Genomic DNA, 576,716 nt, shown 5'->3' with positions numbered 1-576,716 from the left:
GGATTCAGACAGTTTGCACCATTTTGGGAAAACCTGTTGTTAACCTTCTGAGCAGTTTGGTGAACTGGTTGTTGGAAGAAATAATTAGGGCAGAGAACCAGTTGTTAAATTATTTGAATCCTACCACTGAGGAAAACATATATTACTATTCAACTACAATCAGCTAGGTTACTGCTGTGCCTTAATGGTATTATAGCAGATACCCAGGCTATTTGCTATCAGTTGAGTGGCAGGTATTCATTCTTATACCAATATTGATTTTTCAACACGTACAATAATCTGTTGCATTGACTCCACAGAGATAGCATATGGGTTATGAAGCTGATAATGTAAGCTGATATTTGTTATGATGAATCAAAGCAAATTCCAGCCAGAAATCCACAAATAGGGTATGGTAACATGTCCTTTAGTATATATCAATGCATTTTTATCTTTTATTCCCCCTAGCAATTTAAAATATATTAATATTTACATTCAGTGATACTGTTTAACTCTACAGTTGTCATTTGAACTATTTTTCTCATAAACTCTGTATGTATATTATTACTGTGAATATATTATATCCATGTTCATATTGCAACATGAAACCGATAAGAACTGCATTAGTACTGCAAAAGTTTAATTACATTAAATTGCTAAGACTTCGACAGCTAATCCTAACTCCAAAAACATATGTACTTTGGCTTCAAAGTTTTACAATAGCACTTTTGTGAGTCAGAAATCTGTTTTGTAAACATTTTAGTGCAGATATTATACCTAATAAATAGAAACAGGAGCCATACCAATCTCTAACATGTACATATAATCTCCTTTACAGTAACTTCTCTGGCCAATATCCTGAAGGAAGACAAGAACCACTCTTTATTTCCTGTATCTGGCTTAAGAGACCTACATATTGTACTTTAGTTGTGATCCCTGCAGTGTTGCCACAACTTTTATAAAAAAGATTTTTTTATGTGCTTGTTCAAGAATGAATTTGAGTTTTTTGTGGCCTTTCATGAAACAGTTATTCACAGGACTTCATTATACTGTGTGTATACCTGATTTTGACTTATTTACCCAAGTCCATTATGTGCCATAATGAAGCATCTTCTTTCACTCCTCCCATAGACCCTTCTTTTGATAATAGGATTAGAAGACGGCTGCTTCCTGTTTAAAGACTGGAAGATAGCATGCTCTATTATGGCAAAGTCAAAAAGTAAACATCATGATAAGGAATAGGCAAATAAAAGAATTATTTTAAAGATTGCTGACAACTTTCAGACTTGATGAATTTAACCCTAAGAATCTGCTGCACGTTTTCTTCCATTTTGTGTCAGAGCGAGAATTGGTTAATTGGGGGGGGGGGGGGGAGACAAAACAACATTTGGAACAAACATGCAGAGGCGGATATATATTTTAGAATAGGCGTTACTATCAGACTTCAAGCCAATAGCAATTTGGAAAGCAAAGATTGATTTTGGGGGAGTGGGGAGATGCGTTATTTCTAAATTTCCTTTCTCTATTTCAGGGATTGCACTGATTGACAGAATTTCTCCTTTCTTTAAGAGAAATTTTGTTCCTCTCTTTTGTCTCCTCCCTCCCTCTTATCCTTCCCTCCCCACTAGGTCCTCATCTTTACTACTTTATGCCTAATCGCTCCCATTCAGAGCTTCTTTTCTTTCCACCAATGGTTCTTTGCCCCCTCCCCCTTCAGGCTGTGCACAACTTCCTTCAAATAAAACTTTCTAATATTGGAATCCTTCAAGCATACCTTGCACAGCAATAGGAATAACGAAAAACACTTCTCTTGTTTTCCTGAAAAAAACTGAGGACTTTTTCTAGTTTGAAATCCTCTGTATTGGTTTGACTAGCAGACTTCTGAGATATAAACATTAATGAATGGTATGTTCTAGATTTCCCCTAAAAGAAAGAAAGAAAAGCTTGTGAAAGCTTTTCAGGCACTTTCACCTGTATGAAACCTCACAATGTTAGTTGCATTTTTATTTTTATTACACAAAGCATTAGAACAAATACAGCAATTGGTTCAATCCAGAGTATGATATATTTGCATGTCTGGGCTTTTAATGTTATACAGTACATTTTCTTCCCCCCCCTTCTCTCTCTCTCTCTCTCTCTCTCTCTCTCTCTCTCTCTCTCTCTCTCTCTCTCCTCTCTCTCTCTCTCTCTCACACACACACACACACACACACACACACACACTATTCAAGGACCAATTTGATGATTTATAATACCTCCAGGCACTATGATCTCTTTTACTCAGAAGTAGCTTATATTCATGAACAGTTTCTTTTTTTAAAAAGGAGATATTATGTTGACCATTGAAGAGCGTCCAGAGGTAGAAAAAATATTTTAGTACATAGTTCAATACAAATTAACAGATCAATAAAAAATACACATAATTATTGAAGCTAATGTGGGGTAGATGGTAAGGGTGATACCGAAATATAATTTTATGTCATTAAGTCATCTGTGAAAAAATATTGGGGGGAAAAAAAAGATTGGCTAGAGGAGATTGCTACACACCAAATTGCACTAAAACATGAATTATTTTTGTTAGGTATTATAAAAGGAAATTATGAAAAAAATATTAGATACCTCATTCTACACATAATTATGGCAGCGAGAATTACAGTTGCACAAAACTAGAAAAATAATTATACACCAAAAGAAGAAAATGTAATAAAAAAATATTGGAATGTGCAGAGATGGATAGGCTCACGAAAGACCTAAAAGAGAAAGAAGAATCTGAATATTACTCTGTATGGGATTTATTGTATAATTGGCTAGAGGAAGGTGGGGGGAAGAGAAAGCAAAAAAGAAAGGTCAACAAATCACTAGACAACTACAATACCGGAAAATGATTAAAAGATAGAAATATGAAATAGACTGTAGCAAATAAATATTATGCAAAACAACTTAAATGTAGTAAAGACTGTTATACATAGAATATATAGAATATTATATATAGAATGAAAAAATGTATGAAATAATATAAATGCACATATATATATATAAAGTTATAGTTATAAAATATTTATTTGTATAGATAAAAGAATTACAACAGATATGTAAAAAATGTAATGTGTTGCAAAGATGTGAAGTTTGTACAAACAAAATAAAAAAAACACATAATTATTGAAGCAAATGTGGGGTAGATTGTAAGGATGATATTGAAATATAATTTTATGTCATTTTATTCTATTTTACATATTTATGTATTAAATTATATTGTAACTTATCCTATAATTATTGTATTTTACCCTACTCTTGTTTTATATTGTTTGTATTATTGGTGATACATGTTTGAAGCTTGTGCTTTGATATGGCCTATAGGCTAATCAATAAAGCTATAAACTAATCTATTGAAGCAAATAAAATCTGAAGGTACCCCTTCACAACCATCCTGGATGCTTCCATAGAACACAAAGCCCACATTGTATGAGCATTAGGAGATCTCGGCTATTTCTCTGGAAAGAGTATATAGTACATGGAGAAATCTCACGAAGAGTTAAAAGAGATTATTTTGAGAACACTTCCTCAAATCTCTCCTACTTTGGGACCTAGGAGTAAATTCAGTCAAAGAGAATCATTTTGCTAAGTCACCTAAGGCTCATCATCAACTCAACTACAAACAAAAGCTGGCAGCAGGTCTCCAAGATGACAACTGCTTTTAGAAGATGTCTTGTTGCCAAATGCTGGGTTGGAAATTCCTGCTTGACAGAGCAGCAGATATGTGTGTTCAATGAGGAACACACTCTAAAGGAGATGAAACATTACATAAGGAGCAAACTTATCTAGAGGACAAACATCTCATAGAAATGCACATCTCCAGAACAATGGATCTGTTCATTGACCCAAGTAATTATGGGTGCAACCTTTTGCACACTTTTCTAGAATTCAACCATTTATAACTTACTTTTTGAGGCACATGCATTGTGTTTCATTAAAAATCTTGTACAATAGTGCATGTCAATTTGTGGAGGATATTGTAAGATGACTATGGAAATCATCAGGAAAAATATTCTCAAAACAACATGAAGTGACCTTTAAAAAAAACAAGTACAAAAGAACATGTACTTTGTAATCTCAAAGGTGCTTTTTCAAGAGGCAGCTGGACTTTCTGGTTTTTCTTCTTTGAAAATGTTTCACTTCTCATCAAGGGTGGGTTCCTGCCGGTTCTAACCTCTTCTATAGAAGAGGTTCCACAAATCTACAGTTCCGTTTAGAACCGATTCCAGCTCCCTCCCTCTGCCCGTCCCCACATCATCAAGATGAAGAGCGAGAGGAGGAATTCTTGGAGTTGAAGTCCACAAGTCTTAAAACTGTTTGAACACCCCTGGGGGTTTTTTTTCTAAAGGGTTAGAGGTGCAAGAGTCTTGTAACTTTACCGTTTTAAGACTTGCATGCTTCAAATGCCAGAGTTTTTGAGCCAACATTTTGGTTGCTAAGCAAGAGCGTTGTTAAGTGAGTTTCACCACATTTTACAAGTTGGCCGTGCCCACCCAGTCACATGGCTAGCAAGCCACTCCCACCCAGTCACATGGCTGGCAAGCCACTCCCACAAAGCAGGCCACACCTACAAAAGAGGTTCTAAAAAATTTTGAAACCCACCACTGCTTCTCATCCAAGAAGCTTCTTCAGCTCTGACTGGATGGTGGGGAATGGAAGGAAGGTTTTGGGACAACCATGGGAAAAGCACCTTTTTTGTGCGGGAAAGCATCTTTGGGACAATCATGACCTGAACGACTGAGAATCTCTAGAGAAATGTAATATTATTTAAAAATAGTATCATTAAAAATTACTTGTATTCTTATCACGTAAAAAAGATGTGGGATTATACTAGAAGGCTCTGTAAAGATTGTAAGTATTAAACACTATGCATCTCTATGCTATCAACTTATTCTAGTTGTAGTTCAATTGTTTGTTTGTTTTTTTTCCATATTAAAAAGAACAATTGGGTTGGTCTAAATAATTTTTAAAATAATGGGCTGCTACACAGCAAGGCATGCTTAGAATGAATCCAATGAAATCAATAGGAATAAATTGTCATAACTAATTGTTCCATTAGTTTCAGTTTAACTCTGTTAATCACAAATGAATTTGGAGCCAATCTATAAAAATGTAAAGCTTAGAGAAGTAAAATTGCCTATGATTAGAATTTTGAAGATTATTTTTTCATTAGAAAAAAGGAAGTGTGTGTTTTATGTACTTTCTATGTATAAGGGGAAATTTTCATGGAATATGCCTCAGTACTAACTGAACTGAATTAGAAGGAACATCTAATTATTATGGTGAAGAAAATTTAGCCATTTCTGGGTAAAGAAAGTATTCTTAATGGAGGAAAAGGTTGAAGAAAATAATTTAAAAATAGGCATGCATTCAGTCCAGACTACACCAGAGTGGTATAGCTAATTCATTTCAATCAATCAATCAATAAAATAAAATGTTTCCCAAATATACTTCTGTCTCCCTATGAAGTTATGGCATAAAACTGCAAAAGAGAGAGCGGGGAGTGAGGGAAAGAGAGAGAATTCTATTGCAAAAAACTTACTAGGATAATTAACATGAAATATTAGGAACTCATAATTTATCAATTTCTCTTAGAAGCATATGTTGAAATATATCTGTAAACATTATTGTAGATAGTCATTCAGATAAATAAACAACTGAAGAAATGTACAAATTTACTATTATTAGTATTAATATTAAAGGAAGTTTGATAAATATGAAAGCTGATCTTTCTAGGTTGTGGTTTTCTTTATTACTGAAATATTCTACTGTATTTTGTAAAAAAAAAATTTCAAAGTTTGTCAACTGTTCTAATCATTTTAAACTCACTTTAAACAAAATGAGGAGAACTGAGGGGAAATTTCCTGACAGTTAGAACAATTAATCAGTGGAACAGCTTGTCTACAGAAGTTGTGAATGCCCCAACACTAATCAGTTGATCAAAATGAAGAATTTCAGTGAATTTCAGATGAGGAGATATTCTTCTCACAGCATTAAAAGATGTTGGATAGCCATTTGTCTGAAACAGTATTGGGTTTCCTGCCTAGGCAGGGGGTTGGACTAGAAGACCTCCAAGGTCCCGTCCAACTCTGCTATTGTAGTATTGTATTATTTATTAAAATAAAGCATAAAAGCTAATTGGCTAGTTGACATATCTATCTATCTATCTATCTATCTATCTATCTATCTATCTATCTATCTATCTATCTATCTATCTATCTATCTATCTAGAGCCGAGGTGGTGCAGTGATTAGAGTGCAGTACTGCAGGCCACTTCAGCTGACTGCTATCTGCAGTTCAGCGGTTCAAAACTCACCGGCTCAAGGTTGACTCAGCCTTCCATCCTTCCAAGGTGGGTGAAAGAGGACCCAGACTGTGGGGGCAATATGCTGACTCTGTAAACCGCTTAGAGAGGGCTGAAAGCCCTATGAAGCGGTATATAAGTCTAACTGCTATTGCTATTTCTATCTATCTATCTATCTATCTATCTATCTATCTATCTATCTATCTATCTATCATCTATCTTTCTAGGATATAGCCACCCAAAGTAGCCCCACAGTGAGATCGGCATCAAATACATTTAATAATAAGTAAATTTAATAATAAAATACAGATATCAATGTTTATCTGGGCTACAGTTTAAATTACAGAATTTAATCCTATAGAAAATTTAAAGTAGACAAAAGGGTTTATGGTTTTGAACAGAATATGATCTTCAGAAAAGCATATGATAGAGTAGAATGGAATTTTATATGCTACCGTACCTGGGCAAGAGTAAATGAAGAAAAAAGGGCTTTGTTAATTACATTTTAAAGTAGATTATGGTACTAAGTCTAATGCATCATATTTACCTGAATCTATAAAAAGAAAAGCAAAAATGGATGAAAAATATGAAGACATCCTATTTGTTTCTTGAGAAAACAAATACATAAACAAAAGACAGCTTCAGATATTCATTTGAATTTTGTTTATTTATATCTCTCCTTTATTATTTTTACAAATAATTCAAGGCTGTGATCATATCCAACACATCTTACCCCTCCTATTCTCACTACCACAACAACCCTGTGAAGTAAGTTGGCCAAAAGAGAGTGATTGGCTGAAGGTCACCTAGCGGGCTTTCATGGCTAAGACAGGACTAGAACTCATGGTCTTCCACTTTATAATCTGATGTCTTAATCACTAGAACAAACTGTATTCCCTAGAATGTTTCCAAAATGAATACAATATTGGAGGTATTAATATCCAGAATTTTTTTAAAAAAATAATTAAAATAATATTTCTTGTTATCTCATGGTCGTTTGAATTTTTGTAGGCCAATATGGTAACCTTCAATGTGTACTCTTCAGACACAATAAAATAGGAAAGAAGTTGAACGCAGGTGGAATGATACTGAAATATCATTTTCCAAAATATGACGCAACTCCTTATTAATAAACAAAGCACTCTCCCACTATACATTCCTCTAAAATGTACCAATTTGAGAGATTGATACCAGTAGATCAAAACAGATCAGCAGAATTAAGGCCTTCTGGAAGCCAACATTGAAGCTTTAGTACAAATGTCAGAAATAGCACAGTAGTAAGGGATACCCTTGTCTCAAAGCTTTACCGGTCCAGTATGCCACTTATGATATAAGGAATAATATGATCAAATTTATAATCCCACAGGACTTAGCAATAGCAATAGCAGTTAGACTTATATACCGCTTCATAGGGCTTTCAGCCCTCTCTAAGCGGTTTACAGAGTCAGCATATTGCCCCCAACAACAATCCGGGTCCTCATTTTACCCACCTCGGAAGGATGGAAGGCTGAGTCAACCCTGAGCCGGTGAGATTTGAACAGCCAAACTGCAGAACTGCAGTCAGCTGAAGTAGCCTGCAGTGCTGCATTTAACCACTGTGCCACCTCGGCTCATGTCCCAAATTTGCTTTATATGGCCAGCGCCAATCTTATGTGCTACAATTCTAGGTAGTTTACAGCAATAATACTGAATCCCTCCCCAAAACCCACCAGTAAAACTAGAATCTGATACCTCAATGAACAGTCCAGTTATAATCTCCAGGCTCCATCTTTACTCAATATGGCAGCCAGCTTTTTACCACTTTCCAGAAGGCTAGAAGGATGGAACTTGCTGAATCTAAAAAGAGAGGCATCGCAGATATATACAGAAGGCAGTTCTGTGTCGATTCTTATCCCAACTGGATGATCATTGAGTTATTTGATCTGATGTAAAAAGTAGCCAAACTGGGTTGTAAAATGGAAGACCTGAATCATAGCTAGAAGCTCAGGACAAGACTGTAGAAAACATGGGTAAATTTTGAATGGGGCCAGGGGACAAGAGGAATACTATGGGCCTTAATTAAAGTTTCCATTTCATTTTAACCTTAAGACTCCTAAAGTCCCTTCCCAAAACCTATTATGACCTTGCCTCCTTCTGAAATGCAGCCTTTGGCATGCATCCAAAGCCCAGCCTGTAGACAGAGAAGTTGTACATCCTTACTCTAAGACACTATTTATGGCATGGATTCATTTGGGAGACAGGCAGAAAGTAGAGCTTGATGTGGCTGGAAATCATGGAGAAAGCTTGGGGGAATGTTAATTTAATTAATAAACTGGATTTATATTCTGATTTTTGTTCAAGAGCTCAAGGCAACAAACATAGTGCTTTTTCCTTGTACCTTTGCCCCCAGAAGAACAATCTGGAAGGGCTTTATAGATCACCTTCTTCCCAGAGGTCCAACTGTCTCCTATGAAGGCAGTTAGGCTTGGATGCCTTATTTTTTTAATAGACCTGCCTTGGTTTCTCTATATACTACTAACAAATCTTGTGTCTATAACCCCTAACAGGGTGAAATGGTGCGTCATAGGGCACAAATTTTTAAACCAAGGTCCCTTAAATGAGTAATTTAAAGAATGTGTCAAAAATCCAGGACCCGCAAGGCAAGGTGCGAGGCAAGGCAAGGGAGAGCTGGTCCTTAGTTTCCAACAATGGAAGAAAGACAATTTAACTGAAAATAATAGTGACTAATCCTTAATCTTAGAGACTAATCCAAATCTTTTAAAAATTGTTCTTAATTCCCAGCACACAAACTTAATTCCTATATGGCATTTTATAGTGCCTTATCTTGGACTTTTAAAAAGTTGTGTGACTTTACTCATAATCACTAACTACTTAAAATTAAGTAAATGTTATCAGTCAAGAAGTATGATTCTGATCCTGTTTGTACAAATAATTTATGAAAAACTAATATAATTTTGTTATTTAAAAGGTTTGTGTGTGTGTGTGTGTGTGTGTGTGTGTGTGTGTGTGTAGGATCAAAGTATGCTCAGCTCCCGAAATGAATAGGTACAGTGTGTGAAGTATCAGCTGCACTGAATTATTTGCTTCTTTTCCTTTTGCTCTTTTTTACTTCTACAAATATCATTTCTTCTACTGTTTAACACTATAAAGTATCTTTTGGTTCACTTAAAGCAGTTTTACAAAAACCTTTAGTAAATACATATTTGAAATGATTGCCCTATTAACAAAAAATAATTGTAAGGTAGAATTATATTTGAAGACACCGTCCATCAACCACCACAAAGAATGCCTAATTATTTCTTAGAACATATTCAGTATTTCTGAGGCAGACAAAAAAATTAAGCATAATTAGGAATTTTAAAAAGGAATAGAAAAGATCTGACATTATGAATGTTTTTAAAAATAAATAGCCATATTGCTACATTTATTCCCATGCACACACAGAGAGAGAAATTGGGTTTAAAAGTGTTTTATTGCCCTGATTTTATCATATAGATTCAATTAGCGAACACTTGACTTGATACAAGTGTTTTAACCTTCGAACTAATCTTAATGTTGTTTCCCAATGATGATGTGGCTGAAGACTACAAATTCTCAAGGGTGAAGAATTTAAAGTTCTTCTTTGACATCCTCCCCATATCTCTTTATTCTTTTAATGTTTTGCTTTACCAAAATATCCATTAGATTTGGAACCAGAAGACTTTCTCCTCCTTGGCTTAAATTATGTATTGGTCATATATATATGACCAATACATAATTTATTCTAGCACCAAGCAACACACCCAAAGAAAAACCACCACCCAAGAGAAGAAAGTTTATTTTTAACAGGTGGCTGCAATTATGTACACTTGATGAAGATTTTCCCTTCCCAACCCCCATCTTTTTTTCCTCTTTTTTTGGTCCCTGCCCTGTGCACCCTTCAATCTTGTCAGCTGTAAAATGGGTCTCTTTTTAACCCATAATGGATCTGCAAGATTAAAGGTGAAGTCATGAATTAGTCAAAGTGACAGCCCAGCACGATGGTCTGGCAGCAGGGGGTGTCTTTTGTATTCGTCCACTCTGACCTCTAATGCCACTCCATGTCTGTGGGAACTGGACAAGAAGAATGTTGGGGCGGAGTTAAAAAGCATTTAAGTGGCAGCTCCTGTTACTGGCCAGAGAGCAGTTGACATTCTTTGGCTGGAAATAGTCTGACATCATCCCACTCATACCTCCTCAACAGTCCATTCGCTGGCTCTTTTATGCTTGACAAGGGAAAAACAATAGATCTTAGGGCATGGCAGAGATGTAAAAGGAGAACAGGGAAATCTTTCACCCAACTTGCTATTTTCAGCAGAACTTACACATTTTCAGCTCTGCGGTTTTGTTTTTGCTAGTAAGGGATTGCTTGTTTTGTCAACTCATCTGTTTTTCAAACAGCCTAATATTAACTAATTTGTTTACTTTGAATATATTTTATTTGACACACATTTGGCTTGAATAATTAACTTTTCTTTGGGGGGAAAAAATCTAAACAAGGCAGAAATACAATCCACATAAAAAAGTCCTGGTTAAAAAACACCATATTTTGCAAGGGTGAAATTCAGCAGGTTCTGACAGGTTCTGGAGAACCGGTAGCGGAAATTTTGAGTAGTTAAGAGAACCGGCAAATAGCATCTCTGGCTGGCCCCAGAGTGGGGTGGGAATGGAGATTTTGCAATATCCTTCCCCCAGGAGTGGGGTGGGAATCGAGATTTTGCAGTATCCTTCCCCAGCCACGCCCACCAAGCCACGCCCATAGAACTGGTAGTAAAAAAATTGAATTTCACCACTGATATTTTAGTGTGTCTGATAAAAGACTGATATGTTCTGCCATAAATGAAAAGTACAATACCTAATAAGACTGCCATATCATCAATTGTGAAAGATAATGAAAGGCAAGGTTCCACAAACCTCGAGGACCAAACATTCTACATACACCTGGAAGAGTACACCACCCAGAGTCACTGGTACTCTGATGGCATATAAATAATGATACAGCTATGTACAGATCACCTACCCTCTGTCCTAAGGAGTCCTATGTGCAATAATGACCACAAATATGCTGATAAACTGTTGAATCTGCTGAGATAAAATGCCTGTTACGTACACCCTCACGATCTAATAATATTCCTTCTCTGACATCAAACATCAACAGAAGAAAAAGAGATGCCATATAAGTAGCTCCTTTACTCTGAAACTGTCTCTCTCCAAAGGTTGATCAAGATACTATATGAACATTTTTTAGACAATACCAACTCTTTTATACTGAGTTCTATGCAGCAATTAAGACTTAGTTTAGGATCCTATTTCAATGGCAATCAAAAGCTGAACAGAAATGACCAAACTGTGGACTATTCTAAAAGGTGATTAAAGAAGGCAAATCGTTGGCCCAAAACAAGTAAAACACATGATGGCATAGCAGAATTTGTGATGTTTGTGTATTTAAACACTGGTTTAGTCCCTTTTCAAGGTCTAGACAGAAGCATTTGCAGGAAAAGCCAGGGAAGGGAGAGGAAAAAATTATGAAAACAACCTTGCACCTTGCAGTGTAAGCTTCACTTCATTGTAAATGATGTGTACATGATGTATATACACACACACACGCATGCATGCATACATACATACATACATACATACATACATACATACATACAATATTGGTGGAACTTGTATTGAAAAGATCACTTCGACCATTAAACACAACATTTGAAATTGCTCAGATGTGTTTGTATCTTGGCTCCATACTGGCTTGACCTAGAGTATCCACTGGGGTGTCATTTGCAATTCTGGGATTCATTTCAGCCTATGACATCTTAGGAAGGATGTCCTCTATCATTTTGGATAGAGGATCTTTGCCTCTCCCAACTCTTTTGGGTAGCCCGAGGTGGGAGTAATTTTCTGAATATGGGGAGATTGTTAATGTTTCAGTGCAAGAAAAGCTCAAACAGACCATGGTGCATCTATTTTTAAAGTGGAACCACATGGATCCAGAATTGTTGGTTAACAGTCTAGAAAGAGAAGATTATTGTGATAGTGGTAATTATCTACTAAGCACCCCAGAGGAAACAGATTATTCAAACCCTTGCCAGTCAGGATTCACAGTTGGGCACTGAAGGGAGACACTGATCGCAAAGGGAGGAAAGAGCCTGTTATGATTCATTTAGACTTTACAGTGGGTTTCAGTATCATCAACCATGGTATCATTTTGGATCATCTTCATGGGTTGAGTATTTCAGGCAATGGTTAAACTCCTTTCCCATTAGATGGTTCCAACTGGGGGGAGACAAAAGAAAAAGTCAACTCAATGGATGCTTCCCTGTGGGGTATCACAGGAGCCACAGTTTTCGCCTCCCTAATGCTTAATATCGACTTGGAATTAGTGGGAGAACTTATCTAACAATTTGAGGTTTGGTACCATCAGAATTCCGATGTTACACAGCTTTACATTGAATCCTAGAAAGACAGAGTTATCTTTGTCCATCAAGGTTTTCTGTATGCTCCTATGATGTCTCTTGATGAAAAAAAACTCCCTTTAAGGAGCAGTTCCACAACTTGGAGTCCTCCTGGACTTATCACATTAGCTAGTCTATCAGTTGTGATCCTATCTGGGTGAGAGGACTTTGCTACTGTGATCAATGTCTCTCTTTGATGACTAGTTGTCCATCCTGACTGGCAAAGATTTCAAAAGTCTGTTTCCTCTAGGAAGCTTAATAGTTGATCCCTTACCATTATCTCAACAGCTTTCTCTTTCTAGGTAACTAACTTGGTCACCACCCACTTGTAAATATTACAGTTTTAAAATCTGACTAGCCATGATCAATTAAGAGACTGAACCTTTAAATGTAGGTTGTGCTGCCCAATTCTTTGAGCCAATCATTCTAAAATGCTCAGGTTTTTCCATTACTCTCTATATAGAAGAATAACAAATGTTTGCTCCATAAAGAACAATACGAGTTTAAATTGTGTTTAGTTATACATGAAGGAGTTACCTTCTGAGTATATAGTGCTTTTCCCCCAGCAACAATTGTTACAGTGTGAGATGAAACCATGTAAGATGACAGCTTCTTAAAAGTAAAAATAGCATTTTGCTATTTCATAGCAAATACTATCCATATTTTAAGCTATTCTCACCACCTGCTTATAAAAAGATCAAGACTAAAACCAGCATTGTCATGATTACAAACCATGTAAATCAGGAGACTCCAACATGACAATACATAGTACAGATTCTCGTCCTCGTTCTCCACCCCAATTTAACCTTGACATAAAAGGTTTTTTGACCAGTGCCTGCAATTTATATGCTGCAGGACTTATACACATTTCCCATTATTTCCCTCCAGCCAGGTCTGACACCTTTAAAGCTTCAAATGATAATGCCACATTGTGAAGACAAAAGGAAAGTACATTGAAGATGTACCTGAATAGCAGGAGGAAAAAGAATCACATTGCCAAGTGTCGCTTAGCAACATGATATATGAAGAATATCTATAAGAAGAACCTACCACAAGACTGGACACTTCTGAATTTCCATTTTAATATTTCACTGTAATTCTTCCCTGCCCAGTTACACTTTAACAGGTTTATACAGTGGCCTACTATCATTGTTTATTTAGGATCCTTGGACCAGATTTGCATAGTTTACACATATAAAATTTATTGTTATTTCCTATCATATCACCTTAGACCCAGAAACTGTACATATTTTAAGGTACCACTATGTAATTCTGTATCTGAAATCTAATCTCTGCATTAGATTATAACTAACTTCCAAGGCAAATGATACTAGGCAGACAGAAGCTATGACATAAAGTTTAAACATTACTACAACCTAGAAATGCTTATGATTCTGATGATTTATGTTGTCCAAAAACAGTAGGGGATGAAAAAAAAGTGACATTAAAAATAAAAAAAAAACAGGAAGGAAGAAGAATGAAAGAGAAGGTCAGAAATACAGAGCAACCAGTTATCAAGTGTAACTTTATTTCAAAGATGTTTCCTAGTCAGATACTACTTGTAGTAAGCTTGTATATTTGTTCCTTAACGCCCTTTTATAGCATGTTTCTAGTAAACTAGAAAAATGGGCATGTGAAGTGATTGGCAAACTGGTTACAATGGTTACAATGGTTTTCATGAAGGAACTCATTAACTTTCTCCACCAAATAATTCAAGCATTGAGGTCATCTTGTGTTTAATTAGCAATTCAGCTCCACCAAGCAATTCCAGCAGGACCAAGTATTGAAAGCGTAGAATAGAATTGTAAATATACATTTATAACCACAGTACATTTGAAACTAAGCACAAAACCCTTAAACCGATGATCGGTAGACATTTAACGAACAATGTGGAATAAAGGAAAAATATGATCTTAGCCAAGGGCAGATGGTAGCCATTGGGAAATTCCAGGATTGCAAGCTTGAGTTGAAAAGAAAGAAGTCTTCAGAAGAAAGCAACCCATTCTCTATTTGGGTCACTTTTATCTCAAGCCAAGAAAGATCAAGAATCAAAGAAAAAATAACTGTTTCAGTTTTTATTATTGAACTATTACCTATAAAGTAAGTTCCTGAGTAGTTAGGCAATCTCTAAAATTAATTAATTTTTTAAAAAATCAATATCAACATTTTTTTAAAAAAATCATATGTTTTGGGGAAGAGGTTTTCAGCCATTCCCCTCAGACCACCATTTCAGATTAAATTAATTGCTACATGTAATGTGTTTTTAATCTCACTTACCAAGAGCAAAAACACAGCCATTAGCAAAGGGGTTACTGCGTACCATGTAATGAAGTCTATAGCTTTCAAACATAAATTAAGATAAAAATATTTTTGAATGATAGTTTATTTCAAGATTTCAGGATTCTCAAGCAAGAACTCCGAGACATGACACAAGAACACTAAAATCTGTCAAGCGGTTATCCAAAACCTTAGTCTTCTAAGAACTGAATGTTTAATTGTTGAAATCTTAACATTATTTAACTTTTTTGTAATGTGTTTTGGCCCTTCCATTAGATCAAATAAATATGCTCACGGTCTGAAAAACTGCCTTATAGCGTCTGTGTGACAACATCGAAGAATGATGTTTTCACATTTTTTACTCCTTTAGTATGTATTAGTTAAATGTCATGTTTCTCTCCATTCTTAATACTACTTACTTAGGGTAGGTACTCTATAACTTTAACCAATTACTCTTTAACTGACCTTAACAGTTTATCTACCTTGGCTGCACTGTAGGCTTCTTCTAGGCAGACAAATGTTAAAGGGTTATATACCAGTTATATTGTGCACATTTTGAAGTATAGTAAGGCCATTAATGACCTGAGGCCCTACATTTACCAATAAGAGTATTGTTAGTCAGCTTGCTTACAGTTCATTCCATTTTCTTTTTTAATAGTTTTTATTGAACATTTTAATCTTTAAAAACAGAAAGAAAAACACAAGAAAAAACAAAACATAAAACATACATAATAATGAAAAACAATTATACAGCCTTTTGTATTGGCTTTCATATTTAGCCTTTCTAGTTCTCCATTTTGCATTGCTTTCCTATTGCTTTTACTTTGTCCTATAATAACAATAGTAGTAGTAACACTTATAATAATATTAATTATTTATATCACCATTATATTTACATTCTCTATTTTCTGTTTTGGCTTCTGTTTTCTAGCCACTTATAAATTCTATTCCAAGTTTTATAGAAATCCAATTCTTGTCTTTCTTTTAGTTATATTGTCATTTTGTCCATCTCTGCACATTCAAGTACTTTTCTGATTATTGTTTCATCTGCGATTGTATTGATTTTTTCCAGTTTTGTGTGAAAGCATCCTAGCTGCAGTGAGTATATATATTATTATGTATTGAAGTTGTTTAGCCATTTTTTGATTTAATAGTCCTAATAAGAATGTTTCTGGTTTTAGTTCTATTTTTTGCTCCGTAATTTCTTCCAAACATTTCTGAATTTTACACCAGTATTTCCTTGTGATAGGGCACATCCACCACATAAGGTAGAAGGTTCCAGACTTGCTCATTCTATCTTCATTGCTTATCTTAGTTTAAAGCAAAGCTTCTTTCTATTGTGCTTGAGAAGTTATATACTGTTCATAGTAATGTACAATTTTAAGGAAGGTTGCAAACAGATAAACCAAGACAGGTCTGGTTATGCCATCAGCAACTTGGTTTTCCATAGCTTCCATGTTTGGCATGAGACAATTGTCTGATAATCACCTATTTGGTAATAATTATGGTAATGGTGACCACCTATATCTGTAATAGCACATATACAGATACAAAGAAGACATATTTTGTTGAGGTTTCAAAATGAGGGTCTTCAATTCCAGGAGCCTACAAATAAATATTCTTCCCATCAGTTGCAAGGCCTGGCAAAGAAATATCCAAGATAAGATGAGGGTGAGGGCGAGAATCACAATGTGAAGCTGTGAGTTCTGCTGCTGATCCAGCACTGCAGGTTTCCTTCAGGAAATTGCTTGGACTTCTCCTACAAGTGGTCTCCAGAAGTGTAGAAATTCTACGTTGTGGAAGGCAAACTGGCATGGTAATTAAAGACCACACAATGTGATAACTTCTTTCTGTGGAACTCTCAAAGCAATTCAGGTTCCAGAGAACTTACCATTTGGCAGGACCCTATGACCAGGTTTTGGTTGTAAACAGTAATATTGTAAGTGTTTCAAGAGAACATAAAGTATATTAAAATATCTATTCTCTTCCCATTTTAGTCTCATACACAGAAAGAAACCATCCTGTGTATGAGCATTAACACTAATTGTTTAAAATAGATATAACTACAGTAGGAGTGTTAGCTAGCCAACTTGGTCAATTTTTTCCTGTTCTTAGTTCCCAAAACTCCCAAGAGGGCCATCACACTAGATACTGACATTAAGCCTAGGCAGATCAAGTGTTGCAACCCTCCACCTCTTCTAATTCTTGCAAGACACTTTGTGATAGGAGGCCAGCATATTATGCAGTTTGTAGTAACTGATTTTTTTTTTAGTTGCCAAAGAGATTTCAGTCCTCCATTGGCTAAATATGAAATGGACAGGTGGGAGAGGAATAAGAATTCTAACCAGCCTTCGGTGATTGAAGCTGGAGAGAAGAGAGAGAGAGAGAATGACTTTGTTTAATGTGTTTAATGTACCTAAATTTATGTACGATTTAGGTAATTCTACTGCAAATAAGAGGGGAAGGGAAGCTAATAGTTGAAACTTGATATTGTCCAATTAATATAACATCTAAAGTGTATCTCGGTACATTTTGTAAAGCTAGCATCAGACATCTATCTGCACCAGCTATTCCCTAAGCTGGCTAAGAAATTCTGTGAATTGAAGCCCACACCTCTTATAGTAGTCAAAGTTGAGAAGCATTGCTTATGTAAAACCCATAACAGGGATCCAACGTCTGGATTTTCCTCCCTTCCTGATGGTAGCAATGACAAGGACAGGCTGGTGGTAGAAATGTGTTTCCCAACATAGAAAAACAACTAGCTTGACAGAGTTGAATCATGGCTTTATTGCAGTCTCTATGATCTCATATCTGTTTATTCATTTCAGGGTGATTTTATCATGAAAGTGATTTAAATTCTAGTAGATCTTTTAAGAAGGTTGAGATCTGGGTTCTTAATGCGGAATACGGTTAAGATATGTATTTGCCAAACAACAAATACTTTAAGTAATCAGAAGAAAGGGAAAATATTCATTTAATTAGATTGAGCTTTGTTCATTGACAAAGACTATTCATGCATAAAAACCAAGTAGAGAAAAACTGAGAAATAATACTAGGTGTACATGCAGGTAAATGGTGATTATAGAGAAAATTTTCTCCCAAGGCTGAAGCCAACTGTAAATAGAGCACAAAGGAGGTTTAAAAGACAAACTTTCAGTGTCATCTCTAATCACTGTTCATGCCAAGGACTACTTTTTCAAGGCTGCTTCTCAAGTCTTGAAATTTACAGCAGCGCACTTCTTATTACAGGATACATTATGCAGAAACTCTCTGCTATATGATGGGACATGGCAACCCTGCTGTGAGAATGCCGATCAGCACTTCTTTTAAGGCCTTTTCTCAATTGTCAGCGAAGTATTTTTTTAAGGTTAAAAGGTGTAAAATTATTCTGAAATGCTTTTCTGACCTGTCGTCTTTCACACTTTAAAAAGCCAGAGTTCGTTTTTCTTCTACCTAATTTTTTTTTGTTATATAAGAATATAAGTCTTGGAAGCAGCAACAAATGACATTAGAAAAATAAATTCACCCCCTGTTTCATTACATATCCACAAATGTCTGCATAAAATGTCTATCTGATGGACTGGAGACTAATTTTAAGTGCAGGCATATTTAAACTTTTTTGCCATTTTTCTGGTTTTATTCTGTTTTGAAATGCAATTTTTGCAATTAATGGCAAAAATCTACTTTATAAACACTGATCTATACTTCATTATATGATCTAATGACACACTACGCAAAGTAGTAGTCAATTTTTAAAAACTACCATCATAGAGGCACAATTTTCACATAATCTACTATTCTAAAAACATTGCCTGCAGTTTGATCCGAGTGTACTGACTCAGTGGTTAAGGCCTTAAGCTTGTCAACCAGAAAGCTGACAGCTTGGGTTTGAGACCCCAGTACTGTGCGATGGTATGAGCTCTCATTACTTGCCCCAGCTCCTGCCAACCTAGCAGTTTGAAAACATGCAAATGCCAATAGATAAATACCATAGGTACCACTTTGGTGGGAAGTAATGGTGTTTTGGGCACTTTCGCATAGAATTATGCTGGCCACATGACCACAGAAATGTCTTCAGACACAGCTGAGCCCCTGGGCTAATAAAGAGATAAGCATCACCTCCTAGAGTTGGACATGAATATACAAGAGAAACCTTGAGATCTTTAGATATCCAAAGGATAAAAGCAGATATTTTTCATATATATTTTTCAAGTTGCTTAACTGTAATTATCCAGGCTGCATAATCATTGGAAGTGAATAATTCTAAAATGTTACTTCTAAATCCAAGAAGTAAAATTGTCTGTGGTTTAAGATTTTTATTTGTGATTAATTATACTCCAGTACCAGGCCAAATCCTTTCATGTTATGTTTCATGGGATATTTTGTATGGCTGGGAAGAACTGTTTGATTCGAAAAAGATGCTTCAGAGCCATGAAAGTTGTTTTGTCCTCCTCAAAAGTTACATCAGATTGCAAGATGTAAAGCAGCCACACTTTCCCCCAACAGAATAGTCCCAGGAAAAGATGCAGCTGCCTTAAAGAGTTGCAGACAATTGCTATATACTTGTTCTTGTATGGCCTGAACCTGGATAAAAATGAATTTGAAGTACTCCATGGTGCCAGTATTTTAGGGAGTTGCATAATCAGACTTAAATAAATCAAATCAATATTGTACAATGGCAGATAACAACTTATTATAAAGATATCTAAATATCTGTCAGGGATTAGAGTCCCATTACTACATTAAGTACCTAGGCTGTGCAAGAAAGGAAAATTGGGGGGGGGGGAGAGAAATAATATTGAAATAAAAAGTCATATAAATAGCCAAACTTGATAGACAGTTTCCTTATGTTTTGAAAAATCAAAAGGGAAATTTAAAAAAAAAAATCAAATCAGCTGTTTGACTGATGTGCATAGTTTCAGAAAAGATGGTCTGCGAGAGAAAACAAAGCCACGTTACTGCACATTTAACAGAGAGTAGAAAAAGGAAGATGCTAATTAGTCAGTACTATAATCCAGTCTGAAATTGCAAGACACATTGTGCACATTTGACGCTTCCAGGCATAAGAGGAGTAGATTTGCTCTCCTCCCCAGTTCCAACAGCTTCTTGCATATCTCTAAAATCTAAAATTATGAGGTTCTGTGGGGTAGATTTTGATAGTCCCAGTTTTTCTGACAGAAACAGTTTTATGATCAGCAATGTTTCTGAATGTCATTCTATGAAAGCAGGAGCTCTCTACTTAGCTGGCCTACTGTTTTATATAATTTTAAATTATTTAATTTACATAATTTTAATAGGTCAATTACTTTTCAATTTATCTTTTTATAATCTGTAAATCATCCAGAGTCACTTTATAGGGGAGATGGGTGGCATAAACATTTATTAAAAAATTAAATAAAATACTATAAGTACCTGTAGAGGAGAAAGGTCTGTAGATACCAACCAGGGCTATTTAATACTATAAACTGTTTTCAATGCTACTTTCTACAAATCTTTGTATACGATTTCTGAAAGATACCCTTTATAGAAATAATGTGATATATTTTCAAATTGCCCTGAAAAATCTGTTCTTCTCTTCTTATTGTTTTTTTAGCAATCTTTCTTAGGAAAAAACTTGCAGTTTCTTCTGTGTTTCCCTTGTTCCCAATTTTTAATAACATCTACTGCTTCTGACTAAGTCTTCTACCTGTATTTTTGTATAATGCTTAAACTGTGGCATACAAAATTTGACAAAACACTAACAATGAAGGATCTACTGTATTTGAGTTTTACAATACAGTCATATGTATTGTTGTGATGATGATGATAATGATGATGATGATGATGATGTTGATGATAATGTTAATCTTTGGTGAGATTCACAGCCTTTGGGTTGGTAGCTCAATAGCTCGAGCCCTAACCAAGGACTTAGGAACTGTTAAGGTAACATCGGAGGATATAAGCTGTTCCAGGTAGGGTGGTTTTTTTGTAGAATCAGAATGTTCAAGTCTGATAAGTTTAAAATTTCCAATAGCAAGGTAGCCCTTTAGGTATTGCTCCAAGGGCTCCAATTACAATCAGGACAACATACGATTTCTTTTTCCACAGTCGCTCAACTTCAATTTGCAAGTCCCGGTACTTTGTGATTTTTTCTTGTTGTTTATCTTCAATTCGTGCATCTCCAGGTATTGCAATGTCAATGAACCATACTTTTTTCTTTTCAACTATTGTTATGTCAGGTGTGTTGTGGGCCAAGTGCCTGTCAGTCTGAATTCTGAAATCTCACAAGATCTTGACTTTCTCATTCTCTAAAACCTTCTGAACCTGATGTTCCCAGTGGTTTTGCTGTAATCAAATCCAAACTTTTGGCACAATTTCAGTGAATGATCTTAGCAATGATCTTAGCAATGATCTTAGCAATGGCGTTATAGGTAGTCAGTTTGTGAAATTTTGCTGCACCCACTGATCAAGTGGTCGACTGACTCGTCTTTCTCATTATAGAGGTGACATTTGCTATTGGTGGTAGTATGTTGAATTTTTGCCTTCATGCACTTTGTGGCTAAGGCTTGTTCTTGAGCTGCCAAAATAAAGCATTATGTTTCTTTTTTCAGTGGTCCTGATCTTAACCAGTTCCAAGTTAGCTTTTGGTCAGCTTTGCCTTCAATACTTTTCAAGTATTGGCTATGTATAGCTTTGTTTTTCCAATTTTCAGCTCGCTTCTCAATTACCTCTTTCTTATATTTACCTTTTGATTTAGTTGTCTTCAAAAGGCCTCCTTTATTTACTTCCTTAATTATTGGTTCTTCACTTTTCTGGATGTAATCATTCAAGCTGTGTTTTTCTTCTTCCACAGTCTGTTTTACTTGTAGGAGTCCTCGACCACTCTTTGCTCTTGGTAGATATAATCAGTCAACATCACTTTTAGGGTGCAAAGCATGATTCATTGTCATAAGCTTCCTTGTTTTTCTGTCCAAATTGTCCAACTCCATCAGGGTCCAGTCAATTATTCCTGCAGAGTATCGAACCACAGGTATAGCCCAGGTATTTATGGCTTTTATGATGTTTCCTCCACTCAATTTGGGCTTTAATATCTTATGAATTCATTGAATGTACTTGGCTGAAGTTAATTCCTTGACTTTTTTATGCATTAAGTCAGAGACCTCTAAAATCCCCAAGTACTTGTAGCCTTCTTCTGGTTTTACTGCCTTTATCATTTCTTCATTCTCAAGTTCTATTCCATCATCTTGCTTTGGTTGCCATTGTTGCACATTTGTCAATTCCAAACAGCATACCAATGTCTTGGCTAAATTCTTTTGTGCTTTCAATTAATAAATTCAGTTCAGCTTTTGTTTTACCAAACAGCTTCAAATCATCCATGTACACCAAGGGCGAAATTTTCAGTCCTTTCTTTGCAAGTTCGTATCCATAGTTCATCTTCTTCAAAATGATTGTCAGTGGTAGCATTGAAAGTGTAGAAAGTAGGGGTGAAAGGGAATCGCCCTGGAAAATGCCTCATTTAATTTCAACTTCACCCAGTACTTCTTCATTAGCTATAAGCTTCATTTATTATTGTTATTATTGTTATTGTTATTGTTATTACATTTCAATGTCTCTCATTGCTTAGAAAATATTCTGAGTTCAATATATTTTTTTTCATCAATAGATGTCAGCTAAATGGTGGAATTGCTGAAGGAAAAGATACACTCCAGTCTAAAAACAAAAGAACAGTTGTCACAATCTTAGGCAGACGTACTTAGAATCAAGTATCAGTGAATTCAGTGGGATCTTTTTCTCAATAAATTTGAATTGTGTTGGGTTCTAGTGATTCAAGTTAAACACCAGAGCATAAAAGCTAATAAAGAAAAAAATGATGGTGGATTTCCAAATAATTTAACATACCACATACAGAAAATTAAATGAGGTAACAGCACCCCCTTCTGAGAACAAATACTGAATTCTTGAACAAGCATAGTAGAGACTTTTTTGTTTTGATCACTTCGCTTTCTTAACTGAGCTCATTATTTTAGTCCACTTTTCTTCATTGTAGGATATGACGAAAATATGACTATAAGAGAGCTGAAACCAATATATATGTATTATATATTTAATGCATGCTCGTTAATTATGAATATAACATCCAAGTCATAGTTTGAAGTAAACTTACTTCAATGCTGTTCAGTTCAGTCCTGTTAAGTTCAAAAGGCGAAATTATTTAGATGAGCAGATAAAAAAATAGTAATTCATCTTTTGATTAAAATTATTTTTTTCTTGCCAATATCTGTTAAAATAATATTTTACCAGGAACTTTTATTTACTGCCTTATTTCTTCTAGACTTTTACTTCCAAAGTGATTTTCAAGATTTTCAAGATTTTTAAAAAAACAGTAAATAAAACTTGATTTGTCTCTCTTTCTGCCCTAAGTGTAAGGAGATGTACATAGCATTCCTACCTTCAACTTTTCTTCACAACTACCACCCTGGCTGGCTGAGAGGTGATAATTGGCCCTGGAGCTTTGACAACTAAGATGAAACTTGACCTTGAGTTTCCCAAATCTCAGCTGAATACTGTAAACATTCCACTACATTGGTTCATGAATTTATTGGCTTCCTCGGGCTTGGATCCATAGATACCTTGAGCCAAAAAGCTTCAAAAAACCCTTGTGTATCCACTTGACCTTTCCACATCCAAATCCCCCTGGATTATAGTGTAAAGCTGCAGAGTCTTCTGAAAGAATGGTGGGTTGCTTCAACTGCCATCAATCAACTTTGGAAATTCCTCTCTCTTCTTACATCTCCTATTTTACTTTATTCAGGATGTACTGAGACATCCTCCAGCTGTTGGGATTTTTTTTCAGGAGAATATAGATAGCTGCAGAAGAGAAAAGGATCCTTTTATACCTTTCTGTTCTTAAGAATCCATGTCTAAATTTCAATGTTGCCTACACTGCATAAAATGAATTCAGAATGTTATATAAAAAACACAATCAACATGAATAATAGGAAAAATAGTAGACAAAAATTCAACCACTAGACTAGCCCTAAAGAAGAGCATGTCATTGAGTTTATTTATTGGCTAATGTTAACATCTTTACCTGAATGTTCTGATTCAGACATAAATCAAAACCAATGAAATAATTTTGAATAATAATCTTATAAATAGGTTCACGCTATACTGAATGTTTGGCTATCCCTTAATCTAAGATTATAGTATTCATTTTAAAGACAATCTCTTAAAACTGCAAAATTTCCAAGATTAAGCAGAAATTCTTGCAAATTCTTTAAAACTTTGAGTTAAATTGATTATAGTAGTAAATTATTGCACCATAGTCTGATTTAAATTTAAATTTATATTAGTATTGAGCTAAAACTTCAAAATTGATATAAAACATGTAATATACAAATGTTATTAATCTCACTTGAAAGCTTCTGTGTTAAGTTAATAATACTTGCACATTTCTTTGTCACTCTCTCCTTTTATATGTTTTATTCATTCTTTGTTTTTCTTTAATTGAATTTGTATAATTAATAAATTAATAGGTTTGCTTAGGCAAAATGAAGAAAACCACAACAAAGTCATTGCATGTGGTCCATCTTGATAGACAAAGGAGCCATTCCATCAGCAACACAAGGTTAGTGTAACAATAATACCAGCAGGGCAGGATCCCAGTGCACAAACTGCAAGTAGTCCTCGACTTAAGACCAAAATTGAGCCCAAACTTTATGTTGTTCAGTGAGACATTTGTTAGTGAGCTTTGTCCTATTTTATTACCTTTCTTGCCACAGTTGTTAAGTGAATGACTGCAGTTGATAAGTCAGTAACTTGGCTGTTAAGTGAATATGGTTTCCCACTTGACTTTGCCCATCAGAACATCATAAAAGATGATCACACAACCCTGGGACACAGCAACGGCCATAAATATGAACCAGTTGTCAAACATCTGAATTTTGATCACATGATCATGGGGATGTGACAAAGGTCATAACTGAAAAATGGTCATAAGTCACATTTTTCAATGCCGTTACAACTTTGAACGGTCACTAAAGAAGCTGTTGTAAGTCCAGGACTACCTCTATACAAAAGTTATTTTGTTCTAACTTCATCAGTGATTTCTGAAGGGGTTCCCAGTTTCCTGGTGTTTTTATTGCTAACATTTCATTCCTTTTTGCAAAGGTAATTCAAAATACATTGCTAAAAATTAAATTGCAAGGTTGTTTATAAGTGTTTCCAACCATCTTATTAAGGGGCCCTAGAATGATTTTGTACAACTTATTTTTTTAAGCCCCCCCCCCCGATCTAGAAAATAAATGCAAACATGAAGCGCTTTAGTGTTTCAAGTGGCAACAGTTGTAAGCAATTCACATTAAAGTTGGGTATCAAGAAGATGACAGAAGAACATATTCAGCTAGCCTCCTTTTGTTGATGAGTGATTTTTTTCCCCACTGGTGTGTTATAAGGTTTCTCCCAAAAAAGAAGCATGTAAGGAATCAGCCTAACAAATCTGTTAAATATAATGGGACAAAAAGACTGGAAGACACATAAATCTCAGAGAAAATTGCACAGATGAAATCTATGTTGAACATTGGAACTATCTGGCACATTTGAATCCTGGCCCCCTGAAGATAAGACTTGAAAAGAGGATATATTGCCTATCGATAGCTCCACACAGCATGTCCTTTTGAGCTTCAGAAATGTATTCTCTTTGCCCCTCTGCACGCGCGCACACACACTCACACATACACACAGAGAGAGACAAAAGGTGCATATACATATAGATATCACTCATTTCTAAGCATGTTACCATTTTCCCATTCATTATTTAAGGAATATTTTGCCAAATAGGTTTTTTGATAAAGAAGAACACTAATACTAACAACCTTTGCTGCCTTTGTTGAATTATTCAGGCAAGATTGTTAACAAAAGACATTGTTTGTTAAGGCAGTGTTTTTCAACCACTGTGCCGCGGCACACTAGTGTGCCGTGACATAGTGTAAGGTGTGCCGTGGGAAAAACAACCTGCCTATAGTCAATATAGGCACAGAGTTAAAAATTTTTAACATTTTCTAATGGTGGTGTGCCTCGTGATTTTTTTCATGAAAAAAGTGTGACTTTGCACAAAAAAGGTTGAAAAACACTGTGTTAAGGTATTGATCAACTGTCTCATGCTATATTTCCTGCTATAAATATCAAGCCTAATTCTTTGACTCATGAATGCAGCGACATACCTGGAGGATACTAGCATAGGCTCTCTTCCTCCATTTCCCAGCTTGCTTTCTGCTGGTGAGTTGTGGCTTCCACAATTCCTTTCAATGGGAGATATAAAGCCGTTTTCTTACCACATAAATGTGTCTAGATTCAAGCTCTATTTAAAGGAGATGTCATCATTTTTTCAAATTATAAAGATTATATTATATCAAATAAAAATAGACCCGCTCAATTGGGCCAGGTCACCTGTGAACAAATTAAAATGTGTAAACTATACAAATCCTTGAAGGATTCCACTTCTTATTCCCTTCATTGCAAACACTGTCCATTTCTGCTTATTCTTTACTTTCTGCATTTAACTGGATAGCACTCCATTAAGTAATGGATTCAATAATGGGTCCTTTTATCCTATGACTGTTAAATTTACTCAAAAGGCTTCAGCGAGGAATGCTGTCAACTGTTGAAAATCCAAGTTTCAATGCTGACAATCAGCATCTGCCACAATAGCCAATAACCTCTTCAAGTTCTAGAAGACCGATGAGGTAGAATTTACTTTTGTAGAATCCATACTGATTTTTCAAGTTACTGTTTGTTCTTTTGTGAGCTTACTTTTTATTTAATGATGTTTTTCTATCACTTTGCCTGTAACAGAGATTAAACTGGCTTGCTTATAATTTCCTGGATCGTCCCTTGAAACCTTTTTTTAAAGGTAACATCAGCTATCTTCTACTACTCTGGCACAGGGACTGATTTATAGGAAGACAAAAGGATTTCAGAATGAACACAGGAAGGAAGACTAATTTTTCCAGTACAATGAGAGAAGGAGGGCTGACACCACATAACTTGAAGAACCAGCAAATAATCTCCACATTGAAGCTGCACAATCAGTTTCCATTCTTTACCTAGGGGATGGGGTTGACTTACAAACTTACTGAAATAATGCATCCAATGCAAGAAGCATACTGAGAAACTGGAAAGAGCACAAGGAAAATGAGAAAGATATTAAGAGCATGGAAATTAAATTCTATGAAAAATTGGTAAAGAAAACTGGGTTCATTTAGCCTAAAGAAGAGAAAGGTAAGGGGATACATGATAGCAATCTTCCAATACTAGAAGTGAGGAAGATTGAAACTTGAAATAAAGAGTAATTTCCTGACTACAGTGCTATAAAGCAATGGAAGAGTCTGCCTTTGGGAGTTATGGGTGCTCCATAATTGGAGGTTTTAAGACACAGTTTAGGTAGAGATTTATCTTAGATGGAATCAAGATTCCTGCTGTGGGCAGACTTTGAATAGACCTGCAAGCAGCAAGAAGCAACCATAAGATTCTATATACTCTTGCCTGTCATCATTATAATGTCCCAGAATATTTTGTTTTGATACCGCAGTTTGGCTTAATGGTACAATTCCCTCCCTGAGAAAACCAATACAGACTCAAGTGTCTATCCTATACCTTGGGTTGGGGGATTGATGTCCAACCAGATTCTGAGATTCAAAGACAATGGCTCAAACCATAGTGAACGTCAAAAAAGTTTAATTAAGAAATTAAATAAGAAACTAAGAGAATTTACAGAGGAAAAGTGATTATTGTTTTAATTGTTAGGTTTTAATCTTTATGTAAAGGGATGCGGTGGCTCAGTGCCTAAGACGCTGAGCTTGTCGATCAGAAAGGTTTAGCGGTTTGGCAGTGCCACATAACAGAATGAGCTCCCATTACTTGTCCCAGCTTCTGCCAACCTAGCAGTTCAAAAGCATATAAAAATGCAAGTAGAAAAATAGGAACCACATTTGATGGGAAGGTAACAACGTTCCATGTGCCTTTGGCGTTTAGTCATGACGGCCACAGGACCACGGAGACATCTTTGGACAGTGCTGGCTCTTCGGCTTTGAAATGGATATGAGCACCACCCTCTAGAATCGGGAACGACTAGCACATATGTGTGAGGGGAACCTTTACCTTTACCTAATCTTTTTTTTCCTATTTATTTATTTATTTATTTATTTATTTATTCATTCTATTTTACAGAATACTTTTTATTTCTTTTAAAAAACACAAATATTTCATCATTCATCAATCATTAAACATTGAAGTACATTTTTTTGTATGCCCCTCCCTCCCTCCACCCCCAACCCCCCTCCTCCTTCCCCCCCTCGACTTCCCAGAACCCGTACACGGTATGGATTTTTAACTAACACAGTCTAAAATCTATTGAGAAAAAAGAAATAAAGAAATTAATGACATTCTACATTGACCTTAGCTTCTTCTTACTGAACTAACTTTAAACAGTTTAAATCATTTCTGATCTTAAGCATAGGCTAACTGGAATTTCTTGGTCCCGTATTTATTTTGTATATAGTCAATCCATTTTTTCCAGTCTCGTTTATATCTCTCATTTGAGTGATCTTTAAGATATGCCGATATTTTAGCCATCTCGGCTAAGTTTGTGACTTTCAATGTCCATTCTTGGATTGTAGGCAAGTCTTCCTTCTTCCAGTATTGCGCCACCACCAGTCTTGCTGCAGTTATTAGGTGCAGAATCAAGTTAGTCTCTACCACTGTAAAGTCAGTACATATACCTAGTAAAAATAACTGAGGAATAAACTTTATCCTTCTTTTAAAAATATTTTGCATAACCCACCATATTTTTATCCAGAATGCCTTAACCTTTTGGCAGGTCCACCATATATGATAATATGTAGCATCGAGAGAACCACACCTCCAACATTTAGGCTGTACATTCGGATACATAGAAGCCAACTTTTTAGGATCTAAATGCCATCTATAGAACATCTTGTAAAAATTTTCTCTCAAATTTTGAGCTTGTGTAGATTTCACATTTCTTACCCAGATTCTTTCCCATGTATTAACTAATCTTTATGTACCGTCCAGAATCACTGTTCTGAGACAGCTGGCCATGTAAATTATTTATATAAGTAAATAAATGTACCAGACTGCATCCCTTCAGTTTGTCAAAAACCCATGAAATGACAGCATATGGAGTCCCTGTATCTGCCTGGCTGCTGAATAGCACCTTCTCTGGTCCTCAGCCCTACGTCAAGGTTCAAAATGCTTTGCTTTTTATTGCCACTGTTTAATATGGTTTCAAAAGAGAGGGATTATAAACATACAAAACTCCCATGGACAGCTTGGTGGCACTTGCTATAAGTTTCTTGGCCATAACTTGGAGAGTTGAACTACTGCCAAAACTATTTTAAGAGAGAGAGACAGTTTCTAAAAACTCTCTTCTGCAGATCTTGGATGTGGAATTCATGTCCTTGTTACAAGTGGCAATTGAGATATAAAGCTCAAATGAAAGAATGATTACATACAAGTTGGAAAGCTTGCTAAGTAATTTTTACCAGTTAGATAATATACAGTAGATAAAGAGCTCAAAATCAAGGGTAATTAAATACTCTTTCAATGTGTTGTGAAGCCAGTTGAGTAACCCCTTCTAAGAAAGGTGTACGGTATGCATCTTAATGTGTGCAGAGAAAAAGTGGACCTCTCCAGTACACTTCCTTGAAAAAAAGATAAAGGTAAAATCTTCTTTGAATAGAGCTTGAATCTAGGTACATAGTCAAGTTAGAGGCAAACAGGTAGCAAAAGTAATGGCTTGATAGGTGTGGAATCCTTATCTTCTGTAAAATCAAAAAGGGAACAATAAAAAATCAAATCAGCTCTTTGGCTGATTTCTACTTCTGCAGAAAAGATGCTCTATGAAGGTGTACCTAAAAGAAAAACAATGCCATTCTCCTGAATATTTCCCACTGTGATGCTACATTTCTGTAGTAAATTTAGATGTGAAGACTTTTCTCTGCAATTTCAAAATTCTCCTTGAACAGCAACATGAATGTTTTCTGCCAATGTTTATGCACTTCTTTCTCTTTCAGCTTTCTGAATGTGGCCATGCCATTATTTTCTGGATTAAATATGACCTTCTTTTAATTGTCGAATATACTCCTTCTTATTGGAATCATTTTAATTTAAATATTTCCAGACATGATGGGGAAGTGTAAGCTCTTTTTTCTTAGTCCTTTCTTTTTAACGAACATTTAAACAAACAATTGATTTTTCTCCTTTTGTGCTCCAAATGATTTGTTGGATCCTGCTAGTCATCTATGTATATTCATTGCATTTGCATTAATCTATAATAAGGATCTCTGCCTTGGGGAGGAGGTTGGACTAGAAAACCTCTAAGGTCCCATCCAACTCTGTTATTCTGTTAATCTGTTAATCTGGCAGCTCTGGAGCATTTGTAAGTAAGAAGCTGAGAATACAGCATTAGCCCTGGAGGAAACAGATTATCTGGACCCCTTTCAGTCAGATTTCAGACCCAGATATGGGACAAAATCTGCATTGGTTGAACTCATGGACGATCTCTGGTAGGAACAGGATGGAGGTGGTGTATCTATCGTTGTTCTTCTTGATCTCTCAGTGGCTTTCAATACAGTCAACAATGATATCTTTTTGGGGCGATTCAGGGAGTTGGGGGTGGGCAGCACAGTTTTGTGCTCATTCCTTCCTTCTCCAAGACTGGTCCAAATTGGTGTGAAGAGAGAGCAAGAGGTCCAGCTCATGGCCCCTACTTTGAGGGGTGCCACGGGGCTGAGGGTTCTTCCTGCTCCCTTATAAAATTTACATCAGATATGTCAAACTCAAGGCCCAGGGGCTGGATCAGGCCCGCAGGATGCTTAAATCTGGCCCACAGGGCTGCCCTGGAAACAGCAAAGGACCAGCCTCTGCCTCGGCCAACAAAAACAACGCTCAGGAGGGCTGCCCTCTTGAGCTCCATTTTCACTGACAGAAGGTTGCAGGAAGCCGTTGCAGTTGAATATGGAGCTCAGGAGCCCATTTTCACTGGCAGAGCAGGCCACCACAAGCGCCCCTGAAATGACTGACATCGAGCTGGCCATGCCACCCAAGCCATGCCCCCCCATCTCCCCGAGGTCAAATATAACCTTGATGTAACCTCAATTAAATTGAATTTGACACCCCTGATTTACATGAAACCACTGGGCAAGATCATTCATCATCACAGGACTGGTATCCCCAATATTCTGATTATACCCAGCTATATATCTGCATACTGAGTAAAGTGAGGGATGGAGTAGATGTGGAGGCTGTGAGGGTCTGGATGGAGAAAAACAGGCTTTAACTGAATCCCCGTAAGATAGAATGGTTCTATATCCAGGAGTTTATCATCTTTGATTCTGGATGCAGTTGCACTATCCCAGACAGATCTGGGCCATAACTTGAAGATCCTTGTGGACTCACAACTCCTGTTTGAAGGGCAGGTGGAAGCTGTAGCCAGAAAGGCCTTTTCTTAACTCCACAGTGTGCACCTGTTACACTCCTTCCTGGACAGGAAGGCCTTCTGTTCATGCATGCATGCCCTGGTCATCTCCCAATTGGACTACTGCAATGTGCCCTACACAGGGCTACCCTTGAAAAGTATCCAGATGCTTCAACTGGTATTGAAGGACATATATAACATCTTTACTCCATGAACTTCACTGGGTGCCAGTTTGCTTTTGGGTTCTATTTAAGGTATTGGCCATCGCTATAAAGCCCTACATAGCATAGGGCAAGGCTACCTATGGAACAGGCTTTGCCCCATCACATCAGCTACAGACCTGCTCAGTCAAAGAATTTTGACTGGCGGGGTCTAGGAAGCTTGCCTTCTCTGCTGGTGCCCTTGCACTGCGGAATATCTTGCTCTTAGAAGTGAGGAAAACTCCCAATTTCTTGGCCTTCTGAAAAAAGAATAAACTTGGTTGTAGCCTGGCATGAGGGACACAGGGGCCCAGACAACGGTGGGCTTTGCTGGCTCCATGAGAAAATACCTCCACCCATAGTAATAACTGTTATCCATTCCCCATCTTCGAATTCTTTACCTTTTGAACTTTTGTGTTATTTTTATAATTTTAAATTGTTTAAATCTTAAATTAATTCTGATTTTCATGTTAATTTTATACATTGCCTATATATTGACTATATTGTACACCACCCAAAGCCTCACTCTGAGGGAGATCGGTAATTAAGAAATAGGAAAAATACATACATATAGTATGTACATACATACATAATTATTTTATTAAATATATGCCCAACAGCAGTGGTGGGTTTCAAAAATTTTTAGAACCTCTTCTGTAGGTGTGGCCTGTTTTGTGGGAGTGGCTTTCTGGTCATGTGACTGAGTGGGAGTGGCTTGGCAGTCATGTGACTGGGTGGGCATGATCAACTTGTAAAATGTGGTGAAACTCAATTAACAACACTCTTGCTTAGCAACCAAAATTTTGGGTCAGAAACTCTGACATTTGAAGCATGCAAGTCTTAAAGCTGTCAAGTTACAAGAACCTTGCCCCCCGCCAACCCTTTAGAAAAAATCTCCAGGGGTGTTCAGACTTGACAGCTTTAAGACTTTAAGGTTTAGATAGGACTCTTAGAGGTGGACGGGGCGATTGGTGAGGCAACCAATCAGTGAGCGGCGGACAAGGCAAGCATGGTGCAGATGGGTAGGGGGAGGGAGCTGGAACTGGTTCTAAATGGCACAGTAGATTTGTGGAACCTCTTCTATAGAAGAGGTTAGAACTGTAGGAACCCACCCCTGCCCAACAGCCATACTGTTGAGCTAGGAACATGCCTAAAGGGAAGGGGAAGGAAGCGGAGAGGTTCAGTGATGCTAAAGATACTATTTGTTTGTTATATGTGATACAGATAATGGAAGGTTCCCAATACTATAAACATTTTTAAATACATTAAAAAGTGATAGTCTTATTGTATAATGTTGATTTTTATATTATACTCCATTTCTAGGGTTCAGAGTTCTCTGCATATTACGAGCATTGCTTAGCAGAGAGATGCAAATCTGAGCACTACAGATAGGCCTCATTTTAGTGAACACAGTCAGGACTACCAACACAATTGCTAAGTGGAAAATTATGGACAAACTTACTTCTCTTTAGTCATTAAGCAAAACAATGTAATTGCAAAGTTCTTTACTATGTCTCTCTGTAACAACATGATGGTACAGAAGATTGTACTCTGCGCTGCACTGCTTATAACAGTCTTCCCCAGCCTAATCTACCCCCCCCGAATTGAATTAGAATCCCAATACATTCAGAGGACCTGTGCTTGGACAAGACTGGTTTATCGATTCAGTGCATCAGTTAGAAAGGATGGGAGCAAAACACAGAACTACTTTTATATCCTTTATAGGAGGCATGATTTGACTACAATTAGAGCTAAAATAATTTATTAATATTAATAGATTTTATTAATATTTGTAGGCCGCCCTTTTCCCTGAGGGGACTCAGGGCGGCTCACATAAAATCAGGGAGGGGGAATACAAAACAATGACGAAGACACATATAATAAAAGTAATAAGCAACATACATTCATCATTCGGGAGGGGCGGCTATCCTTGTCCCCAGGCCTGACGGGCTAGCCAGTTCTTAAGGGCTGTGCGGAAGGCCTGGACGGTGGCGAGGGTACGAATCTCCACGGGGAGTTCGTTCCAAAGGGTCGGGGCTACTACTGAGAAGGCCCTCCTCCTTGTGGTTGCCAGCCGGCACTGGCTGGCCGATGGAATACGGAGGAGGCCCAACCTGTGAGATCTAATTGGTCGCAGGGAGGTAATTGGCAGAAGGCGGTCTCTCAAGTATCCAGATCCACTACCATGCAGGGCTTTATGGGTGACTAATAGCACCTTGAAGCGCATCCGGAGATCGACAGGTAGCCAACGCAGCTCGCGGAGGATAGGTGTTATGTGGGTGAACCGAGGTGCACCCACAATCACTCGCGCGGCCGCGTTCTGTACTAGCTGAAGTCACCGGATGCTCCTCAAGGGCAGCCCCATGTAGAGCACATTGCAGTATTCCAGCCTAGAGGTCACAAGGGCCCGAGTGACTGTTGTGAGTGCCTCCCGATTCAGGTAGGGTCGCAACTGGCGCACCAGGCGAACCTGGGCGAATGCCCCCCTGGTCACAGCCGTCAGGTGGTGGTCAAACGATAGCTGTGGATCCAGGAGGACTCCCAAGTTGCGAACCCTCTCTGAGGGGTGTAAAATTTGACCCCCCAGCCTGAGTGATGGAATATTTGTCGAATCTTTGGGAGGAAAACACAACAGCCACTCGGTCTTTTCTGGGTTGAGCACAAGCTTGTTAACCCTCATCCAGTCCATAACGGCTTCAAGGCCTCGGTTCATCACGTCTGCCGCTTCATTGAGTTGGCACGGGGCGGACAGATACAACTGGGTATCGTCCGCATATTGATGGTATCTGATCCCGTGCCTACGGATGATCTCTCCCAGCGGTTTCATGTAGATGTTGAATAGTAGGGGGGATAAGACCGAGCCCTGAGGCACCCCATATGTTAGGGGCCTAGGGGACGATCTCTGCCCCCCCACCAACACCGACTGCGACCTGTCCGAGAGGTAGGAGGAGAACCACCGCAACACGGTGCCTCCCACTCCCACCTCCCGCAGTCGTCGCAGAAGGATACCATGGTCGATGGTATCGAAAGCCGCTGAGAGGTCAAGGAGGACCAGGATGGAGGAATGTCCTCCATCTCTGGCTCTCCAGAGATCATCGGTCAATGCGACCAAAGCGGTTTCTGTGCTGTAACCGGGTCTGAAGCCTGACTGGAAGGGGTTGAGATAGTTTGCTTCCTCCAAGGACCGTTGGAGCTGGAAGGCCACCACCTTCTCAACAACCTTCCCAAGGAAGGGAAGGTTGGAGACTGGGCGATAGTTATTAAGAACAGCTGGATCCAGAGATGGCTTCTTTAGGAGGGGTCTCACCACCGCCGCTTTCAGTGCGGCGGGGAAGTTCCCCTCCCGAAGAGAGGCGGTAACAACCGCCTGGATCCAGCCTCGTGTCACCTCACTGCTGTTAGCAACCAGCCATGAGGGACACGGGTCCAGTACGCAGGTGGAGGCACTTACAGCCCTCATGGCCTTGTCCACATCCCCGGGGGTAACATCCTGAAACTCAACCCAGAGATGTTCTACTTGATCCTCTTGTGCCTCGGCTGGAACTGCGGGGATGGAGTCCAAGTCCGACCGAAACCGAGCAATTTTGTCTGCTAAGAATTGGGCATAATCCTCAGCTCTGCCCTGCAAGGGTTCCCCCGCTTCCCTTTTATTTAATAGGGAGCGGGTTATCCTAAACAGGGCGGCTGGGCGGGACTCAGCGGACGCAACCAAGGTGGCTATGTGAGATCTTTTCGCTGCCCTAAGAGCCCTGGTGTATTCCTTGGTGCAGGTGGTACCATTGCTCGGTTCGATTCGGACTTATCAGACCTCCATCGGTGCTCTAGGCATCTCCTCCGGCGCTTCATCTCCCGGAGTTCCTCGGTGAACCAAGGAGGTCTCCGGGATCCGCCGCCTCGGAGGGGCCGTAGTGGCGCAATCCGGTCGAGGGCCTCCGATGCTGCCGAGTGCCAAGCAGCAACCAGAGTCTCTACCGGACTGTGGGCGAAAGTATCAGGAATAACCCCAAGCTCCATCTGGAACCTTAACGGTTCCATAAGTCGCCTGGGGCGGAACCACCTGGTCGGTTCCTCCTCCCTACAGTGGGGGTTTGGCCTCCGGAAGTCGAGCCTCAGTAGGCAGTGGTCTGACCACGACAGGGGTATGATGTCGTTACCCCTCAGACCAAGGTCACAAATCCACTGCTCCGAGAGGAATACGAGGTCGAGCATGTGACCCGCCGAATGGGTTGGGCCCCGAATTACTTGGGTCAAGCCCATGGCTGTAATGGAAGCCATGAACTCCTGCGCCCCATCAGAGTTTTCACCGAGCGACGGCAAATTAAAGTCCCCCAGGATCATCAACCTAGGGAACTCAATTGCCAGCTCGGCTACCAACTCGAGGAGCGAGGGGAGGGCTGCTGCAACGCTGTTGGGAGGCAGGTACGTTAACAGCAAACCCACTTGACCCTTGAGGTCCAACTTTATCAGCAGAGACTCACACCCGACAAGCTCCGGAGCAGGGACCCTACGAGGAACTAACGACTCCCGGATAACGACGGCCACACCCCCACCCCTTCCCTGGGCTCTCGGCTGGTGCAGCACCTGAAATCCTTCTGGGCACAGCTCTACAAGGGGGACTCCTCCCTCTGGGCCCAGCCAGGTTTCAGTAATACATGCCAGGTCTGCCCTCTCGTCTAAAATTAAGTCCCGGACGAGAGGAGCTTTATGTACCACAGACCTGGCATTTAGCGACAACAGCCTGAGTCCAGGGTCCTGATCACTTGCGCCATCTGGTCTCGGAGTGGGACTCATAGGGCCGGAAGGAGGGATCTCTGTAATGTAGCGAAACCTCCTTCCCCGATAATGGCCTGCCCTAAAGTCCCCGCCGTATCTGCCCCTCCCTGTTACGACCGTAATACCCCGACCCTCTCCCGTGTCTCTAGTCCCCTCAACCACCCCCATGGCCCCCGCATCTCCCGGCAGGTCCTCCGAATCACACATACTCATACACTCCCCCAAACAGTCCCCACGTAAGAGTTAAAAAACACAAAAATTTACAACAATATAATAATAAAAAGTGGGACATTCATTCATCTCATACGTATCTCATACATATCCCATACAAAGAGAGAAGAGAAAGGTGAAAGAAAAGAAAGAAAGTAAAATGCTGCTGAAGCCGCCGCAAAACGCCCTCAATCGCCTCCGCTTCCACCGCTACCATAAGGCCGCTGCACCCGCCGCCAAGGACGGCCAGCCACGTCGGAGAATCCGAAGCCCCAGATCGGCAGAAGGCATCGGCCTCCCTCAACTCCTGGCCCGCACACGTCCACTGAATCTCTGTCATCCCGGAGGACCCCGGCAAAGGCGGTAAGAAGCTGGTTCCACGGGCTCCCAGCGCTTTTTTTCGTCAGGTCGTCTACGACGAAGGAGCCCTGGCCGCCATTCCGATTCCCGCACATGCGCAATAAGGAGTCCCAAAGGTGCTTTTTCAGGAGGCAACTGGACTTTCTTGTTTTTTCTTTTGAAGACGATGAAAATAAGGACCTCCTCATATTCTATTCTAATTTTAATTTTATTCTAATAATTGAAACTCAATTTTTTTTCCTGAATTCCATCTTGCATGGACTTTCAAAATGCAGGTGAGTAAAAAGAATGATGGGAGAAATAGCTAGAAATGGACTTCCGAACTTGAAGAAACCAGTACCAACCCCCCACTTATGTATCAGTGTGAGGGCATATCACAATACATCCCCCAAACACTTATGGAACATTTATCTCTCCTGAGTCTAATTATCCAACAAATCAATCTAGTAAACATTCCTCACAGCATGGGTCACTCTTTATGTAAAATTATAGGGCTTAGAATATTTACTAATTGAGCAAGCTGATTGGCTGCATATCTGTAAGTGTCTTCTAATATATTTAATTGCAATGTTTTTGAATCTGTATAGTCTGAGACCCTCTCAGAATCAGCACTTAGTCCCTTTCACAATTATAAATGTCAGCAGCAATAAAGAGGCTTTCCCTGTCTCCAAAGTGAAACACAAAATTAATCTTATGTGCCTGGCATAAGGGACTCGTAGCTTTTTTAAACTTCCATTATTGAAAATTATGGGATTAGAAGAAAAAAAAAATCATCAATGTACATCACGTCTAGTCAAAAACCAAAGGGCCTGTTGAGTTAAAATCTTATTTATTTACAGCACTTAGTATATTTTATGGATGTGCAAAGCTTCAAAGGACACACACTTCAATGATGCTTTGAGTGAAGCAGTCCATTAGAAATCAGACCTTACTTTCTTCTCTGTTTTTTCTGTGGGTTCTTTTAGCTCTTAAACTTGCTGGAAGAAGTTTCCTGGCAGAAGAATCTGGCTGCCACCTGGCACTTCTGTCCGGCACTGATGAACAAACCAATGTAGAGAGTAAAGAGGATGACCTTGATGAAGCGAGGAGAGTGATCTATTACCAAAGCAATGAGAAAGGAAACATTGCTAACTTCAGATAATGAAGGCCGTGACCAGGAAAGCCTTAGCTCAGCTTTGATTATGTACCAATTGCAGCCTTACCTGGAATGTGAGGACCTTATAACAGTGACTCATGCTCTAATCGCAATACTGTACAATACAATACAATAGCAGAATTGGAAGGGACCTTGGAGGTCTTCTAGTCCAACCCCCTGCCTAGGCAGGAAACCCTATACCATTTCAGACAAATGGCTATCCAACATCTTCTTAAAGACTTCCAGTGTTGGGGCATTCACAACTTCTGGAGGCAAGTTGTTCCACTGAATAATTGTTCTAACTGTCAGGAAATTTCTCCTCAGTTCTAAGTTGCTTCTCTCCTTGATTAGTTTCTACTCATTCTTCTTGTTCTACCTTCAGGTGCCTTGGAGAATATTTTGACTTCCTCATCTTTGTGGCAACCCCAAAGATATTGGAACACTGCTATTATGTCTCCCCTAGTCCTTATTATCATTAAACTAGACATACTCAGTTCCTGCAACCATTCTTCATATGTTTTAGTCTCTAGTCCCCTAATCATCTTTGCTGCTCTTCTCCACACTCATTCTAGAGTCTCCACATCTTTTTTATATTGTGGTGACAAAAACTGAATGCAGTATTCCACGTGTGGCCTTACCAAGGCATTATAAAGTGGTATTAACACTTCACATGATCTTGATTCTATCCTTCTGTTTATATAGCCTAGAACTGTGTTGACTTTTTTGGCAGCTGCTGCACACTGCTGGCTCATATTTAAATGGTTGTCCACTAGGATTCCAAGATCCCTCTCACAGTTACTACTATTAAGCAAGGTACCACCTATACTGTACCTGTGCATTTAGTTTTTGTTGCCTAAATGTAGAACCTTACTCTTTTCACCATTGTATTTCATTTTATTAGATAGTGCCCAATGTTCAAGTTTGTCATTCTGTATCTTAAGCCTGTCTTCTGGAGTGTTGGCTATTCCTGCCAGCTTGGTGTCATCTGCAAATTTGATGAGTTCCCCCATTTATTCCCTCATCCAAATCATTGATGAAGATGTTGAAGAGTACTGGGCCTAAAACAGAGCCTTGGGGTACTCCACTGCATACTTCCCTCCATGTAGATGCAGTTCCATTGAGGACTACATGTTGAGTGCGGTTGGTCAGCCAGTTACGAATCCATCTGGTGGTGATGCTGTCTAACCCACATTTTCTACTTTATCTAGTAGTAGGTTATGGTCTACTTTATGAAATGCCTTTCTGAAGTCCAAGTAAATTATATTGATGGCATTCCTCTGGTCATCATTCACCTGGATTACTGTAATGCTTTCTACATGGAGTTGCCCTTGAAAACTACCAGAATGCTGCACTCCAAGCGTTGTTTTATATGTATATGTGTATATGCATATATATGTGTGTATGTATGTATGTGTGTGTATATATATATATATATATATATATATATATATATATATATATATATATATATATATATATATATATATAAGCACATTACATCTATGTTCTGGATCCTGTACTGTGGTTCTATTAGCTTTTGTATACAATTCAAAGTCCTGATTTTATCTTTTGAAGCTACACTTCTTGGATCTGAGGTATCTCCAGATCAATCTTCTCTAGATAGCCCTGACTACCCAATACCAATGTATTTTTGGAGAACCTTTACATGATTCTCCACTTTTGCAAGGTCAAGGGAATGAAGGGAATAGCCAGTGGCCTGTGGAGGTGGCAGCAGATTTGGATAGTGAGGAGGTTGGGGAGGAACATGGGCCAGTCCCAAGGAGAGTTTGCTTCGGGTTTGCTGGGAAGCCTCAGTCAGGTGCTCCTTAGCAAAGGCAAATGTAGAAAGAACAGAAAACTAAAATGCTCACTACCTATAAAGAACCTTTCCCTCAAAGCTGTGTACTTGTCATTCTCTCCTATTAGCCCACTTTATTAAAATATGATTAATATGTTCAAAACCAAATTAGTTAGAATCATATTTGAATTGTGATTATACTATTTACTAGTATTTACTGGAGATTTTAAATGATTTTTGTAGGTGTTTTTCACATATTTTGTGGTATGTTATTTTTTTCAAGTTTCACCTTTATTTTAATAATACTACACAATGGATATTTTAAGGTAATGACAATCCGGTATATTGGAAGCCATCAGGAGTCAAGTAACATATGAAAACACATAAAACAAATGGAAAACTAAGAATTTAGGAGACAGTTTGGTGTAGTATTTAAAGCAACAAAATAGGAACTGACAGATTGTGAGTTCTAGTCCTACCTTAGGCACAAACCCAGCTGGGTGACTTTGGCCAATTCTCTCAGCTCTAGAAAAAAGGGAAGTCAAACCACTTCCATAAAATCCAAAGAACATTGCAGGGATTGATCTGAACAATCACCAAGAGTCAACATTGAGTTGAAATCCCCCCCATCCCCCACAAAAAGGAAGACTAGGATGCTATTCCGACTGTAATCTTCCTGTATTGCTGTTTTATTATTAGTACTTTAAACTATTTTTAAAATGCCTTGAATTCATTAAAGTGCGTCTTAACACAACAAATTAAAACTGTTTTCCCATTTGCATGGAGTTTGAAGCAACCTTTTTTCCCCTGCCCTTCTCCCCCTTCCTGCAATACCCCATTCCCAAATTAACTTGTCAGGAACATCCTCTGGGGCTGTATTAGTCCATTCTTCTCTCACTGCCACTTTTTTTTCTTTTTTTTTCCTTTTGGTAAGATGCCAAAGCCTGTCAATTAACAGTAAGCCTATCCCTTATGAACAGAAGCAGGGGCTGTGATCATGTTCAGCTAAGATCAAGGATTAGTAAATCAGTATGGCTCCAGATTGCAGACACTATTTAAACCCCACAGGCCTCACAAGCCAACACAGCATATTATGTTCTGGCTGGACATAGAGAACTGAATCTCTTGGTTACAGGAGAGTTCCTTTCACCCCCGCCCCTACCTTTCCAGGCCAGTCAATTACACAACTTAAAACAAGCACTGATTTTATCATCAACCTGGTACGATCAAATGTCAGCTTGCTAGCCCTAGTTTTATCTAGGTGCTTCCATCAAATTAAAGATATTCCATTACCCTGGTGATAAATTATAGAAAAATGGTTGTGCAAAACAAACAAACAAAGACATTCAAGTCTTACAAAAAAGGTAACAGTAGCCATTCATACAGGGCTGGTGGAGAGTGGGGTTTTTATGTTTATTCCTACAGAAAACCCTCCCACCATTCACATTTTCACTGAATGAGAGTTCTCATATAGAGGCATATATTATGGTTCCTTGCACAGTCAGCTGGATGTTTAGACTGGATTTGGCATTTTTGTCTATCTATCAAGTCCTTCCCAAGGACCTGGGGATAGGCAAATGTGATGGTGTTAAAGATATAATTACAGGATGTAATCTGTTCTGAGTAAAGTTGCCTTTTGCAATTGACTGATGGTGATTTTGTCAATACTGATGCTGTTCAAGTGATGCTTCCGTTGTTTTGGGATTAGACCCAAAGTGCCTATTACCATTGGTACTACCTTTGCTTTCTTTTGCCACAGTCATCATATTTCTATTGGCAGGTTTTTGTATTTTGTTATCTTCTCCAGTTCTTTCTCTTCTATTCTGCTGTCTCCAGGTACTGCCATGTCCACTATAAGAAATACCTTTTTTAATCTTTCTTATTGATAATTGTGAAGGTCCCACCAGTTCCTATTTGCAGGCAAAAGGTATTTCTTGCAGATCCTCTTGCTACTTGTCATGCCATTGTTTGTAGTCAGTCTGTGTGATTTTTTGTGATCCACTGTTTCTTGAGTTTCCTTGCAGAGTTGGCACTTGTCTTCTCAATTGTGGTTTTGTGTGCATTTGTTCTTAAGGCTTAAGTCTTGTGCAGCCAGGATTAGCCTCTCTGCCTCATTCTTCAATTTTCCTGCTCTTAGCCATTGCCAGTTCTTGTCATTATCTGTTTCCTCTGCTTGTAATATTTTGTATTCCCATGCCTCTTTTCTGTTCTTCATTTTGTCTTTCTTGTAGGCTAGTTTGGTATCTAAAGTACTCAGTAGGCCTTTCTTTATACAAGCTTCCGTGCATCTTCTTCATTGTCCTTCAGATATTCTTCCAATGCCCTTTTTCTTTTTCAACTATCTGATGTACTTGCAACATTCCATGCCCACTCATTTTCTTTGGTAAGTAGGATCTGTCAATGAGGATGAAGGGTCATTATTTTCCAGTCCTTCTACTCAGGGCTTTTAGTTCTGTTTGAGTTGAGTCCACTATTCCAGCTTTGTATCTAATAATTGGAATTGCCCAAATGTTGATTGTCTTGATGGTATTTCCTCCACTGACTTTGAACTTTAAGATCTTCTTCACTCTCAAGATGACTTCACTTGTAACCTTTTTCTTGACTTCAGGATGTTTAATGTTGTCAGCTTGAAGGATGCCCAGGTAGTTGTAGTGATCATCTTCATCCAGACTCCTGATGTTATCTCTATAGGGCACCTTGATTCCTTCAGTTTTCACTATTTTTGCTCATTTGATGGTAAGCACATATGTCCAGTTCAAATTTGATTGCAATATCTTGGCTGTATATATAACAGAATTGAGCAGCAATTCTATTTCAGATCATGTTTTTCCACACAGCTCCATGCAAAGAAGATGGCATAGCCTGGCAGATGTTTTTATTATTCATGGCCTGAGTTGCTCAGTATTGTTGACAAAGAAATCAGTGCAATGAAAAATAATGAATAACTTCTGGTGTTTCTTCTGACTCCTATTATTTTTAGGCACTTGATTATCCAATCATGTGGCAGGGTGTCAAACGACTTCTTTAATCAACCCATGACACATTCAAGTTAGTCTTCCTTCTCTTTGTGCTGCCCTGATCCCCATACACACACACGCACATGTATGGCAAGAGTTCTACAGATGTTTATTCAAACCTCTGAAACAGGTCCTTGGAAAGCACCTCTGTTTTGCAGGTCCAGATTTCTAGCTCAGTGCCGCCAGAGTCACTGGGTAACAGAGTCCAATGGGAACAAATTAAGTCCAGGGAAGCTGTCCAGGAGTCAAACAAGCCAAGATACACGGCATGAGCACACAAGGCCCAGAACTCGGCACTAAGATGTTTTTGTTTGGTAATATTTTCAGTCAGCCATATATTTAGAGTGAATAAGTCAGATGTTTATTATCATTATTAATAGCAGCAGCAACAGTAATAGTAGTAATAGTAGTAGTACAGAGGTGGGTTCCGACTGGTACACACTGGTACGGAGCAGCGGCTACCATACTGGAACAGTGTTTTGCTGGGCCCATCCGCCCACCCGCGTTCCTTACCTGCTTTTAATCCAACCAGGCTATTTGTGCATGCACGCACAGCGTACGGCACCTGTGCGACCTCCACAGAGCAGCTGGAGCGTCACAGAGGAGGTTGCACCTGTGTGTGCCTGTGTGCGCCTGCATACGCAGCACATGTGCCTGAGGTGGTCGCCCGGCCCTGTCACAGCATACCGGTTGTGACAGAATCCGGAACCACTGTAGTAGTAATAATAATAGTAGTATGTATCATCATTATTTTGTACAACTCAAGGCAAAATAACTAACATTTCTGCCTATTATCCTGATGACAATCCTGTGAGGTAGGTTAGTCTAAAAAATCACCAACTGGCTTTGATTCCTAAGAGAAGACTAGAATACACAGTCTCCCTTTTTTTGGCCCAGCACCTTAAGTGCTACACTAAACTGGCTCTCTGTGACCATCCACTCAGAGATTTGGAGACAAGCCACATGTGCAGATAGATACCTTTTACACTGGGAAGGACACAATTATTATATAAAACTTATTTATATTTCATTTTTCCACTGAATCGCTTAAGGAAGACAACATTAATAATATATACATAAAAACAGGACAAAAATTAAAACATCAAAACAAAAATAATGAAAACCTATTGATTGATTTATTGCTTCAACCTTAGCAGATTGTAGGCAGAGGGTAGATATTAATTAGTTAAATACAAGCAATAACAATAATAATTAAACACAAAGAACCCACCATACAACATGCTCAGTGTTGGGCCTCTCCCAACTCATATGAATTGGAGACAAATATATGCCAACAACCAAATCAGCTCCCATGGTGGTATTGCCATATGGTAATAGCACAACTAAGCTAACAGACCTCCTCATTTTGTAGCAGCAGAAATGTGCTGCAGAAATAGCCTTCAAAGTCATTGGATATTTCAAGGATACCCCATGAAAGGTAAATTACCTGTGCAGCACTTCAACCAAGAAATGACAACAATAGGAGTGACTGTTCATAACCTAGAAATTAATAGTATGAAGCCAATTAAAAGATACTTCAATAAACAAATATATTTAATCCCCCAAGTCTGTCTAAATACACACAATTTATAGTTTGGCAAAATATCAACTGACAGGGAATTAGCTTGGCCCCTGTAGAACAGAATTCCAGGGCTTGAAGGAGCAACATCAACAATGTTCTCTATTGCATCTTCCAAGGAGACCAAGGGCCAGGTGCTCCCAAAGAGAACAAACTTTATGCAAACAAACCTGGGAGAATGTGGTATTCAAAAAAGCTTGATCTCACATTGCATAGAGTTTGTAGGTCATAACAGGGATCTGGAAACAGACTGGCCAATCTTCTGGCTACAATATTCTGCACCAAACAAAATCTACAAGCACTTTTCAAAACCAGTCCTTGTAGAATACAGTAGGGCACCATATTGCACATGGTCTATAAAATAAGTTATTGTCACTTTAAAAATAGGAACAAACATCCTTTTAATCCTTGAAATTTCAACCCCTACATGCCTCCAACGTGTATGGGATGAGAATTGTAGAAACTAAGACATCCAGGTGCAACACTCAAGCTGTGATCCTGAGTCTTCAAGTAGATGTAATTTCATCCAACAATAGGTTTTGTTTGTTTATTTTCAAGTGTTTTTAAGCTGCTTCAGTTGTACAACTCAAATTCTTATTCCCAATGTCATTTAAGTGCTCAGGAATGTAATTCTGTTTTGCTTAAATTAACAGATTGTTTACTTTGAATATCCAGAATGCTTCAACTGTTTTTATCCTTTTCAGGTATTTGCAAGAACATTGTTATTCCTATCAGAGAACATCTTCATTACTCCACACACTCATGAAATGATTATGGTTGCTTGGCCAATCTATAATAGTTTTGATTTAGAAGTTCTGGATTGGATCTAATATTTTAATTCAAAGTCAAAAGGTAGATACAGATCCATTTAATTCATATGCTGGATACACAAAGACAGGGGAGAAAAGAAAAGAAACCCCTTATGCCCTTTTTTGTATTACTTAGGAAAGTGCAGATCTCTTTTCATGCCTGATCAAGTGACAACAGAGGGAGCCAAGATATTTATTGCCAAGTAGAAGAATACAAAGTCAAGAAGATCCACAGGGATTTCTCTACTGCCTGAATGCTAGACAAAAACAAATGATATTATCAGGAAATGATCACAGAAAGCAAGGCTCTTTGCTCTGATAGAAGCAGTCTTTATTAACCTTTCTTTAAAACAACATGGGAGTAAAGTCAAACAACAATGCACAAGGTTGACCCTGTTTTACTCTGCCCTCTCCTTCTCATTTAATCAGGGGCCAAGCATTTAAGTTCTGCCACTGAGAAGAAAATGTTGTAACAGAAATCCTCTTAAATATAAAGGACATGCTTCAGCAACAGTTAAACACAGGTAAATACTACTGAATTAACCCCCTGTGTAACTATTTCTGCTTAAAGATATACAGTCTGTTTAATGAGACATGACTTTTGAAAATGAAAAGGTTCCATTTGTTTTCAAAATGATTACTTTGTCCCACTGGTTTTAGCGATTCATCTCAGGCACAGCAGTTCTGGACCCAGCCCAACAGAACTGAAAAACACTTGGCTTGAGCTAGATAGTGCCCAAGTATTTCCATGCATCATACATTCTGAAGCATGTGTGAGAACTGAAGAATGTGATCTTTATTTCTTGTTTTTAAACAACCTATACCTAAGCCTTCTAATATAGCACCACGAATAATGTTATTGTTATTCTGCCTTCTAGAGAACCTTGACTTTTTAATTTTAAAGCATATTTCTAACCATCGTGTCCTTCAGCAAGGCTTCTAGATAATTTTTTTAATCTTATAATGTATCTAGTTTCCTGCCTTTCACTATGACTAACTATTTCAATAGCAGGGAATAACTCAATCTGTATTTCAATGATCCTAAACTAACGCACTCTTTTTTCCGCCTAATATTCACAGTTCTTTCTCTCCTGTTTTGAGTTACAATGAATAGAATGGGGCAGACAGGAAGAATTCTGCAACTGGGCCCTAGAATACTTATTGGAGCACAAGATATATATTCAAAACTGTATACAAGAAGGAAAATATTCTTGAGCTATCGCAACAGTCCCAAAAGAAAAGAATATCTGTAGTTCAGAGTTGAGTTGACAGTTTTTAGTGGGATCAATGTGATCACATTGATGATGTTTCCTAGTTGGATAATGAAACATTGGCATGCAAACAACCAAGCTCAGAGACCACCAACAGCTCCAAAATTTTTCATTCATTGCTCCAAACATCTGTAGCTATTCACAGGACCACTGCTAACCTGCAATACTCTTTTGTACAACATGTTTTTTTTTTGCAACCAGAACATCAAATTACATCACATGGCAATTGCAGCTTTATTCTCCTTTTTCTTCTACAAGACATGCACAGACGAGTGGCAACTGGAAGGGCTATTTTGCTTACTGTTCCCATTGTGTCATAGCACCTTTGTGCAGTGCACAACTTTCACACCTGCTTACAGCAGCCCTAGTTTCTTCCATAATCAGTGATATCATATATCAGAAAGAGAAGGGTGAACTGAGAAGGCCTTTGCAACAGGGGAGTCATGTAGGGCAAAGTGTGGTCTACCTCTCTGCTAAGTCAAAATGGGGGAGGGGGGAAAGGAACCCTCCTCACACATTGGGCAAGCCATCCAGGTTGTAGTTGTTATACTATTAAATGAAACACTAATCTGTAGGATCCCTGAAAAATAAATTCCTTTTCGCTGAACAGGTATTTGAAAAGAAGTCTTGGAAGTAACACTTCTTTGGGCTTGTATTGTCACAGGTTAAGCTTTCTGAATAGTTTTCAGAACTAATTTAAGAAATAATTAATTATACAGTTAGGGTGCCTATTTAAAAAGAAAAGTCAGAAGAATAATTATAGTACAGTGTATCATCTTGAAAATTCGGTGACCTAAATATTTGTTTTTGTATCAGGTAAATATAATCCAAATATAAAAACCACAACTCCCATATATATGAATAAGCATCTGTTTCATTTGCAGCTCTGTTTCCAATATTTGTGGTGCAATCATTGTGTGTGTGTGTGTATGTGTGTAACAGTAACTATGCAGTTTAGCATACAGAATAATGTAATTACTCATTCTTGAATAGCAGGATAATTACTGTCACTGAAACCCACATAACATACAGATCTTTTTGTTCTCTTTAAAAATTATAAATACTACATTTTCCCTTTTGGCACAGGGCACATCTTTTTTTTCTTTCTTTCTGAATTTCCTTCGTCTTCTACTGCTCTTGAATTGCATACAATTTGGAATGAATTATGAGATGTATCACTAAGTCAATAAGCAAGAAGAGCGACAAGATTATTTGGGAATTTGCAAAAATAGAAAAGTCAGCATATGTCTTGAAGGATATTATGGGGGGGGGGGTCACCATAATTTAAAACCAACAATTATGACAGGCCATTTGGGGGCCTCTGGGATAACTTTCAAGGGTTACACAAACCTGCCACCACAAGAAAGACATAGCTGTCATTGAAGAGGGCTAGAATGAATAAACAGTTGACCTCATTATGGCACTGCTCAAACATGAAGAGATCTGACTTCCCTATCAATTGGCCCAAGCAGCAAGATCATCCCTGGAGCACTTCCCTGAGAGTCTGCCTTATCGGAGATAAAATTATGATTGAGAAGAGCCTTCTCACATTTTGAGCACCACTTACATGAGGTTTAACTGATGCTGACAGAGATGGTTCTTTTTACTGTCAGGAAAAGACATCTTTATTTCCCCATCTTTTTTTTTTAACTAGAGGTATACTTTTATTATTAACATGTAATTTTCTTATTCCTTTAACTGCAAACCACCTGAAAATTCTTACAGAAGAATGCCATTTAAATGCATTAAATACATACATAATTAATCATGCGCTAGTGGTGTACAAACTGGATTATTATTATGTGCTCTAGATAGGAGTGGTTTCTCCCCTTAGATTTTTTTCCCCACTCAATTTCCATTCTTAATTTCTCTTCACAACAAAAAGAGGACCAACCCTTCCCTCATAAATCAGTGCCATCCATTCTGATGAAATTATATATCATCAAATGTGTAAGGAAGAAACTTTGAAAAAACCTGATACTTTCACTAGCCTTGTCCAAATTTGCACAGTCAAGATGCAGCATAAACATTTCACTTTGAAAACCATCATGGGGCACATATTTTGTCAAAGTTGTATATGGAATGAATTAAATTAGATGATTGGAAAGATAATCAAAACTAGCAACTATACAGGGACAATGTCAGGCATTTAAATCTTCTGTTTTCAGAGACATGACTAGAAGGAGCAAAAAATACTAGAAAAGTATTGTTTGTATGTTCACAGAGATGTTCAAAAAAGAGATAACCTACCAACAGACCAGAACATTTTGAGTTAATACTACTACAAAAAGATGATATTTCCAACCACCATAATCAAGCATGTATTCCTCATATTCAACTGAAAGTTTTTGATTGCTAGAAGATTCAAATGCCTGTATATTATAAAGGCTGACCTGTCTATGGACCGTTCCCCATTTGCTTCTATGGCATAAATATACCTTGGTAAGATCATTTTTCCATTGTGATGTTACCTTTCTCTCATCTTAAATACACAAATGATAGTTTTAAATTATCCATAATTGTACTGGGGTTAACACTGCATTCCTCACATTCTCTGTAAGGTGTATGGCATGAAGGACAGGAGGAACTGAGAGAAAACTCAAAATATTGAGAACTCCATTGTTCAAAATCTTCAATCACTCATGATGAAATACAATAGAGAACTAGATCAGATTAAAGAAGTGATGTCATGCCTCTTTTTCAAGAGGCAACTGGACTTTTTTTGTTTTTCTTTGAAGACATTTCGTTTCTCACCCAAGAAGTTTCTTCAGTTCTGCTTGTTGAGTGAGAAACAAAACGTCTTCAAAGAAAAACAAGAAAGTCCAGTTGCCTCTTTTAAAAAGCACCTTTGAGACAACCATGGTCTGGATGACTGAGAAACTCCATAGACCTTTACAAGTAACAGTATTTGTTCTATAGTTCCCCCTTCTTGAAAAATCTGCTTCCAGAATCTGAAGGAAAACCTAGGCTGTTACTTACAGTATAGCCACATATCTTGATCTTATAAGTATTATCAATCCACTACTTAAACCTCCACTTGAAGACACAAACACATGATCACACACTAAAAATCCTGGTGCCTCTCAGAAATAATTTTTATCCAGGAGTGCATTTCTGCCAGGGCAGAACTACAAGAGCCTTCAAGGCTCATAGATTGAACAACTGCCCACTTACTAAAAGCCAGTTAATTAACCAGAAAAGCCATTACAAAAACATAATTAAAGTGAAAAAACATGCTTTTGCCCAGGCAAATTGAAAGCAAGTTTTCCAAGCTATAAGTAATAAGAGCACTTTTCTGTTTTGGAGGTTATTACCTGTTTGATCTAGAACAGGAGCCAACAATTGGAGGCTAAGATACCAGCTGCTGGATGAGAGAAGAGTTCTACAGTGCACATTATAGGTCTCCTCTCTCCATTTTCAGGCCCCAGAAGGAGACAACACAGAGCATACCTGTATGGCCCCCACTCAGGTATTTGAAAAGAAATAAATCAATTGGAAAAACTAGAAAGACTCTGGCACCGACCAAAAACCACATGAGTTGCAGAAGGGAAATGCTGTCTGGTGGGCTCCTGCCCTGGGATCCTTTTTCACACACAATAACAATACCGCATGCCATAGAGTCCATATGGACCATATGAACTGGCCTATAACTATTCCTATCCCTACAGCAGGTAAATGTCGAGATTCTCAAACTGAATTTGCCACCAACTTAGTCTATAGAGGGCATCTGCAAGCTATTTACCCACTTTTCATACTAGAAACTGCTGGATTGCCTGGAGCAGGTGAGATTCTTGGCTGGCAAACAAGTGGGATTCAGAGACAGCAAATCTATAATAGATCAGTGTGCCATCTAGCAATTCTTAATAAAATGGGTATCCTTAAAAATACCCATGGAAACAGCAATTCCCTTTATACATTGCTTTTCTCCATCTGAAATCAGCCTTCAGTTCCATCCCAAGAATGAAAGCTTGTTTAACAGATGGCTATTTTCATGAAACAGGATACTGCATGCAAACACAGTCACCCAAATTAGGCATAACAAATCTGGATATCCTAATGCAGATATTCCAATCAGACAAGGAGTGAAACAAAGATGCAACCCCAGTGTTTAATGTTTATACAAACTCAGTGGTTCGTTGCTATTACCAAAGAGGAATTTCATGCCCCCCAGGAGCAGATATTTGGCAATGCTGCTATTTCCTGATGACATAGCAATTCTCTCCCTTACACAGCTGGGCTTTAGAAAGAATTCTGCAAGGACAGGGGTGTCAAACTAACGTTGTCATGGCAGCATCAAGTAACGTATTGGATTTTTTTCCCACCCTTTGTTAAATCCGGTGTGGGCGTGGCCAGTGCGTGAATCATATGACCCGTGGGCCGGGAGTTCGACAGCCCTGTGCAAGGAGGAAGGACTTACTATTAATTGCACCAAAATCATAATTCTGGTTTTCTCAGGAAAACATAGCTGCCATAAAAATCAATGGCAAGCAGAAACTAACCAAATGCAGAATATGTTCCAGCTTTTACAGATTGTGGAGTAATTTTTGAGGCCTCTGGAAGCTGGTAGGAACAATTTGATTTTATGTTGGCCCACTGACTCTGTTAATTCTTCTTGATGACTTTACATCACGTTGGAAGATTTAAAAAATAACAGCTAACCCAAGTCACTGCAGCTTTTCTATCCCCTCTTTCCTATCTCTTGGCCTAGAGAAAGTTAAAATTTACCAGGCTTTTCAATATTACACATCAGAGACTTAAATACTATAGGCAACCTACAAGGATGGATTCCTTCTTTCTTGGAAATGTTTAAACTAAGCTTTATTTTTTGTCTGCTTTAACATTCTATCTTTGGCAGTATTAAATGGGAGGTTTCATGAAATTCTACATAATGAGAGAAATTTTTCCTGTTGCCCAAATTAATCTGACTTTAGTGCACACATTTCTTCATGGTTCCTTCTGTAAGAATTTATATGCTGATAAATTATATCATTTTCTAGTATAGTTCAACCTTTCAACTAGAAAGTGGTTTCAACCAGAAGTGGTTTGTGTTTTACTTTCAGGACAGAGCCCTGCTATTATGAACAAAAGTGCCAAATTCTTAGCAACTATTGCATTAAGTTGATCTCAGGTATCTTAATCTTGGAATTATGTCAAGAAGAAATGTTAGGAAGAAATCTTTTTATTCTTCCATCTAATATTTACTTTACTTTATTTTCTTTTGCTCTGTTTTATTCTTTTATGGTTTTTACAGTTGCAATGTATGCTGTGAAGGTTGGACCATAAGAAAGGCTGAGAACCAAAGAATTGAGGCCTTTGAACTATGATGCTGGAGAAGATTCCTGCGAGTCCCTTGGACTACAAGGTGGTCAAACAGGTCAGTCCTAGATGAAATCAACCCTGACTGCTCTTTAGGAGGCCAGATCCTGAAGATGAGATTCAAATACTTTGGTCACCTAATGAGAAGGAATGATTCACTGGAGAAGAGCCTAATGCTGGGAACGATTGAGGGCAAAAGAAGAAGGGGACGACAGAGAATGAGGTGGTTGTATGGAATAAATGAAGCAGTAGGCATGAGCTTAAATGGACTCCAGAGGATGGTAGAGGACAGGAAGGCCTTCACAACTAATAACAACAATTCTTTTTCATTTTTTATATGTGTATATTTTAATTGGTAGGTCTGTATGATAGTTAGCTGCTCTTACTATATAATATTTCAGTCCACTTTTATATGTTGTTTTAGGGGTGCAGCCAATTTGTTGGTCATTGACCATAAATAAATACATTTTAAAGATTAAACTTATATTATAGCTCTATGAACAGCATCACAACATCATCAGCACCAAAATTAGGCTGTGGTGTTTCTTTTAGAGAAAAGAGATGATTTCATTTATTCCAGATAACCCCTGAAAAACATAGACTTATCGATTTATTTTATTTTTATATCACAGGATTCCAGAAGTGACTTGTAGTACTGGTAGTTTACATCAAACAAGGATAAAAGGTTTTTTAAAAAAATGAGCACAAAAGGCTCAAATACAAAAGCACTAAAATGCTGATGTAATAAATTCTATGATGCTATTCTATCCCCAAATCAGTAACTCCTGGAAGATGAGGCGGTGCCCTAATTCTAGAGGAAAGTTATTCCATCAAATAAGGGCATGGTTGAGTAGTTTTGTCTGTGAGCCCCCCTCCATTTTATCTCCCAGGCCTGGGGAGATATACATATATGTATACATGTACGTATATGTATATTATGTATATGTATAGTGTGTGTGTGTATGTGTGAGTGTGTGTGTGGCTTAGTGGCTAAGACACTGAGCTTGTCGATCAGACAGTTGGCAGTTCAGCGATTTGAATTCCTAGTGCCACGCAACAGAGTGAGCTCCTGTTACTTGTCCCAGCTTCTGCCAACCTAGAAGTTCAAAAGCATGTAAAGATGCAAGTAGAAAAATAGGAACCACCTTTGGTGGGAAGGTAACAGCACTCCACGTGCCTTCAGCGTTTAGTCATGCCGGCCCCATGACCATGGAGACGTCTTTGGACAGCGCTGGTTCTTCAAGTTTGAAACGGAGATGAGCACTGCCCTCTAGAGTTGGGAACAACTAGCACATATGTGCGAGGGGAACCTTTACCTTTACCTATCATATATCAATTTAAGTCTTTCTAACAGTAAGACAAACTCATTGAAGTTGAATTTGACTAGGTGATTGCAAAAAATGTATCCATATAGCTTTCTTGGTAACAATACAGAAGTTTCCCACTATGATCTTTGATTTCTCAGTCTAGCCTGCAGCCCCACAAACTCTCTGGCAATATTCCTTACCAAGTATTAACTAAGCCTGACACTGCTTAGATACTGAGCCCAGCGAAAGACAGCCAGGTGCAATAATGTACTGAGACTATGATTAACTGTAGGAATAGATTGTATGTTGTTATTATAATTAGTGTAATTATACTAGATTGAACATTGTTGTTAAAGGTTGATCAAAGGTTGATCAATCTCATTACCTGGAGTTGTAATTGCTATTTTTGTTATTACTTTATTGAAAGGTGCTTTTATTTTTATACGTTCCTAAATAGAACATTGTTTTGCGTGGTGTTTTGCATTTTCCAAATTAAATAAATAAATGGCATTAAGTTTTGCTAGAATTTAATTGTTATTTTTCTTTTAGAAAAAATAATATTTTACCAATTAGAAGCTTACTTTATTCTAACTGGAGAGATTCCTTTCTCCAAGAGTAGCTGTTCAAACTAGGTTGCATCCTTAATTCAAAATAGATGACTCTGAATACCTCTGGACCTTGCCCTTCAGGAAGACATTTCTAAGGAAATGAGATCAAGGAAATAAGCAGGGAGGTAAAATTAACTCTGCCCAGAATTCACACATAGGTGAGCTTCTCCTTGTTAAAAGACATTTAAAATTATACTGTATATCATATATTCTATGCAGAAGTGGGCTGCTGGGAGTTCGCACGGGTTCAGGTGATCCTCTAGCTAGGATTCTGCCCAGTTTGGCAAACTCCTAAATGCCACCCCTGGCTGCTCCCACCCCTCCTACCCCACCTCTTCCAGGAGTCTCCATGTGGCCCGCTCATCATATCAGGTAGGTGCAGGGCCCACGCGAAGGCTCAGGGAGAGGAAGAGATGGGCCTGTTTCTTTTGGAGTCCAGAAATGAGCCTGTTTCTGGCCTCCATAGGGGCTTCGGAGCCCAGGGGGAGCAGTTTTCGCCCTCCCAGAGACTCAAGGAAAGCCTCTGGAGCCTGGGGAGGATGATAAATGCCCCCCCCCCCGGTTGTGGTGCAGGAGGCTGACTAGGCCGTGCCCACAATGGCCATGCCCATCCATCAACAGGGCAGCGAACCCATTGCTGCAATTTTTGAAGCCCACCCATGATCACTTGAGAAAATGAAGAAATGCTCTTATTAAGTGAAACTAACCTTTGACTCATTTTACAATGTTGGGTATTCTGAAATGGGATATTGACTTGCAGAGCAATCCTACAATGGGAAGAGACTATGATTAGGCAGAAGAAAATGAAGAAGAATAATCAAAGAATCAGAAGAAGAATAATCAAAGAAGAATGAAGAATCAAACATATACTTAACTAAATTAACCAAAGTTACCAAATCTTAAACCATTTTAAACATACATATTTTGAATGTTCATATTCTGGAGGATGAGATACCCATTAGAAAATATGTCATTTATCAAAGCTTGAATAAACATCTCTTTTCATCCTCAAAGAAAAATGGCCAATTTTAATATCAGCATTTGTTTAATTTACAAAAAGGAGATATTTTATGAGCATAAACACAACTTGTTCTCTTTTAATGCACATTTCCATGCATACATCAGAAAGGAGAACATTAATATAACATTTTTCACATATACTTTTTAGATGGTCAATAGCGTTTAAACACCTCTACTGAATTAACACCTTTTGCAAAAAGTTCACCACAGCAGAACAAATGGAAGCGCCTTGTTTGTGAGTTTTTATTTTGAAATTATTGCACAGTTTTGTTTTTCATCAAGCTGAAAAATATGAAGTCCAAAATATTTATGGTTCTGATTGTCAATCTTGCTTTTGCAGAGATGTATGTGTGAAGACAAAATAGACAACTCATTTTGTTGACTCAATAGAAGCGTATTATCACAGCAAGATTTTAATTCAGATGTACAATACCTGCTTTTTCCAGAACACAACAATGAAGCTGCCATGTACTGTGTGTCACAGCAGGTAACTAATATCAACAAAGTATACAGAAAAAACCTATGTGCAAATAACATAGCATGGGTCTAACCTTGAGCAACAAAAGCAAAGAATTTAAAAAGTGAGGTCTAAGTTTGTATCCTTAACCCACTCTGTTGGGTTTATTTTCTATATTATAAATGATACAAATTCTTTATCAAGGCTGTGCATACAGAGACGTGCTCTAATGTAACCAACATGACAAATGTGTTTTGCTGTTTTTCATTCAAAGTACTTTCCCATGTCTATCAGATTTATTCAGATACTTATCTAATTACTATCCAACTACCAGAAAACAAAATCATAATCCTACATTTGAAACTGTACCATTAACCTCACACTTTGTTTTATTTCAGCTTTCGATCGAGAAGAAAAAGATTTATTAATAGGTCTTTTTTCCCACTTATTAAAAGCCTGTGCTGGAGAAACACTACTTATGCAGGTGCAAAATCCAGCTCTTAATCTCTAATTATAAATTTTAGTTGGGTAGGTTTCTGCCTTAAAACTGAAGCTAAATATAAAATATTTGAGTTTACCTCTGACTAAAATCCCACATTAAAATTTTTAAGGAAGTTTGTTGCAATAAAAAAAATGTCTTGCCACACATGCTTTTAATACATTCCTGAAATTTTTTGCTGAGTGATCCAGATTTCAACTAGCCTTCAGATCAATGGCTGATTTCTCCAGAACAATTTCAGTAAAATTGGCTTATGAGTCCAATCAAGCCATAAATGAGTAACCCGTATAAGCTTCAATGCGCCTTCCTTTCCAGACTTAGGATCTCTCTTTACATTTGCTCCACTATGATTCTCTTATCTGCCCTGCTCAAAATTCTAGTCTCCTCCAGGGGTGGGCTGCTGGGGGTTTGGGCGATCCTCTAGCTAGGATTCTGCCCAGTTCAGTGAACCCCCAAATGCCACACTTGGCTAGCCACGTCCACCATGGCCCGCCCCTCCCAACCCACCCCATCCTAGGAGTCTCCACACTGTCTGTTCATCATGCCAGGTAAATGCAGGGCCCACACAGAGGGGGAGAAATGGCCTACCAGAGGTTCCGGCACTCCAGAGCTTGGGGGAAGCAGTTTTTGCCCTCCAGGAGGCTCAAGGAAAGCCTCCAGAGCCTATGGAGGGCGAAAAACACCCCTACCCTGGTGCAGGAGGCTGACTAGGCCACATCCACCATGACCACGCCCACTCAGCAATGGGGCAATGAACCCGTTGCTGCAATTTTTGAAGCCCATCCCTTATCTTCTCTATTGTTTTTTCCCCTAATAATATAATCAGCCTCTAATTTCATCTCTGGCTTAATCCTACCAAGACCACCCAGATCTGGAGACATTCCGTTTTTGATCTTGAATGGGGTAGCGTTTCCCCATTCAAGGTTGGTATGTGACTGCAGGTATTTCTACAGTAGCAGTTTGAAGAACAAGTGACAGCAGTGGCCAGGAAGGCTTTTGTCTAAGTCTGTTTCATGAACCAATTGTGCCCTTTCCAATAATGGATATGCCTTGGTATCCCCATGTAACACTTCTGCTTCATAAACTGCATTAGTTGCCCATTTGTTTCTAATTGAAGATGCTATCTATAAAGTTCTAATTGGAATAAATCCTGATTATTTGAGGAACTGCCTGTCTCCCTTAACAATTGCCTGGCTGATTTGATACTGCCTTCTAGATTTCTTTGATTAAACAATGTCATCTGTTCAGAATCTTTCTTGCAACATGTACCTTCTAGAATGAGATTCCTGCTCAGATCTCAATGGCCCCACCCAGTTCTTTGGTTAAGGAAGATGAGGCCCTTCTTTGATTGGACTTGCTATCTTTTATGTTTTATTCATTAAAAAAAATATTTGTTTGTTGTGAGCTGGCCAGAGCTGTTGAACATCGGGTAGCATATATTGCTATTGTGGTTGGTTGCACAGTCTGCCAGATGTTTAGAACTCTGGAACTTGCTGCTGTTTGTACTACTATAACCAGACTCTTCCACTGGTCAACATTTTCCATAATTCTTTTCATTTTTCTAGCAACATTTTCCTCACAGCCTGCTGCTGGCTCCTCTGCTTTAGCCACTACTTATGTACTGTTCAGGTTTTACATCCAAGTCCTGTATTATCTCATGAAATCATATGTTCTGCATACATACACATGAACGAGAGAGAGAGAGAGAGAGAGAGAGAGAGAGAGAGGGAGGGAGGGAGGGAGGGAGGGAGGGAGGGAGGGATGGATCTGAAGCATGTTAAGTTTAAACCAAATGCATTGGGTGATATAACTTAGGGCAATATATGACCCTCTCATATTATTTCTAGCACATGATTGTAATCACCAGGTACTGAGAATGTAGACTTGAACCATAACCTTGGTAAAATAGACAGTATTATAATCAACAAAAATAAAATATATTCCATTTTTTTTAACAGAGCAGTGATTTTTGTTTAAAAAAGCATTAGAGCTAGCTATTTTACTACCATCCAAATTACTGTAGGTTAGCTACCTTATTTTATGTCACAGACTCCTTGAAAAGTACACTACAAATTGCAAAAGTTGGATGCGCTTCTTATATTTTAAATATTTGAGATAATATTTAAAATAAAATGTGATGATTTATTTCTTTAAGTAATATAGCTATATTCCCTGTTAAGGGAGATCCCAGTCTTTGTGTTTACTGTTTTATTCTGAACTCCTTTACTAAGGACTTAAGGAAAAAGATTAGATTACAATTTATAATTGCAGTGATGGAAAAGATTTCTAAATTATTCCCTCTCTTATGTAACAACAGCACACATACAGTAAATATTTACAGCAAGATTTAAAAAATGCTTCAGAGAATTTTCTCAAATATTGTTTTGCTTAAAAAAAATGAAAAGCATAGCCCCTTTTAGCTGATCTTCTTACCAACATAGCTTCGTAATTTATTTTTCGTACTTTGTATCTTTGTTTAAAACATGTATGCAATTGCAATTAATTTTATTTCTTCAAAAATCAAGTCCACGTAAGAAGTGCCTACTTGCAACCTGCCCAATTACAACAAGAAAAAAAATCTTCTAGATCAGAAACCTTAGCATCTGGTAATTAAAATTGCTAATCACCAGCAATTATCTGGCAGCGCTATATAGCCAAGTGAAACAGTTTGACCCTTTGCCCATCGAAAAGAAGAATGTTTGCTGTCTATTGATAAGCGGTAAGGCAAAGCTGTGTTTGGTTCCCATCCATTCACTGGCTACTAATAGGACATCAACAAAAGGGCTGACATCTGTGGCAGAATACTTACAACCAGGCCAGGTCTAAGAACCCAGGTGGGAAAGGTTCCTGACAAAGGTCTATAGGAAACCCGGGGAGGGTTAGACTTTCAGAAATTAATTGCAAATCAAATTCCCAAGTTGGTGTCCTGGCTAATGTACTGCAATTGTTTGGGAGTGAACACTTGTTTGGATAAAAAGAAGGATTTAAAATAAATTATTTTTAAAAGGGAACGTGTTTAAGAGAAACAAAAAAAAAAAGATTATATGAAACTGTCAGACATTTTTTTCCACATTCCCTTCAGATATTTCCAGGTCTCTGCCATTATTATGCAAGGAAAAAAATAATAATTTCTGACATATTGCCTGGATGTTATCATACAAAGAAATCCTAAAGCAGCCAAGAAGTAGAATAGAAAACTCTTCTACTGGGACATTATTACATTTGTGGCCTATATTTCTTAAGGAAATTGCTTGTCAAACTCTAAAAGCTACTGAAGAAATTTGTCATATGGTAGCAAACAAATCACTTAAACTTCCCAAGCTGTATGGCTCCTCTTCTGGGACTGGGTTTTTTTTTTTGTTAATAAAGTAAGCCTTCAAAGATTCTATGAGAAAATATAGCTAAAACTCTTATGATGAAACAGCCCTCTCCAACATAACGCTCTTCAGAAATACTGGAAAAAATATCTATAATTTTGAGGCAATGAAACACTACTTGAGAATCACAAGGGCTATAATCTAGTTTGTCTAGAATTTGCCAAGTTAGGAAAGACTGTCTCTTACCATAATCATTATTACTGTCCCCATGATATTGTACAGTTGCTGTACATTTACAAAGAAATACAGTATAGTGCAGGGGTGGGTTTCAAAATTGTTTACTACCGGTTCTGTGGGCTTGGCTTGTTTGGTGGGCGTGGCTTTTTGGTGATGTGAGGTGGGCATAGCTAGTTGGTCATGTGACTGGTGGGTGTGGCTTTGTGGTCATGTCACTGATTGTGTCTGGGTAGGCATAGCTAGTTGGTCATGTGACTGGGTGGACATGTCCAAGTTGTCATGTGACTGGGTGGGTGTGGCCAGTTTAGTGGTCCAGATAGTTCCTGTGAGTACGTGCTTTCTATTTTTTGGAACTGATGCCTTTAGGGACAAGGCAGGCATTTTCTATCCGCTAGATTGTCCTGAGTTTTCTTAACAGCTCACTCAAGACTTTGCTATACTTTTACCTTGTGAAATGCTTTTGCCTGAACATCCAGACAGCTCATTAAGAGTCCCCCCCCACCTCCTGCAGCCACCTGGGGAAAGGGAAAAAATGGCAAAAGGCATTGGTTTATTTATTCTGTTGTGTTTGTTTGCTTTTCTGGTGTTATGCGAATAAAAATATAGTAAAAATATAATAAAAATATGGGAGCTTCACCAGGTGGAGGGGCACCAAGGTTAAGGTGACCAGATGTCCCAATTTTGGCGGGGCAGTCACAATTTCTAACAATTTGTCCTGTGTCCCGCAGCATTTTTAAAAAGTCTCGATTTTGGCTTCATCTTGAAAACGCAGTGGATTTGCTTAAGAAATCCTAACCGGGGCAAGACAAAAGACACTCTGTCTAAACCCTCTCTATGTCTCAGTATTTTCATTGAAGATATTAAAATGTTAAAGCAAGAAAACAGAACCCCCCCCTTTTACTTCCTTTTATAAGAAAAGAGCTCCAGGAAATACTTTGGCTAGAGAAGTAGTGACTGCTCCTTCCTGGATTTCTCGGAGGGGAGGGGCATGGAGGTTGGAGGTCGGCTCGTGTGGGAAAAATGGTGGCAAGGTTTCTTTGAAAAATATTTCCCTAGGACTAATTTCACCATTTTAATTTGCTCAGTTCTTTGTATTAACATCTACATCATTCTGGATTGACTTGGAGTGGCTGCCTGCTGGTAAGTGAGCTGGGGTTTTTTCTTTTATTTTTTAAAAGTATTTTAAAATAATATTTTATTTATTGTGCATAGGATTTTTTAAAAATAGTTTTATTCTGTGTGGATTTTTTTTTAATTGTCTTAGAGTATTTAAAAAAAGATTCTATCCAAAATAAATTGAAATAAACCATTTTTAAAAATTCTATGCACAATACTTTGAAATAGCCTTAGCTTTCAAACAGTTCATCTAGTGACCAAAGTTACAATGACATTGAAAAAAGTGACTGATGACCATTTTTCACACTTAGCAACCATTTTTCACACTTAGCGACTGTTGCAGCATCCTCATGGTCACGTGATCAAAATTTTGATGTTTGGCAACAGATTCATATTTACGATGGTTTCAGTGTCCTGGGGTCATGTAATCGCCTTTTGTGATCTTTTGACAAAGTCGAATGGGGAAACCAGATTCACTTATGTTACTAACTTATCAGGTGCAGTTATTCACTTAAGAACTGTGGCAAGAAAGGTGGTATAATGGGTTTAGTGACCAAAGTTACAATGGCATTGAAAAAAGTGACTGATGACCATTTTTCACACTTAGCGACAATTTTCACACTTAGCGACCGTTGCAGCATCCTCATGGTCACGTGATCAAAATTTTGATGTTTGGCAACAGTTACAATTTATATTTGTAAATTGTAGTTATGTTGAAATAAAAAAAATATTACAATACTATTTTTGCGTTGTATGAAAATTTTTATTGCTCCGTATAAAATTTTTAATCAAGCCCCCCTCCCCTCCCCGGTCAAAGGTGTCCCTCTCTACCAATCTGAAAATCTGGTCACCTTAACCAAGATAAATCTTCTGACAGCTGACCCAGAAACAAACTGCTGAATGTCATTCTGCTTCTGCAGTTAAAAACCTCCTTCCCAGCAGCTTCTGAAGGCTTTTCAATTTAAAGCAGGGGTCTCCAAAGTTGCAACATTAAGACTTGTGGACTTCAACTCCCAAAATTCCACAGCCAGCCATGCTAGGTTTGGAGATTCCTAATTTAAAGTGACGGCATTTGTTTTCCTTCTTTGCCAAGTGATCTCCCGGCTGAAAAGTGAGTCCTGATTTTTTCCTTCTTTTTCTTTCTCTTTCTTTCTCCCTTCCCTCCCCCCTCTCTCTTTCTTTTTTTCAGGCAAACTAGCAGGGTGAAAAGGCTTTAAAAAGTTTTTTTTTAAAGCTTCTGAGGATTGCATGCCTCACAACAGAGCTGCCCGATTGTCAGAAGCGTTTTAAAAAACATTTCAAAGCCTCTTTTTTTTCAGACAAACCAGCAGGGGGAAAAGGCTTTAAAAAGTAAAAAAAAGAAAGAAATAGAACCGGTTCGGGGGCCTGCACTACTACCTACCTAACCGGTCCAAACTGGTAAGAACTCACCTCTGGTATAGTGTTATTGTGGGGATGCGGTGGCTCCGTGGTTAAGACGTTGAGCTTGTCAATCAAAAAGGTTGGCAGTTCAGTGCTTCGAATCCCTTGCGCCACGTAACAGAGTGAGCTCCCATTACTTGTCCCAGCTTCTGCCAATCTAGCACACAATTAGGTCCAAAATCCTATTTTTATTTCAAAGGCTGTGAATTATATTCATTCACAGCCCATAATGAGCCCCAAATAGTTGTAGAGTTCTACAGTAAGCTGCCGAAATTCTACCAGGATAAGGCTGATAAGGCACCTTCATCTTCTTGGAAAACACTGCCAAACCTTAATTGACAATTTGCTTGGCAAAGCCACATGGAGCAAAGAATCCAAAGGAAATTTCAGAAAGTAAACTGACCAGCATGAAACAAATTGCTTCCTGCAAAGGCTCATGTGCCTTTGCTCCTCCTTTATGTCCTATGGGAGGGGCCAATCACCTCCAAGCCTTACTCCCAAGTTGTCCCTTCTGTCTTCACTGTTCTGCGCATGCACGGACTGGGAATAGGGGGAGCCTGTTCCTCTGCCTCGCTGCTGTCCAACTCTGGAGGCTCCGGATGCAGCACGTAACTCCCAGATAGGCCTGGGCTCCTCTCTGCCTCTGATACAGAGCCTTCATCCGAGCCTTCCCCAGACTCCAGAACTGACCCATGTTCCTCCCCAAACTCTTTGCTGTCGGACTCTGCTGCCAGCTCCGCAAGCCGCCGCCGGATCACAACACCACCTTGGTGGCAAGGTAACAGCATTCTGTACGCCTTCAGCATTTAGTCATCCTGGCCACATAACCATGGAAACATCTTCGGACAGCGCTGGCTCTCCAGCTTTGAAACGAAGATGAGCACGACCCCCTAGAGTCAGGAATGACTAGCATATATGTGCGATGAGAACTTTTACCTTTATAGTGTTACTGTGCTAGAGTTTCAGTTCCATGAAGTGAGGGGTTAGAATTTAATTTAATTTAATTAATGGCTCAGTTCCCAGTGCTTCAGTATGATCAATGGTGAATGCAACAAACTAGAAAAGATATACTTTAAATAACATGATAAATGATATTTAAAGGTAAGAGTTTATTATGATTGCTATTGTTAGTCAGGTGGAACCTCTTTAGAGTGGATCAAAGTTTCCCTATAAATAGATGGATGGACCATTCCAAAGCCCAGAAATAACAAATTCAAGTAATCTTGTGCCAACCTTGAAATACAAAAGATACACCCACAATCATAAAGTTTTCCTATGTGAAAAGACTTTGTTCCATTTAAACCAATGAAACCAAATCTTTACATGTAAAAAGAAGCTAAGTGGAAAAAGAATGATCTTAGGGAAAGGAGCATAATAATCATGCTCATACAATTCCAAGTAAAATCAAAATAGTCAACTTGATTAAACTAATTCCTTGTTTTCATAAATCTTTAGGTTTCTGAGTCTGTTCAGGTTCGTTGCAGAGAGGGTAGTTAAGCCTCTTGTTTTTAATATCATTCATCTTTTAGAAAATCATAGAGTTGAACAGAACTATTTAGACCATGAATCCAACCTTCTGCTCAGTGCATGTTCAGTGACTCTAACAAAATGTTAGAGCCTCTGTTAGAACACACCCATCATCTCTCTGGGCAAATGACTTACCAATAATCCTGATTTATCTATATGTTTATCCATTATCTTTGTCTTATTTTTATTTTCTTGGCATTGGTTTTCCATTGCCACCTTCTAGTGTTGTATTTTAAATTTTCTACCTCACCAACACTGAAAGAATTCCACAATTCTTGGTGGAATTGTCCCCTAGCAACCACTAAAGAGGACTGACCCTACTTACTTTCTGATATAGCCAAATTTGGCTAGTCCAGTCTTAGCCATGAAAGCCAGCTGGGTGACTTTGGGCCAGTCACAGTCTCTTAGCCCAATTCTCCTCATCAGGTTGTCACAGGGGTGGGCTTCAAAAATTTCAGCAACGGGTTCTCTGCCCAGTTGATGGGTGGGCATGGCCATGGTGGGCCTGGCCTAGTCAGCCTCCTGCACCACAGGGGCGGGGGCATATTCGCCTTCCCCAGGCTCCAGAGGTTGTCCTTGAGCCTCTGGGAGGGTGAAAACTGTCTCCGCCGGGCTCCAGAGGCCCTCCACAGGCCAGAAATGGGCCCGTTTACACCCTTTCAGAACTTTCAGGAGACCCATTTTTCCCCCTCCCCAAGCCTCCGCACGGGCCCTGCACTTACCTCACATCTAAAACAGGCCATGTGGAAATAGGGAGGGGAGGGATGGGCAGGGTGGGTTGGGCAAGGCGGGGCCAGCCAGGGGGAGGTTCTCTGAACTGGCCATAGCATTAGCTATGGGTTCTCCTGAACCTAGCCGAACCTGTAGCAGCCCACTCCTGGGTTGTCATTGTGGGGAAAATATGAAGAGGAAACAATATATGTATGTTTGCTGCCTTTAATGTATGTGTGTATATATGTATATGTATATGTATATGTATGTATATGTGTGTGTGTGTGTGTGTGTCTGTATTGTGTCACAATACATTGCACAATACAATGCAACACAAATGCAACACACGCACACGCCCGTACACACACACACACACACACACACACACATGTTGTATTTGTGCTGATAAATAATATTTGGGCATACCAGGGGTTGTAACACTAATTACATATATATATATATATCAGCACAAATATAACATACATACATACATACATACATACATACATACATACATACATAATCAGCTGTTGGAGAAAACTAGGGGGAACCGAAGGCAGTATTGTATTCCCATTTTGTTTGTGAATTCTGCGGACAATAGTTTTAAACAGAAGCCTGGCTCTTCTTTTGCCCATGTGAAACCATTCTTCTTTTTTGGGTAGCATAAACAACCAGTTGCCATTCTATACCCTGCTATCTTTGTGAAACTTGGGAGAAAACATACAGTGCACATTGCAACAAAGAATATAAGATTTGAAGAGAAGGAGGGGTTGAAAACAGTCTAAATAAGTGAAAAAGGAAAGGTTCTTGAGAAAGAAACTGTTGCCAAGGAAAAAGAGGGAGAAATGTTAATACCATCCATTGGAAGAGAGCCCAGAATGTAGGAACTTGCAAATATAGGCAACTGATAAACATACACATAATAGAGGTGAGAATCTCAAAGGCTAGGGGAAGTTCATCTTTTCTGAAATGTATAGAACTGAACCAATAAAGTTACAGGCAATTTTCCAAAATATCAGCAATTAAATCACAAATTGGTAAACAGTCTATTATGACTTATCAAGGAAGGAAAAAGAACCCAATATCACTTGCAAAGAAGAGAGGACAGAGATGATGTTGTGAAGATGTGTAGTCCCACTACACAGAATCAGAGGCTCCATATTTTGTTTCCAAGGATATTTCTTTTTGGTTCAAGATCAGAATGTCTCATTGCCTTAAAGTCAACTTGCTGCACCTTCTGTCTTTATAAATCCTGTCATTTCCCAAAAGATAAGAGCCTTCTGTTTTGTGTGCCTATTTGTTTGTTTGTTTGTTTGTTTAAATGTATATGCCACTCATCTCACTCTGCAAAGCAATTCTGGGTGACTAGATGACTGAAATGATCATTTTCATATTGAAGTAAAGTATTTTGTCTGGCTGTTAAAAGGACATTGCTTCTTGTTGAAATAGGCTTGATATAACAAGAGCATCCATAAGTATTGCAAGACTCTCCCAACTAAAACTCATATAGCTTCTTACCCTATCAGTCAAAAACACTGAATGATGACATTAGAAAACTAGCCTGGGCTGGAGCAGTTGAGAACTGTTTACATTAAGCAAATAATCGTAAGTATTGCCCAAGACGCAATGGCTCAGTGGCTAAGACACTGAGCTTGTCAATCAGAAAGGTCAGCAGTTTGGTGGTTCGAATCCCTAACGCCATGTAATGGAGTGAGCTCCTGTTACTTGTCCCAGCTTCTGCCATCCTAGCAGTTCAAAAGCATGTAAAAATGCAAGTAGAAAAATAGGAACCACTTTGGTGGGAAGGTAACAGCCTTCCGTGCGCCTTCAGTGTTTAGTCATGCCGGCCACATGACCACGGAGATGTCTTCAGACAGCGCTGGCTCTTCAGCTTTGAAATGGAGATGAGCACTGCCCCCTAGAGTCGGGAACGACTAGCACATATGTGCAAGAGGAACTTTTACCTTTAACTATTGCCCAAGAAGTAAATTGTTTGATTTTACTTATGAAGAACCTATATGATCAATTCTAGATTTTTATCATCCAGGGTGAAAGTACACATTAGCAGATTTAATGTAACTTTGCCCATCTTGAAGTGACCTCTTTGAAACTGGGCAATCTATGTTTCCAGTCAGCATAAGAATCAAGAGGACAAGGGAGGTAACATATTCTAAGGTCCTACAAATTCAGCCCTAGAACAAAACTTTTGGTTTCAGCCTTTCTTCCTAATATTGCTAAGACAGGATTGACTGATGTCTTAAGGAAAGGTGATGAACCTTTGTTTATCCCACTCCGGAATATCCTCCATGAACTCCACCCCGCTTCTACACTGGCTACTACACTGCTTTGAAAACTTAACTTTCTAACAGCCAGGTGATTTATGGCCTGGCACAATAGGAAAGAATGAATTCCTCTAGATATAGGAAGAATTTAGGCTTAACACTAGTAATATAGTAATACAGAAAATAAGTCTTATTTAAGTGAAAGTAGGTACAGACTTACTGGAGAAGAGCCTAATGCTGGGAAAGATTGAGGACAAAAGAAGGGGATGACAGAGATTGAGGTAGCTGGATGGAGTCACTGAAGCAGTAGGCATGAACTTAAATTGACTCCAGAGGATGGTAGAGGACAGGAAGGCCTGGAGGAAGATTGTCCATGGGGTCGCGATAGGTCAGACATGACTTCAGAACTAACAACAACAACAACAACAACAACAAGGTACATGATTATCCTATCCTAATAGACATAGTGAAAGGTGTGTGTGTGTGTGTGTGTGTGTGTGTGTGTGTGTGTGTGTTTTATCATGGTCCTTGCTAGATTACATGCATTTATATTGTATTACATTTGTCTCCAGTTTGACAGGAGTCTGTAAGGGAAGCTTATAATTCTTAAATCTCTTTTCAATATTGTTATTGTTTTATTTGAAAATATACGTTAGGCACGAAAGCCGGCTTTGGGCCAGTGACTCTCAGTTGAACACATCTGACAGGGTTGTTGAACGGAAAATATGAGGAAAAGGGAGTATTAGGTATGTTAGCTCCCTCGAGCTACTTATCAACATTAAAAAGGGGAGAAATGAGAAATAAAATGTGTGTGTGTGTGTGTGTGTGTTTATATACCGTTTCCCTGAAAATAAGACCTCCCTGGATAATAAGCCCAATCGGGCTTTTGAGCACATGCACTAAAATAAGCCCTCCCAAAAAAATAAGCCCTCTCCAAAAATATTACAACGCAGCAGCAGCCATGAGGTGACCATGATTGCCACCTTCTGTACCTCAAAAATGATAAGGCATCCCTGAATATAAAGCCAAGCACTTATTTTGAGGGTCAAAAGAAAATAAGACCCTGTCTTGTTTTCAGGGAAACACAGTAGTATTTGTATTTTATACTGTTGTTCTAAGTTTAAATTATCCATATTGCTAATTTTAATTTCTTCTTATTGCATATGTGTAACAACACTTGCATATGTGTAACAACAACACTAAAAGTGAGCAACACTTTTAACATTTGATTTAGTTTTGTCTTTCAGCCAAAATGTTTTGTGTGAATGTACTTTTCTCAATTTGCCATTGCCTATTTCGTTTTGGATATTTTGAATATTTGATATTTGCACAGTTCTGTGCAAAGAAATGAATAATCTTCCAAGTGAAGATTCCCTTCTTGGGAATGTCAAGATAATGAAAGATTGGATGGACTCTATCTTGGTCAAGATGCTTAACTATATCAATTACACAGCCATGTCCCAGAGGACTGGAATCTAGGCATTATTATTCCAATTTTTAAGAAAGATGGTCAAAATTATAATTATAGGCCAATCAATCTCATTAACAACATAGCTAAGCTCTGTGTAAAACATTTTCTACAAAAAACTGGAAGATGGAGTTGTTAACAATAATGTTCTTTTTGAGGAACAGGCTGGTTTTGATACAGCAGTTATACTAACAAAAATTATTGCTTTGTTTTGACCCATTTGTATGTCAACATTGTGAAGAAAAAATTGTATGTGGCATTTGTGAACTCCATTGACTGAAACAAGTTAGGGGTCGGACTGAAAGCTTTGAATATCTATGGCAGATTGCTGGCTTTAATAATGAGATTATCCATGAATGCCCAAAGACAAGTTAGCTTTTTTTCCTGTCAGTCTTCTGACAGAAACCATCACTACAAACAAGTCTATGTCTTTGCCCCACATTTATTCAATCTTTTTTGATAAATGATCTTGTGTTGACCTTGAAGAGAGATAACTTTTCTCCAGTTAAAATTGGTGACAGAAAGATGACTGCGCTTGTCTATCCTGATGACCTCCCAGCTATTGCTTTCATTAAATAGTAAGAACCAAAGATGCAGCAAAGAAAGAAGTATTTATTCGTAAATTCCCTTCATAAAAGGAATTCGTAAACTACTACTCCTTGTGCACTCTATACCAGTGGTGGGTTGCAGGCATGGGCGTACCGGTGCCTGCTGGGAGCACCAGGTACCGTTCCAGTACGGTGCTCCGGAGGGCCACCCTCTGCCCTCCTTACCTGTATTTGAGCTCTTCGACGCTTCCGCGCATGCACACAGAGCGTACGGCACCTGTGCAGCGCTCCACCGAGCAGCTGGAACATTGCCGAGGCATTGCAGAGCGTCGCAGGAGGTAAGGACACATGTGCGTGCTGCGTGTGTATGCGTGTGTGCTGCGGGTGTTCATGTGGTGGACGCCGGGCCTCATTGCACCGTACCGGTTGCGCTGGGATCCGGAACCCATCACTGCTCTATACGCACACCCCACACATATATTCCACCTATATCAATTATTCCCTGTTTTTGGTACATGCTGAGTGTATTCATTAGATACTTGATAGTTCTTTATAATACAACTGTGATAAAAACCAAGATTTTTCTTCCCTCTTCATTGTTTTTACTCCACTTTTCTGGCTTCTCCTCAATGCATTTGAAGTTAAGAAGTGTTCATAGAACTCTATTCGTGTTTCATTACCTGCTCTATTTTTGATTGGTCAAACAAATTTTCAGAATACATTCTTCATTTGCACAAATAAACACATTTCTATAAAATGGTATACAATTCATTGCAAATTGAGTTCTACCATTCAATTCTGTAAGAAATCTTTGTTTTCATCTTGTTGAAAGAATTTTGCATGGATCTGACAACCAGATATGTTGATCTAGGATTTACAGATAGACGTGAAAAGGTCACTTGATCTTTCTCATAATTATGAATTATTCATAGTAATCTCACCAGAACTGTATGCACTAAAGAACCTATACAAATCAGAGTAATGTATAACGCGAGCAAAAGAAGAAATTATGGCTTGAGTCCATGGACAACCACTTCTTTAGCTGTTATTTCTAGCTCAACCAGTCTTGGTGTTATGTAATCCTGTAGCTCATATGCTTGTTTATATACTTAATTATTGATCTGCATGCCATTCTTGTTCTCCTGCATAAAGAAATTAACCTCTCTAGCTATCCTATCTCACTGGTAAGTCAAACTGTAAGTGTAAAGTGACCCTTATTGTTACAGCCCATACATTCTTTTGCATTCATTATTCATGCTTCCTGCACATTTGCATGTGAGTCAAAACCCAACAGATAATTTAAATTTTTATGGTTTTATTCTATGAAATAATCCAATATAATATGAATCCAAATACAATATCTGTGTGCACATGCACACACATGCATGCCGGTGTGAAATCATGCATATACCATGCACTCAATGTGCATTTAAAACCTTTACACTGTTAGGGCGTGTAAAATAATAAACAGATCTATGAAAACTTTAAAATGCTTGAGCTGAAAGACCTGAAAAGAGCTCAGTGACCTTGCTTAATTAGCCATGTAATGAAACAGAATTGAGAGAGCTATTCCCACAAACCCCTGCGCAGCATCACATCACCCCCTGCTTGTCAAAAACGACATGAATGGGAAGTCAGCCAGCATGATTTAGAAACCAACTCTTACATTCCTATAGGCATATGGATATACATCAATGCTAATTTCATGACTAGGCCAGCAAATAAATGTTTAAAGGACCACGATGACTGGTGTTGTATCAAGGAAATCTTATGAGTCCAAAGATGCAATCCTGTTCTCCTCAAATCATTATTTCTTAATTGCTGGAATATGGAAGCTGCACTCTACTCCATAATGCAGGAGTTACAACATACGTAGATGCACAAGCATTGCAGGCAAATAGAAGGTTGCTTAAATACCCCAAGTGTCAGATAGCTTCTATATAGTTGCGTATGTTGACTGCAACAGCAGGGAATTGCCAGGGAAAGAGAGACTTGACAAGAGATGCAAGGATGAAGATGGCAATGCCATTTCTCGGCAAATGATTCCCAAGATAGCATGGACTGTCACTCTGACACTTCACTAATAGTCTTTAACAGAGGGGACAGCTACTTGAGTAGCAACAAGGAGTCGGTTGTTCCTGCAGAGCTAGTGTGGATCATTCTATACGCTTGGTAGTCCAACTGTTTACATTCTATGTTTATTCTAGTGTCATCTTCCAGACACACATATCTCATTTTTACTGGTTTTATTAGAATTGTTTGCACGATTCCATTGCATCTCCTTGCAAAATATACTTCAAATATGGAATATTTTGACTTATTGTCAGGTATAGTTATGTTGCAAGAATGTGCTAATGAACAGAGCATGGCTATAATAAGGAAATAGCCTCTCCCTTCTGAATCATGGAAGATGTTGTTGATAGAGAACAAAAAGTAAATATAGAACAAAAAAAAACTCAACATGATTGTGGCCTGCAAAGGGTTAACTGATTAGCTCTTTCAGGAGGAAGGGATTAGTGAGTAGGGAATGCTTGGTTTTTGTTCAGCTTTTTTAAAAAAGCATTTCAAATACAAGGTTCAAATGTGCACAAGCACAAAGTGATTATTTATTCTTTAAAGTGAGTTACTATGCAAAACCAGAGACAACTATTGCACTTTTTAAAAAAAAAACCAGCAACAGCAATTATAGCCTGCAATTGCTGTGCTACAGCTTATCAAAGACATGTGACCTTTCTAACACCTCTTCATACAGTTAGAGCATCTTATTTTGGTATGTGTCTCATATTCACCTACTAAACATAGTGGTTACTCTGTTTTTAGGTGCTCAGCAAGCAACAACTAAGTTTTCAAGTATCATTCCATGCTGGTTAATGGATTCTTGCCCAAAATACAAGGTTTGTGGGGGGAGGGGAATGGGTGGGTGGGTGGGAATGGAAGCTCTAAGGAGTAGGATAAAGAAGGGGGAATTGCCAACATTTCAGGCAATTGTCATAGAAACTTGGTAACCAGACAAGATGTGAATTAGGAGATAAATCTAAACCTATACCTATATCTAATTATAGTGCATTTCTATCTGTCTGTCTGTCTGTGTATCTATCTATCTATCTATCTATCTATCTATCTATCTATCTATCTATCTATCTATCTATCTATATGTCTATCTATCTTTATTTATTTCTATATGAGAGAGAAGGAAAGAGAGGGGGAGGATGAGCGAGGGAAGGTAGGAGAACTTGCAGAAAATATTTAAGAAGTAAAAAAATCACTGTCAGCATGTCTAAGCATTAACAGGTTATTTTATTTATTGTTGAGACATTTATAGAGAAACAACTGCAAGATCAGTAGAACTCTGGATAACCAGAACCTAAATGAATGCCCATTATAGAAATCAACGTGAGAAAATGAGAATGTGTCACATTCAAAAACTCATAATGGGATTTTCTCCTGGAAAACCAGAGAATTATTCTGTAATCATCTGTTTTCTTCCTTATATAAAAGTACCAAAATAATAGGGTGGGATTGGGGTAGGGGGCAGGTCAGGAAGAAGCATTCGTCATAGCTACCAAAACAGAGAAATTTGGAAATGTCAGACTGATCTTTTTCTCATCTTTTCTCCAGTTAATGCCTGATTTTTTCCTCGCTAAGGATGGAGGATGACGCCCTCCTCTGGCTAAGAAGCCCCTTTTCATCAATCATCAGATCTGGTATACAACCTTCCTTTGAACACTGAGGCAAGGAACTAGAGGCAATTACTTTGTGATTGATAATACTAAGTATGAAACTTCACGTATCTCAGAGGCATATGGTTAGTGGGGGAAGATGAATGGAACTTGAGATAACCTTGGCAAATTAAGCATATGTTAGCATTAAGCTTTGTCAGTAAACAGACTAAAAAATTACAGGCATTGTAACTCCATAAACTCTTCTAATGAAGTGAATGACAGTGATAACTTAATGAAGAATGTTAACAGTCCTTTTTGGAATTTAGTCCCATTTCTGTTGTTTGCAACAAGCCAAATTATAGCACAATCGTCTGAAGACGGAAGTTCTGGACCTGGCTGGACATTCTAACCATAAATTTGTACCACCTTCTTTACCATTTCATGCCTGTTTTTACAAACAAGCAACTAATTCAGAATTTCTTTTCAGGTGACTTAATTAGAAAGAATGGAAAAGTGAAAAAAAGTTGTTGTGCATTCGCCCATTATTTTCTCTCCTTGTATGATTAAACTAAATATACTGAAGTAATAAAACATAACCTGCCATGCCTTTTTGTACTATTACTGAGCCCCGTGGGAGGCGTTATGAAGCTAGAGGCTGTCTCACTTTAATCACCTGGGAAGTGCAGTAATCCCTTCAAATGCACGGCCTGCGGTGTCTTATTGCTATTATGAAATGGAATTTATAAATAAAAATAAAAGGGGAAGCGCAGTCCTCTGTACTTATTGCTTGGTACTGACAGAATTATGACTGGTGACAGCTAAGCCAGATTTCACAAGCCATTTTCCAATTTATTCTCTATTTCAATCAGACTTCCATTTGGAAAACAACCAACAAAGGTCTGTTCAGGCGAGGGGTAAGGTAAAACCTAAATTGGCAAATTAAATATAATGTATTATTATTGAAGACATACTAATATGATAAAAACATTGGAGGAGTTATTTATATTGGAGTAAGGTTCTCAGCAGCAACAATAAATTGTCCTGGGGCAGCGGAGGGGCGATTACAAATATAGGGTTGGCTTTAGAGTTTGAAATCTGGGTTTGCTTTAAGCAAGTTGTTTATATAGAATAGTAGAAAACTGATCATTAAAATTGATCATTAAAACACATTTCACCACTTAATACCTATTTACATTGTGCAGTGAGATGTAACTTACTGAACATTTACACTTAGAGTATAAATTATAATTTATTGGAGCATAAGTTTCAAGGGATCAAAAGTCACAGGTGGATTGAAGCATGGCATATTGTGTTATTGTGCATGCAGGAATCACACCACCAAGGCTGAAAGAAGATAGCAGAGTAAAAATTTAACCTGGATGTGCCTTGAGGTGAGAGTGGAAGCAACTTCCAAATGAATTTATGCTGAAATAGATACTTCTGCAGTGCTGTACATGGGTATTCTCTACTCTACTTTTCTTAGAGAAAGGGTGGACCTCACCACTACCACTACTATTAATGTTCAAATGTGGTACTTTCAAATACTATATTAATTGAATGGTCACATGGTCATGTTCCAATGACAAAAATCAAAATCAAATATATACTATAAAATAATTGTCTGGCCTATTATTTTCAGCTATGAATGTTATACAAGATGGAGATGAGAATTTTCTCCAAAGGAAAAAAAAGAATTTGCATGTCTCCTGATTGTGGCAAAAACACAATTAAATAAAAAAAAACACTGGCTGTAACAAATAAGCACTGGACTCAGTTAAGCTGGAGCTATATTAATTGTGACCATAACCTCATTTTAGCATGGGTCTGCTGTAAATCAAGAGTCACACACACTGGAGACAAACATACATACATAAAGGGATATAGTATTATATGAACTGTGAGATCTTTTGTCGTACAGAATATGTAAGATCCACATTTTTCAATAGGTCTGGCTTGTAGTAAGTATTCTTTGTATTTTTAGTTTGGGGGCAACCATTGGAATTATATTACATCACTGGGTACATTTTATGTATTGTGCCCTATCATTTTTAAGATTGTGAAGGGATGGGTTTTTTTTATAATTAGGACAAGGACAGAAATATCATGCAGTATATTTTAGTAAGTAAAGGGCTTTTATGTATTTGTCGTCCTTACCCCCTACCAGCTTCTGAAAGTTTTTTCTAGTAGAACTTCATTATTTGAGCTTACACAATTAATTTCTAAATTACATGTATGCTGACAAAGCTTTACATAAAAATATGACCTTTGAATAATATTAGTTCCTGTTTTGAAAAAGATTGTTATGACCTCTTCCTTTCTATCCATTTTGTTAATGGTTTCTTCATGACAAAAGCAAAACTGAAAGAAAATTGCATGCCTTTGTAAGATTTGGAATTATATTTTCCTGATGAAAATCAATAAGAAATCAAATCTAAAAGCCTAAGTCTGTTTTTTCCTGTCTATCTGTCTTTTGCAATAATCCACCATCAAATCAATTTTTATGTTTAACCTTTGGAATATTTGAACGTATTATATCTAGGTAGATTGATAAGCGTATCCTGTCTTATACATTTTAATGCTTTAATCAGCATTTGACCAATGGAAAGGAACAATGTATATTAAGATTACAAATTATTTATATATTAGAGTTATCTGCATAGATAACTTATAAGCATCAGTTGCAATAAAGTGAAATAATGGCAATAACATTGTATAACAAAGCACATACATTACTGTCAAGGTTTTCTAGAATATTATCTTTATTTTTGGTTTATCACTACTTAGCCTAAGAAAAGTCTAGTGTAAATCCTAATTAATTTCTCACATCATGAGAGCTAGAGTTTTAAAATGCAGTATAAGGAGAATTGAACATGTTTTCTATTCACTAGTTTTCTCTACAGAAGTAGCACTAATATCTGAAGATTACTGAATGTCTAAATTACATATCATACTCAACCTCAATAGATCTTCCTTGGTGTTCGGTTAGCAATGGAATGCAAACTCAGTTCCCCAGGTTTTAAGCAATCGTTTGTGGAATATAAAACTAAACATTGAGTTTACTCATTAAGCTAATTCTTACAATAAACCATGGCTTAACACAGCATGCAATTTCAGCCCCTCACTTCAGGAGAATGCAAGATAGCCTCAAATTTAAGTAAAGGATGGACAACTCATGACTCTTGAGCTGCATCTAGCCCCCGTTTTACATTACAGAGGCATTCAAGAGCATACAGAGTCAAACCTGTGTGTGTTTTATGGGTTTTATGGCTGAAATTGTAGTTAAATCGCAGAAGCTTATGATAGTGTTACACTCCATTCATAAAATCTCAGGCAATTTCCCCCCCAATTTTGGAGGTTGTAAAGTAACAAAATAGGTATTGATGTCTATACCTATGTTATGCCTTAAAGTTACTATCAAATTAAATCTTTTTTTAAAAAAATGTCATGTCAAACACATCACCATACTGCTGTGACCTACAGGCTCAGCAGAAAATTATAACTCAATCCCAGACAGATGTCTCACTCTTCCTGTACATAGTGACAATCTACTTATTTTTGAATGTATAGTAGAATGTTACACCTGCAGTTGTGAATATCTATGTTGTATGTTGTACCTCACTGCATACATTTCCTTGGGAACGTAAGAATCTTTCTTATACCAGATCAGATCACTGCTCCATTTAGCTTAGTACTATCAACACTGATTGTTAGAAGTTATCTGGGGGTTTAAACCAGAATCTTTCCTAAAGCCAGCAATGTGCTCTGGCATACAAAGCATGTGCTATATCACAGTGCTACAAAAATAATGCTCTATGTACCTAGCTTCTTAGCAAAATAATAATTCTATCATGAAAATTTTGCAACCACTATCTCTTACCTTCTAGAAGAATATGTTTTAATTTTTTTAAGTGGGACTTCAGAACTATTGAAAACTGAAAAGTATATTGCTTCGATTTTTAAAACCACATGGAAAAAAATAGCCTGTCGTTAGTAAAACAAGGCTTCGTTAACTAAACAAGGAATTACAGCTTTTGAAACAGCTTGTAAGGAATTAAGAGTTTTGAACACATTAAATATTATCACATTAAATATCATTTTGAACACATTAAATATAGTAATAGGTAATTTTTGAGTCATGAGAGGTCTAAGAAACAAGGATAATAAGAGGTAAATACAGAATGTACTGTATGCAGTTTCTTCCTGTTTTCCCTTTCAACATTAACAGTTACAAAGAGAGAGCACAGCTAAAGAATTGACTGTAAGAAAAGCAGTTTGAGTGTATACTGAACTATTTTATCTGTAACCAAAATAGTTTCCATGCCTTGATTTTCTGTATGTTATAATCAAAAAATTATAGGTGCCATAAATAATACATTTTTGTCATGTGATTTTCTTTCTGCATTTAATATTGGCCTATTTCATCTTCAAATTTTTAAAAAATTACATACAATTGATATTACTATTATTGATATATCTAAATAAATACAACATCCTTAGATGAAATGGTTACATGCATTATAATTGTTTCCTATACTGTAAAAATTAGACAGTGTCTTCATTATAAAAATAAAAAAAAATTCTTAATAAGTGGGAGGAGGAAATGAGCATTGTTCAATATTGTTCCAATTAGCTTCTATCAACTATTTCTTCTAAACTTTTTTTAAAAATGTCATCTCAACTAGTAGCTATGGCATATCTTGAGCTATGAAATATCATACCTAAATTAGGTGTGATATCTTGATATTTAAAAACTACTTTTACTTAAAATGCTTTTGAAGCAGTTATCCTATTTAATTCATGGATGTCACATTAGCCTTTTCATTTGTAGCCCTCTGAGTTTTCCTTTATCACATTTTTTTCCTGAAAGAAAATTCACTGAAGTGTGAAAGACAAAATAGCTGCATTAAGCTTCTTGATTTGTAGTGATAGCTGTCATCCATCTGGAAACTCCTTAAGTTGGTTGCATGTAATTCTCAGTCAAATCAATGTGAGTAACATTCTATATTGATTTAAAAAAAAAATCTAAGTGCAACAAACTTACAGCAGCTGTAACAATTGTAGATAGATCTACAAAAATAGATATAGATAAATTGGCTTCTATTGTGGCCCTATATTCATTCAAGCCCATGATCGTTAATGCATAGGAGGAGGAGAAAAATATTGCTGAAGGGCAATGCTAGAACCCTATCAGTTTATAAAAAATAGGACAGAAATCAGTCGGAATAGAGCTGGAAGAATCCTTGGAGGTCTTCTAGTCCAACCTCCTATGGTACTATTCCTCAATTTTGTTTATATAGAAAAATAAACATCAATTGATCAGAATAGAGCTGGAAGATACCTTGGAGGTGTTCTAATCCAACCCCCTGCTCAAGCAGGAGACCCTATATCATTTTAGATAGGTGGCTGTCCAGTCATTTCTTAAAATCCTCCAGTGATGAATCCCCTACAACCTCTGAGAGCAAGCTGTTCCACTAGTTAATTGTCTTCACTGTTAGAAGGTTTCTCCTTAATTCCAGGTTGCTTCTCTCCTTGATTAATTTCCATTCATTGTTTCCTGTCTTGCCTCTGGTGCTTTGGAAAATAAGTTGACCCCCTCTTCTTTGTAGCAGCCCCTCAAATACTGCTATCATGTCACCCCTATTCCTTCTTTTCTCTAGTCTGGCCATATCCAATTCTTGCAACTGTTCTCCATATGTTTTTGTCTCAAGGATTTCTTGAGACATAGTTGGTTCTTTGGCTTTGAAATGGAGATGAGCACCGCCCCCTTAGAATCGGGAAAAACTAACACATATGTGCAAGGGGAACCTTTACCTTTAGTGCACACTTAAGAATATACTAGTAGAAAGGCAAGCATTATCACTCAGAGTTGATGGCAGCATATGTTGTGCCATGTTGGAACTGTAAAGTCTCCCATAAACAGCAGTCCTAGAAAATTGTCCTTCAATCCATATTTAAGACGATAGTTTCATGTTACATGTTAGTATGCAAAACACTGGAAAATAACTTCGTCCACTTCAAGAATGAAAGAATTTCTAAATAAAGAAGCCACAAGGGAAATAAGCAGGTGGTTTTTTTATTTTGTTAGCAAAATGGGGGGAAAAAACCTTGAATTATTTTACAAAATTTAAAATGAAAACCTCCTTATGGGTTTACTATGGAAATCCCATGACACAAAAGAATAAACAGGATGAAAAAGATAGAAAAAGGATCAAGTCATGCGCCAAATTCTCTTCCATATAATTTGTATTGTGGTTATTTGAATAATATTAGGAAGAGAAGTAGTCCAAATGAGCTAAGCAGATTCATGCTTTTGCTTCTCCTTTGTTGCACCTTGATAGGACAATTGCTATAGATTAAGCCTACCATATCTAAATTGCAATAGCCCAGACACTAATATATATATATATACACAGACGCAGACACACATATACATACACTTTATATATATAGTAGTGTCTCGGTTATTGCAATTCAGATATGGTAGGCTTAATCTATAACAATTGTCCTATCAAGATGATTTCTCAACCTTGGCAATTTTGCAACTAAGGTTTAAAGATATCTTTAACTTGAAAGCTAATTTAGGTTTTAAGAACAGATTTTAGCAATTTTATTTGACTTTGGGCAGGAACTGTTTAGAACCAATGTTCTTATTTTTACATTATATAAATACTTTGTGACAATTGTTCTATAGATTATACTGCAGGGGTGGGTTTCAACCGGTTCGTGGCGGTCCCTGCGAACCAGTTGGTCGGCGAACCCGGAAGTAAGTAACTTCCGGGAATGGCGAAGGGCCCACCCGCCCGCTCTCCTTACCCGGTTTTGACGAGTTCTGCGCTTCCATGCATGCGCAGGACGCATACAGCGCCTGCGCGATCCTCCAGGAGCAGCTGGAGCATCGCACAGACGCTAGTACGCATGCGTGCACCGCGCACGTGCACAAGGACGCCGCCGGCCCCGTTCCAACTAAACCGGTTGGAACGGGGCGAGAAACCCACCCCTGCTATACTGTGTAGTATTTAAATACCACATAGAGGTAGCATTTAGAAGATACTTCTCCATAAATTTAGCTTACCAGATTTAGGCTGCAAGAATCTGAATGACACCTAGTTGGCACCCAAGAGTTCCCTTTGAAACCACAACTTCTCTAGTGACTCTTATGATTTTTGCAGTCCATCTAATAGCCCTCTGGTATGTAATCATTTTCTATGCAATTTTATTCTTCAGAAAGTGTGTACAGGTAGTCCTTCAGTTACGACCACAATTGAGGCCAAAATTTATGTTGCTAAGGAAACTTTTGTTAAGTGAATTTGCCCCATTTTACGACTTTTCTTGCCACCATTATTAAGTGAATCATTGCATTTGTTAAGTTCCGGTAGTAACATGTTAAGTGAATCTGGCTTCCCTATTGACTTTGCCTGTCAGAAGGTTGCAAAAGCTGATCATGTGACCCCAGGACACTGCCACCATCATAAATATGAACCCATTGTCAAGCTTCTGAATTTTGATCGCGTGACCATGGGGATACTGCAACAGTCATAAATGATCCTAAGTCACTTTTTTCCAGTGTCATTGTAACTTTGAATGGTCACTAAATGAACAGTTGTAAGTTGAGGACTATCTGCTTGTGACACCTAATCAGGCAGTAAACAAACATTTAAATGTCTAAAGAAATTCCTATGCAGTTGATTGAAACTTGGTATTTATCTTGCTCCAACAAATATAATTTTGGCGCATTTTCCTGATGATCTCCTGAAGATGATTCAATGAGAGGTAGCGTGCTAGATAACATATCTCTGTAGCAAATCATTAAGAGAACCACCCATAAAAGTTAAAATGTTAAAATGGAGAATAGGCTACCATGTTGCCTGAATGGTACAGTGGGTATATAGCATGTACACACAGAAGGATAGTGTTAGATCATGACAAAGAAAAGAAAATTGGTGTTACACCCTATAGTTAATGTGACAAGATGTAGTTAATGTGCACTTAATGACTCAGAGTCTTTTGGCTCATTTTTCTCACCCATTTGAAGATGTCACTTGTTTTATACATAGCAGTGTAGCCTAAGATTAACTTCATTCCAAAATGGATGTAGACTACAAATCATAGGTCTCAGGGAGAGCAAAGAGTGAGATAGCAGACATATAGATTAAAGATATGTACATGGTACATGTACATTTTGCACTATATAATTAGACTCTCACGAGTCTGGATGTTTGACGGGAATGTTTGGGAGCTAATTTTTCAGGCTGTGCTTGCCAGAGCTGGAGCACTTACCATTCCGGCTGAGCTGAAACTATTCAGATCTTACCTGCTCAGACAGAGGCTGCTCATACTCTTTGTAGAACCACTTGCTTTAATTAACAACCATAAATACCTTACCTGAGATTTGTTGCCAAATTGTTTAATGGCACATTTGTTTTCAGAATTTCTAATGATCTGATTGCATCAAGTCAAATTCCTCAAGTCCTTTATGTCCACCGAAGTTGAGATATTTTGGGGTTTTTTTTCTCCCCAGGGATAATGCATGAAGGAAAATTTGAAATTAGTATCAAGCACAAAGAAATGGAATGCAATACAGAGTGTAAAAGAGGGGTAACAAGAACATTGGGAAATATGAAATATAATTAGCCTTACTCCCTTCAATTTAAAGTTCAGCATGGCTGCCCCTTCAAACATCACAAGGTATGAATCCTTTGAACTATCCAGCTCAAAGTACCTGTACAATTCACAGGCAGATTACGGCATTTTTTCTTTTAAAATTTATGCTTCTCTCCACAAAAGGAATAAAGGTAAGGTAAAGGTTCCCCTCACACATATGTGTTAGTCGTTCCCGACTCTAGGGGGGCGATGCTCATCTCCATTTCAAAGCTGAAGAGCCAGCACTGTCCAAAGACATCTCCATGGTCATGACTAAACGCTGAAGGCGCATGGAATGCTGTTACCTTCCCACCAAATGTGGTTCCTATTTTTCTTGCATTTTTACATGCTTTCTAACTGCTAGGTTGGCAGAAGCTGGGACAAGTAACGGGAGCTCACTCCGTTACGCAGCACTAGGGATTTGAACCGCCAAACTGCCAACCTTTCTGACTGACAAGCTCAGCGTCTTAGCCACTGACCCACTGCCTCCCTCGAAGTATGCACTAACATACTTTAAAAAATAAATAAACTGTAATTTAAACAATATTTTACATATCTTTTATCTTGGTTTATTTTTTACAAGCTTATTTGAAAGGGGAGGGATAGCTAAAGAGAAATTTAAATGAAGAGTACAGAGAACTAAAAAACTCCCCAAAATGCCACAAACAGCTCACTAAATAATAGTGCAGTTTTCAATGCTAATAGAATGTTTTAACACCTGAATACATCCGCATGCCTGATTAAACATTAACAACATAAACCCATAAAAGAAGATTATAAGTTCCAATATCTCCTTTCAAGGAACAGCATATTAACCACTGTTGTGTACGTTTTCAATTACATTTCTTTAATTTATTTCTGTTGCAGAAAACATAATATTATACATTACTTCTGTTTCAAAAACAAAAGATTATATTACATTTAGTCAATTGGAAACTACAAGTCGGCAAGTATATGTTCAAAGATTATCTCAGCTCAGCTAAAGTAGTAGTGTTTTCATTAGTCTGCCCTTATTGTGAAATTATCTTTGCAAATATAGATTTCATAATTGTTTCTGCACTCACTACTCCTACCTGATTTCTCTGTCTTTTTTCTTTTTTTTTTCTTAGCATATTTATCCTGTCTGATTAGATAAAGACAAAAGCCTCCTTTGACACCAGATAAGTTTGATCTTAATTGCTGAAAATTAGCTAAAAGGTTCCTTATTCCTACAGATTTATTTAGTGTTTTAAACTATTTATGAATTATAGCTGTCGCTGTCCTCTTTCTGTACTGGTGCTTCATATTAAGGAGCATCTTAATGTTATAGCTACCACAATTTTCTGCCATGAAAACCTTATAGACAAAACCAGGTGAAGTCTAGATTCCTAGAAAGGAGGGGCTGAACAGCAGAACCGAAAGCAGACAAATTTAGATAGTTTGGTTAGGAAAAAGAGGGTAGTCGCTCCCTAAGACTTGCCAATGTATATCTTTAAGGATGCAGTTTAATGTTATATAGTAGTAGATCTTTCATTTTGCTTTAGTTCAGTGATGGCTAACCTTTTTCTTCTCATGTGCCCACTCCTATAATGCAATGCACCTGCTGCACCTCCCAGCGCACCCTGCCCCCCCTGCACATGCTTCCCCCCATGCACGTGACACCCCCCCGTGCCCCTTTTGGGCATACAGCCCTTCCTGAAGCCTCCTGGGACCAAAAATGAGGGTTGGGGAGGGGTGCACCCCCAGCCCATTTTGGATTTAACAGGCCTCCCTGAAGCCTCCTGAAAAATGCACCCCCCTCCCCATGAGCCCCGCCTCCCATGCATGCATGGCAGAGACCCAAAGATTAGCTGGCTAGAGGGAGGTGCATGCGCATGCTTAGTGAAGCTGAGCTAGGTGACGGCTCGTGTGCCTGCATAGAGGGCTCCACATGCCTTCTATGGCACGCGTGCTATAGGTTTGGCATTATGACTTTGTCAAGATTTCTGACTATAGGAGAGGAACAATAATGGAAACCTCTTAGAAATAAACTTGTGTCTTTCTTGTTTTGAGGAGGCTGAGACCAGAACAAGGTTAATATGGTACCGGAAAACTAGAATGGCTCTTGTCCCGTTGGATATAATCCAAAGAACAGAAAGCAAATACAAGTGTCACTGGACTTTACAATTGGACTAAAGCCAAAAGAACATCCAGCTGGTCAGGTACACAAAAGCAAAACAAAAACTCAGTAAATAAATACATTAAAAAAAGATATATACCACTGTTACATGGAATATCAGAACCATAAATCAAGGCAAACTTGATGGCATCAGAACAAAACTGTCAAAATTGAACATTTCTGGGAATTAGCAAACTAAAATGGTTACATCATATGAGAGAAGCATTAATTCTTCTACTCCACACACACACACACACACACACACACACACACAGTAAATGAAGTAACCATCGTTATTAACAGAAAGGTGATAAAGTCAGTGTATGAGTATAACCGAAGAAATGGAAGAATGATTCCCATTTGAGGCCAAGGCAAACCAATCAATATTATGGTAATTCAGTCTATGCTCCAGTCAGAGATACAAAGAAAACAAAAGCTGAACATTTCTATCGAGTCTTTCAACCCCTTATTGAGCCAACAACATTGTATTAATTATAGGAGACTGGAATGCTTAAGTTGGAAGTTAGATAGCATCTGAAGTACTGCAGAAAATGTGAAACAGAAGTCAGACTAATGGAGTGATGCCAAGAAAACTCACTATATGTAGAAATACCTTCTTCCAACAATCTAAGACAGGAGTGTCAAACTCAAGGCCCATGGGCCGGATGAAGCCCATGGGGTGCATAGATCTGGCCCGCAGGCAGACCTAGAAACAGTGAAGGACCGTACTGCAGTGCCTTGACAGTGAAAATGGAGCTCAGAATGTTCCCCGCCCCCTCCCTGAGTTCTGTATTCGCTGACAGAGAGTTACAGGAAGCTGTTGTGCCCAAAATCTGGAGCTTGGAAATCCATTTTTGCTGGCAGAATTCTCGGGCTACCTCAAGCGTCCCTGACATAAGTGACGTCAAGCTGGCCACACCCACCCTGGCCAAGTCCACCCCATCCCCTGAGGTCATGGATCTCAATGAAATCGAGTTTGACAGCCCTGACCTAAGAGATGGTCCTTCTGGTGGACAACACAGAATGGACAACACTGAAATCAACCTATGCAAGCAAAGATGGAGGTACAAAAAGAAGACCAGGTGCTGTCTGTGGCTGGGATCATGAACTCTTTGCAAAGTTGCAATGTAAAAAGAAAGAAAGAAAGCCATCAAGCCCCCGCCTGAATATAATTTTAGCATACGGTGATGGTAAAAATTTCATCAACATATTCTTGTCACTTTAAATGTGTCGCTTTAAAAATTCAAGATGATTAAATATTTCAAAAATATTTGAAAGTGCAAAAAACACCAAAAAAAGGAGTGAGGTAGCCCTCGACTTATGACCACAGCTGAGTTCAAAATTTCTGTTAATAAGTGAGACATTTGTTAAGTGAGTTATGGCCTATTTTACAAGCTTTCTTGCTGCATTTGTTAAGTGAATCACGGCAATTGTTAAGTTAGTAACATGGTTTTTAAGTCAATCTGGCTTCCCCATTGACTTCACTGGTCAGAAGGTCACAAAAACATGACCTTGGGACACTGCAACCATTATAATTGTGAGTCAGTTGCCAAACATCTGAATTTTGATCCCGTGACCCATGGGGATGCTGCAATGATTGTAAGTGTGGAAAACAAACCTGACACTTGTTTCAGTGCCATTATAACTTCAAATGGTCGCTAAATGAACTGTTGTAAGCCGAGGACTACCTGTATTAAGTTGTCCACTGATATACAGAGAAAAGCTGGTGGGGGGAAAGTGGAGAACAAAAGGCAAAGGATGTAAAGGAAATTTGTTAACTTTCTGAGTGCCAACAAAGAGCATTTGTTTGTTCGAACTTATTGGCCATCCATCCCCAATGGACGCTATGCTGTGTACAAAACTAGAAAAAACGATGAGCGTTATCTAAGTGGGCCTCATGCCAGCTGCCTCTTCTGCCTTCATTATATTTACCTCACTGCCTCAACAAGTGAGCTAAACTTGTCATTTTCAGCTTGCTTAGGATCTGGATTGGGAAGTAGGGGGTAGAGCAGGGGTGGGTTCCTCCAGTTCTAACCTCTTCTATAAAAGAGGTTCCACTAATCTACAGTGCCGTTTAGAACCGGTTCCAGCTCCCTCCCCCCGCCCGTCTGCATATCATCAAGATGAAGAGCAAGAGGATGAATTCTGGGAGTTAAAGTCCACAAGCCTTAAAGCTGCCAAGTGTAAACACCCCTGAGTTTTTTTTCTAAAGGGTTAGGGGTGCAAGAGTCTTGTAACTTGACAGCTTTAAGACTTGCATGCTTCAAATGTCAGAGTTTCTGAGCCAGCAAGAGCATTGTTAAATGAGTTTCACCACATTTTACAAGTTGGCCATGCCCACCCAGTCACATGGCCAGCAAGCCACTCCCACAAAGCAGGCCACACCTACAGAAGAGGTTCTAAAATTTTTTGAAACCCACCACTGGGGTAGAGATAGTAAGCAACTTGGAAATACTCTAAAGAAGATGATGCCAGAGATGAATCCCAGCCTGTATCTGCTGCTTCAAATAATTGCAACCGTATCTAGACCTTTCCAATCCCACAGCAGTAGTGGGTTCTGGCCGGTATGGGCCAGTATGGCTGTACCGGTAGTAACCAGGAGCAGTGGCCACCATACCGGTATGGTGGCTCATTTGGCCCACCCGCCCACCTGTGTTCCATAGCTGTTTATAACGCGACTGACCAATTGTGCATGCCTGCACAGCGTGTGGTTCCTGCGCAACCTCCACCGAGCAGCTGGGTGTTGCAAGGGTGATGGTGTGCGTGCTGCGCACGCATGCACAACTAGGACACCCGGCCCCATGCACAGCGTACCAGTAGCGACGGGAACTGGAACCCACCACTGTCCCACAGTCAAGAGCTGTGTAATGTTTTCCTCTTTTGGGGATTCAGTTTTATCCAGCAAACTACAGCATCAAGACACTGGTCAAGCATTTCCACCACCAAAGCTGTGTTTGATGACAGAAAGAATTAGACTCTGTGTCATTAGTATTGTGACAGCATCCAACCCCTGATCCTCAAATGATCTTACTCAGCAGCTTCATTTAATTGTTCAACAATAAGAATAATAAAATGGGACTATTTCAGGACCCCGTAGCTTAGTAAATGTGGAACTAAGCAGAAGCCCCCTAAGGCTATCCTCTGGAGCTGACACCAGAGGTTAGAGTAGAAGCAATGAAAAACAAAGCATCCGGCTTCAACGGCAGATAGATGGCTAAGCAAAAAATTACAGCTGAGCAAAAAAGGACAGGAAACAGGAGTTTGCCAGTAGAGTTCAATAGGAGAAAGAGAAAAGAGAAGGAAATAATTAGAGAGAATATGAATTTCAAGGATTATGTGCTCAGTAGTGAGAGATGAATTTTTAAAAGAATATTTAATGTTTATATGATCACCCATCTTGCAATTATAACTTTTTGCAGTAAATATTAAAACCAATACAAAAACCCATCAAATAGAGACAGCCTGACGTAATTGAGGTCAGTCCACAATAATTCCACATGGACCGTTTCAGAAAAAGACACCCCTTCAAGCCCCTATAAAAAGCCAGCAGGGTCAACACCATCCAGGGTACTGCCAAATGGCATTGTTTATAGAGGATACCCAGAGTTTGCCTACCTTCTTGGTGGGATAGGCAGATTCAATAGGAAATGAATGTTCCTACAAGTAGCCTACACCTGTACCATAAAGCAGGGGTCTCCCACCTTGGCAATTTTAAGACTTGTGGACTTCAACTCCCGGAGTTGAAGAATTCTGGGAGTTGAAGTCCACAAGTCTTAAAATTGCCAAGGTTGGAGACCCCTGCCATAAAGGGCTTTCTGGTTGATAAAAAAATTGCCAATGGAGTTTGATGAGAAAAATTAAGTAGGAGTCTTTATAGATTGCCTTTTTAAGAACAGGTAATATAAGAGCGTGAAAAGAAACAAAAAAAAATTAGAAGTCTTTTGTTGGCAAAATTTTTGTTGGTAGTCTTTTGTTGGTAAAAGAAAAGGAATCAGTAATCAAGTCATAATGTTTGCAATCAGACTGTGTTCCTGCCTGAGATTAAACTATCATACAGTATACTTTAATTAAGTGCAGGTTTGTGGTAATCTAAGCCAGTGTTGGTGAACCTTTTCAGCACAAAGTGCTGAAATGAAGCAGGCACACGCAAGAGACTGCTAGAAACAGGAAGAGCAGCTCCCTAGCATGTATGCCATGCCAGGAAGCTGAGCTTTTGATTTCTAGCAGGCGGATCAGAGGTGGGTTGCTGCCGAATTGGCACAGTTTGACCGAACCGCTAGTGGCTCGGAGAAGCTGAGAGTGAACCAGTACAGTGGCTCTTTTGACCTACCCGCCCACCTGTTCTTTATGCCTGTTTTTATAGCAAAGGGGAAATTGCACACGAATGCACAGCGTGAGATGCCTGCACGAGCCCTGACAATCAGCTAGTGGTTGCAGAGACAGTGGATTGTGCATATGCGCACAGAGCGAGTCAGGCACATGCACCAACGGAACATGTGCATGCATGCACTTAGCGAACCGGTAGTGATGGTAAGTGCAACCCACCACTGCTGCGCATGTGTGCCAGCCATCTGGTCTTCTGGTTCCTGAGCTCCAGCATGCATGAAGACCAATTGGCCATCGTACATGTGCGCACCGTAACCCAGAAGAGCAGTGGGTGATGGCAGGCGTGCCTGGAGAGATACCTCTATGTGCCACTTCTAGCACGCGTGCCATATATCACAGATCTAAGCAGTAAGTGATCACACTTCAACTAACGAAGGTGGTGGCTTCTCAGTTTAGACAAAAGAGATACTACAAAGGAATCTGATAAAGAAAAAAGAACACACCATAATAATGCAATCCAAGAAGAATGTCTAATGCATAATACAAACAGTTAGGATGTGACTGGAACAAAAAGACAGCTTTCATGCCCTCTTTAAAAAAAAAAGCTTAGTCTCTAAACTTTAGAAGAGAAAATACACTCTGAAACATGAGGCACTGTAGTAGATTCCTGAAAGGGAATGCAAATGGCCAAGAAAAGAATTATGTTAGATATGTTAGTTTTTTTAGTCACTACTAGAGGAACTGGAACAAATGTGGGCCCATTAAATCCATTGGCTCATGAAGTGTGCTGTTGGCTGGGAGCAAAGATTAGGAATATCACAGAACAGCTTCCAACACCCATTGATAATTATCCCTTTTAGCTAATCCTTGTGAAGACAACTGACAGTTACATTCATATCACTATACCGCATGTGTATGATGGATTATTTAACAGGTTTTGATGGTGAAAAGTGGTTTGTGGAAGATGCACTGTTTGCACAGGATAGGCTACATATCACAAGATTTAATATGTGTTAGCTTCACTTGATAGATCAGACCAGGAAATCGACTCCATCAGGTGTGGGATTGAAAATTTTTAGCAACCGGTTCTCTGCTCGGTTGCTGGGTGGGCGTGGCCTAGTCAGATTCCTGCTCACAATGGCAGGGGGGGGGGTTCCACCCTGCCCAGACTCCTTGAACCTCCAGGAGGATGAAAACGTCCTTCCCCTGAGCTCTGGAGGCCCTCTGGAGGCTGGAAACAAACACGTTTCTGGACTTCCGGAAGACCAATTTTTCATCCTCCCTAGGCTCCGGAAGCTTTCCTCAAGTCTCCAGAGGGTGGGGAACAGTCTCCCCTGGGCTCTAGAGGCCCTCCAGAGGCCAGAAATGGGCCCATTTCCATATGTCTGATAGGCCCGTAATTCACCCTTCCAGAACCTCCCCACTAATCCTGCACTTACTTTGTATGATGAACGGGCCGCATGGAGACTCCTGGGAGGGCCGGGGTGGGGTGGACAGGGTCAGCCGGTCCTTGTAACTACCGGTTCTGTAAACCAGATTAAAATTAGCATCCGGATCACCTGAACCAGTCCGAACCGGCTGAATCAGACCCCTGAACTCCATAGGTAGGCTACAAAACTTTATTAACTGCAATAACAGCACTTTGCAAGTCTGATTATGCTATAATACCTCCTCCTTGTAGTTCAATGAATGAGGGAGGCATCTTCCTGAGTGCAATATTATCTTGCTATGGGTTTAAAAACTCTTTTAGTCCCTTTTGCCTAGGCAGCATATTCTGCTGTGTATCTCTATGAAGGTCATCTTCCTTACTCCCTATGATTTGTTTGCAGCACAGTGAGTTTGGGCTTTCCAATAAATCCTAGGGGGAGTGAAAATGAAAACTGTACAGAAAGGACCTCATTAGTACTACAGAAAGAGAATTCTTAATGGGATCTACTGTAGTGGAAAAACTAACCGAACCAACAAAATGGAGACTGCACTCCTTCCTTTTTCCTGTCTTTTAGGTATTTCCAAGGTCAAACCAATTTCTCTCTTTTCCCAATCCCATCAGATCCAAATTAACCCTCTCTGCTCCATTCAAAGTTCTCTGCACTCCCATCTAAACCAAAAAATAGTAACCTCCACATTTCAGCCCAAGGTCAGTCCTTACATGGAAACTGCAACCTAGAAAAACCCAAGGTTAATCTTTCATCCTCTATCAGTTGATGACCTCAGCATTCCATCTCTTCATAATGGACTTCCCTGGCTTTGCTGTCCTCCTGATAGAGACCATTTTGCCTAACAATGTACAATTGTACTCACCCCAAGTACACAGATCAGGATCTGTCAAGCTTTTCCAAATTGGTTGGCGAATGAGAACTCTAGGATTCCTGCCTTGTGGCCATCAATTTTCTGTAAAAATATCTGCTTTCACACTGTTCAAAACCCCTCTTCCTTGTAAAGCAGGCACCCATTGATCATTGCAATAAACATGGTTCTTTTCCTCAGAGTTGTCGTCTTTATTTTGGCAAAATGCACAGACACTTCTATTGTCCATTTATTGCTACTTTTCTTTTGCTTCTTTAGAGGATCCAAATGACAACCAAACGTACTCAAGAGACTTTGATGAAGAACTTTGTCAGAGGCCTTTTGAACACTCAAGTATATGAAGTCAGCAGGTTCTCTCATGACAATTTCTACCGATTTTCCATACTAGACATTTAGCTGACTGTTGCAAAATTATCTAGCTCTCCCAGGGTCTATTTTTTAAAAATGCTATGTTGGTTACTTCTAATATTGAGCCCAATTCAAGAGAAAAATAAAATACATATTTGTTTATGTGATCCAAAGTTTGCCATTAATTCAAAGTTTTGGATGTGTACAATAAGGACCTTGTGTAATTTCTCAAGATGCCATGGAATATATTCTCTTTCACATCAGTTTGCTTTATTTCAATGTCTTTCCTGTTTTACATCACAATTCCAAAAAAAACCATTGAATCTCTGTCATAGCCATATTTTCTCTGAACATCCTAACTCCATTGCTGTCCATAAGGACACTTTTCTTTAAATGGTTTTTCTGCTTAGATTTTTTAAAACAAAATTGTATTTTTCTGTATGCTTCTCAAATTTTCATTCAGGTATCAGAATGCAAAAATATCAAATGGGGAATATATTACCAAGCAATGTTGAGAAGGACCTAGGACTGACTGTTGTGGCCCTTAATTATAGTCTGAGAAGGAAACTCTCAAGAATATTTTGACTACACATTTCTAAATAAAAGTCATTTTTTCAAATATCTTATACTAATTTTAAAGATGGAACATATTGTTAAATTAATAATAAAACTGAAAGACCTATTGTAATCATTTGCATTTTAAGAGGTATTTATTATGATTAGTTTCCTGTGTGTGTGCATGTGTGCATTCTTTTGCTTCTATCTAATTTCAAATCAGCAAGTGGTTCATCCCTTTAAAAAATATGTTTATCTCTAAGGCAGAGCAATATTAAAGTTGCATTAATATACACTGTACATTGATTTCTTCTTCAAATGACCCTGTGTAGTTATAAAGCAGATCCATTATGTTCCTGACAATCAAAATCTTCTAAAACAGCATATAGATAACAATATATTCAACAGTATTTTTTTTGCAGCCATTGGTTAATAAATCCCAGCTTAAATATGTTTAAATTCTCTCAATTTTAATGTAATATATTTAAACCCTGTGATCCACTGGAATAATGACATTTGGAAGAGCTTATTTTGAGATGAACTGAGCTTCAAATTGAGTATTTCAGGGATGTATTATCTGAAACTATTAAAGATAAAACATATAAATATGGAATCCTTGATGCTCTTTGAGCTTAGTTGTTTGCTTCCAGACACTTCATTACCCAAATGGGTAATATTATCAGTGCTGTGAGTGTTAAGTTTGCTTCCTGTTTATATATAGAGGCTTACCCTGTTTAATGGAGGTGAGTAGTATGGAGTACATACCAAAATCTGGCTTATAAGCCCCGCCCCCTTGTTATTGTTTATGTTTTTGGCCACGCCCCTTTGTGTGACGTATTTTGTTATGATTCCACCCCTTTTGTGACGTGTTTTTGTTTACAGTGTAACCCCTCCCCATTTATGACACCAATACCTAACCCTAACCCTAACCCTAACCCTAACCCTAACCCTCAGTCCCAACCACCCCTCCCACCCCTACCCAAAATGCCGGAACTCCTTTTTAAATGAAGTACTTTAAGGTCATGGTGAGGCAAACCCCAGTGAACCCGAAAGCCTCATCCCCGGTAGCACGGTTTCAAAACACGCACCCGCCGGTTGTGACACCCGTGGCCTTTCACACGGGGACGTAGTAACGACAAACACAACAGACCCACAATCCCTTTCGGTATGAATAATTATGACGTCATAATTACTTGTCAGAGGAACTTCACATGGTGCGTTTTACACAGCCTGTTTAAAAGCAGTATACAAGCAAAGAGAGCCCCCGACATGAGGGATTTTTTTACAGAGATGTTAAAATAAAATAAAAACTATATTTGCGAAGAAAATTAACTTTCTTGTACATGAGTTAACTATCTTACAAAGACAGAAGCTAAAGGAATGAGGAAGCAACTTCTGTGGCTCGTACACGTTTGCTTTCACAAGATTAAAAGTAAAAATAATTAACAGGAATGGGAGTCTGTCAACATAACAATAGTGGATTCCAAATAATGACATTTCTTTACACACAGCAGGGGTTGTATAAACAATATAGAGACATGGCCGGGCACATCATGGTTGGGAGATATGTCCAGACATATTCTGGATATTGGTACACATGCGCACAGAGACAGCCAAATCACGTGCCAGGGCCTTGACTAAGGAATTTTGAGGTTTTTCTAGTCACTTAAGGCGTAGGTTTCTGAGACCCCAACATGCAGACTGACAATGGAAATAATAAGAGGTTTGCAGATCCTTCTACACCGTGGGGCGAGGGAAGGCCTGTTCTGAAAGATTGCCATAAAATATGTTGCACTAAGTTCGGTGGTGAACGAGAGTTCTTCAGACCTATTTTGTATGGATGCCGGCTGTCCTGCTGTAACGTGAAAGACTATGAAGATGGCGGAGGCTGTGATGTATGTTGTCGCCAGGACCTGGTAACGGCCAAGAGAAGCGGCTTATCACAAGACATTGCTGCTGCAAGTTGTAAGTAAAGATATTTTATATATTCGAAGGGAGGTTTGGAGATAATCCAGCTATCGCTGTGATAAGTAATGAATTAATATATTTTTCCAGGTGTTATTCCAGGGTGTGACTATAACAAGAAGGACTCCTTAACACCAAACTTACCAACCGGTGAAGAAACTGCAGAGGGGAGCATAGGTAAATGAAACTAAATAGACTTTTTACTAAGTGTATTGATGATAATTGTATATGATAAATGGAGGGGATGTGGGGGAATGCGGTTAGTTTTAGTAATGGGGTATTCTTTATATTTAAACAGAAGCGGTTCCTGGATATAACTATGACATGATTTTTAGAAGCACCTCCAGTGAGGAAGACGCTACAGACGACTTCCCGTATTATCGAAGACCTACGAAGTATATCACTAGAAACATCTCCAGTGAGGAAGAAGCCACAGATGACTTCCCCTATTATCGAAACCCTACGAAGTATACCACCAGTACGTTTACTGAGGATATTAATGATGATGTTAAACCCGTGATTCTGAAGAGTCGTGATTACCCCATTTGGCTACCAAGGGTTGGTAAAAGGGACTTTTCAAACGATGACAACGAAGCTGTAGGATGTGCATGTGGGGGTGTTGATTGCATCTGTACGGCAACTACAGAGGTTGATGAGGACGATGATGACGTGGTTGTCTATTATGCTAGCTCTGATGACGGATATTATTCTGCTAACCAAGTTCGTGAGAGCATGTTGTAAATTACAAATAAAAGGTTTATGTTAAAGAGCAACATGTGTTATATTGTACGGGTTAACGGTGCAGGATGAAGTATAAGAAGGTACTGAAGGAATTGTATTATAGACCAGAAAGTACGGGCAGCTATGGGGGTGCAACATCGCTATTTAACGCGGGGCGGAAGAGCATTAAAAACTTAACGCTGAAACAGGTCAAAGAATGGCTGTCTGGGCAAGATGCCTACGTCCTTCATAAACCCACAAGAATTAATTTTCCTAGGAATGCAACAATAGTATCTTGCATAGACTGCCAGTGGCAAGCAGACCTTGTGGATTTAACAGGATTTGCCTTTGAAAACAATGGCATGAAATTTATCTTAACAGTGATCGATGTGCTATCCAAATATGCCTGGGCTGTCTGTTTATTTGATAAGACTGGACGGGGGGTTGCCGAGGCGTTTCAGAGCATCTTCCAAACAGGAAGGGCTCCTAGAAAGTTACAGACAGATGCTGGAAAAGAATTCTTAAACAGGCCTCTGAAGATGCTTTTGGAACGTTATGGCATACATCACTTTGTGACACATAGTGAAACTAAAGCAGCAGTTATAGAGAGATTTAATCGCACTCTGAAAAATAAAATATGGAGGTATTTTACAGCTAAAAATACTCACAGGTATGTGGATGTGTTACCAGCTCTCATGCAGGGCTACAATAGCTCTTACCATCGTACTATCCAGATGGCCCCCAAGACGGTAAGCTGCTCTAATGAAAAAGACATTTGGCTACGTCTATATGGAAAAAGGTTAAAAGCAGTCAGAAAGTTTAAAGACTTTAAGGTGGGGGATCATGTTAGGATATCCAGACTAAAGGATAAGTTTGAAAAGGGTTATCACCAAACCTTTACAGAGGAAATATTTATTATCAAGGAAAAGCTACCAAGGGGGGAAAGAACTGTATATAAATTAATGGATTATGCAGAGGATGTCGTCCAGGGAACCTTTTACCCAGAAGAGATGCAAAAGATACCTAATGACCAAGAGCGTGTCTATAGAATTGAAAAAATAGTCCGAAAAAGAGGGAAGGGTAAACAAAGAGAATTTCTAGTTAAATGGAATGGTTGGCCAGAGAAGTTCAACAGTTGGGTTAAGGCTACTGAAGTACAACATCTTTGACATGTCGGGTTTCTATATTACACTACCCAGCAATGCATCAGCGGCTGCGTTTCCCAACAACAAAAATTCTAATTTTACTATTCAATTAGCGAGATCGTTGGATCTTTCAGGGCCGTGGGAAGTAGGTCTAGCAGAGATACAATATCCGCATAGCTGGCATACATTAACATCTCCTGGATATTTTGAAATTGCTAATGAGAGAAAGAAATGGCATTTTTCTTTGAGAAGCGGGTACTATAACAGCATCCGACAACTGTTAGAAAATATGAATAAACTTATATCAAATGCCAAGGATGGACCTAAGACAACCCTATATTATGATTCAGTGGGTCGGAAAATTAATCTTAAAGGAGATGAACCTCATACCATTCTGGTTAGCGGTGAACTTGGACAGCTGTTAGGTATGTTTCCTGGATTCAACACCTTATATGTTTACACAGACATTGTAGAGCTCCAGATAGTAGGTGACTTCTATGTGCCGTTACTACGCTGTGTACCTGTGCAGGGGCAAGACAATGATTTCATAACTGTGACCTATGACCGTCCACATTATGTGCCAGTCAGCAAACATCACATCGATACCGTTACTATAGAAATCAAAACCGACCAGGACAAAAACGTGCATTTTTATCACGGTAAGGTGATTGTCAAGCTTCATTTCAGGCCTCAGAAAAGTGAAGGATGGTCGTGATAAAGAAGTGCGGGAGCCCTCAAGCCTATGTAGACTACTACCGGGCACAGGCGGGAAATGGCCTACCGGGTTTTCGAGGAGCCCCTGTTATGTATGGTACCGGTATAGGGGGCCTGTTCCGGGGACTTTTTCGAAAAGCGATGCCTTTACTGAGGAGAGGCCTAGAAATCATTAAACCTCACATGAAAGCGGCTGCTAATAACATTGTCAGAGATGTGTCAGGACGGCTTGTATCACGTGTTGTAGGGGCGGGGCAGGAGGGGTCTGGTATGGCTGTAATCAGGAAGAAACGTTCTGTTGGACCACCTATGCCTCCTCCTAAAAAGAGGAAGGTTGCGAAAAAGCCACGCCATACAAAGAGGAAACGTTCACAAGGAAGGAAGCGCAGTGACAAACAGAACATCTTCTAATATAAAATGGCGTTTATCCACGAGGCTTCAGAGGAATGCGTCAAATCAGAGCTAGATCTTTTTCAACTGGCACCTACGCAAACAAGCATTGAAAACTGCACGTACATCGAGATCCCCCCTTTATCAGCGCTGACACCGAATGCACCCTTGGAATTTTTTATAACCGGACACGGCGAGCATTACACGGATTTAAACAATACTCTGCTGTATGTGAGCTGCAAAATTGTAAAGGCTGATGGCACGGATATCGACGATGGTGCAAGAGTCAGCCTTGTCAATTACCCCATAGCATCATTGTTCAATCAGGTGGATGTCACATTAGGGGATCGCGTGATTACACAGAGTCACCATTGCTACGCCTACAGAGCAATTATTGAACTTATTCTGAATTATGGTGGAGATGCCCTGAGCACCCAATTTTCAGCGGGTGGTTTTTACAAGGATGATGCAACACTCATGGAGAACACACTGTTGACCGCTGCTGGTAACTCCGGTTTCAGAGCGAGAGCTAGACATACAGCCGGAAGTCGTAAATGGGATCTGCTAGGACCATTGCATAGTGATCTATTTTTTCAAGACAGGCTATTGATTAACGGTGTGGATGTGAGCATTAAACTCTCAAGAAGTAAAAACGAGTTCTGCCTGATGAGAGATGGTAATGAAAATTACAAAGTACAGATCCTGGGCGCATCTCTCTTTGTAAAACGTGTAAAAGTATCCCCTGGTGTACGGTTGGGCCATGCGGAGGCGCTGCTTACCTCTAACGCCAAATACCCTATTGATCGTGTAGGCATGAAGGTTTACAGCATTCCTGCAGGCAGTCTTGTGTGTAATCAGGAAAACCTATTTCTAGGACAGTTACCTAAACAGTTAGTGATCGGCTTCGTGGACAACGCTGCATTTAGTGGTAATTATGAAAGAAACCCTTTCAATTTTCAGCACTATAATGTCAACTTTTGCGCCCTGTATTGTGACGGTGAACAAATTCCTGCAAAACCCCTTCAACCCGATTATGAACATAACCTTTTTGTGAGAGAATATATGCAATTGTTACAGACTTCCGGTAAATCCATGAAAGACCGTTCTGTGCTGATTAACCGTGAGGAGTTTAACAATGGTTATACATTATATTGTTTTGATTTGAATCCTGATCAAGGTTGCTCAGAGCACTATTCCCTGATCAAGAATGGCAACCTGAGGGCGGAAATTAGATTTGCTGTGCCCCTCCCCAATACCGTCAACATGATACTCTATGCAATCTTTGAAAATCTTATTGAAATAAGCCACACACGCAACGTCCTATATGATTACATGTAAGAAATGGACACTATACAGATACTACGGGTGTTGTCTGGAAATGCTCTCTTTCTAGGCGTATACCCCAGCGATTTGTTACCCAAGAGAAAAATCTCAAAGAGGCCTTTCGGGCTAATTGTGAACACGCATCCAAGAACTTTACCGGGGCAGCACTGGCTCGCATTCTACTTTCCGACTCACAGTTATGGCGAATTTTTTGACTCCTACGGAAGATCACCAGACAGCTCTGACTTCCCCGTTGACATCGTGAGGTTTTTAGAACTGCAAGCTAAGACATACACATACCATACTCTTCAACTGCAGAACCCCCTGGCAATAACCTGTGGACAGCATTGTTTGTTTTATCTAATTAAGCGCATGAGAGGATTACCTTATGAAGATATTTTGAAGCTATACTCTGAAAAAGATGACAAAAACGATCAAATGGTGAAGCAGTTTGTAGTAAATATGAAGACTGGAAGAACCAGCACGTGTAACCAATACCGTTGTCTGCAGACATGTATGGCACATTATAAAATAAACACAAAACATTAAACGTATTGCATGTTTTACAGTGTTTTATTTATTCACAAATGGAGCCAGTCACCAAAATTTAGAACATTTTTAGGAGCTGACACAGAGCCTACAGTAGGATCAGCCATAGCAGAGGGTGATTTTGTAGAACTTACAAGCTTAATGGGCCCTGTCTCTTTCAGCTTTTCAAGCTGCTCTTTAACAACATTAGAACCTAGCAAGCCCGTTGGAACATTCATCTCTGCCATAGCCGACAGAAACTCGTTCCAGCCCTTAGGGTAATATTTTGCAGTACGCGAGCGTTGTTGAGAAACCCCTTTGACCAGGTCTGCTATGTTAGTGCCAGGAACCTTAGTACCCCTATATAAAATGGTTCCATAATCATCCCATCCCAAAATGTCTTGATGCTGTTTCATTTTGTTCAACAAAAGAGAGGCATTTTTCTTGTAACGCGTGCTCACTCCCTCTAATATCTCCTGCGTTGTTGGATCCGTGGTGGAGAGTGGTGGTGCAGGGGCCGGCACAGCAGTGTCTTGTTTAAATGTTTCTGGAGCTTGAATAAATTTCAGAATGTCTTTCTCAGAGTCATTTTGTCTGGTCAGCCTTAGAAATCTCTGCAACACGTTGTTGTACAGTTTTATCTTGTCGTCTTCACTTATATCTGTTTTCTGAAGAATGGTCCTCATATCATCATCCAATCGGCTAACGGTAGTAGTGCCTATTGTAGGTGCCCGTCCATGTAACTGCTCCATCTGATGCTTTGGCACCAAATACATTTTTTCTGCATATTCCATGTTTACTGGCCTAATAGACTAGTCAGCAATGGTATAGCAGCACCCAATAACAGAGCTATAAAACCACCTGACTGAAGAATAACCTGTTTCTTCTTTTTCAGCGAGATCTTTTTATCACTCAGCTTTTTAATACAGTCTTTCTTTCTCTTTAAATTTTGATATTGTGAAGGCTTCAGAGGCAGGTTACCTTTTAAAGTGTTCAGAGCTATTTCAGCAATGGCCCCCACCAGGTCATTATTAGCATTGCATAAGATGGCCTTTCTCTGCTTTGGGCCTGCCTTTACTAAGATTTTTAGAACCCCCCAATTTCTGCGCACCCTCTCAGACATCCTGGATGAATTGGGGGCTCTCCAATTACAGCAGTTACTTTTTACCCTTCTTTTTGATAGTATAAACTACCGGCCAATCAGGCGGGTAGATCCCAGTTCTCAGCCTAAAGTTTTCTGGAGTGGTGGCAGATAGATCAACTAAAAGATACCCATGGGGTTTGCTAGTTGCATCTTGGAACACTTCTAAAAAGAACCTCGTGCTGGAGGGATACATTTGACGTGCCAATGTGACCACTTGCATCTGGTCACGGGGGCATCGGAATAGCACCAAATATTTTGCATTTAGAGTTATTGTTCTCATTTTCTTACCCTGAAAAAACAGGTTTTGAAGTATGAGAATAATGCTAAGATTTTTGTGATGAACGTACTGTGTGAAGGCCTTCTCTATTTGCTCACTTTCACCAGCAGAAGCCATGAGATCATCTACCACTGCTAAATTGGTTTGATTTGGTGGAAACAACTCAGCATCTTCAAAAGAGTCAGGAAGCCCCTCCACAAATTTAATATTGGGAAATTTATTAAGCAATTCTTTGTACAGAGGTTGCCAACAGTTATAAAACCATATAATATTTTGAGGCATTTCAGATAATACATGTTCACCATGTTCTAACATTTGTTTTATAAAATACGATTTTCCAGAATTGGAAGGTCCACTTATAATACATGAGAAAGGATGTACAAATTGTGCACTGTTTTTCATCATACTTAATAACCGTAAGGCAGCGTACAATAATCCTCTCTATTGAGCACCCTTTTATTATAGTTAACTTTTAGAGTTTTCCTGAGCACCCGTGTTTCCAATGCCCACTGTTTCTTAATCCTAACAATTCCAGGCTGCTGTACCCGAATCTCTTTCTTTTCCTCACCCCCTGTTAGGCAATAATCATCAATCAGCTCTTTCAGAGTTTCAAAATTAATTTTTACACAGTTGGCACTATTTAATGTCAACCCCTTCACCTTTAACACAGTTGCACCGTTTGACAAAGCATACCCGTAGGTCTTTGGCCCAACTGCTGCAAACTCCGTGATTGAAGTGTTTGGGGGAATCTCACTTGTCAACTGTCCTAAATAATCCCCTAGCGAAGGTGACCACGCCCCCTCTCTGCTAATAAAAATGACAGAATCGGTGTCGTGATAGAGACATCTGTCCCCCAAGCGATCCAATAACGTGTATAATTCTAGCCGTGCATAAGCAGTTGTAAAACTGGCAATGAACACATTTGTACACGTTGACTTAGTAGGTTGGTTTTTGGCGGTTTTCCACGTTACAACGGCTGCTTCATCATCCAAAAATTCGCAGGAGGACACTTCGTAATAGGGAACAAAAAGATATTGAAATAATTCTTCAGGTTCTGTCACCACAGATGTTGTCATATGATTGGTACTCTGGCCAAATTTACCCCACAATGAGTTTAAAAACAGTTTAGCAATCTGTCTTTTAGCAGGATTGACTTCAATATGTTCCCTGCGTAAAAGGACACCTTCCTTCTTTTCATAATCCCGAACATACCGCTCTTTATCTTCCTCTGTTCTGCACCAATCGGGATACCCGCTAGCCTCCTGTTTTTGACGGAGATGCATGTTAATATAACCTGAAAACAAGTTTTTTGACTTCCTTTCAAAATGCCAAACTTCGTAGATCTCTGCAATTCTGTAGCCTTTCTCTAGAGCCACATTCAATTCTACAGTACACCATGTGCCGGTTAGGGCTCTTTCCTCATCGTTATGGAGGCATTCTGTGACTTGTTGATTTTCCGTACAAGTTGCACACAGACTAAACATTAATTTTCCGCCTGCCTTATGCGGCAGTACCGGAAAGTATAGGCCTCTCGGAGTGTACACTTTAACTTTTGCAAGTCCAAAATACTGTTTTATATCCCCAAAGTTTTGGTAGATTATTTCAGGGTGACCTATCGGATACATCTTGTTCTTGTTCACAAAGGGGTACAAGCTTGTAAAATCATAATACAAGATTTGTTCTCCCTGTTTTGGTTTATAGTACAGGCATGTGGCGTTTGTTCTACCCCCAAAAAAGGCATCTCTGGGATTCAAGGGTGTTGGGATTTTACTATCTGTTAGAAATTGTTTCAATCCCGCATCTCTCTTCATCAGGCCGTTCCATTCATGTTCCCAGATGTTTCGTACTACAAAACCTAAACTATGTAGGTAATCTTCTTTAGCCATAGTGCGAGCATGCAACATGCCATAGGTTGAATCAAGCAGACTATTGAAGTCCTGGGGCTTGTAGCATATAGGGCATCCATGAAAAAAACAACCATAAAATTCAAACGCTGTGGGTATCCCGTTTATGACGGCAAAACCATCCAAAAAATAGATACCTACTTGCTTTTCACCACCTTGCAGTGCATGTTGGATGTTGATCCCTTCTGTATGCTCTATATACATCAACCACTGTATAGAGCAAGCAGAAAAGCTTTTCTTGCTTTTCTGGTAATTGTCCAAAGGCGCCAGTGCGATTGTGTTCTTCTTTAAAAACATGAATCGGTACTGTGCCATACAAATTGAAGCTAATGTCACATACTGGAAAGGATCAATGCAGTGAATCTCTCTCTCTTCAAGAATATCTCCCCCCCTCCCTGTGAAACATTCTCTACTTGTCATTTCCATAACTTGTTCTCTAAACTTATTGCAGGCCCTCCGTAATATTTTTACATCCTCTTTGCAATAGTATGCAAGCTCTTTTTTGAGGTTAAATGCTGTATCTTTATTAGCCGCATACCATTTCTCAAAGTCCTCTCTCTCACCAGGCATCATGGTATCAGGACTATAATACCTGGCTTCTGGCAAAGTTCCAACATACTCTTGATTCTCTGTAGTGTTGAACAAATGAGGGAAATAACCCTTGGAGCCTTGAAAACCCATAGCTTTTGGCATTTTACTAAGCTTCATTGGTAAAAAAGAAAGGCTGTCAATAAAACGTATGTGAAACATAGGTAGGGTTATGCATAACAGTTTGCCTCCTTGAGTTAAGAGTTTTACCTTCACCTTTTCACGAATCAACTGCCTGAGGATTAGGTAACCATCATAACTCTTGGAGTTGTGGGCTATGAATGTGGAACCCTTAAACTTAGGCTGCACAAACGTTTTCACAAATTCCTCCAGACATTTAACTCCGGACCATTCCCACTTTCTAACCTCTTGACCATCCAGCATGTCCATAGCATACACATAATTTGGTATGTGTGTTCCTGTTTCTTGACAACATTCAAAATCATACACAATGTAACTGGCACCGATATTTGGTTTGTAAAGCCTTTTCAGAAAACATAAGTGACCTACCAAGTTATCTACTACAGCATCACACTGCCCGCACGTTACCTTCTTACATTCGGTGTGTGGGGCCGGCACATAGATACCACACCTAGAACAAAACACATTAGCTTCACAACTAATTTTTCCTTCCGAAGCCAGCCTTTCATGCATTTCAAGACATGACTTAGATCTGCAAAGCGTTTTGCACGTTTGGCACTTCACACTCCTTCCTGGCAATTTGCGGCATTCTGAGCCTGTGCAGGCTCGACAAAAATATTGACAATCATGCTTAAATTTATGGTGATATGCTGTGTGGCACATCTTGCAGAAGTAACGAGCACCCATGAAGCCTTTTATGTTTTTTACACCGTAGTAATGACTGTCGTGTAACAGCATAAACTCTACTCTTACTTCCAGGGACCCTCCTGTTACAAAAAATCTCCAACCCCCTTCATGGTAAAACACGATCTTTATAGTTATACCGAAGTAGTCCTCAAATAAGTGTATCTGTGAAAAGTCAATTCTGTGATCTGTAGGAATACCCAGGGTTTTATGTAGGGCCACAGCTCTGGTAATAATTTCTTGTTTAGTAGACGTCCCGTTATCTAACAATGTCAGCAGGCTGCCTGCAAAACACAGAAACATCCCCTCCACATTGAAATCAATCAGGTGCTGTTTTTTCTTCTCCAATACCTTACTGAATAGAACTGTTCCTAATTTCCTAAGACCTCCACCCTCCCGGTTCTTCACAATAGTGACTGTAAATTCCAAAGAATTCCTCCACAAGAGTTCAACGTTGCTCTGTAATAAATTCTCTACATAACTAAGGAACTGATCAGCATTTAAATCCTCCAGATGCCTCCTAACACTAAATAAGGGCCTCCCTAATTCCTCAGCATCCATCCGCAATTGTATAAAATCATTGGGCCTTATCTCCCTGGAAATACGGTTCAAAAGGCCCTGTATCTCATTATGAATAATATCTATAGCTTGCGTGAATGATTGAACATATTCCATATTTACAAATCTATAACGCTCATAGTATTCTGTCGCCGTGAAATTCTCAAAGTTTCTATGCCATGCTTGCATTCTTTCGAGGAACACCTCTGGGATTTCTGTTGCACTTAGCGTGGCTGAGTCTTCCAATGCCTCCCCCTCATCTGCTGATTGGGTTCCTGACATAACATCCTCTTCACTGGTATTGTCACTGTCTGTTACCGTCCTCTGAGGGATGTCAGCCCACATTCTTGACTTTTTACAAACAGGCTCTACATAAATAAATAAAAAAAGACATTTTGAGAATCTTTTACTGTTTAATAACTTCAAATATCCCTATTTACTAATACTTTTTGCATTTAAATTAACCTTGTATTCCACGAGATGTTGATGGTTGGGGTTCATTTTCCATCCCTTGTAAATCCTGTGCAGGGCTTGACGGGTGCTGCTGTGGTGCAATACTCTGTCGATCGCTTTGTGGCCTTGGAAAATCAGCAGAGAACTGTTCGCTGTCACTATCTGTAGATTCGTAATTAGCAGTTAGGTTAGGTTTCTTACTTATTATAGTGCAAAGAATATATTAAAACAGCCTGGAAATATATATAAGTACTGCTTTTTCTAATGCATGTATCTACATAACAGATCCTACCTTGCATATCCATTTCTTGTGAGCCTTGTGTTATGTCCTGCCCCTGTGTTGTTCTTGCTTGTGGACCACCTCCCGATTGTACAGGGGTGGCACTGATGTTTGGAAACCATGTCTGCAACTGTCTATTCCACCATTCTAAAAAAGGAACGTAGAACCGTGAGTGTGCCTCTTTTTCACATATTTATTACAATAAATACTACTAAATACAGCATTACACATAACCACACCACCCATATTGCTGTTAGGTTTATCTCTTTATTACACTCTATAACAACATACATCTTTTTAAAGCAATACTTATCTTGTAAAATAAATAACAAACCTTCTAATTCGCTTTCTTGTGACCCTTGTAATGTAGCAACTCCATGGGCTCCACTATAGGAAAACTCTTGAGAGTCCTCAGGTAGAGTTAACAAGGCAAACAATTCATCATTAATGTCACTCCAATCTAAAAGAAAAATCAATTCATATAATTGTACTTCTTGCTACAGAAAACTATAACCTTAATATATTAAATGTCTAGTTTGAAACCTGCCCCTCCAGCACCATCCCCCTTACACACTCATTTTTTGATAACCTTTCATCATAAGTCCTGACAAACTTTACCATTTAAACAGTAGTTATGTCTGTATATTAATTAACATACCTTCTATTTCCCCTTGTAACTGATTTGCATTCATGTATAAATTATATTGTGAATCTGTAGGCATGGTGAGATTTGCGTATAACTCATCTTCCTCACACTCTGAAACAATAGTTGAAATGTAATAGAAGCTCTGCAGATAGACAAAACGACCACCCTGCCCCCCCCCCACTCCCCAATCTATAGATTTACCCAGAAAAGAAAAAATAATACCTTCACATGCTTTCACACATTGCGAATCTGTCACCTCCTCCTAATAAACACATAATGGTTGATATTACATATATATATATATATATATATATATATATATATATATATATATATATATATATATATATATATATATATATATATATATATATTGAAGATCTATATTTTAAATAGTTATAGAAGTACTCACATTAGCTTCTGCCATTCTGAAGCAGTCTTCTTCTATGGTCAGCCGTGCACAGTGTCTGAGGTTAATTGACCACCAACGTCTTATCAGCTTTTAAACAGCTATATCACACCTTTCCAATAGTGTTGACGTAGAACGTATTCCTACAAACCTATTGGTGTTCCTGAAACCATGCCCCTAAAATTTGCTTTCTGTATAACCAATATCCCCCACCCCTCCTGAGAATTCTAAATGTCCTTTTACCAATAGGAAATAACAACAGACTTCAAAAATTCTTCATTTTGTAGCTTTTATTAGAAACACAAAATTTTACATTAACATGCACTTATAATCAAGTTTTGTAACAGTTTGACATATCAGTCTTTTTAAAGATATAGGTGTCTCATCGCATATCTTTTTCATTAATAAGAGTGGTTCCTTTGATTTTTCAATGCTTTCTATAAACGCCTTGACTTCATTTAAGGTGTCTCTTGTGAAATATAATTTACTCATTTTGTCTGAAATATTAATAATTAGCCATACAATTTGAGGTCTAGATATTTGAAGACACATGCTTTTAATAAGGCTTGCTTCATCGGTTCCGTCCGTTTGGTCTTCATTTTGCAGGCATCCCATTAAACAATGCTGGAGAATTTTGATAATACAGTTCTTGACAATTTGCAACAACCCTGTATTCAGTTGTGGTGCCAGTTCTGAAAAAAAGACATATCTTACAACATATATTCTATTTTTTTTCAAATCGTGAAACTTTTTTTGTTTTTTTGTTTACATATAATGCATACCTTCATTGTTTGGTGGCTGACAGAATCGACAATAACATATCTTAACCGGTAAGTCATGTATACTCTCAATGTAAATTTTTTTACAAAGTTTCCTAATTCGCCGGGGTCTCTTTGCTGGCTCTGGTGTCATTTTCACATCGAATAAATCATCAATTGGTTCTTCATTATGAACACTTTTATTATTTCCATTGTCAGCTTGCATGTTGGGGTCTCAGAAGCCTAAGCCTTAAGTGACTAGAAAAACCTCAAAATTCCTTAGTCAAGGCCCTGGCACGTGATTTGGCTGTCTCTGTGCGCATGTGTACCAATATCCAGAATATGTCTGGACATATCTCCCAACCATGATGTGCCCGGCCACGTCTCTATATTGTTTATACAACCCCTGCTGTGTGTAAAGAAATGTCATTATTTGGAATCCACTATTGTTATGTTGACAGACTCCCATTCCTGTTAATTATTTTTACTTTTAATCTTGTGAAAGCAAACGTGTACGAGCCACAGAAGTTGCTTCCTCATTCCTTTAGCTTCTGTCTTTGTAAGATAGTTAACTCATGTACAAGAAAGTTAATTTTATTCGCAAATATAGTTTTTATTTTATTTTAACATCTCTGTAAAAAAATCCCTCATGTCGGGGGCTCTCTTTGCTTGTATACTGCTTTTAAACAGGCTGTGTAAAACGCACCATGTGAAGTTCCTCTGACAAGTAATTATGACGTCATAATTATTCATACCGAAAGGGATTGTGGGTCTGTTGTGTTTGTCGTTACTACGTCCCCGTGTGAAAGGCCACGGGTGTCACAACCGGCGGGTGCGTGTTTTGAAACCGTGCTACCGGGGATGAGGCTTTCGGGTTCACTGGGGTTTGCCTCACCATGACCTTAAAGTACTTCATTTAAAAAGGAGTTCCGGCATTTTGGGTAGGGGTGGGAGGGGTGGTTGGGACTGAGGGTTAGGGTTAGGGTTAGGGTTAGGGTTAGGGTTAGGGTTAGGGTTAGGGTTAGGGTTAGGGTTAGGTATTGGTGTCATAAATGGGGAGGGGTTACACTGTAAACAAAAACACGTCACAAAAGGGGTGGAATCATAACAAAATACGTCACACAAAGGGGCGTGGCCAAAAACATAAACAATAACAAGGGGGCGGGGCTTATAAGCCAGATTTTGGTATGTACTCCATACTACTGAGGTGTTCATAGGTCTTCATAGTTCCTTGATTAGAGAATTGTTTTCTGCTTGGTTATTTGTCTGGAGTTAATCCCTGCTTATTTCGGTATTGGTTGCTGGGAAGGATGTGTTCTAATCTTTTTGTTTCCTTCTTAGCTTTTTTATTGTCTCTTTAAAATGGAGTGAATGTGCTTTATCTCCATATGTCTATTGATGGCTGATTTTTTTTAATGCCAAGGTGCAAGTTACTGTATCTAAAATGTATATAAATAGGGGGGCAAACCCCATAGTCCATAGCACTGGTGATGTTACCCAGTCAGCTAGTGAAACATCTGCAAGGAAACAACCAAGCTCAGAGAGCACAAATTCTCCACAATTTAATCCTGAGATACATCTATTGTCTTCTTTTAGAATTTATACATTTTTTTAACAAACTCTGACTTTCTCAGTATTTTGTTTGCATAATAAACACAAAATCTAAAACTAAACTAAACCTAAACCTAAACTATCTGTTTGTTATAAAATTTTCAAAAAAAATCCTTTTTAGAAATATTTAACAGGTAGAATTTACAGATCTTTCATAATTAATGAATAATGCTATGGCAAAGTTCTTTTTCTTCTTATTTCTTATTTAATACTGACATGGTGCATAAATGAATGTGCATTGTTTGCATTTTTCTTGCATGTTCTTATGCATAGATTTATGTCTAAATTTATAATCATATCCTGTGATATTGAGATTGGGACGCGGTGGTTCAGGGGCTATGATGTGAGCTGGTCAACAGAAAGGTCGGCAGTTTGGCGGTTTGAATCCCTAGTGCCATGTAATAGAGTGAGCTCCCATTACTTGTCCCTGCTTCTGCCAACCTAGCAGTTCGAAAGCATGTAAAATGTAAGTAGAAAAATAGGAACCACCATTGGTGGGAAGGTAACAGCGTTCCCTGTGCCTTTGGTGTTCAGTCATGCCGGCCACATGACCACGGAGATGTTTTTGGACAGCACTGACTCTTTGGCTTTGAAACGGAGATGAGCCCCTAAAGTCAGGAACAACTAGCACATATGTGTGAGGGGAACCTTTACCTTATGATATTTAGAAAGCTAGACAGAGGGCATAGAACCCTACCTTTGGAATCTTACAGAATCAATGTACGATATTAATAGCTTCCCACAAGAGCCATTTTGAACTTTGATTATACTGAGACTACTCAGGATATTCTCTTTGTTATTTAGCATTTGGAAAGAGCTTTTGGTACCAATAAAGGAGAATATTTGTAGCTCAGAGGGTTGAAATAAAGGATCCTTGGTGCTCTCTGAGCTTGGTAAAAGAGCTTTCAGTAAAAATCAAGTTAGTATAAAAACAAGTTGAAATAAAACATTCTCCACATTCTGCTTCTTAGTCAGTATCAGAATGTTTTCTTTGTACACATCATTTACACAGTGATATTTGAAGGAAGAATGCAGGCCTTCTCTTTTTCTAGTAGTTTTTCAATTATTAGAACCATTGATCAAGCAAGATAACTTTCAGTCATCTTCTGAATACAAGTATCTATTATGCCAATTTGTTGCAAGGAAGTTATTGTGCCCATCTCCTTCCTGTGGGCTTCCACTAGGCATTTTTTAATCCAGGTTCCATTAAATCTTAAAGTCAAGGTATTTCAAACCAACACTTTGGGCCTTTCCCCCCTTGCATCCAACTATAGCACAAGCAACTTCTTTTTACTGCTGTTTTCCCTGCCACACTATCCTTACTTTTACCAGTGTTAAATTATCCTTCCCTCTATTAAGCCCAAAACATCCAAGACATGCATGAAAAAGCTTAAAATTTATTAGCCTTTACAAGTTTTAAAAGTTGATAAATAAATACGAGTACGGGCAAGAGAGGATAGCAATTGGGGACATTTTACAAATTATAGTACTTTTCTACCAATTTAAGGAGGGTAGATAGATTTGAACTCAGTAGGTGAGAAACATGCTCTGGTATTGCTAGGGTGAACTCACTATCTTTAACATGGGCACTTGGGAAAAAAGGAAACCCACCACTTTCCACACAGTCTGCCCTATACCCTTTTTCCTCTCCCTCCCCTCTCATGTCTCTATTTCTGCTGCCTGTGAGGGATGCAATATGCATGCCACCCACAAATTGGCACAGGGCCCCGTCCCTCAACAAGGTGGTGGTACTTGGCATCCACCTCTCATTCTCCAGATCGCTGATGCTCAGTTTTCTAGCTCTCCCTCCCCAAACATCATTGCCCATGCTAGCTCTGGGCTCCTCTTGGAATTCAGTTTGACCTTGGCAATGTCTTCTGGAAGGATATTGGGGTTACAACGTTGTGGAGAAAAATCTATGTATGTGCTTGCTAGGAGTGGAAAAACTAAAAAAGCCAACACAGTTCTAGGCTATATAAACAGAGGGATGGATTCAAGATCACGTGAAGTGTTAATACCACTTTATAATGCCTTGGTAAGGCCACACTTGGAATACTGCATTTAGTTTTGGTCACCATGATATAGAAAAGATGTGGAAACTCTAGAAAAAGTGCAGAGAAGAGCAACAAAGATGATTAGGGGACTGGAGACTAAAACATATGAGGAACGGTTGCAGGAACTGGGTATGTCTAGTTTAATGAAAAGAAGGACTAGGGGAGACATGATAGCAGTGTTCCAATATCTCAGGGGTTGCCACAAAGAAGAGGGAGTCAAACTATTCTCCAAGACACCTAAAGGTAGGATAAGAAGCAATGGGTAGAAACTAATCAAGGAGAGAAGCAACTTAGAACTGAGGAGGAATTTCCTGACAGTTGGCACAATTAATCAGTGGAACAGCTTGCCTCCAGAAGTTGTGAATGCCCCAACACTGGAAGTCTTTAAGAAGGTGTTGGATACCCATTTGTCTGAAACAGTATAGGGTTTCCTGCCTATACCTAGGCAGGGGGTTGGACTAGAAGACCTCTAAGGCCCCTTCCAACTCTGCTATTGTATTGTATTTGATGGCACATAACCAACCAATCAATATCTGGCAGGGTATAGTTGCAAAGCATACCATCCCGGGTGTAGAAGAAAGCATTTCAAAGCTAACTATTTTAGTCTGAGCAGCTTGGTCTGTAGCTCTGAGGCAGAAACTTGAGTGAAGCTACTCTCTTTCTTGCGTTTTCCAGGAGCTTTCAGAAGTATTTCAAGAGTATTTTCCAATCCCTTCCAAAAAAAAAAGTTTCGTTCAATTTTATGGCAAGCAAAGATGATTCAACCGCAGCAATTCTGGGTCTTGCGGAAGTCGGAGATAATTAATAACTGCTGGAGAAGCATTTTTACTCCAGGTGTGTTTTAGAAGCTCTTCCTACTATCCCGACAAACGCGTTTCTCTAAGAAAAGAAAACCGCCGCCTTCCCTTCTTCCAGGATCACCTTCGGGCTGAGCAGACGAAGAAAGGAACAAAAACCTCGCCTTTTCTTAGCTCCCACTCGGGCCGCTTGGCTCCCGCCAGGCTTCTAGAAAGCCTCCTGGCGGGGGGCGCCCTCTGCGGTTTGCTTGCGTGGCGCTTCGACCCGGGCAGGAGAGAGCGCGACCGAACGGGCTACGAACACGTGGGAATGAGGTCACAGAGCAGCGAGGGTTCTGCCGCCGTCGCCAGCGCCTTAGCGACCGAACCCCGAAGAAAAGGAGAAGGGACATTCCAGGCTCCTCCATCAGGTAGTCGCTGGAGACCATGGCGCGCTTTGGCACGGGTGCAGCACCCGCCTATCTTCTTCTTCTCATCCTCGCTTTTCTGCCCAGCCGAGAAAGTCAGCCGGGGCTCCGGCTGGGGGAACCTGACCCAGGTAGCGTGGGTCGGGCTCAGGTAGGGGTGGGGGGGGGGGGGACTGCGGATGTAGTGAGCCCATTTTGGAGCTCGACGGCTCTGACCGATTGCCGTTTCGGTAACTCCACAGTGCTTCGTGTCACCTTCTCGGTGCTCTTCGCAATAGAATGGTTGGGTTTCCTTCTCCGATTTGACAAGTTGATAATAAATTATTTTCCTCAGGCTTGTATAGTAAAACCAAGCACGGAAGAGAACTTGAATGTGCAGATGTGCAGACCATATTTGGTCTTCCTGACTATTTAAACTAGTGTTTCCCATCCTTGGCAACTTGAAGATGTCTGGACTTCAACTCCCAGAATTCCCCAGCCAGCTGGCTGGGGAATTCTGGGAGTTGAAGTCCAGACATCTTCAAGTTGCCAAGGTTGGGATACACTAGTTTAAACTCATCCACAAACTTTAAACCATGTACTGTCACTTGATGGTACATTAGATATAATTGGGGTCAAAGACCAGAAAAATCCTACTTGTGTTTTTTGGCATCCTGTGAGCCAGGTTCTCTGGAGCAAGAGACTCAAGATTATTTTCTTAGTTCACAGTTTGTGTCTTATCAAGCTGAATTGCGCATACACTAGTCACATAGCTTTATACATGAGAACCAGAAACATTTGCTGATGTTCCATTTTTTGCCACAGACAATAGGTTGAAAAAGAATCTACAAGTTACACTATAATGCCAAAAGTATTCGCTCACCCATCCAAATAGTCAGAATCAGTGTTCCAATCACTTCCATGGCCACAGGTGTATAAAATCAAGTACCTAGGCATGCAGACTGTTGTTACAAACAGTTGTGAAAGAATGGGTTCCCTCTTAGGAGCTCAGTGAATTCCAGTGTGGAACTGTGATAGGATGCCACCTGTGCAACAAATCCAGAAATTTCCTCGCTCCTAAATATTCCACAGTCAACTGTCAGCTGTATTACAAGAACGTGGAAGTGTTTGGGAATGACAGCAACTCAGCCACGAAGTGGTAGGCCACGTAAACTTGTCCAACATGCGCTTCTGGAAGAATGGTCAAAAATTCCCATAAACACACTCTTAAACCTTGTGGACAGCCTTCCCAGAAGAGTTGAAGCTGTTATAGCTGCAAAGGGTGGACCAACGTCATATTGAACCCTATGGATTAGGAATGGGATGTCACTTACAGTAAGTTCATATGCAAGTAAAGGCAGGTGAGTGAATACTTTGGGCAATATAGTGTATGTCTGTAGACTGATTTTTCACCATCACCACTACCACCACCACTATCATTTGATGGCTAGACAGTCAAGGGGTTAGGAATTGCCCAGCTTCTGTTGCCCACTTTAGACTGCTGCCAGTATGTCTGCTTTCTTTTACTTAATGAAACTAAACCCCAACCCCTTCATTACCATTTCAACTTGGCCATGAACATGGCTGCAAGATACCCGGCTTCTTCGGAGACATTTACTGGCATAATGCCTGATTGGTACTTTCTACAGCACTTGTGAGGATTTAAGCAGATTCCTTATAAGTGTAGGTTTAGTGCTGTTTAGTGGTGTTTTGAAAGAGCATTAAACCTATGTTTAAAAAGGTGGAAAAAGGGACAAGTGCTATGCAGCAGAGAAGATTAATTTAAATTGAGAAAGGAATCTGTTGGTAATTCTGTTATCTGATGACCTTACAAATTTTCTGCTGCCTCTCTGAACAAAGGGTTTCATTTTCTTTTATCATTACTTTGATGGGAGGATTGTGCCATTTTGCTTACTTCATTCTTGCTTTGGTGGCAGTAGATGCTGCTAGCCATATGGTCGGAAGTTTTTATATTTCTATTTTTCCATAACCACTTTTACATCATTAATCTTACAGTGTCATCTGGGTACAGTCTTTATGTCATCAACAGTTACATCATTTTAAATCTATTTTTTATCTTCCATTTACCTTTCTATTTCCATTTCAATTGTCTTTTAATTCAACTCCTCCCCTATAATTCTGCGTTCTTTTCCAAATTATTCAATTTTCTGTTTCTTTTTGTCTATATTCATTTTCTATCCAGTGATAAAAACATCCTCATATCTTATAATACTCTGATTCTTCCTTCTCTTTAATTGCCATTGTTAATCTGTTCATTTCTGCATGGTCTAATATTTTTTTAATTACCTCTCCTTATGAGGGAATTTTTTCCATTTTCCAATTTTGTGCAAATACAATTCTAGCTGCAGTTATTACATGAATAATGAAATATACATTTTTTTTTACTATATTTCTCTGGTAAAATACCCAACAAAAACAGTTCCAGCTTTAAATCAATATGCTGCTGTGTCATCCTTTCCAACCACATACAAACTTTTGTCCAATATTTTTTTTGCCTCTGAATATGTCCACCACATATGATAGTATGATCCCGGTGTCTAGTGACACTTCCAACGCTTGGTTGATTTATCGTTAAACATTTTTGCCAATCTTTCCGGTGACATATGCCATCTATAAAACATTTTATACAAATTTTCTTTATATGCTGTTGCCATTGTTAATTTATAATTCCTTTCCCATAATTGCTGCCACTTCTCAGGTTCTATTGTATATCCAAATTTTTTTGTCCATGCTATCATTGTTTCTTTTACTTCTTCTTCTAATTTAATACGAAGTAAATAATTATATAATTTTTTATTCTTTCGCTCTTTTGTTCCTGTATTTCATCCAATTCTGTCAACTCCAAATAAAAACCATAAAGCTTTTCATCTTTTTCATATCTTGATTGTATTTGCAATTTTGTATACCACACCATACTGATCCCTTGTTCTTCTAACTCTTGTTTCCTTTTTAATTTTCCCTTTTCTGATAAAATGTCTTTATATCTAATTATATTTTCCATCTTAATAAAGTTTGGGTATATTAATCCTTCCATTGTCGAAATCCATGTTGGTATTTTTAAATAGTGTTTTTCTTTAACTTTCTCCAAGCTAATAATAAAACGTTTCTTACATAATGCCTTTGAAAATAACTATGCACCTTATTTTTCCCGTATCACAAGAATGCATGCCAACCTAGTTGTAGATCATGTCCCTCCAGTGTCAATAACCTTGTTTTTCTCAATGTAATCCAGTCTTTCATCCATGACAGTGCCGCTGCTTGATAATATATTTCCCAATTTGGAAGTCCGAACCCTCCTCTAATTTGTTATTCTGCCCATTTGCTGCCAACATGGCATAGCTTTGGAGTACTAGTCGAAGGTGGAGTTTCCTCATTATCATTACTTCTTGTTTTACACTGCACACTTTCTCCATGCCTACTGCATGTTCCCCGGGCTATTTATGACCACAGGTTTAGTGTTCTTTCAGAAAAACTCTAGATCTGAGTCCAGAAAAAGCTCTACTGACAGATTATAGCTGTGTGTTAAGAAGTGGTTAATCCTGCTGTTCTAAGCACCCCACTACTTGTGCCCAATACTGCACCATTAAGCAGAATAATTGTTGATGTTTTCCTGCCAGGAAATGGAAAGGAAAACATAGCTGGGGAATATAGCAATCCCTTTACTTAATTTGGCTTGCAGTAGGAATGTAAGACAGTGTCCTTCACCAGCCCCTTATGTTTGAAGATCAGAGATCAGCAATGCAGACAAAACAACTCATGCCAGTATACTTATGTGCCAACACAATAATTTGTTGATAACATTTAGTGTAGCTTTCTCAAAAAGCCTTCTCTTTGATTTAATGGAGATTTAGGGACCAAGAAAGCAGAGAACAAAAGGGAGACCTGGAAAATTAGAAGGTGGAACACTTTCACACATAATGAAAGATACTGTTCAAAACCTCAGCTATTTCTGTGCCAGCACAGTGCATAAATGAGTGTTTCTCATGCTTGGCAACTTGAAAATAAAGTTGATTTTTGACTCCCAGAATTTCTCAGTCAGTGTGCTGCCTGGGGAATTCTGAGAGTTGAAGTCCACCTGTCTTCAAGTTACCAAGTTGATCACAGGTCTCGCAGGGCTGAGAGGAGGGAGGTGCAGTGGAGGTTGGTGAGGAGCCAGCTTCGCTCCTCCTAATGAGTTGTATCAGTCAGTGTCTATTTAACCCAACACGCACAGCAAAGAAACACTGGGAATAGCTCATTCGTTTCATGCTGTGTGTTTGCTCAGCCATCATGATTCTTGTCGTGCCATCGTGATTATTGCTGTGGGTTGAAACCTTGACTCTGCTACTGGACTTGGACTTTGCTCTTTGGATTTTTGAATTTTGCCTCTTGAATCTTGGACTCGGATGCTTTATCTTGGACTTTTGGTGCTTTATGTTCAGACCGTGGACTTATCCTTCGATTTCAAAACTGGTGGAAAACCTATGGATTTCCTCTGTGTTCCTGGACTTGGGAATTGGACTCATTTCTTTTTATGCTGGTTCCTGCTCCAGACGAATCCTGGGGAATAATGTTCAGGGCTGGCAAAGCCTCAATAAAGACTTAAAACCATGTGATGCGCATTTGTGAGTGGGACAGGAGACGGACTTATGCTGTAGTAATGCATGAAACACCATACTCCCATTCATTGGTGGTATCTGAAGAGAACTGCTACAGTTGCTGTAGTCTTAATCTTAATTGAATTTAAGTAATTGGAGTCAATAATGGCCAACAGTTCCTAGGGTTCATATCCCATTTTGAGAAACAAGATTTTAGCATCATCTTTTCCCTTGCCATTACCAGCAAAAGGGTCAAAATATACTGTGATATTTACTACTTTCAATTACAACCATCTAGCTTTTACATTCCAATTTTAGAAACGGGGATGTATTTATTTCATTATTATATGATTTCTGACAAATAGGCAAAGAGTCTACTTCAATTATTTTATTTGCATTTATTTGGTGGATACTTTATAAATTTGTCTTATGCCTCAATCACTAGAAATTAAATTAAAATGTGCCCATAGTACTTTAGTAACTTTATAATTTAGTACAGTATAATATCATCGAGTAAATAATAGAAATTGGAAGAGTAATGACCAAGCTGACATTTGATAGTGTTGTTAAAAACCATATAGTTGTTTTAAAAAACAACAGTATTTACCGCGTAGGCTTACTTGCTTCCTCCCATATTGTTTTCAATCATAATTATGAGACTGACACTGAATACAAAAAGAATATTTTTAACCAAGTGTTCAGATGATGCAGCTGTACTCATTCTTAATCACCCATTAATGTTTCCTCAAAAAAGTACTGTACGTTTTGTTTGTTTCATTTACCAAAGGTCAGCATACTTGGAAGCAATTGTCATGCACCATTACAGACCTTTTTACATATTTTTCTTGTATTGTTCTAAGCTATCATGTGCGCAAATGAGTCAATTGGTATGCAGATTGTCTGTCATTAAGACCATTTGAAAATCAGCTTTGTCATTGCTTTAGAGTTGGAACTTTGGATTCATGCATATACTTTTTGAATATGTTGTGGCTTTCAGAATCGCTCTGATGATGTATGGTCATGGCATAGTTCTGTAGACCATAGCCAGTCTCACTGACTAGTGATTTATTGTTCTTCTATCTCCAAGTAGAAGTAAGTTGGGAACAAATATTAGTTCTTAAAAGAATCAAATGTGGTATTACAGAAGCATTGTTGTATTTTAGTAAATTCTCTTACTTCACCTTTTTTTTTTTTAAATAGCAGTTTGTGCAACTCATTGCACCAAGAAGCTAAGGCTGGGAGCCATACTAATTTTTCAAGTGCCATAGATACCACATTTCCCATAAAATACAACCTACCCCAAAATAAGCCCCAGCCTGTTTTTTACACATGTGTCTAATATAAGCCCTTCTCCCAAAATAAGGTCTAGTGAAGGGGCGTGGGTGTGGGCAGCATAGAAGGTGGTGAGCACGGAGTACCTGTGCAAGCAGCTGGTGGAAGCAGAGGTGGGGGGAGGCAGTCAATCAGAACAAACCATGTGGGCCATGAGAAAACGGAATGGTAGTGGACTGGAGCAGTAGTGGCCGGCCGTAGGAGGCTTATCTTCGTGTCTCTTGGCTTGCCTGCAGCCCCCGCAGTATGTCAGGATCACCTGCCTTCCACTCCCTGTCTTCTGCATTCCGCACTCCCAGAGTGCACCGACCAAGGGACCATCGCCCTGCAGCTGCTGCCAGATACCATTGGTCCCTGCATGTTCACCGGCTCTTGCGTATGCACCAGGGTGGGATGCCCAGCTGGGCTGATCAACCTGAATTTCCCCTAAAATAAGCCCTAGTGCTTATTTTGGAGCCCCAAAGAAAATAAGTCCGGGTCTTATTTTTGGGGAAACACGGGTAGTAGCATGGTTGGACATCATGGCATTATCAGCATGGGTGTGTGCTTATTTTAATCTTTAAAATATTTTAATTCATATTATTGAACTTTTGTTGTTTATTTGTAGTGTTCCCATTGCTTTATTTGTTTACATTTTTAATATTTGTTTTCCATTTTCTATTGTAAGCCATCCAGGCCTGGTGATAAAGCCATGTCTTTAAGACCTTCTTTGTGGGATGGGACTCAAAAAGCAAAATGCGTCCGTTGATTTGGCTCAATTTTAAGGTACCCATCAGGCATCTTATATCCCTGGTTGGCCTGTTTTTTGTTTTGATTTTAGGGAACAATTAAGAGATGAAATGAGTCTCTTAGCCATCTACAAGATTTGTTTTCAAAGTGATTTTTTTTTTGTATGTTACTTTAGTAGTCATTTTCTACATTCTAAAATATAAACAAAAACTGAAATCGGGGATCTATTGGAGTTTTAGGTGAACCAGGTATCCAAATCATGCGTGCTTTTAATATTTCAGTATTGATCAAAGTAGAGATGAAGCAACGTCTTATTTTTAGTAGTTCTTTTTCTTCTTTTCTTGAGCTATTTCCCAACTCTTCTAGTAATGGCTCCATTTCAGAAAAGCTCTTAACACTGAAAATTCTCCATTTTTTTCCATTAGGGGCTAATGGAACCTCTTTGTGGAATAACACACAAATTCATGCTCACTTTCTAGTTGTCCAATTTGAGTTCTTGAGATTTTCCTCACCTTGTCTTTGCATGTTGCCAAGCTTAATTTACTGTTCATTGGCCTAATCAAAATAATACCCATTTACTTCAAAACAGTTTACAAAGAAAATATTTCCCAACTCAATCTGTTTTTTTGGGCATCCACTTTCAGTATGTTATTCCTTCCCTGTCTTACTCCAAGTGTGAACTTTGATTTCTACCATTTCCGAAGGCTAGAATGCTTCATTGAATCAGAATTTGTAAATCGAATAAAATATCATGAATCTAATCACTGTTAGACTCTTTGCAATGTCACGGTTAAAAATAGCTTGTATTACAGGTTGAATAAACTATGAAAAAGAGGACCTTAGAAAGAACATGGCACACATTTTCTTAATGTATCATGTATCTCTCTAATCAGAACTAATTTTTGCCAGGTTCATTGGGTACATATAACATCCTGGGTTTTCAGACTGTTTTGGTATAATTGATTAAACTGATGTAAAATAATTAAATATGAAATTATTTATTTATTGCAGATGCTCATGTTTCAGCAGATTCAAAAAATAATCTTCAAGAAATTATTAAATTCCTTGGTAAGTAGCCATTTTCTGAAAGCATAATAACATGACATATTACAATACAAAGATATGTGGAATATTTAGTTTTGTATTTTTATTTAAAATATAACCCATAACCTGAGCTCTCTTTCCTTCAAAATAATTAAAAATAGATAATTGTGTATTAATATTTTAGTCATGTATATTTATTTATTATGGATTTGGGAAGAGGACTACTGATTTTTGTCAATGAGTTCTTAACTGTTGTAATCTTATTGCTGCCTTAGTGGTTCCCCCCACCCCCTATTTCTCTCTCTCCCTTTATTAAACAGAAGATTTCTGGAGATTCTGCCTGCCTTTTTAGGTTTTTTCCCTATTTATTTTTTTATTTTATTCAAATAAAAGTTAAAATATAAAACTCCAAAATGTTTTTAAAAAACAAAAAACACACAAAACAATTAAAACATTAAAAAGTTAATTAAACTCCCCAATATATACAGATATTATCTCCCTAATTAAATACTTATTAGTACATTAGTACAACATTGGTTCCCACATCTTGTAAAACAGCCTTCCCACTCAAATTTTTGAACTAGTAAATCCATTTGCAAATTAGTGACCTGTCAGCTATATACTATAATAATGACAATATAGTTAACAAGAACAATAATGCTAATAATACTAATACTATGAAGAAGAAGGAGAACTTAAAATTTTAGAATCCTCTGTTAACCAATTGTTAGTGTAAACATGTCATAGAAAATTTGCCACAGATCTATCCCAAACCACCCCAAAATTTAAGAATAATTCATCCTGGATCAAATATCCATGACCCGTCAAAACCACGGTCGACAAAAGCGCGTACCTGACATCATCAGCACGCATAAAATTAAAGCAAGCCGATTCACATAAAGGTAAGGGTTAGGGTTAGGGTTAGGTTAAGGGTTAGGGTTAGGTTTAGGGTTATGTTAAGCGTTAGGGTTACGTTTAGCGTTAGGTTAAGGGTTAGCGTTAGGTTTAGCGTTAGGTTAAGGGTTAGGTTTAGGGTTAGGTTAAGGGTTAGGTTTAGGTTTAGGGTTAGGTTTAGGGTTAGGTTTGGGGGGGTTAGGGTAAGGTTTTCGCTTTAATTTTACATTTACCGCTCACAGCGCGATGTTTTCGTTGCGCTGTGATGACGTCACGTACGCACTTTCGTTGAGCGCGCTTTTGTCTACCGCGGTTTTGTGGTGGAACCCAAATATCCACGTTTGTTTCTTAATGGCATCTCATCAATTGTTGTCTAATTACAGTAAATATAATAAATTCAATCTCTATAGTAGATCTATCTTCCCAACGAAGTCCAAATAGAAGTAGTTTTGAATTAAGGGTAATAAATCCATTCTCCAATCTCTCGCAGTCATCCTTGGAAAATATAATTTGTCATTTCTCTCTTCGATCAAGCTTCTGATTTACTTCTAAGTTACTTCTCCGCCTGTGAAGTCCATATCTCTCTGGTCTATAACTTCCATATTAGAGTCCTTTTGTGAATTTAATTTATTCAAAGCTACGTGCTTCTGCATATTTCCCATTACCATCTCATCAAACTTTTTTTAAAAAAAATTTTTTTCAACTAAAAGTTACACTTTACCAGCTAATCTTTTCAGCCACCTTGCTTGTCTATATTGTGATACATTGTTGCTTTGTGTAGTTTGACTTGGGAACAGAACACTGAAGCAGAAGGAAACAGAAAGATATTTTCTGGATACTTCAAGACTGAAAGAAAAATTTAAAAGATATGAACTGCAAATATTTTGCAAATACAAAAAATGCAGTAACCTTATGGTTGAGAGTTCAATATTAGTGTAAATCAAATGAAAGAACTTCCCCATCCCAAAACATATCATGCTTCCTTATGAGGAAAGCAAAGGTTATTCAAAAGAGCAACATAAATAAAAAGAAAAAAGAAAAAGCAGCTAGAGTCCAACAAAAGGTTAAAATAAATCAACATTCAACCAGTTGGTCAACTTTTAAAAGCCAAAACCAAAGTAAAATAATACATTAAAAAAGAAAAATTAATACCCAAGCTCGTTTAGAAAATAAGTTGCTGAAAGGAAGATGGATTTGCCTAATGACTTTCTGACTGCTCCCATAGGGAACTGGAATCTTCAAAAATCCCCTTCCCAGGTGAATCCATGGATGTTCAAAAGTCATCTTAGGTCATTCCTAAGTGCTCCCATTCAAATCCAGAGTGTAGCTCTGCCAGAGAACCAGCTAAATCAACAGACTATCAGCAAGAGAGAAAAAAGGCTCTTACTGTGCAGCGACCATTTTGGGAGGAGTCCTGCTGGCTCTGTAGTTTTTGACCAAAAGAGATACAATATCCAGTTTGGTCATGATCTGTTCTGTTAGTACAGAACATTGCCCGAAGCATACCATTACGGAGGTAGTTTACACTTCATACCCCACAGGCCTTGCCAGAACTAAAGGAAAGCTCTTTGGGGAATGGCAGAGAGCTTACAATGCATTTATGGTGCATCAAAACAAACAATAGCAATTTTAGTCCAAGAATGTCTCCTCAGGAAATGTCAAGGTGATTGGGATGATCAAATCACAGCCATGCCAGAAGCAGTTAGATCAGTGGTGGGCTGCAGGCAGTACACCCCAGTACAGATGTACCGGAGCCTGCCCGGAGCACCAGATACCGTTCCAGGTACAGTGCTCTGGAAGGCCCACCCACCCGCACTCCTTACCTGTCTTTAAAGCCTTCAGCGCATACAGCGCCTGCGCAACACTCCACCAAACAGCTGGAGCATCACGGAGGCTTGCGGAGGTGTCGCTGGAAGGTAAGACACATGCATGGGCTGCACGCATGTGTGCGCATACACCGCACCTATTCATGTGGAGGATGCCAGGCCCCGTTGCAACTATTGGTTGCAATGGGATTTGGAACCCACCAGTGAGTTAGATGGTTAGCTTCCTTAGATATCAAATTATAACATCTATCCTATTGCAACTATGGGAGCATATTATAGCAATTTTATCAGGGTTTTACCCTAATTTAATAATTTATCTCATCTAGTATTGTTCACATACTTTATATACATGTAATTGCTGATGCTTTATTTAAACTTATATTTGTGTTTGTGCTTATAATGTGTTTTATCAGTGTTGTATATAAATGATTGCATGGCCTCTGTAGATGCCATATGCCCATGGCCAACCTATGGCACACATGCCACAGGTGGCACCCAGAGACATATCTACCAGCATGCAAGCAGTCAGCTCTAGCGTGAATGTGCGCTCTGGCCAGCTGATTTTCAGCCTTCCCAGGGGGTGGGGGAGGCCATTTTTCGCCCTGCCCAGGCTTCAAGAAAGCCTCTGGAGTCTGGCGGGTGAAAAACAGGCCCAACAGCCCTACTGGAAGTTCAGAAATGATCAATTTCCAGCTTCTGAGGGTGAAAAACAGACCCAATGGACCTAGTTCATTTCCGAACTTCCGGTAGGCCCATTGGGACCGTTTTTCGCCCTCCCCAAGCTCCAGAGGCTTTCCTGGAGCCTGGGGAAGGCAAAAACGGCCTTCCCCAGTCCCCCCATAGGAAATACCAAGCTCAGCTTGGAGGTGAGCAGGAGCGTGGAGGAGGGGTCGTGCAGGCATGCACATGTGGGGGCATGCTTTGCATTATGGATGCTGGCACAAGCGTGGGCTGTCACGCACTCGCGCTTGCATTTTTGGCACCCAACAACAAAAAGGTTAGTCATCACTGCCATATGCTAAATAAATTAATAACCACTGGTTTGGTGGCTTCCGAAGGGAATGAATTACATTCATGGTGAATGGATCCATAGTTATAATGACCATGTGTATCTTTCAGGCAGGATCTTCTACACCAAAGTTCTTTTCAGTTCTGAGACACCACTATTTTTTTGTTTTTGTGCAAATTAACTCTTAGATTGCTTCTCCCCTAACTACACAGCTTGTTTAATATTATTATTTCTAAATATATTAAATTGTTTGAAAATTTTCATGCCAGCTACAAAAATGCAAGCCTCTGTCAACAATTACTGTTGAGTGTTTGGAGGTTTAATTATATACCTTAATCACTACAGCTAGGAATAGAAACCTATCATTTTGCATTGATGTGGTATTACATGAAATAACTGCCACTTATGGATGCAATCTTGAACAAGTGGTATGGTTTTAATAATTCAGTAGGACTTTATAGTACCAATAAATATGTTTATGAGTTCAGCTATAATTATAAATTCTCCAGGCAGGAGCATGCCCTATATATTGCAAAAACATTTTATAAGAATACTTCTTTGAGTTTTATAATTTGCAGTTTGTTATTTTGCTTTACTTCTTACAAACCAGAAGTTGGTAGCTCTTATTTTTAGTATTCTTATAGCATCCTGGCAGACTTCACATGTATTATATTCAATATTTCATGTGTAGCTTATTGAGTATGTCCTTATTAGAAAACTGATTAAAAGAGTATTCAAGATGATAACTTACTTAAAGACATATTTAGCCACAGATTTAAAATAATCATTTTCTAGTCAATGCAAATAGTTTTGACTAGACTAGTTATTAAATCATAACACTTTTAATTCATGTTATGCTTTAATTTGTATGTCTTTGCTTATATGTATTCTTACTGATTATTTCATTTGCAGATCGTCAAATCCAAGTTCTGCACCAAAAGAATTTGATGCATGAACATGAAATCACAGAAAAACAAAGCAAAACATTCACTGAAACCATGAATTTGGTAAAAGGCAGGTAGTCATTGTGGTGGGCATTGGTGATCTTTTTGTGGAAAAGGCCATGTATTCTCTCTCAGTAACACTACAATTGTGTTTTCACTCTGGGACACCTTAATCTAAAACCCAATTATCTGGAAACCTATCCCTCTCATATGTTTTCCATGCAAAATACCCATGAATCACAATATCAATAATGTCACATGAATTATAATTGTAAACTGCATGATTAATGCAGAGTATTCTGCTGGAATTTTTAACATATACAACTATATTTTTTCAGGATCCTCTGTAAAAGAGAACGCAAGTCCTAGTAGCCTAACAGCAAAAGAAAGACTGTTCCCCAATAGCAATTCAGTGCTGATGGGTAACAAGGCTTACAAGATTTCCCCAAATACTCCAGTGAGACATAATAAAGTGAAGGGTGGAGGATCTGAAGAGGATGGCAAGGAAGGGGCTTTGCTTCCTGACTTGAAACAGGACAAAACTGCTGATAATAATGGTGGCAGATCATTAAGAACAACTAACATTACTGTAAGATTTCATTCTCCCGACAATTCAAGTGAAACTCAGATTGACATTTACAATTTAAAAGATTCAAGAGAGGTCCCTGAAGTTCATATTGTAGCCAACAACATTATTAACCAAGGCCTTAAAATGGATTCAGTAGTATTAAAAGACAATGATATGCAAGTGATAGTAAATAGTTCAGTGAATAAGAAAATGAAGCATATTAAAGGGAGAAGAAAAACTCCAATAAAACTTGATGGTGGAATTACAGGAGAGAGCACACCCAGGAGCAGTAAGACAAATCATCCTGCAACAGGTAAAGACTTTTTTTTAAAAAAAATAGGATTTCACCTTAAAGTGATTATAGAGTTGCACTATTATAATTGTTGCTATGGTATTTGGGGAATGAAATTGAGCTGAATGCAATTATACATTTTGTTATATAGCTTCTAATACGAGTTCTTATTATGATGTTGCTTATGTCATTCCTTTCTACAACAATTTTATGAAAAGTTCTATTATGATGACTCTTATTACTGTGGCATTGAATCTGAAAGGGAATTGTTGAAAGTTTTGCGATCACCATCTGCTCACTAGGATCCTCAAAACACAACTTAAAAACATAAATGCAACAATATAGTAAAATCAATACATTTCAAAAGCAAAGTGGAAAGAGAAATTGACTCTTTATTGAAACTAGCCAAAGAAGAACATTTAAATCTCTGCAAAGCAACCATTTTCTACTGTTTCCCTAAAATTTAGTAAAAGCAACTTGTTAGAAAAGAGTCTGGCTTGTGTGGTCAAAAACCTCTTTATAATGAGATGCAAGAAGGATGAAGCATATATTGGTCAAAGCTAGTATTTAAGTTTAACTGGAAATGATTTGTACCTTAGAGTAGTTGAGTCAAAATAGTTTTACATATTTTAAAGCGCACAGAGCTGGCCAGCATGTTTTAGTTGTGCCTTCTGAACATTCTTCAATAGAAGCCATTTAGCATGATCAATGATATATCAAAGATCACATTCAGATTATGGCGATCTTTCAGAATTTACTTGTAGAACCATCTGTCCCCTATGGTTTCAGCCTGCCCTAGATTTGACAATGTGGATATGCTCCACATCCCCCAGAGAAGCAGTATTGTCTAGTGAGCCCTTGGAAACGCCTTTTCTGTCATAGTGCATGCCTTATAGAATGGCCTCCCCTCAGAATATGAAGATGGCCCTGGCTCTGTTGGCTTACAGGAAAGTGGTGAAGACCAGACTTTTGCCTCAGGCACTGGGGCTGGGATGTTGATAGAAGGTGTTTACGGGGTGGTAAGTAAACAATGCATTTTTATTAAGGCCTCAGTGTGGGCTTTTTGTTTTAAATTATTGTTTCATTGAACTGTGTTTAAGTGGCACAGTGGCCTAGAGGTGAAGGCACTTGCCTCTCACTCAGAAGATTGAGAGTTCAATGCTAGGCAGCGACAGATGTTTCTCTTATCAAGTCGCAAAGAAAAAATATCTGCTTTGAACCCCATGTAGGAGTCAGAAAGGGCATCCAGCCAAGAAACACTCAGCTCCATTCAATTGTCCCATTCCCAGCCCAAAACAAAGGATTATAGGGTTGTAAAAAGAAAAAAAAATATTGTGTGTTTATTTTATTTGCTGCCCAAAGTCTGATAGATGATTGGCTATATACATGGATGGATGGATGGATGGATGGATGGATGGATGGATGGATGGATGGATGGATGGATATGTATGTATGTATGTATGTATGTATGTATGTATGTATATGTATGTATATGTATGTATATATATATGTATATATATATATATGTATATATATATGATAGATAGATAGATGATAGATAGATAGATAGATAGATAGATAGATAGATAGATAGATAGATAGATAGATAGATAGATAGATAGATAGATAGATAGATACCTTCCTATAGACGAGTTACAAGTTAAAATTAAAGCAGCTTTCTCTTTCACTTGGAAATTTCCAATAAAATATTATTTTATTAATTTATTTTTATTTATACTTCAAATTTTAACTACTCTGGGCAGTGTACAATATTATCAATATTGTCACTTATCAATAAAGTTAAATGTTAAAATCAGGATAATTTAGAATTAAAAGTTTTAAAATTATAAAAACAACACTATAAAAATTTCAGAAGGTGAAGAATTCCAAGATGGAGAGTTAACAATTGTTAATACAGGTGGTAGTGGGTGTTTTTCATGAAGTCAGCCAGCCCCATTCTTCTTTGGGCCTCTGTGTCCCACATGCAAGGTTACATAGCCAGGTTTTGACTGGCCAGAAGATTGTGGGCTTTCCTCAGTTCTGAGGGCACGGTGTTCTATAAATCAGGGGCAATAGCAGAGAAGGCTCTCTTCTTAAACCAGTTGAAATACTTTGACTGATGGAGTCTGTAGCCCATCTTTCCCACCTATTAGGTAGAAATCCAGGAATCTCTACTTTAAATTATTTTTAGATGTGAGTTTACCAAATAGCCTGATTAGGTATTCTGAATAGAAGAACAGAATTGGAAGGGACTTTGAAGGGCTTCTAGTCCAACTTCCTGCTCAAGCACGAGGCCTGGACAAATGGCTATCTAATAACAACTTTTGAATGCAAGCCGCTTCATTTATTAATTGTTCTCATTATCAGGAAAGTTCTCCTTTTCTTTCTCCTTATCTCTAGGTTCTCTCCTTGATTATTTTCCATCAATTGCTTCTTGTTGTGCCTTCAGGTGTTTTGGAGAATAGGTTGATCCCCTTCTTTGTGGCAGCCTCTTAGATATTGGGAAACTGCTATCATGTTCCCCAAGTCTTTCTTTTCATTAAATTAGACATACCAATTCCTGCAACATTCTTATGTTTTAGCTTCCAGTCCCCTGATCTTGTTGCTTTTCTCTGCACTCTTTCTAGAGTTTCAACTTTTTTTTTTATATTGTAGTGACCAAAACTAGATGCAATATTCCACATGTGGCCTTACCAAAGCATTATAAAGTGGTTCCAACACTTCATGTGATCTTGATTTTATCCCTCTGTTAATGCAGCCTAGGACTGTGTACTTTTTGACAGCTGCAGCACACTGCTGGCTCATATTTAAGTGATTGTCCCCTAGGACTCCAAGATCCGTCATACAATTACTGCAGTGGTGGGTTGCCAATTTTTTTTACTACCATTTCAGGCGTGCGATGTTTCTGCGCATGTGCAGAAGTGTCCAGGAGGGTAGGCAGAGCCACCTGCCGCCACTACTACCAGTTCGGCTGATCCAGGCTGAATCACTGCCATTAAATGCACAGTTACTACCTAACCTATACCTGTGCAGTTAATTATTATATGGCAGATATAACTTGTAAATTTTGTGTCCAAGATATCATTACTTACTGTATGTTCATTTGTTTGGATAAATTTGCTTTGTATGAATAGATGCCAAGTGTATGAAATAAGGAAGAAATCATTTTTTCTGAAGTAAATGTAATGCAGTTCATTAATTATTATTAACTTTTTTCTGTTACTCTCTACATTTTTCATGAAAGTACAGTGCCTTGAACTACATTAACAAGATGTTTAATGCAAAGAGTTTATAAGTAGTATATGTTTGTAGAATGAAGGTTATAGTAAATCTACTTGTCCTACATGTACATATATTTGATAACATCATAAGACTCCCTGTGGTTCAGAAGAATCCAAAAATCCTTTTCATTTTGAACCTAGAAACAGAATATAATACTCTAAATAATGGTTATTTCCATTTATGAATGTATCCTGTGAAAGATCCTTTTTTCCTATTTATAAAAGACATGCAGTCAAATATTTGGTTTTTATTTTCTGCTAAGCTCCTGTGTAGAGAAAAAAGTAGAATTACAGACTACAGTTTATCTTGTTACATCAGTACAGTAGTTATTCATACATTTTAAGAAATGATTTACTTTGTGTATCTACAACTCTGAAATAATTAAAAAATAGTAATATAGAAAAAATATTCAAGTCTATTTGCTGAAGATAGCAGTCACAAAGATTAGAAAAATATTTGAATGCATATGAGTGTTATACTCATTTTTCTTTAATCACTCATAATTATTTAAAAAAGATGAGCATTTGCCATCTGATGGCTGATTTTGACTTTGATATTTCTGTGGCAGCTTGGCAAATTTTCAAGTATTAGGCTATGTGTGTCATGGATATAAATAATAAAAAAGTAATCAAAATCTAGTAAGACATGGCAAATTTGAAAGGTTTAATCCATTAAAGTGTACATTGTCCTTAATTGAAGGAAATTACAGACATCACCTATGGTTCTTGCCCATACCATTTGTTGCTGCTTTTATGCTCTTTCTCTATCACATATATCATACAGTACATCAGATTTTATTACTTGTTTTAATGGGAAAAAAATATTTCCTATTAGGCCAGAGAAATGCTTCTCAAAATTAGCAACTTACTGTCTTGGGAATTTTCGGAGTTGAAGTCCACATTTTTTTAAGTTGTCATGATTAAAATAGTCATAGGTAAAGATAAAAGTTCCCCTCGCACATATGTGCTAGTTGTTCCCGATTCTAGGGGGTGGTGCTAATCTCTGTTTCAAAGCCGAAGAGCCAGTGCTGTCTGAAGACATCTCTGTGGTCATGTGGATGGCATGATTAAACGCTGATACCTTCCCACCAAGGTGGCCCCTATTTTTGTACTTGCATTTTTACATGCTTTCAAATTGCTAAGTTGGCAAAAGCTGGAACAAGTAATGGGAGCTCACTCTGTTACGCAGCACTAGGGATTCAAACCACCAAACTGCCAACCTTTCTGATCGACAAGCTCAGTGTCTTAGCCACTGAGCCACCATATCCTTAAAATAAAAATACACATACCCTTATTTTCTTATGAGATATTATTTTTTTCGTAAAAGCCACATGCAATTAACTGATTAACTTGTGTTTTATTATGTAATGTGCATTTCAATGAGCAGTTAGTCACTTGCCTAGCTGAATTTACACTAGCTTTATCAGATCAAATTATCCTGTTACCTATAGTGCTAGTAAGGAAGCAAATACAATTAATCTGGGTGCTTATAAATCTTTTCTATTTGTGTACTATACTATTTATATTTTCCTTACAGAATTATTTCCTTTTACAGGACTCTCAAAATGTCTTTCTTCATTACTATTCACTGTAGCTTTTATACAGGTTTATTATAGTATTTTTATAATTTGTAAAAGTATTCTTTTTAAAAGATCCTTATGAGATTGAGTCTTAATATATATTTATGTTTTATTTCAGATGTCCCTGAACCTTTTACTTATCAGATGTGGGTATTAAATCAAATTCTACAATCACTGAGGGGTAAATATGGATTCTATTGAATAAATTGTTGGATAATTTGTGTAATCAGAATTAGTCAGTCTTTATTTTTGCAATTTACAGCTCAAAGTGCACATGGAGGCAATTCGCAAAGCACAATCAATGAACAGACAAAAATCTCTGTAAAAGAACTGGAATACATATTAAATGAGCAAAACAAAGAGACTGGTACATCTTTTGCTTTCGTTTGTATAATAAATGTATTCTTATATCTGAGTTTATTCTATAAATCAAATGGCTTCCCAAAGATTTTTAAACTAGGATTTCATATATAACAACCATAAGTTATATTTTGACAAGCAGTTCAGATGAAAGGGCTTGAAGGTTCATGTTAGGCAGTAGATTGAATTTCAGGACTAAATACAATGTTTCTGATTTTATTTTGACAAGTTAGTTAGATTGGTGCCATTGAGTTTGGTTCAACTCTTACTAGCCTCTGTGGACAAATGATCAACATTTCATCTGTCTTTAGCAGTAACAAGTTTCTGTTTGAAAGGATGTCCAGTAATCTCTTTAATTCTGACCCTAAGACTAACTTTTTCTATTGTCTTCTCTTTCTTGTATTTCCCTTCACTTTGCCAAAAAAAAATATTCTAGCCTATCATCTGGTCATATCATATGCCCAAAGTATGAGTTTCTGTTTGCCATTCATCACCTCAAGGGAGCAGTCAGCCTTTATTTAGTCAAAGATTGATTGGGTGGATGTCCTTGCAATCCATGATACTCTTAGTAATTGTCTCCAAATCCATAAGTCAAAGGCATCCATCTTTCTCTTGTTATTTCTCAGTCACCAACCTTAAAGGCCATATATTACCACTGAAAAAATCATTGCTTTAACTATTCTGATTGCATTATCATTGAAATATCCTTATCTCCATGATCTTAAATGAATTTGTCATGACATCCTTCTGCAGGACTAATGACCTCATTATTTCTCCAGCATACTGCCCATTCTTGGGCTAAGAAAATGAAACAATATGCCATCTTTATTTCTTATTCTCAAATGTAAGTTCAGGAAGTATACTTTGGTATTATTATTTGACATTATCTTCAATAGTTATTTTTGTCTTAATATGGATTTTACATTTTTTAAATTTTATTTTCATGGTGAGTTTTTTCATGGTGAGGTTATGTCATCCACATACTGTATAGTATAGGAAATTTTTTCCAATCTACAATTTTTATTTCAGGTGATAGCTCTTCCAATTATGCTATTCTTGTGATATATTTCTTATATAAATTAACCTGAAATGCATACTTTACTCACTCCCTTTTCTATCCTGAATTCCCGTCAGAGCTAACCTCACAACTAGAATTAAGACAGATTGATTTAGAACAAAAACCACCTCTATTTTGCTAAAATATAGTTGAAGACCATTAACATGTTGATGTTACCTCAAAATCAATAGACAACCTCATGTAGCTGTTGAAAAACATGGACTATCTGTAGGATCTCACAGTGGAGCCAAAAACAAACCCAGAAATTTCATCATCCCTAAATAAAGGAATTTAGAGCTGACATTGAGGAAGATAGGGAAGACTACTAAGGGGGAAGGAAGAAAGGAGTCATTAAGGAGGTACCTGAAAAAGAGATTACATAATCTGGAGACTGAAGCAAATGGGATAAAAAATGAAAATAACTTTGCCGTGATTTTTTTTAAGGAAAGAAGAGAAACTTGAACAAACTTTAAATATTCCCTTAACTATATTCTACATCAGAGGAGTCAAACTCGTGGCCCGTGGGTTGGATGTGTCATGGGCGGGCCTCAGCTCCACTTGGTTTGGCAAAGGGGGGAAAAGTCCTGATATATCACGTGATGGTGCAGTGATGACATGAGTTTGATACCATTGTTCTACATCAATAAAGTAGCAACTCCTGGAATCTTTGGGGTACTTTTTTTTACCTGACCTACAGTATTTTGAAGGACTGAGACCTGACTGAAACTGCCTCTCAGAAACTAGTGGAACCTCGAGGGCAGAATTTCAATAAACCTCAATCCTTCCAGGTGCTTCAGTAGGCTGCCATAGTCAGTGCTAATGCTGCCAAGAGATCTTATACTCTCTCCTTTCAGATCTGAGCAAAATGGCTGAACTGAGAGATTGCCTTTACAAAATCATTCAGACCATATTTCTCTCAGAGCAAGTGGTATTACTTCCATCATCAAGAAGGAAAGTATTCTTCTGATGTTCCTCCGCTGTTTTTGAAGCCTATCTCATTTCATTCTTTAGTTAATGGCCATGTTCTTTGCAAGATCTAAAACAAAGCTTTGCCTCAATGTGGAATAAATAAACTGGCAATGTGCTTATTCTATTGTCCTCTTTTTTATAGGTATATCCATCAATTTTGCAAATGCCTAAGCTATATTCCATTTAATTCTTCAATTCTCTAACAGCTTTTAAAGAGTTCTGTGGACCTAATATTTTCATATTTAATGCTAGTCAACTTCTTGTTTTTTCCTAATTTTTGAGCAATCAGTTCCTGAATATATTCTCTGCTTACAAATGTTTGTCAGTTTATAATCCCATTTGTAAAGGGTTTTAATGTAGTCTTTCCATCTTTCTTTAATCTTCTTCGCCTCAGCTTTCCTTCATTATTTATTTTGAGTGTTTCTAACTTTGCTATAAATTTTCATCTGGTTTTTCAGTTCTTAATAAGAACTTTCATATTCCTTTTTTCTATTTTTCTATTTGCTGATGTTGAGTGAAATGTATTTGTTTGTCCTTTCTTGCTTGACATTGAAAGACTGTGTTTTTAATTATTGTATGCCATTTTCATTGCCCAGGGCTTTCATCTTCTGCCTTTCCCTGGCTATCATGATAGCTTTTTTTCTGAAAGCCACTTGAATCTGTTCCTTTTTAAAATTCTAAGAATATATTTTTCTGCTTTGGTATTCAGGATATTGATATCTTTTTCTTTTTTTCTTTCATCTCCTTTCATAGCTTTCTTCACAAAGTAAGCTTACTAAATCTATTCCTTGCTTTGTCCTTACATTCCAATGTCTTATCCAGGTAGTATCTTGCTGACACATTTATGTGTAAAATAATTCTTATTTTACAATCTGAACTTCGAATTGTCCTGGTAATTACACTGTGTTTTCTGTTTTGTGTTCCCTATTTTGTAGGCTTCGTAATTTAGATGCAGCACATCCTGTTATGTCCAACTATAAAATTTGTACTAGTTTCTACTGTGTATACTTTTTGAGTAAACCTGCTTAGGGTTGTACTGCTAAATTCTTATATATTAAGATACACTTTAAAATTAAAATATTTGTCTAGGATATTTTTAGAATGTTTGAGTAATATCTGGTGTACTTCTGTGTAGAAAGTAATATTTTAACATTATTTATTCTTATAGGACAATTGATGGCAGTTGATTTTTATTTAACTAATATTGTCATTCTTATTGTGCTTAATCAAAGTAAAAATGAATGTTAATTTAACCTTTGATATCTTGAAAATCCAAGGACAGAAGCCTTTATTTAGTGACGAAATGCAAACATTAGTAATGAAAAATATTCTTCAGAAATTAAAGAAATATACAGGTAAATCTTACTGCGTAGCCTAATATTATGATGACATGTTCTTTCTCACTACATGTAACATATTAGATACCAAGAGTTGTCCAAATGATGAAGGGAAAAGTCTACAAAGCAATATTTGTTTTGATGGTGGAGATATGCTAAGGTTATTATTACCTGTGCATTTCTAAATGGAAATATGTAAAGTCAATTAATATTTAATAGTAGTGTCTTAGCTTGTCATTTTATTTTAAGCAAAGTAAATAAACACTTGGATACTGAGCTAATGTAATTGCAGTGTTTCTCTCCTGTTCACTGTGCCATGGTTTGTAGTTGTTACTTGAAGCCTAGCTTATCTAGTTAGAGCTATTGTCTGCTTAATACAGCTGTTCTCTGCTTCCATCAGTTCAACTTGGAATTATTTTTTTCATTTGAGGTAGGGCATTGCGTCTATAACTCGCTCTGTTCATTTCAGAATTCTTTTCAAAATCTGCCTCTGATATGCAGTTTAGGAGCTCTGCCAAGCTGCAAGGCTCAAGGCATCACCACAGCAACTGCAGTGCTTGTTTGTGTAAAATGCCTTGATGAGGTGTGGAAGAAAGGGGGGGTATAGAAATCAGTGAACAAATCAGAGTTACCTTTGCAATCAGACCACACATATCACCCCATTTGTAGCTTTTCGGATAGGTGGTGAGATTGAAGAGAAAGAGACAAACTACTTACTCTTGCTTGTATTTTCCCTCCTCCCCATTATTATCCAGACTGATTTTGTGTAGTGACACTGACAACAGTGTCTTTTGTGTGCAAAAGGTGATAGATTTTTTTCATCATTTTCAATTTCATAATAACTTCATTCCCCTATACTTAGTTTGCTTATCCAACTTCCCTTTTTCATTTTCCATTCTTTCTCATTTCCATAACACTAAATACTTTCTAAGCTTTCAATTATATTCAGTTATTTGCATTTAGACCCCCTTTCTAATTAATGTTTCTGTCCTACAGTTATAATTGTTCAGTAAATTGTTTAATAGCGGTATATTATTTTGTTCTTTCTTCTTGTCTTTTGCCCTTACAAGCAGTATTTTCCACCATCCTACTTAGTTGTCAACTATTAGTTGTCAACTAATAGGTAACTTATATGGTATATAAATTAAATTTAAATTAAACAGTGTTATCTGAGATTCAGGGTAGCTTGGGAGCAGATGTCAATCACATTACGTATATATATATATATATATATATGTATATAGCAATAGGGATTAAAATATTTCACAATGATACACACACACACACACACACACACACACACACACACACACACACACATATAATTGTGAAATATTTTAATCCTAAACTGTCACTATTGCAAAATCAATAGTCATATAAATTGATGAAAATAAATGAGTAATGTTCATTAAAATTTATTGAGCACATTGGGAAATGGAAAAGTGTTCAAAGTACAAAGTTGATTAGAGCAAAATAAAGTGTACTGGAAACAGCCAGCACTGATTTCTAATAAATGTACTTCATGCACTTATAAATTTTCCATATATTTTATCCCATTCCAACAAAGAGCAAAGCAGTGCAGGCACTTTAAAACCCATTTTAAGGAAAAATGATTCAAGATCTACTTCACCAATTTCTATAAAATGTGAACAATTCATGCCCTTGTGATTGACTAGCAATTCAAAACACTTTATATCATTCTGATGAAAAGCAAAATAAACATTATTAGGCATCTGTGTTTTTCCATGTTGGATAATGAGGAGGAGAACTTGGAATCACATTCCAGAATGGAGCAGCTACTCTCCTGAGCCTGACCTTAAGGCAGGGTTGTCCAAACTTGGGAACTTTAAGGCTTGTGGACTTCAACTCCCAGAATCCCCAGCCAGCGGCTGGCTAGGGAATTCTGGGAGTTGAAGTCTACAAGCCTTAAAGTTCCCAAATTTGGACACCCCTGCCTTAAGACAAGTGGGATGGCCTATACAGACTAGAATAAAGTTACTGTTCCAAGGCTCTGAGGTCAATTCTCCCTTCCAAGCGATCGTAACTGTAAATCACAGAGTTCCTGGTTTCACTGAGCTTGGTCATTTGGTTACCCTTACAAAGTATTTTTTTAATAATATCTCAAAAGTAATTAAGCTAAGCACTATCCACTATTTGCTGATGAGGTGATTATTAAAACATTATTTATTTATTTCAATGGCTATGCTAGAACAAAATGAGTGTTTGGTGTAGTAATTAAAGCATCAGGCTAGAAACCAGGAAACCATGACTTCTAGTTCCACCTTCAGCATCAAGCCAGCTGGGTTACCTTGGGCCAATCACTGTCCCTCAGCTCTAGGAAAAAGAAGGCAATTGTAAATTGCCTTCTGAAAAACCTTGCTAAGAAAACTGTAGGGACTTGTCCAAGCGGTCAGTCACCAGGAGTCAGTCAACACTGACTTGAACACATCTAAATCAACCAATCCATTGGTCAATCAATCAATCAATCTTAGTAGCTTTCCAGTGTGGATGCTTAAATGAATCACAATTTCATCTCTTGTTAATGCTAAAGGTCAGAATACTACACCAGCTGTTAAAAGCAAGACACAGATGTTTATGGAAGACTTTCTGTCAAAAGAATCTCAAGTTCTAGGTAAACTCATTTTACAGTGTTGCTGAATAGATTTCTAATAATGCTCAGTAGTAAAATGTTGTCAAGTAATTCCAATAAAATGATGAGGGTTGGGGCTGGGGTGGTTAATCAATCCAAAGAAGCGTAAGGGGTGTTAAAAAAAAGAAGGAAAGATGTCCATGATCACATAACTGAACATCATTTGTTATACACTGAACACACTTAAAAAGGGGCAGGGCTTTGATTATACAATGGCAGTTGCCATCTTTCTGGATCCACCACAATGACTTTGCCTCTTTGTGCAACCATCATTTCAATGGGAGTTGTGGGAAGTTTTGAAATATGCTGTACACAGCTGAATATATTGCATACGCTGCACTCATATGAACTTAGTTCATAGTAAATTTACATTTTTATCTCAAGATCCCTCTTTTCCATAAATATTGCTTGCATGACCCAAAGAGACAGAGTTTGCAATGCAATGCCACAACACTACCCATTTAATAAAAGTAGTGAGAACCTGAGGCCATCGTTGCCAAGGTTTATCTTTATGAGCACATGCAGGAAACTTGGGAAATCCTTCAAAGTAGCATGGCCATGCTGTGAAATGTCTATCCCAAATGTCTACATCAGTGGTGGGATTCAGCCAATTCGCACCTATTCAGGAGAACCGGTTGGTAACTTTTCAAGCAGTTCAGAGAACTGGTTGTTGGAAGAAATCTCCTTTTGTTTTTTTCCACTTTACAGGGCTAATCCTGTAAGGAAGGCAGGAAGGAAACATTCTAGTGTTGTTTCTAGCCTAATCTTTATTGACCTGCTTACAGAAACTGCCTCTCCGGTTAACCCTAATTACATTGTAACAGCTAAGGCGAAGCACCCATCGACCTGAGTGACCTTGAGTTGGCCATGCCCACCCAGTCACATGACCACAGAGCCCCACCTACCCAGATGGTCATTAGGGCAGAGAACTGGTTGTTAAATTATTTGAATCCCACCACTGGTCTACACTGATATGTTTGTAGTGCCAGGCGAAGACATTGCTTTTGTCCCATGTTTCAAATCATTTCACTCTAGGAACTCCACAACCAAATAATTGGTAGAAGCACTATAAAGAACCAAATATGAGAACTGAAGAACACACCCTCTAAATATTTTGACATGGAGGAATATCTGGATGTTATACACACAAAAATGAAAAGCAAAATTTCTGTACTTAACTTGCCTAGAAAAATCAATTTCGTTGGCAAAAGCTACACAAATTTGCAGATTCGGGTTTTTCTTGTTCTGTTGAGTCCAATGAAAAAGAATCTCTTTGGGTTTTTCCTTGATATATGTAGATTAGATTTTACAAATTAGCAAATTAGCATTATTTTGTAAATATATCATTATTTAGAGACAATTCCACATTTCATACTAATAACTATTGTATTATTTAGAATTCTCTTTTTTTGGACAATGCTTATAGAATGTTCTATTGTCAATGTTTTGTCCCCCTGAATTAAAGAGAGACAATCGAGTGAAAAGGAAAACACACTGATGAAATCTTCCTCAGAAGAAAGTCTTATTTTACCTGCTTCCAGTGAAACATCATTGATCTTCTCGCTTAAATCAACTCTTCCTCAAAGTAAAATCATTATCTAATGTTCTATTCCATTCTGTCTGATAACATCTGCCCAAATTGATCTTTTTAACTTCATCTGTTCTTATTAAGAATGATTGAATCAAATTAGTAATAAGAGCAAGGTTTTTCTACCCAAATCCACAACTGAAATTAATGATAAAGATTCCAAAAATTAAGTACCTGAAATGGAAGAGCTTATTTAGATTATAAATAAGAGGTTATGTATTAGTATATGCTATTGTCCTAGAAGTTTTAGAAGATGGATTCAGGTAGATCATTTGCCAGAAACAGCCTACTTTAAATCTTCCTTTTCCCCATTTTGCACACACAAAGATTGGTGTGGTCTAAAATCTCAATGGCAACTGTACACATACTTGCCTCAGTTAAACTGAAATTTGGTTTGCATTAAACAAAATGTGGTATCAATTTACATTTTACACTAAATTTAATATCATGTTATTTCAACTGGCATTAATTGCGACCTAGCAGTACATCATTCTACCTTGCTTCCCAGTTGCTGCTTTTTTATATTTCTGATTTGTCCAATCTCTTCAGAGGAAAACACTACCAGCTCAAAAAAGAAGAGGCTCGTTATTACATTAGAGCAAAAATTTGATGTAATTTGAGCAACATGAATGTGGTCATAGCAACGTTAAAATAAAATGAGATGTTGGAGTGCCTCAATGTAGAGCATCCAATATTATAAAGCACACATGGAAAATAAAAGGAAAAGATAAGTTCGCACCAAATTTTTCTCATGCCAAACAGTTGTGCTTAAATTTGTGAACTCTCTTGAATTTTCAAAATTTCTGCAAAAATGACCTAAAATGTGCTCTGTTTTGTACAGAGTCATAAAACTAGATGAGAACACAATTAAACAAATGAGTAAAATATTATACTTCTTCACTGATTTACTGAGGACAATTATCCAAAGCTATACTGTATATTTGTGAGTGGCAAAAGTGCGACCTTTGCTTTCAACAACTGACGTGCCCCTCTTGGTAGCAATAACTATTGCTACCAAATATTATTAGCAATAATAATTAAATGTTTCCAATAAATGTTGAGCAGTCCTGCACAATGGACTTGGAGGAATTTCAGCCCATTCATCCTAATAGAAAAACTAGGAATTTTTTTTTTGGGGGGGGGCTTCCTCATATGCACTGCCTGCTTCAGGTCCTTTCATTAAGGTCAGGACTTTGACTTGGATTAAGGTCAGGACTTTGACTTGTCCATTCCAAAACATTAACTTTCTCCTGCTTTAACAATTCTTTGGTGATACAACTCATGTGGTTAGGATCATTGTTTTCCTACATGATGTACTGCCTTGAGCTTTTTGTTCATGGAGAGATACTCTGATATTTTCCTGTAGTATTTCCTAGTATAATTCATAATCAATGGCTTGTCATTGCAGTACAAATGCAACAAAGCAAGCCCAAACCATGATACTGCCACCATTGCCATGTTTCACAGGTGGTAAGTTTGTTGCTGGAATGACAATTCTTTAAAAAGCGAAATGATAGCTGTTAAGAAACAGCTGTTAAGAAACAACATGTATGTGTGTTATATAGGGTTTCTTAGCAGCTATCATTTATATGATTATATACATATACATACATACATACATACATACATACATACACACACACACACACACACACACACACACACACACACACATATATATATATATATATATATATATATATATATATATATATATATATATAACAGATACACACACACATATACATACATACATACATACATACATACAGTGTGTCTGTGTGTGTATATAAAACCAACAGCACAAAATACTATTAAATCTATGTGGTTTTTTTAGGTATAAGAACTGAAGTGACAAATGAAGATGTGAATAATGCCAGAAGATTTGAATTTTTTGAGAAGTATGAAGGTAAATAAAATAAGCTTTTAGGTAAGGTAAGCTTACACCAAGTTAAAATGAATGATGTTCCCTGTGCATCTTCTGTATTCTGCCGTTTGGTGGGGGGGGGGGGAGTATTACCTAATACACCAGGGCTATAATTTCAGCTCTGTTGTCCTATGTTCATTGACATAGCAAACTGCAGCTATCTCCATTCTATTTTTAAACACTTGATTTATGCTTTTCTGTTGGGTTTGTTCTGCTAAAACCTATTTTGTGTGTGTTCAGCTGAAAAGAAACAAACATTTTTTCTATGGCGGTGGCAATTTGTTTGTCTAGACCTCAATTACAAAATTAACAAGGCAGGGTTTGTTGCTGTTGTTTTTGTTGGGTTCCTTAAGCCAAAGTTTAAACCTCTAATAAAGCATGACAATATGCAGATAACAACATAAAGGTACTCTCTTTACTTTTTAATTTTGTAAACCCATGGTGGGGTCTAGTTTCAAAATTTATTATATAAGACAAAAAGATATGGAGATTTTTATTTTTCAAATCATTATCCATTAGCAGCACTTGATGTAATAAATAAAACAGCGGATAAGTAGAGAAATGAATTGCTCTATGAGACACTATAATAAGAAATTTTGTTCACATCCCAGTGAAGCCTAAAATAAACGGCAAAAATGGCTTAGTCCTAACAGAAATATTTCATCGATATAGTCAGACTAGTGAAAACAGATTTTTAATAGCATTAGTATTTTTGTCATGAGATAAAAGCTACAACCACCAGTGTAAATGCTGGTTTTTGGATGCCAGAGCAATGTGGCTGTACCATTCAAAGGCTTAAGGGCTGGCAAGCTTTGGGGCATTGCTCCTGCATGCCAGATTTAGTGAATATATGCCCAGCTTTTGTGTGTGCTGGTTTCTCTGGGCTTCTGCTGCTTGGATCTGAAGCCAAATACTCATGGAGTACTGTATCCAAATTCTAGATGAAGCTTGCATCCCTTGGCATTTCAGCCGCCAAGTTTGGAATACGGGGAATCAAGCATACAGCTTTAAGAATAGCAGAGTATCTTCTAACTACCTTTTGCTAAATACTTAATACAACTGATTTCTGGGTGAGAATTGCATTTTTAACCTCTATTTAGAGGAGAAAAATGAATAGTTAAAATTGATTTTTGGGGTTGGAGGAAAAGCTTTTTTTCTGTATTGTGACTGCAACTTTACTTCAGGAGGAAGAAGAGGAATGTAGATCAAGAAATGGAGAAAATCTGTTTGGGGATAAAGGGGAGAGATATTGATGAAAGAGCAAAGTGATGAGATATTGTAAACCATCTAAGCCAGCAGTTTTGCATCACCCAAGGTTATTGCTAAAGTAAAAATCACAAATTAATTGTAAAGCTGTTTAAAATGTTTTTCCTCCATCTTGAGCTGGAGCAAACTTTTACTATGAAGAATTTTTTTTTGTTTGGATGGATGGTGAAAAGCAAATAACTCATGCACCTGTAATGTTGCTAAGGAAAGGGCTCTTAACATCAGTCATATAATGTGGTATATTACTATTCCAACTCATTTTAGAAAGCTGAAAACAACAGATTTAGATTCACAAATGAGCACTGCTAGCTTTCAGGCAAGAAATGTGATATTTTATGTTAACTGAATACAAAAATCATGCAAGCTGTTTATATTATGTATAACTTCTGAACTCAAACCTTCTCCATTTGCTAATTGTATCTGAAGCACATAGTACAATCCTGAGAAGTGACAGTTAAGGAATTTAATTTTTTTTAAATACTTGCAATATTAAATGAGAAAAGCAGAACTATAACCAATGGAAAGATATTTAAAGCCCCCCCCCCCATTTCAATAGAAATCAAGTGTAAATTTAAGCATGCAGGTGTCAGCTTAAAATGTAGAATTTTTAAGGATCCAAAATTCAATAATCTCTTTGTTATTAATATCCAAATATTTAATTGTGTATTGCCAAATGAAACATAGGAGTTAACTTCTTATAATAAATTATGCATGGTAAATGTGTTAAGTGGTAAATTGTGCATAGTAAATTTATTATAATAAATTGTACATGGTAAAATGGACAGTTGTTTATAGGAGGCCCTTCTGAACTCTTTCTCAGAGTGCCACAATTGTTCAACCTTATTGGCACTGCAGTGATTACATTACAATTCATTATGCATGCTGGCTTAAGCTTTGGCTCAAACTTTGGAATAAGCTTCTGAGCTTCCTAATGCTCACATGACAACTGAGATGAGCATCAGAATTCTGATTCTCTTCCCTTCCCCTACTCTTTTCAAACTGTAAAAGACTTTGCAGCTAAAGAATTAATCTTAGAAGAGTTCAGTCCTATAGAAGGCAGCATTAAGTATTTCCAAATGTCATGTTTTTTTGAAGCCTCTCTTTACAGCATTTCTCAGGTAAGGCTACAGAAGTAATTATGGTATTTTGCTGAGGAACTGTTGATTTAATTTAGTAATGAAGGTGTTATTGCTGTGGAGATAACTGGTAAAGTTTACTTTTGAATTATATGCTACTTTAATGCAACTACTCAGGATCCAAGCTTTTAAAATATTCTTGGAAGCAGAAACATCTGAATTATTACTGCAGTGACTGATTTAGGGAAAAGAAACAGCTGGGGGGGGGATCTTAAAATAAGCTTCATTCCTCAATCAGTGACTACAATTGGGACCGGTAGCTTTAACGTGTGCTAAGCAATTTGTGAAACACTACTTGACCATGTACCCAACTTATGACATCATTTCTAGTTGCAGTTGTGAAGTAAATCACTCATAATTGTTAAGCTTAATGTCACATGATTATGATTTGTCTTATGACTTCCAACTTCTGCACTGACTTTGCTTGTAGGAAGGTAGCTATAGAGATCACAAATGTAAGGCTCACGAACTGATTATAAATCTTTTTCAGCAATGTTGTAACTCAGAACAATTGCTGAATGAGCAATCAGTAAGCAAGGATGACCTGTACTGTTTTTCATAGCTGTATTTAATAACAAAGCAAAGAACTGATACCATGTAGCACATTGCTTTACATCAGCGGTCCCCAACCTTTCCAGCTTGGTGGATAGCAGGAGTGAGCAGCAGGTGCATGTGTGAGCATGTGAAACTCCATTTGTGCAAATGGAGCTTGGCACGCCAGCACCCACCACTCATACAAATGGAACTTTACACACGTGAGCGCCAATTGCTCATGCAAGTGAAGCTGCACATGCTTGCCTGCCAAATGGGCTATGGCCCAGAGGTTGGGGGCTATTGCTTTACATGAAGTGAATCAAATGGATGATCTGTCTTTAAATGCTTAAAAGTATCAGCACGTTTTCTATAAAAATGTTTTCATGGATTACAGCGCATATGATAGGTCAGTGTTACATTATGGAAAATATGATATACTATTCTGTGTCATCTATTATATCCCTTTAGGTATTCAGGATAAAAAAAGAGCAAAGGCTGCAGATCTTAAACAACTACTAAAGCACATCATTATTGCCTGTGTAGCTGTTTCTGGCTTGATCTTAGCAGTGATAGTCCTTGTGCACATATACAATTCATTGGTAGCGAAGAAGCAGTAAGTTATTGTTTCATTCTCTTCTCCCCTCCTATCACTGTCATTCTGTATCCTAACAACTCCCATCCTAACAACTCCGTACCATTTATATATTTTTAACATAGATATAACGTTAGGTCAAATTGATGCAGTAGTAGAGACTGCCGATCAAATGCAACTCAGCCATGTAAGAGTCAGACATTGAGACTGAATATTCTGTAGAACAGTGTTTCTCAACCTTGGCGACTTTAAGTCCTGTGGACTTCAACTCCCAGAATTCCCCAGCCAGCTGGAGTTGAAGTCCACCGGTCTTAAAGTCGCCAAGGTTCTCGGAGTTGAAGTCCACAGGACTTAAAGTCACCAAGGTTGAGAAACACTGCTGTAGAAGGAGGACATCCCAGTTCAGCCATGATGTTCCCTACTAAGGCCTTGAGCCTTGTCTCTTGGCCTAAACTTCATGATGTTAAGCATAAAAAACTATGTCTCTTGAGAAGCAGGAAGTACAAACATGTATTTTGTATGGGCTTATTAAATGTTTACCCATCCAACATGTAATTCCTGCATGTCAAATGCAGTCTTCAGAATATCCTTCTGCCGGCTAGCAATTTTTTATATGCAACAACCCCCTCTCCCTTATGGCTGATAATGAAATGGGTGAATCAGTAAGAAAAATGACAACTTGATTAAAAGATTACCTTCCTTTCTTGGGGAAGACACAGGGAAAGATAAGTTTCATCATTTATAATCTATTCAATAATGGTCTTTTAGCTGAGGTGGTTCCCAAGTTATTTATAAGAATTATTTATAAATAAGTTTTGTTTAAAATTATTCCTTTATCATTTTAGGAAACCAATTATAGCAAATGCTGACACTGACAAGAAGGAAGAATCTGACAAGAAGAATGAATTTGTCAAAAATAAGGAATCAGACAAACATGAAGAATTAGAAAAAATTGAGGAATCAGAAGCAAACAATATGATACCACTGGAGCCAAAAACATCAGTCTACGATGCTATTGACATAGAAAATCACAACAACAATAACTGCTCACCACCAGGAATTTTTCTTTCAACAGATGGTGAAGATGTTACAAAGCCTTTAGAGATTCAGTCTGTTTCTTCCCCTAGCTACCCAGCAAAACAAACAGAATTAATGCCCTATGTTGAATCATTAGAGGAATCACCTAATTATAGTACACGTAAGAAGTTAAAAGTACAATCTAAACCTTTCAAATTGAATAGGACTTCCTATAATAGTCTAGAACAATATAATACATCCAGGAATCAGGACTATGAAAGATATCAAGAGAAAGATAGTACTTCTCACAGAAAAAAAACAGACCATTATTTATCCTCCAGGAGTAGTCCAAAATACACACAACCCAAAAGAGCACACACCGCTCAGTTATCTAAGCATCAATATTATACCAGTTTAAATGGGGTTCATGATCCTTCATCAGATAATTTCATTACTCCAAATATAAACCAAAACTTTAATGAATCAAAAATGTCCCAGTTTGATGGCACAGAGTGCCATCACAAATATGATTCTGGTACAGATTCAAACTCTGACTAGAAAAGCAAGTTAATAGTAAAGAGTTATTTATTCTATTTAACCAATGCTCCAAAGCATTTAGTCCAAATGTTTTTACCAAGAGTAATCATGATAAAATGCTATAGTATGCCAATGAATCATACTGCAATCATGCTTAGGAATAATAAAAGTAGTTTTATACTTTTGAGTTGTAGCAGTTGCTAATCTAGCTTGGATTTGCCAAATTTAAGCACGTTAATTTAATTATAATATTTGCTCAAATTCTTTATCTGGCACTTTTCAAATTAGGAAAGTAGGCCTAACTAGTGTAATGCACTCTGCAATGACAAATAACTTTTTGTGACATGTAAAACTGCACACATATTGAACATTTTGGATAAATTGAAACACACTTGAAACAACAAGATGAATATTGACACATCTGATACATGTGAGCTGAAAAAGAATTTGAAATATAGGGAAAAATACAGAGATTTGGAGGGTTTGCTATTTTCTATTTTAAAATAACCACACTATGAATAAAACAAATTCAGAAAAAAATACTTTTTTTTCAGAGAATCAAAAATAATAAAGATACTCTTGGCTCTGTAGCCTATGAAACTGAAATTTGGCTCATTTAGGAAATCCATACAAGGGCCTCAATATAAACTCAGTTTGGAGTCAGGCATTCCCATTTTTTGAGACATATTATATATTCTATAAGCTATCAGGCAAAGTAAAGAAAAGAAGGGCCTATACATTCAAAACTAATTTTATTATATAATTATTTTTTTAAGAACAGGCACTTTTCCAGTTAGAAGAAACAGATAAAGTGTTTGAAAGATAATTGTGTTTATTTTCTAAGATTTTACCTGTGAATATAACAAATGGATAATTGAATGACTTGATATATAGTGGCTTCTTTACAAAAGTGTTTCCCTGTAATATTTGGACAGCAATATATAAATATTTACAATGAAAAAATAGGCAAGGAAAGAGAAATAAGTAGTCTTCAATATCCAAATTAATTTTGCATACATCCGATTTGAACACAAAATACTTCATTCACATCTATTTTATATTTACAACTTTAATTACTTGAGAGCACTGAATTCTTTATTTTAGGATATTTGTGCATGTTATGTTTCTAATATGTTTCTGTATAAGCAGTTAAAAATTTTCTGGAAAAATAAATCATTGCTTTGAAAATGCTGAAAATATTAATGTAAGTAATTTATGTGACATATTTTCCCTACTAAAAAAAGCCCCAAACAAACAAACAAACACCTTGGATACATATTTTTGACCAGCAGCAAATTTTCATAAAACTGGTTTCCAAGTTCAAACGGAAAACTGGGAACAGTGCTTACTATAAGTGGAAATGATGTCCTAAAGACAAATATAAAATTACAGTGGATAGTTTCTCAGACGATCCAAACAAAATATAGTGATTTTTCAATAACAAAACTGAAACAATTTAAATCCACTTAGTTGTAACACTTATTAAATACAGAAAGGAAAGTATTTTGCTTTCTCTACTGGTGTTGCACAACCACATGACTGAAAACAGGTTGTTTGCAAGAATGACAAACACTACTGCATGCCATTTGGTTTCATACTCTCAACCATCACTGCTACATCCAACAAGTTACACTTCGAGTGAGCCAGGTGAGCGATCCTGGTTATGTTTGCTGCAGAAAAAAATTCATGTGTGTGAATTACGTCGCCCTCTAGTGCCCAAAGATACCCGAAGCCTCGGTTCTCTGGCTTTATAATGTTCATTGAAATCCAGTCTAAAGCTAAGAAATTGGAGGCTTTCATCAGAACTGGTGGTCAGGAGCACCAAGAACTGCTGTACAATGCCCTGAAAGGAAAAGGGGAAAAGATCAGAAGAAATTGACAATTTTAATGCAATAGTGGTACTAAATACTACTAAATACTAAAGCAAGTTATGTGTAACTTTTCAAATCAAGGGCCTCCTACTGAAAGTCACATTTCATAAAGCATTAATCTCATTACAAAAATCATAAAACAAGCTCATTTTAAATTATTTAATAAAAACTCATCCTATTCCTTTCTTTACTCATGAAAAACCAACTAAACGGTTCTCTCTCTTCCCCACTCCATTGTGTTCCATCTAAAGAAATAAAGAATAACAAAATTATGTCCAAGTTAAAAAAACGATTGGTGATATCTGTAAAACCAGTAACTCCTTTAGAGAAATCCCTGGCTGAGGGGATTCGGCTTTAATTTTTGAAATGAGAAAAAAATAAGGAAAACCAGAAAAGGGGGCATGTAGCATGTGGTAACCACCATAGGGGAGGTTTTGAGCTGTTGCACTAGATGTTAGCGATCCAAAAGAAGAGCTCAGTGGAAAACAGAATAATTGAACAATTTGTGAGATAAAACTTGTTGGAGATGCTATAATTGGAAAGGACAAGAGCAGAAAACAGATCCTTGACATAAGACCTAACAGTTATGGAAGTCATACCTTGGAGAACGACCAAGGCAGCTGGAAGAGAGAGACTTCCTTTCTCACAGTGAGGGCAAAAGTGATGAGGCTTTTCATCGCACAAGCAACATTGCTAAAAAGTATACAGAAAGGAGTGGGGAACTGAGAGAGGGAAATATTTAGGATATCCACAGGAGAACCAGCATAGCCACAGCCAGTCAGATTACTTCAACAAAATAGAAAAGCTAAAGGAGCCAGAGGAAGATATATGAGAGGGAAGTATTTCAAATAGAAGCGGAACATCCTATTAAAATCACACCTTAAAGACTTTACCTCATACTTTCTTGAACAGTATTGAAAAGCTTCTAAGAGAAAGTTCAAAAAAAGGAATTTATGAAATTGATTCCATGAGGAGTTAGCAGAAAACTGCTAAGGAAATTTGAAAGGAACAAGCTGACTCTTCAGTATTCAAATTATCAGTTTATAAGCAATTTAAAATGAGTTTTGATTTCTTTATAGAATAGTGCTTCCCAAACCTAGGTATATTGGGTATTAGGTTTTTGTTTAGCTGTCATCGTCCGAAGGTCTTTAGTTCCTCGTAGGATCCCTGCTCCAGAGCTTGTCGGGTGTGAGTCCCTGTTGATGAAGTTGGACCTTGGAGGTCAAGTGGGTTTGTTGCTAATGTACCTACCTCCCAACAGCATTGCAGCGTTTTGGGTTTATTTGATGTAACAACACATGAACACATTACCCAATCTCAACAGGGACATTTAAACTGTTTTACCTACATTGGGTAAAAAGGACTTTTGAATAAGTGGTTTTGGATAATGAAGGAAAAAGCTTGGGAAGCACTGCTTTAGAGGAAACATTAAAATCTTATATATAATCTAAGGTTAGAAAACTCGTCAATTGTTGAAAAAACTGGACAGACGGGGCTAAGGAGAATTTCCTTTAGAAGATGATGAAACATGGGCTTAGAACAAGTTTTCTCACAGCTGCAATTTTAAAGAGAGCCAAGATAGCAGACTAATTTATTTTAAATAAGAATCCCCATATTAAATTAATAGATGAAAGTTAGGGTATCTCAAAGAAATAAATAATCCTCAAGAAAACATAACTTTTTTGAATAAGGAAAAGGGCCAAAACAGTGGTTAAAGAAAAAGGAAAGTAATATAACTAGCTTCTTTAGTGAAGAAAAAAGAAGCCACATCAAAACTTACTGTTACTTAAGAAAAGCTCCAATGAAAACAAACTAGAAATGGGAAAAAAAGCAATTTCTAAGTTGAAGAATGAGAAAAATGTTCAAAAAGTTTCATCTAACCATTGTTGAAGAATAAATGGTTCCTTAAGAGAAGCAATGGAAGTTAGTCAGAAGCCATTGATTGATTATAGTAGATAGTACTCCTGTACTATGATTTTGATAAAGGTGGTTTTGGTTGATTAAAAATAATTCCATAGTTTGATTTGCAACATGGAAAAATATGAGAGGATTGCATGAGTGACAGTTAGGGAAGATTCCTTTATACCCTTCATTATGGTAAGATATAATGGGATCTATCTATTAACAAGGGCTAAAATAAAAAGAATAAAGAAACAGAAAGGGCAGGAATAAGTATAAGTATAATCCTTATTGTCATTGTACTTAAATACAACAAAATTGGTTTATTGAAATTGAAAATATAGCATATAAGAAAGGTTCTGAAGTTAATTTAGCACATCACGATAAACTGCTATGTGCCATCAAGTCTGTCAGCAACTACATCCATAGCTCTTCTTCACGATGATCTTTCCAATCTGGCCCTTCAGACCTTCAAAGAGTGTACCACTGCTACTGTAATCAAATCTATCCACTTTGCTGCTGATCATCATCTCCCTTTTCCTACTAACTTTCCCATCAATACAGCCTTCTCCAGAGAGGTGGGCCTTCACATAATGTGTGAAATAATCTGAGCCTGGTCGGATGTGCTTCGAGTGAGAATTCTGGGCTGATTTGGTCAATGATCCATTTGTTCATTTTCTTGGCCACAGTATTCTCAGGAGTCTTCTCCATCGCTAAAGTTAAAAAGTATCAGTACTCTTGTTATCCTGTTTCATCAAAATCCAATTTTCTTTCCACAGAGTATTACAGAGAATACCACTGCCTGCATAATTTTGATCTTTGCAATCACAGACACATCAGAGCATCTGAATATAATTTCTAAGGCCTTCAACCCTTAGAATATGTTAGTGTTAGTCTGTGGTATAGTTCTTGATTTCTTGTTCCTTTATTGTTGATGGCTGATCCTAAAAGGCAGAAATTATCCACTTCACTGCCAACATTAAGTCTAGTTGCTGTACCTGTTGTCATTAGTTTTCTCTTTTTTATATTTTAGTTTCATTTTTTCACTGTGCTCCTTACTGCAGCTTGTATATCATTTTCATCATTGGTATACTATGTGGAGGTGAAAAACGAATATCTAATGCAGTGAATATAAAACAATATATACACCCTGATAAAATGCCGAGATGAAAAAAATTAAATTAAACAAACTGAAAACTTTTAGAAGAAAAAAAAACTTACAATAAAATGGTTGCATAAGTGTGCCCACTTTTAAACTAATACTGAAGCACCTTTTGATTTTATGAGAGTATTCAGTCTTTTGGTGTAGGAGCCTATCAGCCTAGCACATCTTGCGATGCGAATCTTTTCCCACTCTTCTTTGCGGAAGTGCTCCAGATTGACAGATTGCATCTTCTGTGCACAACCTTGTTCAGATCTCCATACAGATTTTCAATTGGATTTCAACTGGGCTTTGGCCATCCAAAAACTTTAAACTTCTTCTGGTGAAACTATTGTTTTGTTCATTTGGAGGTATGTTTCAGATCATTGTCGTGTTGAAAGATGAAATTCCTCTTCATCTTCAGCGTTTTAACACAGGTTTGAAGATTTTGTGCCAAAATTGACTGATATATTTGGAACAGTTCATAATTCCCTCCATCTTGTGGTGGGTGAAACTATTGTTTTGTTCATTTGGAGGTATGTTTCAGATCATTGTCGTGTTGAAAGATGAAATTCCTCTTCATCTTCAGCGTTTTAACACAGGTTTGAAGATTTTGTGCCAAAATTGACTGATATATTTGGAACAGTTCATAATTCCCTCCATCTTGACTAAAGGCTCAGTTTCAGCTAAAAAAAAGCAGCCAAAAGCATAATACTGCCATCACCATGCTTCAAAAATGTACTTTTGGTGATGTGCAGTTTTGTTTTTGTGCCAAACCAATTTTTGGGAATTATGGCCAAAAGGTTCAACCTTGGCCTCCTCCTACTATTACACATTTTCCCACATGCTTTTGTCAGACTTCATATAGATTTTTGTTAAAAAAAAAAAAAAGGCTTCTGTCTTGCAACCGTACCCCACAGCCCAGACGTATAAAAAATACAGGAGATGGTTGTCACATGTAGCACAATCAATACTTTCCAGAAATTCCTGCAGCTGCTTTAATGGTACTGTAGGTCTCTTGGCAGCCTCTTGGACCAGTTTGCTTCTTCTTTTTTAATTAATTATGAATAATAATTTCTTGGTAATGTCACTGTTGTGCCATCTTTTCTCCACTTAGTGAACACCTTCACTGCATTCCATGGTATATCCAATGATCTTTTAATCTGGTGACATATGCGTTTGATTTTTTGAATCAGTTTTGCCAATTATTTCTTTAACTCACCATTTTCCTTCCAAACATCAGATCAAAAAGTGAAACACACATGGCTTCTTGGGGTACTTCATAGTTGGCAAACCATTATAAATTGTCATGCCAGTCATTGAACTTTGTGCCAGATAAATCTTTATCACAGTTTTAAAAATTCCACTGAATCTCTCAGACAGCACCTATGGCTTGTTTCAGTTTGTAATTCATATTTAAAATCCTCTGACTTACAAAACTTGACTGGTTGTAATGATGAATTTTTCAATATAAAGGAAAATAATTGGCAAAACTTATTAAAAACAAACAAACGCATGTCACCAAATTAAAAGATCAGTCTTGCGGAATTTCAGACAGAAGATGAAGCAATTTTATTGGTTTCCTCTCAAAGTCAACAAAATGAAGATTGCATGGAATCCCCTTACATGAAAGAGTTGGAGGAACAGCGATTTGGGTAATTACTGATCTATTGAGATTTGACCACACTATATCACTACTGCAGGAGCTGTTTAGCTTTCAGGTGCAGTTGAAGATGCTGATTGCTACTTTAAGCCCCTCAGAGCTCAGGGCCTAGATATCTATATGGCTACCTGCCTGGATGGAATGCCAGTTTCAGGAATTCTAGGTTCAAGCCTTTTTAATGCTGTGATGCCTTAAGTCATTTGGAACAACCAATCAACAGATATCTAAACCACCTTTCCTTCCTACAGTTTCAAAGAGCTGTAAAAGCTTCAGAAAAATGTTTGGGGAAAAGATCATGCTGCTTTGAAAGGGGTGTGTGTGAATCCGTTTGCTTATATTTATATTAACTGATTTCTCTCCCCCCTCCCCTTTTGATCAGTAATGTTAGCTATTTGGGGTCTTGAAATGAAGCTGAAATAATAAACAAAGGAGTTTGGTAAAGTATGGATTGACAGAAAGTAAATTACAAAATTAAGGAAATCTGTTTTAAGCCATTTTAACTTATTTAATAAAAGTTAATTCAGTTTGGATATTGAGAACATGACTGTGCTATTATTCATCTTGTCATATTTCTCATTCATTCATATCTATTCATATTATATGAATGTAGGTATATATGATTGCATATGTAGCCTCTGTATGTGTATCCATGCACTCACAAACATAAATATATTAATCAATCCAGGGATTATCTGTAAAGCACCTGTTGGTTTTATCATTTATTGATTTTGGAATTCTTCCATACATACAATACATGCACCTCTCAAAATTGTGATTTAAATTAAATTAAATTGTGATTTAATTTTAAAGAAAGAAAAAGGACTTCCGTAGATATGTGTATTATTATATTAAATATCTAAATATGCTGACATCTATTCTAAAAAAACACTTTGATGATGATATAGTATTATCTATCTATAGCAGTAATGATCTGATATAAATCCATAATATAATTAGTTATGTAAGCAAGTCAGATATATGGACAATCTCTGTGATGTTTTTGTTTACTCTCCTAAGAATGCATCCTGTTACCAATTTTATCAGTCATAATGGAATCATATAGCATGAGGTTTTACTATTTCCACCCAATTACATAAAATGGTCTGTATAATGCTGCATTGAAATATTATTTTAGGCAAAGATACTTAGTACTAATTCATTTGTATCAAATGTTCTTAATTTAAACAAAAATACCTGATAGAAATGAGTAAGTAGTCGCAGCTGTGAACACATTTTTGGTATTGAGTCTTCAAATTCTTTCATTCTTTTCATCTCTTCTTCTTGTTCTGAAGCTGTTACTCCCCATTCACCCTTAAGAATGCAATTTAAAAAAAATAGGGGGATAAATCGACAGGTGCACATTTATTCCATTGTATCCTTTGTTACGCAAGGAAGTACACTGGTTTTTTTTAGATTAATTACTATGGGACAAAGTCATAAACTTGCTTGATGATTTCTGAATCCTGGAGGACAGAAAATCAGCAGAAATTCTCTGGAATTTCTACACTGTTTTTCTACTTTTTGTTCATTACTTTTCAGGAAAAAGAACAGAAGAAACTGTTTCATTCGAGTATCATTAAAATACAAGCAAATGACATAGAATGCCATAGAAAGGAGCTATACCTCAACTTCTCGCTCCTTTTTCCTTTCTTCAAACTGCAAACGTAGCTGCAATTCCTCTAAGGCGGCTCGGTACATTGTGTCTTGCACATTTTGAAATTCAAGAATCTGATCAAAAACAGCTCGGAGCTGGTTGAGAAGCATCTATAAGAAATTGTGAAATGTAAAAATAATATCCTACATCCACAGATATTATATCTAGTGCTAAGATAGACTCAATCCAGGTGTGCAATTCTAAGCTCTGTTATTATGGAATAGTGGGATTTCACTTCTGAATAAATATTATACTGCACACATTGCTAAACAAAGAAAAGGGAGCGATGAGCATAATCATCACAGAAATAATGTTTAAATAGAGAAAAGGCTTACTCTTGAATCAGTGTCCAGCAAACAGCGAGCTATGATGGTATCTAGGAAGACTTCATGAGCTGCAATGATGTGATCCAGGTCCTGAGCTTGTTGGACCTTCTTCCACAGTTCATCCCATGAACATTCCAGGATCTAAGGCATAATTTTAAGAATTCAGTATAATAATGCTCTTCCTTCAGAAACTCTATTTAGCACACTCTTCACTTTGCACGGCACTACACACATTTCTCCTCCTCAAAACAAAAACAAAACAGACTACAAAATGGTTGGTTGAAGAGTACCTCAAATGTAATATAATACTGCATTTGATGAATGAAATGGACCATTTCTGATGCCAAAACGTGACACTGATGCAGCACCCCAGAAAGCTCTGTAAGAAATCCAAAGTATTTGTATATTAAAAATTAGAAAGGATTGATTCATCTAACTTTTTTTAAAAAAATACAACTGAGCTTGATAACCTGAACCTTTTCTGAAAGGTATAAAATATAACAACTATTCAAGGTTACTCGAAGAAAGAAAAAAAAAATCATAATATACTATAATACACCATCATCTTTTTAATCCAATAAATTGAAGCTATAAATTCTAATAGTCAACATTGTTTCCAGTTAACGATAATGTGACAGCCCCCAAATATATCAAGTAGAATCAAGTGAGAAAACAAAGTTAACTGTATACATTCCATATAATAAATGAAGCAATGTTGCTTTTTACTAAGATACTTGGTTTATTTAACTTAGTCCCGAAAGGCTGGCAGCACATCTCCATACTTTTTCCTAACCCCACGTGTAGATTGAATTTGGCACCTTCAAAATGTAATGCTCTGGCTCTTTCCACTAAGCTAGAACCCTCTCCCAAACTGTTAGTAAGAACATGGAAAGGGAAGTATTTCAAATGGCAGGAGAACAAAACCCAAAAGATAAGCAATGGTTCCTCATAATTAGGGATGGATGAATCTGTTAATCCCCAGCTCTGCTTTTTCATTTACTCTTCACTGCAGCTTATTTTAAAAAAGGTGGTACAGAACAATGCAAGTTATATTGCCTTTCATTAAAGAAATGAGAAATATTGCCTAGGGGTTCTAATAAACAGCTTACTTTAGAGGAATGTTCATGCTCGGCCAGGGCCAATACTCCAACTCATGAGACATCTTGCTTATTCACAAAAGAAAGGTGACTTTCCTATTAGGTGGATTGACAAGTGGTTTCCAGTAGCTACTATGCTCAACACAGGAAGGGAAAGACTTATCCTCAGAGATTATAAACATTCTTTTGGGAGAGAGCTTTGCTGAAATGTTTAGGCCAAACTTTGTGAGGAAAGGAGATAAGGTTTTCTTAGTCAAGGGTACTCAAATGTGGAACAAGCTTCAAAAGAAGATAAAGCCATGCCAAAGCTTTCCTTTTGCATACTGGATGGCAAAGCCTATCTGGTTGCCATAGCCCACCTGTGTCAGAGAAAGGTCAAAGAATTACTACCCTGTAGATATTCCTTTCTATACAATAAATGTTTTACAGTACTTGAGATGCACAAAAAACAAAAGCCACAACATCTAGTATAAAATGAGTCATACCAGGAATATAACACACTGAAACAATGCATGAAAGTTTTGCTAGAAGCTGAATGATTTTCAGCATTCTTACTGAATTAAGACCATTAAAGTTGTTGAAGCAAAGCGCAGACAGAAGTATGAATATTACAGCAGAAAACACTAAAAAAACAAAATTTCACTTTAGATCCACAACCTATGATTCAGGGCTTGTATTCTGAACAGTTAAAGCAGCCTTCCTATTGTCCCTCTAGTGCAGGAGTCCCCAAACTTGGCAACTTTAAGGCTTGTGGACTTCAACTCCCAGAATTCTCCAGCCAGCTCTGCTGGGAATTCTGGGAGTTGAAGTCCACAAGTCTTAAAGTTGCCAAGTTTGAAGACCTCTGCTCTAGTGTATTGCACTATGATTCCCAACCAATGTGGCTAAAGAGTTTATTCAATTACTTGAGGGATACTTGTTACCATAGTCACAACTTATGGATAAAGAGCTCAGGGACTATAATTCCATAGGTTTACTTAGTCCTGCTTGAACTACTGATTAATATCCAATATATAAAAATGTCAGAAACTGTAAATCTTATGATTTGGCAGGGCATTCTCTAAGATAACTGTTTCATAATCTTGATCTCCTCTAATGTTTATTTCATTTGTATGCCGCCCTTTTCCCCCGAAGGGGGACTAATATTGATAATGTAGAAAAAATTTGCTTGTTACTTCAAAAATGTGATAGTCTTATATCACAGATAAGAATAAAACTATTGAAAATAAAGGAATTGGCAAGGTGTGAATTACTGCTGATACTGTGGCTGAAAAGCATGGATGCCTTCAAAATTAACTTATGTAGGGCTACCAAATCTGAATGACTATTTATTGATAGCAAAGAGACAGAAAATCTAACTTTTTCTGCAGCTCAGGTCTGATAGACTTAGCTTAGTGCTTAAAAGAGGGTGCATACTGAGCTGATTTTAATCCTTGTAATATCTGAACAAGGTTTTGTTCTTCCCTGTCCATTTAGCCCCCTCTTTACTTCATCTCCATCCAGTTTTGATGCCCTTCTTCTCCATCTTGGCTTTCTGGCAAATATCGGTAAACACATTTGCACAGATATACATGTTTTTGTGAAAGCTTCAGCCTAAATCAAACCATAATGGATAGCAGCCTCTTAATCAAAGGTTATGAACTGTCCTAATAAAGGATTCAAACTGAGTCTCATGAACCAGTGTGGTATAGTGGTTAAAGAGCTGGATTAGGAGCATGGTTATGTTCCTATCATCCATCTCCTTCCACTTATGACTGTAACTTTGTTGCTTGTATCCTTACGATTTATATTGATATTGAATGTTTCCTGATTGCTTATTTGTATCCTATAACATTAAGTGTTCTACCTTATGATTCTTGATGAATGTATCTTGTCTTTTTATGTATACTGAGAGCATATGCACCAAAGTCAAATTCCTTGTGTGTCCAATAGACCGATTAGATCCCACAGATTAGGCCTCCTCCGAATTCCATCCGCCAGTCAATGCTGACTGGCGACTACCCGGAGGAGAGCCTTCTCTGTGGCTGCTCCGACCCTCTGGAACGAACTCCCCGTGGAGATTCAAACCCTCACCACCCTCCAGGCCTTCCGCAAAGCCCTCAAAACCTGGCTATTCCGGCAGGCCTGGGGCTAAAGAGCTTCTGCCCCCCCCTTCTCGAATGGTATGGTTGTTGTGTGTTTTTAAATTGTGTATTTTTTGTTTGTCTTTTATCCCGTTTGTACCTCCTTTCCCATGACTGAGTTGTGAGCCGCCCCGAGTCCCCTTCGGGGAAAAGGGCGGCATATAAATGAAATAAATCCTAATCCTAATCCAATCACACTTCGCCAATAAACTATTCTATTCTATTCTATTCCAGTCTAGTCTACTCTACTCTTTTATCATGGGAGCTGGCTGGTGATTTTGAGCCAGTCACTTTCTATCAGTTCTAAACTATCAAAAAAAAACAACAACAAAAAAAACCTAGCTACCAGACTCCATCTGGTGGATTATGGTTCATTAACTCTGAAATGTGTAATGATGAAACTGCACTGAAAATTTCCATTAACAACATTTAATTGATCAAAATATTTAATCAATTAAACTAGTATTTATAAGCTCTCGGATGTTTAAAAAACAAATATTCACAACATTAATTTATTTTTTTAATTACCTAACAATACCGAGTATGGCTGCTTATAAAATAAATAGTCATTTAATCTTTAGAAATTTAAACTTCTTATAGACTTGAAGAACTACTCCTCAATGAACCTATACAGGTAGCCCTTGCTTACTAACAAACTTGTTTAGTGACTGTTTCAAAATTACAATGATGTTTTAAAAAAATCACATAACCAATTGCTGCATTTACAACCATCATAACATCATACAGTCATGAGATCACCATTGAAGCATTTTGCAACTGGTGTACATTTATGATCACTGCAGGGTCTCATGATCACAGGATTGTTACTCACATACTTTGCAACAACCAGAGTTAATAGAGAAAGCAGAAGTAAAATCATGGGCAAAACTAACTAATAGCCATGTGATGTTTCAGTTAACAACCATGAGGCTTAGTGACTGAATTGCTGGTCCCAATTGAGGTTGCTAAGCGAGGATTGCCTTATGATTAACTTTAGGAGTGCAGTTCAGAAATCTGTGAAATTGAATATGATTTCTATCTGAGATATTTCCCTGCTTTCCTGCCGAAAAATATGTGAAATCCTGTGCTAATCAATAAGTGAGCTTTAAGGATTATTGCTTACATATTAATTAGAATACTTATATTCAGCTTATGAAAATTCAAGGAAGCTAATATTATTCAATAAGCAATTATAAACTAAAAAGTCCACAAAATTCTAGTCACCTAAAAAGAGAATGTAAATGACTTTGAGAAATATACAGCTCAATCATGTAACAGTGCTCTATGGCTCTGTAAAGGCTATTTCAAAATTTTCAGATACTTATTTAACATACTTTATATAATTTATCCTCCAAACTACATTTCATTATTCATCTATCCCTGTTCCAAGCGAATAACTGGCAAGTGAACCAAATTCTGATTACTATGCTGACTGTTTATGGAAGTCTAATATTGGCCAAGTCAGGAAATGAACATCACAAGAGATACTACAACTCTGTAGTAGACTTTAATAATAGATTCTTGAAAGAAAGTAGAATTCCTGACATAATTCTACTTTCCCTCTTATATTAAAGTAATGGGGCAATCTTGAGTTTCTTTCCCGTGCTTTCCTGGGCATGTTCATGTTTTGCTAATAAATATTTTCTTCATTTCCATCTCTGAACTGCTACAGTGTCATCAATCTTGAGCTAAAAGATTTATGTTGTAAAACATGAAGAAAGTCAGATCCCAATATAATCACAATAATATTTTGTTTTCCCCCTATATTTTGAGTATCTGGCAAATTGCTTGTAATGAAGACAAGTGATATTATCCTCATTTTGCAGATGGATAAAATAACTCAGACTAGAGAGCTGCCAGTTTCTAAAATAAACCTAACACATTATAAACATAACCAAAACAATGAGATTTCAATAGAAGATTTCAGTGGCAGAAATGTCATTATATGCTGTTTTGGCAAAAGCTCCTCTCCTGATACTAGAGAATAAAGAACTAAGAATATTCCTATTCAGCATATCCATAGTTGCAGATAATTAATGCTCATATTCTGCCAGCCTAGTGTCTTAAACAGCACCCACCCTTTCTATAAATGGCAATGTCACGGGTGATAAAAGTGAAGAACTGCATCATTTTTTGAATAGATGCCTTACAGATGAAATAAACTCTAACTTAGCATCCCCTCTACCACACCAAGGCTGCCATAAAGAGCCCTGCAATGCCAGATTGACAGGAGAAGATGAAAAACGAAAGAAGGATTGACATTAAAAACTCAAGCTTGTAAAGTACGACTTGCTTGCTGGTGTCTATGGAATGTGATAAGCTTTATCCCCATTGGGTTTGGTTAGTAAATAAATAAAATGTATAAATAAATTTTATTTATGGTATTTACAAATTTAATACAATTTATATAAATAAATATTGAGCTGGTTTGCAAATATTGCCCCCTTCTGATAAAAAGAACTATTAAAGCAGTCAGTATTATGGGTTTTTCTGTGCAAACAATAAAAGGAGGACAAAATTCTGGTTTTGCTCAGTAATCCTCCAGAACAGAAAATATACAAGGATAAATTATTACCCACATAGAAACTCTAACCAATAGTAAGTGAAACAGACTTCTACATTTATTCAGAATATGAAGATTAGAAGGTAGCAATTAGTAAAAAAAAAAAATTTCCATAACTTTATATACTATGTATGCAATTAGGTTTTTTCTGTTGTAACACAGTAGCAATTAATAGCAAGTTTATCTAAACCTTACACACAGAACATCATTAGAAGTTCATTTTGAATTTAACTAAATCAGTTCAATGATCACAATGTACCAAACTTACTCTAACAATATACTCGAAACCATGGGTGTCAAATTCACATCGTCACATTGTTGTCACATAACATTTCGAGACATTTTCTCCCTTCACGGAGCTGGGGTGGGCATGGCCTGCCACTGATGCATCCGGCCTGCGGATCAACAGTTTGACACTCCTGCTCTAAACTCACTCTAAATTGACTTTAAACTTCCAGAATTTCCCTTCTATTGATAATCTGAAGAATTATGGAGAAAAAACAGAAACTGATATAATTATGTACTGAAATGAATCCCTTACCAGGCATATTTTTTAGAAGTTTTGCATTGCACATATGTCCTTTCCATATGTCAGTAAGAATATATTCCATCCGTTTTGCTCTCCATAGGAAGTTAAACACCCTTAGATAGTGGCTCATACACTCTCGTGTAAACATCTGCAAATAATAGCAACATTTGATCACAATCTTTACAATCTCAAGTACTGTTGCTTCCATTGCTTCAAGTAGCTCTATTAAAAGGATAGGGCAATAGCTTAAGATCATTGTTGACTCAAGAAGCTGAGTTATGGATCTCAACACAAAGACTCAGTCATGTTACAGTCTTATTATTAAGAAGTCTCATATTAGTACGTAAGAATTTCTCTTGTTCCTCTGTGCTACAATAAATACAAGGAAAACAGCATGATGGGGATTTGTGTTGTGCAAAAGAAGCTCTGGGTTCATTTATCTCAGCTTCCCTAGATTCAAGTGCTTTTGTACCTGCTCCTCAGAGCAGCTTCAGCCCAAATATAGGAGTTATGGCAAACCTTTTACTAAATACAGTACACATATTCTGAATGCGCCAAAAAGTTAAGGTCTGTGCTGCAGTCACAATTAGCTACTACTTCAGTTCCTTATCTGAATGGATAGGGAGGGGAGAGTCCCATTAATTCCCCCCTACAATTTCTCTATGCTGTTTCAATACTAGAACTAATCGGTGATATAAAAAAATAACATTTTATTGGCTGAATCAGTCTTTATGTTGTAACAGATGGCTAAGATTCAGCTGTTAGCATCATCCCAAAGTAATAAAATCTCCCTTTCCTTGGACCTTTCTGCCTCACATTATGTTTTAATGTCTGTTGAAATAATGGTTTTTGTTCATTAACTGAAAGATCATTTGATAAAATCTGAGAGAGGTTTTTGCATCTAACTTGATATCAAAAAGTATTAAGAGAACAGTTGCTTGCTTTCCCCACCTCTTATCCATAGGTCAATGTGAGAAATGCACAGCTTCAAAGGCCAAAAGCCTATTTTATAATCCAAAAAAATTTAGTCATTTGAGTCAAATATTCTAGATTTTGACATCTTTGCCTAATATAGAAAATCAACTAAAATATTAAAGTTCTAATCATAAGGAACTATGTTTATTTTCATATTTTATTTGACATCATAGCAACCTTAAACAATTAGATTATGAATGGGGGATGGAAAGTGAAAAAGTGACTTATCAAAGACAGATATATATGGCCACAGTTGTTTATATTGATAGATGTTTATACACTTCCCTTCTCCAAGATTCAAATGTCTACTAGGCTTCTTTATTTCCATGATTTATGTAGCTTTAAATTATGTTCCTTATATAGGTTGAATTGATTTGTTTAAGAAATAATCACATTAAAGAATACTATATTATAAACTATACCTATAATAAAACCCTTCCACTACCCTTCAATTCTCAACACGTGAAAGTTTATTATAATGAAAGGAAAATACATTAAATGGTTAACAGCATGCTACAACAAAAATTAAATATTAAGGAACTGATTACATAGCTCGGTAACTATTCATAACTTACAGAGAAGGATACAGAATATACAAATGGATTAACAAATGTTAAGTTAGATATTATCTTCCTTTGATTAAACTATATGTAGCAAATATCTTCTGACCAAAGTTTCATTTTTGACACCTTGTTCACAGAGCACTGTTATTCTTTACATATAGTAAAAGCATTTTGAACAATGGTGCTATTTTCTCATCTGTTTTAATGAATACTATATATCAGATTTATTTAAAGAGTACAAATAGGTTCCCTAAAATACATTTTACAGTTCACACAAATTATCCCAAATTAGTTGCTACAGTTTTAGAATAATGGTTGAAAATGAAAATCCATTTATTAAGTACTTTCTAAAATCTCCGACAGAGCAAATGAATTATTTATTTCAAATAATGAAGGTCTTAAAATGTAGCATTTTAACACTCATTAATAATTTAGGAAAATTGAGATTTTGGCTGTACTCTTAATACAATGGGTACATCAAAGATATCAAGCAATCTCTTTAATCATGTACTTCTAAAAGTACAAAGGCTATTTTAATAACAAGTATTTAGAGAACTAAGTACCATAGGTAATTCTAAGTAGAAGATCAGAAATGGACAAACTGAGCTATACATCCTTACCGTTGCAATTGGCCCATCAACGTGATAGTCTAAACTGAAAACATCCCAACCAGTATCACCTGGAGACACCTTTAAAAAAGTTATAAATATTTAAGCAAATCAGTTACATAGTTATTTAGCTATTTCCCAAAGTAGTCATGATCTAGCTTTTAGTAATGATCAATTGTCAACACACAGTGGGTAAAAGAAAGACCTTACTTAGCCAATTTAAAATGTTGGTTTTGGGCTAGGAGATTACACTGTTTGTCAACACAGAAAATAATGGAAATACAATTGTGATATTTTTTGTTCAGATAAGCAAAGAGAAGGACAATGATGAAATGAAAACTACCAAAAATCAGACTGCACCTAACAAAAATGTATCAGAATAAATTCAGCAGAACTCTAATTTAGGCCATAATACATAACACAGTAAGTCCATATACATTATGAGTACGTTTAATTTGGATTGTAGCTTTATGTTTTTCTTATCCAATATACTGTTCTGTAATATCTATAACTCTGTAATAGTATTAGAACTCATTTTTCAGTGAAATAACAATTACCGTATATACTCGAGTATAAGCCGACCCGAATATAAGCCGAGGCACCTAATTTTACCCCAAAAAGCTGGAAAAGTTATTGACTCGAGTATAAGCCTAGGGTGGGAAATGCAGCAGCTACCGGTAAATTTCAAAAATAAAAATAGATACCAATAATGTTTTTGAATATTTATTTCCTCCCCTCGGCAAGCTCGCCGCTCAACTCAGCGCCAGCGCGCCTTCATCTCCGAGCGCCCAGCGGAAGGGCCAAGCCGCTCGCCTCGGAGCCGCTGGAGCTGGGACGCCGCCTCCGCCGCGGAATTTGCTCCAACTCAGCCGCTCCGGCCCATTGTCAGCCGGCTGGTCCCTGCCTTCCCTCCCCTCCTCTCTCTAGCTTAAAGAGACACCGACTTGCCTCGGCTGGAGGCCGGGCACGGGGAGGAGTTGGCGCCAGCCCGGGGAGGGGGCTGCGAGCGGGCGGGCGGGGGGACGGGAGGTAAAAGGCTGGATGGGTTTGGTTGCCAAACCGAGGCGGCTCGCTCGGGGCTCTTCCCTCTCTCCCCACGGGTGGGTAGCGGCCGGAGTTCCCACAAATGCCGCTCCCCGCATTTTTCTGGACGGGGTCTCGCAGGAAGGAATCCCCTCCTCCTCCAACAGGCAACAGCACTGCCGGATTCCAGTTGTAGACTCGAGTATAAGCCGAGCCGGCTTTTTTCAGCCCAAAAAGTGGGCTGAAAAACTCGGCTTATACTCGAGTATATACGGTACGGTAAGGTCACGAAAATCTGACAATCCAGAAAAATGTAGCACTTTGGATACTGCTGACCTCAAAGCATATCTTTTTTAACTTTGACAAATCAAATCTAATGTTATCATGAGATACTAAAATGGCTCAAAAATACCTCCAAAAGTCTAACATCCAAGCGTTTGAGGATCTCGGGATTATCAAACTGTGCGTTAGTTGCCCTGACAGCTGTTTCAAGGATTCCTGTCAGATTATGCTGATACAAGGTTGTAGCTGGTCTCGCAAGTTCTGGCCTATTTTTAAATAATATAAATAAAAGATAGATACATCATCATTACTATACCCCATTTTTATCCAGCTGCAGATGCAATAGTTTTACAATCAGTGAAGACATTATCTTAGTGAATTCTTTAAAAGAAAACAACAACACCATACTGGGGTGATGCCTCTATTAGAATTTGGCAAACTGCACAAAAGAAAATACACATTTTCAAATTTCCTAAGTCCTGTGGTGCTATTCAGCTGATTCTATCCGGTTCAGGTGAACCGGTAGCAGTGACAGTGGGAGGCTCCACCCACCCACGAGATGTCATCATGTCCCGTTTTTGATGCTTGCTCACATTTGCGAGCTGGTAGCGAAGGAAAGTTGATTTCACCCCTGCCTTCATCCCATTATTTTTTGTAATTCAAAAACTCGAGATACAAATTTCAACAACAGCAACACCTCTAATCTAGCAACTATTCATATTTCAGTTCAGATCCAGGGGCCAGGATCCGGAAGTCAATGAAGATGCTTACCACAGCAGTTTCTTCCATTCATGTTCAACTGAACTCATACAGAAACTGACAGTGTTTTCAAACCTCAGGTCATATCTGAATTAACCTAGTAGCAATGCAACACAATCTTTTCTTTAATATAAAATCTTTTTAGATTAGGTATAATCCAATGCTATTCTTTCCTTCTGCTCCTATTTTTAAAGGATTTTCCTATTTTCCTCTTTTTAAACAAGCATACCCTGTGGGGCAAAGGAGAGACAAGTGACATAAAAGGGCTACAGAAGATTGTTTACGCAGCTACACTATCTACTCATTTGGGGAACTCTTTTGTATAAAAGATGGTTGTCCTATCTAGAATCAATTAGTTCAAAAATTGATTACTGTTTTGGGATTCCAAAAAGTGTTTTAGATGCTTCAATTTAAATTTAGTGACAAAGACTATGCAGTTATGCCCTTTGCATTAAAGAATATGTAGAACCAAAGCTAATACTCCCAGAATCTGAAATAGCAAATTAAAAATTCTATGTCAAAAAGTGTTTATTTCCATTAATTCACAAATCTCCAGTGTTTGACACACCAAAATGTTGTGCCAATTTTCTGTCTCATTATCATTCCCTGCTGCACTTGAGTGTAGAGATGTTACATCAATTCAGTTCTTGGACAAATAGATGTCTCTTTGATGTCTGGCAAGCAAATGGAATCCTTTGTAATGAAAAATTGGCATTATTGAAGGAAAAGAAAAGTAACATGTAGGAAGCCTGCCATTATACTATTGAAATGCCATTGTAAAAAAAAAAATCCAAGATGCTTTTAAAAATATTGACACGAAGGGGAGTAGGTGGGGTGCTGAATTTAAACGTACGGGATCCAGGAGTTTTAAAAGCTTGGGATCTGAATAGACATTTAAATAAATATATCATGATATATTCATCAAAAGGTAGTCTTTACTTTCTCTTTGTCAAAATATTATTCAGTGATAGCAGCCACCGAATAATAAAATCCAGAGTGCAGAATTTAAAGTTTTATATCTTCAGGATATATTTGGCAGCCTGCATGCTGCTGAGGCAATAAATAACCAGAAGATACCATATTAATTTAATATCATGGCAATTCTTATTCTCAAATTTACAATCCAAGATGCTGGAAAACAAAACAAGATTGGGAGAATCAATTAAAATTAATGTAGGAAAAAGAGCAGAATTTTAAAAGATTTGATTGACTCTATTAATGGCAGATGCATAAACAATTGAAATAGTGCAATCCATTCTCTATTTTATAATGTATATATAAAGTATAATCATGTCTGAAGTCATCTTAGTGAAAAGGTAGAATGTAAATTTAATAAAGTTTTGAATACAGTGAATGAGAAGCATTATATTTTAGGTTAATAGTGCAATCTTATGAACATCTACGATGCAGTAAATGTAGCTATTTGAACTAAAAGAAAGTTACTTTTGAGTGTACACAGAGGATTGGCCATCAGACTGCAATCCTATGCACACTCATTTGAAAGTAATTTGAATACATGTTTAATATCATATGAAGAACTTTCAAAAACTTTTAAAAGAACACATACAAGAGATCAGCTTTTTAAAATTTGGGAAAACTGTTTCACCAAAATCTAAAAGAACCAAATGTTACCCAATGGAATTTTGAAAAAATAGTGTTAATTCTAAGGTAGAGTGATATATCACTGAATAAAATAATAAAGTAATAAAAGATAAAGAGATATAATATTGGGCTTCACAGATACATTTCTTTTTTGCATTTTTCTTTAATTAAAGAAAGAATAGGGGGAAAAACAACTTTGTGTATGTATATGTGTGTGTATGCACGCACTGAGACACACAAGGTTTCTCAAATGTCTCAGTGCCCTCTAGGTTTTAAGTTTTAAAAGCACTTTTATGCCACTCTATATATATGCTTATCATATTATATATATGATATATAATTTGAGATTTGTGAATTTTATATATATATATATATATATATATATATATATATATATATATATATATATATATATATATATATATATACACAAAACACACACACAATCACACACAAACTTAAAATGTTTCATACAAGAGTTTTCAAAGGTTCTTTTTTGTGCAGAACATTCCCATATTGATAAATTCCTCTCCCATTTTATAAGGAAAATAATAATCCTTTACAAAATAATACTCTATACATCCTACAAAGAATTATCTCATAAAAGCATCATGCATTAAATTTTAAGGTGACAAATGACAATTTTTGCAATCACAGATCAACAGAGTCATTCCTCTAAAATCTACTTACTTTAATAAGTCCATTAAATGTCTAATAAAATCTCCTTGACCAAGGAGCAAATAGCGTCTCATGGCTTGCATATGCTCCAGTAAATTGTACTTCTTATGGAGCACGTCTAGCAAGTATTTGCTGGTCTCAAAATATGCAGCATCTATTTTTCCCTGAAATGCATTTTCCAAATCTGTGAACATTTCAGCAGCTGTTATAGAAAAAGAAGAAGTTACCAAGATTGCAAAACAAGCACAACTTATCAACTCTTGCACTATGTATAATTATTCGACTTGAATTCTATAAAATGAATGGTTTTCAGATACACTCAAATAATTTGATGGTGAATAGAATATTAAATACTTGCTTGTTTAATGCATTATGGTAAATTTTCTAGAGGTAGCAGGGATTCTTATTTCACATCATGAAGTTGACATTGTGTGAGTGTGCTAAGCATGTTCGCTCTATTCTTTTGTACCAAACCATGAATCCTAAACTAATCCCAGGAAATTCTCTGGAAGGATGGATGAAGGCTAAAAAGTTGAAAAGCAATCTATTCCATCTGTAGAAAAGAGGGTGGCTTAACTGGCAATGCTAGATGTGCTTCATCATTGAAAGTCTAAATATAGAGACTGGGGTTTCTCCTTGTATAGTGTATGATGCAAAGGGTGGAGATAGCAGGTAGTCAGCTTTTTATTAGAAATAGCATTAGGAATAGCACTTATATACTGCTTCACAGTGTTTTTACAGCCATCTCTAAGAGGTTTACAAAGTGAGCATATTGCCCCCAACAATCTGGCTCCTCATTTTACCAACCTCAGAAGGGTAGAAGGCTGAGTCAACCTTGAGCGGATGGGACTTGAACTGCCAGACTGCTGGCAATCAGCAGAAGTAGTCTGCAGTACTGCACTCTAACCACTGTGCCACCATGGCTCTTATTAACTTAAGGCACCGTATTGCTGGGGTCTTATCTACATGTAATAGAATTTGCCTTGTTTTTCATGTCCAAGTTACACCTTGGCTAGTCTATGGCACTGACCAATATGTGAAGCTTTCGTGAAAATTGCCTTTACCTACAAAAATGTTACATAAACTTAAGAAAGACCTGAAATCCCAGCTCACAGGCTCACTGTTAAAACCAACAGACAAAATAGGTGCTTAAACAGAACATACGAGTTGGATCATTTTGTTGCAATGACTGAATTACCTACTGTTCTAATCAGTTTTAAGAAGGTTATGAGAATTATGAAAGGAGCCTCCAACTGAGTGTGTGCCACCCACCGCCGGGCAACAGTGATGTTACCAGCTAATGCTGTCATCCTGGAAGCACCTTGGTGCTTCTGATATGAGTATGATGAGATGCAAATTAATATAGTATGGTGCTTTGAAATTCCCCAAAAGCGCACAAATAAATGAATATGCAGTAGCAGTTGCTGGGTGATCTCAAGAAAAAGTGCAGCTGCTTTCAAGAATTTAAATTAGAATTATATGAAGTTTTCAATCAGAAATTCAAGGCTATGAATTTGATCATATCTTCAAATTAGCTTTCCAAAATATGTACCTTTAGACCAATTCAATTATTTACATTATATATATATACACACACAACACACTCACACACAAAATATATAAAAGCCACTTTCCCAGTTCAAATCAGCATTCCAAACTTGACTGTTGTCTTATTTGACAATTTGATTCAAGGCACGAACTAACCTGATTTTGTTAATCAAATACATAATTCAAATCAGATTTAACTGACAATGATTTGAAGCCATTTTGTATATAAGCTAAAATGCTCAACAAGATTATGGCTTTTGTTATTTAAACACCTGAAATAAGAAAATAACAACCTAGCAACACCATTATATTTAAGCACATTATATATGACGGCACACTATATATTTAGAATCACACAATCCACTGTTCAGGTGTTTCTGCATCTCCTAAAGAAATGCAGTGCCATATAAGTCAGAAAATGTTTGCTCTTGAACTTTTTACACCATATTATTTCAGATAATGATAAACTGCCAAATAATGAAGTAAAAAACAAAGCTACTGCTGAGTTCCTATGGAAGTCTAAGGCAAACTTCTGTATGGCAAAAATTAACAAACAACTTATTATAAATATATTATAATTCCATACCATCTTTTGGAGATTCTGCAGATCTGGGCACAGCTAGCATCTTTGATGTTGGACTTTGGTCATGACAAACTTGATGTAAGAAGTTTATAGATTTTCCTATTAGGAGAACCTAAATATGAAAAGGATATTATTTTTGAAGTTTTTTAACAGAACATTTTCCCTTTCAAAACGTTTTTCAGGGAATATACTTTACTTATTAAAATAGAATAGAATAAGTTGGAAGGGGCCTTGGAGATTTTCTAGTCCAACCCCCTGCACAGGCAGGAAACCCTACACCACTTCAGACAAATGGTTATGCAACATCTTCTTTAAAAACTTCCAGCATTCACAACTTCTGGAGGCAAGTTGTTCCACTGATTAATTGTTCTAACTGTCAGGAAATTTCTCCTTAGTTCTAAGTTGCTTGTCTTCTTGATTAGTTTCCACCCATTACTTCTTGTTCTACCCTCAGGTGCTTTGGAGAATATTTTGACTCCCTCTTCTTTGTTGCAACCCCTGAGATATTGGAACACTGCTATCATGTCTCCCCTAGTCCTTCTTTTCATTAAACTAGACATACCCAGTTCCTGCAACTGTTCTTCATATGTTTTAACCTCCAGTCCCTTAATCATCTTTGTTGCTCTTCTCTGCACTTTTTCTAGAGTCTCCACATCTTTTTTACATCGTGGTGAACAAAATTGAATGCAGTATTCCAAGTGTGGCCTTACCAAGGCATTATAAAGTGGCATTAACACTTCACGTGATCTTGATTCTATCCCTCTGTTTATGCAGCCTAGAACTGTGTTGGCTTTTGCTGCCTAGTAATAACCTCTTGGCAAAAAAAAAAAAAAGCATACAAAAAGTAAACAACAATAAACATTGTTTCAATAAAGCTTCAATAGCTCCTCCCAATTCTATACTCTAAGCAGACTTAGCAAGTAAAGAGGGCCATTAAAGAGGGCCAGTTTACCACTTTGGATGCCTGGTTTAGTAGAATGTTTTTCCCATTTAATGTAAAAAAAAAAGGTTCTATGTGCCCAATTTTGGGGCTAGTCTGAAGAAAAAGGCTTTATAGCAGTGGGTCTTTGACCCAACAGGCCCATTTCCAAGGCCCAAATAATGTCATTACTCCTCACCTGTGTTATTTCACACAAGTGGTTTGGTGGTAGCAATTCCAAACTGGACTCTCACAAAAAAATCAATTATAAATTGCCTCTTATGCACAGGATGTGCCAAATTATCCCCAGTTTAAGAACCACTTGTGTTATAGAATATCAACTTTTATAAGGTCTGCTCCCATATTATGTGTGTGCATATCTGTATGTATGTGTGCAACAGTCAATTTTAAAGTGATCAGAATATTTTCTCAGGTTTATTTTTTCATACCTTCCTGGAGTGATCCATTGTAATGAAAGAAGGAATCATTGATTTTCTCAATGTGTATTTGTCATGCCACAACCGATCTGTTTTCACTGTAGGATCTGAAGCTACAAAGAACTGTGGATAAAACAGTTTTACAATAAGCCTAAATATGATACATATATAATCACACATATTTTTCTATATGTAAAAACTAATATATATTTATATGTACTGTAGACAGAAGATTTGGAAGGTACCTTAGAAATCATTTAATCTAGCTCTCTATTCAATGCCTCATTATTTATATTTTTATCAGAATAGCTTTGCTGCTTAGTCATAACCTCTTGGCCAAAATGACCGTTGTCTTACCTGAACGGTCCTTCTATGGGTGCTGTGAAGGGAATCCAATCATGGGTTAACTTAGCCCTCTAGCCTTGAGACTGAGTATGCAAATTTCAAAGTCACGCCTCCTCTGACTGGACTTCCGTTTCCCTTCAGTTTCTCGTACGAAGTCCACCGAAGGAACAATATGTCAATTGTCAATCAAGCCGCAGGCCATCAGGCACTACCTAGTCGAGTCCAGTCAGAAATAAGAAAGTCACAGAGTCACGACCAAACCGACCAGCCGAAACTGCGGGCGGGTTTGGATTCCCTTCGCAGCACCCATAGAAGGACTGTTCAGGTAAGACAACGGTCATTCTCCTGTGTGCTGCTCCGGGAATCCAATCATGGGATATGCCAAAGCAATTAAGTCCCAGGGTGGGAGCTAGGCTGGTCAGGCTCCTCCGCAGACGGAAGGACCCTTTGCAACACTCTCCGCCCAAAGGACGCCTCAGCCGAGGCAAAGACATCAATCTTGTAGTGGCGAATAAAAGGTGAGGGCGACGCCCAGGTGGCCGCCCTGCAAATCTCTTCTACAGACGCTTGCGTCGCCCAGGCCGCTGTGGTGGCCGCACTCCTGGTGGAATGAGGAGTGATCCGCCTTGGAACCGGTCTGGAGTGGGTGTCATACGCCAACGCAATGCAAGCTTTCAACCATCGGCCGATGGTGTGGGAGGACACCTTCTGTCCCATTGAAGACGGCTGGAAGGAGACGAACAGAGCCTCTGATCTTCGGAACGACGCAGTGCGTTTCACATAGCGACGAAGAGCCCTGCGAACATCCAGATGGTGCCACTGGCGTTCCTGCGGATGAGACGGGTGAGGACAAAAGTCCGGCAGGACAAGTTCCTGAGTCCTGTGAAACAACGAGTTTATCTTCGGAAGAAAGGTCGGATCCAAACGAAGCACCACCTTGTTCGGGTGGAAGATGCAAAGATCCGCACGAACAGAAAGGGCTGCTAGCTCTGACACCCTCCTGGCCGATGTTATGGCCACCAGAAAAGCCGTCTTGAGCGTCAATAATCGGAGGCTGATGGAATGGAGAGGTTCAAAGGGGGCAGCTGTTAGGGCCCTGAGAACCAAGGTCAAATCCCACGTGGGATAACGGTGTACCGTCGGCGGTCGTAAGTTGGAAGCACCCTTAAGGAAGGTCCGAACCCGCGAGTGCTGAGATAAGGAGCGGCCTTGGCCACCCCTGACCACCGTCGACAAGGCTGTGACCTGACGGCGAAGCGTGTTTGGCGCCAACCCTTTGTTGAGGCCGGACTGCAAGAAATCCAGAACTTGGGGCACCGAGGCCTTGATGGGATTGACCCTGGTGCGCCGGCACCACCGACAGAAGGCCTGCCAGGTAGCCTCGTAAATACGGGTAGTTGACGGGCGACGGGCCGCTTGAATGGTAGAAATGACTTCATCTGAATAGTGAAGGGCCGCTAGCATCACCCGCTCACGTGCCACACGGCTAACTGCAACAGCTGAGGGCTCGGGTGCAGGAGAGCCCCTTGGTTGAGCTGAATCCGGTCGTCCGGAATCCTCCAAGGACGCGAAACGGACAGATGGACGAGGTCTGCGTACCAGGGACGTCTGGGCCACATCGGAGCGACCAGCAGTACTTCCGCCTGTTCCGCCAAGATCTTCTGAATGACCGACGGAAGGATCGGGAGAGGAGGAAAGGCATAAAGAAGGCCGGCCGGCCACCGACTGCGTAGAGCGTCTACTCCCTCCGCCCCCGGAGTCTGGTATCGGGAGTAAAACCGGGGAAGCTGCGCATTGTGCGGGTGAGCAAACAGATCCACCTCGGGTAGGCCGAAGCGGCGAGAGAGTTCCTGGAAGAGAATGGGGTGGAGCTGCCACTCCCCCTGATCCACAGTCGCTTTGCTCAGCCAGTCCGCCTGAGTGTTGGCTTCGCCCGAGATGTGCTCCGCCCGAATCGATGAGAGTCTGGGCTCCGCCCAATGGAACAACCTTTCCGCTTCCAGCATCAGAGCTCTGGACTGTGTTCCCCCTTGGCGGTTGATGTGGGCCTTGGAGGCCACATTGTCGGTCAAAACTAACACATGGCAATGAGATACAATGTCCCAAAACTCCAGGAGAGCTAGACGGATGGCCCGCAACTCCAGCCAGTTTATGCTGTTCGTCAGCTCCTGATCTGACCAGCGACCTTGGGCCACTCTGTCCAGGGCATGGGCCCCCCATCCAAATAAACTGGCGTCCGTTGTAACTTGTACGCGGTCCGGCTCCTTGAATGGACATCCCCGGAGGAGCCTGGACGACATCCACCAATGCAGGGACCGCCTGGCCTTGCCCGGAAGCTGCACCTTGATGTGGGAATGACTGGTATGCGCTCTCTGGAAGGGCAGCAGAAACCACTGGAGAGGGCGCGCATGGAACCTGGCCCAGGGCACCACGCCGATGCAGGAGATCATCTTTCCTAGCAGTTTGGACAGCGACAGCAGTGGTACTCGCCGTTGAGATAGCACATGATGCGCCAGATGGTATATGCTCTGCCTCCTTTCCGGGGACAGGAAAACCTCGCACGACATCGAGTTGATGGTGGTTCCCAGATGAAGGAGGGACGTGGTTGGACGCAGATGGCTCTTGGGCAGGTTGAGGACAAACCCATGGTTTCGCAATGAGTCCATCATGACCTGTAGGTCTCGGAGAGCCTGATCTCGAGAGGGCGACAACACCAACACGTCGTCTAAATAACAATTGATGCGTATTGGAATTGAGCTAAGGGAAGCTGCCAACACTGCCAGAAGTTTGGTGAACGTGCGCGGGGCCGAGGAGAGGCCGAATGGCAAGGCCCGGTATTGATAATGGCGGCCGTTGAAGTGAAACCGCAGGAACTTCCGATGTGCCGGATGAATGGGCACATGGAGGTACGCTTCTTTGATGTCTATAGAAGTTATCATGTCGCCTTGGCGGATGGAAGCCAATATGCTTTTTAGAGACTGCATTTTGAATTTTTGGTATTTGATATGCTGATTGAGCTGTTTCAAATCTAGGATTGCCCTCCATCCCCCGGAGTTCTTTGGTACCAGGAACAAGATGGAATAAAACCCTAGGCCTTCCTGCCCCTTGGGTACTTGTTCTATGGCCCTGATGGTGAGAAGATGGAATATCTCGGCGTCCATAAGGCGCCGTTTCGACGGGCACCTGGGCACAGGGCACCTGATGAACCTCCTCGGGGGGATGGATAGAAATTCTAGAGTGAGACCCAAGCTCACCACTTGAAGGGCCCAGGGGTCTGATGTGAGCTCCGCCCATTGGTGGGCGAAGGCCAAGAGACGTCCTCCTATGGCCCCTACCTCCTGCGAGTCAGCAGTATCTACGAAAGGAACGGTTGCCCGCTCCTCGGGAGGACCGTCTACTCTGCGCCTGACCCTGCTGGCGCCCCCTGTCTCTGGCCCCAGCTCGGTCCTGGCCACGGTCCTGTGCCTGGGAGAACCCCCTGGTGTAGTTGGGGACATAGGGGGCGGAAGTAAACCCCGAGTCCCCAGACCAAAAGGGCTGCCGCCTATTATAAGGCTGTGGCCTTCTAAGTACACGGGCGCTAGTGGAGGGAAGCACCTTGCGTTTGTCCCGAGTCTCAATGAGAATGGGATCCAGCACTGAACCAAACAAGGCCCCGCCCTTGAAGGGCGTGGATGCTAGGCGCCACTTAGATTTGACATCAGCTTGCCAGTAGCGGAGCCAGAGCAAGCGGCGAGAGGCCACATTGGAAACCACGGCTCGGGATGCAAATTTTGCCGCGCTAAGGGTGGCATCTGCAGAATACTCTAGGGCCGCTATCAGCTTGGTGACATCCTGATGGAGGCGCAGTTCCTCCGGGTCCAGCCTTTCCTGTAGTTGTCTCAGCCAAACTAAGGAAGTCCTATTAAAGAAGGAAGCTGCAGTAGCAGAACGCAAGGCCCACGCTGCTGCCTGATGAGTTTTACGAATGACCGATTCGGCCTTGCGGTCCTCGGCCTTCAATCCTTCTGAAATTTCAGAAGGAATTAACGCCGGTGAAGCAAGAGCAGCAATGGGAGCATCCACCGTGGGAAACTGGAGGAGTGCTTCCAACTCTGGGGAAGATGTGTAAAGATGTGCTTCCTATCTCCAGACCCTGGAGGCTTAACTGCGGTCGGCTCATCCCACTGCTTCTGGATTAAATCAAGAAAAAGCTTGGGAGATGGGATAAAATCCTGCAAGGCCACCTGCTCAGCAAAGAGCCGCTCGGTGGCATCCAGGCCCACAGCAGCACTTTCTCCAGAAACCGCCTCCCCCATGTGGGCGGTAGTCTTGGCCTTATACAGCAGAGACTTGAAAAGAGTGTGCCTGAAGAGCCCAGGGGCAGTAGGCTGATCCATAGGTAGGCCCTCATCACCAGAAAAATCCCTATCCAGGATTTCACCTTCCTCCACTAAAGGAGATTGTGCACTAAACACAGAGGGTAAAGGGGAAGGAGGATCCGTTTGCAGGATGGAAAAATCCCCTTGCAGTGCCTGAGGAGCTAGGCCCGAGTAGGCCCGAGTAGGCCTGGAGGCCTGGGATCTACGCATTAATTCCGCATCCACCCCTCTGGAAATAGCCTCTGAGATCATGCTGTAAAAATCAGCAGGAAGGCCCAAATCCTGGCCCTCCAGAGGCCTGAGGCCTGCAGCTGTGGGGGTGAATGTGGCAGAAGGCCCAGCGCGTGGAGGCGAACGAAGAGAAGCCCCACTAGCCTCAGAAATAATTGGGGGAGATTGAGGCCCGAAAACCCCTACCTCAGGAAGAGGGGCCTGGGGAAGCTGAATATCAGGGGACCAACCCTGCTCAACGACTCGCACCGGAGAAACAGGCTGCTGAATCAGAACCGGAGGGGAACAAATGGGAGCCCCAGATGCCTTGGGGGGAGCCTTGGCCTTATCTTCGCGCTTGTGCGACTTATCCCGAACAGTAGATGAGGCTCGAGGCCTGCTACTGGAAGCCCTGGTCGTGGCCTTGCTAGGCCCAGGGTTATCCCCCCCTCGCTAGGGGAACGGGGCTCAGAAACTGGCCCGACAGTACCTTGCACTACCGATTGATCAGCCATGGTATGAATTTGAAAGAGCTCAATCAGCGAAACAAAGGAATGCAATTGTAAAGCACTCGCCAAGAACGCCACGTGGAAGCAGAGACAAAGAGAGAAGCGACCTCCTTCCTGAGTCAGCAACCTCGAGTGAGGGAAAAGGGAGGGGCGAAAGCAGCGCGCAGACTCAAGCGCGCGAATAAATTCTGCCTTCTCATCCCCAGACATTATCACGCATGCGTGAAGTTGCTTCCAAATAAGGCAGCCGACATCAAAGGCGCGAAATTTAAAGGAAACGGCAGGGAGAAATCCCAAACAGCCGATCCATGCAATCCTCCGGCAGCCACTCCAGCGAGGGCAGAAGGGAGGGAGGCAGGGAGGAGGAGAGGAACAGCCCCGATAAGCCACAGCTTCGGATCTGACCGCGCCCGTAGGCAGGTGCTATCCGGTGTGGAAGGCGGCGCTGGAGAGACTCAGCTTCCCTGCGCGCCGAACTTAAAGGGAGGACAGGCGGAGAAGCCGTTTGGAAACGGCAAGATCGCCCCACGCTCCAGCTGCAGTAATCCGATATCCCTGCAAAGGGAGTAGTGAGAGAGGAATCGGCTGGCAGAAAACTGCCGCTTTACCTCCAACCAGCAAGAAATCCACAATGAAAAAACCAAGGAAATCCAGTATTAATCCTGAGAAATTATCAATTAGTCAAGAGAGAATTGAAAGTAGGTCTCGTAGGCTTGGACTGAGTAAGAGAAAAACTGAAGGGAAACGGAAGTCCAGTCAGAGGAGGCGTGACTTTGAAATTTGCATACTCAGTCTCAAGGCTAGAGGGCTAAGTTAACCCATGATTGGATTCCCGGAGCAGCACACAGGAGAAAAAAGGTTTATTTATTTTTTAAAACTTGTTTGTTGTCTTGCAAATCCAAATTTTCTCATGGTAGCTTACTATAAACTTTTTTTTTTTAAAAAAATCATTTTTAAAAGACTATGCATTCACAGCAAAGAGTTACAAAGACATGCAACACAAAATTGGAAGTTTTTAGCTTTTCTGTTAGCCTAAAATGTTAAGAAAGGAATCATGTCATAATAGTATCCAGTTTGTTCAAAATCTAGTTAATTTTGAGCTTTATAGGGCATAAAGTCAAATAAATATAACCTAGATAATTTTTATCTTTTCAAAAAAGAAAATATGCCCATCTATTTAAGAAATACATCTAGAGAAAACAGGTAAGAAAATTTTAGTGGCCCTCCTTCCTTTTTGCTGGTAGCCTTAATGCACATTAGATCATCTGTTAAATAATTCAAAAATAAGAGCAATCCCCTCATTCATTATCTATTTCTCCAATGTTGGAAACAAAATAGAAGAATCCAAGTGAGTGCAATACTTTAGAGATTAAAGTATAAAGATCCAAAAAGTGTCTAGTCCACAGCCCTCCCCTCTTCTAGCTGAGAGATCTCATGCTAGAAAAATTCAATAGACCAATGTAATACAAGATGAATTAAAATATATTAATCATAAATATCAAAGAAATATACAACAATTTTGGCAGCACATATAATATTCAGGAAGGGTTCAAATACAGTTAGCTATTAGTATTAATATCCCTGTAATCACAAGCAATTTTATGTATTAGAAATTAGTTTTGAAATGTACTGTATCTCCATTGACAGATGCAGTACCAAGACCTTGATCTCTTCCTTCCCATAGAATGAACTTTGTCCTTTCTTTTTCTAGCTAAATGCAGTCAAATAACTTCTGCAGTATCTTAGGACATTTCCCCTTTGAGGAGACCCTGCTTCTGGAATGGCCTCCTGGAGGAGTGCTATCTGTTTGAACATTATTTGCTTTCTGAAAAAAAAAAGTTAAAAACAGAGCTTTTCCAGAAGGCTCTTTTGGGGTATAGCACTATGTATTGCTTTCAGACATTTATTTGTAAGATATTTTTGTTTGATTAGTTTGGCATGCTCATTGTATTAATAAAATCGCCAAGAGTCTTCAACAATTGTAGAGTTAGAAATTGATGAATAAATGTTTAATTTTTTTGCTTTATTTATTGTATATCCTGCGTTTATTGTTTTTACAAATAGCAATAGCAATAGCAGTTAGACTTATATACCGCTTCATAGGGCTTTCAGCCCTCTCTAAGCGGTTTACAGAGTCAGCATATTGCCCCCAACAACAATCCGGGTCCTCATTTTACCCACCTCGGAAGGATGGAAGGCTGAGTCAACCCTGAGCCGGTGAGATTTGAACAGCCGAACTGTAGAACTGCAGTCAGCTGAAGTAGCCTGCAGTGCTGCATTTAACCACTGCGCCACCTCGGCTCTTATAATTCAAATAATACAAATTAATACAAATAATTCAAAGGGTGACACTCTCAAAAATTATCAACAAATTTGCACATCTCTCTGCTGGTTCTCCACAATTACGGCTTGACACCCCATCAAAAGAAAAGCACACAAAATTCGGGCATTAAGATAAATCTAAATTGGTGCCCATCAGTGCCTGTTTATCACCACGTCTGGTTTAAGCAATGTAGTTTATTTCAATCCTGATTTGGTCACTTGGCTTACTAAATGCCTCCTTTCCCCAAGCCCAAACTGCCCCTTTTATCTGCATGCGTATTCATCTTATATCTCAATTATATACTCTTGCTTTGCTCATTCCCGTCTTATGTTTTCTGTGGTAATCAGGGATCCTAACCTTACATTGCTCCTACTAATATATTACCAAAAACTTCACCTGTTAGCTCCTCAAAATAAATACACACACACCTATACATGTATATACTTTGTAATATTAGCATTATGAAAGCATTAGCATTGGTACATGTTATTTATAAGGCTGTTTTAAATCCGTTTTGTTCCCAATTAAATGAAAGAAAAAGATAAGGTTGTTTACACAACAATGGAAGTAGGCATATTTAAACAATATTGGAACTTCTGTAAACAAGGTAATAAATCTCATTATATCCATTCTAATGCAAACACTTTAGTTGGATGTCTTTGATCATTATCTTCACTATAAATGGAATGCAATTTCTGAATTAGATGTTTCAGCTATTTATATGCATACATTCTAATCCCATGAACCAGATCTTGTCTGAAAGTAGATTACTCTCTTTTTATGTAAGAAGAAACAATAAGAACTTGTAAAGACATCCCATTTTCAATTTTTAAAATTTATTTATGAATACACAAGATCACAGGCTTCAGACTAAACCCCATACTCAGTATGTGCTATACAAAGAAATACAAGCAAAAAGGGAATAAAAATGGATGTGAAAAAGGGTGAGGGGGAACAGATCCCAAAGCATAATAATCTACCTCCCCCTTTATACACATTTGCACTGGAACATCGTAGTAACTGATAAATATGTATACACAACATATACACTTACTCATTTAGGAAAAAATATATTTTAAAGATCTATTTTCTAAAATTTACTATAGCTATTCTGCTCAACAACAGGCATGAAACCATAATTGAAGTATTAATGAGAAAAATATAATTTTAAATCCATCAGACAATTAAATCATCTTTCAGAACCATGAAAACACTCATTTTATAACCAGGGCAAAGTAACATGCAATTAATGTATTTAGAAAACATTATTTTTATATTTAAAAAATACAAAAAGCAAGAAGAGCATTTTATAATAATCCTATTAAAAAAAAGATCTTGGAAAGGGTGAAGAAAACCAAGGTCAGAACATAATTGCAATATAATTATTTTATTGATTCAGTTTACCCATTCAAGATTCTTTGAGTTTTGTTATTATATCTAGTACAAAAAGAATTGCAGGAGAAATGAGAAATCATAGTACAATCTAACTGATGAACAAATGCCAAGGTCTTCCAACCAACAGATAACAGGGGTTGATTTTCTGCTGAGGAAATTAAGAGCTTGTTTACAAAAGCAATCAAAGTCCTAGAGGAAAACCCACATTTTCATTTGCCCCAATATAATGAGGCCCCTCTTTTCTTTCCAAAAACACTATATGACAAGCTTTTTGTAAGGGTCATATTCACCAGGATATTCATATTTGGTATAGCAGAATGTTCCTGGGGTTTTCACCCATAAGATTTCTATATCAGATGGAAGTTTATTTTACTAATTAAAGCTTCAAGTTTATAATGGATGTTGTGCATTTATCCTAGTACATAACCAAATTAAGATTAAATGCTGACTGTTAATGGACATCCTCTATATATTTTGACTTTAACTGAGAAAATTTCTCAGCCAACATGGCTGCTTTTGAAAATTTGTGAAATTATTAAATTTGTAAGTTATCATTTATTTCAACAAACATTAAGAAATATTTTTTTTAGAAAAAAAACCCAAAAATAAATCAACTATTGCATATTCATGCAAGATCTCTTATAAATATGAGACATGATTCCTTGGATCCTGGTCATTTTATCCTAATACAAAGATATGCATAAGTTGTTTTTTTTTTACAGCCAATCCATGCAGGACCAATTTAAAAATAATTTATTGGTTGGTTTATGGCAGGGGTTTTTCTAATTATCCATTGGAGTCTGTACCTGTCCTGTTTGGTTGCTGTACCAAGTAAGACAGTTATAGAATTACAAATGATAAGACTCAGTAATTCCTCTGCAGAACAGCTCCTGGGGCAGTCTGAAGTTCCTGAGATGATGCAGGAAGAACATTCTTTGCTGTGCCTTTTTAATGATGGTTCTAACGTTAGGTGTCCATTTCAAATCCTGGGAGATTATAGAACCCCAAAACTTGAAGGATTCTACTGCTGATATTGTGCTGTCTAATATAGTAAGAGATGATAGAACAGAGGGGCTCCTCCTAAATTTCACTCTTATCTCTACAGCTTTAAGCATGTTCAGCTCCTGACTGTTCCGGCTGCACCATACAGCCAGTTGTTCAATCCATCTATATGCATACCCTCTCACTATCTCGAATGAGATCAACGACTGTATACAGACAAACTTCAGTAATTTAATAGAGAGATCCCTAGAGATGCAGCCATGAGTATAGAAAGAGAAGAGCAATACAGAGAGCACACAACCCTATCCAGCAAGAAGTTAATAATCCACCTACAAGTATGGATAGGCACAGCTAACTGAATCAGTTTAGAGTGACGAATTTCTGGAATGATGGTATTGAATGCCAAGCTGAAATCTACAAATGGATAGGTTCCTGGAGATTCAAAATGCTGAAAGAGGTAATGCAGTGCCATACTGAGTTATTTAAAAATTCAGTTATTAAATTATATATTAAGCCCATTTTAAGTTTTAATAACATTATAATTTAATAAGTTTAAATTGAATATTAAGTTTATTATTAAGTTAATATTAAGTTATTTAAAAATATAATATAAATATATTATTTTTATATATAACTTTATATAACTCACTTCATGGTATGTGTCCTCCAATTCTCCATCATAAATCCAACGATAAAGAAAATTCAGGATGGGATGTGATACAAGGCCAAGAATATGTTGTACCAGGGATTTCATGTAGGGATCACCTGTTTTACTGTAGGCATGAACAGCTGATGCAAGTTCACCTCCTTTTCTTCCTGGAAAAATACAGTGTATAAGGTTTGATTGATGGAGAACCGACAAGAATGATGCATTATAATCTGGAATACCTCTAATACTTCTGTACTAAGCAAATAACTAGGAATGAATAGAATAGAATAGAATAGAATAGAATTTTATTATTTGTATGCCGCCCTTCTCCGGGAGGACTCAGGGCGGCGAACAATTCAAGGGGGGAAAAAAGGGGAACATAAAAAACAAAATACAAATAATAAAAGTAAACAACAGTTGCACAACCATACATGTCGAGAGGGGAGGGAACTCATCACCCCCAGGCCTGTCGGCAAAGCCAGGTTTTGACGGCTTTTCGGAAGGCCTGGAGAGAGGTGAGGGTCCGAATCCCTGCGGGGAGTTCATTCCAGAGGGCCGGAGCTGCCACAGAGAAGGCCCTCCCCCGGGTAATAGCCAGGTGGCATTGGCTGGTAGATGGCACCCGGAGGAGGCCAACCCTGTGAGATCTAATGGGTCTGTGGGAGGTAATTGGCAGCAGGCAAATTCTGAAATTCTGACCCAACACCATTGGCTAGCACAGAGGTCTTCAAACCTGGCAACTTTAAGACTTATGGACTTCAACTCCCAGAATTCTCCAGCCAGCTATGCTGGAATTCTGGGAGTTGAAGTCCACAAGTCTTAAAGTTGTCAAGTTTGGGGACTCTTGGGCTAGAGGATGAAGCCACTGTTTCTCTACCCTTTACCTCCTGGTGCTATTAGTTTCTCTTCTGTAGCTGATTGGAACTTGGCAGAAGGCATTCAATGCAGCACAACCAGGTAAGAATTTTTCCTGAAGCCATTTAAGCAATTGATTGCCCTCTGCAAAGATGAGGGCAAACTTCCTTCTTAAACCTTTTGCATTATAAATCCAGCCTGCTTTCCCCACACCATTTTCACAACCTAATGGCCTGCTCTATGTAACTCACACAATTATTGAACTAATTATTGCTGGGAAATTCCAGTTCCCAATGTTCACAGTTATTCTCTCCATCAGCCGTACCCTTTCATTCCATGTCCATGGAAAGATCAAGCATATCCAGAGCAACAGGAAAAGGAAGAATATCCCACTCTAACCCCTCTCATATTGAGAGTGGCAGGTATGAGCACACCCACCCCTCTCAATTTTCATAGCAGAATATTCCTCTTCAACCGAAGATGATGGGGCAGCTGCATTTTCAGAATTCTCCCTGTCACCTTCTGCAGTCTCCTGCAATCCAGGGGAAGGTGAATCACGGAGACAATCAAGGTATCTCTGCAACTCAATCACCGAACAAGTAAGAAAGATGCCTTAACAGAAATATGAAGAAGCTTTATTAAGGCAAAAGAGGACAAAGTAACATAAGCTACGGTGGCACAGTGATTAGAGTGCAGTACTGCAGGCTTCTTCTGCTGACTGCCGGCTGACTGCAATTTGGCAGTTCAAATCTCACCAGGCTCAAGATTGACTCCACCTTCCATCCTTCTGAGGTGGGTAAAATGAGTCCCTAAATTGTTGGGAGCAATATGCTGATGCTGTAAACCACTTAGAGAGGGCTGTAAAGCACTGTAAAGCAGTATATAATAGCAGTAGACTTATATACCGCTTCATAGGCCTTTTAGGCCTCTCTAAGCGGTTTACAGAGAGTCAGCATATTGCCCCCAACAATCTGGGTCCTCATTTTACCCACCTCGGAAGGATGGAAGGCTGAGTCAACCCTGAGCCGGTGAGATTTGAACCGCTGACCTGCTGATCTAGCAGTAGCCTGCAGTGCTGCATTTAACCACTGCGCCACCTTGGCTCTTAAGTCAAAGCGCTATTGCTCTTTGGAAGTGGTTGAGGCAGACGCTTCCTGGTTCAATGGAATATAGAAAAGGAGGAGACACAACACAATCAGATTTGTAAGATTTTGTTATTTTTGCCAATCTCAATGAAAAAAAAAGGTTTTAGCCTTCCTGTGGAGTTGATTTCTTTGTTTCTCAACCTAGCGGGACAAGAATCATCAATACCAGGTATTCCTTGTCTCCAGAATTTGAGACTTTAGCAGAAGGCTTTTCATGTGGCCAGTTAGTGTTTCACTGGAAACAGTAAAAGACAAGGTGTAATGGTTGTCAGGCAGGTACCCATACAAGTGACTGTTACCTAAGCAAGTCAAACCTACAGAACATCCACATACAAACAAACCAATATTTTAAGAAGTTTAGTCTCCTTGTAATTATGCCTGTGGGCTCAAAGAAAAAGGATCAGCATGAGTGATTCAGTTTTTTTAAGATGAATGTCTAAGAGAATTAGTGAAAGATACAGCCTGGAGGACAAAAGGGAAAGGGGGACATTATTGAAACCTTTAAATACATTAAGAGTGTGAATAAGGTTCTGGAAGCAGTATTTTGAATATTAAGCAAAAATCAAGAAAAAGGAGGCATAATGTCAAACTGACAGGAGGTAAGTTCAAAAGTAATGTTAGAAAATATTACTTCACAGAAAGTACAGTGGAAGCTTAGAACTAGTTTCCTGTGAGGCAGTGAGTCAATCACCTGTAACTGAGTTTAAACTGGATAAACACATGTCTATCATCAAACAAAAATTTAAAAATTTTAAAAAATTAAAACGTTCAAAGGGCAAACTCAATGGACCACTAGGTCTTTTTCTACCCTCAGTTTTTTGTGTCTGTTTCTATACAAGGGACATAAGAAGTTCAGTACGTGACTGTCTGGATCAGACTGCTTTTGGGAAGTGTGACAGATTAGGAATGATCACTGAAGAAAAGGGAAAGTATAGTGAATGATGTTAGCATAAAATACATTTTGCTCTATTTCCCTTTGTTTATTTCACACCCTTCATTTTGATTACTATTCCTTACTCCCTTTCTGCCTTCCATACAATGTTGCTTACCCCAAAAGCAATAGTGTGATGTGTATGTACAGTGTTTCCCCGAAAATACAACATGTCGTGATAATAAGACCGTGCCACATTTTTCGGGTGGGCAAAAATAAGCCCTCTGGACACTCCCCTCCAGCCAGGCAGAGCACCATTCACCAACCTAGCAGTATCCCGAAGGTACTAAGCGCAGGAACGGGGTGGGGGGGCAAAGGCTCGCGTTGCTTGGCGCCTTCGGGTTACCGCTAGGTCAGTGAGCAGTGTTATGCCCAACTGGAGAGGGGGGTTGCCGGGCAGTTGCTCTCTTGCGAGCGGGCTCCCGAAGAGCTGGGCACAGCCTCAGGGTCGAATGGCTGTGTTGCGCTGTCGCAGCAGCTCTACACAGCAGCCATGAGGTGACGACGTTCACAAGCAGCTGCCCGGCAACCCCCCTTTCCAGCCATGCACAGCACCATTCACTGACCTAGGGGTATTGCCAAGCTGCATGAGCACCTGTTCGCCGTCCTCTGGCTCCCGCGGCTTGGCGCCTTCAAAATGCCCCTAGGTCAGTGAATGGGGCTCTGCATAGCTGGAGAGAGGGGTTGTGCGAGAGGCTTTTCTGCTCCCCGCTCGCGCACCTCCCAGCCTCACAATGCCCTTGCCTAGCTCTCCCTGCAGAGTCAGGGCACCTCCGCTGCCACTGCCGCCCACCGCCGCTGCATGGCTTTTTCTGCAGCTTCCAAAGTACGGAAGTAGGATGCCGAGTATTCCAGAAGTTGCCACTCTGGGAATACGCTCTATGGTTGTATGCTCTGGGAGTACACTCTGCCTCAGCCAGCCCACAACCATAGAGCATACTCCCAGAGCGGCCGCTGCCAAAAGACTTGGCTGCGGATCTCCGGAGTTTGGAAGCCAGAGAGTAGGTTATGCTCGGAGCGCCACAGCAGCAGCAGTACACTGGCCCTGCAGGGAGAGCTGGGCCAGGGCATGGTGAGGTTGGGAGGCACACCAGCTGGGGACAGAACAGGCGCTCACGCAACCTCCCTTTCCAGCCGGGTAGAGCGCCATGCACTGACCTAAGGGTATCCCAAATGCGTCAAACCGCAGGAGCTGGGGGAGAGGGCAGAGCACCACATGGCTTAGCACCTTTGGGATATCACTGGGTCCGTGAGTGGCGCTCTGCACGGCTAGAAAGGGGGGTGGCTGCTTGTGAGCGTGGTCACCTCATGGCTGGTATGTTGCGCTGCTGCAACAGCGCAACACAGCTGTTTGCCCCTGAGGCTGTGCCTGGCTCTTTGGGCGCCCACTTGCAAGAGAGCAGCCACCCTCCAACCCCAAAACAATAAGCCCCCCGATAATAAGATCCAATCAATATTTGGGGGGGGTGTCAAAAGAAAATAAGACCCTGTCTTATTTGGGGGAAACACAGTATGTAATACTCTAGTCCTGACAAATCATCTAACTGGAAGCTTGTGAGGTATCAGTATTATTTTAACATTAATTTTTGTTTTATGTGCAATTGGAAGTATTGTTTTACCATGACAATGATCAACTAGAGCTGCAAGAGTTTTCAATCTTATTTTAGGATCATACGTCCAGACTAATAGACGGCGAAGTGTTAAACTGCTTTCAATCCCCAAATTGACACCTTGATCATCTTCTACCTGCAACTGAAAAAAAAAATCAAGAGATTAGAAGTTTTATATCAACATTCTATGCATACCAACTCTGAAATATATTGCATTGAATTTAAATGGAACTTAATCCGTTAGCAAGATTAAGTTACTTACTCAAACCTTCCTCAATCAACAATGAACATGTCTTTTGTTTATTTTAATCTGAATTTTTAATCTCAATTTGACCCATGCATTTATATATTCTTGATTGTTCACTGTCTGACTGGAGGTTGTGTGGAAAATGTACAGGTGAAAGTCAAAAAATTAGAATATTGTGCAAAAGTTCATTTATTTCAGTAATGCAACTTAAAAGGTGAAACTAATATATGAGATAAGACTCATTACATGCAAAGCAAGATAGTTCAAGCCTTGATTTGTCATAATTGTGATGATTATGGCATATAGCTCATGAAAACCCCAATCCACCATCTCAGAAAATTAGAATATTACATGCAAACAATAAAACAAGGATTGCATATAGAACAATATAGGACCTCTGAAAAGTATAAGCATGCATATATACTCAGTACTTGATTTGGGCCCCTTTTGCAGCAATTACTGCCTCAATGCGGCATGGCATGGAAGCTATCAGCCTGTGGCACTGCTGAGATCTTCTGGAAGACCAGGATGCTTCAATAGCAGCCTTCAGCTCTTTTTCATTGTTTGGTCTCATGTCTTTCATCTTTCTCTTGGCAATGCACCATAGATTCTCTATGGGGTTCTGGGCAGATGAGTTTGCTGGCCAATCAAGCACAGTAATCCCACAGTCACTGAACCAGGTTTTGGTGCTTTTGGCAGTGTGGGCAGCTGGAAAATGAAGTCAACATCCCCATAAAGCTCATCTGCGGAAGGAAGCATGAAGTGCTCCAAAATCTCCTGGTAGATGGCTGCATTGACCCTGGTCTTAATGAAGCACAGTGGTCCAAAGTCCTGTTGCTCAGTGGTCCAAAGTCCTCTTTTCTGTTGAGAGCAACTTTTGCTAAAAGCACTAAAACCTGGTTCAATGGCCGTGGGATTACTGTGCTTGATTGGCCTCTCCATTCTTCCTCCATACTCTGGGTCCTTGGTTTCCAAATAAGATGCACAATATTCTAATTTTTTGAATTTCACCTGTATGTATGTAAAAACATGCTTAGAATAACACATTAGAGAATCATCAGAACTGGCATTTTTGAAAATATTTAAAAGAAAGCCTGTGTTTATTAAATAAATCAAAAAGCACATAGATGGGAAATTGTAGATAATAAGAAATAAAATTTTAAACCCCAAATGTTACAACGATTTGCTATCAAATAGTTGCTCAACAATGTTGGAAAATGTAATAAATACTATTTTTTTTAAAAATGTTTCTGTAAAAATAGCAACATTCTTAATTTAATTCTATACATATTTCATGTTATATGCATACAAAAAATATTATAAAGTAGAATTATTTGTTTAGTAGCTCAGAAATAATATTCTAACAGAACTGACAATGCACAACAAAGTGCATGAAAATGGATAGAGGGAAATTAGCAGAATTATAGTATTTTTCTTGTAATTCTTAGGCAATACATTTTAACAACTATTTATAAATCTATAATAGAGACTATAGCTCTCTAGAGATCATTGCACTACAACTCCTTTCAGCATGCTGAGCATTAACCAAACTGACAAGAGTTGCTGAGAACTGACGTCTCAATTCCTCTTAGCATGTAAGAACCCATTCCTGAAGTACAGATGCACAATTGTCCAATTGTGTGGATTTATTTACCTGTGAGTGTAAAACAGACAATAATCTGTAGTATTCTTTAAGTTCTTGATTTAAGGCAGCACAAAAACTCTAAAAGACAAAAGGAATCAAAACAATTGTTATATTTCAATTACATTACGGAGTGATCTAAAGGATTATATTCTGTTGACTCAAAATACATTTGAGGAAGTAAAGTACCTTCATCTCTTTCTGTCAGATTTCACACCTGTATGTCAAAGGAAATGGCACCATTCAATTCTAAATGACTTTCAATGCAATCTGGACAGAAGAAGTACAATAACCAGCCTAGGTGATCTTTTCAGTTGGGATAGAAGGAATTAACTGTCCCCAAGAGGTTGGAGTTGATAATTTCATTGGTTGGGTTGGGTTTGTGCAATATATTTTGGGGGTGTTAGGTAGGCTACTCTAATGGAAAAGTGACCTCCAATTTGGGACTGAGCTTCTGGCTTACTAACCTCATCCTAAAGAACAGGTAGCTAGATTGCTGGTGCCATTGACCTTAAAAGTGCTGACAGTGAGTCGCAGATCCATTTGCAATAAATCCATCATCATCTATGATTTAATAATGAATGAGGCAATGGTGAAATGTTGCCATATCAGGTATCAGGTTCTTCAGAATCAGCATCATGACCGTTGTGTTAGGACTGGCTCTGATAGTGATAGAAAACTTGACTATGACCAAGCAACTGTGCAGGAATATTGTGATGGGAGGGCCCATATGATGCTGTTGAATGGGAACTTTCAATGGTTTGGGTTATAACAATGATATTATATTGTACAAATGTCATTTTCGGCTATTGGGGAGATGCTGTTGACCCCCTTTCCCAGGGCCTAGAGGCTGACAGTGTCTGGTTGGGAGAAAATAGACTGAAATAGATCTCTGGCAATGTAGAGAGGAAGGAACATGATTTTTTTTTAAGTGCATTTTTTATGTGAGCCACCAAGAGTAGCTTTTGATTGCAGTAGCTACAAATATGTTAAAGAAACAAACAAACCGACTCAAAGCTGTTGAAATGGGTACAAGCTATAATGTAATAACTGAATAACAAAATGTTTATACGCAATGTTCTTCATAAAACAGTGTAATGATCCACTGAATTCGTTCAGGGATTATGAATTCTAAAATGAACCTTTTAAAAAGTTAAGACAATGTCTGTCTCTAGAACTGTGATGGCAAACCTATGGCACGCATGCCACAGGTGGCAAGCAGAGCCCTCTCTGTGGGCAGTCCAGCCGTTGCCCCAGCACAGCTCCACCGTGTATGAGTGTGCACCTCCCAATGGCCAGCTGGTCTTTGTGTGTCTGCTGCACATGCGCAGGAATTGGGACACATGTGCTGGGGTCACTCGCATTGCATTTTGGGGGTTTCGATGCATGGCACCCCCCGTTTTGGGCCTGGAAAGCCTCCTGCACCAACCTGGAAGCCAAAAATGGGCCAGGGATGTGCGTGAATGCACGGGGGCACACGTGCATGCACGGGGGCACACATGCATGCACGGGGGGGCACATTCACAGGGGGGGACACATGCACGGGGGTGCTCACACTGCATTTTGGGGCTTCACTGGGCACTCGGCACAAAAAAGGTTAGCCATCACTGCCCTAGGAGGTACCCACAGCCCTTATTGAGAAACATCAGACAAGCATAAATAGCAAGTGATCTGCATAAAAGAAAAGAAGATAAAACAGTAAATTGATTAAAAAATCCAATTTACCAAATGTTAAAATCAGGTAAATAAGGAGTTTGCAGTAGTGACCTGAAGGGAAAACTTTAAACTCATTAAATTTTCACTTGTAATTTTTTTAAAGCCAGATAACAGAAAAAATATTGCAATTTAAATATTTGATCTAAATGTCAAGTTGTAGTCTTTGGAAGATTGGAGGATGGAGAGGTAGAGAGAAACGGCAGTCCATGTGCTACAACAAAGTGGAAACAAAGTGCACAAATCATTCTCCTTGACATTTCTCCTTTCCTCATCTCTGCTGTATTACCAGAAAGATCTAGCAGCACATCCAACTTCACACGTTACCATTGAAGCAAAGGAAAGGAAAGCTGTCTTTGGAAATCACTTGCATTTCATTTTTCTATATATCTAAGTAAAATACAAACCAATATCAGCTTTTTCTATTCCATCCTGCCCAAAATATGTACAAATGATCCATAAGATTAAATTACAGTTAAGGTTTAATTGGGTAAAGGAAGGGTACAATCCAGTTATATAGAAAAGGTCCTTGGCAAATCAAAGAGACCGTGAGATTTGAACATAAACAATAGTTCACTGATTTGTTTTTCTTTTTTGTGGGGAAGTGGAGACCATGGGACACTGCAACTATCATAATTGTAAGCCAATTGTCAAGCAGTCAAATTGTGATCACATGACCATGACAGTTGCAACAAGAATCCCTTTTAATTCCCCCTCGTTTAGTCCCCATAACTTGAAACAACTGTAACTTCAAATAGCTGGTCAGTCAATGAGGATTAAACTGTACTGTCCTTTTATGGTGCACCTTCACTTATAAAAGGCAGAAAATTATGTTAACAAGAAAGGAGCAATTTACTGCTTTATGGTCTAAATCAGCCTTCCCCTTCTGGTTTTTGCTGAGAATTTTGGGATGAAACTACTCATTTAAAGGGGAAAGCCTGAGTTAAACCAATATGTCAGATTTTAAGAGAAATGATAATATAGAGATGGGCACACGTATTTGCGAAAAGATAGTAATAACACTACTAATGGTATTAAGACTGATTATTGATGAAGTATTCTTCTTTGAAGCATGGCCTTTTCAACCAAACTGGACGTGTGTTCAATGTTGGTCCTGCAGTAAGAGCCAGCTGCCTGAAGAGTCTCCCAAATATAATAGGGTGCCTTCTTCTCTTGCAGGTGGGACACAGAAGGAATCAATCTTTTGACAGCTCTCCTCCTACTAGGAGGTCTTGATTACTAAACTAGATATCAGAAATGCCATAGCTCAATCCACAGATACTTCACTACTAGCCGTGTGCTGAAGGGATGTGCCAATTCAGTATCTTTGGTTTGCTCCCTGAGAATATCAGGGAGATATTCATGGAGGGATCATGTATCCAAGTAAACCATCCTTGACTCCTCGGGCTCCCCTGGATTTTTCTAGTTGACAGTTTTTCTAGTTGACAGTTTTTATAAGTAAGTAACCAGTGGCAGGGTTTTTTGTCTCCCAGCAGAAATCATCAAGGAATTTTCATTTTACTCACATACCTGACCCACCAATCCAAATGCACGGTCCATGCTTCTCTGGTCGGTATATTTTCTTATTTTATTATGCAGCCATCCTAACTCAGCAAGCCGGCTTGTGGTGTCTCTGAGAGACTTACAAAGATTTGCCTAAAGGATCAAGGTACAAATGCTAAGTAAACAAGATACAAAACCCTTTTCACCAAGCACAATATGGACTACTCAATCTAGATACTAGTATTGGGGGTGGGGTGTTTGTTTTAATCTACCCCATCGTACTATAATGTTTATAGCAATTCACATTTAGTGTATTTACAATGACTTGCAATTGGGCAAATTACTTGAAGAACTTGCTCCTGTATAAACCTAAATGTAGTTAAGATTGATTACAGGAAACTTTCCCACAAGGTCAGCCAACTGGAAATTTAGTGGACAGCAACTAAAAAAAGGCCATTTCTATCTTTGCTTCTACATTTGGATGCCAGATTTGTATTCCAAGGTCAGTTAATATTACTTCTGAGATTGAATTTTGTTGCTCTTTTAAAAATATCTGTATATTTAATGCATGTCTGATATTTAACTATTGTTTTATGGTCTTTTTGTTTTATTATTAACCACCTTGGATAGCAACAATGTAAGAATTTGAGAGAATGCTTTTTTAAAAAAATGGTAAAATGAATAATGCATTACAATCTATGCCCATAGGCATATTCAAGTTTCATCTCCCCCATCTACACTATGTCTAATAAGTTAACACAGTACCTTTGCATCTACTTTGTAACAGTTTTCTGAATTAAACATCTTAATGATTTTGCCATCTATTCCCTGGAAAACATATAAAATGTCTCTCACAAGATATGCCTCAGTTATTTCAATAGATCCTGTAAAACAAAAAAGAGATCAAGACAGTTCAAATATCAAATATTGTTCATTTTTCTTTCATAACAAAACAATATGTTAGTATCCACAGACTAATTTGAGTTTGATTATACTGTGGTGCTATCACTATTTTAATAATCTATGACATATATTAAATTGTAAAAACACTAAATACCAATATACATGAATATATACCGTATTTTCACGACTATAAGCCACACTGAAAATCCTAAAATTTGATCCAAAATCGGCAGTGCGGCTTATAACCCGGTGCGTTTTATATGTGGAAAAAGATCTCCCAGCTGCTTTGCTCCTCGCGACTGCAATAGATGTCCAGAAGCGGCTTTTGGGGCTAATGGGGATTGGATTTCCAGCTCGATAGCCCCTGCCGCTTCTGGACGTCTATTGCAGTTGTGAGGAGCCGAGGAGAGGGTGGAGCAGAGCGCGCGACGGTTCTTGGCGCTCCGGGAAGCGGGAGAGGCGCGCGGTTTGGTTTCTCCTCCCTGGACGTCGCAGCAGCAGCCCCAAGCGCACCGATCCCTGTGTTTTTCGCATCGGGGCATGCACCGATCGGGGCATGTGTGCTGCAAGAGCATGCCCCGATGCGAAAAACACAGAGATCGGTGCGCTTGGGGCTGCTGCTGCGACGTCCAGGGAGGAGAAACCAAGCCGTGCGCCTCTCCCAGCTGCTTTTGGGGCTTCCTGGAGCGCCAAGAACCTTCGTGCTGCTCCTCGCGACTGCAACAGATGTCCAGAAGCGTCAGGAAACGTGCGGCTTATAACCCGGTGCGCTTTATATGTGGAAAAAGTTTGAAAAATTAACGTTAATTGATACTGCGGCTTATAATCCGGTGCGGCTTTTGGTCGTGAAAATACGGTATATATCTGTTACAAAATAAATGAAATTCAGAATAAGCTTCTCCCACCGCTTCTTTCATCATCCACCCATCTTACATTTAATTCTGGAAAACTGTACTCAGTAAATCATCATATTCTTTTTAAAAAAATCTAGATTATTACTGAATGTTTCAAATTCCAAATATCTACAGTATAGATTTAAACGTTAAAGAACACTAAGGCTTGTATTTTTCCCTATAGTCCACTACACACTTATTATTTATAATATTCATAAAATCCAACTGCTGTCTTTATAAATATTCTTTAACTGGGAATATGAATGTTTTCAGAAGCAGTTACCAAAAAACATGGCAGGGTATATCCGTTTCTTCAATTACATTTGCAAGCTAGAAAACGAGCCCCACCCACCACCCAGGCCTACAACACAAAACAACAATGGACACACAGCCAGCACCAATCAGCACCAATCTACCAATCATGATACAGCCACACATCCAATCAATCCACCTACTGAAACAAAGCCAGCACTCCACACACCCCCACCAAGATTTATAGAAAGACGGCAGCTCCAACCACGCTTTAAGCCCAAAACACCAGCCTGAAGATGAAGAGTGAGACCCCGCCGAAACGTTGCCAAGACAATCTCAATCTTACACAGGAAAAGACCTGAATACAACAAGACCAGCATACCTAAGATTGAGATTGTCTTGGCAACGTTTCGGCGAGGTCTCATTCACCATCTTCAAGCTGGGTGTTATAAAATTTATAAGGCGTTAAATAAATCTGAACACATACCCTGGCTTAGATATGTTGATGGCACTTTCGTGATTTGGCCACACAGGAAAAAAAAACTGGACAACTTCCTCACACATCTCAACAGCCTACACCCCAAAATACAATTCACTATGGAAATAGAAGCAAACAACCAACTTCCCTTTCTGGATGTCCTAATCTACAAAAAACCCAATGGCTCCCTAGAACACACCATCTACCGGAAAAAAACACATACCAACCGCTACTTAAACGCACAATACCATCACCACCCTGCACAGATCAACTCTGTAGCCAAGACCCTCATCTCCAGAACCAAACGCCTAGCCAACAAAGACCACCTGAAAACTGAATTACACACTCTCACAAACGTATTAATCTCCAACGGATTCCAAAGAAAAACAATTACCAACCTAATCCAAAAGGAGACTCCCCACAAAAAACCGAGACACAGAACAGGACAATGGCATTGCCCTCCTCCCTTACATCAAAGACACCACCGATAAAATCAGCAAAATTCTCCACAAACACAATATCAAGACAGCCTTCAACACTGACCAAAAAATAGCCAACATCTTAAGAAACCCCAAAGACAAAATCCAACTAGAAAACCAAGGAGTCTATGAAATACCGTGCAAAATCTGCCCTGCAAAATACATAGGACAAACGAACAGGAGAATAAATGCACACATCGCAGAACACAAGAACGCAGTAAGAAAAAAAGAAAAAACTTCCTCCCTTTTCCAGCACCTTAAAGCTACAGGATATGAAATTAATTTTCAAGGAACCAGGTTAATCTCCAAAACTAAACACTTCAACAAGAGAATAATTATGGAAGCTATCGAAATAAACACCCCCACAACATAAATAAACGTGATGATACCTCCCGCCAACCAGACATCTGGAAACCAGCCGAGCCCCCCCCCCACCAGGCTGTTACAACACAAAACAACAATGGACATGTGCCAGCACCAATCTACCAATCATGATACAGCCACACATCCAATCAATCAACTTACTGAAACAAAGCCAGCACTCCATACACCCCCACCAAGATTTATAGAAAGACGGCAGCTCCGCTCACGTTTTAAGCCCAAAACACCAGCCTGAAGATGGCGAGTGAGACCTCGCCAAAACGTTGCCAAGACAATCTCAATATCTTACACGGGAAAAGACCCGAATACAACAAGACCAGCATATAGATAGATAGATAGATAGATAGATAGATAGATAGATAGATAGATAGATAGATAGATAGATAGATAGATAGATAGATAGATATAGATAGATAGATATAGATAGATATAGATAGATAGATATAGATAGATAGATATATAGATATGCATCAAATGGAAATATTGTCTAAAGAATAAAGTAATTCTATTATACTTTTGAACTATAAAGTGAGCAAGAGAAGGCAACAAAATAATAAGTCCAAAACAGTTTCTCCTGAAAGTTACTAAGCATATAAAAGCACTCTATAAAGTTCTTTACATCAAGCATTAAACAACCAACTTCCCCTCAAAATGTTTTTTTTAAAATTGACTGGGAATGACATGATTTAATTCTTTAATTCATAGGGTGACTCTGGGTAGCTTACAATGTTAAAAGAATACAATTATATAAAGCATGTATATAATATGAATAAAATATTATAAAAATAGATTATCAAATCTAAGTAAAAGATGGGACAGAAGGAAGAGGATGAGCAGGGAGAGGTGGGATCTGTCATTAAGCTATCAATCACCTCTATTGTGAAGCTCCCCCACTAGAACCCCAAGCCAACTGGCAGAGCGAGTTCTTCAGGCTCTTGCAGAAGGTCAGGAAGGTTCGAGCCACCCTCACTCCTGGGGACAAGATGTCCCAGAGGGCAGGAGTGACTGCAGAGAAGGCAGCCGGAATACCCTGGTCAATGAGGCCATCAGCATAGCTCCTCTGCTGGCACAGGTGGGGCGGGCCAATCCCATTGGGATGAGACATTCCCTCAAGTAATCTGGACCCATGCCATAATGTTTTGCAATTAATTTGGACAAATTCAAGTTTATCTGATACCTAGCAAAATCCAGCTGCTGGATAGTATACAGTTGTTGGCTCCATTCCTAAACTTATAGTCTGAGTCATGAATTAGGCACCTCATACTTTTAACATAAGCAATTTATTATAACCACATTTTTAAAATGATGCAAGCACACACAAAGCTTAGGATGTTAACCTTCAACACAACTCCTGAGAAGGGCGTCTACCTTGCCCACTCAATTCTTTCAGAAACATACAAAGACTAGGAGGAGGCAAGATTAAGAGAAAGCTAATTAATGACATCATCAAATGATATCCTTAGGAGGAGGAATCACTATTTTACTGAAAATTATAAATACAGGTTTTCAAACAATGAAAGAAATCCTACAAAGGATGGGGGGGGGGGTTAAGAATAATATAAGCCCTTTCTTAGCTAGTCTTGAAAGTGGTTATTATGAAGAGTTGTTTCTATTTTAAAAGCAACCTTACTGTGTCAGTGTCATTTTGTGGATGTTCTGAAAGCATTCCTCCCCTGCTGATAGGTGTAAATATACTAGCATATTTAGCTATTCTTCTATAGCCGTGATGGTGAACCTGTGGCCCGCGTGCGTGAAGTAGCACATGGAGCCATATAGCCTGGCATACGCGGCAGCACCCATTCCTCTTCCGGGTTTTTGACGCACATGCACATGCGACAATCAGCTGGCCTTCATGCATGCGGCAGTGCTGGAAGCCAGTAGAGCTGGTCTTCTGTTTTCCAGCGCACTGGCCAGCTGATTGTCACGACACATGTGCACCACTAAACGGAAGACTGGCTGGTGCGCCGGAAACTGGAAGTTCATTTTCTCGTGCATGCATGTCCCCTGGGCAGCTCGAATTCCTGGATGGGACACCGACAAGCCCACACGTGCATGCTCCCTTTTCAGCACTCAATGCTGAAAAGATTCGCCATCACAGTTCTATAGAATCTACACCTTGGTCCCATATAACTCTCAGGGGAATGTTGACTTTTTCTGAATTAGTACAGTTTCTTCCTTTATCACAATCTGGTCCTGGAAATGTTACTATGAAAAGCAATTGCCCACAATACAAGGCTCCCTTGGCTGTACAAAATTATAGCTCCATGTCTCCCTGAAACATAGTCCATGAGTTTTCAAATGTGCAGCTTACATCATAAATGGTGTATGCTCCCAATGAAAAATACACTGTGTATATCACAACAGGTAATCCTCACATAACGACCATCACTTAACTGCCATTTGAAGTTATAGACCTTCCCCACGAAGGTACTTATGATTGTTTCAAAGTTATAGTTGCTGCAGAACCCCCAAGATCATTTGCTCTTATGACTAACTGCAGGGAGCCTGCAGCAGTTCCCCCAGCTCTGTTCCCCCATTCAGCCTTGGGCCTGCTTCTCACCCACTGTTTATCCATCGCATGCTTACCTTTTGAAAATCTCCAGGCCTTATTTTGGGAAAGGGGAGTAGGCCCTTCATCCCTGAGCCGCAGCTGCCATTTTCAATGTGTCTACAATTCCTCATGGTTGCACCAAAATGGCAGCCATTTCTGGGAGGGCACCATGTAGCCAAGGGACAAATTGCTCTATTTTGCTTCCTTAACCTCCGGAGCTCCAGAGAGCTTTAAAAGCGAAGTGTGCAATGGGTGCCCAGGGCAGGGGAAAGGGTTGGGAGGAAGCACAAAGCCTACTGGAATCCAGTGTGGGAGAAAAGACCTGTGGGGACCCATTTGAGGGTTAAAGTAGGCCTAAGGGCTGTGGGGACCCAATGGATGAGAACGGAGCATGGAAGCAAGGGGATAGAGTATGCCCATGGTAGGTGGACCCTGCGACTCCTAAGACCTCCCCCACCTAAGACACTCTTTGCTCCACATCAGAGATAAGAGGATGGAGGTCATTAAATGATGCCATCTAGCTTAATGTCCATTGCCGCTTGCAACCATAATGGGCAGGCACCATTATAGGCATAGGTTGACGATTACCTGTACCTTCCAATATAATTATGCCATTGTAATAACTTATTCTTTCTTTCATTTAAATCCAAAGTGGGCTTATTGTGCTGTAACAAGTCAAGTAAGGGACTGATTATATATTACTTCAGACAGTCTTCTGCAAGGAACTGTATCTCTTAATGTACTTTTAAAGTATTTCTTTTTCAGACTACAATCCTGTTCCCTAGCTGGGGATAAGTAAAGCAATATCAATCTGGCTTCTTTTACTGTTAACAGAGTAAATCAGAATTCAATACCCACATTCATTTGTCTAAGGCAGTTTTTCCAGCTGCCATTCGAAATAGTTCTGGATTGGAATGTAATTTCCCAACATAGTTTTTCCACCCCATCTTACAAAAATCTTCAATTTTTTTCCTTGTAACTTTTTGTCCTCAGAAGTATATGTCATTGAAGATTAAGATCGATATAGAAGGTTATGCATGTTTTATTATATTTTAGCTTTTAGTGAGAGTGCTGTACTCAGCCCGCTTGTTTATTTATTATTTACTTATTTGCAATATTTGTTGACTGCCCCAATTGCTGAATTCTCAAAGGAGAATCAACAGAACGACGTATGTTTAAAATGGACCAAAACTCACATACGAAAGTGGACGTCCACAATCAAGTCCAATGGCATAGTGGAATAAAAATATTTTAACTATCACATGAAATGCAAGGAGACAGAATGTGGCATCTATGTCCAGGGAAAGCATACTGCAGAACATGGGGGGTCACTACAGAGAAAAGTGGCTGTCAGAGTCAGATATCTCATATCTTCCATGGAGATGAGACGCGTATCAGATCTTAAGATATAGATTGGACTGCAAAATCCATTTTGGAAAGACGGTGTGTTGATGTAAGCTGATGTTACAATGCATAGGGCTTTAGCATTTATTACCTACATTTTGAATTGGCACCAGAAATTACCAGTGCAGCAACCTCAAAACCTCAGTCTTGCTGCTGCAGTCTAGATCAATTGTATCTTCCTGTATCATTTCCAAAACCTGGACAATGTACAGTGCATTTCAACAGTCCGACCACATGGTGATCCAAGTAGAAGTTATTGTTTCCACATAGGGTTCCAACTGCTGCATTGAAGGGCTTGAAAGCACCCCTTCAAGTCATGTTCATATCCAAGAGGACCCCCAGTTGTGAGCCTACACCTACTCCTTTGGCGGGGGGGAATGTAATCCTAGATAAAGTAACTATTGGGATCAATTGTACTGATTGTCCCAATGCTTATTGGTAAAAAGGTATTGATAGAATTTCATCTGAGTTTGTTTCACTTTATCCAGATGTTTAACTTCCAAATTTAGATAGTCCTCGATTTATAACCATTCATTTAATGACAGTTTGAGGGTTACAACAGCATTGAAAAAAGTGACATGGTCAGTTTTCACTCTTACTATTGCAGCATCCCCATGGTCATGTGATCAAAATTTGGGTGCTTGGCAACGGGTGTGTATTTATGACAGTTGCACTGTCCCAAGGTGACGCAATCACCATTTGTAACTTCCCAGATGGTTTCTAACAAGCGAAGTCAATGGGAGAAGACACATTCACTTCACAACCATATGATTCATTTAACAATTGCAATGATTCTCTTAACAACTGTGGCAAAAAGGTCATAAAATGTGGTGCAACTTATTTAATAACTGTCCTACTTAGCAACTGGAATTTGAGGACTACCTACACCAGTTCAAGTTTTTGATTGAAGGCTCAGACTGATGTGGAAATGTGTAATTGAATGTAATCAAAATAATATCTCCCTGGGGCTTCAGACTTCAACATGTTATTGCAGCCCGAGCATGTAGCTCATCAGGACTCGTCTCCGTTGTGCCCACCACTGGTCAACTAAGCTGAACTGCTTCTGCTGCTGGGGAACACTGGATCCTTCACTGCCGAGCAGCTGATTGGCGGTTGGAATACGGCGAGCGGTGATGGAGGCAAACGGCGACCCCCACCGTCTAGAGCAGCTGATTGACAGTATTCCGGGAGGCCAATCCAACCACCAATCAGCTCAGCAATGAAGGCTTCAGTGTTCTCCAGCAGCAGCAGTAGCAGCTCAGCTCAGTTGATCAGTGGTGGGTGCACACACACACACACACATATACATACACATACACACACAGACATATATACATACATACATATACATATACATACATACACACATATAATTTTTTTTTAAAACAAACACAAACACATAACACATATAACATAAAAGCCTCTTCAACTACATAAAGTGTGTCAATTGGTTACAAGATCTTTCTGCATCCTTTCCATAGTCATCACTTGAATTTTATCAAAATTCACATATTGTCAATCAAGATATCTTTGTATACATTGTTATTATGCTTCCTTTGTTTGATTATCACTATTCTCTCCATTTTAGACAAGGTGTTCTAAATATATAACCATTAATATTATAATGATTCATTATATCATCTTGAATATATCCAATTATAAAGAGTTATTTTTTATCCTATTCTAAGTCATTCTATTATTTTAGCATTGATAACATTCTTTAATAATTTTCAATTCCATGTTTTTCCCATTATTAGTCTCATCAATCTAATATACATGTATACAAATTGTTATAATTATTAAACATCCATTATGCTGAGCTATTATTACATCTTTTCAACATAAGGCATATTAAATTTGAAGTAAATTTATATTATGATATTTTATTACATCATCCAATGATATTACATCTTTATATTCTATTCTATATAGAATTGTTTATCTTTTATAAAAAGGCTTTTTAACATCATCTCCATAATCCTCACTTACAGTATAATATAAAATTATCAATCTAGTAAATATAAATGCTTTGTTATCATTATTAATCATTTATTTGACTATAGCTATTATTACGTTGTACATAGCACTCAAAATTTAACTACATTTAACTAAAATTTATTGTGACATTTCATTTCATCATCCTGTATCCTTCCAGAAATAGTGTAGTCCAATATGTCTTGCCATTTGTAAAGTCTGTATTCTAAGTGTTTTCTTGATAAATATTATGTGGACTTCTCTTAAGAACTTGTTGCTCATTGCATGACTTATAAGGATTCGAAACCTTCGATCTGCTCCTTTTATCAGCTTAACTTTGTTATCATTAGTGCTTCTGCCAAGATTACTCTCATTATTTCTACCAAATTTTCTCTCCTTTCTTCATCTATGTTCTGTCATCTGAAATAAAGTTCCGGTTCATCGATCTCTCCTTTCCATATTTCACACTTGTCATTTCCCTCCACTCTCAGTTTGCTGTCAGTGTCAACAATTTTCTTATCACTTTCATATGTCTCTGTTATTTTTTCAGCTCTGTCCTCAAACTTCATCCCTGTCCCCGTACTTTCTGTATTTTGATCTATAATTTCAAGTCTCTTTTCAATTTTCCCTGTGGTTATTAAAACTTTTTGAATTTCTAAGAAAATTCTTTGCAAAGTTAGTGCCTTTTCTTCTTCACATTGTGCCATTTTCCAGGTTATAAAGACTGCCAAAACATCTGAGACTTTTTAGGTTTCAAACAAATCCAGTGGAGTTTTTCAAGTCAAAGCTTTCTCTTTCCTTCAAAAGAACACCTATATAAACAAAACGTTTTCCACTGACCCTTTCAGTAAATAAAGCTTATAGCTTTATCAGATATTGCCAAGCCTCAAGCCACTAGATGATAGTGTTACCTCTTTTCCATCTTTTTTTGCCTCTCTCTGTAAAGTCCAAGCTCCGAAAGAGGGGAAAAATGTTTAAAAATTATGCTCCGTCCAAGCCTTATGAGAGAAGAAACTTTCAATCCACGAATACAAAAAATGGAAAAAGTATAGAGGAAGAAGGAAAAAAAGAGACCAGTCCAGTTTAAAAGTAAGAGGCATTTTTAAAATTCCATCCATAAAAAACAAAGAAAGTTAAGGTAGAAAAGATAACACAATAGTTTTAAACCAGGGTTAATTTGCCGCTTATTTTCTTCTGTCTTCAATTTTATTTTAAACTCCAAGTCTTTTGGGGTTTCCCTTCTCTAATAATAAATTTTTTTCTCACCATTTTGACACACTGTCTCTCCTGTACTGCTTCTGTTTCAGGGGCTTGTCCCAACCTATTCAGCTATTTTGGCTGCTAACCCTTGTAGCTGGCAAAAGGAGCTTTCTCTTGGATCAATCAGGGACTTTGCGATTTCCCTGAGATCAGAAGGCATGCTCTTCTCCTTCAGAACAGTTTAGGTCCAAAAGGACCGTCCAGGAACAGAGATATCGACAGCAATCTTGGAGCCCCAAAATTGCATGTCGTGTCATTGCAAAGTCAAGCCCCGCCTCCCAAACAGTGCCTCTTATAGTGCGAAAAATATGGGTAGTCCATTAGTGCCAGCGCTTTACAAGAACATACACAAACTCCTCATTTAGTGACCAAGTTATGCAAATTTGGCTGAGTGCTGCCATCCATTCAGATGAAGTTCTCTCATACAGCTAGGCCTATGTTACCCTCACTGCAGGGCATTGTCAGGCACTTGAAATTTGGCTGTAAATGTGCACAGTGGTCAGAAACTGAACTTTTTATTATGTCATTGTATTTCAGAATGGTCACTAACTGAGGAAGTTGTTAAATGAGAAGTGGGTGTATACAATTAGAATAAGGAATACAAAAGGGTAGAAAGAAAACTTGAAGTTCTTGAACATGAAGTGAAGTGTACCAAACTAGATGTTTTAGGAATGAGTGAACATAGGTGAACCTGGATTGTCCATTGGACAATCACTGATATTCAGGATATGAATCTCTATGTAAGAATAGATAGAGAAATAGCACATGAAAAAAGATGTTTTAAAGGTAAAGAGATCGGAGATGAGATCACTAATATTTATACATACTTAATATCTTATCCAATATAAAATGGATAATGGAGACAACAATAAAGAAAGCTGATTTACTTTTGCTTCTCAAATCACAATAAGGGACCTAGTTTTCTTCTGAATTTCTTTTTTTAAAGAAATAAACTACTGAAAAAATTAACTTGGAATTTCAACATATAGAAAGGGAACAGCAAAGGAATGTGTATTGTCCATACTATGCAATATGTATTTATATTATAAATATAAATTTGCAGGATTGGAAAAGATGTCAGCAGGAATCAAAATTGGAAATTAAAATACAAGCAATTGAAGATACACAGATGACATGACTTTGTTAGCTGAAAATAAAGATGATTTATGAGAAATATTTATGAAAGGAAAAAAAATGGAATGTACTATAAAACTTGCCTATTAAGAAGTTTACAAAGTTAGTATCAACTTACATATTGATAAGTCAGAGGACTGGAGGATAATGAGACAATGAGAAACTTCACCTCACATTCCTCCTCCACCACTATTTTTTGATATCAATTATAATAGATTGGCAGACAGTTTTACTAATCTTCCTATCAGTTGGAGTTCCAGAAGACCAACAGAGCTACATTCAGAGCTGCGTTCAAAATATGGCTAACGTTTCTATTCCAGGTAACCATCTACATTTGCTGAAGCCTGTCAAGTAATGTTTTTTTTAAAATCTAGGGGAAAAATCTGTTTGTAGGATCTATACAGACTGTATGGACAGACCCACTTGGAAGACTTGATACCGAAGGCTCAACTTCCAGGGAAACATTAATTATATCAACATATTTTTCTGCTGGTTCAAGAAAGGAAGAATGCACATTAACAGAGCCGTGATGATTCAGTATCTGGAGACTATGGGGTCAAGATTGAAAGGAGCAAATTCATGCTCAATCCTAGCACAACCAAGTGGCAAATAAATTTCAAGACCTATTAAATTCAAAGACTTCTATATTTAGTTCTGACTAGGTAGCCCTCTGAGCCATGGCTGCCATTTGATTTTCAAGCAGAAGTCATGAGTCAATCTGGGAGCCTCCTAGATTCATGACTCCTGCTTGAAAAATCAGATGGCAGCCATGGCTCAGAGAACATTTGAAGTACTACTGGACATATTGCTGAACCTATTAATGGACTGGGAGACCAGACACACAGTCGCTCATGCCTTAGTCACCCTTGTCTGGATTACTACAATTCATTCTACTTGGCTGCCCTTCAAGATTCCCTGGAAGCTACAACTGGTCCAGGATGCATGGCACAGACAGCTGCAGATGCACCTCAATACACCTATGTAACATTGTTACTTTGAGAGCTTGGAGGCTATCAGTGGGCTTGGAGATACAATTCAAGGCCCAATACCTTAAACATTACTTTTAAAGCTGTTTGTGACACAAACTCTGAGTTTTGTGAGACTACCTCTCTCTGATTATCTCTACCCATCCAGTAAAATCCCACAAACTCATATGTTCCAGAGCTTATCTCTTAAGCAATGTCCTCTCATAGAACCCAGGATTCATGCCTTCTCTTTCACTGTACTTGCCTTTTAGAATAGTAATTCCACCCAAGATCCAGATGATTTTAATCCCACCTGGTTTTTCCATAGACATTGATCAGGAAGAGTGTGAACCCATCTGGTTTGACTTTTCTGATTGTGAATCTGCCTCTTGCACCCTCTGTATTATGTTTTCTTGCATCATATTATTTTTTACATTTTAGTATTATAATTATATATGGAGTCATCTCAAGAGGGTAGCAGAACTTTAACTATCGAGCATTTTTCTATACAGCCGCCAGGAGCAAACACAATTCAGTGGCACCTAAGCAATAAATAAACATACTAGAACTTATTTCCAAATAATTATATTTTAAAAGCATTATACTGAAGTTTTTAATATGGACAAAATAATAAAGCCCCCAATTTGATAATTGATTTAGGCTCTTTCAACTTTGAAAGTTTACACACACTGCAAAGTCAGTGAAATATATTTCTCTTACCACTTATGTCACCCTCCCGCCTTGATCGTGGCTGATTACGTGAAACTGTGGTTGAAAGGCCTTTTGAGGTAGAATTCTGTAACGTAGGCTGGCCTGCAGTTAACGTCCAAGCAAGCCGCGTTCCCAGCTGTTGTCGGAGACAATCTCCTACTCCCGCACGTTGATAGGATTGTCTAAGAAAAGAAACCCTAGGTATTAATATAATAATGATAAAATGGCAATAAAATACACAAAATGTTCCAAATATTTTTGCTTTTCCATGACTGTCCAATGATGTTCCAGCCAAGCCTAATTCAAGCTTTGCAGACAGAAAATAGATAAAAATAAATAAATATACAAATACATACAAAATACTATCACTATAAAAGCAAAGGATTTCTCATGTGTTTCCTTCATATATAACTCCTAGCTGTATAGCTCTATAGTATAAGAGGAAATGCCAAACTTCTTGAATGTTCAGCAGACATCTTCTCTAGTATATTAAATACAATACAGAAGAAACATATTCTCATCCCTTCAGTTGTTTGCTGCCAAAAAAGTTATATAACAAAACAATGTCCTTTAAGGGATCATTTTAGAGACTGATATTTCAAATGCCTTGTGAGAGAAACTGTCTTCCACATATCGAATTACTAAATTTAGACCTGCCAATGCGAGGTTCAAAGCTTTGTTTCAATGATTACTTGACTTTTTATATGACTATATGGTTTTTATTTGTAAGCTACCAAAAGTCATTTATGGGCACTGCAGAAATTTGATAAATAAAAAATAATAAAATATTTTCTAGTAGATCTCTTCTAATATTTTAGTAAATTAAAAAACTACATTTATATTTTATTTCAATCCTGCAAGAAAGCCTATTCTTAGCAATGGAAATGTCTCTTACCCAAAAGTTTGTATATGGTACAGGTGAGAAATAGTCACCATACCTGGGACACTTGACTCTTATTAGCTATATTCAAGGGCAGGTTGCTAAGCTATCACGGGGAACAGACTGAGAAATTCTCAGGTTCTCAGACTAAGCAATCAGCTAAGTACAAGCAGTCCTCATTTATCAACTACAATTGGGACCAGCAACATGGTTGTTAGGTGAAGTGGTTGCTAAGTAAACCTGTGATTGTGCTTATGATCTTACTTCACCTTGTATTTGCTTTAGAGGCAAGAGAGTCATAAAGGCAAGGTCTGCTTGCAAATTATTTTTTAACAGTAATTGCAGTTGTTAAGCGACTCAGAAATTAAATGAGAACTATCTATAATTATCACACCACTTACCATATTAAGTAGTGTATTAAGTGTATCAAACTGAAGAGATTTATCAACAAAATACTGCAAATTTTTGTCTTTTTCTAAATCCTGCTCTTAGGCTTTGAAATTTATAATGCATTCAACAATAAGCCTCATTAAGGCCAACAAATATATTTTAAGATAATATACCGAAACACAAGATTTTTGTACTTTACTACTATGGAATCATTCTAAGCACTTAATAATATAGACTGCATCTTGGGTGGGATTACTATTCTAAAGGGCAAGTACAGTGAAAGGAAAGGCATGAATCCTGGGTTCTAGGGAGGGCTGTCAAACCTGTGGCTCGCAGACCAGATTCAGGCCATGCCCATGCCTGGTTTAGTGAAGGGAAGAAAATTTGCGATATGTCACATAATGACACTGTGACGACACAAGTTTGACATCCCTGCTCTAGAGCTTAAGAGGTACCTCAATAGACTAATAGACTACATTCAGGTAAGTCCTCAACTTATGATTGTTCCCCTAACGATATTTTGAAATAGCAATGGGTTCAGAAAGGGTATACCGGTTCCAAAATGTCACAAAGACACCCCACAGTAAGGTGATCTTCATCTGGGGCTTGACAATCTGTTCACATTTCAATCTGGTTGCCAAATGCCCTGCCGCCATGAGATGACCATTTGCAATCTTGCTGGCTTCTCCAGAAAGTCAATGAGGAAGTCAGCAAGAAAGGTTGCTGCTGCTGCAAACAGCCGAAACTGCTGTTCCTGCAACCCATTGAATGATTTCAACTCTCCTTCATCAACAGAGCTGAAATTCTTCAGCTGGCAGCTCTTTCAGCCACCTTCCAGAGATGAGAGGGAGCTGAGAGCTGAAATCTAAGCAGGATTTTCTGCCCCAGAGCAGAGAGAGAGAGCAGTAAGGTAAGTACAAGGTGCTCAGGCAGGTAGGGGCGGCTCTGGGAGGCCCAGTACAGTTACAAGTGCTCAGCGCTGAAAATTCCTGCTTGAATTTCAGCCAGGAGGAATATCAGCCCATGAGCAGGAAGGCAGTACAATAAAGTAAGGAGTGCAGGGTGCCTTGGGATGGGGTGGGGGAGGTAAACGCAGGCTGAGTGCCTCTCTGCTCAGGGGCTGAAAATCCTGCCTTCCAGTGGTTAGTAAAAGCTTTAGCTTTTTAAAGCTAAAACAGAAACAAAAAGAGTAGAAGATCAAGATAAGCAGAGATTAACCACTGGATTAACACTAGACAAACACTAGACAAACAATCAAATGAACGAACAGTAAACAACAGCCTAATCAAGGAACTAACAAGAATTTCCAACACTGATAAGGCAAGCTATTTTAAATAAAGGGTGAGCAAACCCCACTCCCTTCCAGCACTGACAAGATTTTATCTAGTCTGCTAATAAAACATCTGCAAACAAATAACCAAGCTCAGAGAACACTAAGAACTCTATTGTTTATATATACATATATTGTGAGTCTGAGAGTCATATTTAAAACAATGTGACTCCAGAGTGACTCAGGCAATGCCAAAACTGAATTAAATAAAACAAGATGAACACATTTCCTTTACCCTGGAAGAAATGTTGGTGGAGTTGGCGTTGGTCCATTTGGGGCATATATCCCTATACTACTGATCCCACTGCTTCCCATAGTGCCAGGCTGGAGATTCCGATCTTGATAATTCAGAGGAAGGCTCTGAGGTCTAGCATAGTAGTAAGGAGTTGAGTGAGCATCCCGTGGTAGAGCTTGAGCAAAGAGGGTAGCAAAATTTGAAACCTTGAGGGGAAAAAAGGCCCACATTTTAAGGATACCTCATACAGTAATCTAGTCCAAAGCATCATCCAAATCAGTGTTTCTTAAACTATTCTGCAGAACACAAATGATAAAGATGAGCCATGAATGACCCCATAATCTAACAATATGGCTTTTATGTTTTATCTTATTAGCTAAACATTGTTACTTCTCTGTGAGGTGAGTTGGGCTGAGAAAGATTGACTGGCCCAAAGTCCCCCAGCTGGCTTTCATAACTAAGGCAGGACTAGAACTCACAGTCTCCTAGTTTCTAGGCCAGCACCTTAATCAATACACCAGACTGGATCTCTATTATCCTATCAGCAAATTAAAAAAAAACATTGTTGAAGCTCTTTCTAACACAAAATGTAAAACAAAGAAAAGAAAACATGCATCTGGATTTTTTGAACTAAATTTCAGAGAATGCGAGCTTTTTCACGAGAAAGTGGATTTACAGCAACCTCCCAATATAACCAGTAACAAAACTGAAATAGTTGTTACAGTTTCTTTAAAAAATCTCATGTAGACAATGATGAAATAGTCAACAAGTCAGAATATAGGTATTTCTCACTGAAGAAAAAATTACATTCTGACCTTGAAATTATTTAAGAAATTACATCAGACAGAAACATGGCTGTTATTTTTATTAACTATGCGTCTAAAATAAGCCACAATGATAAAACATTTCTAGAGCCAAATCCAATTTTTCCCTGGATATTTTCATTACATTCTACATGAATTCACCTCAATGAAAACTGACTAAATATCTATTCTATACAGTAGCTAGTAGAAATATCAAACACATATTTGTTCCTTGTATATTTATTTGCTAAATTAGAGATCAATTGATGTGTTTTGCTAGCTACCAGGCACAAGATTTCTTGTAATGAAAAAGAGCCCCCCCACCCCCCCCTTTTTTTTGCAATGGCACACCAAATAGACATACGTTCAGAGTTTACTTGCTATTAATTTCAGTGAAGTTTTTAGGCAGCAGAAGACTATATTAAATGATTTAACCAGTCATTTAAAAACATTTTAATGTTCTTAATCATTTGAAATTGACCATCTTGTCATTTAACTCATAAAAATGGCAAATCAATGAAATTAAAAACTTTAAGAAAATTCAATGTTAAATTTCATTAGAAAAAGTTTGATTGTAAAAGTTAACATTTATATAAACACATACATACATATATAATAAACAAGATTAAAAATTCTATTTGCCTTGTTTGACTGCTTACGAGGATCTTCACTGAGACTAAGCAGGAGGTAGAGGATTGACCATCTGTTTTTCAAAACGCCCTATGATAAGAGACAACAATTAGTTATGACAACTTGACTTCAAAATATAAAAGTATTACCGTATTTTCACGACCAAAAGCCGCACCGGATTATAAGCCGCAGTATCAATTAACGTTAATTTTTCAAACTTTTTCCACATATAAAGCGCACCGGGTTATAAGCCGCACATTTCCCGACGCTTCTGGACATCTGTTGCAGTCGCGAGGAGGAGCGGAGAAGAGCGCGGAGGTTCTTGGCGCTCCAGGAAGCCGGGAAAGCAGTTGGGAGAGGCGCACGGCTTGGTTTCTCCTCCCTGGACGTCGCAGCAGCAGCCCCAAACTCACCGATCTCAGTGTTTTTCGCATCGGGGTGTGCTGCAAGAGCATGCCCCGATGCGAAAAACACAGAGTTCGGTGCGCTTGGGGCTGCTGCTGCGATGTCCAGGGAGGAGAAACCAAGCCCTGCGCCTCCCCCAGCTGCTTTCCCGGCTTCCTGGAGCGCCAAGAACCTCCGCGCTCTTCTCCGCTCCTCACGACTGCAATAGATGTCCAGAAGCGGCTTTTGGGGCTAATGGGGATTGGATTTCCAGCTCGATAGCCCCTGCCGCTTCTGGACGTCTATTGCAGTTGTGAGGAGCCGAGGAGAGTGCAGAGAACAGCGCGGAGGTTCTTGGCGCTCCAGGAAGCCGGGAAAGCAGCTGGGGGAGGCGCACGGCTTGGTTTCTCCTCCCTGGACGTCGCAGCAGCAGCCCCAAGCGCACCGATCTCTGTGTTTTTCGCATCGGGGCATGCTCTTGCAGCACACCCCGATGCGAAAAACACTGAGATCGGTGAGTTTGGGGCTGCTGCTGTGACGTCCAGGGAGGAGAAACCAAGCCATGCGCCTCTCCCAACTGCTTTCGCGGCTTCCTGGAGCGCCAAGAACCTCCGCGCTCTTCTCCGCACTCTCCTCAGCTCCTCATAACTGCAATAGACGTCCAGAAGCGGCAGGGGCTATCGAGCTGGAAATCCAATCCCCATTAGCCCCAAAAGCTGCTTCTGGACATCTATTGCACTCGCGAGGAGCGGAGAAGAGCGCGAAGGTTCTTGGCGCTCCAGGAAACCGCGAAAGCAGCTGGGAGATCTTTTTCCACATATAAAGCGCACCGGGTTATAAGCCGCACTGCCGGTTTTGGATCAAATTTTAGGATTTTCAGTGCGGCTTATAGTCGTGAAAATACGGTACTTATTCAGAACAAAGCAGGTATTGTCTGCCTTTTCATTTCAAAATAGCATAAATGGGTAACGCCAAGTTCCAAGAAATCTAGCCAGCTATTGTTCACTTCTGCAAAACTGATCCTTAAGTTTCATAGCAGCAGCCAATCACTCAGCCAGCTTCAAAGAAAATAAAAAAATTAGACACACAGATCTATTGTCACAATAATTTTATCTATATGTATACACACACAAACACACGCACACACACACACACACTTTTGAGTATCAGCAATTGCCCATTTGCCCCTTTTGTACTTATAAGCTTCTTTGTGTTTACACAAGGCATTGCCTTCAAATTATTTCATTTCCACCATCTACTTTTCCACATTGGATGATGCTAGTAAAACCAAGGGAATAGATTGTGTGGACTGAATTGTTTCAATGAACAACCTATCATAGCCAAACAAAGAAAAATTGATATCAAGCATCAGTAATGGAGGATTCCTACTAAAATAAGCCATGTCCTTGCCAGGATATCCCAAGTTTCTTTCAGGTTTGTTTAAATGAATTGATTCTGCAAGATAAATTATGAAAATTAGAAAACTAAAGAAAAGACCGATAGTTCTCTTTGAGTCATTAGCTGCTCAGGAGCAATTGCATTAAGCAGCCTTTTAACTATTTTCAGAATCTCAAAATCTTTTAGCAGCCTCCTCTAGTGAAAGAAAGAACTCAACCATGCCAAAGAATAATTAATTTGCATTCACGGGCACGCACGCACGCGCGCGCGCACGCACACACACACACACGGTTTAGTTGCATAAAATTAATATATGTTTAAGGAATCCTAGACATAATGTACCAAAAAATAATTAAAATAAAGCCAACATTATTTAAGGGACTGAAGAAATATATGATCAATTAATCAATATACATTAACTTAAAAATAGAGCAGGAAGATAACTTTAACATAATAAAACAAAATATACCTTGACAGTCTAAGACCTTTCCATAAAAAGTCATTTTGGGAAACTAAAATAATTGCTATTCATTTTATTTTCATAATAGGATTTCATTACAGTATTATAGAACATAAGGGAACGCAATACATTTCCATAAAAACTATGGTCCAACTGGTATTGCAGAGAACAAGGCTTTGCAAAGCAATGACATTCGTATAAATGATGTACAGGGAGTGGGACTATAACCCTAATTGGGACTGTAGTTTCCATTGTTAAGCAAAGTGGTCAGTAAGCAAAGCATAATGTAACCATACCACTTGGCAGTAATGGCAGTTTGGCAGGCCTGGTTGCAATCATTAGGCAAGAACTACATAATCTTTGGGCAAGGACCTCATGCCACCCCTACCCTGCCCAAACTGATGTTGCTTTGAATCTCTCCACCAGCCTATCTCCCACCATCTCAGCCCTTTGGCCACCATGCATTCTACCACCTACTCCTACCACTGACCTTCACTGTCTTCCTCCTTCCACTGCTGACCCAGGATTCAGGTGCTGAACAAGGACACAGTGCCAGTGAGTGCAGCAGGGCAGTGAAGCCCCATTTGCTAAAGGATACTCAATGGGCTATTGCTTCTTGTGGCAACAATGGAAGTTGGAAGTCCTATACCTGCCCTGACATCCTGCTTCCTCTACATCCCATTACCTCCTTCCTAGGTAGGCCTAGCTCTGGAGGCTGTGCTGTGCTGAAGTGGCAGCAAGATCAGATGGCAGAGTACAGGGTGGCCCAAAGGGAAGAGATCGGGGTGGGTGGGGTGGAGATAGGTGAGTGGAGGAACTGAAGCAGGAGTTTGTACAAGGGTAGAGAATAAGAACATGGGACGTTGCAACTGGTTGTAAATGTAGGTCAGTTGCCAAGTGCCCGAATATTGACGGTGTGACTGCCAGAGTGCTGCAACAGCCAGAACTTTGAGGACTGATCGTAAATCTCAGGTGTTCAATAGCAATAGCAATAGCAATAGCAGTTAGACTTATATACTGCTTCATAGGGCTTTCAGCCCTCTCTAAGCGGTTTACAGAGTCAGCATATTGCCCCCAACAACAATTTGGGTCCTCATTTTACCCACCTCGGAAGGATAGAAGGCTGAGTCAACCTTGAGCTGGTGAGATTTGAACAGCCGAACTGCAGAACTGCAGTCAGCTGAAGTAGCCTGCAGTGCTGCATTTAATCACTGCGCCACCTCGGCTCTATTCAGCAATATTGTAACTTTGAATGGTCACTGAACAAATGGACCTAACTCAAAGATTACAAGAGATTCATCTCTTCTCAAAAGGTGCCAAATGGGTCTTCACTAAATTCCCAGAGTTGTCTACATATGCTTCCACAAACAACACTTCTGTTTTGCAACAGCAAAAGAGAATGTGAATCCTTTCAGAAGCCAGGCTGCTGTAAAGCTTCAAGACAGATGCTTCATTTTGCTAATGGTTTTGTAAATTTTTTGCATACCCTACGTAGAAAGTTTGTTCCTTTACCTGTGAGTAAAGTTTTCTGTAGAGCTCTGAAAATACAGCAGCATGTTCTTCTCTTCCTTGGCGCACAACTGTAATAGAGAAAAACATTTTAGGGGCAGTTTGGGAAGCAAATCGTGTTTTACTTTTTGAAGGCAAATGACATTGTTATTGAGTATTTTATTGCTATATAGATTTCTGCTGGCTTATATTACAAAGTTGGCCCCCAACAATTCCTATTACATCATGGTTTGTTTGTTTTTAATCTCAATGTTGTTCATATATAGAAAATCTACATTTTGCATTAAGATGCAAATTCATGCAACTATTCATTTTCATATACAACAACCTTTTACTTAATATTATATAATTGATCTATGGGCTAGGAAAAGGTTTTTCTGCATAAAGATGATTATTTCTTCACAAGATCTGCCTCGATTACGTAAAAATGCAAGACAATGTATAAATGAATGGGAAAACACAAATCCTTGTTACACTAGATTTTACTTCTATTGTATGGGACCCCAACTCCTGGGCCACAGCCCACTCCTGGTCTGCAACCCATTCGGAACTGGGCTGCCCCAGCAGTGGGTGAGCATGCATGCACATGCAGCCCCACTCACAAGAGCAGCAAGCGCTCACACAAATGAAGCTGTGCATGCATGCGCATCAGCCCCTCACACAAAACCATCCCCTCTCCTCCCCACAACAGGCCACTAACACGTTGGGGGATGTTGTTCTATGATATCCTCTGTGGTACTGATTTGAAGAATCAGATTTCCAAAAATATATGAAAATGAAGACATTGCTTCTTCGCCAAGATTAAAAAATCACTGTGAATACACTCCTCCTAATTCCTGATATTGCTGAAGATAAATCCAAAAATATTTCCATGCCAAGGCTTAAAGTGAGGGAATGGTTCTAAGGTATATTATTATGAGTACTAATATACCCATGTACCGGTAATGCTTGTTTTTTCTTTTTCTGAAAACTTTGAATTGTTTACCTATCTATATAGTTGCAAGAATAGATACTAGCTATATAAATCAAGCACAATTTGATGTCATACAAGAGACATAGTTTATAAACTATGGTATGTTTTATTAAATGCCACCTAGAGTCACATTTGTAAGATGTGTGACTATATAAATTTGGTAGATTAATAGAAAGACTGATAGACACATAATAAAAGGCAACCCAAGCATCAAGCAATTGTATTGTCTCCAATAAAACAATCTTACCCTTGGAATATGCATTTTTAAAAATTTCTATTAAATACTCTATGTGGGCTAATATAAATTATGGTCAGTAACACTTACTGCAAAAATAAAAAGACAACATCTCAGTTATTCACAAAATAATTGAGAAAATGATATTTTAAACTATTCTACATCTTCTGATTTATAAAATTAATTGATGTCATAGTTCATGTTCAGGATTATACACAATGCATCTGGAAGATCAGATCATCCTCACTCAAAGACATAAGGTGGATGACAACAAAGCTGTCAAAAAGTAACCTCTTCCCCTTAAGTTTCTTGTCTTGTCCATGGAAGGAATAAAGGGGCAAATCCCCATTTCCTGCTGCGAAGACAAAACTGTCCAACCTACTTTTTACACAGCATTTTTTCTATATACATTTGCAATTTAAAAAATGGTTTGCCTTATTATTCTGCAGAGAAAAAAGTCGACTATATAGGATGAAAGAGGATCTCATTGCTCCCTACTTCACTTCCCACAACCAGTAAGTGCATAATAGCCAAAAGCTACCCTTCCAAAGTGCTTGTACAGTATTTGTGAAATAACATGATGATCACAGCAGAAAATTTCCTGCATGGACAATCTATAAAGGAAATGGGAACTTGAAAGTGAAAGTGAAAGAGGAGGAAGAGGAGGATGGGGAGAAAGAGAGAGAGGGGAGGGGGAGAGGTAGGGAGAGAAGAAGGAAAAGGAGAAAGAAAAAAACTCTATACATTTGAAGTCTTAAACATCTGAATAAAGATACTTTAGAATTGTTTTATGTTCTTAAAGGGGGAGCCATGGGGAGGAAGGATAACTGCTTGCAACACGTAGTCAAAATACGACCCCTTGTTCAGCAACTGTTCAAACTTATGATGCCACTGAATGAGGGTAACTATTTGTGAAGTTGCAGCTGCGACAGTGACCCTGCAGTTATGTGATCATGCAATTACAATGTTGCAGTGAGCTGAGGTCACATGATTGCCATTTGTCACCTTCCCTGCTGGCTTCCCATAAAGTCAACGGGGAAGCCAGGAGGGAAGGTTGCAGTTGCTCCTGTAAATCAATCCTGTCACTTTTTCTCCTGAGGAGCCCCACTATGGAGTACAAGATCCCAGGGCAGGGATCTCATACTCTACAGTATGCTCAACAACCTGAGCTCCCACTGACCTGCTTGCACTCAACTTGTCTGGTCCCTGCTTGCATCTTTTGCAGGCCTACCAGTGGCCCTCACTGTTCCACCTGCACCTTCATTGACCTGACTGTGCTCTCCAGTGACCACCCACACAAGGCCCTCACTGGTCTGCATGCATTCCCTAGCACCCACCCACCCCACACTCCTTACTCCCACCTTTTAACTGTTACATGGTGCCGGGGTTAAGATGGCACTGCTAGGATTGCCTTTGCTAAGCAATGTAGTAACTTGACATTGTGCTTTACGATATTATCACTTAATGACAATGATCCCAGTAACCTGTATATATGCCATGCCATGCCATTAAAAAGCTTGAAAAAGAAACGGGTGAGGCAAAAACTCAGATTTAGAGTCTGAGACTCCATTAAAGTCTACAAGTTTGCCTAACAGTTATCTAAAAGTTTGGCTAAAGTTGTCATTTCTTTTAATTGTTGCTAGCCACCTGGAGTCACTGAGTTGGACGGCATATAAGTTTATTTTGTTGTTAGTTAGTTAGTTAAATCTACTCTAAATTCCCTCAAGTTCAGCTGGTCTTACTTTAAGGGAATTGCATGCCAGCCTCTTAATACTTGTTATCCCCTTACTCATTTATTTATAGTTGCTTCAGTTAGAATCTCTGCTGCATCTCTGATCTTTTTGTGTGTAGTTGACAATAGTCATGGAAATACTATCTAAGCCAGACAACCCACCTGATGCCCTCAGAGGTTGATACCAACAATGATGGGAGCAGCAAAGAAAGTATAGAACTCTGAGATTTATCTGGAGTGCATCAAATCTAGAATCTTGCTATGATTGTCATTTCATATTTTCTTCACTACAGTAGTTATACAAATGTAAGTGATGTTAATAAGGAATTGAAAAAGAGCATAAACCCATTCATTCTGCATTATGTCTTCTCTGTATTAATTTCAGCTAGGAGTGATATGTTTTAATTCATATGAACATAGACTAAATTTTATTTATGTTTTATAAAAATTATTGGAGTAATAATATAGCACTGATAAGCAATCAAGTGAATCTAACCAAGTATAATTTAGTAGCAGTACGAATTTTATTGAAAATAAATCTAAACACTATTAAAAACCAAATTCCAAATAAACTTACATTCTTTTTTAATTTTTTCTGCCACAAGAAATTCATCTCGCTCGACTGTAGGGGCAAAGTTGCTTCCAATGACTCGCACTGCATACTGAAACTGCTGAGCAACATCAGCTGAAATGAAAGCACAGTTAGATTGCAAATATTTCATTGTATTTGTTTATTTAATCATTTATTTCCTACCCTCAGGGAATTCATGAAAAGGCATGTTTTTCCCACCCATATTATCTTCCAAACAATCTTTGAACTTAAGTCAAATTGCTAATGAACAACTCAATATTGTCCAAAAAGATTCATCACTGAACAGATATTGAATTTAGATTTTTCAAGATTTGGAAACCATGACATCACATATATTAGTAAACTGATAGAAAGAAGTCTCTTAAAAACAAAGCCTCCATAATCGGAAGATGAATGGATAAACTGTGCCAAGAACATTTGATCTAAATCAACAATTCTCAAAGTATGGTCTGATGATATTTTTCAGAAGTCAATTCAATATTTTTACATTTCTCTGTTTTAACTTCTAATATAGTAAATATTGACAGATGTAACTCACATTAACCAAAGCTCTCTTGGTCCTCAATCATGTTTAAGCATATAAAGAGGTCCTGAGGCCAAAATATTTAAGAACCACTGATCTAAATCATTTTGGAAACAAACATCACAAACCCAAAAAAGATACTTTGCATTTCCTCAATTAAACCCAAGGATTTAGAAACTACTAAAACCTAATCTATTAAGAACCATTTCAATTATATAGTACCTATAGCCAAAGCAATGATACATACATTCTATTTATTTATAAGATGATTAATGTAAAACAATTCATAACAGGGCCAGGTCAAATAATTAAACAAAACCCAATTCTAAAAAGCAAGACGAGATTTTTCACATAACTTGTCATGAGAGAACATCTATTTGTTCAACACAAAAATCAACTAGGTTAGCAAAATTCTTAAAACAATGATTCAAAAATTACAAAATCCAGGTGTTTGATTCAAGCAGCCAGGTTTCTTCATACATTTTTCAGTTGTTTCCTTTCAGTTTCAGTTGCTTCCTCTCTCTCTAAGAAACAAGATGTGTATATTCAACCTTGTAAAAACAGGGGGCATAAACTCACTCCCCCAATCAATTGAAGGCTACACATGATGTCACAAGGAGAGATCTGAGGTCATTACAAGAAAACTAATTTTAAAATTTTGTTTTTTCTTGTGGGTCGAGATTTTTAACGATGGAAAGCCCCAAGAAATGATTTTCAGAAATGTAATAGGCTGATGATTTAAGAGTGGAAATTTAGAATAGTTTGCTTCATAGAAGTACTGACTTCTATTTCCATCTTTATTTTGAAGAGAGGGGGGAATTTGTGCCTTCAATGTTAGCAATTTTTCAGAACAAGATTGCGTTTTCAAGCATTCATACTTTAAATAATGACTTGGTTTTTCAGTACTGTTCACTTGAATCTTTATAATTAAACAATATATTGTTCCTTCCAAAGTTGAGTGATTTCTCAGGTCAAAAGCTGTTGGAAACAAGGATACCAGAAAGCTAGATTTAAACAACTGTATATCTTGGAGCAGGCATTTAAATTCAATTTTGGATAATTCTAAATGGAAGCAGGACACGCACTGTGTGTTTTCACCACCAAATATATCACTCTGTTTTCCCAACCCCTTGCTTAGCCCTTAAGAGTCACCAGGGTGGAGGGTATTTTACTGTTTTATTTTCTCCATCTGTACGGATTAGCCAGCTTTAGTAATCATCATTATAAAGATGCACTCAACACACACTTTTGATAACATTTGTGTTATTCTGTGTACAAGCATCTGTAGTCTGTAAATACCACAGAACAGCAAAATAGCAAAAGAAAAACAGAGCGGTGTTATATTACCCCTTTCCTCAAAGTGATTGAGACATAGCTTGTGAAAGCAATCTTGGTTGATGTCATATGGCGTGTAAATCAAAACCAAACCATATTATGGCTCTGTATATTGTATTTTGTCAATGTTTGCTAAGACTGTCAGCCATTGCCTTCCATTGCTCTTGGAACCCAATAATCAGCTCTTTATTCTACTCCTAAATTCACTATGAAGGTTCAGGATTTAGTCTTTAGGCTCTTTAGTTTTTTTTAAAAAAAACTTTAATTCTGTGTCTTTAAATGGTTGGACAGGAAGATTCAGGAAACTGATAAAATACTATAAAAATGCAAAATTAAAGAAATGCACAACTGGACCCAGCATACAATAATTATTTCCTTCAGTAGTCAGTATTCTATTCTCACTGAAAATTGGGATCATCAGAACCTTGGTCCTAATATGCTCATTGTTTACTTATTTGTTTTGATAAACTTAGAAAAGAAAAAAAATGGTAGCATATTTCAGTGATAAAAAAGCCAGGCTGCAGATCTGAGGGGAGAAATAAATATCCAAGCATTTTTTTGAAAGCCTAATATGATCTTTGAGATGCATTCTCTTTCACCATCTGGTCTTTAAATTCTTTGTCTTTGCTAGAGACTTCATTTCATTTTTGGCAAAACTAGATCAGCAAAATGAAGAGTGCCAAATGCATGGGGTAAATGCCAAATGACTTTTGCCAAAAGCAGAAAGAAGGAGCTGATATCTTGAAAAACAAGCTTTCATCTTGCAGATCCTAATGGACTTCACAAGCTGGCACAAACCAATAAATAGAAAAGATAGCAAAATTAAGATCTATTCTGCATGTTCTCCTCTATTTGTCACCTTAATTTTCAAAACACTGGGGCTTAACTATGTTCCAATAACAAAAATTAAACAGTAATCTAATCATATTAACATTCACAATAACTATAATTAGAAGAGAAACATCCTAAACTACCCCTTAACTTTTATTACCCAGAAAACTCTTATTAAAATGAATTAATTGCATCTCATGAATATACATACAACAAGGCATGAATATATATTTTAAAGTTAATAAGAAAGCCATTTAGAATATGCCCCAAAACACATATATATGCCTGTTCAAAGATTTCCGAAACCTCACTTTAGGACTGAAAAAAACCCACAAAAACGTATGAGAATGATAATAATTTTAAGATTATGTCTTTGTTTGACTATCCTGGCAGAAGCTCTTAATGAACACATTTACAGAACGTTCTCCAAAAATTAAGTATATTATTATATGCTATTCTGATTGCAAAGTGCCTACAGCAAAAAGCATACATTATTAATTTGATGAAGGCATTTTAGCAATTTAAATCATGAGCACTTTTATATTAATTGCTATAAAACCATGTTTCCTTAATGATTAGTGGTGATTGTTCTTTACCACCAATTATGCAATATACATTTCCTTCTGTTCCATTAATGTATTAGAGGAATTTAACTCCATTAATATATATATATGCATACCTACACCCATGAAAATCTACGAAAACACATATATATATATCGGCAAATCCTCTGAGAAATTGGAAAGGAAATAGCATAGGGACTACATTATAAAAAGTTAAAATGGAAAAAAATTCCCAGAATAAAATATTCTAATTGTAATAGCTGGAGCTTTCTAGAAACTTGTAAAAATATGAATATATGTAATTAAATTAAATATAAGTTGACAAAGACTTGATGGAGCAAACAAATGAAATATTAAAACATTTAGCTGAATGGTTTTTCCATTAACAAGATAATTAGTAATACTTAAGTATTTGAGGTCAGAAGTAAATTTAGAAAAAAAACCTAGGAAAATCCGAGCTTTTGAATCCAATTTCAAGCATACGTTAGGTGCTCTTTAAAAGAAAGCTGAGATTTTGTGCAATAATTCATTTCAGTTTTTCTAGCAATAATTTTCTTAAATTGTATTATTTTCCCTATTTTGATGTGCTTTAAACCTCTGGTTGCTGACTCAAACTTCCAATTAAGGTGAACATTGCATCTTTCCCCTGGACTTCCATTGATTCATCCTTGTTTCTCACTTTTATCAATGTTTCTACCGCCAAAATCATTTTTGATCACATCTACCTTCCTGCTCATATTTCAAAATCTATACACAACTTTTCCTGCTTCCTCTTTACTTTTGGGTCCAGATATAATCTTGTATTGTCACAATCTCCACTTTTCCAACCCTCACCCCCTTTCATTCCTTCAAAAGACAATCCCCTCTTCCATTCTGCAAACCTCTAGGGACACAAATATTGTTACATTAAAAATTACAAAAGAGAAATAATATTTTTATTAAATAACTATAGTAATAACAATAATAAATTTATTATTATTTAATGAGAACATCTAAACATGCAATTATCCTCATAATATGCATGCAATCGTCATAAGAGTCTTTTGCAGCTTCCTCTTGGTGTAACAAAAGCTACAATTAGTAAACTGTACACAGCTGCACATATATAAACCAAAGCAGGGGTGGGTTCCTGTACTGGTTGGTACTGGTTCGCTGCGTGCGCACACCTGTCACGCATTGTTCGCGCATGCGCAGTTGACTTTAAATTGTTCTGTGCATGCTGGCAACAGCAGAAGAGACTGGGGAACCGGTTTGGGGGTGTGGCCAGCCTGGGTCGCTGTGAGCTCTGCAACACAGGCCAAATCACCACTTCCGGTTCAACTGAACCAGGCCGAACTGGGAGCAACCCACCTTTGAACCAAAGCATGTTCCTTGAGAGTTGTGTTTTATCATCTACCTAAAATATATTTTCTCCTCCAATTTGACTTTCCTCTTGCCTACTCATATATGCACTTACATCAGCAGCAGAGCATTGGACCCAAGTTTTGTATTTCAGTCTTGCTGTACAGAATCAAAGGAGGATTTAAATGAAACACATTTTGGCAGCAAATCTCACCCTTGAAAATATCATCTCCGGATCTGAATTGAATTTGAATGTCTGCAGAGTTTGAGGCGACTCTGAGTGGTTTCACTCCTTTCTAGATGGGTACATCTAGTCAATAGTGGCAGTGGGAGATGTGGGCACCTTAAGTACTCTGTAATGGAGTTTTAGAAAGCTAAGACCTTTCCCCTCATCCTTCTTAATATCTATATCAGCGGTTACCAACTGGTAGTCCATGGACCACTGGTGACGTGAGAAAATTTTGGTGGTCCGCAGAAAATTCTTTGCATTTTTTATATTGCACTAAATCAGGGATCCTCAAACTATGGCCCCTGGGCCGGATATGGCCCGCCAAAGCAATTACTCCCATTTGCTGATGGGATTGTGTCCTTCAGGCACTTAGCTTGGCTGCCTGTTTAGTAGCTCCAGCCCTTTCCTCCCTCCCTCCCTAGGAGGCAAGGCGCTTCAGTGAGTGGTGCGTGAAACGTCGGCCAGGCTCCTCGAAAGACAGTTTGCAGGGGGCAATCTAGCACCCTGGCTAGCTACTAGACAAACATTCATTCTTGGCGGTATTTGAGATTCTTAGCTGCAATGGATAGCAGCTAGGGTTGACCCCGGGTGCTTCTCTCCACTAACAGGAGGCCCAGATAAGTGCCTGAAGGACCCCATTCCATCACTAATTTATATTAGTGGTCCACAAGATTTAAAATTATGAATTTAGTGGTCCCTGGGGTCCAAAAGGTTGGTGACCCCAGATCTTTATAATGCCATCAGCAGAGGACTATTGTTGATTCGGGGTGAGACATCATCAATATATGTGCTTTTCACTATATTGATGATGTCTCAATGAAGGGATGCAGCGTAAATCCCAACTTTGCATTTCTATCAGAGTCTGGATAAGAGGAATAGGCTCGAATTCAAGATTCTGTTACTATTACCTTATAATAAAGGTAATACAATATTAGCATGCATGACTTTTGGTCTCCTAGTCTGGTTACCTGGAAGTCTCAATGACCTGAATTCCCACCCCTACCCCCATTTTTGTGAGAATTAGGGAAGCGTTTCAGTTACTTGGATTAAGTTATGCCTGAACTGAGATTTCTTTTAGCTGAATATTGTCTTTATTTCATTTTTTTTCCTCCTATTTCTCGATGTCATTCTTTCTTCTCATTTCAGGAACCCACATTGGGACTCTGATCTTCCAAACTGTCTTCTCTATATTATGTAATATTTGCAACAAAAAAAGAAGAAAGCTACTATATTTATTTATCAGCAACATTTGTAAGAGAATTGGCTCCAGGCACCTCCTGATATAGGTTTTTAGAGGGTGCTTGGGGAGTCTAATGATCTAGTAGTTGGCTTCTAGGAATGGAAGACAATTTGGGCTCTCTGACAAATTGCTTCTGAACAGTTTATTTCTATGCACCAATCCTGAGGCACACTTTAGTTCCTCTGGGAGACAAAGCATCAGAAATGACATACAGTATATGTATGGATAAGGAGCACAAGCCAAAACTGATCTAGAATAAGATCAGGCCTATGTCATGGTGATAAGTAAGGGAAACTATCATTAATTCTCTCACATAGTTCATCAGGCTGCAGCCAGCAGCTTTCTTTAGGATGGTAAATTCCTACTCATCACTTTCTGGAGCAGGAGAAGTTATCTAAGTGTTTCTGTTTATGAACCTGCAAAGTATTTTTTTTCTTTATAATGGATGTTTTGTTAGATTTTAGTATGTAAATGTAAGCCACAGTGAAAGCAGTCTGCATAACACAAAGCATTAAAATACATCATCGTATAATATGTACAATACATTGTTATACATTTGAATTAAATGCAGGTAGTCCTCAACTTACAATCACAACTAGGACTGGAATCTCAGTCATTGAGCAAAGTTGTCATTAAGCAAGATGCCCACATGACCACTTTGCTCAACAACTGCAATCCCAGCTCTCCTAATTGTGGCTCTTAAGCGATGGTTTGGGTCATTAAATGGATTGAGAGGTGCCTCAAGGTTGGAGGAAGCCCTGGAGGCCTCAGCCAGCTATGGTAACCAGTAGCACATGTAAAGTGTTCCACTTATTTTTTGTGCACAATTGATGCAAGGCATAGCATTCCTACAGAGGTCAACTTGCACCATTCTGCTAATGAGCACCATTTTATTGAGTCTTCCCAGGCATGATGAAGTGGGGAAGTACAATCTTAAGCTCCATTTCTGCACTCCTCTGGTGGGAAATAGAAATCATGAAGCTCTAAGATGTTCTTCTGCTCTCCACCAGAAAAGTCCCCTTCCTTGCATAGAGTAGAGCTGAAAACCCTTTTTTTCACAATATTCCACAATGTGGAAGTCTCTGGCTCCCAGTCCATTTTCCTTTTACCTCCAGCTGAGTAGTTACCCAGCTGCCTGAAAACACCATTTTACCCGAAGAAAAAAACGATTAATCTATTTAAAGATCCCAGACCTTCAAACAAGATTTGAAACAAGCCCTATAAAAAGAAGCTTCAGAGAATTAAGAAAAACATTCTTCCAAAAGGTCATTACCAATCATAAATACTACCCATAAGTACTACCCACAAGTACTAACCACACTTAAGTGCTACCCATAAGTATTACCCTTAAGACATGCTTTTGGCATATCTTTTTCAATAGCATCACAATGCAATAGAACATAACAGAATTATAACAGATAGTTCAAGGCTTTTAAAAACTTATTTATCCAGCAGCTCTCAATATGATTCCTGATCTTTGTGCCAAGCATACACCAATTCCATTACATATATGAATTGCACAACAGGTTAGAAAATCTGCACTGGCCTGCAAAAATTAACTGCCCTTCACTTTTGAAAATGGAAAGAATGATTTATAATGAAAGTTACAACTCATGCAATACAGCAAAAGATGACAAGGTAAAGTACATTGATCAGAAATCTTTTTTATATACAGATACAAGGAATCTCAACTATAGAAGCCTGGCAATGAAGGAGCTAAGAGGACAGATATGATCTACGACTATCACAGAGACTTTTATGGCCAGCCTTAAGATCAAAGCTATGCTTATTGCTCAGCAAAAAAAATGGCTAAGGTAAGGTTTTTCATAAGAGTTTCCAAAAGGACTGTGTTTGAAACTCTCCCACTCTGCCCTCCAGAGTGAATGCTACCAAAATGACTTTCAGCATCATTTTATCCATTTCAACTGGGAACTTAGAAATAAGGCTGAAAGAAGAAACCCCCTTCTCCTTTTAGTTAACTAATACAATCCCACCTGGGGTGTATTACTAGATTACAACTTCCAAAACACAACTGGCATGAAAAATGTTTGTTGAAGAATAGTACTCATCACAACAAAAGTTTGGGATCAAAACCTTCTCTGGGTATTTAACCTCAAGAGGAAAGTACTTATAGATGAACTAAGTGTCCTTTCTGGATTTCCTCACTAGAGATAAAAGCATATTCTCGTTGTGGAGAGGCAGTTGGATTAAAAAAGGCTTCTTTATGAAGCCAATCTCAGGTACATATGTTGCTAGTCTGGAATATGGGTTTTAAACATTTGTGTCATTTCTTTTCCAAAGATTATAGGCCACAGCTGGCCATACTTTGATCTGGACTTCCACCTTAAAATCTAATAGACTGATTTCTGACTGTAAGTAGCCTCTTCTGACCAAGGATGTAGGGTTAACTCTGGCAGATAGCCATTATGCCACATTTAAAGATTATGTCAGATTTGGCCTGCCTGCTGGCCAGGCCCTTAGTAGCACTGTTTGGGGTGGGCTGTATATGCGCCTTTTGGCTACGTCTTCAATTAGGACATTTCTCCTGACATAAACTTTTGGTATCTCTGGTGCAGTTATCTCTCCAAAAGTTGGTTGTGGACAATCCTGGAACTTTTCTTGATTTCTACAAATACCTGCTGGTTCACTTGTTTCTAAATCCATCCTGAGATTTGATAGGTTTGTGGCAGCATACAGTTGTGTTGTAGGGACTCTTCTACTAACTAAAGTCTTCAGAGAAAGTAATGAAGTTCCTGAAGATCTTCAAATGTTTGTTTTTGTAACTTTTAATCCGTCTTTTACAAAAGTGATCGTGATCACATGGTTTTCTGCATGCTGCTAGTTAATTCTAGCAAGATTCTTGACATCAGTAATATTTTGAATCCCAAGATCCCTATCCCTTTAATACATCTGTCTACATATAGTATCACTGTATATATCACTATCTTTTGACTTAACTGTTGAATTCAGTTAAGCAGCATGCCTGAACCTACTGAATTGTGTCTGAATGAATATATATGGGAAGTAGTAAAGAATCATATGTATTTAACCTCTTGTAATATTCTACAAGAAACTGGGCTCTGAAGGGAATCTTTTGCTGCTTGCTATCAACATTTCAACAATAGCCCATCACCCTAATAACTAAGACCATTTTTCAAAAATAAAATATTTTTTCAAACATAGGTCAGCATTTTCAGCTTGCTATTTGACCAGCAGTAAACAAAAAATCAACCTTTCAATGAGAGCTAATTGACTCATACAATAAACCTTGTTTACCATACAGTTGTCATGTTCGCCTGCAGTTTTACAACCCCCACAGTGTTTGCCTTCCACACCTGCTCCTTCTGCCTTCTCTTTAAGGAATTCAAATTAGAACGAAAGACGGTTCCCAGGACCATAATTCCCTAGACCGGGGATGATTGGTTTCAGAACTGAGAGAGGCATTAACTGAACAGCCGTTCAAATTCGTGCTCCCCACTTGAACCCTTGCTTGGGTTCGCCGGGATGCGTGGGGAGGAGTAAGAAGAGCGCATAAGGTAGCCGCAACTACTCTCTTCCCTGCCAAAGGGACCGCCGGGGCACGTGAACCAGCCTGCTCGCCCCGCCAGCTCACCCACCCACCCCAGCCGCGGTCCGCTCCGTCTGTATTCTGCAGCAGCAGCATCACCATCTTCCTCCTCCTCATTCTTAAGAAGGGGAGCTGGAAAGCCTGGCTGCTCGGAGCGGCCCTGACAGCTACAAAGGAGCCGCTTATTCTCTCCCTGCCAGAGAGCAACCCTCTCTGGCGGGGGAGGAAGGGGAGCCAGACCGTTACCTTCGCCCTTGCCCAGGATGCGGCAGCAGAGATTCTGCAGCAGAACGTTGGGGGACTTCTGGTCCGGGCTCGCCATCCTCGCGCGCGAAGGGGGTGGCAGGGCGGGGAGAGCGCCCTCCTTCCCTCCCTCTTCGCAGGGCCACTCCCCGAGCCGCCCAACCCGGTGCTTTGACTGGCCCCTGCCTCAGGGCGCCATTTTAATTAAACCCGCCGAAAGGCGAGGGGAAGGGGAGGCAAAGAAAAGAAACGGTTTTCAATCGCGAGCCCCCATAATGCCCCGCAGTCCGGACGGCGCAACATGAAACACCTTCCGTCGGGCAACCATCTTTTCATAACGAAGAGGTTCCGGGGACGCAATGGATTTGCTCTCGAGAAGCCTCCAGGAGGAATGTCACGTTGCGGTGGGTTTTTTCCCCCCCGACTTCACTCCCTGCAGCAACAATTGGATTCTTTCCCCCCAGAAAACGAACATAATTTGCCCCTGATTTGTCGGATCGCATTCACGTGCGTCACCTCATGACGTCATCTTTTAAAATAGAATAGAATTCTTTATTGGACACACAAGGAATTTGTCTATGCTGCATATGCTCTGTGTACATAAAGAAAAATAAAATAGAATACATTCATCAAGCATCATAAGGTTCAACACTTAGTGATAGTGATAGGTTACTAATAAGCAATCAAATTATACTAGGAAACAATGACTACTGTGGTTACTCTCTTCAGGTTAATAACAATAATCTTTCATTTGAGAGTTATTTCTTGTTGTCTTACAGCACGAGTCCCCAAATTTTTTCATCTCATCGTACCCTTCATGAAATTGCAGATTGTTCATTGACCCCCGTTAAAATTATTTAATAAATAGTATTTTAAGCAATAATTATAGTAACACTAGTCCCATTAACCCCTGGGAGTCGGTATTCACCACTTTGGGGGACCATCCCATAGAGTAACAATGATTGGATTCTTTTTCCACAGAGGATACTCAAATAAAGGAAGATAATTCATTCCTTGTTTACCAGATGGCTACTTAGTTACACCATCTCCTTACTAAATCGTTTTCTAAATAATAGGATTATTTTTTTTGTCTGTTTGGAGAGATGCTGTGAGCTTTCTTTTGATGTTTGGCTACCAGACTTACATGGCTCTCCTATTACTATGTCTAAAATGGTTAGATCTGAGATATCTATGATTTTTGATATATATTCTTGTCTAATAAAGGATAATATTTGCAACTCAGGATTGAAATGTGGGATCCTTGGTGCTCTCTGAGCTTGCTTGTTTTCTTGCAGATGTGCAAGAAGTATTAGTTTGAAACATCTGCAAGAAAACAAGCTCAGAGAGCACAGAGGACCTCTCATATTCTTGTCTATTTTTATAGGATAATCTTGATGGAAGAAACTTTTCTTCTGGGTTCAGCTCCAAGTGCGGAAAAAGACACTGGAAACATGGAAGCTGCTTAGAAAGATGGTTTAATGGTGGACAGGACCATATGGTTTGAGGTCCTGAACAGAAAAAGGGGGGGGTCACATGCTTCCAGATGTTAGGTGAAGAAAAAAGAGAAGGGGCTGGCTGGATTTTTTATACTCTGTTTGGACCCACCTCTCTGTTTCCTGTTCCTGTGTAAGAATATTCTGATTGGTTGTAAGACTCCCATGGGGCCATGCAGGGGCAACTCTATAGGCTGTCTTGAGTGAAGGTTTGGTAGAGCATTGTTTTTTCCCAGATGCCCTGTGGTGAGATGGGTAAAGGGTTAATACTATCATGCCTTAATCCCATCACCCTAGAGCTGAAGGGGGAAAACTCTTTGTTATGTAGAACAGACAGGCTCCGGCGTTTTAATGGCCCATTAATGAAAGTGGGGGTTATTAAGAGTGAGTCTGTTCCCTGCCTAAAAACATGTTTCTCCATTTCTGATCCAGGGAAATATGTCCTGCCTTTTCAATATTTCCCAGGATATTTCATTTTTCTAGGAGAGGGCTGGCTGCTAACTTCCTACAATCTTAAACATATTCTCTGGAAGTCCATGTAGTCCTCTACTTACAACCATTCAAGAGTGACTCTTTGAAGTTACCATGGCACTGAAAAAAGTGACATAACCACATTCCACACTGCAGCATCCCCATTCTGCAGTCACACGATCAAAATTCAGATGCTTGGCAACTGGCTCATATGACACTTGTAGGGTCCTGAGATCATGTGGTCACCTGACAAGGAAAGTCAATAGGGAATCCAGATTCACTTTACACTTGTGTTACTAACTTAACAACTGCAGTGATTCATTTAACAACTGTGGTGAGAAAAGTCGTAAAATGAGGTAAAACTCAACAACTGTCTTGCTTAGCAACAGAAATTTTGAGCTCAATTGTGGTCCTAAGTTGAGAATCACCTGTAAACAAGTATACAATAGTTTTAAAGGAACAATTGTATTAAAAGCTATTAAATTATATCAACAGTACGTTCTACTAGTGATTTTTATGTGTAGTTACTATTTTTCACTCTAATGAGTTTCTTTAAAGGTTTTATTTAAAAGTGTGAATTATTACTAAAAAGTATAAATCAATTTTCAAACTTTTTCCAGTGATGAAACCTGTTTATTACCTTGAGCCTGATGAGATTTGAACTGCCAAATTTCAGGCAGCTGGCAGTCAGCCTAAGCACTAAATTACCCATGGTGGCACAGTGGTTAGAGTGCAATATCACAGGTTATTTCTGCTGCCTGCTGGCTGCCTGCAATTTGGCAGTTCAAATCTCACCAGGCTCAAGATTGACTCAGCCTTCCATCCTTCCAAGATGGGTAAAATGGGGACCCAAATTGTTGGGGGCAGTATGGTGACTTTGTAAATCACTTAGAAAGCGTGGGGTTTTTTTACTCTTTCTTTTTCTTTCTTTCTTTCTTTTCTCTCCCCCCCCCCCTGCCTGTTTGCAGACATGTTTTGTTTTTAAACTGTTTTACTTTTAGTCCTTGCAAATAATTTTTTCACTTGTGCCTGCAGACCCCATTGTGTTGTATCCAGTTTGAAAAATCCAAGTAAATGAAATTGTTCTTTTTATTATCCCCATCTTCCAGAAAGCGAGAAACCTTGCATAGCATACAGGCAGTCCTTGTTTACTGACCATTCTTTCAGTGACAGTTTGAACTTACAATGCTGAACAAGTGGTATTTATGCTGGTCTTCGAAGTTGATCCAAGTGGCTGGTAACTAGCTTGTAGCTATGATATTGCAGCAGCTATGATCACATGATCACCATTTGTGACCTTCACTGCCAGCTTCCAACAAGCAAAATCAACAGGGAAGTCAGCAGGAGTTCACAAATGGTGACCACATGGCATCACTCTTAACGATGGCACGGGATTCACTTTGCAATGGTAACTGGAAATGCCAAGACTGCTGTTGCTAAGTGGTGTGGTCATTTGATGACGCATTTTATTACCAGGTCACTTAGCAATAGAAATTCTGGACCCAATTACCGTCACTAACCAAGGATTACCTCTATATGTCTTAATGCTTTCATGGATGCACTTTTCCCCATTTTTATGGGGTTTTTCAAACAGGATTATAAAAACATAAACAGTGCAAACATACAAAAGAGCAACAAAATACTGAAGACAATGAATGTCTAAAGGTACAAACCAAAAACATAGAAGAATCAACTTAACCCCCCCCCCAAAAAAAAACACTCATCCAATTTAAAAAAATAATACAAACACTAAAATCTTGTATATATGTATACATATTTTAACTAACTAGACTTAACTGGTTTACAATGTTCACATAAATTGTTAATTTTTGTGTTTGGGCAGAAAGAACAGCCAGCCCATTGAGAAATGATTTATAAATGAGCTTATTTTCTCCAAGGCTCTAAAGTAAACATTGAAAGCACAACTGCTAAGTTCTTAATTAAGGCTGTTGAGGCAAGAACCTGATACATTCAACAAACTGGGCATCGTGCAAAGGAGATTCGCTTATCTGATTGCTGACTCCTTGCATTATCCCATATGTATTTTATCATGGCATTACCTTCCATCTATTTTATTCTGGAAGCAGGCTATATTTTTTATTTTTTATTTTTATCTCATCAATAAGGCTGTAAGAGTAATCAATTAATAAACTATTCTATTCTAATTTGGGCATTCTTCCTGTTGAGAAGATTGTTCGAAAAGGACCTTGACAGCTAACAGGTTTTGGGCTGTCCACAATTTGTCCTCAGATGATGTATTCAAAATATATATATTTGAATAGGCAAAGCCGGGGCAAAACTAGGACATCCTTTCATCTTGTTTTTTTTTTTCATTAATGTTTTAACACATTTTTGTCCCATTTTGGCTTTTCTTATTCATGGGGAGAAAAGGATGCTATGAGATACTGTACTTGGTACTCCAAATTATGCTGTAATAAATCTATAAGCTGTACTGTTTAAAGGAATAAGACAGGATGCCAGTTATACTTCACTTTGATTTTTTTTATTGATGAGACATTTGAAAACAACATAAGTTGAAAACAACTCAGCGAACAGAGAAATGATAGAAATTCTTTGGCAGTCTTCACAATGCATTGCTGGAGCTACAGTTTATTTCAGAGAAATGAAATAAGAAAGAATAATAGATCTGTGAATGTCTGCGGAAAGCTTTGGCTGTACAAATGGAATAAAAACCATTTAAGCACATATGGGAGAGTCTTCAAATGAGCTATAAAGAATAGAAGAAGAGATCAACAACTCTAGACTGAGTGTACTAGAGAGAAGGGTATGCCCCAGAATCATTTAGAATGGAGTACTCAATCTCAAGAATAGCTTTTCTTGTTTCATTAAGAAGATTCAATAAAGAAATGTGGCACTTCTTACCAACCTTCTTACCAATTCTATTTCCTAACAAAGCATTTCATTTCTAATATTTGTAGGACACTTTACTCACTATGGCACTTGAACCACATAGGAACCATCAGTTTAAAGTTCAAGGAGGAGAAGACATTATAAGTCAGGTTCTGACATCCAAGCAATCTTAAGAAATTGAAAGCTGGGAAGACAGTTGAAATTGAAAGCAGAGGAAATAATAAGGCAAGTTATAATTAATTGCAACATCCAAAGAAACTTCCTCAACTGAATTTTTTTTCCAGAGTTCAGAAAGGTGCTACATCTTGTACAAGAACACAGCATTTCTGAAATAATTTGCAGGGAAGCAAATGCAGCAGTTATGTGCAACATTTAAAAAATGTTTGCATTTTTTTTCCAAGGTTGCACAAGCGACCTCTGATTAAGTTTATTTTCAGAGTGTTTAATATATCACAGCACAGTATTTCTGCTAGACCAGATTCCAGAACAATTACTTGGAAAACGTCTATTAGCAATAGTAGCGGAAAACAAATATTGTCCCTTTGTTACTATCACAAATAATGACCTCTTCTTTAATCAGATTTGAGAAAAAGGCTTCCTCTAGCCACGTATGAGTTGTTACTCTAATTGTCTTTAGAAAGAGGTCAGGGAAGCAAATTTCACAAAGGGATAGAACACTCATAAGCTCATTATGTGTCAGCTGAACATACGTATTGTTTATATTTTACAAGATGATGAACAAGATTTCAGTTAGCAACATTCACTTTATTGATCAGAAAATCTCCCAGAACACACACAATCACTACCCTCCACGGTGGACCATTGGTTTTCAAGCCTGCAAGAGGAATAGTTGGTCAACAAATAATCTGTTCACAAAATAATCTGATCAGGACAAACATCCAAGAGCTTCATATCACCATTCTTTTGCTTTATAGAAAAAGATTCAGGGATTCAGAGTGGGAATCTCTGACTACATGGGTCAGAACGATAATAAATTGGGATAGATCCATAATTATCATGGCTGCCCATAAAATATGGAGGCGCTTCAACCACTTGCTATGGACACTGAAACCAAAGTTAACAGCATTTCATGAGCATTTGGTACATAGTCATGCTGGCCACATGACCACAGAAATTGTGTTTTGGCAATGCTAGTTCCCTTGCCCAAGAAACAGATAAGTTCACACACACACAGAGGTATATACGTATACATATATACATATGTATATGTGTATATGTGCTCATCTCTGTTTCTTGGGCAAGGAACTAACATTGTCCAAAATTTCTGTGGTCACGTGGCCAGTATGGCTATGTACCAAATGCTCATGGAATGCTGCTATCCTTCAACCAAAGTTGATACCTATTAAACTATTTGCATTTTGAACTACATATATATGTATATACATATATGTTTTCGTAGAATCAGCACCAATCTACCAATTATGCTACAACCACATGACCAATCATTCCACTTACTAAAACAAAGCCAGCACTCCACACACCTCCACCAAGATTTATAGAAAGACGGCAGCTCCGACCATGCTTTAAGCCCAAAACCCAGCCTGAAGATGGCGAGTGAGACCTCACCAAAACGTTGCCAAGACAATCTCAATCTTACAAAGGAAAAGACCCGAATACAACAAGACCAACATATACATATATCCATACACAGAGAGTTGGGAGAATAGTAATTCTCCTAGGGGCCGCTTGGAATGTCCAAGCATGGGTTAACTTCAGCTTGCTGCCCAAGGACTGAGTTCAAAAATTGTGTAGCCATGCCTCCTGCTCCCCTCAGAGACTCAGTTAAAAAACGAAGGTATTATACCCAGAAGGATACTGTATGGAGATAAGTCTGCTATAGAGGTGATAAGTCACGTACCCTGATGAGACCCCAAGGCGGGGTTGGACACTCCTGCAGCGCCTAGAGAACGACCATTCAGGTAAGCCAATGGTCATTCTCCTAGGCGCTGCTTGGAGTGTCCAAGCATGGGACATACCCAAGCTATGTAGTCCCAGGGTGGGAAGAAGGAATGTCCAGGTTAGCAGGAGCCACAAGGAGCTGCTGTAAGACCCAAATGAAGTCTCTGCAGAGGCAAAGGAGTCCAGTCTGTAATTCCGAATGAATGGTGTCAGCGAGGACCAGGTAGCTGCCCTACAGATTTCTTCAATAGGTGCTTGAGTGGCCCAAGCAGCCGTAGTTCCGGCGCTCCTTGTGGAGTATGTTATACGAGGAGGAACAAGCCTGGTTGTTGCTCGTAAGCCAGCTTAATGCACGCGCACAGCCAACGACCTATGGTGGAAGATGATATCTTCCTGTCCATTGAGGTGGGCTGGAATGATATGAAGAATGATTCTGACTTGCGAAAGGAGGTTGTCCTCTTTTTATATACCCGCACAGCGTGGCACACATCCAATTTGTGCCAGACATGCTCCCTGGGATGACTGGGTTGCCAGCAGAAGTCGGGGAGGATAACCTCCTGCGTTCTGTGGAATAAGCTGTTAACTTTTGGTAGAAATGCTGGATCCAATCACAGAATGACTTTGTCCAAATGTATAACACAAAGGTCCTCTCTAACGGAGAGCGCAGCTAGCTCCGAAATCTGCATGCTGAAGTGATGGCTACAAGGAAGGTAGTTTTGAATGACAAATGTCGTAGACTAACCGAGCAAATTGGTTCGAATGGTGGTGATGTTAGGGTCTGCAAGACAATCGATAAGTCCCAATTTGGGTAACTGTGTACCATCGGAGGGTGTAGGTTGGTAGCCCCCTTTAGGAAACTGCGAACCCTTGGGTGTCTGCTGAGTGGTTGAGAATCGTCTCTGGACAAGATGGTGGCTAGGGCTGCCGTCTGCCCCTGAAGTGTGTTGCAGGAAAGGCCCTTGTCCAACCCCTTCTGGAGGAAGTCCAGGATTTGTGGAATTGTCACGGCATTGATGTGATGGGAGTGACACCAAGAGGAGAAGGTAGTCCATGTTGCATCATAGATCTGCACAGTAGAAGGTCTCCTGGACACCTGGATGGTGCGGATGACCTTGTCAAAGAAGCTGTACTGCCTCAGGAGCTCCCTCTCAAGTGCCACATGACTAATTGGAGCCATTGAGGGTCGGGGTGTGGGATGGCCCCTTGGCTGAGGGAGATCTGCTCCTGAGGTATGTGCCAGTGCTTGGTCACTGACAGGCTGACAAGGTCGGCAAACCATGACCCCCTTGGCCAGTGCGGAGCGACTAGCAGTACTTCGGCACCTCCAGTATGATCTTCCTGATCACCTGAGATATCAGTGGGAGGGGTGGGAACACGTATAACAATCCGGGAGGCCAATGGCATTGAAGAGCGTCTGTCCCTTCCATGCTGGAATCTTGAAAAGAACCGGGGGAGCTGAGTGTTCTTGGGACTGGCAAACAGGTCTATTGTCAGAAGACCAAATCTCTGGGTCAGCTGGTAGAACAGAGATGGATGAAGCTGCCATTCCGAATTGCTGATGATCGTTCTGCTCAGCCAGTCTGCCATCATGTTGTCCTCCCCTGAGATGTGGTCCGCTCTCAAGAACTCGAGGTGACGCTCCACCCATTGTCCTATGGCCTCTGCCTCTGACATCAGGGCCATTGATCAAGTTCTGCCCTGGTGATTGATGTAGGCCTTGGTGGCGATGTTGTCCATCAGTATGAGGACATGGCAACCCTCGATGAACCGACGGAAGTGTTGCAGGGCTAGTCTGGCGGCTCTGAGCTCCAACCAGTTTATGTTGTGGGCAAGCTTTGCCTGCGACCATCTGCCCTGCGTCATGTGTGTCTGTAGTTGGGTGCCCTAGCTGTACAAGCTGGCGTCTGTTGTTATGACCAGGCGCTCTGGTTCCTGAAGAGGAACCCCCTCATCAGCGCTGAAGATTGCCACCACCCAAGTGACCGGATCACCTTTGGGGGAACACTGACCACCCTCTTGGAGTTGCTGGCCATGCGCTGCTGCAAGGGAAGAAGGAACCACTGAAGATCCCCTGCATGCAGCCGCACCCAAGGAACTAGTGATGCACGAGATCAGCTTCCCCAGTAGCTGGAATAGAGTCACTAGAGGTGCTGACCTGATCTCCTGATCTGACGCACATGGGATGTGATGCTGTCCCTCCACTCCTGTGTGAGGAACACCTGCAGGTTCTGGAGTCAATCACAGTGCCCAGGTGTTGAATCGTGGAGGTAGGCTCCAAGTGACTCTGCTCCAGATTGACAGAGAACCCATGTTGCTGTAGTGCGTAGATGGTGACGTTGATATCTTGACAGAATGTCATTCAGATAACAAATGATCCTTACTGGACGAGATCTGAGATGTGCAGTGACAGCAGCCAGAGGTTTGGTGAATGTTCTGGGGCCGATGATAGGCCGAAGGGAAGAGCCTTGTATTAATAATGCTGGTTTGCAAACTGGAACCTCAGAAACTTGTGATGCGCTGGATGAATGGAAAAGTGCAGGTACATCTCCTTCAGGTCGATTGATGTCTGGAAGTCACCCTGCCTGATGCAACCCAAGATGGTCTGGAGTGATTGCATCTTGAAGCGTTTGTATGCTATATGGATGTTGAGTTTCTTGAGGTCCAGTATGGCTCTCACCCCTCCCAAGGCTTTGGGAACTAGAAAAAGGATTGAGTAAAATCCCCTGATCCCGGGGCACCTGCTCTATGGCTGCTATGTCCAGTAGATGCTGGATCTTTGCCTCCATCAATTGTTGCTTGTGGGTCGATTTCGGGAGGGGACAGCGGATGAAGGTTCGCAGAGGAAAGGAAAGGAAGTCTAAGGTAAGACCGTGACGGATTGTGTTCAGTACCCAAGTGTCCGTCATTGTCTCCTCCTATCGGGCGCCATAGAGCTGTAGCCGACCCCCGATGGAAGGCAACCGGTGACAGTCACTTGGTTCTGCGAAAGGAGCGGTTGGAGAACCCTCTTAAAAAGGACCTGCGGTTGCCCTGTTGTCTAACCATTCAGGTAAGCCAACGGTCATTTCCATTGTCATTTCCCAGCAACCAGAGAAGTATGAATGCCAAATAAAAATTACTAAGTGTAACATTTTCAGAGAAAGTAAAGAAGTAAAGCCAAGATCCTCAATGAAACATACACACATGCAAGCACTAAGTAAAAAGGAAGTGAAATATATCCAAACTTTTAAAATAATTATAGATTACCTGTTTTGAGGAAGAGAAGACGGAAGAGGTAGTGATGGTGGCAATGAAGTCAAAGACACAACTAGATTTCTGAAGTTCAGAGTAGGCAACCCTATTGTTATGTAGTAACTGGATTCTAACTTCATCTTCTAGTCCTAGAACTATTTTCATAACACTATCGAAATTAATGGAATGTCTGCAGAAATATGGCAAGCAGCTGAAGAAGAATCAATAAAGGTTTTATGTCAACAAATCTGTAGAATAATACTGTAATCATCCATTTGGAAGAGGTCAGCTTATGTGTAGTACCAATACCAAAGAAAGACAACTTAAAAGACTTTTAATGGTTTTCCTGTGACATTCTATGGCATTCTATGAGATGGTTGTTAGCCTTTTCAGCATCAAGTGCCAAAATTGTGCACAGTGGACCACCAGAACAACTGGCTGGTGCACAGGGGTGCAGCAGCCAGCTGCTCCTCGGGGTTCTGTTGCGTGCATGTGCGCTGGACAGCTGATCCGGCACGCACGCGCATTGGCCAGCTGCTCTCTTTCAGGTTCCGGAGCCCGTATGCACGCCAGCCAGCTGATCTTCATGTGAAGACCTGGTGGCCAACACACATGCGCACAACCGAACCCAGAAGAATAGCTGGCGACAACATGCATGCCACAAAGAGGACTCTGCCTGCCACCTCTGGCACGCGTGTCATAGGTTCGCCATCACGATTCTATGGAAATGAAAGCTGGACTTTGAAATAGCAGAAGAGAAAAGTTATTTATTTATTTTTTAAATGGTGTTGAAGAAGATTTCAGACAATACTATGGATAGTCAAGAAAACAAACAAGCAGATCATAGAACTTACTGATTCTGTGTGCTTATTTGACATATACATTAGGCTCAAATATATCATATTTCAGACACTTTATATGAAGACCCTGAAAAGTCCATTGAGGGGGATGCAATTGGAAGGTGGGGGGAGGATAGCCAGTAACAAGGTGAGTAGACTTGATTATAGTAGAAATAGGTGCAGAGTTGAAGGCTGGGGAAAGGTCATCCTGGATAAAATCTATTTATGTAATTGCTAATAGTTGACATCTACTTCAGGCATATAATAAACTTAATCAGCTGTCAAACTTATAGAGAAATTATTCTGACTATTCTTTTTTGTAATCTGTAAAATATTTTATCTGCAAAGGTAGGATCTCATGAATAAAAGTTCTGATTCTTTGGGAAAGTGCAAGATTTTTATCTCTTCCAATAAGAATTTTAATAATCAATATCTTTCCTTGGCTATAATATTTTCAGAAGAAGTAGCTTGAGTAAATGGACATCAGGACAGATAGATTTTTTTCATGACTATTTTATCCTATCCTTTTTCTTTTTATTGTAGCATCAAAAAGTCTCCAAGTTGTAAGTTTATCTTTAGTTTAGCTCCAAGTTTATCATCTATTCTATCTCCTATTTTTCTTTCAATAGAAGCTATAATATCATTTAGCCAGTTCACATTTAACTATCAGCATTTTATAAAATTATAAGCCTTACAAGGAACTCCAAAATGAATGAAATCTGCTTTTCTGGTGCAAGGCATAATATTGAAAACATTTTCAGCAAAATGTGCATAATTGAAACAGATAACCAGAATGCTATAAATGTATTTACAGATTGTTTACACCAGGTGGCAGTAAAGAGGTTTCACAGACCAACTAAAGAGCAAAGTGTAGACTTGTAGTTCTATATACAGGCGATTATATTCTTTATTTAAATCAATAGGAGATATATAGCATTTTACAGAAACTTCACTACATAAGTAAAACCTGAGATATACACACTTTGACAGGAATCATCATTTTTCAGACAAAATTGTTTTGCTAGGAGAAAAAGTGAACCTATGCCTTCAGAACAGTTTGGAATTATAGACAAAATGTGTACCAGCTCACACTTGTGGTTCATTCCCTTAAGCTCACATTCTTAACCTCACAACAAATGCCAATTAAAAATAAAAATGGAGAGTGGCTAGGGGAGGTCAAAGGAATTTTTAAAACTTTAATCCTTTAATGATCCATTGTGTCGCTGTGTTCAGTACAGCTGACATTCTTGGTTTTCTTATCAAGATTAACGAATGGATATACCGTAGTAAGAGAAGAGTGAGAGTAGAATACTAATAGGATTTCAGCCAAATATTTATAGTTTTCAAGCAATATAGAGGTTATAGCTGACAAACACAGATGCAAATGCTCCCCAAATTGATAGTGCTTATAATGAAACACATTGTGGCATACTATATTTAACATGCCTGTTAACCTCAGGGGCTACTACAGTTGCGTTTCACCATCTGCAATCATATTGCACAAGTAGAAATGAGGTGTTCTCATCATCATATAGCTCCATGTACAGATGTGAAATTGATTAACTGGTCATTTTATAATTTCTTAAGCTTTAGATAAAATACTAAAAAGGTTTCATTTATTTTGCTTCAGGATAGTAGAGAAATTCATAGCAGGATTTACATTTTTGAAAGAAAAAAGAAATAAAAATTAGGATTAAGGCAACATAAGCCTATGGGGGGAGCAGTTTAAGAAGACAAAAATTCAATGGCATCAGAAGAGCTAATAATTGTACTCCCTTATTTCTACTCCCAAAATATGTATTTTAATACAATACTCTTTGTACTAGAGTTCAATATTTAAAGTAAAAGAAAACATTAAAATGAGATTTGTGTTATGAAACAAAGGTAGAAGACATTTAAATATATTTGCAATATACGGGTTGGATTTCAGGCTGAAATACATACTGAGAGAACATCAGTCATACTTGTGGATGACCTCTGGCAAGTCTAGCATGGGAGAGGGCTTATCCATTCTGGCTCTTCTTGATTTCTTGATGATTTTCTATATCAGGGTGTCAAACTTGTGGCATAATGTTGTTTCATGACGTTTTTCCCACTCACAGAGCTGGGATAGGCGTGGCCTGTGCATGATGCAGCCGCCAGTTTGATACCCCTGTATAAAATCTAAATCATTTATTACGGGGTTGAGAGTGGGAGACAAGCTTCATCAATGATTTTCCTTCTTCCAAGGTAAATTCCTTTTCTGTAGATAATGGAGTTGAGGTCTAGCCCTAAGCTACTTCTCTGTTGGTGCAGGGCTTGACTATTTTCCCTACATGCCATCTACATGAAACTCTGATCATCTGCTGGCTTAACACTATCACTATCCAGATGATCATCTCTGTACCAAGCTACCTAAGTGATATTATGAAGGCCTCTTCCTGGTATCTGGAAGCTCCACAGCTCTGGATGGATAAGACCTAACACTGTGGGTTTTAGGGCCCTCCCATCTAGTAATTAACCACAGTCTTATTGAGGCCAACATTTAATAGAACTTAAATAAGGTAGATCTCTGGACTAGAGAGATCAATGCTTTGAATTGAGGAATCTTTACGTGTAGAAAATGCCTCCCTCCCTGAGCTTCATCGTATGCAGAAAATTATTGAACACTTGAGAGAGAACCGGTTGGTAACTTTCTAAGCAGTTCGGAGAACCGGTTGTTGGAAGAAATCTTTTGTTTTTTCCCACTTTACAGAGCTAATCCTGTAAGGAAGGCAGGAAGGAAACATTCTGGTGTTGTTTCTAGCCTAATTTTTATTGCCCTGCATACCGAAACTGCCTCTCCAGTTAACCCTTATTACCATTGTAACAACTAAGGCGAAGTGCCCATCGACCTGAGTGACATTGACTTGGCCACGCCCACGTGATCACATGACCACTGAGCCCCGCCTACCCAGCTGGTCATTAGGGCAGAGAACTGGTTGGTAAATTATTTGAATCCCACCACTGAGCCAAAAGCATCCCAATTGTTTAGGAATTGAATAACCAACCAACCAACCAAATAAATAAATAAATGCAATCACACCTGGAGATAAATCTGAGTGGGTGCCTTAAAGAAAAATCCTCCACACATTCTGGAGGGTGAGAGATTCCCTGAGGATGGGCTCCAGTACAAATCAGGAAGCTTGGAAGAATAAAAACCTGGTGCCAGTGACCGACTCAGATTGGATCCTGCAGAAATAATATTGCTTTCTACATATAACTAGATAAAAGAATTTGATAGCTTTAGAGAAATGTTTTATCAGGTTATGTTATCTATCACTGATAAAAAGGCAAAGCACTTTGTCTGTCAGTCTGTCCATCAATCCATCCAGCTACCTACCTACCTACCTACCTACCTAATCTATCTATTTTAATATTCACCAGAATTCACTCTACATTAAGGAAATGGTTACCTGCAGATCTTCAATAAACCTCTGTTTTGTATGATGGTTGGTTTGTCCATACACCTTCATCAAGGCAGCATCTGCACTATTAAACAGAATGCCATATAGGTGAGATTGATCATTACAGACACAATTTCCTTTTATTTATTTTTAATTAAGCTTCATTATAGGATAAAAATAAAACAAAAATTAGAAAAATAAGAGAAAAGTGCAAAAAAAGTAATGGCGTCCAACTTTATTTGGTGCAGTACATAGATTGCAAAAATTGTGCAATATTATCTTTTGCTTAACATTTCACAACATTTCAAACCATTTCTATAATTACAAAATAATTCTAATCGTTGAAACCTATAATCAAATTTTATTTTGTTCAGCTTCAAGCAAAAAGTTCATAAATGATTTCCAAGTAGATAAATCTAAACTGTTAGATAAATTCTTGTCTTTAATTAAAACCTGGAGAGTTCCCTTTCTTGTCAGATACTTACATAAGGTACTAGTGGCTCTTCTGCTAAGACATTATTAATTGTATTGTATTTTGCAGTGAAACAATCTGACAATAAGACAGTATATATATATTTTTTTTAAAAAATGAAAAAAGTATTAAGATGTACAAACACTACCATTTACCAAAAATGAGATACCATTTTTTTCAGAGTATAAGACGCACCTTTTCCCCTCAAATAGAGGGTGAAATTCTGGGTGCTTCTTATACATGGAATAGAGCATTTCTGGCCTCCTGAAACTCCCCCCCTTTGCAAAAATGGCCGCGCATAGCCTTTAGAAGGCTTCCAGAGTGCTGCTGGGGGCTAGGGAGGGCAAAAATGAGGAAAAAGGGGCCATTTTTGCTCATTTTTGCTCCCCCAGCCCCCAGGAGAACTCTATAAACCTCCTAAAGGCTATGCATGTCCTCTTTTTTTGACAAAAAACAGGCCCATTTTTGCAAAAAAAAGAGGTCATTTTTTGCTTGTGTCTGATCTCCCCCAGCTCCCAGGAACACTCTACAAGCCTCCTAAAGGCTATGCATTCCCTTTGTTTTGACAAAATTGGGCCCTTTTTTGCAAAAAAAGGGCCATTTTTGGGAGGTCTGCAGAGTTCAAAAACTTTTTTTTAATGTGCCTCTTCAAAAACTTGGTGCATCTTATACTCTGGAAAATACGGTACATTAAAATTAATACCAAAAAGTCAGATTTTCTGGGATAGTAATGGCTGATTATATATCTAAATAAGCAGGGAGTTTTCAGATGTAGCTCCAAGACCAAAAATTTGGACAAATGCATTGAGTTGATTGCTGCCTGGATACAGCACAGAAACCACTTTGGTCGCATTGACCGATGATCTCTGGCAGGCCAGGGATAGAGGACATTCCTCTATCCTGGTGCTTCTTGACCTCTCAGTGGCTTTCGATACCATCGACCATGGTATCCTTCTGTAACGGTTGGAGGAGGTGGGGGTGAGAGGCACCGTTCTACGGTGGTTCTCCTCTTACCTCTCTAACAAGTCGCAGTCGGTGTTGGTCGGGTGACAGAGGTCGACCCCTAGGTCCCTTAAATGTGGGGTGCCACAGGGTTTGATCTTGTCCCCCACTCCTATTTAACATCTACATGAAACCGCTGGGTGAGATCATTTGACAGCACAGGGTTAAGTATCATCAGTATGCTGATGATACACAATTATATCTCTCTGCCCAGTGCCAGCTCAGTGTAGCGGTGGACGTGATGTGCTGGTGCCTGGAGGCTGTTAGGATCTGGATGGGGGTAAATAAACTCGTACTCAACCCCGACAAGACTGAGTGGCTATGGATGTTCCCCCCGAAGGATGGTCCAGACAGTCCATCCTTGATCCTGGAGGGTGAAAACCTACACCCCTCAGAGAGGGCTCGCAATTTAGGGGTCCTCCTGGATTCACAGCTGACACTGGAACACCATCTGTCGGCTGTGACCAGGGGGGCCTTTGCCCAGGTTCGCCTGGTGCATCAATTGTGGCCCTACTTGGATTGGGAGGCACTCCAGACCGTCACTCACACCCTAGTCACCTCAAGGCTGGATTACTGCAACGAGCTCTACATGGGGCTACCCTTGAAAAGTATTCGGAGACTGCAACTAGTCCAGAATGCAGCCACATGAGCAATATTGGGTGTACCTAGGTACACCCATGTTACACCTATCCTTTTATTATCTTCTAGAGAGGTGGTGAAGGGTGGGGGCTGTTGGAGACCTTCGGGATTGGCGGATTAGGCGGCTGGCTGTGTTGCCGTCGCTGTAGCCATCCCTGGACGCCCCCCCTCGATTCTATTGTTTACCTTACTGCCGCCTTGCTCACCCTGCCGCCCCCCCCTCGCCCTTTGTGGGCCCTTTGCGGAATAAAGCCCCATCCATCAGATCTGGCCGTTCATCTGCCTGTGCTCAGAGTGGAGAGGAAGTTGGCGTGCCGTTTAACATCGTTTCTACATTCCTTAGTCCGGAGAGAAGAGAGGCCTGGACGGCCCTCTATTGGCCTCTTTATCATCGCAGCCTCCCTCTGGTGCTGCCCCGTTGGAGCAATAGAGGATGGCAGCCGTAGGAGCGAGGACTTGGCATTGCGAAAATTGGTGCTCTCCCCTCCACCTTCTTGAGCAACTTAAGCCAGTTCCAGACTGTGGCCCCCCAGGCTTTGGACCTTGTATGGCCTCAGGAGAGGGAGAAGAGCCACTTTTCTGCATAAGATCTTTAAGACCTTTTACGAACTCGCACGACTGCGCAAATTTTTAATTGGTATGGTGAGTGTATGGGATCTGCTTGTGATTGAATGAATGGCCCACTTTTTATTACCCCCATTACTATTGTATTCTATGTGTTTTAACTATTATGTGGGGACTGTCTGAGTGAATAAATGAGTGTGTTTGATTCGGAGGGCCTGCTGGGGAACGCGGGAGCTATAGGGGTGGCTGGGGGGACTACGGCCACGGGAGTGGGTCGGAGCATTACGGTTGTAACAGGGAGGGGCAGATATGGCGGGGACTTTAGGCCTGGCCATTACCGGGGAAGGAGGGCACGCTACGTCACAGAGATCCCTCCTTCCGGCCCTATGAGTCCCACTCCGAGGCCAGATGGCGCGAGTAATCAGGACCCTGGTCTCAGGCTGTTGTCACTAAATGCCAGGTCTGTTGTTCACAAGGCTCCCCTCGTCCGGGACTTAATTTTAGACGAGAGGGCAGATCTGGCATGTATTACTGAAACCTGGCTGGGCACGGAGGGAGGAACCCCCCTCGTAGAGATGTGCCCAGATGGATTTCAGGTGCTTCATCAGCCGAGAGCCCAGGGAAGGGGTGGCGGTGTGGCTATTGTTATCCGGGAGTCTTTAGCACCTCGTAGGATCCCTGCTCTGGAGCTTGTCGGGTGTGAGTCCCTGCTGGTGAAGTTGGACCTCAAGGGTCAAGTGGGTCTGCTGCTAACGTACCTGCCTCCCAACAGCGTTGCAGCAGCCCTCCCCTCGCTCCTCGAGTCAGTAGCCGAGCTAGCAATTGAGTTCCCCAGGCTTATGGTCCTGGGGGACTTCAATCTGCCTTCGCTCGGTGAACACTCTGATGGGGCACAGGAGTTCATGGCTTCCATGACGTCCATGGGCTTGACCCAGGTAATTTGGGGCCCAACCCATTCAGCAGGTCACATGCTCGACCTCGTATTCCTCTCGGAGCAGTGGACTTGTGATCTTGGTCTGAGGGGTAATGAGATCATACCCCTGTCGTGGTCAGACCACTGCCTACTGAGGCTTGACTTTTGGAAGCCAAACCCCCACTGTAGGGAGGAGGAACCGACCAGGTGGTTCTGCCCCAGGCGACTTATGGACCCTCTGAGGTTCCAGACGGAGCTTGGAGTTATCCCTGATACTCTCGCCCACAGTTCGGTGGAGACTCTGGTTGCTGCCTGGCACTCGGCAGCATCGGAGTCCCTTGACCGGATTGCGCCACTACGGCCCCTCCGGGTCAGCGGATCCCGGAGGCCTCCTTGGTTTACCGAGGAGCTCCAGGAGAGGAAGCGCCGGAGGAGACGCCTAGAGCACCTATGGAGGTCCGATAAATCCGAATCGAACCGAGCACTCTTAACAACTTGCACCAAGGAATACATCAGGGCATTGAGGACAGCAAAAAGAACGTATATTGCCACCTTGGTTGTGTCCGCTGAGTCCCGCCCAGCCGCCCTGTTTAGGATAACCCGCTCCCTCCTAAGTAAGAGGGATACGGGGGACCCCTTACAGGGTAGGGCTGAGGATTATGTCCAGTTCTTAGCGGACAAAGTTGCTCGGTTTCGGTCGGATTTGGACTCCACTTTTGCAGATCCAGCCGAGGCACAAGGGGACAAATTGGCAGACCATCTCTGGGTTGAGTTTCAGTATGTCGCCCCTGGGGATGTGGACAAGGCCATAAGAGCTGTGAGTGCCTCCACTTGTGTACTGGACCCGTGTCCCTCCTGGCTGGTTGCCAACAGCAGTGAGGTGACACGAGGCTGGATCCAGGCGGTTGTTATCGCCTCCCTTCGGGAGGGGCACTTCCCCTCCGCACTTAAAGCGGTGGTGGTGAGACCCCTCCTGAAGAAACCATCTTTGGATCCAGCCGTTCTTAACAATTACTGTCCAGTCTCCAACCTCCCCTTTGTTGGGAATGTTGTTGAGAAGGTGGTGGCCTTCCAGCTTCAACGGTCCTTGGAGGAAGCTAGTTACCTTGACCCCTTCCAGTCTGGCTTCAGACCTGGTTACAGCACAGAAACCGCTTTGGTCGCATTGACCGATGATCTCTGGAGAGACAGGGATGGAGGCCATGCATCCATCCTGGTTCTCCTTGACCTCTCGGCGGCTTTCGATACCATCGACCAGGGTATCCTTCTGCGACGACTGCGGGAGGTGGGGATGGGAGGCACTGTTTTGCAGTGGTTCTCCTCCTACCTCTCGGACAGGTCGCAGTCGGTGTTGGTTGGGGGGCAGAGATCGACCCCTAGGCCCCTAACATATGGGGTGCCGCAGGGTTCGGTCTTATCCCCCCTACTATTTAACATCTACATGAAACCGCTGGGCGAGATCATTCGGAGGCACGGGATAAGATACCACCAATACGCGGACGATACCCAGTTGTATCTGTCCGCCCCGTGCCAACTCAATGAAGCGGTGGACGTGATGAGCCGGGGTCTCGAGGCCGTTAGGGACTGGATGAGAGCTAACAAACTGGTACTCAACCCGGACAAGACCGAGTGGCTGTTGTGTTTTCCTCCCAATAATTTGGCTAGTGTTCCATCACTCAGGCTGGGGGACCAAATTTTACACCCCTCAGACAGGGTTCGCAACTTGGGAGTCCTCCTGGACCCACAGCTGACCTTTGACCACCACCTGTCGGCTGTGACCAGGGGGGCATTTGCCCAGGTTCGCCTGGTGCACCAGTTGCGACCCTACCTGAACCGGGAGGCTCTCACAACGGTCACTCGGGCCCTTGTGACCTCTAGGCTGGAATACTGCAACGTGCTCTACATGGGGCTGCCCTTGAAGAGCATCCGGCGACTTCAGCTAGTCCAGAATGCGGCCGCACGAGCGATTGTGGGCGCACCGCGGTTTGCCCACATAACACCTATCCTCCGCGAGCTGCGCTGGCTACCTGTTAATCTCCGGGTGCGCTTCAAGGTGCTACTTACCACCCATAAAGCCGCCTCCTGCCAATTACCTCCCTACGACCTATTAGATCACACAGATTAGGCCTCCTCCGAGTTCCATCTGCCAGTCAGTGTTGACTGGCAACTACGCGGAGGAGAGCCTTTTCAGTAGTAGCTCCGACCCTCTGGAACGATCTCCCCATGGAGATTCGCACCCTCACCACCGTCCAGACCTTCTGCACAGCCCTCAAGACCTGGCTATCCCGTCAGGCCTGGGGATAAAGATTCTAATCCGTCCCCACCCGAATGATGAATGAATGTTGTGTTCTATTTTTACTTATGTACTGTCTCATGTCTTGTCTTGTATCCCCCTCCCATAAATTGTAAGCCGCCCTGAGTCCCCTCAGGGAAAAGGGCGGCCTATAAATAATAAACAAATCAAATCAAATCCTCCGCGAGCTGCACTGGCTACCTATTGGTCTCTGGACGCAATTCAAGGTGTTGGTTATTACCTTTAAAGCCCTGCATGGCTTAGGACCAGCATACCTGTGAGACCGCCTACTGCCACATTCCTCCCAACAGCCGGTAAGATCCCACAGGGTGGGCCTCCTTCAGATGCCGTCAGCCAGACAATGCTGGCTGGCAGCTCCCCGGAGGAGAGCCTTCTCTGTGGCTGCTCCGACCCTTTGGAACGAACTACCCCCAGAAATCCGGACCTCACCCACTCTTATGGCCTTCAGAAAAGCTGTCAAGACCTGGCTATTCCGGCAGGCCTGGGGCTGTTGACCTCATTGTTGCGGTCCAGCCCCGACTGAAATGAATGTATTTGTGTGGTTTTTAACTTGCCTATTTTTTTATTATTTTCTTTTATTGTTTTTCGTTTCCTTGCTGTAAGCTGCCCGGAGTCCTCCGGGATTGGGCGGCCTATAAATAAAATTAAACTTGAAACTTGAAACTTAATTCTAAGCCCCTTAAGTTTTTCTGTCAAGTATTGGTACTTTGAACTGGACCTTGTACCTTATGGGTAGATATGGCTGTAAATTTTGTTTCTACAGACACTTAAGTCCTTATTCTGGAACTGACTTACTTGGCAGAAGGCTCAAAAAGCCAAGTAAGATCGATCAATCGATCGATAGATCAATATATCTCCCTCCGTCTCCCCCACCCCTCTCTCTCTCCAGCAAAGAATGAAGCCATGATCAGAAAATCAGCCTACTACTGTGCCCAGTAATCAATCCCTTTCCATAGACCAGTGCTTCTGGGTTTACACATCCAGGGGCTGTTGCTTAAGGTGACCAGATTTTCAGATTGGTAAAGAGGGACAACTTTGACCCGGGGGGGGGAGGGGGGGCTTGATTAAAAAATTTATACGGAGCAACAAAAATTTTCATACAACGCAAAAATAGTATTGTAATATTTTTTATTTCAACATAACTACAATTTACAAATATAAATTGTAACTGTTGCCAAACATCAAAATTTTGATCACGTGATCATGAGGATGCTGCGACGGTCGCTAAGTGTGAAAATGGTCGCTAAGTGTGAAAAATGGTCATCAGTCCCTTTTTTCAATGCCATTGCAACTTTGGTCACTAAATGAACTGTTTGAAAGCTAAGGCTAGCTTGCATTATAATGCCTTATGGTAGCTTACATTTTCAAGAGAGAGAAGCTAAACTCCTAAACACACAAAGTATTTGTTTTGGTGAATATGCTCTCAGCGTACATAAAGAAAAATAAAATAGAATACATTCATCAAGAATCATAAGCTACAACACTTAGTGATGGTCACTAAAGCCTGGAGGATTGTTTCCTCTGTGCTTCTTTAAAACAGTATTTGTTAGAATAGAATAACAGAGTTGGAAGGCACCTTGGAGATCTTCTAGTCCAACCCCCTGCTTAAGAAGGAAACCCTACACCATTTCAGAAAAATGGTTATCCAACATCTTTTAAAAAACTTCCAGTGTTGGAACATTCACAACCTCTCTCCTTGATTAGTTTCCACCCATTGCTTCTTGTTCTATCCTCATGTACCTTGAAGAATAGTTTGATTCCCTCTTCTTTGTGGGAACCCCTGAGATATTGAAACACTGCTATCATGTCTCTCCTAGTCCTTCTTTTCATTAGTGGTTCAGGCACCAGACAAGAAATCAGGAGTTTCTAGTCCCATTTTGGACATGAAAACCTGCTTGGATGAAATGAGGCCAGTCACTCTTTTTTTCCCTTCTTTCCTTCCTTCCTCCTTTCCTTCCTTCCTTTCTTCCTTCCTCCTTTCCTTCCTTCCTTTCTTCCTTCCTCCTTTCCTTCCTTCTTTTCCTTCCTTCCTTGTTTCCTTCCCTCTTTCTTTCCTTTCCTTCCTTCTTTCCTTCCTTCCCTAACTCCCCCCCCCTTTCTCTGTTGTGGGGAGTTGGAAGGAGCATTAGATCTGCTCACCACCTTAAAAGTGGGATTTTTTTTTAATGGCTTTTTTTTAAAGTGATTTCAGCCGGGATGCCTTTAGTACTCGCCCCATCCATCCTCCCATCTTCCTTCCAAAAAGTTGATTTAAAAAGCCAGCGATCTGTGCCCGCTTCTCCAGCGTTCCTGATTCAGGGGCAGAGGTCCCTGGGCGTGCCTGTTCCCCCCTCAAGGCTTCACGTTAAAGCCAAAAAGGACCTCCACGGAGATGGCTCTGGGTCTGGGAAGGCAGGGCAGGGAGGGATGCTGGAGAGCAGCTTTCGCCTACAGTCTTGGGGGGAGGGGGGTGTTTGCAACCCTGCCCTGCTTGGCGCCCCTCATTGCTTGAAATGGGGTGCTCCATTTGGGGGGGGATGCAGGAGGTCCAAATAAGAGGCGGGCTCAGCCTCCACTGGGATGGAGCAAGCAGAAGGAAAGGCAAGAGCGGGCGAGGGGGATGGGACTTTGCTGGCAGTTGCAAAGCAGCCTTCCCCCGATTGCCTTCCCCCACGCCTCCCAACCCTTTCAAAAGCCACCCCCATCACCAGCCTCTCCCAACCGGATCCCTGCCTGCCACCTCTCGGCTCACCCAGACCAGATTGACAGCAGCTTGCATGGCATGGCTGCAGAAGAGCGGAGCCCAAAAGAAGCAGGGGAAAAAAAAAACTTCCGATGGCTGAGCTGCTTGGCCCAGGACCTAACCTCCTCCTTACCATCTCTCTCCCTGCAGAAAAACGGCGCACGTTGGCGTGTGCATGCGCAAAAGGGGAGGGAGGGAAACACTGCCCTCTAAAGGCCACATCAGGAACGACACTTTAGAGAATTTTTTTTTTCACAGCGTCCTTTTTAAAATTGATTTTCTTTCTTTTGGAAAATCGGTACTTTTTCATTTCACGATGGGACGCGGGAAAAATTATTGAAACGCGTGCCTGTCCCGCCAGATGCAGGACGTCTGGTCACCCTACTGTTGCTCCATTTTTCTAAGTCAACAGATACTTGGCTGTTTTCTTGATTGCCTCGTTCCTGATGGCCTAATTGCTTTCCCCTGGAACCAAAGCAGTTCCATTCCTTTACTATGGCAGTTGCATTCTGCATGGCCTGCAGTTTCTTTACCATTTATAAAGAGTGGATCCATGCAGAGTGAATTGCAGTAATCCATTGTGATGTTATTAGGCATGCAATGCTGGATCCTGGTACAGGAAGATAAGTAGCTGGCACACCAATGTTGCCCTTGTTCAGTATTTGCTTGCAGTACAAGTGTTTTTAGGATATCCTCCTCCTTAAGAGACAATTGCTGAATATAAGAAATCTGAACATGTTTTTGTCCAATCTCTAATGTTCCATTTAATGGGAACCTTGTTAAGAAGTTGATACAGAGATGACATTGATCATGCTTGTTTGTCACTCCAGCACAGGGGTGTCAAACTCATGTTCACAGAAGTGTCACATGATGTATCATGACTTTTTCCCCCTTCGCTAAACTGGGCATGGCCAGCGTGTGAAGCATCAGGCCCATGTGCTGCGAGTTTGACACCCCTGCTCTAGCAGATTCAGACTGGGAGTAGTGCATCTATCTTGATCTTTCTTGATCTCTCAACAGCCTTCAGTATCATTAACCATGCTGTCCTGTTCAGTTGGGAGGGAGTGAAAAGCCCTCATTAATGTGGTTCTCTTCCTTTCTTCAAGGCCAGTTCCAGTCAGCTTTGTGGAGTATCTCAGGGCTCTCCTCACTTTCTACTCAGAGGTGGGTTGCTGCCAGTTTTACTACCAATTCGCAACGCCTTCAGCATGCAGATGTGCACTGCGTACATGGGCTATTCAATGTAAATTGTTCTTTGCAGTTGGGCAGAACAATTTACAGTGAACTGTGCACATAGAGTCACTAAAAACCAAAATGACAGTGGCCCAGCAGTGGCGAGGGAACCAGTTTGTGGACGTGGCAAGCCTGGGTGGCTGTCAGTTCTGCGACCCAGGCCTGAATTCCACTACCAGTTTGGCCAAACCGGGAGCAACCCACCTCTGTTTCTACTCCTATTTAACATGAAGTTACTGGGAAATGTTTAAAAAGCAGTTCTGCTGTGTCCATTGTCACTATTTTACTGTCCTGCTAGCCATGGAACTTCTGATTAATGCTCTAGGCATCATAGCTCTGCTCTCTATGCAACTGGCTCTCAAATTTCATGAAAATGTAACAATAAGCTCTCATGATCTCAGCACACCACTGGGTATGTAAGGTCTTTCCTTACTTGATTTATTGCTCGTCTGTGCTTTTGAATATTTTAATTGCTGTCTTGTGTTAATATTTGATTGCTGTCTTTCATTATGTAATATTCATCAGTATTGTTTTATATTCTTTTATTGTTACCTGATGTTATGTGGCTATGTTGTTTGCTTATACTGCCTTGGAATAAAAACTTATTCCTCACAACAGTGGTCTATTAGCAATAGCACCTAGACTTATATACCGCTTTACAGTGTTTTACAGCCCTCTCTAAGCGGTTTACAGAATCAGCATATTGTCCCCCGCAATCTGAGTCCTCATTTTACCAACCTCGGAAGGATGGAAGTCAACCTTGCTTCTGAACCCAGAAGAACCTTTAGAACCTGTGATTCAATCCCACTTGCCTGTGAAGAGACCAGTGGCGGGTTTCTAAAATTTTTGGAACCTCTTCTGTAGGTGTGGCCTGCTTTGTGGGAGTGGCTTGCTGCCCATGTGACTGGGTGGGAGTGGTTTGCCACCCATGTGACTGGGTGGGAGTGGCTTGCCACCCATGTCACTGGGTGGAAGTGGCTTGCCACCCATGTGACTGGGTGGGAGTGGCTTGCCATCGATGTGGCTGGGTGGGAGTGGCTTGCCGCCCATGTGACTGCGTGGGAGTGGCTTGCCACCCATGTGACCGGGTAGAGTGGCCAAGACGATGTCACTGAATTCTTTGCCCCAATGGATAAACTACAATAAGATTAAAATAAGTACAAAAAACAATAAAGCCAGCTACTTACAGAGGGAAGATTACTGCCTTGCCAGGTCTCCCGCACACCACCACCTCACCACCTTGCTCCAATAATCTGCACAAAGAAGAGACACATAAAGGAGGACTTTAATTGCATGCACTGCATTAGGATGAAACAAGCACACAAAATAATAGAAAAAGAAGGTTACTGTCCTTTTCTTCGTCTTCTGCACCACCACCTCACCACCTTGCTCCAATAACCTTCACAAAGAAGAGACACAGAAAGGAAGACTTTAATAGCATGCACTGCATTAGGATGAAACAAGCACACAAAATAATAGAAAAGGAAGGTTACTGTCCTTTTGTGTGTTGAAGTCACCCACTGACCACCTTGCTCCAATGAATGGCCTGCACAAAGAGATACAGAAAGGAAGACTTTAATTGCTTGCACTACTATATTAAGGATGAAACAAGCTGAACTGGTGCGAACCGGTAGGAACCCACCTCTGGAAGAGACCAATACTCCACCATACAGAAGTATAATCATGTGCTCTCATCAATGGTATTCATAAGCAAAAGCTATTGGACAGGAATACTATGCAATGCTCATTGAACTTAGAGGACTTTCTTTATCAATTACAATGCAAGGACCATACTATGGTATGAGATCAGAAAGAAATCTGTAATGCCTACTTTTGGGTACTTCCAAAAAGAAGCTTAGCCTTAAGGTGCTTCTTTAGTAATATGATAACATAACCATGTATTTATCTGTTAATTAAAAATCTGTGCCTATATAAAAATAAATTTCTAGTTAAAGCTGAATTTGAGGGTTGAAATTGGTTTGGTTTGGTTTGGTTTATTGCCACTGGGTTCATTCTTGGAGCTTAATGCTGGTGATATCTGCACTATATCATCATCATCCATCATCATCATTAAATTTATATCATTCCAGGCTCCCAGGCAGTTATATCTGAGAATTATTATAATATATAATAATATTTAGTGGAATATAGTACATTGTAATATATTATTGATGGGAAAGCAGGAAAGCAGAAAAGAATCCTAATGATTACCAAATTAATGAGTTATTTGTTTTCATGTCTAATTCATAAGCAGTGATCAACACTTGCTTCACAGGAACTGAGTGTTTCAAGCTGTCAGGTGCTTCTTTGATCTTCTACTGCCTGAAGGGACAAGGTGACAAGATCCTCTTTTATATGTCCTTTTCTTGGCCTTGGCCAAGCTCATGGTATCTTTCAAGATTCTTTGTTTTTTTGTGAGATATGTGAACAATGAAACTAACCTGAATGTGTCACAGCAGGGCAAGAGATCAATTATGCTCCCTTGAGCATAATTTTGACAACCATTGTGACCTGCTCAGTTCTCTTGTTTGATATCTTTTCTGTCTCATATAAACCCAATTTAGAATTGTTACCCACTGTAAAGAAGCCTTAGTGCCACTGAAAGGGGTTTAGTGATTAAAATGACATACATTTCTAACATTAAAACAATATTGGTAAATGAATGAACACATTCTTCCCCCACATCCCAGCAATGGATGCATGCCGTCTTAGAAAAAGCATTTATTCTTGCATAATAAAAAAGTGAAAAAGAAGTGTCATTTCTCTAATAAGTGTCAGACACTACAGTTCTTATGAATATAGGTATTAAAACTAATTAAGGCTTAAATGTTAATTGTGCTAACCTTTTAGATTCACTTACAAGATTTTGAATGTATTACTCTATGAAGTGCTTTCCCTTATTTTACATTGTTTATATGACCTTGAAAAACATATGGGGTTTGGTTTGGGAATATAAGATGTAAACCTCACAATAAAAAAGACATTTCAGAATTCATTTGAGGCAGTGGAGTGACAGTTTCACAGGTGAGGTTCAAAATCCTTCTCTTGGCTATTTTCAAGCCTTGAAAGCAGAACTTTTAAAATGATGATAATTAATTTTAAGTAGTACGAGACAACCTATGACCCATCATCATTTGAAAGCTTTGCTGCCAAAAACAAGATGACCACAGGCAGGGGGGAAAGCAATGGGAGCAGGAGTAACTTCAATCTTCCTGCCAGCTTCCCCATTGATTTTCCTTGTAGGAAGCTGGCAGGGAGTAGAAATTATGATCTCATGACTTTGGTTGACTGGGGTGGCACAACATGCAGCAACACTGAAACAGCCATAACTTGCCAAATTTCAATATCCAACCCAGGAGTCATGGATTCCAGATTTTGGATGCATTCTATAAATTAGCTCATTTGAAGCATTTTGTTTCAAAAACTATTGCCCTGTGATGCACCATTTTTCTCAATTGAAGGTTACAAACAAGCAGACGTGAGAATTTTAGTAGTATATAATTAGTAGTGTTTTTGGTTCTCCTGAAAAGTAGTCAGAAGACTCCTAAGACAGGCTGTGGTAGCAGCCTTCAAAGGATTCACCATTTCCATAATAATGACTAAAATGTCATGCTGTTGCATCTTCAGCCCTTTTAAACCATTTGTGTTTGATGCAATGTAAATACAATACAATACAATAGCAGAGTTGGAAGGGACCTTGAAGGTTTTCTAGTCCAACCTCCTGCCTAGGCAGGAAACCCTATACCGTTTCAGACAAATGGCTATCCAACATCTTCTTAAAGACTTCCAGTGTTGGGGCATTCACAACTTCTGGAGGCAAGCTGTTCCACTGATTAATTGTTCTAACTGTCAGGAAATGTCTCCTCAGTTCTAAGTTGCTTCTCTCCTTGATTAGTTTCCACCCGTTGCTTCTTGTTCTACATTCAGATGCCTTGGAAAATAGTTTGACTCTCTCTTCTTGGTGACAACTCCTGAGATATTGGAACACTGCTATCAGTCTGTCATATCTAGTAGAGAAGGCTTGCTGAGACTCCCAAATCTGAGGGAAAACCCTCTGCAAAGACCCCATGGTAGAACCTTTTCAGTAATGGACCCCAGCCTCTGGGACCATCTACTACTAGATATTCAGATCATTCCCTACCATCCATCCCCCAACATTTTATTTCCAAACAGCCATGAAAAGATGGCTTATTGGAGAATCTGCTGCCTGAATGATGCTCTTCTAGTTACATAATTGATTTTCTATGTTCTAATCTTACATTTTAAGTATAACTACTTAGAGTCTTTGAAAACGGAATGGCATGCAAGCTAAAGTATAAATAAATAAATAAATGAGGTTTTGCCTATCACAAAATCAGAATTGATTTTGCCAGATGCTAAAATGCTTTTAGCTTCTTTGAAATTAAACATAGTACACCAAAATAACAGGTTTTTAGTAGGGACTTAATAGGAATTATGGGATGCAATCTTATAGTAGTTTGGTATTATTGTATGTTCTTTTCTGCTGGGAATTGAGTTTGGTAAGCCCGTTCATGGGAAATAAATCATATGAGTCACACTGCATTCTGTAAGATGAGAATAACAAGTATTTTTATCAGAAAAGAAGGGTTTTAGTTATTCTACAAGAATCTATATTAAAAAAATTCTCTCTGCCATGACTATTTGCATTTATTCAAAGATACTTTCTACATATTGGTTCACTTCTTTATGAAACTCATAGTAGTAGCTCAAGTCAAGCTTGTATGATGGACCAAATAAAATTGTCTAACTGGCTAGCTGAACAGGTAGTAGTAGTTGTTTCCGAGACCTGCCTTGGGAAGCTAGATGAGGCTCATATTTTTCTTCCATTTATAGGCATTTAGTATTAATATCAAAAATAAAAAAATACTTTCATTGTCAATGGTAACTCCATAGACTTTATGGGTCTTAAACTATGTAGAAGTTAGAATAGAATAACAGAGTTGGAAAGGACCTTACAGGTCTTCTAGTCCAACTTCCGCTTAGGCAGGAAACCCTATACCCGTGATGGCAAAACTATGGCACGCGTGCCAGAGGTGGCATGCAGAGCCCTCCCTGATGGCACCCGCCTAATCGCCTCAGGTCAGATTTCCATGGCGTTTCTTTTGTGAGCGTGTGGTTCCCTGCAAACGATGAAACAGAAGCTCATGAAAGAAAAAGATCTTACCTCTTGCCGTGCTGCCGGTTTTGGGATGCCCCGCTTCCTGTCGGCCAGCTGGTCTTTGGGTCCCTGCTGTGTATATGTGCATGTCCACACATGCATGCACCTTTTAGTTTGGGCATTTGGTGTCTAAAAGGTTCACCATCACAGCCCTATACCATTTCAGACAAATGGTTATTCTTAAAAACTTCCAGTGTTGTACTTGGTCTTGCTATTTGCTCTATCCCTGGCTTCTTTTTAAATCCAACTGCAGAATGTACTACACATTGATCAAGGATGTTGCAATAGAATAATATGTCACAAATTAGTTTTTTATGGCTACGGTCTGATGATTAGTTAACAGAAGGTAAGTCATATAGTTCACCCCTACATTTGAGCTTGTATTACATGTTACAAGTGTTACTTATTAAAACTGAATGATCAGAAGAAGAATTAGCATATCTTTATGTCGTTATTTATCGGATGTATGCCCCATTTTTATACAGAAGTTCTAGGTAGAATGCATGGTATTCCTTCTTATTTTGGCTTATCTCCTTACTGTAAATGGAGGATTCAGAAATATTTCAGGAGAAAGCCAGAATCATTGCTGATCTTTTGAAAGATGTACTTTGCAATGGGGGAAGGGAGGAGAAGAGGGGTACTTATAAAGCACCTTCTTTCAGCCTATTTAAATAGGTGCACCTTTTTTTTCCATGCTTCACAGATGGTTGTTATATTGCTCCTGATTATCATAGAAGAGGCAACCAGGAACAGTTTCCAGTGTGTATTCATTGGGGTTATTTTAATTGTGGGGTTTTTTTTAAGCATGGGTTTTTGAAACTATTTCAAAAGTTTTATTTCTTTTTTAAGGCAAACATTTCATCATTCCTCAATCAGTAAAACATCGAAGTACAATTTCTTGTATATCAAAATAATTCTAGTTTACCACCAAATTCTTGTCTAGCCTAATATATACCCCTCCCCCCTCTCCCCCAAGCCCCCTCCACCTTCCCCCCCCCCAACTTCCCAGAACCCGTACACGGTATGGATTTCTAACAAACACAGTCTAAAATCTATTGAGAAAAAAAAGAAATAAAAAAATTAATAACATTCTACATTGACCTTAGCTTCTTCTTGCTGAACCAACTTTAAATAATTTAAATCATTTCTGATCTTAAGCATAGGCTAACTGGAATTTCTTGGTCCCATATTTATTTTGTATATAGTCAGTCCATTTTTTCCAGTCTCGTTTATATCTCTCATTTGAGTGATCTTTAAGATATGCCGAGATTTTTGCCATCTCGGCTAAGTTTGTAACTTTCAATGTCCATTCTTGAGTTGTAGGCAAATCTTCCTTCTTCCAGTATTGCGCCACCAACAGTCTTGCTGCCGTTATTAGATGCAAAATCAAGTTAGTCTCTACCACTGTAAAGTCAGTACATATACCTAGTAAGAATAGCTGAGGAGTAAACTTTATCCTTCTTTTAAAAATATTTTGCATAATCCACCATATTTTTATCCAAAATGCCTTAACCTTTTGACAGGTCCACCATATATGAAAATATGTAACATCGAGAGAGCCACATCTCCAACATTTAGGCTGTAAGTTCGGATACATAGAAGCCAGCTTTTTAGGATCTAAGTGCCATCTATAGAACATCTTATAAAAATTTTCTCTCAGATTTTGAGCTTGTGTAAATTTCACATTTCTTACCCAGATTCTTTCCCATGTATCCAACATTATTGGTTCTTCAATGTTTTGAGCCCACTTTATCATACAATCTTTAACTAATTCTGTTTCCGAATCCATCTGTATTAATACATTATATATCCTCTTTATATGCATTAAGCTTTGATCTCTTATTTGTTTAAACAAATTATCCTCAACTTTTTATATTACGTTTTATATAATGCATATTGATAACTGGAAATTTAAGAAATATTTCTATTTCATACCTCAAAGACCCTCCTCATCACTACTTTTAGTGATGACTTCAGCCATGAAAATACACGGCCTTTTATCCTAAGATTTATCACAGTATCAGATAATGTAATACATTGTATTTACTTTGGCTTTCTACTCTTTGACTGGGTCATTTTACAATTTCTGTTGGTCTTTGTCACCCTTTTGTCATTTCTCAGACATTGCTTGGCTGTCTGGCCACAGATTTAACTGATTGTTCCCTGTCCTCCAGATGGCCTTGTGCTCCATGGGATTTCTGCTGTGAGTTGTTCAGAGCATTCCATTTGCTAGCAGTTAACAGCTTTTCCAATCGCTTCTAATCCCATTGCAGGGTTTTCAGCTCAGGAAACTGAAACTGAAAAAAGAACCTTGAGAAATTCCATCAAATGACAGGTTTGCATGTAGAATTACCGTGAAACATAAAAAGAACACTGCTAATATATTTTTAGACGCTATGAGAAAAGTTTAATTGGAATTTTAAACCTAAGATCTGTTTTAAATACCAGCAGAGATGGAAAGCCCTGGTATTAGTCATTACACAGAGTTCAACACATAAATTTTAATATCTACACAAGGAAGCATCAAAGAATGTTAGCTAAGAGGATTTAATCCCTGGATAAAAGAGAGACCTAGCTGTAGTTTACCCCTCAAGAAATTAAATACCAGTTTCTTAAACAAAACTTTTAAAAAGAATGACTTGAATTTTACAATGGCTAGGTCCATACAATATGGTAACCAAAAACAATTAAAATACACATGGCTTGAGGTAACGTATGAATCAGTGGTGGATTGCTTCTGGATCGGCTTGGATCGGCAGCAGGAGGCTCCACCCACCCACCTGGATGCTTCTGTGCATGTGCATGTGCATGTGCATGCATGAGCGAAATGGTAGTAAACAAAATTGCAATCCACCACTGGTATGAACAAACCCCTACATTTCAATGGCTAGATTGGTTACAATTACTCGCACAGTGAGAGTTAATTCCACTGTTTGTAGCTTGTGGTTGGAAACTCATGGGAAAGATTTACTCCTACAAACATTTATTATAAATTTAATTAATACATAATACATTAGTGCTCTTAAGTGTGCAGTTGATGGTATCAAAAGCTGTTGAGAAGTCAAGGCAAGGATGAATGCATTTGGATACTAGAGAGTATCCAAAAGTAAGATCAATGCAGGCCAGAAACTCCATCAAAAAGGATCCAGATAATCTGTTTCATCCAAGGTCCTCTGAAGCTGCTGCATAACCATCTTCTCAACAACTTCACAGAAAGGCAGGTGAGTTCCTGGATTAACATTTTCCAGCACAGTTGCGTTTAGCAATGGGTTCTTAAGGAAGGGGTGAACTAAGGCCTTTTAAAGAAGAAAATAAACAGCCCCCTCACTCAAACAGGACTTCAGGTTCACTGCAAGAACCCATGCACATTACATCTCCTGGGCCACTTTAACAAGACGAGAGGGGCATAGATCTAAAAAGCAAGGGGCTGATCCCACACTCTTAAGGATACTGTCCACTTCCTCAAGCCCCAAATGTTCAAACTAACCCCATATAACCTGGCAAGACTTCTGCCCAGACACTTCTCTGGACCTGCAACAATTCCACCATCCAACTCAAGGTTTCTTCTCTCTCCCCATCTCCCTCAATTCTTCCCTTGAACCAATGGGGATCCACAAGAGGGGAAAGATTGCATGGGTGCAATCTGATCTTAAAGCCTCAGCTGCCTCCTTATTCCATGTGGCAATCAAGGTTCAGTGGTACTCTACAGCAGACCAATGGGAACAACTCCCAGCAATCTCTGAAATCTATCCTGGTTAATCAGTCACTGTAGCGGGCCAATCTAATGGGTCTAACCTTCCTGCAGTGGATAGTGGCTCTGGAGAATCTCATGGTAATCAGGGTATGATGTGATGATGACAAGGTCATTGAGATCCCCCCCAATTTCAGATCACAGAGCCAATGATCTGACAGGGACACTAGTTCTGATGTGTGAACAGTGTCCCGTGTTGGGTTTTGGATGATCTGGGATAGCCCCTTAACCATCATAGTGGCCTGAAATGAAACTATAATCTATAATTAAACTATATAAATGATAATCCTCAGCAAATAGAATTAAAAGGGCTGTTTCCAGGGATGGGTTGCTACCAGTATTACTGCCAGTTCTGCATGCGTTCATATTTGCATCTTAAAAGGTCCCTGCATGCGCACAACGCTAGAAAAGGGGGGAAAATAAATTTTTGCAATGAAGATCGTTCTGCGCATGCGCAGAACCGAAAATCAAGATAGTGCCGCTCCCGATAGAACTGGTTTAGAGGCGTGGCAGGCCAAGTTACTACCTACTCAGCCAAACTGGTCCGAACCAGTAAGGACTGGCTGTTTCTTACAGGGAAATACTCTGCACTTCAGCCCATCATCCTTCCAGGATGGCAGCATCCAGGGCCTAGTCTGGGAAATGCTTGCTCTCTACTTATTAACCATATTGAAATATGCTGTTTTAACTTCTGGAGTAGCACCAAGAAAAAAAAATGTATCAGTGATTAGGGAAGTGAAAGTAGGTCAGTAACAGGCTGCTTGCCAGAACCTTAGATACAATGGAGAGATTTTTAGTCATTCCAAGGAACAGAGTTACTACAAATGCTGATGGACAAACTGTACCCACAAATATCCTAAGACACATCACTTTTTACTCCTTTCTTTCCTCCATTTACTTCCCATTCATGTTTATTTTTGTCCTAGCAAGGGAGGGAATAGAGGGACTTTGAAGCAAATATAATGGCATGAAGCATGGAGAAGATAATATGTTTTGCTAGCATTGAAATAAAGAAATTAAGTGACATTATTTTTGCTTAATTCAACAAATTCTTTATATCCCATCAATACTAACCTACCCTAGCCCAAAAAGTGTGGGAGGGAACCTATCACACAACAATAAACAAACACAAAATATCAAATAACAAACGATAATCAAACACATAAAGTTTTTTCTCACTTTGTCTCCTTTGCAAGAGGAGGTATTTGAAGGCTTGCTCTCTAAGTTTCTTTTACGACCTGCAACATCCAAATTCCTTTCTTTTGTTCCTTCCCATCTTATGCAAAAATATAACCTGGAGGGAGCTATTCATTGTTGCTCTTCCATCACCCAGCCATCATACCACAGATCTAATCTGATCCTCTGATGCTGTGCCTCTCTTACATTTTCATTTATGAAAATTTAAGAAACAGAGCTTTCTTTTTTCAAAATGTTATTTGTAACGTGTTTTCCTACTTCAAGGAAACAATCATTGTGTTTCCTCAACAGTGCGCCACTATCTAATCAATGACATTTTGAAACATCTGAACTTGTGGCGTGTAAATCCCTAAAGTCAGGTTGACAAAATCATAGTTAGATTGATTTTTGATGATGAACCATCAAGTGAGTGTTGAGTCCTGGCAACTTTTTCCAGGAAAATCTATACCCAACCCTTCAGGCCTTCCAACTGCACCCCTTTTGCTGCTGTAGTTGAAGTCCATCCATCTAGCCCAGTGGTTCTCAACCTGTGAGTCGGGACCCCTTTGGGGGTCGAACGACCCTTTCATAGGGGTCGCCTAAGACCATTGGAAAACACATATTTTCGATGGTCTTAGGAACCAAGGCACCAATTTTATGGTTGGGGGTCACTACAACATGAGGAACTGTATTAAAGGGTCGTGGCATTGGGAAGGTTGAGAACCACTGATCTATCCCAAAGGTGTGGGGGGACCTACCACATTTCTGTGCTGAGTCTGGTGATATCCATAAATATAGGTGTCATTTTAGTAGTTTGAAAACTATCTCAGCAGTGAAGAAATAATTGGACTGGGAGAAACTGCTAAATTGTTCACCTGCTTCATTTTTGTTTTCTAGTCCAACTACTGTATTTTTCAGAGTATAAGATGCACGTTTTCCCTCAAAAAAGAGGGTGAAAATCTGGGTGCATCTTATAGACTGAATGCAGCATTTTTGGGCTCCCGAAACCCTGTCCCATTGGCAAAAATGGCCATGCATAGCCTTTAGGAGGCTTCCAGAGTGCTCCTGGGGCCTGGGGATGGCCCCCCAGCCTCCAGAAGCACTCTATAAAGAGTGCTCCTAAAGGCTATGTATGCCCCTTTTGACAGAAAATGGGCCTGTTTTTGTAAAAAAAACGTACCATTTTGTGCTCATTTTTGCCCCCCCCTTGCTCCCAGGAGCACTCTACAAGCCCCCTAAAGGCTATGTATGCCCCCCTCTTTTTTTCCAAAAAATGGGCCCATTTTCGTGAAAAATGGGCTGTTTGGGGGAGGTCTGCAGAGCGCAAAAACTTTTTTTAAAATTTGCCTCTTCAAAATCTTGGTGCGTTTTATACTCTGAGGAATATGGTACATTTTCCTCCATATTGCTTTCAAGTTTGACATTCCAGGGTCTCACTACAAGCAGCACATCTTGCTTGTGCATTCTGTCAATTTCAGATTGAATGTGACCATAAGAGCACCCTATTTTTCAATTAATGGCTGGAACATAAACTGGGATAACCATCATATTAGAGTCTATTTGATATAATCTGTTAATCTGATAACAGACTACATTGTACCCCAATACACTCTCTACTGTGTCCTTCCAGACTGAAAGCAACACTATCTCTTCTTTAACATGACCTTAGTAATAAGCATGAGAACCAATTTGTGCTAATCAAATTAAGGTACCAGGTGAGAAACCTGGAAACAGCGAGTTCCAGTCCCAGCTTAGGCACAGAGCCAGCTTGGTGATCTTGGGTCAGTCCCTCTCTAGTCCCTAGGAACAAAGTAATGGCAAGGAAATCCATTGAACTTCTGAAATCTTGCCAGGAAAACTGCAGGGATTTGTCTAGGCATTTACCAGAAATCAACACTCATTGAAAGGCCTTCTCTCTCTCCCTCTCTCCCCCCCCCCACACACAAACACAATAAATAGTAAAATTTTCTGACTTCAGTGTGTCCAGAATACAGAATAACAGAGTTGGAAGGTCATCTAGTCCAACTCCCTGCTCAAACAGGAGACCCTACACCATTTCTGACAAATGGCAGTCCAATTTCTTCTTGAAAGTCTCAAGTCATGAAGCTCCCACAACTTCTGAAGGCAACTTCTTTTGTTCCATTGGTTGATCTGTCAGAAAATTCCTTCTTAATTCCAGGTTGATTCTCTCCTTGTTCAGTTTCCATCCATTATTTCTTGTCTGGCCTTCAGGTGCTTTGGAAAATAGGCCGACCCACTCCTGCCTGTGGCAGCCCTTCAAATCTTGGAAGACTGCTATCATGTCTCCCCTGGTCCTTCTCTTCACTATGCCCAGTTACTGCAACCGTTCTGTTGGAAGAAATGTCCATCTGGGTTCAGTTCCAAGTGGGGAAAAAGACACTAGAAACATGGAGGCTGCTTGGAAAGGTGGTTTAATAGTGGACAGGACCACATGGTTCGACCAATTGGACTCGTCCAATTCCAGTCCATTTCCATTTATATGCCTAAGATGTCAGTATGTTCTTCATTTCATTTTTCACTGTAGAAATTCCCTGGGTTCCACAGCACAACATTGCAGTTTTGGATCGTCTTTTCCTACATGTCTATGAAGGAACAATGCATTTAGAAGGCTTTAATTGAGCTGCATCATAAACAGCATTAGAATGTCAAATGATCCAGTGGTCTTTCTCAATAATATACTGAGTACCCTCTTATCTGAGAGCCCCATCATGTGGCACTGACTTGTCAATCGCTTTATCTTGTCTATCCCTGTGGCTTCCTTGGTAATATATGAATCATTTACAACTCCCTATCCCAGGCATTTTGAAACGATGTGATCATCCATCTCCAGGATCTCCCTATATCACTGCTGCCTAATAAAGATGCCTGCTTGACTTAGCCAAGCACCTGGAATGACCTTCCTACCTTGCATGAACCTGCTGGGCATGGAGTACACTTCTGGCATTCTTTGCTCATCCCTTTCAGAGCAACCCCCTTCCTCAAGATGAGCTACGTAATAGGGCTTGAGGGGGAATAGTTACATTAACTGTGAGTTTACGAGCAGTACAAATGCAGCCATCATCATTAGTCATCATCTTCAGAACATGGTTATTATTTATTTATTTCAGTGCTTTGGGGTGAAATATAATGCGCTGCCCTTCCAAAAATTCACAGTCTGTCCTTCTGTTTATTAATAACTTAAGATGGAGACAGCTATTTGTAGGGTTTGTTTATTTTAACGTTTATACTTGCATCACTGATTCTAGGAAAGGGCATTGATACCACTTTGTATTTTGTTGTTGTTAGTTGTGAAGTCGTGTCCCACCCAAGTCGTGTTCCTCCAGGGCCAGGCCCCCCCTTTTTTTGCCTTTTGGTACTGTCCATGGGGTTTTCATGGCAAAGATACTGGAGTGGGTTGCCGTTACCTTCTCCAGTGGATCACGTTTTGTCAAAGCTCTTTGCTATGACCTGCCCATCTTGGGTGCCTCTGCACTGCATAGCTCATAGCTTCATTGAGCTATGAAGCCCCTTCACCACAACAAGACAGTAAGCCATGAAGGGGCACCTTGTATTTAGGGATCCCGTATTTGTTTACTTATAACACCCAGTATGGAGATGACTGTATTCCCAAATCACAGGCTTAAGGGATGCCTCTCTCAAAGTGCTACAAAACTCTTCCTTGTTTTCATGGTTCTTTCTGGCAATAACTCAGCGTATCCAGGATGCTCCTTGCCCTCCAGCCCAGGCGGCGCCCCTCTCCCCTCCTGAACTTTCAATCGCTTTCACGCGCTTTTGACAAACGGGGCTTCGCGCGTTGTCCGTCTTAGCGTTGGGAGTTTGGGGATCTGGAACGCTCGCCGTTGCTTTTCACGCCAACTTTCCCCAGCTTGGTGCTTTGAGGATTTTTGGAGAGTATCAGGCCGGGGCGGGAACGCGAGATGAATCGCCTTTTTCGCCAGGTGTCCGGGAGGGAAATGGGAAGGAAATAAACAACAGCCTGGGCGGAATCTGATGAAAAACTACAGTTGCGCTTTCGGCTGAACAAAAGGCGCCGTTGTTTCCCCGGCTTCTTCCGCTCCCCCTCCATTTCCCCTCCATGGTTATTTCAGACCGGCCAAGCTCTCAACGGCCCAGCGGGCAAAAGAGCGCGTCGGAAGTTGTCAGACAACACCATCTCGGGTGGGTAGGTGGGTGTTGAGCGCTTCTGAAGTTTGTTCTGTTGGACGTCGATGAGCCCAGCGGGAGAAAATAGAATAGAATAACAGAGTGGGAAGGGACCTTGGAGGTCTTGTAGTCCAACCCCCTGCTTAGGCAGGAAACCCTACACCACTTCAGACAAATGGCTATCCAATATCTTCTTAAAAACTTCCAGTGTTGGAGCATTCACAACTTCTGGAGGAAAGTTGCTCCACTGATTAATTGTTCTAACTGTCAGGGGCTTGGTGAGGTTCCCATCTAGTCCTGCCAATGCACCGCGCTCGGCCATCCCGCACCCCCCCTGTCCTTTAAGGGCTCAAATCCTTAAGGTGCGCGTAAGGCAACCTCGTTTCCGACTTTGTTTCCGGCAGTCCTGGAAATCGGGGCGAGCAGGATAGCACTTGTGGGAAACAACGGGGCGGAGATGGAAGGGTGTGCTGCTCCTGGCGAGATTGGACCGCGCATGCTCGCCCGCGCCGTATGACGTGAGCTGCCTGGCTTAGCAGGGAAAGATCAAAGAAGAGGGAGAAAGGAAAAAAAAACCCGACGGAGAAGCGAGCGGGGCTCGCGGGGGTTGCGCAGGAATCGGCCCAGCGCAGCGGGAAGTTTCTGGGAGGAGAGCAAGAGCGAAGCAACCTCGGCTCGCTCTCCGGCCATCTGCCCGTCTCTCTCTCTCTCTCTCCGCGAGCAAAGTTGCCTCGTCTTTCCTCCGCCTCCTTCCGAAGCCAGCTGCCGTGCGTGCCGGCGGGTGCGAACGATTCGGGCACCGCGGACCCGGAGCGCACATGGGAAGGCGAGCGAGCCCGGTGCACGCGTGACAGAGCGGGAGCGAGAGACGAGACGCTCCCGCCAAGAATACCCGACAGGTCATGGCAGGGCAGGGCTGCGACCGGGGCTGCTGTGAGGTAGAAATCCCAGCGTGGGTGCGGGAAGCAGAAGTGTGAGCCGAGCTCGAGCCGAGGCGGAAAGAATCCCCCCCTTGGGCGAGAGCAGCGAAGGGAGGGCGCCGCCGGAGCAGCTGCCAGTCGCTTCACCATGGATTGCAGCCGCCTCAGGACTCTTATTAATAGATACGTAAGTAAGAGGGGGGGGGGCGCGCTGCCTCTTTCGCGGTCTCGACTTTACCCCTTACCCGGGGAGAATCCGGATACCGACCGCCTCGTTTAACGTAGAATCCCCCCTCTCCCCTTTCCATCCGCCACATGTTGTTTGGCAGCTGCCCCTGGAGAGCCTCGTACGCGGCTTTTCTTCTTTCTAGGGAATTTGCGATGGCTTCCGATCCCGAAGGGGCTGAGCGAAGCCGGCCCCCTTCTCTGTTTGGGGAAATGTTGATCCGGGGATGGGAGACAGTCGCCCCCGCCGACTGTCTTCGTGACAGATGAAAGAGAGAGGATGGCAAGTTTTGAGGCTGCGAATATGGATCCTTTGGTGCCCTGCTTGTTTCTCTCCCCCCCCCCCCCCATTCTTGGAGGTTGCTCCTGGATACAGTTGACATGCAAGATAAGAGAACGGAAGGGTTCGGTCCTCATCTTGGCTGCGTTGAGTTGGAAGTATTTATGGAGGGGGGGTTCAATGAGACTTACTGTGGTTGGTTTTTGCCTCGTGTAAACAGGCTTCAAATCCTAGTTCTGCAGCATATCCTGCATTCATTTCTTTGCAAATGAATTAATTAGATTCAGGGTAGCTGTTGCCAACACAGAGGTTCAAGTTGATTGCTCCTCCCCAAAATTACGATTTCTCTTTCGTTTAACTTTTTCATTTACTTTTTTTTTATTCTTCCATTACTACTGCATGCTTTTATGGTGAAGATTTCACTTCAACACATCACTTGCACCCTCTAATTTCATTCTGAAGAAATTAAGGTGGGAGCAATTGTTAAAATTAATCACCAGGACTCCCCCCCCCCTCAACATTTATTTAAGCGTTTTTCTTTTAAAAAAAAAAAACTTTCATCAATTGTTGGGGGTTAGCAACAGATTGCATTGAAGTGGATCTTTTCATTAAACTATCGTATTCATTCCAAGTGCATTGTATAGAAGCATATCCCAAATGACTTTACTGGAACTCATTTTTCGTGTCTCCGTTTAGAATGACTCCTTAATAGAATAGAAGTTTGTTGCACTTAAATACTGTACCTTTCAATGGGAATAGAAAGCCTGTTTTGTGAGGAATGTACATTGGCAAGATAATTCTATTGAATACCAATAGTACATGCATTGAAATAGGAAAGCCAATTTGTACTCCTTTCTAAATTTGTTTAGGGTTCTTGACCTATAAAACAATCACACATTCCCCTGACATGGTATATTTAGAGAAAAAAATAACTATGAACATTTACTTGACATTACATTTTATGAGGCTTTTTCAGCATGTAAAATCTCTGCAGGCCTGCTTTAAATATTATTACAAGCTCTCTTTTCTGAAGCTTTCTACTCGCTTGGATCAGTCATGAGACTGATAATCCATCTCATGATTTGCAATTGAGATCATAAGAAACAGCCCCTAGGGCATGTTCTACATGATTTCCCCCAGCAGGTAGCCATTGCTAGTTTTTCTGGGGTTTCTTGACCATTCCCATACCATCTGCACTTTGTTAACTTAAAAGTAAAAACTTCATGGAAAACAGTAGGGCCTGGTTGCTTTACTATTTTATTTGCATTACTGATACCGACCAATAGTGGTAAGAAAAATTAATCTAAGCAAAGGGAAATGAATCACATTTTGTTTAGCATAAATATTGAATTTTCCTTGAAATGTTATCTGGCTCTGAGTGTTTTGTGCATAAAATAAATTAAAAAGAGTGCTAGCTGGCTGTGGCTGTTCTGTGCAGAAAACGAGGGAAAAAGAATGACAAATTATTCTTCGTGCAGTTATTGTGCGTAAAATTTCATGTGTCATTTATTCAGATTATTTCAGTACTACTAGTCATGGGATTAGTCAGAAATTATGAGGCACAAAAATCCTTACACCATATGGAAAGTTTGTGCCTGGCTTTCTATTATAATCAGAGTCACTTTCCATGAGATGGGCAGCCATATAAATTTGTTAAAAAAATAAAATAAAACAAAACCAAGAAACCAAGTTAAACAGAAGAACACAGAGTTCTGTATCCTCTATCACAGAACAAACTTTGCTATAAATTGTAGGTAGTCTTTAATTCTGCAGCTCCATTAATTAGGTAACATCAGCCAAGCTTCAAATTGGTATGGTGCATTATAATGTTCTCTGCTTTATTCTAGAATCACTTAGACCATCTTGATCCATCCCCACCCCATGAATTTATGTTAAACCATCCCTGACCAATGGTTCCTCAGCCTCCAGTTGAACTATTCAGTAAAGAGGAGCCCATCACCTCTGGGTTGTAGCTTAAATCCATTATTCTGTGTCCTTCAGTCTGAAGCAGCCCACAGCCTTCTTATATGCAGCACCCTTTCAGATCCTTAAAAAAAGCTGTCATGCCCCCTTTTATTCATTTTATTCATTCATCTTTTCTCAAGGCCCACCGCTATTCCAAGACTATATTTTTGCAAGAACTCTCACCAAGCCAGAAATGTAGTATCCGATGACTATGCTTTTGATTTTTGTTTTCTGTAAGTGTATAGCTTTACATTTGTCTCTGTTTATTTACATTCGCCTGGTTTTCTAACTTAAGATTGATTTAAATTATATTTCTGATATCTAAGATATTAGCTATCTCAAACAATTTTGTGGCATTGCAAATCTGACAATGGTTTCCTCTATTATTTCTTCCAAGTAGTATTGTTGAACCAGACTTAGAACTGAGGTTGTTCACTCTGGTTTGTTTTTGAATCATTGTTGAGTTCTCTTTTGAGAACAGTTTTCAAGGAGTCTGTATCTATTTATCATATATTCAGTCCCCTCTTAATGGTTTCCTAAACACAAAGAATGGGGATACATTGTTAAATTCTTTGCTGAAATCAAGTTATATCATATTCTGTAGCATTCCTTCCTTCTACCAAGGAAGATAACAATAGCATTTAGACCAGGGGTGTCAAACTCAAGGCCCACAGGATGCTTAGATCTGGCCCGCAAGGTTGCCCTGGAAACTGTGAAGGACTGGCCTGCAGTGCCTCTGCCAGTGAAAATGGAGCTCGGGAGAGGCCCCCCTTAGCTCCGTTTTTCACTGGCAGAGTGCTCAGGCCACCATAACCAACCCCAACCTGAGTGATGTTGAGCTAGCCATGCCCACCCTGGCCCCTTGAGATCAAACACAACCCTGATGAAGCCCTCAATGAAATCGAGTTTGACATCCCTAACTTAGACTTATATACCACTTCACAGTGACGCCCAATAAAATGAGATAACATATATCCAGTTTGGTAAGATTTATTTTTGACAAATCCATACACTGTTGTAATTACCACACATTTTCAAGTACTTATAAATTATGTATGATCAACTCCAGATATTGGGATCAAATTTTATTTCATTTATTTTTTTTGTCAACCATCTAAATCGAAGGCAACTCTGGGTGGTCTAAAACTAAACTATAGAATGCTGATCTATAATTCCCCAACTCTTTCATTTTCTCCTTTTGGAAGATAGCAGTATCATTAGTCTACCAATCATCTAGCATTTCACTGGTTTTCCAGGATTTCTACAGATAATATATAAAGGTTTGTCAGCAAAGACCTTTATTATATTGGGATAATAATAACTTCTTCTTAAATACATATTTTGTCTCGTTCTGTTATTTTGAACATTAATGATATCAATTGTGACTTTTTAAAATCATATTCATTATGGGAAATATCCCACCAGATCGCTGCCATACCTATTTGATTCTGGAGTGTATAGTACTATAGTATATATTTTAGTAATATGGTGTCTAGAAGAATATGGATATTGTTGAGGCCTATTGGTTATTTAAGTGAACTGAAAAGAAGTAACAGAAACAAAATGTTTAAGATATAAGGAATATGCTGAACTCCACATTTGGAACATAAAATGTGATTAGAGTTCATACAGGCACATCTGTTAGAAATATCTTAAACAAAATTTGTGTAGTTGTCCCAGATCAACTACAGAGTCATCCTTGTAACTCCAGAAATGTTGCAGCTGATTTAAGGGATTCCTGACAGATGCTTCATGAACTCTGAATCACATTTTGTCCTTTGAATCTGGATCTTTGCAGAACGTTATAATAACTGTACACATACCTGGCATTATTTATTTATTTGAATTATATCTCAGCTTTACAGATCGGTGTATAACCAAACCAGATAACCTAATTTAAAAGCAAGAAAGAGTATAAGCCATAAGGTTATACCTTAAAATTATCAATAAAATAAATCCTAATTAAAATTCTGGTGGAAAAAACCTGTACAGGCTTTTTAAATATTTGGATTGGAGTGGCTCATGCAATACTCCTTCCCTACGAACCAGAAAGACAGGGCTCTGACAACAGAGGTTTCTTCTGCATGTCTTAACAGTTGTGTAAATTCAAAATAGGAGATAAATGATTTAAAACTTAATTTAATTGAACAATATCAACACCTCAGAATAAATCTACTCTAGCAATTTATAAAATTTGCAGATATTTTATAATATATATCTTGTACCTTGTGCCAGTTAGTATCCTAGAGGTGGCATTTTATATCAGTTACAAATTCCTGAAGCTTCTCCAGGGTAACCCCATGTAGAGTATATTATTGTATCAATGTGGAATGCAATCAAGGCATGTATAATTGTTGCTAAGTCTGGCTAGTTTAGAAGAGGTTGTATCAGGCATAATGGTGCAAAATCTTTCTAAATGTAGTTATTCCCAGTGAATCCAACAACACCCGAAGATTCAAGATTGTAAGTTTTTCAAAGGGTGTAAAACTCCCTTTAAAACAGGCTAAATTTTCATCTTTGATTCCAGTTCCCTATTTAACATCTACTCAGAGTTGAAATCAACTTATTTTCACTACTGGTTCGCAAATGTGAGTGTGCGCACATATGCAGAGCTTCAAAAACTGGATGTGATGATGTCTGGGGTGGGTTGGCATAGCCTCCTGCTGCCGGAGCTACCGGTTCGCCCGAACCAGACAGAACCGGTCAAATTTCACCCCTGCATCTACTCCTTTTTCAGCTTGCTCTGTTCCAGTTCTTATCCAACTTAAACAATTTTTAACAGTACAAATTACTTTGTGAAAGTTGAATAGTAAGATTCAATAGAGCTCCAGGTATTAAGAATACTGCATACCAAAACTCCAGATGACACCTCTCAGTACCTTCATGCATATTAGTAGAAGGTAAAATATAGCACTATGGAATGTCATGTCATGAAGGAAAATCATGATCAGCATTATCTGGTAAAAGGAGCAGGGCTGTATTTCCCTCGACTTGTTTTGGTATTGGTAATCTACCAATATAACCAGAAAAAAACTCTTATGAAGAGCAAATGGGCTCTATCAGAATGGATGAAATAGCATAATTTTAACTATCTGAATGGATCTAAGAAAGTATTTCATGCATAAAAATAGAAATAGTACGAAATATGTGAAATAGAAGTAATTGTGCAGAAATAATACCTTGGACTGAGTCACATTGATAAGTCCTTTATGCATTTCTGCATTAGAATTTTGTACAACACATATTTTCAAATATATCACTAAATCTTTCATTTTTAGCAACAGTGCGTCTTAACATATTTTGGTCAGCAATTTGAAGTTAGAAAGCACCAATTTTCTAAAATGCTATCTCATCATCAAGGACTTCATATTACTACTGCTTTTTAAAAAAAATTTCTTCTGGGCTAAATGTTAAAGGTTACCTTTAACAAAGTATTAGCTTACAACCATAACTCTCTATGTTCTGAGGAAGCTTATGAATCAAATTTATACCTCACAGCTACTTTTGGAAACAAGGTAATGTTTGGGTAGTTTGCTTTAAATTTCCAATTTGTTTACAAACATATTTTTTTAAAAAGTGTAAGAAATCGATAGGGAAGGTGAATGCAGATGTGATTAAGATGCATTTGTTCCCACCCAGCCATTGTATTGGGAACCCTTCCTGTAAGGCATCTACAATAAAATAATACATACGAGAAATCAAATTTTATTATGGGAATCTTATTTAGTTGGAACTTACTTAAATGGACTTTTAGAGTATACTTACTTTATCAGGAATCTTCTGGAAATTAAGAAGTCAAAATGTAAATAATGTAGCTGGTGGGATAGAAAATAATTACACCTGTTGTCTGAGGAGTAAGTAAGGGAAAGAGATTGCCCCATAAATAGATTTGGACCTTCCAAAGAGAGTAAACCTTTAGGCTAATGAATGCTTATTTTATGTTCAACTGAGCCAATGAAAGCCTTGAAGCATTTAGGACAATGTGGCCCAGGTTAACGCAAAAAGAGAGAATAACATGGATCAAATATGAAGCCAATTATATCTCTTTGGAGGTCTCTGGGAAGATGTATAAGAAGTAAAAGCTATGTAACTGAATTCTCCTTAAATTGGCAAAATGTATATTTTTCTTTATTAATATCAGCAAACTATGAGTTTTGCTTGATTAATTCCATATTTTTCTTATAAGCTTTACATGAAGGATTATTACTTAACTGAAAGTTCACAAGACAGTGCGACTTTATTACTGAATACTTTTGCCAGTATTCAATTGCAACATCTAAACAATAAGCTTAAGAAATTCATCTTGATATACATATACTTATTGATTGCTTAGAACCAAACCTTGAATTTGGGGTGGGGGAGAGAAATCAGACAAATCTGAGCATCTGCAAAATGCCCTTTTAAATTCAATTCCTCCCCAATTTTATAGAAAAAACTATTATGAAAAGCAAATGAGGAATTTAATAATCTAATCTTGCTGTAAATGCAGCAGCTTTAGCCCTCAGGTTGAAAATCAGTCTTTGCATATTCCAAATGCAATAAGGGTAATAAGATCTTAATAGTCCATTTTTCATATTTTACTTTGTTTTGTGTGGAGAGACGGGGGCTTATACATTAGTTTGAGAATTCTCCTACTTAGCAGGATATCATTCATTTAAATTAGTCTAAATTTGCATGTGCTAGTTTCTCTTTGTTTGTGTTGGAACAAACCAGAAATGCAAGGTCAAATGCTTTGAATATTTTCTAGATTCAAAGAAGCAGAATGTTGCAAGTTAGCTTACCTTTTGGAAGTTGTGGACAATGTAATTTTCTGTGTATAATCTGTGCCCAGCCTGTAGATTAAACTGGGATTACATAGTCTGTAAATTTGTGGTTATTAACTTGTAGAGGTGTGCCTTAAAGGATAAATGAACAAACAAAACAGGTTCTTTTCCTTCCTCCAAGGAATAAATAATATATTTCTCAACTGACAGCATAAATATAGATGCAAATAGTTGGAGGTTGTTGTGGTTAAAATGAAATGAGATGTTATGGGTTAATAGGAATCCTGTGTCCATCAAGGAGTATTGGATGGATGGTGTGGCAAGAGTTATAAGAAAAGTTGTTAGTAGAATAATGCACCTTTAAATATGAACATATTGTATGGCTTTTTAAAACTAGAGATTCACTGTTTTCTTTTTATTGATTGCAGCTGGATTGAAAAAGAACCAACCCCACTCATATAGAATAAAGGAAATGAATGTAACAGTACAAGGAAGGTTAGTGAGCCTGCAGTAGGAAAAGGCTATTCTATTTATAAAAATAAAATATTTTGGTTATTTAATTATCTTCAATCTTAATAGAATTACTATGTTATAATTTCTCTGGAAGCAATAAGAATGAACGTCAAGAAAAATAATACTGACTAAGGAATAAATCACTAGTATCCTGGGCAGGTGCAAGGGGGGGGGGAGAGATGTCAATTAATAAAACGAAGGGAGATGATAATTTCTATACCTTTGGCACCCCCTTCTTTTCCCAAGCCAAATTAAGAGTGAACATTGACTTGATGACACATAATCAGTCAAAGTTCACATTCTGTCAGAACAAAACTTTAAAATATTGTGAGTGCAATAGGCAGACAATTCAAAGGCAAACCAAGAGATTTTGGGATCAGCCTCTTGTTCCCTTGTTTTGCATCCTGTGCAAAGGAGGTGGCACAGAGGTCCAAACTGACTGCTACTGACCAACTGACCTGCAGAAAAAATGGTGAAGGGTTTCAACTTCCCTTTTAAACTCTTCCTAGGAAAACTTTAACATGGGAACAATATTTAATATATTATCAGGAAAATTCTCTGGGTCCTCAACAGCAACAGCAACAAAAAAAACAGAGGTATTTCCAGATGCTTTTAATTAAACTCCTGGGGACACTTAGCTAACACCTTACAGGGCAGAGGAAGCACTAATCTGTCATCAACTTTCTTTAATAGTTGCTAGCATTTAGGAGGAGGCAGATGATACAGTCTGCAGCAGCCAGCCACCAGCAGACACAGACACTAATTTACGATGTTCCATTATTACAGGGTTTGTTTTCTTTTTTTAAAAAAAGAAACCTTTAAAACATTTTTAAGCACTTCTGCTTTGTATGAATAAATAGAAGAACACAATGATTGTAACAATACAATGCTGCCCTAGTAGAGTAAAATCCTACTAAAAATAAAAATAATGCACTCTGAAAAGTTCTGATTGGAACAAGAATCAATTGTGCATGTACGCAAACACCCATGGATAGAGTCAAGTGAGCAAAAGTTATGCAGAAGAGTAGCACGGATCAAGGGTGGAAGAGAGCTCAATAAATAATGGAGGATGGCGTCTTCAGCTTGGGTACACAACAGGCAGAAAACCAGCACTGTGGGAATCCCCTTGGCTCCCACCACAACTCAATATGCATACTGCATTCAACATAGAGACACTGGATTTTTTAAAAAAATGTATTTTAAAATCTCAGCATAAATGCAGAACGTGAGCACGAATACAGGTAATCTTCAACTTACGACTAAATTTCTGTTGCTAAAACAGTTGAAACAGTTGTTAAGTGAATTTGGCCCATTTTACGACCTTTCTTGCCATAGTTGTTAAGTGAATTGCTGCAGTGCTTAAGTTAGTAACATGGCTGTTAAATGAATCTGGCTTTCCCATTGACTACTTGTCGGAAGGTCACAAAAAGTGACACTGCAACCATCATGAATACAAATTTTGATCAAACAATCATGGGGATGTTATGGGGGGGGGGTGTCACAAGTGTGAAAAACGGTCATAAGTCACTTTTTTCAGTTACATTGTAACTTTGAACAGTCACTATAAATGAACTGCTGTAAGTTGAGGACTACATGTAGCCTCAATTTATCCTTTCCCCGTCTGAGGAAACCAATCCAATCATTGTATTGATTACTTTTTAAATTAAAAACTAAAGTATTATCAGTATTTTGTGTGAAGCAGACTTGGTCGCATGCACATGGCCACAACCTCCTTTGCATAAACTTTCTACCCAAGGTTAGTGCATAAATATTCTGCTCCAAGATAAAGCTGGCATAGATGAACCTTTCAAGGAAAATTGTGCAGGCATGAGGTCCCTGGTTGTACTGCCATTGAATCCAAGACCTTCTCCTCCTGGATTTTCAGGACTTCTCTTCACTGGGTAGATTTACGAACATTACTGGTAATTCACTCTTATGGGACGCAGTGGGTCAGTGGCTAAGACGCTGAGCTTGTCGATCAAAATGGGCGTCAGTTCGGTGGTTCGAATCCCTAGCGCCACATAACGGAGTGAGTTCCCGTTATTTGTTCCAGCTTCTGCCAACTTAGCAGTTTGAAAGCACGTAAAAAATTCAAGTAGAAGGTAACAGCGTTCCATGCACCTTCAGCATGTAGTCATGCCGGCCACATGACCACAGAGATATCTTTGGACAGTGCTGGCTCTTCGGCTTTGAAATGGAGATGTGCACCGCCTCCTAGAGTCGGGAATGACAAGCACATATGTGCGAAGGGAACCTTTACCTTTACCCACTCTTGAGTCACATAAACTGGAAAATACAACTGTTTGTTCATCATTCAAGAGCTTTAACCTGCACATGAACCTGTGAGAATTCATGCTGCCAAGACTGTCTCACTGGAGTCTGCCTTTCCCTGAAGTTAATCCATGAATTGTTTTAAGGAAAGTAACAAAGGTACAAAATGGATTTATAGAGTTTTCTCTGTGCTGAAAGCGTCACTGCAAAGAACAGATCAAGCCTTTGCCAAATCTAATCCTTTTGGGAAACATTCTAAGCAAAACTATGGAGATGAGAACATTTACTATCTATTATTGCTACTACTACAGGGACGTGGTGCTCAATGGCTATAAAACTGCCGTCATGATATTTTTTTGGTTAATCTTTAAGGTACTACATATTTATAATAAAGGGAAGCAGTGGCTCAGTGGCTAAGATGCTGAGCTTGTTGATCAGAAAGGTCAGCAGTTCAGTTGTTCGAATCCCTAGTGCCATGTATCGGAGTGAGCTCCCGTTACTTGTCCCAGCTTCTGCCAACTTAGCAGTTCGAAAGCACGTAAAAATTGCAAGTAGAAAAATAGGGACCACTTTGGTGGGTTAGTTATGCCAGCCACATGGCCACGGAGATGTCTTCGGACAGCGCTGGCTGTTTGGCTTTGAAATGGAGATGAGCACTGCCCCCTAGAGTTGGGAATGACTAGCACATATGTAAAGATAAGGGGAACCTTTACCTTTACCTATTGCTACTACTGAGAAAGTCCTTTCTGCAAGTGTTGGGAGATAGTTACAAAGCCTTACTTTTTCCAAACTATTATATCAATATAAGTATAGCTCAATATATGAATGAAGGAATGAGAGTTAGGATCTGATTCAGTAGCATATAAATTTATATAAATGAATAAATTGAATGCATTGCACATTTTCATACAGTATTTAGATTTAATGTGCAGGACTGCCTGCCTTTTTTGAATTTAAATTAGGAGGTGCTTGGCTTTCCTTGACGTCAAAAGATGTTTTGTGTTCCAGTCTTTGCTTTGGAATGGTTAGTGTTGTCCATCATCTGCTGAGGGTTTTTAAATAAATTGCTCTAGGATACTGTAGGAAGTTAACATCCACCTCTCTCCTAGAACAATGAAATATTCTAGGAAAAAGGCAGAATATTATGGTTCCCTGGATGAGAAAAGGAGAAACATGTTTCTAAAGACAAAGCAGCTTCCTGCAGCTCCCTGCCCCCTCTTCAGCTCCAGGATGATGGGATTAAGATATGGCCCTCAGGACATGATAGGATTATGAGTTGCCCCTGCATGGCTCCATGGGAGTCTGACAACCAATCAGAATACAAGCTCAAATTCAAAAGCCCAGAGAGGGCATAAAACCAGACACTCTCAGCATCTCTTCCCTTCCTCACCACAAGGACTTCAAACGACGTGGTCCTGTCCTTCATCAGTAAACCTTCTTTCCAAGCAACTTCCACAAATCCAGTGTCTTTTCCCCACTTGGAACTGAACCCAGATGGACGTTTATTCCAACAATACCATGAAATATTTCTGTATGAGGAATAATTAGAAAAGATCCTCAGGTTTTTAATATCAGTGGGAATGGTGATAATCAATTTCTTGAAAGTGCAATCCTTTGCCTATTATACCAACAGAATTGTTATTTTTATTAAAGTAGCTAAGTTAACATGAATTTATAAAGTAATTCAGCTCTAAAGCCTATTTTTGGTAGCTTTTAGTTTAGTTGCATTCAAAACTAAAATGATACATATGCGCTGATTTTTAAAAGAATGATGGTCTTGGAGTTCGGCTGCTAAATATTATTGGTTTTAAAATTTGTTCCATTGAAATACAAGATCTGCTTGTCAAACCTTCCAGTTGCTGCAGTTCACTAACAAAGCTATCAATGGATGATGATGCAACAGAAGGTTATGTTTTTCACCCAGCTTGTTGTACAGTTTAATGCTGATTGGGGCTGTGAGGGATTGGTTGCCCAAAGTGATCCAGTTGGCTTCAGTATCCAAAGGAGGATTAGAAGCTGAGTTTCTCACTCCTAGTCCAACCCCTTAACCATTACACTCATTGATTTTCAGTATAGTTTCTAACTATTTTGTGAAATTGGAAATTTAGTCATCATTTATGCTGGTAATTGTTTCATTTGAACTACTAAGCTACAGTTAAGAATGTTCATATTTCTTCAGTGAAGTTGCTCAACATTAATTCGTTCAAAAGTGAATTGTTGGAGTATCAAGTGCTCAGCATGAGAAAACTGTACTAGATTCTGTTTTATTTTCCAGGACTTGAGAAACTTTACTAGAAACCTTTCCTTTTTGTTTTGTTCTTTTCCCTGAACAAGTTTGAGATCTTTTTGAAAAATACTTTAAAAGATACTTCAAAGTTTCCTTCAGTATTACTTGAGTAGAATTATAAGAATGAGATAGAAAGAACAACAAAAAAAATCTTACCAGCTGACAATCATGGGTTTGTATAATCAACTGTGCTCTCTGTGTGCTCTGAAGTATAAAAAGCTACTTAGTTGAAGTATTTAACAACTCTTTCTGTTCAAGTTGGTGGTTAGAAAATGTGCAAAATCAAATGGCCTCCTTTAAAGGTCCTAAATATAACTTCTAATAATTCTCATAATTAAAATTTATCGATAACTCTTTACACCAGGGGTGTCAAACTCAGGGCCCGGGGGCCAAACTGGCCCCTGGGGTATTTAGATCTGGCCCACCCTGGAAATAGCAAAGTGTGATGCTTCTGCCAGCGAAAACAGGCTCCCAAGCTCCATTTTTGGCTGCCAAGGCCTCCTGCAACCTCTGCCAGTGAAAATAGAGTTGTGTGCTCGGGCCACCACAGGTGGCCCCAACAGGAGTGACGTCGAGCTGGCCACAGCCACCCCACCCATGCACCCCCATCCCTCGCGGTTACACACAATCCTGATGCGGCCCTCAATGAAATCAAGTTTGACACCCCTGGTTTACTCCCATCTTCACACAAACGTGCCCATTGCTTTTCGTGCAGTGTATTATCCAGTGTGCTGCCTGATCCCAGTTATGAGATGTTGCTCTCAGCTTTAGAGGCTTGAAAATGTAGACATTATGTTTTCATCTTTTGGGTTTATAACTTGTCCTCCCTTGCCTGTCTTCAATTATTTCAGCTGGGTGGATCCACAGGGTAGTGCATATATATTTGAGTGATGGAAGTATTGCCAGCAGAGAGGCTGTTGTATATCCTTTTCTAAAAAAAATCTTCATATAACCAAAGGTCTATGATAGGTTCTACCTGTCACAAATATCATTGGGGGGAGGGCTAGGTTTAATAATGACTAGCATTTGTGCAGGTGCTGAAGTTTTCTGGAAAAAAAATACATCCATCTTGGCACATTTGAGTCTTGGTTCAGCTTTGAAAAGCCTGCTTCTTTTATTAGCATTTGCTCTGAAGAGCAATAGTAAAACTCTCTTATTTATCTCTTAAGAACACGGGATATGTTTTGCAATGCAATGCAATGTTTTGTTTGCTGGTATACTTAATGATTTTGCAAGGTTAAAAAAACAGAAGTTAAGTGACTCTTCTCAAGAGTCACTTGACTTTTTATTGGAACAAAAATGAATGGAAAATATAGGAAAGATAAAGAAGATTGATACAATATTAAGGGGAATGTAATTGCAACATCCTTAATTTTTTTCAGTATAAAACGCATGCAGATAGCCCCTTGACTTATTCAATTCACAATCGTTTGAAGTTAGGACAGCCTTGGAAAAAGTGACTTAGAACCTGTTCTTGAAGTTACAATTGTCTCACACCTCTGCGGTCGTGTGATTACAATTCAGGCACTTGACAACTGGCTGACATTTATGAACATAATTGGTGACCTTCCCTGCTGACTTCTGACAAGCTAAGTCAATTGGAAAAGTTGGATTCACTTAACCAGCACCATAATTTGCTTAATGACTGGTTAAAAAAAAGGTGCAAATAGGTCTGATTGCATGACTCGCTTAATGACCATATCACTTAACGATGAAAACCTCAGTCCTACTTGTAGTCATAAGTCAAGGACTACTTGTAGCTAATCACCGATAATGTAAAAACATATTCTGTATTTTATAAAATTGATAAGGATTACACTGCACTTTTCTACAGTATGATTGCAGACTTTGAAATTTGGTATACAGGTAGTCCTTGATTTACAACAGTTCATTTAGTAACCGTTCAGAGTAACAACAGCACTGAAAAAAGTGACATGACCATTTTTCACACTTGCAACTGTTGTGCCATCCCCATGGTCATGTGATCAAAATTCAGATTTATTTTATTTATTTTATTTCCCTTTATTTGTATGCCGCCCTTTTCCCTGGGGGGACTCAGGGCGGCTCACAGTTCAAAAAGGGGGGGGGGAGGACAAACAATTTTCCGACATGAAGACAGTACAACATATTAAAAGATGTTAAAATTCAGATGCTTGGCAACTGGTTCATATTTATCATAGATGCAGTGACTTGGAGTAATATGATCCCCTTTTGTGACCTTCTGACAAGTAAAGCCAACAGGGAAGCTAGATTCACTTAACAACCATGTCACTAACTTAACACCTGCAGTGATTCACTTAACAACTGTGCTAAGAAAGATCGTTAAATGGGGCAAAATTTTCTTTTCAAATGTCTCACTTAGCAACAGAAATTTTGGAGTTATTATGGCCATGAGCCCTACCTAGATGGCATTCAAGTAAAGTTATATATTTGTTAAGGATCATGGAGAAAGTATAAGGGACGGGAAGTCTTAAGCAAGAGCTGAGGAAAATGTTGATCAAAAGATGGTTCATTGTCTGTGATAATAGCTGTTACTACTGTATCTTACTGGCCAGTGGTGGGTTTCCATTTTTTTTACTACCTGTTTGCTCGTGCACAGAAGCATCCAGGCAGGTGGATGCCGCCGCTACTACCGGTTTGCCCGATCCAGGCCGAATCAGGAGCAACCCACCTCTGTTACTGACCCAGTTTGTTTTGTTTGGGAATTATTGTCGTGTTTTATGTTGATTCCACTGCTACCTTAGCAGGCAGTTTCACTTAGTGGTGAAGGTATAAACAGTCATCCCATGGTTATTTCATTACAACATGCTGTAGGGCTCCAATCTGCCCTTATTCCTATTTAACATCCACATGAAGGCCCCGAAAGAGGTTTCCAGAATTCTAATTCACTTGCAGCAGGTCTGAAGCAAAAGTATCCTGATGTATTCTGGAAATCTTCACAAACACTTTTGTAGAAGTGGGAAAAGACACAAACAGAAACCTAAGCAGATAGGGTTCTCCATTGTAGAACAGCCTCAAGTAGAGGGTTGAGGAATGGGTCCAGGAAATCTATGGGACTTTTGGATCATAGCCATTTGAACCCCTTTCCAAAGCATGGCATCTCTTCAGTTAACTGCCATGAGATTAATCTGTGTGTTTTCACTTACTGTTTATCATTTTCACTGACCTGCATGCAATGATTTTACATTAAAATTCAGTTATTTTGTTCACTTAATGTGGGGGAGCATGATATTACCTAGTTGGGTAATGAAATGTCTGTAAGCAACCAACCAAAATAAGAGAGCACCAAGAATTCCACAGTTTAATCCTGAGCTACATATATTTTCTGTGGTTCAGTTAATTTCATTCTGCTCTATGTGCTTGTTTTTACCAACTGGAATAACAGAATAACAGAGTTGGAAGGGGCCTTGGATTTGTTCATTATAGTATGATATGAAGTCTGATAGAATTTGGGCAATCCTTACATGTTTACATAACAAAGCCTTGCTCCTCTAGATAAATTGGGAATGTATTCTAGAATTAATAAGCACTCAGTACATGGACTAGATAAAGGAAAATGGATCTTAAGAGAACACTTCTAATATATGTTTATATTTTTGCAGCTTTGTTCAGAACAAAGCTCCTTTCTCCTTTTCCCAGTTACTGTAAATGACTAAATGAATAATTTATTTGATCTGATTCATGATTGTAGGAATCCTTTCTTTGAATAAGGGATGGGTTTCTGGCTACATCCCAGATTCAGAAAATATCTAGTTGTAGCCTGTTACTTCCTACATTCTAGTTGCTATTGGTTACAAAGTATAGCTGGTGCATTTTCTATTTAAAAACACTACTGTGTAATATTGATATTGTAGTATTTATAACTAAGAAAATGTCTTTGATTAGTAAGGTCATATTTTCATTTAGAACTCCACACTGGGTATTCTTTTAATGAAGAATGTGATATTAGAGGATGTGAATCAGCAGTGCAATCCAGTTTAAGGTTTACTCTGGAGGAATTCTCAATGTGTTTTGTATGGATAATTATCAATGGAATGAAGGCAGACAATAAATTTGGATTACCTTAACAAGGTTATTTTTAAAAGTAAGCAAAAACTTGAGAAATGATATTAAGTGCTTAAATGTCTGTCATAATTATTGATGCTTGTGGTGGGTCCCCCCCTATTTTAATGAAAGAGAAAAACAATATTGTAGAGCACAGGGGTGGTTGGGCAGAAATCTAGTTCTGTGATTCAATAGTTTAGCAGGTTATTGTTCAAGTGCTACATCAGGATGAGGTTTTCCATTTATAGCAAATGACAACACCAGCCAATCTTGGCTATCTTGGCTAAGCAGAGACCTAGAAAAAAATCCAAAATATATTTTATTTGGAATCAAGTCTCGTGGTTTTTAGAGATGAATAAGGGAATGCTGAATTATCCCCTCCCAAAATATTTGATTCTTTTTACTTCTTCTGGTTTTAGTACCGTGTTGTATCCGTGGAGATAAGGAAATTAAAAAATAAAACCTAATTTAATGTCTATGTATTTGTCTAACAGTGTAATTGAGAAATGATAGCTTGGCTGATCTTTCAATTGCTAAAAGTTTCTAAATTTCTTCTGCTGATGCTCCCTTCTCATCCAGCAAACATGAACACTGATAGAGGTTAGAAAGGATCTAGCAAAGTGGTTTCCAAACTTGGTAACTTTAAGATTTGTGGATTTCAACTTACAGAATTCAACAGAATGGCTTACAGTTGCCAAGTTTGGAGACATCTGATCTAGCATATCTCGATGAGACCAAAGTTGGATATGGCTTACTGAACTGAAGCTCAAACATGTCCTTCAAGGCAAAATAATGTGAGAATACTATTACCTGATTAGTTTAAATCTCCATGGCAACAATTCTACACAAATAAAACCACTACTGGCTTTTTCTTTGTATCTTTGTCCTCCCTTCTACACCCACACTTTCTTACTTTAATTTTAATGATTATCCATATTTTGATAGGGGTATCTGGGGATATCGCCTTTAAATAGTGTTGAATAGCTCATTCTATAAAGTAAGCATGTTTGTCTTAAATCCATAATATGTTGAAATATTTTACAAATAGGGGATTGAAGTGAGATCTCTCTAACCAAATGAAGCAAAACCTTTTTATTTAGTTACGTATTTACTGTAGTTCAATCACACAAATAGAATAAATTTCCCTTGCTATCATTATGTCTGATTGTATATTACAGTAGTCCTTCTATTCCTGAGTAAGGTTACAATATATTATATTACATTGAAACCACAGCTCTGAATCCAGACATTGTACTTTCCCCCCATCAATACATTGCCACATATATTTTTGTTGTACATTAAAAAAATCAATTTTTATGTGACTGAAAATGCAGACTCAAATAAGTTGCACCTTTGCCATTAAGTCTACTAAAAGTTGTATCTTGTGTGTGTGTGTATGTCATTTATAGCTAAACCTTTTCTAGTTAAATTTTGTATCTTTCACATCTTTAGGAATTAAATATAATTGAACTGCAAAATTGTAATGAATCTGTTTTCTGATAGCCTTAAATAATCTCCCTGCTTCAATTAAAAGAGGATTTTATCTGGCCTATTTTAAATAGGGGATTAAAGACACTTCCTCTGCTTCGTTACTGTTCTATGGAGCATTTTATATCTCCTGAAATGTGTATGTCTTAAAGATGTAAAAAAATGTCTTAAAAAAAGATATTGCATACAGATTAATTTTTGTAATATTTTAAAATGCTGATAATTAAAATCAAGATTTTTCTTATTTTTTATGGATATGAATGTATTTAATAATATACGTATTAAGCAATGAATTAAGAGCTAAAATTCTACAAATAAATACTTTAAATTGATTTTGTATTAACATTTCTTACCAAAATCAGACAGTATGAAACTTTATTTAAACCCCTTTAAACATGTTTATTAGAATATGAATAATTATGAATCAAGAGAACTGAGAACTACAATTTGTAACAACAAAATCAACAATATTTTAATATACTTTAAATACTTAAGCATATGCCACTTTACTAAATAACTTTCCATATATGAAAAATTGTGCTAGTCAAACAAAAACAAAACTCCTAATGCGTACACCTCTGTATTATAGTAATAGTTTGTCAGATATGCATAATAAATGTTATATTGTACTATCTGTAGATATGAGACAGTTTCATGTAGTGGTTAAGGCATTGATGGTGAACCTTTTCAGCAACATGTGCTGAAAAGGGAGCACTTCGCACAAACACTCATCTGGGCCGCGACCAAGAAGAAGAGCTGCCAAGGGGACAAGTGTGAGCTGGAAAATGAACTTTTGGTTTCTGACATGCACATGCATGCCAGAAAGTCTTCCAGTTACTGCCATGCATGCACATGCACCAATAAGCTGGCCGGTGTGCATGTTCATGGCAGAAACTGGAAGATCAGCTCTTCCGGTTTCCGGCACTGCTGCACCCAGAAAGGCCAGCTAATCATCACATGCTCATGTGCACCAGAAACCTGGAAGAGGAACGGGCAACACCACACATGCCAAGTGACATGGCTCCATGTGCCACTTCGGGCAGGCATGCCTTAGGTTTGCCATCACGGGGTTAAGGCATCAGGCTAGAAGCTGGGAGTCCATGAGTGCTAGTCTTGCCTTAGCCAGACTCTTTCTCTGAGCCCTAGAAAGGAAGCCGTTAAAAATTATGTCCAGAAGAAAACTTGCCAAGAAAACTGTAGGGACTTACCCAGGCAGTCTCTGAGAATCAACATGATTGAACGGAAGGAGAAAGAAAAAGCTATGTATCAATAGGTTTGTAATGGACATACTTCCATTTATGAATTTATTAGGAAGAAAATATAACCAACTGAGATATAAAGTTATGTCTGCCAGTTTTGGTCTCTAACAACTCAGGTACAGTTGAAAAAGCACCTCTATAAAACCAGAAAAATTGTAGTCAGTGTTGGCTAGAGGGACTGATGATCTGGTTTTATGTATCTCCCTTGTAATTTTGTCAGCCTTACAAGGCAATCCAGACAACAAATACACCAAGATGTATTAGCTCTATTTCATTATGAGGTTACATTAACCTCATAAAGTATCTTGCATGTCTAAAAGTATATTTCTTCCCCATCACCTTTACAGAACAGAAACTAGGGAGGATCTTTTCCTTCTGAGAGCCAAGCTGCTGCTTATTCATCCATTGCCCTGGCTGTAGCTCTTCCCTTTATCTCCCAAGATCACTGCCACCCACCATTACAAATATTTAAGATGCCACAACTCAGTTATGCTGTTCCTTTTGCTTTAACAAATGATTATTATCCTGCATGTTTGCCGAGGGGGAAAGAGCAGGCAGATAATGACATGCAGGATGTATTGCAAAATCCATCTCTTACAGTAAAAACACATGTGGTGATACGTATGATAAGTATCAGACTGACTCTCAGATTTGGAAGACACGTTTAACCAGAATATCATGCTTTTGAGGGGAAATGGTCTATTTTTATAAAATTGGAGATCAGCATTTTCTGGATTGATACTGTACTTCTCTTACTAATATCTAGCCTTCCATGTTTTAGACAATTGGCAGTTGCTATTTTCAGCTCCCTTCTTTGATGTCTTCTATTCAGGTCGTCATTTTTTCTTGATAGTTTTGTTTTGAATATTATTCATTAATAATGGATGAGCCCATTACTTCCCTAATTGTTTGAGATGCAGATTATTTCTCTTACTTCTACTTTACCTCTTGCTTGATCATTTTCACTAGTGACAGCCTCTACCTCGCTTTTTTCTTTGTTTTTATTACATCACTAACATCACTTCTACAGTTTGTTTTTAAAAATTATTACTATTATCAGTTCATTTTATTTATTTATTACATTTCTATGCTTTCCATCTCCCCTACAAGGTGACTCTGGGCAGGTTATTTTATATTTCTCCTATTAATATCTTTAAGATGTCTCTCAAGGCTACTATATGTGGACTACAAAAATATGGATGATCACAGAGTTTTCAATGTCTCTTTGCTACTCTCTATTGATCCAGCCAAAATAATGTTAGCATTATTATTTTTATCTCCATTGCTACTGTCTCTCACATCTCATATTATTGCCTGTAATTGTCTATCCATGATTTGTTTCTTCTAGAAAACATTTTTAGATCTTCGTTTTCTACATCGTTATTATCCTTCTTTATTTTTTTGAACATACAAACTTCATGAATAGTTTGTATATCCGTGTCCTCATTTAGTCTGATGTCCCCCCCCAACTTTTTATTTCTAAAATAAGTACAGTTGCACAATGTGCAAAGTTTCAAGGACTTTCTAGCTGACTTCTTGTTTGAATGCAGCTGTTTACTTTGTTTCTTCATTCCCTTTTTACCTCATTATTTGATAGGATGTTCTCAATTTCACTTTAGTCTCATGAACTGTTCTTTTTAATTTAGCCAGTTGTTCTTACTTATGAATTCCCATTCCAATTGGGGTTTGGCAAAGTGCATTTCTTTGGCATTTTCATATGCTTTCTTTTGGCAACCTGGTTTCTTATTTTGGTTTACAGTATTATTATTACACGGATTGATATCTAGTTGCTTTTTATTTTGTACCCTCCTTTCCCACCACTGATATTGATATGTCTAATTGCCTGGATGTTAATAATTTATCATACTCTTTAGCAAGTTAGAATTATCTTCTTGCTCTTTGAGTTGGCAGTATCAAGCTTCAGTCTTTGTGGAAATTTAAGACTCTCAATATTAATTTATCATATCCTACATATTTGTTCTTTTCTGTTTACAGGCTACTTAACTCTTACCGAATCTCCTTCTACCAGTCATTCTGACCTATCTTCAATCCTTTTTCTCATTTACTGCTTCATTGGTCTTACGTTACACATGTAATTTCTCTTTACTATTTTCTTTCCTATTTCCTATTAATTTTTTCTAATCTTTGATAGTACAAGCTTATATATATAACTACCCAAGAAAAAAACTTCAGAAAATACAATGCTGCTTATTTAAATAGCAAGATTCTGCTTATACACAACTACAAAGGTGTAATTCTCACCATATTTAGCTGGGCTTACTCTTAAGTTATACATAGAATTCTGCTTAAGTCTCATCATGACTAGCCCCCCTTTATATGGCTTTCATAAGTTTGAATCTTATATCACAATTCTTCTGCATTAGTTTTAGATTTTTGAGTCCCACCTTTATTTCTTTATAAGTAACACAAGATAGCAAACATGCCTAATATTTCTTCCTCCTATTTTCCTCACAAAAATCCCGCCAGGTAAGTTGGCCTAAGAGAGAGTTACCAGCCCAAAGTCAATCAACTAACTTTCATGCCTTAAGGCAGGACTAGAACTCATAATCTCCTTGTTTCTAGTTGGCGTCATAACCACGAGACCAATTGGTCTAGTTCTTTGAAGAAATTATTTCTTGGTTGGAGATGGAATGGGAGTTGTTTCTTGTGGAAATTTTCTCTGAGCTAGCCTGTTATGCTTCATTCATTTTTCCTTCATGTCCTATCATAAATAATGCAACATTTCCTTGTTCTACCATTTTTAAAAACTTTCTCCATCCTACAAAAAAGGGGTGAACATGTACTATATTTGGGAGGAAAGAACCAGCTATGTGGTAATTATATAAGTACCTAACAAAAGATTTTGTGTTAAATCATTCTTATGGGTTAAATAGATCTTCAGTGTTACAGAGTAAATATGTTCAAGCTACTTCCCCCTCAACACTGAGCTTTTCAGCCTGGGGTCGAGACCTGAGCACCGCACAATGGAGTGAGCTCCCATTACTTGTCCCAGCTCCTGCCCACCTACAGTTCAAAAGCTTGCAAGTGAGAGTAGATAAATAGGTACCTGTTAAGCACATAGTCATGCTAACTACCTGACCATGGAAATGTCTTTGGAGAATGCTGGCTCCCTTGGCTAAGAAACAAGGATAAGCAATGACCCCTAGAATTGTAAATGACTGAACAGGGGAAATCTTTACCTACAGCCCATCACCTGTTCATGTAACAGATATGTTTCAAAGAGAGAAATATCACTCTTCTGTATAATATAATGTGGATAATCAAAGTTTTAATTTTAGAATGTTGTGACATTTAGTCATAATCATGGTTTATTGTGTTTTTTTAGAAATGGAAGGTAGATTAAGATAATTGAATTACTGGTACAGTATTATCTTTCAGTGTAAACCAGCTGCTTTTTTTAATTTTAGCATCACCCTTTTAGCAGCTGAATTAATGCATACATTGTGGATGGATAGATTTTGTAAAAGTCTTAAGTGGCTGAAATGGAAATAGTAGAGCCCAGCATTTCCAATAATAATGCTTTACTTCTGGCAGTGAAAAGTGTTTGCTTTTTAAACTGAGGAGAAGGTATTAAAATCTAAAATTATTTTGATTAGTACCTTTCATTCCTAATTCTCTTTGCTTTTTTACTGTAGCTTGATGAACCATTACTTCAGTGGAGAAAGCTGTGATGACTATCATATGTCAAATTGTCATTCAATCTCAATGTGAAATGGGTCTCCCTAGAAAACAACACTTGTTATTAGAAACATAATACATAAATGGGAAGAGAAAGCTGCCAACATGGATGTTGAACTTATTTTTTTTTTTACTTCTGATTATATTTCAGTCTGAAATTTAAATTTAGATCAACAATTTATATCATCAGAGCAGAATACATAAAGCACCCTTCAGCAGCCACAAGCATTTGCAATGAATTAGGACTGTTGGCATTTTCGGCCAGTGTAGCAAATGAAAGTGCTAGCCTGGAAATTATAGTCACAACACATCTGTTATATGTTAGGGGATGGGGTAGAAGGCTACCATAGAGATGATTAAGGTACAAGAGAAGAATCAAATACAACAACATTCAAACATTTTTTTAATTCCAATTGCCAACATTCTCAAGATATTCTTATGGTCAAGATGGAAAAGCCAGCTGGGTGAATAAATAAAAGAATTCTTTCTTCACAATATTTATCTGCTTTGCATTGTTGTACGTATTTGTGTCCATTTTCTTAGCTTTTACACAAATCCAACAATGATTAAATGTCTCATATTTTTCACACCTCCAACATAGTGCACTTTTAATAATTTGTACAACAAGACAAAATTTATTAGCAAATTCTCTTAAATTATGAGACAATATGAATATCTTAGTGGATTTTAAGTGATCAATGTGGACCAAATGTTCTTGCTGCCTCAAAGTTATCCTGAGCTGGGTTTTTTTGCTTGATGGAATCCATTACTGTAGTCCTTAAAGCAGAATCATAATTTATCCCAGAATTCCAGGTATATAACTTTTTGCAATCATAAGTCATTATGATACTGAACTCAATTTTTTTGAGATTTTTTTCAGCAGTTGTAAAACAAACAGTGCAGTTGTAAAGGGAATCAGTATTCTACAATGAGTGTTTTTTTACTGGAACTGAAAGTAAGTATCAGAAACTGGCAAAATACATTGTCAGTCATGGGCACATGATCACGGGATACTGCAGTAGGCTGTAAAGAGCCAGTTACTAAGTGATCATGTAATCACAGGAAAGTATGCCGCTATAATTTTGAAAAAGGGGCAAAAGTGCTTTTGAGTTAACCATAACTTTGAATTCAAAGATTACCTGTATAGAAATAAATATATAGCATTAAAAAAACATGGTGGGCTCAATTATGCTCATACGTCAATGACTACCTATATTAGTGGACCACCAGCTGTATTTGGGCATGCAGTTTAATGCCCCAGTTAAAAGGCCAATTCAGTATTAGATTGTATTAAGAGAGGCGTAATATCATGGAAGGCAGAGGTTGTATTCAGCTGGTTCTCTCTGGTTTGGACGAACCAGTGGTGGCGGCTGTGGGAGACTCCACCTACCTACCCTGACATCTTGTGTGAGCACTGCGCATGCGCAGAAGACAGTGCACATGCACAGACTCACATTTGCAAACCAGTAGGGAAGGTAAGTGAATCCCACCACTGATGGAAGGCAATAGTTTCATTGTACTGTACTATGTGCTGGTTCGACTGGTTTTGGAGTACAGTTCTGAATGCCACATTTTAAAGTGGAGCCAGAAAAGAAAAGCTTGGGACTGATAGGATAGTAGCTTTCAAATATCTAAAAGGCTATCATTACAAATAGAGTCAATTTAATTTTCTGTTGAAACAAACAGCAGACCACGAACGAACAGGTTGAAATCCAAAGGAATATTCAGGTTCAGAATCCCACAATACAGTAAGATCTATTGAGCAGTACAACTTTGTGTTTTTTAAATAAGCAGCTATATTCATCTACAGACTGAGATGTAATTTGCAATTTCTGACAGAGTAGGGAAATGGACTAGATGACTCATAAGGGTCTTTCCAGCTCATAATTGTGATGATTATGGCGTACAGCTCATGAAAACCCAAAATCCACCATCTCAAAAAATTAGAATAAAACAAGGATTGTACATAGAATAATATCGGACCTCTGAAAACTATAAGTGTGCGTATGTACTCAGTACTAGGTTTGGGCCCTGTATATTTTTAAAAGTAGGCAAGATTTATAAAGCTGAAAATAATACTGACATTTCTTGCATGCCATCAGGTGAGATTCATTCATAACTACCAAAGATCATACATCTACTACAGAGCTGAATACATCTTAGTATTCTTTTTAATCTGAATTAGCTGGCTGTGGATTTTACCACTTTGAAAAAAAATAAAAGGCACTGAGTGGAAATTTCAGAAAAATAGAATAAAAAATAAGCATATAATATGGCTGTAAATACTCACCAATAGACATTATCAACTGGAAGCACTGATTAATGTGCCTTTGTAAATCTCATTTTCCCTGCTATGATTATGATTTGACTAAATAATGATTTTGTCAAATCATAAAATTTGAAAGTTTTATTTATATTTACATTCATAGAATAGGATTAATGACTGGACCAGATTATTATTGTTCATCCATCTTTTTATTTTGAACCTTTCAGTGCTATGTTTATCTTATATTATTTGTAAATAAATGCCTTTAAAATCTTGTGGAAGGAGAGTGATATAATTTTGACTAGAAAAATATGCCTGATCCTGATTCAGTTAGACTCTACTTAAAAACCTTTACATCATCCGTCTTCCCAAATATAAACTGATGTAGCTACATTGAAAGGAACATATTGTAACCCAGTTTCCCAATATTCTTTATATTTCTGTCTAGCATCAGTTCTGAATGGTTCTGAGTAAGCTTGCTATTTTATTGCCTTGTAATAAGGAAGCATATTATCTGATTTTGCTACTATGATAAATTGATGGACTAAAAAAGAACCAAGTGGTTTGGAGAAGTTCGTCCTTCATTGTCCTTTTAATCTATACTTGGAAAATATAGATAACATCTTCTTTTATGCTTAGCAGTATTTTCCCTACATGTATATCATATAAGGAGAGAGAAGGATGTTTCCTAGGACATGACATGAGCTCACAGACTGGAAAACGTTATATTTATATGAAATGGTGGCAAGAGTGAGAGTTTAAAAATTACAGAATTATTGTATTAGATTTTTACACAAGCAAATGTTTGCTTAAAACTTATACAAAACAGGGATATACATAGATAAATATTTGTTTCAATTTTTTGTTAGCTAGGAAGCTGGCATTATCAAAGTTTAATTTGCTGAAATACATTTTTTGCTTCCTGGTGATCTGTTTAATTAACCCTCTTTCGTTTTTATATGTGTTAAAATCCTTTGCACTTTTTTCTACTGTCTTTTCAATTTGCCATTCTGCTATATGAATTGTCATCTCATAAAAGATTTGCTTGCATCTCATGTCTCTATCTTTACTTAATCTTAGAAAAATCTTTCAAGTCCTCATTGCAGTTCTTAATCACTTACTCTTTTTGTTACAAAATATCATTTAATTTCTATCTAAAAGTTCTGTCTTTCCTCTTATATTTAAATTTCAGTGATTTGAAGGTTTTTACTCAGAATTCTTTGTTAGTACTAATTACTTAGAAATCCAAAACATATGTATCTTTTAGAAAGATCTTTCAGAAAAGTAGGTGTATTCTGTAGAATTTCTGGATGAATATTCTCAGGGATGGCTTCCCTCTTTTTGGAACAGCCTATCTCTGAATATCTATACCCAACTGCATTTTTGAAGAACCATGAACACATTTTCATCAGAGTGATTGCAATTTTTGTTGCTTCTATTAATTTTAATATTACATCTTGTATATAATTTAATATAATATCTTATAAACATTCAGTATCTTTGAAATTGGAGCGGCATAGTAGTAAGTAAATAAATTCTACAGCATCTTGGATGGGGTAAAGAGCACAAAACTAGAATTGGATTCGTTTGAAGGAAGTAAGGAAATCTATTAGAAGGATTTAAGTCTAATTAGATGATAAGTGCTCTTTATTATCAGCAAGGTGTGCTTATCCAGACATTAATCTGCTTGCAATAAAACTTGGTCTTAGCTGTGTTGTGTGATTCCTTGAAAAGCAACAGCTTATAAATTTCTGAGCTGGTGAGCCTGAAACAGCTGTGAAAGTTGAACAGCGTGAAATAACTAGAAAAAGAAGATAAACAATGGAACAGTTACTAAGCATCATAGACTGCAAGATGATGGATCAGTCAGTCAGACTGAGATCAAATAAAGACTGACTGATGCTTTGAGATGTTGATGATAGGAAAACAAAAACCCACTTTCTTTGGGTATGTGATACAAGAAACTATGCTTAGTAAGATGGAGGAAACTAGAAGAAGGGGCTGAAAATGGATACAATGACCTGAAAGAATAGATGGACAAAATGGCAACCAGGAGTGAAGCTATGCTGACTATTATATTTTATTTCTAAAATATTTGTATGTTGTTTGTTTTGCTGTGAAGCTGAGAAACCATATGTTAAATATTTAATAACAATAACGACAACTTCTTGTTCTCAGCAGGCAGTTGCAGCACTAAAGACAAGGAAATAGATTTTTAAATTATTTATAAAATATTACACATAAGAAGATTTCTGATTTTATGACATTTGTTTTAGAAGTAGCATAATAAAACCAAGTGTTCTTTTTTAAGGATATTAATGAGGCAATTTTGAAGAAGAGAGATTCATATAATAGTTGTATAGTCTTTTAAATCAAGGTAGTTGTAATGTACTGTAGATTTATTAAAATTTCAATGATAGAATGACACCTGAGACTAGATTAGTTTATCCTGTAATCTGATGTAGACTCTATTAATATCTCAATTATGTTGTCTTTTCTGCAACTTTCTCAGGTTATGTCCTTTGCGGGACTATGACAGAATTGAACATAATATTCCAGCTATGTTATACAAGAATTTAGAAAGCTTGCTGTGAGCTTTAATTTCCTTCAATCTGAGATCTTAATTTTATCTGGTCTGTAGTAGCTCTTGCAGAAATTTATCAAGACCGTATAGCCCTACCCTCGCTGGAACAAAGTATATATTTCAAAATCTATTTATTTAACATAGGATCACCAATTAAAAGTCAAAAATATATGCTCTTACAAATATTGCTAAAATTAATCTTAATGAAAGTATAGCTGTCAATAGCACACAGAAATAAGAAAGCCATTACTAGAGTTAATCATATTCCCCCATCACTATATCATTATATCATCTATTTGGCTTTTGAATCACAGAAGTGAAATGGTGGGCCCATTTATTCTTTTAACTATTTTTGTATTTCCAAAATTAAATAATAGATACAGTATCAATCATTTAATGTTGATTGGCTCTTTGGCATATGACCAGGTACTCTTCTTTCATTTGTCTATATCTTCTCTTGACTTTTGTCTCCTTAAGATTCTTACTTGATTCTTGGGGTCAAGTAATTTCATTGTTCAAGGTTTTGCATTGCTAACATTGATATGTTTCTTTCTTTTATAATACAGTAGTCCTCGAGTTACGAATGTAATGGAGCCTGCCAATTCATGGCCATTTTGGTGAAGGGGCAGGGTTTCGGAAGGCAAAAAATACCCAGATTTTCAGCCTCTTTTTTGAGGAAAAATGGTGCGTCTTATACTCCGAAAAATACAGTATGTACTGCATGTATGTATACATTAACCTGAGATACTATAGGAAAATATATCTGGGCTACAACAATCCAGACAATCATAAGTTGAACATAAGGAAAGTTGTAGATTCTTGCCACCAAGGTCAACAATTAGCCTTGTTCCATATTCTAAAAGAATCAGAAACAAAAATGTATCTTCATCCTAAAATCCCCTTTCCCTCTATTTCCTTTGATGGGAAGCATAGACTTTGAATGAGGAATACAGCTATCTTCCTTTATCATTAACAAAATCAGAAATGGAAGTTGCTCTTTAGGCCTTTGGTTTTCCACATTGTATTTGCATAACACTTAAACAAATCTGGTTTTCTAAATTAACTCAACTGCCTGCGTTGCATAATAACCATAGGTACATACAAACCACAACATACTGAACCACAAATGAGATAATTCCACTTTAATATAGCACATTGTGTGAAACCAGTCACAAATTGCCACATACTCCTTGGTCTGTGTGAACAAGGAAACCAAAATTTTTCTTTGAAATGTAGGCACTTTTATTGCCTTATTCCTTAATGCTACTGATCCTTTCTCTACACCCCATACAAATTTTCAGGAAGTGGCAACACACTGGTTGGGAAGGCTGTATAGAACATAGGATAAACTCTTCTGGGACAAATGATTTCTTAAATTACATATAATTGACCAGAAATCAATACGAGTGGATGACTAATTCTGGCCTAGCATTAAATACTTAGAATATTTACTTGTTTGACATTCCCAGTTCTCTTTTGTGATAATTGGTTTAAAATGAATTTAGAATTGACAACATATTTCACAGTTAGCTAAAATTGAAAAGATTTTCATATAAAGAAATTTTAGTTTTGCTAATTTGCCTGGAATATCCTGGCATTGTATTTTTACACAGTTAAAGACCTTGGACATTGTAAATAGTATCTATGAAACATTGTTTTGCATTTCTGTAAACCAGTATGCTATGTTGACCTTTAACTTTTATGTCTAGGTAAATGGTCTATAAACTTTCACATTCCAGCTTCATTGGACTATAATATGCATTGTGTTTGGCATAATTAAGTTGCAGACCAACATACCTGATCAGCATCAGAGTTTGGGCAAATTTCTACAAGTTGCCATAATGCTTTATTATATCTGCTTTTTACCCAGTAGCAATTAGAAGGGTGTAATATTGAAAAGGTTGTTTTCTGGATATTTAATCCCTCATTAAATAGTATTTCCATAGCTCAGTAGGAGCTTTTTGTTGCTTTCCATTACTTTCAGCGGCAACCCTGGTCCAACATAGTAGTATCAATGTTATTGGAGAGAAGGGTAACTGACTAGTGAGTATTGTAAAAAAAAAAAAAAGAGAGAGAGGGTGTTATTCATTCCCCCCTCACAGTTCCAAGTTACACTGGTTCTGAAAAAGCAAGGAGGGAGAGGAATAGTTTGACAGCTTTAATGACACCTGATTCAATCTATTTTATTCCTAAATGAGTTATCATGACTAAAAGAAACAATTCTTGCAAACAAGAGTATCTATAAGTAGATGGAAAAACTGTAATTAACTAGCAACCATACTGATTTTTTTGCAGCCTGGAATCAATAGCCGTACCGTAGACATTTATAATGGTGTAATAGTACCACCAGATTAATCTTTCGTTCTTTCTTCAGAAAATTGGATCATTAAATTCGCTTTCTTAAAAAACAGCTATCTGCATTTTAAATTGAGTTTCGATTCAGCTTCCATCACAATTACAATATCATTTTCTTGTGTAGTGTGTGTATTGTGTCAAAATATACAGCTTTAGAACATCAGTATAAAGATATAGCCAAAAGAATCCCAGTTCGCTATGAAGTTAGTTGAAACTAATACACTTATATGGCATTCACCCATTTTTATTCCACAAGTTATAGAAGATATATTTTGATTTTGATATATATGTTATAATATTTTTGAAAATAATAAAAATGTAAATGTTACACAATTTTGGTATGTTTAATTGGGATCCTTTGGGGAAAAGTGGAAGGTACCAATGCTTTTCGTCAAGTCTGTATATGTGAAGTTGTTATATATATTTTATAATATAAAATGATGAAGTTGGGTTATCAGATTTTGTAGGACAGTGACTGACAGCTGCTATTAATAAAATGCTCTAATAAAGAGAACAAACTGGATCCAGGTTGGAAAAATAATTGGAAAGGGGTGTCAAACTCAAGGCCTAGGGATCAGATCTGGCCCATTAGGTGCTTAGATCTGGCCCGTGGAACCACCTTTGAAACAGCAAGGACTGACCCATGGTGCCTCTGCAAATTAAAATGGAGCCCAGGAGGGCTGCAGGCAGCCCTCCAAAACTCAATTTTAAGTGGCACAGGGTTGCAGGAGGCCGTCGTAGCTGAAAACGGAGCTTGGGAGCCTGTTTTCGCTGGGAGAGCACTCAAGCCACCATAGGTGCCCCCAACACGGGTGATGCCAAGCTGGCCATACCTACCTTGACCCATGCCCATCCCAGCTCCTTGAGGTCATACACAACCCTGATGCAGCCTTAAATGAAATCAAGTTTGACACCTCGGCCCTATAAATCACTTTTTTTTAGCTTTATCATTTTTTTCTACAGTTCTACATATAGCTACTGTACAAGCTGCAACACTTTGTCTATGCTTTTAATAACTCATGACCACTTAGCCATACAGTTCTAAAATAATTCTATATTAATCTTGTGTTGTATTTATATCTTTGCTTAGAGAACTAAGTGTCCATCTGATTCAGTGGTGGGTTGCAAGCGGTATGCCCCAGTACGGGCGTACTGGAGGCTGCCTGGAAAACTGGACACCGTTTGCCCGCCTGAGCTCCTTACCAGTCTTTTAAGTCTTCAGCACTTACGGGCATGCATATGGCGTGTACAGTGCCTGTGCGACACTCCGCTGAACAGCTGGAGCATCACAGAGACGCTAAGATGCATGTGCGCACTGCGTGCATGCATGTGCGCACTGCATGTCCATGTGGACGCCGCAGGGCCCGTTCTAACTGTACCAGTTGGAACGGGATCCAGAAACCACCACTGATCTGATTAGGTGTGCATTGATAATGGTGATAGTTTTTAGAGCCGAGGTGGCGCAGTGGTTAGGGTGCAGTACTGCAGGCCACTTCAGCTGACTGCTAAACTGCAGTTCGGCGGTTCAAATCTCACCAGCTCAGGGTTGACTCAGCCTTCCATCCTTCCGAGGTGGGTAAAATGAGGACCCAGATTGTTGTTGGGGGCAATATGCTGACTCTGTAAACTGCTTAGAGAGGGCTGAAAGCCCTATGAAGCGGTATATAAGTCTAACTGCTATTGCTATTGCTATTGCTATTTATACTAAAAAATGGTGGTGATAATTCCTTTGCTCCTATGCAAAAGTCACCTAATTAATATAGCACACATATAATAAATATATTATATTTATTACACTTAGAAATGAGTCAGCTTTATTTATTAAATGTATAGCTCCCAAACATTTTTTCTTTAAGATAATTCATTAAGACATATAAGATATTAGAATCAGATCTGCCTTATTGTATAATATTACAATAAAAATACCGTCTCTGACTTTTCTTGTAGAAATTGTATTCTTCATTTCTGGAACTTCACAATGAACCCTGTGGCCTGTAGGGACAATAGACATTGATTGCATTAAATAGCATAATAGAATAATGTTGACTTACGTAATTTCCTGTCCATAAAATTATTTTTTCCATTACATCATTTCCTGAAATTACTGAATGTTTATGTCTTAACACATTCTAAACAGGAAGAATGAAACACTTACTTTATAATATGTGCTGTCTTAAATAAAAGGATTGCTTTCTGAATATAAAGGCATATTTATCTAAATCAATCTCTCTCTCTCTCTCTCTCTCTCTCTCTCTCTCTCTCTCTCTCTCTCCTCTCTCTCTCTCTCTCCTCCCCCCACTGTTGTGTTGAAGTAGCCTGTTTATATAAATGCTCTCTGCATGTTGTTTTTTTCTGTAACATATTTTATGCTTGAACCCATTATCTTAAAGCCGTAGTTTCAATGAATACATTTTCAAAAGTACATTGGAAATCTGAATATTTTAAAAAATATTACTTTTATTTATTTAATCAGTTTGGAGAAAGCTTATAATGTATACAAAGAAAAAGGAAACCAAACAATTAAAAAATAATAGGCATTCAATAAATTTAATATTTAGCTCCAACCAGCAAAAACTGACAAAGGCTGGGCATCTGCCCTAATCCCAGACTTTGAAGCATGCATGTATATGAAACTTACTTAAATATTTTGCACCTTAAATTCTCCATTATGATTTTTAAAATGAACACTGCTTTTCTTCCAATAGGGTTGGTCCTTGACATATGTACACAAATATATACTGTATATAAACTATGAAGTCTTCACAGCCCTCTGGAAGGCTAAAGGGTTAGAGACCGCTCTGATCTCAGATACGAGACTGTGGCAAAGGTCTGGGATGGCCACTGAAAAAGGACCCTTCTGAAGTTATATCATATGATAACATTTAAGAGAGGGAATCGGGAGTGCATAAACCCTATCTAACATAGTAGGATGGGCACATACTCTCAGGAAGAGGTGGCCCTGCAAATTACCATATTTTCCATCTATAAGTCACCTCCATGTATAGGACACCCCCTTTTTTCATGTAGAGTAAATAAGCATACTACAAGTCAGAAGCTATCTTACTAAGAGTGAGTAATATAAAAACAAGCAATGCATCACAGGAACAATAGAGATGAAACCTGGATGGCAATATGATATAGGAAACAACTACAATAGAGAGGAGTGATAGAGCTGCATATAAGGTAGAAGCTCATCTGGCAGAGGTGGAGAAAAGGGATGGGCCACGCCTTCTCCTCTTGGCCTCCTGTATGTAAGATACTCCTCCATTTTCAAGTAAATATTTTAAAGAAAAAAGTAGCATCTTAAACATGGAAAAATACTGTAGTATTCCTGGATACTACTTATCAAAGTGTACATACAGTCATATAAGGGAGCTACCACTTGTGTTTACCTACACAGTGGTGTGAATGTTAAATTTATCCAGTACTCAGTTATTAACAAGAAAGACTGGATGCAACTCTTTTTGATATATTATAATCAGTAGTCTTTTGTGCTATATTTTTTTATTAAATAGTAACAGAAAAAGAATAAAACACAGAGAAAATGACAATGCAAATTCTAAAAAAAAGCATTGAAAGCGCTTCTAAAAAGTCAGAAAGTATAATATATCATTGTAATATTTAATAGTTACAATATAATATAAATATAATTCAAGGATTTATATATTTTTCTCTAATGCATTTGTCATACTTTTTTAACCTTCTGTATTTTATATATATGAATTTCATATTTCATTATACTTGTCCAAAAAATGTCTATATCTATAGGCAGTCCTCTATTGTATTCAGTAGTCTGTGAGATTTGCAAAAGAGTATAGTCTATATTCATTGAGTACAAAGCTTGTGTTAACCATGCTTCAATGATGATACAGATTCTTTACTATACAATATCAATCAGAATAGAGCAGGAAGGGACCTCTGAGGTCTTCTAGTCTAACCACCTGCTCAAGCAAGAGACCCTATACCAGGAATGGCGAACCTTTTCGGCACTGAGTGCCCAAACTGGAACACGCATGCATACAAATGCACGTGTGTGCTGGAGCCCCAGAAATTCGAAGACCAGGTGGCCAGTGCGCATACGTGTGCCAGAAATGAGAAGAGCAGCTGGTGACAGCGTGCGTGCCAACATGGCCCTCTACCATTTTAGACAAGTGACTGTCCAGTCTCTTCTTAAAAACCTCCAGTGATGAAGCACCCACAAAGTTCTGCCGGCAAACTGTTCCACTGGTTAATTGTTCTCACAGCCAGAAAGTTTCTCCTTAATTCCAAGTTGCTTTTTTCCTTGATTATTTTCCATACATTGTTTCTTGTCCTGCCCTCTGGTGCTTTGGAAAATAATTTGACCCCCTCCTCTTTGTTGCAACGTCTGAAACATTGAATGTCCTTTGCTCATCCTTCTAATCAGCTTTAACACCAAAAGAAGGATTTAGCTAAGCTATTATTGTCCACTGTAGTGACTTTAAGAATACTATAAATTCATTAAATAAAATATTTATTTCAAGAGCAAGTTTTAAATATGTTGAATATTGTGTTTGTGTGCGTAGTAACTTTAAGGATACTATAAATGCATTAAATAAAATATTTATTTCAAGAGCAAGTTTTAAATATGTTTCATATATTTGATATATTAAATATTGTGTTTGTGTGTGTGTGTGTGTGTGTGTGTGTGTACTTTCTCTTGAAATAAATATTTTATTTAATATATACTGTATTTCTCTGAAAATAAGACAGGGTCTTATTTTCTTTTTACCCACAAAATATGGGGGTAAAAAGGGGAGGGTTTGTTGTTTTGGGGTTGCCGGGAGGCTGCTCTCTTGCGAGCGGGCTCCCAAAGAGCTGGGCACAGCCTCATGGGCGAATGGCTGTGTTGTGCTGTCGTAACAGCACAACACAGCAGCCATGAAGTGACCATCATCCCAGCATAGCTTTTTCGGCGGCTTCCAAACTGAGTCTTCTGGCACTGGCCGCTATGGGCGTATGCTCTATGGTTGTACACTCTGCCAGCATCTGGCCCACAAGCATAGAGTGTACGCCCAGAGTGGCTACTGCCGGAAGACTCGGTTTGGAAGCCGCCGAAAAAGCTATGCAGCAGCAGCTGAGCTGTCCTGGCTCTGCAGGGAGAGCTGGGCCAGAGCATTGTGAGGCTGGGAGGCGCGTGAGCGAGAGCGGAACAGCCGCTCATGCAACTCCCCTCTCTAGCCATGCAGAGCTCTATTCACTGGCATTTCGAAGGTGCCAATCCACGGGAGCCGGGTGGCGGAGAACAGGCGCTCACGCGGCTTGGCAATACCCCTAGATCAGTGAATGGTGCTGTGCCCGGCTGGAAAGGGGGTTTGCCAGATGGCTGCTTGTGAGCGTGGTCGCTTCATGGTTGTTGTGTTGCACTGCTGCAACAGCACAATATAGCCATTCGCCCCTGAGGCTGTGCCCGGCTCTTTGGGAGCCCGCTCGCAAGAGAGCAGCTGCCCGGCATCCCCTCTCTTCAACTGGGCACAGCACTGCTCACCAACCTAGCAAAGGCGCTAAGTAACGTGATCACCTTTGCCTCCCCCCAGTTCCAGTGGCTTGGCACCTTCAGGATATTGCTAGGTTGGTGAGCGGTGCTCTGCCTGGCCGGAAGTGGGGGTTGTCCTGGGGACTTATTTGTGGGGCAGGGCTTATATTTTTGCCCACCAGAAAAATGTCACATGGCCTTATTATCAGGACATGTCGTATTTTCGGGGAAACACGGTATATAGCCAGAAGAAGCCTGCAATTTATATATATATTCCTCCTTTTCCACTTATTTTCGATATGAATGATACAGTATTGTACTTTATTGCTGAAGAGTGCTGTTTAATGGCTTTGACAATAAGATCCCCTTTAAATGCACTTTTGGCTTGTTAATAACCTCTGTTTCAGAGAGGAGCATTATATTTAAACTTAATTTACCATCACTGCATCCAAAATGTATCCATTTATGTGAAACTAAATTCCCCTGAAATGGAATACACTGTCAATATCAGTGATTCATCAGCAAAACCAGAAATGAACTAGACCGCAAATCAGTTTTATTTGTGATTCTATGAAGCAAACAAAAACTTCAGTTTAACCAATGAATTAAGCTGCTAGCAGTGCACAGAAGCTTGGATATTATAATGTCAAATTATTTGCTTTACTTTTTGTGTCCCATAATGGCATTCAGTTTTGCATTAATGTTTTAGACTTTATTTATTTGGGTTGTTTGAGAATTAACCTACAGAGTTAATTGCAGTCTCATTGCAATTAGAATTCAATGTACAGAGTCCAGTTTTAATTTGTCAAATGATTCTAAAAGCTAATGCAGTTAAATATAGTGATTTTGTACCATCCTTTTTTTCTATAGAACCCCATGAAATTCATGATTTTTTTAAAATTTTAAACCTTACCTTAAAAAAGGCTTTTATAATTAGAATTTCAAGCATTTTCAAAATGCGAAGTACAGAAATTACGTTTTCCAGTGTGTTTGAAAAGTTTCTCAGTATTTCCATACACTTTTATTAACAAAACAGAACATCAGTATCCAGATATGAAGTAATAAAGGAGTAATAAAGGGACAATCACAGAGCAGTGAAAAAGCTAAGTTGAAGGTTGGGAGCGCAGGATCAAAGCTGCACCTATACTATTCTGGTCATACCATATAAAAAAAAGCTGGAGCTTTAAATGCAGTCATTGCCCTCTTTTGACTTTTTTATATACCCTGCATCCCTTTGATGGGGTTCTAGGTTGAAAACCTGTAACTACATCTAACATAAAAGAAATTTCTCTTGTATTGATGTCTGTACAGTTAGTCCTTAACTTACAACAGCTCATTTAATGACTGTTCAATTCAAAGTTACAATTACAAAGTTACAATGAAAAAAATTGGCTTATGACCGATTTTCACACTTATGACCATTGCAGTATCCCCCTGGTCACGTGATCAAAATTCGAATGCTTGGCAACTGACTCATGATAGTTGCAGTGTCTTTGGATCCTGTGATCATCTTTTGGGACCTTCTGACAAGCAAAATCCATGGGGAAGCCTGTTTCAATTAACAACTGTGTTAGTAACTGATCAACTGTGGTGATTCACTTAACTGTGACAAGAAAGATTATAAAATGGGGCCAAACTCCTTTCCCAGTGTCTCACTCAGTGTTGTGGTCTGCCAGCGGCCAGAAGAACTGGCAACAGAGTCGGACAGTGAGGAGGTTGGGGAGGAGCATGGGCCAGTCCTGGAGGCTGGAGAAGGCTCGGACGAGGGCTGTGCATCGGAGGCAGAGATGGGGCCAAGGCTGTCTGGCAGGGATCAGGTGCCTAGGGAACTAGAAAGCAGTGAGACAGAGGAACAGCTAGAGCCTGTTCCCAGTGTGCGCATGCACAGAGATGCCAGAAGAAAAGAACAACTCAGAAATCAGGGTAGATTTGGGTGTAAAGTCACAGGTGGAAGGTAATTGGCCCCTCCCATAGGAAATAAAAGAGAAGTGAAAAGGAAGTGGGCTTTTGCAGGAAACAATTCGTTCATTCGGTTGTTAGATTCGTTTCAGGAGTGTGAAGATCTGTCTGTGAATATCAGAGACTCTGTGCCCTGTCTTTCCTTGCACAGCACCTCATTTGGAAAATATTTACATGGCAGCTTTCCAAGATAGATAAAGTCTGTAGTCATAAATATTCCTTTGAAAGACTGTTTGCCAGGCCTTGCTGAATGTGAATGAGAGGAATTCACATTCATTTAATAAAAAGGGTTTTGCCAGGACCAGGACTCTGCCTCGTGCTTTTTGGGGAAGCCTAGGTCAGAACACTCAGGAACATAAATTTTGGGTTCAATTGTGGTCGTAAGTTCAGTACTATTAATGTATTAACATACTTTTTGGTAAGGTTTTCAGTCTTCTTCACACCTACTAATTCACCACAGCACTTTGAATGTGCTAAAGTTGTTGCAACTGAAAGTTGCCTTGTGGCTAACATTGGGGTAACAATGTTTTTCTATTCAGACATGTTACTGCACTGTGAAATGCAGATGTTAATGATTTGCAGCATTATGGAGTATAGGAAAGTATATGCAGTTGTATGTCAGATGCTTAAATAATTTGGATGAATTAAAAATTCCCAGCGACATTACCTTATAAGGAACGGAAAATATTAGTCCATGTTTAACAATTGCTAAAAATTGCTGAAGCTCATTTATAAGAGGAAAAACTGAAGTGAATGGCTAAAACGTGAAATCATTTCTGTAAATAACTTACTATATTTGTGAATAACCTAATTTGAAATCTTTGTAGTATGAAAGCAGAACACCAAAACGGAGTAATATTACTTTATTCCATAAATGAATAAGTAAATAAATAAATACAATCAATTTCACCACAGATGGAAAATATATAGTTTTTAAAAAAAATGTGCCTATCCAAAAATGATAAAACTGTAAATAAGAAGATTTATATATGCATCAAATCTAAAGGGATCAATCATTCAAATCATCACCCAAAACAAATCAATCTCTTTTGTAAAAAGAAAAAAATGCTACCCAAAATTAATGAAGGCCATAATCAGTTTTAAAGTGGGATTGAATGATTCATGGAGAACAAATGTATTACAGTAATAGCCAGTAAATAATGCAAAAGGTACTATTAGAACAAGTCTTGAATTGTTGGTCAGTATGTATGCTTTTTTAGCTGCAAAGGTGCCCAAAAATTGTTACATCTAACTTCATTTGTATCCAGAGAGTTGTACTTATGGGAATTCAAAGTGAGGTTCTTTTTGGGCCAAAAGAGATCTCTTTGGCTCACTGGAGAATATAATTGATAATTGGAAAATCAGTAGTAAACACTAATATAAGTTAAATAAAAAGCAAGGTACCATATTTTTCGGATTATAAGACACACCTTTCTCCTCCAAAAAAGAGGGTGAAAATCTAGGTGCATCTTATACACTGAATAGAGCATTTTTGGTTTCCCAAAACCCTGCCCTTGCACATCCTGTTTTTTGTAAAAATGGATGTGCAGGGAGTTTGGGAGGCCTGCAAAGTGCTCCTGGGGGCTGGAGAGGGCATAAACGAGCCCTCCCCAGCCCCCAGGAGCCCTCTACAGGCCTCCCAAAGCCTCTGCACACCCTGTGTTTTGCAAAAATGTTTCATGAAAAATGGGCCATTTTTTGCTTGTTTTTTGCTCATGTTTTGCTCGTTTTTGCCCTCCCTATCCCCCAGGAGCATTTTGCAGGTTTCTAAAAAAGCGGGGCATGCAGAGGTTTTGGGAGCCCTGCAGAGTGCTTCCAGGGGCCAGGAAGGGCAAAACCCTTTTTCTTTAAATTTACCTCTTCAAAATCTTGGTGCGTCTTATATTCTGGTGCCTCTTATAGTCCAAAAATATGGTACTTGTCTGGAATGTGTGGCTGAATTGCTTTATAATATTTTGTGGCTGAGATTACTATGTACAGGTAGTCTTTGATTTACAACCATTCATTTAGTGACTGTTCGAAGTTACAATGGCACCAAAAAAAAAGGAATTTATGAGTGTATTTCACACTTACAACCATTGTAGCATCCCCATAGTCACGTGATCAAACTTCAGGCACTTGGCAACTGGCATGTATTTATGACAGTTGCATTGTCTTGGGGTCATGTGATTACTATCTGTAACCTTTCTAGCTGGTTTCCAATGAGCAAAATCAATGAAGGAAGCCAAATTTGTTTAACAACCACATGAGTTAGTTAGCAACTGTGATTTGCTTCACAACCATGCCAAAAAGTTTGTAAAATGGGACAAAACTCAATGTACAACTGCCTTCTTGGCAACAGAAATTTTACGCTCAATTGTAGTCATCAGTCAAAGACTACCTGTATGCTTTCAAATAAGTTGCAGTGATTCCTGTCTGGTTATCACCCGCTTAATTCTTAATTTTCAGTATTTATATTATATTACATATTTATTCTTTTTTTTAAAAAAAAAAGTCTTGTCTTTTGAATGGGATATCTTTGAAATAGCCTAATAATTACTAGCTAAAACTGTTTCCCCAAAACACGGGGTAAGGTCTATTATTTAAATGACCACATTTTATTATTTCTTTGTCCTGAATTGATTTAGTTAAGAAAATATTGACAAAAACGTCTCTAGCATATGCAACTAATGATGAAGCATATTGTATGGAAATGGCTCTTTTGAATTATGCTTATTTATTTCTATATTTATTTCTGTCAGTGTTTCAGCATTTTTTTTGAGCAACAGTTATCATACTAGATATCTTTATTTCTGTCTCCTTTTCCCACTTCCAAGTTGAACAACTGGCAACAACCAGTAATTTAACAATTTGGGCAGGATTAGAACTCACATTTTCCTGTTTTATGTTTCTAATTAATAATTATTGCTTGGATTATTAATCAGGATTTTTGTTGCTGAGGAAACTGAGGTGAAATTCTGTGAGGACTATATGACTCTTGGAGATTTTTCATCAAATTATTGTATAAATCCTTGTTTGGAAAACTATCAGTCTGATATGAGATTACCAACTATATCTGATTTTGAATTTGCTTTGGATGCTGCAGACCCAAGGCTTCAGGAAATACATTGGAATCAAGGAGATAGATGTTGTATTAAAGGACGTTAAAATGTGTCTTTCATGGTGCCTTTGGGGGAAAGATCTTGGGGGGGGGCAATGACATAATACGTGTGATGATGACATAAAATGAGACAATTTGTATAATTTGGTTCTCTGTCTAATTTCAAACGTTTTGTAACTGAATAGTTCTAATCTCCAGCAAGAGTGAATTTTCTTGGAAACTTAAAAAGGAAAAGAGAAAAGAATTGATAGAAAGAAACTGAGTAAATGGAAACTGAGGAGAAAAGAGGGAATTAGAGGAAGAATAGATACCCAATTGTGGAGAGATGGATGAGCCAGCTCTCGGTGCCTTATTCCTTACTCATTTCAGTCCTGCTGGCTGGAGGCTGGCTGGGAGTTGAAATTCACAAAGTTGCCAAGTTTGAAACAAACTGATCTATATTCAGAGAGGCTGCACAGTTCATTAAGTCAAATTGACAGCTCCTTTTTCAGCTGCTGAAGTTTTTAGAGAGTTTTCATTTTTCTGGAATTTATGCTGTCCTCCATGCTGTTCGGGGAGCTCTAGGAAACTGGATGACATAGGTGCAACACGCAGTTAAATTGGTAGAGATAAAAATAAAACAGAATCTATATTTGGTCCTTCATAGTGCAAAGTTCATATATTTTCTTTCTTAGAACTATTGATATGTGTTCTGCACTGAAGTCATTTAATCATTGTGCTTAGACAACGAATCTGTTTCTGCTTGGCTCTTCTATTAATTGCCTGTTTGGCAAATTCATATCTCCTGGATTTAAATTCTGATTGTTTGTAATAGTATGCATGTACTGTTGTGGCCCACCAGCACCTAGCAGAGCTGGCAGCTGATTTGGACAGTGAGGAGGTTGGAGAGGAACATGGGCCAGTCCTGGAGTCTGGGGAAGGCTCTGATGAGGGCTCTGTGTAAGAGGCAGAAATGGGGCCAGAGTCGTAAGCCAGTTATCAGCTGCCTTCAGAGTCAGACATCAGTGAGGCAGATGAATAGCTGGAGCCTGTTCCCAGTGTACACATGTGCAGAGTTGCCAGATGAAGGGAACAGCTAAAGAACAGGGGTCAACTTGGGAGTAAGGCCACAGGTGGACAATGAATCGCCCCTCCCAGAGGAAATAAAAGAGGAGCGAAAGGGGAGTGAAGTTTGCAGGAGACAATTAGTTTGCTTAATTGGTTTGTGACTCTCTGAGACTCCTTGCCAAATTTTGCAGATATCGGCCTGCATTAGAATATATATATATATATATATATTAAAAGACTGCTGAGATGCAGAATGTGTATGCTTTTCTGCATTATTCAGAAGAGAAATGATACAGGAGAAATAATCTCAGAAGCTAGCTAGAAGTTGTAAAATAGCTATATGTTATTATGCCATTTAGATGCCACCTAATTTGATGCCATATACTCATTTGGAAAAGTAAGTTCACCTTCTTTGCGCTATATGGTTTTACATAACAGGACATAGTAAAAATCATCTGATGCTTAGCAGTTTTTAAAAGTAGGTAAATACAACCTTAGATGAACAACTGAACAAAAACACATGTCATATTACACCATACCATCATTTATTTTTTCAAAAAGCCAAAATAGAGAGGCCATGTGGGAAAAACTAAGTACGCCAAACACAGCATTTTAGCATGAACATCTCATACCAACTGTCAAGCATGGTGGTGTCGAGGAGATAATTTGAGTTTATTTTGCAGCCACAGAACCCTGTGAAGTCATTGAGTCAACCATGAACTCCTCTCCAAAGTATTCTTAGAGTCAAATGTGAGGCCATCAATATGACATATTGTTTGGCCAATATTGGGTCATGCAACATTACAATGATCCCAAGCACACCAAAAAATCTACAACAGAATGGCTGAAAAAGAAAAGAATCAAATTGTTCAATTGTTCAAGAATCAAATGGCCCAGTCAAACTACAGGTGTCAACTTGATTGAAATGCTGTGGTAGGCATGAATAAATGCCCATGAACCTCAGTGACCAATAATTCCTCCACAACAATGTGAGAGAGTATTAAAGTCATACAGAAAACAATGACTTCCAATTATTGATGTTAAAGATGGTTCTACAAGCTATTGAATCATAAGGTATACTTTAGTTTTTCACGCATGACCTTTCCATTTTGGCTTTCTTTTTGTAAAATAATTTATGAGATGGTGTAATATATCATGCATTGTTGCTTATCTGAGATTCTAGTTATCTACTTTTAAAAACTGCTGAGGACCAGATTATTTTTACTATGTACCTGATATATAAAAATATAGAACTCAAAAATGGTGAATGTATTTTTTTATATGACTGCATCTGTTTGAGGACCAGATTATTTTTACTATGTACCTGATATATAAAAATATAGAACTCAAAAATGGTGAATTTTTTTTTTATATGACTGCATCTGTTTGAGGTTTTCTGGATTAAGATTGAAGAAAAGTGATTTATCTGAGTTGTAACAGATAAAATATTTCATTGTTGTTGTTACTTGTGAAGTTGTGTCTGACCCATTGTGACCCCATGGACAACATCCCTCCAGGCCTTCCTGTCCTCTACCATCCTCTGGAGTCCATTTAAGCTCACACCAACTACTTTGGTGACTCCATCCAGTTACTTCATTCTGTCGTCCCCTTCTTCTTTTGCCCTCAATCTTTCCCAGCATTAGCCTCTTCTCCAGGGAATCCTTCCTTCTCATTAGGTGGCCAAAGTATTTGAGTTTCATCTTCAGGATCTAGCCTTCTAAAGAGGAGCCATGGTTGATCTCCTCTTTGATCGCCTTGCAATCCAAGGGACTTGCAGGAGTTTTCTCACCTTTGCCTACCACAGTTCAAAGGCCTCAATTCCTATATCTTTGCAAATATGCTACAGTATCTTAAATTGCCCTTCTTTTGCAGTTTAAAGAGTATAATCTGAAAACCATTTGTTTGCTTGCTTTCATTCTCTTTTGTGCCTTTCTTCTTTGAATCCCACTGTAGTGGTTTTAAAATCATGTGTGAACACACACTATAGTTAAAGTTATAATTGAGAAGTTACATATTTTGGGAACCTTTCCAATTGTGGCTTATTCAATAAATCAAGCACACCAGCAATTAGCCCAATGAATAAACGTAGTCCTGATATTGGTCCTGATATTGGTCTCTGCTCACTGGCATTCTTATTTAAAATTGAATGCGCTAACTCTGATCACATTTATGATGTGCTTAATAATTCAGCTTTGAATGACAGCTAGTTTCTGTACAGCTGCAAAAGTGACTGTAAGCAGAGCCATCTAGCACAGGAAAGGGGATAATTCACACACAACATGAAGTGTGCAACAGCCCTCCTACAATGATTTATTTGTTAAATTTATTTGCCACTCAACTTGCTGTGGGACTGCCATCTGTTTCTCAAACACGACCCTGGAGTCCATTGCATACTGGTTCTGTTTAGGGTATGCCACCCCATCCAGAACAAGAAATGGAAAGTGCTTGAAGTTGGCGGACCCTAAAACCCAGAGCCACTCAGCTTTCCTAGGGCACTTCATTTTAGATTGATTGAAATGAAATCTGACTCAGGAATCTGACCCACCATTCTGCTGGAACCGGCAGCAACCCAGGCCTGCCACTCCCCGAACTGGTTCTCTGGGCGGCACTGTAGGTGCAGCCATCTTGTTTTTCAGTTGTGCACATGCACAGAACAATTTTAATAGCACTGCGCATGCATGTGCAGCATGCAACAAGCCTGCGTGCCTTGCGCACATGACTGGACCGGTAGTAGTGCCTGCCGGAAGCCACCCCTGATTAGGACTATCTGAATCTTGATGGTATGCTTTTCCAGAAGGAAGGCATTGCCTGGCTCCCATTAGAAGACCTAGAAGGAACCTGACACATACTCTGTCCTTGAAGGGCTAGACATGATGGGAATGGGATCTGCCCTCCCTTTCAGCTAATCTATACTGCTCCTAGATGGGTAATGGGAAGGAATGGGGGTTCCCACCATAATTTTTTTCTTTTCTTCTTGCCATATTTGCTTTTTGCAAAGATGAAAAAAAAAGAACAGGCAAACTGCTGCTGTAGTGAATTGCTGCTGTGCAAAACCATCCTTCAGAGCATCTGGAAAGCAAGCAAGGAAGGGTGGGATCAAGGATCCATCCCACACCGCCTTGCTTCAGGATGGAAGGGGGGAATCTTAGGAGAGAGAAGCAGGGATGAGCCAGGAACTCCCAGCAAGGGGCAATTTTAATTCTTGGACTCCAGGGGCAAAACAGAGATGCTGTGTTCCCTTTGGAGCAGCAGCTGAGCTGATTAATTTCCGAGTTAATCAGCTCAGCATGTAAAGATTGCTGGAAGCCCTACAATGTCATGGGGACCTGCAAGGCCACTGCTGATCTTAGGAGTACAATTCAGATCTTGTTACTCTTTTGAAAAATTACTTTCCTTCTTAAAAGAAAAAATTAGAATCAATATACCTACACCTTATATGCCATTTTGCCAATGTCAAAGTACTTAAACTGGATAACTGACATTATATGTCAGTGATGGCTAACCTTTTCTGGACCGAGTGCACAAAGCACATGCCCAAACCCCCAAATGCAATTTGCATGTGGCCTTCATGCATTTGCCCCACCCCATGTATGTGCCTCCCCACATGCCCCCCCTGCATGCCCCCCACCCCTGTGCATTTGCATGTGTTCTTTGCACGCCCCCCACCATCTGCGCAAGAGAAACTTGATGACCAGCTGGGATGTGCATGCGCGGTGGAGCTGAACTAGGCGATGGCTTATGCACCCACAGAGAAGGAGCTGCGTGGCACCTGTGGCACGTGTTCCATATCTTCACCATCACAATTACATGTTATCCAGAAATTGAAATTGAATACAAGTTGAAATTGATGTTCCTACAGTTATATGGTAAAAGATGAAATTAAACTACAAGCTGCTTAGAAATACTCGCATTTCATGAAATGGAACTTTCTATGATACCCAGATCAGGATGATCTGTGTTTAACTTTAACTGTGGTTTATTGTATCACCAGGGACCATGAAACTAGGCTTTTTTCACCCTAAGTAGTTATTTTTCCATCCATTTTAAATCAACGTTTCTACTTTTACTGACTTATGAATAAGCCAGAAATGAAGGGGAGAACTCAAGGTTCGCAGAAGTAGCATATTGTTATGCAAAACGTCAGTTTGATATTAAGTTTTATTTCTGTAATTATCATGATTCCAATTTCCTTATTACAGACATACTTGACCTACAAAAGTCCAAAAGAAATCATTCTCTCATAGTTTTCCATAGAGGCAGTGCTTGGGAACAGAGCAAAGCTGAATGACAGTATGTACTGTAGCTTCAAATTATTCTGTGTCCTATGGCTTCTGTGTAGCTTGTTTTTTATTTTAAAAGTGATAAAATTATAATCATTGTATTTTTATTTCCTTTCCTATCTCATAACCCTTGACAGTAAATTAGAACACTGTAGAATGCTGTGCGCTATTCTTATTGCTAAATAGAAAGCAGTGTTTGAAAAGAATAGGCATTCTTTTAATATATCACTGAACAACAGGGACATCTGGAAGTTGTGATTGTCCTTATCATCTCACCCAGACCCAACCTACACAATCTCTTTTTGGCATTTGGTAGCAAAAGCAATGCAGTTCAGAATGCTTCAATATGTTAAATGTTCCTCTGCTTATTAACCTTGAAAAAAAATTGACAATGACATTACTGATCTGGTTGACCTAAGGATGTTTGACAGCATTTCTACAGAAAAATCTATTTTAAATGTGGAGTTGTATTAAAAACAGATAGATAGGTAGATAGGTAGATAGGTAGATAGGTAGACAGGTGGGTGGGTAGGTAGGTAGGTGGGTAGGTAGGTAGATTGATAGATTGATAGATTGATAGATAGATAGATTGATAGATTGATAGATTGATAGATTGATAGATTGATAGATTGATAGATTGATAGATTGATAGATTGATAGATGATTGATAGATGATTGATAGATTGATAGATTCATTATGGTACAATTTGACTCCATTTATTTTTCAGGATAATTTCTTGTTGACCGGAATTGTATTACTGTACAATTCAGATCAAAAGCTGCATGTTTTTTGAGCATTGTAAACAAACTCATATTTTATCCTTTTTAAAAGGCCATGTAAGTATCATCATGTTAATAAAATAATTTTCTGTTCATTCAGATTAATATTATCTTTCTTAATCAAATTTCATTAAAAAAAATTCTGTCTTTATCTGTCAATTTAGGCTTTTGACAGCCTCTCAGTATTGGCTTATTTCATATGCCTTCTCTGTCTCTTTCTTGTTCAGCAATAAATGGATTGTCCATTTTAATTTTGCCCCAAAATATAAGAAGTTACACAAATGTTCTATAATTCAATACATATTGGCTAGAGATAGTGAGATTCGATCTATAACATAAGTCATCAAATGGCAGAAGACTTGCTAGACGTGCTAAACTCCACTTAGAGTCCACTTAAACTCCACTTAGAATATTTTAAAAGAAATTTTAGAAGAAATTTGTAAGCTGCCTAGCATTTTTCCTATGCTATGTAAGCCTGTCATGGTTTGTGGACAAACAAATTCTCGGGTGCTCTCCAATTTATCCCTGAAAATGAAGTTTGCTCTGTTGTTTCATTTAACAGTGAGTTGTAATTATTTTTTTTAATCCAAGAATTGCTTAAATTAGCATGCCAAAGGATCCAGTTCAATGTCTATAAAAATAGTTATTCAAAATTGCTAATCCCCAGATAATTGTTTCCTTCCATATTTGCTTAAAATGAGTAGCTCTGCACATTTCACTTATAGAAAAATTGGAAGTAATCTACAAAATAATCCTGCTGAAACATCTTAACCAGAGGACTTTATTTTCTTAGAAGTCTTCTGAAGCTGCGATTTTTAAATTTTGTGGGGTGTATGTGTGAATCAACACTGACTCAAGGCATCCCAAACCCATTTTTCTTACAACCAAGTGATTATGCTAACTACGGTACTCAGACAGCCTCTTGGTATGGTTTGGTTTTGGACCTGTATCCAACCATTATATACATTTATTACAGTGATAGTAGAACCATGTATTTATCACAGAGTCAACAATCAAAGTGAAACAAGAGCAGGCAGCATAGAAGTTTGACAATAAATAAATAAACGAGCATTTTCAATAATTTAATTGTTACACCAGCTACTTAATATGCCATTGCATATACACATGAGCCAGGCAGCTGGGTTGATTTATCACAAATGTGCACAGCACTGATAGAAGCAATCCATTTGTTCCACCCTTTGCAGAAATGGGTAGAGCTAATCAGAGACCTTTAGTTTATTGTGATATCTAAATTCAAGCTCTTAATTTGTTGTTTCCAAACAAGCAAATTTTGGGAATCTACAAACCCAGCTTTGTTGCTGCAGATAAAAACTAGGATTCTGCACTCAAATACCCAAAGATCAATTTTATCTACTTGTGTGAAGGGTGATGTGAAATGGAATCAAACATTCTTTATGTTGATGGCTGTTCGCATTATGGCAAAATAACTTATTGTGTACAAATATTAATTGGGAAGCATATACAGTAATTTGGCCCACTGTGTACATGTACATTTTTTCCCTATTATCATTGTCTCTCATTGAATAGACTTTGGAAAAGAGTATACCACTTAACATCTTAAAACTGTGATTTAGTAGCATTAATGCTGTTGCAGAACAAAAATGTGTTTGGTCTCTGTGGCAACCATATTGATTGGTACCACTTCAAATTTTGCCTTATGGACAGTCAAGGTGGTAAAAACATAAAAACATATCAATAACATGAAGTTATACTGCACAAAAATCTCTTGCCATTTCAAGAATAATTTCTTTTGAGTAATGTTGGTTCACCTAGGAATAAACCAGTTTGAATCAGATGCTGTTTAAAATCTGTTCCTCTCTTTCCTTGTTTATATGGAACTGATGTAACTTGAAATCAAGAATGAAAATAAACAGGTTTTTCCCCACAATAAGTTGTTTCTCTCCTCTCCAACTGGACAGATAGAACCATGCTGCTGTTGCTGCTGGATCAAGGCTATTGTCATAGCAAGGAATTGAAATGGAAAAATTGCTCCTATTGTATTTTAGTAATACACATTACACAAAAAATGCATAATAGGAGAGTTCAGTATCTAGAAAAATAGACTTTTCTCTGTTCCTCTCTGCAAATTGCTACTGGGTGAAAAGGTATACTAAATCATTACAACTACTTTGAGAAACCTGCCCGAAACTTTGATATTTTTCTGGTGTGTGGGTCTGCAACTCTTATGATCCCAACCATGATGCACATTATAATCCAATAGAACTGTAGAGAGCCAAGCTGGAGAGAACATTACAGTAATCAGATAGACCAGTTCACATGACATACATGTAAAAGATGACATGCCAGCATTCAGTAAAACCCAACTACGCTAGTCTCAAAAGCATGTCCCATTTTAAGGCAATTTTTGGATGCTGCAGTAGCCATGTGAGAATGGGCTATGTTCTTTTGTGGCCTCCAGAAGTAGTGCAAGAGGGTCATGCTCTTGCACAGCCTGAGCCTCTGAAAATTGCATGGGAACTGAGGGGCACATGGGATGGATTTTGTAACTTGTTAACTAACACAGTTACTTTGTATTTTAATTTAGCTTATTTTTCTCTCTTTTAAAAGACGTTAAGACTCATTAAAAATTGGAATGTGGGAAAACTTTTTATCTTGTTGCTGTATGGATTGATTGATAGTTTTTAACATTTCTAACTGAAAAGATAAACTGGCTGGAGACTTTTTCTCCTGATAAGAAAACCTTTGTTAGTGCTAAGCCTTTTTCTTAAATTTTACTCCTCTCCTGAAGTCAGACCTCATTTAACAAACATGTGGGATGGAAATGTGTAACATGTTTCACTACATGTAACTGATTGACTATGCAAAGGGGAAGTAACGTTTGTCCTGTCCAATCACCTTTCCTCTTGCATTTTCTTTGATGTCTTAACTATAAAAGGGAGTGTAAGATGGGTCTTGAGGCTTTCCCTTTTTTTTAGGGAGGTCCCACTTTATCAGGGCACCTTAATAAATTGCTTTTAAATGATCTTCCGATTTGGTTGCTTATTGGGAAGGTAAACTGAGGCAGAACCTAGGGCCAGATTTGGCTATCAGAACAGAACAGAACATGCTTTTGCACAATTTTTGGAGGTTGCTGAGGCCGTGGAAGAACATTCTCCAAAGTTGTTTCAAGGATGAAGGCCTTGTGCAGCCTGGCCTCAGAACATCACCCGAAGATAAACTGGCTGGAGACTTTTTCTCCTGATAAGAAAAAGTTAGTGCTAAGCCTTTTTCTGTGCTGGATCCTGAGGAGCATTGGCTCAGGCTTTACTCTTGGGGAATGGCAGGAGGTGGCCTTTTGGAGTAGCAGCAGTGGGGCTGAAATCAAGGTCTAAGTCTCTACTTTAGGCCCAGCCTTGGTTTTGATACCAAGTAGTGCTATTCAGGGTGGCCTAGATGGAGAGGTGAGTGGAGATAAAGAACTGTTTCTGTTTCGTTTGGGAGAGGGGGAGAGGGATGCACACCAGAAGAGTAAAATTAGCATTTTTCTGAATTTTTGACACATCAAGCCGAAGATGTTTGCCATTACTGGCCTAGATTAAGAGAAGGGAAATTTTTTGTGGTGAACTCCTCAGAGTTGGGCTCTAACATAGATGGTCATACAAATCTTTAAAATAATAAAATTAAATTTAAATATCATAAATATCATGTATAATCTCTAAGGTTTGGCTAGGTTCACACAACATGCTGCACTAAAATGGAATTGCCTCATTTTATAATTCAGCATGTTGGGCAAACTCAGTCAATGTCTTTGCTTTTAATATCATACATTGTACAAATGCGGACAGGTGAATTAATTCAGTAAACAAGTTTTACTCAACAAGTTATACAAATAGCCTGTGAACTGCAAGCAGCAAGTCCAAAACTCTAAAGATGAGCTTCCAATTCTTCCAATGTGCTATTTATTGGTTAATTATGATGTCTTCAATTTCTGCTCCTATATCTTTTTGTACTACCTCAGGAAAGAACAAATTACCCTAATTTCAATAATATATCTATATTGTTGCAAATACGGGTAACTGCAGACTCTTGGAAACCAATATTTATTAGTGAGTTCATTAAGGCAAAGACTCGAAGAACATTTTGTACCATTGTTCCCAGATGCCTAAGTACCGTCTAGATCAGTGTGTCTCAACCTTGGTAAGTTAAAGATGTGTGGACTTCAACTCCCAGAATTCCCCTGCACCTGTTGAACTTTCTAAGTTTGAGAAGTATTGAACCAGGCTGTTGTCAATCATGGGCCCAAATTCTTCCTCCCCTTTCTATTTCTTAATTGTTTATGTTTACTATTCCTTCCATTACCTTCCCAGCTTCCTCATGGTCTCTCACAAAATCTAGCTATAGATAAGACACTAAATTAAAATTAAAACCAAATTATGGATAATAGTAGACTGCAAACTGAAGGAAAGTTTTGTATTGCAAGAGGAAGCCCTTGCAATATATCTAGCTATATCTTTTTATTGTTATTACAGTGTCCAGCTACATTTCTTTCAAGATAGAACAAAAATAATTCTAGAAATATTCAGGAGTTTCCACTTTCGATTTTTTTAATCAAAAGAAGCAGAATGATTAAATTAAAATAGTACAAATTATAATTAATTTGGAATGCAGAACTCAGTGTATAATATCTGCTGTGTTTATTCAAACCTTCTACTAATTCCTTCATACCAGTTTGCACCCCACTTGAATTATCCTCAGTAGTATGAGAGATGGTAAGTGTTTTCTCAAGGCAAAAACTCCTCTTCTGCTGCCTAGTAATCACACTATGTGTTTTTAGAACTGCAGTCTACCTAATTATAGGACAGACAGGAGACTAGCATGTTGCAGGTGTTGTGAGAAGGATTTCCTTATCAAAGTGGTGGCAGTGATAAAATCATGTTTCAAGCTTTCCATATTTGCTGTTCAGTGGTGGGTTGCGGATTCCTTTCCAACCGTTCCGGCATCACCCACATGGACATGTACAGTGTGCGCATGCATTGTACTTGCCTGCGACGCTTCTGCAAGCCTCCCAAATGCTCCAGATGCTCGGCGGAGTGTCACATAGGTGCCATATGTGCCATGCGCATGCGCTGAAGTGCCAAAGGTTTAAAGGACAGATAAAGAGTTCAGGAGGGTGGGAGGAGCCTCTGGAGCACCGAACCAAAATGGTACCAGGTCCTCCGGGCAGGCTCTGCTACGCCTGTACCGGGTCATGCCGCTTGCAACCCACCACTGTTGCTGTCCATGAATTGCCATGAACAATCTCACCTCGTTCAGACAAGTCTGGTGCATTTATTCTAATACAATAACTTATAGATGCTTATATCACAATAACATTGCTAGGTTTAAGGTCCAAGTAGTCCTTGACTTACAACAGTTCATTTAGTGACCATTCAAAGTTACAACGGCATTGAAAAAAGTGACTTATGACCATTTTTCACAGTTACAACCTCTACAGCAACCCCATGGTCATGTGATCAAAATTCAGATACTTGGCAACTGCCTCATACTTACGACCGTTCAGCGTCCCAGGGTGATGTGATCCCCCTATGCAATCTTCTGACAAGCAAAGTTTATGGGGAAGACAGTTTCACTTTAAGGTTATTAACTTATCCACTGCAGTGATTCACTTAACAACTTTGGCAAGAAATGTCGTAAAGTGGGACAAAACTCTTTAGCAAATCCTCACTGAAAGCATACGTTTTGGGCTCAATTGTGGTCATAAGTCAAGGACCACCTGTACTTCTGTATTTGCTAAATTAGAGTAATGTGGTTATATCTCTTACATAATATTGGGTTATAGGCTTTTATTTATTGAATACATTCTTAAAATCACAAATCTCTAAAAATCCCAATATTTAACCCAAGTGATATATTGGTGCCTCATCTTTTTCTGAAAGCTTTTGATTATGTTAAACTTTTATGACCCTTAAGCTAGACTCAAAGTCATATATAAATTATTATTCCCTTAACTTTTGAGTTTGATAAAGATAACATTCTTGAAAATGGTATTTTTGCATGTGATGGAAAGACAGTTTAATGGATTTCCCCCCCTTCCACCCCAGTTTTGGGGTTCTGTTTTTGCTGACAGTGTTGGAGCAAGAGAAAGCATAAGTAATGCTTCCTCATTGATGTGCCAATGAAACTTGGTTTCGGTACATTGAGCTTTTGGTTATTATTAGAAACTCATAATGCTAAGGCATATTTATGGTTTCTTGGATGTACCTTTTAATGGGTTTAAGTAATAAAGTACAAAGAGATGGATACACTTCACTACCCTGTCCATTTTGATGCATGATTTTTCTATTCTTTTCTTTTTGTGCATGTGTTCTTTTTGTGCAAAGGTCTTAGTGGAATTTTCTGATGGAGCTCTGGGAAAGAGTGGAAAACTGTCTTTTGTTATACTTTTAAAGTTTATATATTGATAAATGTTATCCAGAGTTGCAGCAATATCTATTGTACTACCTATTTATTGTTAGAATTTGGGGACGGGGATTGTAAAATAATGGCATTCAATATTGTATGCTGCTGCTTTAAGTATTACTTTTATTTATTTTGTTTTATTTATTTATATATCAAATTTGAGACTGTCCATCTCATTCACAGAGCAACTCTGAGCAGTGTACAATTAAAACATAAAAACTGTATCAATATTATAGTCCAGTGGGGCCATTAAAGCAGGAATAATTAATTTAGAATAATTAACTTTTGTTGAACAAGGAAGAAGCTGAGATTTATTTTGGAGGCTTTCTCCAAAACAGCTTTCTCTATGCTAACTCCTTCTAGACAGATTTATATTGCACTTCCAGAATTTTATGGTCATACCAAGATCAAGTTCAAGCTGTCTTAGCTGAGAATTTAAGGAATTATAGTCTCAACATATATGGAGTAATCCAGGATGGAAAACAAATTAATATCATATATTATATAATATCATGTCTAATAATATCATATGAAATATATCTATTTTGGGATACTTTCTTACTTTTTAAATGTATATTTTTTTTATTATTAACTGGGGCATAAAGCTACCAGCATATATTTTTGATTTTCTATGCCTCTTGTCATCCTACTCAATTGAAATTATAATTAATTGGATTATAAAGTTTCAAAATAGTTGCATCCTATATGAATCTAAGTGTATTTCATATGACATTACTGAAGAATGATAGAATCTGCTTTAAAACTGAGCTGGTATGCTTGGAGACAAAGCCCACAAAGGAAGGCAAACTGATAATCATAAGATAATGGAAAGGTCTACCTTGTCTGACCACAAGGAATTAAGAGCCAAGGTGGCGCAGTGGTTAAATGCAGCACTGCAGGCTACTGCTAGATCAGCAGGTCAGCGGTTCAAATCTCACCGGCTCAGGGTTGACTCAGCCTTCCATCCTTCCGAGGTGGGTAAAATGAGGACCCAGATTGTTGGGGGCAATATGCTGACTCTCTGTAAACCGCTTAGAGAGGCCTGAAAGGCCTATGAAGCGGTATATAAGTCTACTGCTATTGCTATTGCTATTAGACCAAGACTCTTGAGATGTACCATTTTTGGGGATACTCCCTCCTTACTCTTGCCATATCCCAGTATCATAGCAATAGCAGTTAGACTTATATACCGCTTCATAGGGCTTTCAGCCCTCTCTAAGCGGTTTACAGAGTCAGCATATTGCCCCCACAGTCTGGGTCCTCATTTCACCTACCTCGGAAGGATGGAAGACTGAATTAACCTTGAGCCGGTGAGATTAGAACTGCTGAACTGCAGATAACAGTCAGCTATAGTGTCCTTCAGTACTGCACCCTAACCACTGCGCCACCTCGGCTCTCGGATTTCATCAATATCAAAGCTGCAATGAGGTGCAATAACTCCTTAAATGCACCATTCAAATGGTTTCCCCTTGCAGATGAGGTTATCTCCCTACTATGACCCTACTTTGGGAAGAATATATACTTCCCTTGTCTCCCATCTTCTATCCTCATATGATTGGGGCTGACTCCTTTCCATACCTCTCATCTCCCAACATATAGATTCCATATTGCAGTAGGAGAAAGCAACCTTTGGAATCAGAAGGGCGGATATCTTAGTGAATTGTTACATGACAAAACCTGTTATTATGCCTTTAATCCAGTCCTTCCTGAACATAATTTCTCTCTTCCTGGGATTAGGAGAGTAATTCTTTTGTTTTTGTCTTTCTGTGATCTATCTCTGTATTGTTTGCCTAGCTTTGTGCTACTTGATTCCTTAGCGGAAAGAAGAATGGCTACAAAGCACCTTCAGTTTGCAATGAGCTTATCTTATTCTGACTCTCAGCTCAAGACTAGAAGTAAAATTCACTCTGGTTCTAAATGTTTTGTTACCCTGTTTCCCTGAAAATAAGACAATCCTGGATAATAAGCCCAATTGGGCTTTTGCGTAGATGCGCTAAAATAAGCCCTCTCCTGAAAATAATGTCTCCCCAAAAATATTGCAACACAGCAGCAGCCATGAGGTGTCCATGCTCGCCGCCTCCTGCACCTCAAAAATAATAAGACCTCCCTGAAAATAAGGCCAAGTGCTTATTTCAGGGGTCAAAAGAAAATAAGACCCTGTCTTATTTTCGTGGAAACACAGTACTCTATGGCACAGGTGTCAAACACATGGCTTCACATTGCCATCATGACATTTCATTAGGTTTTCCCCATTCATGGAGTTGGGGTGGGTGTGGCCTGCATGTGACACATCCGACTGTGGGGCACCAATTTGACACCCCTGCTCTATGGGGAGATGTTAGAATAATCATCCTGCTTCAGAAGACTATGGATTAAATAATGTTACATGCATTATGTCAAACAAAAATCCAAAATATCCTGTGAGAGCACTCAGTCTAGATCAGGACTGGGTTGTGAAAGATGTAATTTGAAACCAGTATTCCTCAGTATATCAATATTCAATTAAAAGAGAACTGGGCGGCCACATTCACAGAATTCCAGGCAGTTCCTATTAAGATAAGCCACACTATGTGCCTTTGGTTTTACTTTGCTATACTTTAAAAGTTTGATCAATATAGCTATTCTATTTTTTATGTTTGGTACATATTATTTAAATATTTTGGTAAGAATATATATATATATATATATATATATATATATATATATATATATATATATATATATATATATATATATATATATACTTGAAAAACAGTTTGATGTAATGGCTAAACATCAGGCTAGAAACAGGGAGACTGTGAGTTCAGAGGTAAAGGTAAAGATTCCCCTCGCACATATGGCGGCTCTAGGGCAGTGCTCATTTCGGTTTCAAGGCCAAAGAGCCAGCGCTGTCCGAAGATGTCTCTGTGGTCATGTGACTGGCATGACTCAATGCCAAAGGTGCACAGAGCTCTGTTACCTTCCCACCAAAGTGGTCCCTATTTTTCCACTTGCATTTTTTACATGCTTTCGAACTGCTAGGTTGGCAGAAGCTGGGACAAGTAATGGGAGCTCACCCCATTATGTCGCACTAGGGAATCAAACTGCCAAACTGCCAACCGTTTGATTGACAAGCTCAGTGTCTTAGCCACTGAGCATCCTAGCCACTGTGAGTTCTAGTCCCACCTTAATCACAAAGCCATTGGATGACCTTGGGCCAAGAAATCAGAAACCTCTCTAGGCAATCTCCGAAAATTAAATACAATTGAACAGAATAATACACATACACACTGAGACACACACACACCAACTATATTTATTGGAATCAATGATGTTGATGTAAATAAATTTTAGTGTAATCTAATTGGACCATACCACAGTTCCAACAAACACTATTCTCTTAGTGACAGGTTTCTCCTTGATGCAATATGTAAAACCTTTGGGGTTTTTAACTGTGACCATTATGATTCCATTATGACAGCTTTAATAGCTGTTGTAGCAGCTATTTTCAGTTAAGCAGAGCAATGCATTCTGTGTAAATACTGGTTTAGGATATTTAAATTAAGAGAGTAAATTATAATATAACAATGTTAGTTTCTAAATGGAAGACAATAGAAACATGTTGGTTATAATTTAACTTTTATATACAGAGATTCACACACCAAAAAAGAAATATAAATTGTTCCTGGTTTCTATTCCCTTGAAGGGTTGAATGTCAAAAGCTATTATGAGAATTAGAGAACTGTGCTAAATATACAGAATGGGTGCCTGGGAGCTATATTTTATTAGGATTCAGATTTATACTTTGATAAAAATCATGTTTGTACTCTGTTTCAAGGATGAATTATGCTATTTTTTCTGATGCTAATGTATTAATTTGGCCAATTAGTGGGGAAAAACAACAAGGTAAATACTCTTTTATTTCCATAAATTATTGTGAGCATTTTGAGCTAGTCCAGACATGAAGCACACAAAGAATATTATCTTTATCTTTACTGTAAGGTTTCATTAGAAGAATGAAAGTACATCTCTTCCTCCCTCGTCTTTACAATTCAAGAAACTATGGAGGCTTTGTTCTGAGATCTTTGGCAGAGCCCATTCCTTCTATGTTGCTGTTGTCCGGACATAGTTTAGTTTGTGGCTCTTTCTCCTGTCTTCCAAGGTCATTCCCACATACCATTATATAACTATAGAGCATATTCCTCCAATGGTAGATGAAGAAACAAGTATCTAGAACAGTACAAGCTTCAGAGGTCTTTGTTGTTTATAATCTTAAAGAGGTTTAATAGAAATCTTGTCTCCTTTTACTGAACTGAGAGAAAGTGTAGTATTTAATTTTAATCATAAATGTGTGCATATTTAGTATCAGATTTATGGGTGTGTGAATTTGTGTATAATTATGGAAATTCAGAATTTTTTTGTCAGAAAAGTTGAGATGAAATGGAAAGAGAGGTGAAATACAAGGATTATTAGATTAAAGAGGATAATTTAAATAATTTTTCTGGATTTGTGTTTCTATAGTATTTCTGTTGGGAAAGCTCTTAGTCTGTTCCAATAAATAACTCTATTGCAACCAGTGAAGATTTGATCTAAACTTCCTAACATTTCATTATTATCAGACTGTCAACATATTTTGTTCAGTTGACAGAGGGTATTCTGCAAACAGAAGCATAGCAGTTTGTAAAATCATGGTTAATGGATTAACACAGCGGTCCCCAACCCCCGGTCCGTGGACTGGCACCAGTCTGCGGCATGCCAGAAACCAGGCTGCTCCAACAAATGAAGCCTCATCCGTAAAACCAGGTTCCCTCCGGTCCACAGAAAAACTTCTCCTCATGGAACCAGTCCTTAGTGCTCAAAAAGTTAGAGCCGCTGGATTAACATTGAGTGGACTCAGCCAATTGTCATTTATTCTAATAGTAATAGATGTGACCTGCAAATTCCTCTGCTTTGCTTTTGTCATTCATTCAGATTCAATTCAAGGCAAATTTGTGGAAGACTCTTTAAAGTACAGTTTTAAATATGTACTAGTGTTCAGGCACTCACTATATAGCTAGATTGAAAGTTAAAATCCAAGTTAATTAATTTGAAGAATCCCCTAGATAGAAATTTCTGAAATCATAAAATCAATGATTAATTATTTTTTGATTGAATTGCCCTAGAACAGTGATGGCGAACCTTTTCAGCACTGAGTGCCCATACTTGGTTTCTGGCATGTGCATGCATGCTGGCCAGCTGGTCACACACGCCGGAGCACGGAAACCCGAAGACTAGGTGGCTGGAGCGCGCATGTGCACTGGCCAGCTGGTCTTCAGGTTTTTGGGGCTCCGGCAGGTGCAAATATCAGGTGGCCGGCGTGCATGCACATGCCAGAAGAGCAGCTTTTGTTGCATGCCCACAGAGAGGGCTCTGTGTGCCATCTCTGGCATGCGTGCCATAGGTTTGCCCTCACAGCCCTAGAAACATCTGCTCTGAAACTTCTGAATGAAAGTACTTTAAGCAAAATTTTAGAAACAAAGACTGGAACTATTCAATATACACACATCTTCAAAATGTGAGATAACATTAGTATTGGCTTAACTCTAGTTTGTCTGCCAGAGAGGCAAACTCAAGCACTGGTAGTGTATCCTTGAACCTGGTTGGAGATCTAAAACAGACTACAGCCTATCTATTTTAAGAATGTTGGATATTCTAACATAGGAGCTACTTTCTTGATATATAATATTTATGAATATTACAAAAGTAATTATTGTTTTGAATATAGGATTCTGATGGCTTACCTACCATCTCAGTATTTGGGAAACTGTTTTGTTTATTTATTTCTATATCAAATGCATAAACCACACATCTCTCTCTCTCTCTATCATCTATTATATTTATTATATTTCATATTATGAATATTATTCATTAGAGATTTAGGAGATGGAACTTTAATCCTACGTGAAGCATGAGTTGATGCATGTTTCATTAGTTCAGTTATTTATTACTTGTTTATTTAATATATTTCTATACTGCTCCAATAAAAAAGGACTCTTGGAGGCTTACATTAAAATATGGTGTAAAATGTGCCTCATACAAAAATATGAACACAATAGCACAACAATAAAACAGAAAATACAAACCGGAAAGAAAATAACTTCAAATCAGGGGAATGCTCCCTAAAGCAAAACAACAACAACAAAACCAAGCCTCTGATATAGAATTACTGGCTGAATTATTATTTTTTCTTCACAGTGTGCTGGGGAAGAGAACTGGGTGGACAATCGGACAATTTATGTTGGGCATCGTGAACCCCCTCCAGGTGCTGAAGCATACATTCCGCAGAGGTATCCAGACAACAGAATAGTCTCATCAAAGGTATTCCCTTATATCTTTATTCTTTTCCTTTCCCATGTCATAGTTATTTAATTTTTCTTACACTTTTGGCTTCAATGTACACATGCCCCTCTTTTTATCAACAATTTTAATTTTTGCACCAAAGTCTCTCCTTTAATTACAGACGTCTGGCACTGAAATAAAAAATTGCTGTTTACTATTAAAATTTGCCAATACTAAAAAAAAAAAAATTAGTTTGTGCAAGAACAAAATAGCATGTTCAATTTAGGCTACTATGAAAACTCAGTGGCAGTGCTGGTTCTGAAAGTGAGGCTCCCACCTCAACTTTAGCATTAGCCACATTGCTACCACTCAAAAAGCCTGCCTTGCACACAAGCCTTGGTTAATGGTACAACTGCCCACCAGTCTAGCATTCCTAGGGGTGAGCTTCAAAATTTTTAGCAAGGGGTTCCCTGCCTGATTGCTGGGTGGGTATGGCCATGGTGGGTTGGGCAGGATGGGCAGGGCCAGCCAGGGGTGGGATTTGTGGGTTCTCTGAACTGGGCAGATTCTTAGCTAGAGGTTCTGAATCAGTGCGAATCTGCAGCAGCCCACCCCTGGATACTGTATATAATATATACCACATTTTTCAGAGTGTAAGACACACATTTTTCCCTCAAAAAAGATACTGAAAATCTGGGTGCGTCTTATACACTGAATACAACATTTTGCCTCCTGAAACCCACCCCCCTTCACCAAAATGGCCATACATAGCCTTATGGAGGCTTTCAAAAAGCTCCTGGGGGCTGGAGAGGGCAGAAATGAGGAAAAATGGACCGTTTTTTTGCTCAATTTTGCCCCCCAGCCCCCAGAAGCACTCTATAAGCTTCCTAATGCCCTTTTTTTGACAAAAAACGGAGCCATTTTTGCAAAAAATGGGCCATTCTTTTGCTCATTTTTGCCCCCCATCTCCCCATGAGCACTCTACAAGCCTCCTAAGGGCTATTCATGCCCTTTTTTGAAAAAAAAATGGGCCTGTTTTAGCAAAAAACAGGCTGTTTTGGGGTGGTTTGCAGAGTGCAAAAACTTTTTTAAAAAATTTGCCTCTTCAAAACCTTGGTGAGTCTTATACTCCGAAAAATACAGTAACTTATAATCTTTGTATGATCATAGAATTATTTTGCAAGTATGCAATTTATTCCCAACATTTTGCAATATATTGTACTGTTGATATGTAAAGACAAAAATCATGTCTAATTCCTTTGTAAATTAAGATTTAGCCTTTCTTAACTTCCCATCTTTTTCAGTATACCTTTTGGAACTTTATACCGAAAAACCTATTTGAGCAGTTCCGAAGAATAGCAAACTTCTACTTTCTTATCATTTTTCTTGTACAGGTAAAATGCATCTCTTTTTTATATTAGATATATAAGCCATATACAGGAAAAATGCAAAGGAAAGTACAGGTAGTCCTTGACTTATGACCATAATTGAGCCCCAAATTTCTATTGCTATGAAAGACAATTATTAAGTAAATTTTGCCCCTTTTTATGACCTTTCTTGTCACAGTTTAAGTGAATCATCACAATTGTTAAGTTAGTAATATGGATGTTAACTGAATCATTGCAGTTGTTAAGTTAGTAACATGAATGTTAAGTGAATCTGGCTTCCACATTGACTTTGCTTGTCAGAAGGTTGCAAGGGCTATCACATGATCTTGACACACTGCAACCATCTTAAATATGAGTCAGTTGCATATGAATTTTGGTCAGATGACCATGGGGATGCTACAATGGTCATAAGTGTGAAAAATGGTCATAATCCTTTTATCAGTGCTGTTGTAACTTCAGATGATCATTAAACAAATTATTGTAAGTCATAAACTACCTATAGTCACTTTCCTTTTTGACTTTGAAATAGCTGCAGTGATCTTATAGAAAATGTTCCAAACTCTAAAATCCCTGTTTTGCAAATATTTGCATTTGGAGTTTGGAAACTTTGAAAAAAAAAAACTCTGGAAAAGCCAGAATATTCATTTTATACTCACAACAGGTTGGTTCAAATTCAGAATGATATGTGCCCTTGGGAAGGAGCAGTGCAAAATCCCTAAACAAAGTACACTTTTGTTGTAAATATTAAACATGAAGCACTAAACGTGTTTGTGAAAACATGCATCAGAAAGGTATATTTCAAGGAACCGTAATTAAGTCATGCTAAGCAACAAACCAGAGTTTCCTCTGTATTTCCGCATTATACCTAACAACACCATCAGTCATTTGAAATTATCAGTATGGCTGGATTTCTTCAAGTTATGCAATTTCCTTAATATTTAGGCTGCGTAGTCATTATTCTGACAAATTGCCTTGTCAAGTTGTACCTCACTGCTTTTCAAGACCCAGTGTTTGTTTTTATAAAATTATAGTGTGAAAACTCTATTCTTTGTTTATATTTGTTTTTTGTTGAAATCCATATTCTATAAAAAATATGTGACACTTTATTTTCCAGTTAATTATTGACACGCCAACCAGTCCAGTGACAAGCGGGCTGCCACTTTTCTTTGTCATCACTGTAACAGCTATAAAACAGGTAAGCATTTTAACTCTTTAGAATTTTAATTTTTCAGTGTCAGAACTGGAGGCCGATCCTTACTGCATGGATTTCAAAAAAGTTTTTCTGAACGTTGCATTCATTTCAATGACTGTTGTCATGTTTGATTCCTTCTGCCTTTACATTCCCTCAGTTGGACTGAAAGATGATTGGCTTAAAGCAATGTTTTTCGACCTCAATAACTTTTAATATGTGTGGACTTTTAGAATTCCCCAGTCAGGCAAAAGAAAAAAAAGGGGATTTCCCTTGTTCTGGAAAGCCTCACTTGTTGATTTTGAATTTTTATTTTTGATTACAGCAGTTATATTTGCTGTACCCAAGGTATATGAAAACTATATTTCTTTATTTATCCTTCACCCATTGATTTGTTACTGTCAAGGATGAATTGATTGATGAAAAGGAAATTGTAAAATAATTACAATTAAGCTGGGGGGTGGGGGAAGCCTGAAAACAAACATACAGATACTGATATATTGGAATAATACTTTCTACTTTATGCTATGGAATTAATTTCTAAGTACTTCAGTAGTACTGCAATAATATCATATTTTCAGAAATAGTTTGTGATAGTTTTTAGTCATTAAGTAGTTATATAAACTGAATTTTGTGTTGAACTCTAAGATTCCTGAGTGTTGTGGGGACTCCAATGAAACTATTGATATTTATTCTAAATTATAATTCTCAATGTGAATAAACATTGAAAATTCTAGTATGTCAGTGAAATACTTTATGCACTCCCCAACAAGAGTACTTGCATGAATTATGTCATAAAAGGTCTAGATAGAACTGGACCATGATGTTTAAGACCCACCCCTCTTATATGCAGGTTGTCCTTGACTTATGACTACAATTGAGACTGGAATCTCAATCATTGAGTGATCAAATAGGTCATTAAGCAGATGGTCAGCACTCCTTACTTTACTGTGCTGACTCTTCACCCTCTGCTTGGATTTTGGCTCCCTCTCATTTCTGGGGATTGGCTGAAAGAACTGCTTTCTGAAGGAGTTCAGCTCCCCTCCATGCATGAGAAAGGATCTCCTTCAGTGCGGAGCACAAATAAAGTTTAAATCTTCAGGATTTCAGCTCTGTTTATGCATCCCATTGAAAGAGTTCTGCTCCCCTTCATGCATGGAAGGAAACTCAGTTCTGGAAGCAAAGATCCTACTCTTAAAGTTCTGAATATATGTTCTTCCTTCATTACATTCACTCCCTTCTTTCTTTCCTGGTTTCTCTAATTTATGGTGCATAATAGGCCAAAGGATAAAAAAGAAAGCCAGTTTCAAATGGAGACAACTATGCAATTGTTTTGGTCACCATGCACCAGTAGTTTGGCATTTTCTTCTTCTAGCACACATTTGATTGTATGTTTTCTTTGCGTTTTCATTCAGGGATATGAAGATTGGCTTCGTCATAAAGCTGACAATGCAATTAATCAGTGTCCCGTTCATTTTATTCATCATGGCAAACTGGTTCGAAAGCAGAGCCGCAAACTAAGAGTAAGGATCAAGGGTCAATAAATATACTTATGATATTTTTGATATGTGTGTATTTTTGAAGGTTTCACTTATGGCAAATAGACATTTCATAAATAAATGTAATGTACATTTAACGAAGTTACAATTGTTCATATTGCCAAAGGATGTGCCATTGGTGGTTTCCTATTATCAGAGGTGGTATTCAGCTGGTTCAAACCGGTTTGCCCGAAATAGTAGCAGAAATCGCAGGTAGGCCTGCCTACCCGCCCCGGCTCTATGCTGTCCTATTTAGGCATGTTTTTGAGGCTGGGTGCATGGGTGGAAGGCACACGTGTGCCTGCTTCATGCGTGGGGCAAACCAGTGGTAACAAAATGTGCAACCCATCGCTGCCTATCATGGTACATGGCATTTGATCTAGTTATGTGATAAAACATTTTATATAGAGTACATGATATTATACAGAGCAGTAAAAAAAGGAATTATATCAATCCCATTATCCATCAAGTGAACAAAAAGATGTTATCTCACTGTTTGCATGAATCAATCTTCCAAAAGGAAGAATGTTTGACTTGCACCAAGCAACACTTTGTCATTAGCCATGATAATAGATAAGCTATGATTGGCCACAAAGTAGCTAAGAATTACCATGGCCTTCTCTTCTCAGCCCAAAGTGAACTTGTGATGTGGCTTCAGTGTTAATAATATCCCTTCTTCTGTTATGTTTTTATAGTTTTTAAATGTTTTTATAATTCATAATGATAAGTAGTTTTATGCATTTATTTATATTTTTAGCTTTATTGTACACTAGCCAGAATTGCTTTGGTGAAGTGGGCAACTACATATGTTAGATTAAATAAATAATTAAATAAAGTGTTCCCAACGCAAGTGGGATTACAGTACATGAATCATACGCCATAAGAAATATAAGAAATGTAATTATGGTGGTCTGTGATCATAATAAAGTTAATATATGGGTGCTAAGAAAGATATTAGTACTGTATTTAAGGCACATGGCTTGGCTTTTGTTTTAAAAAGTAGTCTCTTATTTTTGACCTTCTGAGTTTGTCTTTGACAGGAAAATTACAAAGTAGTATGTTGTAATGTAAATAGCTACTCAAACCCATTTTGAATGAATTTCACTGTACTATCTTTCAGACATTTTAAGGTAGCTGGGAATAAGATTACAGTCAAACAAGATTAGAGATAAAGTAGAAAACAAACCAGTAAGACTGGTATTATAGCAGGCATTATTTGTTCTTTGTAACTTGAACTTTACACTTCCTGTAGATATCGAACCAATGGCTCTTAAGAGTTCTGTTTCACTGAAAAAGGAGACTTAATTCTAGCACTCTCTTCATGATGACTTAGGAGTCTTCCTGTCTAGGTTTATGGCAAACGTTAATGTATGTAGTATAGGCAGCAGGGGTATCTTTAATAACTTGAAAACTACAATTGGAATTATCTTTGTAGATTTTTTTTCTGCTGAACTAAAATAACTTTATATATATAGGAACTATCAGCATAACAGATCAGATGAGTGCAAGTGTAAATTCAAAAAAAGACAAGAAAGAATGAAAGGGTACTAATTTCATCCATAACATCTCTGAATGCTAATGTCAATTGTATATGCTGATTCCTCAACTTTCCATAGGGTACTGAGGGGCTATTTTGTTACACTCCCTGCTTAAATAGGCAAACAGGCTTTTCAAATTTCATTTTTCTTGCTGGAAAAAAAACCCTGCAATATGTGAAGAATGAAGGCAAAGTAGGTCATTGACTACCTAGTTAGGTGTTGTTGTCTATTGTTCAGTAAAAATTACTTAAATATAGGGGACATTCTTTTGAATAAACATACAAATATTGTGCTCTTGATTTATAGAATTATTATTGCGATTTAATTTCTACCTGGTTTTTGAAAGCACTCTTTATGCAATAGGATCTGGATCCTTTTATTGTTGTTGAGGAACAATAAAGAAACAGTTTTCCCATGGTGGCTGTCACAGTGTCAGCCTTTCAAGAAAGAGCAGGAAACCAATGTCACATCTCTACTTTTATTGTAAAGCTATATATAAGAGAACATTGCAACTCTGAATGATCCTTATCTTTGTGTAAACTAGGAAAGGGCTTGGCTAAGATGTTTATACACACACCTTATATTCTTATCCCAGAGTGAGCACCTTTTATCTGATCATTTTTTTAGTAGCATTTCTTTCTTTTGTTTCTCAAGGCCATTCCTTCCCTTTCTTACATCCTCATTCAACTTGACCTAAACAAGCCAATATAATAGATACACAAATAAGCCATAAATAAATAAAAATAAACTAAAAGTCAATAAAAGAAACATTTGCTTTTTAGTACCAAAATGAGTAGAAATTGTCACTAAATTCAATAGTTCTTCATCCTTTAATGATAGCTAATGCTAGAACATTTGTTCCTTTATGCAGACCATTACAATGTCTTGAAATGCTTTTAATTGCCTTATAAGAAAGTCACTTTTAGCACATCAGATTAAAACCACCATTTTTAGAGTGACAAATCTTTCTGAATGTGTAAAGAGCCACAACCCACAACTACAGCATGCAAAACAGCATCATTTAAAATCAGAGAACGTTATGGGATATAAATATGTGATATGTTAAGAAGTGAATGGTGCTCTACCGTATTATTATAGTACAACTTCCTGCCTGATGAATAACTTCTTATTTTCTTGCCAGCCAATGTCCAGGGACCTCTGATATATAGCCTTAATACTTTTAAAACTAGCAAATTTATTATAGTCTTTTCTAGACTACAGTTCATTTTGGCAGCTTATCTTCTTGCAAAAATGGTACATATCAATGCTAAAGTGAGAATACATGAATAAATACATAGCAAAATTAATGGAACCATTCCTGAAAAAAGCAATTAATGAACACTTAAAAAGCACACTTCTTTATGGACCCAAAGCAGCATGGCTTTACTGAGTGCAGATCATGTCAAACTAATCTAACTGATTTTTTTTAACGTCACAAATGTTTTCGATGAGGGTGGTGCTGGGAACGTAGTCTATCTGGATTCTAGAAAACTATTTGATAAAGTTCTACACAACAAACTCATAAAAAATGTACAGGTTAAAACTTAGCCACTGGGTGGTTTAGTGGATAGCAAGTTAGCTCAGGCATAGATCCCAGTGTGTGCTCATTAATGGGGCACTGTCTGAAGACACAAGTGGTGTATCACAAAACTCAGTCAAACTCCTGTTCTATTCAGTGGGTTTGTAAGTGATATAACAGAAGGATTGTTAGATAAAGCTTGTCTTTTTGATGATAACACAAAGGTATGTGATAGAATTGCCATTCCTGGGGTATTCATAACAGGAAAAATGATTTCACATTGCTGAAAAGTTGATCAAAAATGTGGAAACCACTCTTCGATGTTTCTAAAGGTAATATTGTGCACTTAGGGAAACATAATCCTTTAGCTGAGCACAGTATTAGGGGTTCAGTATTAGACAGAACCACAGAAAAAAAAGAATTTAGGTGTGCTCATAGCAGATGACTGCAAAATGTGTAAACAGTGTGGCCAGGGAGCTGTGAAGGCAAATACAATTCTAGAATGCATCACTAGACGGATCACCAATAAGGAAAAAAGGTCCTAATCTCACATATAAAATTAGTCAGACCTCATTTGGAGAATACTGTGTCCAGTCCTGGAGACCTCATTTAAACAAAAGATATTGATAAGATTAAGCAAGGCCAGAGACGGGCAATAAAATTTGTGCAAAGTTTGAGGGACAAAACATATCAGGAGAGATTAGAGGAACGGAATATGTTCAGCCTGGGCGACAGAAGAGAAAGGGTGACATGACTGAAATTATAAAATATATGAAGGTTCTAGAAGGCAGGATTTTCAATATTAAGCAACAATCAGGAACATGGGGACGTAATCTCAAACTGGCAGGAGGGAAGTTCAAATGTTAGAAAGTATTACTTCACACAAGAGTAGTGAAAGCTTGGAACCAAAAGCAGAGATAGTGGGTCAATCATCAGTAACTGAGTTTAAACATACTTGGGATAAAACACATGTTGATCATCTGACAAAAGGTAAAAAATAATAAAATAAAAATGAATAATAAAAATAATAAATAAACAAAGTAAGCAAAAAATTGAAGCACAGACTCATTAGATCACTACCGTATATACTCGAGTATAGGCCGACCCGAATATAAGCCGAGGCACCTAATTTTACCACAAAAAACTGGAAAAGTTATTGACTCGAGTATAAGCCTAGGGTGGGAAATGCAGCAGCTACCGGTAAATTTCAAAAATAAAAATAGATACCAATAATGTTTTTGAATATTTATTTCAAAGAAAAACAGTAAACTAGCGGTGTATTCAATGAAATACTTCACTCACCTCATGATGCTGATGTCCCGCTGTGATGATGATGTCCCGTGCAGCCGCGGGAGCGATGTCCCGCCTCCTATGACACACGGCACAGTGATTCCTATCATTGGATCACTGTACCAGAGGAGGTGGGACATCGCTATGTGGCTGCTTGCCATAACAAGGAGGAGGTGGGACATCGTTGCAGAGCGGCAGGAGGGGGAGGAAGGGGAATCGTAAGACAGCCCTGCATTACATTAGAACGTGAGGAGGGGGGATGGTGCGGTGCGCGCTGCGCGGCAAACTGACACAGAGGGAGGGGAAACTCACAGGGGCACTGGGCCATTCACGAGTGTCACCCAGCGGCATGGCCCCGCCCCTTTTTCTCCTCCATTTCGGGCAAATTTTTCACTGACTCGAGTATAAGCCGAGTCGGCTTTTTTCAGCCCAAAAAGTGGGCTGAAAAACTAGGCTTATACTCGAGTATATACAGTAGGTCTTTTCTGCCGTCAGTTTTCTATGTTAAATCGAATCTCTTCCCCATTCCTCCTTATACATATGCCAGCTCAGATTGACACTTGACACAAATGTAGTGACATCTTTTTTTTTTTTCTTCTATGCACTCATGTCTGATTCTCAGAGACTGCCCGGACAAGTCCCTGCAGTTTTCTTGGCAGGGTTTTTCATTTGCCATTGCCTGCTTCCCAGGGCTGAGGGAAAGCAACTAGCTCAAGTTCACTCAGTTGGCTTTGTGCCTAATTGGGACCAGAACTCAGGGTATTCTGATTTCCAGCCTCCAGTCTTAATCACTAGACCAAACTGGCTCTCTACACTACTGCAGTATATCCAGAGAGACTGAGATCTAGAGCCACTTTAGGAAGAAAGCCAGCTGGGTGACCTTGGGCTAGTTCTCAACATTAGCAGTTTTAAGGTGGGTGGACTGCAACTCCCAGAATTATGGGTTGAGAAATGCTGGGCTAGTTTCAGCCCTAGGAAGCAGGCAACAGAAAATCACTTCTGTAAAACCTTGTCGAGAAAATTGAAGGGGCAGTGTGTGAGAACTGAACATGATTGGCCATTTCACTCAAACTGAGCTTGATTTCTAGACATGGTCTTATTTTATTGAGACAACAAGGAAAGTGTTTGTCACTGTCGTATTATGATATTTTTTTGGGTTAATCTTTTAAGGTTCTGTACGTTTATAATAAAGGGATGCGGTGGCTCAGTGGCTAAGATGTTGAGCTTGTTGATCAGAAAGGTCAGCAGTTCGGTGGTTTGAATCCCTAGTGCCGCATAATAGAGTGAGCTCCCGTTACTTGCTCAGCTTCTGCCAACCTAGCAGTCCGAAAGAATGTAAAAATGCAAGTAGAAAAGTAGGGACCACCTTTGGTGGGAAGGTAGCAGCATTCTGTGCGCCTTCGGCGTTTAGTCATGCCAGCCACATGACTACAGAGATGTCTTTGGACAGCGCTGGCTCTTCGGCTTTGAAACAGAAATGAGCACCCCTAGAGTTGGGAACAACTAGCACATATGTGCGAGGGGAACCTTTACCTTTATGTTTATAGTATGAAATTATTTAAAGCAGATCAAGGCATGTTATTCTGTTAACAGCAAAGAATTTTTAATTGCGTGTCCAGGTAAGTGAGTACAACATATGTGGAAATGACTTGCAAGAAGTGCATCATGTTTCCCACAATCATAAGCACAACATATTTGTATTAATTAAAGCAGTCTAATTTTTTCCAGGCTTCTGTGTGTGGGAGGGGCAGGGAGGCTGCCACTGCTTTAGCAATAGCAATTATTTATACACTGCTCCAAAGTGCTTTACGGCACTCTCTGAGCAGTTTACAATGTCAGCATATTGTCCCCAACAATCTGGTTCTTCATTTTACCAACCTTGGAAGATTAGATTAGATTATATTTGTTTTATTTATATGCCGCCCTATTCCGGGAGGGACTCAGGGCGGCGAACAACTCAAAGGGGAAAAGGGGAACATAGAACACAATACAAGTAGTTAAAATAGCCAAGAATCACTCAACCACACAGGTCGAGAGGGGAGGGGAACTCATCAACCCCAGGCCTGCCGGCAAAGCCAGGTTTTGACGGCCTTTCGGAAGGCCTGGAGAGAGGTGAGGGTCCGAATCTCTGCAGGGAGTTCGTTCCAGAGGGCCCGAGCTGCCACAGAGAAGGCCCTCCCCCGGGTAGTAGCCAGGTGGCATTGGCTGGTAGACGGAACCCGGAGGAGGCCGACCCTGTGTGATCAATGGGTCTTTGGGAGCTAATTGACAGCAGGCGGTCTCTCAAGTACCCAGGTCCAATACCATGAAGGGCTTTATAAGTTACGACTAGCACTTTGAAGCGTATCCGGAGACTGATCGGTAGCCAGTGCAGCTCACGGAGGATAGGTGTAACGTGGGTGTACCGAGGTGCACCCACAATCGCTCGCGCGGCTGTGTTCTGGGCGAGTTGAAGTCTCCGAATACCCTTCAAGGGCTGCCCCATGTAGAGCGCATTGCAGTAGTTCAGTCTTGAGGTCACGAGAGCATGAGTGACTGTTGCGAGTGCCTCCCGGTTCAGGTAGGGACGCAACTGGTGCACCAGGCGAACCTGGGCAAATGCCGCCCTGGTCACAGCCGACAAATGATGTTCTAAGGTCAGCTGTGGGTCCAGGAGGACTCCCAAGTTGCGAGCCCTGTCTGAGGGGCGTAAATTTTCACCCCGCAGCCTGAGTGATGGAATACTAACCAAATTCTTGGGAGGGAAACACAACAGCCACTCGGTCTTGTCTGGATTGAGCACAAGCTTGTTAACCCCCATCCAGACCCTGACAGCCTCCAGGCACTGGCACATCATGTCAACCGCTTCACTGAGTTGGCACGGGGCGGACAGATACAACTGTGTATCGTCCGCGTATTGATGGTATTTTATCCCGTGCCGTCGAATGATTTAACCCAGTGGCTTCATGTAGATATTAAACAGGAGGGGGGATAGGACCGAATCCTGAGGAACCCCATATTTCAGGGGCCTAGGGGTTGACCTCTCCCCCTGACCAACACCGACTGCGACCTGTCTGAGAGGTAGGAGGAGAACCACCGAAAAATGGTGCCTCCCACCCCCACCTCTCGTAACCGTCGCAGAAGGATACCATGGTCAATGGTATCAAAGGCCACTGAGAGGTCGAGAAGCACTAGGATGGAGGGATGACCTCCATCCCTGGCTTTCCAGAGATCATCGGTCAGTGCGACCAAAGCGGTTTCCGTGCTGTAGCCAGGCCTGAATCCAGACTGAAAGGAGTCCAGATAATCGGCTTCACCCAAGGACTGTCGGAGTTGAGAGGGTACCACTTTCTCAACAACCTTCCCAATGAAGGGGAGGTTGGAGACTGGACGGTAGTTGTTCAAACTAGATCCGCTGGATCCAGTGATGGCTTCTTCAGGAGGGGTCTCACCACCGCTATCTTCAATGCCGGTGGGAAGAAGCCCTCCCGAAGATAAGCATTCACCATCGCCTGGATCCAGCTCCGCGTCACCTCCTTGCTGTTCGCGACCAGCCAGGAGGGGCACGGGTCCAGTACACACGTGGCAGCACTCACCGCTCCCATGGCCTTGTCCACTTCATCAGGAGCAACAGGTTGAAAGTCAGTCCAGAGATGTCGTTCAAGACCTTCCCCCGGTACCTCAGCTGGCTCTGCGCAATTGGAGTCCAGGTCCATCCGAAGCCGAGGATTGAACTCTTAGCAGTGGGCGGAGTTAGCCTGCAGTACTGCCTTCTAACCACTGCATCCTCACAGCTGCTTTAAGCAGTTTACTAATTAAAGTTAATGCAGCTCTTAAAGGAACCAAGCAGTTTTTCTCCAGGCTCATGAGGAAGTTAAGAAAAAGAGGGACAGCTTTAGTGAATGGTAAAGGAGTATAATTTTGAAGTGTTCTTTTCGTAAATTACATTGTTTATAATTTACAATTTTTTTTCTAGGTCAGTAAGTACTTCTGCTTGGTTGATGTGCTTTTTCCATTCCTCTAGAGAGAGTTTTGCATATTGTTTTACTTCATCGGTGCATGAAAAGTGACTACCTTCTACAGAAATGGTTCCACATTGTCAGTTATTCTTACTAGGTATATGTACTGACTTTGCAGTGGTAGAGACTAACTTGACTCTGCACCTAATAACGGCAGCAAGACCGTTGGTGACGCAATACTGGAAGAACGAAGACTTGCCTACAATTCAAGAATGGACATTGAAAGTTACAAACTTAGCCGAGATGGCTAAAATATCGGCATATCTTAAAGATCACTCAAATGAGAGATATAAACGAGACTGGAAAAAATGGATTGACTATATACAAAATAAATACGGGACCAAGAAATTCCAGTTAGCCTATGCTTAAGATCAGAAATGATTTAAATTGTTTCAAGTTAGCTCAGCAGGAAGAAGCTAAGATCAATGTAGATATGTCATTAATTTCTTTATTTCTTTTTTCTCAATAGATTTTAGACTGTGTTTGTTAAAAATCCATACCGTGTACGGGTTCTGGGAAGTCGGGGGGGGGGAAGGAGGAGGGTGGTTGGGGAGGAGGGTGGAGGGAGGGAGGGGTATACATTAGGCTAGACAAGAATTTGGTGGTAAACTAGAACTATTTTGACACACAAAAAAATTGTACTCCGATGTCTTACTGATTGAGGAATGATGAAATGTTTGTTTTGAAAGAAAATAAAACTTTTGAACAGCAAAAAAAAAAAAAAACACAAAACAAAACAAAAAAAAGAAATGGTTCCACATTTTTCTTCCTCTTCTACTTTAAACTGAGCTTAAAACAAAATTAAAAGCTATTATCTATAGGTGTTTTTTTAAAGGAGTACAATTAGAAAAATGTTGGGTGTTTCATTGCTGTTCTTTAAATATTTTTAATTTTCTGTTTAAAAGGTTAGAATTTCCCAAAATGAAATTTGTTCATAAAAACTGCATAAATGCATAAATGTATTTCTGTACTTTTGATCTACCTCAAGGGAACAAATGAATGTGATCCTTCATTTATACTAAGTTTGTTTCTCTTGGAGCTAACAGTCTAAAGGTACAAATTTCAGCCTACTTGTGTTCAAGAGTGATCCTCTGTTCCTATTTATTCCTAAATTTTAGGAAATTCCATAGGTTCTAGCAATCACAGCCAACATAGCATGAAATCATGGGAATTGTGGCTTGGCGTACTTCAAGGTGGACACTTTTCAGCCAGCCATCTTGACATCAATTAAAATGATGAAATTTGCATTGTGACATTGAGATATCACAATGCAAAGCTTTTCCACTAGTATTACAAAACAGCATGCAAGTATGTGAGGGGTAATATTTGCATTGCAACGTCTTGACATGTATTTCGTTTCTTGTTACAACTGCAATTACCCAGTTTATCACCTGATATATAATATTGTAACTGGGCAGTACAGGAAATTGTGAGGAAGTGCTACTTCTATTCAGTGATTTCCTGAACAGGATAGAACTAAAATAAAGTTAATAGAGTTTTCAAATTATCCAATTTATTATGAGTATTTTAGTGAATTTCTATTTTTTTCATTTGCAGTTATAGTCCTGCCACTCTGTGCCTAGACAGAAATAACAAAGTACTGTAAAGTTATATCAGAACTTTTCAAATAAATCCTGAATCCTTAGGTGCATATCATGCTTACACTACAGTTCAGAATGGCAATAAAATCACAGAAAGAATCATGGTATAGTCACTGATATTATTTACATATTAGATTAAATGCAAATCAAATTACATTATGTTGCAGCCTAGCTTTAATTCTGTTAATGACTGCGTTAACACGTCATGCTAGGCCATGATCTGTTTTGACCATGATTTACTGAATAAGCTACTTTGATTGGCCTAATACTAAGCTGCTAACATGGGATATAAATACCATTAAGATACAAACAACAAAACTACATTATGACTTATCACATTCTGTAACCAAGCCTCTACGTTGAGTGTACAGTGCTAATAAACTATAATAATTTGATTTATGGATACCATTAAGCAATTTTGTTGAGTTCCTGTGTTATTATAGATGTCATACTAAGCCTAAAAATAGACAAGTCACATTTTGGTTTAACATGATGTCAAGAGTGTATTTACTTTTAAAGGGATCAACTCTAATCTTATTCTAACCATAATTTCTCCCTGACCTCCCCCCCCCCAGGTTGGAGACATTGTGATGGTGAAAGAAGATGAAACATTCCCCTGTGATTTAATATTATTGTCAAGTAGTCGATCAGATGGCACATGTTTTGTTACAACAGCAAGTTTGGATGGTGAATCGAGTCAAAAGGTAACAAGTTTAATTTAATTTCTCTAGCTGAAGATCAGGCATTAGATGTTTCCCTTGAATTACAGAACTTCAATTTATGAATGAAAGTATGTTTCTGGAGGATTAAGTAACCTAAAGCTACAATATTACTTTTGTAGGTGAGTCATTAAGGCAAACCATTATCTCCAAAGGGGATCACAATAGGCCAGATGGCAGGTGTGGTGTTCTAGTAGAAACTCAACTGCTTTTATATGTGTATCAACATTGCACACCTTAAAAGAAGGAGGGTTTCATTTATAATGGTGTGATGACCTTATATCCTCTGAATAAGTTCCCTTTTTAATTGTCAGACTTTCTTCCAAATACACCAGCATAGATTTATGGCATATGGGACTTCTTCCAAATAGACTGGTATAGATTTATGCAATAAACCTGTTGACATTTCAAAGAATGGGCATCCTGAAAAATCAGCTTCAGATTTGCATCCTCCTCCTGCCCACTATAGTACTGGCTGTTACCATCCTGACAGGACAGATGTAGTTCTCATAATTAAAAGATTACCCACTTTTGGTTTAATACATGGCATATCAAAGTTTGAATCTGTTCAGAGAATTAGTTCTGCACCATTTTGAAAATATGAGCTTTCTGATACAGTTTATAATTTGCTAATTTAACATAGTAGAGCCATGTAAAATGGTTTGGATTACCTACTATCTCAGAATCTACATCTGCAAAGATAACTATTAGGCAGTCGTTCAGAACTGCAGAATTTGGCGTAGTGTTTGACCACATGACCACAGATGGAAAGATGAGAAGAACATGTTCAAAATTCCTATTTCCAATTTCACTATTACTTTCTTTTTTATTCTAGACATATTATGCGGTCCAGGATACAAAGTCTCTTCACGATGAACAAGATATTGACAAACTACAGGCTACCATTGAATGTGAACAGCCTCAGCCTGATCTTTATAAGTAAGAACATGTAATTTATTATGTTCTTATTTATTATGTCTTCACTAATACCACTTTAAGTACATGGAACTCCCAAGTGTAGAAGTGCAGTTTTTGAGAAAATATCTGGAACAATGAAGACGTCCCTAATTCTTCTTTTCTGTTAGAGTGACCTACACATTGGTGTTGTATTTCAACTAAGTGTTCTTTTGTTCAGTTATATGATGATTGTTTTCTATATAGTTCTTTCAGACTAGTTAATAGTTTAGGATAGCTCCAGTTTCTGCCAACTCTTCTTTCATCCTTTATTGAGATATCCCAGTTGGGATGATAACTTGTGGGGGAAGCACCAGTTTCAAGTTACACATCATTTGATTTCTTACCATTTATTCCCCACTTGTAAAACTGGCCTAGAATTATGGCTATGTGTTCTCTATATATTCTAACCCATTAATGATACCCACATTACATTTTAATCATTTAAATATGCATTTGAACAGCCTGCTGGGGAGGGGGAATGATGGCATGGGCCACCTCTTCCCAGCCACCCTCATTACGGAGCCAGTGAGGCTAGGGATGGCCTAACATTGGGAAATGGTTCACTTTGTCATCGTGCCCAAGGTGACCAGAGCAGTAATCCTAGGTTTAGCCTGGCTTGATAAATGGGTCGGTCCCCACAGAACATCACTTGCATCATCCTGAAACTCTGAAGGGCCTGTTTGCCAAGGAAACAGTCCTCAAACACCTGGATCCTGAATAGCCCTTCGTGATTCAGACTGATGTGAGCGACTTTGTCATGGGGGCCATCCTCTGCAAACCAACGAAAAGGACAAACTGCAACCCTGCACATATACAATAATACAATAAATATATATATAGCTTAGTTATTTGTGGCTGCAAGTAGATATGTTTGTGCTTCTTTGTTCCAACTTGCTCATTTTCCCCAGAGTTCCCCAGAGTTTATTAGGTTGCACACTGATGCAATTTTGGAATAAAATCAGAAATCATCTAATACAATAAGCATTACTTCCATATTAGTAATTTTAGGCACCACTCTGCATCAGTTCCTGGCCATTAGCTTTCAGTCTCCTAGTGTTCTTTGCCAAAGCTACAGAAGCTCTGACTTTTTGCTATCCAAGTTCAACATGTAGTCAAATAAATAAGAAAATAAGATCTACTTCAAATCAAGCTCAATTCCTGCTGAGTTAGACAAGCATATCCACCCAGTTCTCTTGGTGTGATGTAGAAGTTACTTCATTTTTTCTGGGATTTCTTTTTTTAAAAATGTCTTGGTCTTGGACTTCTCAAATGGACTCCCATCCAGGGAAACCATGGCCAACTCCTCTTAGCTTTTTAGATCAGCTAAGGTCAATTAGCTGTGGCTGTCAAGCTGGATATTCAAATAATTACTGTTAAAGAAAAAGCTGAATCCTTGGGTGTATGAAGGCAAGGATAGATCTATCAGAATAACTCAAGCAAAAGAATTGGATTGAGTAGAAAATGACACTTGTAGCCAGGAACAAGAAAAGGACAAAATCAACAAGATGTCAGATGTGATGTTACAATCTAAGGCCTGTACTTTTATCTAAAAGAGATGAGGCATGGATTTGTCTGCTGTGCCCACTTTCTTATCATTTTTCACCCTGTCATGCTACTAGCATGTTTATTGCAAAACCGTTGAGTTGCAGGCAGTTTGTGGGTCTACCATAATGAAAGATTGGAGAGAGGAAGGGGACATCCTAAAAGGGAGCTAAAAAAAAGAAGTAAAGGAAAATGTGAATCAGTAATAGGAAACTGATAGGAAGCAGAAGTGAAACTAAGGGATTTCAATGGACTGTAAAAAAAAAGGGGGGAAGTCTATTTTCTTTCCTCATTCCTTTCTTGAAATACAAGTTCTCTTAAGTCAAATCCTACTATCTAACATTAAGAGTTGGGCTAAATGTAACAGCATACCTGAAGCGGGGGAAGCTGTAGAAGCTTATGGTGTTTGAAAAGAGGCCCCATATTGTAATCCACAGTTTCAGTATTCAGTTAAAAAAAAGGTTGATTTTTAACTAGAAAGACAGGCTAAACCAGATTTGGAAGACATATATAGCCATATGGAAAGGAATTTCGATGATGCTAATTGCTGCATTGAAAATTTATTTATAATATTTATATAGCTGTCCATCTCACAGAATGTGACTCTGAAATGGCATACAGTTTAAAAGATCGTTTTTAAAAAAATCATACACAACCAATAATTAAAAATTTTCTTTAATTCAATAATTAAGAACATCAATCAAGATTACTAGCAACAGGTAAAAATATGCAACATATAGAAAGAAAAAATAGGAATATTCTAAACAAATAAAAATTAACCACTTCCTAGAAGTCTATAATTTACTGTTGTAAAGCAGAGGAAGAGAACTTTAAAGAAAATTAAAGTGTTTTGTTGGAGATTGGGCTTCAGCTAGAGGAATCACTAAGGATACAAGCTTTGGAAAGAAACAGGAGAAATGTCCTGGCTTTGGATGGAGGTACAGGTAGTCCTAGACTTACAACAGTTCATTTAGTGACCATTTGAAGTTACAATGGCCCTGAAAAAAGTGACTTATGACATTTTTTGCACTTATGACCGTTGCAACATTCCCCATGGTCACGTGATTTACATTCAGATCCTTGAAAGCTGTTTCATATTCATGACGGTTCCAGTGTCCGAGTGACCACGTGACCATCTGACAAGCAAAGTCAATGGGGAAGGCAGATTCACTTAACAACTGCATTATTAATTTAACAACTGCAGCGATTCACTTAACAACATGTAGCAAGAAAAATCGTAAAATGTGACAATACTCATTTAACAAATTTCTCATTTAAATTCTGGGCTCAGTTGTGGTCATAGGCCAAGGACTACCTGTATTCAGGATGCATCTAGAGATAACAGTGGAAACTATCTGCATGCCCATGTGTTCAATTATTGGCATGCACATCTCTGCTTCCTCAGCCATACTGATGCTCAGCTTTTCCTTAACTTGGGATATTTTTTGTTTTGCTTTCAGATTTGTTGGCCGGATAAATATTTACCATGAGAGTAATGAGCCAATTGCAAGGTAAGACTTCAAATACAAATTTGCACATGTTGCCCAGGTAATTCACCTCTTAGTATTAGAAAAATAGGTGTGGTGGAAACATTTCGTCTGGCCTGTGCATTCAAATAAATAAATAAACCTTTGTCCAAAGATAGATTCTCTAGAGTTAATTGCTATATGTATCATGTCATTGGATATTCGATTGCAGCTGGCAGTATAGTGCTATGTGGCTTGGGGCCAGATGAGCTGTTAGCTAGGCTACATTTCCTTAATCTTTGTAATTTCTGGATGAATATAGCCCAAAGGGAGATGGAAACCAGGAATCTGTTTTGTCAAAGCTCTCTTTGTATTCATTGTGTTTCCTGCAAAAAAATAAACTGTGGGGTTACTCCTAATATGGAAGGAGTCTGGATGTGACACAAATTCACATTACACTTGACATTTTCCTTCACAGTTATTTTTCCAGTTCCTGTTTTGGCCTATTTGGCCTGATAACAGATCAATCCTGTTAGCAAATCTTGCAATACTTTGGCATATTTCTGAGAATGAGCAAAAGCAGATTATGACTCATTGTAATTCCTTCTAACAAAATTCCTTCTTTGAAATAGACTTATGCTGCTCATCATTTTGATATATTAGGTTTAACTTCAAAAGGAGTATAAATCTTTTTTCCTCTTCATAATTTTTTAAAAATATATTTAGCATATTTTCATTGTATTCAGATTTTGGAACCACATTTAAGATCTAATGCTTTTGAAGCAGATACTTACTGTTTCCTATCTGTGATCATGCAAACATAAAACGTGCAGATATTAATTAGTAATATATATGTGTGCATGTTTATGAAATTAAATAAAGAGAATGTACAGAAGTCTTTGACTTACAATCCCAATTGATTCCAAAATTCCCATTACTAAGCAAAACGGTTGTTAAGTGAGTTTTATCCATTTTAAAACCCTTCTTGCCACAGCTGTTAAGTGAATCACTGCAGTTATTAAGTTAATCATACGGTTGTTAAGTGAACCTGGTTATCCATTGATTTTGCTTGTCAGAAGGTTACCAAAGGTGATCACAACACCCTAGGATAGCGATGGCTAACCTTTTTGCCGTCACGTGCCAAAACCACATCCATAATGCAATGTGCGCGCAACACCCCCTGTGCCCTGACCCTTGCGCATGCGTGTGTGGCCCCTTGTGCTTCCCCATGCATGCGACCCCCCACAATCCATTTTGGGCCTAGTAGGCTTCCCTTCAGTCTCTTGGGTCCAAATATGGGGCACAGGTGTGTGGTGCAGTGCAACCCCCGTGCTCCCCCATCCCCTATGCATGCTCGCATGACGCAAAATCAGCTGGTCAGCGGGAAGCATGCACACTTGTGTAGTGGAGCTGAGCTGGGGCGCAGAAAGGGCACTGCATGCACCTGTGGCATGCATGCCATAGGTTCGCCATCACGACCCTAGGACATTGCAACCATCATCAATACATGATGGTTGCCAAATATGATCATGGGGATGCTGCAGGTGGATGTAAGTGTAAAAAACAGTCATAAGTCACGTTTTTCGACTCTGTTGCATGGTTTGAATGGTCACTAAATAATTGTAAGTCAAGGACTACCTGTACCACATACAATTAAAATTCTCCAATCTTTAGCCACAAACAGCTAAATATCTAGTTCTCTTATTCAAATAACTTACCTTGTATGACATACAGTATAGCACAGTGTAATTAAAATGAAATTTTCCGATTAAATCCATTAATTCCAATTCGAACTGATTAATTAATAAGCAGCATTGAACTCCATAGCTGTTTATAAAATACATGTAGGATAGCTTTAATGTTTTGTGAATGTACTCTAATTGTCAGTTTGTATTTTAGGAATATTTGTTCAATATTTATTCAATATTTGTTCCTGCCTAGTATGTTTTGGGTAGGATTAGCATTATTTTTTGTATTAAACATGTATTTATGCATTGTCATAAACAAAATTATGTTTCCTTGTTTGTTCAGCATTTCATTTCATTCTGAAAATGCTTGGTTTCTTCCCTTGATAAAACTAATTAATATTTTTACTTTGCAGGCCACTGGGATCAGAAAATGTGCTTCTTAGAGGAGCTACCTTAAAGAACACAGAGCACATCTTCGGTAAACTTTGCCTATTGAGACACTGACTAAAAGCAACATCTTTTAATGTAGCATCTCTTGTTCAAAAACAAAGAGACCAACAAACAGCTATTTTGAGTTGAAAGCAAGGTTGTCAATATGAAATCCTAAATTATTCAGTGGTCTGGGTGGTGAGAGGAGATGGTTCTGCTTTTTGTCAATTTCCATTTGCTACTTTTTGCAATGTTTATGAAGTATTTTCTTCAGAAGTTGTATTCAGCAGGTTCTGACCATTTCTGGAGAACTGATAGCGAAAATTTTGAGTAGTTCAGAGAACCGGTAAATACCACCTCTGACTGGCCCTGCCCACATCTATTCTCTGCCTCCTGACTCCAAAGCTGATTGGGAGGGAATGGGGATTTTGCAATATCCTTCTCCTGCCACTTCCACCAAGCCATGCCAGCCCACAGAACCAGTAGTAAAAATATTGAATCCCACCACTGATTTTCTTCTTGTGTGATATCTGCAAGAATGGATCACATGTAATAATAAAATGACATTATGAAATTCCTCGGTTTCTGCCATGATCACTGACTGTGCCCAGTTGTCCTCTGCTAGGCTCCATTGTCTGTTTGATTTTATTTGTTAAACTGTTATGAACTGCCGCAGAGTTTTAGCTGTTGCTTCATCTTGTTTTCAAATAAGCATATATAAGTATAATAGGCATCTTTAGAAAATAAGAATGGTGAACGCTATTCCTTCTGCCCAAAGAAATGGCCAAGAATGACAGCATGGTAGTCTGTACTTTGTGGTTTGTCTACATGTACATTTTGAATTTGGCCTTGCTATTTACAGTAGATTTATTGTGAGAAACTGAGAATGCCTGGGACATGACAAAATATCAGATATGTCTGTTGCAGTAACGTGCGATGAGGTTTATGGCTGGTGAGGCACTGACACAGTGGTGGGGTTCAAATTTTTTTAGACTTCAACTCCCAGAATTCCACAACCAGGCATGCTCAGTTCCAATTTAAAGTGACAGCATTTGTTTTTCTCCTTTGTGAAATAAGTTTCCTTTTTTCTTTTTCTTTTTCTTCTCCCTTCCCCTCCTTCCTCCCTCTCTCCCTCCCTCCCCCCTCTCAAACACACACACACACACACACAGAAGTTGGATTGGACTATCTCTCCTACCCCCTTCCTTCTCTCACTCAAACAAACTCTTTCTCAAAGAAGCACACACAAACACTTACACACACATACACACAAAGTTGGATTGGAGGGAGTCAGGGAGACCACAGGAGGAGGCAGGAAGCCAGTCAAAGAGCCATACTGGAGCACACACACTTTCCCCCAGCCCCAGAAGAATCCAGCCCAGCTTCACTGATTACAGGTTTGAAAAGACAACGGGGTTCTGCCTGCAATCAAACTATACTTGGGGAGGGAGAGCACTTCCCTCCAGCCTTTGCCCAAAGCCCCACACCAGGAGGATGAAGTTTGAATTCCTCCCTTTCCCTCTGATCCACACATACCTTTTCCAGCTGTTTCAGAGAGGATTTCAACTCTGCTCTTGCCTGTCATCATGAAAAGAAAAAAAATGTAAAAGGAAAAAGGCAAGAGCTGAGGTCAGGCTGAGCCAGTTGCTGCCAGAGTCACCATGGATGACTCTGCTTAACTGTTTAAAAAAACCTCTAAAAAAGTGCCCTCTACAGGAGGAGGCAGAAGAACAATGTGCCTCACCTACATCAGGAATTTTTAGGCTTTTAACCCTTGCTTAACTCTGCTCGAGTGATCATAAAACACCTAAAGTCTGACTAGATGAGGCACATCGTTCTCCTGCCTCCTCTTGTAGAGGAAGCTTTTTCAGAGGTTTTTTTAAACAGTTAAGCACTAAGCAGAGTCATCCACAGTGACTCTGACAGCAACTAGCTTAGCCTGACCTCAGCTCTCGCCTTTTTCCTTTTACATTTTTTTCTTTTCATGATGACAGTGGTGAGGCTGTGCCTCCCCTGCCTCACCTGACTGCATGTCACTGGTCTGTTGGCTCAAAAAAGCTGGAATTCCTTTGGTTGACAGATTGGATTTGGATTTACAATATTATCACTGAACAGAATAAAGGCAATTCTGTTTTCCTAATCCTAAAAAATAAACTGCTTTTCACCCTTCTAGATCAGTAAAAGTTGGATGGTATTTTTCAGTGTAGCAATAATAAATTAGAACAGTACAACACCCCATTTTGGATTCAGTATCTATTATTGAATGGCATTATGTAATTTATTAGTCTAATCCACAATGATAATCCTGTCTTCTTCATAATCCTGTTTTTTTATTTCTGTTTTTTTGTTTTGTTTTTTCTTTCAGGTGTTGCAATATATACTGGCATGGAAACAAAAATGGCATTGAATTACCAATCAAAATCACAGAAACGATCAGCTGTAGAAAAGTAAAGTGTTATCAACTGTTCTAATATCTCTGTGTGTATTATGGATGAAATGATTAGAAAATAAAAGTATTTATCTGATGATAGGGGGAAAATATAATAATTTGTCTATATTTTATTGTCAATAATTACTTGCCTAATGAAGGGATTTGGGGCATTTGTGTTCCTAAATATTTTTTTAAAGTTTATTATTAGGAATTTAAATTTTTAGTTTTAAATTTAAAGTTTTCTTTAAATTTTTTAAAGAATTTAAATTTAAAGTTTGTCACAGTTCTAAACTTTCTAGTTTTGCCAAGTTTTTGATGCCATGTTTTCTTTTATCTCATGCCCCTCAAAGTTAAGAGTCAGATGACAAATACATTTAACAAATTATTATTATCTTCATATTTTAGTGCACATATTCACACACACACACACACACACACACACACACACACAGACATATTGTAATATTTTATTCCTGGTTGCAGTCAAATTATCTATTTTGAAATCTAAAGTATACCAAAAAAATAGCACAGTTCTTTTTTATCATTTTTCATGGCATTTGTAAATTTTTCGATTATATTCATACTTTGTCTATTTCTGTCAAAATTTAGCTGTATAACAGATAGCCTACACAAGGCCAGTGAGATTAGGATCCTTGGATAAAAAGAGCTATACATCTCTACAGTTTGTGTTAAATGCTTCCTAACACCTCTCAAAATGAAAAAGGAATTGAAGCAGTGCTATTTATAGGGTTTACATAAACTTGCTTGCTTGTTTTAATCTGATTTACATTGAGGCTTTGGTGTTTGTGTGTATGTATATGCATCTATGTGTGTCTACACACACACACACATATGATAGATGGATGGATGGATGGATGGATGGATGGATGGATGGATGGATGGATGGATAGATAGATAGATAGATAGATAGATAGATAGATAGATAGATAGATAGATAGATAGATAGAGTTATATCTATATCCATATCCATCCGCCCACCCACCCTTTTAGCATACATCAGTACAGTGTATTGTTTCTTGTATATGAATATAGACATTACTGTATTCTCTTTTGTCACATATCAAATTATATCATTGGAAGTCTATGTTTTATTGAACTACTGAGTTAAAATAATATAAAATCATTTCAGATAAAGCTTTAATTCTGACGTCTGCAAAAATGGCACATGAAAAAGCTTAGACTAATTGAAAATATAATGTGAATAGTTATGTTGTAAAATGAATACATTTCATTAATTATTACCATATTTTTTTTCATCTGTTTCAGATCAATGAATGCTTTTCTTATTGTATACCTTTGTATTCTAATTAGTAAAGCACTAATAAATACCATCCTGAAATATGTTTGGCAGCTTGAGCAATATCGTGATGAACCTTGGTATAATAAGAAAACAGAATCCGAAAGGAAAAGAAATGTGGTATGCAGACCATTTTATTTATACGGAGATGTACTGTATTTTTTGGAGTAAAAGATGCACCAAGATTTTGAAGAGGCAAATTTTAAAAAAAGGTTTTGCACTTTGTGAAAATGGGCCCATTTTTTGACACTAAAAAGGGCATGAATAGCCATTAGGAGGTTTGTACAGTGCTCCTGGGGGCTGGGGGGGGGGGGAAATGAGCAAAAAAGCAGCCTGTTTTTTGCTCACTTTTGCCCTCCCCAGCCCCCAGGAGCACTCTGGAAGCCTCCTTAAAGCTATGCATGGCCATTTTTGCAAAGGGGGTGGGGTTTCAGGAGTGCAAAAATGCTGTATTCAGTGTATAAGATGTACTCAGATTTTCACCCTCTTTTTTGAAGGAAAAAGATCTGTCTTATACTCCGAAAAATACAGTAATAATGTATTTACTTTTAGATGATTTCTGCCCTTGCCTATCTTGAATAACTAGAATGCTTTCAACACAGCTCTTGGCTTTATCCTATAAACCAATATTTCCCAACCCTGGCAACTTTAAGAATGTTGGCTGAGAAATTCTGGGAGTTGAAGTCCAGGCATCTTAAAGTTGCCAAGATTGGGAAATACTGATGTTAGCTGTTGGAAGAATTTTTGTATATTTGTGTAGCCTTCCGCAAATGTCACACTGCCCTACTCTGAGATAGCTAGTGGTCTCCCAACTGACCAATGGGGCAACCCTAAAAATGGCAGCCTTCTGGCATTCTCCCTCCACTTTTCCTGATGCCCTCTATGAAGAACATAATACACTTAAGCATTAGGATTATCAGAAAGACCATAAGCATTTCTGTTATTTATTATTTCAGGATGCAAAAGCATCAGTGTCATGGAATATGCAAGGATAGCTCACTAACAAAGTAGCCTAGTGTTTGGATATAAAAAGTTCCTGCATTTGGCAAACAATATTATACATTTTTGCCTCTACAATTACCACCACAACAGAATAATTATTTTAAAAGCATTTTTTCTAGTTATGTTCAGTTTTATGCTAGCAAAGGTGTCAGGTCTGTGAGGCAGTCCAGGCATGAAGCACTAGCTCTGTGTTTATTGTAAGATTACATTAACAGAATCTTGCCAGCCTAAAAGTACATCTCTTTCTCCTGACCTTTACTGTATAAGAAGTTAGGAAGACCCCTTGTAAGGTATTTGCCATGCTCACATCCCTTCTGCGATCTCCTATTTATCCTACTGTTGCTTAATTTGTAGTTCTTTCTCTTGTCTCAAGGTCATTCTCACTGTACCATTACATAAGGTGATGATATACAACTAGCACAAACATCAACTAAACAATTAGCACAACTTGAAATGAAGTAAGGTTGTCCTGATTTTTAGAAGCACTTGCACAAGTAGACTCAAAGTAATGAATGAAATACTTGTACAAGAATTAAACTATGTTTTCTACATACTTTACACATGCATAAACCTAGATAGGACAAAAGATACTATTGGGAACAAACTTCTGGATTTCTCTGAATGAATGAGGAAGATGTTACTTAAAAATATGACCTGGTTCATATATTTCAACCTGATCAACAAATCACACAAATGAATCAAGTGTTGGCACTTCAATAAGCAACCCACAAACATGGGCTGGAAATCTGGATGTTTTCTCATTTACGTAATAGAGAATTTAAAACATGGCAAATTGAGAAGTATTTTTGCAATTGGAAACAAAAAAGGAGGGAAAAGGTGTAAAGAGTGACATTTCGCCTGTTATAAACCAATAAATATGTTTATTGGGGTAGGCTGTTAACCCAAATCTTGGCCTCTTAGGAGTTTTGACTAATTTATGCTCTTACATATTAGTTATAGAAATTAGAATATATTTTCTCTTATTAAAAAGCAAAAATAAAATGTCTAAGAGCTCAATTATATACAAGTTTTCAAAAAGATAAATCCGCTTCTCTCAAGTTAATATGAATAATATTGTGGTCTAGCATAAACTAGCTTATATTGATATTTCTTATTTTTGTCTTCTCTTGGCAGTTTATCGCAGCATTTACAGATTTTCTTTCTTTCATGGTCCTTTTCAACTACATCATTCCTGTTTCTATGTATGTCACAGTAGAAATGCAGAAATTTCTTGGTTCTTATTTTCTCACTTGGGATGAAGAAATGTTTGATGAAGAAACAGGTGAAGGACCCCTCGTGAATACCTCTGATCTTAATGAAGAGTTAGGGCAGGTAACTGTCATGCAGAAGCAACTATAAAAATATCACAGCTGTCTTTGTTAAAGACAACTGGACAGATTGATATTTCAATTTTCCTATAATTATTTTTATTATTATAATGCATAATCATTTCTCTGATTTATATGGTATATAGATCTTACTGATCAGAATTTCAGTAAGAAATTTATGAATTTCTTATAAATCATAGTCGACTTTAGATATTTGGTAATAAAGAAACCTACAGCATATTGATCAGTAGCTTCAAATATCCTGTCCTAGGAGAAGGAAAAAGCTATGACTAACAAGATGCATCTTTTTTTCCAACTCACAACACTAAATGCAATATGGCAAAGGGCCAGAAAGTATATGACTTTGAATTTTTCAAAAACTCCAGTCAGAATGCCCAATGGCAAAAGTTCCTGGAGAACCACAAATATAGTTCGTTCGTTCATTCATTCATTCATTCATTCATTCATTCATTCATTCATTCATTCATTCATTAATTATTACATCCAAACTAGACCTGATTGATTGTCATACATTGTATTATTAGAAAAAAAACCACTATCAGTACTATCAGTATTGAAAATTCATATCTTAGACAGTTTAGATAATTATTTAAATAATAGTGCAAAAACCATGCAGCACTCTGCTGATAATCCTAAAGGTGCTTTTTCAAAAGACAACCGCCCTTTCTTTTTTCCCCCCTTGAATATGATTTGCTTCTCAATCCTCACGGAAAAATAAAGGAAATCCAGTTGTGTTTGAAAAAAGCACCTAATTGGACAACCATGACCTGGATGACTGAGAATCTCCATAGAGATACTCTGCTGATATATAGGTAGCCCTCGATTTACAACCACAACTAGCTCAACATTTCCATTCCTAGGCAAGAGAGTTGTTAAGTGAGTTTTACCCCATTATACAACCTTTTTGCCACAGTTGTTAAGCGAATCACTGCAGTGGTTAACTGAATCATGAGTTTGTTAAGTGAATCTGGCTTGCCCCATTGACTTTGCTTGTCGGAAATTGGCTGGGAAAGTTACATATAGTGATCATCAACCCTGGGACAGTGCAACTGTCATAAATGCATGTCAGTTGCCAAGAGCATAAATTTTGATCACATGACTGTGTTGTAGCCTGGTTCACCGACAAAAGGGTGAATGACAAAACCGCGTCGCTGACATCATCAACAGGGCGACAACAGCGCGGAGACGGAAGCACGATGTAAACCCTAAACCTAAACTTAACCCTAAACCTAAACCTAACCCTAAACCTAACCCTAAACCTAACCCTTAACCTAACCCTAAACCTAACCCTGACCCTTAACCTAACCCTAAAGCTAACCCTTACCTTAAATTGAATTGGCTTTCTTTCAATGCACTATTTAAAGCGCCCTTCTTTCTCCGCGCTGGCTGTTGTCGCCGCATTGATGACATCACCGACACGGTTTAGTCGGGCGCGGTTTTGTCGTTCGCCCTTTTGACGGGTCACGGTTGTAGCCCAACAGCGGCTGGCTGAACTGTTGGTGGAATCTGACAGTGATGAACACTATGGGACTGCCTTGGAGGCTGAGGAAGACTCTGGGGAGTGTTCGGAGTCAGAGCAGGGACTAGAGAGGCCTGTTGGCCACCAGGTGGCGTCTGAGTCAGGGAGCAGTGAGGAAGAACAGAGGGAGGCTGTCCCTGACCTACGTATGCGTAGGGCTGCAAGGAGGAGGGAGCAGCTTTGGAAAAAGGGTCACAAAAGGAAATAGGAACAGGTGGCTACTGATTGGCCCCTCTCAGAGAGCTTATAGGTGGGGCAATGGGAGGGGAATTTTGTAGGAAACAACAATTTACTGATCCACCCATAGAGAAAGATTGGGAGAATTTTGTGAGTTCAAGCCTCGTTTCATAGAAGTAGCTTTCTGGGCTACCAGCCAAGGGGTTGCTTATCTCCCTCCTTAGTTGTGGCAGACAGCCAAGTCTGCGTCTGTATATATTGTAGAGGCTTGGGACAGAACAGACTGTGAGGATATTACAATCGTCATAAATATGAAAACTCAGTCATAAGTCACTTTTATCAGCACCGTTCTAACTTTGAATAGTCACCAAATGAATGGTCGTAAGTCAAAGATTACCTGTATCGCAATCCAAATCATTTAGTGCTCCTTGTGGTGAAAGCATGCTTACCATTTAAAATTAATAAAGATAATGAATATACATTTAAAATATGATTTAAAAAATAATAAAACAGTTTTTTCCTCTGAATTGCATTAATTTACATTGTAGCAAAATGCCTCCTAAGAAAATATTGTTAGTTTTCTAAAGACAAAATGACATGATTTTGAAATACACACACATAATCATTCAAATTCGTCCTTGTTATGTTAATCCTACCGTATGCTTTCTTTTTCTTTTCAGGTTGAATATGTCTTCACAGATAAAACAGGGACATTAACTGAAAACAATATGGAATTTATAGAGTGCTGCATTGAGGGGCATGTTTATATACCCCATGTCATCTGTAATGGCCAAATTCTCCATGACTGTAGTGGAATTGATATGATTGATTCATCCCCAGGAGGAAGTGGAAAAGTATGAACAGTTGTGCTTGGTTTTGTTAATGCTGATCTAAAATATTGAAACATTACGCTTGATTTTTTTAAAAAAATTCTGGACACATTTATGTAACTTTGTTGGCAACCATATGTTGTTGCCTTCTCATCCAGGTTACTGCCCTGATCCATTATTAAAAATATGGCACTTGAATCACTTGGTTGAAGTAGCTTTCCGTCAGATAGGTATTGTGCTTTAAAAATGTTAAATGCTTTTTCTAAGATGTTTCTAATTTGACAGTAATATCAAAACCACTGTTTAAAACCATTGCAGAGAATAATTTAGAATTCTCTGGTCATCAAACTGATAAATGAAGAAGGTACCACTTCAGCTGAAATTAAATTGGAGCAATGTAGAAAGTAGATTTAGTAGTTCAGCATGCTAAATCCAAGGATTGCGATTGATGCCTCCTTGGTTTGATAAGACGGGGAAGAAGGATGAATCTAGAGCAGTGGTCACAAACCTTGCAGACCTCCGGGACCACTAAATTCATAATTTTAAATTCTGCAGACCACTAATATGAATTTTTTAAAAAGATAACATTTAGTGCAATATAAAAAATACAAATAATTTTTCTGTGGGCCACCAAAATTTTCTCATGGGCCACCAGTGGTCTGTGAACCACCAGTTGGTGACTGCTGATCTAGAGGATTGAATAAGGATAGCAAGAGCTTGGTGGCAGCACACTTTTTAATCGTGTTTACATTTAAATATCTATTTAAATTTAGCTACACTAATCATTCATTGGTGGAAAGGTAAACTTAACTGCTCTAAAATGACTTTGTTTGGTGGACATGATGATTGCACTTATCATTGTGAAAGGCTTACATTGACATTGACTTTTGTAACACACAGGTGAATTGGCTCCTTGCTCAGAGACAGTTTCTTCAAACCACTTCAACGTTTCTTTTCTGTCTCTTTATCTCTCTTTTATCTCAAAGCTCATAACACTTCAGATGATCTCACTAGCCTAACTTAATAAAGTTGTAAAATGTCCTGAGTGCAAGTTGCATATGGATCCAAAAAGATCATTTTATTATCGGTTCCACATCACAGACTCTCTGTCATTGGTCTAGTAATGGTCCTAAATGAGCAGGGAAATGGCTACATAAACTATAATAAGAACAAAAAATAGTGTTCACATGGGACTTCTTTTAAGCAGCTAAGATCCGTGTAGCTATATCCAGAAATAGAACAACTAAACACTTTTTAATGAACAGCTCAAGAATATTAGTTCTTTAAACACATTGAATTTGTTTTATTTATTTATAGAGATTTTTCTTAAAATAGATACACTTACAACAATGGAAAGTTTTCCTTTCCCTTCCTCTCTGCAACCCCTTATCTTGTGTCCTGTACCAATTTGTTCATAAGACCTCAATGACCTCATGGACAAATTTTAGAAATCAGAGTTGTTGGTGGAAGGAGGGAGAGAGGATTTTTTTCCCCTTCCATCAGCTTCCTTAAATTAGGATTATTACTAATAATAGATCCACTTTGAGCCCATCAGTCTAATAAATTTAAATGTCCAATATTTTTTCCTGTACTAGTGCTCTTCATAAATGTTATTTCCTTTTTAATTTATTAGGACCGAGAAGAGCTCTTTTTCCGAGCTCTATGTCTTTGTCATACAGTTCAAGTGAAGGAAGATGATATGGTAGATGGAGTAAAGAAAGCTCAACTTTCAGGAAAATCTTCTGTGTATATTTCATCATCCCCTGATGAAGTTGCTTTAGTTGAAGGAATTCAGAGGTACGTACAAGTTAGTATAATTGTCTCGAAAATTGTGTAAGATCAAATGTCTCTTTCATTTCATAGTATGAGCACAGGGGACAATGTTATCATTGAAAATATGTTTGTGAGAAAAATACCTGTATTAAGAAAACAAAAATAGTCCTAGTGGTGTGTGGGATGTTACTTTGGACCAGAGATGGGATTAATTTACCTTCCCTACTGGTTTGCAAATGCGAGCACACTTGCACGCACTTTGTCTGCACATTCGCACTGCAGTGCTCACGCATTACTTCAGGGCAGATGGGTGGAGCCTCTACAGCCGCCACTACCGGTTCACCCAAACCAGAGAGAACCGGCTGAATACCACCTCTGCTTTGGACTGAGAGCCTGTAAAACAGCTCTAGGTATCTCTTAATTTCTGCTGAAAAATAAATGTTTCTTCTGGTTGTTGTTTATTTTTTTAAATCCATTATTGTAATTTGTGTGAACATGTCTGGCTTAGAGGTTATTAAAAATAAGAACCTTTATTGCAGCCTAGAGAGGCTAGAAAGCACAACAATAAAAATGGTAAAAATCTGTTTTGAGACCTACAGTACTTGAAAGTCAACATCACAACATGAAACTGGTTAAGCTGGTCTATATATGGGAATATCCACATTCACATCTTTTTTAAAGAACTGTTCGCTCCTCACAGATAGATCAAAAAGGGGAAAGATAGAAAATGGAATGTTGGATATTATTATCTCATAAGTGTGTTCCATGGAGTTACATTAGGCTGGTTTACTATATATATGGAAAAGAATATAATTGAGAGCCAGAAATGCAATGTCCAAATGTGATGAAAGTAAAACATTTGAAGAAAGTTGGCATACTGTATACACCATTTAGATACTTCTACTTGCTTCAACCAGTATGAGCAACTTAGTAAACTTGTAACCTTTGAACTCTTTTGAACTCTTTAGAAAAAATAACAAGCCAGAGCATATAATGCTAAGCAACCAGAGATGAAGTTATTCGGCTTCATTTAGCTACTCTCACTGGTAAGGAGGAGCAAACAAAAAATGATAACTACCATGCACTTTTCTTAATAATGCTCTATAGTTCTCACTAATTCCAGCATTTGAATACATCTGATATCTTGGTAAAAGCAAAATAAAAAACCTGATTTGATTACAGATAGGCATTAATAGCTCAGGTAAATTAGCTATTCTCTAATTCTTGAAATAGAAGAAGGGATAAAGGAATCCTTAATCAACTTGAGTAAATGACATTTTTCTGAACTGAAAATTATATTAAAATTATATTAAATTAAAATATATTTTTAATATACATCAAACTGTATTATAAACATGAAATATGGTCATTTTAATCCCTATTATGTATAATTGAATTTTCAGACTTGGTTATACATATTTACGATTGAAAGACAATTTTATGGAAATTTTAAATCGAGAAAATGACATTGAAAGGTAAGTTATTTTTAATATGAAACAAGGGTGATCAATGGAATACTTCCTGTATATGAAAACACTTAATGTCATTATAAAAATAACTTGGCAAAAAATATTCTGCTTGGTTGATTCTTTAAGCTATTTTGGAAAGACTTTGAATTCTGTAAGTGAATTTTGTATCAGAATATGGTGTTTCAGAGAGATATTGTTTTCCCATCACAAGAAATATAAGAGCACGGCATCCCTATTCTTCTAAAATTAAGAATGTATACATGCAAATGTAACTGATTGCAAAATGTTATTTTTTCTCTTCAGATTTGAACTATTAGAAGTTCTTAGTTTTGATTCAGTAAGAAGACGGATGAGTGTGATTGTAAAATCAGCAAAAGGTAGTAAAAAGAAATTTTATAATTTCACATTGAAGAATAAAATTTCACAGTTTATTCTTTCCAGCCCAATAAGATGCTATTAAACAAGCTATAAAAAATTCAAACTCTGCCTACATATCAGAAAATAATTCTCACAGGGGAACAGGACCAAATTTGTTGGGGGAAGGATGTCAAGAGAAAGATCTACTTGGGAAAGCACTATTGTAGATAGATCACATGACTCTGAAGCCAGAAGGAGATGGTTTAGAACGCAGCATTCTAAGCCAATGCACGTGCCTAACTTGTATCTTCCTTATTTTAATATATTATAACTATGTTAAAGAAGGTCTGTTAATATTTTCAGAAATCTGTTTAGACCAGGGGAAGAAAGACACTGTCAAACCCAAATACCAGTACAGAAAATCAACACCATGGGAAAGCTGGAACTATCTTTATTGAGATTGGCTAGAATAATAGAGTCTTACATATGTGATTCTGCTGTATTCCTTCCCTCTGCCCCTTTTTATACTCTCCCTGTTTTATACTCTTGTGAATCCGCCTGAGCTGTTTCTGAATACTATCTTCTTCCTCAGGATTTAAAAAATGTTGTCTAGGTAATCTTGCATATTTTTATTAAGGTCACTTCACTTATTCTTCCCAGATAGATTACTCTATATTTAACAAACGTTTCTCATTTTGTTTTGCTTACATATTTTCAGGCGAAATATTTCTATTTTGCAAAGGAGCAGATTCTTCTATATTTCCTAGAGTTACAGAAGGAAAAATAGAACAGATAAGATCAAGAGTTGAGCGAAATGCCGTGGTAAGATCCAAATTCTGTTAAGTATAACTCATATAGTGTGTCTATCAAACAGAAAGAAATGTAATGTTCCCCAGAGCTACCAGTACTCTGGAACACATTGATGTCCACAGCAAATCAAGAGTCCATCAAAATCATATGGTAATATCATGATGGAAATCCCATCTCTCTATATTTGCATTTTTTCAATCCTTCTGGCTAATAGAAGTATATATATCGTAAATTGTGATATTCTGTTCATGATGACATGAAGCAAATTTTTGTCATGTATCATATTAGTCTTTTCCTGCTCCCAGCATCTACCTGTGCATAGAACCAAAGATTTGAAGGATCTAACCCAATATCTCACATAAGAGTGATGTAATTATATATCATTTGAATATTCTTTCCCGAGATGTGAATGTATCATATGATTGTCACCATTTTTAATCTTATTTTACTTGTGGGATCCTCAGGTATTGCTTTTGAAGATGTCAGTCATACAAGGCCTCAAAGGGTCCATCTTCTTGATGCTACCCTTTTAAATGATATGTTTGTGGTTTTAGCATTACTGTACATGTGAGCAAAACCACAATAGTTTGTTCAACAAATCATGCCTTAGACTTCTATGCAGACTACAACTCATTAGTAAAGCATGCAACCTTTCCAATAAATATTTTTTGTGCTTCTAAAACAATTGTTTTTAGGAGGGCTTACGAACATTGTGTGTTGCATATAAAAAATTCACATACGAAGAATATGAGATTGTGGAAAAACAGCTTCAAGTGGCAAAAATAGCCCTTCAGGATCGGGAAAAAAAACTGGCAGAAGCATATGAACAGATAGAAGATGGGCTTATCTTGCTTGGGGCTACAGCAGTTGAAGACCGGTTGGTGTTCTTCTTTCCATTCAGATCAGACATCCTGTTCTTGATCTTAAATTCAATTGTGGTAGTTAATTTTTTTCCTGGTCCAAGTACCTATGTGATAAAAAGATTCTGACCAGTGGTGGGATTCAGCCAGTTCGCACCACTTCGGGAGAACCAGTTGTTAACTTTCTGAGCAGTTTGGTGAACTGGTTGTTGGAAGAAATCATTAGGGCAGAGCACTGGTTTTTAAATTACTTGAATTCCACCACTGATTCTGACGCTTATAGTTAGATTGGTTAAGCATAGTTTCTCAGCTTGGACAGCACAGGACATTCTAGTTAACTAATTTATTGAGACAAGGTCAAAGGGATTATTTGGGAAATGAAAGCTTTTTCATTTTTAACATAATGAGCTAAGTTACAGTAATCTGCACTGATTGAATGAAGCTTTAAAATGTCACCTGGCTTAGAAAAATGATCGCTTTAGTGGCAAATGTAAAAACAGTTGAAAAACACACTATCATTCTTTGGAGATGAAAATTTTAATTCCTGTATCAAATTCAAATAACGGAACAATTTGTTAATATCATGATAGAAAGTATATTGTTAAAAGGAATTTAAACTGAGGGTTTACCATATAGACATGTAACAAAATGTATAGTAATAGATCCACTATATTTTTAATTCCAAATTTTATTAGTTATTGTTATTGCTTCCTAGATTACAGGAAAAAGCTGCTGATACAATTGATGCTCTGCAGAAGGCTGGCATTAAAGTATGGGTTCTGACAGGAGACAAAATGGAGACTGCTGCAGCAGCCTGCTATGCCTGCAAGCTATTCAGAAGAAATACTCAAATACTTGAATTGACTACAAAGAAAATAGAGGAGCAGAATTTGCATGATGTATTATTTGAATTGAGCAAAACTGTTCTAAAGCACAGTGGCAGCTTAACAAGAGATATCTACTCAGGGTAAGTTGAAAATATTGATGGTGCAGTGGTTAGAGCAGTGGTAGGATTCAAATAATTTAACAACCGGTTCTCTGCCCTAATGACTGGCTGGGTGGATGTGGCCATGGTGGGCATTGTCAGGGGTTGTGACAGGCAGCACTCAGCCTCCTGCACCCCCTGGGAGCAAAAATGGGCCAGTGGGGATGTGCCGCACCCCCCTGCATCCCGGTTTGGGTCTAGTGGGTCTCCCTGCAGCCTCCTGGGAGCAAAAATGGGGGGCATGGGGACTCCTGGGGCCAGCTGGTTTGCCCGAACTGGCCTGAACCATTGAATCCCACCACTGGGTTAGAGTGCAGTATTGCAGGCAAACTCTGCCCATATCCTGGAGCTCAATCCTGATGGCCTTCCAAGGTTGACTCAAACTTTTCTGAGGTCAGTAAAATGAGAACCCAGATTGTTGGGGGCAATATGCTGACATTGTAAACCATTCAAAGAGTCCTGTAAAGCACTAAAGGATGATATCTAAGTCCAACTGCTATTGCTATTGCTAAAATACATGCTCAAAGTTGAAGTTTTGGGGAATAAGATGAACAGATTTTAAAAGCTCTCCTGGTATTCAGAGTAAAAACAGGTGCAGTCTTTAGCAGAAAATAATAAGGTACTGGTAGTTCTTTATCAGTATTTTATGGAGTACTTTTGGGCAATGTTCCCTCTAAGCTGTGTGGCTGCCATGCACATGAGAAGAAAACGCCATGCAGCAGTTTCCAACTGCCGCACAGTGATTTTTGATGCACCGAGTCTCGTGGCAACTCCCAGCCCATTGCCTCTTGCACGGGTTCTCCCTTTTGCATGTCTACTTCTCCCTCTCACAATCCCAGTCCTCTTCTCCCTAAAGGTCAGAGGCTCCCGGGCTCTTCGCGGGGAGCCCTGTCTCTTTTCTTTTGCGGGAGGGCTTATTTGAAGCGTGGGAATGCAGACGGCATATGAAAGGGCGAAGAGGGAGTTCTGCAACCTTGGATGCTGCGGCTGCTGCCTGTTAATTCCCCACCGCCTCTCACCCTCCTTTCCCCATAGTGCGGTCACTTGTCAGTGGATTTTCTCCCCCCTCCCCTGTTGAGGAATGTATGAACCCGTCAGGGCGTGTGACTTTCGTACCTGTCACCAAAGCGAGATCCTAAACTTGCTTTTCAAGAAATAAAAAGTGTTTGAGCACCATCCATTCAGCGGGAGTCCTCCAGATGCATGGGGGCTGCCCCTCACATAGCAGCCATCTGCCGCAGTGAGGAAGAATCAGCCATGTACAGTATTCCCGCTTTGGAGACTAGGTAGGGCTAGCAGAATATGTGTCTATGAAGTTTAAACTTAAAAAGAAAACAATAAAGGAGGGCGTTTGAAAAAAAGTGGGTTGATTTCCTTGAAATAATAGGGTTGTCTGGAGGTTTGGGAGCTGGTGAGGTGAGGTGGAAAGAAAGGATGCCACTGCAAAGAATTAGAATCTGTGGTGTGCCCGCATGAGACATCTCAAGAATGTATAAGCAGGGAAAGATGTGCAGAAGAAAAGTGTGTGTTTTTCTTTGAAAATCCAACTTCCTCTGTAACAATCCTTGGTGCATTTCTTTTAAAGTCACATGGTAGCCGAGCATTATTACATTATAATATATACAACTGTGAAGTTGGTACCAAGACAAATAATAATGTGAACTGAGGTTAGGGAAGGAAACTAATAGAAAGGGCTTATTTTGAAATGTTCACATTAAAAGAGAAAAAAGAATTCATATATTGCCAATATACTGATACAACTGATTGCAATTGCACAGTGAGTACAACAAAATAGTGACAAAAAGGCAGATGCCTGTGATCCCAACCCTCCTTTCCGAAGGGGCGAGGGCCGTGGAACATTGCAAAACTCTTCTTGGTGGCGTCACTCTATGGGGCTCTCACTTTCGCTTGTCCCCCCCCCCCCCAACCTTTCCAAAGTCAAGCTTCATCCGATTCTAACCAATCCCAGTGCCTCTCGCATCTCTCCTTTGCAAGTGTCACCCTGTGCAGAGGGCTGGGATGGGAGCTGGAATCCGATGCCACTGGCGATCTGGGGTTGCTGTAAGCCAGTGTTTTTCAACCACTGTGCCGTGGCACACTAGTGTGCCGTGACATAGTGTAAGGTGTGCCGTGGGAGAATTACTTTATATATAGTCAATATAGGCACAGAGTTAAATTTTTTTAACATTTTCTAATGGTGGTGTGCCTCGTGATTTTTTTCATGAAAAAAGTGTGCCTTTGCACAAAAAAGGTTGAAAAAACACTGCTGTAAGCATGCGTGGGGCTTCGGGGGAGGGGGGTTGCGCAAAGCCTCCTCCCCTAATGCTTCCGGCTCTTCTAAAGAAGGGGGTCAGGGGGGGCTTATGCAGACCCCCTCCCTCCTATTCCCGCATCTCCTTGCAGCCCCCAATGGCCAGTGTCTTAGGACTCCAAATCCCATCGCAGGAATCCCCACCCAGCAGCCAAAAGCCTCTTTCTTGACAGTGCTTGACAGCGTTGTTGGGGCCTGTGGGTGAAAGAGAGCACTTTACTCAGTGGGCTGCGCGCAGGGAGGAATCTCTCCTCTCCTCCCTGCACGCATCCCACTGATTAAAGTGCCTTCTTTTGCCCGCATCAGAGCTCGGGTGGGCGAAAGCACGCACTTTAATCAGTGGGCTGCACGTAGGGAGGAATCTCTCCTCTCCTCCCTGCACGCATCCCACTGATTAAAATGCCTTCTTTTGCCCGCATCAGAGCTCGGGCGGGATGCAGGTGAAGGAAAGGACTTTTCTTTTGCCCGCATCAGAGCTCAGGCGGGCGAAAGCACACACTTTAATCAGTGGGCTGCACGCAGGGAGGAATCTCTCCTCTCCTCCCTGCACGCATCCCACTGATTAAAATGCCTTCTTTTGCCCGCATCAGAGCTCGGGCAGGATGCAGGTGAAGGAAAGGACTTTTCTTTCGCCCGCATCAGAGCTCTGGCGGGCGAAAGCACGCACTTTAATCAGTGGGCTGCGTGGAGGGAGGAATCTCTCCTCTCCTCCCTGCACGCATCCCACTGATTAAAGTGCCTTCTTTTGCCTGCATCAGAGCTCGGGCGGGATGCAGGCGAAGGAAAGGATTTTTCTTTCACCCGCATCAAAGCTCGCCCGCCCGAAAAATCAGGACTTTTTTAAAACTATCCAGGACACGGGACAAATTGTTATAAAGTGTGACTGTCCCGCTGAAATCGGGACGTCTGGTCACCAAAGGCATGCTGTGAGTGCTGTCATTTAGGGAGCTACCCTAGGCAATGGGACTTCTCAGTTGTGGTGTTCCCATTGCAGACTATCCTCCCCTCTGAGATTAGCATAGCTTCATTTTTCTTTGCTTTCTGAAGGTCCTTCAAACCTTGGTTGTGCCATCAGGCCTGGGGACCCCAGAGAAAGGCAAACTAGTGAAGTGGTTCTGTTATTATAAATATCTGTTCACCAATTGCTTTTTTATAATTTTGAACAATAATATGATTATTATTTGTGATTTTTTAAAAAACTTAAGTATATACCACTAAGAGTTGCGTGTCTTATTGGATGGGTGCAGTGGTGAAATTCATTTTTTTAATACAGGTTCTGTGGGTGTGGCTTGGTGGACTTAGTGTGGCTGGGTGGGCGTGACAGGGGAAGGATCCTGCAAAATCTCCATTCCCACCCCACTCTGGGGCCAGTCAGAGGTGGCATTTGCCAGTACTCTGAATTTTTCAAAATTTCCGGTTCTCAGAACTACTCAAAATTTCTGCTACTGGTTCTCTAGAACCTGTCAGAACCTGCTGGATTTCACTCCTGGATAGGCGATATATAAATAAAATAAAATAAAATAAAATAAAAGAATAAAAATATGGTGACATACCTATGTGACACCTTGGGGTGCTGAACTGGTTACCAGCAGACTTCCAGTTACATTCAGAGTTCTGGTTGCTACCTATAAAACTTTAGATGCCCATCGGTCTCACTTATCTCAGACACCTCTACCACCTGAAGTCACTGCCCATCCTGCATGATCAGACAGAGTTGGTGGGCTTAATTGGATCTAGTAGTGTGTCCCCTCCAATGCAGCATCTGTCCTCTAGAGCAGTGCCCACCCCCACCTTTTGGCAGCAGGGATCGGTTCTGTAGAGAGAGGTTTTTCCATAGACAGGAGGGAGTGTAATTTTGCAAGCTCCCATGGATGGGCCTTCACTTGTTTGCATGGTCCAGTTTCTGGCATGCCATGGCCCAGTGGTGGTCCACGGACCAGGGATTGTGAACCCTTGCTCTAGGTCAACAATGTAAAATAGAAGTTGCATATCTGCTATCCCATGGAAATTGATGCTGTCTGATAACATTGGAGAGCATCCTTAAAATGTGAAAACAGCCCATTTTTATATCTATTGATATATGTCATACCTGAAGCAGACTAAGAGATTAATGGAATGACAGCCTAGTGCTGTGATGGCAAACCTATGGCACACGTGCATAGCCAGCCAGCCAGCTGCTCTCTTCTGGGTTCCTATACGCATACGCAAGACTAGTTGGCCAGCGTGCATGTGCATTCTGGAACCTGGAAGAGAGAAGCTGGTCGGTGCACATGAACCCCGGAGCTGTGGCCCGGTGCGCAGGTGCATGATGGAACCCAAAAGAGCAGCTAGCCATCACATGCATGCATGCCGACCAGGTGGTATGGCATGCATGTGTGGCGGCCAGCTGTTCTCTTCCAGGTTCCAGCGCTCCATGCTCCACTGTTGGCACTCTATGCCAAAAAGGTTATCCCTCACTGGCCTAGTGGAAAAAAAGTACTCTTTTTTCCAATCCTTAAAGGGCAAACAAATCTGCTTTGGATTTATTTAAAAAGGAAACAAGACCAGGAACTCTAAATTTGCTTTATTTCAGGATGTCTTTTGGCATGTCTGCTACTGCTTAGTTACATTGCAAATCAGCATTAATTTCTATACTTTTGTCACTTAAAGGCTTTCAGCTGAAATGCAAGATTATGGTTTAATTATTGATGGAGCAGCATTATCATTAATAATGAAACCACGGGAAGATGGCAGCTCTGGTAACTACCGAGAAATCTTCCTTGAAATTTGTAGAAACTGCAGTGCAGTTTTATGCTGTCGCATGGCTCCTTTGCAAAAAGCACAGGTTTGTATTTCCGTCTTTCTCGTTATGCCAATATTGAAATTGTCATATAATACCTTGTGGTAATTATAAAATGTTGAACACTCTCCTTTCAGTAACTGATAATGGATGAAAAAACGAAACACAAAGAGAAAAGAAACCAAAGAAAAATTTATACAGGAAAGCAATTAGTTAACAGTTCATTCAAGACGCACTCCTGTGCAACACTCAATTATGTACATTTTGAGATTTAACATACCCCCCCAAAACAAATTAATTTTAACAAAGGAAAATGATATTTTTTATTTACTAAATTATTTTGCTAAATTCAGAAAAGTGGGCTAATTAGGATTCGGTCTAAATTAATATCAGGTATAAAACTGGAAAAAAGTGAAAAATGTGCAAGAGAGAAAGCAGAACTGAATATATCCGAGAGAAACACCTGTTACATTTGGACCATTGTTTAATATATTCTACTTACTTTCAGTGCTGTGAGAAATGGGTAAATTTGGCTCTGTTGTGTTTGCTTGAATGAGAAAGCTATCTGGAAATATTCACATGGAGAATCTGTGCAGATAACTACTTATTACCGTATATACTCGAGTATAGGCCGACCCGAATATAAGCCGAGGCACCTAATTTTACCACAAAAAGCTGGAAAAGTTATTGACTCGAGTATAAGCCTAGGGTGGGAAATGCAGCAGCTACCCGTAAATTTCAAAAATAAAAATAGATACCAATAATGTTTTTGAATATTTATTTCAAAGAAAAACAGTAAACTAGCGGTGTATTCAATGAAATACTTCACTCACCTCATGATGCTGATGTCCCGCTGTGATGATGATGTCCCGTGCAGCCGCGGGAGCGATGTCCCGCCTCCTATGACACACGGCACAGTGATTCCTATCATTGGATCACTGTACCAGAGGAGGTGGGACATAGCTATGTGGCTGCTTGCCATAACAAGGAGGAGGTGGGACATCGTTGCAGAGCGGCAGGAGGGGGAGGAAGGGGAATCATAAGACAGCCCTGCATTACATTAGAACGTGAGGAGGGGGGATGGTGCGGTGCGCGCTGCGCGGCAAACTGACACAGAGGGAGGGGAAACTCACAGGGGCGCCGGGCCATTCACGAGCCTCACCCAGCGGCATGGCCCCGCCCCTTTTTCTCCTCCATTTCGGGCAAATTTTTCACTGACTCGAGCATAAGCCGAATCGGCTTTTTTCAGCCCAAAAAGTGGGCTGAAAAACTAGGCTTATACTTGAGTATATACAGTATTTACTCCCTGTGATAAATTAAGGGGCGTACTAAGTTTCTTGAGAAAGTAAGATTCCCCAGAATGTGTTCTCTATCTGAAAAGGAATAATCCCTAGCAAATAAACTACTGGACATAACTACAACATATAGAAATAGTAAAGTAATACACTTTTTCCCTTTTAGATTGTAAAATTAATTAAATGGTCAAAAGAACACCCCATCACATTAGCAATTGGTGATGGAGCAAATGATGTCAGTATGATATTAGAAGCACATGTTGGCATAGGTAAGTAGACAGGCTCCATCTGAAGTAAGTAAGCATCTTCATTTCCTTTCACTAAAAATAAAGGTATTGAGTCATAAGTCAAGTTGCGCTGGGTCTGCCCCTCTTAACAGTCTCAAAATTGTAATCAAATGTAAACCCCAGGGAATTTCTGGTATAAATTTCACAACTTGATTTCACAGCCTCGCACATATTTTACTTCACCAGCTCCCACTGTTCTTTCCCCTCAGGCATTATTGGAAAAGAAGGCCGTCAAGCAGCAAGAAACAGTGACTATGCAATAGCCAAATTTAAACATTTGAAAAAAATGTTACTGATTCACGGGCATTTTTATTATGTCAGGATATCTGAACTGGTGCAATACTTCTTTTATAAGGTAAGAGGGCATTTTCTTTACCTTTTAAAAAAGTTTGAGGTGCTCAATAATAGTGTATCTTTTACCGTGGTCTCAGAAGTCAACAGAAGTCACTTCTGCTTGTGTACAATAGCACTGATCTACTTAACACTAGCAGTAGTACACATCCGCAAATTATTGGGAAGGTTTCCTAGCATTCTGGTGCTCTTTGGAGTATCAGTAGCCTCTCTCTCCATATTAACGGAAGGATTTTCTATACACTGTGTGATTTTGGATTCAAGCCATGGCAGCCCTTTTCTGCACTCATACCAAATAATGTAAGCTTCGTTGTTGTTTTTTTACTATTGTTTATCTGATGCAGGCAAAGAGTTTTTGAAAATGCAAAATTGGTTCGTGACCCTCCCCAAGGAGTCTGTTGGACTTTTAACCTTGCAGTCCTTTTGATGCAGTCCCATATTTGGTAGCAGGTGGTGTCCCTCACTGTCATCATCGATTTGCTGGCATAACAATTGTTGTATGGATAGCAAAACAAAACCCCTGCAGTCCTAAAACCACTTATTACTGGAACAATCATTACTCTAATGAATAAAGAAGCAAGTTGTTTGATGGTTGCAATATTTATTAGGTTCCTATTTCAGTCAATGAAGCTGAATAGAAGACAAATGTTTTTACGTCAAGACTGGTTACCTGAATCATAATAACAGCAACGTTAATTGGTATTTTTATACATTTTCAACAACAAAACCATAGCTTTGTAAACTTGTACTTTAAAATGCCAATTTCAGGTATTTTAGATCAGCTTATTCCACAAAGGCTTCAGTATACATGGTATATCTTGGACTTTAACAGCTTTAACGATTTCTTCTAATCGCCTGGACTTTCTTGGGACCTTCCCAAATACATAAGAAGGGACGAAGGCTACTCCCCCCTTCTATATATACTCTTTTATAAGATCTACGCACGCTGCGCAAACTTTTAAATGGTATGGTGAGTGCATGTGATTGTATGTGTGACCTGGATGATCCCACTTTTATTACCCTATGACTCTTGTATTTTATGTGTTTTAATCATTACGTGGGGACTGCTTGAGTGTATAAATGAGTGTGCTTGATTCGGAGGACCTGCCGGGAATTGCGGGGGCTATGGGGGTGGCTGAGGGGGCTAAAGATACGGGAGAGGGTCGGGGTATTGCGGTCGTGACAGGGAGGGCAGATACGGCGGGGACTCTAGGGCAGGCCATTACCGGGGAAGGAGGGTTCGCTACATCACAGAGATCCCTCCTTCCGGCCCTAGGAGTCCCACTCCAAGACCAGATGGTGTAAGTAATCAGGACCCTGGTCTCAGGCTGTTGTCGCTAAATGCCAGGTCTGTTGTACATAAAGCACCTCTCGCCCGGGACTTAATTTTAGACGAGAGGGCAGACCTGGCATGTATTACTGAGACCTGGCTGGGCCCAGAGGGAGGAGTCCCCCTTGTAGAACTGTGCCCAGAAGGATTTCAGGTGCTGCATCAGCCGAGAGCCCAGGGAAGGGGTGGGGGTGTGGCCGTTGTTATCCGGGAGTCGTTAGTTCCTCGTAGGGTCCCTGCTCCGGAGATTGTCGGGTGTGAGTCTTTGCTGTTAAAGTTGGACCTCAAGGGTCAAGTGGGTTTGCTGCTAACGTACCTGCCTCCCAACAGCGTTGCAGCAGCCCTCCCCTCGCTCCTCGAGTCAGTAGCCGAGCTGGCAGTTGAGTTCCCTAGGTTGATGGTCCTGGGGGACTTTAATTTGCCGACGCTCGGTGAAAACTCTGATGGGGCGCAGGAGTTCATGGCTTCCATGACAGCCATGGGCTTGACTCAAGTAATCCGAGGCCCAACCCACTCGGCGGGACACATGCTTGACCTTGTATTTCTCTCGGAGCAGTGGATGTGTGATCTTGGTCTGAGGGGGAGTGACATCATACCCCTGTCGTGGTCAGACCATTGCCTACTGAGGCTCGACTTCCGGAGGCCAAACCCCCACTGTAGGGAGGAGGAACCGACCAGGTGGTTCCGCCCCAGGCGTCTTATGGAGCCAGTAAGGTTCCAGACAGAGCTTGGGGTTATTCCTGATACTTTCACCCACAGTCCGGCAGAGACTCTGGCTGCTGCGTGGCACTCGGCAGCGTCAGAGGCCCTCGACCGGATTGCGCCACTGCGGCCCCTCCGAGGCGGCGGATCCCGGAGACCACCTTGGTTCACCGAGGAGCTCCGGGAGATGAAGCGCCGGAGGAGATGCCTGGAGCACCGCTGGAGGTCCGATAAGTCCGCATCGAACCGAGCAATGGTAACCACCTGCACCAGGGAATATACTAGGGCACTTAGGGCAGCTAAAAGATCACATATAGCCTCCCTGGTTGCGTCCGCTGAGTCCCGCCCAGCTGCCCTGTTTAGGATAACCCGCTCCCTGCTGAACAAAAGGGAGGCGGGGGAACCCTTGCAGGGCAGAGCTGAAGAATATGCCCAATTCTTAGCGGACAAAATTGCTCGGTTTCGGACGGACTTGGACTCCACATCTGCAGTTCCAGCCGAGACTCAGGGGGACCAAGTACAACAGCTCTGGGTTGAGTTTCAGGAGGTTACCCCCGGGGATGTGGACAAGGCCATGAGAGCTGTGAGTTCCTCCACCTGTGCTTTGGATCCGTGTCCCTCATGGCTGGTTTCCAACTGTAGTGAGGTGACACGAGGCTGGATCCAGGCGGTTGTAACCGCCTCCCTTCGGGAGGGGAACTTCCCCGCCGCACTGAAGGCGGCGGTGGTGAGACCCCTCCTGAAGAAGCCATCTCTTGATCCAGCTGTCCTTAATAACTACCGCCCGGTCTCCAACCTCCCCTTCCTGGGGAAGGTTGTTGAGAAGGTGGTGGCCTTCCAGCTCCAACGGTCCTTGGAGGAAGCAGACTACCTAGACCCCTTCCAGTCAGGCTTCAGACCCGGTTACAGCACTGAAACCGCCTTGGTCGCATTGATGGATGATCTCTGGAGAGCCAGAGATGAAGGACATCCCTCCATCCTGGTCCTCCTTGACCTCTCAGCGGCTTTCGATACCATCGACCATGGTATCCTTCTGCGAAGACTGCGGGAGGTGGGAGTGGGAGGCACCGTGTTACGGTGGTTCTCCTCCTACCTCTCGGACAGGTCGCAGTCGGTGTTAGTGGGAGGGCAGAGATCGTCCCCAAGGCCCCTGAAATATGGGGTGCCGCAGGGTTCGGTCTTATCCCCCCTACTATTTAACATTTACATGAAACCGCTGGGAGAGATCATCCGTAGGCACGGGATTAGACACCATCAATATGCGGACGATACTCAATTGTATCTGTCCGCCCCGTGCCAAATCAATGAAGCGGTTGCCGTGATGGACCGGGGGCTCGAAGCCGTCATGGACTGGATGAGGATTAACAAGCTTGTGCTCAACCCAGAAAAGACCGAGTGGCTGTTGTGTTTTCCTCCCAAAAATTCGGCCACTAATCCAACACTCAGGCTGGGGGGTCAAATTCTACACCCCTCAGAGAGGGTTCGCAACTTGGGAGTCCTCCTGGATTCACAGCTGTCATTCGACCATCATATAGCGGCTGTGACCAGGGGGGCATTCGCCCAGGTACGCCTGGTGCGCCAGTTGCGACCCTACCTGAACCGGGAGGCCCTCACAACAGTCACTCGGGCCCTCGTGATTTCTAGGCTGGAATACTGCAATGTGCTCTACATGGGGCTGCCCTTGAAGAGCATCCGGCGACTTCAGCTAGTGCAGAACGCAGCCGCGCGAGTGATTGCGGGTGCACCCCGATTCACCCGCATTACACCTATCCTCCGCGGGCTGCGCTGGCTACCTGTCGATCTCCGGATGCGCTTCAAGGTGCTATTGACCACCCATAAAGCCCTACATGGCAGTGGATCTGGATACTTGAGAGACCGCCTTCTGCCAATTACCTCCCTACGGCCTATAAGATCTCATAGGTTAGGCCTCCTCCGCATCCCATCGGCCAGCCAATGTCGGCTGGCAACCACAAGGAGGAGGGCCTTCTCAGTAGCGGCCCCGACCCTTTGGAACGAGCTCTCCGTAGAGATTCGTACCCTCTCCACCGTCCAGGCCTTCCGCACAGCCTTGAAGAACTGGCTCGCCCGTCAGGCCTGGGGATAAGGACCATTACCCCGCCCGAATGTTGTATGCATGTTGTGTATCATTTTTATTATGTGTTGTTGTCTTAGTACTGTATTGTATTGTATTCCCCTCTCCCTGGTTTCTGTGAGCCGCCCTGAGTCCCCTCAGGGAAAAGGGCGGCCTACAAATAAAATCAATTCAAATTCAATTCAAATTCAAATTCAAATTATATTTTATTCCTACGCAGTCCTTGATATACAGAGCAATGATAATACATTGCTCCAATACCATGCCATTCAGCTATGGCCTCTGAAATGGCTTTATCCCAAAGACAGTAATGGACAAAATAAGATGACTCAAAGGCAAGCTATTACTTTCCCCAAGCTATTATTTTTAAGTTTGTTCATTTGTGTATTCAATTATTTATCAAATTTATATGTCCTTCCATCTCACAGTAAATGACAAAGTTCCACTTCGAATTGAATATCAGTTTTAATATCCATTTGAACCAGCACGGCCAAAGTAGCAATATGTATTCCCATGATTGAGCTGTAAATAGCTCATCTGATCAATATAGTCTACTGTAGCAATTGATGGACAGAAATATATTCGTTTCTATGTTATCCTCCTTCTCCAGACAACAGGGACACATTCTAAGCATTAAGTAATTTATTAGATTCATACTATGTCCTTGTTTCTATATCATTTATCTTCCATTCGCTCTCTCTCTCTCTCCCTCCCTCCCTCCCTCCCTCCCTCTCTCTCTCTCTCTCTCTCGTACACACACACAATCAATTGTTTGGATTCTCCTAATCTTTCTTTTCGTAGCCTTTACCTTGGATAAAGGATTGATACTTTTGTCTTTCTTTTCAAGGGCAAATTGATAGTATCAAGCCCTTTGTAACCATTCAGAACCCAACAAATCTTATTAACTAGATACTGCACTGCATGTTGAAATGTAAAGGGGGTGATATCCTAGATTTGCCTTACTGGCTACATATACTTTAGCACCCATTGTATTTGAGTTTTTGATCCTCTTGCAAACAGACATTTGATGCAGTGGGGTAATCTTTACCCATTTTCTGGAGAAAGAAAGAATATTTTAAAATTTATTTGTCAAATTTAAGTACCATCCATTTCACCCTCAGAATGACTCTGAGCAGTGTACAGTTAAAAGCCTAAAAGCCTAAAAACTATTTAAAAATGCATTACATCAGTAAAAGGAGATAGATAAAAACAAGGATAAATAGAAGTTAGACGTTAAGAGGCAGGACAAGCAGCATCAAGGTACCAACCACACCCAGGGTTGCATGCTGCTCAGTAAGCTCCATGTGAGTTGTCAGAGCAAGATCTTCAAACTCCTTTGAAAGGCCAGGAAAGTGGGAGATGACTCACCTCTAGAGAGGGGATATTCAAGAGGGCCAGGCAGGAAGTAAGGGGGGGAGGGAAGAAAAGAGGGAGGGAAAGATACGTAACCTTTGATGTTTATAATGATTTGATAGTATGGGAATATCTCGAAATGTAGTTGTATTGTTTGTTACAAGTTATGAATGTTGTATTTTCTTTTTACCAATAAAATCTTTAAAAAATTAAAAAAAAAAAAAAAAGAGGGCCAGGCAGGAGCAGAGAAGGCCCTCTTCCTGGATCCTGCCAGTTGAAATTCTCTAACTGACAGACTCTGTAACATAACTTCCCTGCCTGACAGGGTAGGGATGAGTCGGTTCCTCAGAGTCATTTAAAACCTAAATATGAAGATATACTAAGCCTGAAATATTCTGCAAACCACCATTCTCTTTCCTTAGTCCCCAGAAATTCGTTGCAATATACAGACTTTGGAAACAAAAAATAATATTGTTATGTCAGAACTGAGCCCATTAGGTGAAATGTTGGAAGTCTCAAACTTCCTCTCTCATCAACCCACTGGTTCTTCTCCACTTTCTTCCTGCCTTGGTGTAGTTTTTACATATTGTCATTGCTAAGTGCTGGCTCAGGGGCTAAGACGCTGAGCTTGTTGATCAGAAAAGTTGGCAGTTCGGCAGTTCGAATCCCTAGTGCAGAGTAACAGAGTGAGCTCCTGTTACTTGTCCCAGCTTCTGCCAACTTTGCTGTTCGAAAGCATGTAAAAATGCAAGTAGAAAAAGGAACCATATTTGGTGGGAAGGTAATGGTGTTCTGTGCGCTTTTGTCATGCCGGCCACATGACCATAGAGACCATCTTCGGACAGTGCTGGCCCTTTGGCTTTGAAACAGAGATGAGCACCGCCCCCTAGAGTCAGGAAGGACTAGCACATATGTGCAAGGGGAACCTTTACCTTATCTTCCAATAGGATACTATTATCTGATGTCCATTCAATAACTCCAACATAAAAAATGTAAAGGTATTCCACAACCAGTACAACTTATTGTTAAGTAGGAAAAGTTGAAAAGTAAAAGAAGCTGACTAAAATGGAATGCATTCTTTAAATGACTAAAATGGAATGCATTGATCTACTAGCCTGTATGTGACTAGGGAATCATCCCCTTCTACTTTGAGAGCTAGATTAGTTTTTCAATGTACAGACAAAATTAACTTTATTTTTAAAATAGAAAAAAGAGTGCAGTGGTTCACATGATTACGACACTGGGCTGATGATCAGCAGGCTCGTGTTCAAGACCCAGTTGCTGCTATGGGACAAGGTGACCTCCCATCACTCACTCCAGTTCCTGCAGACTCAGCAGTTCAAAAGGGGACAACCATGAGTAGATAGATGGATACCATTTTGGTGGGTAGGGACATGAAAGGAGAGCCCTAAGCAATGATAATGTCACCAGGTAATCTTCTCAGCCCAGAAGCTGACATGACTATAGTATTAAAAGAGAAAAAAGTAATAATTTCCTCTTTAGTTGCATGCAAAACAATTAGAAGTACAGGAGATAAGAGAACTGTGAACAAAAAATTAAGATTCTCAACAGATGTCTTTATGATGGCATTGCTTTATTATTTAGGACATACACTGAGCTTGCACTGTGAAAATATTCATTAGAAACTATCTACCCACCCACCTACTATCTAAGTGACATTCAGCTGACAGTCTGGAGCAAGAAGTGCATCATTATATTTTAATTTGTCACGGCTTGTTTCTTGCAGATATTCATTCTGTCCAGTGTATGAAAATTCTGAGAATACAATGTACTCTGCTTGTACTGGCTTGCAATTGCAATAAATTGAATTAAACACACACACACACACACACACACACACACACACACACACACAAACACACACAACTGAAAAATGTGTTTAAAAGAATATTAATGTAATGTCTTATTAAAAACTAACATTTATAATTGTTTGAACTTAAATATTTGACTGTATTGCTACCACTTTGTTTGTGATCATTTGTGCAATATCTTTTGCTCTTGTCTTCCAGAATGTCTGCTTCATTTTTCCTCAGTTTTTATACCAATTCTTCTGTGGATTTTCACAACAGGTATCTGAGAATATCTTTCATTTTATGAACCAACATAAATTTTGTTTTTATAGTATTTTATTTGTTTTAGTCAGTTTTTCTTCTTCAGTATAGAGTTGACTCTTAGGTTTTTTTTGGGGGGGGGCTTTTGGGATAATTTAGCTTGCATTAATTCTGGATAGCAGTGGATGGACATCAATGGAAACACTAAAATTATCTTTAATGTGAGGTTGGAAGGATTCCACATTTGCCTAAACATAGCATAGCAGACAATCTACTTTTTAATTTTTTTCTACTGAAAAACCAGAAAGGAATATGTAGACATTTGAATCTCCTAAATTGATGAGTATTTATTGATTTTAAGGTGTGAACACATCTTCTAATCTACTCTTTTAGCTATGTTTTTTATTTTTTGATTCCTTGTAATGTACTGTAAGTAGTATAATCTTTAAAGTATGCAAATTTGCAGTGAAGGTCACAGATTCTTAAGCTTATGTACAACTCAAAGATAACAAATCTTCAGCATTTCTTATTTTTGTAAGGAACAAAATTTTGTCAGCAATGCTGCAAGACCATTCATGCTTATTTTTGTCCCCAGTTGTCACAAACCATTGTTTTTGTTACTCTTCTATTTGTGTGAGATATGAAGCAATGATTTTGCAAGTTTTTGTTATCAGGTAGTGATTGCTGCATGAAACACAAAACCAACTTTTCTGTCAGTTAGAACAATTAATAAGTGGAACAGCTTGCTTCCAGAAGTTGTGAATGCCCCAACACTGGAAGTTTTTAAAAAGATGTTGGATAGCCATTTATCTGAAATGGTATAGGGTTTCCTGCTTAGGCAGGGGGTTGGACTAGAAGACTTCCAAGGTCCCTTCCAACTCTGCTATTGTATTGTATTGTATAACTTTATGCCTAAAATAGCCAGAGCTAATCATTTTACAGTTGCATTTGTTTTAATGGATAAATAAATATATTCTTTAGTGATTTCTATTGTAATAGGAATGCTTATCATTAATTGGATTTTGCTGTTTTTATACTTATTTATTGGCAGCCAATTCAGTACAATTTTTTAATCTAATCAAGAGTAGCATACGAATTAGAATTGGCTGAATTGAAGAGTATGATTACAATGATTAATTCTGGTTATAACCAGAGGTGGTATTCAGCAGGTTCTGACCAGTTCTGGAGAACCGATAGCAGAAATTTTGAGTAGTTCGGAGAACCGGTAAATACCACCTCTGACTGGCCCCGCCCCCATCTATTCTCTGCCACCCAAGTCCCAGCTGATTGGGGGGAAATGGGAATTTTGCAGTAACCTTCCCCTGCCATGCCCACCAAGCCACGCTCACAGAACCGGTAGCAAACAATTTTGAATCCCACCACTGGTTATAACATTTATTAGCTAGGATAGTAGTAATATAATATCTGCTAATTGGTGATTTCCAGTTTCTTTTATTTCCCCTTATAATTCCTTTTTTGACAATATTTTACTAACAAAATTAATCTGTTTTTTTTTCCTACAGCCTTTATATGATACTGCGTATCTTACTCTGTATAATATCAGCTTTACTTCACTTCCTATTTTGTTATATAGTTTAATGGAACAACATGTGAGTTCTGAGACACTCAAGAGAAACCCTATACTATACAGGTATATGCTCATTGTTTGAACAGGCAGATGAGGCCAGTTACTTCATATTGTATTTCTGAGGGATAGGCAAGCCTTGAGTGTTGGAGCAAGGGATGTTTATGTCAGTCAAATTTATTGTGTGCATATGTTAAAGATTCCAAGAAGGAAAACAACACAGGAACTTTGTTTAGGATTTATTAATCAGCACACAAAGCTAAAAATTACAGCCCATGTACCCAGTAATAATTATTGTTTATAATTGAAAAACAATTGAGTTCAAATTTGCTTAAACACAAAGCATAGTTGTAGTCTAAGCATTGTCACAATTTCTCAGCTAAACTCTGTTATATAGGATTTATCAATGGAATCACTGATGAATAAATAATTTCAGTAATATACGGTAATTAATATTTACAAAAATCACTTGGGAACAAATATCCAAGGATGCATGGGGTATATAATCTACATCTACTTTAAAAAAAAAAAACCTCACTGAAATGAAACAGTGTTCTGGGGACCTCTAGTGTTGTTTTTTATTACTTGTATGCATGCTTTTGAGTAATTTTGATTTCTGGAGACGGCTTGGACTGGTCCTTGAAGTTTTCTTGGCAAGATTTTGAAAGTGGTTTGTTAGTGCTTTATAGGGCAGTTCACTAGCTTTATGCCTAAGGCAGGACTTGAACTCACAGTCTCCACCTAGTATCTCAACTAAATGGGGAGTCTTCTTATATGAAAGAATTTAAGACAACCTTGTTCATCTTGGTGCCCTGCAGATAGAGTGGTTTTCAATTCCCTTGATCCTCTCTAGAAGGGAATTATAACAGTTGAAGTGAAACACTTCTAGTGAAAATCCTGGTTTAAGGCTCAGCAAGAAGAGATAGAGAGACTGAAATATCAGCATAGAAATCAGAGCTGGGATTAACTTACCTTCCCTACCAGTCCACAAATGTGAGCGCACGTGCCTCATCTGCACGTGCACAGTGCTCACGCATTACGTTGGGGTGGGTGGGTGGAGCCTCCCGCAGCCTCCGCTACTGGTTGTCCGAACCGGAGAGAACCAGCTGAATACCACCTCTGATAGAAATACATGCTGCCTGGGGAATTTCTGGGAAGTGAAGTCACATAACTTAAAACTAGCAAAGTTAAAAAACCTCTGGTCTTCATAAAGTCCATAGAAACATTACAGCATTTCTTTTTATAATAAAAACATTTCTTTTTCTTTATTTCAAATGCTTGAAAAAATGAGTAACGTGTGTTATTATTCAGGGATGTTGCCAAGAATGCTCACCTACGATGGCGTACATTCATTTACTGGACATTCTTGGGAGTTTTTGATGCTGTCGTCTTTTTCTTTGGTGCCTATTTCTTGTTTGACAATTCAACTATGACCAGCAATGGGCAGGTTTGTATCTAAAGTTTTGGAAGCTGTTTTAGAGGAAATAATTAGTTTCTCTTTGGGTACATTTATGCTGGCATGTATACTCTAAAGATTCAGGAATGTCTACAGATTGAATGAAGTATTCCGGGGGGGGGGGATGAACCCCAGGAAGCTAAATACGTTTAAATGTAATTCTAAGTTTCCTAATTCTGCTCCAGTTATTACAATAGGCAATTTTTAAAGTGGGAAGCTGGTAGGGGTGTTAACCTTTGAACTTATGTTGAGTTCAGAGTACAATTTACCTTAAAGCCTTGGGACTATATGTCCTGTAGATTATTTTACTCTGATGTATCCTTCCTCTTCAGAGGTTCAGCTCCAAGCGTACTCAGATCAGACCTATTTATCCAGAACATCATTATAATTCACAGTATTTCCATCATGGCCAGAGTGGCATGGTCCAAAAGAAAAGAGAATATTCCAAAATTCTCTGGAACATTTGATTCTCAGAACAGTAGGCTTTGTACTTTCCTGTTTAGCTCCATAAAGCCCCTGGCAAATGAAACAAAGCAGGTGGCTTCTAGACAGAAATGATGATGATTGAAATAAGGCTCCATCAGTTGATTATATTTGTAAAGAAAATTACCCAGAATTCTATCAAATCCTAAACTGAATTTTAGGTATGGAACCAACAAAAAGCTGTCACCACCTAGTTTTGTCCCTTTGAAGAGAGGAACGAATTCTCTTCATTCACATATACACAGAAAGCCAGGAATCAGATTATCAGTATATGTAATCTTCATTCTTTTAATTATTTAAAGCTAACTCGTCTGTGGGAAAACTAAACATGTTGATTTATATTTTTAAAAGTATCTTAATAGAGAGCTTAGTTAATGGCTAATTTCTATTAAGGGCTAGTAATATTTTTTTAACCAAACAAATTATAGGAGTTAATTGGGGTGCAAGTCACTTGAAACATTTATTCAGTGAAATATACAATTTTAGTTAAGCTATTTTCAATATGTGAAAATATTCCACTTTAAAAATAGATATCATATAATTAAGTAGCTTAATTAATTTGAAAAGAACAAAGGATTTCCATTTAAATAAAATTATATTTGTACTTTTTGTTAAGTACATAATTTAAAATATATTTTAAAGTCCTTCTGCTTTTATTTGCACATTAACATTTTGCAGTTTGTTTTATTTGTGTCTTGCTTTTTTCTTTTCTTCCTCCTTTCCTCTTTCTGTCTTCAGCTAATGACAGTCAACACTCACATGGTAAGACTGCTGTGGTTTTGTCATGTTGTGTGTTTTTCTCTATTGCAATTCAGATATTCCTAGAAAAAAAATCACATTTCCCCCTTTTTTGCCTCCAATATGCTGTGCCAAAATAATAAAAAAAGTTAATTTACTTTTTAAAAACAAAGAATTGTATGGAATTTGTAAAAAAAAATCTTGCTTCTTTTTGTTTACTTTATTTCTGCTCAGCTAATTTTCATGTTGGTATAATTTAATTACATTAGAATATACACACACATACACATATAAATGTGGCTGATTTTCAATTAAGTTAGAGAGTTAGGAAAATAAGGTAGGTAGTTTGGGGGGAATAAACAATTAGTAAAACCACAAGAAACATAAAGTAATAGTGTAGATCATTGATACAGATAAATTAAAACAACTCACAAACTTAAACCATCTACCAGCAACTTTTGATGCTTTAAATATATATTTAAACCACGCTTTATCAGGACTTCTGTTCCAAAGATTATGATCTGTTCTATCATACTTGCTGCATTAACCTGCTCTAATGCTAAAGATCATACCCCAAGGCTATTCTCTACCGTTCCACATTTTCAGGAGTTATAGACAGTTTCTGGAGAAAAAGAATCTTTACATGCAGTCTCACCTGCCAATTTTTTTTCCCCCATGGAGCAAAAATACAAATCTTGTATCTTTTACCATAAGCTGGCTTTCTATTTAAGTTAAGCATTTTCTAAATGTTTGTTGGAGATGTGTATGATTTTAGACCTGCTAGCTTCTTGTAGGAAAATATGACTTTATATGTTGGCTGTGTAATATATATTTTTTTAATTTGAAAGGTAGTTGTATGCCTGTGAGATGAAATTTAAAAAAGTCCAGATAACTTCCACATTGTCTTTGTTCACTGTCAGAGTTTCACTGATTACATGGGTAACCACGTAAATTTATTTAATAGATAGATAGTTTCATTCGATATTAAAGCTTTTGAACATTCTGGACAGGCTCAACAATAATTAAGTGTGTTTCCCCCTGTGTACATAGTTTGTTGTGCTCTTATTACCATAGCTATTTGGAGTTACAGTTGCATCAGAATTCTCATGATACAACTTCTCATGAGAAAGGCTTGCTTGCTTGCTTATTATCTGTTTGTCTGTCTGTCTGTCTGTTTGCAAGCCACCTACTCCCACAGTTCTCTGGGTGCTGAGCCATAGAGCAAAAACAATAAAATAAAACTAATGAAACATTGACATGGGCCAGGACATAGTGGAATAAGATTGTACCTGCTTGTGAAAAGCCAGGGTGGCTACTGCCTAGAACTGGTGGGGCTAGGGGGTAGTTATATAAGGTACAGGGCATTACTGAGAAATTCTGTTGATAGGCCCATGTCCCATGTCCTCTAGAAAAATGGGGGGGCTGCCAAAATGGCACCGCACAATGATGAACCAGGCAGCTAGATTTGATTCTACAAGTTGTTGTTTGATAAATGTGCTAATGTAAAGTTTTTAAGGATATAACTACCAGCACTTTGAATTTGGTCTTGAAGCCAGGTTTTATGCTGCTGGTGTATATTGATAGTATATGCCAAAAAGGTAGTTGCTGCATTGTGTACCAGCTGAAACTTCCAGGTCATCTCCTAAAGCAGCGACATGAAGATTACATTGCAGTAGTCCATCCAACTAACTGTATGAGTCATTGTGACTAAATCATCCTGGTTCAACGAGAATCATAATTGTTCCAAAGGTGCTTTCCAAAGGCAACTGGACCTTCTTTGTTGTTTACCATGAAATTTTTGCTTCTGAAGAAACTTCCTGGATGAGAAGTGAAATGTTTTCAAGGTTCTCTGCTCTAATGACTTCTTCCAATAATCAGTTTACCAAACTGCTTAGAAAGTTAACAACCGGTTCTCCCAAAGTGGTGCGAACTGGCTGAAGATCCCACTGCTCCCAAGTATCCCGGCTGGTCACTGCCACTCCCCACAATGTTCCCTCTAAGCTGTGCGGGTGCGCAGCCACGCATGTGGCAACAAAACACAGTTTCCAACTGCTGCACAGTGATCTTTAGCATGATGGACTTTAGTCTGCAGGCGGCTCGGAGGCTTCTGTCAGCTGGGCTGGGATATTATAGTGCCTGGACACACCCAGAGGAGGGTGGGCCTTTGGCCAACAGAAACGTGGCCGCATAGGGTTACGATTGGGCTCCCTTCGCCAGCGCGTGGCTGATTGACAGGGAGGCTGTTCCCTCCTGGATCAAAGTTAGTGAGGGGGGCACTGGCGGCAGCAGCAGCAGCAACAGCCAACTCTCTGGGACGTGCAGAGCGTGCTTCCATCATGGTTTCTCGGCTAAGCCTTCCTTCCTTCCTTCCTCCCCCTTCCTCCTCTCCCCTCCTTGTTTGTTTCTTTATGTGCCCCAATTGCTAATCTACATCAATTGGTAATTTATTCATAACTTGCTAATATCACTGCAGACTATTGGATAATAAGGGGGAAAGTATAAAGCATATAAAGTAATTCATAGTATAGAAAATGTGGATAGAGGAAAGTTTCGATCCTTTTCCCATAGAAAGTCATTGAACTTGAATACAACTAGTCCTCAACTTACAACAGTTCACTTAATGACTGAAGTTACATCAGCACTGAAAAAAGTGACTTACAGCTGTTCTTCACACTGTTCTTCACACTTATGATCATTGCAGCAGTCCCATGGCCACATGACCAAAATTTGGATCTTTGGCAACTGCTTCATATTTATGATGGTTGCAGTGTCCTGGGCTCACCTTTTGCAACCTTCTGCCAAGCAAAGTCAGTAGGAAAGTCAGATTGACTTAACAACCAGGTTACTGATTTAACCGCAGTGATTCACTTAATTGTATGTAGCAAGAAAGGTTGTAAAATGGGGCAAAACTCACTTAACAAATGTCTCACTTAGCAATAGAAACTTTGAGCTCAATTATGGTTGTAGATTGAGGACTATCTGTATAAGGAGATTTCTTTACTTAATGGATAATTACATGGTAGAATTGAGTTTCAAATAGTTTCAAGTTTATTAGAATTTGTATGCTGCCCACTCCCATAGGGACCCTGGGCGGCTCACAACAGACAAGAAACATTTAATTTTAAAAAATAGAGATAAAAATAAAAATACAGTATTAAAATTCATGTCATCCATTCCATCTAAGCGGGGCTGGATATCAATCTACAGCCCCAGGCCTGCCGGAACAGCCAGGTCTTGACGGCTTTACGGAAGGCCGAGAGAGTGGTAAGGGTCCGGATCTCTGCAGGTAGATCGTTCCACAGGGCCGGTGCAGCAACAGAGAAGGCCCTCCCCCGGGGAGTCGCCAGCCGGCATTGTCCGGCTGATGGCACCCGGAGGAGGCCCAACCTGTGCGATCTTGTTGGTCGTTGGAAGGTAAGTGGCAGGAGGCGGTCTCTCAGGTAGCCAGGTCCTAAACCATGAAGGGCTTTAAAAGTAATGACTAGCACCTTGAAGCGCGTCTGGAGACCAATAGGAAGCCAGTGCAGCTCCCGGAAGATAAGTGTAATATGGGTGTATCTAGATATACCCCATATCGCTCGCGCGGCTGCATTCTGGACCAACTGTAGTCTTCGAACACTCTTCAGGGGCAGCCCCATGTAGAGCGCGTTACAATAATCCAGTCAAATAACACTGATTTCGTTGTTGTTTTGGGTGACATCTATGAAAAAATTTCAGATGCTCATGAAAATGTGCTGCTCAAACACTATACTTTTCTGCACACACTGAAAAAAAAATAGAGGGAATATTGACTCTCCCACCCCTACCTGGAGTCGAGGCTGATGCCAAACCCAGGAACTGGCTAGGCAGATCTCAAAGAATAGAATCCTGCGCTCTTGTCCCAGCCAAGTCTTAATGATACAGTCTTCTCCTCAACAATTAATTCATGGCCATGGTGGTTTTATTACAGACTGATCTAGCATTCATTACCAGCCACTAATAGCCCAGGGCCTTGAAAACTTGAATTGTTATAAAAATGTTCAGTATTCATATAAACAACTGATACTGAATTACGGAATTATGGACATTTTTTAAATAATGTTAAATATTTTCCCATTAATATGGAATGTATGTAAATCAAAGAAGATATTTTAAAATTATTTGTTACAAATATCAAATATTAACATAGAATTGGAAATGAGAGTCATGTGATTCATCTCATTTTGCTTATTCAGAAAAAAGTACCTTCTTGTTGTCGATTTCACTCCTGAATCCTATTCTGTTTGTTGATCTCTAATTCTGATCACTATTTGATGCAAAGTTTTGGAATATATTGATACATGAGATCTAATATCCAAAATATATATATAAGTTTAAAACTTATTTGTTGAAGATGAAAATTAGAAATATTGCATCCTTTTTAATGTATAGTTCTTACACTATACATGAGAGGGTTATTCATCTTGGGAAGTTGTCCACAAGAGGGAGAAGAGATTGTAACATTATTCTAATTATTCTGCAAGTGGAGTTACACATTTCTGGATCCGTCATTTGGTAGCTAAAGTTATTTTATTGGTATTATGGATTATTTTCAATAGAAAATAGAAATTTAATAGAAAGTGGATGAGTAGGTCATGAAAGAAAAGATAGAAATGTAATGCCAATCAGACCACAAATGATAAGGATGAGTTTTGTTTTGTTTTGTTTTACATTTGATATTAACAGAGAAATTCTTATACAGGATATAAGGATGCTTTTTTAATTCTATTGGATTTATTCCTTGATAAGGATGCATATGATTTAAATCTTTTTACATTATAATTCATGTACTATCCAATTAAAATGACATTTGCTCTTTCCTTTCATAGACAGCCTTTTCAATCCAACCCCCATAATAGATGCATGGCACAAAATTGTGTGAATCATAAAATGTATTTTAAATTTAATGAAAGTGTAAAATAATATAGTATTTAAACACTATGTTTGTTTATATCACAACAGAAATTTCCAATTTCAGCCATTCTGTTTTATACCTGCATATCTTCTATCCCATACCCAAATTCCATAGTTGCCCAGCATTCAAGGTTCACTGATTATGATTTAATGATGGGTAGGCAGGAGGTCTTTTTAAAAAATATTTCTATATTTTGGTACTTGCTGAGGCTTTTGACTTTTACAGGTAGTCCTTGATTTAACGACCACAATGGAGCCCAAAATTTCTATTGCTAAGCAAAACAGTTGTTAAGTGAATTGTGCCCCATTTTACAACCCTTTTTTGCCGCAGCTCTTAAGTGAATCACTGCAGTTCTTAAGTAAATCATACAGTCATTAAGCAAACTTGGCTTCTCCCATTAGCCTTGCTTTTCGGAAGCCAGCTACGAAGGCTACAAAAGTTACCACATATCTCCAGGAGTGTGTAACTGTCAAAAATACATGTCAATTCTCAAGTGCCTGAATACTTGAATACTGATCACATGTGCATGGGGTTACTGCCACTGTCATTTTAAAAACTGGTCATAAGTCACTTTTGTTCAGTGCTGTAACTTTCAACAGTCACTAAACAAATGCTTGTAAGTTGAGGCATATCTATATATGGGCTGTAGCATGATGACTCAATCTTAGAAAGCTGAATTCAGTAGTAGCATACATGATGTGTTGCAAGCATTAAATGCTTAATTCCCATGTGTCATCATCATATTGGTCTATTACAGGTAGCTCTCAATATACAGCCATTTATTTAGTGACTCTTCAAAGGTACAACAGCACTATAAAAAGTGACTTATTATCAGCCCTCACACGTGTTATAGCATTCCCAGGTTCCTGTGATACAAATTCAGATACTTAGTTATCAGCATCATCTAAGAAGATTGTAGCGTCCAGGGAACATGTGATCCTTTGTGACCTTCCCAACTGCATTCTAACAAATTCAAGGGGGGAGGAGCTGGAGTCACTTAACAACTGTGTGATTCACTTAACAACTTTGTGATTGTTTAACAACTATGGCAAAAAAAAATGTTATAAAATCATGCCTGGCTCCTTTGACTGCCTTGCTTGGACAACTGTGATCATAAGTCTGGGACTGCCTATAAGCAACATTGTTCTAATGTTTTCTTTATTGTAATATCTAACCTAGGACTTGTTTATTCCTTCCTGAATAGATGTTTGGAAACTGGACCTTTGGAACACTGGTGTTCACTGTATTGGTATTCACCGTTACATTAAAGGTATAATTTTCTAAAGCATCAAAATGACAACATTCTTATAATCCAAATGATTTGAATGTTACTTAAGAAAAAATAATGTCTCAAAGAAAAGAAAAGAAAAGTGTATAAAGATATTCATGCCATGCAAAAGGTAATAAAAAGAGATTTTCCCCTCATAAACTAAAAGCTGTGGTATTCTGTCAGAGCTCTCTGATTACTTAGTCCTTTAAGAAGATGAGCGTTTAGAAATCATTGGTAGTGAAGTTGATCATAATGAGACTTGTTACTGCTGTAATTCAAAGAAATTTTAAAAAGAGCCTGTAAAATTAATTACATAAAGTGCCTCATCAGCCCTTTATATGAAGAATTTCTAAGAACTGTTCTGCATTTGGCTTCCAATTAGATTTGAATGCTTGTAGCTTTTAGAAGAAACTATCAATAGTAATGGTAAACAAATAATAATTTTACAATTGAAGCTTCTGAGGAATATGACGTAGAGAAAGATGAGAAAGAAAATATATTTTTGGCTCGTGAAGAATAGATCCGATGTGAAAATGAAAAAGAAAATTACATGGTATGACAACAGAAAATGTAGGGGATGAAATAGTCTGATAAATGCTAATAAAAACTGCAATTTAGCTACAACTATATTGTATTATTTAGAAGTACTTTTCAGCACTGGTTTAGTTAGCTAAGTACAAATTGCTCAGAAATCCAGTATTCAGCATGTTAAGGCCATCGTAGACCAAATAAATATTTATATAGTCTCCTTCCTATAGATCCTGTAATATTGATAGTAGTATTTTTCTAAACAGCTTGCACTGGATACTCACTATTGGACATGGATCAACCACTTTGTGATCTGGGGATCACTACTTTTCTACATTGTCTTTTCTCTTCTCTGGGGCGGGATCATTTGGTAAGAATAATTGTGAACCTATATTTAAATTCCTTTGTCCGTTGCATGTAAAATTCAGACATCCAGAGTCATATTGCGTATCTAGGCCCCCATAGCCTCCGGACTATGGAACAGAACCTCTATGGAAGTAGTGGAATTCAAATTTTTTTACTACCGTGGGTGTGGCTTGGTGGGCATGGTGTAGCTTGGTGGGCATGGCAGGGAAAGCATACTGTAAAATCTCCATTCCAACCCCACTCCAGGGGAAGGTTACTGCAAAATCCCAATTTCTTCCCGATCAGCTGGGACTCGGGAGGCGGATAATAAAGGAGGCTGGGGCCAATCAGAGGTGGTATTTACCAGTTCTCCGAACTACTCAAAATTTCCATTACTAGTTCTCCAGAACTGGTCAGAACCTGCTGAATACCACCTCTGCTGTATGGCATCTTTTAAATGACCTGGGGTGAAGATATAAAACTGAGTCTCATTATCACATTCAGTTGATATCTCATCCCACACTATTGGATGACCTTCTCCACTGGTTTCAACTTAAACAGGAAAAGAGAAAGCACAAAATCCTGAGGTAATAGAATGTCTGTGTGCAATTATTTACATTCAACTAGGTTTTTTTATGTATGTGGATGCATTTGTGTATGTGTGTTTGTCTGTGTACATACACACACATACAAAGTTAGTTCCTAATGACTTCTATGCCCTTTTCTTGTTATTTTTCTAGGCTCTAATGGGGCCCTGACTGTCCCAAAATCATCCAGCCAGCTTCCATGCCTAAGAAGGGATTAGAATTCTCTTAGTTTCTAGACTGGTAACTTAACCACTAAACCAAACTGGCTTTCCAAAGTTGCTTGCAAAATATATTTTTTTTCCTCCTGGCATGGGGAAGGCTACACTGCCAATGTAAAAATGTACATTAAAGAGACAGGTTAATAGAAAATACTGCCATTTTAGCTATTTATCTCCTTGCAGAACACTAAAATCCAGTGAAAATATAGTGTTTTGATCTAACCAGTCTAGGAATGTGGACATGGGATATAATAATAAAAACATGCATGTTGAAATCTCTATTGCTTTAATACATGACAGTATTTTTCTCTTCATCCATTAGGCCATTTCTCAACTACCAGAGGATGTACTACGTATTCCTGCAGATGCTATCTACTGGTCCTGCCTGGCTGGGCATTATTATGCTTATAATTGTTAGTCTTCTTCCAGATGTCCTCAAAAAGCTTCTGTGCCAGCAGATATGGCCTACAGCAACAGAAAGAATTCAGGTAAAAATTTAACTGTCTTGTTTTTACAGATCACATCTATCTAAATATCTTCTAAACATCTCTGATTTTATTGCTTGCAGTTTTATTTAATCAATTAGTAAGACACTGAGAATACAGTAAATTATTGTAATATTTTACATAGTAGCTTATTTTATGCATAATTCTTTTGAATCTTTTGAAAAAGAAAAAAATGACAAAAACAACAATATACAAATCATATAATTTGAGAGCATATATAAATTTCTAATCTTAAGAAGAGATACAAAATTGTAAAAATCCATACCCAATATTTATATCAAAAACCTGTATAAATAGATATAATTTACTACCATAGGAATTACATTGTTATACTGTATTCCACAGTCTTATTGCATGGAGACCAAATGTGAACAAAACAAACTTTAACGAAAAGAGTCTTCAAATAGTTTTTCTACTATTTCTTACTTTTTAAACTACTACTGGCCCAAAGAAAGATGCATCTTACTTTTGATGCAGTCAATTTGGCAGCTAAAAGAAATAGCATGTATTTATTTGTTTCCAATAAAAATGGATAATAAAATTACATTATGATTAAAGACTATTGTATAATTTTCAGTTTTCTCAAAATATTAAAATGATTAAATTGCCATTACCATTACAGATATGTACCAATGGAATTAAAATCCTTCCAGCACAGATTAGAAAGATTATATTTAATGTCATGCAATTTAAAAGGATATAATAACATATTATTTTGATATCATATTAATTTTTCTACCAATTATATCCAAACTTTGCTTGACAGGAAGTAAGCTAGAGACTATATCTTTATGCATTCATGTTCTATAAAGCTTATTTCCACTTTAATTCCTTACTATAATTGTGTAAAGCAACTTCTTTCTAGCTATTCAAACAGATTGTCTCCACTGACATGCCCACACCTGCAGAGTTGAATGTATGATGGGTTGAATGGCTTTGACATCAAAAGATAGAAGTATCAATGCAGTCAAGGGCATTGTAAATCAAAAATCTGTTACTCTGATAATCTAATTCTTCCTTAAAAATCAATTCTGCTCTAAACTTCAGATATCTATAATGTGGTATGCCAAATTAGGATAAAAACAATGCTGGTTCTAATGTTTTATTTAACTTCCAATAAAGCAATGCATTCCAAAACAGGGTCACATATTCTCTCTTCCCATTCCTATATGCGAGATGCCTATATGCAAACCTTTTTTGGCTACTGTGCCAAGAGGGGGGGCGCACAGGAGGGTTGTGCGCCAGCGTGCCACACCCATAATGCTATGTGTACCCCCCAGCGCACGTGCATGCATGAGATTATAGACCCCCACCCTTTTGCTGTGGTTTTTTCACCTTCCCCAGGCTCCAGAGGCTTTCTAGGAGGCTGGGGAGGGTGAAAACAGCCTTCCTGGCCCCGCCCCCGGAGGCCTCAGGAGCTTCCCTGAAGCCTCTGGAGGGCAAAAAATGGACCTATGGGGAACCCAGAAGTTTGGGAATTGTGACTTCCGGTTTGTCCGTGAAGCCGATTTTCAACCTCCAGATCCTTCAGTAGGCTCCGGAGGGCGAAAAACAAACCTATGGACAAACCAAAAATCACTTCTGGTTTGCTCATAGGGCTGGCTTTTGCCCTCCGGACCCTTCAGGGGCCTTCAGGAGGCTTCCCTGAAGGCTCCGGAGGATAAAAACTGGCCCTATGAGCAAACTGGAAGTGACTTCTGGGTTCCCCGTAGGGCCAATTTTCGACTTCCGGAGCCTTCAGGAGGCTTCCCTGAAAGCTCCGGAGGGCAAAAAACGCCCATACGAGCAAACTGGAAGTGACTTCTGGGTTCCCTGAAGGGCCAACTTTCGACTGAAGGCTCCGGAGGGCAAAAAACGGTCCTACAAGCAAACTGGAAGTCTGTTCCTGAATTTCCAGTTTGCCCATAGGGCTGGTTTTTCGTGCTGCGTCAAAACTGCATCAAAAGAAGGCTGAAGTCAGCTGGCCAGCATGTGCATATGCGCTGGCCAGCTGACAGGGCATCACCTCGCAGGCCCTGACAAATGGCTCCGTGTGCCCCCTATGGCGCGCATGCCATAGGTTCGCCATCACGGCTATATGCTGTTGAAATTCTCAAGCAAGCATTTATCTTGGATTTTGTGGAATAACTATGCAGACCACAAGTAACTGAGCAGGTTTCCAACAAGCCCTCACCAGTCTGCACCAATCAGAAACCAGCATGGCTAAAGGCCAATTAGAAGTCAGGATACCTGGCTATAAAGTCCCTGGTCCGTTGCTGATGGTCTGCTTAGCAATTACTTTGTTTTTGAAGATGCCAGCTACAGTTGCTGGGAAAACACCAGGAAATCTCTTCTTATGGTCACTAAACTCTAAAGCCTAATATTGTGAAATAATCCTCCAAATAATACTTCACTTCGTATAGTGAAGTACAAAGCATGATATTCAACATGTTTCGAGTCAATCAGACATTTTGATCTTAAAATCTGACATCAAACTTATTAGCATTTACCGTATATACTTTCCCATGCATTTAATGACATGGTAATTTCTCTAAATAGTCTGACTTGGATGAAAACAATCTGACATTCAGTTTGCCGAAGCAATGCAAAAATATATTTTGACTCTTTATTTTTTCAGTTAAGTTCAATGTATCCAGTAGGATAATCTATTTTTTTAAATGTAATATAATTCACCTATGTTGATATTTCAAATATATGACAAACCTATATGACTAAATTTAAATAAATGGCTTTATTTCAAATTGTCGCTTAGAGATTGTTTTCAGGACATTATGTGAAAAAAAATTAAAATCACAGTATGCTACATAAATTGCATTGTATTAAATAATATGAATGGCCTATGATAGTAGCTATTATAGACCCGAAACAGAGTTCCAGGACAAGGAATTAAGTGTGTAGTAATACAGTAATAGTAAGTAGAAGCAAGAACTGGTTTGTAGCATGTCACACTTGTCTAAGTGTGGTATAGCTGAGTCATCATGTATAGGATTACAATAATAATTAGGATGTTGTACTATGTTCATAAAAGTATCTGGTGTACAAGTTTGAGGGACTTCTCCGTGATTTGAATGTGCACCTTTCTATATGCATTACATTGACAATGTTTCTTTGTAAGCCTTTGGGATTTAATCAGATTTATTCCTTGTGTTTCTTCTTTTCCCACTCTCAATACACTCCTGTCTTCCATACTGCTTTTCCTAAATAACTGCTACCTTGCTTTAAACTAAAAATGATGTGCACGGGTACTACCATCAATCTTCTTGGGAAATCAGACTAAACACCAGTGCCTTTCTGTTGAGCAGTCTACCATCTTTATGCTTTCTCAGACTTCAAGCAGTCTAAGTTTCTAATGGAGCAAAAGGTGATTTTTTTCCTGCCTTTCTGCATGTGTGGTCATATCATTGAGAGGATGTTAGAAAGTGCATTCAGAATCACAACATATCAATCATAATCCATCTCCTCAATAGAACATTAAACAACAATTACAATACTTTTATATATTTTTCTTTGCATTTCCAAGTGAACGATATATGTAACTATATGCATGTATTCTTTATCATTGTTTGTATATAAATAATACAATAGAATACCCCTGTTGTGTTTATTTATTTTTTAATAATTTAAATAGTAACAACAATTGCTAAGCATAGATGTGATGGGAATTCCTGAATGCCATTATTCATTTGTAATCATGAACCATGATTGCCATTATATGAACATGTCTGCCTAAATCTATGGCTTCAAAGTATGCTTACTTTGAAAATGATTCAAAATGTTTTGGTTCTTGTATGAGGATAGCATCTCTCTGCTATTTATTAAAGAATCTAGGTCCCCCCCCCCCAATGCTTCTAGGTGTTTCGGGCATGGGAGAAGTTGCTATTGTCTTAAGAAATCTTCTTATTAAAATTAATGTGAATCTTATAGCAGGAATGCCTTTTTGAAATTAGTGTAAAGATCATAGAAAATTTGGGTTCCTTCAATGGATAGCAGAGAGGTGCCTTGCTGAAGTTCACCCCAAGTACTGGTGCTAAATCATTTTCAAAGTATGCCCAGAACTATTGTTTCTTTCACTCTAATTTCCCTTTGCATACTAGCATGTCATCTTTCCTAATTTGATGAAATTAGCATCTTTGTTTCTAAACACCAGCTAAATTTTTATCTAATCTTATAAATCAGGATCAGGAATCTCTATACTTGAAGTTTGGCCTGTATTTCATACAGAGATTTATTCTTTCGCTTTTCAATTTCCATTTTTTTCCAAGTTCTTTACAGTCTTTATGTTGCTCTGCTTGTCACTTCTGAGTGGTAAGCAAGAACATTTATTCTTAACATCTAAAATTGAAGGAGGAAGATTGACTCTCTCTTTCTTTCTTTTGCTTTTTTATTTCCATGGCTTAATAAAGCGTGAACGACAAACTGCATTGGGCTATTAAATCGGTGAAACTGCAAAAGCTTTGGAGGAATCTTTTTCTTTTGGGAAATTATTAGCCAAATCCGATTTCTTATCATAATTCTCATAAATCTAATTAGGATTTCTTCTAACTTGCATCTTTTTCTGACAATTATACATTTATCTCATTTATCCTGCTATATGTAATTATTCTGGTTTTACAAGATGGGTATTAATGTACCTTCATTTCTACTTAACATTTTTCTTGCTTCAAAAACATTTTTGCTGTAAGCAAAATATTATTCCTTTAATTCAAATTTTCTTTTTGATTAAAGTAACAGTAAAAAGCAAGCATTAAATCTGAAAATAAAAGTCAGATTTGGAGTTCTGAATAAGGCTATAACTACTTTTCTGCATGTGGCCTACGGGTGTCTTCATTCTATCTTTTGCATGATCATGTAAGGTATTATCTTTCCATTTAAAAGCATCACAGGTCTTTCCAGAAATAAAGTCTCAGTTGCAAAGGGAATCAATGCAAAGGATCACAATTTTTACTCAGACCTAATATCAGCAAGAACGGTGACGGTTAATGCTGAAGTCACTATTATTTGAACACAGACCAGTTACTATCTTCTGACTAAATGTAAAACTAGAAAATAAAAAAATATAAAACTACTTTATGAAAGAATACAAAGCCACTGAATTCTAACTATAATAAAACAGTTATTTCTTGACATTTTTTTTTCAACCTGTCAGGTTTTCATTAGCAGGATTTAAATATTTTTGCGTTATATGAGCTATCCTAACACGATTATTTACATGTTCCTCTTAAGATGTTCATTTTGGACCTATTGTATAGTTTCAGTGTTTTTCCTCATCCTTGCAGAGGAGTTTGAAACATAAATCAACCCTAAATACTTTGATGAACAACGATGACCCACTTCTTGAAGGAGCCCTTTCTGCTTCCGAGACATAATTAGATCACTGATAGGTAACAGCATTGATCGTGGTACTATTAGGTAATTTCTACTAGTGTGCTGTGATATTTTCAAAGAGAAAGCCATTTCCTCCAGAGTTTTTGCTGTATTTTCTCAATTTAAGTCTGATTCTTCTATTCTGAGTATTATAGTCTGTTTTTGATTAGTTCACCATACAGGTAAGTTTTTAATAATAGAGTGTTGTGTGTGTGAGCCTGTATGTGCATGCATTCTGAAAAAAAAAAAAGAATTTAAAATTTGTTTCATTTTTTTTCACTTATTTTAGTTAGGTGGCATGCACAATTGCAGTTTAATTAAATATGGTATTCAAACAACTATGTGTAAGATGAGTCAAAGAATATTTTCCCAAGAATTTTGTATAAAACTTCCATTTATAATGAAGGCTGCCAATCTGTGACATTGCCTGTACCTAACATGATGAAACAAATCTCAAAGGTACCAATATTTATCTTAAATATCCAAACATGTATATAAGCAAAAACTACACATTTCAAAGCACTCGGATGGACATTACAGGTACACAGGAATATACAGTTCAAAATAAATACTGTATTTTTTGGAGTATAAGATGCACCGGAGTATAAGACACACCAAGATTTTGAAGAGGCAAATTAAAAAAAAGTTTTTCTTTCTGCAGACCTCCCAAAAATGGCCCGCTTTTGCAAAAAAATTCCCCCCCCCAAAAGGGTATGAATAGCCTTTAGGAGTCTTGTAGAATGTTCTGGGGGGGGGGACAAGCAAATAACAGCCAATTTTTCACAAAAATGGGCCCTTTTTGTCAAAAAAAGGGCATGCATGGCCTTTAGGAGGCTTAGGGAGTGCTCCTGGGGGCTGGGGGGGCAATTTGAGCAAAAAATGGCCCGTTTTTTGCAAAGGGGCTGGGTTTTGGGAGGCAAACAATGCTTATTCAGTGTAAAAGACACACCCAGATTTTCAGCCTCTTTTTTGAGTGAAAAAGGTGCGTCTTATACCCCGAAAAATACGGTAAATTTCTCTAAGAAATATTTTCACACATTATAAATGAGGAACAAAGAACAGAAGTCCAATTTCACACGCGTTGTATTGCATAGATTATAATGTGCAAAGAAGCCTTTGGAAAGTTAAATATATCCAGGGTTGTGTGAAACATTGAGAAGAAAATTTCCCAAAGGAAATTAGCATGAATGAAGCAGTTCTTCCTGGTGTTTGAAAGCACCCATATCTTCTTGGAAGTCCTGCATAGCTTCCTCAACAGCTGTCACCAAGTGTTCACATACAGACAATCCTGCCTTTGGGAACACTATGAAGACAAAACAATTGTGCATGTTCTTTGCCCTTAGACAGTCAGGAACAGCTGCTGAAGTTTTCCCCAGCATGATTTGTGAATCAGCCCTTCAGGTACTTGTGCAACCTTAAACATTTCCTTGTAAATTAGGGATGGAAATAACCTGAAGTGCTTTAGTAGCCCAAAACAGAGTTGCTAAAATACCTGACCTTATTCTTTTCCATTCAAAAGTAGTCTAATCTAGTTTGATATCTGAACCTGGAAATTCGGATTTGGAAAAAAAATATTCCACAGAACAAGAAAAAAAAATGCAACATTTTTGTTTTTTAGCATTATAAGATAAAATATGCAGAAAAGCTAAATTATCAGAGAATAGGCATGCCATTTTTTAATTTTTAAAAAGTGTTTATATTTTGAGATAGCAATAGCAATAGCAATAGCAGTAGACTTATATACCGCTTCATAGGGCTTTCAGCCCTCTCTAAGCGGTTTACAGAGAGTCAGCATATTGCCCCCCACAATCCGGGTCCTCATTTTACCCACCTCGGAAGGATGGAAGGCTGAGTCAACCCTGAGCCGGTGAGATTTGAACCGCTGAACTGCTGATCTAGCAGTAGCCTGCAGTGCTGCATTTAACCACTGCGCCACCTCGGCTCATATAGATAGAATAGACAGAAAAACATCTCTAGCATTAAATAGCCTATCTGATGGTGAAAATCCATTCAAAATGTCAGATAAATTAATTTGGGGGGAGGGCCATTTCACAGAATGAATATATGTGCTCCTCAAGTCAATAGAACTGGTTATCATTTGAGGGAACACTTTAAGTTAAGTAATTAACTTGTGTTTTCTATAAAATAAATCTGTCACTGGCAATCCACTATAGCTCATAAAGCATTGTCACATTGCTCAGACAGGAGATGGGAACAATCAGATGGAAGAAATTCTAAAAACAAAGATTATTTTTCAGATTGCAATAAGGGCAACTGCTAGTCATGATGATGATAAAAATCACTTATTTTGGCCACTAGATCCCTCTACCCACCATGATGCTTTATACAAAGGATAACATTTGAGGGAGATAATTACTGTAGTTTCTCTCCTTGCCAAAGCTGCATGAAAACATAAATTAAGGCATTGTGATTTAAATGGATTTCTATTTTTAGTCTTTCAGGATTGTGACCAAATTTGATATTACTGTAACGGGTAGAACTGTTTGCCAACCATGCTTTTTTTTTTTCATATCCAGATTTTTCTAGCCAGGGCTCAAAAATCAGGTGGTTTTGCCTTTGTTGTTTTGGCTACAGCAGTGATGGCAAGCCTTTTCAGCACTGAGTGCCAAAAAGGGTGCACGTGTCTGCTCGTCAGGGCTGCAACCCGGACGAGGAGATGCCCAGGTGGCATGCATGTGCCAGAAAATTAACTTCCGGGTTTTGGCACACTCATACACACTGGTCAGCTAGTCTTCCGGATTTCTAGGGCGCATGCGCATGTGACAATCAGCTGGCCAGTGCACATGCTCACGCCGGAAAACGGAAGACCAGATCTTCCAGTTTGCGGCACTGCCACGTGCACAAAGGCCAGCTGATCATTGCACAAGCATGCATGCCAGAAACCAAGAAGAGAAATGGGCAACACCACGTGTGCCATAGGCCCACCATCACGGGGTTATAGGAAGGGCAAGTTGATTCTTACATGAAAATATCCACATAATCATTCCCTTTTGAAATTGAAGAAAACTATCTGCAATTTCAGTCATTTCAATATGACATGAGTATGTAAGGCCAGTATGTAAGATACAGTATAAAAAGCGGCTCCTAGCTGAGGATTTTCTTATTCCCATCATCCACAATATTGTCACATAAAATGAACCAAAATTGTTCCCTCATTCCAACTGTCTTGCCTCTAGTATAATCAAACAGCTGTCCAAGGTTAATTCTGTAGCCATATTGTCACTTTTAGATAGTAGTACTTAATTTCAGTTGTGACTATTAAAATATATACATATTTCTTTTTATTTTTTTTGGGCAGAAAACATCCGACCCTGAGCAGGACGCTATTTCAGAATTCACACCTCTTGCCTCTTTGAAGAGACCAAAATATCGAAGTAATGAATGCAAGAAGTCCTCAGCAAAAAGGTCTCGTTCTAAAAAAATAATGTTCACACGCTGGCAAAACTATGATTATTCAATGCTCCCATCTATCTTTGGCTACTCTAACTATTCCAAGCGTTGCAATTCCAGCACACAGGACTACCACCAAAGTGCAGGTTTTGAAACATCTCTGTGACAGATCACCAACTCAAGCCTTTAAGAACCACAGCAGCTCTTCCCACCCCTCCCCACCTGCAAAGGACCATTTAAGAACTCAACCAGAAAATCGTGACTTTTGCTGCCACATGTAAGATCCTGACAAGCCTGCTACAAAACCAGGAGTATTGGTCTTTTTTTAAAATGTTTTTGAACTATTCAAACAATGAAGTTATGTACACAGTCTGGTACTGTGGAAATAGTTCTAATGCTATTTTCATTCTTCTCAGTCAAAAACTGTGTGTTTCCATCATCCCTTTTCGTTTTGTTCGATGAGCCCTGCTTTGATTTGTGACTATATCTGGATCTGAATTTTGAAAAATGGTCAGTCATAAACAATGCTTTTGGATGTTCAGTCAGCAAGTATATTCGCTAATGCTGCTTTTGACAGTCTTTGTCCTTTCTTTGCTTTTTCTCTGGGTGTTTCGGCTGTGCAAATCAGCACACGGGAAACAGATTCTAATGTCTTTGTATTGTCAGAACAGGACTATATGTGATCTCAAAATATTCTTTTTTTTTTGCTAAAGACCAATGCTTTTAAAGTATAGTTAATATAATACTTAAGAAGTCAGTCTGGCTATCAAATGTGTGATGTGACCACTACAGCAATTGGACTGAAAGTAATTATTGAACCTTCAGAATCAGCCATAGGAGTTTGTAGTAATAAACAAACCATAGTAGCTCTAAAATAGTATATTAGGAAGTGTTCTGCTAGTTTGTGGTCTTTCTTTAATTAAGAAAAAACAAATAATTGATTATTTAACAAATTATTATTAAAGCAAGTATTTTCTTGTTTTACTTTTAATTTGATATTAAAAATAGAAGGGAAATCAACACTAAAAACAAATTTTATGGTATTAACTGTGACTCTGTGTGTTAGGTAGCACCACCATGTGGTGTATTCCCATTATTTAAATAGGGAGTCATTTATGACTCTAGTTTGCTGTCTATTGATTTTAATAGTAGAAAAACACATACCAGCTTGGTTTAATTTTTCCTCCAGTATTTTATTTAGAGTATATAAAAGGGTTAAAGTTTACTGAGAATTAACATTGCTGTTTGTGCAAATCCCCTATTAACTTCCTGAGCAGAGATAGGGACAACAAATGTTTTACAAGGCAAATTGTGAAATATGCATTATACCAAAGACTATAAAGAAAAAAGAATTAGGAGTCCAAGTCTGGTGAAGCTGGTAATGATGGAGCAAGTGAGGAAACCATAATGCAAAGTTCACCCCTTATCTACTTGCACATGACATTCTGCGTTGTAATGAATGGATCTTGTGTTGTAATGTCACAACATAATATCTCATCATTTTTGCATCATCATGTGAGGAACAAGCACTAATGAATGTTATCATTTTTATGTTTTACCATTCCATACAGTTCCCCCCATTTTGGTAATTTTAAGATGCAAGCAATTTCCATTTCTGGTGTTGCTAACACACTCACAACATATTTAATGTTATATATTTATTTGACACTGCATACTTGAAGGTTGGGTAGAAAAGTCCCCTACATAAAACACTGGTTGTAAAATGTAAATATATAAATATTTCTTATTTAAAAGAAAATCAACTTGATGTGGGTATTGATTTTATACCTGTACTAGTGATAAATCTCTCTCTGGGTATAATTAGCAAAATTATTTTTAATGTATTTTTTTAGAAATCTAAAAAATGCCTTTGCAATGAAATATTTTTCAATATTGAAGCTCTTTATATATCTGATTTATGCATACATTTGTTAATATATCAATTCTATTTTCAAGTATATGTTTTAGAAGAATTTTTTTATATATATGAGTTTTGGAGCTCTAGAATTTAGCTTATAATGGAATTGAGATTGTAGAAACTCTGATGAATGTTAATATTAGGCATAGGTTCGTTCTTTCAAATTCATCCAAAGCTGCTGATTTTTATTTTGTTTGCTTCGGCTTGTAAATATTGGCTTTCAATAGACAAGTCTTACAAGGAATTGCTGCCACCATTATTTTGTATTGTTCCATAAAATTTTGTATCACTTGCTCCTTTATGTTTTCATTTCCATCCATTAGCCTTAAATGGGAAAATTCTTATGCGGTTATTGAAAATGCTGCATTCCTGCTCTGCATGCCCAAGAAAGATCTTATGGCAATGTTGTTGCATCTCAACCTTTCCTCCCCAAAAAATTACAGGCTGAAACATTTAATGGTAGTTGTGGAGGGGAAAAAATTAAAAACATCTTTTACCACTGAGTTCAAGGAGCATCTGCCAGTGTATATGTATGAGTGTTGCATGCACACGTGTCAAAAAAGGGCAAATAGTGCCTGAGACTGAACAATCAAAACCCTGCCCCCTTTTATCACCCACATAAAAAGAGGCCGGGCTTTAATCATGCAGAAAGCTGACACTTTCTTGATTTTGTGACTTTTTTGACCATCCCCTCTAGGAGCTGGTCCTAGACTTAATTACTTTTTAACATTAAATTCAATAAGTCTCCTGTAATGATGATCAAATCTGAGATCCCTCTCATTATAATAATAAGTTAGGAGACAGTTTTGAATTTAAAAGCTCCATTTTGTTCACAACAAGGTGGGTTCTAAAAAGATTTTAGGAAAATGACAAAAGGAAAAGATATCTCAGTATTAACCTCAATTTTCCTTCATTGCCTTTCTACAAACAGGCATGTGTGTAAAATTCTAGGTCAGAGACCTCTATGCACTAAATCTCCATATATGTACACTGGTGCTCCCAACATTGAATTCTACCAAATAAGTGAGATATGCAGTCATTACGTCTTACCTTGAAGATCTGAAAAACTAGACTGGTTATTAGCGCAATGCGATGCTTGCACCCCATTTGGTGATGGAAAACTTTTTTGATCTGAGTGGGAGTGAAGGATATTACAAAATTATTTTTTATAGCTGTGGTTTATTTTTATGCACTGTGGATTATATCCCATAATTAGATGTTACAAATGAGCAGCAATAAACAATCTTGATAAAATTAATCAAAACTGATGGAGATCTAAGAAGAGGGAATACTTCATTTTGTTTATTTTCTCCCCAAGTCAGTGCTATCAATTTTTCTAGTTATTTATGGTCTATTATTTTGTCCAACTACCTGACATAAAAACAAAACCATTTAATCTCCTGCTTGCAACACTCTGTTTATTATACATATCATGCAAATATCAGAGGAAATTACACATTGTGATATCCATAAGATCATGTCAGAAAGCTTTAACAGAATATTGTCAGAAGTATTATAAAAGAAATAATTATGTGTATGATTGTACATTGTATAATTGCACACATCAGTTTCTATAGCTTTATCTTTGTCAAAACTATACAGAATTTTAAGTATGTCTGAAATTCTGTGATGTGCTTACTGTTCTCAATAATCTTTCAATCTATATTGCAAAGTAGAATTGGCAGAAAATGCTCTTGGGAAAAATGGAACATAGTTACCAGAACATTAATCATTAAAATATCTATAGTCATCAGCACTAAATACTGACATGCATTTGTAAATGGTACAGTGATTAGTTCACTTGCCTGATAATTCAGCCTTTAAAATCTCTGTTAGATTAATCTATAATACTTCATTAAAAGGTTCAAAGCAGTCTCAATTATTATTAACATGATATATATATATATACACACAATATATACATGTGCATTGATGTAAAGTTTATTTTCTGTGCTGTTTTTAAATTTTCATTTATGTAGATAACATGACTTCTTTATATCCATATTTTGGGACTTTCTGTAGATTCTCTATAAAGCAGTAGATGTTTAAATCTGCTTGCAATAAAATAAAATTTACATATTTGTTTTGGTGTATTGTGTACCAGTCTGCGGGCATGATGCTCTTAATTTAGATAGGAGTTTTAAAAATTGTAATTTCTAAATTACAATTTAATTATACTTTGCTGAATACATTTATACACAATCGGATTTTACTATTGTCTTTTTTACTGTCAGTGCAGAAAAAAATAGAGGTTGGGTTGGTTTGGTTTGGTTGGTTTGTTTATTAGATTTATATGCCGCCCTTCTCCCAAGGACTCAGGGCGGTGTACAACATTAAAAGAAACACATAATACAAAAGTTTAAAAAAATTAAATAGAATATCCCAAACGCAATTAAAATTGACAATGACATTTTAAAAAAAAATTTGAATTAAAATTAACAGTGATTAATAATTTATTTTGTTTTGTTCAGGCTAGGCTAGCTTGCTGGAAAAGCCAACTTTTTAGGGCGCGTCAGAAGGACCGGAGGTCAGGGATTATACGAAGCTCCGGGGGCAGCTCATTCCAGAGGGAAGGCGCTCCCACAGAGAAGGCTCTCCCCCTGGGGGTCACTAGCCAACACTGTATGGCCGACCGCACCCTGAGGAAGCCAATTCTATGAGATCGCACTGGACAATGGGAGGCTACTGGTGGCAGTAGGTGGTCTCGCAGGTACCTGGGCCTAAGCCATAGAGTGCTTTAAAGGTTATAATTAGTACCTTGAATCGCACCCGGAAGACAACCGGCAACCAGTGCAGGCCGCCTAAAAGAGGTGTAACATGGGAGCACCTAGGTGCCCCCATGATAACCTGCGCAGCCGCATTCTGGACCAGTTGAAGCTTCCGGGTGCTCTTCACGGGCAGCCCCATGTAGAAAGCGTTACAGTAGTCCAGGCGAGAAAGGACGAGGGCATGAGTGACTGTGCACAGAGCATCCCGATCCAGGAAAGGGCGCAACTGACGTACCAGGCGAACTTGGTAAAAGGCCCCCCTGGTCACGACTGTCAGGTGTTCTTCTAAACTAAGCCGTGTATCCAGGAGGACACCAGATTGTGGGCCCTTTCTGAGGGGGCTAAAATTTCTCCCCCTATCATCAAAGATGGAACAAGATGCACAAATCGGGATGACGGAAACCACAGCCACTCCGTCTTGGAGGGATTGAGCTTGAGCCTGTTCCTGTCCCATCGGGACATCAGGTCGAGGGCTTCGTTTGGGTGGTTTGGGGTAGAGATGAAAAGTTGGGTATCATCAGCATATTGATGATAGTGTACCCCAAAACCACGGATGATGTCACCCAGTGGTTTCATATATATGTTGAACAGGAGGGGTGAGAGAACCGACCCCTGGGGCACCCCACAAATGACGTGCCTCGGGATCAATCCCTGCCCTCCAGTCAACACAAACTGCGACCGATCCAACAGGTAGGAGGAGAACCACCGTAAAACGGTGGCCTCCACTCCCAACCCCTCAAGTCGTCACAGTAGGATACCATGGTCGATGGTATCGAAAGCTGCTGAGACGTCTAATAGGACCAGGACAGAGGAGCAGCCCCTGTCCCGGGCCCGCCAGAGATCACCGACCAACGCGACCAATGCCATCTCCATGCTGTATCCGAGCATGAAACCCGACTGAAACGGATCCAGGTAGACAGATTCATCCAGGGACTGGGGTCCAGCACGTAAGTGGCAGCACTGAGTCTCCCCATAATTCTGTCCATGCCTTCGGGGGTCACAGAATCAAACTCATCCCAGATGGTCTCCACAAGATTCATCCCCGTCAACTCGCCCGAATCTACCAATCAGAGTCCAAGCCTGTCCGGATCTGAGCGATTTTATCCTGCAGATACTGAACAAATTCTTCAGCCCTACCCTGCAAGGGGTCTTTCCCAGCTCCTTGGTTAAGTAAGGAGTGGGACACCTGTTCTGTCTCCCCTTCACAGCTCTTAACAAACGGCAGACAATTAAACTTAAAAGGAACTTTTCTTTATCTGTTCACAGTTCAAACTGGTTTCGAGCCCAAAAATAACATAAATACAAGTCTTTGACCAGATAACGTAATGAAAACAAATCTTTCTTACGGCAACTCAATTTGAACAAAACTAAAGCAAAACACTTCTTCCCAAAGTCTCTATGAATCAGGGTTACAGACATACAGAGCACTTATCCAAGTGAATCTTACATAAACCACGACTGATGATCAATGTTGTACAAACCAAGGCACGCACGAAGGAACATTGACTCCAGCGACTAGGGCGTGGCAGCATCCGTCCTTTTATCTCCAAACTTGCCTCCCACAAGCCCCAGCTGCATACTGAATCTTGTATCCCAAAAAAACTCACAGCAGAACTGCTGAGTCACAACAGTCACCCTAAACAGGACAGCTGGGCAGTTATCTGCGGACACGATAAGAGCGGGAAAATATTGCAGTTTTGCCACTTTTATTGCCACTAAGTAGGTTTTAATATGAATTCTTACTAGTGTTCGATCAGATTTGGACCGGCTGGCCCTCCAACCACTCTCTAGGCGTCTTTTCCGGGGTTTTATCTCCCAGAGCTCCTTGGTAAACCTGGGAGCTACCCGGGATCGACACCGGGTCAGAGGCCGCAAAGGCAAAACACGATCCAAAGCCCCAGTGGCCGCCCTATCCCAGGCTTCCACTAGGGCTTTGGTCGAGTTGTGAGCAAGGGATTCAGGAAAAGTCCCAAGCTCCATCAGGAACCTTTCAGGGTCCATTAGGCGCCTGGGGCGGAACCATCTAGTCGGTTCTGCCTACCTGCGGTGAGGGGTAGCAGTATGGAAGTCAAGCCTGATGAGGAAATGATCCGACCATGACAAGGGTTGGATAGAAATATCCCCTAAATCTAGATCATCCATCCACTGCCCAGAGACAAAAATCAGGTCAAGCGTGTGTCCCCCATTATGGGTGGGGTCTTGAATTAACTGAGTTAGGTCCATAACCGTCATGGAAGCCATGAACTCCCGAGCTGACTCAGATGTCTCGCCAATGGAAGGCAGATTGAAATCCCCCAGGATCATAAGCCTGGGGAAATCAACCGCCAATCCAGCTAACATATCCAGCAGCTCTGGCAGGGCCGATGAAACGTAGCAGGGAGACAGGTACGTAACAAAAAGGCCCACCTGAACTCCAAGGCCCCAAAAGGGACTCATACCCGCCTATCTGAGGCACAGTGACCTCCTGAGGTCTAAGACTTTCCCTAATAACTACTGCCACCCCCCCCCACCCCTGCCCTGGGCTCTCAGCTGGTGATACGCCCGGAAGCCTGATGGGCATAATTCACTAAGGGGAACACCCCCCTCTTGGCCCAACCAGGTCTCCATAATGCACACCAGTTCTGCTCTACCCTCTTGTATGAGGTCGTAAATGAGGGGAGCCTTATGTACCACGGACCTGGCGTTAAGCGACACCAGCCGGAGACCAGGGTCCTGTAATCCCGAGCACCCAGGAGTGTGAGAAGGGTGATGAGGGTCGGAACGCGCGATCGCTATTAAACAGCGGACTCGCATCCCCTGAACATAATTTGGCCCTCGGCCCCCACCATATCTGCCTCTCCCACAAACAGTAGAGATGGTGAACCCCCCCAATGGAATGGCTTAATGTCTCCCCTGGAATCCCAACCCTTCCCCAGCACTCCCGACCCGCGCCCATTAGTTAGCTCTGGCCTGTGCCCTGGCAGACTCCCCCCCAAGCCTGAGCAATCCGTATCAAACCCCCACACTCTCCCCTTAAAATTTTATTTAAAAACCCCTGTAAAAAACCCCTAAGAAGTCTCTTCTTCACATGCCATAGAGGTACTTTCAGAAGAACTAATCTTAATCAGTTATATAGTAAACTTAGTATAGAAGCATGCCTAATACAAGGGAAATGAGATATTTTTAATGATTTTTTAAAAAAAAGTCTAATGCACATACTATTGCAGAACGTTTAGCATCAAAAAAGCAGTCCTCATTTTACTATGTATTGAATAAGAAATTCAGATTATTTTGCAAGGGAATACAGTATGATGCTATGTACAGAGTGAAAGGATTAAAGTCTTCCATACGAAAATATTTTTGAATTGTTGCAATATCTGAATAAAAGTGAAAAATACCCTTTTAGAGTCAATATAGATAAACCAGCCTATTATAGAAAGGACATAACCAAATTCATTTTTGTATGTGCTTGTAATGCTAAGTAGTTTAATGTCATTAGGACTAATAGATATGACAAAAACATCTGATCAAGCATGATTATTACAGTGACTAGTTAAGAAACATGCCTGTTTTGCTAGTTTTGCTTTTTAAAATTAGCATTAGTTCTTTTTCTTATAAACAACTAAACAGTGTTTTAATTGGCACAGGAGGGAAGAAAGCTCTGCTTTAAAAAAATAGCCTTCACATCCACATAAGATGAAAAATAAAAATTGAATATGGGAATTGAAATCTGCCAACTTATTTTTTTGAAGCAATTATTTTTTGGAGCAACTAATGGTTGATAGGAGAAAGCTTGACATTCATAAAACTGCTGTAGTTAGGGGCATAACTATTACAGGTAGTTCTCGACTTACGACCACAATTGTGCCCAAATGTTCTGTTGTTAAGTGAAGCATTTGTTAAGTGAGTTTTGTCCCATTTTACGGCCTTTCTTGCCACAGTTGTTAAGGAAGTCGCTGCAGTTGATAAGTTAGTAAGATGGTTGTTAAGTGAATCTGGCTTCCCCATCTGGCTTGTCGGAAAGTCGCAAAAGGTGATCACATGACCTTGGGGCACAGCAACGGTCATAAATATGAATCCGTTGCCAAGCATCTGAATCACATGATCATGGGGATGCTGCAAAGGTTGTAACTGAAAAAGGGTCATGTCACTTTTCAGTGCCGTTGTAACTTTGAACAGTCACTAAATGAGAAGTTATAAGTCCGGGACTACCTGTAGATAATAAAATGCTACCTGTTGTCCCATTATCTTTGTTTGAATAGAAAATGTACAGCTAGTCCTTGACTTACGACCATTGCTTAATGACCGCTACAACAGCCCTGAAAAAGTGACTTATGACTGTTTTTCACGTATAACTATTGCAGTATTCCCATGGTCACATGATCAAAATCCAGCTCCTTAGCAACTGGTATTTATTTATGACCGTTGCACTGTCCTTCACATTTGAATGCTTGACAACTGGTTCATATTTATGACAGTTGCAGTGCCCTGAGATCACGTGATCCCTTTTTGCAACCTTCTGACAAGCAGTCAATTGACCGGTCGTGTTATAAACAGCTATGGAACGTGGGCGGATGGGTGGTACAGTGGTCACTGCTCCCGGCTACTACTGGTATGGGCCACCCGGAACTCACCACTGATACAGTCTTGGTCTGATTAAGTGATGCTGCAAATGGAAAAGTCAAAGCACCTGGCTAGCATTGTCTGGGTTTGAAATCCATGCAACTGCACGTCCAGTAAGCAGATGGGAGTCCACCAGGTGGTAGTCTAGACTTGGCACTCAAAAGAAACATCCTGGAGGAAGACAGCAACCAGCTGTGTCAATATTTCTACCCATAAAACCTCATGGACATTTCCATGAAGTCAACAGCAATTAAGCAGAAGGTTTCCTCTGCTACATTTTTATAGCTGAATATATAGGGCCCTTATAGTTACATTTCCATTCAATAGAACACACTCATCATATTGATAAAAATAAGATCACTGATCATTTTTCTTGTGCCGTCTTAAAATGGTATGGACTACCAACCAGGCCAGTCATAAGCATCTAACAGTTTAGCCAGTGGCGGATTAAGGCTCACTGGTGCCCAAAGCACTGGCAAATCTTGATGCCCCCACTCCTAAACAAATCTTCATTGGGTTTTTTCTTTCTTTCTCAACTTTGTGGTGCCCCCTTGGATCTGGTGCCCTAAGCACGTGCTTAGTGTCCTTAATGATTAATACACCACTGCGTTTAGCAATTAAGGCTTAGTGGCCACAACCTTCAAAGAGGATAGCAGGGCAGCCTTAATTCTCATTCCTATTTCACTTCTGAGCCTCAATCTGGAACGTTAATGGATCAGGCCTGGCAGAAGAGCTTACATTTTGTAGGGCAGATCTTGAGAGACTTCCACCCCACTCACCCACGCCCTTCACAGCTTCTCTCATCCAACAAAGGGCAGCCTGCAAAACTGGCCATCAGAAGGGGGGGGGGAGGCGGGAGAAGCGGGGAGAACATATAGCTGCGTCGGCTTCGAAGGGAGGGCGTCCCACTGAGCTCATTGAGTTCAGTCCTGGGGAGGCTTAGCAAAGCGCAATCCTCTTAGCCGCCATCCAGAAAAAGGACCAGCGGCTGAGAGCACCGGGGGCGGGGGACCACTCGCAAAAAGGAAGCAGCCAAGCTACTGGTCCGAAAGGCGTGTTTCATTGCCCGACCACCCACCCACCCCCAAATCCCCCAGACCCTCCGGGCCTGGCAAGTGACAAAGGTGTTGAGCTGCAGCATCCCGCCTTTCTTTCTCTCCTCCGCCTCTTCTTCTGTCGGGGCCGTTCAGCGATTGAGGGGAGTGGGCGGCGCTGAGCGCAGGCGGAGAGGCGCGTGTCGGGCGGTGAAATGCTGTTCCGCCCCCTCCGCTTCTGCCTCCCTCCCCACCTTACGAGGCGCCGGTTCCCCTGGAGGGGAGCAGTAGCCGCGGACTGAAGGAACTGGCCGCAGAGAGCCGGGCAGGGGAGCCGACCGTGGCGGGAGCACCTCCTTGTGGCTCCATTGTGGTCTGGAGAAGCAGCGACGCCAGCAACCCGCCGCCGCCGCCGCCTCTCCCGAAGCTGGTGGAAGTCAGCCGAACAGGTGCGCGAGATATGCGTGTGTTTGTTGCGGGCGGGTGCCTTCCATTGGGCGGTTCCTCTGTCGCTGCTGCGTGCGGGGAAGTGCAAGGCGCGTTGCCAAGGGCAAAATTGAAATCCCGCTTTTCTCCCGCCCTTCGCGGCTCCTTTTTCGCCGGCTGGGTGGAAGGAGAAGCGGCGTTTAGAAGGAAGGGGGATGCGCGGAAGTTTCTTTGGCTTTGACCTTCTTGGCTCGAAACGGGATCCCGGGTCGCTTTAACAAACCCAGTCCGTTATCAGGGTGAGAAAATATTTGCAGAGGCCGCCCTGCTTCCAAGGCCGGGCGGAGGCATGTGGTGGGAATCGTAAACATGGTGTGCGTGTGGACCGTTTGATGCAGCTGTGCGGCTAATTCAATTGTGTAGAGCTGTAGTTTTGGCCTTTGGGGGGTGGGGCGGGTGGGGATGTGTGTGACGAAAGCTGTGTAGATTTTGTGATGGGGGGGGCAGTTCTGTTTAAGGCTCATATCGTGAATTATGAAAAGGTGGCTCTGGGCTGGAATGCGGTGCAGTAACCTCATGTTTATTTATGAAAGTATGATCAATATTGTAGGAGGCCGACTTTTCACCTGGATTATGTATTAAATAAAATTCACATGTTTGAAACAGTTTGTAAAAATTATGACCTCTTCCAAAACTCGAAAGAAATGAGATGTCATTTCCAATTATAGTTAATGATTGCCCTCTGGTTGGTCCTGTTCCCAGGAGTGGAAATATTAGTAGCCCAAATACTCCTGTGGTTAAATATTAAATTATTAGAATTTTGGGTCAGATGACAGTATAATACAACTGTACTGTACCTCCTCACTGAAGACTCTATGCAAAAGTGAAACAAGGTGTACTTGTTAATATTCTTTACTTACCACAACTCCTAAAATTGACTTGGCCGAATCCTTGAAGTTGGTTGTGTGTCCTTCCACGTGATCTATAGAAATGAAGCTGGAACATTATGCTATCTTCAGATTAGTCCCTAGATGAATGAAGTACAGATTGGAGAGAGAAGAGAGAAGGGAGGGAGATCATTTGTGGTTTCAACATCACTTCAGTCCTCAAAATTTGAAATTGACTTTCCTTTTGTTCATTGTTTCAGACAACAGTGGGATGCGCTCACAGTTCCCTTCAGAAACAATACTTGGAAAGTTGTAGTGGAACAAGTGACTTCAACACTGCTTACAGTAAGCCTATTATATAATTTAATCAAGGTATCAGATCGGATGAAAACTGTTTTCATATGTATGTAGGCATAAGCAGTAGTTATCTCAAGGTACGGACAGAGAATAACCTACAGTGGAGAAATGTTGTGTGTTACGTCTAGAGCTGTCTATACAGTTAGCTTAATAACTAATTTATGACATAACTGAATAACAGTGTTGGGACCTTGTAGGTCATCTAGTCCAACCCCTTGCCTCATCAGGAGATCCTACACCATTTCTAATGGCTGTCCAGTCTCTTCTTGAAAGCTTCCAGTGATAAAGCTCCCACAACTTCTTTGGTTTCATTGATTGGTTTCATTGGTTGATTATTCTCACTATCAAAAAAATTCTCCTTATTTCTAGGTTGAATCTCTCCTTGATCAGTTTTCACCCATTATTCCTTGTCTGGCCTTACTGCTTGTCCCCAAAGTTACAACTGTTGCATTTCCACACAAGTTATCCCATTTCAAGCGCTTGACAAACAGATTACCTTTGTGACTGGTTGCATCATGTCACAGTCATGTGACTATGATTTGCAACATTTTTGCTGTTTTGCAAAGGAAAATGGCAAAAAATGCCCATTGGATATGCTGGATTTTACAACGGTTGCCAAAGCTGTCATAAAATTGAGTCTGGTGACCCACTTAATGACTGTGACAACTTATGACTCAATTGTGGTCTTTAAAAGAGGATTACCTGTAGCAGAATTAATCTTCAAAAATGTAGTCCACCAATAGTACTGGAAATTTATTTCCTATATATTCTTAGACAATAGTTTGTTCTGATAGGATTGCCATAGACTATTAGATGTACTGGGGGGGGGGTGTTTTAATTTTCCTCAACATAGGATTTTCCAATAAAAATGATACCATTTTTATGCCAATCACCTCCCTGCGACCAATTAGATCACACAGATTGGGCCTCCTCCGTATTCCATCGGCCAGCCAGTGCCGGCTGGCAACTACAAGGAGGAGGGCCTTCTCAGTAGTAGCCCCGACCCTTTGGAACGAACTCCCCGTGGAGATTCGTACCCTCACCACCGTCCTGGCCTTCCGCACAGCCCTCAAGAACTGGCTAGCCCGTCAGGCCTGGGGACAAGGATAGTTACCCCTCCCGAATGATGAATGTATGTTGCTTATTACTTTTATTATATGTGTCTATGTCATTGTTTGTACTTCCCCTCCCTGATTTTATGTGAGCTGCCCTGAGTCCCCTCAGGGAAAAGGGCGGCCTACAAATGTTAATAAAATCAAATTATAAATCAAACCATGTTGCATTAAATTATTCTATAAATCTTAAACATGTATCTTTCTTGAAAATAAGTACTGGCAAAAATAACAATTAAAAGTAAAATGCTATAGTTTGGCATTCATATAAATGCTAAATTGACCTAGGAATGAGATTTTCTGTCAATATTGAGAAAAATATTAGAAACATAATATTTTAAAAAAGAGCTATCCTTTGTTTGTTACATTTCTAATTGGAATTAATCCAGCGTGTTTAATGGAACTCATTGCCAGATAAATGTGCAAATGAGTCGAGTCCCACGCCTACCTATTTAGAAAAATGTTCATTTAAATAATTGCATTAAATTCTTCTGTTAAATAGCTTTGGTAATATGAGTTACTAGAGTGGGTCCCAATTGTTGAGTTTATAGAAAATATTACATATGCTAAATTTCAAATACGAGGTAAACTTTAACTGTAGACAGTCTTACCTTATGCCAACAATAGGGACCATAAAATTCATTGTTAGGGTATAGTTATAAAGTAAGACAATGGCTTCCCCATTGAGTTTGCTTGTTGGAAACCAGCTGTGAAGATTGCAAATCATGTGACTGAGGAACACTGCTACTCTCATAAATGTGCAACAGTTGCCAAGCGCCTGAAATCATCATCACATGATTGCAGTGAAGTTGCAATAGTCATAAGTCAAGGACTGGTTGTAAGTTACATTTTTCAGTGCCATTGTAACTTTGAGTGGTCATTAAACAAATGGTCTTAAAACAAGACCCATCTGTATGTTTAGACTCCAATTTGATTATTCATAGAAATATTTTAAAGAAATGGCAAAGGAATGAAATGATAGTGCTTCACAGTTGCATTTGTATCCATTGTTCTTTGCCCATCTGCTTGAAAAATATGCAGTCTTGATCTGATTCTCAATTCAGGTTTCTTTCAGCTGTTCAGATGAATAGTCGCACTGAAAAATTTAAATTATTCTGCAAGGGCTTTTCAAAAATGTGAATGTTTATCAAGAGGAGCAAAATACCAGAGTATTTACCCTCTGCTTTTCTTTCTTGTATAGTGAAAGGATTGCATAAGCATGCATTTGCAGCATAAGGAGAGAAATGTTTTTTGTAATATTAATATTTGCTTTGTGCTGCTTTTGATTCCTCAGATTTGGAACCTTTAAACTCGTTAACTTCTTAAGTCCTCTTGATCAAGCCCATTCAATAGCTACTTGCCTGCTCAGTACAGACCAGAATATATAACTGAATTCAGAAGAAGCCCTTGTTCTTCAGCATGTGGAGTGCTAAGAAAATACTGAGTAAATAAGTATCGATAAGTCCCATTCAAAAAGAAAAATATTCTTAATGTAGTTATTTTAAATGTAGAGGGACGGCTTTTTAAGACAAGTATCAATGAATGCCAGCAAATATTTTCTTATCCTTAAAGTAAATAGATGTAAGTAGTAGATATATTCAGAAATGCATAGGATAGGAAAGCCTGTTAAAATTACATTTGAAGAGAAAGGAAGTTACCCATTTTCGTACAGAGATTTGTTTTATAAAAATAAAATTAGAGAAAGATATGAGACATAATATAAAAATCCTACCCCTTATCGTATGTCTTGTCTGGAATCCTTTCCCTTATCATATGTCTTGCTCTAGTAGTCCAACAGCTCATTGGATGATCCAGTTTCCAACAGTATTTTAATCTTATGATCTAGTGATTCTAGTGATCTATCTAGTGATTGGCCAGATGTTTTTTGGAAATGCTTTTTTAATGAACATATCATTGATAAAGACAGGATGTATTGTTTAATTTGATAAAAACAAAATGGATTAAATTAGAGTTAACACATACAATTGTCCTTTATTTTGCTCATAATTTGTCTCTGCCAAGAGTTTACGTGGTCTGCTTATGTCATTTTTAGCAGCATTTGGGAGTGTTTATTATTACAGTCCTCCTGGGCTTGGGAGCAGTCTGGTTTAAGAATGCTGAGAGTGTGGTTTTTTTCTCCTTTTTAAAAATACCACTCTATTAGTTCCTTGCCTTCACACCAAGGACAAAGAAACAGAAAGAGAAATGCAAAAAAAATTGTGAATTAAAGAAATTCTAGATCTTTAACAGGGGTGTTTTACTTAGAAAAGCACACAGAGTAGGATTGGAAATTTGTAGCCCCATTATTCTGGAACTGAAGAGCACAACGTTAGTATGTAATGCTGGAAATTATAGATCAATAACTCCTGTTAAAGGAAAAGGTTCCCACCTTCTGGGGAATTCTCAAGATTACAGTTATGTTTGGGCACGGATGGATATTTGTGTATCTCCTGCCAGTTTATCAAGGAGGTTTCATCTGCTGCTTCATAATTGACACATATGCTAAGAAGTTTCAAGAAAAGGAAATCTGCAGTTAACCAAGTATGTGTTTTCACTAACAGAATGAAATATGTCCAGCTGTTGCTCTTTGCCTGAAATTATATTTGGTAAAGATGATTATTATCATTATCATATACTTTATTCATTAAACATGAAACTCAGCCAACTAAACATTAAAAAATGCATCACAAATACCATTGACTGGTGCTAATGGTTGATATGGTTTGCTGCCAGCGTCCTAGGTATCAACCAAGTACCTTCGTAAAATATAAGATGTTCCGAATAGCGCAGTTTTTTGCAGTTCTGCTGGTCTTATTGCAGGAAGCTGCAATTTGTTGATGTATCTTATAAAATTTTTGGACATGGTGCCAAATGCCCCGATAACAATGGGTATCACTGTTACATGCTTCATCCACAGCCATGTAATTTTGATGGCATGGCCAGGTCGTGATATTTCATTATTTTTTCTAGTTCTAGGAGTTTTTTTTAAAAAAATTATTATTATTATTATTATTATTATTATACAATTGTATCACAGCGGCCAGTTGTTTCGCCGGATTTGGCATTGGTTACTAGTCGGGCCCCACCCAGGGGCTAGGACGTCGTAACGTATTTTGTAATATGCGTGCAGATCAAAGCAGTGCGGCTTTTTGCATTGACTGATGGTGATTTTGTCAATTTTTAACTGTTTTAAATGTAATTCCAGTGCTTTTGGTATAGCACCAGTGTGCCAATTACCACTGGAATTATCACTGCTGGTTTGTGCCATAGTCGTTGAATTTCTATTTTTAAGTCCTGTATCTTGCGATTTTTGCATGTTCCTTCTCGGCGACCCTGCTATCACCTGGTATTGCGATGTCTATGATTGTGACCTTATTTTTCTCAACCAGTGTGATGTCTGGTGTATTATGCGCCAGTATTTTGTCGGTTTGTATATGGAAATCCCACAAGATCTTGACCATCTGATTTCAGTTACTTTTTCAGGCTGATGTTCCCACCAGTTTGTTGCTGTTTTTAATATTATAATTTTTGCACAAATTCCAATGGATCATTCTGCTACTGAATTGTGCCGCAATTTATAATCAGTCTGCGCAATTTTTTTACAGCAGCTGAGTATGTGATCAACAGTTTCATCAGCTTCTTTGCAAAGTCTGCATTTGGCATCATCAGAGGATTTTTCGATTTTGGCCTTAATGGCATTTGTGCGGATAGCTTGTTCTTGCGCAGCCAGGATTAGTGACTCTGTTTCTTTCTTTAATGTACCTGTTGTTAACCATAACCAAGTTGGTTCACTGTCCACTTTATCTTTTATTTTTCCAGAAATTGGCCATGCAGTGCTTTGTTCTGCCAACTCTCCATTCTTTTTTTCTTTTTTTTTTATTAAATGTTTTATTCATTTTCATTTTCAATTTGTACATTCACTTATATACTGGATATTTGCAATAATAATAATATAATAGTAAGAAAAGAAAAACCCCAACCTAAACACAACTCATAAACCCAACCTATCGCTTTCATACACCCCTTCTTCTCCCCCTCCAACTTTCCTTTCTCCCTCCAACGATCACCCCTCCTACTTCCCTTTCCACCTCCTATCTTCCTTTCTCGCCTTCCTCAACCCTCCTTCCCCTCTCATCCTCCTTACATTCCCCTCTTCCTCCCTCCTTACTTCTCTCTCTTCCATTTCCTCTACTTCTCACTATGGTGCATTTCTCTATTCCTAATCTATTCAGTTACGCTAAAAAAGAAAAAAGAAAGAAAAAGCAAAAGAAAAAAAAAGAGAAAAATAAAAAGAAAATATAAGGATCACAGTATACAAGTGTATTCTTCTTATTCTATATATGAAACTATATCTCCCACCCGCCCACCCACCCCCAATGAACCCCCCTCCCTAACCCCCTCCGACTTCCCAGGTCCACACCCGGCACAGTTCAGTACCATTCACCTTCAAAATATCTTATTAACAATAATAATGAAATAAAATAAAAGAACACTCTGAAAAAGAAAAAAGAAAAAAAAAATGAAAAAGTAAAAAAAAAAAATTAAAAATCTTCTGCATTATGCTCAGCCTCCCATCATTCTAAAATTTAAACAGTGTGAATCATTCCATTTATATTTTGTCCTCGTCCCTTACTTCTTTGATATTTACCCCCATCTTCCTGTAGACTCTCCAGATAGCCTTTCTTAACCTTATATTCAAATATTAGTTTATACAAAAATCAATTTATCTTCAAATACAGAGCAGTCTAATCATACTTTCGCTACTCATCTTCCTACCCTTCGTTTCACGTCTCCATTCCTCCCAAGCCCAAATTGCATAAGATTAGGATCTCGCTCTTCACTTTAAAATCCTGAGCTTTTTATGTTATACTTCAAGCATGTAAATCCGTAAAATGTGTGCCCAAAATCCATACCAGTTCATTCAATCCCAAGATCCCTTCATCAATATCCCGCTCCACCTTCCTTTCTGCCCCACTCCTCCCAACTCCATTCATCCCAAACCGCAATTCAAATAAATCTTAGTCCCCGCTTTCCTCACAGAAAACACTTCATGCGCAGTTTGGATTGAGATTCAAATAAGTCTTGTAAAAGTCCCGTATAATATCTGTCTAGAATAAGCAATGCTTCTTTCCATTCCTCATCAGTACACAGCTTTACCATTTCATACCAAACAGAAATCCTAAAGTTTTAATCAGTCCAAAAGCTTAGAAAGTATTTTAAAGACATCGCTGGATCTATATTCTTTACTCTTCTGCCCTTTCGGAAAGAGAAGGCTACCCTCTCCCTTATAACCACGTGTCCCGCTGCTTTGAAAATATGACTGAATCCTCAGTTTCCGCTCTTCTGCCTCTCCAGTAGGGGGAGAACAACTCCCTCCTTCTTGTAACCAAGTGACTTGCTGCTTGTCTTTCCTTCACCTTGTCCTTCCGTGTTTCCGAGTGAGTCAAGAAGCCCCGCCTTCAGAGTTTTATAATAAAAGTCCCGAGCTTCCGAAACAGAATTAATACGAAATCTTTGATTTTCAAATGTAACTGTGATTCCAACTGGAGCTTCCCATTTATACTGTATTTGACGATTTCTAAGTTCTTGGGTTAAAAAAGTATAGCCTCTCCTTGCTTGCAGCATCTGGAGCGGGATTTCTTTAAAGACAAACAAATCATGGCCATCGATTCGGAGCCTGTTATTGTAAAACTTTTGAGTGATCGCATTTCTGGATTCTCTTGTGAAAAAGTATATAATTATGTCTCTTGGAAGCTGTCGTTGCTCTGCTACACGCGAATTCTGGCGATAGATTTTTTGAATATTCCAATCAAGATTGAGTCCCGGACCTCCCACCGCTTGGCTGAAAGCTTCTACAAACGTCTGTTTCAAGTTCTCTCCTTTCTTTCGGGCAGTCCTCTGACTCTTATTGCAGACGCCTTTCTGTTATAATTTATCATTGTAAGTTGTGTTTGAGTATCTCTAATCTCTTGTTGTAATGCTTGGATATTAGAAGTCAAATTAAAATTAGCCCCCTCCAAAGTTTCCAGTTTAGTCTCCATTTCTTCGATATAATCTGTCAAAGTAGACGTAACTTCAAACATATCCGCCTTTATTTGGGCAATTTTAGTCTGTATTTTATCGCATAAATCCAGCACAAATTCTTTAATTTCTTGTTTAAAGTCATTAATTATTTGAAAGAAAAGCTCCTGTGTCAAGGAATCTCCAGTAGGTGGTGTAGGAGACAAAGGCAGCGATTTACTAACAAGTTCTTTAAGCACATGCGGGGGGATTTTTTTGCCTGCTTAGACCTGGGAGGCATTATAGATAAAAGCTGAGAATAAACAGATAAACAGTGTCTTCAGCTGGTCAGTTCTCAATAAATTATTTGTAGATTTTGCTTGTTAATGAGTAGCAGTCTCCGGGGAGATAAAGCCGGTTAATTACGTCATCAATCACCAACACAGTAAAAACGCCATTTTGTATCCCAATTGCACAGAGAAGTTTCAAAGGAAAACAAGGCTGGTGTTTAGATAGTTATAAAAAAAAAACATCACAGGAGTGAGACCCGCTCGTGTTAGCTTAAGTTGCTTTAAACAATTTATCATTGTCCTGAGTGGGGGGGTCGCCTGTCTAGGGCTGCAAAAAGGCAGCTGCGAGGAACTGGCTGGAGATAAGAGCTCAGTTACGCTGGATCTCTTCTCCGTTCGCAGCCCAAAAAAAAAGAAAGGGGGCTGTGAACTACGAATAAATCCTAGCACCTGAGCTTCTGCCTGCCCCTTTCTGCCAGAAAGGGGTGATATCTATTGATCTTAATTAGATATACAGACCAGAACTCTGAGAGGGGCTCCGTTGAGCTCCTTCGGCGACAGGCTCCTCCCACAGGAAGTCCCAACTCTCCATTCTTGATTTTATCACATCTTTTCTGTATTCTTGTTTCGTCTGTTGGGCCTTCAGTAGATTTTTGTTCTTTACTTCGATATTATTATTATTATTATTATTATTATTATTATTATTATTATTACAACTATTTGTATGCTGCCTTCTTGTATGATTTACAAAATATATAAATTGAAACATCTATGAAAACTGATCTACTTTGGAACAGCATCAATTGTTGTTCCCAACTAAAACCCTTTTTGGTGGATGTCCTGTAGAAATGGTTTGTTTTTACCTGCCTCATAAAAGACGAAAGGTTGGGAGCTGACCTGACTCCTAAAGTGAGGAACAACATGCCAATGAGAATGTATCCAAAGCAGAGGTGGTATTCAGCAGGTTCTGACCAGATCTGGAGAACCAGTAGCGAATTGTGAATAGTTCGGAGAACTTGTAAACACCACCTCAAACTGGCCCCGCCCCCCTATTCCTCCCGAATCCCAGCTGATCGGGAGGAAATGGGGATTTTTCAATAACCTATACCTGGAGTGGGGAGGGAATGGAGATTTTACAGTATCCTTCCCCTGCCACGCTCACCCAGCCATGCCACACCCACCAAGCCATGCCCACAGAACCAGTGGCAAAAATTTTTAATCCCACCACTGATCCAAAGTACCCTCTACTCTACTGCATAGGTCACATAGAGTAGTTCCAAGAGCTTGTGCATGCCTGAGAAAGTAGAAGGAATATCAGTAACCAGCCAATAGTGACATCCTTGTAAATATTCTGGAAAAATGGTTAGGCAATTTTCAATGAGGTCCTGTCTTAAAAACATGTTAATAATGGAGAGTTCCATCTCAATTATCCACATTGTGCAATCTGACCCCTAATTTTTGCAGTAAAACTCATTAGAGCATGTATGAATCTTCCTTCCTTGTTTGTTCTCTGGAATTCAGCTGGACAGATGTACCTTGAGAGGTTTGTAAGGGTGCATACCATATAGTTCAACTACCCCAAAATATGGGTTTCCCTCTATTGATGCAACCATTAAAGTGGCCTCTGTTACAAAATGTAGAATCACATGCTCCGATGGGCTGTCATTGTGGATTAAAACAGCTTATTTTGCTTTGTTTTCCTAACTGCAGGAACTTGAGGTTAGACACATTTTCATGTCTAATTACTGGAGGCTCATCCTCTGTAAGGAAGCTGGAAATTGCAACTGTTTTTCAGCCGACAGCCAGCCTAATGAAGAAAAAGATGATACAGAACACCGCATTGTGGTATCAGACATCCTGCAGCTTGTGCAAGATAAGCAGAAGGTACCTGCAACACAGCCAGGTATGATGCACTGCTGATTGTTACATCTTGGAAACATAATAGTTGAAGTGGCATTTTATTTTATTGTAAAAATGTGTGAGATTAAAAATGGGTGCTTGAATAACAGTAAATTTTACTAATCGGCATTATTTGTTTTCTTTGGAATAAAGCTAAAATAATTCATGAATTCAACTCTTAACATATAATATTCCAGGAGTGAGATGTTTCTTTGCTTGTAGTTTTAAACATCAAAGGCTTGAAGCAGACTGAAAGAGTCTGGCTAATCGCCATAGGAGCTGGCTGTGCTTCAGTGGTGGGTTCTGGATCCCATGGCAATTGGTACAGTGCACGGGCCGTGTGTCCACCACATGCATGCGTGCATACACATATACAACTTACTACTCGCGACGCTCCAGCTGCTCGGCGGAGCGTCGGGCAGGTGGCATACGCTCCATGCACGAAAGCCCCAAACGGCTCGAATCCCGATAAGGGGCATGGTCGGGTGGGTGGGCCCTCTGGAGCACCGTACTGGAACGTTACCTGGTGCTCTCAGCAGGCACCGGTATGCCCGTACCGGGGCGTACCAGTCGTATCCCACCACTGCTGTGCATATTTTACTCTTATTTACTAGTTACCACATAGCAAGAGCCCTTTTGGAAAATAAGTGATGCTGTAACTCCTATCTTATAAATTTGAAGAGCTGTTGGACAATAATGGACAATAATGGAGCAGATTTATTTTTTTGTTCACTGCAATGGGAAACAAGCCAGATGTTCAGAATAAAGCAATCATATTAAAAATCATCAGTGTAAAAACTGTTTCGAACACTTCTCAGTCTTGTGAGACATTCTCCTTCACTGCCAAATTAAAAAAGCTTGATTAAAAAAGCTTTTGCGGGGATGGATGATTTGCAGACCATTTATGCCTGCACCCCAACACCTCTAAATCATGGCCTTGAAATTGGGCAGCAGAATAACTGATTAGCGGTTTCTCACTTCCCCTCCTTCTCTCTTCTACTTTCCTTTAATTGGCTTTGAAAACTCATTTTTTTTCTCTAGGAACTGGGTTAGGGAATAAGTGTCATAGGAATTGTATTAATGTGTAGCTATATTAGTCCCTAGGTAATTGCATTATTTTTGTTCTATTATACTGGAATAACATGTACACTGACCAGAGCCCTTTTTATTTATGCACCTGTTTATGCATTTTCTGCATCTCATCTTGAAATCTTAACGATGGTTGATCTTGTGATACTTCATTTGATATCTCTGTTCAGTTTAAGAACTTTTGATGGATGCTGCGTTCAATTTTTAAGTCAGCTATATATCCCATTTAATTGTCTTGCCATGTAGCCAAACTAATTAGCATATCATGGGGTATTTATCAAGTGCTTTGCTAAAGTTAAGCACAATCTCTTTTATTTCCATAATCTATCAAAGAAGCTACCCCCCCCCCAAAAAAATGGGATTAGTCTTGCAAGATTTGTTCCTGATAAATGTTCTGATAATTATCGTATTGTTTTCAGGGTACTTGTAAATAATGTATATGATCTAGTCAAAATATCTCTTGGCACCAATCACAAACTGGATAGTTTGTAGTTTTCTGGAATTTGTGTATTTTCTTTTTAATAGTAACAGAATTTGCTTTTTTCAGTAATGTTTGGCTTTTATCCTCAAGGAGTTACAACAGGTAGTCCTTGACTTACGATCACAATTGAGTCCAAAATTTCTGTTGCTAAGCAAGACGTTAAGTGAGTTCTGCCCCATTTTATCATTTTTAAGTGAATTACTGCAATTGTCAAGTTAGTAACATGGTTGTTAAGTGAATCTGTCTTTCCCATTGATGTTGCTTATCAGAATGTCACAAAAAGTGAACACATCATGGGGTGTCATAAATACCCCAGTTAGCAAGTGTCCAATTTTGATCATGTGACCAACTATAGGGATACTGCAACAGTCGTAAGTGTGAAAAATGGGCATGTCTCTCTATTCAGTGCCATTGTAACTTCAAACAGTCACTAAATAAATGGCTGTAAGATGAAGACCACCTGCATACTATTCTTCCTTTTTATTTTATTTTGAATATATCTAAAGAAGCTCTTTTTGTTATTTTTAACATCCTTTGCTAACCTCAGCTCATTTTGACAATATGCTTTTCTGACAACAGCTGTACAATTATAGACTATCTATCTGAACTGTCCCTTTGTGACCTGATCTTCTTCCATTTCCTGCACATGTCTTTGTTGTTTTTAAATATTTGCTAAGTTATTGAAATACTTTTTCAGTTGTGCTTTTAATTCTACTCCTTTAGGAACTCCCTATTCTTAGTTCCTTTTCCTATCACCCTTTCCTGCTATAGAATTCTACCAGTTTATTAACATTTGAACTACCTTTGAAGATGCATATTTTGACTATGCTCAGTTTTATTTGCTTTTAAATATCAGGAACTCTCTCATTAGATGATAATTTTCACCCAATGTTTTGCTATTTCCACTTATTAAATAAAATCTTCCCAAGATAATACTTCCCAAGTATTGTTGTCTCCATCCTCTGAAGAAATTTTCAGCGGGCAATTCAATAAGTTTCTGGAAAGACAATATTTGGTTGAGCTAGTTAGTTTTTTGAAACCTCCGTTGATTATGATCACAGAAAAAAACTCTTCCTTCTGTGGCCTTCCGGAACATCATGAATGTGTACCTTCTTATTCCCATTCACTGGATAATAGATTTGGGCAAATACAAAACCCTGAGATTTTCATGTGTCCTTTCCTAATGGCATACTTTCTTTTTAGCATAGATGCTTGCTCTCGTGATTATTTGATAGATTAATTTCTGCAGCTGATCAAACTTGTCATATTGTTTCTTGGGGGGGGGGGACAAATATTTTGTGTAAAATACTACTATGTTCCAAAGTCCTCTAGGTCTGAATCTTCTTAATTTATTCTAAGCAGAGCTAGTGTTTTCAATAGTACCTTGTTAGATGCCTTAGGTATCAAAATCCAGATTACTAAAAGCATGTGATAAGCAGTCTTGTCACAGAGTGTGATAGCTCAGTGTTAAAGACAATGCGTTTGTCAGCTGGATAGCTGACAGCCTGGGTTCGAGACTTGAGTGCCACACTATAGGGCAGTGATGTCAAACCTTTTCAGCACCGAGTGCTGAAATGGGAGCACTTTGTGTGCGCCTGCGAACTCACCTGGGCCGTGACCAGGAAGAGGAGCTGCCCCAGGGGGTATGTGTGCATTAGAAAATGTACTTCTGGTTTCTGGCATGTGGATGTGCGCCAGCCAGCAAGTCTTCCAGTTATTGCCTGTCGCCCGTGCGCATGCTCAGACTGGAAAATGGAAGACTATCTCTTCTGGTTTGGCACTGCTGCACACACAAAAGCCAGCTGATTGTTGCGTGTGCATGCATTTCAGAAACCTGGAAGAGGACGTGGCGTGGCTCTGTGTGCCATCACAGCTATAGGGTGAGGTCCGATTATTTGCCCCAGCTGCTGCCCACCTAGCAGTTCAAAAGCATGCAAATGCAAGTAGATAAATAGGTATAACTTCAGTTGGAAGATAAACAGTGTCCCCTCCTCAGCATATAGACATGCTGGAACTGTCTTCGGACTATGCTGGCTCCCTTGGCTAAGAAACAGAAAAGAGCATTCCCCGCTAAAGCCGGACATGCGTGGATAGGGAAAACCTTTACTTTTACATTTAAGCAGTCCAAGAATACATTGCTAAGGTACAAGGTAGTCCTTGACTTACAACCATTTGTTTAGTGATCATTTGAAGTTATAATGGCACGCAAAAAGTGACTTATGGCTGTTTTTCACACTTAATGACCATTGCAGCATTCCCATAATCGTGTGATCAAAACTCAGGTGCTTGGCAACTGGAAGTATTTATGACAGTTGCACTATCCTGGGATCCTGTGTTCATCATTTGCAACCATTCATTCTGACCAGCTTCTGACAAAGTCAACGAGGGAAGCCAGATTTGCTTAAAGACCACATGACTCACTTAACAACTGTAGTGATTTGTTTAACAACTGTGGCAAAAAAAGTTGTAAAATGGGGCAAAACTTGACAACTGCCTTGCTTCAACAACAGAAATTTTGGGCTCAATTGTGGTTGTAAGTCAAGGACTACCTTATTCATAAATTTGATTGAAGAAGCTAAATTAACATCACCTAAACTCTTTTTTTCAGGGACAAAGTGGCTAATTGTAAAACAATCTTGCTAGCTATAATTAAATTAAACACTCTGCACATTCAAGAATGCCTGGTGGTTAAAGCGAACATAAATTGACACGAGCTACTTGAAAGATAACTTTTTTTTAAAAAAACCATGGAATTCAGGATACAGATTCCATCAATGAATTTACATAATTAAATCTGCTTGGAATTGCAGGATAATTGGATAGCATAATTGCACCAGGCCAGCAGACTCTATCCCAACATACAAAGCAAAATAAATTAAATGAAGCAACTCTGATCATGAATGAGGTCACACATTATACTAAGCTCTAGTTTGGGGGATGGGGGTTAACCTCATGCCATGTTTTCTTTGTGTGCCATAATTTCTGCCTTAGTGCTGTGTTTGAAGCAGGCCAACCTTTCATGTGCAACAAAGCATAGTATATATATATATATATATACATTATGGTACAGGATGGTATCTGAACTTAGCCATTTAACTCTAGAATTCATCTACAATCATCTTAATTTCCACACTAAAATAGATGTTGCCTGTACTGCCCTTGTCCTATAGGGAATTTCCACACACGAAATATGATCTTAAATATGAGATTAAATTTGTATCCCTGCTGATTATTGATTTGTTAATATAAACAGTGTAAAATTGCATAAAATTGCAAATGTAGGATTGTACTTATTATTATTATTATTCAAATATAACACTGCTATATTCTAATTGCATATAATCTAAATAATGGAAAATGTACCATAGTATACATATCACTTAGTTAAAAATGCACATCACATTTTCACACAGCAGTTAATGTTTTTATGCAACTTTTGAAGCTATGTTTATATATAAGAGTGCCTTCACAAAATTGAAAATGATCAGCTAAATCCAATAAATTAATCAAACTGGATATTTTTCCTTTATGGAAAACTAGAATTTTCCCTGACTCTGCATTATTTTAACATATGCCCCATTATTAATTTGGAGCACTATGAAACAAAAATAGTTACATTGTCTTTTATGTAAAAAACTATAGATCAGTGCAGTAGTCTGCTTTAATGGCATGACATCAAGTGCACATTGGAGAATGAAAAAAACAAAAGAAATCATCAAAGTATTTCTGTTCTAAAAATCACATAGCTAGAAGGAACTTGGAGGTAATTTAATACACAATCAGTATTTGCCATCTGTGATATAAAATGTCAGAAAACTATCTAACAGATGGCTATACACTTTTTAGTCTTTGCTTAACTATTTTCATAAAAGAGAGTCATATCTTGTCTGCTCTCATATTATATGAATCTTATTCTTAGGATGTTTTTATTTCCCTTTATGTAACATCTAATTTCCTGTAGTTTTACCAATTTGGTCCTTGTTCTATTCTGTAAAACAGGCGTGTCAAACTCAAGGCCTGTGGGCCAGATCCGTCCCATGGGTGCTTAGATCTAACCTGTGGGCCCATCCTGGAAACAGTGAAGGACCAGCTTGCGGTGCCTCTCTCAGAAAAAACGGAGCCTGGGTGGGTCACACACAGCCTCTCTGAGCTCCATTTTCACTGGCAAGGGCTGCAGAAGGCCATTGTGGCCCACAACGGAGCCTTGATGAGTGACATCGAGCTGGCCACGTCCATCCTGGCCACACCATCCCCCTGATCTAAAACACAAACCTGATGTGGCTCTCAATGAAATTGAGTTTGACACCTTGCTATAGAACATTCTACAGTATTTTCTTTTACTAATCTTTCTGGTCAATACAGGTAGTCCTCAACGTACGACCACAATTGAGCCCCAAAATATCTATTGCTAAGTGAGACATTTGTTAAGTGAGTTGTAACTGCCGCAGTTGTTAAGCTGCATTTGCAACCATCATAAATATGAGTCAGTTGCCAAGCATCTGAATTTTGATCATATTACCATGGGGAAGCTGTAATGTTTGTAAGTGTGAAAAATGGTCATAAGTCACTTTCAGAGATGATGTAATGTACAACGGTCATTAAATGAACTGTTGTAAGTTGAGAACTACTTGTAATACCCTGTTTTCCCAAAAATAAGTCCCCCCCGGATAATAATCCCAATCAGGCTTTTGAGCACATGTGCTAAAATAAGCCCTCCCCCGAAAATAAGCTCTCCCCGGAAATATTGCAACACAGCAACAGCCATGAGGTGAACACGCTGACCACCTCCTGTACCTCAAAATAATAAGGCCTCACTGAAAATAAGGCCAAGAGCTTATTTCAAGGGAAAGATGGTAATGTGAAATTTGGGTGGTAGAAAGTCTGCAAGTGACAAAATCTACTAGGGGTCAGCAAACTTAAACACTCAAAGAGCCATTTGGACCTGTTTCCCACAGAAAAGAAAACACTGGGAGCCACAAAGGTCCTAACCAGAAGCACCCTGTTCAATTCTGGAGCTGACTGGAAGTTCAGTTCCCCCACCATAGAGTCTCCTCCTAGCGCAGTGTACTTTTTCCTCTACCTGTCATAACCGAAAGCCCTATCAATTGTGCAGACAACTGGAAAACCCTCCCCTTGCCATAGAGTCTTCTCCTGGTGCACTGTGCTTCTCTCCCCCCCCAAAAAAAGCTCCTCTCAAAATTGTGGCGCTGACCAGTGACAGAGCCTCAGCAGCGGGAGGAAAGAGCCACAAAGTCATCAGGACATTACTACTTTTGACTCTTGATGGGTTTGTGCCCCATAGGCTTGTAATCTTGGGGAAGGGAGTTCTTTGAATTACAGATTTGGCTCACTGCCTAAACATTTTATTCGTTCTTCAGTAATTTCTGTCCCATCTACTTGGATACCTAGGGAGAGTCTGTGAGGATATCCACTTACCAGAAGTTATAGCGTAGGGGGCCCAACAACAAATGTTTTCTACAGCAGCTCCCTTGTTTGCAACAAATCGTTCTCTGAAGTATGATAGCTTTCTGGAAGCCGGTGGAAACAGGGCTCTTTCAGGTGGCCTTTGTGGATTAACCTAGCATGAAAGCACTTAAATTCATAGTTTTTAGTTTTTATTACTGATTTAATTTTTAATTAGAATATTTTTAACAGTTTTGTAAGCTAACTGGAATCTGTACTTAATTTCAGGCAGCTAAATAAATATACAGATAGAACAGGTGAATGAATTGATGTATTGTTTGAATATGCTTTAATTCTTACTCTGAAAAAAGATGAAAAATTAATTAGAAAAATGATATATTTATAGTATAGTATATATTATATCAGTAAGAAATTGAGCAAAGTAGTTATGAAATCATTTGTTTCTTCTTGTTTCTGTGGATTTTTCCATTGCAGCCTAACAAAGTGATTTTTTTCAGTGTGAAAATTATGTTTATAGAAGAATGACTTTAAAAACAACTTCTTTCTTGTGGGATCTTATCTGGATTTGGAAAACTCTGAAACAACAGAGTGTTATACACGCAGATGCCCATATTTTCTCTCTTTGTTTAATCTCACGTGCCTTGTATGTATTATCTCATCCTTGTTCTCCTTCAGTATTAACATTCAGATTTTGTGCTTCTTAGGCAAAAATTGCTGTTATGACTAAATTATTATGAATGGTATACACAGCATAGTCAGTGACTTAAGACTAAACAAAGGCCATTCAGTAAAACAGCACATCCTCTACATGTAATATATCCTAGATTCAATCACTGTTTTGATGTTATTCAGTTATATTTGGGAAAGCACAGCTACCTCTGACCAAAGTACTCCGGAAGAATGAGGATACTTGTGTAAAGTACCTTCAAAGCTTAAGCATTCCAGATCTTTTCGAAAAAGACCTTTGGAAAAAAGGTAAATACAGTGTTCTACTGCTAATATTTCAAATTACATTCAAATGATAATAGCACAAAATTGGCTCTTTCGATTGCAGTAAACATTCTGGATATGTGTAGATATGTATAGCTGAGATACTCAGTTTGGAATCTTAGTAAATGTAGCTCTTAAATGATATTGTTTGTTTGTTTGTCAAATGTACAAGATAACAAGTATAGGTATGAACATAAACATGAACAAAGGAAGTAAATGCAGATAAATGGGGACAGTAGGACAGAGATAGCAGGCACACTGGTACACTTATGCATGTTCTCTTTACGGACCTCTTAAGTATGGGGTGAGGTCCACGGTACACAGTTTGAGCTTGAAGCTGTGACGGTTTGAGGCTGTAACAACGGAGTCAGGTAGAGCATTCCGGACATTGACCACTCTGTTGCTGAAGTTGTATTTTCTGCAATCGAGTTTGAAGCGGTTTACCTTGAGTTTGTATCGATTGTTCACCCGTGTATTATTGTGGTTGAAGCGGAAGTAGTCGTTGACAGGCAAGACATTGTAGCAGATATTTTGGGTATTATGTTTAGATCGAGCCACAGGGGGCGCAGTTCCAGATTGTCCAAGCCCAAAATTTCAAGCCTGGTGCCATAGGAGATTCTATTGTGAGTAGAGGAGTGGAGGACTCTTCTCGTGAAATACCTCTGAACCTGCTCAATAGTGTTAATTATGGGAAAGATTTCTGATGAAACTATGTTTTTATATTTAGTAAATAAATACTGTGTTTCCCTGAAAATAAGACCTAACTAGAAAATAAGACCTATCCTGATTTTAGTGTGTTCTTAATATAAGCCCTATCCCCAAAAGAAGTCCCAGCTAAGGTGGTTGGCAGCGGAGAGGGATGGCAGCACCATTCATGAGGCCGCAGGAGCCAACAGTGTCCGGCAGCAGCTGCAACCCATACTGCGCAGGTGAGTTTATTGCCTGTCCAAATAGCAGGCAGAGTCAGGGGGAGCATGCAACCGGATGTGTCGCACAGGCCGCGGGAAAGATGAGAGTCAGACTGAGGCAGAGGCACAAGGGGAGGGGGAAGGCAGGCCATCTGGATGCTCTTTTAAAGATTTTGCTTGTCTATATGAGATTAATTTTTATTGGATTGTTACTGAATAGGTTTGAATGGCAAGATTTGGGGGATTTCTTTAAAGACAGAAAATGAGATATAAATAGAAAGATTTTAAGTGAATTTATTGACTTAGTTTGCAATTGTCAATGAGCTTGACACAATTCTCGAGAAGGGCTTATCCTAGAGCAAGATTTAAGTTATCGGATTTTGTGGCCAAATATGAGCGCTTCCACCACTTGCCATATTATGAGTTGATATGTATATGCAGCGCTCCAGCCATGCTTATGTTTTGTTCAACTGTCAACTATATGTCCCCTTTAGGCTTAGAAACTTAACATCCACACTTGAGAGAACCTCCCACTGGGGTCTAAATTGCAGATTGTCCTATTTCCTCCTGGGCTGTAATCTATGCATTATGAGCAGAATGGCTATGTTTATACTGTATATAGATAGTGATATGTTGAGGGAGCAAAATGGCTTAGTGGTTAAAGCCGCTCATCTTGTCATCTGGAACAAATGCCTTTGTTACAAGTACAATCTGGTGTGGGTAAGGAGGAAGGAAGCAAAAAAAAAAGATAATTAGAATAATATAGCTGCTAAGACACTGAATTGTCAACCTGAAGTCAGGGTGGAAATCTCATAATAAATTACTGTTTCAGTTTCATAGTGTATTTTTAATGCAAGCATAATAATGATCTCCTATCTTATATACTAATGTTTGTAAATATTACAGCTGGAGCACCTAAAAGCCTATGATTAAATATAGCATTTTTCTAATAGCCATATATGGATTGTACTCATAACAAAAGCATTTGTTTAAACACTTCTGATTATGGTCTAATGCTTATTTGGTCCCATAAGTGAGAGTTGTGGATGTTTGCCTTTAGGTTTCCATAGTTTTAGATTTTATCTGCATTGTTCATATTTTGTTTCGCCAACGTCCAATGACGGATATGGCACAAGAAGAAAAAGTAACAAAATAGTCTGAGATATTTGAAATTATATCAAGTTTACTGTATTTAGCCACAATGACCAGTAGATGCTGCTATTGAGTCAGCATAATAGGCTTGGTGACTACAAGGGAAGGGAAGGGAAGAGGAAAGGAGACTTCACTATACAATATAAGCAGGTGTTTCTCATCCTTGGTAACTTTCAGTTGTCTGGATTTCAGTTCCCAGAATTCAGCCATGCTGAAGTCCACACAACCTGAATAGAACAGAACAGAACAGAATAGAATTCTTTATTGGCCAAGTGTGATTGGACACATAAGGAATTTGTCTTTGGTGCATATGCTCTTTTGGTGTACATAAAAAGAAAGATACATTCATCAAGAATCATAAGGTACAGCACTTAATGATAGTCATGGGATACAAATAAGCAATCAGGAAACAATATAAATATAAATCGTAAGGATACAAGTAACAAAGTTACAGTCCTGCAATAGTAAGTGGGAGGAGATGTGTGATAGGAATGATGAGAAGACTAATAGTAATAGTGATGCAGTCTTAGTGAATAGTTTGATAGTTTTGAGGGAATTATTTGTTTAGCAGAGTGATGGCATTCGGAGAAAACTGTTCTTGTGTCTAGTTGTGCAGAGCTGTATAGCGTCGTTTTGAGGGTAGGAGTTGCCAAAAGTTGAAAAACACTTATTGTAAAGCTTCAGTCTTAAATAAGACAGAATGTATATATTCTATATAGAACTTCTAATAGCAATGCCTAAAATAAAAGTAATTTAATATTGAAATAAAAGCTATTTAACATTAGCAAAATTATTTGCTTAAATCTTTTCCAAGTGAGCTTGGATTTCGCAGGAGAAATGTTCTTTCCTGTTGCAAGACATGTGACCATTTCAGTTTCCGAGGTAACCACTCCACTGTGAAGAGTCTGCCCTTAACTGAATCTGTCACATTGCTTTTGATTATGTCATTGGGGATTTTTAAAAACTTCCCTTATTTTAAACAAATAGAGACATAAAATAAATATGAAATTATTTAGCAAAGAAGTATTAGAATACCAGAAAAGCTGCAGAAAAGGTTAATATGATTCCTGGGACAAGTATTTGAACGACAGTACAGAACTCCACAGGCTTAGAAAGTTTGTGATATTCATTTTGCATTTTAGAAAAAAATACAAGATTTAAGATATTGGATCTGCGTTGATGCAAATTTGCTTCTTCAAATAATTTTCATATGGTCATTCATTCTATATAAGATATATCTGACTGCCATCACAGAAAAGTTATATTTGGTATGATCGTCAATTTTGTGTCGATCATGTATTTCATTATTTCATCCTACTTGCTTAAAAATAACATCCTGAGGATTTATTCCCATTTTCTTAAAGCTGGATAAATGAAAAATTGCCTTCATAGCTAACTAAAGAACAATATTAGAAGTACTCATAAAGAAGTGATGGGAATTAGTGAGAAAACATCACTAGAAAAAATGATACAGAAAGCCCCATCCTAAGGAGAGGATATCTGTGCAAGCAGAGCAAGCTCCTTAAAGAAAATGGAATTTCTGTAGTAAAACTAGTAACCAAACAGGGAAAAACAGTTTGTTCTTCTCTGGGTATATCATGATGAGAATACTGAAAGCATACACAATTAAAAGAGAAACATAATTATGTGGAAAATATAGTTTCTTTATGTAGGTCTATAAGAATAATTACATTCTGAGCCACCAGAGCAATAAATCCTATGTATAAAACATAAATATGGAAGAGAAGAAAATGATCTCAACTAACATAAATGGACTTAATTCAGCAAATAAAAGAAAGAAAATATTTCACAAACTAGGGAAACTAAATTTGGATATAATTTGTCTACAATAAGTGCATATTCAAAAGCACCATGAATACTTATTAAGGCAACCAAAGCTGGGGAAAATGTTTACTTCATTGGCAACCTGTAAGAAAAGAGGAGTGATCCTTTACATCAAAGATACAATCCCAGTGGAACAAATTTATATAGATGACGATGGAAGAATTTTGATGGTGGAAATTATGGACAATAATAAGAAAATGTTCCTAATATCTCCTAATAGCAATCTATGCTTTTAATGATAAGCAAGATGAATTTTACGGAAAACTATATAGGAAAATAATGGATTTGGATTACTTAAATATTTGTATGATGGGAGATTTTAATGGAATTATACATAAGAATATGGACTATAACTCACAAAAAACAACAAGTCAAATAGAAAGATACTCCCTAAATCTTTTTTTAAAATGATCTATGAGACAGGTTTAAAGAATGTTTGGAGAGAGAGAAATCCTACTAAAAAACAATATACTTTTTATTCAAACAGACATTAGTCTTATTCTAGAATCGATATGATATGGGTAGCGACTGAATCGGCCTACAACATACAGGAAATTGAGATTGAAACAAGTACTTGGGCAGACCACAACCCAATGATAATAAATGGAAAGGACAAAGAAAAAGATCTAGGTGGACATTAAACAACACTATATTAAAAGAGAAAGACTTTGTACAGAAAATTGAAAAGGAATTGACCTTTTTCTTTAAAGAAAATAGAAAAGAGGAGACATCAATGCAGAACCTCTGGGACACAAGACCTAAACCAGAGGCCTGATAATTGACTATACAGGGAAGAGAACTATAAAGAAAAGACAAGGACTTAAAGGACTTGACAATGATAAGGGTCTTGAAAAAGAACTACAGAATTCCCCACAAAAGAAGGACATTAAAGTAAGAAAGGATACGATTAAGCACAAAATTGGGTTAATGGAAAAAGAGTCAGCCCCAAAATAGGGGTGCTAAACAGAATTACTTTGAAAATACTAATAAACCAGGTGAATGGTTGGCATACAAACAGAGAAATGAGAGAGACTCAAAGAAGATACTGCAGTTAATGGATGATCAAGGGCAAATCTGTTATGGGAATGAAGAGAAGAAAAAAATTATACAATATTACTACTGTAAACTATATGATCATGAGAATACAGAAGAGATAGGAGTGAAACAATACTTACAGGAAGCCAACTTACCACAGATACCCAAAGAAACTGTAACAATGCTAGAAGGCAAAATAACTATGATGGAGCTAACTGAAGCACTTAAAAAACAAAAGAACGGGAAGGCCCCAGGCCCGGATGGGCTAGCAGAGGACTTCTATAAGACCCTACAGGAATCGTTGTCTCTTCCATTATTAGAAGTTTATGAATGAGGTGATGTCAGAGAGGAGAATACCCAAATCACAGTCAGAAGCATATATTACACTTTTACCAAAGGAGGAGGCCGATTTACTACAAATTAAGAATTACAGACCAATCTCCCTGTTAAATTTAGATTATAAGTTGTTTGCTTCAATATTGGCAGAACGACTTTAAAAATACTTAAGTAGTTTCATTCATGCTGATCAAAATGGGTTTCTGCCAAAGAGACAAATTAAAGATAATATGAGGATAATCTTAGATACTTTTGAATATTATGAGGCACATCCTGAAAAACAATTGGCATTGATGTTTTTGGATGTTCAGAAGGCATTTGACAACGTGAATTGGACTTTGAACAGATGGGCTTTGGTGAGAAATTTACTCAAGCCATACAAACTATATATTATAAACAAACAGCTAAGATAATGATAAATTGAGATTTTGGAAGAGTCTATTGAAATAAAGGGACGAGACAATGCTGCCCGTTATCAACATTACTTTTTCTTAACATTAGAAGTTTTAAATAGAAATGTCGGAGAAGGAAAAAATAAAAGGAATGAAAATCAAAAAGGAAGAATACAAGCTACAAGCATTCACAGATGACTTGGTCTTCATTAGAAACAGCACCTAAATTGATAGAAAGAATAGAAGAATGGAAAAGTAGCAGGATTAAAAATAAATAAAGACAAAACGAAGATCTTGACAAAAAATGCCAACAAGACAAAAAAGAGTTGGCAGAAATCTTGGAGATGCAAGTTACGAACAAGGTTAAATATTTGGGGATATATTTAACAGCAAGATGCAGCACTCTTAAAGGCAACAACTACTATAAACTTAAACAACAGATCGCGATGAATTTGAAGAAATGAGAAAATCTACAACTTTCGATGAAAGTTAAAATGAACATTCTACCTAGAATTTTATATCTGTTCCAGACGATTCCAATTAGACTAGGAAAGGAATATTTTGATGACTTAAATAAAATAGTGTTGAAGTACATATGGTGGGGGGGGGGGAAGCAAGAATAAAACTAAAATTGTTACAAGATGCAAGAACAAGAGGAGGATTGGGCCTGCCCAATTGGCAACTATATCATCAGGCAGCAAGTTTGATGTGGGTTAAAAAATGGATAACACAAGAAATACCAGATTATTGACCCGTGAAGGACATGATCTATTGTTGGGATGGCATGCCTTTTTATGGTACAAGGGAACTAAAACACAGGGGTAATTGAGAAGACATTACCTACGGGAGGCTTTACTACTAAATTGGGAGAAGATTAAAAGACAATATTATTTTAAAATTCCAGTCTGGCTATCAACTATTGAAGCCTTTTCATATGCAATAATATACAAAAAGGAACAAACAGTTAGATATGGTGAAATATTGAATGCAGAGGGTGAACTTAAATTTATGCAAGAACTGGAAAAGGAAGGTATAAAGATGAACTGGTTTTTATATGTGCAAATATAATCTAGATATGACAAGGACCATAAAGAGGAAGGTTTTTATGATAAAATGACTGAGTTAGATAAAATTTTGATGGGTACTGATGAAAAAGTAATTAAAAAACTTTATGGACACTTACTAGAGGTTAAGTTAGAAGAAGAATAAGTTAAAGGAACTATGATAGCTTGGGGGAAAAATTTTGGGCATGGGATCGAATTAGAGAAGTGGCAGAAATTGTGGTCTCAAAATTACAAAATAACAATGTCAACAGCATATAAAGAAAATTTGTATAAGATGTTTTACGTGGCATTTATCCCTGGCGAGAATAGCAAGAATGTTCAAGAATAAACCAGAAAAGTGTTGGAAATGCCATCAGACACCGGGTTCATATTACCATATGTGATGGTCCTGCACAGAAGTTAAAAGATATTGGACTAAGATCCATATGTGGTTGGAGAAAATGACACAAAACATATAGACTTTAAACCAGAGGCTTTTTATTGGGAATTATACCAGAAATATATAATAGAGACTTGAAATATTTGATTGTAAATATTTTAACAGCAGCTAGAATTGTATTTTCAAAAAATTGGAAAAATGAGAAAATACCAACGCAGGAGGAAATTATTCAAAAAATTATAGAATGTGTGGAAATGAGAAAATTGAAATCAGAGAACAAGAAGATGAACAATTTTACAAGGTTTGGGATTTGGGATTTGTTTTATCAATGGTTAGATAAAAATCATGGTAATGGAAAAAGTGGGAGAACTTTTTATATTTTAAGAATAATAGAATGATATATGCAATACTATAAAGGTTTAGCACTGTTAAACAGATTAGAACGATGTAATGGAATGATGTATGTACAATTTCAATATATAGAATATTTTATTTAAAATGTAGGAATAATAATTGGAATTGAACTATTGATGCAAAATGATGCTGTATGTATGGATTCAATATTTAGAATATCTTGTTTAAAATTAAGGAATAATAATTGCAGTTGAAAAATTGACCTATAACAATTATGTACTTATGTTTATCTAATGAACAATTTGCGATTCAATATATAATTGTAAGTGGTGACCATGGAAAGGAGGCACAAAATCTTGTAACCAAACGACATACTATTAAAGGAAGAAGGTTGTATGTGTTTTATGTTTTTGTTTGTTTTTGTTTGTTTGTTTGATCAACTCTACTTCACATGCGTGCATGCCTCCCGCCGGCCAGCTGGTGTTTGGGTCTCTACCATGCAAGCACGGGGATGGGGCATATGCGGGAGATGCATGTGCATGTACACATGCAAGGGTCACATGTGCATGTGCGGGGGTGTGGGGGAGTGCAGGGGGGGTCACATACGCATGCGTGGGGGTTCTACGGGATTGGGTTGTGCACGAACGGCATTATGGGTGCATGCGTGCGCCTTTGGCACGCAGTGACAAAAAGGTTAGCCATCACTGTTTTAGAGGGTTTTTAAACAAACTGTTGAATTTGTTCACAGCTAGTCGAGATAATTTTAATGAGGTTGTGGCAATAAGTCAGTTGGGAGATGGGCAGTTCTCCCTCTTGCATTGTGAGTGTAATTGAGAAATCAATTCTGTGTTGCAAAGAATGTAAAATGAGACTAAGCAGCCTGCTCTCCTCCATGTTTTAGTCTATAACTGGGTGTCAAATTTGTGGCCTGCAGGACAGATACATCACATGCAGGCCACATCCAGCCAAGTTCTGCGAAGGGGGGAAATGTCACAAAATGTCATGTGACAACAACGTGACGCCTTGAGTTTGACACCCTTGGTCTACAACCTTCATAAGTCCTCCATATCATGACTAAGAATTGTACAAGTTACCCAGAACATCTGAAAAACTATAGATTGCATGAAACTGGTTGAACGGTTTTTCTTTGCAACGTAACATTCTTTTAAAAAATATTGGCTTCTAGGTGTTTTTAGAAGGCAGCATAGCATACAATTGTGATAATCTGTTTCAATCAAAGAGAGGAAAATATAACCATTGTCTCTTTTAACATTGTGAAAGTGTACAAATAGCAATAGCAATAGCAGTTAGACTTATATACCGCTTCATAGGGCTTTCAGCCCTCTAAGCGGTTTACAGAGTCAGCATATTGCCCCCAACAATCCGGGTCCTCATTTTACCCACCTCGGAAGGATGGAAGGCTGAGTCAACCTTGAGCCGGTGAGATTTGAACAGCCGAACTGCAGAACTGCAGTCAGCTGAAATAGCTTGCAGTGCTGCATTTAACCACTGCACCACCTCGGCTACAAAGAAATCAAGAAACCAAATTTATTACAGAGATTGGTCCAGCAGGCAGTATGTAATGTATATAAATCCAAGTATTGGAATGGTAAATTTATATATTCTTAAAATGGTTTTTCTCCCCTTCCTGTTATCATTTGTTAATTATGTTAATTATTTCTAACAAAATCCCCATATAGATGAGAAATATACGTTTGCCTTGCTTTCTACCTCCTGCAGTCCCTTTTCTTAAGCACACTTCTTCTATTTGAACATCTTTTAATACAAGAAATAGTGGAAAGAGCTGGAGGCTAGTATGTGTGTGGTTGTGTGCCCTTCAATTTCATTAGAAAGCTTTATCCTCCCCCAAGAATATATATTTAAAAAGTCAATTAAATTCTGATGGGTATGAAGCAGGATTTCTGTCCTCATTACAGTTTAAAATGTTTGAAAATAGCATGTGAGACAGATCTGCCTTTCACTCTACAACTTTATTTCCAGCATTATGGAATCTTCCTCGCTTCCTACCCTTTAATTCAATCTCAAGGGAGATTGTGAAGGAAATTCACCCATGGTATCAGATGTTGTTTCTGATTTAAGATGATTCCAACCCAGGCAGGGGAGAAGCTGACATCTTGAGATATGACTTGTTGACATTTGATGTGTTTCTGCATTGTATGTTTACTGTTGTGTTTTGTTTCTGGAATGTTCATTCAATGTAGCATCAGTGGATTATTGTCCTTATTATTTCAGCTAGCAACCCCATGTGCAAGCACAAGCATCAGCAAAGAGCCTTAGCTGCTTTTGATAGGCTTATGCAATGGTAGGCAAGCTGCCAAAAATGAAACAGAACAAAACAAGCTCTCCTGCTAAGTGTGGTATCAGAAATGTTATGAATGAGAGCACATATATGATGGTGTTGGTGGGGAAGTAGATGTATAGAAGGAACGAGCTAAGGTAACTTTTGTATTCAGTTTCTATGTAAGTGAGTGAAATTTCACTACTATGTAAGTATACATAAAACTGCAGTCCTTTACTATTTCTTTAGCAAGTTGCTTGTTATTATCTTCAGGTATTCGTATGAGAATTTTTAGTGTATGATATCACAGATCAAATATGTTGTTTTTAAATTGGAAATAATTCACGCTCCTGTGGCAGCCATCCTGATTAGGTTCATCTATCAATAACTGTTTGTAATGATGAGCATAACTGATTCAGAGTTGCATTCAAAAAGATTGGATAAATCTACTTTATGTGGAAATGAAAATATCTTGTATTTTCCATTCATAATGCTTATAACTCAAAGAGGTTATATAACTGACTTCTGAATAACATATGCTTGGGTTATAATCTCATTTAACAATGTAATGCTGAAGTGAAACAATCTATTCTAGTCAGTTCATTTACTCCTTTTTCAAAATTTAATTTTCATTTAATTTTCACCCACTTTGAAGGAAACTGTTTTGGAAAAAGTCTATATGTGGCTTCCCAGATTTGATGGGAAGAAGAAAGGATACTAAACACCAAACATTTATGCCCAGAAAACCTCTGCCAGCTTTAGAAATGGGTATACAACATTTCAATATACACCCAATGAAATTTCCCGGTGAAATTAAGTAGAATGGTAGCATTCAAAGTAATCTCAATCAAACCATGCTATCTATTGTGATATGTAATGCACCTTTTCTGCTGTTACACTTGCTGTCTGGAAAATATAATCCCAGAAATTCATATGGCTTCCACCCCACAACTGTTCCAGAAATCAACAATATGGCTCTGCTCCCAGTGCCTTTGAAAAAAAAGTAAGCCACCAGAGGGTTTTTTTTTAGGAGTCAGGTAGATTCCAAATTGAATAAATGAAAATCCTATCTTAAATCAGCAAAAGGGTGAAGAGGCTCCTTGACTTTAAGAACCATTGAAAACTCATCTGAGATCTTTCTAAACCCACTAATTGTCTCTGCACTTAGTGTTGGATTAAAACTGTTGGACAGATAGAGGTTATAGCCACCATTTTATTAAATTGATTTCCCCAATTGGGTAGAATCATTAACCAACTGAATGTAGTTAGATTTCTAGATGGAGATTCTCTGTTGAAAAAGAACAACTCAAAGAATTACTGGATGTCAATCTAAGAAATTGCCTTATCCTTACTTTATTTAGTCCAATATTGTAAGCGCTGACTACAACCTGTTTCTCAGAGCTTCAGATAGAATTTTTTTATACTCTTGTCTTGAAATTCCAGGATTTGAAACTATGACCATCCATGCAAAGTGTAATTATTCTCTATCCCTACACTGTTTCATGGTCCCTTTTTAAAAAGCAGAACACCTGCATTAATTAATGTGCTTGTAAATTGGGTAAACTTCAGGTAACCAAAATGAAAATGATACAAATCTGCTTTGATATTGGACAAGAGATTGAAACAGAGTTAAGAGTTCTGTTTTCACCTTAGAGAATGAATATTCTCTGTGGGTGCCCTGTTATATTTCCTCTTGCAAGGGAACAACAGTTAGTAACAAGCTCTATCTGCTGCTCTAATGCAGATCCCTGAGAAATGCTTACTCTAATCTTCCAGAGGGAAATAACTGGTTAAAAAAAAAGCATCACGTTAATTCTGACATATTTTCAGCTAGAGAGGGGGAACACGTCACAGGGAAAGAGTGAACATGTTAAAGTGATATTAATGTGATTGCACGATAAGCCTCTGGTACTGAAGAGCATCCTTCTGCCGGTGCAATGCAGAAGAAGAGTCCTTCCCCTCCATTTGAGCTGGATTGGAGGATCTGTGTAGAAGGAGTTAATTGAAATGCAGCACTAAAGCAGGGCTGTAGGTTCCCCATTGTTGTATTCTGAAATGTGGGTTCTCTTGGTTAATGCTTGACAATGAAATGCTGGCAGAAAACCGAAGAAATGGCTTCAGAAGAATTCATATGGAGACTGTATTCTGTTTCCTTGAATATTGGTAGGAAGACCTGCTTGCCTTAAATTATGTTTGTGCATTTGGCATATGGGATTTATCTCTGTGTTTGCTAGGATCTTTTATTTGAATCAAATTGTCATAGGAATAATTACTCAATCGTGTTTAGCTGTGCTGATGAGAAAGGTGATTATTTGTTAATTGGGAGTAAGATTTTAGCATGCCTTTTTACAGCTATTGTAACAATAAATTATGGTTGTCTGCAATATAGAGGTATTTGAAAGATATTCATAGATTGATCTTGTTCAAGGAAATCAGTTCCACTCCGATGCATGGTGTTCTTCCAGGGTTGTCTTCTAAAATTAAAACTTGAAAATGCCTGTTGTAAATGCAAAGGGTTGAAAGCAAATGGTTAGGTTGCATCTTTACTGGCTTGTTTGAATCTATTTAAAATGGCATTATTTACATTTAATGTCTCTACCTAAAATGTGTTTCTGTGTTTTTAATTTTAAAAAGTGAAATGTTTAAAATCATTTCATTTTTTTATTTGTGTGCAATGGTTTGTCCTGTAGAATCATATAGAAACACAGAAGAACTTTCTGAATATTAATTGTGAATTATTGTAGATTGGAAATCTGATATGAGTGTGGTCTTAAGAATGTATCCTATATTTGATAGATATTTTAGTTTTTCCAAAGCATTTTTTCTATATGTATACTTTCATACAAATAAGCAACTATGTGGTAGTATTTTTTTTTATTCTACAGCCTGTATGCTATTGAGAAATAATTATTTTATTTTAGATTTATAATAACTCTAAGTAGTAATGAGTTAAAGCTTTTATAGAGTACTTTTTCTTTTTACTTCAAATATATAATCCAGGTAATAGATTGTAAAAAAATAATTATTATACCACAAAATAAGCAGTATTGTTTGTCTTGCTATAGATTATATGCAGTAAAAAAAATACAATGAAGACTTAACATCTAGCTGTGAACTTGTCAAGTTCATCACTGAGCTGAAATTTAAAGATCTCACTTTGCTAGCTGATTTTTCTAATCTTCTGTAAGAGGGCAGCACAAATGAATATTCAAATGCATGTGCCTCTGTATGCAGTATTCATTTTAATTTAATGTATTTGATGCAGCCCGGGAAAAAGTATAGTAACAAGGTTATGCATTCTATAGATATTCTTGCTCTAATGTCTTACCTCCTGTTGTATGTGTGAGGAAGTACCACTATTATAATTTCTTGCAGAAATCTGGTGATACTCCCTTATCCCTCAATTCATAGCTCAATAAATGTATATAAAAGCCCTGTTATTTGCCATTTATTACATATATATTTTTCTGCCAAATTCTGATGGTTCTTTATATTTTTTGTTCAATAGATGGAATACTTTTTAAAATGGGTGGTATATACAATACTTGCACAGACTAGTAAATTCATAATTTGTATTTATTTGCTATACCTGGGTGTTTGGGCTGTTAGCTACTCCTAGTTCCATTAATTCAATGGAAGAACAACATTAAAATCATGAATAAAATAATTAAACATTTTTGAAGAGCCACGGAGAAAATTTACAGTATCTAGAATTTCCAAAACCAACCCTTGAAGCAAGGTATTGGTTACTTCTATTTCTCCTCTTGCTAATCAGCTCATCAATTTCTATCTAGAAACATTGGAAATATTTGATGGAATTCCCTAGATGTGTAAGAATCACTGTACCTGGAAACACCAATTTTGCTCTGCCTGTTGCAAGCCCTGCATTGTCAAATTGATTCAATAAACACTTTTGTACTAACTTCAATTGTGGTCATTAACCACAAACATTTTGTGAAATGTTATTTTTATGCCTCCCCGCCATTAGTTCAATAAGATGTTAGGTGACAAAGGTAATTCATATGAGTTTTAGTAGAAGCCATTGTATTCCAGGAATGCAAGAATTCTGTTCCAAATCAAAGGGCATAGTCAAAGGCAACAGTGGTTGATTTTTATTTATGACATTTCCACATTGCATTGGCTTTGCTGTTCTTCTCTGTTCTTGCTGACCAATGGGGGATTGAGAAGTTTAGCTCTTCGTTCTGCACCCCACCTTCCAGTCTCATAATTTCCTTTGCTGTATTGGCTTTCACAATAAGGAAGCAAAACAAGTGCTTCTATGATGATTGCAAACCATTTCCCCTAATTACTGAGGGGAGGGTAGCAACATAGTGCTAGAACACTTAGGAGGAAAACCTAGGAGATGAGAATACCTGCTTGAAAGATCCTACAGTTCCAATAGATATACTGTAAAGGTGTCTTCATGGCATTCCCTTTGGAGCAGCACTGAAATGGGATTGGCTCAGCTGCCCAAACCCTGCCAGTTATGGGGCCTGCAAGCATCTTGGAGACAAAGGTATAATGTGCTAATTCAAATTGGCTCAGTCATAACATGTGAGAAAGATATTAAGAAAAGCCACTGCCGGAAAGCTGCTGCAAACTAATGTTGTAGAGGTTATGTATGCTGAAGAATATTTCATCCAATTTCAATGATTAAACATAATTTTGTTTCAATAGAATGTATTTATGTTTTCAAAATGTAATTGTTATAAATTACTGTAGTAAGTAATAATTTTTGCAAAAGTGAGGTCAATTTATCATGAAAAGGTTGGGCTAGGTATGTGCAATTGGCCTTAAATTCTAGGTACTTGTATTTGGAATTAAGTCTGCTTGATTTAAGTTGAAATCTATTATGCTACTTTGGACTTGAAACAGGATGGCCATGCACAGATCCTAAAACCCATCAGGTGTCCCTAGACCAATCACATTTTCTCTTCCTAAAGAATGGCATATCTTTTATACTATGCCAATGCTGGATTAAGTCTAGGCAGGCCCAAGTTGGTTGATTTGCTAATTTTTTTATAGAACTGTTCATTTCACAGTAGTGACTCTGGGTGGCATACAAAGATTGCAACCATCACAATAATACTTGAAACAAACCATATCACTAACACCAACAGAGCTTGCCTAAGTGCATGTTCCTAAAGCCTAGACAAACTGCCAGGATCTTCAGAACTTTTAAAGACTTTTCTCAGCTCTGGACATTTATTGGGTGACTTGCAATCAGTCAGTCTTTTTGGTTTAATCTACCTCACTAGTTGTGAGGGAAAAAATGGTGGAGGGTGTACAATGCCCTCAATTCCTTGGTGAAAGACAAGAAATAAATAAAATATTACTGTCTTGATTTGAACATCTTGGAGAATTTTTTAAAAGAGAATTGATGTTTAAAAAGTGGTGTCTGAAAATATACTATCCTTGTCTTATGTTGGGCTTTGTTTTTATGTTTTGTTACTCTGAAAAAGATGAAGATGCAAACACTAATAAATTTGCTCAGTGGAAAGTCAATTATTTGCAACATTTCATTGTTAACAGTGTCTCATCTCACAATAATCTATTCCACTAGGATCATATTTCAATATTTCCAAATAAGTTGTAGTATAGCATCAACAGAATTGCAGAAACAATATTGAGAGAAGTGATTGAATTTGAAAACTTTTTACTCTTAATGACAAACACCTGTTAGGTATAATATGTACACTACTATGTTAGGTATAATATGACTCAGGATCTCAACAGGTTAAAGATTTTATGTTCACCTACATGCAAAACTTGAATATAGTAATAGCATCAGGGGGCATTTTAAAATATTAATTTTACTCTGAACATTATATTTATAACATTATATTTATGGAGTATGATTTTCACTTTGAGGAGATAGATTAAATGTGTGGCAGAATTGGAAATTTATGACAACAGAAGAACAATTCTAATCCCTACTTACATGAGTATGGTTACCCTCACAGTCAAAGAAAAGGTCTCCATAGATATTCTCTTTATATCTAGACCAGTAGATCCTAACCGTTTTTTTTGGCTATGCTCCACTAAGCCTTTCTAAAATCCTTGTATCTCTCACACCCCCACCCCGTGACATATAATTCTTACTTTACTCAAAAAGTGAACTCTATTCACACAGAGGATACCTAAAAGGCCATTAACTTGATTTAAACAAGGTTCAAATTGCCCCCATTAAAAATCAAATTGTCCCCCTGTGGGGCATGTGCCCCACGTTGGGACCACTGGTCTAGGCAAAAGACCATGGAAAAAACCTGATGAATGTAGAAATACTTCTAGGAGATAGGTAGGTAGGTAGGTAGGTAGGCAGACAGACAGACAGACAGACAGACAGAACAGACAGACAGACAGACAGACATAAAATTTAGGATGTTTAAGACCTCCTTGGATTTGGAGTCAAAAGTCATCTTGCTTCCTACACAGGTCTGTCTTGAGGTCCTTTTGCACTCAGTAGAAACTGCAGTAAGAATTTTACTTCCTCTTTATATAGTACATTATCTACCTGGTCCCTCCCTCCACCACATATGTACACATACATACCCCACTAAGGGCCGGGACTTAAAGTCTACATTGGCTGTCACAAGGAGAATAGTCTAGATTCCCTTTTCAGGGTCCAAATCCAGCAATTCCTAGGAAGCTAAGACTAACAAAATGCACCAACAGGAATACCCCTAGTCCCTTTACCAATCTAGATAAAATGATTAGTCTAAAATGATTAGTATAGGAAGGTCTGTCTTTAGAACTACAGATTAGGGCATTGCAGTTCTTCAGATTTGATTTGGTTTCAAAGGATGTGGGAACATGAATGTATCACCTGCCTTCAAATATTTAAAGTAACTGCCTATTTGGAAATTCATATACCACGTTTCCCCGAAAATAAGACAGGGTCTTATTTGACCCCCGAAATAAGCGTTTGGCCTTATTTTGGGGGAGGTCTTATTATTTTTGAGGTGCAGGAGGTGGCGAGCATGGTTACCTCATGGCTGCTGCTGTGTTGCAATATTTTTAGCGAAGGCTTATTTCATTGCATGTGCTCAAAACCCTGATTAGGCTACTATCTGGGAAGGTCTTATTTTCAGGAAAAATAGAATGCCAACTATACAGGACTGTCTGTTCTCTTAGTGATTGGGATATGTTTGTAGTTTATGCTCCGTGAGAAACAATGTAGTCATTGACTCTTACAAAACTGGATATAATATCCCCCAAATTTAATTTTGTTTAAACTAAATCCTAATAAAATGTTGGGGATTGTATTACATTTATGTCGTGTCTAAGTGCTCAGAAACTTGACCTTTTTGTATGATCTTTACATCCTTGTAGAAATTGTAAGGTGAAATCACTGAAAAATTGTAAGATTCTGGGCATTTGAAGTTCTGGAAAAATAACTTAATACATAGAATGTTTGTGTTATTTTTTAAAAAGTACTTGAAATAACTTCTGTGCACTGCATTATTTGTAAGCCATCTGGGATTATGGTACATAAGATGGGTGGTTATGTAAATATTTAAAATAAGTAGCATGAGATAAAGAGATGGAAAACTATGATTTTGAATAAACTATGGTGTCAGCGTCACTCCATTACATAATTAGGAAAGAAAGACTAAGAGACTCCATGGATTGGAAATCAAAAGTACTTTTACTAATTATAAATGGTAAGCAAGCAGTTGCGAAGCAAAGTCTACTTAATTAGGCGCGAAAAGCGATTGATATATAGAATAGTCCATTCCCCACCCTTAAGATCATAGCATCAGGCCAATCATAAGTCCTTCAAGTGTCAGGTGTGAGATAACTTCAAACAGGCATCACGAAGATGGAATGTCGAGGCCGTTAGTCTAAGCGGGAAGCTCTCACGCATGCGCCATCCGAACAACTCGAACATCCTAGAACATTCCTCCAGCACATCAATTAACCCCTCCCAAATACCAGCCCTCCCTCCCCGTTTCATGGCAGCTGAAGCAATAGCAAGGCAGAAGCTGACATCCGGCCGTCCCCCGGAAAAAGGCTGTTAGGCCTGGAAAAAAAAATAAATGAAACAGACAAACAACAAAACATAAAAAGAAGAGGGGGGGGAAAGAAAGTTAAGGCTTGTCGGGATAAGCAGCATAAAATTTCTGAAGCAGGCGGGGAGCACGAACATGGGATTTATCGACCCATTCCGTGTGGGAGGGAGGAAAATGCTTCCAAGCCACCAGGTATTGGATGCAATTACGGTGCTTGCGGGAATCAAGAATTTCACGAACTTCGAAATGACGTTCCCCATCAATTAGCAACGGAGCAGGCGGAGGGTCATCAGGGGGACGCAAGTGGGAAACCCGAACAGGTTTGATGAGGTTAATGTGGAACACCGGGTGGATTCGGTTGAGGTGTTTTGGCAATTGTAAACAAACAGAAACAGGATTGATGACCTTCACAATGGGGAAGGGGCCAACATATTTGGTCCCAACTTCTTTGACTTCTGCGAAGTGTGCAGGAATTTGTGGATAAATATACCAAATCTCCAGCCCGGTATTCATAGGGCTGAGAGCGCTTTTATCTGCTTGTTTCTTATGGGCCTTATGTGCAGCGTCCAAAGTGGAGAGAGTCAGTGGCCAAACTCGACTGAGACGCTCACTCCAGTCCGCAATTGAAGGAACTTGCGGTTGGTCACGAGGCAATTCAGGAATAGGAACAAAATCCTGACCGTAAACGACCCGAAAAGGGGTGAAACCCGTGCTGGAATGAACCGAGTTGTTGTAGGCCACCTCAGCATGTGGCAACCAGTCTACCCAGTCGTCCTGTTGATAATTGATGAAACAACGTAAATATTGCTCAAGCACGGAATTAGTACGTTCACAGCCGCCATTAGTCTGAGGATGGTAGGCGGAGCTAAGGCCCTGGCGGAGCCAATGCGTTTGAGAAATTCCTTCCAAAAATTAGATGTAATTGGACACCACGATCGGAGATAATACGGTCGGGCACTCCATGCAAACGGTAAATGTGGGAAATGAACAGTTTAGCCAATGCCTTAGCGAAAGGAATTTTGTGGCAAGGCACAAAATGAACTTGCTTGGAAAACAAGTCAGTGACCACCCATATGACAGTATGCCCCTGGCTTTCGGGGAGCTCAACAATAAAGTCCATAGAAATCTCCTTCCAAGGGGCAACCGGCCGAGCGACAGACTGGAGCAGTCCTTGTGGTTTCCCTGGCGGTCTTTTGGCGGCAGCGCAAACTGGGCAACTGGCCACATAAAGTTCAATGTCCTTTTTTAAAGAGGGCCACCAGAATTGTCTCTTCACTAGATGCAAAGTTTTGATGAATCCAAAATGACCCGCCAATCTGGAGTCATGTGCGCGACGAAGGACCACGAGTCGTAGGGACATGGGGATGTATAATTTAGCGCCAATCCACGGCAGATCGTCTCTCATAGTGCACTCATCCCGATGGTTCAGGAACCAGTCATCGTGAGGAAGAGCTTGTTTGAGGTCAGAAAGTAGATCGTGAGGCACCTCCTTCTTTGCTCGGGTCTGTTGGCGCGTGACTACCGGAGCTGCTAGGAGCGGTTGGACGATACTCAGTTTAGAGCAATTATATTGAGGTAATCTGGACAAGGCATCCGCCATGAAGTTTTTCCCTCCCGGGATATACTTAAGTGTGAAATTGAAACGGTTGAAATATTGGGCCCATCGCATTTGTTTGGGGGATAGACGACGTGGCGTTCTCAACGCTTCCAAGTTCTTGTGGTCAGTCCACACCTCAAACGGGTGTTTAGCGCCCTCTAGGAAGTGGCGCCACGTAGCTAGGGCCCAACGGACCGCAAAAGCCTCTTTTTCCCAAACCGCCCAACGTCTCTCCGTGTCAGTGAGCTTTCGGGAGGTGTACGCGCAAGGCTGCAGGTTACCTTGGTCATTGGCTTGCAGCAGAATGGCCCCCACGGCGACATCGCTGGCATCAGCCTGGACGACGAAAGGCCGGTCTAGGTCAGGATGCTTAAGCACTGGCTCAGCGGCAAAAAGGCGTTTAAGTTTTTCGAATGCCGCCTGGCATTCCATGTTCCAGTCTAGAGGCTTATTAGGTTTAGGTTTCGGGTCTCCCTTCGTCTTGAGCAAATTAGTTATAGGAAGAGCAATTTTAGCAAAAGAGGGAATGAACTGACGGTAGAAATTAGCGAAACCCAAAAATTTTTGTAACTGTTTACGAGTTTTGGGTGCGTCCCATTCAGTGACCGCCCTCACCTTCTCAGGGTCCATTTCAATGCCGTCTGGTGAGATGCGATACCCAAGATAGTCAATTTTAGTTTGGTGAAACTCACACTTAGACAATTTGGCATAAAGGTCAGCGGCACGAAGTTTTTTCAAAACAGTGCGCACAAGAGCGATGTGTTGGTCATATGTGCGAGTATAGATAAGGATATCGTCCAAATATACGATAACTCCTTTATCGTATATTTGGATCGTGATCGTGCAAGATTTCATTGATTAGTTGCATGAAAACTGCAGGAGCCCCCTGTAGGCCAAAAGGCATGACCCGGAACTGGAAGCAACCAAGAGGGCAGTTGAACGCAGTCTTCCATTCGTCTCCTTCCTTTATGCGGACCCTATAGTAAGCTTCCCGGAGGTCCAATTAGTAAAAATGCGGCCCTTCCCTAGCTGGGCCAACATGTCTTTCATCAACGGGAGTGGGTAGAGATTCTGAGTAGATATAGCGTTCAGGTTTTAAAATTGCAGCATAATCGAAGACAGCCCTCTTTTTTTTCACGAAAAAGTACAGGGGCAGCTACTTTGGGTCGAGCCGGTTCAATGAAACCACGTTTCAAATTTTTGTCAATGAAAGAACGCATTTCCTCCATTTCCCTGGGTGACATGGAGTAAATTTGGGGTTTTGGCAGTTTAACCCCGGGTAAAATGTCTATGGAGCAGTCAGTAGGCCTGTGGGGGGGCAGTTTGTCTGAAGATCTTTCGCTGAAAACCTCTTTAAGATCCCAATACTCTTTAGGAATTTTCTCCTCTCCTGCAATCCTCTCCTGCCCTCTAGCGGCCACTTCAGGAGTGTCAGTCATAGGTTGCTCCGGAGAGCCCTCCCCCACTGGAGGCTCCTTTGAGCGAACGCGTAAGCGGCCTGTCCGCCAATTTATGTGAGGGTTCCACTTCCGGAGCCACGGTATGCCCAAAATTAGCGGTTTGTCCATGCCAGGCGCAACCACAAAGGAAATTAGTTCAGTATGGGTACCCATCTTCATCTCCAAAGGCTCCGTAAAGAAATGGGCGGGGGCCCCCCTGCAATAGATCGATCTATTTGGCAAAACACAATCGGGGTTTTCAAAGTGCGCAATTTGAGGCCCAATTTTTCCACCATGGCTGGATTGATCATGGACCGGGAACAGCCCGAATCGAGCAAGGCATGAAGGGTGGCTGGTTGTCCTTCAGGGGGTACTTTTAACTCTATGGGGATTAGCAGGGGCCCTTTGTTTGAACTCACCCAGTGAGGCGATGTGTCGTCATCTGAGTCCTCAGAAGAAGAGGAGTTGGCGTTCGCGTCTCCCTCCAACGCCTGGGCGAAACGGGGGGGCTTGGAGTCCACAGCGAAAGCAGCTTCCTTCTTCTTCTTCTCGAAGGCTCTGCCAGACTTTTCCTCACGTTTGGGAGGGGGTTGAGCAGAGATGGGCAGTTTAGCACGACAGTCGGGGGCGGTGTGCCCTAATTTTCCGCAACGGAAGCATGTTAAAGGTCTGGAGAGGCCTGAAGGTGGTCCCCTCCCTTCCCCCCGTCGTTTGAAGAGCGATTTCCTGGCTGGAGGGGGGGTTGACTTAGCAGCTCGCTCCTTACGCTTCTTTCTTTCCTCTTTAGCATAACGGAGCCTGGTTAAGTCGAGTTCCGCATCCGCAGCGTGTTCAAACCAAGTGATCAAACGTCTGGGCAGGTTACGATTGACACATTGCTGATAAATGTCTTCATCTAAGCCCGAAGCAAATTTGTCCAGAAGGGCGTCCTCCCCCCAGCCTCTCATGTATTGCGAGAGACACTGAAATTCCTGGATGTATTGGGCGACAGGTCTATCGTCTTGCTCGAGGATTATAAATTTCAATTTGCTCCGCTTCTCCGTCAAAGGGTCATCAAAGCGTTGGCAGAAGGCCTCCATAAATCGGTTGAAATTCCCCAAGAGGGGGGAACCAGACATATGTAAAGCCGTGGACCACTTGGCGGCTTCACCGTCCAAAGATAAGAGAATCATTCTGACCCTCATGCCATCAGTCTCAAAATCACGGCCATAAATTTCCATGTAATTAAAAACCTGCATAATAAAAGAGCCCAGGCTAGCAGAATCACCATTGTACCGCACAGGCAGGGGAGGGATTTTAGCCATCCGGTGTCTTCGGGGAGGTGGGCCCCCGGGTCCAGCAAAACCTCTAGCCACAGGGGGTGAAGCAGGCCGAGGGGGAGGGGGTGACGGCGCGCGTGGATATTGTTGCTGCCAGCTCCTCCAGTCTCTTTCATCCTCCCCACTCCTTTCCCCAAAGTACCTTTGACCCCAATAATCAGGTAATTCACTCCTCTGGGGTTTTCTCACGGCTCCCTGTTGCTGCCAGCTCCTCCAGTCTCTTTCATCCTCCCCACTCCTTTCCCCAAAGTACCTTTGACCCCAATAATCAGGTAATTCACTCCTCTGGGGTTTCCTCACGGCTCCCGTCTCCAGCGTTGGTTGTCGGGGTTGCCTTTGGGTGATTCCAGCATTCCAGCTTGTCTCTTCCTCTCTTTGTCCCACCGAAGTAGACCAACGTGGGGGGGAGGGTCAGGCTGGCTGGAAATTTGCAGTTGAAATAAATCTTCGTGCAGGGAGAGGTCGGGAGGTCCGGGCTCGTGAAGCGAAAGTTCGGGAGGCCCTGCTCCGCTGGTATCCACACCGCCAGTGGCCCCCTCCTCTTCCCTGATCGGTGAAGACATTCCTCCCTTCACGGTAGACGTAAATCTCCTGGAAAGGGTTTTGTAGACTTTGCTTCTTGTCAGCGTCACTCCATTACATAATTAGGAAAGAAAGACTAAGAGACTCCATGGATTGGAAATCAAAAGTACTTTTACTAATTATAAATGGTAAGCAAGCAGTTGCGAAGCAAAGTCTACTTAATTAGGCGCGAAAGCGATTGATATATAGAATAGTCCATTCCCCACCCCTTAAGATCATAGCATCAGGCCAATCATAAGTCCTTCAAGTGTCAGATGTGAGATAACTTCAAACAGGCATCACGAAGATGGAATGTCGAGGCCGTTAGTCTAAGCGGGAAGCTCTCACGCATGCGCCATCCGAACATCTCGAACATCCTAGAACATTCCTCCAGCACATCAATTAACCCCTCCCAAATACCAGCCCTCCCTCCCCGTTTCATGGCAGCTGAAGCAATAGCAAGGCAGAAGCTGACATATGGTTTCTACTTAACATTTGAGTTTTAAAAGCTGTACTTCACTTGAACCAAGCACAGGTGGAATAGTCTGGATCAGACACTAGCATCTCACTGACAGTTACATTTTTAATATTTAGTTGTGATTTGCTATTATAGCTCAACCATTCCATTTAGCAGTAATGCTAATTGTTTATGTGTGTGTATGTTCAGGTAACATTCCATCTTATTGCAGGCATTTTATCTATTACTTTATGTCCCAACCTTCTTCCAAGAACCCATGGCAGCTTTCATGGGAATCATTCCCACAGTAGCAATCCTGTAAAGTAGGTAAAAGCTTAAACCTGGTTTAGCATGGAGTTTGTCAGATTCTTGACTTTTCTGCCATGCTAGCTTTTCATCCAACTATCTTCCAAAAATATGAAAAAAGTATGACTATATTTCATTGGAATTGTCAGGCTTGTCAAAAGGCCAAGAAATCTTATTTGAGCAGAGCTCAGATTTTCAATGCCTTGTTTGTTTGTTCTCCAATGCAGTTCATTTCATCTTTGCACAGGGGAGAGAGAAGAGCAGGTGGTATTTGTTCAGAACTTCCAATTAATACTGTTAAGTCCTTGCTCTCTTTGAAGGTGCTAATTAATTGTGGGTTGTTATGGAGACTGGAGAAATCTGATTGAACCTGGCAGATTAGTATTCAGAAGAAATAGGAGCAGTATCCTTTTTCTTACAAATTATGATTTCTGACAGATGTATTTGTATCCACAAACTCGCAAATTCGCAAAAATGAGTTACCAAATATTTAGCATTCCTTCCCCCCTTTCCCCCCAGTGACTGTGAATGCATCCTACTGGAGTACTTGGAGATCTTCAAGTTTTGTTACCTATGTTAAACTTAACTAATAGCCATCTTGGAGAGAGGGAGGGATGTAATATCTTGAGTTTTGCTTATCTTCAATTTTACTGCTGCTCAGAGGTGGGATTCACTTACCTTCCCTACTGGTTTGCAAATGGAGTATATGCACGCCTCACTTACATGCACCTCGTCTGCACATGCACGCCACCTTATACACATGCGCAATGCTTGTGCATTACATCTGGGTAGGCAGAGCCTCTCCCAGCCGCCGCTAACAGTTCGCCCAAACTGGAGAGAACCAACTGAATACCACCTCTGCTGCTGCTTTCTAGAGTGGTTCCAGGATGATTCTGAGATTTTTGAAAGGGAAAGTTCCCCTACTCAGTCATGGTACCCACATGTGGGGGATCAAAAAGATCAAGATGGCAGCCTAGATGGTGCCAAAGGTCAAAACCATGCAGTTGAATGCCCACCCATTTTATTGCTATGCTCAGCCATAGCATTTAAAATATTTTGCTCACTTAAAATATTTTGCAAGCTTACTGTATATACTCAAGTATAAGCCTAGTTTTTCAGCCCACTTTTTGAGCTGAAAAAAGCCGCCTCGGCTTATACTCGAGTCAGTGAAAAATTTGCCTGAAATGGAGGAGAAAAAGGGGCGGGGCCATGCCGCTGGGTGACGCTCGTGAATGGCCCAGCGCCCCTGAGTTTCCCCTCCCTCTGTGTCAGTTTGCCGCGCAGCGTGCACCGCACCATCCCCCCTCCTCACGTTCTAATGTAATGCAGGGCTATCTTACGATTCCCCTTCCTCCCCCTCCTGCCGCTCTGCAACGATGTCCCACCTCCTCCATGATATGGCAAGCAGCCACATAGCGATGTCCCACCTCCTCTGGTACAGTGATCCAATGATAGGAATCACTGTGCCGTGTGTCATAGGAGGCGGGACATCATCATCACAGCGGGACATCAGCATCATGAGGTGAGTGAAGTATTTCATTGAATACACCGGTATTGTGTGATAATAATTTGTTATGCAGAGCAAATTTTTACAATGGCTACTGTATATTTAATGGGCACAGGCAGGCTGTATATGTTATTCAATGGGCAATGGCATTATTGGTATCTATTTTTATTTTTGAAATTTATCGGTAGCTGCTGCATTTCCCACCCTAGGCTTATACTCGAGTCAATAACTTTTCCAGTTTTTTGTGGTAAAATTAGGTGCCTCGGCTTATATTCGGGTCGGCCTATACTCGAGTATATACGGTATACTGAATTATAATAGTCTCATTTAAACATATAGTAAGTAAATATTTATTCTATGAGGCCTAAGTAAGTTTCCTATTCTTGAGACTGCTCAGTATAGCAGACTTTCAAAAAAGAGCCGAGGTGGTGCAGTGGTTAAATGTAGCACTGCAGGCTACTTCAGCTGACTGCAGTTCTGCAGTTCGGCTGTTCAAATCTCACCGGCTCAGGGTTGACTCAGCCTTCCATCCTTCCGAGGTGGGTAAAATGAGGACCCGGATTGTTGGGGGCAATATGCTGACTCTGTAAACCGCTTAGAGAGGGCTGAAAGCCCTATGAAGCGGTATATAAGTATAATTGCTATAATTGCTATAAATTAGGAAAAAATATTTCAAACCAAATGAATAAAATGATTTTAAAAAAATGGTCTCTAGAGCAGGGGTGTCAAACTGTGGCCCATGGGGCTGGATGCATCATGAGCAGGTCATGCCCACCCCGGCTCCGCAAAGGCAAAAAACACGATACGTTGCATGATGTCACTTGATATGATCAAGTTTGACATCTGTGCTCTAAAGCAGTGTTGGTGAACCTTTTCAGCACCAAGTGCCGAAATGAGAGCACATGGGAAAGCACCGGAAATCAAAAGAACAGTTCCCTGGCACGCATGTGCAGGAGCACCCGAAACCAGAAGAACAGTTCTACAGCAATGGTTAGCTGATCTTCCAGTTTTTGGCATGCATGCACACGCGAAGAACAGCTGGCCAGCATGCATGTGTGCGCCGGAACCTGAAAGACCAAAGGGCAATGGCTGGCATGCCTGGAGAGATGGCTCTGCATGCCACTTCTGGCATGTGTGCCATAAGTTCACCATCAGGGTTCTAGAGTCTTGGGATGGCACCTATTGTGGTATGCATTTTTAAAATCAATTTTTAAATTTTGATGTGATAGAAAGAGTACAACACATACCTTCATTATAGTACTCCTAATTATTACCAATCATCTATACTGGTACTGTTTCCAGGAACTCATTTTTTCATATTGTTTGATTTGTCTTTCTCTTTATATGTAAGGTGGATAATAAAAATGTACAATATTGTAATTGCACAAGTGTACACACATTCTTATAAATAGGGCTGTGGCTGTGTTAGAATTAACTAATCACATTCAAACTGGAGTTAAATACTAGTCAGTACATACCTGCAATCAATTAAAGTGACTCTGATCAAGCCCGTATAAAGTTCAGCTGTTCTAGTAGGATTTTTCTGACATTTACTCAGTTGCCTCTGACAGCAAAATCCATGGTCTGCAAAGCATTGAAGGGATCTCATTCTTGGAAGGTATCAGCCAGGATGCAAGTACAAAACAATTTCCAAGGCATTGTAAATATTATGGCACACAGATTGAAGAGAGTCATCATGGAAAAAAAATGGCACAATAGTGACATTACCAAGAACTGGATGTCCCTCCAAAATTGATGAAAAAAACAAGAAGAAAACGGATGCAAGACGCTGCCAAGAGGTCCAAAGCAACACTAAAGGAGTTGTAGGACATTCTGACAAGTATTGGCTATGTACTCCATGTGACTACAGTCTTTCATATTCTTCATGTGTGGGACTATGGTGTGGGGTGGCAAGATGGAAGCCTTTTCGTAAAAAGGAAAACATCCAAAACAAATTTTGCAAACACCTAGATCAAGTTTGACAAAAGCATGTGGAAAAATGTGTTGTTCTCTGATGAGACCATGGGTGACCTTCTTGGCCATCATTCCAAAAAGCATGCTTGGTGGAAAAACAACAGTGCAGATTCACCAAAAGTACACCATACCCACAGGGAAGCATGGTGATGGCAGCATTATGCTTTGAGGAATTGGTGCTTTAACCAAGGTAGAGGGAATTATGAACAGTTCTAAATGTCAATTTTGGCACAAAGTCTTCAGGGCTCTGCTTAAATGCTGAAGATGAAGAGAAATTTCATTTTTCAACATGACAAATGAACTCCACATCAACAAAGCAATGGCTTCACCAGATGAAAACCATAGTTTTGAATATCCTAGTTATAGCCTGGACCTGAATCCAATTGAAAAGTTGGAGGGTTGTGTATAGGAGATGCTCTCACAGTCTGACAGATTTGAAGCGCTTTCACAAGGAAGAGTGGGCAAAGATTCCCAAGGCAAGATGCGCTATGCTGATAGGCTCCTACACCAAAAGACTGAATGCTGTCATAAAATCAAAAGGCACTTCAACAGAATATTAGTTTAAGGGTGGGCACACTTAGGCAACCATTTTATCATAAAGTTTTCATTTTAATTTTTTTTCCTCTGAAAGATTTGTTTGCTCTCAATTATATGCACAGCTTATATCTTATATTAACGATGGAAAAAATCTGAATAGATTTATCTTTGATTTCTTTTACATCTGAAAAACCTGACATTCCTGGGTGTGCAGGCTTTCTATATTCACTGTACCTAGACCATAAATTATGCTTTTCAAAACCATTGTTATAATGTGCAATATGGGAATATTTTAAAAAGCAACTTTAAAGTTCTACTGTAAAAGAAAATAGTCATATCATGAAAAATTTAGTGAAAACTAAATTAATATTTATTGTAGTACCAATTGAAGAATGATACAACTCTTCCAATTATATTTATATTTATACACACACACACACACACATTTATAATATAATATATGTACATTTGTTAGAAAAGTAACAACAATGCGCCATATGCATTTTCACATAAGATAATACTCAACTCTTAAGTCTCATGTGGTGTTAGATTAGCTGTTATATTTCACAGTGTTTGCAGATGTTGGTATGCTATTGTGGGAAAGTGTTGGCTTTCTGATTGCACCCCCAGTTAAATATCTTTCATGGAAAGGAATTTCTGCCAAGGAAAGCAATGCAAGCAGTTTCCTCTCTCCTGTGTTAAATAAGATGAGAACAAATCCTGCAGAACAGTGGTCTGTATCCCCTCCCTTCCTTCCCATTGCCAGTTGTTTATTAAAGTAGAGTTTTTTCTGGGAGTTGTTCTTTTCCGTTCTGAACGCTTTGATGAAAAATCAATTTTAGCTTTGAAGAGCTCTGAAGCAACATCATTTGTATTGAATAGGCTGAAGAACATATAATGCTTTTTATGTGATGAATGCATAAACCTTGAATTTGAACATTGGTGGGTTTGTCTGCCTTGTTGAAATCAGCAGCCTAGAAACAACCTTGACAGAAAACAACATTCTTGACAGCCAGATCTAGGATTTGTAACTCTTAGTTTTCAAATAAAAGATGTCTGCTTCATTAAATGTTGATTTTTGAATATTTGAAGAAGACCTGTATGGATATTTCTTACTTGGAAATTCAAAAGATATTCCTGTGCAATTAGAAATGAAAAACAGATGAGAATGCTATGAAAAGATACACGGTAAAGAGAAAGACTGTACACTTGGATGCAACTACAGTCAAAGATTCTAATTAAAAACACTTCTGGATCAAGTGTATGTCTAGTTTCTTCAGATTTGAAGGACTGGCTGTAAGGGAAAGAATGAAATATTTTGTGCATCAAGAAATTGAATGTGCTTTGAAATTTGCTCAGTGAAGTATACAGTAAGTCTTCAAGAAACTTACTGCTGTTCTTAAATGTGATTTAACTTTATTCTCGTAATGTTGCAGTGTTTGATAATTTTAAAAAGACTCACTTTTAAGTAGCATCGGAGTACCAACTGCACTCAAAGCTTCAAGAGAAATACTGTATAGGTTTTCATTCTAGGAAACGTTAAAAATTAATGTGACAACACCATGTCGCAGCATGGATATTCAAGAGATGGACAAGAAAATCATCACCAGATGCTTCGCAGAGTCAGTCATTTACGCCAAAGGGTTGCCTCAACAATTCAGCGATCTCTTACAAAAAGAAATGGAAGAAATTTTGCTTCCCACACCTGGTCGGGTGAGAACTGGCCCAAATTATTTTTAGCATGTAAAAGTGTAATGTTTGTTTTATAATGTTCATTCTTATGATATTTGTCTCTATTTTTCTTCCCCCTCAATTTTCTCCATATTTATTGCACCATTATTAAATATGCTTTAAAATCTGCTCTTAATTTATTGGAAAAGGTATGTACATCAATTGTTATAATAGTACACTACTGGGTCATTAAGCAACATCATTTTTTTCTACCTAAACTAATCGATAATCATAACTCCATTCTCTTTGGGACACAGTGGTCCTGCATACCTTAGTACAAATAGTTTTCATTTGATGTCATTCTTTTGACTAATATACTATACTACACCATTTTCAATGTTTTTATTTTCTGTACTGATATGCCTGTCTTACGCTGACCAAAGATCATTTAGAAATGGATTTAGCATCAACTAAGTTGACATCCTCAGAGTTTCTAAATTAACTGTTAGTAAGTGTGTCTTGAGATACACAATAACTAACTTTTAGTATTTCATTGTTTTAAAGACTTACGTTAATAAAACTGCCAAGAATATGACTCAATCATTTAATTCTAGTTGTAGAGTTTACAGAAAAGAAGCTTTAGAGTTTGAAATTATTTATTTAGTTACTAAATTTATATGCTTCCCATCGTGCTGACTGAGGTAGCTCTGGTCCAAAAATGATCCACGTTATCTTCTAGGCTAGGGTCTCTAGTGGATTTCTTTTCTTCATAATGTGTGTTTTTTCTTATTTGTTTGTTTGCATACATACACACATGCACAGCTGTAATAAACCTTATCAGCTTTCTAACCTGGTTTTTCATCATTTTGGCTCATATATTGATCAGTAGGGAAAGGCCATAGGGGACATGAAGTAGAAATTCTATTATTATTATTTTTAAAAGAACTATTATATTAAAAGAGATAAAAGTAGATAAGAAATACAATGTAAAAAGAAAAAAGAGAAATGAAAAGCAATAGAAAAAAAATATTCCAAAGATGTTTTCTTTCAAAAAGCAATTGGACTGGTGTTTTGCTAGAAGACGTTTCACTTCTCATCCAAGAAGGGTGAAGAATGGTGTCAAATGGAAGGATTTATATTCCTTGCAGTCATGTGATTGTTAGCCTCTTTCTGGGATCTATCTGTGCCCTCAGAGTTACTTGAATCCTGTAGTGTGCATTTTTTTTCTGGAAATCCTTTCATATTCCTCCACCTTTTGAAGGGTGTTTGTCCCAAAGTGCATTGTTAAATGTCTATGGAGATTCTTCAGGACATGGTTGTCCCAAAGGTGATTCTTTCAAAAGGCAATGGGACTTCCTTGTTTTACTAGAAGACATTTTGCTTCTCATCCAAGAAGCTTCTTCTGCTCTGACTGAATAGTGGCGAATGAATGGATGATTTATATTCCTTGCAGTTATGTGGTTGTTAGCCTTCTTTGAAAGAAAGCACCTTTGGGTTACAAATTTATCTAGTTTATTAATTTGCTTATAGTTTTTTTTAACTTAAATTCTTATTCGCTTTTTTCATTTGTTTTATACTCTACATTCTTTTTGCTGGTCAATTTTGCCTCTATTTTGGGTTGAAGTTTTACTCACCAAGTAGTTTTTAACTTCAAAATTATTATAAATGTGAACGTGACATTGGATGAATCCAATATTCTTAGAGGCTCCACTGAGTTGAGAACTCAATGGCTTCCTTTGTCTCCCAGCACTCAATGACATGGGTTGCCTGAAATCTTGCAGTCTCCTTGCAAGGAGCAGCTTCCTGGACCACAAGGAGTCTCCTTGCAAGGAGCAGCTTCCTGGGTGATCGCTCCTCATCCAGAGATGTTCCATTAGATTGTGCTTGCCATCAGTCAGTTTTGGCTGCACCAGCATACATGCACCTTTGGAGAGGTCTAGTTCGCTATTCTTTGCCTAGAAGTCCCCTCAAATGGACTTTCTTAACTTCTTAATGACATGTTTTAACCTTATAGTACACTTATAAGCCTATTAATATTTGTGCTTAAAATGACATACCTCTTGACTAGGTAATAGATAAAATGTAGAAGTGAAGTATGGATTTACTAACAGTGATATAATAAATATAACAATAATAAAATGCATAGCCATATTTACTTTGAATTATTACTCAAAGCATATTTCTTTATCCAATGTGAGGGTATAAGAAGACAAACCAAATATTGTAGAAAAAGATCTTAAAATTCATAATTAGAGAATGCTACCCTTAGCAGCATTCATCTTTGAAATGCCAATATGTCAAAAATGTTTTTTTAAGAGGTTTTCTGTTGATGCTAAATTTGGAGGTAAAACTGATTACTTTTCTTAATACTTTAATATCAATATATGATAATCATTCAGAACATGGGTTTTAAGGTTATGGTTGAAATTATTGTACAAATATATGGACCCCAACTGCTGTGCCTTTTTCTGACATCCTTGTAAATTTTTATATGAAAGAACTGTGCTTTACATTGAGTTTTTCCAGAATTCTCTGTTAGTTGAGAAGTCATGTCCATCCATCGCGACCCCATGGACAACATTCCTCCTGGCCTTCCTGTCCTCTACCATCGTCTGGAGTCCATTTAAACTCACGTCTACTGCTTCAGTGACTCCATCCATCCACCTCATTGTCTGCCGTCCCCTTCTTCTTTTGCCCTCAATCTTTCCCAGCATTAGGCTCTTCTCCTTCCTTCTCATTAGGTGGCCAAAGTATTTGAGTTTCATCTTCAGCATCTGGCCTTCTAAAGAGCAGTCAGGGTTGATCTCCTCTAGGACTGACCGGTTTGTTCGCCTTGCAGTCCAAGGGACTTGCAGGAATCTTCTCCAGCACCAAAGTTCAAAGGCCTCAATTCTTTGATACTTAGTCTTTCTTATGGTGCAACTTTCTCAGCTTAGGGTGGTTTTTAAAGGATGTAAGAATCATGTGTTGCACTTACAGGCACTATTCTTGCACAGCAAGTCTTCCCTGCTAGCCTCAAGCCTTTTTCAGACAATTCCACAGAAATCTCTGGTATAGAATTTGAATGATCAAGAACCAAGAAAAAATAGGCTTCCTTCCTCTTTCTACTGATTGCACTGGTTTCCTCAATGGAGAAATCTCTGAATTCTTCTTTTTTGCTTGTTGATGGATCCCAGGAGTTTAATGAAAGCAAAGTAGATTCTACAAGACTAAAGCATGCCTTAACTGTTCACTGCTGTTCTCCCTTTAGGCTAAAATGTCTGGCCTAAATTTAGCAGAGTCGAAATCTTCCTTTACTGCATTGTCATCATCTGGACTAAAAATAATATATGAAACCTTTCTTAAAAACCAAGAAGAAAGTATTCGTATCAGCTTAATAAGATACAAAAAGGCATAAGAAAAGGCTGGTTCTGCTGTTACTGCTGTGATTGCTACAGCGCAGTGTACACAGTATAGTAAAAACAAAGTGCATCATAATTAAAAGGATTAAAAAGAAAATAAAAAAATAAAACTGACAGAAAACCAATATCAGCTACTGGAAAAACAGTGAAAGCTCACTGAGCAACTTAAACTAGGCTTTCTCAGTCAATTAGTCAGACAGACAGACAAACACACACACACACACACACATACACATACAAAGAAAGTTCAAACTTCCTCAAAAGTTTGCTGTGTGGAGAAAAAAAATGGAAGTACTCCGTATGCCATTTGGAGGTGAAAGAAAGAAAGGATATAAATGTAACAAGTAAATAACAGAGGAACAATAGATAGTAAAACATGAACAATACTCCCAAGACATGCCCCCGGGGATTGGATTTGCAAAATTTATTAAGAACCAGGACTAATATATCCTCTCAAGTATTTATATGTTTCTCGCCTTCCCTAACACCTTTTCTCCTATGTACAAATTATGTTCTGCAATGTGAAGTCAGGTATTTTTAGAACATAGCAAGTAGTGCCTCTTGGGACAGATTCCTTCCCCATCTAGTCCACCGGTTCACACCCAGAGTCAGCCAACTACACAAGGAAGTTCTAGTGAAGGGAAAGTATAGTTTCAAATACACTCTAAACTTTCAGGTTATTTATTTATATAGTGTCACATGCACATTTTTAGTGTCACATGCACTTTTATGTTTTTATCATGATGTGTGCATGTGGCAGTGGAAAGATGTTAGAAGTTCATGCTGCACTTCAGAAATGGATGCTTTATACTTCCAATATTAATCTATTAAAACACACATGTACAGATTTACCATATATATAAATATTACCATATTATAGTCTATTGTTATTGAGATAATCCATAAAATACATTCAAATTTTATAAAATTGTGATTCCTGATTCTGATGCCTGAGGTGGCGCAGTGGTTAAATGCAACACTGCAGGCTACTTCAGCTGACTGCAGTTCGGCTGTTCAAATCTCACCGGCTCAGGGTTGACTCAGCCTTCCATCCTTCCGAGGTAGGTAAAATGAGGACCCGGATTGTTGTTGGGGGCAATATGCTGACTCTGTAAACCGCTTAGAGAGGGCTGAAAGCCCTATGAAGCGGTATATAAGTCTAACTGCTATTGCTATTGCTATTGCTATTTAAGCTTTCTAATTTTCGTCTAACATAGCAATTTAAGTAGTTTTCTTAATGCACATTTCAGTTGTTTCTCAAAAGTTCCTCAAAAATCTAGAGTTTTTCAATATTGGACAATTATTATTTTATCTGCTAAAATTAGATGAGTTCCTTATTTTTAAGCTTGAGATTTGGTCATGTAATTAAATGCAGTAAGCCTAACTCTGAGTAGAATTCAATTCTTTGTTTAGTCATGGTACTTATCTCTCCCCAACATTTACCCTAAGATGGAATAGCTTTATTGGATGACCACCACAATTGAATCCCTTCCCTATATTTTTACATTTCCAACATTTGGAAGAATAATTTTGATATATGTATATGCCAATCTAATTGGACTGAAGTGGAGCCATGTATAATCTTTCACTGCAGTTCTTGCATTGAAACTGAATCAATCCAGTTTCCATAATTTCGGCCATTTTTTTTCCAGCAGAGATTTACCAAGATCAGTATCCAAGCTTCCTTTAAACCAGTGGTTCCCAACCTTTTTTAAAAAAATAATTTTTAAATTTTTTTAATTTAAAACAAATATAACATCCTTCTTTACATGCTATAGAATGTGCATCAGTTGGTTACAAAAAGACTTTTGTGCATCTCTTCCACAGTCAACAAACAATTCATATTAACTTAAGTATTTTAACTCAAATATACGTTGTTGTTCTTATCCCTCTTTTGACTATATCCTATATCACATTTCCCCCCTAATAATCAAAACTTAGTTCTTTTTGTATTATTATTATTATTATTATTATTATTATTATTATTATTATTATTATTAACCTTTATGTATAATCTAAAGGGGTTGCTAATCTTCCTTACATGGGTACCATTCAATATTCATATCCAATTATACTCATCATAACACTACACATTATATACATTAGTAACATTAACAGTTATTTATTTAAGCTATATCTATTGTCAATAAATTTCACTAAGTTTAACTAGTTTTAAATTATGTTCTTCCATCTATCAACCTGTATCTTTCCAATAGCGAAACAGTCTCATATCTTCTGCCATTTGTGGCGCCAGTCCTCTAATCATCTTCTTGGTCAGCTTTGTATAGACTCCTCTTAGCAACTCCTTGCTTATAAAATGTCTCATATAACCTTGATGCCCTCTTTCTGTTTCCTTATTCAGCTTATCTTTGATTGTCAGCAGTGTTATCAATGCTTTTGCTAATAGAATTTCTCTCTTAAAATCCATAGATTCTTTGGTTTTTTCTTCTTCTGTATCTTACCCTCTGGAATAAATTTCCTCTCCATTTAATTCCTCTTTCAGTATTCCATTCTTTCCATTTTCAAATACAAACCAATCACCATAAATATCAGCAGGTTTAATCTCTTTATATTCATTTTCCACTTTGATTTTTTGAGTTATAACCACCCCGTTTTGCATTTGGTAGACATCCTGAATTTCTTCATCATATTTTGTTGTTATATGCTCTAAATCTTCCAGTTTTTTCTCTATTCCTTCATATGTATTTGATAATTTCTGTATTTCTGAAAGTATCTTTTGCAAACTTGAGATTTCTATTTTGTTTTGAAATTGTGCCATTCTAACAAACACAGCTGCTCTAGCTTGGAAGGTTAATAAAATTAAAGCATAGACTCACAAAGAACATTTGTTTTCACTTTTTTCTGATTAAAAATATACTTCAAAGGGACATGTGTGTGCTTCCCTTCTTATCACTCTCTGTAGCCAAGCAGTGAAACCTTGTAGTGCCAAGTCAAAACAATCAGTGGAGAAAAAAAAAGTGTTCCATTTTCAATACACAAACTCGAATCAACAAACCCTCCCAGCCTCCAGCAGCAGTAATACTGTTGAAAATCTAATTTCCTTTTGTATCTTTTTTGTATTTCAAGTTAGAAAAAAGAGTCTTGAAATGAATCTTTAAATGAATTAGAAAAATACCCACAGCAATGAAAGAAGAAAACTTTAGTCCATAGGCTAAAAGAAAAAATAGAAGAAGAAAACTTAATCCATCCGTTTCAAAAGGCTTGCATAAATTCCATCCATGAAGATAGCATTTAAAAAGTAAGATAACCACTGTCCAAAACCATTCCAAATTTAATTCCGCTGCTTGATTCCTCTGTTCTCCAATTTAGATTAATTTTAAGTTTTTATAGGCAGTCTCTTTTTAAAACAGTAAATGTCCCTCATCAATAGATTTTTTTTTTTTTAGATTTTATTTAGCATTTATAGGCCGCCCTTTTCCCTGAGGGGACTCAGGGCGGCTTACAATAGTAAGGGAAGGGGAGTGAAAGACAAAATACAAAAAAAATGTGAAATAACTAAAAAGTACTAAAACACAACATTCACTCAGCATTCGGGAGGGGCAGAAGAGTTTATCCCCAGGCCTGACGGGCTAGCCAGATCTTGAGGGCTGTACGGAAGGCCTGGACTGTGGTCAGGGTACGAATCTCCACGGGGAGATTGTTCCATAGCGTCGGAGCAGCAACTGAGAAGGCTCTCCTCCGGGTGGTCGCCAGTCGGCACTGACTGGCGGATGGAATACGGAGGAGGCCCGCTCTATGCGATCTGATGGGACGCAGGGAGATTATTGGCAGGAGGCGGTCTCTCAGATAGTCAGATCCACTACCATGGAGCGCTTTATGGATGGTAAGTAAGACCTTGAATTGCACCCGGAGATCTACAGGCAGCCAGCGCAGCTCGCGGAGGATAGGTGTTATGTGGGCGAACCGAGATGCGCCCACAATCACTCGCGCGGCCGCGTTCTGTACTAGCTGAAGTCTCCGGGTGCTCTTCAAGGGCAGCCCCATGTAGAGCACATTGCAGTATTCCAGCTTAGAGATCACAAGGGCTCGAGTGACTGTCGTGAGAGCCTCCCGATTCAGGTAGGGCCGCAACTGGCGCACCAGGCGAACCTGGGCAAATGCCCCCCTGGTCACAGCCGATAGATGGTGATCAAAACTCAGCTGTGGATCCAGGAGGACTCCCAAGTTGCGGACCCTATCTGAGGGGTATAAGTTTTGTCCCCCCAGCCTGATTGATGGTACGGTGGTCAAATTATTGGGAGGAAAACACAACAGCCACTCGGTCTTGTCTAGGTTGAGCACCAGTTTGTTTGCTCTCATCCAGTCTTTAACAGCTTCCAGACCCTGGTTCATCACGTCCACCGCTTCATTGAGTTGGCACGGGGCGGACAGATACAATTGTGTATCGTCCGCATATTGGTGATACTTTATCCCGTGCCTCCGGATGATCTCGCCCAGCGGTTTCATGTATATGTTAAATAGGAGGGGGGACAAGACCGACCCCTGTGGCACCCCATATGTTAGGGGCCTCGGGGACGATCTCTGCCCACCCACCAACACCGACTGCGACCTGTCCGAGAGGTAGGAGGAGAACCACTGCAAGACAGTGCCAACCACTGCAAGACAGTGCCGCCCATTCCCACCTCCCGCAGTCGTCGCAGAAGGATACCATGGTCGATGGTATCGAAAGCCGCTGAGAGGTCAAGGAGAACCAGGATGGACGCAAAGCCTCCATCCCTAGCTCTCCAGAGATCATCGGTCAATGCGACCAAAGCGGTTTCTGTGCTGTAACCTGGTCTGAAGCCGGACTGGAAGGGGTCAAGATAGTTTGCTTCCTCCAAGGTACGCTGAAGCTGGAGGGCCACCACTTTCTCAACAACCTTCCCCACATAGGGAAGGTTGGAGACTGGACGGTAGTTATTAAGAACAGCTGGATCCAAAGACGGTTTCTTCAGGAGGGGTCTCACCACCGCTGCCTTAAGCTCGGTGGGGAAGTGCCCCTCCCGAAGAGATGCCACAACAACCACTTGGATCCAGCCTCGTGTCACCTCACTGCTGTTGGCAACCAGCCAGGAGGGACACGGGTCCAGTACACAAGTGGAGGTACAGCTCGCATAGCCTTGTCCACATCCCCAGAGGCAACTTCCTGAAACTCAACCCAGAGATGGTTTGCCAAGTCTTTCCCCTGTGTCTCAGCTGGCTCTGCAAGAGTGGAGTCCAGGTCCGCTCGAAACCGGGCAACTTTGTCCGCCAAGAACTGAACATACTCCTCAGCCTTACCCTGTAAGGGGTCCCCCGTCTCCCTCCTATTTAGGAGGGAGCGGGTTATCCTAAACAGGGCAGCTGGGCGGGACTCGGCGGACGCTACCAAGGAGGCAATGTGTGTTCTTTTTGCCGATCTTAAAGCGTGAGTATACTCCTTGGTGCATGCTGTTACAAGTGCCCGGTTCAATTCGGACCTGTCTGATCTCCACAGGTGCTCTAGGCGTCTCCTCCGGCGCTTTATCTCCCGGAGCTCCTCGGTAAACCAAGGAGGCCTCCGGGGGCCGTTGACCCGGAGGGGCCGTAGTGGCGCAATCCGGTTTAGAGACCCCGAAGCTGCCGAGTGCCAGGCAGCGACAAGGGTCTCCACCGAACTGTGGGCGAGAGTATCTGGAATAACCCCAAGCTCCGTCTGGAACCTAACAGGGTCCATCAGTCGCTTGGGGCGGAACCACCTGGTCGGTTCCTCCTCCCTACGGTGGGGGTTTGGCCTCCGGAAGTCTAGCCTCAGTAGGCAGTGGTCTGACCACGACAGGGGTATGATCTCATTACCCCTCCGACCAAGATCATAACTCCACTGCTCCGAGAGGAATACGAGGTCGAACGTGTGACCCGCTGAGTGGGTTGGGCCTCGAATTACCTGGGTCAAGCCCATGGCTGTCATGGAAGCCATGAACTCCTGCGCTCCGTCAGAGCGTTCACCGAGCGAAGGCAAGTTGAAGTCCCCCAGAACTATAAGTCTAGGGAACTCAACTGCTAGCTCGGCTACTGACTCGAGGAGCGAGGGGAGGGCTGCTGCAACGCAGTTGGAAGGCAGGTACGTAAGCAGCAGACCCACTTGACCCTTGAGGTCCAGCTTCACCAGCAGGGACTCACACCCGACAAGCTCCGGAGCAGGGATCCTACGAGGTACTAAAGACTCCCGGACTACAATAGCCACACCGCCACCCCTTCCCTGGGCTCTCGGCTGGTGTAGCACCTGAAATCCGGCTGGGCACATCTCAACGAGGGGGACTCCTCCCTCCGTGCCCAGCCATGTTTCAGTAATACATGCCAGGTCTGCGCCCTCATCGGTTATCAAGTCCCGGATGAGGGGGGCCTTATGAACCACAGACCTGGCATTTAGCGACAGCAGCCTGAGACCAGGGTCCTGATCACTCGCGCCATCTGACCTTGGAGTGGGACTCCTAGGGCCGGAAGGAGGGATCTCTGTAATATAGCGAACCCTCCTTCCCCAATGATGGCCTGCCATATCTGCCTCTCCCTGTTATGACCGCAATGCTCCGACCCTCTCCCGTGGATATGGCCCCCCCAACCACCCCAATGGCCCCCATATAACCCGCCAGGTCCTCCGAATCATTCATACTCAAACTCTCACACAAGCAGTCCTCACTAATAGAATTAAAACACAAATACAGCTAAATAAAAATAAAAGTGAGATCATTCATACAACCAGACAATCCCATGCACTCAACATACCAATTAAAATTAGAAAATGATAGGGTTGCGCAGGTTCAAGATAGTATTAAGTTCGTAGTAGTCCAACGTAATAATCCACCCTCTCCTGAGGGGGGGGGTCACACCCTAATGGGGGGCTCCACTCTTCTCCTTCTTCTATGCCCCAAAGAAAAGTCCACAGCCGGAAGGTCAAAGTTCGATAGTATACAAGGCAGTCGTGCGTGATAAAGGGGAGGCAATGCCTGATGTTTATAAACAAAGATTGTTCAGTCTTATTCCCCTTAAAGTCCCAGAAGAGATCAGCGAACCACATAGGAGAAAGTCTCTTTCCTAGGGTTATATAATGTCCATAGTCCGGTGGGTCAAGATCTAAAACTGGCCCCAGCTGTTCAAGGCAGAGGGGAGGAAAGTGATGGTTTTCTTGATACCCAAACCTTGTCCCTACTGCTGCCATCATCTGTTGTTCCCAATATTCCTAATAAACAGTAACAAAGGAATAATAATTAAGGCAGCTGCGATGGTGAATGGGACAAGGCTGGGGGGAGGGAGGGGCGTCCAGACCTTCTTCCTTCCCAGATCGAAACGTCCTATTCAGGGCTCCGTCTTCCGTCCTCCGTTCAGTCCCCTAGCCAAACAGGCAAGCGGCCCAGGGACCCTAGGAGTGGACAGGCAGCTGGCAGCCGAGTCAACAGGATAAAACGGGAGGGGGATGTCCGAGGGGGGGGGACTACGAGCTGGTAAACGCAGCCAATCACCCCAACCACCCCAACCACAACTCCCAATGGTCTTTAACAAGTTAATCCTCGCCTTCAAGATGGTGAGATGGTAAAAAAAATTAGTTAATTGAGCCCCCCAAGCTCCCCGTACCACTCCAAGCCTGTCCCGACCAGCAGGGAGGGGGGGAGCGTCGAGAAGTTGCAAAACGCTGAAATTATCAGCGCGGCGTCGCCTTCAAGATGTTAAAAAGATGGTAAAAATTAATTAATTGAACCCCTCAAGCTCTCCGCACCATTCCAAGCCTGTCACGACCAGCAGGGAGGGGGGGAGAGCCGAGAAGTTGCAAACGCTGAGATTATCAGCGCGGCGTCGCCATCTTCTCTCCCGCGCCGCAGTCGCCGAACCAAGCCGCCGCAGTTCGTTACTCAGGGAGACAGCCACAATTGGAAACACTTTCTCTTTCCGTATCCTTCCGTTTTGGATCCGCCCCGACTTCGTCAGCCTTGGCTGGATTTTTTGTCGCCGGCTTGAAGAACTTTTCTTGCCAAGGTGGCGCAGTGGTTAAATGCAGCACTGCAGGCTACTGCTAGATCAGCAGTTCAGCGGTTCAAATCTCACCGGCTCAGGGTTGACTCAGCCTTCCATCCTTCCGAGGTAGGTAAAATGAGGACCCAGATTGTTGGGGGCAATATGCTGACTCTCTGTAAACCGCTTAGAGAGGGCTGAAAGCCCTATGAAGCGGTATATAAGTCTACTGCTATTGCTATTGCTTCTTTCAGGGATTTTGCGATATCCCTGAGGTCAGCAAGACGTATTCTTCCTGTTCATCATCTCTTCGGGATGGTTTAGATCCGATTGGACCACCCAGCAACAAAAGTATTGACTGCGGTCTCAGAGGATCGAGACCGCACGTCCATATCGTCGTGACGTTGTCTCCTCCTCTCAGTTCTCAACCTTTTTTTGGCCATGCCCCACCTAAGCATTTTTAAAATCCTGATGCCCCCCCCCCTCCTGTGACATATAATTACTACTTTACTTAAAAAGTGAACTCTACTCACGCTGAGGAGGCTTAAAAGGCCATTAACTTGGTTTAAACAAGGTTCCAAATTGCCCCTGTTAAAAATCAAATTTCCCCCCTGTGGGGGTGTGAGCCCCACATTGGGAACCACTGCTTTAAACCATGGGGTGGATCTCCTATGTTATTTGCAGTATTATCCTATACATTTTTTAAGGTTATCACTTTTGGTTGTTCTAAGTTAAGTATTACATTCTGAAAAATGATATAACACCATATTGCTAAAGCTATAATATTGCTATTGTTGGGGGAAAAATTGAGTTGATACCAAAAGAATCATAGTAACTTATCACCTCTTTGTTTATCTGTCTGATCTTTTTTGAGATGTTCTTTATTGCAATAAAAATCTTTTAGTTTATAAATATTGTGCTCTCTATCAAAACTAAAGAAAGAAATAAAACTAAGATATATGCCTATCCTTGTAGTTAATTTTAGATCAGAAGAATACTTTCAAGGTGTGGTTAGTAAAGTAGGTCTACCTGGTTTAAACAAACATCCTGCTTAAAGTTATTTAGATAACTTTTATTGCTAAGAGTAATTTAAGGATGACGGGCAATTACAAATTGCTCTACATAGATTATTATTTTAAAGGAACACAATTCATTCAGGAGTAAAATAAATCCTACTTGTGTGAAGATGGGTTATGCTGTTATTTCAGTAGAAGAAATGGAAAGTTATTATTTCTTTTCCTATCATTGCTCTCGCCTAATTTCTATGATTTCTGGTAAGTACATAATTTCTGTTTTGATATCCAGGTTAGAGAATTCAAGCTACAGTTTATGTTATGTGACTTAGGTTACCTTTCTGCAACTTGATTGTGGGAGCTCAAATCAATACATCTGAGGGTACTGAAATATGTGGGAAACACTCGAGAGCTCAAGGTAAGGTCACTTTAAGCACCTGTTTGGCTTAAAAGGCTATTTTGGAACAATTTGGACATTCATTGCAAATGTATATTGAGTGAGAGGTTGAAGGAAGAAGACTCTCAAAGGTTGTATTCTGACATAACTATTTCTTGTAGACACAGAGTAATCGAAAAGATCTTAAGGAAGAAGAAATGTGTCCAGTCATCCACACTCCTCCACATCACATTCTCTAGTTGTGGCTGCAGTTCCTTCTTCAAGCAACATTTTCAGACTTTGAAGGAGAGGGAATTGTTCTTTATTGCATACATTGATGTGATGAGTGGAACAGTGACAAAATAACTACTGAAAATGAATTAAGATTTAGGGAGTGGGGGGGGATGCAAATTTGTACAGGTAGCCCTCAATTTACAACCATTCATTTAACTATGATGGCTTCATAAAAAGTGATTACAACCTTTATTCACGCTTACAACCATTGTACCATCCTGAACATGGCTGGGGTTACCATGTGTAAGGCCCCACCAAGAAATAAAGTCCATTGATTAAATTGGAAATTACTCATTCTTTAAAATTAGGGGACGGCATCAGATTAGAGTAGAGTAGAGTAGAATAGAATAGAATAACAGAGTTGGAAGGGACTTTGGAGGTCTTCTTGTCCAACCCCCAGCCTAGGCAGGAAACCCTTTTCAGACAAATGGTTATCCAACATATTCTTAAAAACTTCCAGTGTTGGGGCATTCAAAACTTCTGGAGGCAAGTTGTTCCACTGATTAATTGTTCTGTCAGGAAATTTCTCCTCAGTTCTAAGTTACTTGTCTCCTTGAATAGTTTCCACCCATTGTTTCTTGTTCTTCCCTCAGGTAGTTCTACCCTCAGGCCCTCATATTGTAGGAGGACTGTCTTGTCAGCAGTCTTCAGTGCTCAAAAGTTAGATCATGAATTCAAAATGTAAATAAGTAGTAATGCCTTCTGCTAACACAGTACTAACTGCTTTTAACTAGAGACATAAGAGTTACTACTGTGACTTGGGCAGCTCTAAACCATTTCAGTAAACACATAAAAATCAACTATAATATCCACTTAAAAAAATAATTTTAACCAGTGATTTTTGCCATTAATTAGGATTCCTCCCCAAGATGAAACTGGTGGCAAGTGAGATGAGAACCAATAAAACATACAAATATAATAGTAAAGAAATGGAAGTGAGATAGAATTTCATATGGTTATCTGCCATATTTATATCCATAAGGTAAATGTTACAATTCTATGCAGATCTGTACTTGAAGAATGGATAGGTGTATTAGGATTTTAAAAAAACCACTTCAAACCTGTGACAGTGCAGTGTCACTAAGAGGAATTTTGAAAAATACAACCCAGAAAGTCGTCTCTGTAACGGCTGCAACCTTGACAAGATGAATAATTCAAAGTGGCACTTTAAAAAAAAAACTCTCTGGTGACTAAAGAATGGGAATCATTTTGCAGACATGCACATTATGTAATTTTTTGATGGTTTTCAAGTACATTGCCTTTAAGCCATTTCTGCTGTTTTGAACATCTGAATGGTAATATACAGAGTAATGTAAAATAAAATAACTTCCTCTAGCACTTTTATAGGGCAGAGGCCCTTTAATATGGAAGTTATCACTTACGTACACAGCAGAGAGGTACATAGCGAAATAATATAAATAGCACTGTAAAAGGTGACATCCCTTGTTACTAGTCCTGTCCTTTGCATCTGGGATTAAACAGGAAGTGTCGTAGGAAATTAAAAATAAAAAGAGCAGTCATTGTTCCTAACAGAAGATCTTTTGCAAGATTAAAACTCTTCTTTGAGGTAAGGACATATTTCCTTTTGGATCTACAAAGTAGCTTAGGACACCGTTCAGTTCACAGTGTCTCTATGTTATGAAAAACAGACATTTTATAGAGGCTGTTTTCTCCCATGAATAGGGTTACTCTAACTAAACTGCAAAAACACTAGATAATAACAGAGTCAGAATATTTTACATATCTCTGTCCTGCCATCTTGGTTTTTTCCATTTTTCAACCCATGTATAATTTCTGATTACTGACTTGCTGAATTTTATTTGTAGTTAATTGAATTTTTGTCATATTCCATTCAGGCTTTTGGGCAACAATAATCTGGCATAGTTCTGAAATGTCAGGTACAAACTTTAGCTAGAAAAAGATTGCCCTCTAACATTCTAGCTGACTAGATGAACAAGTTTGTTCACAAGTTCCTTCTTTCTCTTCCTCTTCAAAAGACTGTTTTACATAGTAGATTTTCAAAATTATGTCATACAATCCAAATGCAGAATTTCCATTGGCATATAGGCAATATTGCTTATCAAGTTGAGGACAATGCTCACCTATGGAAGGGATTTCAAGTGCTTTAAGGGAGATTTTTTTAAAATTTTAAGCACATAAACTTAATAACAAAGACATAGACTACATTTATACAACACACCGGAACGGCATGTTCTTCTTGTAGTAGTTTTGAATTGGTATGTTTTTATATACAATATTTTCCCTCCTAATACACTTCCATTTGATTTCTCCATTTTTAACCCTCTTATTTCATTATCTTTTATTTATATATCTATTTTTTGGCTATATACATCAGGCAAACTTTGTCCTTCTTTTGCTTGTGTACCATTTTTTCTTGGATTATAACTTTTATATTTCTTAGATTCTTATTGTTAATCTTTGTTTCTTTCCTCCAATTACCTGTATCATTTTTCCCGTACTAAATAATATTCTGTCTCTTCCTTTCCTTGGATTTCTTTAGTTAACTTGTCCATCTCGGCGCATTTCTAGAATCTTTCTTATTATTTCATCTTCATTTGGTGTCGCCTTATTCTTCCATCTCTGTGTGAATGCAATCCTAGCCACTGTAATTATATGTAAGATTAGATATAGGGTCTCTTTTTTATATTTAATCGTTGTTATACCTAATAGGAATGTCTCTGGTTCCCAGTCGAATTGGTTTCCTGTTATGGATTCCAGCCAATTTTTAACTTTTTTGCCAATATTTTTTGCCACCTCACATGTCCACCATGTACGATAATATGTTCCATGTGCTTTTTCACACTTCCAGCATTTTGGGGATACCATTGATGATATTTTTGCTAGTCTTGCGGGTGGTAAGTGCCATCTGTAAAACATTTTATACTCGTTCTCTTTATATGCCACAGACATAGTCATTTTTATTAAATTTATCCCCCAAATTTTTCCAATTCAATATTATAGCCAAAGTTCTGTGCCAACCTTACCATCTGTTCTTTTGCTACTTCTTCTTCCATTTTATATTTCAAAAGAAATTTATATATTCTCCCAATCGAGCCGAGGTGGCGCAGTGGTTAGGGTGCAGTACTGCAGGCCACTTCAGCTGACTGTGATCTGCAGTTCAGCGGTTCAAATATCACCGGCTCAAGGTCAACTCAGCTTTCCATCCTTCCGAGGTGGGTGAAATGAGGACCCAGACTGTGGGGGCAAGTTGCTGACTCAATTTGCTAAAAAAATCTGTAAACCGCGTAGAGAGAGCTGAAAGCCCTATGAAGCGGTATATAAGTCTAATTAATAAATAATAAATAAATCATTTTCTTTTCTGTGCTTTGGTTTCTGTCGGGGATAGCTTATTTGGAATTTTCATGGAGTGTTTTTTTTTTTTGCCAATTTTGTGGTAGCGCACTTTTAATTAGATGCCTTTGAAAATATTTATGGGTTTTATTTTGACCATCCCATAAAAATGCATGCCACCCCTCTTGCAAATCACGGCCTTCTAGAGTCAAAATTGTTTTATTTTTCAGTTCCATCCAATTTCTCAGCCATGTTAATGCTACCGCTTGTGAGTATAACTCCAAATCTGGTTGGTGCTGGGCCGCCCCTCTCCTTACTGTCTTGCATTAGTTTTAATTTGATCCTGGCTTTTCTCTCTTGCCATATAAATTTGGATGTTAATTTGTTTAATTCTTGAAAGAATGTTTTGCCATGGTTGATTGGTGCAACTTGTAACAGAAATAAAAATATTGGGAGAATATTCATTTTCACCATGGTTATACACCCCATTAGTGATAACTGTATGTTCTCCCAACTTTCTAGATCTTTCTGTATTTGCATCATTAATTTATTATAATTGTCATCTTTAATTGTGGAGCACTTTGCTGACACCCAGATCCCCAAATATTTCACTTTCTTGGTTATTTGCATTTTAGTCACTAATTCTAATTCGTCCTTGTTTTTTCATCATATTTTTAGTTATTTTTGTTTTGCTTTTGGTAATTTTTAAACCTGCCACCTCCCCAAATTCTTCTAATTTTTGAATTAATTTGGGGCCAGATTCCAGAGGATCTTTCAGTATAAACACTAGGTCATTGGCACAGGCTTGAATTTTGTATTGAATTTTTAAGGGAGAAATTGACACATTAAAAATCTGCAAAAATATCCATTTTGTCTTTTAAACATCTTCAGACCACAAAATTGCAAAATGCTCACAAACATTTTATTTCCACCAACCTCCACCTTTTTCCACTTGGAATACTGGTATCCAGATTTTGTCCCAAGGGCACAATTTTTACACATATATCAGGGATGCAGTCAAAGAACTGCTTGTCTTTGTTCCATTATTTGAAGAAGCAAAATCAGAATGTGTCTGCTTGTAAAGAAAAATAAGTGGCCACCATTTATATGTTTATTCTATCTTTTTAAAAAATCCCATTGAAACCTACAATATAGCAAGGGCTTCCATTCTCACAGCCATGAGTGCCATCAAATTAATTGCATATAATCTGTGCGTGAAGACAAAACAGAAATAGGAATAGCAAGAAGTATAACAGCAACATGCCACTCTTAGCTGGTGCCGTTGATCCTCTGACCATGAAGAAATTGTGGTAGAATGGCAGACAAGTTATTTACAGTTCTGCATTGTGGCACCACCCTAGCTCTGCCCATGGTCTATATCAGTTTTCCCCCAATGTGATAGGTAATGGCAAATCTATAGGGATCAAGTTTCTTCTTCTTGAATTGGGGGAGGGGTATTCTTCCCTCCTGGCCATGTTTTCCAGGAAAGGTTGAGGGTTGCTGCTATTGCTGCTATTTCCTACTTCCTTATATTCTGTGGCTATTCACTAGAATGGTAAACACTGGCAGATTATCTCTAGCAACCTGGCTGGAAGGAAAGTACATCTCTTGATATAAAGGAAGCCAAATATTGACTCTTGGTGTAGCCTCTTGCAACTGGGCTTTGTAGTTTGGGGCTGAAGCAGAAGAGCTACGTCATCCTCTCTAGGTCTCCCCTTCGCCCTTTAACCAGGAGCTTTCCCACAGGGGCCTTTCCCATCATATTCCCACCTTTGTCCACTGCAAAGTGGTTCCATGGTTTGTGCCGCAACGTGATCACTTCCTATCCAAGACAGCCCTAGGAGATACTGTAAGTATTTTGTTCAACTATTAAACTTGAACTGAAATCCCAAATGTTCAAGATTCCTTATTACTCAGAGTTGAAAAAGACTAAAAGGCAACTGCTTTCTTCGCTCTGTGTGATAGAGTGAATTATTTTTTAGCCTGCTTTCCATTAAATTAAAGCGAAACAGAGGTATATTTGCAGGAATTATTACCTCTTATAAGAGGGTGACGTGACAAAACATGATTTTTTTTTTCATTGAGAACTGCAAATATTTTTGTCTCTTGGCAGATTGGAAATTATTGTCAGGCAATGCTGCTGCATCTCAAAATATAAATCTTACCAAGTTTCATGATTACATTTAATACTTTTATGCTGTTATTCAGTAATAACTTCAAGGCAAATATTGGTGCTTCCAGAGACGCAGACAAAGCAAAATGATGAAAAAGTTATTACTTTCTTTTTTTCAAAACAATATAAATATTAAGAAGTAATATGCAGCATTTTGTAAGTAAGCTAATATATGTATGTATGTATGTATGTATGTATGTATGTATGTATGTGTATATATATATATATATATATATATATATATATATATATATATATATATATATATATATATATATATGTTGTATTTGTGCTTATAAATAAATAAAGGGAGACTAGTATAGATCTATTTCATTTATTTATCAGCACAAATACAACAAAATGTAACAAAAAGGCAAAAGTAAAAATATCGGGTTTCTGCCTGGATGGTCTCTTGTGACGAGCCGAAGGACAGAGAATGGAAGTAGTGATCTTCCTCCATATTTGGGCATACCGGGGGTTGTAATTATTATATATATATTATATTATATATATATATGGAAATGCAAACTTATCACCTATTTGCAACTCTTTAAAGCAGATCAGTCTTTCTGTGATTCTGCAGCTGCATTGTGCTGCAGAATCACATTATGCAGTTGCTTAGTTGTAGACAGGTCGTAGTACACACCAGTGGTGGGTTCCGGATCCCGTTGCAACTGGTACGGGGCCCGGCGTCCACCACACGAACGTGCGCAGCGTGCTCATGTGTCCTTACCTCTTGCTCGGCGGAGGATTGCACAGGTACTGTGCACAGAAACGCCAAAGCGCTCAAATACAGGTAAGGAGCTCAGGTGGGCCGGCAGGCCGGCGCTCCGGAGCACCGTACCGGAACAATACCCAGTGCTCTGGGCAGGCACCAATGTTCCACTGGACATTGCCAAAATCTTTCCATATGTTGAAGCCTTTCAACAAGCATGTTCAATGCAGAGTAAAAAGATGTTTTATTTATTCCTAGGAGGTTTTCACATTCCTGAACTGAGGAGGAACCAAAATATCTTGACAGATAAATCTAAGAGAAGCAGTCTAGCTGAAGCATAACACCAGAGCCATAGATGAATGCAGAACCAAAGTTGAATTGGTAGGCCTGTCCCGCCACATATTTTACCTTAAGTCTCTTCTGCTATATGATAGCGGCTTTTGAGCCATAAAGTAAGAAGCAACCACAATAATCTGAAATAATTAGCATGGATTCATAGGCTCCTGTAGGGACAAGATGATGGGGACTATGTTGCTATCTTGTCTGTTTTGACCTGCATACAGTCCATAAGCTCTACTGATAGATTCACTTGACTACATACAGCTAAGCATGTGAACTGATTTTACTGAAAAACTTGGATTTTGATTTGAGGTGCAACATTCCTTATTGTTTTATGGTGTCTAAGATCTGCAACAAACTATGGCTCAACTCAAGACATCGTTTGATGTTTATTTTATATGTTATTTTACAATTATTTGTATGCCACCTACTTTAGTTGCTCTGTACTGCTTCTTATAGTGAAGATGCCTTTTTAAATATTAGTCAGCTTGCATGAATTATTAGTTTTTCTTTATGTTAATGAAATCAAAGTAGATTCATCAGTAATTGCTATAGTATAGATTTTGAAGTGTATACTATGTAGAATTGCCATGATAGTATTTAGGTATCTTAGATTTTGACCCATCTTTTATAAATAAAGAGAAAATACTGCATTAAAAGTAAATTTTATTTTCGAAGAATATTGTTTTAACTTTATTGCTACTGGTCAGATAAAATCTATTGATATAAAAACTGCAGATTGAATATTTTTAGCATGTAAATGTGCAAGAAAAAGCAAAACTGATATTCTTAGCTGTTGTTTCGGTCAAGTTTCATTTATTTTTGTGCTTGTTTTACTGAGTCCAAGATTGCTTGTAAGTAATCTTGAAGTCACTAATTAACAGAAAATCTGCTCAACAGTTACTTAAAAGGATCCAATGAAGTAAGAACTTCCTTAACAACAGTAGCTGAGAGTTCACTGGCTTGCTTGAATTATATTTAAGGAGGACCATCTTTTTTTAAAAAAATCATTTTGTAAATGCCACTAAAGTACAAATAAACAGAATTAGATCATATTATGCTTCATAACCTAATTCATCTGCATGGATAAGAAATGTCTATAGGTCTCTAAATTTCTGTAAAATCTCAATTGTCACATTTTATGCCAGCATATCAAGAACTATGAGAATGATTGCATTAATTCTACTTTAAAGAAGGATTTGTAAGGAGTGTAAAGGAAAACTTTGCACTCTTTATTGGAAAACAAAAAAATCATAATTTGTGAATATTTATTAGAGTACATATAATTGTTATTGTGCACACACACATTTCTGTGAAGCTCAAACCCTACATGGAGATTTGAGAGCTGTAGTTCTTGTCTGCCTTTGCTTTAAATGTATGAGATCTGGGGCTTTTATTTCAATGTGAACTTCCCTTTCCATTTCAAAGAAATGTTCCATTACAAAGCTCCTTAAGAGAGGCAACTATCAGGTGACCTCTGGTGTTCTCTGAAGCTGAAAAGAGATGGCTCTACTTGATAGGTTACCATTTGTTAAAGAAGGGTTCCTTGAGGGAGGTTTTTGACATGCCACTCCAGGAGAGGTCTGGAATTAATTCGTTTGGAAAATTGGGTGTTAAATTTGCCCTAATGTTTTGAACAAGCTCAAGTTGGTAAATTTAGTGCATGTTTGTTTATGAGCACAGAACAGAAAAGCAAGACTACGCCACTAACCCCTTCCTGGATCGTTGACTTTAAATGTAATTTGAAGAAAGGCAGTTTGTCCCACTGAGCTGGAAGTTTATAGTGAAAGGCAATGACTTTTTCTTGTGTTTTAAAGCAAGGCTCACAGATATACTGAGTTTTCAGTACATTGATTTATTGCAAAACTTTGAATTCAGTGTTTTTGTTTTACAAGATTATTGCACAATTATGATGTCTTCTAAAGAAAAACAAAGGTTTGTCCGTCTTTCATGGTTTTTCTCCCCCTCTTCCTCTCTTTTCCTCCTTTTGACTTTATTGTACTAATGTAACTGGTAAACTCTTTAGTGATTTTTGTACATTGTTAGATTATTGTGCCTATTTTATAACATAGCTTATATTCTTTCTGTAAAACTAAAGTGTTTGTGTATTACAAAATCATTGAAAAATTCATTTGCATGTATTACTTAAAATGCTGTTTAAGTTACTTCCTACAGGATGATGCAAACAAAATGATTGCATATAGTTGGTTGTTCTGTCACTTGAAACAGGCTGTTTTAAACTACTGCAGGCATGAGGATATAGTGCTTTTCAATGTTTTTATTCCACTTTTTCTCAAACTTTTTAGCACAGAAAGTTCACTCATGCACACAGAAGCATGTATTTAATTGAACTTAATTAAACTTTCTGTTGTAATCTTGCCTTTTAAAGGGGTATAAATGGAACATTGGAGACCCTCTTTTCAGTAAATAGTGAAGCTACAGTCCACTATGAAACTGAAAGCTTGTTTTTGTGGAAATTTGGGAGGAGGGGAGGGAGAAACCAAATACTGCTGAAGATTCTGTTCACGTCCTTAGCCTTTTATTCTCTTTGGTGTGCCTAACTGTTGCAAAGGAATACAGCGCAGGATAGAGAACTGTGTCATGTCAGGTTGGTGATTTGCATTTTAACATTACTTTTTTTCTAAATAATTCTGTTTAGAGTGTGGTTTACATTAAATGACAATCAAAACCTCATTGTATGGTGTGAATGAACAGCCATTTTTTTAGAGTAATTTCAGTCTTCCCAGGGTATTTTGCATTCAAGGCAATGTTATCCTTCTTATGGCATAGTTTCTGCTGAACATAATAATTGTGGTTAATTAAACATTAAATAATCTGAAACATAGCTTATAAAAATTAAATTTTAACCATTTGCACCAACTACAATTTTGCAATATTTTATGGGAAGAATTGGGTGAATTCTAATAAATATCTATTCAACTATTACTCCAGCTGTTTTGGCATAAATGATATCAAATAATCATGTATCATCTTTTAGCTAGAGTTATTGTTCAGTCCAGTTTAAGTTGCCATTAGAGAGGGAAAGATCTTTTCATATGCTTTCTCTGCAAATTGAGCTACTGTTAAACAACAGATGAAATTTCATGAAATTTGCATTATGGCATTATGCCAAAATAATATATAAAAATGAAGTCTTTTCACAGCCACTTGGCAGTTCTGTGATAATCTATAAGGAAAATAATCGTATTAGCCTTTATTGTCTTGAAGTTCATTCATTGTAAAAAATACCATAAACTACAAGATTACTCTTAGCCCTTTCTAAAATATTAGTGATAGTTCAGATTTTATACAAAAGAGCACTCAGCATATTAACTGGGTTAAAAAATAGAACAAGAAGGATATGCATCTTTCATGGTCTGTGGGACACATGAGTTTGACTTTGACTTACGATACGAACATGATGTTAGCTTTGATTGTTTGTTTTAATTCTCAGTTGGGTTTAGTTTACAGGATCAATGTGTTCCCAATTGTTTAGCTTTACAAAACCTCATTCACTCATTAGTTAATATTAAAGCAAAGTATAGATAATTCATTTTCTAAACTAATCAGTCCTCCTCAAACATTGAAGTTTTAATGCTTAATTTTATTGATTAATTTGTATGCCACCTACATCCTGTCTCTGAGAGAGATAGGTGGTTAAGATATTGAAATATAAATAAATAGGTTGTCTAATTGTTTTGTAGTTCCTTGGATCTTCCCCTTTTCATTTCTATTATTGAAGACATAAACAATTGCCTTCCTTCAATCCTTCAAAAGATAAACGTTTAGCCTGACTATCAGAAAGTTCGTTTAATATCTTAAGCATCCCCGGGTCACTTTACTGATAACAGTCTTTCCTCTTAATCATGTTACCCATAATTTATTTTTAGAATACCAAAATTCTTGTTGAGAAGACTAAGAAAAAATAAGACATGAAAGCTTTAAATTTCTTTTGTTACTTGTCAGTATTTTGCCATCTTTACTAAGTAGCTGCTATGCTGATTCTCTTTCATGAGCTTTCAACATATGTGGAAAACTCTTTTATGTTGTTTTTAGTGTTCTTTGTCAACCTAGGGTCATTCTTCAGCTTTCCTACCCTGTTTCCCTGAAAATAAGACCTCCCCAGATAATAAGCCCAATCAGGCTTTCGAGCACATGTGCTAAAATAAGCCCTCCCCTGAAAATAAGCCCTGTGTTGAAAATATTGCAACACACCAGCAGCCATGAGGTGACCATGCTCGCCGCCTCCTGTATCTCAAAAATAATAAGATATCCCCGAAAATAAGTGTTTATTTCCGGAGTCAAAAGAAAATAAGACCTGTCTTATTTTCGGGAAAACATAGTAATAATATCCTTACTTCTGAGCTGTGGGAGCATTTATTAGATTCACTTGTGGTAAACTGAATCTGGTGCAATTTATAAGATAAATCATTTCAATTCAAAATCTCTTTTACAGCATTGTAATTGATGTACAGTATCTGAAATAATTGTTCTTATGCTTAACTTGGGATGTAGGAGCTTGTAACTTGCTCGCATTTGAGACCCAATTTTGCCCACAGGAGAGGATGAGCTCCTCTCACTTGCTCCAGCTCCTGTTAACCTAGCCATTTGAAAGTGGGAGACCATGAGTAGGTAAATGGGTATCAGTATTGGTAAGGAGCTTATTGATATTTTAATAAAACCATCTTTTTCATCATAACCACATTTATTATAACCTATTTTAAGTGTGGAACAGAAATGCTGCTTATATAATTTTCAGGTAGAATATTTTGAATTGACACTGCATTTGAAATAGTCCAGCAAAGTTAAAAGATAAAGAAAAACTAAGATTAAAAAAAGAAGGAAAGTGGAGGCAAATATTTCTATGGTTTTGCTATTCATTCAATTTCTTTTTGAAAGTAATAAACATTTTCAGTCTTTTTTTCTCCATCTCTGTTTCTGACCTTTTTTGTTTGAGTTTGTTAAGGAGAGCTTTGTAAGGGAATGTTAAGTGAAGAAGACCCAAAGTGACATCTGCTCCTTTAGTTCATTCAGTGCTTTATAGTCATTTTCCACATAAAGATCCCTACAATCTAATCTTTTTCTAATTACAGCCTCCTTAGTTGAGAGTTAGACCAGCTGCTGTTGGTGATGAGATGGACCCCAAAGGAATACAAAATTAAAGATGGGCCTCAGGGCTTCGGTTCCCATTTGTAGATGATGAATGCTATGTATTTAAGTCATAATATAGTGAACATTCTTAAATCAAAGATCATGCTGTAGACTTATTACAAAAGATGCCCTTGTATTTTCTGAATAGTATTTCACTTTCAAGTCACAATTCTCAAATATGTGTTTTATGCACTTAAAATAGAGCAATTTATCATGAGGGGTTTTTTTTGGCTGTCCAATATCTCTGTTATTAAGAATGCAAAAAATGTTGTAAGACATAGTGTTTTTTATTTATTTATTGCATTTCTTTCATTTATTTAGTAACAGAATTCAAAGATTCCTGACAGCTTTAAAAATAATAAAAAAATACTTTTAAGAGCATCCATTTTATTAGTAATGGGGAGTTAACTGCTGCCTTTTCCAACAAAATGTCTTTTAAATATGTTCATGAGTTACTAGGATTCATTTCCTAACTGGTCACTTGCTACATAGCTGAATATTCTGGGAATTCTATTTTCAGTTATCCAAAAGAAGAGAAGGGGGAGAGAAACATTTATGAACATGTTAGGAAAAACTTTATGTCCCTGCTTAATAAGTAGCAGTACCAGATCCATATGTGTGCGGGACAAAGTGCAATTAGAGAAAGCTCTAATCTTCTTTTTGCGTTCTAATAACTTGCTTGAGACTTGTCTAGCTTGGTTCCAAGGCCAAGATCTAGACAGCAGCAATGAGCTACAGCCATATAGCTTCTCAAACTAGAGTCTACAAGGATAAATGGGGAAAAGTGTTTTCCCTTCTAGTATTGCTGTTATGTTTTACATACATAGGACCTTACTTTTGGCATTTTTGTTGTGTTTTCTGTTCCTGACGCTCCCTGCTTGGTGCTTTACTATGGACAAAGAATAACTAATAATTGGAAGTAGCGCTAAAGAATTTTAACATCACTAGCAGTTAAATAATATGCTTTCATATTTCTCTCCTTAGATTTATTTCAGTCACTGATATCACTACTACTTTAATTTTCATGGCAATATTCTAAAATGATGATATGTTGATGACGTTAGCTGAAATAGATAATATATGAGATGAGAGTCATTGAATCTTATGTATATAGAGAGTATTCTTTACCTTTGAGCTACAGAGAAGAGACAGATCTTTTATGTAACACCCTTCCCTCAAAAGAACACCTCACAGGCAATTTGTTTAAAGTGGGTTAAGTCACAGCCAACAGAGAAAGAGAGAGGGATGAATTAAGTCTTCATTTGATAAAACGGGGGGGGGGGGAACCAGATCATTTCTTTCTCCTCTCTTTTTCTCTGAAACTAAGCTAATTGAGAGAAGTTCAAACTAATTAATAATGCCTTGTAACAATAGGTGAATATGCCCTTTTTAAGTTCCTTCTCAAATGTTCTTCCATCCAATTACAGGTAGTCCTCAACTTATAACCACAATTGAGCACAACATTTCTGTTGCTAAGTGAGACATATGTTATGTGAGTTTTGCCCCACTTTATGACCTTTCTTGCCAGTGTTAAGTGAATCACTGCAGTTATGAATTTGGCAACATGGTTGTTAAGTGAAACAGGCTTCCCCTTTGACTTTGCTTGTCAGAAGGTCACAAAACATAATCATATGACTCCAGGACACTGCAACCATCATAAATATGAACCCGTTTCCAAATGGGCAAATTTTGATCACATGACTATGGGATTGTTGCAGTGGTCATTAAGTGTGATAAACTGTCATAAGTCATTTTTTTCAGTGTCATTGTAACTCATTGTAACGAACTGTTGTTAGTCAAGGACTACCTGTATTTCTTATATAGGATTGAGCTACAGTTTTTATCGCTGAGCCCTTTGTGCAAACAATAAGATCACTGTAATCAGATCCTCCTCTGTGGTTGCTCTCTGTATTATCTCACCATTCTCCCTGGTCACCATGTTAAATTTTATCAACCCAGGGCTTTTGATAATTCCCCCCAAATTAACAATTGGAGTTCTCTCCAATACATCTCTATTTCCATGTGTCTGCGCTCTTATATGCAAAACTTCACTTTTTTTCTCCCTAAGTAATCTTGGAAGCTACTAAACATGAGCATACAATAGTGGTGCTGATTTTTTTCATTATAGATATAGATATCCATCTTTTAAAAATTGAGTATTCAGTTTCCTGTATGAAAAAATTATCCTTATAAGTATTGTGGCAGCGGTGCTGTCCATGGTACATCTCTACTGTAGGTAGCTTAATGAAATTGCAAAAGAAGATATAGTTCATGTTTACATTATCAAACTACTCCTTATAATTGTACAGAAATAGCCTTGTTATTAGTATTTTTAATTTATAGGTTCAGTAGTACTTAACTGATGAGCTTATCTGACCAGTAATAAAACTGGCTAATTGGTGTTACATTTATCAGCACCCATGTTCAAAAATGTAAGATTTGCATTACTGTACTGTACTTTTCTTACTGTCTCTTTAATATGACTTTCATTCCCCATGCAATATGTCCAGAGTAAGTGTAAAATACCACACCCAGTGAAAGAAACTGAAACCAGAAAATCTGGTTTCAACTCTGTTGTGTTTTGCATATTGCTTACATCAGAAAAATGTACTGTAACACTGGAGTTCCCTATTACTTCTCTTTTCCCCCTTAAATTCATAGATTTGTCATGCCACAAACTCATGACACAGTACTTCTGTTTTTTAATATTTTAATGTAGTTTCTCTGTTTTAATAAGTGTCTATAGTTCATGAGGAGAATACAACGTAACTTGTCAGATTTGCTGAGCTGTGATTTCCAACATTCTTAGTCAGAGCTAAGAATTAAACTTTAATATGATGAAAAATAATTACAATGCATTTTCAGTTTTTTGAAAAATAAATTTATAGATGGTGCTAACTTAGAATTTCATGTAAATTTACCATCATAATAGGTGATCAATAATGGAAATAGAGTAAGCTCTATAGATATATTTTAGCAGCACAGTTACTATTGCTATCTGACTATACAAGGATTTATCATAAATGACATCTACAATATCTTCATTTTTAAAATACTCTCTATGTTTACAATATTTTTAAAATCTATCAAACCAGAACACATTGACTTGCCCTTATCAGAAACCAATGTACACAGATAATAATAGTACAAGATTTAGCTATGTTGCTAAAATGCTTGGATCATAATTTGATAATAAATATTATTTTGTGTATGTTTTAATTACTTTAATGTTTTTACATTGTTGTAATTGTTTTAGAACTTTAGAATTGTAAGCCATACCAGGTCACTTGGTTGAGTTTGGTGGCTATAAAATTGAAGGAATGGAGTAGAATGAATAAATGAGTGGGTGGGTGGATGGATGAATGAATGAATGAATGAATAAATGCTGCATGAAAATCATAGCATCATAGTCAAGGATAATGTAAAGCATCACTGATTATGTGACCGAAATTCATAGGAACAGATGAATAGCATCTAATAGTTATTATGATAACCACCAATAATTGGGAAAGGCAAATATCCACCATAATTAACTCCTGAGTTATTTAATCATTTTAAAAGTAGCTAGGGATGATGGGACAAATATTTTTTAAGAAACTCCTACATACAAATGACTGCAGTGAAGATTTTTTTTATTTATAGTCCTATGTTCCAGACGTTTGTTTGTTTGTTTGTTTGCTATTTTATTTTTGTCTGTTAATAGAAGCAATAGTTGGAGCAACTTTTCCAGGTATCTCTTCTAGATAGTTTTAAAAGGAACAGCTGAAATTAATAGGGCCAAATTCCTTGGAGTGAGTTTTCACTCAGATGTTAAAGTAAAAACAAGTTTATATTTGCATATTCATATGTTTAAGCTAGTTTTATATCTGAATTATTTCTATGCATATTTCTTAAAAGATTTCTCATATTCTAACGTGGGATTTCTTTCTTCCTTTTCCTTTTCTGCTACATTGGTTGTATTATTAATAGTTATTTTATTATTAATGGATAAGGAGTGAGGGACTGTTTTGTGTAAGAATAATCATTTTGCTCATGGAGTTCGTCTTTCAACATGTGTTCCATGACTTTATGACATCTCATTTTAGAACACTATTGCCAACTTCTGATTCTAATACCTGAGCATTAGATTCCTTACAATACTGTGGCATTACTGTATGTTGTTGATAGTTATATTTTAACATTGCCCATTTTTGTACTATATATACCTTTGATTGTATAAAATGATTTAATCTAATATTGAGCACTGTTGGGAAAATCATAAAGCATTTTAATAAAGAAAGATGTAAATAAGAATTTTTACTCAAAAATTCTAAAATTACTCACTCCCAATTTCCATGGAATTGATTTCGGAGATATGTTTGGTTTTAGATGAAATCATGCATCAGGATATTGTTCCCCTCCGTGCTGAAGATATTGAAGATGAGTTAAGAAAAAAGTTTGCATATCTTTCAGGTAAGAATTAGAAAAACTCTACTGGACATACTGCTAATAAAATTATCTATTCCTAGCAATCATCCTATTTGCTGAATTCCTTTGATAAAATGTATTAAAATTTCAAGAACAAAATAGTGAGTTGAAATCTGATCAATGAAATTTCTAAGATGATCTTTTCACAGAAATTAATACTCTTTTAGATGCTAGCTTGGATGTGAGAATTAAAGATTACATCCTCCTTAAATGATATTCTGAAGTTCTTTTATTATATGCCATTCTTCCCAACCTGAGCATCCTATATATGAGGAATTTAACAGGAGTTAAATTTAACTCTCAGTCATCCTGGCTAGAGAACAGGAAACTGCTTTGACACAAGGAGCCTCAAATTGCCATCTTATTTAGATGGAGAATCTCTGGGGCCAGAAGTAAGATGCATATATAGCCACTTTGTCTAATGAGGGTTGAAGTTGTTTTTTTTCCTTATGGATCCAAGACCTCAACAGCATCGCTTTATCAGCCAGGGATCAAAATATACCACTGTTAATGTCAGCATGGAGTGCCAGTTTTTTCTAATGATTAAGTCATCAGGCTAGAAACCAGGAGATCATAAGTTCCAGTCCTGCCTTAGGCATGGAGCCAAGCTGATGACCTTGGACCAGTTCCTCTCAGCCATAGGAAACAAGCAATGACAAACAAATTCTGAAAAATCTTGCAACTATTCCAGGCAATCGCTAGAAATCAAAAAGTGATTTGAAGGTGGATGCACACAATATCAACATACTGATGATGCCTGATCCATGCTGATGGATTGTCTTATCCAGAGACATCCTGTTGAACAGGAAAGGGAAGAGCATTGAAATCTGAGGCACCTTACAAACCAGAGTTTTGGGCTGGACCTCTTCTTGTCAATACTGAGTAGCATTGGCCAGGGAAAAAGCAGAATGAGCATAACCATGTGCCTCCCATTCCCAAACCCTGAAATCAGTCAGGCCAGGGAAAAAGCAGAATGAGCATAACCATGTGCCTCCCATTCCCAAACCCTGAAATCAGTCCAGAAGGATACCATGAAAGCTGCTGAGCAATGAAGAAGAACTGGATGCTTGTATCGTCCCATCCTGGTTTTGCTGGATTCCTGTGGTTATGGGGTGGGCTTCAAAGATTGCAGCAACAGGTTCCCTGCCCCATTGCTGGTTGGATGTGGCCATGGGGGACATGGTCTAGTTGGCCCCCTGTACCACTGTGGGGGGGTTTACCCTCCCCAAGCTCCAGAGACTTTCCTTAAGCCTCTAGGAGGGCAAAAATTCCCCCAGGCTCCAGAGAATCTCCAGAGGCCAGAAACAGTGGAGACGTTTAGGTGGGGTGGGCGTGGCCAGCCATGGATGGCATTTGGGAGTTTGCCAAACTGGGCAGAATCCTAGCTAGAGAATCACTCAAACCTATGTGAACCCCCAACAGCCCGCTCCTGATTATAATCCACCTTCACTGCTCATCAGGCCATAATATCCTTCTCTGTCTTTTTTCCATCTTTCTCTTGTTTACTCTGCACGCCTTTAATTATGGATATATTTAATTATGGATATATTATCTAAGGTACTATCAAATTTGGTGGTAATGCTGTTCCTTTGCCCCCATGTTGAAAGAAACTCCACTTGCTTGTTCTTAGGCCCAACTATGCTCACTTTGAATTCCATTTAACACCTGGTCTTATCGTCAGAAGATTTTTCTTTCTTTCTTCCCATTCCTTTTAAAGTTCTTTTTTAGTTTTCAGTTGGTACTTTTTTGTTAAGTTGTTCTCAAGTCACTTGGTGGTTCTTTTCTTTCTATTGATCTTTCTCTTTTTGATTTCAACAGTATTTAACAGCTGAGTATTTTGCCATCAGATTAAACTTTGAGCTCCAAGTTTTTAAGCAGTCCTTCAGAGCCCCTTTTATAACACACATATACATACATACATACATACATATGTGTGTGTGTGGTTTTTTTTTGGGGGGGGGGTTCCTGCTAGCTAAAGCTTGTTGCATTGCTAAAATAGGTTAGAAATGATCTCAGTAATAAAAAGAATTTAAAAATGATAAATTTTCAAAGAAACCTATATTGAAATGAAATGCTGAAAACTAAAACCAATTATAATCTAAGATTCGTAAAGTTTGAACAATTAAAGTTTTTACCTTACAAAGCTCAAAGATGTGCATTTTAAAGATACAATGCTAAGTTAATGAAACATCTGCAAGGAAACAAACAAGCTTAGTGAGCAACAAGGACCCTTAATTTTAACCTTGAACTACAAACATTTTCCTTTATTGATAAAATAATTTTTATATCTTCTATTTCAATACTATCCCAAACAGGAGTAAAACATGTAGCAAGCCAGAGACATGCAAACACTGATATTGGAGAACACATATTGTCCTCTTACTTTATAATATAATATTCTACTTTTTCAGTACAGATATACAGCCTGATCTGAATTGGAATACAGTTCTTTGAGAGTATATTTTGTCACGTATCTTGCACAAATCAAATCCATAAGCATTTCTCCTTTAAAGTGAACTTTTTTGGGCAGTGAGGCAAAACTACTCTAATTTTGCAAAAAAATCAATTATATCACTTGTGTCTTGGTCTTCATTTTGTATCTACAACGCTGGTTTGGGTTTTGATCCCATTGGATGGGGTTGTCACTACAAACAATCAGTAACAGTCAATTCATCTAGTTTCATATTAGTCCTTTTAAATAACATGATAAGATTTATTTTTGGAATGAAATTCTTTTCTTTCTAGGCGGACGAGGACGAGATGGCTGTCCTGTCATCACTTTTCCTGAATTCTCTGCATTTGGTGAGATTCCAGAAAAGGAGTTTCAAAGTGTTTTGACATACCTCACTAATATTCCCAGGTAAGGTTCCCAGTTACAATTGAGCAATCTATACAACCTACTGAAAAGTCTCCCCACAAATTTTTGATTCATAGAATGCAGAGACCTGTAACATTTTGGCTAGGAAATATAGGGCAGAGAGAATTTTTAATGGAAGGTAGACAATTATAGAACATTTTTCAATATAAAGCAGGGTATATTATTATTCAAAAGAAGCTGAAAGTAGAAGTTTGATTTGTTTGTTTTAATATTTTTAATTAGAACAATAAAGAGCAAACAAAGAAAATTTTCAAAACCAACAAAAGACAACAGAAACAAGCTAAATTCAAAAGAACCCCACCCTGACCAAAAGGGATTACAAACTTTCTACACATACAGTATCGCAGTTTCAAATATTAAACAATACTTAAACATCTCTAAATCTAAATTAAGATATCATTATAAAATGTCATGAAATCTACCCTTGAAGAAGATATATTGTGTCATTTCTGATTAGTAAATGAAATTTTCTTTTCAAAAACAGATAATTTAAACATTACCTGAATCCAATCCTTCATACTAGAAACATTGCAACTTGTTCTTTTCCCAAACTAATGTAGTGTATGAGTGATTCCTTATTTCCTTCTCCATTTCCAAATTACCTTCAATATGCCATTAGATATCATTTACCTGGAAATAAGCTCAATAAGTTCCAAAGAGAAACAAGTTAGGATATTGTTCTACCAACGTGAGAGCAAAGATGTAGCGTGTTTTAATGCTTCTATATTTTGAGTGTAATATGTCTGTTCTTAGTAATTTCATTGAGATATTTGTTTAAAAGAAGTAGTTTTTAATTCATTGGACCTTTAAGTTAATAAATAACTAAAAGTAACAAGAAAAAAGAAGATTTAAGCAGTTTCTATTGGATAAATAATGTATTTACTCAGAGCTCAGGAGATGGAATCTGGTTTTCCCAGAACACATGCCTGGGAAAAGTGTTCAATAAATGACATGCAATTGGTGAAAGTGCCATTGTATTGCCATGATTTGTACTGAAGTACTTAGGTAATATTCTTAACAATACCCCTAGTTTTACCTGGAGGCTAAACTATCTATCAGAAAGTTGCATGCAGAGCCATATCAATCTTTAATGACACAATTCCTGTAGCTAGTAATGTTTCTTTTAACGTGTGTTCCATTGAGCTACGGTACTTTCTATCCATGATGCCAATTTAAGTCAGTTCAGATTGGGCACGAGTCACAGTCTTGATATGAATGGAAACTTTAAAAAAAATAAATATATCTTTAATTTTTCCCATTATTTTAAAATTTTGTACTTGTTTATGAGGGATTTGGTAAGAGCAAAAACTCCCTAAAACCCCCAATTAAATGATGGTATTTCCCTTCCTTATCACTGTGATTCCTTTTCAGTAGCATAGTTCCTTTTTCCAATAAAAAAAGACATCGCAACTTTTTTTCATACATAGTCTGCTCAGCATACACAATAATTAGACATTCAAGTCATTTTGGTTTATGCTTGCCTATCATTTGTATTGTAAATAGCTGGCAATCAATTTTTCACATTACATGATGGGTTTGTATCTTCAAGTAGAAAACAAAAATGTGTCTCTTTCTTTGCACTCTCCATCTGCAGCACATGCAGCTGAACATAGCAAAAGAAGGAAATATTGTCTCTTTCCATCATCTCAGTGTCTTTCAGCTGTAGACTGTTGTGGATCTTCCTTCTTAGCTCAGTTTCCTGTTTGGAAATTTCTGTTTTTGTTCACATGATCCTTTAAAGATTGGGACTAGCAATGTCAGATTTCTTAGGTAGAACGAGGAATATAGAACCTAGAAACTTATATTTCATAAGATGAAAGTTACATTACTCTACATAGAAAATTATGTATTGGCGACAAAAACACTTAGGGAAAAATAGTTTTTATTCTGCAGTAGACATTATTGATAGTTCTTTAAAGTATGTTCACTGTACAAGAAAACACAGCCAGTGAGTTAAAAAGAGTTATATGTGTATAAAGAAGCATATCAGATTAATAAAACCCCTGGTCTTCAGGAAAAAGGGTAATAGCAATAGTACTTGGACTTATATACTGCTTCACAGTGCTTTACAGCCCTCTCTAAGAGGTTTACAGATTCAACCTATTGCTTCCAATAATCTGGGTCCTCGTTTTACCCATCTTGGAAGGATGGAAGGCTGAGTCAACCCTGAGCCTGGTGAGATTCGATCTGCCAAACTGCTGGCAGCCGGTGGTCAGCAGAAGAAGCCTGCAGAACTCTAACCACTGCGGCTCATTAAACATGATTTAATGAATGTTTTGAGCACTGGACTTGCATGTAATGTTTGTTGACTCTGTTTTAATGAGATTATGATATTTCATACTATCTTTTAATCAACATAAATAGTTGAATTTGCTGGTATAATAGGGCATTCTTGCTATAAGATCTGGTGAATGAATTCTTTTTTGTTTCCTCCTCTTCCTCCTCCCTTTACAACCCAGTTCACAAGATGCTGGAATTGGATTTATCCTGGTCATAGACCGCAGGCAAGATAAATGGACATCAGTGCGCACCTCTATAATGCGAATTGCGGTGAGTTGCTCTGCAGCTAATGCTTCTTTTTCCTTGACAAATCTATGTGAATTGAGTAACATGTTTATCTTCCAGAGTGCCTGGATCTATTTTTTTTAAATATAGAAATGTTATAAAATAATCTGCTTCTCAAATAAATGTTGCTTATTTGAGAAGCAGGAATAATCTGCAGTAATATTAAAGTAGCTTTAATAAAATTTGAAGTTTGTAGAAATTGCTGCATTATATTTAAAGATGCAATGAATATTTTTGATCATAACTATATCAATATTGCGGTTTTGTTGATTGTAAAAGTACATACAAACTACTGAACATTTACTGATATTCTGTTTGTGTTCATTGCAGTCTTGCTTTTAAACAAATATCTGTCCATGATAAACTACTTAACGCAGAATTGGAACTTAAAAACATTTTAAGATCCTTGTTGTGTCCACTAACAAAGATCTGTATATACTTTTATTTATAATGAGGAATATAAAAAGAAATAGATACAATTTATAAGCAATTCTTAAATTACCACTAAAACTGATAGTACTTTATTTATGTTTCTATAATGTAAAAACAATAAAAACAGTCTTCTAGTACTATGCTAGTCATGTGTTATTTTTTTTTCTTTGTATATGTGATTGGGTTAGTTTGGTGGAAGGTCTGATTAGAACTGATAAATACTATATTAAATCAATATGCATTTATACATGGTTAGATTTGTTATTTCTGGAAAATGAGAATCAACGATAAAATAGCTGATTGGTTTATCAAGGCAACACCTTAGTTTTAGGCTCTCAATGGATTAGAGATAAGCATCTTTTTCCCTTCTAAATAGCAACATCATTTATATAGTAAAATTTCTGAGTTGTTAAGTTTTCCATTTAAGAGAAATTGTATCTCATAATTACATACAGAAGAAATATTAAATCTAGAACTAGTAATTGTTTACTTAAAGACAATAATAAGGGCAAAGCTACCAGAAATTTGAAGGAGATTTAAGGAATAATGCCCAGAAAATACTGCCCATTTTCTAAAAGCAAGATTTTTATTATTTCTATGGTACAAGAACACTAGAGTTAGTTATAAAGTTATTTTTTATTAGAATCAAAGGATTTTTTAAAGTTAATAACATAAACATTTCCAAGTCTAGCAATGTTTGACCTAGTTCAAGTATATTCCACATCTCCATTTTCTAACTTGAAGTAAGTGGATGACCCTTTAATGGGGGGAAGATGGGACAGATAAAAAGTTGATTCTGATGCCTATTTACTGAGACATGATTCTCTCTTTCCTTAAGCAGTTGGGTCCATCAGCTGTCTCCTTAACATGAACTTTGCTATAGTTTAGCCAACAAGATAGTTGATGGGAGATTAGTTAATTGATTGTGGGTTGACATGCTTGCCTCATCCTCCAGGTTGGCAGGGATGAACAGTTTTTATACCACAGATCAATAACTGTTCATCTCTGTTTGGATGCATACTAAGTTTTCCACTTTTTAATTATAACCATTGGACAATTTCCCTTATTAATTCCATTTTATGCTGTAGCAAATAGGGTGTGACCAGAATAAAGTTACCTATTAGCTCATCATTCCTTGTGACCCTATTTTAATTTATGCTGACAACCATTTCAGGTACCTGAGGTAAGAACATCATGATTAATACAAACCATGAAGGACCAACCCACTGTCATTTAAGTCATGGTTTTGAATAATTATTGATATGTGGCAATAATAGTCATTTGGCATAATGTGTATCATCACTTCAATCAGAAGAAGGAGAAAGGAAGTGGTATGGAAAAATGGGAGGAAAAGTGAAATGGTCACATATTTCTGATCTGCAGACCATAAACATAATGTTTTGAACAACTCTGGGCAGCTTACAGTAAGGGATTGTGTTGTTGTTGTTAAATAATAAGTACTGTCTTTAAAGTATGAGAAAAGATAGAAAGGGAAACAGTCCAGATCTATTGCCTCTGGTCTTGTTTTTAAATGTCCATGATTTGACAACAGATTTTTTCCCAAGGTGAAAAACCTTACTCTGTTTGGATTATCATTTTATAAACAAGTTTGTATTACAGCTAAAGTTTTGAATGTTTGTATTTTCTCAGCTTTATGGCCCTTTTTATTTTCAAAAATTTAAAAAAAATGTCAACTAGGAGGCACTCTTGGAAAAAGGCAAGGATTGGGAAGTTGAAGTAATTTTAATAGCAATGCCAGCTAATCAGGTAGTCTTGCTTCTGAATAGTTCCTGTGGCTAAATGTTTCTATTTCACTGTGGTCTGACACTGCGTGTATTTGTGTCCTTTGTGTCCTCTACATTGCTGGATCTGAAAGATGTTTATTTCCCCACCTACTTCAGGAATGTATTTCCTAGCAGGATAGCAGGAGAATTGTCTCCCTTTTTTACTTTCAAATTCTTTTTCAGTACAGATGATTCTGTAGAGCTGGTGTGTTCCAGGCCCCACAGCCAGTTTTAAGTTGGCATTTGTGAACTTGATGATTTGTTTGCCTTTTGGTTTCTTTTAGACTCATGAGGGTTGGGAACTATTTTTAAAAACTGGTTTTGAGTTATCGGTCAATGTTAAGTAAAGATAAGCTATTGTTCGTTGGCTTCTAAAGCTTTAGGGAGGAATGGATTGGCTATGGTGAGGTAACACCTTGAAGAAACATTGCTTGATCATCCCTGAATGAGCTAACTGTGAAGAAAACAGAACCAATATCCTTCCAGGTGCAAAGTTTATACATTTCAAAACCCTTCAGCTTATTATATTACCTTGTAGTCAATGTGACACGTTCCAGGGCATGTCAGTGAAGTATAGCATGCATTTTACCAATATTCCAGAAATTATTTTTCAGCTCCAAATTCTTTATAGAAATAGAAAATAAAGCCTGAAGCTCTCAGATTTTAAGGTGTAATGACTTCTGCATAATGTTTATTGAAAATATATTGTTTCTGAGAACATCTGGATTTCTTCAGTAAATATGAAATAAAGTTTCACTAAAAGCTAAATAAAATTACAATTTAATGGAGTGTTTTTTTTCTAGAATGAGTCATAAAATCACTTTCTTCTACTGTATTTTTTCCATTCCGGTTTTGTTATTGTTTTTAATTCCTCATAGGAAACCAACTTAGGGACACATATCTCAAACGCCACACATCTTATGTAAAATATGATAAAGCATTTCTGTTTTCTGGTTACAACCAAAAGATCCAACTGTAGGGATGATTCTGTAAGATTAAAATGTTTTATTAGGCAGAGAAAGCTTTTTGGTTTATTTGTTTCTAAATGTGGCTAAATTACTAATAATAAAAATTTCATGGAGGAAAAAAATATGTGATTTTTTTCTCAGGCTAAGAATCTTTTGAAGGCAACTATGGTATATATACAGCTTAGCTTGTGGAAAGCAACACATTATTATCTATAAAATGCCCATTCTTAAGTAAAAGATGCTGCCTAGAAAAAAAAGATAATTGTGCATTTTTCAGGAACACTATCATATTATTAGTATTATTAGTATTATTAGTATTATTAGTATTATTAGTATTATTAGTATTATTAGTATTATTAGTATTAGTATTAGTATTATGTTATTTTAAAGAGTCAAAGTTTCTCTTGTTCAGTATAAATATATCAATGAAATAATACACTAGCTCAGTTTAGGCAGCACATCAAATAATGCTTTTAGGAAAGCGTATCTAAGATTTGGTGCAATAGTTTAATTAAAAATGACATCAGCTACAGAACCTCTCTCAAACATAGATCTTGGAAACCATAAATGATAATTTGGTATAATATCTGAATTGGCAGACTATAATTACATCCTTTTCTATTATTACTCCATAGAAATTAAGCCCTAGTTTGCCTCTATTTTTTGAAATTCAAAATGTAATCCAGCTTAATCTGTAGTTAATACAAAATAAGTGTAATGTAAATTCATCTGTTGATTCTATTTAATAATATGTTAAATATGACTATTCTCTTTCATCATTTTGCAGACATCATTTCCAGGAAATCTTCAACTTGTTCTGGTTTTGCGTCCAACTGGATTTTTTCATAGAACTCTCTTTGACATTGCCTTTAGATATCATGGAAATGACTATAAAATAAAGCTGCCGGTTAGTGTTTAATCTTTTTATTTTCATTTGTAATTTATTTTTGTGCAGAGTAGTGTGATAAGTACATTGCAATAATAAAAAGTATGTCTTTAATATAACTTTTCTTTTTTTCTACATAGGCATCTTTTTCCATCACTAATAAATGGACAAAAATTTTTATAGAATTTTCTGTAGATCAAATGGTGGTTTTTTTTAAAAAAACACCTGATTTTAGCCTATGCTTTTTATATTTGAAATTATATCATTAAAAATAATTTTAATCTTTTCACTATAATTTATGAAAAAGTACTAATTACTATTCATTAAGTAATATTTATTGCTTATTTTGGTGAGCTGGTGATAGCATTTTTTAAAAAAATGTGCATAAATGAGGTCTATTGTAGATGTTCTTATATAAGTGCATTTTTTTAAAAATGATTTAGTAAAAGTACCTAGGATATTGTAAGTGAAAGAGTAAAGCATTTATCTGCTGTTCATTAAAGAACTGACTTTTTCAGGCTTTAAAAAGCTTTAAAAGGGTTAAAAATTGTTTGATATTAATTTCAATATTAATTAAAAGTCTCTTTAAAGCAGTTACAGGTTTTCTGTATTCATGCCATGAGGTCAAAAGAACTCCTTCCAAAACATTTTCAAACCATGCTCAGCTAATATTTAGTTGATATAATTATTTGGTTAAAAAAACCCAAACAATTAATGTGGGGAAAAGTCACCCAATCTCACACTCAAGCCTTATATGCTAATAGGCAGGAACTTTTCTAGGATTGGTCAAAATAATACACATGTGTGCACAATCTTCTGAGATTTTCAGAACTATTCTTCAAGCAGTTTAAATGCTGTTATTTTGGATTATAAGGCTTCATAAATCATTCAAAAATTCCCATCTGATTGCTTAGGAGCACAAACAGAGCATCCGCCTGCTGTTCTTTAAAACAGCCTTGTCTTTTTCCAGGATTATATCACTGTCTTCTGAAGCTGCCACATAGGAAGACTAGGAAAGCCTAGGAAACGAAGTGGCTGCTTTAAAGACTTCCAAACAAAATTTTACTTTTGTTAACACTCCAAATAACCCTTTTCATTCAAATCTTGAGCATTGCTAGCCCTATTAAGTAAGAATAAGAACTTCTGCTATTTTATATGGCCTGTAAATATCAAAATTGTTCTAGTTATTAAGACTACCGCCTTGATTGAAGGAGATATTTTATATGCTGTTATAAGAGGGAAACTCTCCTTTATCTAATAAATTGTGTTTCATTGAATACTATTATTTAGTTTCATGACTACAAATTTGCCAAAACTACCAAAGCAAAAATCCAAAAATCATGTTAATTGTATTTACTTGATGTTGCAATTTCTGTCTTATAGATCATAATGCTGAGTTCACTAACAGAATTAAATAACTATATTGATACAACCCAACTAACTGAAGATCTTGGGGGTTCTCTAGATTACTGCCATAATAGGTGGCTTACACAGCGCACTGTGAGTTTTTTTTTAATCTTTCTATTTCATAACCTGTTAATAGATACAAATTGAAATATCAGGGATTGTATCTCAAAAACATTAGGTGTAATGAATTTGGAAGTGTTGAGTTGTATTAAAAGGAGTTTTTTAAAATAAATTTTTAGAAAATACTTTTTTTTCCAGAACTATCCTCATAAACAAATATCTCTCTCATATACTGTATTTTTCAGAATATAAGACGCACCGGAGTATAAGACACATCAAGATTTTGAAAAGGCAAATTAAAAAAAGTTTTTGCACTCTACAGACCTCCCCAAAACAGCCCGTTTTTTGTCCAAAAAAAAAAAGGACACAAATTGCCTTTAAGAGACTTGTAGAGTGCTCCTGGGGGCTGGGCTGGGCAAAAATGAGCAAAAAAGGCCCGTTTTTCACAAGGAATGCAGTTAAAAAGAGGAAAATCAGTAAGATTAAAAGGATATAGAGATTTTGCTGGAAATTTTTAAAAAAATATTTTGAAGAGCTAAGCAAAAGGTTTCCAGCATAACTAATGGAATTATAAATAAAAGTAATAAAATGGCTTGGAATGAAACTGAAGTGAAGATTGCTAGGCAAAATATTCTAAAAGTGGCACGTGAAAGAAGCGGGCTGAAACAAATACTGGAAATATTGAAGTAAATGTCTGTCAAAAGACATGAAAATGGCCAATAGAATTTACATTTAAGTGTATGAGAAGAAACAAACGTTGAAGCATAAGTTCAAGAAAGTGCAGATAGGCTTCTTAATTGTGTATGGTGAAATGAGAAGCGATAGGGCCCTGATGGTGAACCTATGGCATGTGTGCCACAGGTGGCACGCGGAGCCATTTGTTAGGGCACCCGACAGGCATTGTCCTGTCAGCTCCTGTTGCCCTGGCCAGCTGACTTTGGCCTTCATTTTTTGTTGTTTTTCGCCTTTCAGAGGGCGAAAAACAACCCAACGGGCAAACCAGAAGTTCGGGAATGACTTCCAGCTTGCCCATAGGGCCAGGGAAACCTCCTAAAGCCTCTGGAGGGTGAAAAATGGCCCTATGGCAACCCGGAAGTTCAGGAACGGAGTTCCGGGTTGCCCACAGGGCCATTTCTCGCCCTCCATAGGCTTCAGGGAAGCTTCCTGATGCCTTCCCTAGAAACCCTCTGGAGCCTGGGAAAGGCAAAAAATGGGTCCATTGTGCGCAAAAACTGGGGAGACGACAGGAGTCACACGTGCATGCGTGGGGGGAGTCACACACATAAAATTATGGGTGTGGGCACGCCTGCACAGGATGCTCCCCTGCAGCCCCCCGGCTTTTGGCACGAGATGGCAAAAAGGTTAGCCATCACTGCGATAGGGTGTTGATTGAATGTGAACTCTCTACAAAATTCAAAGGGTGATCTATATCAGTGGTTGCAAATCTGTGGTCCTTGGAACCTGGGGAGCTGTGATGACATCACAGAGATCTATGAAAGCATGAAGAAATTTTATGATTTAAATTCTGAGTTACGTTTTGGGAGTCCACAACCCTATATAAAAGAAGTACCTGGAGGTGGTTTAATTACAGGCAGAATGATTCAGTTGCAGAACAAGTTACATGGAAGAAGAAAGAATAAATGAGAATGTTGTGGTTGGACAGAAACTCTGAAGAAGTATGAGATGAGGACTTTAAAAAATAAAAGGGAGTGTATGAAGTGATATATAGTCATGTAGATGCACATCTATTAGTTCAAAGATAAACAGGTGCAAAGGGGTTAGGTTGGTATATTTAGCTATATTTCCATTTCTTTCCTTGTGTCTTTTCTTTGACTTATTGTGGCTTACTTCCTTTGTGCACTTTGCATGAATATGCAAGTATATAATTAAAACATTTTAAAAATAATATTTAATATCACAAGTACACTTTAAAAGTTTAAGGATACATTGTAAAGGGGTTAATGGTGGAGATAATTTTTAATAGAATATACATTGCTTGAGATTGAACTGAAATTGAACTGTGGACTCTAGGAACTGCCAAGGAGAAAATGACAACCTCGTCAAAACTGGCAGAGCAAGTTGCTATATATAAACAAGGTGTAAACCTCATTCTCGCTTGCATGACTGATTATCTAGTTGGGTAAGGAAAAGTCTGCAAACAAAGTCAGATTCCACCAAGGACCCTCAGAGATAATTTTATTTATACCTATAGAAATATATTTATATTTAAAACACAATGTAGAAAACACATGTCTTCCGTGTCCAATGTGTGTCATGTATTTGTAATTTATAAGGCCATAGACAACTTTGCTCGAATGGTTAAGCAGATACCTCAAACACTTCAATCCTTTGGGAATGAGCTTGCAGAAGAAGAGCTACCAAATGATGCTGAGGCCACCAGCTACCTCCTGGAAACACATACAGAAAGGAGAGACAAAATGAAGGTATGTTAGAGCAATTGTAAATTTTATTGGATTACCCTATTAACTGTGCTTAGTTTTTTTTGCTTTGCAAATGTTTTCTTTGAATGTTGTGTAGTAACCTCCCTTTGGAACAGTGCCAGTAAATTTAATGATCCCTCATATTTTCCATGGATCTAAAGTTTTAAAACATTACATTGCTAAAACAGTAAACAAAATCCTGTAGTACAGATTATAAATATGGCAAAGCAATTCCTGTGACAATGATTTTTATCCATAACAAATGGATTATTTAACTCTTATTTTGGCCTTATAATGTTATAATAAGATTTTTGGGTTGATGCACACACAATTAGGTTTTGTAATTTTTTGGTTATATTTGTTTTATTCATTTTTAAATCTTTTTATCTCACCTCTAGATTTTACATGTATTCTGAGCAGCATAATACACAGGTGCTGGCTTTCTGTCAGTGTAAAATCAATCTTGCTCTGCTATGTTAAAAAAAAAAGATAGCACAGCATGGATTTGTCACATACCACATGTTACCCATCCTTAGCTCATACTGTATTGTTTCCTGGGAGGGCATTTCCAAGTTGAATGCTCATGAAACAAAGCCTAACTATACACCCTTCAACTTTTCTATAGGAACATTTGAAAAACGCATTAAGGCAAGGTGATGATATTCTCCATGTTATTCGAAAACCTGTCCTTGAAAACCCAGAGTACAAACTGAATCCAGATCAAACAGAAAATCAAATTACTGTGGAAAGGTGAGATGCATCTAGCATTTTAATATATATATATATTCATTGTATTCCTACTTTCTGTTTCTAAGAACTTCCTGGAAGTAAGATTTTAATACTTTTGTGAAGGTCCAATATGAAAAACAAGTGTCATCTAGCAAGTTATGTTATCTCTGTCAGCAAAAGAATGAAAATTATTTTGCTTGAAAGACTATCAGCCAAAATACAGGGCTGCAGTTATATTGTTCCTTGAAAAAAGTAAACCATCTGGAAAAACAAAGCAAAGATACTGATAACAAGTTAGCATTTGACCTAATGTTCAAGAGAAACCCTGTAAGTTTTAGAAACGTCATGCTTCCAATGCGAATTAAATGCATCCATTATTTTTAATGTTCCTAAAAGTATATTTCAAGCCTCTGTGGCCCTCAGCTTTCTAGCAATATGCTATCTTCTTGCCACACACTCACCTTCCTCCCATTAATCTACTTTTCTCATCAATCTTTCTATTATACTAGATTTTCATTTGATAATTAATATATTTTTCAATGCTGCGATTTTTTTTTCTAAGAGTTTCATATTTTTTCCCTTCTTGGGATTTCTCATTCCCCTTACTCCACCTTCAGTTGGGGAATGCTTGATACAAAACTTCTTTATTTGTCTTTTTAAAGGCTTTTATCTCAACTAGATGAAACAGAAGCAGCTTTTGATGACTTTTGGTTTAAACACCAACAGAAGCTTGAGCAATGCTTACAACTTAGACATTTTGAACTGGATTTCAAAGAGGTATATGATATGTTGGTCTAATTAAAACAATTCTGCATTAGCAGTATTTCTACTTTAAAATTTTGAATTTTCACTTAAAAGTATCAATTTTCTTAAAATGTCATTTATTCTGCACTAGACAGTTACATTTCATCAAATATATTTTTGATCATCCATTGTATGATTACCATTGAATGGTAATAATTTACATACAATATACATAAAACAGTAATTTAAATATTGAAGTGATAAAATGGAATTAAAAGCTTAGATAATAGTTACACTTTATCAGTATTGACTTACTTGATGTGCCTTAATAATTTTAAAACTTATCTAGTTTAATGAAAAGAAGGACTAGGGGAGACGTGAGAGCAGTGTTCCAATACCTCAAGGGTTGCCATAAAGAAGAGGCAGTCAAGCTATTCTCCAAAACACCTGAAGGTAGAACAAGAAGCAATGGGTGGAAACTAATCAAGGAGAGAAGCAACTCAGAACTGAGGAGAAATTTCCTGACAGAACAATTAGCCAGTGAAACAACTTGCTTCCAGAAGTTGTGAATGCTCCAACACTGGAAGTTTTTAAGAAGAGATTGGACAACCATTGGTCTGAAGTGGTATAGGTTCTCCTGCTTGAGCAGGGGATTAAGCTAGAAGACCTCCAAGTCCTTTCCAACAGTGTTATTCTGTATCACTAAACAACCATAATATAACGTTTCTCAAAAATACTGCTTATATATTTTTCTATGATCGTGACCCCTAGCTGATTTTTATGATCCATAGTTCAATTTGTAACTTTGCTACACTGTTGTGACTTACAAAAAATTATATATTCTATTTCATTTAGGTCAAAACAGCACTTGATAGTGTGTCTGAGAAATTGTTTCAGTTCACAGAAATGGGAAACAGCAGTTCACATGTGGAGCACCTTCTGAAAGATCTTGCCAGTTTTGAAGAAAAATCACAAGTAAAGATATACGATTTCTTTATTTTGACACATTTTTCTGTGGGACATATTTATAAAGAGATAATGTTACAACTTATATTTTCTGCTGTATTATTTTCCTTAGGAAGTTTTGGAAAAAGCCAGCCTACTAATTTCCAAAGGAGAGCAGTTTATAGAAAACAAGCATTATGCCATGGACTCTATTCTTCCCAAATGCAGTGAACTCCAACATCACTATGAAATGATTCTTTCAGAAGTGAATACAAAAAGGGATCTCCTAAACCATTCATTTGAATTACATAGACAGCTGGAAAAGGTAAATCTAATCTTCTTCAGTTCCCTTTTTACTTGCTTTTTCTATACAACTTTATTAAGATTTTAAACAAGATAAAAACTAAAAATAAGTCATATTTAGAATAAAGTAGAAAGTAAAAGAAAGATAGGAAAGATAAAATCAAAAGTCCCAGAAAAAGAAAGAAAACATTAAAAAGTAACTTGCAATTTTCTTTTACAGCAGTTATAAATATAAATTAACATCTTCCTCTATGAATATAGCATGGATTTTATTTTTAATAAAGCATATTTATAGCTCAGCATTGACATGAAGGGGTCCTTGATGCTCTCCTAGCTTGCTTGTTTTTTTTGCAGACATTTCATTACCCAAACTAAGTAACATCATCAGTGCTACCTAGTTTGGGTAATGAAACATCTTCAAGAGAGAGAAAAAACGCTCACAGAGCTTTTATTTTTTCTATAGTATTTTTGTTAATTCTCAAATCTACAGTTGCAAGAAAAAGTATGTGAACCCCTTGGGATTACTTGGAGTTTTGCATGAATTGGTCATAAAATCTTCTCTCAACTTCATCTAAGTCACAACAATAGAAAAACACAGTCTTGCTGAAAATAATACTACACAAACATTAGATGTTGCCATGGTTTAATTGAACATAACGTGTAAACATTCACAGTGCAGGAAGGAAAAAGTATGTGAGCCCCTAGCTTAATGACTTCTCCAAGAGCTAACTGGAGCCAGGAGTGAGCCAACCTTATCTCCAATCAGTGTGATGATATTGGATGTGTTGCTGACAGCTGTCCTGCCCTTTAAAAACGCACACCTGTTTTGGGTTTACTGATTTCAAGAAGCACTGTCTGATGTGAACCATGCCTTGCAGAAAAGAGCTCTCAGAAGACCTACGATCAAGAATTGTTTACTTGCATGAAGCTGGAAAGGGTTACAAAAGTATCTCCCAAAGTCTTGATGTTCTTGTGTCCATGGTAAGACAGACTGTCTACAAATGGAGAAAGTTTAGCATTGTTGCTACTCTCCCTAGGCATGGTTGTCCTGTAAAAATGACTGCAAGAGCACAGCGCAGAATGCTTCATGAGGTAAAGAAGAATCCTAGAGTGTCAGCTAAAGACCTACAGAAATCTCTGGCACATTTTTGTTGACACATCTACAATAAGGAAAACATTAAACAAGAATGGAGTATAGCCATTGCTCCACCACGGAGGAAGCCATTGCTGTCCAAAAAAAATATTGCAGTACGTTTGAAGTTTGCAAAAGCACCTGGATGTTCCACAGCACTACTGGCAAAATATACTGTGGACAGATGAAACCAAAATTGAGTTGTTTTGGAAAAACACACAACACTATGTGTGGAGAAAAAAAGGCACAGCACACCAACATCAAAACCTCATCCCCACTGTAAAACATGGCAGAGGGAGCATCATGGTTTGGGGCTGCTTTGCTGCCTCAGGGCCTGGATGGATTGTTGTCATTGATGGGACAATGAATTCCAGGGTTTATTAAGACATTTTGCAGGAAAACGTACGACCATCTGTCCGCTAACTGAAGCTCCGCAGACGATGGGTGATGTAACAGGACAATGTCCCAAAGCATACAAGTAATTCAACCAAAACAAATGGCTTCAACAGCACAGAATACGCCTTCTGGAGTTGCCCAGTCAGAGTCCTGACTCAACTCGATTGAAATGCTGTGGCATGACCTTAAGAGAACGATTCACACCAGACATCCCAAGAATATTGCTGAAACAGTTTTGTGAAGAGGAGTGGTCCAAAATTACTCCATGTTGTTGTGCAGCTCTGATCTGCAACTACAGGAAACATTTGTTGAGGTTATTGCTGCCAAAGGGGGGGGGGTCAACCAGTTATTAAGTCCAACGGTTCACATACTTTTTCCTCCCTGCACTGTGAATGTTTACATGTTATGTTCAATTAAACCATGGCAACATCTAATGTTTGTGTAGTATTATGTTCAGCAGATTGTGTTTTTCTATTGTTGTGACTTAGATGAAGTTCAGAGAAGATTTTATGACCAATTCATGCAAAACTCCACGTAATCCCAAGGGGTTCACATACTTTTTCTTGCAACTGTAGCTATCTTATCCATCCATGCTACTTTTATTATTTTTACAAATAAAATGGCAAACATATCCAACATATCATCATCATCCTCTTTTCTTCACAACAATAACCCTGTAATCATAAGTTCATTTTTTTTGTTTCACACAAAAGTCTATAAGGGGTTTCCAGTCAGAATTAAACCTAGTTCATGCGTTTTATCTCCATTTCCTCTCTTATTTGCTGATTAAGCTTTAAATCTACAGGTAGTGCTCAATGTATAATCTTAATGGAGCCTCAATTTAGATTGTGACAAATCAGAAAAAATGTATTTTTGATTGTATAGAATGTGATCAAGTCATACAGTTCTGGAGTGTTTTTGTGAGGAAAGAAAACTCTTGATCTTATTTTTTTTGTCTCATCTTCTGAACAGTTTCTTTTAGGGTAAACATCATACAAGATACAATGTGGTATTTAAAAATGCCAGTGGTATGTGCTCAGATTGTGATTGAGACTGTAATTTAAGAATATTTTCTTGCTTCATCTGTCTTTGGAGATAAAATATTGCATTTCTTCCATCATTTCCAAGTTTTACAGTTCTGTCTCTGGATCAGGCAACCTCACTTACATCCTCATAACACAGTAGCCTCTAGAGTACAATCAAAAGAATCCTGGTTTCTTCAAATTATTCTGTTAATTTTGATAACATAAATCATTTGTCTTAACACAGCATTTTCATGATGTGTTTTTCTTGGCTTCCTTGTAGTGCATGAAGTGGTGTGATGATGGAATTTATCTGCTGGCTTCTCAACCTGTAGACAAATGCCAATCGCAGGATGGAGCAGAAGCAGCTCTGCAGGAAATTGAACAATTTTTGGACATGGGTGTTGATAATAAACTCAGGGAACTAAGTTACTTGTCCAAAGAATTTGAAGCTATCCTCACTGAAGAATTAATGGTAATCTTACTGTCAAGATTTCAGAACAATATCTTGTCACATTTATACAAAAGCATATATAAATAATGAATTGAAATATTTGAGTTGAAACCACTTAATATGTCTGTTCAGCTTTCTAAACCTAAACCTCCATAAATTACAACATCAATGCCCTATGTGGGTAACTTTTCAAGCCAATTAACTGTTTTGTTAAAGAAGTCACTTACAGGTATTTTACAATAAAATAAATAATGTGGCAGTTTGTTTGCCATGGCTACATTTCCATAGCTCAATTGATTTACAGGAAAAGGCACCCAATTACTGCAGTATAATATTTTTGAGATTCAGGAATCATATATGTTACGGATACTCTTAAATATGCTATCTCATACCAAAACTCCAGAAGCACTATATTCACAATAAAGAGTGGTCAGTCATTTGGTTTTCACCATGGCTGCAAATTTTCCAGACCATCCCAATCCTGCTCTATTTAAAAAAACATAACTTACTGGCTTAGCTTTGGTCTAACAAATGTATTCTGTGTAGTGAATCAAATTAATGTTGAGCACATTTTTTTGTGCATTCCTTTTCAAATTCAGCTTTTGAAATGATGTCCTATGAATTCAATGGTCCACATAGATTTTTGCCTCCTCTTTTTACAGGAACATGTACAAAAGGTTTTTCAGAAACAGAAAAATATGGAAGAAATGTTTCAAAAGAGGCAAGTCAGCCTTAAGAAACTGGCAGCTAAGCAAACACGCCCTGTTCAGCCAGTGGCACCTAGACCAGAAGGATATCTAAAATCACCTTGTCCTTACTCAGGTAAGAAACCAATCAGTCAAGTTATTCGGTTTTAGTTGAAAACAAAAATAATGGATCTGGCATGTATGCTAAGCTTGACATGAGCTCTAGTTACAGTGGTTGATTCTGTTTCACATACCAGGCCTTCAAATAGAGTCTGAAGATTCATCCAGCTCTGATAACCATGCAATAAGGAGAGCGAACATCAGAAAAATGAAGGTAACAGTGTATGAATGAAATAGAGACAGTTGACATGTTAAATTCTCCCTAAGTATATGAAGCAGCCTATTGATCCCTGAACCATCAGAGCTTAGATACCACTTTTCTGTTGTTGGTGCTACAGTAAGGAGTAGAGCAAGGCATTTACTGCAAGAGAAAGACTCTGTATTAAGGTTTTTTCCTTGATCTGCTGGTTAACCTTGATTTGGAAAACAGGAACAACCAAATTGTGTCCTGGCGTTCTATACCAGGATTTGGAAAATAAATATTTGTTTAACATGGAAGAACCTAGCAATAACTATGTCTCACATGCATTTTGCTTAATATGAGTTCATATTATATAGTTTGTTTAATGCCCTCATCTTCTTGATTAATTGCATAATGCACTTGGGACACTTTTGTTGCAATATAAGTGCTTAATCCTTAATTTTAGTGGGAAATGATAGTTTGCCATACATACTAGTATATATGTCATTTCACTTAAAATTCGGATATAAGCTGCATTTATATGAACTAAACTTCTCCGTCTCTAGGCAAACATATTTTAGAAAGGAGAGGTTTGGCTTTAAAGATTTGATGCCAAATTGCTGTTCTTGTTTTTATTAGAGTGAGATAAATGAAATGCAGCAATCTAGAAATGTTACTGTAACAGATGATGAAGAAAATCTAGCAGTGTTACGCAAGTGAGTATATTTTTTTCCAAGCAAATATATGTAGGAAATGTTTCCAGAATATGTCACAATTGCATTTAAAGGCAATATAAGTCATTAATGGACAACTCAAATGTGTTAATCAAGAAGAAATCATACAGTAATCCTTTCTCTTTTTTTGGGAAATATTTCTATATCCATCATTTTGGATACAGCAAAATCTTTTCTACCATATTAGTTGCCTTAAGGCATACAATTTTTGGTAAAATGTTCTTAAAATATTTGATTTTAATATTCGAAAATATGATCAGATCTAAAAAAAATACCATGCAATTTGTTTCGCAGTTGCTAGTATTTGTTGAAAAATCAATTCTTAACCTTCAGTGATGAAAAATCTACACATTTAAGGGCTTTGAAATCTGAAACCATTTAATAATTCATTTATTCCATATGTTGATAGACATGTAATGAATGAACTTCTTGAAACTGAACGAGCTTATGTGGAGGAACTTCTTTGTGTTCTTGAGGTACATTTTTTAAAAATCCTTGCTAATGTTATATTTAAAATGATTCCATAATTCTGTAGTGTAGAAAATTATATGGAGTATTTACACAGGAAGTACTACATGGAGTCAAATATTTGTGGGACAAAAAATGTTACTTTACACAACATAAATGTTCTTCTAAAAAAAATCAACCCTCTTCTAGAATGATTTCACTCTGGGAAATTGGAGTCTTTTAAAGTGAATATTGTTGACTTTAAATCCTTGGTCCATTGAGTTCACAGCAGGTCACCTAAATATGTGCTTTTTTCTTAATTAAAATTTGCTGAAGAAATATGGCTAAGTGCAACGTACGAATGCTGTGAATGTGAGAAGCCAGGTGTCCTGTTACCAAAAGAGTAACAGTTTCTGTCAATATTTTCTTTGCCATCATCACTGGTCAGGAAAGAGAACCAAGTCAAGAAGGTGAAAAGCTTCCTTTCTTCCGACTTGATTCACAACTCTCTAGTCCCATAATGGTGACCCTATGGCATATGTGTCAGAGGTGAAACACAGAACCTCTCTGTTGGCACATGCACTGTTGTTCCCGGTCAGATCTCCATGGTGTTTCTTTCGTGAGCTTCTGTGTCCCTGCAAACAATGAAATAGAAGCTCACAAAAGAAAAGGATTTTACCTCTTGCTGCGCTGCCGGTGTGGGAGTCTCCCCTCCCACTGGCCAGCTGGTCTTCGGGTCTCTGTGCGCATGTCCGCGTTCACACGCACCTTTCAGTCTGGGCATGTATGAGTGCACAGTTTGGGGCAGTGGTGGGTTGCAGGCGGTATGCCCCGGTACGGGCATACTGGTATCTGCCCGAAGCACCGGGTACCATTCCGGTACAGTGCTCCAGAGGGCCCACCCATCATCCTTACCTGTCTTTAAACTCTTCGGCACTTCTGCGCATGGCAATACAATGCCTGCGCGATGCTCCACCGAGCAGTTGGAGCGTCACAAAGGTGTTGCTGGAGGGTAAAACACATGCACACGCCGTACTGGTTGCAACGAGATACGGAACCCACCACTGGTTTGGGCACTCGGTGCCTAAAAGGTTCGCTAACACTGCTCTAGTCTGTTGTAAATATATTCTGATCCCTCTATTTTAATGTAAATTTATTTTTACTCACGGCAAGAGAAACTGAAAATCAAGGGACAAGAACATTATATTCTATTGGTTCCCATTAACATTAAGACAACCCCCATTTTTTACTCTTCTTGTTTCTAACGGTGGATGAAATAAAGATTATAATATAATTACCTAAATAGAAGGACATGGAAGAGGGAATTATAATGTCATTGCAGCCTCTTCCTTTTCTAAATATGTATTCTCCCATGAGAGAACTTTCCCCGGGACGAAATGCAGCCACTTTGTATTACTTCCCTTTCAAAGCCAGCTGTTTTGGATACATCAACTAAAAGCAGAATCTTCTCTAGCTTAATGGGTGTTTATAGAGCAGGTTTCTGCGTCTTTCCTGGTCTATGGAAATGCTAAATAATAGATTTAGTCTTGTTGCCTAGCGCAGAAGTCATAAACAGGAACTTGGGTCAGGAAGGAAGAAGAAAGAACAATTGCCTAGAAAGGTCATTCTGTAAGAACCTGCAGACCTTGTGATCAACTCTGGAGTCAAAACATTCAAATTAGCAGCTGTATATGTGGCTATAAATAGTTCTGACTTGCATGTAATAAACAATTCAAAAACACATTTTGATTATTTACAAAATTCTTCTTCAAGTGAACTTTTTTCCTAAAGTAAATGCTCATAGATTATAGCTCTATTATATAAAATGGAATTACTATTAAGATGTGTAAACTCTGCATTAGAAGCCTGAGCAGATTAATATTGAAATATTGCTACATTTTTTATCAGCAGTGAGCCGGCTGCAATTGTTGAAAATAGGAGACCCTTAATGGGAACTCAGTAGAAGCAATGAATCTGTTCCCCTTTTGTGTTACAGGGCTATGCAGCAGAAATGGACAACCCCTTAATGGCACATCTCATTTCCCCTGGGCTACAAAATAAGAAAGACGTGTTGTTTGGAAATATGGAAGAAATCTATCACTTTCACAACAGGTTGGGATTTGTACACAAGCTTTCTGGCAATATAAACAGGGTGTTAAAATAATAACAAAGGAAATGTCCCATTGTTGAACACAATTAGAACACCATATTCCCAGCTGATACCCTCCAGTGTGCCATAATGGCCAAGGATGGTGAAACTGTAGTCCAACATATGATGAAAACTAGGCTATCAAAGAAAGTATGTATTAGAAATTTTGATATTGATAGATTGACCAACAAAACTAATAATCAGTGATGGCATAAGCTCGTTCCGTAAGACTCTGCTTATCTTTTTTCATAAAGTTTTCACATTATAATTTAATTTCTCTTCCTTGAATAGAGATTCCTCATAATTCATGTTGTTAAGATTCCCACTGGAATTCGTGCATGCATGTATACATCTAATATAAACATGAAATGCATGATTCCTTATTGAACTCTGCTACCCAGAAGACAGGACCAGAATAATTTCACGGTATTTTGAACAGGGAATAAAGAATCATGTGTTTTGTGTGCATATTTAAATATATGTACCATTTGAGGCTAGCTGCCAGGAGTGAGTTCTTGATTAAAGAAGCTGTCAACCACTGGAACAGGATATCACATGAAATGCTGGGGTTCTCCCTGTGCTGTTCAAGTAGAGCTGGATAGTCATCTGTCAGAGATAACTCCAGTGGATCTTGCACTACACAAGGGGCTGGGATAGATGGTCTCTAAAGTTTCAACCTTGATTCTGTGATACTATAAGGATTCATACAGGTATTGCAAACTGTGTTTCTCAGTTGAGCACAGTAATGTTTCTCAGCCTCAACAACTTTTAAGATGTGTGACTTTCAACTCCCAGAATTTTCCAGTCAGCATAACCCAGAAGTCCACACATAGAATAGACTAACATAGAATAGAAAGAATAGAAAGAATAGAATAGAATAGAATAACAGAGTTGGAAGGGACCTCTTCTAGTCCAATCCCCTGCTCAGGCAGGAAACCATTTCAAACAAATGGTTGTCCAATCTCTTCTTTAAAACTTCCAGTGTTGGAGAATTCACAACTTCTGGAGGCAAGTTGTTCCACTGGTTAATTGTTCTAACTGTCAGGAAATTTCTTAGTTCTAGGTTGCTTCTCTCCTTGATTATTTTCTATCCATTGCTTCTTATTCTGCCCTCAGGTGCTTTGGAGAATAGCTTGACTCCCTCTTCTTTGTGGCAACTCCTATCAGAACACTGCTATCATGTCACCCCAAGTCCTTCTTTTCATTAAACTAGACATGCCCAATTCCAGCAACCATGCTTTATATGTTTTAGCCTCCAGTCCCCTGATCATCTTCATTATTCTTCTCTGCACTCTTTCTAGAATCTCAACATCTTTTTTACATCATGGGGATCAAAACTGGGCGCAGTATTCCAAGTGTGGTCTTACCAAGACATTATAAAAGTAGCATTAACATCTTTAAATTGTTGAGATTGACAAACACTTTGAATGAAATCAATGTCATTTTATTATTGATAATATGAGCCTGGCAATTTTCTCAGTGACTATGTTGCTATGGAGAACAAAATTATCCATGTTGGTTTTCTGTGTGGATTGGAATAGAGGGGGTGGAGGCTAAGCAAACAGAGATCTTGGAAGGATGCGTTCTGATTTCAGAATTGGGCATCTGCTTTTAAAAAACTTTTGAGCATTACGCCCCACGTTAGAGCCCACATGACTCAAAGTCCACCCAGTGGCCAAACTGTAGAAATGCACCCTTATGCGATTTAGACAATTGCTCAAATTTAAAAATGGTTGCTGATTCTGTTATTCACTGCTAATGAATAAACTGGAAATTGTGATTTACTGGAATTAAGTAAGTACAATTATTGTCCTTGTCCTTTTATATCTGGGGTGTCAAACTCGCAACCAACATGCCTGTTGCATCATGTGCTGGCCCCGCCCCTGCCCTTAGTGAAGGGGGAAAAAAGTCCTGATACGTCACATGATGCCACCATGACAACATGAGTTTGACACCCCTGTTTTATATCTTTCATGAAGTCATGGCTTATACTACCACCTACTTGAGTTGTCTGTGTGTATCACCTGGACTCTGTGTTAAGGCAAAACAAATTGTATGAATTTAATTTAAATGCAACAATTTTAGAATTATGCTTAGATATTGAAATAATAAATCATCTGCTGGTAAATTACCTGGGAGAATTTTTTTCTCAAACTAATTGGTTAATTTCCAAAAACTACTGGAAATCTTTTATCTGCTCATTATAAACCAAAACAAAATCTCAGTCTTGTTGGTATTTTATATCCTAAATCCCTATCCATAAATATTTGAATGTGGTTAAGATTTTATTTGAAATAAATATTTATGTAGGGTTATTTTTTAAAGACCTTCAGACCTATGTTTTATATAAAATGCCCATGCATCTCATTTGGAAACCAAGGACCCAGAGTATGGAGGAAGAATGGAGAGGCCAATCAAGCACAGTAATCCCACGGTCATTGAACCAGGTTTTAGTGCTTTTGGCAAAAGTTGCTCTCATCAGAAAAGAGGACTTTGGACCACTGAGCAACAGGACTTTGGACCACTGTGCTTCATTAAGACCAGGGTCAATGCAGCCATCTACCAGGAGATTTTGGAGCACTTCATGCTTCCTTCCGCAGATGAGCTTTATGGGGATGCTGACTTCATTTTCCAGCTGCCCACACTGCCCAAAGCACCAAAACCTGGTTCAATGACTGTGGGATTACTGTGCTTGATTGGCCAGCAAACACATCTGCCCAGAACCCCATAGAGAATCTATGGGCATTGCCAAGAGAAAGATGAGAGACATGAGACCAAACAATGAAGAAGAGCTGAAGGCTGCTATTGAAGCATCCTGGTCTTCCATAACACCTCAGCAGTGCCACAGGCTGATAGCTTCCATGCCACGCCGCATTGAGGCAGTAATTGCTGCAAAAGGGGCCCAAATCAAGTACTGAGTATATATGCATGCTTATACTTTTCAGAGGTCCGATATTGTTTTATGTACAATCCTTGTTTTATTGATTGCATGTAATATTCTAATTTTCTGAGATTGTGAATTTGGGGTTTTCAGAGCTGTAAGCCATAATCATCACAATTATGACACATCACAGCTTGAACTATCTTGCTTTGCATGTAATGAATCTTATCTCATATATTAGTTTTACCTTTTAAGTTGCATTACTGAAATAAATTAACTTTTGCACGATATTCTAATTTTTCAAGTTTCACCTGTATAGTCAGATATAAGCCAGGGCAGAGACCTATGTATATGGCTCAAAACCTGATGTCGTCTAAATGAGCTGGCCATGAAAGTAAGATTTATTAGCAACTGTAAATTCAGGATATCTGAATATCTGAATTGGAGAAGACAGCACTGCTCAGTGTTGTGCACCATACACATCAGTAATATTATATAAATGAATTATTTCTAGCATCATCAATTTCATCTGGTAACTTATATAGTGTAAGGCTAAGTTGTTTTATTTTTATGCAACTATTGAATTTTGCTTATGCACATGCAGCCATTATAGATTTATGCTCGTGAAATGTATTAAAATATGCATGTAAAAGTAGAATAGAATATGTGTGGTCACATGTAGATGTGTTAGTTCATTTCATCACATCAATAAAATATAATTATTATTTTTTGTAGAATATTTTTGAGAGAAATAGAAGATTATATAGACTGCCCTCAACTGATAGGACGTGGTTTCCTCGAACGGGTAAGTATTAGATTTTAAGTAACTTGGAATGAAGAGTTGTCACTAGATTGCTCTTCCTTAGTATTCTTTCAAGATGCAAGAATTTATATCGCTAGGACTGGCTGAGTTCTCATTGACATTTCCATCATCCCAATAAGACTGATCTTTGAATGTTGCTGAGAGCAGCAGAGGAATACCATCAAGATGGCTTAAAGAAATTTCTTGGTGTTATCCACCCTGTTGTACTCACCAACATTCTACCAGTCTCCTCCATTAATGCCACTACATTTACTCTGTGGGGAAAATCCAAGAAATTGTTATTGCTTTTATTATTTATAAAAACACCTCCTGGGGGGGGTATTCAGAAGGTGAGCTATATAACAGGAGGAGAAGGAGGAAATGGAAGGAGAAGGAGGAGAAGATCTCAGCCTCATTCAAGAAGAGCCTGATGAGTCTCAGATAGATGAACGGATACTTTGACTGTGTAACAACCAGTTTTCCATTTCATGTAATGCTTTGATTATATGAAGTGCCTTGACTACAGATCAGCTGTACTAATGCCATAATGCTCCAGGAATAAGAAAAATTGCATTTGTCAAGAAATTTAGGTGCAGGATCAATCTACTCTACCACCATTCTCATATACCAGTCTATACAGATCTTGATCTTTACACTAAATCAGTATTTCTCAACACTAGCATTACTTTGAAATCATTTGTAAATTATCTGCTGTGTCAATCGATTTGCCACGTTTAATCAATCATTGAAGTGTGTGTATGTTTAGAAAACAGTTTGTAGGCTGCTGCTAGTTCCTTTGAAATAGCAAACTACCCTCTCAATGTCTCATTATTTTCCTTGATATACGGTAAATGTTGCATGCTACAGATTTTCAGGTTTCCCATAAAGGAAAAAGAATAGCAGAAATCTGAACAGGAAAAAACATTTTTGAGATGAGTCAATACACTCTGCCAGTATCTCTTGTCAGAAGGTCTTTCAGTAAGGTTGTCATTATAGATATATTCTTTTAATAAAACAGATGCTTCATTGATTGATTCATGGTTTTCTTTTTTAAATTAAGATGAAAGACTTCAAAATTTATGAAAAATATTGTCAAAATAAACCTCGATCAGAAAGTCTTTGGAGGCAGTGTTCAGATTCAGCATTTTTCCAGGTATTTTTTATGTACTTGGGACCATATTACTTAGTCAGTTATTACTTTGTGGGGAAGAAGTTATTGTCTGTCTTTTATTTTTTGTAGGAATGTCAACGAAAACTTGATCACAAGTTGAGTTTGGATTCTTATTTACTAAAGCCTGTTCAAAGGATAACAAAATATCAACTGTTGCTAAAGGTAGGCATTCAGCTATGTCCTTGATTGATTGATTGATTGATTGATTGAAGTCAGGTGGGACAGGAAGTAGCAAATTATTAGATATCGGGAAATACAGGCAATCGCATTTGTGGCACACTTTTCAGAGAGGGACACTTTTCATAGAGAGACGCAGTGGCTCAGTGGCTAAAACACTGAGCTGGTTGATCAGAAAGGTTGGCAGTTCAGCGGTTTAAATCCCTAGCGCCACATAATGGAGTGAGTTCCCGTTACTTGTCCCAGCTTCTGCCAACCTAGCAGTAAAAATGCAAGTAGAAAAATAGGAACCACCTTTGGTGGGAAGGTAACAGCATTCCGTGCGCCTTCGGCATTTTAGTCTGGTTGGCCCCATGACCACGGAGACGTCTTCAGACAGCACTGGCTCTTCAGCTTTGAAACGGAGATGATCACTGCCCCCTAGAGTCGGGAACGACTAGCACATATGTGCAAGGGGAACCGTTACCTTTCAGAGATTGTCTTTTTTTTAAATCACTATATAAAAAATAATTTGCCAGTGACTTGAAATTTGCAATAGGCTTTATAGTTATCCTTAGCAAATATATTGTCACATAGAGAATTCCATGTTCCTCTTCAGGAATCATCTTTCCAGACAAAAGGTATATTTGGGGAGGGAGGAGAAAGACAAAGGTTACATTTCCTGTTCCTTTGTATAGCTTACTTTCAGTATAATCAGAGGATCAAGGGATAATCTCTTCCCTGGAATAAGTAAAAAGTAATACTCCAAGAGAGACTTCACAGCAATAAAATTTATCCTTTCTGAAAGTAAGATCCTTCTGCTGGATCAAAACTGGTTCTTTCTACAGGAAGAAAATCTAATCCAAGAGACTGAATGCTTCTACTTCACAAATGGAAAGTAGAGTTTGTTCAGTAATACCTTGATTAAGGGGACAGAAGAAATACAGAAAAATGACGGTTGCTGCTAGTTTGTGCATCATTACTTAATTTACGATTTGTAGGATAGATACCAAAGTACAAGAGCCCTAAGGGAGACACCAAAATGGCAAGAAACCTTTCAGAAGAAAAAAAATATTAAGAAATTATCCTGGCCTGAGCATACTTCCAATGTCAGAGAAATTTGCCTTCCACAAGTGGGTGGGGCCAAATGGCAAGGATGATCTCTGAAATTTGATGCACAAGGCAGCCAAGTTTGCAAGGCCAATCTTGTAGCGCTTTTTCTCATTCCCCTATCCTTTGGGATGTTCACTCTGGTGGTCAGATAATTAGCAAGAGGTCAATTAATATTTGAATTTACATTCATTGGGAAAGAAAGGGCTACAAATGGGTAAATAGGCACACAGTAGAGAATACACGTTGAGAGAAATATGCTACCACTGACTGTTTTTGCTAGCATGCTCATGCACTTAGGCAAAAAAAACAAAACACTTTGTATAAAACTGATTAAGATCTAGTCAGTTTCAGGCAGCAATCTGCCCAGACAGTGCTGATCAACTAATTAAGGTCATAGAGCTGAGTTTGTTAAGTTGCCAGCACTTTTTAAGGAAGTGCTGTTCTGCAGATAAATTCTGCTCAAGAAGAAATAGCTTGTTTAAGTAAACTTTCCATTCTAGAAGGAGGGTGGGGCATTGGACAAAGATGGCCCGTAAACTGAGCAATACTTGATCCTGAAGCTAATTGTCTTTTATTCTATCCACTTGATTTAATATCTATTTGAAAATAAATGTAAAATTTATTCACCTTTTACATTATTCAAGACCATTATTCTTGTCCCAGTAGATTAAAAGAGCCCCATTAAGCGTTTCCTTAATGATATACTATGTATGTTTTTCTGTAGCCTGAAGTACTTGTTGTTTTCCAACAGGAAATGTTAAAGTATAGTAAAAATTGTGAAGGTGCTGAAGATCTCCAAGTGGCCCTGACTTCAATATTGGGAATTCTTAAAGCAGTTAATGATTCCATGCATCTGATTGCAATCACTGGCTATGAGGTAACTGGTAATATTTCTTTCTTTCTTTGTTCATTGAATTTGTTTGCTGCCCAATGCCCATCTTGCCACAAGGTGACTGCTTACAACATTAAAATAAAACCATAACTATACACACAGATGTTTAAAATCACATTAAAATTGCTAATAAATTCCAAGTTATAACCAAAGAGAGGGGAAGAAGGGGACAGAATAGAAAGTGGGGTAGGTGGAAGCTGGTATCAACAATCTCCAGTGTGATATTTCCCCATTGTGGTCCCAGGCAAACTAGCAGGTTTTGGAATATCATATTTTATAGACAGAGAAGCAAGACCAGGCCTGACTATCTAGTGCAAATATTTTATTTTTCCAGTAGCCTGAAATAAAATATTTTTTTATTCAAATTAAATCCCAACTCTCATTAGGGCTTCAAGGCAGTATAGATAATCGATCCTATTTTTTTCCATCACAACAATTGAAGGGGGTTGGGCTAAAGCAGGGCGGCTGGCCCGATGGCATCCAGGATCCTTGAAGAACTAAGGGTGATAAGTAACAATTTCATAATTCTGAAATAATTATTGTAATTTATTAATACACTGGACCCAAAACATTTTTTAAATGGTAGAAAGTTCTGTTTTTCAGATGACGTCTCTCAGTTAACTTTGCATCTTATCTCTCCATGTAATTGAATGAAATGGAAATTTAATTAACCCAACTTAAAAATAAATACAGGTAGTCTTTGACTTACAAACACAATTGAACCCAACATTTCTGTTGCTAAGTGAAGCAATCGTTGTGATGAAGAAAAATAGGAATGATTATCTATACTGCCTTGAAGTCCTAATGAAAGTGAATTTTGCCCCATTGTACAACCTTTCTTGCCACAGTTATTAAGCGAATCACTGCAGTTGTTAAGTTAGTAACAGGTTAAGTGAATCTGGCTTCCCCATTGACTTTACTTGTCAAAGTTCGCAAAATTAATCACTTGATCCCAGGACACTGCAACCGAGATAAATACAAGCCAGTTGCCATCACATGATCATGGAGATGCTTCCAGTGGTTGTATGTGTGAAAAATGATCCTGCATGTAGGAAGACTATGCAGCAGCTATTTCTTCTCAAAGGCAATCTTTAGATAAAGTAAATAGAGGAAGCATAATGTGGCAGAGGGGTCTGAGACCCAGTGGGGTGGGAAGCAGGCCCAAGACCTGCAAAGATTCAGTGGGGTGGGAAGCAGAGAACTGTGTTCCTTAGGGAGTGTGGGAAGCCTGAGTGGGCTGTGTGTAAATTGAGGAGGTGCTGTAGTGGAGAACTGGGCTTGGGCTAGGCTTCCCAACCCCCTCCCCCTTTTGAGGCACCCTGTGCTCTACAACAGGGAGAGCAGAGGTGGGTTCCTACCGGTTCAGACCGGTTTGGCCGAACCAGTAATAATTTGGCGACCTGGGTTGCTGGAACCGGTAGCGACCCAGGCCTGCCACGCCCCCAAACAAGTTCTCCTATGGTGGCGCCATCCTGGTTTTTGGTTCTGCGCATGCATAGAACAATTTTTATTGTAGAAATATAAGTTTTTTCCCTTTAACGTTTTGCACATGCACAGACCTTTTTAGGTTCAAATGTGCACTCACATTTTACATTAGGTGCAAATGCACACATACACAGAACCGGCAATAATACTGGCAGCAACCCACCCCTGTCGTTAAATGAAGGAATCATGTGGGTAATTCGCTTAATGATCACAATACTTACAACTGTAACGGACAGGCTTAAGCAAAATAATCATTTTCTCCTTTGATTTTGAACTTGCTGAATTATATTACTTGGGCCATCATTATTTAACAATCACATTTTACCCTGTTTCCCTGAAAATAAGATGTTCCCTGATAAGAAGCCCAATCAGACTTTTGAGTGTATGCGCTAAAATAAGTCCTCCCCGAAAATATTGCAACACAGCAGCAGCCATGAGGTGACCACACTCACTGCCACCTGCACCTCAAAAATAATAAGACGTTCCTGAAAATACGGCTTATTTTGCAGGTCAAAAGAAAGTAAGACCCTGTCTTATTTTTGGGGAAACACGGTAGTAATCAGAAATAAAATCATCTACTTGCAATTCTATTGATCGTGCATGTATCTGTGTTTCCTTTTTTTTTCCTTGAAGGGGAACCTGAATGAACTGGGGAAACTTTTAATGCAAGGATCCTTTAACGTATGGATTGATCATAAAAAGGGTCACTCAAAAGTGAAAGATTTGGCTCGATTTAAGCCAATGCAAAGACATCTCTTCCTCCACGAGAAAGCAATCTTATTCTGTAAAAAGAGAGAAGAAAATGGAGAAGGTTATGAAAAAGCTCCTTCATACAGTTTTAAGAATTCTTTAAATGTAAGATTTAAAAATACATTTAAAATATATAGACAAATGTTTGAATTTGAAGTTCTGAATCTTAAATTGCATAATTTTAAATATTTGAATATTTGGCCAAAGACCAGTTACATTGGAATAAAACTAAAATTGCCTTATTTCTATTCTGTTCTGTTCAGTGGTGAATAAGCCTGAAATATATTGATCCTCTATATGTCATAAAAACATAGATTTAAAACTGTTGATCTTCTCTACTCCAATGTCTGTTTTTGGAAAATCAGAACAACAATATCAGTGTACAGTTTAATTAATGTAGTACCTAGTCAGTCTGGCCAACAAATGCAATCTTGTTTTCTCTCCATTTCTTGTATACTTTTTCTAAAATGACATAAATTAGGAAATCTTTGAATATTGCTTTAATTTTTTTTTTGGTTTTCTAGATGACTGCAGTTGGAATAACAGAAAACGTCAAAGGGGATATTAAAAAATTTGAAATCTGGTATAATGCAAGGGAAGAAGTTTACATAGTACAGGTAAAATCTTTTCTTTAAGTGCTGTTTATTGAAAAAGCTCTTTATTTATTTGATCAGTTTTTTCCCCACTTCTGCCAGCTATGATGCTCAGGAAAGCTAATAAAAACATGAAGACAATAGCATAATTACAAATACAAGAATAATATTTACATAATTTCTGCAGCAATGCAGTCCCTTTCTTCAGGGCTAGTGGGGGAAAGATGGTTAGAAAACAGAAGTAAGAAATTTTGTTGCATTTTGTGAAAATGAGACAGTGGCATCCCATTGGAGGTCACTAATGATAAAATGGCAACTATGATATCCCAATCCAAACCATTCTCCTTTTGCATAAATATACTCTCTCTCTCTCGGCCTGGCTGCCTTCAGAAGAACAAAAGAATTAAATTTCTGGTTGTTGTTGTTTTACATAGGCTGCAACTCCTGAAATCAAAGCTACCTGGGTAAATGAAATTAGAAAAGTATTGACCAGCCAATTACAGGCTTGCAGGCGTAAGTTAAGTCTTTCTCATCAATCTCCCTGATATCTAATGCTTAGCTGTAAAATATCAGCATACAGTAAAAATTGTGTTTATTTTTCTAAACAAACAAATTTCTGAGGAAGGGAACAAAATTAGCTCTTCTTCCTTGAAATCATTAGGCGGTCATTATTTGAAGCAGGACTCACAACACACTTTCATTTTTAGCTGCCCCCTCGTACTTTTTCCTGTAGAAAATGGGGATCAGAAGGTATACCATGGGGTTTTTTCCCTTCACATCAGAAAACGCACATCTGTCTGCTTGGGATAGGGATGCAAGGTTATTTTTGACAGTTCCCTGCCCCAATAAAGAAAAGGCAAGACTAAGCAGAGATGGCAAAGTATATATTATGAGCTAGAAGTGATGGCCATGAGCAAGTTACCATAGGTTACAGTTAGTTACTCTAGTTAAAACCCTATTATTTAAGTGAGAATTCTGTCCATATTCAGTACATTGTGATGTTAAAAAAAATGTATACATTTATTAAGGTATTTGGACTGCAGATAAAATAGTTCCCTGTTTGAACAACAGTTTGCCTTCATTCATGATTAGAGAATTTTAATGTTAGTCTCCAAAGCTTAAGCTTGTCAATGTGACGCAGTGGTTAAATGCAGCACTGCAGGCTACTTCAGCTGACTGCAGTTCAGCAGTTCGGCTGTTCAAATCCCACCAGGCTCAAGGTTGACTCAGCCTTCCATCATTCCGAGGTGGGTAAAATGAGGACCCGGATTGTTGTTGGGGGCGATATGCTGACTCTGTAAACCGCTTAGAGAGGGCTGAAAGCCCTATGAAGCGGTATATAAGTCTAACTATTGCTATTGCTTTCCCACTCTTTCTCTCACTTACAGAAGCTAGCCAGCATAAAGCTGTTGAACACACTCAGAGTTTACCTTTATCTCTCTCAAGTAATACCAGGTGAGTCATTCTCTACATCAAAGATTACTTTTTAAAAAGTTGAAAACAATTGATGCTTTTGGATTTCAAGTGTCATGAATCAAGTTAGAGATTTAAATTCTTAACTTTTGTGCAGTACTTAAATGTACTTTAGAGGCTTTCCCCCAAAATAGATTATGGACTCAGGTTATATACATGGTTTCCTAAAACCAGTTTTCCCATGTGGATTTATATTCTAATGCACAATAAGTCATTAAAAAAATCATCTCCTGCAGTTTGTTTTAAAGATCTTTCTGTGATGTAAATCATTCACTATTAAGATAACTATAAATGATAACTCTCACTTTCTTCCATGAATAGCCCTTCAAAAAATGAGGGAAGGCACTTGAGAAAAAAAGAAATGAGAAATTCAGATAGTCCAGATGGTTGTATCAGTTCTGTAGCACCAAAGAATCTTGAAAAAAGCAAAGGTAAATTCAAAAGCTTTTCATGGAACCAATTGGAAAAGTTATGGTATGAAACAAAAAATAATGTGGTTATTATATTGTGATGTAAGATCAGTAAATATTATAAAATATTAAAATATAGAGGTCAATGCCTCTTATGAAATTTGACTTTCAGGTTTCAAAAAATATGGACTTAACTTGATCCATTGCTGTCCTTAGTCTGGTTTAACAACTACACTAAAATAGTTACCCATCTCCTTTTTGTTTGAGGGAAATTACATTTAATAATGTAGAATCCCAATAAAGTCTGCTATGTGCTGGCTATGTTTGTCAATTCTTTGAAGAATTGAATGTTTGACTCCCTTAAGAACTGCTTAGTAAACTTATGTTTGATAATGAAATTGGTCAGCAGTTCAATTTTCTTTAATAAATAAGGAATAAGGATAAACTGTGCTCAAGATATGTAGAAAAACAGATTAATTTTAGGAAAAAACAGTAAAAAAAAACCTTAGGCAAGTTTATTAATGATAAGTATATGCTAATGGCAGTACCAATCCCTATAATTAAATCAGTGGTATTTCCAGTGTTAATTTGTGTCTGTGAAAAATGAACATTGAGAAACTTTCGTAGAAATAATGGATCTGATTGTTACAGATCTAAAGACTGCAAAAGAACTGATCGATCAGCCTTGAAATCAGGAAATAGCAATAGCACTTAGATTTCTTTACTGCTTCACAGTGCTTTATAGCCTTCTCAAAGCAATTTTAGAGTCAGCATTTTGCCCCCAACAATCTGAGTTGTCATTTTACTAACCTCAGAAGAATAGAAGGCTGAGTCAACATATAGAATATTTCATTCAAATGAAGTTCAAGCAGTTGTGCTGTGAGCAGATAAAATGGGCAGATGATAGAGTAAAAGATGTGGTTATGTTCTGCAAGGCTGAGGGTAACACCAGAGGTGGGAGTCACATACTGTAACAACAGGTTCGCCCAGCGCCAGAAATGTGCGTGCGCACATTCCTTGCGTGCGGCATCAAAAACACAGCAATATAGGATGGGATTGTGGCCTGGTGGGTCGGTAGGGGTGGTGGCCTGAACCGGCAGCAGCCACCACTGGGCAACACTGATAGAAGATGACACTGGATAAAGGGAATGGATAAGAACAAAGAGAGTATAGAAACCATAATAATTTGTATAGCAACCATAATAATTGTATAGCAGATTATAGCAACCATAATAGTTTGTATCCATGATAAAATGAACTCAACATTATGAGGAAGCACTAGTTTAATAAAATGAATCCTTCCTTTGCCTGATCTATCTATCTACAGCTCTCATTTGGAAATTATTGAAAATTGTCAGTGTAAAACATGAGTCTCATATCTGAAATATAGCCGCACCAAACATGAGCATGTTTTGACCAGAGGGGGGTTGCTAATCTTTTTACTACTGGTTCGGGTGCGCTCCCCTATGCACACAATGCTTCTGTGCATGCACAGAAGCATCCGAGCAGGTGGCGCCGTCATTGCTATTACTGGTTCAGCCGATCCAGGCCAAACCGGTAGCAACCCACCTCTGATTTTGATCTGGCAAAAGTCTCATAACTATAACCCTGTTGTCACGTACTAAGGCTACCAGTTTGGATCCCAAAAATCAAGTTGTCTGGTAGATGACAAAAAGAGTTAGGGTTTTCTGTATCCATTCTGAAGATATGAGTAACTAAGGAGGAGGGGAAAAACCTGCTGCTGTTGCTATTGCTTGTTTATTCATCAACTCTTTTCCTGGCAAGCAAGCAGCTGGCATCAGTGACCAGAAGGAGGAGAAAGCTCTGTTGATATAAGGATATAATATAAGGAAGATCCCAGAGGATATCTCACCCAAATTCTTATAGTACTCATTAGGGGTCCCCAGCGGTGGGATTCACTTACCTTCTCTACCAGTTCGCAAATGTGATCGCACATGCCACGTCTGTGCATGCGCACCGCCTTCTGCACATGTGCAGTGGTCACACATTACGTCATGGTGGATGGGCGGAGCCTCCCACAGCCTCCACTACTGATTTTCCCGAACAGTAGAGAACTGGCTGAATACCACCTCTGGGGTTTATCACTCACTAAGTACGCTGGTTCCTTGCATTTCCATTTATTGCATTGTTCCTTTTCTATTAAATATTATTAAGCCTTACATTCCCACAAAATATACAGTATCTACATGGCATATGAAAAACATTATCTCCATATGGGTAAAGCTATGCAAAACAAACTGCTTTGGGGCATCCATTTAATTATGAACAGGTTAAATATAGCTTCCAATAATATAAATGATATAGCTGCAGCATAATGAAAGAGGGATATTTATTATTCAGTTCTTTCACAGATGCAAAGTCTGTGTTAACATGGAACAGGGCAAAGTGGGTCAGCGCTACTTACCTTTTACTAACAGCCCAAGGCAGGCAAGGTAACATATTTTTTCTTAGACCTAGATCATTGAGCTTTCTGCATGGTGTGGTTTGTTGTGGCTTTCTTTCCTTGCCCACTTGAGACATAACAGACCTGCTCTCAAGCACAGGTTGCTTGCTTGATTTAGTCATGGCTGGATTTTGTAGATAGGATTGTCGCCTTTTCATTCTTCATTTGTGCCCATTTATTTAATAAAAGCTTCCTTTTTAGTTCTTTTTAGATTTTCTACTTGTTGTATGGATCTGCAGATTTCTGCTTCTAAAGATGTCAGGATGTACCATGTTTCCCTAAAAATAAGAAAGGGTCTTTGACCCCTGAAATAAGCACTTGGCCTTATTTTCATGGAGGTCTTATTATTTTTGAGGTGCAGGAGTTGGCAAGTGTGATCACCTCATGGTGCTGCTGTGTAGCAATATTTTCAAGGAGGGCTTATTTTGGGGGTAGGGCTTAATTTAGCGCTTATGCTCAAAAGTCTGATTGGGCTTATTATCTGGAGTGGTCTTATTTTCAGGAAAACAGGGTAATCAGAGAGTTCCCTATTTACCATTATGATGAAATCATAATGAGGAGCAATCTAGATATGTTCCATAATTGTAGCTTCTGACATTTTGTTCTTTCAAGATGTCAGAAGCTACAATTCAATGCAACCCATTGACCTCTGCATTACACTGGCAGTCTATGACTAACTAAATATAAATGCCTTCAGGATCTCGTGGAAGTGATAGTTACAGACTGCAAAAATCACAGAAAGAAAAATTCACAGACACAAATATCTCTCCTGTGTTTCGTTTGTTTGACATTTCCAGACACTGTCCATTAAAGAAATTATTCTATTTACTGGTAACAATAGGGAGGGATTAAATGTACTTGAATACCTTTAACTATTAGGAGAAATGCATTCAAATTTTCCCTGAACCATCCTGTCAGTTGCATCCCACCTATTTTATTCAATAGAAACTAGGTGTCATCATTATCAACTAAACATTTTCTAATTGTAAATTGTGCAGTGGTTAGAGTGCAGTACTGCAGGCTACTTCTGCTGTTAGCAGTTTGGGAGATCAAATCTCACCAGGCTTAAGGTTGACTCAGCCTTCCATCCTTCTGAGGTGGGTAAAATGAGGACCCAGATCGTTGGGGGCAATAGACTGACTCTGTAAACTGCTTAGAGAGGGCTGTGAAGCAGTATATAACTCTAAGTACTATTGCTATATTTCTGCCACTATATGTTTACTTTCTTGCCTGTGTTAAATAAAGTAGAACAGGAAGATAGAATAGTGAACCAATATAGAAAGATACATTAGATGATATGGGCAGTTGTTTGAAGTTGTATTGTTAAATAGAGAAAAATTATATTTCTGTAGTAGTTACTTATTCTGGAAGTGAGTGAGTTGAAATTAAATGCAGTGGTTACAATTGGCTTGTTCTAAGCATATTTTTGCCAGTATTGAATGAGTTCCTTGTTTTGTACTTTTTTATATGTTGTTATACAAAATATTAAATAGTGGTATTATTAAATATTTCTATATGATTTAATGAAAAATCATTCATGTTTAAAACCAAAATTCAGTGAATGTAAGACTAATAGCAGGAAAAAAAAGAACTAGACCCACTTCTTAAATTAATTTTGTTTTGTTATCCCTAGTTCCAAATGGATTCTTTATTTTTATGTTAAAACTATACGTGTGTCTCTGGGTGTCTGAATCTCAGATAATAATAATAAGTATTGATTTATTCAGGTTTGTCCAAAACCTTTCAATCTCTTGATGCTTCTGAAGAAAACGATGGTTGGTCTAGTGCAGAAGATCCATTTAATTCATCAGATGCAGAAGAAGAGGGAAAGGCAGAGAAGAAATTGGTAATTTTCATCTTCATTGTAGAAATGTGATGAAATATATGGATCCACTCACTGAATAAGTAATCACTAAGGAAAAATTAATGTTTTTTTATAATTACAGTACAGAAAAGAATTATAGATGGATAGATTTGAACAACTCTACTGTAGCTATTAATAACATAACATAATTATAAATTATAATTATAACATTTCTTAAAGGTCCTGAATATTTATATGTATGAATGTAAAGTCATACACATATTAGAAAGCTGTAATCCTGAAATGTTATAAAATGGGTCTTTAATTTAACCCGAAAGACTGCATTTGGGAACTTCATTATAGAAAAACTAAACTGATACCACTGTTTAGTTATGTCTCAAATGTCAATCTATTTATTGCGATAGTTCTAATACTTAGATGATTATTTCTTATAAAACCAACTGTGGTTTCTCATTTTTATATTTAGGTTCCTGGTAAATATACTGTCGTAGCCAGTTACGATAAAGGTAGCTCAAACGGCTTGATCCTGAACAGTGGAGAGTTAGTTCAGCTAATCCATGAAGCAGCAGATGGCCTTTGGTATTGTATTGTAATACAAAATATATTGAAATATACTTTTGCCCAATATGTATATACTATTCTAGATATATAAGTATGGTTAAGAAATCTTGAAGAAGCTTATAATATTGCTTCCTCCCCCCCATCTCCCATTATAAGAACAGTCTTTGACAAAGCTACAACAATAGAGCAAACTAAAACAATTCAGTACAAATACTGTTGTTTCTCGAAAAATAAGAGCTATCCTGAAAATAAGACCTAGCTTGATTTTCACATGTGTGCCTAATATAAGCCCTACCCCCAAAATAAGAGATGGGAAAATGAGAGTCTAATTTGCATTCTTACAACTGCTGGAAATCTGGAATGTTCAGAGTGTATATATAAGATTACATTCCAAATACCATCTAAATCTAAACATGGGGTGGCTATATTGCTTCTGAATTTAGCCATAATGTTTTGATTCCTTGTAGATGCTGGGTTTTTCAACAGTTTGACAGCAAATGTGTATTTTTAGGTATCTGAGAAATTTGAGCACAAACAAAGAAGGGTGGGTCCCTATCAACATTTTGATACCGTTACTCAGTAACTCCAAATCTGCTTTCTCTCTCAGCAGCTTAGGTAAGGTTCGCTTTGCAGATGTTTACAATTAGTTTCATTTATCAAATATACTTCATCATCTATCTTTTAAAAAATTGTATTTGCTTAGATATCCCTTCCCCTTAGGTGGAATGATGTACTATACAGATGTTTGTATCTATATTGTTTTACAGAAATGGGTTTATTCAGTTTTATTTTTGCAAGTTTCTTTTACACCACTTAGGGAACATTTCAGTAAGCAATTTAGAAATATATACAAAACCTCATTGTATAATATCCTGTTAATATATATGTGGGGTGGTTTTTTTTCAGAATCTGCAGCGGGTTCAAGTACATTGAGTTCATCTTCAAGTTGTAGTGAAAATTGCAATGTCAGCAATCCCTTCTCAGATACTAAGGGTTAAATTGAAAGTTCCACCACAACTCTCTGAAGATTTAAAACTGCCAATGTGACTATCAGATGTTAAAGAAGTAAAGAAGCATCATAATTGCACATTTCTCAGTTGTTCCTCTTGTGTTTAAAGATGGTTTAGTGGGTATTCTTGAAGAACCTGAATACATTGGTGATGGATTAGTGGGAATAACTCTTCTGGAAGCTGCCAGCATAGAAACCTATCACTCTTCAAGAATGAAATGGACTTTGTCATAGATATCTTGGGAAGAATATTACCAGCAGCCATTAGTTTCCATTGTGTAAATCTGACTAGTTAAAACAATGATTATTAAATTAATATAGAATGTAGAAAACAACAACTGAAAAACTTGATCTTCATAAATAAATGAATAAAAGCCATCTGGAGTCAAAATATAATGTGCAGGAAATGACAGAGCTGAGTATTTGCTAATTTGATGTGGTACCATAATTCTTTTCTAACTTCATTTTCTGTGGCATTTCCTTTAGCCATGATGAAAAAAATTGATAACCTGAAGTATTTTTAACACTGAACCAAATTTTAAGACCAATTACTATTGTTTATGGAATTATGATAATTTCGTGTTTATTTGGACATACAAATCTTTGTTTTAAAAAAAAGAAGTGAAAATATTGCAATCCATTTTTGTACTAGTTAAGATGATACTACAATGTCACAAAATTGTCCTCTGTCCTCAGCTTTTGTCCTTTGGCAACTAGGCCAAAAGCTGTTCAATCATTTTAGAATTTTCTAATTCTCTGTGGGACTGAAACCTTACTGCTGCTTTTTTTTAAAAATTCAGTTTGTTGCAAAACTGAAGGCATCACACACAGGAATAGGAAATAAATTATTAAGTATTTTACTTTCTTTGTGTGAAATAGAGTAATATTGTACAAACAAATTCTTCTAAGAAAACAATTTATAAATCTATCTTGCCAAAGGAAGGACTACTTAAAACCACATTTAAACCATGCTGGATTTACTCATACATCTGAATTAATTTACAGCTCATGCTGGTGTTATGTGGAAATGAATGTTTGACTTTCAATATTTATGAAAACAGTAGAAATATAACAAGTTTGTCTGCATTTTGGCTTGGTATATATAACCACTGACTTTGATTGTTCCAAATGTCAGACAGGTTCCCAGCCAACTGCAGCTGACTGCGGTTAGTTCACCAAGATATTATTTTTGTATGTGTGTTTATATGTGTATGTGTTATGTATTAATGTAAAAATATCTATTTATAATCTTCCAGTCCTTGCATTTCAGCTTTTTAAAAAGCATCAGTGTGTAGTCTTTCCAAGGCTTTAATTAATATACTTTCAGCATGATCTATCTTTCCCTGAACCTTCTCAGAAAATGGGGCCATGCTGGCAAAGCCAGTGTTGGTTCTTTTCTGCTAATCTACTAGCAATATTCTTTATAACTTATTTTGTAAATATGGGTGTAACAAAAAGAGAAGAGAAACTTTTTTTATTTACAACATTGGCTGATGAAGGAAGAATGTAATGCTGGAGTACATACATAGGGCTTGTCGCGTCCTCCCTCTGCCAATCTGCTTTGGCTTGGGAAACAGTAAGTGACATCTTAATATACCATATAAAATGGTTGGTTATCATTGGCTTTTGTAAAGAGCTACTACAGGGAAACCAAGCTCTGCAGAAGGCTCTCCTATCAAATCCTGTTTACTTTATACTTGCCAGTGTCATTTCATGTGCTTGTACATGTATCATTGCACTTTAATAGCCAATATTTCAATTTTTTACTGCTGATGTAAATTACTACTACAGAATCCAGTATCCTTATTGTATGTATGATACTTTGAATAAATTTAAGCATTACTTGTTGGTTGGTCTGAACGTATAGAAGTGTGTATATGTGTGTGCGCACTCAAGTGCACATGGGTGTATTATTTTGATTTTGTTTTGTTTCACAAAACAAGACAAAGCCCATATAGGCTCTATTCCTAAAGCATCATTTCAGATGCTTAGGAATAGAGACTCTCTTCTCCCCTTTTAAGACTGTCTTCTCCTCTTTCCCCAAAACCATTTGTTTTATAATCTAAATTTGTCTTTTGCCAAGTGTCAGGGCAGTGATCTGGTGACCAGGTAATTTGCTCTTTTGGATCCAAAGACAGTAAGCATACCAGTAAATAAATGGATTTTAAGCTTTATTATTAATTCATGCTTTTAAATCAGTTTGCTTAACATTAAAAAGCAAACCCAAATGTCTTGCAGGCCACCAAGTGCTCCTTTATAATAGCAGACATACCCCATGGATGACCAAATTCCAGAGGTACCCCATGCCAGATCCCGTGCAGAAGCTTCCAATAAACAACAACAGCCCCAAGATTTTTATTAAAGCCTGGCACCATGTTTATGGTCATGAAACTGCAAGACCTGATCTTGACTGGGTGGCACATGAATGGAATAGCAATCGGATGTTTGGGACTTTCACCATAAGAAAAGCTTTGCAGCCACGTGAAGGTTCCCTACCTTTCTCCTGTATGCAATAACGAGAATAAACAACAAACAGGTTACCTCAAAATGAGTTCTGAACTTCTACACTCTTAATAATACCAGTAGGAGAAAGAAATCAAAATATGTCATTAAACTCAAAATAACAATGGTCTTCAATATTACCCCTACAGTAAAGCTTAAAATGGTGTTTGCGCCCGCCAGGGGTTCAGGACAACAGAGGCCTTCCCCATGTCCCCCCCACTCACCCCTTCTGGAACCCATTTCACCCAATGGCATGAAAAGTGCATATCAGACGACAATTGAAGTTACTCCACCGCAGTGGGCAGCCAAACCATAGAGGTGCTGCAGGAAATGTTTTGGGCAGTGGTCTTCCGAGATAATGGACAGGGCAGTGCTTGGAGAGATATTGCGGCATTGCAAAAGAATGGTGTTGGATGGGCTCTTACAAGCATATGCATCAGATTACAGATCAGTTGTTAAAACTTCTTATGTTGGCAATACATATCTTGTTTCTCTTTTCTAAAGTCAAGCTTTATGGAAAGCTATGGTAGAAACAAAAATCCCCTGTCATTCCTACATGGGCCCGCCCCACACCGGTCTCTAGAAGTTCTGCTGTAGGCTTCCATGCCACCGAGTGGTCCTTAGGCCTTACATCCAATGGTGTCTCTCCTGGCCCTGACACAGCCTCCAGCACAGTTGTATGAGTTGCCAGGCAGTCTCCCCCAAGCCTGCAGCCTCCAACCCAAGCCATGGTGTGAGTTCTGATAAAACTGTCAGGTTCCGAAGGGTTAAGGAAAACAGCCAAACATAGAGACGGTTTGAAAATGCAGTTTATCTCCTCTGGCACGAACTGACCAACAAAGCACTACGGCAATGGATAAATTGTCAGAGCTGACATCTGGGGCTCCCCACCACCTTTTATACTTTATGTGATATTTAGGATAAACCCCACCCCTGTTGTGTATTGAAGAAAGTCCTCGCTGTTACGAATGACAGCTCGGAAGCAGCCAGGTGCGTCTTAGCCAATCAGACGTGCCTGTCAGTTGCCGAGCTGTCATCAGCGCGAGCTGTAACACGAGCCAGGTGATTGCAGTATAAAAGGCAAGCCGTTTAAACAGTTAACTGTCTTGTTAAAGCAACAACCTTGTTGATTGCTCTATTGTTTCAGCTGTTCCTGCAGCCGCCCAGCCGGCTTCATTTAATACATTGTTGCGAGTTTTGTTACACTACTTCAGCTACTGAATAAAAGGTTACAGTGTTTTAAAGGACCTGCCTGGTTTTTTCAGTTATAATAACCCCCGTACACACCTCCCCACATCACCTCATGACCCAGAGTGAAAACCACCTGGCAGTCAGTTATGGAGAGTTCTCAGCTGAATTGCTTGTGGAGGAGGGAGATCACCAGCTGGGAAGCACAATTCCCAGCTACTCTGGATCCGTGGGCTCACTGGAGCTGACAAATAATGTTATAACTTGATTATATTGCTTCTCTTTTGGACCACTAATATTGAGGCTTCAATTTTGGGAGAATAAATAAAAACGTCTATTATGTGTGTAACTTTATATTTAACATGTTCCTTTGTCTTCTACCAGGACTTGTATCAAAGCCAAACTAGCTATGATGTGGATTACCCGAATGTTATGAGGGATTATGAAGGGATTATAGAGCCAGTGGTTTAGGCACTAAACTAGAAACCAGGAATTTGTGAGTTCTAGACCTGCTTCAGACATGAAAGTCAGCAGGGTGATTTTGGCAGTCATACTCTCTCAGGCCAATTCTCACAAAGTTGCTCTTTTAAGAAAACAAAATAGGAGGAAAGAGTATTAGGTATGTTCACCTCCTTCTATTATTAAAAAAAATAATAAAGGCAGGATAAAAAATCTAAAATAGTTCTTTAAAAAGGCAGAGAACAGAACTTCTCAGCCTTGGCCTGTTGAACGTGTATGAATTTCAACTCCCAGAATTACCCAGCCAGCCATGAGAAATTGAAGTTCTAGATTTTCAGGTGGCCCACATTCAGAAACATGACCCTAGAAGACCATTCAGTGTTCAGTGGAATGAGAATCATCCTATACAACTACTTTTTTTTCTAAATGAAAGATCTCCATTTGTCAAGTTCAGGGGTTGTTTGTTTGTTTTTGTGGACACTTTGAGCCAAGGTGGCGCAGTGGTTAAATGCAGCACTGCAGGCTACTGCTAGATCAGCAGGTCAGCGGTTCAAATCTCACCGGCTCAGGGTTGACTCAGCCTTCCATCCTTCCGAGGTGGGTAAAATGAGGACCCAGATTGTTGGGGGCAATATGCTGACTCTCTGTAAACCGCTTAGAGAGGCCTGAAAGGCCTATGAAGCGGTATATAAGTCTACTGCTATTGACACTACAAATAATAAAATCTAGAGGAGTGATTTTAATTAGGACAGATAAATCTCAGTTCCCAGATCCCATTTAAGGGCTGTCCCACAAAATTTCTGTTTTTTTAAATTAAAAACTATGGAAGATCCAAATTATTTTAAAATAATTTATCAGATAGTATAACACAATAGCAGAGTTGGAAGGGACCTTGGAGGTCTTCTAGTCCAACCCCCTGCCTAGGCAGGAAACCCTATACCATTTCAGACAAATGGCTATCCAACATCTTCTTAAAGACTTCCAGTGTTGGGGCATTCACAACTTCTGGACGCAAGCTGTTCCACTGATTAATTGTTCTAACTGTCAGGAAATTTCTCCTCAGTTCTAAGTTGTTTCTCTCCTTGATTAGTTTCCACCCATTGCTTCTTGTCCTGCCCTCAGGTGCTTTGGAAAATAGTTTGACTCCCTCTTCTTTGTGGCAACCCCTGAGATATTGGAACACTGCTATCATGTCTCCCCTAGTCCTTCTTTTCATTAAACTAGACATATCCTGTTCCTGCAACCGTTCTTCATATGTTTTAGTCTCCAGCTCCCTAATCATCTTTGTTGTTCTTCTCTGCACTCTTTCCAGAGTCTCCACATCTTTTTTACATTGTGGCGACCAAAACTGAATGCAGTACTCCAAGTGTAGCCTTACCAAGGCATTTATTAACACTTCACATGATCTTGATTCTTTCCCTCTGTTTATGCAGCCTAGAACTGTATTGGCTTTTTTGGCAGCTGCTGCACACTGCTGCCTCATATTTAAATGGTTGTCCACTAGAATTCCAAGATCCCTATCACAGTTACTACTATTGAGCAACGTACCACCTATACTGTATCTGTGCATTTTGTTTTTGTTGCCTAAATGTAGGACCTTACTCTTTTCACCATTGAATTTCATTTTATTAGATAGTGCCCAATGTTCAAGTTTGTCAAGATCCTTCTGTATCTTAAGCCTATCTTCTGGAGTGTTGGCTATTCCTGCCATCTTGGTGTCATCTGCAAATTTGATGAGTTCCCCATTTATCCCCTCATCCAAATCATTGATGAAGATGTTGAAGAGTACTGGGCCTAAAACAGAGCCTTAGATTGTAGTAGAAGTAGGAGACAACGAAGCCAAGCGATGCAATATAGGAAAAGTTTATTGAATGCGCAGGTTCAAACATGCCAAATAAGCATCAAAAGTTTGAACCCCGAAGGGTTCTCAAAGCCATTCATTTATAGTGCAAATTACGTCATCATCTATAGAGGCAGTATCTAAGCATATAAGGTAATGAGAGGAACCAAAACTGTCTATGCCAGATGGCCAACTGTTACTATTCCTAAAATATACATGGTCAGCACCTTATAGATCATGCGTGACATAAACAGGACACATCTTGCAAGATTTCAGGAAACTCCCCGTCTGGGTCGACTTGTTCCCAGATGTGTAAAAATATTTATTGCCACTTCAGCAACGGTCAGCAATTGTTTTCTGCTTAATGGTGCAAAACCTCATCTTTGATCAGAACAGTTGATATCAAACATGGAATATAGCATTGTTAACCATACCTAGGCCTTCTAGCCCACCTTAGTCCCCCCTTTGTGACTCATCTGACATCTCCAGAAGAGTCACATACTCAGGTTCATTGGATGGTTCTTCCACCGGATGCATTTTTTCATATTCCCATAAAGCCATCACCTGTGCTGTCGCTTTTCGCTCTGCTATTAAGGATAAACTATTAGAAATAGTACGTACAAAAATAGGTAAAACACAAGGGATTAATACACATCCGGCAGCAATTAAGCCTATTAAAGCCACTATAGCTTGTAAGCCTGGCAATTTGGGAAACCAGGAACCGAAGATTTCTTTAAAGTTGAATCCCCGCCATACCTGGTCAGGATTGTGGGTTAGTTGACGCATTTCAGTAGTCAATTGTTTAACCACAGTTCCAGTTTCATCTATTTGCAAACAACAATTAGAAAGATTAAACTTACCACATACGACCCCTTCTTTAGCTAGTAAATAATCTAAAGCCAAGCGATTCTGATATACTGCGGTCCTTATTTTATCTGTAGCAGTGGATATTATATTTAGAGCCTTATCGATACGTTGGCCCGCTAAATCTAATACTGCTTGTAGGCGTATAATTCTATTTAGCATATAAATGGGTGTGCGATACCCATACGACCCATCTTCTGCCCACGTAGCCCTGCCATATGTACACACAATCCTCTCTGAACTCCAAACGTCACTGTCTTCAAAGGCGGCCCAATCCTTACAAAGGAAATTGGTAAAGACCGTATCCAGTTCCCGTTTCCTTCTAGTTTGGAGATCAACCTTCTCATACAGTGGAATTCCTAACACTTGGCGGGCTTTCATGGGTAATAAAAAGAATGAAGGTTTAATCCATCCCAAGATACATGAGCCGGACCAATTTCTAGGCAAGGTTTCATAAGCTAACTTTCCACAAATCCAGTACATAGCTTCTGGAGCTTTCCATAGGTTATCTATAGAGGAGGAATCTAGATAATTCAAATAGGTCATATCAAAATGTTGGGGCTGAGTGATATTAGCAGGTGAAGACCAGATATTATAGTCAGGATTCCATGATCCCGGACAAATCAAATCTCCAACATGTACTGACCCATTCCTTACAAAACAATTTCTCCCTACCAGATTAGTAGACAAGGTCCACACAATTCCAGTAAAGTCTCTCCTTGCTGTGATATTACCAGCCTTGGAGAGATTGTTATATACTGCTGGATCAGCTTCCATGGCTTCCCATGGCCACTGTTCTCCCATGTTAGTTCCTCCACAAACAAAGCAATTTTTAACTGTCAAGGTCTTAGCCACCTGTTCAGCCATTTCTATGAATAAATTGTTGGCCTTGGTACTTATTGGTAATGGGTCTTCTAATTTTTGTAGGGTATCATATACAGACCACCCAAGGGACTTTACTTCTCCATCTTTAACTTTTTCAACCTTAATAGTTAAGTATGTCTTTGGGTCCAATCCTTTACCATCAATTCCAAAGCCATATGTTACTATGGATGGGGTGTTACGGGATATCTCCATTCGTATCATATTCCCAGCACCTCTACTGAAGGAAGTTATATAGGAACATCCCTTGTATCCGCCTCCTGTATAGTCACAAACACATTGCCATCCAGTACATTGCACGGTGCCTGCACAAGGTAACCATTGGTTAGGGTTGCCATATTCCCAACTATTCGAGGTTTCACATAAATATTTATGATTAGCATAATAAGCCTCAACCCAAGCCTGACCTCCACAGGACACTCCAAAGCCTCTCTTAGTGGCGGTGCATGCATCAAACCATAAAATCAGGGGTTGTTTACGCTGTTGCAATTGTACGGTATAATTAAGGAAATACAGCCTGCCCTCTCCCTCTGGGTCATCTCTAGCACCTACCTTGGGCAGACCTGTCCATAGAGTTACATTGAGGCGAACTGGAGTGTTGGGATTATAACATACAGTCTTTCCTTGTAAAGTACACAAACTATACATAGTTTTGTTATGAAGGCAATTCATTTTAGTAGACTTACACCCCTGAGGTGACTGTGTATGATACACCAATGTATTAACAGTTCGACTTTCAATTCTAGCTTTTGTAATAGAAGGTGAACAATCTTCCGATCCACCTGTGGTCACCACAGTTGGAACCCTTTTAGCTCGAGTGGGGCTTTCATTGTACCGGTTGGGTTCCCATAACACTTGACATAACCCACTCCATCCTAATTGTAGGTTTTGACTCTTATAATTATTACAAAGAAATTGTATATCCTCAGGGCTTCCTTCTGCAGTTTTGCAGCAACTAGACCATAAGGTTTTATCAATCCAATAACACCTCGGATCCCCATTATCTAAGTCATTCTTAGTTGCTTTCTTACATAATTCGTAAATTCCTTTTCTCCATTCATCATTTTGGTTTTCACATGACCAAGCCAACCCTTTCTTAGTTTGTCTTGGCGTTACTTCTATTGTGATATCACATCCTTTATGTGTTGTTCTCCAATACTGGAATTCCCCTGTTTGAAATCCTCTTCCCTTGATACAAATGGTGCTTAGGGGTGGTCTATTCGGATAAAGGCTCACCTCCCTCTTATTCCTGCGTCTCTTAGGTTTTCCTCTTATAGTTACTCCAAACTCAATTGGATGCATTTGTACTATACATGCCCCTTGCCATCCAGATTTTAACTGTGAAGGGGAAGTAATACGGGTCCAGCCCCAATAATGGGGGACTCCACAGTCCAAAACTAGAGGTGGTTCTCCCCCCTTTTGTCGGGCTTTTGTACACATTCCCTTTCGCATTAAATATCCCACATATGGGCATACATCTGAGTTGGAAAAACCTCGAGACTGACAAGTAATTCTGACTATCTTGTCAAACATATCAGGGATCTTGCAAGGGTGTGGTAGAACTCCATTCCAACAACTCGGGGAAAACACAATGGGTTGTTCCCTCCCATTCCCTGGATCCAACATCATAGGACCTTACAATATGGGGTCTATCTTCCGGATTGCTCCACAAGCCCAGGTTGCCTACATAAACAAGATTACATTTGATCCCAACACTGAATAAGCATATCCCTAACATAACAATAAACCAAACGGGCTGTGTACCTCCGCGCATCCTGGTCACACACATCCTGAGCTCTCCGGTCCTGCAAGGCAAGTAAAACTGTAGGGGTTAGTTTGAGAGTATAGTAAGAAGGACCAGATCCCGTGATTAGATAAGGATCCAACACGTCCTCTATAAGAACTATATCACACTTAATGTTACAATCACTATGTTGGACACAATCAATACCGTGGGCGCAACAACAGCAGCCACATCTACAGTTACAAAACCAGCACATATAGTGGCATTAAAAATGTTATACACTAAAAGCAATCACAGTCTAGTATGCGGGTCCAATATTCTTCACCCGTGCGTAGAAAGCCAGCTTCCGGAGTGACTTAGCAAGGGTTCTCCACCGCCGATCTTTGAAAACTTCGTCGGACCCCTAAGAGGGGAAGCTGAGCTGGCTCTCCGTCCTCTCTTTCAGGTGCCGGATCCACTTGGATCTCTTCTAAATTGTCTGTCCGCAATTGTCCGTTGGCGATTGGGACGCCAGCAAATGGCCACCAGTCAACTGCTCTCACAGTTCCATCAATTGATTGTTGGACCGTCGGGCTGGCGTACTTTACAATACAAATAGCGCATACAATGCAGGCAAGAATTACAATACCTATAGCAATACAACAAAGGATATAATTGGACTTCACCAACGAATCAATTTCAACTTCAATGGTTGGTCGCTGGGATGTATGGTCCATTGTTTGTCAGCGGCCTTCTTTACATGAGTCCAATGTATCCAGGTTTTAGACTCCGCAATCTTAACAGCAAGTGGAGATGTCATAATTATCACGAATGGTCCCTTCCACCTCCCTTCCAATTGTTCCTTTTTCCAATGTTTTACCCATACTCGGTCCCCTGGCTTAAAAGCATGACACTTAGTTACCAATCTGGGAGGGGTCTGTTCCAAAACATAATTTCTCAATTTTTCAACCTGTTTATTCAACTCCTGCACCATCTCCATGGGGATTGAATAGGAACCAAAACTCCAGCTTCTAAATATTTTTGGATACATTCATAAATGGACAGGATGGCTTCCCTCCAATAAGGTCGCTGTCCAATATGGACAGGAGCTGCCAGGGGCTTTAATTCTACAATAATAGGGGGGTGATGTGCTGCAAACCCCGGAGGGTTATCCTCAGCCCATAAACCTGGTACATCAAATTCCTTCTATACGTCCGCGCATTCTTCCTCAGACGTCCTAACCACCATTAACCTCCACATTTCATCAGGCCGGTGACTAACAGTGAGATACTGTTTTCCTTCATCAAAGGATATAGTAGCTCCTAACTTAATTAACAAATCTCTTCCTAACAATGGAACAGGACATTCAGGTATATACAAAAACTCATGTTGAATTTCAGAGCCTTTAAAAGTACAGGTGACTGGTTTCAAGACCTGACGTCCTACAACTTGTCCGGACACTCCCTGTACTTGAATTTGGTAAGGACCAGGGGTAGTAATTAAATTATTTATCACTGTTCGTCCGGCTCCTGTATCCACTAAAAAAGTAGTCTGATGACCCCCAATATTTATAGTAACCATTGGCTCAGGTGGGGTCTGCTCCAAGCCAGGTCCCCGTCAATCAGACCAACCAGTTCCTGCCAACTCAATGCCCTCTACCTGAGCATTAAAACCTCTTCCTCCTGGACCCTGAGCCGATTGTGGCCCCTATCCATGACCTGGATGTCTGGGTGGCCCCCCTCGGCTCATCATCCCTCGCCCAGGCATCCCACGACCTATCATGCTGCGGCCCACCGGGCGTCGGCCGGGCGGACCCCTAAATACTCCACGGCCCCTGGGAGTTAACCTCTTCGGACACTCTCTCTGCCAATGACCTTCAGACCCACAGTGGGCACATTGATTTGGACCCAAACCTGTCCTTCCTCCCTGTAATGCCAATGCTAACAACTCTGTCTTTTTATGCATACGATCCTCTTTGTCCTTCTTCTCAACTTTATCTCTATTAACATACACTTTCCTAGCCACTTCTACCAATTCAGTCGTATTCTTTCCTAGTGGTCCCTCTAACCTTTGCCATTTCTTACGAATATCCAATGCACTCTGTGCAATAAATCTCTCATTCAACATCCTCACATTCTCTGGAGCCCTCGGGTCCATTTGAGTATACAACTCATAAGCCTCAATCAATCTTTGAAGGAATGCCTCTGGACTCTCATCCGCTCCTTGCATAACCAATGAGGGCTTGGACAAATTCACAGGAGGTTTCCCTGCCTTCTTGAGAGCTGCCACTATCAAGGTTTGATACGTTTGTATCTGCCATGTCACCTGCTACCTTAGGATCCCATCCTGGATCCCGTTCCGGTGCCTCTTCCAAAAGTTTCTGAGCTCTATCTACTTCAGTATGATACCGTTCTCTAAAAACTTCCCGCATTCCCGCCTTACATTTCTCTCTTTCTTCCGCTGTTAGCCAAGTAGTTAACAGCTGCTGTATATCTCGCCAATTGGGATTATGGCTATGCATAATGGTTTGAAAAAGATCCGTCATTTCTGTGGGCTTAACGGACAACGGACCAAAATGCTGTCGCCAATTCAATAAATCCGTAGTCGAGAAGGGAATATATTGAAAGCAAGGGCGATATTCAAGATCTCCCTGGGCATTGATGCCCACCTGTTGTTCCGAAACCCTTAACGGAAAAATTCCTTCCTTCTCTTTTAATATTGTACTTTCCTCTCTCTCGGCTTTCGCCCTCTCCCCCCCAATCGTCCAGTAACTGCCCCTTCTCTTCTAATTCCCGTAGCCCCTAAACCACCATCCTTGGGCTCCTTTCTCGCTGCTCCTCCTGCTGCCTGATAATCCCCTGCCCCCACAGCACTTTCCAGATCCTTATCTCTGCAACAGCAGCAACCATTGCCTGGGGCACAGGAATGCCTACAGCCCCCTGCGGTGGCAGAGGCGCCGATGCATAGGGAGGGGGGAGGCCTGAAAAGTTCCTCCTCGTCTTGGGCAAAAATCTTTTTCTTGTCTGAAGACTCTTTTATCCCTGAAGCTGCTACATTTTTGACACGTCTCGACGCTAACCTCAACTTCCCTTTTTCCTTTGGTCTAGCCACACACAGGCGAACCATTTCAGCTTGACACTGTAATAATTCATCGGCTTGCCCTGCTGCAGCATCTCCCCACTGATCTATATATGGAAACTGATTGCGATAGCGTTCTTCGTTAGCAGCAATTAACGAAGTCGAATCATCTATAATTTGGTTTTGAAAAGTTCCTCCCGTTGGCCATCCCACCCCCATATGTGGCCACTGATTCTGACACAAGTAAATAAGCCTATCCTTGGTCAGTTTAGGATAAGGGACTCTATATTCAGTCTGATTAAAATATGAATCAAATCCTTTTACCATGCAATCCAGCGGTGTGCTGGGTATGCTGCTTCCCCCACCCATACTAACACACTACCAGCGACCTGAGGCCCCAGAAGCCGGAACTCAATGGCCACCTGCAGGAACTGCGCTGGTTTAACCACCCACACAACCTATATGGACTTCATTAGGAACGCCGTCCCGAGTCCAGGGAGGTGATCAGGCCCCCTCTTCTATCTTCAAACGAGATAGGTACAATACAATTATCAAGATACTCGCCTGAGACGTCTTCTCCCCAAGGATCCTGGCCAGGAAACACCACAGCTCCTTTCCTAAGTTTGCAGGGTTCTTGGACTCACAATGTGTCACCCTTGGTGTAGTCGGGCTGCTGTTACTGCTTCCCGGGAGAAAAGGAGTCCCGTGGCGCCTGGAAGCCAAGGAGCAGCAGCCCCACACCCCAACGGGGCAAAGTGGCCCTCAGCAAAATATTGCCTTAGCTTCTGTGTCCCATCTGGGGTGCCAGAAAATGTAGTAGAAGTAGGAGACAACGAAGCCAAGCGATGCAATATAGGAAAAGTTTATTGAATGCGCAGGTTCAAACATGCCAAATAAGCATCAAAAGTTTGAACCCCGAAGGGTTCTCAAAGCCATTCATTTATAGTGCAAATTACGTCATCATCTATAGAGGCAGTATCTAAGCATATAAGGTAATGAGAGGAACCAAAACTGTCTATGCCAGATGGCCAACTGTTACTATTCCTAAAATATACATGGTCAGCACCTTATAGATCATGCGTGACATAAACAGGACACATCTTGCAAGATTTCAGGAAACTCCCCGTCTGGGTCGACTTGTTCCCAGATGTGTAAAAATATTTATTGCCACTTCAGCAACGGTCAGCAATTGTTTTCTGCTTAATGGTGCAAAACCTCATCTTTGATCAGAACAGTTGATATCAAACATGGAATATAGCATTGTTAACCATACCTAGGCCTTCTAGCCCACCTTAAGATAAAACAGATAAAATTGAGAAAATGCATGTTCTCTGTAGGCTTTTGCAGCTACTGCTGCAACATCTCAGAGCAGGGAGGAAAAGGCCATTATATCATTGAAACATTTCCAAATTTTCATAACTTTGCAAGTCATGCTTCCTCTTTTCTGTTTTGCAGAAATTCTCTTCTCACATCTTGTATCATGCACATACATTTTTCAGGAAGCTATTATTGCTCTGTTTTTTCTACTTGATGAATATTTTCCCCCATTCCAAAATGAACAGTCTTTCCCATCTTAGCTTAAAAAATACATCTTTAATTTTTTTAAAAATGTAATTAATTTATAAATATTAACATATGCATACTTACTGACAGGTAATCGTATACTGCCATGCTGCATTAAGGTCTTCCCTTTTTCCAAATCCTCATTAAACTCTTAAATGTGTTTAGCAAAAATCCAAATTGCTTTTTTAAAAAAAGAGATAATATTGCTTTTGTATTTGAAAGAATTCAATTTTCACATATATTTGCAGGCACATAACTTAAAATCATAAAATTATGGAATTTATTATAGTAATCTTTAGTATTGTCTGCTAAATTAATGAATTTCAAAGCTTAGAAGTTTAATGTTTTAATTTTTTTAAATCTGCAGCATAAAAATTAAAAGAAATTACCACAGAACACATCTGTGGTACAAAATTACTGAAGTGTATGGTGGTTCTCAATTTGAAACCAGTTTCTTGTGCATTTCAGGGCAAGGTCATTGAAATCACCAAGTATCTTGCTAGTTTCCTAAGAATACTTATGATGCCACAATCCATACCAAATTTGTTGGGCAAAAACAAGGCTGAACTACTGTGCTTAATTCAGTGACAAAGCATGTTAAGAAACTCAGTTGATAGATTGGTACCTGGTTTACCAATCTGCTGTTAGGATTTAACTAAGCAGTTACTCTATCTCTCTCTTAACAACACTTCCTTGCAGCACACGCAGTTTCTGATTTTGAGTAATTGAACATTGTGCTTCAATGTTTGGTTTTTCCATATTTCATGTTCTAGTTCTCCTTTTAAGCTAGAGTTTTGTTCCAAATGAGTGAAAATAATACTTACAAGCCAGAACATTTAACAAGAATTTTGTCACTAGTCAGCACTTATAAAAATAAAAATTTGAATATAAGCTTGAAGGAAAAATACAGTGATCAACTTCTTGTTCAACCACGGAACTCATTGGTGACTCTGGGCCTCTCTGACCACCAGTATTGATATTTCACATGGGGGACACATCTGTAATATCTCAAGTAATATTTCAGTCGGCAATGGGTGACAAAATAGATTCTTTATTATGCTCATTGGCCAGACTTCTACCACTTAATGAAGAAATTAATGCCTATTTTACATTAAAAAAACCTCGAATGAGGTATTCAAGATGTGTTGAGTGTTATAAACTAACAAACGTGTGCCAGAGAAATCAAATTGAACTGTAGCTATACATGAAATAAATCGGAACAATATCAGAATCACCAAATAGGGAGTTAGGATTCTTTGAGGTTCAGAACTCCCTCTTTAGGGGTGTTTGCAAGTCATGAAAGTACACATAAAATGAAATGGCCAAAAAAGTAAAAATGGCAGCCACCATGACATACGCAAAACACTGACTTTTTTTATGAATATCGCAACACCTCCTTTGATCACCCTGCCCTATTAGCTCTCCAGGTTTTGCCCTTTTATCATTAAATATTAAGTCTTCATCAGGTTAAGGAAAACAGCCAAACTCAGTTACAGCTTGAAAATGCAGTTGAACTCTTCTGTCACAAACTGACCAACAAAGCACTAAGGCAATGAATAAATTGTCAGAGCTGACATTTGGTGCTCCCCTTTTATATTTTATGTGATAAACCCCACCCCTGTGCACACCCATCACCTCGTGACCCAGAGTGAAAACCACCCGGCAATCAGTCACAGAGAGTTATGAAGTGTTCTCATCTGGATTGCTTGTAGAGGAGGGAGATCCCCAGCTGGTAAGCATGATTCCCGAGGCTCTCACGCCTTCTCCCATCCTAATGGCAGTTCCGGGCCTGTAGGCTTGCCAGAGCTGACAGTCTTCTAAATTTCATCGTTACTATTTGACCTGTCTGTTCTGATGGCTTCAAGCTTTCTTGCATTTGATTTTATCTACTGGTTTATGTAAAATAAATCCTGCCTGTTTTGAGTCTACCGGAATTTAAAACCTGAGTTTTTTCCACCCATCCCCTTCTATTGGCCTATCTGGTGTGTCAGAGCCAGTGTTAAGGTTTTTGAAGCTCTCTCTCCTACACCCCTCCTCCAACCAAAGCGTTGAAACAGAGAACTTTGCTCTCAGAGTCCTTGCTGAAATATCGGTACACTCTTTGGACACAACATTTTGGTTTCATCATGATTTCCTGTCACTTCAGTGTTTTGCTTTGCCTTCTTTTGCTTGCATCTCTCATTACAAGCACTTCAGGTACGACACATCTGAAAATGTTTGTTGTGGTCATGAATTAAATGCTTTCCTTGTTTTCTATAATTCAACTTTTATGACATAGTGTTTAATGTCTTGGAAAACCTATAGCTAAGATTTTAATAAACCAGATTTTAATGCATCGTAAGTCAGCAATAAACATTCTAAGAAGATAAAAACTTAACAGGTTGAAGCATTCTTGAAACATTTCTGATTGTTGCATATTGCAGAGACTAGTATGAGGAAAGACATCTGAACAGAAACGTTATACAATGTATTTAAATATTTAGCATTTTATAGTTTAATTTTTTTGTAATCAACTTGTGAAGTATTATAAAAAAAGACAGTGGACTAAAAACTCTCTTTTCAGTATTCCTTTTCAAGGAGGGGATTTAAGGTAAACATGCTGTGGTTTTATTCTTTTGCATCAAAATAATGATACAACCCTAGCTGTGGATTCATTGTTTCATTTTAAAATCACAAATTAAGACCAAGTCTCATTCTTCATCATTTAAACTGTGTACAATGCTAGTTCAATATTCAAAGTTATCAGGAAAATTTAAACAATAATATAAGCCAAAATGCAACAAATGAAGCATTTGGTCCACTTTTCATTCCATCTTAGTTCCCAGTTAGTAAATGTAAAATACAATAAAATATTAATAACAAATTCTTTTTTAAACTGTTGTATGCTTCCTTCAGAGAGTTTAAAAATACACCTCTACTGCAATTGTGCCTATTGGTCTTTGAATCAAGGAAATAATGGAGGACAGGATTATCAGGGGCTACTAGATTTGAAATGTCAGTGTCACCTCTTGATTGGGCCAACATGCCTTCAAATATCAGTTGCAAAGCAACATCAGTGGGGAAAGGCAATGTCTCTGTCTCCTACTTATGAGCACCCAAGAGGCTTCTGATTGGGCACAGTGAGAAAGAAAATGCTAGTCTATGATGAGCTTTGGCCTGGTCCAGAAGGGTGGTTCCTCGATTTTTCAGTCCTTGAAGTAGAAAATTTAAATCATAAAATTGTGGGAAAAATATTGAAAAGACTTTTTAAATGCTAGTACAGAGGATACATGCATTCCTTTTCATAGCTAGTGTTCCTACAAAATAAATAATTGCTTCAGTAAATACAAGAGAGATTTCAATTTGTATTTATTGAGCACTCCTGGATGTTATAATCATAAATTGTTTTGAAATATGATGCAAGATAGAGAATTAGCTCAGTCCTATGAAAAGAGAGAAAAGCTTCCTGTTTTAAAAGAACTTTTTTCCCATACACTGGGATTGCCTAAAAACTGACCTAACTCTATGCTATTCAGACACTTCATAGGATCAAGGAAAACCTGACCATCCAGACAAGAAAGGATTTTTTAAAATTGAGAATTACTGCTAGAGCTAATCCCAATGACTACTACCTCACTGCCATTTAATCTGATTGGTAATAGTCACTATGTGTTGTGTAGTATAACTTTACTGTTAAAAAGTAGACAGAAGACAGGGGTCATGGAAATTGCTACTGCCTTCAGGGGAAAGGGAGGTTAAGAAGGGGAAATGATGCAGAGAAGCAGTATTAGGGGACACTGAATTGATATCTAGTACTGAAATGATTCCCAGTAGGATGCGGTGGCTAAGACCCTGAGCTTGTTATCAAAAAGGTCAGCAGTTTAGTGGTTCAAATCCCTAGTGCCACATAATGGAGTGAGCTCCCACTACTTGTCCCAGCTTATGCCAACCTGGCAGTTCAAAGGCACGTAAAAAATGTAAGTAGGAAAATAGGGACCACTTTGGTGGGAAAGTAACAGTGTTCTGTGTGCCTTCGGCATTTAGTCATGTCGGCCACATGACCATGGAGACATCTTTGGACAACGCTGGCTCTTTGACTTTGAAACGGAGATGAGCACTGTCTCCTAGAGTTGGGAACGACTAGCACATATGTGTGAGGGCAACCTTTACCTTCACTGAAATGATGGGAATAAATGTTGAATTTTTTTTCAAATGGGAAACATTTTTCAGTGCCCACTGAAATTTAAGATAGGGTATGTGATTTCTAGTGGATGGTGTTTCACTTCAGTCTGATGAATACAGCTGGCTCATTGTTTCTGTTTTTAAGTTTTCATAAGGCACAAGGAAGCCAGCAACATCTTACAAAGAGCTAGGAGAGCCAATTATTTCTTAGAGGAGCTTAAAACAGGATCACTTGAGCGGGAATGCATGGAAGAAAAATGTTCGTGGGAGGAAGCAAGAGAAATCTTCCAAGATGATTTGAGGACTGTAAGTAACAAATTATTGTGGTCAAATTGACTATTCTGCTAACCTGTTATTTCTAATAAACTTTCAATTTCAGTGATACTTGCCTATCTGAAGTGCTAGCAGTTGATAACTTTGTCAATAAGTCTGTTGTTGTTATAAAGAGTATAAATGAGCCAAAAATAGGACATGCTAGGAATACTGTTAAAGACATTCCATTCAGAATACTAAATAGAGCCGAGGTGGCGCAGTGGTTAGGGTGCAGTACTGCAGGCCACTTCAGCTGACTATTATCTGCAGTTCAGCGGTTCAAATCTCACCGGCTCAAGGTCGACTCAGTCTTCCATCCTTCCGAGGTGGGTGAAATGAGGACCCAGACTGTGGGGGCAAGTTGCTGACTCAATTTGCTAAAAAAATCTGTAAACCGCTTAGAGAGGGCTGAAAGCCCTATGAAGCGGTATATAAGTCTAATTAATAATAAATAAATAAATGAGCACTACGTACTATGACATATTATTGTAAAAGTTCTCACAAACAAGTCCTAAACCACTCATCAGATCTCACATAGCTGAGTAGCAGCTATATAAAATCTAAATTAGACTATCACATTTTGCAAGAATTCATTCATGATGACATCAAAGAATGGGGAAAGCTGGATCACCCAAATTGTAGTCTCTTACAATTACATGCTTCTTTCTTCCAAATATGTTTTTTGGTTCTTTATGTGAATCCCTAATAGAGTTCTCACCTTTTTTGGTCTGTAACCTCCTTATCCCACCAGACGTGCCCTTCTTCTGGGTCATATCTTGATTCATGCCCAGAAAAGGAAATATGTAGAAAAGGAAGAGGGTAGAACTTTTATTCGCCAAAGTACTTCTGAGTATTATCCAGGCAGATTATTTTAAATATATACTTTTAGGATAGAGTTGGGGCAGGGAGGAACCATTATTTTTTTAAAATCTAAAGTATCAGGAGAATGCAAAGCCTGAACCAGTATCTGCATACAGCTTGTTAGTTAGTCCATATGATCTCAAAGCAAATTTCAATAAGACAGACTAAAGCCCATTTTATGCTCAAGGTTGTTTGTTTGTTTGTTTATATTTTGTACTTCTTAACTACCCATCTCCCTCGGAAAGGGACTCTATAATGCCAAGTGATAACCCCTGTATGATATCACAGCAAAGTGGGACTTCAAATGTTCATTGAAAACTAGAATGATTAATTCGGCTATGTTTTCAGTCCAGAAGCAACAACAATTCCCCAACAGCTGCAGGCTGGGAGCTACGATTGGTAGGAGTTCCATCTCACCCATCTTCCTGTTTTTCAGATTCTTCTTTTTTTTCAGAACCAAAGCTTCCATGTTTGTCAAATTATGACACCTTGTTTTGGTGAAAGAGTGGGATACCAACTGTGCCTTGGTTTTGGCAGAATATTGGCTGAAGAGAACATTGACTGGCTCAAACAAGCAAATGACACTTGTGCAGAGGCCCAATGTTGTTTTAGCCAGTGCTGTTTGAGTCCAGCGTAGCCTAGGATCTCCTAGTTAACTTCTTTAGAAGGGGAAAAAAACAGTTGTTCAGATTATCCTAAGAGAAATATCCAAGTCACCTAAAGTAATCTAAAGTACCATGGAGGTAAAGCAGGTTTAAAGAATGTTAATGAAATAAATTGTACTTTAACAAGAACTAGATAGCATTCCTTCCCTTCCCTGCCCTGATTTATGTTTATTCTCCCTCAACACCATTACTCCTTTAATTTCAAACCTTTTCATTTCAAATCTTAAAATTAAACACACATCTACAAGCATGTTCTTGTTTCAAAAGGAATGTTTCACACTTCCTTGTTACACAGCATTTGTTTTAGCTTTCCATAGCTCTCCCCAAAACCAACCAAGGAAGATAAAACCACAGAAATATAATATTGTTGTGCATGGCTTTGCACTAAATTATCTGTATAGTAAGCCAAAAATAGTTTAAGATTATAATTAGCCCACCTGTTTCCCCCATTAACATGCAAATACATTTTTCTTGTTCAGAGACTGCATGAGAGATTTCCCAGTCCTTGCAGAATATCACATTACATGTGGGAGAGGCATGCTGCTTGGTTTTAGCCTCCCTGGACATCGCAGCAGCAGCCCCAAGTGTGCCGATCTTGGCGTTTTTCGCATTGGGGCATACTGCAAGAGGGAGGGAGTGAAGGCCTTTTCTGGCCAGCACAAAGGACTTCCCCAGAGTTGCTTTGCTCAGCACGGGGTGACGGGCCTGCACCTCCACCACCAGCAATCCGGAAAAAGTCTTCACTCACTTTGCACTCTTCTCCGCACTCTCCTCGGTTTCTCGCAACTGCAATAGACGTCCAGAAGCGGCGGGGGCTGTGGGGCTGGACACCCAAGCCCCATTAGCTCCAAAAGCCACTTCTGGACATCTATTGGAGTCATGAGGAGTGCGCAGAGAAGAGTGCGAAGTCCAGTGGAGGCAGGAAGGTTCTCAGTGCTCCTGAGAACCTTCCTGCCTCTGCTGGTTGCTGGTTGCCCAGCTGGCACGGCCCCGTGCGTGTCTCCTCCTCCTCCCTCCTCTTCCTCTTCACTCCCCAAAGGCTCTTCTCCTTATTGGAGCTCAGCGGGAGCCGGGCACAAGGGATGGGAGGAAAACCACACCTTGGTAAACTTTGCCGGGAAGGGAGGTGGGGAACCAGTGGGGGGGTGGATGCCCTGGAATGCCCCCATACTTTGTTGGTGACCACGCCTCCTAGGGAAGTTCAGGGTGGTCCTAGGAGACCAGCTGCACCGCACAAGCTACCACCCACGAACGGCAACAGAACAGGTGGGGGAAGTGAGCAAGGAGGCTGGGCAGGCGCTCCATGATGAACCTCTTCTAACCGGTTCGGTAAATTTGTGGAACCTCTTCTACCGAAGAGGTTAGAACCAGCAGAAACCCACCCCTGAATCTGTGTGATAGGGAGTTGTAATTCCATCAGATATACAGTATATGGAATTTTTACTAAACTAGCTTTAGATACAATCTCTCTTCCTAGAGGCTGTTAAACTACAAATCCCAGCATTCTCTTTTATTGACCATAAGAATGCAGATCATGGAAGCTAAAGCCACCGTAAGCAATGGAACAATATAATTCCTTTGCTTTTAATTTACTTCAGGATAAATGGTTGAATACATGAATGGAATGTGTCAAGGATCCCCAAAACATTTCTAATTAATAATAAACCTAAAAATGTTTAAGAGCTACACTTGATTATGAGAATTAGTGATGAAAGAATTACCGTTTCTGTTTATTAGAACCTGAAGCTGATAACTTAGAAATCTTGTTTCTGTGTTGATGAATTTTCTTTGTATTGACCCTTTCCACTTATTTTGGATTACTCTACTCATCACTGTCAGATAATAATAATCACTAAGTATCGTAGCAATTGTAGTGCAGAACACCTACAGAATATTAGTTTGGTTAAGATTGATACAGGTATTAATTTTCTAGTGAAAGTAATAACATTAATGTTGTATAATTTTGCTTTATATTTTTCCTTCTTCCTAGAAAGAATTCTGGGCAATCTATACAGGTAAGAGTTATTCATCTGAACACCAATTAGCCCATTCTGCCACAAATGCCTTCCTAAAATGTGTGCTAATGTTGAGTGCTTATTTTGATAGATCCTGATCAGTGTGAGTCCAACCCTTGCCAGAATGCTGGGACCTGTGTTGACGAGTATCAAGACTACATTTGCATTTGTCCTCCAGAACATGAAGGCAGAAATTGTGAAATAGGTAAATGCTTACTAACTTGGGAAAAAATAATATAAGTGTTCTGCCCCTGAAGATTGGTCCTTATTCCATATTCTCTCAGCCATTCATTAAAAAATCCAGATATCAGAATATTTTAAAGCTGCAGTGGGGATATCCAGGTTTTAAGACCTGAAATGTCTTTTTTTCATAACACCATAATCTTCAGATCATTTTACTTTTGAGTCCTGTTGGAGACCTGTGCTTATGCAGATTTGCAGAGCTATGCACTCCAAAACAAAGGTGATGCAAACTCATTAGCAAGCAGTATCCCTTACTTCTAAGGGAGCTCTATGAATACCAATCCCAATTAACTCTGTTCTTCCATTCTTCCTTAGAATATAGAATATGGAAAGTCCTGTTCCAGAATCTGACTTTTTAGCCTTCTTTGCCAGCGGTAACACTACCCCACAACACTTTCCTATCCAAATCAGGAAAATGTTAATTCACATCTTCTTCTCTATATTTAGGACCAGAAAGCAAGCTGAAATGCTTCTTTAAAAATGGCAATTGTGAGCAGTTTTGTGTAGATTCCCCAACCACATTAAGACAATGCTTTTGTGCAGATGGATACAGGCTAGGAAGTGATCAAGTGTCCTGCATTGCAGAAGGTAAGAATGAGCCATCACACCATTGTGCGGATATTCCTTTCCAGAGAGATGCCAGAGCATAAACCAGTGTTTGTCAATCTTGGCAGCATTAAATTCCATGCACCTTAAAGTTACTAAGGTGGAGAAACACTGGTATAGATGATGCCTTTTTACTATTAATTGACATACAACTACAACTTTTTACTATTAATTGACATATAATGGTCCCAATGCTAGAATGAATTAAGTAGTCAGCCTTCCAACCTGTTCTAATTTTATCAGTCTCTGTATTGAAATACTGATCTCAAGATGGAAAGTAGGTTTGAATGTCAGCTGTTGAGCTGACATTCAAACCCTTGGCCAGGGCTCACTGTTAAGACATCTATTTGCACTGGGAGGGAAATACTTCATGCCATACCATGCTCTCATTCTTCATGGTTTCAGGTAGGCATCTTTCACCAACCAGGGGATGCCAGGGATTAAGTTGTGTTTCTGCCTGCATGAGGCAAAATTGGGTGGAGAGGGTGGTGGTGGGTGAGAATAAGACCTTTCTACAGTGAAGACAGTTGTCTTTAAACAAAAGCATGATGCCTTCTTGGGGTCCAATCCTAAAGGACGATAAATCGTTGGATTCCTAAGAGACATGCCTTGATTTTATTGTAAACAACTTTACTTGCTCCTCAATTGTACCAACCAGTAGCATTGCTGGGAATTGCAATTCATTTCCCCCTCTACAAGAAAGAGCCTTGTTTGGGGAAGTTCATATCTCAGGGGTTTATTTCACTTTCAGATGTTTTCATCTAACCTGGAAATCTCAAACCTGTTTCAGAAGAAGGAAAAGGAGAAATTCACCATTGGCTATCATTAATTTTAATAATTATCAATGTATACTTCACATTGATTTTTAATTTGACAGAAAAGAAAAGAGAACAATTCACATGTGCACACTCATGTTGAACACTCTTAAGAACATGAAATTATAGAAGGCGAACAGCAAATAGATGTTATTATTATATGTGAAATACGGCAATATTTATGTCGAGTGGGGCTACAGACATAGAGCTTTTGCTGTGTGTTTGCGTTTATGCCTATGTGTGTGTGTATGAATGCATATGGGTGAATACCTGTGTAAATAAAGAAGTCTGTATATTTTGACTTTTAAAAGCTTTCACATTACTATAGTTCAAAATCTTATTGATTTGCTTGAAAATATTTAACGTGGTTTTGAAATACTATTCTGACTGTAATATTATAGTTGATTATCCCTGTGGGAAAATACCTCTTCTGGCAAAAAGGCCAAATCCACAAGGAAGAATCATAGGTGGTTATGACTGTCCTCCAGGCGAATGTCCATGGCAAGTAAGTGCTTGTCAGAATTTAATACACAGTAAGTGCTTGTCAGAATTTAATACACTTTAAATTACAATAAGTTGAATCATTCACATTTGTATAGGCAGTCACCCACTTTCATTGTACTTTGGAAGGTACATTAGGAAAATGTAGGTCAGATCACTAGTTTCAAAACTAATAAATTGACTATAGTGCACAAAAACAGATTTACAAATTACTGAAACTATGCAGAATGTTGTGATAGATAAGAGGCCTTTACTCAAGGGTGGGCTTCAAAGATTTCAGCAACTGGTTCTCTTCCTGGGTGCTGAGTGTGTATGGCTATGGTGGGCGTGGCCTAGTTAGCCTCTTGCACCACAGCTGAGGGGGTGGGGTTTGCCTTCCCAGGGCTCCGGAGGCTTTCCTTGAGCCTTCTGGGAGGGCGAAAACTGCCTCCCCCGGCTCTGGAGGCTTCTAGAATTTCCAGAAGGCCCGTTTTTCCCCTCTCCATGAGCCTCTACATGGTCCCTACACTTACCTCACATCCAAAATGGACTGCATGGAGACTCCTGGGAAGGGAAGGGATTAGATGGGATGTGCAGGGCCAGCCAGGTTTGGGAGGTTCTCTGAACTGGCCATAACATTAGCTACTGGTTCACCCCTGCCTTTCCTTTTCCTGCCTTTTCTGCCATTGTCCCTTTTTTGAGTGCAGCCCTTGGCACACCACACAAAATTGCACGCCACACAAAAAAAGCCCTTAACCCCAAAATGCTTGCCCATCTGTGCTCTGGCCTGGATGATGCCAGCAAGATTACTGCTCCATAACATGCAACTAAACCGTATAATTTGATTATCAAATATTTAGGCTCTCATAACAGAATATGGAAATGAAAAATGTGGAGGTGTTCTGGTTGCTCCATCCTGGGTCATTTCAGCAGCTCACTGCTTTCATGATGTCCTCCGACAAAATCTCAGGATAAGACTTGGTAAGATGGTTTTGTTAACTTTCTATAACTCAGTGAAATTGAGGAGGGAAAATCACCGCACCACACAAGAAGGTCTGTCCCATTAATTTCACCTACATCTTTAAACATCTATTTTCATATCAATTCCTCCTTCACAAATGGCCGTCAACATGAACAGTTTGGCTCTGTGTGACTTATTTGATCAGTTTCTATTCTGAAATAAAAAAAAGCATTCCAAAATAAGGAACAATGGAAACCTGAAACAAGTTCCTTTTCTCCCTTGTTCTTCATCCTAGGGTCACTAACATAAGTAAAGTGGTACCAATTTCAAAGCGCTACCTACACTGCAATCCCTGGAAAACTGGCAATGAGGTTTTTAAAATAAACATTAAATATCATTATTATGATTCATTGCACAGTTAGCCAGATATTTAGATTAGTCCTTCCCAAGAACCTGGGAAAGGCAAGATGTGAATTTTTGATTCTATTAAAGGTATCATTGCAGAATGTAAGTTATTCTGAGTAAAGCTGCGTTTTGTGATTGACTGGTGGTGATTTTGTCAGTGCTGATGCAGATGTTTTAGGATTGCATCCAAGGTGCCTTATAACAATGGTAGAAACCTTAAGTCCAGTGATGGGTTCCTACCAGTTTGGACCAGTTCAGCCAAACCGGTAATAGCTTGGTGGCCTGGATCACTGGAACCCGCAATGACCCAGGCCTGCCACGCCCCCAAACCGGTTCTCCCAGCAATGCTGTAGGTGCCACCATCTTGTTTTTTGCTTCTGCTCATGTGCAGAGTAATTTTAGTTGTGTTATGCAGGTGCGCGCAGTGCACATCAAGCATGTGCAATGCACCCCTGAGCGAACCAGCAGTAGCAGCTGCTGGAACTCACCTCTGCTTAAGTCCCACCACATGAGAGGATCAGCTATGTATGCAATTTTCAGCCAATGTCAGACAGATGTAAGCATAGCAAAGCAGCCACAGCAATAGATTCAGAGGTGGTCTTCAGCTGGTTTCAAATAGTTCACCCGAACCGGTTGCAGAAATTTTGCCCACTTCGGAGAACCAGTAGAGATGGCTGGCTGGCCACACCCCCTGAACCTGTCGCTGGGTGCTCACCCCACTCATCTGGTCACCACTTGCTTGCGCAGCTCTTTTCATACCAGCTCTCAAAGAGGCTGGCAGCTGGCCGCTGAAAAGTCGTCTGGTTGGTGAAAAAGTGACTGCCCTCACTGCCATCTTCTTTGTGCATGCACAAAGAGGACTTGCAAGGCAATGGGATGCGCATGTGCAAAGAAGATGGCAGTGAGGACAGCCACTTTTTTGCCAACCGGAGGACTTTTCAGCGGTCTGCAGTCAGCCGCTGGCCTCTTTGAGAGCCAGTATCAAAAAAAAGGAAGCGGCTGGAAGGCTTCTTTGCCAGCCAGTCACTTCCCAGCAATGGCGGCTGGCTGGGAGATGCCAAAAACTCCAGTCAGCTTGCCTTCTTCACTGGACCAGCCACCATGGAAGGTAAGCAACCAAAGAGGTGGTGGTGGTGGAGGAAGCAGGGAAACGGGGCCGACTAGCGAAGGGGTAGATAGGGAAAAAATCCTAAATAAATTCCTACCTTTTCCTGTGGGTGTGGCTAGGTGGGGGGAATGTGACTGAGTGGGTGTGGGTATGAGTGATGTCACATTGGCCATGGCCACTCAGTCACATGGCCTCCCACTAGCCACAGTCACTGAACCAGTAGCAAAAAGTTTTGAATCCCACCACTGAATAGATTCATTTGAACAGACATTGCAAACAAAACTAAAGTACCAATTTGTTTCAAGGTCAAGACAAAACTTTGGAATATGGCTATGTTTCAAACTTGCCACACTTGAAACAGCCATTTTGAACTGAGCAATGTTTTGTTCTGCACAGTTCTCAAAAATGAATCTTCAAAATCAGATTTTATGTTCCAGAAAGAATATCCTGATTCAGTAAACACTATCAATAGCAGTAATCCAGCACTAAAATATTTAAAAAACTTTCCATGGAGAGAGAGAAAAAAAGAAATAAAATATTTCTATGGTAAAAGAGGAAGTAAATAAATAAAATTTTTGTATTAATTAACTTCCAGAAGATGAAGAGATTAGTTAGGTTTTGTGCACCATGAAAAGGCCTGTTATCTTCTAAATAAATCAAGTATTGCTTTTTTTCCCAGGTGAATACCATATCAACCATAGAGATGAAGGCGAACAAGAAAGAACAGTGGATGAATTAATAATCCATGAAAAGTATTCTCGGAAAACCATTGACAATGACATTGCTTTGCTAAGATTATCAGCCCCAGTCAACTTCTCTGAGTATGTGGTGCCCATCTGCTTGCCACCTCCTCGATTTGCAGCAGACATATTGAACTACGTTGAATACTCCACAGTGAGTGGGTGGGGGCGTCTTTTGGAAGGCGGAGCTACTTCAGCACTTCTTATGCGAGTGGAAGTCCCCAAAATACACAAAAAGGAATGTGTTTGGCACACTAACTTCAATATTACAAATAACATGTTCTGTGCAGGTTATCTCGATGGGAGTAAAGATTCTTGTGAAGGTGACAGTGGTGGACCTCATGTCACTGAATACAAAAATACTTGGTATCTAACGGGAATTGTGAGCTGGGGTAAAGGGTGTGCTGCAATAGGAACATATGGAGTTTATACAAAAGTTATGAAATACTATCAGTGGCTAAATAATCGTATGGATTCCTAATACATTTTGCTTCCAAATTGCCCTTTCATTGTCCAAATCCATAATATTTAATATTTGAATTTAGCTTAAAAATAGCCTATATATTTTAAATTAGATTCTACATTTTAAATCTGTAATAAAACTTCAATTAATTGCCATTAAATAATTTGAATGCTACAAACTTTCACAATACAGTGGTGCCTCAGTACTCAATTACTTCAAAACTTGTTGAATTTAGTACTTGACACATTTTGTCATAAAAATGTTGTCCTAATACTTGTTGTTTGTGTTTGGTAAACTCCCTGTTGGGAAAGCGAGTACGTTCAGCAAAGCATTGTGAGAGTTGTGTTGGAGAACACACAAACCAGCATACAGAGACACTGCAGTTTAAATAGGCTTTTACTTTCATGGAAATAGAGATATCAGAGTCCATCAAACAGTCCAAGTCATACACAGATAATTCAGTCAGTCATCAATGTCTTTCAGTAAAGGGATAATCCAAATAACATAATACAGTAACATAATCCAGTGTTTTTCAACCTTTTTTGTGCAAAGGCACACTTTTTTCATGAAAAAAATCACGAGGCACACCACCATTAGAAAATGTTAAAAAAATTTAACTCTGTGCCTATATTGACTATATATAAAGTAATTCTCCCACGGCACACCTTACACTATGTCACGGCACACTAGTGTGCCACGGCACAGTGGTTGAAAAACACTGACATAATCAGTCCAGTAATCAAGGTTTGCTAACAATTGCAAAACTTACAATAGCTCATGGCACTCAGATCAGATTAGCCCAGCATCTAACGAACAGAGAGAGAGAGCTAACAGGCATTCTGGCTCCCTCTTATGGCCGATTGAGGAATACAGCACCCAATCACATTTTACAGTATGTTTAAAGAAACAGGTACAACATTGTTGCATGATTTATATATTGCCAACCCAACTGTTAGAATTATATTCCTAACAGTTTGTTTGATACGTGATGTGATGCGATAGGAAAAGGGGGATAAATATAAAGAACAGACAGGAAATCAGCCATACTGGGAAGGTTGCTTCAAAAGAAACAAGGAGATGACTGCAGAGGGTGAGCAGAAAGTTGACCATGCTGAGAAGAAAAGGGACAGACAGGAAGTCTTTCCTGGCCAAAGGAAGGGTCACATGGTAAGTCACATAGTTTGTTTGGTATTCATCATTTTTACTATTCGTTGTGTCTCCCAATTAATTATAAGTACTGAGCCACCAATGTAATGGACCAATTTCTTGGATTTGGAGAAGGCATTCTAAATGTTTCTTTATTCACATTATTTGCACAAGATGTAGATAACCTGATCATACCATTTGCATAATGCTGTCAATACACAAATTATATCCATTGCTGTAAATGGCACATTTAATTTTTAGAGATATACTGAAATAATGGATATTTTATTGCTATATCGCTGATTAAACTGAGTTTATACTTTATTGATTTCTTAAGTTAGTTAGTTAATAAATATATTTAAAATAAATTAACTTCTGGCGTGATAGAGGCACTTGTGTATACATTTCATAAAATTTCATGGAAAATATTTGTTTAAGAGCTGAAAAGCATATTTAAATTTTTGATTCATTGTGTTTCTGATTACTCTATATATTTTCATGTTTGGGGTTTTTTTTTGTCACCTGTGTTTCGAATGGCTTGGCCATCAAGTGTCACAATTTTGTCCGTTTAAAAAATGCAACAACTGTCAGCCTCCTTTGATGTCTCACTGGGGATTTGTGGTTTAATAAATGAAACACACACTAGATTTTGAAAAGCTAACCAAGACTTTGCAAAATTGGACAGAGGGAGAGCTTCTAATCTACCATATAAGCTAACTGCTCTGAACCATATTTGACTCTACAGACCTGATGCTTCTGCTACTATAATTACCAATCTCATTAGCACCATATCTGTACAGCAGAATTTTGCAGTAAAAGTATAACAGAGTTGGAACAGATCTTGGAGGTCTTCTAGTTCAACTTCCTCCTCAATTAGGAGACCCTATATTACTCCAGATAAATGGCTGCCCAATCTCTTCTTAAAAATCGTCAGTGATGGAGGACCAACACTTCTGGAGGCAAGCCATTTAACTGATTGTCTTGCCTGCTCTTGTGAATACTTAGGCCAATTAACCCTGGAGAAGGCCAAGTCAATAATCAAAGAGAACCAGGGACATTGATCATCAAATGTTATCACTGGTGCCTGTGGATGACATTGCCAAATGTTAGACAGTCCTTTAGTGCAGAGAATCTATCCTGGGGGTGGGCAATCAATTTTCCCAAAGGGATACCTGAGAAACTGGAACTGTTGTGGCAGGCTGAACCAATGTAACCTGATTTGATGTCCTCAAACTCCATCATCTCAATTCTTCAAGCTGTTCCAAGCAAGGCAGAGCATTGCAAAGGCTGAGAAAAAAGCTTTCTCTCCTTGCCTTTCAGCAGCCACCAGCCGACTGAAGGAGACGACTTGAGAGGATCAGCTATGTATGTAATTTTCAGCCAATGTCAGACAGATGTAAGCATAGCAAAGCAGCCACAGCAATAGCTTCAGAGGTGGTCTTCAGCTGGTTTCAAATAGTTCACCCGAACCGGTGGCAGAAATTTTGCCCACTTTGGAGAACCAGTAGCGATGGCTGGCTGGCCACACCCCCTGAACCTGTCGCTGGGTGCTCACCTCACTCATCTGGTCTCCACTTGCTTGCACAGCTCTTTTCATACCGGCTCTCAAAGAGGCTAGCAGCTGGCCGCTGAAAAGTCGTCTGGTTGGTGAAAAAGTGACTGCCCTCACCGCCATCTTCTTTGTGCATGCACAAAGAGGACTTGCAAGGCAATGGCATGCGCATGTGCAAAGAAGATGGCAGTGAGGACAGCCACTTTTTTGCCAACTGGAGGACTTTTCAGCAGTCTGCAGTCAGCCGCTGGCCTCTTTGAGAGCCAGTATGAAAAGAGGAAGCGGCTGGGAGGCTTCTTTGCCAGCCAGTCACTTCCCAGCAATGGCGGCTGGCTGGGAGCCGCCAAAAACTCCAGTCAGCTTGCCTTCTTCACTGGACCAGCCACCATGGAAGGTAAGCAACCAAAGAGGTGGTGGTGGTGGAGGAAGTAGGGAAACAGGGCTGACTAGCAAAGGGAGGGCAGGGGTAGATAGGGAAAAAATCCTAAATAAATTCCTACCTTTTCCTGTGGGTGTGGCTAGGTGGCGGGAATGTGCCTGAGTGGGCGTGGGCATGAGTGATGTCACATTGGCTATGCCCACTCAGTCACATGGCCTCCCCTTAGCCACACTCACCGAACTAGTAGCAAAAAGTTTTGAATCCCACCACTGAATAGATTCATTTGAACACACAGGGGAATGACTGCAGGGGAATGACTTGGCTTCCTCTCCTGGCCCCTGTGGTTGACTTATTTACATTTGATTTTGAATTTTCAATTAACCTTATGCGGGCCAGGCAGGGACAGTCAAAGGACTGGATGTGGTTCGGAGCCGTAAAATGCCCAGGTCTGAATCTAACCTTAAGCAAACATAGATGGGCATTTCCCACAGCCTGCTTTGATGTCCTTCTCTAGCTCAGCTGCCAGGAAGATTTCATGGGACTCCTTATTTGTAGAGACTTTGCCCTTGTGGATCCACAGAGTAGAAACTCTCACTTGTCTCCTCATATGGTGTCCTTTCTATGATGCCCCAAGATGTGTTCTTATCACTCCAATCATTTCCAAATAAGGCTGCACAGATAAATATTATCATTTTTAAGGGTAACCTCACACTCACATATCAGGTGGCCAAATATCTTCAAGTTCTACAACTACCCAAAACTTTTAATTAAATACAGTATTTTATTGCCCTATTCTTTCCTATTCTCAATCACAAATGTTGTGTTAAACTTCTCTTAACTTCTCTTTTCTATTTCTCTTTTTACCATACTGTAAAAGTACTGTACTATATTGTTATTGTGAAGGCTGATCAAAGATTGTAATAAAGATATCTGATTTGGGGGGGGGACACACATGTCTTACCGTGCTCTACTTTCTGCTTTTTGAGATCTGTGTGCAAGAGAGAAACAGGGACAAAATGCAATTCTCTCTTATGTTCAAATATTGCAGAAGTATAATTTTAGGTAATACCATGTTTTCCCGAAAATAAGATAGGGTCTTATTTTCTTTTGACCTATGGAATAAGTGCTTGGCCTTATTTTTGGGGAGGTCTTATTATTTTTGAGGTGCAGGAGGTGGCGAGCGTGGTCACCTCATGGTTGCTGCTGTGTTGCAATATTTTCCAGGAGGGCTTATTTTGGAGGGAGGACTTATTTTGCACTCAAAAGCCTGATTGGGCTTATTATCTAGGGAGGTCTTATTTTCAGGGAAACAGGGTAGCATTAGCATTTGCTAGGACTTTTTTAGGAACAAGTTGCTCTGGATCCAGAGTGTGTTAATATTTCTTTATGAAGAACTGAGAAAGGAGGCAGTGAAGCTCTTCCCTTAAGCATAATCTGTTTTCAACTTCTGGGTGACCTTCCTTTAAATGTCAATATCTGTGTTTAACAGAGAGGGGCAGCTCTCTTTTGAGGTATCCATCCCACTCCATGCTATTAATCTTGTACCGACTCAAATGACCTTACTTGGCAAAGACCCGCATTTCGAATTAGTCAGCACAATGATCTGAAGAATCCATATCCAAACACAAACAGGCTTTGGAAGTCATGATAAGCGCTCTAGCAGAACAACAGGAAGCCTGCTTGCTTGAAACTTGTTCATAGCCAGCCCTGGAAGAGAACAAAGTGTTCTGTTCCACCGATAGGCACCATGGCTCCTCAGCTACTCCTCTGTCTGATCCTCACTTTTCTGTGGAGTCTCCCAAAGGCTGAAAGTAATGGTAAGAAGATCTTCGTTGTCTTTCTTTCTCTTCTTCTATATTACTTGTCTCACATGTGAACTGCATTTGCATGATCTCCCAGCCTTTCCCTCCCTTTCCTCCATCTCAGTTTAAATCCCACATCAGTTTAGCTTCTCCGTGAAACTGATGAATCTGTTGAAAACTTATGCCTTCTAATATAATGTGTTAGCCTGAAGAGGTGCTACCAGGCGTCTTAGTTTTTGCAGTCCTACATATGGCTCTCTCTCCCTATAACTTTTCTGTTTCTGCAATTGGTTTAATTTCTTTTGAAGAAGTACTAATCATTTTTTGTCCAAATAAGAATCAGGTCAGAGGAAGTCTTTTTGCTGAAATGCTCATATATTTGCAGTCTTGTGTGCATGAGTTGTGTAATTTCATTTCCTATTGAAGAATGAAAACAGAAAACAATGCAATCTATTCTATTTCTGAGACTGCAGAAATATTTAGTTAGTTAGTTTGTCAAACATATACGAGATAACAGGTATAAGTATAAACATGGACATGAGCACACTAAATTAGTACAAATAAATGGGGACATTAGGACAGGGACGGTGCTGGTGCATGCTGGTGCGCTTATGCACGCCCCCTTACAGACCTTTTAGGAATGGTGTGAGGTCCATAGTAGACAGTTTAAGGTTGAAGTTATGGGGGTTTGAGGAAGTAAGAACAGAGTCAGTTACTTCCTCAAACCCCCATAGTTATCTTCTGTTTCAGGTGTGGGGAGGCAGGAGATGAATAAAGAAGGCTGAGCTTAGGTGTCTTCAGATTGCAATTTTGTCCACTCAGAAGGATTAGGAAATCACATGTACCCACAATCACTGTTTGTGAGAGTTGCCACCATCAATAGGTAACTTGAGTTCCCCCAAAAAATAGAATTAAAAAATGCACAATGTCAAATGAGGATACCTTTGAAAAGTCAAGGAAAAGGCAAGAATGGCCTCTGTGAAATATGAAAGGAGAAAAGTATCCCTAGTGCAGTGGAGAGAAAAAGATTTCCTTAAATTTCACAAGTTAGGGAGGATAGGGGACAACTGACAGGGCAAACTTCTGACTTATTTGCAATGTACACTCTCCAAAGATTTTTGTCAATGATGGAAGGTTGATCATTCAATACATTGAATGTAACAGAACCTCACTGGGGTTAATAAGCAAACAACTGATTTCCTTTTAATATCATTCCAAAATCATTTGGTTTTTCTGTGTGCTAATCTGTAACTTGTAGGTAAGCATCTTGTTAGCATGACTATATGCTATGTTGATTTCATTGTCATAGGCTATCAGCAACTGTTCTTAACAGGACTCACATTTTAACAGAAGCTACAGAAAAATGGGCTTGCTAGTTAGCAAGAGGAGCACAAAGGCAGCAAGCAGAGTGAAGTGGACAAAATTATTCTGCCCAATGCCATTTTCAACAGGCACATCTGTAAGTGGGAACAACAGGGCAGAATAAAGGAAACATGCCTAATGTAGTAGACAATTAATAGCTCATAGCTCTGCCACATGGGATGGAGAATAAGTCTGGCATATAGCTGAACTAGATGTGAGATTAAATGCACAGCATTTCAAACATAAAAGGCAGTGAAAAGTGAAAGCTGATTCTTATTGGGATAAATGCAAAGTGTATAGGAATCAGCAGCAGTCCTGGCCCCTCCCTCCAACTTTTCTAATGAAGACTTTTTCTAATGAAGAATTTTATTCAAATAGCAATAGCACTTAGATTTATATACTGTTTTACAGTGCCTTACCGCCCTCTCTAAGGAGTTTACAGAGTCAGTATATTGCCCCCAATAATTTGGGTCCTCATTTTACCCACCTCGGAAGGCTGGAAGGCAGAGTCAACCTTGAGCCTGGTGAAATTTGAATTGCCAAATTGCAGGCAGCCGGCAGTCAGCAGAAGTAGCCTGCAGTACTGTACTCTAACCACTGTGCCACAGCAGCTCTTACTTATTAGCAACTTATTTGTTGCATTTAAATATTTCTTAGATTTCTATAATGCCTTTCATTTAAAAACTCAAAATGATATGCCTAGCATTCCTTGTGATGACAATATGTGGAGAGGGGCAGGAGTTTTCTGTGGAATGTTCTAGCACTTGTCCTCTAGATCTTTGGCTTATAACATCTGTTCAGGACGTTATTAGAGATTCTTTCATAAGTGCCTCTTTGGAGATAGAAAGATTCCACCCTATTTAACTGAGGAGATTAATAGATTTCTTAAGTAATTAACCCTGTATCCATCAGAGGTGGACAATTATTGTACCTCCTAATTTTCAGGAAAGTAAAAGAGTTACTTTCAGATTTGTATGACTAATTACTGTAATTTTACAATGAAAGTAGTGTTGGTACTCATGGTTGTTCCTTCTTGTCTGGATTGCCTCAAAGGGCTGTCAGAAGCAGATGACTCAACCCATTTCAAATTGGATTTAGTACAGATTATTGGGGTTGTGGCTGTCTTGATTAGCCTGATGAATAATCTTTTAGCATAGAGAGAGAGTATGATTGTTGGTTTCTTTTTGAACCTCCAGTTTTTTTTAGTGAGTCAAACATAATGTCTTTTTGTATTGTCTATTTGGGCAACAGTTTCAGTGGCTCTGTTCATCTCTCAGGTTATCTTTAATCTGTGTCTCTTGGAGTTTTTCAAGGACAGCTATAAAATGGTATCCCTCAGGGCTATATTCTGTCTTCTGTGCTACCTCAAAACAGTGAAGAAATTCACCAGGAATTTAGAACAAGGTATCATCAGTATGCAGATGATACTCACATGAATTTCTCTATGACCTGTTCAAAAAACACTATGGTTCCCATGCTTGTACCAATGACTGGCTGGATGAGGGATAATGTATTATAACGGAATCCAAATAAATAGAGCTGCTCCTTGTGAGAGATCAGGATTGAGAGGTGGCCGATCTGCTGTTCCCATTTTTTGCTCATCTATTAGCAAGAGAAAGATAGTCTATCCTGTATTCCTCAATGTTTCAGCTATGTACATTCTCTCTTTTTGTTACAAAACCAAACCATTCTATTTTCTGAGGCATTTTAATTGCTTTTATAGAATTTTGTCTGATTCCTATTTGAACAAGTTTTTCTCTCTTATTTTATTTGTTATATATTATATAATATTACACCTTTAACAACCATTGAAAAGTACGACCGCACTGAAAAAAACTGACTTATGACCACTCTTCACCTTTACTACTATTAAAACACCCCTGCAGTCAGGGGATTCTGAATTTGCTTAATCACTATGTGATTCTTTTAATGACTACATGATTATCTGAAAATCATGGCAAAAAAAGTAGTAACATCAAGTGTGGTCACATGATCAATCATTTAGCAACCACATCATCACCTAGTGACAGACAATCCGGTCATATTTTGAGGACTCTCCGTAACTGTTTTACCCAATGCGTATCTGCCTTGGAATCTTTGTGAAAGGTGCTTTGTGAATGCTTAAAATAGACCAAGTATGTGTGCCCTTTAATTAAATGTCAATTTGTGGAACTGAAAAAGCATGTTTTCTCTGTCACAATCCCTACACTCTGAAACCGTATCTCCCCAGAGACAACATGGTACTCATTCTCTTAGAGTTCTGGAAGGTTCTTAAGACTTGAGTTTCTTCCTTAGGCCTATGTTTGGGATGTCTGTGGAGCCTTTGTTGAATCTTTCTTGCATGTTGAATAATGTTTTCATCTGGAGAGTTCTTTTTCTGGTGTTTTTAATATATATTGCTTATACTATAAGCTATCCAAGTCTTTTGGGAAATTTCAGCAAATTCTATACAGAAACACATTTGGTCGGTTAGGGTAGATTGATATTGAACATACACAGAAGCAGAAGGTTGGGAAATGTAATGCAGTAGAGCAGTGGTTCCCAAACTTGGCAACTTTAAGACTTGTGGACTTCAACTCCCAGAGTTCTCCAGCCAGAAGAGCTAGCTGGAGAATTCTGGGAGTTGAAGTCCACAAGTCTTAAAGTTGCCAAGTTTGGGAACCACTGCAGTAGAGTAAAACAAAGGAACAAGAGCTTCTGTGTGGGAATTAAGAAACAGACAGGATTAGCTTTCTACAGCAAAAAAACGATTGTTTGATAGATAAAGGGAAAACTAGATAAGCTAGAGGTAGGATCATTTTTATCAAAGGTGGCAGAAAAGTCAAGAAAGATCAGAGCAAGAGACCTTTGGATCTGGTACTAGGGAAACAACTTGCAAGAGTTGGCCGGTCAAGAGTACATACAAAAAGAGACAGCTAAGAATGTTCCAGCAATTCAGAATACATGTACATGATTAGCCAAATTTAGGAAAAGAAATTTTCAGGGAGTTAGCAGTTTCTAGAACTGTAGAAATAAAAAGTCTACTTGAAATTATTTACTTTATATAGGAAATTAAAGGATACATGATTGGGCTCGTTTCAGACATGAAATTCGGGACTCAGAAAAGCATAAGAACAAAGATTCATGTAAGAATTAAATGAAGACTCAGGAGACACCAGAAGTGAATAAGTAATGTGGATGATGGATCAAAATTTGTGGGTCAAGACTTTCTAAAGAGTCATAGATTGCCAGTAACTTTTTTTAAAAATCCAGAATGACTTAAAGTAGCCTCTAAGAACCAATGGGGTCAACTTCAATGGGAAAACAATTAAGTTTAGTCACAGGTTAAAGTGATTGTACTGAGGTCTAGTAGCCACAGAATCCAATCCCATCTCTATATATTAAATATTAACAAGATGGATGGGAAAACTGAGAAAAGGATTGTTGTGAAGTTTCGGTATCACTGAAAAACAAATCAAGGTGGAAAGGAGAAAGGCTGGCAGTGACCGCTGGAATGTTGCAGAGTATCAGCATTAAAAAAGAGACTATGAAGATTGACTGAATTGCTATAGATTGGGTAGTATAAATGTAATTAACAGAAGGAATGATTAAGGGTTGACAATTCATTCTCACTGGGAATAGGAACAAGTAAAAAACATAAAACCTATAAAATATAAATAAGGAAATATAGGGTTTTTAAAAAAACAAAACTTTATTTAATGACACAGGTTATAAAAGAAGTCAAAATGGAAGGTTTCCAATAAAGAAAATACTCAGTTATTTTTACCCCTCAGTTATTTTTGTTAGGTATAATTACTGATTGTACAGTTGTAGAGATTAACCTGATTTTGCATTTAATAACCGCAGCTAGACTGCTGGTGGAGCAATACTGGAAGAAGGAAGACTTGCCTACTATTCAAGAATGGACACTGAAAGTAACAAACCTACCTGAGATGGCTAAAATATCAGCATATCTCAAGGACCATTCAAACAAGAGATATAAACTGAAGTGGAGAAGATGGATTGACTATACTCAAAATAAATATGGGACTATGAAATTTCAGATAGTTTATGACTGAAGAAACAAGGAATGATATAATCTGTTTAGAGCTAGCCTAGCAAGGAGGAGTTAAAGGTCAAATGAAAGATGATATTAACTTTTTTTAAAGTTTATTTTAGAATGTTTTTGTTAAAGATTTATACCCTGTATTGGTTCTAAGAGCCGAGGTGGCGCAGTGGTTAGGTTGCAGTACTGCAGGCCACTTCAGCTGACTGTTATCTGCAGTTCAGCGGTTCTAATCTCACCGGCTCAAGGTTGACTCAGCCTTCCATCCTTCCGAGGTGGGTGAAATGAGGACCCAGACTGTGGGGGCGATATGCTGACTCTGTAAACCGCTTAGAGAGGGCTGAAAGCCCTATGAAGCAGTATATAAGTCTAACTGCTATTGCTAAGTCGGGGGGGGAGGTTGGGGGGGTTGGGCGGGAGGGGGGAGGGAAGCAAATATTTGTAAAAGTTTTTTTTTCCAAAATTCTCAATTTAAAAAAAAGAAAATACTGAATTCTGCTGTGAAACAAACATGGATGGTAGAAGACTGCTTTTGGAAAGAAAGAATAGGTTTCTGAGGGAGGGAAGAAGAAGGGATACTATAAACCCAGGCTTCAAGTTTACTTCTGAGTGAGCCATTACATGGAATATATACTGCAGTCAAAATTGAGCATTTGGGCTATAAAGCTCAGCTCTCTGACATCTGCAAGTTCTCCAAATATACACTGGGGACTCTTGTAATCCCACAGGGTGGAATTCAGTGGTTGAAAAAGCTTATGTGTAAACTTATGAATCTCATCATAGTAAAATAAATATGGTGTGTGTTGCTCTGTATGTCCATAGGAGGCTATTTCTGTTTAGTTTACTTGTGGTCGTGCCTGATAAAACTCTGTTTGTGATCATGATTTGTCAACTTATTCCTCTCTTGCACATTTCACATATTCATACTTCCTCACTTTAAAAGCTTGTGAAATCATTCCCATGTCAGAAATAATTATTTTTAAAACTCAGGACCATGATTTCTCATAGCATTATCTCTGACTATAATTATACGACATGTACCATATTTTTCAGAGTATAAGACATACCTTTTTTCCTCAAAAAAGAGGGTGGAAATCTGGGTGTATCTTATATACTGAATACAGCAATTTTTTTGCCTCCCAAAACCTTTGCAAAAATAGCCGTGCATAGCCTTTAGGAGGCTTCCAGAGTGCTCCTGGGGGCTGGGGAGAGCAAAAGTGAGCAGAAAAACAGGCCATCTTTTGCTCATTTCCCCCTCTCCCAGCCCCCAGGAGCACTTTATAAGCCTCCTAAAGGCTATGCATGCCCCTTTTTTTTGACAAACAACCGGCCTGTTTTCGCGAAAAATGGGCCATTTTTGGGAGGCCTGCAAAGTGCAAAACCTTTTTTTAAAAATTGCCTCTTCAAAATCTTGGTGCGTCTTATACCCCCAAAAATACTGTAATTTCTTGGGTTATGGACAGGGGTGGGGAGCAGGAGAAATAGTTCATGTCCCTATGATCTTTGTTTTGTTCTTCTTTAGTATTCTTAAAAGGCAAAGTGGCAAATAGGTTTTTGCAAAGAACGAAACGAGCTAATTCTCTGTTTGAGGAATTTAAACCTGGAAACATTGAAAGAGAATGCATTGAGGAGAGATGCTCAAAAGAAGAAGCCAGGGAGGCATTTGAAGATAATGAAAAAACTGTAAGTGTATAACTTGGACTGCTCTTTCTATCTACTCTTTTGGTGCATGTGTGTTTCTATGCACTTATTTCTGTGAGGCCTTCATAATCAAAATCAGATGGTATGAAATGAGTTTCAAGTATGTCTTCATTATGGAATATTTTACCAGATCATTTTTTCTGTGGTTCTTTCTGTTGCTTTTGGCTGTTCCATCCTCCTGACTATATATCTCTTTTCTCCATCCTGCTAAAGAAAACCGGAACTTGGAAGCACTTCCATCCCACATTCTGAGCACCCAACAAATCTGTGTGTCACCTAGAGCACTAAAGAAGTGCTCTTACTACATTTGCATTCATTTATTATCTTGTTATATTTCTCATCCACTTTTTATATTTGAAAATTAACCAGATGATTAATCATGCTTAAAATCCTGCAAAAAATAAAATAAAAATAAAATCCACCCATAATCCAACTCCTCAAAATATTGGAATGGTTGTCTAAATAACTACAGCTTATCCCATTACATAAAAGGCAACAAGCTCTCAAATAAATCACCCTGATCAAGATGTGTACTGTAAATTCTAGTTCATTCTTTTCATTAAAGGAGTGTTCATATTTGCATCAGGAGAATAGAAAAAGATAACCGAGTTTTTAAAATCAGAAATAACTTTTCAGCGAAAGTGCAGTTGAGGAGGAAAACTGTTTATGATATACTGTGATATATTAGTAACCAAAACGTTGCATGAGATTCTTCTTAAATTATTTTTCTTCAATTCCCTGGCTTTGTGATTTTTATTTTATACTATTAAATTCTAATGTGCATGTGTATGTTTTTTTTTTAATCAGGAGAAGTTCTGGAATGTTTATGTAGGTAAGAGATCATATGCTTTTGCTCCACACATTTTTCCTAACATTATATTTAAATATATGCAATGTATTTGATGACTAGGATAAATTAAAATTGACCAGTCTACCCCCATTTTTTATTAATCCAGATTCTTAAATCCTTCTAAACTTAGAAAAATCCCAGTTATAGATACTCTAAAATAAGGCTATAAACAAGTTATTATTATCCATATGTGGGGCATTTCAAAGTCCATAGTATCTGCAGCCATTAATATCCTACTCAAATAAAGTCATCTGGGGAAACTTCTAATTATTTTTTTTTATTTTTATTTATTTATTTAGTTTGTCACTCATGTACAAGATAACAGGAATAAGAATATGAACATGAATAAGGACACAGGAAATGGGTTCAAATAAACAGGGACAATAGGACTGGGACGTTAGGCACGCTGGTGCACTTATGCATGCCCCCTACTGACCTCTTAGGAATGGTTGAGTAGACAGCTTAAGGTTAAGGTTATGGGGATTTGAAGGTGTAACAACAGAGTCAGGCAGTGCATTCCAGGCATTGACAACTCTGTTGCTGCAATTGAGTTTGGTGCTGCAATTGAGTTTGGTGTGGTTTACCTTGAGTTTGTTATCTATTGTGTGCTTGTGCAGTTGAAGCTGAAGTAATCATTGACAGGTAGGACATTGTAGCAGATAATTTTGTGTACTACGCTTAAGTCAGACCATAGGTGGCATAGTTCTAGGTTGTCCAAACCCAAAATTTCAACCTGATGGCATAAGGTACTACACAATTTGGTCAAACTTTATCCATAGCACCATCTGTCCACAGAACCAAGTTTCCTTTTCCTATAAAGGGCTGAAGTAATGTAGTTCCATGTGTTAAACTTGTTTAGATTTGCTATATACCTTGTCAGAAAGCTTTCTTGGTAATTTGCATGTAAGCTCTTCCTCTGTGCAGAGTATTTGTTTGATAAAGTTGATTGATCCAAAGTTGAGTATAAGTATTATTCATTATGTCCATCTTAAAAATTCCATACTTGGTACTGTATTTGAACTTCTCTTCCCAGAAATAGTGTAACAGTAACTTGGATTTTTCTTCTGAACATGTAAATACAGTATTTCTGCATTTTGGATTTTAACTTCTTTTTTTTCATGATAGATGGGGATCAGTGTTTATCAAACCCCTGTCATTATGGTGCGACATGCAAAGACGGCATTGGTAGCTTTAGCTGTACCTGCTTGGATGGCTATCAGGGGAAAACCTGTGAATCTCGTAAGTTGAGCTGGAACCAGAAGGCTTAAGGGGAAGAATAGAGTCATTTTATTGCTATGGCCCCAATGATGCTTCAATCTAAGTGACTGTCAGTTCCCATAAGATCTCACTGAAATCTTTGAAGATTTGGGGGGTGGGAGGAACCTCACATCTTTTCAAATTTTTTACAAGACTTGTTAAGAGGATGGTAGGAGGAGGAAGAAGGATGCCCAAATAAAATTAACACAATTTTCCAAGGTTTAGCTGCCATCCAAGAAAAAAACATATGTGGTCCAGATTTAGTTATGGGAAGTTAACAGCTTTGTAGGTGAACTGGTGTCTTGAATATATGATAGCTCTTTACAATATTCTTGGCAGAAGTAATGGAAAAGGATGTTTCTAAGTGTATGGACAATCCATTCAGAAATATTAGAAGATAAAAAGTACCTGGATGGATCCTGTCAGACTGTTTTTTTTAGCTAACATCCTCGCCTCAGGTCTACAACTGGTACAGTATACAGTGAAAAAAAGCAGTAGCTTGGTTATCCTTGAATTTCTCTACTTATCTTTTAAAACTAGTTGGCCATTGTCTGGAACTATGATTTCAAGATTCTTTTTCTGATCAGCCATAGCTAGCTCAGACCTAATTAATGTGTATGTGAAATAGGTGGAGTTTTTACACTGATATCTAAAATGTGGAATTTGATTACACTAACCTGCTTTTTTAAAAGACATTTACTAAAATGGACTAATCTTACTCAGGCTGGATGGGTGCACTCCTATCCCAATATGAAGATGGAGCCAGGATAAAGAAATGTGCAACTACCTGCCCCGCTCCCCCCCAAAATATAACCCCAAGTTTAGCTGATATGTTTCCTCTATTTTGTGGAAAAATACATGAGGCTTATAGTTTTCTTCAATTTGTCCCATCAATAGTTGAAAATAAAGTCCATTGGCAGAAAAGAGTGAGGAGGCCAGATTCCTACCAGCTGTTCTGATCCAGCCTTAGCAGAAACAAGAAACAGACTCCTTGTCCTGAAAAACCCCTCTTTATCTATCTCCTGTGAATTAATGGCATTCACATACCAGAAAGTCCAGGCAATAGTCCTTCAAAGAGTTAACTGCAGTAACAGACCTTATCAGTTCTTTGAGATAATTGCCAGACCATGAGCTCCCAGCTGCAAAATTGCAAATTAAGTGCTGGCAAGTACTGTAGTCTCTGAGACACAAAGCACGATGATCCAAATCTTCCAAAATCTGAACTGTTGTCTCCCACGACCACCAATCCCTTTCCTTCTATTTATTCCCCAGCCATGGAGGGGGTCATTCAGCATCCATGTGTGCCTTGCTTCCTAAGTCAACTCCTTGTCCTCAGTTGTTCTCCTCTCCTAACAGTTCTGCGCATATGCGTATCTGGAATAGGCCCCAGCTCAGCGGTGTGTTCCGGCTCCTGTTGCAACCGGTACGCTGCAATGGGACCGGGCATCCACCATGTGGACGCGCACAGTGCACAAGCATACCCACTGCCTGCAACGCTCCAGTTGCTCGGCGGAGCGTCGCACAGGCACCGTACGCCCCGTGCACGGGCGCAAATGCCTCAGTCGGCTAAAATAGAGGTAAAGAGAGCGGGTGGGCGGATGGGTCCTCTGGAGCACCATACTAGAATGGTACCTGGTGCTCCCAGCAGGCACCGGTATGCCCATACTGGGGCGTAATGGTCATATCCCACCACTGCCCCAGCTGTTCTTCCTCCTCACTTATCTCAGCCGCCATAGGCAGCTGCCGCTATGGAGGCTGGGAAATGTCAGACAGCCCTGGCTCTATCTCTGCATCCAACACAGAGCATCCATCAGAGCCTTCCCCAGACTCCCGAACTGGCCCAAGTTCCTCCCCAACTTCCACATTATCCCAGTATGCCGCCAGCTCCACTGGCAGCTGTCGGGCCACAACACCAGCATCACTTCTGCTTCTGCAACCAGTTTCTGTAACATCATATTATAAGCAAGCAACATAGGATTGCTAAGGAAATTGGCTATGGCTGTCACAATTTTATCTTTGTATAAAGAAGATTTTTTTTTATTTACTAATGCTTTGTCTGCTTATTTTTTTACATAGTCATAATTAAGTCCTGCAGATTGGACAACGGTAACTGTTGGCACTTCTGCAAATTTGATCAAAACAAAATTCACTGTTCATGTGCTGAAGGTTACATTTTGGGAGATGATGGGCAGTCTTGTGTTGCTGGAGGTATGAATGTATTTGTGTAGTTAAAACAATTAATTATAACATTTTATTTTGGTTTTCTCTCTTCTCTTTGGTTAGCCAAAGACAGATGTGTTATTCCTACTGGGCTATGTATATTCTGTCGTAATTTAAAAATCAGAATGTTAAAAAAAAACTGAGTTCAATTTTTGGTTGTATTATATAATATATTATTTTATTATAAAGGAGAAAGGCAACATTTTATATGGTAACAAAAGGGCCAGATCTCTATCTACCTTTTTAAATGCATTCTGATAGCTTTTCAACTCTTGACTTCATGGTACCTTTACTGTCACAATCTACTGTATCTCCGTCCATTGGCAACGAAGGCTAGCTAAATATAACTTTATTCATTGATAGGAATTATTTCCTTATGTAGAGACAGAATTGTTAGAAGTGGGCTAATTAATCAGCATTCCAATACGTACTTATTAAAATAATAGAAATGGCAGTTATCTAATTTCTTAATCGTTCTCTCACTCAGAATAAGCTTATTTAAATATAAAGGTGTCCTCTTCTTCTTTTGTATTCTTGTTTCTTGATCTCATGTTCTATTATTACCACATCACATAATTAAAAATCTTCATTATGATATTTCAGGTGACTTTTCATGTGGTAGAAATATAAAAGTAAGGAACAAGAGGGAAGCAAGTCTGCCTGACTTTCAAGAAGATTTCTCTGATGCCTACGATGTGATTGACCAAGATAATTTTGTTGAAACTCCTACAAATTTCTCTAGCTTAGTTCCTATAATGAAGCCCCAGAATGCAACTATACCGCACAAATCTGATAATTCAGACCGTGATGTCAGAGTTGTTAATGGAACAGACTGCAAACCGGGTGAATGTCCATGGCAGGTAAATGGGTTCAATTTGTATGTCCGAATACTAATTGATTTATACCCCAAATTTGTTGAAACAGTGAAACATGCATTACTTTTAGTCTCCAATTAATTTTCATAACGTGTGTGTATGTGTGTGTGTGTGTGTGTGTGTGTGTGTGTGAGGGGGAGGGAGGGCGGGAGGGGGTGAGAGAGAGAGAGAGAGAGAGAGGGAGGGAGAAGATACTGGCTGTGATTTGTGATTGCACAATGAAATCTCCACCTATTCACCTTGGACATACTGTATTTTTCAGAGTATAAGACAAACCTTTTTCCCTCAAAAAAGAGGCTGAAAATCTGGGTGCATCTTATACACTGAATACAGCAGTTTTTGCCTCCCCAAACCCCGCCCTCTACACCAAAATGGCTGTGCATAGCCTTTAAGATCCTTGAAGAGTGCTCCTGGGGGCTGGGGAGGGCAGAAATTAGCAACAAATGGGCTGTTTTTTGCTCAATTTTGCGCCCGCCCCCCAGCCCTCTATAAGCCTCCTAAAGGCTATTCATGCCCTTTTTTTGAAAAAAAATCAGGCCTGTTTTCGCGAAAAATGGGCCATTTTTGGGAGTTCTGCAGAATGCAAAAACTTTGTTTAAAAAATTTGCCTCTTCAAAACATTGGTGTGTCTTATACTCTGGTGTGTCTTATACTCCAAAACATACAGTAGATAAAAAGGCATAGGATTTTAAATTCCATAGTGCCTTTTTTTGACTCTCCTTGAAGATGTTCCTGGCCATCTGTTATGAAATCAATATTCCCAAAATAATGATTATTTAATTTCTTTGTTTATTTATTTATTTATTTTATTACATTCTTATGCCAGCTATCTCCCTTATCAACATAACATCTCTGGACAGGTTTAGTCATATAACTTTATTACTTCTATTTTTTAGGCACTTCTGATAAATGATCAAGGAGAGGGGTTTTGTGGAGGAACAGTTTTGAGTACCGTACATGTACTTACTGCAGCCCACTGCATAAACCAAACCAAGCACATTAAAGTTGTTGTAGGTGGGTATTTAAATTGTTGTCTATCTTCAAAAATATTTACAGTGCAAGCCAACACTATCTGTGTCTTCTGATGTAACCCCAAATTAGTATGCATAAAATTGCAACCTAAGTTACATATATGTTTTTGGTTACTAATATGTCTCAAGCCACACAAAATCAGAGTGCAATCTTTTTGCTGTCCTAAAGTTAATGGCAATTGCATTTAATGACATTCTTCACTCTCTGCTACAGCTATATGTTTATGTTTAAGGGCGCTGTAGCTGTAGCCTGTATGCCATACCTGTATGTTACACAACACTAGCTTCTTACACACTCTAAGCCAATGTTTCTCAAACTTGGGGTTTTTAAGATGGGTGGACTTCAACTCCTAGAATTCCCCAGCCAGCATGCTCCCCCCATCTTAAAGCTGCCAAGGTTGAAAAACAATGGACAAGCTGTAATATATTTCATTTGATTTTGGCTGAGAATATTGTGTAACCAACGTGTTGTCAGAAGCATTCATAGGTAGACAGAAAAAAGAAGAACAGAGGATGGGTAATGGACAAGCAATACAGATCGCAAAATGCTTTCGCATACATACTTGCATCAGATGTCCTAATATAAATATGTTATCATGGCAATTGTGTGATGATATCATCACATGCTTTGTTTTTTGGCATTGTCACAGTTTGTTACAGCGGCTACCAACTGTAATTTGTAAATCATGTATTTTGGGTCAGAATTTTGCCCAGCAAAAATGGAAATGATCTACACAATTCTCCCCTTTTAAGGTCTTTCTTTTTGTCATTGTCTTTTTAAAATAATATATGGAGATTTACCATGGTTACTTATATTTTGATCCTATGGTCTGTATTGCTTTTCCTATGTAAGAAACACATTCAAGCATTGCTTTAACATAAATTAATTGTAAAGAGACAAAAGAAGACAAAAGTAGCCTTATAGCTGTAACCATGATATATAATTCTGATTAGATATGTTTCTTGGCTAGATATAGTTTATAACTTTTTTTTATATGAAAATGTTTATCTGATTATCAAAAATGTGGATAGCTATGTTGCACCATACAATTTTACTAATTTTACTTTGGTCTTCCACAGGGGAAGTGGACATATCAAGTAGAAAAACTGGACATCTTCTCGCTGTGGATAAAATATATGTGCATCAAAAATTTGTTATGGACACCTACGACTATGATATAGCCATCATCCAGTTGAAGACCCCTATCCGATTCTCTGAAAATGTGGTTCCTGCCTGCCTTCCCACTGCTGATTTTGCCAACCAAGTCCTGATGAAACAAGATTCAGGCATTGTTAGTGGATTTGGGCGCATTAAAGAAAGAGGACGGACCTCCAACACACTTAAAGTGGTTACGCTTCCTTATGTGGACAGGCACGTCTGCAAGCTTTCCAGCAATTTCCCAATTACTGAAAATATGTTCTGTGCTGGCTACCATACTCTGGCTCAAGACGCATGCCAGGGAGATAGTGGAGGCCCCCATGTCACTGCATACAGTGATACCTACTTTGTTACTGGGATTATCAGCTGGGGGGAAGGGTGTGCACAGAAAGGCAAATATGGTGTTTACACAAAAGTGTCCAAATTCATCTCTTGGATAAAAAGAATAATGCGTCAAAAGCTACCCAGAACAGAGTCAGGCACTGCTCGGCCCTAGAAATCACCCAATGGCATCTTTCATGCAGTGATTAGAACCTAGTCTTAGGTTAGAACATTTGGTATATTCATTTGGTTCTTTTCAGATGTGTTGCCATTTTTAAATATAACATTAAAGTAATGTAACTTTCCTATTTATCAAGGGCTTTTTTCTCTGGTAACAACCCTCTTGTGACACGTAGAAGGAATTAGGGTATTCCATTTCAGCTGTCATCGCTTGTGTTCCTAACTTTTATGACCTTTTCTAAAGATTTATAAAGGTTTATAATTGATAATCCTTCAAGTAGAAGCTCAGCAGTGATATTTGGTCCCTTTGTATATAACCTCCAGTTCCCTTGAGACCATCAGTTGGGTTAATCAAGGTAGTGCCCAACTGGGTAATCAGCTGAATTGTTTTTCAATTTAATTTAATTCAGTACTGTTATCTGCCAATGCAATGGAAGAGGGGTTAGACATCATAAAATCTTGCTCCCCTAATCCAACACTTCATGTCAGAAATTTCTTGAAGAAAGTGAACAGAATTCTGTATTTCCTATGGGAAATTATAAATTTACGACTAGCCTACAAAGAAAATATCTATAAAATGTTTTATTGATGGCATTTTCCCCCAGTGAGATTAGCCAAAATGTATCCAAATTTATCCCCCAAATGTTGGAGATGTAGCCACAAGTCTGGAACATTCTACCATATGTGGTGGACATGCCCCATCACAAGGAAATATTAGTGAAAAATTCAGAAATGGCTGGAAGAAATTATGGAGCAAAAAATAGAATTGAAACTGGAATCATTCTTATTAGGAATATTAGACCCGAAAACAGACAAACAATTTCAATACATAATACTGCACATACTCACTGCAGCTAGGATTGCTTTCGCACAAAACTGGAAATGAATCAATATACCCATAGATGAAACAATAATTAAACGGGTACTCAATTGTGCAGAGATGGACAAAATGATCATGGAATTAAAACAAAGAGAAGAATTGGATGTCTATAAAATATAGAATAGAATGTATAAGTGGCTAGAAAACAGAAGCCAAAACAGGAAATAGAAGTCTTTGTGGGTTTTTTCCGAAACTAGTATTGAATAAAAATTAACCAAAGTTACTAATTACTATCAAATTTAAAGTATTGACTACAGTGTAAATATAATCATGATATTAACAAATAATATTATTACAAGTGTTAGTACTACTGTTGTTACATTATTAGAGAAGTTAAAATTGTTAGGAAGGCAATGGAAAATGGAGAATTACAAAGGCTAAACATGAATGCTGATACAGAAGGTTGTATAACTACTTTATATTGTTATGTTTGTCTTGTTTTTTATTTCTTTATTTTTTGTTGTGTTTTTCTTTCTGTTTTTAAAGGTAAAAATGTTTAATAAAAACTGTTTTGAAAAAAAGAATTCTGCATTTCCCAAATGGTTATTCCATTCGCACGCTCACATTTTGAGTTTATTTTGTGTAATCAGAATTTCCAGTGACAGCATCTGACTGAGATGATCATTAACTGGGTTATGGGAACAGAATATATTCGATATGCTTTTTTAATTGTATTATTGTATCACAAGAATTAGGGGGACCCAGTCGCTCAGTGGCTAAGACGCTGAGCTTGTCGATCGAAAGGTTGGCAGTTCGGCAGTTTGAATCCCTAGTGCCACGTAATGGAGTGAGCTCCTGTTACTTGTCGCAGTTTCTGCCAACCTAGCAGTTTGAAAGCATGTAAAAAAAATGCAAGTATGAAAATAGGGACCACGTTTGGGGAGAGGGCATCTGTGTTTTGTGCACGTACGGCATTTAGTTTTGCTGGCTACAGGACCACAGAGATGCCTTCGGCTTTGAAATGGAGATGAGCACTGCCCCCTAGAGTCAGGAACGAATAACACATATGTGCGAGGGGAACATTTACTTTTACCATTATTACAAGAATTTTGAGGGTTTTTTTTATGAAAATAGGTTTAATTAAAAAGTTAAAAGATTTTTCAGATTTGTGTGAGAGATATATAAGATTTTGGGAGCTCAATTAAAATAGAGCGTAAGCTTCACATTTACAAATTTTCTTTCTCTTGGTGAAAACTTCAGTGCATTATTTTCTGATTTTATGCTCTGAATCTTAGTTTAATACAATTAACTTAATATTTTGACACGTCATCCAAGAAATATAAGAATTGAATCCAGTTATGAGCTTCCAACATAACTAATCCATTTTTGTTTATGTTCAGCAGCAAAAGGAGCAGCACAAAAATAGACAAAGTAAAGGCTTAAAATGAAATCCCTTGTCAATGAGTGACAGCTACAAAAATTAAAACTCATAAATGTAAGGCAAAAGAGAAGAAATATTTAAAAACTCAGTAAATATAAAAATGTTAAATTTTGAAATCATAGAAACGTATCAGCTGACAGAGGACATGAACACAGAGTTCTCAAATATCTAATAATTAAACCGAGATATTTATTGGGAAATCCCTGTTAGAGGAAGCCGACATTAGGCAACTCTTATATTCTCTATTATTTCAAAAGAAAGCAAATATTTCTTTTTTGCACGTGTACTATTGCATTGAATGAATGTAGCAGACATTAGTTTTAAAAATTTAGGTAGGCTAAGAATCATTAAACCTCATTTTTTTCATAACTAATGTTCAGTGAGAATAATCCCACATATTTACATAAAGTTTATATATTCCTCTGCTACTGGTCAGTACGTTTTCCATATTCATTTATCCAATATTAAATCAACTGCAGCAAGTTCACACAATCAGTAAAATATATCTATATGACCAATGTAAGTATATAAAGTAATAAAACCAGTACTGTGGTTTATTATCCAATCCTTGTCCATGTGTGGAATAGTTCACCATACCTTCGTCAGATATTCATTTTGAAGGTGATGAAGGGCAATATCATTGGTATTCATAGACAAACCTATATTAACAACCACATATTATGAGAATGAGAATGGAATGCCAAAGCAGCATAAACAGGTAAATGAAGTATGGGGCTCAGTTTAGAAGGGGAATGATTCTTTTAATTACATACTCAAATACAGTAATAAAATAAAATGTTCAGTTTTGGAATCATCCTCATATTTGTTACAAATCAATATTCCCAAAAGATCCAACAGTATTAAAAATATGGAAGACCATTCTTACTAAATGCATCATGAACTTAAATCTAAGCAAAACTAAAAAGAATCAGGCCTGGAGTATCAACTCTCCTATATGCCATATTTCTGATACACAATTAGGATATTTTACCATAAAATGTCTAAATATGCATAAATGTTCATAAATATAAAGTAGAGGGAGACAATTGTAACCTTTTCCTGAAAGTCCTCTTCTTCTTAAGAGGAACTGCTTAGGGTGCATCTCAAATTCTTAATTTTGAGTACAGTAAAAAATTTATTCCCACAACAATGCCCCAGTGGAAACAGAGATGAAAGTTTTAAATATAAAACACACATAAACTGAACTAATCTTTAGTGCAAGAAAGTTGGCAACATTTAGGCAGTTAGGAACAGAAGGAATCAACAGAGCAGCCACAGCTGTGCAAACTATTGATTTAATGTTGCCAATAGTTCTTTGTAACATGACCCAGATATGGATATATCTATGGCACCTTTTCCAGCTTATTTCAGAATATAGAGATCTAAAATACTATTAAATATCTATGTAGTTCTTCTAATTAGAGCTAGAATTAGAAGTTTCCCTTCTCAAGTTTAGCTATGCTAAGGTAGCATAGAAAAGATTACAAAAATCAATAGTACCTCTTTTTGAAACAGATGTTTTTACAATGAATTTCTCAAAATGTCAACCCTGATTCTGTGTGTGTGTGTGTGTCTTTACCAACTTTCTATTGTAAAATGACTTCAACTGTTAGAGGGCACATAGTGATTTATGATTTTAATGATGGTGCAGAATATTGACATCATGCTGGGGAGTTACGTTGGGGCAAGAAGAGGCAGAACATAAACAGGCTTCATGCAGATAAAACATAAATGTAGCAGAATTAACATGCTTTCCAGGTTTACCAGCACACTAACTCAAGCTTGAATTCAAGCCATGTATTATAGCTTGCAGGCACATAAATACTGACTGGAATCCAAAATCTTGAGTAACAAGAAAACTGCAGTCTGTGTTTACTTTAACCACAGACTCAAAAAAATAATGTTCCCTTACATTTCCAGTAAATGAAATACTCTCTTGTGAAGTAATGCATTTCACTTTCAAGTGAAAGTATAGCAGTTAGATCATGAAACCATGGAGACTTTTAACCAGGGTCATCCTCATTGTGGAACTTTGCTAGATGATTTTCAGGGTCATTATTTCACAGTTCAAGTTACCTTACAGGTGGTTGTGGTATGGAAAAATTGGAGAAGGGAATGTTAGCACTGCACTTTCAGTTTTAATCTTTGAAAAACAAAATGAAAATGCATATTATAGCAAGCCATCTGACTCAGAAGAAGAATCAGGCATGAAATGCTACCAGTTCAGACTGGTTCGCCTGAACCAATAGTAAAAATGCTACTGGTTCGCCAGAACCAGTAGTGAAAAAATGCTACTGGTTCAGCCAGACCAGTTTTTCCAATGATCAGCTGTGACAGGCAATTTATATTAGAATATATTATATTCTAGCTAATCTAAATCACATGGCACAGCAGATTCCCCCCCCTCGCTGTTTGCTTACCTTTGCAGGCATGCTTGGTAGCAGGCTCTGCCCACCTACCCAGATGTCATCATGTCCATTTTTGATGCTCTGTGCATGCGTGGGCTCACATTGCAACCAAACAGGTAGCAAAGGTAAGTGGATTTCACCCCTGAGAAAAATATTCCCATTTTAGTGTAGGAAAGAAAAATAAATTCTTTTTTTTTTTAGATGACTTAGATAAATTTACAACAAAATGTTTCATGCAAGGATTTGCAGAGCTCAGATATCTTCTAAGCTTTCTTCTCTGAGCTTTAATAATGAAATAACGGGACAAGATGAAAGGACACAAGAAAATCAATCTTCATCTGTATGTCCAAAGGATATTAGACAAGGTTTCTCCTTTTTGCAAAATGGAGGGATTGTTTTGCTTTCAACTATAATCTCCTGAGCACCAAATTCACTTGTTGACATTCTATCCTATGCGTCAGTAACAAAGTCCAACATTCTTCCAATGTTGTTATCAGCAAAATTATGCTGTCAGCTTGGGACAAAACCTCCCCACTGAACATCTGTGCAGTTTTGGGAAGGAAACAATTACAGTATATGAAGTAGGTCATGGCAAAATGACTCAAAATGATTTTTCAAGCATATTTCCAACAGGCTAAATAAATCTATTCTCTTTTCAACACATTTTTGCCATCACACGAAATGTTTCTCTGATCATGACCTTGCTTTCATTCCTAAATAGGATGACATTCTCTTAGTAATGTTGTCACATAGCCATTTCCTGATTCTATATCACAATATGAGCATGTGCATACGCAGAGCGTCAAAAATGGACGTGATGATGTGTGGGTGGGCAGGTGGATGGAGCCTGCTACAGAGCACGCCTGCAAAGGTAAGCAAATAGCAAGGGGGAGAAATCCGCCGTGCCACATGATTTAGATTAGCTAGAAAGCAGGAAATCCTGCTGCCTAACTAATATACATCGCGCATCATAGCTACGTTGGAAAATCATAGCATTTTTTTTTACTACTAGTTCAGGTGAACCAGTCCCAGCCAGTAGCATTTCACCACTGCTACAACCTCATATTAATACTAAATTAAAAATTAACATGAACAGATATTGAGTGCTTACTTTGTTGAAATTGGTTTTTTTTCTAACCAGAACTTGTATATATGGCACAATTTTAGTTGTAACTATTTATTAACTATACTGTTCGTTTACCCTATATGGTTTTAGAATGTATTTTCATATTCATACGTTAACATGTGAGTTCTCCTAGGAGGATTTTATTCTAAAAGTCAGAGTGCAAATATTTGAATTAGACATAAATTGCTGCTTTTGCTTCCAAGGTTCCAAACAGTTCAAAAACTAATCTGCCAATTTTTAACACTTATTGAATGTCCAATTTTTTAAAAAAGAAAAGTTAGTTTACGTATTTGTTTGAGCTGATACTTGATGAAGAAAAGTGGATAATAATTACAATAGATTATATTTATTATTGTAAGAAAAGTCAAACTTATCTCCAGAATCTGGTTTGTTGCATGCACAGGCCAATGTGTTTTCAAGTATTCTATGCCAAACTGTTTACATGTTATATGTCAAAACAAAACTTGAACTTGTCTTGGTTACTAAGACGCCGCCCAGCAAAACAACTGTGCATATAGGAGCCAACAGGAACAGACAGATAGAGGCTCTATGACACTGAGGTAGCTCTTTCAATGAGTCAAAGAAAGTGCTTCATGCATGCTCGGCATAATAAGAAGCACTCCCTTTAAAGCATTTGCAGAGCCAAAAAGGACTATTGTTTCCTTTCGGGTTGCTGGGGGTTTGCACAGGTTCGGGCAATCCTCTAGTGAAGATTCTGTATGGTTTGGTGAGCCCTCAAATCCCACTCCTCGATGGCCCCACCCACCCCTCCCCGCCCACCAGAGGTGGGTTCTTATTGGACCGGTTCGGCCGAGTAGGTAGTAACTCGGCCTTCTGTGCCCCCGAACCAGTTCTATCCATCTTGTTTTTTTGCTTCTGCACATGC

General features: G+C 38.7%; 8 protein-coding genes and 1 long non-coding RNA gene across 16 annotated transcripts; 7 read left to right on the top strand and 2 right to left on the bottom strand.

The window, feature by feature from the left end:
- Positions 1-91,303: 91,303 nt before the first annotated feature.
- On the top strand, positions 91,304-93,208 carry LOC116514633. Its single transcript, XM_032226251.1, has 3 exons — positions 91,304-92,467; positions 92,558-92,644; positions 92,766-93,208. Exons 1-3 carry the CDS (start codon positions 92,197-92,199, stop codon positions 93,206-93,208), a joined length of 801 nt encoding a protein of 266 aa, XP_032082142.1. The 5' UTR covers positions 91,304-92,196.
- A 2,255-nt stretch (positions 93,209-95,463) lies between these two features.
- Positions 95,464-96,774, top strand: LOC116514632 (uncharacterized protein F54H12.2-like). The gene has a single exon (XM_032226250.1). It carries the CDS (start codon positions 95,464-95,466, stop codon positions 96,772-96,774), a length of 1,311 nt encoding a protein of 436 aa, XP_032082141.1.
- Positions 96,775-98,679: 1,905 nt separating this feature from the next.
- Positions 98,680-104,252, bottom strand: LOC116514555. The gene is made up of 6 exons (XM_032226141.1): positions 104,185-104,252; positions 103,975-104,073; positions 103,651-103,776; positions 103,329-103,463; positions 103,049-103,198; positions 98,680-102,951 (listed from the first exon to the last, which is right to left on the bottom strand). The coding sequence occupies exons 2-6, from the start codon at positions 104,036-104,038 to the stop codon at positions 99,116-99,118; spliced, it is 4,311 nt and encodes a 1,436-aa protein (XP_032082032.1). The 5' UTR covers positions 104,039-104,073; positions 104,185-104,252; the 3' UTR covers positions 98,680-99,115.
- A 39,914-nt stretch (positions 104,253-144,166) lies between these two features.
- Positions 144,167-223,425, bottom strand: TUBGCP3 (tubulin gamma complex associated protein 3). The gene is made up of 22 exons (XM_032226661.1): positions 223,140-223,425; positions 213,249-213,356; positions 209,735-209,802; positions 205,993-206,070; positions 204,548-204,753; positions 201,722-201,894; positions 189,093-189,211; positions 188,355-188,480; positions 185,124-185,192; positions 183,232-183,364; positions 178,682-178,848; positions 167,900-168,010; positions 166,535-166,643; positions 164,413-164,602; positions 161,492-161,627; positions 160,069-160,137; positions 157,923-158,058; positions 151,889-151,977; positions 151,608-151,739; positions 151,242-151,382; positions 150,813-150,929; positions 144,167-144,887 (listed from the first exon to the last, which is right to left on the bottom strand). Exons 1-22 carry the CDS (start codon positions 223,213-223,215, stop codon positions 144,729-144,731), a joined length of 2,712 nt encoding a protein of 903 aa, XP_032082552.1. The 5' UTR covers positions 223,216-223,425; the 3' UTR covers positions 144,167-144,728.
- A 38,577-nt stretch (positions 223,426-262,002) lies between these two features.
- Positions 262,003-397,544, top strand: ATP11A (ATPase phospholipid transporting 11A). 3 transcript variants are annotated; one of them, XM_032226211.1, is made up of 30 exons: positions 262,003-262,622; positions 321,728-321,850; positions 323,116-323,205; positions 324,314-324,394; positions 325,804-325,911; positions 336,448-336,576; positions 337,427-337,530; positions 340,551-340,601; positions 342,658-342,722; positions 345,039-345,120; positions 346,392-346,542; positions 348,559-348,756; positions 351,150-351,323; positions 352,933-353,096; positions 354,476-354,547; positions 354,845-354,918; positions 355,617-355,720; positions 356,404-356,585; positions 357,284-357,535; positions 362,514-362,688; positions 364,105-364,207; positions 364,435-364,580; positions 372,084-372,143; positions 373,649-373,776; positions 375,022-375,157; positions 382,525-382,590; positions 383,385-383,488; positions 384,591-384,756; positions 390,051-390,155; positions 393,458-393,543. In XM_032226211.1, exons 1-29 carry the CDS (start codon positions 262,584-262,586, stop codon positions 390,138-390,140), a joined length of 3,417 nt encoding a protein of 1,138 aa, XP_032082102.1. In that variant the 5' UTR covers positions 262,003-262,583; the 3' UTR covers positions 390,141-390,155; positions 393,458-393,543. The 3 variants fall into 3 exon arrangements, with proteins under 3 accessions (XP_032082102.1, XP_032082101.1, XP_032082100.1); XM_032226210.1 differs by having other exon boundaries at positions 262,004-262,622; positions 390,051-390,183; XM_032226209.1 differs by lacking the exon at positions 390,051-390,155 and having other exon boundaries at positions 262,005-262,622; positions 393,458-397,544.
- A 6,624-nt stretch (positions 397,545-404,168) lies between these two features.
- MCF2L (MCF.2 cell line derived transforming sequence like) lies at positions 404,169-524,070 on the top strand. Of its 5 annotated transcripts, XM_032226225.1 has the most exons (32): positions 404,169-404,320; positions 405,445-405,529; positions 414,654-414,846; positions 481,075-481,158; positions 483,919-484,033; positions 486,511-486,601; positions 490,588-490,707; positions 492,070-492,186; positions 494,448-494,597; positions 495,220-495,344; positions 495,986-496,100; positions 496,923-497,042; positions 497,146-497,337; positions 500,149-500,340; positions 500,982-501,141; positions 501,263-501,339; positions 501,946-502,022; positions 502,450-502,516; positions 504,484-504,599; positions 508,253-508,322; positions 509,380-509,472; positions 509,560-509,652; positions 511,511-511,636; positions 513,770-513,991; positions 514,411-514,503; positions 514,914-514,992; positions 515,868-515,934; positions 516,274-516,383; positions 520,554-520,672; positions 521,118-521,230; positions 521,724-521,827; positions 522,119-524,070. In XM_032226225.1, the coding sequence occupies exons 3-32, from the start codon at positions 414,678-414,680 to the stop codon at positions 522,208-522,210; spliced, it is 3,468 nt and encodes a 1,155-aa protein (XP_032082116.1). In that variant the 5' UTR covers positions 404,169-404,320; positions 405,445-405,529; positions 414,654-414,677; the 3' UTR covers positions 522,211-524,070. The 5 variants fall into 5 exon arrangements, with proteins under 5 accessions (XP_032082116.1, XP_032082113.1, XP_032082115.1 ...); XM_032226222.1 differs by lacking the exons at positions 404,169-404,320; positions 509,380-509,472 and having other exon boundaries at positions 405,451-405,529; XM_032226224.1 differs by lacking the exons at positions 404,169-404,320; positions 521,724-521,827 and having other exon boundaries at positions 405,451-405,529; positions 522,119-522,204.
- A 13,889-nt stretch (positions 524,071-537,959) lies between these two features.
- On the top strand, positions 537,960-550,344 carry LOC116514740 (coagulation factor VII-like). Of its 2 annotated transcripts, none has more exons than XM_032226423.1 (8): positions 537,960-538,052; positions 540,627-540,787; positions 544,310-544,334; positions 544,426-544,539; positions 545,025-545,165; positions 546,400-546,503; positions 547,339-547,459; positions 549,632-550,344. In XM_032226423.1, exons 2-8 carry the CDS (start codon positions 540,728-540,730, stop codon positions 550,171-550,173), a joined length of 1,107 nt encoding a protein of 368 aa, XP_032082314.1. In that variant the 5' UTR covers positions 537,960-538,052; positions 540,627-540,727; the 3' UTR covers positions 550,174-550,344. The 2 variants fall into 2 exon arrangements, with proteins under 2 accessions (XP_032082314.1, XP_032082313.1); XM_032226422.1 differs by lacking the exon at positions 537,960-538,052 and adding an exon at positions 538,188-538,516.
- Positions 550,345-554,727: 4,383 nt separating this feature from the next.
- Positions 554,728-570,656, top strand: LOC116514677 (coagulation factor X-like). The gene is made up of 8 exons (XM_032226324.1): positions 554,728-555,049; positions 561,964-562,124; positions 562,950-562,974; positions 564,118-564,231; positions 566,326-566,457; positions 567,073-567,329; positions 568,241-568,358; positions 569,456-570,656. Exons 1-8 carry the CDS (start codon positions 554,980-554,982, stop codon positions 570,028-570,030), a joined length of 1,452 nt encoding a protein of 483 aa, XP_032082215.1. The 5' UTR covers positions 554,728-554,979; the 3' UTR covers positions 570,031-570,656.
- A 4,116-nt stretch (positions 570,657-574,772) lies between these two features.
- LOC116515044 lies at positions 574,773-576,373 on the top strand. The gene is made up of 2 exons (XR_004256184.1): positions 574,773-574,829; positions 575,426-576,373. It is a non-coding gene; the product is annotated as an uncharacterized LOC116515044 (long non-coding RNA).
- Positions 576,374-576,716: the final 343 nt, after the last annotated feature.

Source organism: Thamnophis elegans, chromosome 11, assembly GCF_009769535.1.
Source record: "Thamnophis elegans isolate rThaEle1 chromosome 11, rThaEle1.pri, whole genome shotgun sequence".
NCBI lineage: Eukaryota > Metazoa > Chordata > Lepidosauria > Squamata > Colubridae > Thamnophis > Thamnophis elegans.
Note: the sequence above shows the minus strand (reverse complement) of the source record. Positions and strands in the feature narration are given on the sequence as shown.

Coding starts and splice junctions, on each gene's coding strand:
- LOC116514633 (XM_032226251.1), top strand. CDS start 92,197: ATGCAGACTGACAATGGAAATAATAAGAGGTTTGCAGATCCTTCTACA. Junction 92,468..92,557: donor AGACATTGCTGCTGCAAGTT/GTAAGTAAAGAT, acceptor ATATTTTTCCAG/GTGTTATTCCAGGGTGTGAC. Junction 92,645..92,765: donor AACTGCAGAGGGGAGCATAG/GTAAATGAAACT, acceptor ATATTTAAACAG/AAGCGGTTCCTGGATATAAC.
- LOC116514632 (XM_032226250.1), top strand. CDS start 95,464: ATGGCGTTTATCCACGAGGCTTCAGAGGAATGCGTCAAATCAGAGCTA.
- LOC116514555 (XM_032226141.1), bottom strand. CDS start 104,038: ATGCCTACAGATTCACAATATAATTTATACATGAATGCAAATCAGTTA. Junction 103,464..103,650: donor ACAAGAAAGCGAATTAGAAG/GTTTGTTATTTA, acceptor TTCCTTTTTTAG/AATGGTGGAATAGACAGTTG. Junction 103,199..103,328: donor ACAAGAAATGGATATGCAAG/GTAGGATCTGTT, acceptor ACGAATCTACAG/ATAGTGACAGCGAACAGTTC.
- TUBGCP3 (XM_032226661.1), bottom strand. CDS start 223,215: ATGGCGAGCCCGGACCAGAAGTCCCCCAACGTTCTGCTGCAGAATCTC. Junction 189,212..201,721: donor GCGGGAGGGTGACATAAGTG/GTAAGAGAAATA, acceptor TTTGTTTTACAG/GATCTATTGAAATAACTGAG. Junction 161,628..164,412: donor CATTTAATGGACTTATTAAA/GTAAGTAGATTT, acceptor ATTTAAAAATAG/GCCAGAACTTGCGAGACCAG.
- ATP11A (XM_032226209.1), top strand. CDS start 262,584: ATGGATTGCAGCCGCCTCAGGACTCTTATTAATAGATAC. Junction 262,623..321,727: donor GGACTCTTATTAATAGATAC/GTAAGTAAGAGG, acceptor TTTTCTTCACAG/TGTGCTGGGGAAGAGAACTG. Junction 324,395..325,803: donor CTGTAACAGCTATAAAACAG/GTAAGCATTTTA, acceptor GTTTTCATTCAG/GGATATGAAGATTGGCTTCG.
- MCF2L (XM_032226225.1), top strand. CDS start 414,678: ATGTCTAATTACTGGAGGCTCATCCTCTGTAAGGAAGCTGGAAATTGC. Junction 492,187..494,447: donor GGTGGCTTACACAGCGCACT/GTGAGTTTTTTT, acceptor GTAATTTATAAG/GCCATAGACAACTTTGCTCG. Junction 515,935..516,273: donor TCTCTCTCAAGTAATACCAG/GTGAGTCATTCT, acceptor TTCCATGAATAG/CCCTTCAAAAAATGAGGGAA.
- LOC116514740 (XM_032226422.1), top strand. CDS start 538,447: ATGATTTCCTGTCACTTCAGTGTTTTGCTTTGCCTTCTTTTGCTTGCA. Junction 540,788..544,309: donor TCCAAGATGATTTGAGGACT/GTAAGTAACAAA, acceptor CCTTCTTCCTAG/AAAGAATTCTGGGCAATCTA. Junction 544,335..544,425: donor ATTCTGGGCAATCTATACAG/GTAAGAGTTATT, acceptor TTATTTTGATAG/ATCCTGATCAGTGTGAGTCC.
- LOC116514677 (XM_032226324.1), top strand. CDS start 554,980: ATGGCTCCTCAGCTACTCCTCTGTCTGATCCTCACTTTTCTGTGGAGT. Junction 555,050..561,963: donor CCCAAAGGCTGAAAGTAATG/GTAAGAAGATCT, acceptor GTTCTTCTTTAG/TATTCTTAAAAGGCAAAGTG. Junction 568,359..569,455: donor GCACATTAAAGTTGTTGTAG/GTGGGTATTTAA, acceptor GGTCTTCCACAG/GGGAAGTGGACATATCAAGT.